Source organism: Maniola hyperantus, chromosome 15 (genome assembly GCF_902806685.2).
Source record: "Maniola hyperantus chromosome 15, iAphHyp1.2, whole genome shotgun sequence".
Classification (NCBI taxonomy): Eukaryota; Metazoa; Arthropoda; class Insecta; order Lepidoptera; family Nymphalidae; genus Maniola; species Maniola hyperantus.
Window position 1 is genome coordinate 223,394 of NC_048550.1, and position 538,034 is coordinate 761,427.

The 538,034-nt window shown below is 40.1% G+C and overlaps 20 protein-coding genes, 2 long non-coding RNA genes and 1 pseudogene across 29 annotated transcripts; 13 read left to right on the plus strand and 10 right to left on the minus strand.

Annotated features, from left to right (window-relative positions):
- Positions 1–6,692: 6,692 nt before the first annotated feature.
- Positions 6,693–15,988, minus strand: LOC117988698 (ras-related protein M-Ras-like). The gene is made up of 5 exons (XM_034975866.2): positions 15,875–15,988; positions 14,576–14,729; positions 14,006–14,159; positions 12,907–13,069; positions 6,693–12,355 (listed from the first exon to the last, which is right to left on the minus strand). Exons 1-5 carry the CDS (start codon positions 15,911–15,913, stop codon positions 12,269–12,271), a joined length of 597 nt encoding a protein of 198 aa, XP_034831757.1. The 5' UTR covers positions 15,914–15,988; the 3' UTR covers positions 6,693–12,268.
- Positions 15,989–16,050: 62 nt separating this feature from the next.
- On the plus strand, positions 16,051–51,975 carry LOC117988700 (uncharacterized). 2 transcript variants are annotated; one of them, XM_069503694.1, is made up of 7 exons: positions 16,051–16,187; positions 45,414–45,575; positions 46,789–46,943; positions 47,387–47,588; positions 48,226–48,372; positions 48,804–48,956; positions 49,182–51,975. In XM_069503694.1, the coding sequence occupies exons 1-7, from the start codon at positions 16,151–16,153 to the stop codon at positions 50,135–50,137; spliced, it is 1,812 nt and encodes a 603-aa protein (XP_069359795.1). In that variant the 5' UTR covers positions 16,051–16,150; the 3' UTR covers positions 50,138–51,975. The 2 variants fall into 2 exon arrangements, with proteins under 2 accessions (XP_069359795.1, XP_034831758.1); XM_034975867.2 differs by lacking the exon at positions 16,051–16,187 and adding an exon at positions 24,060–24,273.
- Positions 51,976–52,675: 700 nt separating this feature from the next.
- On the minus strand, positions 52,676–70,049 carry DIP1 (DISCO Interacting Protein 1). 3 transcript variants are annotated; one of them, XM_069503515.1, is made up of 12 exons: positions 69,897–70,049; positions 69,542–69,600; positions 65,164–65,232; positions 63,767–63,850; positions 62,693–62,780; positions 61,908–62,029; positions 60,947–61,061; positions 60,212–60,337; positions 59,785–59,921; positions 56,613–56,766; positions 56,124–56,201; positions 52,676–55,785 (listed from the first exon to the last, which is right to left on the minus strand). In XM_069503515.1, exons 1-12 carry the CDS (start codon positions 69,910–69,912, stop codon positions 55,700–55,702), a joined length of 1,134 nt encoding a protein of 377 aa, XP_069359616.1. In that variant the 5' UTR covers positions 69,913–70,049; the 3' UTR covers positions 52,676–55,699. The 3 variants fall into 3 exon arrangements, with proteins under 3 accessions (XP_069359616.1, XP_069359615.1, XP_069359617.1); XM_069503514.1 differs by having other exon boundaries at positions 60,947–61,076; XM_069503516.1 differs by lacking the exon at positions 65,164–65,232 and having other exon boundaries at positions 60,947–61,076.
- Positions 70,050–71,855: 1,806 nt separating this feature from the next.
- dx (deltex E3 ubiquitin ligase) lies at positions 71,856–83,292 on the plus strand. Its single transcript, XM_069503326.1, has 11 exons — positions 71,856–72,140; positions 73,004–73,217; positions 74,329–74,465; positions 75,192–75,396; positions 75,994–76,242; positions 76,762–76,922; positions 77,512–77,623; positions 78,348–78,649; positions 79,218–79,378; positions 79,790–79,898; positions 80,586–83,292. Exons 2-11 carry the CDS (start codon positions 73,019–73,021, stop codon positions 80,793–80,795), a joined length of 1,845 nt encoding a protein of 614 aa, XP_069359427.1. The 5' UTR covers positions 71,856–72,140; positions 73,004–73,018; the 3' UTR covers positions 80,796–83,292.
- A 1,031-nt stretch (positions 83,293–84,323) lies between these two features.
- On the plus strand, positions 84,324–86,420 carry LOC117988987 (uncharacterized). The gene is made up of 2 exons (XM_034976286.2): positions 84,324–84,871; positions 85,472–86,420. Exons 1-2 carry the CDS (start codon positions 84,553–84,555, stop codon positions 86,386–86,388), a joined length of 1,236 nt encoding a protein of 411 aa, XP_034832177.1. The 5' UTR covers positions 84,324–84,552; the 3' UTR covers positions 86,389–86,420.
- A 2,379-nt stretch (positions 86,421–88,799) lies between these two features.
- On the plus strand, positions 88,800–90,780 carry LOC117988863 (uncharacterized). Its single transcript, XM_034976132.2, has 2 exons — positions 88,800–89,206; positions 89,686–90,780. The coding sequence occupies exons 1-2, from the start codon at positions 88,864–88,866 to the stop codon at positions 90,615–90,617; spliced, it is 1,275 nt and encodes a 424-aa protein (XP_034832023.1). The 5' UTR covers positions 88,800–88,863; the 3' UTR covers positions 90,618–90,780.
- Positions 90,781–91,561: 781 nt separating this feature from the next.
- On the minus strand, positions 91,562–93,283 carry LOC117988988 (uncharacterized). The gene is made up of 2 exons (XM_034976287.1): positions 92,950–93,283; positions 91,562–92,475 (listed from the first exon to the last, which is right to left on the minus strand). Exons 1-2 carry the CDS (start codon positions 93,281–93,283, stop codon positions 91,562–91,564), a joined length of 1,248 nt encoding a protein of 415 aa, XP_034832178.1.
- A 17,754-nt stretch (positions 93,284–111,037) lies between these two features.
- Positions 111,038–199,827, plus strand: LOC117988761 (microtubule-associated protein futsch-like; annotated as a pseudogene).
- On the plus strand, positions 129,053–133,453 carry LOC117988989 (uncharacterized). Its single transcript, XM_034976288.2, has one exon. The coding sequence runs from the start codon at positions 129,053–129,055 to the stop codon at positions 133,451–133,453; it is 4,401 nt and encodes a 1,466-aa protein (XP_034832179.2).
- On the plus strand, positions 199,751–205,825 carry LOC117988763 (smoothelin-like protein 1). Its single transcript, XM_034975952.2, has 4 exons — positions 199,751–199,833; positions 202,004–202,142; positions 205,092–205,243; positions 205,702–205,825. Exons 1-4 carry the CDS (start codon positions 199,751–199,753, stop codon positions 205,823–205,825), a joined length of 498 nt encoding a protein of 165 aa, XP_034831843.2.
- A 2,139-nt stretch (positions 205,826–207,964) lies between these two features.
- On the minus strand, positions 207,965–219,369 carry LOC117988765 (uncharacterized). The gene is made up of 7 exons (XM_034975958.2): positions 219,092–219,369; positions 218,597–218,710; positions 217,276–217,381; positions 216,764–216,915; positions 216,003–216,229; positions 208,716–208,936; positions 207,965–208,213 (listed from the first exon to the last, which is right to left on the minus strand). The coding sequence occupies exons 1-7, from the start codon at positions 219,278–219,280 to the stop codon at positions 207,969–207,971; spliced, it is 1,254 nt and encodes a 417-aa protein (XP_034831849.1). The 5' UTR covers positions 219,281–219,369; the 3' UTR covers positions 207,965–207,968.
- A 210-nt stretch (positions 219,370–219,579) lies between these two features.
- eIF6 (eukaryotic translation initiation factor 6) lies at positions 219,580–221,276 on the plus strand. Its single transcript, XM_034975959.2, has 2 exons — positions 219,580–220,262; positions 220,955–221,276. Exons 1-2 carry the CDS (start codon positions 219,698–219,700, stop codon positions 221,125–221,127), a joined length of 738 nt encoding a protein of 245 aa, XP_034831850.1. The 5' UTR covers positions 219,580–219,697; the 3' UTR covers positions 221,128–221,276.
- Positions 221,277–222,256: 980 nt separating this feature from the next.
- On the minus strand, positions 222,257–235,866 carry Usp30 (ubiquitin specific protease 30). 2 transcript variants are annotated; one of them, XR_011237615.1, is made up of 10 exons: positions 235,465–235,866; positions 233,928–234,100; positions 233,609–233,780; positions 232,767–232,936; positions 232,139–232,226; positions 231,346–231,482; positions 230,793–230,924; positions 228,625–228,812; positions 226,043–228,208; positions 222,257–226,007 (listed from the first exon to the last, which is right to left on the minus strand). XR_011237615.1 is itself a non-coding variant. In XM_034975961.2 (9 exons), exons 1-9 carry the CDS (start codon positions 235,733–235,735, stop codon positions 228,082–228,084), a joined length of 1,458 nt encoding a protein of 485 aa, XP_034831852.1. In that variant the 5' UTR covers positions 235,736–235,866; the 3' UTR covers positions 222,257–228,081. The 2 variants fall into 2 exon arrangements, 1 of the variants encoding a protein (XP_034831852.1); XM_034975961.2 differs by having other exon boundaries at positions 222,257–228,208.
- A 368-nt stretch (positions 235,867–236,234) lies between these two features.
- Positions 236,235–255,368, plus strand: Wdr24 (WD repeat domain 24). Its single transcript, XM_034975957.2, has 17 exons — positions 236,235–236,591; positions 236,679–236,795; positions 238,209–238,324; positions 239,288–239,394; positions 240,222–240,435; positions 244,275–244,363; positions 245,562–245,721; positions 245,897–246,066; positions 246,619–246,838; positions 247,427–247,554; positions 248,303–248,433; positions 248,928–249,098; positions 249,977–250,119; positions 250,821–251,011; positions 252,063–252,165; positions 253,128–253,289; positions 254,516–255,368. The coding sequence occupies exons 1-17, from the start codon at positions 236,492–236,494 to the stop codon at positions 254,642–254,644; spliced, it is 2,451 nt and encodes an 816-aa protein (XP_034831848.2). The 5' UTR covers positions 236,235–236,491; the 3' UTR covers positions 254,645–255,368.
- Positions 255,369–259,974: 4,606 nt separating this feature from the next.
- Positions 259,975–280,835, minus strand: Rala (Ras-like protein A). Its single transcript, XM_034976539.2, has 5 exons — positions 280,419–280,835; positions 269,387–269,569; positions 266,779–266,939; positions 266,111–266,285; positions 259,975–264,500 (listed from the first exon to the last, which is right to left on the minus strand). The coding sequence occupies exons 1-5, from the start codon at positions 280,470–280,472 to the stop codon at positions 264,387–264,389; spliced, it is 687 nt and encodes a 228-aa protein (XP_034832430.1). The 5' UTR covers positions 280,473–280,835; the 3' UTR covers positions 259,975–264,386.
- Positions 280,836–281,443: 608 nt separating this feature from the next.
- Positions 281,444–305,391, plus strand: mio (GATOR complex protein mio). Its single transcript, XM_034976289.2, has 15 exons — positions 281,444–281,706; positions 282,612–282,806; positions 283,708–283,851; positions 283,978–284,130; positions 284,685–284,877; positions 286,205–286,307; positions 286,631–286,781; positions 287,556–287,731; positions 288,658–288,751; positions 299,833–299,965; positions 300,691–300,870; positions 300,941–301,112; positions 301,589–302,080; positions 303,231–303,448; positions 303,935–305,391. The coding sequence occupies exons 1-15, from the start codon at positions 281,574–281,576 to the stop codon at positions 304,029–304,031; spliced, it is 2,634 nt and encodes an 877-aa protein (XP_034832180.1). The 5' UTR covers positions 281,444–281,573; the 3' UTR covers positions 304,032–305,391.
- On the plus strand, positions 295,889–297,078 carry LOC138403354 (uncharacterized). Its single transcript, XR_011237620.1, has 2 exons — positions 295,889–296,717; positions 296,799–297,078. It is a non-coding gene; the product is annotated as an uncharacterized lncRNA (long non-coding RNA).
- A 1,064-nt stretch (positions 305,392–306,455) lies between the features above and the next one.
- Positions 306,456–423,020, minus strand: HDAC4 (histone deacetylase 4). Its single transcript, XM_069503524.1, has 21 exons — positions 422,813–423,020; positions 421,242–421,293; positions 368,600–368,650; positions 346,904–347,016; positions 328,589–328,660; positions 323,909–324,016; positions 318,994–319,167; positions 318,018–318,088; positions 317,205–317,356; positions 315,837–315,941; positions 315,123–315,295; positions 314,605–314,784; positions 313,933–314,177; positions 313,174–313,370; positions 312,791–312,971; positions 312,271–312,409; positions 311,489–311,725; positions 311,028–311,168; positions 310,566–310,754; positions 310,241–310,434; positions 306,456–309,768 (listed from the first exon to the last, which is right to left on the minus strand). Exons 2-21 carry the CDS (start codon positions 421,279–421,281, stop codon positions 309,705–309,707), a joined length of 2,826 nt encoding a protein of 941 aa, XP_069359625.1. The 5' UTR covers positions 421,282–421,293; positions 422,813–423,020; the 3' UTR covers positions 306,456–309,704.
- Positions 423,021–426,076: 3,056 nt separating this feature from the next.
- Positions 426,077–431,929, minus strand: LOC117988723 (transmembrane protein 222). The gene is made up of 4 exons (XM_034975897.2): positions 431,428–431,929; positions 430,797–431,007; positions 429,817–429,947; positions 426,077–428,419 (listed from the first exon to the last, which is right to left on the minus strand). Exons 1-4 carry the CDS (start codon positions 431,559–431,561, stop codon positions 428,341–428,343), a joined length of 555 nt encoding a protein of 184 aa, XP_034831788.1. The 5' UTR covers positions 431,562–431,929; the 3' UTR covers positions 426,077–428,340.
- A 1,628-nt stretch (positions 431,930–433,557) lies between these two features.
- SMC1 (structural maintenance of chromosomes 1) lies at positions 433,558–463,811 on the plus strand. Its single transcript, XM_034975898.2, has 27 exons — positions 433,558–433,793; positions 433,966–434,086; positions 434,673–434,772; positions 435,226–435,374; positions 436,290–436,458; positions 437,064–437,276; positions 437,879–438,018; positions 438,546–438,654; positions 439,135–439,293; positions 440,185–440,292; positions 441,231–441,392; positions 441,645–441,856; positions 442,384–442,558; positions 447,665–447,787; positions 448,329–448,460; positions 448,788–448,853; positions 449,448–449,581; positions 450,350–450,471; positions 452,320–452,501; positions 453,996–454,118; positions 455,060–455,166; positions 456,597–456,741; positions 457,658–457,762; positions 458,763–458,837; positions 459,442–459,620; positions 460,103–460,280; positions 460,961–463,811. The coding sequence occupies exons 1-27, from the start codon at positions 433,682–433,684 to the stop codon at positions 461,018–461,020; spliced, it is 3,660 nt and encodes a 1,219-aa protein (XP_034831789.1). The 5' UTR covers positions 433,558–433,681; the 3' UTR covers positions 461,021–463,811.
- A 3,198-nt stretch (positions 463,812–467,009) lies between these two features.
- LOC117988722 (rab GTPase-binding effector protein 1-like) lies at positions 467,010–482,979 on the minus strand. 4 transcript variants are annotated; one of them, XR_011237613.1, is made up of 16 exons: positions 482,825–482,979; positions 482,656–482,757; positions 481,128–481,265; positions 479,611–479,717; positions 477,508–477,594; positions 476,428–476,535; positions 475,716–475,773; positions 474,727–474,845; positions 474,094–474,326; positions 473,596–473,689; positions 472,737–472,912; positions 471,214–471,316; positions 470,539–470,655; positions 469,237–469,347; positions 468,213–468,439; positions 467,010–467,626 (listed from the first exon to the last, which is right to left on the minus strand). XR_011237613.1 is itself a non-coding variant. In XM_069503505.1 (15 exons), the coding sequence occupies exons 1-15, from the start codon at positions 482,868–482,870 to the stop codon at positions 468,272–468,274; spliced, it is 1,767 nt and encodes a 588-aa protein (XP_069359606.1). In that variant the 5' UTR covers positions 482,871–482,979; the 3' UTR covers positions 467,665–468,271. The 4 variants fall into 4 exon arrangements, 3 of the variants coding, with proteins under 3 accessions (XP_069359608.1, XP_069359606.1, XP_034831786.1); XM_069503505.1 differs by lacking the exon at positions 467,010–467,626 and having other exon boundaries at positions 467,665–468,439; XM_034975895.2 differs by lacking the exon at positions 467,010–467,626 and having other exon boundaries at positions 467,666–468,439; positions 474,727–474,842.
- Positions 477,588–481,136, plus strand: LOC138403352 (uncharacterized). Its single transcript, XR_011237618.1, has 3 exons — positions 477,588–478,027; positions 479,573–479,929; positions 480,105–481,136. It is a non-coding gene; the product is annotated as an uncharacterized lncRNA (long non-coding RNA).
- Positions 482,980–487,543: 4,564 nt separating the features above from the next.
- On the minus strand, positions 487,544–534,936 carry LOC117988871 (uncharacterized). Its single transcript, XM_034976138.2, has 4 exons — positions 534,432–534,936; positions 493,283–493,388; positions 489,254–489,407; positions 487,544–488,408 (listed from the first exon to the last, which is right to left on the minus strand). The coding sequence occupies exons 1-4, from the start codon at positions 534,809–534,811 to the stop codon at positions 488,086–488,088; spliced, it is 963 nt and encodes a 320-aa protein (XP_034832029.1). The 5' UTR covers positions 534,812–534,936; the 3' UTR covers positions 487,544–488,085.
- Positions 534,937–538,034: the final 3,098 nt, after the last annotated feature.

The following is a 538,034-nucleotide window of genomic DNA, read 5'->3' on the forward strand; positions in this document are numbered from 1 at the left end:
TTCGAACTGTTAAAAGTGCGTGACGTAGGTATTTTAAAACCCTAGTTTTCGCCCGCAGCTCCGCACGCTGGGAATTCGGCACTTAATTAGCAATTACAAATCCGTCCCAGTTTAGGTTTTTAAAAATATTCCTGGAATAAAAAGTAGTCTATGGCACTCTCCAGAGTCCAGCGCGAGCGCTGATTCGCTAACTCAGTGTGTAACACTGAACGATAGCCATCGACCTCATTTGACATTAGTTGGAAATATGAAATCATTTTTCGTAGAAAACCTGCAATGAATCAGTATAATAAAATAAATAAATAAATAAAATAAAATAAAAATAAAAATAAAATAAAATAAAAAAGCCTTTATTGTCTAATACGTTAATTCCAATTATATCCCCTATTACAATAATTTATTTATTTTTACATCATTTTTGATCATAAATTCATCGTATTCGAAACAATATCAATTCATAAAAATATATCAGTTCATTCATCGTCATAATAAAATTAGTTTCTAATGTCAAAATTTATGTTTATATGTTATATTTAAGTCCCTTATAGTAATATATAATGAATCAGTATAACCTACCCTTATTATAAATGCGAAAGTGTGTTTGTTTGTTGGTTTGGTGTCTTGTTGGTTTGTCCTGCAATCACGTCGCAACGGTGCAACGGATTGACGTGATTTTTTTGTATGGGTATAGATAAAGACCTGGAGAGTGACATAGGCTACTTTTTATCCTGGAAAATCAAAGAGTTCCCACGGGATTTTCAAAAACCTAATTCCACGCGGTTGAAGTCGCGGGCTCAAATGAACTCAGTGGCTATCATTCAATGTTAGACACTGAGTTAACGAATCGGTAGGCTGGTCTTTAATTATTATACCCATGTAAAAATCACATAGAGGAACTCCAAGCATAGCGACCACCATGCCTGGCTGAGGCCCATAGATAGTTAGCGACCATGTCATGTCTGGGATCCAGACACGCGTTGTTCGCGATCGAATCAGAAATGAGGAGATTCCTTGGAGAGCCAGAGTGACCGACATAGCTGTTCAGCGGGTTGCGAAGTGGCAATGGCCAGAAGGGCACAATATAGTTGGGGCCCAAGGTGCTAGAATGGCGACCTCGCACCGGGAAGTGCAGCGTTGGAAGAGAATCATCATCATCATGATCAACCCGTCTCCTCTCAAAGTGAGAAGGGTTTGGCCATAGTCTACCACGCTGGCCATAGACCTCAACACCTTTGAGAACATTATGGAGAACTCCCAGGCATGCAGGTTTCCTCACGATGTTTTCCTTCACAGTTATAGCAAGTGATATTTAATTACCTAAAACGCACATAACTCCGAATAGTTAGAGGTGCGTGCCCGGGATCGAACCCCCGACCTCCGATTAGAAGGCGGCCGTCCTAACCACTAGGCTATGACAGCACGGAAGAGAATATACCTACCTAATAGGTGCTAGGGGGCAGACGACATCAAACGAGTCGCAGGGAGCCGCTGGAGTCAGGAGTCAGGAGTCGCAAGACCGCGCCGTGGCGTGTAGAATTCCCCACAAGACGTGCTCATTGCAGTGGAGATCTATCGGTTTATAATAATGATGATGATGAAAAATCAATCACGACGTGATTACTGAACCATAGGGTTGTTCAAGGGGCGGACCAACAAATTCCTAAAAGGCCGGCAACGCATCGGCGGTTCCTCTGGTGCTGCAAATGTTCATGGGCGGCGGTAATCACTTAACATCAGGTGACCCGCCTGCTCGTTTGCTCGCTATCTCTATTTAAAAAATAATCTGAGTAGGTTCAGTTCGAAGGAACTTGGGGGTAATAATGTCTTAGTCTTGGGCGCGCCTTAACCCCGCGTTTCACTCAGGATTTTACATGCGCCACCCTCGCTACGCTCGGGGGTGACTCTGAAATCCCTCGTTACGCTTGGGATTTATCCCGGCGCGATGGTCGATGAACTTTGTCAGCCCTAGCACAGACTACGGTCTATTTGGGCTGCAAACTGCCAACACCAGTCTCGGCTTTTTGTCTAGTGCTTTGGTCTGGAAGTGTGGTGTGAATTATTCGCTTTTTTTTGTCTAAATAAAAAAAAAAATAAAAAAAAATTATTACATTACCCCCGTATTGAATACTATTAGATATTCTTGTAGGATTAGCGATACATAGGTATTTTTGCGGCTAATTCCGTTGTACACAATCACTAAACTTAAATGACACGTCTAAATCTATTGCTATCCCTTTCATAATATTGCTTGCGGAAAAGGATGGCACTAGATTAAGACCTGTTAATTTAGTTTATAGATTAGAGATTGCGTACAATAGAATCGGCCCCACTGTTTGATTTAGACAAAGAATGCACTAACTTCACACGTGTTATCTTTGTCCTACAGTTATTAATATCCAATTACCTCAATATTCAAATAAAAAACTTAGTGTTATTCAGACAATTTCGACACCCCGGCCCCGCCTGCACAGTACAATAGCTACCTGAATCGAGAATGTTCAGAGGAAAACTTGGGCGTCTTGTTGAACCTACTCACGAAGATTCAGCCTGATAGGTATTAATTACCAAAAAAAATAAAAAAAAACCGGCCAAGTGCGAGTCAGGCTTGCGCAATGAGGGTTCCGTACTGCAGTCTTATTTTTTCGACATTTTACACGATAATTCAAAAACTATGATGCATAAAAATAGATAAAAATCTGTTTTAGAATGTACAGGTGAAGACCTTTCATATGATACCCCACTTGATATAGTTATCTTACTGCGAAAATTTAAAATACCTACTAATTATTAGTTTATTACCACAATTTAATTTTTTTTGTGTGATATAACCACAAACTCATGGTTTCCAGATTTTTCCCCTAATACTAGTTATAAGACCCATCTACCTACCAAATTTCATGATTCTAGGTCAACGGGAAGTACCCTGTAGGTTTCTTGACAGACCGACAGACAGACAGACAGTTTTTCCTTTTGAGGTACGGAACCCTAAAAACCGATTTCAATAACCACAAACACTAAAAAGTAAAATATAATTTAATTTATTACCCAATATATTATGTATACAAGACTTATTGTAGTTCTATAGTAATATAATTTTTTTGAAGTCAGTTTTTATTTTTTTTGAAAAAAAATTATTTCATAGTTTTTAGTGGCGCCATTGTACTAAAATATGATATGCCTGGTTAAACACCTACTGTTTAGGTAGGCACTGATCGCGAGCAATTTACTCTTATCCACTGAGGAGTTCTGTTCTCCATCTCCGAAGATATTCCTCAGATCTTTACCAAATTAAAATGGGACCACCTCTGAACTGTGTCCTACAAAATAAAAAGAATCATCAAAATCAGTTCTTCAAAAATAAAATAAAAAAAACAGTTGAATTGAGAACCTCCTCCTTTTTTGAAGTCGGTTAAAAAAAACAGGTGATGACTGCTGGACTATTAATAAAGTTTTTTTGCCAAATAAAAGTTTATGACCTGTAGCTTCGCGGAATTACTAGAACGTATTGCTATAAATAACAGTCTGACGCAAATTACAAAACCTTTCCGAATTTATCTTCTAGAATAATTAAAAATACCTTGGTACTTGGTAGTTAGGTATTTTGTCTGGTGGGAGGCTTCGGCCGTGGCTACTTGCCACCCTACCGGCCAAGCCGTACCGCCAAGAACCAATGTAGAAACGTACTAGGGCTATGAGTTTATGAAACCTGCCATACCTACCCCTTCCCAATGAGCCCGTGTTCATCTTAGTCTGCATCATCACTGAACAAGATGAGATCGCAGTCAAGAGTGTAATCGATACAAAAATCGGTTTACTAGATACAGCTCGCTGACAGACGGACGGACGGACGGACGGAGGAGGCTTAGTAATATAGGGTCCCATTGGCACCGTACGGGTGGGAAGCCGTAATAACCCCACTCAAGTTTTGCGTAACATCTGAAGTTTCTGTCCTGCGGTGGAATATGATTTTCTGAGGTCCGAGGCACCCTGATCGAAACCGCCCCTTTTTAGGGTTCCGTAGCCAAATGGCAAAAAATGGAACCCTTATAGATTCGTCATGTCTGTCTGTGTGTCTGTCTGTCTGGCCGTCCGTATGTCCCAGCCACTTTTTTCCGAAACTATAAGTGCTATACTGTTGAAACTTGGTAAGTATATGATTGTATTCTGTGAACCGCATTAAGATTTTCATACAAAAATAGAAAAAAAAAACAATAAATTTTGGGGGTTCCCCATACTTAGAACTGAAACTCAAAAAAAAAAATTTTCATCAAACCCATACGTGTGGGGTATCTATATGGATAGGTCTTCAAAAATGAGATTGAGGTTTCTAATATCATTTTTTTCTAAACTGAATAGTTTGCGCGAAGTGACATACAAGAACATACATTTTACCACTTCCAAAGTGGTAAAATGTATGTCCTCCCCCCTGTAACTTCTAAAATAAGAGAGTGATAAAACTTAAAAATAATATATAATGTACATTACCATGCAAACTTCCACCGAAAATTGGTTTGAACGAGATCTAGTAAGTAGTTTTTGATTTATCGTGCAAAATGTCGATAAAATACGATTGTAGTACGGAACCCTCAGTGCGCAAGTCTGATTCGCACTTGGCCGGTTTTTTATACAAGGAACCAAAATCATGCAGCATGCGATATGCATTGCACCGCCCGCCCTCCCACTGCTAAACATTGCTAAACCGTAGTTCGCTACTGGCATGGCATGGCATAACAGCTCGAACCTCATCTCTCGCAGCACTGCAGTCCCGTCGTGACCACGACCCGTGCAATAGGGTTGAAATATCGACAAATAAAAACATCAAATTAATCGTGGTATGCACCCGTTATCTATTTTAGGTACTACAGAAAATATGGCGGGTAGCGTTTTCGCGGAAACGCAAAATTTAAATGCATTTTTATTGCACTTATCGATTGAATAAAATTTTTGTAAATTTTTGATTGTTTTAGAGTCTAGGATCAAATTAAGACACTTTTCGAAAAAGGCTAGAATACCCCATCGTCGTCGGTAAGAAAAATTTGTAAGGTAGATATTTTGTACGTAGGTAGGTATTTGTAGGTAGGTAGGCGTAGGCAAATAACTACTCTCTCAACAGTTTACGAGCTAACAGCAAAAAATACCTAAGTCACATTAACCGAATAATTAGTTATGTTAGTTTCGAAAATGTATAATTTAATCATTTTAAACCCGTGTTTAATAATTGTTATGGGCTGTCGTAAAATCATTATAGCATGTAATTTGTGCTATGACGCGCATATAGGTCTCAAGTCAAATCATAATGTACGGTACCTATTTGTACTGACTGACTACACCGACACAGGTTGGGTCAGTTACCGTCAGTCAGTACGCGGTCAAAAGTGATGAAGCAGATCTTTAGAGCACTGTCTCGGTCGTTGAGACCGACAAAACGTCATACGAACTCACAGAGACAACGCTCTATAAACCTGAAATTTCATTCTAAAGGCTGATCGATGTTCATCACTTTCGGCGGCGTACTGTACATGCTTCCGTACCTACAGCGAAAAACCGATCAGACTCGCGCACTGAGGGTTCCGTAGTACCACAGTTTAGCGAAATATTCAAGGCTGTGGTACTACAATCGTATTTTATCGACATTTTGCAACGATAAATCAAAAACTACTTACTAGATCTCGTTCAAACTAATTTTCGTTGGAAGTTTGCATGTAATGTACATCATATATTTTTTTTAGTTTTCTCTTATTTTAGAAGTTACAAGGGGGGGGGGGCGGGGGGGGAGACACATTTTACGACTTTGGAAGTGTCTCTCACGCAAACTACACAGACAGACAGAATGACGAATCTATAAGGGTTCCGTTTTTGCCATTCGGCTATCGCATTTATAAAATTAGTATGGATTTGGTACACGGGTAGCTTGCATCCTGGAAATTGACATAGGCAACTTTTTATCCCGGAAAATCAAAGAGTTCCCACGGGATTTATAAAAACGAAGTCACGGGCATCAACTAGCAACAATACACTTCGCTTGCGGTGACACTCGTAGGGACATCGTTTGGGTGTTTCTGTATCCTGATTCCTGGTGCCCTATTACTAATTACTAATTAGTTGAGTATTACGTATTAGTGTAATTTACGATTTTTTGCGACGCGACTTGTATTGTAAACAAGTGATAAATATTCCGACTTCCTTTTCCACGCAAAAAACCTTAATTTTTCCTTAATTAGGTAAATACCTACATTGACGTTCGTTAAACATTTTTTTTTATTTTTTTTGTTCAAACATATTAAAACTAGAAAACATACGTACCTAAACTACCTCACAAAGAAGGACTAGATTCATGTGTGCAAAAAATCAAGTTTTTTGGCTTACGAGGCCTGATGTCGCAGTGGTGAGTGTTGTGGTCATATGAATGGGAGGTCCCGGGTTTGATTTCCGGCAATTTTAAAATTTGTAATATCTAAATAGGTTCATCAATTATCTCTCATCGCCGGCTCACTATTAACACGTCATCCTCCAGACCTCAAAAAATGAGACGGGGTTGGTTGGCCATAGTCCACCACGCTGTTCAAGTACGGATTTCAGAGTGAAGGAAAACATTGTGAGGAAACCTACATGTCTGAGAGGACATGTAGGTTTACCGTTATTATTCATGAGTTTTCTTGTAACGTGGGAAAATGTAGTTTAAAACACTTGGGTATAAAGTTAACATTTAATTACATAGTTACACTTAGTTACATATAACATTTATATATCAACCTTATATGGCTACATGGGGTTTATGCGGTACTTGCATTAGTATGGCTCCCGTACACATTGGGCCACAAAAGCCGCCGCCAGGCAAGACGTGGCGAATGTACGCCGAAAGCTTTGGACCAAAGTGTAGGAGTCGCACTTTGGATGCGTTGTCGTACGATTTCGACTCGTGCGAACACGCACGATCAATTCCGACCTTCCGAGTACAGTAGCCGGCAATAAATATTGTACATCGACCTTTAAAATGAGATTTCGGCTTTGTAGAGCGTTGTCTCTATACCTATGTGACGTTTTCGACAGAGACAACGCTCTACGAAACCGCGATCTCTTTCTGAATGTTGATGTACCTACAGTATTTTCTGCCGGGTACTATACCTACAATGAGAGCGCGCAGACTTGGTGCGAATTAGTCGTATTTTTTTATTCCATGTCAAGTTGGCCCTTGACTGCGATCTCACCTGCTGGTAAGTGATGATGCAATCCAAGATGGAAGCGCGAACTGTACCTATAACCGAGCCCAGGACCTCCTGCATATATGACTGTCCGTCTGTGCTGTCCTCCCTACTGGGACGGTCGTGCGTGTTCGTACAAAACGCATCCAAAGTGCGAGTAGCCTTGATGTACAAACTATTCCTGTCACGTCGCGACATCGTACTGCTCGCATCAAGTCTGCCGCGAGGAGCACAGATTTAACAGAAAAACATCAACAATCATTATATTACTGTTTGAAATTTTAGACCAGCTAAAATTGTTGTATGAAACAGCTTATTATTTTAATCTAAACTAGCTTATGCTCGCGACTTCATCCGCATGGACTACACAAACTTCAAACTCCTGTTTTATCCCCGTAGGGGTTGAGTTTTCAAAAATCCTTTCGTAGCGGACGTCTACGTCATAATAGCTATCTGCATGCCAGCCCGATCCGTCCAGTAGTTTGAGCTGTGCCTTCATAGATAACAATGCTTATGGTAGGGAAAAAAAAGTAAAACAATCCTACGTGCTTGACGTCAAGCCGCTTGACCGTCTCGGAAGCTTTTTAGTTCTATTTTTTGAGGACTCCCCTGTACTTAGGTATGTGCGGTCAGGTCTAACTCTATAGGTTATTAGGGGAACGATTTCTAGGGAATACTTTAGGTCCCTCTTGTGCGTTATTCGATGCAGTTGTAAGCGATTTTGACGGACAAAAATACCGCGAGGACTGTCCCTCGTGTGTGCAGGCCTTTAGTCCGGTTTCGGCCGGTACACATTACCCCAACTCTACTCCAGTCCATTCAATAATCCAGCGCTGTATTGCTGCTGCAATTATGTTATTAACCACATAATAATCTAAAAAAAAGACTGACTGACTGATCTATCAACGCACAACTTAAATCGCAGGGGAAAGCAACCCTCAAGGGGTTCAAAAGCAGAAGAGAGGTTGTGGGTAAGTCCATATTATATTCATCAAAATTGGTATTTATGCTTTCGGTTCAAAATTTAAAAATACGTGTTTCAGGCTTTTTTGGAAATTTCACCCCTGACCGATTTTCAAAAACTCCACTCGAGCGAGGTCGGGGTGAGTCAGCTAGTATAATTTAAATAGATATAATGCGTGAGGACTCGACATAATATTTGCTCTGTATGGCAAAAGTATGATTTAATATGGTAAGTTCATTTCACATGACAGTTGACATAGGCTGAGATCTATACAGCGCACTTTGACTTTGCTTAGACTTAAGATTGAGTTAAAACGAGACAGATTCCTATGAGAGATATAGCTCTGTCTCGTTTTAACTCTGTCTTAAGTCTAAGCTAAGTCCGAGTGCGCTCTATAGATCTCACCCATAGAGCAAATACGCACCATAGTGACACATACCACGATAAATACTGGCAATATTACAAAAGCTCACTGGATCCAGCGACTGTTTCGTTACAATATGAAAACATACAGCGATATATTTATACACATTCTTATTGTGCTCTCTTAAACTTTAAATATAACTTATTAAAAAACTTAGTACATTCATAAATAAATAATACGAAAGCTCGATACAAACTTACAACATAATATTTATTTTTGTAGCGCCAGAAAAACATTTTTTTTACATTAATGTTATATTGTTATGTATACGTCCCGCAAATTGCTAATACGCGTGGCCGCCATTTTAGTGACGTCAGCACTAGACTTAAGTTTCGAGCTGATGGTATATTTTTTACTTAAATATAGTCAAATGACGTCATTTCGATGTTAATGAAACATGGTTCCAGCACAATATCAATTTGCGGGACTTATAACAAACAATGACACAACATTAAAGAAAATAAACAACAGTATATTGAACAAAAAATTGAAGTTTTTTTAATTTTTAGTTCCATTTCCGATCGATTTATTTTTGATGAATTTTACAATTTAATTATAAAATTCCAGCTGGATCCTCTGACACCGTGTCATGACATTAAAATATATATGTATAATTAAGCTGGCGAATAAAACGGTATAGTTACACTTCTGATCAACATAATTTTTTTCTTTAACCTAGACATTTTTGGCCCACTGAATAAAAACTTGATCTCGTTTCCAAACAAAACGATGCTAAAACGGAGTCCAAAGCTCGTGATTTCAATCAAAACGGTACAAAAAAATTAACAGTTTTAATTCAGTTTACTCTTACTTATAAAATTTGGTTTCGTGAAATTAGCCGTTTTGTTTGCCAGCTTCTCAAATGATAACCCCTGTCCATATTCGCCTTCGAGCGAGCATCTATATTTTTACACAAATCTCAAAACACTCACTAAAAAACTAGGTTTTGGAAAAATAATTAATGTAAACATTATAAAATCTTTTGGTATTTGTGCAACGTTTCAATAAGCATACTTATATCCCTAGTACAAGTTGGCACAACTCATAAACGTTGGTAGACTTCGAGTATCAAAAGCAAAACATTAAATGGACCTAAAGCTCAGAACTGATTTTCCTTTTGCGAAGTTTTGGATTGAGGCGCTCGCTGCAGTTGTTTACAAACTCAAGCCTTAAAATAAGTTGACTGTGGTTCGTTTTGCTTTGACATTGGAGCATATCCAAATCTATCGGAGTCGAGAATGAGATGTGCAAACTCGAAATAAACATCGTATTCTGTAGTTTGCCCAATGGAAAACCTAACCGTTTTACCATAAAAAATAAAACAATTGTTCAACTGATGATTAAATTCAAATCAACGTTTTGACAGTTTTCGTACGGAAAATCTATCAGATGTAAAGTAAACACGCGTTCAGTGACAACGCTAAAACGCTTGTTTATGGTTGTGGTAAGGCCAAAAGTTTTTAGTTGTTATCGAATTTGAACATCTTATTGTTGGTCTTAAATTAATACCTTATATTTACTTGGCTTAGACTTATTATCTTATTTGGTTATCTTTGTAAGGCTTGTTATGGTCGAATCAATATGTAATCAGTACCCTTAGTACAAGTTTGCATAACTCGCCAACGTTGATAGATTTCGAGTATCGAAAAACTATAACATTATAGTACTATTGTAAAAATACTTGTTTTAAAGTTGTACGTTCAATTCTACCCTATTTTCACTTCATCTTTTACATCGACGTTATAGTGTTTCAGTACTCGAGCTCTATCAACGTTGTCGAGATATGCAAACTCGTACTAAACCTACAGACTAGTCTACATCGTTAGTTTTATCTTTGGTTTACATTTGGCTTAGAGTCGAGGGCATTTTTAGTAATTTTAGTTATTTCTTCTAGTCCGCACAAAGTATAGTACGCGACAGGTGGAGATGACAGTCGAGACGCCCCGCACACCCGCACAGCCCCCTCGCCAACCCGGTGCGGGATAACGCGGGCTATGACAGTGAAAACCCTTAAATATACTCGCGTACTATATACTATAAGTTACTCATAGTCATATCTCACTATAAATATTTAGGGGTATTCAATTTTTTTTTTGAGATCAATTACATATTAGGTATATGTTTAAAATACTTCTTTGGTACTGGAAATGGTTATATCATTTTCAGAGTTCCATACCACAAAAAGCAAAAAGCATCCCTATCACTTCGTTGTCTGTCTGTCTGTCTGTAATCTAGATTCTAGAATCATAAAATTTAGAAGGTAGCAATGTCTTTAACATAATTATATATAGCTGGTAATTAGGGAAAAATCTGAAAACTGAATTTGTGATAGGTAAGTCAATTTTTAGGTTTATTGCGATTATAAAATTATTTGTAGGTAGTTGGTAAAAAAATACGTAGTTATATCTTGCACGATGGTAGGGAACCCTTCGTATGCGAATACAACCCGCACTTGACCGGGTTTTTTTGTAATTCATAATTTTGTGAAATGTTTTTTTTTTTGTGAAGTGTAAAAGAAGAAGCAAAAGTAGAGATAAATATAATTGATTCTTCATCAGAATAAGGGCGTTTGTGCGCTCATCCTGATTCGACAGATCCGTGAAAAAAATACGAATCGAATGTACGTATTTGTATAACGGCCGGTTTCGAAGAACCACGGATACGAACCGAATACGGATGAGTGCACAAACGTCCTATGTCATTTCCTGTGGTTTAAAGTACTCGTGCTGTTAGTGCTTCGGAAAGATAATTCATATTCCTATCATTTTACAGAACTACATACCACTCTTACAAGTCGCATCGGCAAAATTTGTTAGTAAACCGAAATGTACACCAATGAAATACAGACCTTATTGCTTGACGTTAAGATCTTAAACACAACAACAACAGAGCCCCGTGCCATCTCGCTCGTAATTAGCGCGTACAAAACACGGCGTAAAGGCAACAACGCGCCCTATGATTGGCTGAGATTTTTACGCGCCAATCAAGATTAAGATTTCTGCGCAGGTACATCGGCGTTACTTATAAAAGTGGTGGTACTTTACATACTTAACTGGAAACACCTGGTTTTATGTTTTTGTGCAGTGCATGTACAAGGCATACAGCATTATGCTGAACTGGAACCTTTTTTCGGGTCGTGCCACACATGACACTTCTTCTGCTTGAGGCATTCTGGCTTTATCGCTCAAGTGGACGAAGCGCCGGGACGACCAACCCTAAAGCAGGGTACGCACTAGCCGTGTAACATGTGACGTATCTGATACTGTATCAACTCCACGGACCACGGGCTCGTGCCTACCCACTCACTCAGATACGTTACACGCTACACGGCTGGCTGAGTATCCTGCTTCAGGTATAACGTGATGTGTAACACAACTTACAAAACCAACGTTTTTTCTTTCTTTCTTTCTATATTCCATTAATCAAACCGACCGAAAATATATGGTATAGAAGTTCTATCTCACGATGACCGCTCAGCCTTGTCTGTAGTAGTGAGTGTACCAACAAGCGTTAACGCATTTGTGTGCGTCTCAGTACACACTGCCACGCACACTGTACAATTACTGTACACTTTATAACAATATGTACGTGTGCGTGTACACTCACACAAACATAGCCGAACGGTGTTCGTGACACGTCGCGTCACGTGCGGAGTGCAGTGCTGCTGCGGGCCGAGACTCAGAGCAGGGTGCACTTGGAGAAGAACTTCCTGCGTCGCCGCTGCTTCTCCTCTTGCTGCGGGTGGTTGCGGATGATGCGGACCAGCTACAGAAAAGAAAATATATATTCTTTCAAGTGAAAACATCTTTAGAGATTCAGATCTTTAGGGAGACATCATTTTGGGACGGGTAGAAACTTCAAGGTCGCGTCAGGTTATACAAACAAAATTATACTTTAAAACAATCTCAATCAGAATTGAGGAGATCCGGAGGGCGAACCAGAGTAACCAACATAGCTCGACGGGTTGCCAAGCTGAAGTGGCAATGGGCAGGGCACATAGTTGAAAACCCCATAGATGTTGGGGTGCAGGAATGGCCACCTGTAATGTGTGACCCAAACCACTTGCACAATACAAGCACTTATAATGTAACGCACGGTAGAATTAAGGGATTATTATTAAAGCACGCACTGAAGCAACAGTCTTGTCTTATTTGGGCCTGCATTACCACACACCTTGCACCGTAATGCGCAGCGTTTGCAGACCTCACACAGACACGGCGGCGGCGCAAGAATGTGGCGTGTGGAAGTCCTTTCAATAGACCTATGTCCAGCGTTGGACGTCTTTCGATGACGATATTAAAAATGAAGGTGCATACCTCATGGAAGGCCGCGTCGATGTTGAGAGGCGGCTCCTTGGCGCTGGTCTCGATGTAGGGCGCGTTCAGCTGACGCGCCAGCTCGCGGCCCGCGTCCTCGCTCACCACGCGCAGGTGCACCAGGTCCACCTTGTTCGCCGCCACCAGCATGGGGTACGTCTCCCTGCAAACATTCAACTGACCCTCAACTCTGTGTTCATTCTTTCTTTCAGCATTCACACTTACTCTTTCTTTCAAAGGCAAATGAAGCTCATCGTCACAATTCTTAAGTTTGCCAGCAAATATTTAACAGTATAAGAGACTAGGCCCGCGACTTCGTACGCGTGGATTTATGTATTTAAAATCCCGTGTCCCGCCTGCGCCTCGTCGTGTCCAGCACTGGAGCCAATTAGCACTCACCGATCCTTGACGCGCAGGATCTGAGTGTGGAAGTGGCGAATGTTCTCGAAGCTCTGCTTGTCGGTCACGGAGTACACCAACAGGAACCCGTCCCCCTTGCGCATGTACTGCTCGCGCATCGCGCTGAACTCCTCCTGCCCCGTCGTGTCCAGCACTGGAGCCAATTAGCACTCACCGATCCTTGACGCGCAGGATCTGCGTGTGGAAGTGGCGAATGTTCTCGAAGCTCTGCTTGTCGGTCACGGAGTACACCAACAAGAACCCGTCGCCCTTGCGCATGTACTGCTCGCGCATCGCGCTGAACTCCTCCTGCCCCGTCGTGTCCAGCACTGGAGCCAATTAGCACTCACCGATCCTTGACGCGCAGGATCTGCGTGTGGAAGTGGCGAATGTTCTCGAAGCTCTGCTTGTCGGTCACGGAGTACACCAACAAGAACCCGTCGCCCTTGCGCATGTACTGCTCGCGCATCGCGCTGAACTCCTCCTGCCCCGTCGTGTCCAGCACTGGAGCCAATTAGCACTCACCGATCCTTGACGCGCAGGATCTGCGTGTGGAAGTGGCGAATGTTCTCGAAGCTCTGCTTGTCGGTCACGGAGTACACCAACAGGAACCCGTCCCCCTTGCGCATGTACTGCTCGCGCATCGCGCTGAACTCCTCCTGCCCCGCCGTGTCCAGCACTGGAGCCAATTAGCACTCACCGATCCTTGACGCGCAGGATCTGCGTGTGGAAGTGGCGAATGTTCTCGAAGCTCTGCTTGTCGGTCACGGAGTACACCAACAGGAACCCGTCCCCCTTGCGCATGTACTGCTCGCGCATCGCGCTGAACTCCTCCTGCCCCGCCGTGTCCAGCACTGGAACCAATAGTGCATCATCATGATCAACCCATCGCCGGCTCCCTACTGAACACGGATCTCATTTCAGACTGAGAAAGGTTTGGGAAGGGGTTTTATAGTCTTTCACACTGGCCAAGTGCAGACTTAAAACACCTTTGAAAACATGAAGAACTCTAAGGCATGCAGATTTCCTCAGTGTTCCAAACCCCTCCCCCCTCTCATCTTCTCTTCCAGCTCCCCCTTTCAATTAACTTCAGTTCAAATTTCAATAAAAACATTAATATCTTGAAAAACTATTAGGAATTGAGGAATTTGGCTTGAAGGGAGTACACTCCCTCCCTCAACTCCCCACCAGCTCCTCTCCCCTGCGGGCGCCATTAGCAGGTTGGCTGCATTGGCCCTTGCATAGATAACAAGCAAAGTGATATACTGACCATCCAGTATGCACCACTGTCCGTCCACCTCTGTGTGCTGTATGTAGGAGTCCTCAATGGTGGGGTCATAGTCCGTCACAAACAGCTTCTGGAAGAACTGTATGGTGATGGCACTCTTGCCCACACCACCGTCCCCCACCACTACCAGTTTCACCTGGAAGTTCCACATCACATCATTAAGACCTTCATTCTAGCATGTTTTAATTTCAGCTATTCACTAACTGCACTAACTATATGTTATGTATGGGGTGAAAACATGGACCATACAGTTGGCCAAGAACATATTAATGGGTACTACTTTCTGACCAAAGACAATCATACTACAATAAGAACAACCAAGCGGTTGTTCCAGAACCAACTTACTATGCAGATTTATTAACACACTAACAATACGGCAAACTAAGTGGCTAATGAGTAAGTAATACAACAACATCCATAATTACTAATATTGACAATGTGAAAGGCTGGTTTTTTTTTTATTCAGATACAAGTTAGCCCTTGACTGCAATCTCACCTGATGGTAAGTGACGATGCAGTCTAAGGTGGGAGCGGGCTAACCTAGAAGGAGTATGGCAGTTTTTACTAAACCCATACACCTTTGGTTTCTACACGGCATCGTACCGGAACGCTAAATCGCTTGGCAGCACAGCTTTGCCGGTAGGGTGGTAACTAGCCACGGCCGAGGCCTCCCACCAGACCAGACCAGAAATTTAGAAATTATAAAATTCCAAATCCCTGCCAGGAATCGTACCCGGGACCTCCCACTAATAAGACCACAGCGCTTACCACTGCGCCAGGGAGGTCGTCGAACGTCGTTTGTCTACCTTTTCACAAACCAATTTAACATTTAGCTAACAGAGAGCTTGCATTACATATCTTGTGAATTCAAAAAGTTCCCACAGGATATTGATACAACTAAATCCACAAACGAGTCTTGGGCATTAGTTTGTATCTCTAACATGCAAAATTATAATGTTTTTCTATACATAGACTACAAAGTAGGATAAATATAAGCAAAGCACATACAGCGTCACAGTCTCTGAATATAGACACCATGGCACAAAGCAAATCAATGCTGAAAAGTAACACAATTTATATTCACTTGCTTGCTATAACTAGGTACTTAAATAATTTATTTGTGCATACAATTAAATCAGAAGCGATAACATGGAAATGTTACACTTGTATGACTTATGCTAAAAATGTTTTCCTAATTTGAACTCAATAAAATAACAAAAGTGACTCGGTTATAGAACGTCTATTATTAATTTTGAATAACGATAAGATAAAGGAACTTACTGTGGGAAGATTTTCGCTCGGCGGTCCCGGGCGAGTCATATTTACAGTTATTTGATTTGGGTTCCTCTGCTATCGAAATCGAGTGAGCGGCGCTCATGAGCACTTATTATCTGCAACATTAGACAATATAGTTTTCCCCATCAGTTCAACTTCGGTACTCCTACGCCTTAGTCCATCCTTAGTCCTTCACAATTCGCGATTGTCGGAATACCTACGCAATTTTAGGCTCACCTCATCACTTTGTGTGTTTTGTGTGGAACTCGGACGGATTACGCTATGACACAATGGACGGATTGGTCGGAACTTTATGAAAGTAAGTAATTTTTGTGTATTTATCACTTTAAAAATATAGGAAGGCGGCCTATTTTTCTTATTTCGTTTTTCTATTTTAGAGAATTTACTTTAGGTTTTTTTGAAGTTGACTTTGACAGATAAATCACTGTCAATGTCAGCTGCGTCACACATGGATAAAGAATTCGTTCAAAAATTTAAAAAGTTTGAGAGAAGAAATCAAAAATTATTATGAGTGTAAAAATGCAAGTTATTTTATTATTTATACTAATAAAATCCTTATTTTGACCTGAGATATGGCCTGGAATGAACCTGAATCCTATTAGTTTTCTTTCTTTTTTATACCGCGGCCGCTCGTAGCCTGTATTGTATGTAACTACCGAGTAGTAAACACACTGCAATGTTCAATAGCAAACCTTTATTGAAACGTCTTATGTGTAAAATTACAGGCGTTTTGTTAAATATAATTAAGATTAACTAGTTACACAATTAACTTTTGTTTTTGTACTTACATAATAATTATTAACTAGTTAAGTAGTTCGGTATGCACCTACGCGACAGGTTAAAAATTGAAATAGCAATCGGGGGACGGGGAGGGAACGCCACCCGTACAGCCCCCGCGCTAACCCGGTGCGGGCGAGCGCAGGTGACGTGCGGCCTGCGGGGCGTCCCCCCGCCTCATACCTACCTCGAGCTATCGCGGACGCCGGACTATACCTACCTTTTCTACACAGTTTCATAATAAGTTTGCAAATAGACTAAGTAGGTATGAACTTTTTCACAAATTAAACACTTTCTGTCGTTCTGTGTTTAACCACCACTATATGCTTTTAAAATGATTGCTACAGAGTGCTAACCGAGCGACGGTCAATCCTAGCGATTGATGTGTTGCATTGCATTGGTAGTTGTAATATTCCTCATGCTCGATACGGTCGAGTGCACAACATCAAACAAACTTGTTGGTAGTTGATACAGGTAGATGCTTTTCGAATTATCAATTGATCAGATCACTGAATCTATGAGAAATCGGAATCACAGAGTTATAAATAGTACTTAGCTACATGTATACCTATAGGTCTGTGCTAGTTTCCGAACTTACTTCCTAAAAACCAAATTACAAACTACCTCTTTATAATATTAGTTTAGATAAATTCGGTTAAATTGAACTTACCGTAAGCAAGCACTTGATAGAACTGCGACTTTCATATTCCATACCCTCCATACCCTACCCATCCTGAAGTGTTACAAGTTTCAACATTATGTCCGACCCAGATTTATTAATATTGATAGCAACCGATAACATCTGATATCCGACTGAAATACCTAATATTATATCATTATTATTTATCTAATCTGTTGAAACATTTCCGCTCCCAAAATATCTATAATAAGATACAATAAATCATTGCAAATCCTGTCAGTATTTATTTTCATCCCCACAAACGGAAAACAGCAGATTAATGTTATTACATAAAATTGTCCAGTAGAAATGTTTCGCCTTAAATATTAGGCATGCAAAACAATTAGTAAACCTAGTAAAACAATAACTATAAGTAATTTGACACACGTTGTCTTTGTCTATGTTAAAATTCAAAATTTAAAAATGTCTAAGTTGAAAAAAATTCGTTAATGTTATATAATGTCTTGTCTATTAAAAAATCATGCAATTTATTCTTAAATTTATTTATATTATTACATTTCCTTATCCCTGGTATCTTATTATATATCTTTACCGCCATGACACAAACACTTTTGTTAAGGAATGAGGTTTTGTGAGTGGGAAACCGAAATCTGTCTTTACAGCGTTCTCGGTTAATTCGAACAAACAAATTTTCGTTATTTCTTAAAAATAGAGCTAGTTCGAATATATATAGCGATGATACAGTGAGAACATTGAGTTTTTTAAAGTAAGGCTTGCAACTATCCCTTTTTTTTATCTTACATATCGCTCTTATGCACCTTTTTTGGGCAATAAATACGTGATTGATCTCACTTGTGTTTCCCCAGAAGATTATGCCATAGCGAAGAATTGAAGCTACCTGTGCATGGTATGCCACCAATAATGTTTTTTCATCAGCTTTCTTCGACAACATGTACAATGCATAAGATAATTGATTTAATTTTGAGCAAACATGATCAGCGTGGTTTTTCCATGTAAAGTTTTCGTCAATAAACAAGCCTAAAAATTTTGTCTCATGTGTTTCGTCAATTCTTTTGCCTAAATAGTTAACGTTTATATCATAGCTGATTTTGCTTCGTATGTTCTGAAAATTCATAATCTTTGTTTTATTAAAGTTTAGCGTGAGAGTATTCTCAACTAACCATTTCACTATGTCTGTTAGACTATTATTTATTGCATTCTCTTGTTCTTTCATATCACTGCTTGTATAAATCACAGTACAATCATCTGCGAAAAGCACCATAGGATAGCTTGTTGCTTGTGGCAGATCATTTATATATATAAGAAAAAGAAGTGGCCCTAACACACTTCCTTGGGGCACTCCACAAGTAACCATTTGAGCTTTTGAGAAGTATTTTGTTTCTGTTTGTGTTTTTTCATCAATCTTATCTATTTGTGTTATTTGGGTCCGATTTTCTAGATAAGATTTTATTAGGTTTTATTTAAACTTTTACAAAATTATAAGATTTTTTAATTTATTTTTTCACGTTTTTTTGTGGTATCATATTAGGTAGTAATCATCGGTAATATCACAAGTTCAAGTTCATATGAACAAGTTCCTGATGATTCCTCTGGTGCTGCAAATGTTCATGGGCGACGGTAATCACTTAACATCAGGTGATACGCCTGCTCGTTTGCTTGCTATTTTTATTTAAAAAAAACATGAGTTAAAAGATTTGTATGTATTACTAGCTTATGCTCGCGACTTCGTCCGCGTGGACTATAAAAATTTCAAACCCCTATTTCACCCGCTTAGGGGTTGAATTTTCAAAAATCCTTTCTTAGCGGATGCCTACGTCATAATAGCTATCTGCGTGCCGTCCGTCCGTCCAGTAGTTTGACCTGTGCGTTGATAGATCAGTCAGTCAGTCAGTCAGTCAGTCACCTTTTCCTTTTATATATTTAGAGATATTGAATCTTTTCTTCTTCGCTACCTGAGATATTGCAATATCTAGCAATAGTTTACGTAGGTACTTATACTGTATCTACGAACTTTTGCGTATAAAAATGGTCAAATAAATTACTTTATATACATTCTATCATATAGAAGATATCCAAACTGTAATTATCGTGACCATAGAGTTACAAATAGGAGTTCTTGCGCGCTGCGATGCTCTAGGCGCGCTTTCATTGGGGGTTGGTTGGTTCGAGGATTGGTCGCCAGACTGCGTTGTGTTGTACAACACCACAACACAGCATGTTCTCACTTTGGGAGGCCATGGTTCACGAAACACATCAGCGTGTACCGGGACCCTCTTGGTTGTAATTACGCGACGACCGCTCTAAGTGCACCGTTACAATTGTACTGTCAAAATCGGAATCGGTTTGACTACGCAACCACCCTACTATAAGTCCCACAAATTGCTATTGCGCTGGAACCATGTTTCATTAACATCGAAATGACGTCATTTTGACGTCAGTCGAAATAAAAATATACCATCAGCTCGAAACTTCATTCTAGTCACGTCACTAAAATGGCGGGCACGCGCATTACCAATTTGCGGGACGTATACCTACGTAGTACCTACATTAAAAACCGGCCAAGTTCGAGTCAGGCTCACGCACCGAGGGTTCCGTACTTGGGTATTTTTTTCGACATTTTGCACGATAAATCAAAAACTATTACCTGTGCTATTACTTATCCATAAAAATAAACAAAAATTGGTTTTAAAATGTACAAGTAAAGCCCTTTCTTATGATACCCCACTTGGAACCTATAGTTATCTTACTTTAAAAGTTGAAAATACTAATATTTTTTTATGAACACATTTTAATTTTTTTTTTCTATCGCTATCTCTTTCCAAGGCCTTTACCCGAAACGGGGCTCATGTTCCATAAATTAATACAAAAATTAGCGTTCACTTACTAACCATACTAATCTAGGAAAATAAGTAAAATTGTACTTACTAACAAAACTAATCTACTATGTAACTAACTAAGGAACACGAGAATAAATGGCTTTTTTATTTATTTTATTATTTATTTTATTTATCTCTTTCCAAAGGTCGATGTACAATATTTTCTGCCGCGTCCTGTAATATTATGCACGTATTCGATGCCGAGTGGTAAACTACAATCGCTACTCTATGGCGTCTCCATGTCGCTAACGACTAACGAGGGAAGGCATAATGAGATCGTGTCGTGCATTAAATACAGGCTCCTAATATAACGAACCCCTATAAGTTACCCCCTTACCAGTTACACTATACTCTATCCATGGAGAGAAGTTAGTATAGTGGTCTCTCCGTTACGTATAATCCCAAACAAAGACAAAAAACTCGGTCTGCGTTAACCATTTTGAGTCGCCAAACCGAACTATGTTTTCCGTACTACTTATTAGAGAACTCTCTCTAAATAGTAAGTAAAAAATAATTTTCGAAAACTCGACTTCTTTTTTTTAGATTATTCTTTCTTCTATTACAATTAGGTACCTAATTACATATGTTCAAAAATAGAAGTGACATGGCCATAGAGATGGTAATCATTCATCTAAGGACATGGCAGCAGGTAGCCATGGCAACGTATATTCAAGATGGCGAGTGCACGGGTTTCCCGCGCTTTCCCCGCCGCGCTGGCCGCAAGCAGCAATATCGATCCGCATGCGTTGATAGTAGATAATCTATGCGTTGAGCGTTCAAAAACGGATAAGAAACATGCCGCTAGCTTGGAATAATTTTTATAAAATTAAATTCTTAATACAGCTAGCTACCTATTTCATAAAGAAACGAGAAAAGTAATGGAATTTATAATACCTATACTAACATATTTTATTTTCTGATTACAATTACGTTCAGTGAATTACACCAGAAAAATACTTAGTTTGTGTAATTAGTATTAAATTTGTCCTGCTAGTCATGACAAGTTTAAAAGTTTCGCTAACTCAGTGTCTAACACAGAATGATAGTCACCGAGGTTGGTTGGTTCTGTATTGCAGCTTCACTGTGTGGTAGTAAAATATTTTTTCGTAGAAAACCTTCAACGGATTAAAAAATGAGCTCGGTGGCTATCGTTCAGTGTTAGACACTGAGTTATAGAATCACCCCGCTGAACTGTGTCCTGATGCCACAGACCATTTCACCACAGACAATTCTCTGTGCCTGACGCACTCTGTGCGTCTCGTATCCGCAGCGTACGATCTCGTAAAGCTGTGCTCGTATGTTGTTTTATCCGAATGTGGTTTTACAGTGCGCGGCAGAAAATAATGTATATCGACCTTTAGAAGGAGATAGCGGATTTGTAGAGCATTGCCTCTGTCGTTGAGACCGACAAATCGTCATATAGGTATGTATGACACAGACAACAGACAACGCTCTACAAAGCCGAAATGTCATTCTAAAGGCCGATATTAATTTCAATTTCAATTTCAATTTTCATTTATTGCATTTCCATAAACTACATCATATTAAGTATGTACAAAGTATTATGGATACCCAGTTTGGGTCGCAATTTGGTCCTTAGACCTTAGTTAGGGAGACCGATATTATTATTTATTTTTATGTTCGTCGTTTAGGAAATCATTTACGGCATAGTAGCCCTTTTCTAATAAAAAGTTTTTTAATATTTTGTTGAATTTATTTTCATTGTTTATGTTACGAATTTTATCTGGTAAATTATTATATATCTTTATAGACATTACGTAGGGACTCGAGGTATGCAGTACTAATTTTGATTGCGGATTTAATTACCGAATCGAAGTTCTAAACTTTTTTAAGCGAATTTGGTTTTATTCTCTTTAGTCATTATTCAATTAAGTGATAAATGATTTTCTTGTTTGCTTCTGACTTACATTTTTATGGAAACATTGGTATGTTCGAGTCGGAATTTCACAGGTCATTGACCGCATTGACCTTAAAATATTATGTAAGGTTGTTTATTTATGTAGGGGCACTTATTTGTGTTGACCTCGTTGTGGGACGGTGCACGTAAGAAGCATGTTAGCTGAAAAATATGAGGTTTCTGCTTAGGTACTAGAGTTTTTACCAAGGTTTCTTTATAACGACGAATATTTAAAATAAACTAGGCTAGGCCACGGTTCAACAATACAATTATGTAAGTATATAAAATACAATAGGTACTATAAGGTTTTATTGACAATAAAGTTTATTTATTATTACTCCTATTAATCCTAGTATCTACCTACATACTCGCTCTGAGCCATGTCTATAAGTTGTTTTCGAGAGTCATTCTCATTACGAATCTTTTATCATACGAATCGTCTCGCTCGTAGGTTTGACGACTTCCAAGTTCCAGCCTCCCGAACAAGCCGGATTCCGAAAAGGCTTCAGTACCATAGACCACATCCACACGCTGCGGCAGGTTAAATACAGAACACTGAAGAGTATAATCGGCCACTTTGCTTGGCGTCTGTGGACTATGAGAAGGCCTTTGATTCGGTGGAAACTTGGGCTGTGTTGAGGTCTTTACAATACAGAGACCGGATCGACTACCTACCGATATGTCCAAGCGCTGAAGTGCTTGTATGAAATCGCCACCAGGCACCATGTCAGTCCGTATAAAGGACCAGACTACGAGACCAATCCAATTGCAGCGGGGAGTTCGACAGGGAGACGTAATCTCCCCGAAGCTCTTTACCGCTGCTTTGGAGGACATGTTTAAGCTTCTGGATTGGAACGGACTTGGCATTAACATCAAAGGCGAGTACATCACTCACCTTCGATTTGCCGATGACATAGTCGTTATTGCAGAGACTCTGGAAGACCTCAGTACAATGCTCAATGACCTTAGCAGAGCTTCTCAGCAGGTGGGCCTAAAATGAACATGAGTAAGACGAAAATCATGTCTAACGCTTATGTCCGGCCCCACCCGGTAATCGTTGAGAGCTCTGCACTCGAAATTGTAGACGAGTATATATAGGTACCTAGGACACACAATCCAGTTGGGTAGGTCCAATTTCGAGAAAGAGGTCAACCGCCGAATCCAACTCGGTTGGGCAGCGTTCAGGAAGCGTCGAGAGATGTCTTCTTGTCCAAAATTTCTCAGTGCTTGAAGACCAAAGTCTTCGAACAGTGCGTGTTGCCAGTGATGACATATGGATCCGAGACATTGGGCCTCATACGAAAGCTCAGAGTGACTCAGCGGACGATGGAGAGAGCTATGCTTGGAGTTTCTCTACGTGATCAAATCAGAAATGAGGAGATCCGTAGGAGAACCAGAGTAACCGACATAGCTCAACAGGTTGCGAAGCTGAAGTGGTAATGGGCAGGGCACATAGTTCGTACAACCGATAGACGTTGGGGTCCCAAGGTTCTGGAATCGCGACCTCGCACTGGAAGACGCAGCGTTGGAAAACCCCCCACTAGGTGGACGGACGACATCAGACAAGTTGCAGGGAGCCGCTGGATCCAGGCAGCGCCAGACCGTGGCGTGTGGAAGTCCCTAGAAGAGACCTATGTCCAGAAGTGGACGTCTATTGGTTGCTGATGATGATGATGATGATGGCCAACCTACTAACACATTCACAATGAAATCATTATCAAATAATTCGCGCTTTATTTACTGTTGGGTCAACTTCCGTTATAAAACCGGAAGTTCAATTTACAGTAGACACTTGCCGTTGCAAAACATTCCTCAACGAATTCAGAATTCATTATTCCGACTTCCGAGCTGGGTCGCAGCGCGGCGCCAGTGGCCAGGCCCCGCGGCCCGCCAACCGCCAACCGCCAAGGCGCCAAAACCAGTGCGCCGTAACCCATTGCGTCAGGCGCATGTCTTTCGCCGCGGTTAAACAAAATTCGGGAAACCAAACAATGTGAAAGAAATGATTTATAGAAATAAAATTGTGTGCTTTGTTTGAAGTAAATATTAGTATTAATTGGTTATTAGGCCCTCGGACTGCTTGAAAAACGCAAATAGGAAGTGATCGATTAGGATTGTAATCAGATGGAATAAGTAGGATGCTGTGGGACCGGTGAGTGGTTTTGGTTTGTTGATGTAGCGGCTCGTAATCGCGCCTCTTGTGCTGACTGCTGTCGATGGAGCACTGGAGAGACAAGTGCCGTAATTTCTGAGTTATTCATTATTGTTCCGTTGAATTATTTACACAATGTAAATAATATAAGTGTTGTTGCTTGTATAGAGTCAACAACTCTATGTATTGTTTATGTTAGAGATGATAAAGGCGAAAGTTTGTGTATGTGTGTATATTTGTTACTCTTTCACGAAAAAACTACTGAACAAATTCGACTGAAATTTGGAATGGAAATAGATTATGCCCTGGATTAACATAACTATTAGGCTATAGGTACTTTTTGTCCAAGAAAAACGCACGCAGAGTTCGCACGAAATTTTTATAAAACCTATCCACGCGAATGAAGACGCGGGCGTCAGCTAGTAATAAATAAATTATTGCATGCATAATACCTACTTAGTGATAATAAACGAAATGTTAATAATTTATAACAAGTTGAAATACCTATATAAATCGTGTGAGGTCGATAATCTCTGTCAACCCTAGCACAGACTACGGTCTATTTGGGCTGCAAACTGCAAACACCAGTGTCAGTTGTTATCTAGTGCTTTGGTCTAAAAGTGTGGTGTAAAATGTTCACTTTTCATTAAGTCTATAAAACAAAATTTAAAAAATAAAAAAAGCTAACCCTCACATTTTTGGGTGCCACATCCACCATTCCACACAAAAAAATCGTCACTATCGAGAGGCTCCTGTATGAAACTTTTTTCCCTTCACTATTTTTATGTGTAGGTCTTATGGGTCTTCCTTCAGGAAAATTATGAAACGTCAATGGGAAATTTACCCGAGTACACCAAGGGCTCTCAAAAACTAACAGTCATAGAGACATGGTCCTAGAACTAAAAATGTGCAACACCTTAGTAGGCACTTTGGTGAGCCACTAAAAAAAAGATGGCCGCCCAACAATTTTTTTCCCCATACAAAATTTATTTTTAATTTTCAAGTGGTTCCCCAGGCCACTTATATGGAACTTTCTAATCATTGATGTTGGAATCCTTTATTATTCTAGGTTTCTAATCATACCCTACACGTATATAGAACTCAAAAGGTTTCCTTTCAGAAAAATGATGAAACATCATGAATATAGAAAAATTACCAGAATACCCCAACGGTCCTTTGTTTTTGTATTTTTTTCAGAATATAGTATTAGAAATCACGTCATGCATTATGGCAACCCCCTGCCACCCTTAAAGTTTATATGTGTGTATGTCAAATTTAGCAATGGATACTAAAAAGTGTATAGTGGTCGTAGGCTTAGAATGTACGCGAAAAATTCTAAGCCTATGACTATATTTTGAATTTTGAATATGTTTTGAATAAAAGCAATAAAAGGCTTTGACTTTGACAATAGAGGTTATTGACGCGACGCGATAAATACTATGTCTCAGAAGTTTGGCGCCCAACGTGGGGCGTTACGTGATTATCACTCGCCAGTCGCCAACGCCGAAATGGACATGTTCAAGTACGCTGGAAAACCTCTTTCAAACACATCATAACCAATCCATCGGGTCTCCTCTGAGAGAGAAGAGTTTTGGCCAGAGTCTACCACGCTGGCCATGTGCGGATTGGTGAACTTCACACACCTTTTATAACATTACGGAGAACTCTTAGGCATGCAAGTTTCCTCACGATGTTTTCCTTCACCTTTAAAGCAAGTGATATTTAATTACTTAAAATGCACATAACTTCGAAAAGTTAGAGGTGCGTGCTCAGAATTAAATCCCCGACCTCCAATTAGAAGGCGGACGTCCTAACCACTAGGCTATCACAGCTTTTTTTACACTGTCAAACACAATTAAAGTTATGTTTTGTGCCGATTCGAACCGCCCGCCCCGCCGCGGCCGCATCTAGCGTACCGGGCAGAGGGATGATGACTACCAGTCAAATCAGCGACTTTTTATCAAACGTCATAAACATTTCACGTAATTTGACGTACCTACTTAGGTACTTTTTTGATTAAATCGATAATTTAAAATGGTAAGCAAACTTAAAACTAACAGCGTATGTGGATTTAACGAGTTTTGGAAGACTCTATTTAATAATTTATTTTTGACATTGGCATCATCCCAATTGTGGGGACTGGACACTGTGTTGATAGATGTCTCATCAAGTCATCACTAACATTTAGTTTCGAGTTTAGATACTCGCTGGTACCAGCTATCTGCAATCAGCGCCAAAATATCGAAAATCAGGGTGCTTCAAAAACAGGTCGGTAATCGCAGCTTCAGCGTACTTGTAGAGGTCAGTGGACATCAATATCATTGCCTCGTTACATCGTACATCGCTCGTAAAGTGCTAACGTCGTCACGCCGAAGGACATTATCTAGTCTTAGGGCCTTATAGCTACTATTTAACATATACGAAAGGTATAGTATAGGAAATAATTAGATTTAATATTCAGTAGTATATTTAGTTAGGGCGTTTGTGCACTCATCCGTGAAATCATGGATTCCGTAAAAATACGAGTTGAATGAGTACGTATTTGGGCGTTTGTGCACTCATCCGAATTCGGTTCGTATCCGTGATTCTTCGACTTGGGCCGTCATACATTCGGAATACGAATCGAATACGGATTAGTGCACAAACGCCTTTGAATTTCAGAAGATAAGATCTTGATTCATGATACAGAATTTTTGAAGTTCCCCTATTAGCTACATAATGCAGAACATTGTAGGTACATCGTTACTTAGTTTGTAACCATGGGGTTGGCATATAGATTATCTGTAAAAGCCCCTTCCCTACAAAATGTCAGATAAAAAAAAATCGCACTCACATTTACGTAGTCGCGGACGTAGTTGACAGAGTCATTAGGCAATCAATGTGAAATCAAGGTCCTTACCCTAGCTAGGTATTTTATGAGGACTAAGTTGTTTCCTATCGTAATTCCTATATTCCATTAATGGTAAAAAAAACAGTCAAGTGCGAGTCGGATTCGCACACGAAGGGTTCCAAACTGTCATCATCATCAGCCTGTGGAAGTCCACTGTTGGACATAGGCCTTCCCTAAAGAGCGCCACCACACCCGGTCCTCAGCCTTCCTCATCCAGCCACTTCCCGCCAGCCTCTTTATATCGTCGGTCCATCGTGCTGGAGGGCGTCCCACACTACGCTTGCTTAAACGCGGTCTCCACTCAAGGAGTTTCCGGCTCCAACGGCCATCGCCTCTACGACAGTACTACGCTTCCAAACTGTCATAATACAAGAAATCCCAAATCACTATAATGCAGCGCATCTCGATGTGATTTAGTAAACTATTTATTTCGGAAACAAACTTTTTTTGGGATGGAACCACAAATTCATGGTTTTCGGATTTTCCCTTTACGTGTGCTATGAGACCAGGCTACCTGCCTGGTTCTAGGTCAACGGAAAGTAGAAGAAGAAAGAAGAAGAAGAAAGACGTTTATTAATACAAATTATGCCACACATCACAACTTAAAGCTAAGAGCTGGTTGTTCCGGCGCTTCTTCCACCTGAGAACAAGCAAAAGAAGCGCCGGAACAAACTGTTATATTGTGTGGCACAACCCGAAAAAAGGGTCCCAGCTCAGCATTATGCTGTATGCCTTGTTGCACAAGGACATACAGCGCTGATTTTCAGCTGGTACCCTGAACCGGGTGACGCCACGGATTATAAACTAATGATAACTAAACTAATGATAACTAAACCACACGGAAACATAAAAAATTAATAAAATAAAAAATCACTAACTAACAACTATACTTATTAATGACTATACTAACACAGACTGTAACTATACTAGTTATTACTAAAACAAAGACTAAGCACACATACATAATTATATTATAGGTATATAAATATTATCTTAATATAAATGTTAACACCAGGTTAAGTTTGTGTATAATATATAAAACACAGCTATATATACATACATATACACATATATAAATATATACACATAATACTTGTATACATGAAACTACAGAAATGAGAACTCCGCCACATGATCCTGGAATTCCACTTGCTTATCTAAAAGGTATTTTTTTAGTTTTAATTTAAAAGTAGAAATAGTTTTTGAGTCTCTGATTGGTGGAGGAATATTATTCCAGCACTTAGTTGCGGAGTATGTAAAGGATCCTCTAAAAGCGGCAGTACGATGAATTGGAATCCGAAGCCGATTACGACAGCTTCTCAGACGATCCGATTCACCATCGGCGACCCAGACTAGCTTATTAGCAAGGTAAAACGGCTTACCCAGCCTAATTACTCCAAAAAGTAAGCCAGCGAGATGCAGTTTCCTATAACGTATCCTATTCCTATATCCAGAAAGTACTCTATAGGTTTCTTGACAGACACGACAGAAAGACATCGAAGTGATCCGAAGGGTCCTATTTCCTGTTAGGGTAAGGAACCCTAAAAAGAAGAAACAATCTACGTTAGTAGAACTAAATCTGAAGTAAAAGATTCTGTGCTTTGTAGAATATTAGTAATCAATGAAAAACAAAAGAAACCAAACATGTACGTAAATAATAAGTATTTCCTCAAGGAAATGACCTGTGGGCAAACATTTACGACTTATATATAACCAACAGATTAATTTAATTTACGGTAGTACCTTCTGTGTCTACGGCACATACCTACGGCCTTCGGACACAGAATACATAATAGTACATTGCGCGGTAGAAAGCAATGTACATCGACTTTTGAAGGAGATAGCAGATTGGTAGAGCATTGTCTCTGTCGTTAAGACCGACAAAACGTCATAATATATGTAGATATGAATGACAGAGAAAACGCTCTACAAAGCCGAAATGTCATTCTAATAGTCGATGTAGGTACATTACTTTCTGCCGCGTACTGTACTAATACTTCGGAGGACACTACGTGACCGCAACGGCTGTAATGAGGTTAACTAATGGATAGTACTTACTAACAACTTACCGAAATGAATAAGCTGTCTATCCACGATTTGCCCTACTAAGGAAAGAGATTTGTGGTAGCTTGTATGGAGTTTAAATGCCAAAGGAGATCGCCCGTGAACGGGCCCTCTTTTGTGGCCGCGTCGTGTCAAAACTTAAATAAATTTTTTTAGAAATGTGTTATTTTTTTACGATTATGTTTTATAACGACTTTTTTTCACTCTATTATTGAAAATATCCACAATTACAGTTCGAATCGTAAACATGCATTTATTTTGAAGAAGTATTACTTAAATATAACCTCAATATCAGCAATATAAAAAATAAGATTTCTTTATAACCAACCAGGGTGAATAAATAGAAATCGTTTGCAGAATATAAAGAGATAATTATTTGTCTACAAAATAAAATTAAAACCATGGTGACATAACAATTATATTAGGGGGGGCCCAAAGCTCCTAAGAAAATGGGCAATCTCTTTTGTATCTTTCAATTTCAATTTCAATTTTCATTTATTGCATTTCCATAAACTACATCATATTAAGTATGTACAAAGTATTATGGATACCCAGTTTGGGTGTCGCAATTTGGTCCTTAGACCTTAGTAGGGAGACCGATATTATTATTTATTTAGGTATATGTTCGTCGTTTAGGAAATCATTTACGGCATAGTAGCCCTTTTCTAATAAAAAGTTTTTTAATATTCTGTTGAATTTATTTTCATTGTTTATGTTACGAATTTTGTCTGGTAAATTATTATATATCTTTATAGACATTACGTAGGGACTCGAGATATGCAGTACTAATTTTGATTGCGGAAGGTTTAATTTATTTGCATGTCTTTCGGGAAATCGACGGGATTTGATTACTTTTTTTGTGTATAAGTGTATATTTCTTTTTACAAATTTGCATACCTATAGAGATCTTTGGTAGAGTACAGCAAATCGTGGATGGATAGTTTATTAATTTCGGCCGTTAATGAATCGATGTAGAGGTTTGGCCACAGATTAGAGACTAATCTGTGCGTTTTACCCTTTAGGTACGGAACCCTAAGAAGCTTAGAATATTTATGAAAGTCTTAGGAATATTTTCATATGAAAGTAAAAACAGGCTCGTTTGAATACTTGTAGACGTATAGTTCCGAGCTAGGGGACTGATATTTACCGCAAAAATTGAATGGGAGGGGGGACGGGGGACGGGGGTGGATAATATTTACCGTCAGTCACGCGTGGCTGCCCCTCAAAAACATCAAAAGGGAAAATATAAAGAACTATACCTATTACCTACATATTTTACTTTAATCACACGTATAACAATAGCATTGTGTGGGTGTAATATAACAATAGGTAGGTATAAGCTAAGTAATTATCTGATGCATGTTTTGTTCAACTACAAAAGGGGTAAGTTTGACATTTATATTGTGCTATTTCATTACTATTACGGTAAATGCTTATAAATTATAAACCAAAGCGGTAAAGATGGGCGTTATTGGCTATTTACGGCAACGGTTAATCAACAGTTACTTAGTTTCAATACCGATATTGTTAACCGTTGCCGAATATCGGTATCAGAGTTGTGTTTCAACTAATTTAATATGCGCAACGCGCAGCGGTTTCCGTAGTAGTAACTAAGCTAGCTGCCGTATCAATACCGTCTGTATAGCTAGCGCGCGCATATTCACTAAAATAAAACCAATTTTACTTTCATGAATATCGTGAAGTAATCACAACCTTAAGTTCATAGCAGTAAAGTTTAATTTGATCATTGACATAGGTCAAACTATAGTGGACGCCTGCACAAATAGTTTGCCACAGTCCAGTTAACCAAAAACATTTCATAAAGATTGATAAACCAAAGAGGACCTTATCTCTATTACTCTAAGGCTAACTGTATTTAGAATGATAGATCAAAGTGTAATGGACAAGTACTTGTACAGTTAAGCCTTAGCATAATAGAGATAAGGTCGGCTTTGGTTTACCAAGTTCTTAGTTACTAAGCCGGTAGCCAATAACCGCTCCTTCTCAGCTTTCAGTGAAAGAAAGAAAGAGAAGGCATAATTATTGCGTTTCTAGTTACCCAAAAACCAAACAATGCATTGTCGGTTGCCAGTTGGCAGTGTTGCGTTGTCAGGTGGTTCGTCATAGATGATAACTGAAAACCGTTGCTAGCTACGACAATAACGCTATGGTACGCTATAGGCACGGCAGCGGTTTTCAGTTAAGTTAAGCTATAGCGGACACATGTCTACAAAGCGGTGCCACTTCCGACTTGGTACGACCATGCCCATAGAGTTGAGCAATGAGATGGACAAATTAATTCAGAAATCTGTAGTAAAGCAATACCGCGATTTTTAGAGCTCCAAGAATGAATTCATTGCATGTGTTGATAAGTTACCTAATAAGTAGGTACCTATCTAGTTTAGCTACAAGAATTTACTCAAGGTACCTTCAAGTCAAGAGTGAAATAGGCATCCATCTTGGGCTGCAATCTCATCTTCCTCTAGGTCTGATTGCAGAAAAACGCTAGTCTATTATTAATTTAAAAAAAAAACTATAGACTGCTAAAATCATAATAACCCTTCGTTTTGGCTTCGAGTAAAAATTCACAGGATGTGGACAGAATCATAATCCACGCCCTATTGATGAGTCAATCAATCAATCAATCAGCCTGTTTGCGTCCACTGCTGGACATTGGCCTTCCCAAGAGCGCGCCACCACCTTGGACGATCTAAAGGCCACCACACACGGTCCACCCACGTCCCAGTTCCCGCCTATACGCGACTATTAATAGGTATAATCAAGTCAGGTATAGTTTCACCCATAGAGGTTTCACCGGACAATTTATGTCCGCCATGTTTCGTCTCCCATCGAAGGCAGGTGCGGATTTCAATTTTCATGTCATGTATCGCAAATGTCCTCGATTGTGTTGAGCTATGGTGCAAATATGTAACGTTTTTATGGGATCCCTTCAGTCTCGAGTCTCGACACAAAGTTGGATTTTTTCCTGTTGAATGTGGTACGTACGTGTCCATCGTTTATAGTTCCTTCCTACGCTGGTACGAGTAACTTCTTATTTAAAACTAACATTATCATTACCCTAACATTTTCTTTGTCCTAATTGATAAGAAATCTCGTGAGCTGAGAACGTACTTCGGTAGAATTATTTGTCAGGCGTTATGTTATGCTCTAAGTGGGTATGTAAGCTCTCATCTCAGCCTCAGATTTACTGAGCGGGCGATGGAAAGAGCCATTCTCGGAGTATCTAATCAAAGCCACAACACAACGTGTCGCAAATCTAACCCTCAGGATATACAATATATAATGTAGAAGGTCAGAACAGCTCATTAGGAATTAACATTAGGATTAGATCAGCGTTCACTATTCAGCCATCAAACATACAACTGTACAATAATAATAATATTTTAAACAGAAACTCTTCAAAAATAAATGTTTTTACGAAAAGAGTAAAGACAATCATATTTTCCAACTGTTTTAGCACTTTTAGCAACTGTTACAAATCAGCTCAGACGTCAGGTTGATCTTATGTAACATCTTCGTGAACTCTTTACGTAACATTTTTTGTTATTTTTATAAAGGGCGGTAAAAACTCTACTTGGCTTGGGAGGCAAGAAAGTACATCGTTATAAATGTTACGTAGTAAATGTGGCTACTTCCGTTGTACACAATCTCTAAACTAAACTAAAATGACACGTCTAGATCTATTGCTATATGTATATGGTTTAAGACATTTATTGTTCCATAAAGGAATTTCCACTTAGATGTAACTTACAGGCTATGTTATAAAAAATAATAAATAAATAATAAATAATAATAATAAAAAAGCCCCCTAGCTATCCCTTTTATAATGTTGCTTGTGGAAAAAGGATAGCACTAGATTTAGACCTGTTAATTTGTTTAGAGATTGTGTACAAGAGAATCGGCGCCAATGTAAGGTTTCGATCCTACTGCCAGAGGTCTAGAGATCAGAATCCAGCTAGGTAGTTACTGAACTCTACATATGGAAACCGAAGTCAGTTGTTTGCTGTGCAAAATCGTTAACCTGCCCAAAAACGCTTGCTAATATTGATAAGTACCTTCAAGATAAGAGAGAATAGGCATCTCTATTCTCTACGTAGGTGCTCAGGCAGGCGCGCTCCAGCATCACTATTTAATGTGATTGGCCTTTGCAGGAAAGCGCAAGCCTATATTATACTACTATACCCACTAGTACTAGCATCTACAAACAATTACAAGTTTAAACCAGCAGGCCGATTGCCGTAAACTGACATGTGACATCGCAATAGAAATATCCTTAAGAATCGTGATCGTTACAGTTGATAAATTTGCTATCGCGGACGACTAATGCACTATATCGCATTTGGTCATTATCGACATTTTGATGACGTATTGGTAGCACGGACCTATTTATAACCCGACTAAATCGAATATCTATGGTAATCACTTGGTAATCTAGTAATTTACATGGACATAACAGTCTCCTAAATTTGGCTACGTTACTTATTACAAATAAGTAGTTAGTCTGTGGTAACTATTTAGAACCCCAGACCACAAAGTACAATTTTTTGTTGTTTTTCCTTAGTTTGCGCGTTTGTTTTTTGTGATTAATTCTGCAACTTTGCTTGCTCCTCGGACTCCGGAGACTTAGTTTTTCTCACTGAACTTATACGCAAATGCCTGGGCACTGATTTGCCTAAGTATTGGGATCTTTATTGACGGACTGTGGCTGCTTGGAAGTTAGAACTCGTAAGTTAACAAACGTTATCATTCAATACAAGTAAAGGCTCTCATGCGGGTTTCCTCACGATCTTCCTTTTCCTTCACAGCTAAGCAAGTGATATTTAGTTGTTACAATGGTATTAAACTCCGAAAAGTTAGAGGAGTTTTAACAGCGTTTCATAAAGTACCTATTATACAAATTGAGTCCATTGCTACTGGTGGTTATGACTTCATAGTAAGTACCTCCACACTACAAGTGCTTTCTCGAGTATGTTTCCTTATGTATCTAGAGCTGCCTAAAACGTTGCTCTTCATATGAAAGTTTGGATGTTTCTTACTCCTTCGCACCACAAATATTTAAAGAAACAATTTGGATTAGCTAAATTAGTAACAAAGATACCATATACACTGATTCTAAAGTCTTCGCAGACAACGTCATACCTAAACAGAAGCTGGTAGTGCCTAGTGGTATAGATTAAGCAACACAGTCAGTGGTCACTTACTCAGTTATCATAATTTTTTTTCAGGCAAAGGTGATACAGTGCTACATTCATTTCTTCATCCTGACAAAGATATGGATTGGGATATGTTGTGAACTCGAGCTCTTGGACCCCGTGCAGAGACAAATAAAATAATGAACGGTGCCAGATTAGATTTATAAGAAGCAGATGGTGATATAATTAAAATGTCAGAATCTAATCTACTTTAATAAAAGAATACATAAAAAATCATCAAACTGTTGTTTTATTTGCCTAAATAATTTAAATTCCAAAGTAATTTCCAAAGCTAAATCAATTAAATCAGAAAATGATTTGACTTTTGGACATTACTTTGGGGAATAATTTTAGAAGTTCCCCGAAGAGCCTAGTGGTTAGGATGTCCACCTCTGAATAATTGAAGGTTGGGGGTTCAATTCTAGGTACGCATCTCTAAGAGTTATGTGCGTTTTAAACAATTAATTATACTTAACTTGATTTAGCGGTGAAGGAAACATCATGAGGAAATCTGCATGCCTGAGAGTTCTCCATATTGTTCTCAAAGGAGTCAAAGGTATACTATTATGTTCAGCTTGTCGCTGGCTCACTATAGAGTACGGTTCTCTTGAGTGTGAGAAGAGTTTTGGCCATAGTCTACCATGCTGGCCAAATGCGGATTGGTAGACTTCACTTCACACACCTTTGATAACACTTTGGAGAACTCTCAGGCATGCAGGTTTCCACACGATGTTTTCCATCACCGTTAAAGCAATGATATTTAATTATTTAGTTAAAATGCACATAACTGTTCTCCAAGAAGTTATAGGTGCGTGTAAAAAGTACTCTGTGATTCTCATTTCTCAGTGTTAGTATACCTCTATATTTAATGTACTCTGTGCATCAAACCTACTAATGAAAGAGTCATCACATATTCTTTTAAAAGTACTTATGAGACTTATATTAATCTAAAAATGCTTTTATACTATTATACTAGCTTCTAAAATTAATAATTGATTTCTTATCTAGCAGAAGAATTACTATAGCCTTTTTTAATCCCTTTCATAACTTTATTTTAATTAATATGAGTAGTAAAACGATTTGCGGATAGCTTATGTCACTGATAAAAACACCTCTCGAGTTGTTTCAATGAAAACCTCATTTGACGTAACATTTGTCTTGGTTCTTATATGACATCAAACTTCAAAACGCGTCCGCAATAGCATTTTTCATACAATAAATTTTATCGATAGTGTAAATGAACTGTCAAAACATTTTTTTGTCCACATCTATCCTTTGTGGACTGTCTCACCGAACCGTGATAGGAAAACCATATTTTGACATTGATGCTGTCATTAAATGATAGATGCAGTCGATTCGCAATCGGCCCGCGGGTTTAAACATTGTTCACCACTGAATTAGCTACGTCATCTCAGGTGTTTTTTTAAAGAATATAAGCCATGCTAGTCATGACTATTAGTCGCCTTTCCCCGCCAACTAAGCCTATAGCTTGTGCTAGGAGTAGGTACGACAACCTGATTAAAGGGCTCGTTAGGTCGTTAGTAGATACCTAGGTTGCCTAAGTACCTCCCCTAGACTAGACAATATCGTTAACGAGTTTATCGTGATAGATGGTTGGCGCACGGTCCACGGTCCATGGTCCAGTGCGACTGCGGCGATAGACGCGAATCGCGATAATTACATTTCCCCCACCACCCATGGGATGGGGGGTGCTCCACCGCCGCCCAGTCAGACAGTAATAACTTCTGTTTTAACTCGTTTTTCATTACTCTCATACAATAAGGCTTCAATTTCGAGTTGCAGCTTGGACGAATGGCGCCGATTCTGTTGTCTTTCTCTAAAATAAATTGTAGTGCATCTTTTTCTTTTTCATATTCGTCTGATGTCGTCCGTCCATCTTGAATCTAGATTCTAGTGGGGGTCTTCCAACGTTGCGTTTTCCGGTGCGACGCCGCCATTCGAGCACCTTGGGACCCCAACGTCTGTCGGGTTTACGAACTATGTGGCCCTGTCCAGTGCCCATTGCCACTTCAGCTTCGCAACCCGTTGTGCTATGTCGGTTACTCTAGTTCTCCTACGGATCTCCTCATTTCTGATTTGATCACGTAGAGAAACTCCGCACACAGCTTTCTCCATCACCCGCTGAGTGACTCTGAGCTTTCTTATGAGGCCTGTAGTTAGCGACCATGTCTCGGATCCATATGTCATCACTGGCAACACGCACTGTTCGATGGTCTTCAAGCACGGTGGAATTTTGGACAAGAAGACATCTCGAAGCTTCCTGAACTGTTGTTATGTTACACCTTAATTCAATCCAATTCCATGTGACTACTTGATTCTTTCGCTTCCAATCGGCAGGGGTGTGCGCCGATGAGTGCAAACAGAGTGAAAACCTCGGAGGTGCTAACTGACGCCAAGGGCCGACTTGTCGACTGACAGGCAGACATGTTGCGTAACACTAACACGGGAAAATAGAGGGTCGTTCACCCTCTCTAGCCGCTAACACCACTGCGACAAAAACCTGCCAAAATAATCCCAATCCTAACAATATAAAGTTCAATTTTCATTGAACGACAGATTGTTAACCCCAAAAGGGAATTTCGGCTTAGTTTATGTAAATATAATCTTTATAATTTAGCGTTTTTGGTTGATTTTTGATTACACACGTGTTTGTATATTTTCCGGTCGGGAAATTTTGAGCCACTGAGTGAAAGTTGGTTGAAATGGCTGGACGCTGTCTTTAATCAATACAAGCGAAGCGATGTGGTTCTCGTGAACAAAATGTGCTGCCTTATTCATGTTATTCCAAAGAGTACTTAGCCAACGATATTTAAATATTTTATCTAGGAACTATATGAAGTATTATAATATAGGATTGTACAGATGAAAGATTTGTTTGTTTGTTTGTTTTTTCTCAGGGCCGGCTTAGAACATTCGGCGCCGAGGCACGCCGAGGTGCGAAAGTTAGTCTGCACCCCGCTTCCCATTAAAAGTATCTACTATCTATATAATCACCAGTTTTCCGAAATCAAATCTATAGCACGCGACAGGTTGAAATGGCAATCGGGGAGGGGACGCCCCGCACAATCCGCATGCTAACCCGTTTGTGCGGGCGTCCCCCCGCCTCGAGTCCCGATTGCCATGTTACCTTGTCGCGTAGGTTCTATCTAGGTGGCTAGGCTAGGCTCTCGTGAAATATTCGTACTCTTACATCCGCTGACACAATTTTTCCAAGACGGAAATTCCGCGTTTTTCTTTGTTTCTCGCAACTTCTATACAACAGATATATATATTCCGCGTCGTTAACCTATATTTAACCAGCTCCTGAAAATTACAATTTCTGATATTTTCTTTACCTACGGATAAAATAATAATGTTCTTTGGATTTTTTTGAAGTTGTTTGGCCATAGTCCACCACGCTGAACAAGTGCGCATTGACAGACTTCACACACCTTTGAGAACATTGTGGAGAACTCTCAGGCATGCAGGTGTATTATGAAAATTCAATGTGTAATCACATCTTCTCCATGACGTAAAGTAATAGTACAACAAAGTGCGTAACAGACCCTCCGTGTTGTGATCTGGATCATCAGATGGGGTGATAAGTACGATCTACGGTTAAATCCAATTTGCCCCCGACGTGTCCCCGACCCCCGACATGTCCCCGACCCCCGACATGTCCCCGAGCGTCGCTGGCCGGGTTTAAACTTTCATCCGGACAAGTTGTAGACGAATGAAATGGAGAAATGCATTATTGATGGCACGACCTGCGCCTGTTCACAATCGAGACTACACTTCTCCAGTTTTTTGTGACAACTTTTAGGGTCCGTACTACAAGAGGTAAAAAGGAATCCTTATGGTACGACTCCACTATCAGGATTCGGCAAATCAACCAGCCAGACTATTGGATACGGCGTATGTTTTGTGTTTGGCGAATTTTTAAAGAGCAAATCAGCCGGGCTGGCACACGCGACATATTGTGACAGCGAACAGTCCTTCCGAGAAAACCATGAGTTCACGCCAACAGACGGAAGACTAAGGGGTCCTTGTTGACTGCGGAACCCTAAGAATAAAATGTAAAATGAGTACCTACAAATGTCAGCTGTTGTGTTCGACATGCAATGAGCTAGGGCGGGCGGGCGGGCGGGCGGGCGGCTGAATGGCGCTGCATGAATACAGCACAGAATACCTGCATCCACTCATGTACCATAGTATACCTATAGTCCGCGACAGGTCGAGATGACGATCGGGCAGGGGGCGCGCCGCACAGCCGCACAACCCGGTGCGGGCGAGCGCGGGTGACGTGCGGGTGTGCGGGGCCTCCCCCCGCCTCATATCCCGATTGCCATGTCGACCTATTATACGAACAAAGCCGTGCGAGGCTGCGAATGACGTCTTATTCATGCTCGTGATATGAATGCAACCAAGCATTGCACTCTGTTGCACTTTTTTTTTTTTTTTTTTTAAATATTTATCACCGACAACTTCCATACATAAAAGACCGCACATTTAAATACATACAATAAACAGTATGGTCGTCAATTACAGGTGAAACTTTGCTTATAAACTAACATGCACTAACTTACAGACTAACAGATTAAAGTATAGATTAACTTAAAAACAGACAGACTTAATAACGTACAGAGTAACTTGACAGATTAACAGTAGTTAAAAATAAAATATACATTATTTGACTTCAGCGAATTGTTTTAACCAAAAGTCTGTTTTTTCGCAATTAAATATAGGTACAGCTGGACTGAAATCTGAAATACCTACTTACCTACTTACTTATAAATGAACTAACTTATTCCCGCGACTTTGTCCGCGTGGACTACAAAAATTTCAAACCCCCGTTTTAGCTACTTAAGGGTTGAATTTTCAAAAATCCTTTCTTAGCGGATGCCTACGTCATAATAGCTATCTGCGTTCCAAAATTCAGCCCGATCCGTCCAGTAGTTTGAACTGTGCGTTGATAGATCAGTCAGTCAGTCACCTTTTCCTTTTACTAATAATTACTTACTACACATAAAATAAAAACGTGTTAAAAAATAAAAAAAGCCAATTGGAAATGTATGGAAATTTTTATAACAAGTTATGATTTTAAAAGCGAATAGAGGTCCTCAATTAAACTCTCAGCCGTGCAGCCAGGCTTCGAGGGGGAGAGTAGATAATCGCCTCCCCTCCGAGGGGGGCCGCTACCCCTCCCCGGCGAGGCTCTGCATCTGCGCGAGGGGGGTTTGAGCGCCCCCTGGTTGCATCCGGAATTAAATGGACACGGTTTCGGTCAAGAATACTAATAGTTGTGTAAAGAAATTGACCTGTGAAGCTGTGACAGCGTGGTTAGGACGTCCGCCTTCTAATCGGAGGTCGGGGTTCGATCCCGGGCACGCACCTCTCACTTTTCGGAGTTATGTGCGTTTTAATTAATTAAATATCACTTGCTTTAACGGCGAAGGAAAACATCGTGAGGAAACCTGCACGCCTGAGAGTTCTCCATAGTGTTTTCAAAGATGTGTGAAGTCTACCAATCCGCACATGGCCAGCGTGGTAGACTATGGCCAAAACCCCTTTCACTCCGAGAGGAGACCCGTTCTCTGTAGTGAGCCGGCGATGGGTTGATCATGATGAAGGAAATTGTCCAGTTAAGGTAGAGAACACTTACCTAATGGTAAGAATTTGATGATTTTCTCTTTCTGCTGTCCAAAATTCCTCAGTGCTTGAAGACCAAAGTCTTCGAACAGTGCGTGTTGCCAGTGATGACATATGGATCCGAGACATGGTCGCTGACTATGGACCTCATAAGAAAGCTCAGAGTCACTCAGCGGGCGATGGAGAGAGCTATGCTTGGAGTTTCTCTACGTGATCAAATCAGAAATGAGGAGATCCGTAGGAGAACTAGAGTAACCGACATAGCACAACGGGTTGCGAAGCTGAAGTGGCAATGGGCAGGGCACATAGTTCGTACAACCGATAGACGTTGGGGTCCCAAGGTGCTAGAATGGCGACCTCGCACCGGAAGACGCAGCGTTGGAAGACCCCCCACTAGGTGGACGGACGACATCATCGACTCGCAGGGAGCCGCTGGATCCAGGCGGCGCAAGACCGTGGCGTGTGGAAGTCCCTACAAGAGACCTATGACGTCTATTGGTTGATGATGATGATGATGATGATGACCTCTTTCTGCAAGCTCCTAAGGTTGTATAGTATATACTCTCAAACCGTGAGGATTCAGAAACTATTGCTAGTGAATTGATATTGTAAACTCTTCATGTGGGGAGTGTAGAACTGCATGATGGTGGCAACTGGAAGTCCACAATATACAATGAACCAAAAGCTTAATTTGCTGTAATCCGCTGAAACAGGTCGAATCTGTATGATGCGACATGCAGCATGCGAATTGCACCGCCCGCCCTCCCACTGCTAACCATGCAGGACAAAGCAGCCACTTGGCAAACAATAAAATGAAAAAATGAAAAATGAAAATCTTTTTTATCCGTATAAACTTTTACAAGTGCTTACGAATAGTCGGATGCATCTACCACTGGTTCGGAATGCCTTTCCTGCCGAGAAGAACCAGCAAGAAACTCGGCGGTTGCTCCTACGCAATAGAAGCAATACGCAAAGAAACTTTGCAATTGTGCATTGTAAGGTGTACATCTCCTGAGGATGCTCCGGCGTCGGGGCGAAACGTGCGTGTTTGTGTGTGTGTGTGAGTGTATTTTGGGATTTGTGTGGTGCTGCGTGGTGGCTGGCATTTCCTGCATGTTTAGCAGTGGGAGGGCGGGCGGTGCATTTCGCATGCTGCATGTTGCATCATACAGATTCGATCTGTTTCAGCGGATTATAGCAAATTAAGCTTTTGGTTCATTGTATGCATGATGGCGGTGAATTGACTTCGCCTGTGTCAAGCATGTAACTCCTGAGTCCTGACCTACTGAGGTAAAAATGCAAATTCAATGAGGCGCCGGGATAACATTACCAGTTCTAACTGGTAATGTGTGGTACAGCTTTAAAAAATAAACGTTTTTTCTTTCTTTCTTCTTTCAAATCTAACTCAACCTCATCACACGAATACGCAATCATGAGACCGACTCAGTATTTTACTCGCAAACTATTGATTTGCCCCAGTTTTTGTAACCCAGAGGAAATAATTCTCTGTCTACCTAGATGTTACAAACATCCTAGATAACTAGTCAGATTTGGCACCGACTCCCGACATCCGGCCGGGCAATGCTGTTCAGATAAAATATTATCCAGCATTGAGGAAATTCGAAAGTTGCTTTTACCTAAAAGTCATTTTAATTTGTATGATTGTGTAAAATCGCCACTGCCCGGTCCGAGCTCTATGCAAAGTTCTCAAAACATTGTCTAGCAAACAAAAACACAATTTGTTAAACCAAGAAAACCAACAAACTGAGTTTGTTGTGGGCTCTTCTCAGACCTGGGCGCGTTTGGAACCCTCGTAGATTTAGTTTTAAGTTTGCGTAGTAATTATCACCACTATATCTTACAAATCCAACAACTGACAATCGAAAAGAGTAATTTATTACCTAGGTATTTTGAATAAATCATTGGACTTTGACTTTGACTTTGACAATGGAATTCCAAATTATACCCATTCGAAGCAATGCACATTACTTTCTACCAAGAGAGTTGAAGAGGAAACTTCAAAACTTGAAGAGCCAGACTGCTTAAAGTACCTAGGTATTAAATTTTTTAAGTAGAAGGAATTTTTAAGAAACCTCTTTGATACCTTAAAACAGGAAAAATTGACTGAAATTCATAGAGAATCGTCTGGTCTTAACCTAACCAATACAATTAATATTCACTAGCTGATGCCCGCGACTTCGTCCGCGTGGAATAAGGTTTCTTAAAAATCCCGTTGAATGATTTTCCGGGATAAAAAGTAGCCTATGTAACTCTCCGGGTCATGCAAAAAATCACGTCAATCTGTTGCACCGTTGCGACGTGATTGAAGGACAAACCAACAAACAACACTTTCGCATTTATAATAAGGGTACTGATGTTACTTTAGTTCAAACATGTACCTAAATTATTGGGAAATGTATGGTTACGGATTTGAAGGCCCCTCCAAAACACGAAACGCATAACGGTATCTTCAATGAGCAGTAGTTACGGAAAGGGATAAAAGCCGAACCAACAAGCCCTGAGGGACGGAGACTTTCTTTTTAATCCACGGCAAACTCCCCATAAAACGTCACAAAGGGGACGCCGGAGGGCATAATGCATTTCTTTTATAGCATGCCCTTTGAATAGAAAGTGTGATTATTACAAAACGGAACCTGATGCACTTTGATAAAAGCGTACGGAAAAACTGAACGTACTTCCTATAAGACTCATGTGCTATAAGTCCCGCAAATTGCTATTACGCTGGAACCATGTCTCATTAACATCGAAATGCCGTCACGACGAAATAAAAACATACCATCAGCTCGAAACTTCAGTCTAGTGCTTACGTCACTAAAATGGCGGCCACGCGCATTAGAAATTTGCTGCTTATACAGGGTGTAACCTGAACGCTGACAAAAACGAAGATTTACTGATATGATACCACAAAAAAATATAAAAAATCCTATAATTTTGTAAAAGTTAACGCTATATTGCAACTAGTTATGCCCGCGACTTCGTCCGCGTGGACTACACAAATTTTAAACCCCTATTTTACACCCTTAGGTTTGATTTTTAACTATGACATTTTTAATTATGAGATATGACACAAGCTTAATAAAATATGTCATGTACCTACTGCTAATTGCAAAAATATTAACTACTAAACTTCTTTATCGACCCTTCAAAACTGACAGACTTTCATACAAACTTCATATTTTACCCCTTTAGGGGTTGAATTTTGAAAAGTTCTTTCTTAGCGGACGCCTACGTTATAAAATGTATTTATTTTAAATTTCAGGTCAGTCTTCAGGCTGTGGTAGTAATTAATAATAAGTATATAGGTATTTTTCAAAATGTTACATTAGATATAAATTTTTTTAAGAAGTGCATATTATGTTACACTAGCGTATTAGGAATAAGCCTGTAAAGCTAGATGTAAGTGTTGCAAATAAAAAAAAATAAAAAAAAAAATAAAAGCTATCTGCATGCCGAATTTCAGCGTGATCCGTCCAGTAGTTTGAGCTGTGATGTTTGATAGATCAGTTAGTCAGTCAGTCAGTCACCTTTTCCTTTTATATATATTGATAAAACATTTGACTGACGCTAGAGGTCAACGAACGTTCCGTAAGTAGGCCACTCGGAGTCAATGCCGCGTCGTAACTGTCAGTCTTCTAATTAAGGAACTAGGATTAATCAAAAAGAACGAATAGATATAACTCGTCCATACTTCACATTAGATCCCATTCCAAGAATATTATGATTCATGCAATTAAACTACTGGTGATTGACTCTAATTGTGCTCATTTGACCAACAACTCGATTTCGTAAGGAGTAAAGACAGTTTAAGCACCTACCTAGTACGAGTCTTAGTTATGAGCTTTCCATTGCAAGTCGAATTTTGTATTTTTCACTATTATTTGTCATGTCAAAATTACGGTTCACCCTACGAAGTAGTACTTAGAAATTACGGTTCACCCTACGAAGTAGTACTTAGAAATTACGGTTCACCCTACGAAGTAGTACTTAGAAATTACGGTTCACCCTACGAAGTAGTACTTAGAAATTACGGTTCACCCTACGAAGTAGTACGTAGAAATTACGGTTTACCCTACGAAGTAGTACGTAGAAATTACGGTTCACCCTACGAAGTAGTACTTAGAAATTCTTTGGGTTCACCTTTAAAATAAGGACTAAAATCGTACGATTGACATGACACGTAAAGTTAAAATCGTACGATTGACATGACACGTAAAGTTAAAATCGTACGATTGACATGACACGTAAAGTTAAAATGGCGCGTGAGGAGCTAAATTTTACGATACATTTTTTCATGGTAGGTGGCCCCCATTAGCACAGAATATATTATAATAGTACTAACGCCATTAGGCCCACTTCAATTTACTTTTATTTTTTCTTCATACCTACACGACATACGTGGTAGATGCATCCGACTATTCGTAAGCACTTGTAAAAGTTTATACGAATAAAAAAGATTTTCATTTTTTTTTTCATACCTAGGTAGGTACGTCTTTCGCACTTATTTTTTTATCATTTTGTAGTGCCTATCCTGCTAACGCCGTGTGCCGGATTTATTCAGGGTTACCTATTTATATTTTTTAATAAAAATTTAGGAATTTAAAAAAATGCCTATAATTCTAAAATCCCACGAAACCAGATATAATATATTTGCTTATTACCATTTAATTTAATCATTAATTAGAATGATTGGTGGCCAATTAGGTACACTAATTAATTAGGTATTTACATACAATGAGGTACACAGAAAAGACAAAAGTAAATACTTAGCATAATTCAGGTTACAGGTCACTGACCGACATGCTCTACTATTCAGATAAGTAACACTACTTAAGTACTACGTAACAGTTCCCGAGGCTGCGGGATTCGACCAAAATAAATTAATAATATGACAGTTTTATTCTAACAATTCTAAATTACGTTTTGGCTGCAATTGGGTATATTACCTTTCTTGAAAATTGTCTTACTTTGATCCTAAAGTGTTAATAAACTACCAAAAAATTTATCGATCGGTCAGTGCAATAATTGAAGTTAGTGCAGTCAAGTTAGTGCAATAATTGAAGTTAGTGCAGTCAAGTTAGTGCAATAATTTTAAATTTTGCATTTCAAATTTCGCCGCGAAAACGCTACCCGCGATCTGTTTAGCTTCATGAGCTGTGGTGACTGATGCCGTCACATAGATTGGTATGCAACGGTGTTTTCTTAGTGAATTTATGGCCTAAACCCGTCTCACTCTGAGAGGAGACGCGTGCTCAGTAGTGGGCCGGTAATGGGATGATCATGATGTAAGGAATGGTTGGTTGCAGATGACATGTGGTCGTCGGTGGAGAGCGGCGGCGGCGAGCGCGCGGCGCCGTGTGCGCGCGGCAAGCACTCCGCCACGCTGCTGGGCGGACACGTGTACGTGCTGGGCGGACGTGGCGCCGGCGGCGCGGTGCCGCTGCGCGACTTCTGGCGCTACTGTCTTGGTAACTTGTACAATTTCGAGCTTGCTGGTTTTAGGCACTATATTTGCTGCCAAAAACACCCTACACGACAATATTTGGCGAGGTCTACTTTAGATGAAAACAGTGTTACAGTGCGACAAGGCTCTCTTGGCACTTCAATGACATCGACAGGGGGGCGCTATTGGAGAACAAAGGCTTAGAATATTCAAACAAGAACAAAGGGGACACTTGACGGCAACGTTCGGCACGCGCCAAGATAGCCTTGTCGCACTGTACGTGCGATCGAAATAAAACTATAAAAATGTGTGCACAATGATTATTTTATCTTTGTAATAGGAAAAAAATAAACTTATCTATGGCTCTACTTATAACCTTATTTGAATAAAAATCTATTCTATTATGTATAGGGAAGATAGCAACCTCTGTTTCTAAGTGGTACTTAGTGAGCGCTAAACTGGTGTCGACCTAATTAGCGAGTGTCGTAGAGAAGCGCTGCCACTGCGAGGGCCCTCTTGACACCGCCGCAGCGCCGCCACTAGAGCGCGATCTGCGGGACTGATAAGCCAGACAGACCGTTCCTTCAAACTCTACAAATACAAACAAAATAACAAAAATATCATCTTCAATCATCGATGTATTCAATTTATTGGAGCGCTTGAAACAGTTCTGCAACAATTCAATTCTTACATTTTTAAGAAGAATACCTACCGCTTGCTATGATTGGTAACATCTTGTTTAAACAAGGAAATCTTTATTGTTGCCCAACATCATTTATGATTGCACCATTTGCTCCCGAAATCGATCACTGGTCCGACCGAAGGGGTCTTCTCCGGCTGGCCGAAAGCCAAGCGGGGCCCCGAGGCGTAGCCTCCTTACCTGGGCCCTGGGGTAATTTATTTGTCACAGAACCGCCCACAGAATTACACACCTCAAATTACAGAATATGTTTTTGAGTTCTATATAGGTCGTGTAACTCAATTTAAGGGGACTCACGTTGTTCTGCTAGCCAGGAATTCACCAGCTAGGGCTCACCATATTATGCTACCAGTATTATACCATTCCAGTTTGATAGCGCATACTAGAGGGAGCCGGGTATTGATTGCATCGGGCGCTACATGTGCTAGAGCTGACCCTGCCACGAATCGTAGATATATATACACCCTGTACACGTTAGGGTGCTTGTTCATGGGTGGATAAACAGAATGAGCCAACTTTTGTATTCTGTTTCTTCCAGCGACTCGTCGCTGGGAGCGCCTCGAGGCGCGAGGCGAGCCGCCGCCCTCGCTGCAGGAGCACAGCGCGACGGCGCACGGCGCGCGCCTCTACGTGTTCGGCGGAGAAGCTGGCGCGCTGTCCAACGAGACCCCGCTCTGGATATACGACACCGAGGTAACACTGTCACCAAGTGTCTGGGGGCGCGCCAGTGTCATTGAGTTGCTCTAACAACTGTTTTGGAGATCGACCTCAAGGTCTAATTTTCTTCTAATTTTCTAGTATCATATGTTTTTTATGCATTTGTTTCTACATCTTGCTAATTGTGATATGTCTAAAACATCTAAGGATACTTTAACAAGCCTAAGGATGGTCTAGCAAGCCTAAGGATGCGCTAGCAAACCTAAGGATGTGCTAGCAAGCCTAACAAATTTGCCACGTGGAGGTAGCGCTGCGGCAGCGCTGCTTTGTAAATCCATATAAAAAACGCGCGACTGCAGCACAACACCCGCGCTGCAGCTAATTTGAATGCGCCCTAAGAATGCCCAAGCCCATGAAGTCAGAAAGCCCAAGGATGCACTGGTAGGCTATAATTATAGGTATCGTAATTTGTTAATTAGAGCCAGATCTGGCGCAAGCTGCCGGGTCAGCCGGGCGGCGGGCCGGTGCGCAGCCGCGCGCGCAGCACCGCGGGCGGCGCGGGCTGCGGGCCGCGCGGGCGCCGCGGGCACTCGGCGCACGCGCTCAAGGACTGCCTGCTGGTGTACGGCGGCTACCGCGACCTGCGCGGCTCCACCAACGAGCTGTGGGCCTTCCACTACGGCAAGTAATCTCACCACACCTGTTCCGTACCAGCTGTTTCATAACTTCTGTCGGGCGTAACTTTTCTTATTCACACATGGCATTTAGATACATTCTTTTCTTTTAAACGAAGTAGGAAACTTTTTAAGATATTCGAGGTCGATCGGGTTAGATGTTTACCTACTATACCCCTCTCGGCAGCTACCCTAAGTTTGAACGCATCGGTGCTTTCCTTCCGCGACGCCCATTGGGGTTTTCCCGGAGGAAACAACCTCTGTCTGTATGCGCTTCACTATAAGGTATGGCCGCCGCCACAGCTTTCCAAGCTCCAAAGGCTGGAGCCCCTACTCCACCCGGCTTATTGGCTTGGATTTTCACGAAAACCGAGACGCTGAAGTGGCAATGGGCAGGGCACATAGTTCGAAAAACCTTGTGGTCCCAAGGTAGAATAGCGACCTCACACCAGAAATCGCAGCGTAGTATTAGGTGGACAGACGACATGAAGCGAATCTGCGGTACCCGCTGGATGGCGGTAGAGCAACACCGTGGCGTGTGGAAGTCCCTACAGGAACCTATGTCCAGCAGTGGACGTCTATCGGTGGATGATTGCTTGTACTGCTGAGTGGCCGGTATTCAACATCTGCATCTGTTGGTGCAGAGTCGGAGAGCTGGCAGCAAGTCCGCACGAGCGCGGCGGGCCCGGCGCGGCACCGCCACGCGGCCGCGCTGCACGACTGCCGCCTGTACGTGCACGGCGGACAGAGCGACCTGCGCGCCTGCGCCGACCTGTGGCACTACGACACACGTACGTACCTTTCACAATTCCCTGCTATCCACCCATCACCGACCAGGCGACCTCTTAACTTCACGAGCTCTTGAGACCAGCTCATCACCACCAGCGACCAGGTCATGACCAGCGTGAGTGGCGACCCTATCGCCCGCAACGCTGAGAAGAACGCAGACTCAGGCCCTGAATTAGGGAAATGGACCAACCATGAAATATCGGCTAAAAATACATATTACTGGGGGAAACATTCTTCCCCGTGCTATACCCAAGAGACCTCCCCTGAAATTGGTTGAAAATTAGTTCATCTATACTAATACTAATGTTATAAATGCGAAAGCGTGTGTGTCTATCTGTCTGCTAGCCTTTCACGGCCTATCCGTTCAACGTTCTCGGAAGCTCTTTACGCCATGTGTGCGCGGATTCCGCTCTGAAGCCATGTTTGTCGGCAGTGACGCGCGTGTGGACGCAGGTGCGCACGCCGCCCAAGCTATCGCCCAGCGCGCGCAGCGGGCACGCAGGGCTGCGCGCCGGCGCGCATCTCTACATCTTCGGCGGAGAGGCCAACGGGCACCCCACCAACGAGTTGTGGAGGTTTCACTTCGGTACGTACATTATCTATCAAACTCCCCAAATTGCAGCAGAATTCTGACAAGTGACAGATTTTCTTTATACCTATTTATCATACAATGTTACTGTGCTAAACCACTGCACCGTCCTGGCCTCAACCAATCCAATACACTTCCACTGCCTGCTGGAGATTAAAGGCTCCTGCAGGACAGACATAGAACATGATCTTCTGTTGCTTATTTGGTTTATTTTACCCACAGCCACGGAGACGTGGGAGCGTATAGTGCAAAGCATAAAGTGGCCATCGGCCCGCGTCGACAGCCGCGCTCTACTGATAGGGGGCTCGCACACGGGCCGCGTGCGGAGCGCCCCCATGGCCCCGCTGGTCAGGACGGAGAGCCGCGGCAGGGCCGAAGCACCCGCGGGCTTCCTGCGCGAGATCTCCAAGCTGTCGAGTTTCCACATCCGGCGCGCGGCGAGGTGCTCCTACACAGTGTTAGCGGGAGACCAAGATTCCACCGAGAGCCTGGTCCGAACTGACAGTTCTAACTTGTCCAAGTCGCGCTCGGCCTACATCATCGACGAGAGGCTGCCAGCAGACGGCGATGAAGGGCCCAAGCGAGACGACGACACCGACGGCCGACGATCGGACATGTCCCGAGAGCCCATCTCCGTGCCCGACTTCGCCGACATGGTGCTCCCCACGCCCGTGCTGACCCCCGCCGAGGTGACCAAACTAGTCTACCTCGATTCAGAGGAGGAGGAGGACGTGAAGCGGGAGATGGCGACGCTGAAGCGCAGCAAGAACGGAACCGTCACCAAAAACAAAATCGTCCCGATTTCCAAATCAGCGTCCGTCAAATTCACTAAAGAACCCTTCACAGAAACGATTATAACTACCGAGGACGAAGCAGAACTGTCGACATCGGACTACGCGAGCGCTGAGAGGGTTAACCGACTTTCCGGAGCGTCTTCAGGGTTCAGTAACCCTCATTACTTGGGTCCAGATATCAGGAATTTGGGTTCCGCGTTAACTCCGGATTCTGGGGTCGGTCCGGGGGATATAGAGCTGCAGGATTTGAGCGAGAGACGCGCCCGCAGCGTGTCCAGGAACGGGGAGAGGCAGTTGCATTTGTTGTTAGTGGGCGGGAAGGAGCCTCCGCACTTGGCGCTGCTGCAGAGTCCCTTGTCGATGTGGAGCTTCAAACTATTGTAGTTTGTTGCGTAGAAACGGGCGTTACTTTGCGGAAGTCCATGATATCTATACAAGAAACCAAAAGCTTAATTTGCTATAATCCGCTGAAACAGACTAATCTGAATGGTGCAAATGCATTATGCACCGCCGGCCCTCCCCCTGCTAAACATGCAGGACCAGCCACCAAGCAATCAATACGCACCACCACTACAACACACTCACATAGTGGAATGTGTGTGTGGCTTTTCCTGCTTGTTTAGCAGTGGGAGGGCGGGCGATGCTTATGCATGCTGCATGTTGCGCCAAACAAATTAGTCTGTTTCAGTGGATTATAGCAAATTAAACTTTTCCAATCCAATCCAATCCATCAGCCTGTTGGCGTCCACTGCTGGACATAGGCCTTTCCAAGAGCGCGCCAAATTGGCGCTGCTCATTAGAAGTAATGCCCATACTGACCACGCTGGGCAGGCGGGTTGGTCAGCGCAGGGTTGTATGCTACTTCGCACCAGTGACGCTGCTGCCCGTCTCTGGTCTGTGTTATTTAAAGCCAAGCCATATGGAATGGTTATCCCGCCATTCTTCGGTCGTCATATCCTCGTCCGCTGATTCGCAGGGGGCACCACGTGCAGGTGAGGTTGACATTTGGGGTGCTAAGATGTTAGCGCACCCCCTTACCCCCCCTAATTAAGCTTTTGGTTCCTTGTAATTAGTATTCATAGGGCGTTTATGCACTCATCCGTGAAATCACGGATTTCTTAAAAATATGAATCGAACGTATTTGAACGAAAAATCACGGATACGAACCGAATACGGATGAGTGTGCACAAACGCTTTCAGGGAGCCATAATTACGCGTGGATGCTCTACATCTCTGAGTCTAAATTCGCAGGTTCGAATCATATTTTAAGTCAAGATACCTCCGAGTCTTCAACAACATGTATGTGAGTGCGACACGATTTAGCGCGATTTTAGTCATGTAAGAAACCGTTTGAAAAACTAATGTAATTAGATTCTAAATCCTAAAACGCCCATTGAATTAGGAAACGTAAGTAGTAGTAAGTATTTATTGAAATATGCTTGGATTGTTATTTCTTAGGAAAGTATTACTTATTAATAGGTATTAAGAAGTGACTAAGTATTATAGGTATTAGGTACTTTTCCATCCAAAATATTAGTTAGTTGTGTAAAGTCATCAAAAGAAAATGTAGTTTTTTTTTGTTCTTGTTGGAAGACATTCTTGAACACTAGAGTAGACACCGCCCGTGGCCTGCTTTCATTTTTTTTATATTGCAGAATTATTAGTTTTGTCTGGTGGGAGGTTTCGGCCCTGGCTAGTTACCACCCTACCGGCAACGATGCAAATGTCGGTTGATCGCGTCCGTTCATTTTGAGGGTACAATGAAAAGTGCCAAGTTATTTAAATATTTTAGATAATTAAGGATTTTGTAATTTTTTCATGTTTTTTATTTTTGTTAATTTATTATGTTAATTATTATTATTGTTGTTTCCTGTACAATACTCGTTTATTGTTAATTCTTGTGTGTGATATTTTTTACATTATTAAAATTTAATTTTGAAACCAAAATATTCTAAACATAGATAGATAGGTAACCTAACAGTTTAACTTATGCAATTTACACAAGCATTTATTTAGGATATAAAATGTTTACTTATTTACTTAATTAAGTATCTGTCGATATATTTTTCAAGACATACCTACCTACATACAGTAAGTATATAGTAATAGCATTTTTGTACAATTTTGTTTGTTTGTTTACAACAAGTGTCTTGTCTTGACTCAAATTATAATTTATAATATTGTTTCTGATGTTAATAAAAATGTAGCTACATACCTACTCACTCGTATATCTATTATTTAAACCTTCCTTAAAATTAAGTAAGTCCACATAAACTTCTATTCTATTGATCATAATCATTTCAGATTTTTAGACTGGTAATTTCGGAGGAGAGGAACGCTATTCTTTTTGACATTACGTACGATAAATGAAAAACTATTATGCATAAAAATAAATAAAATATTGTTTCAGAAAGTAGATGTAAAGCTCTTTCATATCCAACTTGATATATAGTTATCAGCTTATTTAGAAAATACTAAACACATTTTAATTTTTGTGATGTAGCCACAATTTACGGTTTTCGGTTTTTTTCCAACTTACTAATAATACCTACTTACCTACCTTTCATGATTCTATGTGCATCATTTTCTGCCGCGTACTGTACCTACCTATATATGCTATTACTAACCACATAATTGCGACTTTTTGCTGTATAGTACATAGATAGCTTGCGTCACGGGGAAGGACACAGGAGGCTAGCTTTGCTACTAGAAAATCAGTTTTCATGGGATTTTTCAAAACCTAAATTCACGTGGATGAGTTGCGGGCATCAGCTACTCGATTCAGAGATAGCATTCTTGCATCTTGGAGACAAAATAGACTACTTTTTATCCGCAAAGTTCCCACGGAATTTTTACAAACCTAAATCTACGCGGACAAAGTCGCGGGCATCAATTACCAATGAAGATAAATAAAACACAAAATTTTAGCAAAAAGTAAAATTATTTAATTCTTTTCACAAGACGATTTCTTAAAAGAGCTATTCATTCATATTCGTTTTGTCCACAGAATAAAACAGTCAGTGTTTGGGCGCTCATTAATCTATTCAGTTCATAGATATTTTTAGGGCTCCGTAGTAAAACAAGAAATCCTTCGTTTCTAGGGTTCCGTACGCGAAGGGTGCCAACGGGACCCTAGAACGATGGAACCCATCGTGTGCGAGGCCGTATCGCCTTTGACCGATTTCTTAAAAGTTACATGCTCTACACAAAGCCAAGAAAATTCCTGCTTATTTCTACTTATAACTTATCCTACTTCTTATTCTATTATGGTACGGCTCCACTATCGGAATTCGGCAAATAAATCGTGATATCGCGAATAGTGACACAAATGCTTGGTGCGAATATAGGTATTTTAAAATCCCCGGGAATAAGGTCTTGGACTGTAGTAATAAAATGACGTGTTTTTTTTGTATAGCGGTACTTTATGGGGCTGGAATTCATTATTAAATAGAATTGAAGAGAATAATTTTGATCTCAATGATCATGATATTTATTTATTTTTACCATGAACGTCACGCTGCACGGAAGGTGAATAATGGCGTCACAATCCGTCAGAAATGAAGTTTCTAAATACACATGCACCTCGATTGCGGGAAACCGGCATCAATCATTATTACAATATCAATTGTTCTGATTGGCTGAATTTGTACAATTCGTTTGCGACAATGCATTGTAGCCAATAGTGAGCGAGCGTCAACCAGTCAGAGGTGATTGCGATCGTGACTTTGTAGCTGTCATTCTCCCGCATTCGCGCACCTGTAGGGCGATTGTCTAAAACCTGCATCAATCATTATTACAATCACAATTGTTCTGATTGGCTGAATTTGTCCGATTCTTGTTGCAACAGTGCATTGTGGCCAATAGTGAGCGAGCATTAACCAATAAGAGATGATTGCGATCGTGACATTGTAGCTGTCAAACAACCGCGGTAGGGCCACTGGTTTACGGATGCCGTCACTTGATGTGTTCAAACTTTCGGAGCTCTAGTTTTAAATGGTTTTCTAATAAGCAGACGTTTTCTTTCAAAGGCTTTTATAATACCATGTTTTTTTTAAAATCATGTTCTTTAACAATGAATTCTAACCCCATAAAGTACCGCTATACATAAAATCACGTCATTTTATTACTACAGTCCAAGACCCTTCGAAGAAGATTCGTCACAGAATATCGCGTCTGCCGGTCGCGGTCGGTCGGCTGATTTGCCAAACTTATTTTAAAATTCGTCATAAACACATTCGCCGTATCCCCAATAGTGTGGAGTGTGGACCAGACGACTTGCCGAATGCGAATGAATCATTTGCCGAATTCCGATAGTGGAGTCTTACTATGGGCTGATTTTCCAATCGCTTCATAATCTTAGGAATGAATTTGATGTTTTGATTGACAGTTCAATTATAAATATAAATCTGTTTCTAACCAAAATATTTTTACAATATTTTCGCGTACAAGTCCCGCAAATTGCTATTGCGCTGGAACCATGTCTCATTAACATTGAAATGACGTCATTTTGACGTCAGCCGTAGTAAAAATATACCATCAGCTCGAAAATTCAGTCTAGTGCTGACGTCACTAAAATGGCGGCCACGCGCAATAGCAATTTGCGGGATTTATACAACTATAAGTTATGGTACTCCAACATAATAAATGAGGCTGACGTCAAAATGACGTCATTTCGATGCTAATGAGACATGGTTCCAGAGCAATAGCAATTTGCGGTACTTATAGTGACGTAAAGTAAGTTAAATGGTAGTACTCCGAAAGCCTGTTTCTTTTTATGCAAGCATCCTATGACTTGAGTTCAGCCGTTAAGAGTTAAGACATTTGTAGTTGTAAATAATGGATATCACTTACAAACACTATGTCAGAGTACATAAAGTCGAGTTTAGTGCACCTATACTTGTTCCATGTCACGAAGACCGTTCAGCTGTTTGTGTGAATGTACACACTCACGTACACATCGTTATGGTGTGTGTGTGTCACAGTGTTACACACGGGGGTGTGACTCAACGGGAATAACCCTGTGTACCGTGACGCGGTTCACGTCACGCACACAAATGCGTTTACGCTTGTTGGTACACTCACTACTACAGACAAGGCTGAGCCGTCGTCGAGCAATAGAAAAACAGCTAGTTATCAACTAGAGAGAGGGAACTCTGTTTGATCCTGAATCGAGGATACACGTTGAAATTTTAGTGGTTGTCTTTCCGCGGCTGAACGATTTGCCCTCAGTAATACTATCGAAACATCGAGTTAAACTTAAAAAATAAAAATGTTTTTGTTTAGAAAATAATTGAAAAAATATAAATAAACTCGAAATTATGAGAAAAAATAGTAATTCACTAAACGTAACGTGTATAGTTATAGGTGACAATAAAGTGAAAAAGTTTAAAGCAAAATAAACTCTCGCGCGTAGTGATATGGCATAAACTATCCTGCACGCACGCGGTATAACTATTGGTTCGAGGTTTCATTCGAGTTTTGTTTTTCTCGATTGCTTTGCCATTTCTGACCCTAATAATTTTTTGATATATACAAATCGATTGTTATACCATGATAAATCATTTCGCTTCGGGAAAACAACCATTACGATTTCAGCGTGTATATTAATTAGGCTATGGGTGACGTGAAATCAAAGAAACCTAGTCGTTTCATAGCCTACCTAGCGTCAAATTTAAGTAACATTTGACGTCTGCCAGTGTAGGTGAAGCCTCGACGTTTAGTTACAAGTTCGCTAACTGTCATAAACTTTGACTCCACTCTGTCTGTATGCGCTGGCTCTAAGGCTGAGATGTATAGAGCGCACTTTAAATTTGCTCAGACTTAAGATTGAGTTAAAGCGAGACAGATTTATCTGAGAGATATACCTTTGTTTCGTTTTTACTCTGTCTTAAGTGTAAGTAAAGTGAGAGCGCGCTCTATAGATCTCACCCTAGGTGTTGTGCGTGTCTAGGCGGGCGCGTCGAACGTCACGCCGAAGACGGCGGTGCAGGCGGCGCGCGCGGCTTGCTTGCGAGCTTCCTTCTTGTTGGACGCTGGAAACAGAAAATATTTTCATATAAAAATGTAGCCTGTCACCCGGACTATAAAAACGTATCTATTGACACCTCATTCATCAAAATCAGACCAGTAGTTTAGGCGCTACGGTAGAACAAACAAAAGACAAACATACATACATGATACAACAATTTTTGGCTTTGCCGTAGTCGGGTATAAATAGCGAGCAAACGAGCAGGCGGGTATGTGTCACACGCATACAGTATTGTAGCTTACAAATGAAGAACGAAACTACGGCACTATTTAGTACTATATACCATGTTATGTTAACATGATAATATGATTTATCAAAGCTAACGTGTTGTCCGTGTCTCACCTTTGCCCATGTACGTGGTGCCGTCCACGTCCACGCCCATGGTGAACAGCATGTTCTGTGGGCGCTCGCCTTCCGCGCCTACAACACAGTGCAATACATCATTAACATTACAGTGACGGCGATTACGCACTGCATCCGATCCGAGTCTGTGAACATACGTTCCGAAGTAGTCATACAACTATTTGTATGGTAGCTTACGCTCTAGCTCCGACTTCCGTCGTCAGAGTTCTCTCCGTTTTCCGCGTGAATATCTCTGATGTGTTAAGGGAGTTGATGTTTCACCCCCGTGCCTCGGAGAACACGTAAAGCCGTCAGTCCTGCGCCTGATCTCTCTCCGGTCCTGTCAGATTCCCGTACCTCCGGTTATGAGAGTGAGGGAATAGAGTGCACCTGTGTCTGCGCACACACTTGTGCATTATAATATCTCCCGCGCAGTTGGCTAATCTATGGAGGTTGACCTGTCGCGTACTATAGACGGTGTGGCGTTACCTAGCTCGCGGTACTCGAGCTGCGGCCGCATGTAGGTGAGCAGCATGCACGGGTGCATGGAGGACGCGTTCTCAGGCAGGATCTTCTTCTTGACCGCGAACGGCCGCGGCAGGTTATTCGCCCCCTCCGACGTCACCGACCCTGACTCCGACACCTGTCGACACCACAAGGACAAATAGTAACGATACATTACATACATATTAAAAGTTGTGAGAGCCTAGTGGGGTACAGCATTAGTATATTCTCACAAAGAGAGGAAACATTATTAGTATCTTTTCACAAAGGGAGGACACTTTACTAGTAACTTTCCACAAAGGGAGGACACTTTACTAGTAACTTTCCACAAAGGGAGGACACTTTATTAGTATCTTTCCACAAAGGGAGGACACTTTATTAGCATCTTTCCACAAAGGGAGGACACTTTATTAGCATCTTTCCACAAAGGGAGGACACTTTATTAGTAACTTCCCACAAAGGGAGGACACTTTATTAGTATCTTTCCACAAAGGGAGGACACTTTATTAGTAACTTTCCACAAAGGGAGGACACTTTATTAGTATCTTTCCACAAAGGGAGGACACTTTATTAGTAACTTTCCACACATGGAGGACACTTTATTAGTATCTTTCCACAAAGGGAGGAAACTACCCAAGTAACACAAAAGTGCTGCATATCAACTGATTTACCATCCACATTGGAAACTTTAGCTGCATAAACGTTCTATATAATAGCTGAATAATAGCTGAATAATAGCATCCTCAGAAGATATAACTCTGATTTGGGCACAAATTATTCAGCAACTAGCTGATTAACTGCCCACAACTGCGTTATATCAGCATTATATAAGCATTATTAAAGGTAACAGCCGCCCCAAGAGCTGAACATTGGCTGATAAAGAGAGTGTATGTTACCCATTATGCAGCTAAAACTACAAACCAGCACCCTTTTTGCGCTTTTATGCAGCTAAAAGAGAAATTGTGAATAAATATTACTCCAATGCTATATTATTTCGATATTCTGCATGCAGTGTTTACTACACTAAGTGACATATCTATTTTTGAAGTGAAAAGTTAATTCATTTTCGGTAAGTGAAACTTGTATTTGTTTATTAGTGTCTGAAATTTGATAGGGAAAGCAAGTTTATCGTCAAATATCATATACTTTTAGACCAAAATTTTCACGCGCCCTCGAAATATAACTGTTTTCTTGGAAATTCTATTATAAAATGGATTGTAATATTATAAAAATGCCAGCAATTTCTTAGTTACGGAACATTGAATTTGACGATAAGCTTTTTACTTATAAATTATTAAAAATCTTTTCCAAAACCAGTAGATATTTTCGCAGACAAAATAAAAATAAATAGTAAATATCATAAAATATTATAGTTTAGAACATGGAAAATGGTGGACAAGCAATGTGAACCGTTATAATGCTTTAAGAGCTATATTAAGGTGCTAACGGCATATTAATCAGCAACAAGCTGATACAAGTAGCTCCTGTGTCTAACAAGTCAGCCCTAGATCGATGTAGAGCTTGATAGTCGGTAACATATACGACAAAGCCCTACCCAATGAACAGCTGAATAATCTGTCAAGGATTAACTTTTAGGGGTCCGTGGTGAACGCTTGGACATGAGATAATAAGTCGGTTACCTACTTTTTAGGTACTCATAGTCTATAAAAGTTATAATTTTATTGCACCTATTAAAAAATCGTGGATAAAATAGATACAACACGTCTGCCGTGCACACTATTTAAGATGCGGGGCCAATTCGTCATTAGTTTATAATACTTATTATAACTTTATTTCACAGGGTAATTCACAACTGGACGCAGCAGCTGGTACAAGTGATTAGCTCGGAGAACATGAACACTCTGATGATCAAGCTTTAATTTTGGATAAACTCAATACAGCCATAGAAAATCAAACAAAAATTGCCCTCCTTGTCGGTACAATTGGATGAAACAAATACCTCAATTACTCAGCACTATGAGCAGCCAGTAAATATTAATCTGCTGCAGCGGAAGAAAGAGAAAGCTCCAATAGAAAAATACCAATAACCAGTTTTTTTGAGTTTTCTATTTTTTTTAGGAGTTTTTAATTACTAATAATAATTAACTTTCAATATTATTGTAGATGAAACTTTTATGTTCTGTTCTATCTATTGTTTATGTAAAAATTAATGGAAATTAAAGCCTGAATATAACCACAAATGCAGTTTATATTTCTTAAATAGCACCTAAATATTACACATACTACGTAACAATGGAACGAAGTACTGATACAATGTAGCAAAGTATAGACCAAAACTCGTTTTTAGAACTCTCAAAGATTACCGTCAATGTTTATTTTTAAAGAAATTGTATCTGGAGCCTCTTTCCAACAAAGCAATATTTTTTCACAGGAATTAATATTACATGATTCCTTAAAAAAATCGATTTTTTTTAAGGAGATTTCTCTGGGTATTAAAAAAAAATATGGAACCCTCATCTTATAAAATTTGCACTCTTTCATGGCTCACTTAACTTGCGGTTATGGTTCATTGTTTCCCTTTCTCTGATTAAATGCCTACGGGAGTACAATTATTCAGCCCAATTAAGGACAAAGGGTAACAAGTGAATAGTTATATACCAGTTTGCTGTAATTTAGCACCATATAGTTTCACCAAAAGTGATCATGTGACTTAGATAAGTGCAGTTATAGGAGTGCGTATAACAGCTGATTAAAACTGTGAAAGTTCCACTATATGCAGCATAAAGCGTTAATTGAATTCACAGAAGAACTAATAGCATTATAATAACTCACATGTGCTCTGTTAAAATGCAAACATTTGAAAGATACACTTGTGACCTTTTATTCAGAAAATAGCTGAGTTAGAGTCCACAAATGTACTTTATTATAGCTGACAGTGTTAAAAATTGCTAATAGCTGAATAACATGACCTGTGCACCTGCTAGTAACGCTCGCAGCATTACAGCGGTGCCTTCGTGGTGCTTAATAAAGTCAATATACAGGCGAAAGCGTAATATTAGGCTTTTGCAGTGACGGTGGACTCTAATAACTCTTCATAAACGCTTAAAGTACCGATGTGGACCTCATGTGACATCTTATAATGCAGTTTTGTGTTACTTGGGTACCTAACTACATTAGTTATAATAAGTCCACTTACAGAGGCGTTGGAAGACTTGAGCTGCGGCACCCTGTGCCCTTCGTACTCCCACTCGGCGAACAGCTTGTGCAGCGCGAACGAGGCCAGCTGGATCATCGGCAGGGTCTCCTCCTCGCCCTCACCTTCCCCCTTCGGTTCTGAAGGATATCGACACAGTTACTTGAGACTTTTTAAATTTATAAACTAGCGCTTGGCTGCAATCAGAGTTCAGACCTGCTGGGCGCTGGCAAATGATGATGCAGCCTAAGATGGATCGCCTAGGAGATGCTTATTCGCTCTTGACTTGAAGGTACCCATATTAAAAGTGGAAGAAAAAATGATGCTAGAAGGGAGGTTCATATCCTAGTGGTCCGAATAAGAAACGAGAAAGCAAATCTTGACCATGCGTTGGGGTACGGTAATAGAAAGGTGAAGGAGGAACCTGTACCTGTTCCTTCACCCTCAGTGATGTTCTCGTTGGCTTCGGGCAGCAGCACCTTGGTCATCTTGCGCAGGATGAGGTCGCGCACCGCCTGCTCGGCCGCCGCGTTGCGCGCCGTCAACTTGTTCTCACCTGCAAACATAGCTTGTATGGCAGTTTCATGGCACTCGCGTCATCAAGACGACTAATGACGTATCATTCATCGAGATCGGTTAAGCCATTGAGTAATTACGAGCTGACATAGGAACGGAGATACAGCAGGGCGATTGTCTAAAACCTGCATCAATCATTATTACAATCTCAATTGTTCTGATTGGCTGAATTTGTGCGATTCTTGTTGCAACAATGCATTGTGGCCAATAGTGAGCGAGCATTAACCAATCAGAGATGATTGCGATCGTGACATTGTAGCTGTCAAACAACCGCGGTAGGGCCACAGGTCAAACACAACCCTCGTTTTGGGTTTCGCCGCAGGTACAGGCAGGTAATTATCGAAATTGTGCAAAAAATGGAAGTATTTTTAATGGATCAATAATGATCATGTAGACAACTCGTAACATATTTTGCATGTCAAATGACGAAACATATTGGATAATTATTAATTTATGTAAGCATCTGATGTACAATGTTTCTTGCAAATAAAAATTTCATTTTTTCATTTCATTTCGGGTAATCGGCTCGGTCGAGGCAGCGCTCGGGCGAGGCGCTTGTGGCATCAGCCTCGCGAGGCAGGTGACTCACCATAGCCCTTGTAGTTGTTCCCCTGCAGAGTGATCGCGGCACAGAAGCTCTGCGACGGGTTGGACCTGAAGTACTGGTTCCCGCTCGCGGCGCCCACCGCCTCCACAGTGAATTGCTGAGAAGAGAGGCTCTATTATAAAAATAAATACAGTTTTTAGTGTTCGGCCGAACAAACACCTTCAACCTCACCTTCAGCTTCGGCCAAAACGGGCTGAAGTATCGGCCAAAACCGAAGGTTTCTACTTTCTACAGTATGACAAGCTCATAATAAATACCTGTTGAAGTAGCCCTAATGTGACTTACTGTTAAAGCGAGATAGCTGAATGCATCTAAGCTCTTAATAGAATGCGACAAAATGATTATTTTCATTCCTTATCACCGTAGCCACTTTTTTTTGTTTGTCAAGATGTATTTATACGTGAGATCATGACAAACGTGTAGTGAGGTCTAAGTTCGATGTACCTCGAAAGTATCTCTTTCTAAAGTTCGATGTTTCCTGCCGGGTACTTTATGTGTTATGTGTAGCGTCATTTAGGGCTAGTTGTTTGGTAATTAATTGTTAACTGGTAACTCCAAACGTCAAACAGTGAGTTTTCGTTTATTTTCTGACAGTGACGTTGTCTCTGTCAAGGACATTCACGTTTTTTCGGTTGGATCGGCCGCTGCTCGCCGCCACATCTCGGTATAGTTTTAATTCTTTCGACTATATTTCGGCAATACCACATTACACGAACATTCCACCACTAAACAAAAGTGAAGTGCAAAGTGAACAAGCCAGAGTCGGGTCCGACGTTCATCGGCGAAGAACAGAACACCTTACAAGGTAATACTAGCAACTGATTTACACTATAATCGGGTTAATTGTGGATTTATCTGGCTCCGCGAACCGCGGACGAAACACTAGTATGTCGTGACCGTCAAATAACTCTCCTCCCCTACCGGCTCAATGGAGTGTACTCACGTTGGTGACCTGTTCGCCCGGCATGATCTCGTTGAGCACCATGAGCGCGCTCTTGGGCGACAGCAGACGCCGCAAGTTCTCGTTCTGCCGACGGCGACGCTCCTTGTTAGAGATCTTCTTCACTGTGGAACACGAGTTACGTAGTAGTCATGAGATACAGCCCGCTGACATACAGACAAACAGATAACTGAGGCAGAGTAATAGGGTCCCATTGGCACCCTTCAGGTAGGGACCGCTAAGAAAGAATCGGAGGTAAATTAATGTGCAACTAGCTTATGCTCGCGAATTCGTATGCGTGGACTACACAAGTTTCAAACCCGTATTTCACCACCTTAATAATAAATAAATAAACAAATAAAATAAAATAAAATAGCCTTTATTCACTGATACTCTAGTTATACATCTTATATTACTAACTAACCGTATTACTAATTTCTTATTTCCTATTATTTAATTATCCTATCCTACATAATTTATTCTAAAAAAAAAAAAAAAATTAGTAACACCAGCAATTTACAGTTCAGGTTGTCCTCTTTGGACATAGGCCTCCTCTAGACCTCTCCATTTTTTCCTATCTAACGCTAGTCCGCGCCAACCCTTTGGCAGGTCATCCTCCCTCCTCCTTTCACCACCTTAGGGGTTGAATTTTCAAAAATCCTTTCTTAGTTATATGCATGCCAAGTTTCAGCCCAATCCGTCCTTGTTCAAAGTTTGAGATGTGCGTTGATAGATCAGTCGGTCAGTCACCTTTTCCTTTATATATACATATTTAGAAGACAACGAACCTCCATGTAGCTTGGCCCTCATCCACGGCGGTCGGTTGTCCTCCACGGAGTCCATGTTGGGCTCCATCTTCATGTCCACGTCCACTGGCTGGCATCACAATAATTGGGTATTTAACTTCAATTTTTTTGTTACTTTATTATAAGCTAGGAAAAAAAAACTGAAAAAACTAAATCGATCAAATAACAAAAAAGTTATAAGCATTTAAAAATTTCTGATTAGACAGAGATAGCGATATAGCATTTTGCCTTCACACCTTACTAATGCCATAGTAGCTTCGTGCGGTTTCATACAAATTTTCGTTTTGCGAGAAAGGGGGATAGAATACCCTCCCACTCCAAAATTAAAATGCCTGTAACTTTGTAAATCTTTGTTGGATGTTAATATTTTTTTCAGCGTACGTCATTATTTTTATCCTAGTTCATAATAAAGTAATATTTATCAAATTCAAAAGTAGTAAAATACCCAATTACACATTATTGCATCAGTTCTGCTGTGATAGCCTAGTGGTTAAGACCTCCACCTCCTAATCAGAGGTTGGGGATTTGATTCTGGGTACACACCTCTATCTTTTCGGAGTGCATCTAAATATCAATACCTTTAACGGTGAAAGAAAACATCGTGAGGAAACCTACATGCCTGAGAGTTCTCTATAATATTCACAAAAAGTGTGTGAAGTCTGCCAATCCGCACTTGGCCAGGGTGGTAGACTATGGCCAAACCCTGTTCATACTGAGAGGAGACCCGTGCTCGTGTGTGTGTCTGTCTGTCTGTCTGCTAGCCTCACGGCCCATCCGAACAACAGATTTTGACGAAATTTGTTACACATATAGCTTGCATCCCGGGGGAAGGACATAGGTTACTTTCTATCCCGGAAAATCAAAGAGTTTCCACGGGATTTTAAAACCCTAAATCCATGCGGACGAAGCCGCGGGCATCATCTAGTTTACAATAAAGGCAAAAAGAGAGTAAAAGTGGAGAGGGAAGCACTTATCTCAGAGATCTCTACCAGTGACGCTTGGCAGTGCGAGAGGTGGTAGAGGTGGTAGAGGGAGGGAGAATGTAGAGAAACTCACGAGTGGTTTGGACGGCGCCGGCGGCGGCGGCGCTGGGCTTTGGAATGTAGAGAAATTGTTCTGGTTTTGGTTGCTGTTGGCCTGCTGTGTGAGAAAAAAACATATTTTAAAAATCCTAATTAATTAATAGGTATAGTACGATTCGAACGTAAATGCGCCCCTGAATTTGCGCGCGACGTTGCGCAGAACACACATTTTGGGTGTGGGAGGTCGGGGAGGTAGCGGGGAGGGTAACAGCGCGCGTCTCGCTCCTACATTCCCGCCAGTTCCTTGATGCGTCTCTCTCTCGCTATACGTGTCCTGTTTATGTGTACAGTCGAGTTGAGAAGTTACTTTGTTTAAGCTGAGGTGGAACCTACCGCCGCCCGTTAAGTGATTTAGTTCTCGAGTGTACCATGTGCAAGATCGCAAAGCTATGTATCGATGATATATTATTGATTGGGATCAATCACTAAAAGTGAAAGGGTTTTTCATTTCTACCTACCTAGTAGTTGGCCAATGGCCATTTTACTTTTTTTCCAAAATAGCGGCCACACATAAAGCCTATATTAATCAATAGCTGGCATCAATACAAATAAGTATTGCATGAGACAAATTTTCCAAAGCATCAAGTTACCGAACAGAGTTGAAAGTTACAGGGTGTAACCAGAACGCTAGCAAAAACTTAGCGTTACTGTTATACACTACCTAAACACAATCCAATACCAATAACCATTTGCCACATTTTGTAGTTTTAGTAAGTATTTTGCAAACCCGCGAAAAAATATAGGAAAAATCCTATAATTTTGTAAAACTTTACGATATATTGCAAAGAAAACATCTGACTAAAGCTAGAGGTCAACGAACGTTGCGCAAATAGGCCACTCGGAGTTAATGTCGCGTCGTAGGTGGGGCATTGACCCGAGTTTTGCACGCTATACATTGCGGGTTTGAAAAATATTTAATCACTAAAAAGAAAAAGGTGACTAATTGACTCACTGATCTACCAACCCACATCACAAATTGGACGGATTGGGCTGAAATTTGACATGCTCTTAGCTATTATGAGATATATATACGGGGAGGGGGCAATGCAAGCACGACAGACGGAAACGTTTGAGTGCGGAAACCAGCCCAGAGTGAAGAAGAAGAAGAAGCAATTATGACGCAGATATCCGCAAAAAAAAAGAATTATTGAAAATTCAACCCTTAAGATGGTAAAATAGGGGTTTGACATTTGTGTAGTCCACGCGGACGAAGTCGCGAGCATAAGCTACTACAAGTATAAGGCAAAACATTATTGGTATAGGATGGTGTTTAGGTAGTAGAATAATAGCGCTAAATTTTCGCTAGCGTTGTAATTACACCCTGTATATACCAGTGGCCCTGCCGGTGTCAGTTAGTAGTAGTTTACTTACAGTTGCTGGGTTGTTGTACTGCACGGCCTGCAGCGTGCGCCCTGGCGCCGGAGCGCCGCCGTAGCCGCCCTGTGGACCCGCCGACAGCTGGCTCAGTGCCGCGCTGCCAATGTGCGCTCACACCCCACACACGCACACTCACACCACTCTCATACGACAGGGGAAACATCAGAAGTGGGATCAGAAACACCAGAATTTTAGGGAGAATAAAATTAAATCTTTTTTTCAAAAAAACCTACCCCTGGTATGGAATGCCCTTCCTACCAAGAATAACCAGCAAGAAACAGCAGCGGTTCTTTCAAATCAGGTAAGAATTAACGTATTATATGACGGGAAGGATTAGAAGTAGGTCAGGTTACAATAGCTTGATATTTCAACGAGAAATGGCTTTGGCTAAAAATTCTACCATGTTCGGGTTACAAGTTCCACTATCTGCAACTGCTACAGTCGACTTGTTCTGGCTCACAACGGATTGTTGAGTATCATTATGTGCAAATACTTGAAAAATATGGATAGCATCATTTTTGATATAACACAAAATTATTATAAGAGAAAACCATACCCAGTGTAACCAGGAACATTATTTTAAAGGAGTAATTTAACATTTTCTGTGATCAATCCTAAACTTACAATCTTGAGCCTTGGATGGTTGGTTTGATCAACCTTCCGAAGTCATTTAAAGTGGAGAATGATGTATCATTGTTGTACAAGCCCAGGAAAGAGAGATAGGAAGTTCAGTCCACAGTCAACAAGCTCACCATTCAGATATGAGCACACATTAACCACGTCCCACCACATTCCTGTCATGACGCTGAGCCTCTACCATTACACCAATATCCTGCACCTATCCGCAACGAACCTGGCGTTTGCTGCGATACATTAGCTCTGTTGCAATGGCAAAGGGCAGTCTCATGCCAGGAGCGTGGGGCTGCTAAGTTAAGTCTAGAGAACCCGGTATGTGCACGAAACTGGCGCCTCGTGACCATAATGCATTCTCAGTCCTCAGCCACCCTCCTAGAGGCCTACGCTTCGCCCGCAAGCACGCACCATCGGCCCAACTTACTATACACACCAACGTTCAGAGCAGGTAAGAGGTAAAGTGAGACATGTTTATATTTACGAAAATCTGGATTTAACCAAGTGGTACGTTATTCCTATTCAAATGCTAACAGATTTTGCACTTTTGCTAACTTCACTTTGCTAATTTTGTTATTTCAAACATTTACATTGTGAGTGAAATTATCAAGTGTATTTTGTAATTTCTCTAGCTTATTTTTCTGGTAATACCTAATAGATAGTCCATTTACATAAAATTCTATGAGGCTATTCGCAATGGAAAGATCTGAATCCTTAAATGAGAGTGTGGCAAATACTTTAGTACACAATCTCTAAACTAAAACGACAGGTCTATATTGCTATCCCTTTCATAAGGCTCTAAATGCTTAACAGATTTGGATGTATGGAGTACTGTTATAATCCTTACATCATCCTGAGAGACACTGACTATAGCTCTTGACCTCTCAGCTACACTATATGCAATGCCTCTGTGGACACCATGTGTCGTAAGAGATCAAGTGGTACACTCATCTGGTACGACACAGGCGGTAGGCAGTCGCTTGGGCGCAGTTGGAGAGTGGCTGGCGACTCGGTGCGGCCAGCGCCAGGGGTCTGTGGGCTCTGCATTGTGCTGTTAACATACAGCTCGTTATTTATATGTTTTCATTGGATACTTAGGAATAGTTTTATTTATCTGGATATGTAATGAGGAAGTTTTGAAAAATACAAGAAATATTCTTGTCTTTATTAACTTTTGCTTTTTTAGGCAGAGATCTATAGAACATACTTTGCGCCTGAGCAGGTAACACAAGGTAGGTTTCTGACATAAATCTGTCTCATTTTAACTCAAAGTAAAGTCTGAGCAGAGACAAAATACACCCAACAGATCTCAGCCTTAGTATTCATCACTACAAAGTGAAAAAAGGAACACTTACCTTGATGTCAGTCTATTTAATAGAAAACTATGAGTGATAATGCTGAAATTTTAACACATAAAAAGTTGTTGCTTACTAATACAAAAGGTTGAACTAGATTACCATAGATTTTTTTTCTAGCAAAGAAATAAATGCAGCAATAGTCACCAAAGACAGTATTTCTGTATCTTTGGTTTAAGATTTCCCCATACTCTCCCTTATAAATAAAACACCTTGTATCCATCCATGATATGTGTCTACACTTCTTTCTCATTCTATTATTTAAATCCGAGATTGTTGGAGCAAATTTGTAAAATTGAAAGTGATTTCGTCCCATTCCCAGTCCCATTTGTTCCAAAGAATTGAGATTTTTCATTCTTTAATTGTTCTATAGAACAAGCTTTTCTTTTTTTCGTGGCAGAATGTCATCAGGATCATTTTTTAGGGTTCCATACCAGAAGGGTGCAACAGGACGGAAAATTAATCCTAATGACATTCTGCCCATGAAAACAGAAAAGTTTGTTATGATGTCAAAGAAAAGGAAGTTTGAGGTAAAATGCTAGTAGGTTAGGGCTGCCATACGTCCCGGTACACCGGGACATGTCCCGGTCTGAAGCGTTGTGTCCTGGTGTCCCGGTCAGTAAGTTATTTGTCCCGGTTTGGCAGTTAGGGCGTTAGTCCACTCGTGCCGCCGTCAATGCGCGGTCAACGAAAAACGAGATTATTTTGAACGGAGCTCGGAATGACGTGTGCCCACCGCAACCGAACTCAGCGGTTCAGTTTGATCTTTCTGTTGTTCGTGTTAGACAGTTTTTGTAGGGATCAAAAATTTCGCGTTCGCTTCGCTCGCGCTTTTATTTTCCGTTGGTTAATGTCTGCAACTTTGTCCACATGGATTTAGTTTTATAAAAATCACGTGGGAACTCTGTAATATTCCGGGATAACAAGCCGTTTTCAAATGCAGACAGAGAGACTGACAGTCAGTGTTGCCAACTCGGATTTTGAAAAAGGCGTAGACCACATTAGAAAAAGACGTAGATTTAGTAAAAATTTCGGATGAAAAGTTCGTAGATCTACGTACTTTTTTTCTGGGTAAAATGAAGAGAGTAAGGTAGTGTTTTGTCATACAATTTATTCATTTTCATCAATTTCACCCTCACGCAAATGAAACTCATACATATTTGTTAAAAAATTCTTGCAAAGGTCGATGTTTTTTATATTTAATTTTTGTAAAAAGTAGGCCAGTTAGTGTTTAATTGAAAAGTCTGTTTCTTAAGTTTGTTTTCATTAAGTTGTTAGTCCGTTTGAATTTGAACTTTGAATCGAAATGCATAGTATCTCTATGATAGTACGACATAGTGCATACAAGGCTCTTTTGGCACTTGAATGACATTGACAGGGGGGTGTAGTTGTAGAACAAAGGCTGCCAGCAAATAAAATCTCCTCAATTTTACGGAGTATATTGAAAATGTCAATGTCGAAAGTCGAGTAAGTTTTATTTAATTTTAACTGAATAAGAAATTGGGAAAGCCGTCCCTGTTTCCAAATAGAGAAAGAATAATAAAAACCATTTATAGGCCATGGACTAGCTATATTTAGTTACCTGGTGCTAAATATAGCTACAAGATGCAGACACATTTATGCTGTACAATATATTATTAGGATATATCATGATGTTATTTAAATGGAATGGCTCTAATATTTAACAAAAACAGTCAATTTAAGCTTTTTTTACTTAGCAACACTGCATTTAAGGTCACACCGTGATACTTCAAAAGATGGCGGCTTTATTTTCGCCACGCGCCAAAAGAGTCTTGTCCATAGGTCTTGTCGCGTATTTCTGACAGTGACACTAGTGACAATTTCTGCAAAGCGAACGTTCCATTTTACACAGTCACACGTATATTGTTGTAACTGTGTAAAAAGGTTATTAAAAACTTTTTTTAATAACCTTTTTCATGAATGAAAAAGAAATTCAAATTATGCCCATTCAGCCTCAAAAGGCTAAGTAGGTATTCGATTACTTTGTACAATTTGATAAAAAATACGTAGATTCTGGGACTGAAGTTCGTAGGTTTGCAGGAAAGGCCTAAAGTTAGTAGATCTACGTAAAAAGACGTAGATGTGGCAACGCTGCTGACAGTTTCGAATTTACAGTATCAGTATGCATATGGATTGATGTCCCAGTTATCCTTTCAGTTAATTATGGCAGCCCTATAGTAGGTATGTATGAAACAAATTAGGATGAAATGTCTCATTTTGCCCGATGACATCAACTTCTATGGAACAAATGGGACTTATCCCAGATTTTTTGAGCCATGTAGAGTAAGGTATCAAAATGCACAATACTGACTCTTAGTTACTAGAATTAATAGGTACAGCATAAAGCTCAGTGTTACTAAACTTACCTCTCCAGCAGGCACAAATTGACCCGGCGTATTGAAGCGGCCGGAGTTGCGGGTATTATCTGAATAAAAACGAAAAGAGGAAGTGTGAAGAGCTGCACATGCTCTGTTCAATAAATCAATACCGTGATGTAAGATTCTGGTTTGGATCGTAACCTTATCCTAATATGGAAAGCTAATAGTTTTAACGTTCTGAATTCGTTTTTATTGGCGGTATTTAAAACATATTTAAACCGCTTTATTAAGTGCAAACGAAACGAACTCGAAGAAATCTAAACCTTTTACACATGAACAATGGCGGATGAGCCGCCAACTATTTGTGTTAATAAATCATATGAAACATGGAATATAAACTTACACTTGTTGAAGGACATGTTGAGAATCACAAATTATCACCACTTGATTATTAGAAAATGTGCAATAAATTGATTTCTTTGGTTTAATTTCTCTAAAACCCGCGCTACTTTTATCGCTGCATTTGAAGCAAAAATCAAAATGGCAGACTCACAACAAAGCTCACAACTGTCACAAGTCAACTGTCAAGAAAGCGTCATGTCAAATCTTGTTTTTAACCGACTTCAAAAAAAGGAGGAGGTTCTCAATTCGTCGGAATCTTTTTTTTTTTTTTTTTTTTTTATTTTTTATGTATGTTCCCCGATTACTCAAAAACGCCTGGACCGATTTTGAAAATTCTTTTTTTGTTTAAAAGGGTATACTTCAAAGTTGGTCCCATTTCAATTTGGTGAAGATCTGATGAACATCTTCGAAGATAGATACTGGAACTCCTCAACGGATAAGAGTAAATTGTTCGCGATCAGTGTAATAGCTTAGTAAACAGTAGATTTTTAACCAGTCATAGCATAATTCCATGGGGCCACTAAAAATTGTGAAATAAAAATTTTTTACAAAAAAAATAAAAACCGACTTCGTTACATAAACACTAAAAATTGAAAAATAATTTAATTTATTACCGAATATATTATGTATACAGAGTTAATATAGTTCCATAATAATATTTTTTGGGGTCGGTGCCAATGAGGTGCCATTGTGGAGTCCCATAAAAATATGAAGTCCAGACGATTCGCGCAGGTAAAGCTAATTGGCACCGGCACCAAAAAGTATTATTATGGAACTATATTAACTCTTGTATACATAATATATTCGGTAATAAATTAAATTATTTTTCAATTTTTAGTGTTTATGTAACGAAGTCGGTTTTTATTTTTTTTGTAAAAAATTTTTATTTTATACTTTACTCTGTGGTTTTATACATAAGGCCTCAGCATAAGGCAGAAAACACAAATATTGTCAATTTGTCAAACGAGAGTGTACGAAAGCATAGAAAGAGCACGAAGCCACGAGGCACAACATGAGAGTTTTGAGTTTATATTCTAGATCCATGGTTTTGACACAGGACTGAGGAGGTGCTTAAAATACTAACGATCTCTTTTCAGTACGTCAGCGTCTAAATCATCTCTTTCGAGTTGCGGTGAGACTTGGGAGAGCAACACCGACGCAGCTAACGCTAAAGAGGTTCCGAGTCGGTCAAGTGGCTTGACGTCAAGCACATAGATATGGTTTACTTGATCAAGCGTCTTGATGCGCCCATCAAGCTGCTTGATGCACCCGTCAAGCAGCAAGAGGCATTTTTTATAGTTCACTACGTGATCGTTGTACGTATTAGTAAGTAGTTAGTCCAGAGGTCAAACTTTTCCTGAGTTCGGGGGCATCTCCCGTAATAATAAAATAATAAATCCCGGGCGCGGTTCGCTACTAACTATAATAATTTTTACTGTTGTCACATAACAAAGTGTTGACGACTGACGTCCACCATGTCTGACAGTTGACGTGCAAATGAGCTATGCTTGATCAAGCCGACGTGAACGACGAACGTCGCAGCAAAAAATATAAAGTTGCATCAATCACGCGTCAAACACGTAAACGCTTGACACAAGCATTAAGCAGACATTGTAAACGGTCTAAACGCTTGACTCAAGCAAAATCTACGTGCTTGACGTCAAGCCGCTTGACTGGCTTGGAAGTCTTGGAACCTCTTTACAGGCCCGCAATCGTCTTGTCTCGTTGAGAGTGTACGCCCGATATTCCTGTTTCAGTTGATCTGTGGATTCTAGGGATTCATGGATTGATTGGCCTTAAAGGACTGTTATCCAGGGCAGTAAAATAAATTAAAAAAAAAAAAACAAGGATTGATGCGTCAGATAAATGTCATGGTCAAACCAAAACCAATATGGTCAAACCAAAACCAATGTCAAGAATGTCAAGAATCGATGTCAAGCGACAAACGTCTAATTTTTAATTTATCTCATCTCGATTCTCGAATCTCGAGTTCTCATTTCTTGCCTTTCACAAATAAAAACTTGTGATTTACATAGGCAGTATAAGTAACGAGTCCATAACAAGTTTTAAATGTCTACCGGATCTAAGCATTTTGTTAGAAGTTGGAACTCAAAAGTAGTCATCACAAAGTTTTGTAACTGTTGTTTTTGGTGTGCACAGTGAATTGTTGGTGAATTATTGTTTTAACAAGACTTGATTGATTACTGAGCGTCGAGTTAAAGTTGATTGGAACTAATAAGATGTGGTATGTGCGTCGAATTTGTTTAATTTTATCTTTTCAATTTAGTGTATACTTAGCAAAACTACATGTAGAATATTTAAATGTCTTAAGTCCTTAGGGTCTAAGACTATAAGCACAAAATTAGGTACTTACTATTTTATGAAAAAAGTAGACTATTAAGTCTACTAAAGAGCAACAGACTTATCACATGTTTGCTTGCTATCAGCTTGCATAAACAATTTCATTAATGAATTTCCAAGTAACTATTAAACAAATATCCAAATTGTTGTGGGCTTCTCTGAGTAGGGTTCTTCCAGAATATAGATTTAGTTTTAAGATAACTGAAATAGTTATCACCATCTTTTTTTTTTAAATTCATAGACTAGCGCTTGGCTGCAATCAGACCTGGTGGCAAGTGATGATGCAACCTAAGATGGAGCGCGCTTGTCTAGAAGATGCCTATTCACTTCCAAAAGTGATTTTAATAATGATATATTTTGGGCAATCATTAAAACTATTTCAAATATTTTAATGTATATTCCAAACTTCAACTATTCCAAACTAATTTATGCTCGTAACTTTGTCGGAGTGGACTACACAAATTTCAAACCCCTATTTTACCCCTTAGGGGGGGAATTTTCAAAAATCCTTTCTTAGCAGATGCCTATGTCATATCTGCATCCCAAATTTCAGCCCAATCCGTCCAGTAGTTTGAGCTGTGCATTAATAGATCAGTCAGTCAGTCAGTCTGTCACCTTTTCCTTTTATATATTTAGATTTTAAGTCGATAGCATTACTGTGGCATTACTGTTAAGGTTGCTAAGGTTGTTTTTTTGGTATGTAACCTTATAAATGAAGACATTTTTAGATGTGAATTATTGTTTCAGGTAATGTTGTGAGGGATGTCGTCCGTGCACTGTGTGGTGGTGTGGGAGTGGCAGCACGAGGGCCAGTGGCTGCCACACTCGCCCGGCGTGGCGCGGACCCTGGAGCGGGCGCATGCCAAGAAGCTGACGCGAGTGGTGCTGTCGGACGCGGAGCCGGCACTCAAGGGGCACTATGTCAACTTGCGCACCCTCACACAAAGCTCGGACACGCCCGGTAAAACAACTTGACTCATTAACTGCTGATGCAAAGCCATTTCTGCGCCACATACTGTATACTATACTTGACTTTTTAATTTGAACATTTTATTTAAATACATGTTGTACACGGATTTTCACATCCGCATCCGCAAATGCGGAACATTCGCATTAATTCAGACATCTGCATCAATTAATGCAGAGCTTTTACGGATGCAGATTCATATTTGCAACAAGTCATCATCATCATCATGATTCACCCATCGCTGGCTCACTACTGAGCACAGGTCTCCTCTCAGAGTGGGAAGGATTTATGGAGAACTCAGGCATGCAGGTTTCCTCACGATTTTTTCCTTCACCGTTAAAGCAAGTGATATTTAATTAATTAAAACGCATATAACTTTGAAAAGTTAAAGGTGCGTGCCCGGGATCGAACCCCGGAACTCCGATTAGAAGGCGGACGTCCTAACCGCTAGCTCATACTAACAGTTGTTCGACGCCTTTGAAGTCGAGAGATGCCGCCGCTCGTAATACGTGTTCCTACGCATTTGCGTAGGAACACGTATGAAAGGGTTGTCACAAAATTGGGATTAAAATCGCGGGGAAATCGGTGACATTTTAGACCCTTGTTCTGTTTAGAATTCGTATAGCATCCGTAGACACAACAGTAATGCACCATTTTATGATAGAACTTACTAAACGACACTTAAAATATTTAAAACTACGCTCACGTAAACCCTCGTCCATCAATCACACAGACTACGCGAATCTGTGTGCAGCCGGCAGCGGGCCGCGCCGCCCGCGCTCCGCAACCCACCCCACCGTTGCTCTGTACAAGTACATTCGTAATTGGACTGTATATTTCAAGGCTGTGCCGCTAGGCTATCACAGCTTTTGATTGTAGCAGCTTATCACAGAGTGGCGCGTGCTTCGCGCTTGTTTCCTAGTTGATATCTTCATTCACTAACTGACCAATCAAAAAGTGTAAAATGGTACCTGACAAGGGTGTTACGGATAGTCGCATCCGCGTCCGCAAATGCCGAACATTCGCATTAATACAGACATCCGCGGATGTGAACTTGTAATAACATGGTATTAGCAACAACCCTGGTATATGGACCATGATACAGGAGTGGGCGAGTGCGCCGTGCGTCGCGCGTGCTACAGCGTGCAGTCGCCCGGGGGCCGCGGCGCGCGCTGGGAGTGGGCGCGCCTCGCCGACCCCCCGCGAGCCGCTGAGCTGCGATATGACCCCTTGCCCATGGAGGTGGGTATTGAACACACTTATACTTGGCTAGATATCACTACCCCTATTAAAAATGTGAAAGTGTGTTTGTTTGTTGGTTTATTGGTTTGTTCTTCAATCACGTTGCAACGGACCCACGGAACGACGTGATTTTTTGCATGGATATAGTCAAAAACATGGAAAGTGACACAGGCTACTTTTTTTACACTGGAAAATTAAAGAGTTCCCACTTGCCACAGGATTTTCAAAGACTTAATCCAAGCAGATGAATTTGCGGGCATCGACTAGTTTAAAATTATACATATATTTGTACCTTATCTGTAGAAACCTATTCTGCAGTAGCCTTCAGTTACCTAATTTTGAGACTATTTAGTTTTCCCAACAAAATATTTTATAATAAGTGTCAATTCATTTTTATTTTATGTTTTTATTGTATTGATGAAACCCCAATATAATATGTTTTGAAACTTATCCGACATGGCCTTACCTAGCCTAACATTATGTTCTACTACTACACAAGCATACACAGAATTTTAGATATTTGGAACACCCTTCCAGCATCAGTTTTCCCACCGAATTATAATATGGGTACCTTCAAGACAAGAGTAAATAGGCATCTTCTAGGCAAGCGCGCTCCATCTTAGGCTGCATCATCACTTGCTACCCAGGTCTGATTGCAGCCAAGCGCTAGTCTATAAAATAAAAATAAAAAAATTGTAAATCCAGTATCCTTACCTGCACATCCAGGTGCAATGTCGGCTGGAGGAGTCGTGGACGGTGGGCTCAGAGGCCGTGCAGTGGGAGGGCTGGCTGCTCTGCCTGTGCAGCATGACGGCGCGAGGGCCGCGGGGATGCGCCTTGCGGCTGTTGCGCAGGGCCGCGCACCCGCCCTACCCGCTGGCGCGCTCCGAGCCGCCGCCGCCCGCGCCGCCCGACCGACCGCATGTCGACGGTAAGACCACATTACACCCAGGCGCAACGTCTGGAGGAGTGGTTGGACCATAACAAACCACGCTGGTCAAGTGTGGATTCGCCGACTTCACACATCTCTGAACATTCTGGAGAACTCTCAGGCTTACAGGTTTCTTCATAATGTTTTTCTTCATGTTTTTACAGCAAGTGATACTTAAATGCTTAAAACGCACATAGCTCCGAAAAGTTAGCGGTGCGAACCCGGGATCCTCCTGATTAGGGGCCCACGTCTTAAACCACCTTTTGCTTTTTGATATTAGTTACAATGTTAGTAAAGATTTTTATTTTCATAATTTAATATGACAACTATAAAAATTTACAAAAAGCTAGCACAAACTTTTATTTATTTCTTTATTTATTTAAAATTTTGGGACTAATCTATACATAAGTATAGTACGCGACAGGTCGAGATGGCAATCGGGGAGGGAACGCCTCGTACACCCGCACAGCCCCTGTGCTAACGTGCGGGCGAGCGCGGGTGACGGGCGAGTGTGTGGGGCGTCCCCCCGCCTCATACTCCGATTGCCATCTTGACCTGTCGCGGACTATGTATATTATACAAGTTTCTTGTTGACAGGTCGAAGACCGCGAATACCTCAACAGCACACAGGCTCCAGCGTGCACTCGGTGCAATCCATCCAGTCCGTACAATCCATACAATCTGCCAAATCCGTACAGTCAGCCAAATCGATGCAGTCTTCCAAATCTATACAGTCATCTAAATCTGCACCACCCCGGGACAGGTGTGGGGCCAGGAGTGCCTCGCCCAAGGATAGGAAGCCAGGATTGGCTCGACAAATTCTGCACAACCTCAATATATTTAGTAGTAAGTTCTTGTATTAGTTTCAGACTAATCTTAGCTTAGAATAGAATAGAAATATTTCTTATTCAAATAAATTTTTACAACTATTTTTGACTCGTTAAATGCATCTACAATAGGTACAGAATGCCCTTCCTACCGAGAAAAACCAGCAAGAACCTCGTTTGTTGCTCTTTTCAAAGATTAGATTAATAATTATATTATGCCACGTACAAAAGTAATTGGAGTCCCGCGCATTGCTGCGCATTTATTTATTTCAACCCCTCTTTTTCTGAGAGGAGACCCGTGCTCAGTAGTAAATGACGTAGTATGTGAAGTAATTCTTAAACTGTAGCATTATAAGTATAGATAAGACAGTTTTCATAAATAGTTTTGTCATTCATTTACTAAAAATATCAAAAAATTTGTTTTGCCAAGATATTTGTGGTATAGTGGTCTAACATCAGAAGTGGGATGAAAAGCAGTTGGATTTAAATGTGCACCAAAAACTAGTAACAATGTCTTATAATGATTGACTTTCAATAGGTAACAACAACAAAACAGCAGCAGTAGTCGTGGAACAGCAGCAAAGCGCCGAAGAGCAGCGACACACTGACACTGAGTGTAGCAGCACAAGGTCTGGCCGGCGACACAGTGTGGACACGGTGTCCACCTACCTCAGCCACGAGAGCAAAGAGAGCTTGCAGGTAAATAGTGCATTGCTGATGAGAACATCCAAGGGTCGAAGTCGTCGTCATCATTATTATCAACCGATAGACGTGCACTGTTGGACTTAGGTCTCTTGTAGGGACTTCCACACGCCACAGTCTTGCGCCGCCGCCATGCAGTGGCTCCTCCCACTAACATTCCTTTGTCTATTTTTATGACTTCTAGAACACACTACGACACTAAGACTATAACGGTAGTAATTTTTTTTCGCAGCCTTTAAGCGTTTCGTGGCAAGACGCGGTCATTGCACAGGCTTATATAGCGATAATGGAACCAACTTCATAGGAGAATTGAAGACTTTAGAATGACGGCTTTGTAGAGCGATGTCTCTGTCACTCATATATATGACGTTTGTCGGTCTCAACGACAGAGACAATGCTCTACAAATCTGCTTCCCTTTCTAAAGGTCGATGTACATTACTTTCTGCCGCGTACTGTACTTGTTTTTTTTTAAATTAAAAATGGCGAGCAATCGAGCAGGCGGGTCACCTAATGTTAAGTGATTACCGCCGCCCATGAACATTTGCAGTACCAGAGGAACCACCAATGCGTATGTTTGTATTTCAGCAAGGGTCAGTGGGGGAGCTGCTCAACTGCAGTGCGGGAAGCGATGACGTGTTCGGGCCGACGCCCAATCACCACTCAGACCAGCTGGTTTCCACTCACGACAGGAACATGGGTGAGCTTGCATTTTTATTTCCATTTACCCGGTATGCTGGAACAGCCGATCAGCGAGATTTTGAGAATGTAGAATATAAAAGGAAAACCTGACTGACTGACTGACTGATCTGTCAACGCACAGCTCAAACTACTTGACGGATCGGGCTGTAATTTGGCATGCAGATAGCTATTATGATGTAGACATCCGCTAAGAAAGAATTTTTGAAAATTACCTATCCTAACGAGGACCTTATTTTGACATGTACGTTGTATGTTTGACGACCTCCCTGGCGCAGTGGTGAGCGCTGTGGTCTTAATATTGGGAGGTCCCGGGTTCGATTCCTGGCAGGGGTTTGGAATTTTATAATTTCTAAATTTCTGGTCTGATCTGGTGGGAGGCTTCGGCCGTGGCTAGTTACCACCCTACCGGCAAAGCCGTGCCGCCAAGCGATTTAGCGTTCCGGTACTATGCCGTGTAGAAGGGGTATGGGTTTAATAAAAACTGCCATACCCCTTCCAGGTTAGCCCGCTATCATCTTAGACTGCATCATCACTTACCACCAGGTGAGATTGCAGTCAAGGGCTAACTTGTATCTGAATAAAAAAAAAAATGTACTATGTATATGTATGTATGTGTTTGACATGATGACTTATCTGTACTGGAGAGAAATTTCTTCCAGTTGCTCTAAAATGTGAGAAGATTAACTTTTGATTTGGCTGAACACTATATCTCTTGTCAACAGAGTGCCAACTGAGTTCCGACTTACATGATCTAACCCTCGGGATATCGGGAACGTCGGAAAGCGAGGGGGACCCGACGGAGGGGGACGGGGAGACGTGGGAGGGGATGGAGGAGGCGGGGGAGGAGGAGGTGTGGCGCTGGGTGTCGGAGGTGTCCCCGCAGTGGGGCGCGCTGTGCTGGGTGTGCGCGCGCCCGCTGGCGGACTCGCGCGCGCATCACGTGCGCGTGGTGGCGCTCGCGTGCCACCACGTGCTGCATCTCAGGTGTCTGCGCGCGCACCTCGACCGACTGAGGGAGCGAGGGGTGAGTTGCAGGGCATTGTATGTTTTTCGATGTTTGTCTTGTGTGTGTGTGTGTGTGTGTGTGTGTGTGTGTGTGTGTGTGTGTGTGTGTGTGTGTGTGTGTGTGTGTGTGTGTGTGCGTGCAATAAAGTGATAATGAATTAAATAAATAAATGAACCATAGAGTAAAGACAGATTATTAAAAATCCCTCCGAAGCTTATCTGCGAAACGTTATATTGTGGTGTTATTGAAATTAATCATTTATTTAACTTGAAATTAAAATGTCAAGTTGTGTCAATGATGGCAGCCGTAAAGGTAGGTAAGCAAGCCGTAGGTAGCATACGAAGCTTTTGATTTTATTGTCTCGCAAGGTGTGAAAAGTAGAATATTGAACTTGGGGGTAATACTGTCTTAGTCTTCGGCGCCCCTAAACCCCGCACTTCACTCAGGATTCTAGATGCAACACCCTCGCCTCGCTCGGGAGTAACGCTTGGAATATCCTGGGGCCCGTGACGTGAGACTTATTGCGTTTGATTTCTCCAGCCAGAGAAACATGAGTATAATGTGATGTGAAATGTTCGGTGCGCAGGAGAGCCCGTACATCGAGTGCATAGTGTGCGGGCACGAGTTCGGGCGCCGCTCGCCGCGCGTGTTCGGCGAGCAGCCGCCCGGCTCCATGGCGTGGCGCCGCCAGCCCGCCTGCCTGCCCGGACACCCGCCCGACTCCGCCTCCATCCTCGTCACTTACAAGTGAGCCTCACTTCTATGTAGCACACAGCTCATCACCATCATCAGACTCCACTGCTGGACATAGGTCTTGCGTCGCCGCTAACCTGCGACTGATGTCTGTCCGACTAGTGGGGGGGTCTTCCAACGCTGCGCTTTCCGTGTGAGGTCGCCATTTTAGCACCTTAGGACTCTAACTTTTATCGGGTTTTCCGACTATATGGCCTGCCCATTGTCACTTCAGCTGCGCAATCCGATATGTCGGTAACTTTGGTTCTCTACACAGAGTTTGGTTGGGCTACATTTAGAAACACTGACTGTCCATTGGCTACTTATTCTAAACATGGTTTTGGTCCTTCGAGCCGGATATACAATTACATAGATTATAGATAATGGATATCGAGCGTCAGTTTTCAAACAGAGTGTCCATTCCAGTTTCCAGTCGGGCAGACAAGGGCCGCGTCACCCGTTGCCCGGCGCGCCCTACTACGCCGTGGGCTTCCCGCGACACTCGCTGTTGCCGGACACACCTTTAGGCAGAGAGGTAATATATTATTTTGGGTCGTATTTAATTAAACTGGCAGCAAATTAACTGTAATTTGGGAAAAAATAAAATGGGTTCCATATATTTAATAGGGTGGCGACTAAGGTTAAAGTAAAGTAAAGTAAAAGTAAAATATGCTTTATTGTACACCAAAACCAAAACAATAGACATATAACAAATATAGCATGTACAAGTAGGCGGCCTTATCGCTAAAATAGCGATCTCTTCCAGCCAACCTTAGAGTAGAGGATATAATAAAAATTAAAGAAAGCGGAAGGGGTGTACTAATTAAATAAAGTAAATACACATAATATACGTATGTATATATACACAGGGTGGCCGGGGATGTGACGTCCAAAAGAAAAATTGATAATGATGATTAAAGATCAAGTTTTTAAATGGCCTCTTCATTCAGCTCGCCTACTCAGATTTCGTTTCGCTACATAGGTCGAGGAAAATACTTAACACTGCCAATTTCTTTTATCAGGTACAACTATTAGTCGTCGGCAAAATAAGTTCCCATATTATATTTTGGGGATGGAGACTAAATGAAAAATGGCATGTCACGAACTAACGTTTCCATATCTAGCGTTTCGTTTATTATGAGCAACAACCCAGATCATTGAGCGAAACTAAGTATAGCGTTGATTCTGTATGTGGTCTCACCACTCCTGATGGCTTCTTTAGGTGTTGTCGGCACTGCGCGCGGCGTGGGAGCGGCACGTGCTGTTCACGGTGAGCGCGTCGCAGACCACGGGGCGCGAGCACGTGGTGGCGTGGCGCGTGCCGCCGCCGCCCGCCGCGCCGCAGCACTACCTGCCGCCGCACCCGCCGCGCCCGCTGCCCAGGCTGCTGGCCCACCTCTCGAGGTTGCTGCGGGAAACTGAGAACGAGTGATGTTTCTTTACACGTTCGGCACGACCATCACAACTTACATTCCATATCATAGTGACCTTTCCGACAACAACTATAACATAACTAAGGTTAGGGCATTTTAACATTCGGCGTCATTACCTGCCGCCGCGCCCGCTGCTCAGACTACTCGCCCACCTCTCGAGGTTCCTGCAATAAACTGACTACGAATAATGTTTGCCTCCACATGCTCAGTACTACTAACATTCCTTACCATAGTGACCTTTCCGACAGCAACTATAACAACTAAGGTTAGGGCGTTTCAATATTCGGCATCATTACCTGCCGCCGCGCCCATCGCGCCCGCTGCTCAGACTACTCGCCCACCTCTCGAGGTTGCTGCTCAAACCTCCACATGCTCAACACGACCGTTACATTCCCTGCCACAGTGACTTTAACGACAATACTTGAGGTATATCGACACTTTAGTACCGACAAAAGACAGTCAGTGCAATTTGCTGGTGCCACTATCCGCTCGCCTGACGTGCAACATTACTGCACAGTGAGTAACATGATTTTGAAAAGTTTTCATAACGTGTCATGAGCTGCCGTCATCTTTGTTGTAACTTTCATCTCGCTTCACAATACGAAGTTCCATTTCCAAACGTTATCAATACTTTGTCCTTTCAATATTTTAAACTAAACAAGTCTCGTTAAGTAAACTAGACTGGGAAAGATCTGCATTTATCAGCTATATATTTCCACTATTATTTTTACGTAAATCTCATATTTTTGTTCTATTTATGTGTAGTATTAGATTTATATATATTTAAAGACAGACGTAGTATACTAATAAATTAGTTAAATTATTTTATTGTTTAACTCATTTAAGTTTTGCAACAAATCCATTTTGATGTGTGACAGTATGTTTGTATGTTTTACAACAATCAATGTTGCATGATGTTATCTCTATATGTAATGTATGTGTAAATGACAAATATCTTGTAAATAATATTATGTAATACAAAACTACGTTATAACAAGATTGAAAATTACAATTTAGGTAATAAATCGATACAATTCGTTACGTCAGGATGTTTCTCGAGTCTTAAGTCTTATATGATATTTCGATCGATATTTTAAATCGATAGTCAGGCAGAAATTCAGTATTTAGAGAACCTGGCCATATGCTGGCCTAAATATAAGATTCAAGTCTTCCATGTTTTTCTAATATTATTCGTTTAGCATTTATGGTCTTCTAAGACTATGCCAGTAGTATTCATGGTCTTCTTAGACTATTCCATTACAATTTATGGTCTTCCAACACTATTCAACTACATATAATATGTATAATGGAAATCACTCACGATAATTTAAACGCTAAAATATTCCAGTAGAATTTATGGTCTTCCAACACTATTGCAGTAATATTCATGGTCTTCCAAGACTATTCCAGTAGAATTCAAGGTCTTTCAATATTATTCCAGTAGAATTCATAGTCTTCCAATATTATTCCATTAGAATTTATGGGCTTCCAACACTATGCCAAGAATACATAGTTATTAAATTAATTTTTAACTTTACATCTTGTTATATTTAAGACTGACTCAAATACGACTATTCTGAATATATTTACATTATTTAATCTATAATTTAGATTATATAGATCTTGCCAGTAAGTGCCTTAGTGTTAACTGTATTTCTGTAATGTATTACAGTACACGTCACGAAAGTTGATAAAGAAGGCAGCGTTATACGCGTTATGCATAGGGATGCAAGGTTTACAAAAAATATATTATCGATATTAATATATATTGAAATAGGTCGAGTTTGATATATCGGTAGGTATAGTACGCCGATATATCGATACTTATTGATATTTTTATTTTTATAGGTTCGTAGGTTTTGTAGGTTAATAATTATTAAAAAAATTACTGCTCCGGAACTCACACTGGATTGCGTTCGGTAGCTTCGCACGAGCCACTAGGCGCGTTCCATGGCTCAGTCACCACCGTCACCACAGATTAAGGACATTAAAGCAGAGACCAATCAATGGTTTTTTAAAGATCTGGCTGCCATCAATCTTTTTAGACCGACGTTGCATTTAATTCAATTTTATTAATTGTAATCTTGTGAATTTGGGTGGGTAATTTCGATATTTCGTTACGATATTATTGAGTTTATTCCATATCAATATATCGATATCAATGTTTAGTTGATATCGATATTTTAGGCTTCGATAGATAGATATTTATCGGTTCTCCGATATATCGTTGCATCCCTAGTTAGAGCTTATCGTGCATATGCACATATTCCGGAGATCGAATATCAACTTTCGTGACCTTTACAATTGTAACAAGCGAGGTATCCAGTCTTCCTTTAACATATCTTCCGAAGAAAAGCTTTACCATTTCAGATGAAATGTTTTTATTGTATAGGTAGAATTGATGCTAAAGCAGTTATATTATAAGCATATTACAAGATATAAATGAACCTTTTAAATATTATTGAGTAAATAAGTAAATAAATTTACATTATACAAGTGTTGGTTTTATTTACCTACTAATTTAATAGGTAACTCTCGACCTCTTTGTACCACGTACGTGTCTATCCACGGAAAGAAGTTAGTATAGCGCTCTCTCTGTTACGCAATCTCATACAAATGACAAAGACAAAAATCTGAGTGGTCGCTAACCATTTTGAGTCACTAACCACTAGATATCTATATAGGATAACTCTAGCAAAAACGAAGATAGGTTATAGTACCTACTAATGATTAATTAGGTACTGATAAGATACCACAAAAAAACCAGCCAAGTGCGAGACAGACTCGCGCACCGAGGGCACATAGTCGTATTTTTTGACATTTTTCACGATAAATCAAAAACTATAATGCATAAAAATAAAACAAAACTGTTTTAGAATGTACCTACAGGTAAAGCCCTTTCATATTATGATACTCTACAGTATGGTAAATAGTAAATAGTAGGTAATTATTTGTTCATTGAACACATTTAAATTTTTTTTGGTGATTTAACCACAAATCCATGGTTTTCAGATTTTCCCCTAAGGGGAAATTTGGAAGGTCTTATAGCACTCGCTTACGTGTGCTATAAGACCTACCTGCCTTCCAAATTTTGTGATTCTAGGACAGGAAGTACCCTATATGTTTCCTTGACACACTAGACGGACACATAGACAGACAACAAAGTGATCCTATAAGGGTCTCTTTTTTTCTTTCGAGGTACGGAACCCTGAAAAATATTAGAACTGTATAATAAGCAACGTTCGACACTACTGATTTCATCCATGCGTGTAAATTATGCTGTCGGGAAATCCACCTGCAGGCTACATCCGCCATATAAATACAATAAGCCAACGCATGCTACACCCAAATCACTAGGCTCCTGGGTAGCAGTACTAGCAGGCCTTCGCCAGACGTCCCAAGACTTTCAGATCAAATCAAACGGTTTATTCAAAATAGTTAATATATTACACTTTTTGACAGTCGGTTGTTGCATTTTGTAAGATGATATAGTGGTGATAACTTTACGCGAACTTAAAACGAAAGCTACGAGGGTTCCAAACGCGCCAGGTCTGAGAAGAGCCCACAACAAACTCAGCCGGGTATTCTTTTTACTATCACCACTTTACAAAATCACTTAAATTTATTAGAACTATCACAAAGCCGTTAAGCAACTCATTCCCAAGCTTCCTTATCATTTCAATAATCCTTTACATTGTAATAGGATTTTTCAATAAGTTTACTTAGATCGGGTCTGAAGTTACCAAAATATTCAAAATGGAGAAGAAAGGCGTATTTGACATCTTGACGGAGGAACAGCTTCATGACGTAGCAGCTCGAATGTCCGCACCTGGTTCCCAAATTGTCAGTTGCGATCTCAAACCAGCTTGCGAGGACGGCGTAGCTGGTTACCTCGGCGAACACTACAGGATGACGCTGTGCGTCAATGAGCACAATATTGTGCGAAAGATTTATTTGTTCGTCAAGACAGTGCCGACGGGGAATAAGCCGAAAGCCGACTTCATAGAGAAGAACCAGTTTTACAAGAAGGAAGCGTTGTTTTTTCAGTTGCTTCAAGATATTCAGGAGGTTGACTGTAAGTGTATACTTGCTTTAATATTTTAAAACAAACTCGATACGTCTGCTTTTTTCTGCAATTTTCCGTTTACCGTAAGCTTTCATCATCATCATCATCATGATCAACTCGTACCCTAAAAAATCGGTGATGGGATGGAATTTCAAAGATCCTGAAACACGTATTCTTCATTTTTGCCCGATAATTCAAATATGTAGGTAGGTACCACTTGAAAAGTGACGTACTTACAAACGTTCTTCTCTTATCTAACATCTGCTTAGGGGCATAATTTCCAAAAAATCCTTTATGATTGAGTGCTTAGGTACCTACGTCATAAAAGTAACATAATATTATTGTTAAAATTTCAAGTTTCTAACCCCAACGATTGTTCTGTCCAATGAAATCTGAGTTGAATTGACACACAGACGAAAATTAAAAAAAAATTGTTTTGGGGTTTATATCGATTAATGTTCCTTCCGATTAAATTTTTTTCTAAATATATTTTAATGTACAGAAATCGTCTAGATACACTGTTATTATAAGTAGGTTCCTAGTCAGGTAAGTAGATACCTACCTATAAATGATACAAATAATAAGTGTAGGTATTTTATTTTATTGCAGATGTAAATCCCTGGTGCACCAAAGCAGTAATTCATACGGAGAAGATTTTGGTAATGCCAGATCTGTCCATCCACGGTTACAAGACACGTTCATCTCAAACATGCTTTGATCGCAACCACATCCTCGTGGCGGTCGACTCGCTGGCCCGCTTCCACGCAGCCTTTGCCAACTACTTCACAAAACGAAACCAAAGAAAACCACACTTTCTCGACGAAAATGGCTTATTTAACGAGCCTTTTAGCAACTTTCCATGGCTAAAATCTGCAGCTAAAGTCACTCACAAGGTTCTTAAAGAATTTTCATCGAAAGCAAAACATTATCCTGCAGATTTGGAAGAAAAACTATCTCAACTCTACATTCAAGGTTATACCAGTCTTATAAATGATGAAGACACCCTCAGTGTAATTATTCACAAGGATTTATGGGCGAGCAATGTACTGTTTCAGTACCAAAATGATGTACCAATAAATGCTGTGCTGGTCGACTTCCAACTTTCCACTTATGCTCCACCTACGTTTGATCTGATGTCGTTTTTATACTTGAATACATCCAAAGAATTTCGGGATCGTTATGAAAGTGAGGTTCTTCAGAATTACTATGGAATATTCTCGGAGAATTTAGACGTTGCTACTAAAAGGAGACTGCAAAATTTGAACTATGGTTTTGAAGGATTCTTAACCTGGTGCGAGAAGGCCCGCATGTTTGGAATAGTCCAAGCGAATGTGAATATTCCCTGTGCCGGCATGGATGCTGAAGCGAGGAAGTCGATGTTCAATGACCCAGATACGTACCTGAAGCACCTGACGGAGGACAGATCTATGCTGGTGGTAGAGCATGCCAGAGAAAATGTTCAGTTCAGAGACAGGGTATTGGAAGTTAGCGAAGACTTCGTGGAAAAATACGTTTTGGAAAGGTAGCGAGAGAAAACTGACTCGATCAATCTAGCGATTTTTTTAACAAGATTCTTTCATAGTTGTACTAATTAATGAGCCATACCTACGTAGAACTGCTTCGGATGGCCGGTGAGCCGACTCTTTATTCGGAACTTTATTTAAAAGAACTAGATTTACTAAGTAACTAGGTACCTAACTTCATGTGACAAAATAAATAAAATAAAATAACAAATATTTAAATGTGTCGAGTTTGGTATCAAATTATTTGATACTAGATGATGCCCAAGATTACACTCGCGTGGATTTAGGGTTTTTTTAAAAATCCCATGGGTTTCTCTTTGATTGCCCGAAATAAAAAGTACCTAGTCTATATATCCGTCTTCAGGATGCAGCTATCATTGTACAGTATACGCGGCAGAAAATAATGTATACCTTTAGACCGAGACAGCGGATTTGTAGAGCATTGTTAGGAATTTGTTGATCCACCCCTTGAATACCCCCATGTTGTAATCTAATGGGAACATCGCCGAACACCCAGGTGGTAATTTAGGTAGTCAGCAGAGCCTTAATAGCTCAACCGGTAAAGGAGTGGATTGAAAACCGAAAGGTCGGCGGTCCAAACCCCGCCCGTTGCACTATTGTCGTACCCACTCCTAGCACAGGCCTGAAGCTTAGTTGGATAGGAAAGGGGAATCATGGCTAATATTCTTTAAAAAAAATGGTGAAATTGTTTGCGGTGGCGTGCAGTGCGGTTGGAGGGAGGCGATATTATCTTGGAGTGATTGCAGGACCTCTGTAGCCCAAGGTAAAACCGATTGCATACATGTACCTACATGTGGCAACAATTTTCCACTTGACGTCCTATCACTTATACATGATCCAGGAAGGGCGAGGTATATAACAGGTTTCCTTTATGCATGATTGCAGACAGAAGTTGCGCAGTAGATCGTACCTAAGTAGTTTACTGATTAGGTAGGTACCTAACCCAAATCAATCGACTACTTAGCTTACGCTCGCGACTTTGTCCGCGTGGACTACAAAAATTTCAAACCCCTATTTTACATCCTAGGGTTTGAATTTCGAAAAAAATTTCTTAGCGGATGCCTACGTCATAATAGCTATCTGCTCTGCATGCCAAAGGAGACCGACCGTCTCCCATATATCGTTGGGCCCAGAAATTGATGAACCGTTACAAGTTCGAAATTAGAGTCATCATTTGTTAGATAAAAATATCTCCTTTAGACTGCTTTAGTTTCAGTTGAGTGACAATTGCATAATCAAAATATATGGGCTCAAATTGGCAATTATATGTATATTATATATTACTTGCTTTAACGGCGAAGTAAAACACCGTGAAGAATCCAGCCTGAAAGCTCTCCATAATAATCTCAAAGGTGTTGAAGTCTGCCAATCAGCACTTAGCAAACGCGGTAGAATACCTACCTATTATGTTTTCATATATTTTTTTGTTACCTACATTAAAACGCGCTTTTACTTTTCTTTACTTTTAATTTATTTGAACTTTATCCTTTCAACTTTCAATTAACTTCAAGCATCAAAAACAAGACTGGTAAGAGTGAAGTATTTTATTGAACCATAAAAATATAGTTATCTAGTAAAGTGAGCAGCATTGACCTAATTCTGGTTCACACCACGGCGCTCATTCCACCCAGTGTCGCAACAAGCCTAATTAACATTCCCGCAGACGACAAAAATGGCGAAAATATCCACGCTCAATAAAAACACGTTTATTTTATCGATGGCAAAGATCATTTTGTTCATGTATTATTGTCCTTACGTAGATTTCTGATTTCTACGTAAGTAGATAAAGTTCAAATAAAAAAATCGCAAATTTCTAGACCCCGCGGAATGAGCTGATGATATGTCAGTCATCCAGTTTCTCCTAGATATGAAGATACCTTTAGGTCTGCTCTTGTGGGAGGCTTTAGCCGTGGCGGCATATCTTTGCCGGTAGGTTGGCGACCAAGTGGACAAAGAAACATCAAACGAGTTGCACCTAGTTGGGGGCGTTTGTTTTGGGACCTTAACGTTTATTTTTGAACTATGTGCCCTGCCCATTGGCACTTCAGCTTTCCCGTTTACCTACCGTCAGTTACCTACTCTGTTTCACGTACCATCCATATCCGGATCATCAGTGGCACACGTACCTACCTACTGTTTGAAGACTTTGGTCTTCAAGCACCGTGGAATTTAGGATGAGAAGACAACTTGAAGCTTCACGAACGCGGGCCAGCCGAATTGAATTCGGCGGCTGTACTAGCAATGTTCTAAAAAAAAACAAGTGAAAGCAACTTATTATTTTTAAAATCTTACTGCATAAGATATAAAGTTCTCTTTATGTGCAATATTACATGATTGTCGTCTATTATTGGATAATTCACCGACAAGGAAGCAATTCTGCAAGTGCACTGTGCATCCTAGTCGCCGAGCATTTGACATTATCCAGAAACACGATCAGATGTGCATCGGGAAGACAAAATGGATACTTGTGTTGAAAATGGGAAGCTACTGAAGAAAACAGAAGACATATTAACTGAAAAAGAACTTCATCATATAGTAAAACAGACGACGAATCAAATATATGAAATTATTGATTACCATATCAGACTAGCTTCCGAAGATGGCCTCAAAGGTTTCGTTGGAGACCACTTTAAGATGACAATTAATGTAAAAGAAAATGATTGTATGCGGAAGATACACTTGTTTATCAAAACTTTGCCGCTGGTGAACAGGCCAAAAGCAGATTTTATTGTTGAAAACCAGTTTTTTAATAGAGAGGCCTTGATGTTTAATTTGCTTGAAGAGATGCAGGAAATGGGGGGTAAGTTCTTGCATGAGTTGTAACTGCTAAGCCATAATATGTAAGCAATAAATTTTGTATGTTGTCAGTAGTAGTCAAAGCAGAAATGCTCCCCTACACCCCATATCCCTCCTAATTTTCTAGCTTTCATTCCGAAATTCGTACTATGGAATATTTCATTTTTTGTGTACCAATTGTCTCTCAAGATACGGGTCTCCTAGTGTGGGAGTCAGGACTATAACTTTAAATTATAGAATGTAACTGACTGTTTCATTATTTCATTCATAGAAATAAATTAAAATTAGGTACCTACAGTACGCGACAGTTCGAGATGGCAATGGATGTATGAGGCACTATCCTGCACTGGATTAGCGTAGGGGCTGTGTGGGTGTGCAGGGCGTCCCCCCGCCGATTGCTATCTCGACCTGTACACTTTTAAGAGTTGTTGTATTTTGTAAACTGTTGTTAGAGAACTAATTAGCAATTTGTATTTATTTCAGGTCAGAACTCCTGGTACACAAAAGCCTTTATTCATAACGATAACGTATTAGTGATGCCTGACCTCTGTGAACAGGGCTACAAGACATATCCGGTGCAGCGATATCTCGACAAAGATCACATTTTCGCCACTGTATCGGCGGTAGCGCTGTTCCACGCTGCATTTGCCAAATACGAGTCAAAAAAGAAATCTGAAGATCACGGGTATAATTTTATGGATAAATACGGCGATACAGTGTTAGAGCCACCGATGTCTTTTGGTGACACGCTATGGGTGAAAAGCGGTGCTAAGTTGACCAACAATTTTCTTAGAGAATTCTCCTCAAAACAGGATCAATACCCGGCAGATTTAGAAGCAAAGTTATGCGAACTTTATATTAAAGGCAGTAATACTCTTAAAGAATATAAAGATACCCTTAATGTAATCGTTCACAAAGATCTATGGGCAAACAATATACTGTTTAAGTACAATGGTGATGAAGTTACAAATGCTGTGCTATTAGATTTCCAATGTATTCGATACGGTCCTCCCGAATTCGACGTCATGTCCCTGCTATATTTGACCACTTCTAGAGATTTTCGTGATCGATATGAAAATGTACTCCTCAGACATTATTATTCAGAATTCACGGATAATGTAGATGAACTTACGAAACAGAGAATGCGAGATTTAAGCTATGATGAAGATGCTTTTTTAATTTGGTGCGAGAAGGCTCGCAAGTTTGGCATGGTGGTAGCGATAATGATTTTTCCGTATTGTTTAATGGATCCGGACGCTGCTCAGAAGGTATTTGACGATCCCGACACGTACATAGAATGTATGGCAGTTGACAGATCTGCGCCTGTGATATCCCACGCGTGGGAAAACTCCCAGTACAGAAACAGGCAGTTGGAAGTTTGTGAAGAATTCGTCGAGAGATTCGTAACAGCGTAAGTGTAAATGTGGAGTATAATTTATAGCAAATTGATATGTTACTGAAAGGTTAAGGTTATTTTACTGTAGGTAGGTACCTATAACAATATCGAATCATTAAATATAAATTAGTTTATTCCCGAAATATTTAAAAATATACTTATAATAATTTACTTTCATCCTATTCCCTGTTATAGTATCTAATCACAGTACCTATATAGTTCCCTAAGTAATATAAGCATTTTTGTTTTTAAGAGAATTTGCAAACAACCTTGCGGTGCGGCGGCGGCGGCGGCGGAAATCTCATTCACGAATAAAAAAATGAAAAGCTGGATATATCAGTACATAATAGTTCAATGGATATATCCTCACCTATAAACCGACAAACTTGCAGCGGTGATCTTGTTTACGAATATATTTTTTAAGTTGGATAGGTACAATATGGCTGCCCTGAGTGAGACCATCTGTTCGCGCCATCTTGGACGTGTCACGAGTCACGACTCGCGACTCGCACACAGCCTCCATATCGGGCTAGACGACTAGCAAGTATAACATTTAGGCTATCTCACGGTGACATTTAGGTATAGTCCGCGACAGATCGAGATGGCAATCAGGGTATGACGCGGGGAGACGCCCCGCACACCCGCACGTCACCCGCGCTCACCCGCACCGGGCTAGCGCGGGGGCTGTGCGGGTGTGTGGGTCATGCCCTCCCTGATTGCTACCATAACCTGTCGCGTAATATACTTATCGAGATTGACATCTTGTTTGAGGGCCTGAATGGCCTTTGATTAAAACATACTGCAGCTGGTTGATACTTTATTGATGGCCCTTGGCATAATTTCACCAAAATATAAAAACTATTTATTATTAATAGCCTTGCCGTGATAGACAACCTCCAGAAATCGGTTAAAAATATTTTAATTCATCTCATTACCTTACCTTAACAATATTCAATTTAAAAATTAAAGTAGATTTCTTTCAACGAATTCTTCAGAAATCTCCAGCACCTTAATCTTGTAATATTCATTTTTTCGAGCGTACTCCAACACTAAGTCGCATCTGTCTTCCGAAATATGCTTGTAAAAAGTATTCGGATCATTAAACGACTCTTGCGCTGCGGCCGTCGACATTAAATTGAACGGACAGAACGAAAGTGGGACCATAATCCCAGCTGGGCGAAGTTTTTCACACAATTTGAAGAACTCCTGGCGATTGTAATTCAATTCGACCATTCGTTGTCTTGTAAGCTCATCGATACTCGCCCAAAACACGGAATAATAGTGATCAAGTACGTCCCTTTCGTGCTTCTGTCTAAATTCCCGCGATGTAGTGAAATACAGGAACACCAACACATCAATAGCTGGAGGGGCGTATCTAGCACATTGGAAATCTATCAGAACCGCGTTGACTGGTTCAGTTTCAGAATAATTGAACATGACGTTGTTTTTCCACAAATCTTTATGAATAATCACGTTAAGAGTGTCTTCGTAGTTTCTTAAACTGTCACAAGCGTTTAAGAACCATTTCGTCATCGACTCTTCTAGATTTACAGGATATTTTTTGATATTTGTAGAGAACTCCTTTATGACGCATGTAGTCGTTCTAATAGCGGCCCGGAGAAAGCCGCAGTCGACGAATAGAGGATCTCTGAGAAAGCACGCATATTCCTCATGTAATTCAGGGTTAGCGTTGACTTTTGTTTGATGTTTAGCAAACGCGGCATGGAACCGAGCCATGGACTTCAGTGTGACCAGCACATGGTCCAGGTCGAGGTGTCGGGTGGGTGTCCTGTAACCTTCCACTGACAGATCGGGTAACACCAACGTGTTATGATTGTGTATCAGAGCCTTCACTCCCCAGGGACTTGAATTTGAAACTGAAAAAAGATTTTCTCAATTCACTCTTCTGTTTAGGAAATATTTAAGTAATAAAAATAAAAAACCGGCCAAGTGCGAGGCCAGACTCGCACTTGAAATATCTCATTTCCGAGCTAAACATCGCAAGTCGCAACATTCCGTGAAAGAAAATCCCAAAAAAAAAATCATTTTTTGCTCGCAGCCTACAAACTAACTAAGTACTTACTTATTTTATGAATTATTGTTTTCAGTATAACTTAGTTGTTCAAATAAGGATAATTTATAACGCAACATTTGGTTTTGGGTCAACGTTCTACCTACACCAATAGCAAATTTTCAGGTCTGTAACTAATTTCGTCTACGAGCTAGAGACCAGCGACACACGGACAGACAGATAGACAAACAGACAGCAGAGTGACATTAATAGGGCTCCGTTTTTACCCTTTGTAGTTTGGGTACGGTTCGGAAATCTAAAAATTGTAGTAAGTACTTACATTCTTCATCTGCAAAGTTTTCAAATATTTCGTAAGTCGAGCTTTCTATGCCAAAGAAGTTGTTATCCTTGATGAATCGAGCTTTAGCTGCATTCACGCTCGGCATGGCCTTGACAAATAAATGCATCTTCTTCTTCTTCACCGAATCCCCTTCCTTTATGTGAAGAGTTAGTTTGATGTGGTCTCCGACGAACCCCGACATGCCCTCAGTTGCCGACCTCAGCTCATGTTTAAGGAGTTTGAATTCAGTTTTTGAGTTTTGGCTTATAATGCAATTAATTTGCTCTTCTGTCAGAATATCTTGTAGAGTCTTCCTTTTTGTTCCACCATCCATGTTTATCTAGTAACAGTTTTCAACTGTAGTACAACAAGTGATAAGGAATGGAATAAGGATGTAGCAGTGGTGAGCATTGTGGTCTGATATGGGAGGCCGGAGGTCCCAGGTTCAATTCCCAGCAGGGGCAATTTGCGAATTTATAATTTTAAATTGACTCTAGTTTGGTCTGATGCAAATTAAAAAAAACCGGCCAAGTGCGAGTCAAGCTCGCACACTGAGGGTTCCGTACTACAGTCGTATTTTTTCAACATTTTGCACGATAATTCAAAATCTATGATGCATAAAAATAAATAAAATTCTGTTTTAGAATGCACAAGTAAAGCCCTTTCATATGATACCCCACTTGATATAGTTATCTTACTTCGAATATTGAAAATACTAATTATTAGTTCATGACTCGCTGTGACATATTTGCTGACAAATGGGCTGACCTCATGGGTCAGATCTTGCACTTTTGTGAAAGTTTATAATTTTGCTTTTTAAAATTTATAATTTTGACAATTTTTGTAAGTATGTTTATGTTAGTTTGTACTCGTAGTTTAATTAGTGTAATTGGCTTTATGGCCGTTCTAATTAAATAATAAATAATAATAATAATAATAATAATAATAATAATAATGACCACAATTTAATTTTTTTTGTGTGATCTAGCCCTAAATTCACGGTTTTCAGATTTTCCCCCTAAAGCCAGCTATAAGACCCACCTACCTGCCAAATTTCATGATTCTAGGTCAACGGGAAGTACCCTGTAGGTTTCTTGACAGACAGACAGATAGACAGACAAACAGACAGACAACAAAGTGATCCTATAAGGGTTCCGTTTTTCCTTTTGAGGTACGGAACCCTAAAAATAAAAGTAAGTATAATAAGTAAATAAAAAAATAAGTAGGTGTTCTAATAATAATGTTAAGTTTTTGCTACCGTTCTAATAAATAAATAAATAAAAATCTTTTTTATTCGAATACACTTTTACAAGTACTTACGAATAGTTGGACGCATCTACCACTGGTTCGGAATGCCTCTCATACCGAGAAGAACCAGCAAGAAACTCGGCGGTTGCTCTTTTCAAATATTTGATATAGGTACAAGATTCTTGGATTAGGTTCTGGTTACACCCTGTATAATATTGTATGATGGTATGGAAGTGTAATACAATCCTTTGCGAGTCTAACTCGCACTTGACCGGTTTTTACAATAAAATTTAATTAACTCACCAAATCACCATAGACAAAATAAACGTCGATTCTGAATTATTGTATTATTATGTACAAACTATGTAATTTAATTGTAGGTACATAACTAACTCGGTATAAAACATATAGGTATGACTTTTAAGATACATGTAGTTACATTTTAAGAAATATACAACCTTTGAAATTGTAATAGGACACGACTTGCCGCGAGTGCAAAGGTATCTTATGTATGAGGAAAGCAGCATTTGAATGGTGCGTCCCCAGATCTTGCTGGGTTTACATCATAGAGCTATAAACGACAACATTTGCAGATCCCGTATAACTACATTCCAATCCAAATATATAAAAATAAAAGGAAAAGCTGACTGACTGATCTATCAACGCAAAGTTCAAACTACTGGACGGATCTGGCTGAAATATGGCATGCAGTCCTGACTTCTGCTGCGCGATTGCGGGAGAATGAGAGCTACAATGTCACGATCGCAATCATCTCTGATTGGTTAACGCTCGCTCACTATTGGCTACAATGCATTGTTGCAACAAAATCGGACAAATTCAACCAATCAACAATTGAGATTGTAATAATGATTGATGCAGGTTTTAGACACTGATTAAATCAGTAGGTACCATGTAGGTACCTAATGTGTCATAATCTGACATCTAAGTAGGCAGGTAAGTATACCAAAATCGCGCTCCAAATTGCCCACTCGTATCCATTTATGATACAAGATATTTTTATGAATGATCCAAAATACCTCTGATTCCTACGTAAAATTTCCTCTTTCATTTTATCCATGCCTATTTAAATTTTAAGGTACCTATTTTTACTGTTTTACTAAAATGCCTTACAGTAATAAAATATCAGTAGGAACCTAGTTACCTACTATAGTTCTGAAAATTGAAATGAGTTAATTCCCGTTTAATTTAATTGAAGAGTCCCATTGACATTATATACTACTTCGTATGGACCAGGGCCATTGAACAAACAAAATGGCACCGACTCAGTGGTGCATTATGCAACCTCAGTGACGTCTAGATTTCAAACGGGTCATTCATTAGTATCTAAGAGGTGGCGCTGATTTATTTGCTTCCAAAACCGTGAAAAATTTCGTTTGCTTGGGCATATCTTGTTATTTATATCGATGGTTAATTCTCGTACCCATACCATACCATATCCAATTCCATACTAATATTATAAATACGAAAGTGTGTCTGTCTGTCTGCTAGCTTTTCACGGCCCAACAGTTTAACCGATTTTAATGAAATTTGGTACATAGTTAGCTTACATCCCGGGGAAGGACATATGCTTCTTTTTATCCCGGAAAATCAACGAGTTCCCACGGGATTTTTAAAAAACCTAAATCCACGCGGACGATAAGTCGCGGGCGTCGTCTGAACTGTGAATAGCAGAATAATTAGCAATGAGCACCATATCGGTGCCACCATGACGACCTCCCTGGCGCAGTGGTAAGCGCTGTGGTCTTATTAGTGGGAGGTCCCGGGTTCGATTCCTGGCAGGGATTTGCAAGTTTATAATTTCTAAATTTCTGGTCTGGTCTGGTGGGAGGCTTCGGCCGTGGCTAGTTACCACCCTCCGGCAAAGCCGTGCCGCCAAGCGATTTAGCGTTCCGGTACGATGCCGTGTAGAAACCAAAGGGGCATGGGTTTATTAAAAACTGCCATACCCTTCCAGGTTAGCCCGCTTCCATCTTAGACTACATCGTCACTTACCACGAGGTGAGATTGCAGTCAAGGGCTAACTTGTACCTATCTGAATTAAAAAAAAAAAACCAGCCATCACCATATCAGGACGAGCGCAGGCTTCGAGGAAAATCTTGTTTTCTACAAGCAATGGATGCGACGTCACCAACCATGACCTGTTTTTGATGATTTGCAATTAAAATTATTCCTTAGAATTCAAGTTTACCAACCTATTTATCTCTAAATAGTATAAAACAAAGTCGCTTCCCACCGTCCGTCTGTCCCTCTGTGCTGTGCGCTTTTAAATCTTATAAACTAGGCATTTTTTTGCGATTTTCATTAATAGATAGAGTGATTCAAGAAGTTTTACACGTGTAGTTTATTTAATACTAGCTGAAGCCCGCGACTTTATTCGCGTGGATTTAGGTTTCTAAAAATCCCGTGGGAACACTTTGATTTTCCTGGATAAAATTTTTGTCACTCTCAAAGTCTTTAAAGTGTGTTTGTTTGTTGGTTTATCCTTCAATCACGTCGCAACTGAACAACGGATCAACGTGATTTTTTTCATGGGTATAGTTTAAGACCTGGAGAGTGGCATAGGCTACTTTTTATCCCGGGAAGTCAAAAAGTTTGTACGGGGTTTTTAAAAACCTAAATCCACGCATACGAAGTCGCGGGTATCAGCTAGTTAATTATATTGCTGACACATTGCACTTTATAAATAGGTTTAACCTTCGGATACAGATTGTAGGTTAACACTAAGTATAATAATAATAAAATTCGACTTAATTTCATGACCAAACTGATCTGACCATATGGTTGGAATTCGGAACCATCTATCTAACTCTGAAACACCTAGGCTTGCTTAAAATTCCCATAGCTTCAAAATAGTGTTAGTTAAGTACTTTAACTTTACTTTTAAGTTGTTTTAACGGTGAAAGAAAACATCGTGAGGAAACCGGCATGCCTGTGAGTTCTCCACAGAGGCGTCTCTAGCCCTTGTGGCGCCCGTGTGCAACCAGTACCCTGGCGCCCTCTAGTCTAGTAGGAGCAGGATCAAAATGGACTACTAACAGTTATATTTTCAAACGGAAATTCGGATGCAAATGGTGCAATTTTAAATGATGACGGCGTTGGCCATAACACGAGCACAGGGTCTTTGAGAGCGCCGGCATCGACGCATCTTTGGAGGTGTCGCAATAGAGGGCGCCCGTGTGCGCCGCACACCCTGCACCATAGGTAAAGACGCCTCTGTTCTCCATAATGTTTTCAAAGGTGTGTGATGTCTGCCAATCCTCACTGGGCCAGGCGTGGCGGACTGTGGAATCCTGGCCCCTTAACTAGAAACGCCCGTATCTTAAAAGTAATATTGCCAGGTATATTCTGTCAGGCTGCCTATCTTTATTTTCATTACTAGCTTGTGTAAATAGCAGATCAGTCGGCACGTAGAGATGACCCATCATCGCGTCACACGGTCATTTGTCAGCCTGTCGTGATCCGTCATCTTGTAGAGTTGACTCTCGCTCTTTTGACACTTGAGACAAGTAGAAAGTGATTTATTGACCACTGAGGGATTTGAAAGATCAAACTCCCAATTGTATTGCAGGTATTATAATCGTAGGTTTGGCTAATAATATTTATAAAGACCAAATCAATCTATTTCTAGGTAAACGCGTCCCATGTTAGGTAGGTCACATTAATACTTACCATCAGGTGTGATCGTGGTCAAGCGTATGCCTATCACTACCCCTATAAATGCGAAAGTGTGTTTGGTTGTTGGTTTATTGGATTGTTGGTTTGTCCTTGAATCACGTCTCAACGGAGCAATGGGTCGGCGTGATTTTTTTGCATGGGTATAGTCAAAGACCTGGAGAGTGACATAGGCTACTTTTTATCCCGGAAAATTAAAGAGTTCCCACGGGATTTTCAAAAACCAAACCCACGCGAACGAAGTCGAGGGCATCAGCTACTAATGAATATAAAAACCTCATAGCATTCTTAAAAAAAGCGGTGATAGCCTAGTGGTTATAAGACACGGACTAGAGAGTGGGTTAAAACGTCGGAATGCCAGACTCCGGTCTAGGTTTTGAATCCCAGGCACGTACTTCTAATTTTTCTTGCACGTACATTTAACTTGCGGTGGTAATTTAGGTAGTCAGCAGAGCCTCAATAGCTCAACCGGTATAGGAGTGGACTGAAAACCGAAAGGTCGACGGTTCAAACCCCGCCCGTTGCACTATTGTCGTGCCTACTCCTAGCACAAGCCTGACGCTTAATTGGAGAGGAAAGGGGAATATTAGTCATTTAATATGGCTAATATTCTTTAAAAAAAAAAAAAAAAAAAAACTTGATTTGCGCAAGCGCCGGTGCGCGGTGCGCGGTGCAGTGTTGCAAGCTGCGTGTAAAGTTCTCGCTGCAATCTGTAACATAACACTGACCGCAACCAGAAATCGAACCCATTATAAGTACCTGTCAGTGGACACACTCACTTAAATCAAAGGAATAGGAGTTTAAATTCAAATATTTTGACGCCCTCCGTGGCGCAGTGGTTAGCGCTGTGGTCTTATAAGTGGGAGGTCCCGGATTCGATTCTTGGCACGGGAATTTATAATTAGAAGGCTATGGACTCAGATTAGTTAGCCACTGAAGGCAAAGCTGATTGCTTCCAATATGCAATCATTCGTACATTTTTAAGATTTATTTGCAGAAACAATCTATATATATAAAAGGAAAAGGTGACTGACTGACTGACTGACTGACTGATCTATCAACGCACAGCCCAAACTACTGGACAGATCAGGCTGAAATTTGGCATGCAGATAGCTATTATGACGTAGGCATCCGCTAAGAAAGGATTTTTGAAAATTCAATCCCTAAGGGGGTGAAATAGGGGTTTGAAATTTGTGTAGTCCACGCGGACGAAGTCGCGGGCATAAGCTAGTTTTTTATAAAATTTATGTAATTAAAAAAAAAGAATGAATAAATAAATGAATGAGTGAATGTAGGAATGAATTATTTATTTAACAGAATACATACAATAGGTTGAAATAATGTCTGATGAGCCTTATAGGTACATTGTACGATTGTAACTGGTGTTGGAATATTACCTTAAACTAAAAAAAAAAAAGTCAGAAAGGACAATGAAGTGTGTCCTCAGTCACAATTGTCGAACCGGCTACCCTTGATGCGCAGACGCATTACTCACCCAAAATGTAGGTCACTGAGGTTATAGGTACACTTATAAGTGAACTATCTCGTTTTACTTTGAAGGCAAAGGGCTTATTTATACTCGTACTTAAATCCATGTATTATTTAACTTGAAATAAGTGGTATGACGGTCCCCTCCTATTCGAGAGGTCGGGGGTTCGATCCTCGGCACACACTTCTAACTTTTCAGAGTTATACGAGTGTTTTATTAAATTAAATACCACTTGTTTTAGCGGTGATGGAAAACATCGTAAGGAAACCTGCATGCCTGAGAGTTTTTCATTATGATCTCAAGGTTGTGTGTCTGCCAATCCGCACTTGCCCAGCATGGTGGACTATGGTCAAACCCTTCTCATTAAGAGGAGACCCGCGCCCATTAGTGAGCCGGTGATGACATTGTGTTTTATGGTACCTAAGTACGTAACATTGAGAAACTCTTTTGAACCGGGCAGTGGTAAATTCTTTTGACGATTCAAAAGCACTTGCAAAAGTTCATTTGAATAAAAATCGATTCTATTCCATTCTATTCTAAAAGAAGCTGTCGAACAAAGTCACAAATTTTACAGGAGAAGCATCAAATGGTTTTCACGGTTTGGACACAATTTTTTGGTGTTTTTGGTGGTTTTGCTTGGAAATTAGTTCAAAGTGTTGAAAGTGTTTTGATCAGGACCGTTTTGTACTCCATTATCATCGATGATAAGTCATTTGAAAGTCAAGATTTGAGATAATATATTCAAGTCTAAGCTATGATAGCCTAGTGGTTAGGACGTCCGCCTTCTAATCGGAGGTCGGGGGTTCGATCCCGGGCACGCACCTCTAACTTTTCGGAGTTATGTGCGGTTTATGTAATTAAATGTCACTTGCTTTAACGGTGAAGGAAAACATCGTGAAGAAACCTGCATGCCTGAGAGTTCTCCATAAAGTTCTCAGAGGTGTGTTAAGTCTACCAATCCTCACATGGCCAGCGTGGTAGACTACGGCCAAAAACCCTTTTCACTCTAAGAGGAGACCCGTGTTCTGTAGTGAGCCGGCGATGGGTTTGTCGACATTCCATCTACACGCACGAAACGTTTTGCGTCATCATTCCTCATACGTATGGCTAAGGTTTGGAATACTCTTCGGCGATATGTGTTTCCTACCAATTACAACCCGGGTATCTTTAAAACAAGAGTGAATAGGCATCTTCTAGGTAAACGCGTCCCATGGTCAAGCGTACACCTATAGTGAATTTAAAAAAAAAAAATGGTTTGATCATGATGATGATGATGATTCCAGTCTAGTCCACGATTTTGAGTAACGTTCCTAAAATGTTTGCAATGATAAATGAATACCTAACCATTCGTTCGTTCGTGGCGTAGTACTTTCCATGAATACTTACATCTGCAATTTCTAGCAATTAACTCCGCCATTAGAGGATCAAATACAATGGGCTATTCTGCTGAGCATCCATCATCTGCCAAGATTACGCCCGCGTATATTGATTCATTCAGCTTTTTAAGCTTTTTTAGACACGACAAGTTTTATCAACGGGCTTTCGCGGGTCGCCTCGGCAATCGAAAGCTTAGGTTGAAAATTGAAATCTAGTCTATAAAAAACGTCTTGTAAAATGGCTGACTGATCTTACACAGTCAGCCGCTGGAGTTACAAACTTGAAAATTGGATAGTAAGTAAGTACTTAGGTTCTTTTTATGATGTGAGGTACTCACTTTAGAACGGATTTTTGGGATTCCACCCCTTGATAAGCAAATCGAAGGTACGTCATTTTTCAAGTTTAGTTTTATTATTAAAATTGGTAGGTTGGCTTTCGGTTTCGGTTAAAAATGAAAAAACACAATGTTTTAGAGAAGAGGTTAAAATATGGGTTGAAAGTTTGTATGAAAGTTCGTAATTTGACCATATAATTTTTGACTATTATACATCGTTTCTAAATAACCTACCGACGGATTACAGGATATAAGTAGGACTGATTAATTTCGGTTGTAAGGTTTTTGAAGATTACCTATTCATTACGATTTGATTTGCCACGCAATGTAAGCTCTACAAAACTCTTCACGCGTCAACTTTTGACGCGTATTGTACAGAAGGCTTTATTCGAGAGCTTTCGCAAAAAATATTGTTTAATTAATAATGCAACTTTGATGTTTTATTTTCATTTAACGACTTCGTAAAAAATATGTCGAAGATCTTTTTTGTTCCCACGTAAATTATTTTTATCGATTAACCAAGATTTAAATGATTTATTATGTAACTGAAGATTTGATCTGATTTATAGGGATTGACACCATCAATACTTAAATACCTTACTAGCTTATGCCTGCAACTTCATTCGCGTGGATTTAGGTTTATAAAAATCTCGTGGGAACTCTTTTTCCGGGGAAAAAATAGCCTATATCCTTCACCGGGATGTAAGCTAACTCTGTACCTACCAAGTTTCATCAAAATCGGTTAAATTTTTGGGCCGTGAAAAGCTTGCAGACAGACACACTTTCGTATTTATAATAATAGTGTAGATTGTTTCAATTTGAGTACATGCAAGTTTTATATGAGCATCACTTTCTAGGTTATAGGACCTACCTACTACCCTGCTAACGATCTGAGCTTTATCACTTTCTTTTAAAGCCTAAGTAGATATTAAAAATGTGTTAAGCACTTAGGTAAATAGAGTAGTGGTACCATTAATATGCACTTGCACAAGTGTCGTGCATATGCAACGTACATAATACTAAGTACCTACTTATAGCGATACTATTATTGTCTACTGGTACGACTTGTGTATCGTGCGCACGACGCGCGACGTTTCCCATTAAAGTGCACACGCGCCGACCCATTTTAATTTCAAGGAAGACTTAAATGAATTGAAAGCACATTTGTATGCTTATATTTCTATTCTCTACCTACTTAATTAATATAGCAAAAAGCCTCTTCATACCAAGCTTTACGCCTTCTCTCTATATAGCTGTAAGGTCGCTTTTTCACCAGAGATGTAGAGACGAATATGCGAAACGAGCCATGTGTCTGTACGGGAGCGGTGTGCAGGCTCGACCGTACCAAAGGGGAGATCTCCCACCGAACGGTTGGTTGTGCTCGGTAGCGCCAGCTGGGCCGACGGTTATGTCTTGAAACTTCTATATATAGTCCAATTGCAGAAAACTCCGTTAGTGCGATTACTATCGGCGGTACATTTGTTCGGGACTACGTCATCGATTGAACAGCGCCATCTAGTTTCTATTGTGGTAACCGCCACATGTCAAACCGGACAATTAGCCGATTATGTATTGTATCTTAGTTCAGAAAGAGAAGCACAGGGTGTGAAGCTATCCTGTTCTTCTCAGCCAAAATTTCTCGCGCTTTTATTTTATATTCGTTGGTGCCCGCAACTTGGTCCGCGTGGATTTTGTGGATGAGCTCGATGACTATCATTCAGTGTTGGACACTAACGAATCACTCTGCTCGTTAACTACACCCAGTGGCGTGCAGCTCATAGAGGCATACACGCACTGCTTACCCTCATTGTAATAAATAAATGCTTATTTTTCATTATAACCTGCCGTAAAATAAGTTCATACCTAAATGCATACCCTGGCTTGAACTCCTGTGCACGCCACTGACTACACCCATGCAAAATATCGTAATATTTGATCCGTTGCTTTGTTGACACGTGATTGAAGGACAAACTAACAAGCAAACACTCGAATTTTAGGTATAAATATAAATAAAATATAAAAATATAAATAACTAGAGGATGCCCGCGACTTCGTCCGCATGGATTTAGGTTTTTAAAAATCCCGTGGGAACTCGTTAATTTTCCAGGATAAACAGTAGCCTACGTCCTTCCCCGGGATGTAAGGTAACTCTGTACCAAATTTCATCAAAATCGGTGGAACGGTTGCGCCGTGAAAAGCAAGCAGACAGACAGACAGACAGACACACTTTCGCATTTATAATATTAGTATGGATGTGGGTAGTGAAAGCGATCTACGGTTGTGGAAAGCTTCGCCCAAAATTGCAGGTTGACGAAACCATAGCTTTTCTTCATGCTTTATTCTTTATTTTTGCAAAAATGCAAAGGTTACATCATTACCAATATACGTACTGTAGTGTACACAATATAATAGTATTGACACACGATAATTACTCGCGAAGGAGATTACCTTATATAGGGTGGTCGCGTGACGTCACTGCGCCCACGCACCCTGTATCACCTTGCGCACGCTCACGAGACTCATAAGATCATCGATATTTTCATTGTGATTTATTTAAAGGCCTTTCTTAATTTTAACAAGGTTTTACAAAAAACATAGGTCTGTCAGTTAGTTCAGACAATAGCGAATGCTGGTATTCCAAACCCATTCGAAGACATTGTATGATCGATTGTGATACAGATAATGACGTCATCACCACGTCATGCAGAGAGAAGGATATAGAGTTACCATTTTACTAGAGGGTGTGATGTCCCCAAAACACTCTCCAAAATAATCAATTTTATAATATGTTGGATAGAAACAGGCATTACTTTGCGGAATTTCATGATATACAAGAAAGCTAAAGCTTGATTGGCTATAATCCGTCAAAACATGGCGCGGTGCATATCGCATGCTGCATGTTGTATCATATACAGATTTGTCTGTTTTCACGTTAGTACATGTAAGGTGCATGAGGCCAGGGGAGTACATCTTCCAGGATGAGCCCAATGGGCGTCGTGCAAGAGAGACACCGGCGCGAGTTCCCAGATGGCTGAGGATGGCCACCGAGGGGGGTCATAATGGGCAGAAAACCCATATAACCCGATCTCTCTCTAAAGAGATCGGGACTCGATTACGGTAAAATGACATCTACAGTGTGATAATCGCAAACAGAGGTGCTTGGACTTTGCTGACAATCGCTCACTATGGGCTACAACCTACAATGCATTGTTGCAACAAGAATACCATACATTCAGTGAATCGCAACAACAATAATAGGCTACTTGACAATTTTTTTAAGTTGGTCTTAAATGGTTAATATTTGTCCTATTATATCAAAAAAATTAACACTATATTTTTTTGCGCCCTAAAAACCGTAAAACTTTAATTTAAAAAAATATTTTTCTTAGACAGGTGAAAACACTGTCGGCCATGTTTGGCCGATAGATTATCTGTGCTCTGACGTCATGCATTTGTAAACAACAGTATAACCACAGGGTTATACTGTTGTTTACAAATGCATGACGTCAGAGCACAGATATACTGTTGTTTACAAATGCATGACGTCAGAGCACAGATAATCTATCGGCCAAACATGGCCGACAGTGTTTTCACCTGTCTAAGAAAAATATTTTTTTAAATTAAAGTTTTACGGTTTTTAGGGCGCAAAAAAATATAATGTTAATTTTTTTGATATAATAGGACAAATATTAACCATTTAAGACCAACTTAAAAAAATTGTCAAGTAGCCTATTGCGATTGTAATAGTGATTTATGCAGGTTTCCCAGAATCAACCTACAGATATTTTAAGGCGCAATGCGTCTCAAAATATACATTTCGGATTTTCAAAGAATCAAGTTTTGGGCTCAAAAACTACAAAGTTTATTTATTTTTTTATTATAAAAATTAAAGATATTCTTTAGTGAATTACGAAAGCCAAAACACGATTGGCACAATTTGGCTCGATACATGAAAAACACGAAGTTTCCCCAAAATGCGCATTTTTTAAACGATTGATATACAACCAATTTCAATAAAATTTTGTATTTACGTTCAACGTTTACACTTAGGGACGGTATTATTTTATGGTAACAGAGTGTGCTCGAATTTTAAATGTAAATATTTATAAAAAGCGTGCAACAAATTTGCGCTCGGGCGGCCCAGGCTTTTCCATACATTTAGCCTTTGTGATCCCAGAAGATTTTCCTCCGTCAACAGAATACGGCGCTTTTTGACGCCTGATTGTTCTTCTATCACATTTAACTCAATGGAGACGGGTATGCATTTTGTTGGCCTTGTTCGGTCGCCCCCGGAGTCCGTAGCCGAGGTCTCGAGCTGTATGCAAAATGTATTGACACGTCAGCTGATTGAGGACGGATATGTTCAACATTAATTGGGTGTTCACAGTTAAGTCCTAAACGAGCAAACCAGATTACCGAAAATATATTTCATAATAATTGTATTAGTACCTATTTAAAACAACCGCCCAAGTGCGAGTCAAACTCGCGCACTGAGGATTCCGTACTACAATCTTATTTTATCGACTATTTGCACGATAAATCAAAAACTATGATGCATAAAAATAAATAAAAATCTGTTTTAAAATACACAGGTGAAGCCCTTTCATATGGTATCAAACTTGATATAGCAATCTTACTTTGAGAGTCGAAAATAGACAAATATTGATTTGTTCATGAACACATTTTAATTTTTCACGATGTTCAGATTTTTCTCCTAATGTCTGCTATAAGATCTACCTACCAAATTTCATGATTCTAGGTCAACGGGAAGTACCCTGTAGGTTTCTTACCATATAATTATACAGACGGACAGACAGACAGACAGACAACAAAGTGATCCTATAAGAGTTCCGTTTTTCCTTTTGAGGTACGGAACCCTAAAAACGGCAAATTTTTTATTGAATGAGGTTATTGTGTAAATACTATTTTTAGGGTTCCGTAGTCCGTAACTCAAAAGAAAAGAAGGAACCCTTATAGGATCACTTCGTACTCTGTCTGTCTGTCTGTCTGTACCAAGAGTAAATAGACAACTTACTTCTAAACAGACGCGTCTCATCTTAGGCCACGTCATCACTTCCCATCATGCGTGATCGTGGTCAAGCGTGCGCTTATACTTAGTGAACAAAAAAAGTTTGTAGTGACTACAGGAAAGCAGATTCTACTAAGAAAAATCCGGTAAAAAACTAATTAACTTTACCTGCCAGGTCGCAGAAAAACTTAGAAACGTATGTTAGTATGTTACCTAGAATGTTACTGAATGTAAAAAAAGAAATCACCACATTCAATGGCTGGCTTACCATGACCCCTCAAGATCAAGATAATTAAATCCTAACTTAACCGACTTTATTGACTAACTATTACTTAGTATTCAAATTCAAGTCAACATTTAATTTTATTATTATTCAACAAAGATGATCCTATACTATAGACCTGTACCTCGAGAGTCGAGACACAAGATTTGTGCTGCTTTAGGCACACACAATGAATTTTTGAAAAAATTGAAAACTAGCTGATGTCTGCGACTTCGTCCGCATGGATTTAGGTTTTTAAAAATCTCGTGGGAACTGTTTAATTTTCCGGGATAAAACGTAGCCTATGTCCTTCCCCGGAATGTAAGCCAACTCTATACCAAATTTCATCAAAATCGGTTAAACTGTTGGGCCGTGAAAAGCTAGAAGACAGACAGTCACACTTTCACATTTATAATATTAGTATGGAAGTATGTACTTAGATTAGTATGACTAAAAAAAATTGTATTTCTTGGGAGTCTCCCGACAGTGTGCGTTCTCCTTAATATTCATAAGGACCAACACAAGATAAACGGCGCAAGCGCAGCATGAATCATATAATCATCGACCTCGGACCAATGGCGGCGCCGCCGAGACGTTCGACACATTTATATTTTTAAATACAGTTTTCCTTACATCTACAAAGGTTGTCTTTTAATTAACATCCTCTGACACAGTGGTTGCTGCCTACTTACGCGAAAACGGAAGGTTTCATTTTCGATGGTTATCGCTAGGGTCAGGGAAAAGCATTTTCTAAAAATTGATCGTCGCGTCACCGATATTACAATTTGCCTACTTACTAAAGAATCTAAAGACTATAAAAGAAATTAAAAAGTCAAACTAAGGAGTAAGGACCTACTACGCGTAAGCTATATGATTGTTATAAATTACTAGCTAATGCCCGCGACTTCGTTCGCATGGGTTTAAAGGAGATCGCCCGTGAACGGGCCCTCTTTTGTGGCGTCGTCGTGTCAAAACTTAAAATATTTTTTTTTTAAATATGTTATTTTTTTACGATTATGTTTTATAACGACTTTTTTTCACTCTATTATTGAAAATATACACAATTACAGTTAGAATCGTAAGCATGCATTTATTTTGAAGAAGTATTAATTAAATATAACCTCAATATCACCAATATAAAAAATAAGATTTCTTTATAACCAGGGTGAATAAATAGAAATCGTTTGCAGAATATAAAGAGTTAATTATTTGTCTACAAAATAAAATTAAAACCATGGTGACATAACAATTATATTAGGGGGGGCCCAAAGCTCCTAAGAAAATGGGCAATCTCTTTTGACGAAATTTCTTTACAGAGATAGCTTCAACATCGGCACTTTTTACCCCTTTAAATTAAAAGAGTTCCCAGTGCATTTTTGAAAAAACATATTATAACCACGCGGACCTAGCTGCGGGCGCTGCTAGTTTATATTTCATCATCATCATGATCAACCCATCGCCGGCTCACTACAGAGCACGGGTCTCCTCTCAGAGTGAGAAGGGAGTGAGTTTTTATTTAATTTGAAATAAATAATCAGCGCTGTATGTTCTTGCGCAACAAGGCATACAGCATAATGCAAAGCTGGGACCCTTTTTCGGGTTGTGCCACACATGACAGTTTGTTCCGGCGCTTCTTTTGCTTGAAGCGCGGAATAACCAGCTCTTAGTTATAAGATGTGATGTGTTGCTCTTAGTTATAAGATGGGGCACAGTTTTCTAAATAAACGTCTTTTCTTTCTTTCTTTCTTTCCATTCTATCTGAAAGGACCTTTAGTAGGTACGTACCTACTAGGCCGCTTTCTGAATTTTACAGTAATAAAATTTCAATTTATGAAGGCTTATTACTAAAAGTAAATTAAGTTTTTTATCGAAATTAATATCGCCTCAATTTTTTAAATTAACATTTTTGTGACTTTTATCACTTTAATTACGTTATATTTTAGGCCGATGTAATTGGAGCGAATGTTGACATTCTGTAGATAACTGCACTCCTTACAGTTAGTCATGTTATTAAGTTAGTTAATTTGTTAACAACAGTTAACAAACTTCCAAACTGCAATTTCAAAAACATTAAAAAAGAAAGTAACATCGTAAAACTGTGGTGTAGTAATATGTACTAAATCCATATATCTCATCATCATCATGATCAACCCATCGCCGGCTCACTACAGAGCACGGGTCTCCTCTCAGAGTGAGAAGGGTTTGGCCATAGTCTACCACGCTGGCCATGTGCGGATTGGTAGACTTCACACACCTTTGAGAACATTATGGAGAACTCTCAGGTATGCAGGTTTCCTCACGATGTTTTCCTTCACCGTTCAAGCAAGTGACATTTAATTACTTAAAACGCACATAACTCCGAAAAGTTAAGAGGTGCGTGCCGGGGATCGAACCCCCGACCTCCGATTAGAAGGCGGACGTCCTAACCATTAGGCTATCACAGCTGTTATATATATGCTATATATCTATATATATAAAATTCAAAGTCCTGACTGACTGACTGATTGACTGACTGACTGACATATATATCAACGTACAGCCTAAACCGCTGGTCCTAATGACATGAAATTTGAAGAGTGTATTCTTGAAGCGTGTTGAGATTTTTGAAAATTCAACCCCTAAGGGGTAAAATAGGGGTTTGAAATTTGTGTAGTCCACGCGGACGAAGTCGCGAGCATAAGCTAAAGTACAATAAGCGGTGATAACCTACTGGTTAAGACATCGGCGTCCTAGTCGAAGGGTCCGAGGTTCGATCCCGGGCACGCGCAGCTCTAACTTTTCGGGCTATGTGCGTTTTAAACAATAGAGTATCACTTGCTTTAACGGTGAAGGAAAACATTGTGAGGAAACCTGCATGCCTGAGAGTTCTCCATAATGTTCTCAAAGATAAGAGCTATCTCGCACCACGGAAAATATCCGTTCCTTCTTTTTTTGTAAAACCTGTGAACCATAGAACTATTTAGGCAGCAAAGTTAAAGCTAAGTTTCCACCGGATATTGATAGATTAAAATTCAATTTTGCGGATTTTAAAACGCACCGCAACTCACCGCACTAGCTCGGCGAGCTAGCTCGGCTGAGATCTATAGAGCGCACTTTGACTTTGCTCAGACTTAAGATTGAGTTAAAACGAGACAGCTAAAATGTCTCTTTTAACTCTGTCTTAACTCTAAGTTAAGTCAGAGTGCGCTCTATAGATCTCACCCTAAGAAAGTCTGTGTGATGGTGAAGTTGGAAGTGATAGACTAAGCTAGCTTTCTAAGAGGAGAGCCGTCCTCAGTAGTGAGACGGCAACTGGTTGATGATGATGATGACTATGTGTAGAAGCAGATTGTAGAATCTTTAACTGACATCATAGATTAATTAAATTTACGTACAATGCGTCATGTAAATGTAAAAGAAAACCTTGGCAAGTATTCTCCTATAAGATAGTTAATGTATTCTGTTTCAACTACAAGATGTTATCTGGAAATAGTCTCATCACAGCATCCTTGACAACTCGCATGGACCATGGCCTAGTCGGGTTCTGTAGGTACACGGCTAGAACACTTGCTTATGCTCGCGACTTCGTCCGCGTGGACTATGCAAATTTCAACCCCCTATTTCATGCCCTTAGGGGTTGAATTTTTAAAAATCCTTTATTAGCGGATGCCTACGTGATAATAGCTATCTGCATGTCAAATTTCAGCCCGATACGTCCAGTAGTTTGAGCTGTGCATTGATAGATCAGTCAGTCAGTCAGTCAGTCACCTTGTCCACCACCACCACCTAGCCACGGGCGAACATCCCACCAGTTGAGCAGTTACTAACCTGTACATCCACGATTTTAACTAGGTACTTGAAATTTGAACGTACCATATACCTAGTTAAACAGCAATCGTCTGTCAAAGCATAACATATAGCACCCAGGGCTCTTAACGGTAACATTGTAAATAAAAAAACAATCGTCTCAAATAAATAACACACTTAGGCTAATTGGATATGTATGCGGTTCGAAGTAGGGTCGCCCCTTCACATACATCGATGTTCACATACGATTCTAAAGGATTGAACTTTCGACTACAAATTAATCGGTCTACGAATAATTAAGGGTGCTTGCTCCATGATCCATGATCGCTCCAGCCTCTAGCTCCAGGTCGAACATAATTTATGCTATTGCCTGTGCCATCATAAACATTAATACCATAAATCCGTCACACTAGCTTCTCATTCACCGCTTAGTTTATTTATACTCTCCTATACCTATGTAGCTCACGGAGGTACCTACATAGTGTCAGAAATCAAAATCAAATAGTTAGGAAGCTTACAGTATTATTTAATCATCCACGAAAGAAAAATATTGGGGGTAGTGTTAAAAAAGTTTGTTAACCCAAAATTCACAACACATACAAGAAAGACAAGAATCATAAAAAATAAAATGTTAAGTAATGAAGAACAGCAGTAATAAAATATTATAACCTTGACCTTAACTTTTGTTTTAAATGTCAACTGACATTTCGAACCCGACTTCGATTGGGTAGAGAGTATCATAACATCACTAGTGCATCGTGCGAGCGTAGCATCGAGTTGCTTTTCTCGGAACGTGATAAGTTTTATCTCGGGGCACGAAAGCCTGCGGGAAAGGGAGGTGGGTGCGCCGGCGCATCCCAGCGAAGCAGCCTGCCGCAGGCGCTAGTGATCGCTCGGACGCCATACGCGCCGCACGTACCGACTGCTCCAAAACAATACAAAACCCATCCGACCCGACCCCGAGTGACCCCAAAAAGTGCACGAGAGCGGCGGACACGAACGAAACGAATCCGCGAACATTCCGCGAATAACTTTACACTTAAATTATTATTTAATCTTAAACTAACCGCTTCGCAATAACACATGTGAGCTTAATTAACTGATTTAGCAAATTAACATAATAAGGTGAAAACTGATAAATAATCCACGGACAGTGCATTGGAAGAGTGAAGTCGCAAATGTTATCTTCGTGTTAGACCAGAGCTGGACCGGCGATCAGGTGAGTCACATTAATGTTATTTAAATAATTCGCCGGTCTCGTCCCGTGTTATGGAATTTGACTGGTGGTAGTCACCAAACACCTTACGACTTACCTATATTATACAGTATACAATATATTCATCACGTTTGATGTTATTTCGATTCCTTTGTAATTTTCTTCGCTTGGTACGACTATGAGCTTGGATTTGTTTGAAATAGTAGGCACTTACCTACTCTTTATTATTCTTGCTACCTACTTAAATATGCTTACTCGGTCTCGATCATAATGTTCTCATGTTACGGCTAGTCATTTCATTTTATAGATTACTTAATTGGATTTAATTCAACAGGAACTTCGGATCTAATTTCATTTAAAGTATTTATTTACATGAAAAAATAAATAACGGTTTCTCGGTTATAAGACTGTATCTGCCGTATCTACTACCTAGTTGTTATCTACCTTTCTTTTCTTGCAATTAAGTATATGGCATGGGGATCGAGTTTTTTGACACTTTTCTCCTTCCTGTTTCTTCTGAGCAACCCGCGCCTTTTTAGCTATAACAACTGTCATATCAAAAGTACGATCCACCTTTAAAATAAGGACTAACTAAAATCGTACTTTTGACTTAACAGTTGACACAAAAAGTTAAAATGACGCGTGAAAACTTAAATAAATTTTAAGTGATTAGATAAAATCAACCAAATTCTAGAATTTGGTTTATTTTATCCACAGGTTTTATCTAATCAAATATTTTTGATAGATCTCATCGTGCCTTTGCATATATTATAACCTGAGCTTATCATCTGGTCTTCAAATTACACGGGAACCGGAAATCTGATTGTTTCTTCGATAATATCTCATGGAGTTTATAACTCGAAGGAGCCGTTGAATGTTATGGGAACGATGTGAGCGTTATAAATAGGTACAACACCGGCTTTAGATTATACGTTGTCGGTACTTTTATTTTTGCGGGTAGTTATATTATATACCTGGCCTGCCTGACGTTTTTGTAATATGTATTATTATTTGTTAATGAAAAAAGTTTAATTGAATAAGGAATAATTACATGTGGAAAAAACTTATCAGTTATCACTAAAAAAAAATATTTACAAAAAATATACGCCGTCCAAATGGTCATTTATGGGCATTGTGCTCAATACACTGGCGCTATTATCTCGCTGAATGGCAAAGCCTATTCGTTGAGTGAAATAAGCACCAGCTCTTTGGTCAACAGACGCGTTGATGAGTTTTTGGGACACGACGTTTATAAAAGCTTTCGTGTCCGATGACCATGGGCCCAGAGTCTTAAACGTATTACTAATTGGATAACATCGGCCACTTCTAAAAACCATTAAAGGAAGAGTACCTAATTACCTAGTCGTATAGTTGATGATCAATTTTGTGAAGACAATGCAACCACTTTACAAACTATTGAAACACTGAATTCTAGCAAAGTTAATGAAAGTGAATTTGGTTGTGCTATTAAATTAACTATTGGTCCCAGTCTCCCACAGTAACAATAAATAAGACATAAACTGGCGTTGAGTTAAGATGGTAATATTGTGATCACTAATTCGTCATGATCACTAAACATTTTGTAAATAAACTATCTTATCTCATCTTATCGGACTTTAAAGTGTTTAACAAATTTTAAGTGTTCGATTTTATCTGAAACATAGGCTTCTGTCTCATAAGTTATAATTTTGTGGTAGGTCACATTGAGGTTGGGTTTTTATGAATAGTCAGAAAAGTCTTGGAGACTTCTAATATAGGTATGACATAGAAAATTTACTGGTGTTTTCACCATCATCCCCTTATGTCCACCTGCTGGATATAGGACTTTCCTACAGCGCACCATCACACATAGTTCTCCGTCTCCTTCTTCCTGAGAATTTCTTTACAAGACTTTTCTCTAAGAGTAAGAAGTTATCCTTCAAAAGGTTTTCCTTTCTATCAAGGAAAAAAGGAGGAACAACTAGCAGAGTGAGATAATTTCTTTCCAAAAGCTGTATTATTATATTGTGTTCTGACTTCCGACAACAGGCGGAACGCAGCCGAGCACGAACTGAATGCTCACAGCGCGCTCGTTCGAGGCTTGCAAGTTGGTCCACACTACACGAATTGTGTTCGGCTCGTGCTCGGTTCGCCTAGCGTAGACCCACCTTAAGCAATAAGGATGAAATGTAAGCATAAAGCAAGTTATGTAGCATGTCGTGATCGTGACAGGGCACTGGGCAGTGGTTGCAACTTGCAAAGAGTATTGTGTGCAGATTCGAAGCCCGTATAAGTTGCGACCGAAGCATTGTTTCGTCAACATTTACAATTCATTATCGACCCATTTTAAATATTTATTTTGGCAAAGTTTGCAACGAAATAAATGGGGTTAGTTCATGGAAAATAAAAATATATGCCCTGTCGTTCGATCTTATTGGAGGAACTATTTTGGAAAACGGGCAATTTATGGGTTTTATTACGTAGTGTTTTATATACCCTTTAAGAAAACTTCTAAATAATGTTTAAAATTTAAAAACATGGCAAAAATGTGAAACTAGCAGAATTTAAACTTTGCGTCTCCCGGGTATTGCGTCCAGAGTGCTTTGACCGCTAGGCCACGGTTCATACATCCTCGGTGCCGAAATTTCAAGTAACTATAACCATCTATTAGCCAGTCTATTAATACCATCTAGTAGTGACAAATTATGATTTCGAAATTACTTTGAAAGACCCGTTTAAAACTCTTTAAACGAAAAATCACATGGCGTTTTTTGACGATCGATGGTCTAACTATAATCCTTCTCAGACTTCTAAGATAGTAGACTAGTGATGGGTTTGAGATGTAGGCAATTTTTTGTTAGATTTCGTGTTTTATAACTAAACTAGGTAGCTCGCGACTTCGTCCGTGTGGACTACACAAATTTCAAACCCCTATTTCACCCCATTAGGGGTTGAATTTTTAACAATCCCTTCTTAGTGGATGTCTACGTCATAATAGATATCTGCATGCCAAATTTCAGCCCAATCTGTCCAGTGGTTTGAGCTGTGACTGTCAGTCAGTCATATTTAGATTATCCAATTAAATTGCCACTGAAATACTGAACAGGCATGCAGAATGAAGAAAAACAATCTTACAGGTACAATGATGAGACGTATTTAGCTATGTACCAAACCAAATGAGCTAACTGCGTACTTTGTGGTTACACGAAATGTAATTATAGCTTATCTTATACCTATTGTGAGAAATGTTTGAACCTATTATAATAATATTATGCAAAGCAAATGAATCTAACGGTGCTTATGAATTTTTGGACGGTTTTGTGCGATCTACGTGACGCATTTGTGGTAAAAATCCAGTGAAAGAACTTTTAACGACTGTTCTAACTATTACATCGTTTAGTGACTTTTGAAATAGCTACTGCAAGTTACTGGAGTTTCTGATGTACTTAAACTTACTAATTACTGTTAAGAGTTATTAGTACGTGTTTAACGCTTATTTTGGTTAAACAATTGGGGCCGATTCTCTTATACACAATCTCTAAACTAAACTAAATTAACAGGTCTAAATATAGTGCTATCCTTTTCCGCAAGCAACATTATGAAAGGGATAGCAATAGATTTAGACGTGCCATTTTAGTTTAGTTTAGAGATCGTGTACAACGGAATTAGCCACAATGCTTCGCCTTATTTCAAATGCCAAATTACTGTTAAAAGAAAGAGAGAAATCGGGGTGTAAGTATTCATTCGCTAAACAAATAGCTGTGATAGCCTAGTGGTTAGGACGACCACCTTCCGATCGGAGGTCGGGGGTTCGATCCCGGGCTCGCACCTCTAACTTTTCGGAGCTATGTGCGTTTTTAGTCATTAAATATCACTTGCTTTAACGGTGACGGTAAACATCGTGAGGAAACCTGCATACATGAGAGTTCTCCATAATGTTCTCAAAGGTGTGCGAAGTCTACCAATTCGCACAGGGCAAGCGTGGTAGACTATGGCCAAAACCCTTCTCACTCTGAAAGGAGACTCGTGCTCTGTAGTGACTAGTGAGGGCGATGGGTTGATCATGATGATTGATGAAACAAAGTTTATTAGTAAGGCCTTTAGTATTCATTTCATTTTCATTTTTACTTCTTTTGGATTCGACACTGGATCTTGATAATGTATTAGAAACACATTAGTATGTAATACATACCTTATGATATTGTGTTTACAGTACAACGATTTGATCCATTTGCATAAGCCCTTTTTAGAGTTTCGTAGCCGAATGGCAAAAAACGGAACCCTTATAGATTCGTCATGTCTGTCTGTCCGTCCGCATGTCACAGCCACTTTTTTCCGAAACTATAAGAGCTATACTGTTGAAACTTGGTAAGTAGATGTATTCTGTTACTTATTTGAAAATTGGAGCGATTTTTAGAAAATAAGTTTCTCTCAATCTATAATTTCACGTTCGTTAAAATCGTTAAAATATTGAACGGAACGCGTCGTTCGTCATGTCTTATCTTACTTCGAGATCGGTATTGATGTTCTTGTGGTGAACGCGATCGACCCCGTGAACCTTTTGTGCTCACGTCGGCCCGCCATCATCAACTCAATCCGCCAGCATCAGCAGATCATCTGCTGATAACGACCGACTTACGTTATCTATGTGCCTTATTTGTATCCTATACTAATTTAAGTATCTATCTATAGTTTTGGGCGTATATCCCTATGCGAATTTATTTGATTCTCGTGATAAGATTAACGGCCGAAAGCTCAGAGTCACTCAGTGGGCGATGGAGAGAGCTATGCTCGGAGTTTCTCTACGTGATCAAATCAGGAATGAAGAGATAGGAGATCCAGTTCCAGAGTACCTAACGGACATAGACAATGGGAAGGGCACATAGTTTGAAAACCAGATAGACGTCGGGCTCCCAAAGAGCTGGAATGCCGACTTCGCACTGGAATACGCAGCGTTGAAACTTGGAAGAACCCCCCGTCTCCTCCCCCTCCCCCCTTGATGGACAAACGGCATCAAACGAATCACAGGGGGCGCAGTTCGAGAAGTCCCTTACAAGAAACTTTGATATTAATCCGTGGTCCGACCGCCGACGATGAACGAGAAATGAGTAGAACTAGAAACTTAAACGAGTTGGCGATCAGCGGGAAGCGAGTGTGTAGTTTCGATAGTTTTGACGCTGGGCTATAAGCGAGTGTGCAAGAGCGATGAGCGATTACTCGCGCCATTCGCCCGCGGTCGCTCAGTCCTGTGTAAACCTGCGCGCACGTTTCACGTGTTCAAGCGAGCGAGCATCGCTGAACGAATATCGCTGAGTGAGTTTATTTTTGATAGCTCGTCGCTCAGCAACAAAACTAGTAAAGCGACACCGGCAGTGTGAACAGTCAGAGAGCAACTTTTGATATATGCATCTTTTTCGTTTACACGGAATGTACATTTATTGTGCGTTTCTTGAGAGAGAAAATCGCCGACAGTTAGTCGTTTTGTCGCCCGGCGCGGTTGATACCACTGCCTGTAGTAGCAAATACATAGCTCGGAAGTCGGTTAAATGTTTACAAAACATTGCGTCAGTAAGACAGGAACACTAGTGTCACTCGACGCCTCACGGCCGTTCGTACAAAGCCTCGCATTCCCTGGCCCTGTATATACTTCTACACTACAGTGTATAGTGGTGGCTCCTACTACCTCGCTACTACAATGGCGCCACGGACCGTGACAGGTGACTTGTCATATGCGTTACTAATTATACTGCTACCAGACTGAGAATCTAGGAAATTTCTATTCTAAATAGGTTAGTGAATCTTATCGAGCTCGACCGTGAAGCTCCGCCTGGGGATGAGCCCTAGGGCTCGAAGAAATAATTGAAAAGATCAGGGGGTAACGTCTTTCTAAGGGCATCTCCTGTGAGCACCACTCACCACTGTGTGTGATGTTGGGACGAATGGGTTGGTTGTACTCACAGATAATTCAACCTCCATAGCACGCATATACCTACAAGGGTTTGCATGAAAACAAAATCATAAAATGTTAGCGGGGTGACAGGCGAGAATGCTTTGTTGTGATTGGTGGACTCAAAAGTCACATAATTGATTGACATTGAATTGAGTGGGCTGACTTTTATGCTAAGCAACTTTTCGGAGCTCTGGTTTTAAGTAAAATAAATATCACTTGCTTTAACGGTGAAGGAAAACATCGCGAGGAAATCTGCATGCCTAAAAGTTTTCCATAATGTTCTTAATTCGCACTTTGTCAGCGTGGCGGGCTATGGCCAAATCCTTCTCATTCTGAGAGGAATAGAGGAGACCATTGCTCTAAGTAAAGAACTAGGTTTATATTCTTTAGTCTAATAGGTACTTGCAAATAATTACTGATTTTTAAAGCAATCTTAATATGCCATTAATTACATTTTAGAAACAAAAGACTCCATTACTTTGAATTACCAAAATAGGTATTTAATTAAAAGTGGAGTTAAAATTAAATATTGACACAATTTTTCACAAGGACTTTGTTCTAGGTCACCGATACTACTAATTAATCGAAAAAATACTCGTACAAACCTATCTTACTACAACTGTCGTGAAAATTATCGCAATAATTGTGCCGCGTGTATTTTAATTTGTTTTAAGTTTTTATCGAACGAATAACAGTATTTCGAAGGCTATTTTTACCATAAATTAAGGCTAAGTAATTTGTGACTGATATTGGTATTCTGCGACAGGTTGAGACGGCAATGGGGGTATGAGGCGGGGGGATGCCCCGCGCACCCGCACGTCACCCGCGCTGTACCGGGTCAGCGTGGGGACTGTGCGGGTGTGCGGGGCGTTCCCTCCCCGATTGCCATCTTGACCTGTCGCGTACTTTCTAAATGAATTTACATCTTACTAAGTATATTTTTATGAAGTTTGTACCTAGCGCTACTCTACTTACATTATTCTTTGAGTTCGGAGAATAAGAACCTATAAAATAGATAAAGCATGAACTAGTATACTTTTCATTTAGATTAGGCCTAAGGTATCTAACTGGTTTCCTAGGTTCTTAGAGTTTTAATGACAGTTAAAGTTAAATGTTTTTTTTTTTTTTTCCTCTCCAACTAAGCGTCAGGCTTGTGCTAGGAGTAGAATAGTGCAATGGGCGGGGTTTGAACCGTCGACCTTTCGGTTTTCAGTCCACTCCTTTACCGGTTGAGCTATTGAGGCTATAATTTATTGTTATATATAATAAATTATAGCCTCAATAGCTCAACCGGCTCAATTAATATAATATTATATTGTTTATCAGCATATAGTATGGAATATGATAAAGTTGCGCCATACGTATACATCTTGTGTGTTAGTAGGCACCTCTGTGTGATAAACACGTGCACGGTGTGTTATCAGTAATTAAACATTACTAAATGCATTAGGTATTTGTGCACTGAGTATATTGTTGCCCATCTCTAGTAAAGGCGCCCATTCTTCTTTTGTACGTAGGTATTAACTCAGTATCGATAATCAAAGTAAGCTAGCCTTATCTTATTGACTTCACAAATCATGCCCGCGTGGAATGGTGCCAAGAATACTGGCTGCATTTCCGCGCTGGACAACCAGGCTGATCCGTTGCGCAAAAAATGAGCCAGCCCTTCTGTCACCAGATGAGACTATTAATCGCGGTGAAATATCTCGTAAAAATTTTGGTACCTAGGTCTTATAGCACAAGTAAAGGAATAAATTCGAAAACCGTGAATTTGTGGTTACATCATAGAAAAAAATTAAAATGTGTTCATGAACAAATAATTAGTATTTTCAATTTTCAAATTACGATTACTTACTATATTATCAAGTGGGGGTAGGTACATTCGAAAATAGATTTTATTTATTTTTATGCATCATAGTTTTTGAATTATCGTGCAAAATGTCGAAAAAATACGACTGTAGTACGGAACCCTCATTGCGGGAGCCTGACTCGCACTTGGCCGGTTTTTTTCTAAACAGAATAGTTTGCGCGAGAGACACTTCCAAAGTGGTAAAATGTATCCCCCCCCCCTGTAACTTCTAAAATAAGAGAATGATAAAACTAAAAAAAATATATGATGTACATTACCATGCAAACTTCCAACGAAAATTGGTTTGAACGAGATCTAGTAAGTAGTTTTTGATTTATCGTGCAAAATGTCGATAAAATACGATTATTGTACTACGGAACCTTCAGTGCGCGAGTCTGATTCGCACTTGCCCGGTTTTTATTATTCAAATGAGTTTGCTCTTTGTAAGCATTTCTTTCCGCAAATCATATCTACAAATTATCACACAATGGACAATTCCCTCCAAGCGCGGCGTCACAAGAGAACTCGTCACCATTTACAAGCACTGGGCTCTGTCAAGCATGTCTCCCCAGTCCCCAGCAAACATACAACGGCGTCACAGGTCACCACGGAGGGGACTTGCAACAAAACGTCGCCGTCGAGCCTTCGACGTCACTGGCAGGCGTCAAATGTCAGTACCCGTGGTACAAGATTTTACGTCTCACCAAACCAAACCAAATTCGAGAGTCGAAATACTTCCGCGTTACAGTAAAATGGACCTAAACAGCCTTGAATTGAAGTCAAATATTCAATGCCACTGATTTTAATTTCGCAATGTTTCCGCTTGGAGCGCTGGCTGTAGAAGTGTAGACAAACTTGAGATTTAAAACAAGGCGTTTAAGATCCATTTTACTGTAACGCGGAAGTATTTCGACTCGAATTTGGTTTGGTTTGGTGAGACGTAAAATCTTGTACTACGGGTACAGTACAGTACGCGGCCGAAAGTAATGTCCATTCAGAATCAAACAGAGAGTTCCTTCACTCTAGTTCACTCTTACTGCGTAGGTACTTCCTTACGAAGCTTATCATGGCTCCGTATCAGTCAATATTATGAAGATTGTGTTTATTTCGAGATGATAACATGTATCTTTCTCTAAATATATAAAATGATAGGTGACTGGACTGACTGATCTATCAACGCACGCGGCTCAAACTACAGGACGAATCGGGCTGAAATTTGGCATGCAGATAGCTATTATGACGTAGGCATCCGCTAAGAAAGGATTTTTGAAAATTTAACACCTAAGGGTGTGAAATAGGGGTTTAAAATTTATGTAGTCCACGCGGACGAAGTCGCGAGCATAAGCTAGTTACTTTCTATGAGTTATATGCGTAAACAGAGTACCTAGGAAGTTTGAGAGATTATTTACTAAACAACTAATAATAACCACTTAAACTTTTCAAAGAAACTTTACTCTTAGTGAGGTCTGTCCGTCTGTCTGTGTATCGCAACTATTTTTAATATAAACGACTTATATTTTAACCCTCTAACAAATAAACCTGGAATAGCGGTGGAATAGTTATACTCTGTTTTGTCTTTCTCTGTCATCAGTAATTTGACATTTGAAGAAAAAAGACAAAACAGAGTATAACTATTCCACCGCTATTCCAGGTTTATTTGTTAGAGGGTTTGAGTTTTAAAGTAGCTTAGCACGTTTTTAAAAATCTGTAAACAGATACACAGCCCACAGAGGCATATTAAAATTTTGAAAAATATATTTAGGGTATGTACCGCCCGCCCACTGTTAAACATGCAGGAAAAACCAGCCACCAGTAAGTGTAAGCTAACTCATCAAAATTGGTTAAACTGTTGGGCCGAAAAGCTAACAGACAGATAGACAGACGGACAGACAGACACACTTTCGCATTTATAATATTAGTATGGATTAATTATGTAGGACATAAACTGAGGAATACTCAAATGTTATAGTTTTATTATTTTGAACTAGAAGAGCTCTAAGACGTCCATTGTTTAATTAATCTGTAATCAGCGACACGGACATACTGACAGTGCACATGGCATGCATAATGAACGATGGGGACGCCTTTTATGTGCTCTCTTGGGCAAAACTGTCACGGAAGGACGTAGTCGGTAACAACCACTCATCTACAATATCTTACAATAAATAAAAATTTATATTCATATTAATATTAATATCCTACAATAAATAAAATTCTTCTTTGGCTAGTAGTAAGTCCGGTCAATTTAGACATCCAAGGTTACAAAAATTCATACTTGGTTGAAAATTGATAGGATTGTTCAAAACAAAAATGAAATGTAAAAAGTCCTCATCGATCCGACACATGGAAAAAAATTTACTCGGGGTCAAGGTCACAAAAATGGGGTTTTCGCGATTTTCAGCAAAACGGTAACTTTATCATAAAATTAGTCCAGACAAAAATTCTAGATCAAATAATTGTTTATAAAAAATATCCTTAAAACTTTTTTCCCTGTGCCACCGATTTTGAAATATAACAATGCAAAAAGTTTTATCTGAATACAAAAAAAAGAGCAAGGAGCTAAGGAGATCCTCCATCTTTGAAGATCTTCATTGAAGAACCGTTAGCAAATTTCATTTATTTTATTTTGGCACGTAGGCAGTGAAACATAGTCTTTCAAATAAATAATTTATTGCGTATCATTATGATAATCTCGAATTAAGACAGACAGATAGACAAAGGATGAAATTTAGATAGATAGGCATTGACCTTGTCAGGATGTTGAATGAAATAATAGTTGTGCAGAGGCGTTGCTGTGGGTGTCAGTTTGTTTTTTTGTTCTCTGAGACTCCGATATCTCGCGGAACTATTCACATCATTGGAAAATTGACAATCTACATTTTTTTTAAATACACCTAATTCCACGCGGGTGAAGTCGCGGGCATCAGCTAGCAGTTTAATATCTTTGGTCAGTATTATGTAAACAGTCAATCCCAATTTCGGGCAAATAGTATTACTGTTCAGTTTTTTCATTGTCTAAATCTACTTAAGGGGACTCAGTTCAGTGCTTTCTTCATACAAACGTAGAAGGGAAATTACAACAATATTCGATATTGTACGCACAAAACTAATAATTATATCGATTAATCTCGTCATTATCTAGGTTTATTGATATATGAAACATTGAAAAAAATATTGATTTTAAAGTTATGAGCCTCAAAAGATTCATATTTTAACACTAAACTTTGGGCGTGAATAAATAAGATAAGGTATATGAAAATTCTAAAGAAATTTGACATTTGACATAGTTTGTTTATTCATTAGTTGAAATAACTATACTTTGCAAACATAAACTCAGTAGTTTTTTCTCATAAATACTTTTCCTCAACCCTTGATTTCGGTGAAAATTATCGTGCCTCTCACCTTTCTCATACAATGTCAAGTGGAAAGCAAATAGGTTTGGTTGAGCGGCCTGCGTCATCTTAAGTACTAATGTCTTAAAACTCTAGCGTAATCAATTTGTTAAAAAAAGATTCCGACGAATTGAGAACCTCCTCCTTTTTTTGAAGTCGGTTAAAAAGTCCAGCCTACTACAGTTGAGCACGGGTTTCCTCTCAGAATGTAAAGGGTTTGGCCCAAGTCTACCACGCTGGCCAAGAACGGATTACCAGACTTCACACACTTTGGTGAACATTATGTAAACTTTCAGCTTTCCTTCACCGTAAATAACTACGTCAAGCTAGTAAGTGTGTGCTTAGGATTGAATCCCAAACATGAGGCCGTCAGATCTTATATGCATTAATATAGTACACGACAAGTCAACCCGGTGCGGGTTATCGCAGGTGACATGCGGGTATGCGTGGCGTTCCCCCGCCTCATATGTACCTCGATTGCCAACCTGCCACGTACTATAAATAAACATCGTCCCGTTCGGTGATTCCCGGTGATATTCTAGTCAGCAGATTTCTGTGATCTATTGGTTGTTTTTAATTTTCTCAATCGTGTTTTAGTTACGTCTGATTTTATGATATCAATCAATCAATCAATCAGCCTATTTGCGTCCACTGCTGGACATAGGCCTTCCCAAGAGCACGCCACCACACACGATCCTCCGCCTTCCTCATCCATCCACTTCCCGCTATCTTCTTAAGGTCGTCAGTCCAGCGGGTTGGAGGTCGTCCCACACTGCGCTTGCCGATACGCGGTCTCCACTCCAGAACACGTCTGCCCCATCGGCCATCGGTTCTGCGGCAGACGTGGCCTGCCCACTGCCACTTCAGCTGGCTAATTCGTTGGGCTATGTCGGTCACTCTGGTTCTCCTACGGATTTCCTCGTTACGGATTTTGTCCCTCAGAGAGATACCCAACATAGCCCGCTCCATAGCACGCTGGACGCTGAGCGACTTTGAACTTGTGGACACGGCCAACTGTCAGTGTCCTCGTCTCAGCGCCATACGATTTTATGATATAACTACCTGATAAAAGTGACACTATGTTCAGTTACAAATTACAAAAGCGTGCGGTCAATTTCACACTGGCCTTGCGGTAAACTCGCCGCAATCGCAAACCTGCGGTGCGGCGAGTAGGTAGGTCCAGTAACATGACTCCATAGTCTACAGCAAGACAAGTTGTCACTTTCACAAGGCAGCAAGCCTTCTGATTCAATCCGATGAAAAATTTGGATAATAAGTATTACACAAAAAAAAACTCTAAAAATGTGGAAAGGTCGGATATCCAGACTCAGCGATGAGCGGGCCACAAACTATTCACAGGGATACTGGTGACGGAAGGTCACTTGAGTAGACAAGATTAGAGAGTTCACAGGGCAGGTGACGTGTGGTAACCCGTCTTAGAAAGAGACTGGCCTCGTATTTGAAGAGCGCAGGGTAGCTCGGCCGCAGGACGCTGGCGTGTAGGCAGACGCGGAAGTCTGGCCGACGTGAAGATGCAGGCCACGAAGGTAGGTTCGAAACCTGGAGTTGTAGGTCTCACACAGCAAGACAAATTTTCACTTTTACAAGCCAGCCTTCTGATTCTATTATTGGATCTGATGCAAGGATCCCTACATGGATTAGATCTAAATACTAACCGGCCACTGACAACTTACGAATAGCGAACTAAACATAGGTAACTAACCTATTAGGTAACTACTAAGTACCATAATAGTTAGTATAATTTACTTACGACTTGTTTTAAACATTAGTCACCTAGGTTGTAACTACATAAGGTATAGGCACCTATGTATTTTTTATTTTATTTTATTGCTTTGCCAACAGATAGAACACATATTATAAAATAACAATTACAATTCACAGAGAAAAAATTTAGAATGTACACCCAATTACTGGCAAACCGGCATGCATTTTAAAAGTTTGCAAGTTGTGCGGGATTACCAGTTAACTTAAAGCTAAAAATACAAATATGAAAAAATAAAAAATAAAAACACTGCAATTTACAATAGTACTAAATATTAAATACTAAATATTACATAAAACAAGAAAAATAAGAAAAATTACGAAGAAGCATACGAGTTTATAATGCTGCATCAATATACTGATGCAGCATTTTTTTGTACTGCTGCTGCTATGTATATAATATATCCTCTAAACTTCTACATAAAGTCAAGCAAATAAGGAAACGCATGAACTAATTGATCAATAATTAATTATTTAATTATTATTAATAATTAGTAATCAATGACAAAATATATTATTGGTAGGTAAGTATAGTACAGGTTGAGATGGCATTCGGGGAGGGAACGCCCCGCACAGCCTCCGCGCTAACCCGGTGCGGGCGAGCGCGGGTGACGTGCTGGTGTGCGGGGCGTCCACCCGCCTCGTACTCCGATTGCCATCTCGACCTGTCGCGGACTATAGGTACCTACAACCTACCTTATATTATTTTCCTGTGTGCTTCACATTGAGACAATGACCGCAACCTATTTTGGGTTTCAATTCGTTGAACTATGACAGACACACTATCGCATTTATAATATTACTAGTTGATGCTCGCGACTTCGTCCGCGTGGATTTCATCATCATCATCAACCAATAGACGTTCACAGCTGGACATAAGTCTCTTGTAGGGATCTTCCACACGCCACGGTCTTGCGTCGCCTGAATCCAGCGGCTCCCTGCGACTTGTCTGATGTCGTCCGTCCACCTAGTAGGGGGTCTTCGAACACTGCGTCTCCCGGTGCGAGGTCGCCATTCCAGCACCTTAGGACCCCAAGCAAATTGCGACTAGTGCGACCTAGTTGCGACTGATTTCGCGACAAAATGACAATTTTAATTATGAGCCATAATTGTTTAGATAATGTTAACTAGCTGATGTGCTAATTTAAATGAACTCTACACAGGTCATGCTGCTTTTACCAAAGACCTTTTAAGAATTAGTACTTCCTTATTTCATGGTTTTTCCATGGTTTTACGTTTTTCCATGGTTTTACGTTTTTCCATGGTTTTACGTTTTCGACCAGACTCTTGACATTGAAGTTTCACAAATTCCCTCATAAAAGGTTTTCTTAATCCATTCTAAATCACACTAATATCATAAATGCTAAAGGTTGTCTGTCTGCCTTACTGTTAGGTAGGTACCTTTTCGTAGCGCATTAAACAATTTTGACCAAAGGAGAATAGCTTGAAAGTGAAACTAGGTGACGGACTGGCTCTTTTTTTAGGGTTCCGTACCTCAAAAGGAAAAACGGAACCACTTTGTTGTCTGTCTGTCTGTCTGTCTGTCAAGAAACCTACAGGGTACTTCCCGTTGCCCTATAATCATGAGATTTGGCAGGTAGGTAGGTCTTATAGCAGACATTCGGGGAAACATCTGAAAACCGTGAATTTGTGGTTACGTCACACAAAAAAATTAAATTGTGGTTATGAACTAATATTAGTATTTTCAATTTTCGAAGTAAGATAACTATATCAAGTGGGGTATCATATGAAAGGGCTTTTCCTCTGCATTCTAAAACAGATTTTAATTTATTTTTATGCATAATAGTTTTTGAATATAGAGTTTCAATAGCTCAACCGGTATAGGAGTGGACTGAAAACCGAAAGTCGACGGTTCAAACCCCGCCTGTTGCACTATTGTCGTACCTACTCCTAGCACAAGCCTGCCGCTTAATTGGAGAGGAAAGGGGAATATTAGTCATTTAACATGGCTAATATTCTTTTTAAAAAAACTGTTTTTTATTTTTATTTAGTCCATTTATAGCTGAAACCTGTTTTGTGTGCCTTTATAATAAAATAAAAAAAAATTATCGAACAAAATGTTGAAAAAATACGACTGTAGTACGGACCCCTCGGTGCGCGAGCCTGACTCGCACTTGGCCGGTTTTTTGATTCTTCAACTACCTAATGTCTTATGTACTTCCACGAGTGCAGATTGCAGTAGGCAGTAGGTACCTACCTACACTATCTAGCCGATGGCCATCGTGACCAATTGTCCCAAAATTATTCTATTGAATTTATTCGTCAGGACTAAATATAGACCTGAGACGAGACAATGTCAATGTCTAGACCTAATTTACCAGTGATTTCTATTTACGGGATAACTTCCAATAAACCATCTACAACAACATTCAAGGCCTCTTTAAGCCTCTCAAACTCAAACTTAAATTAGGTAACATTTTACGCTTACTGATGGTCAAATTTTTTATTTGTAAAATGATATACGAGGGTTCCAAACGCGCCCAGGTCTGAGAAGAGCCCACAACAAACTTAGCCGGGTATTCTTTTTATTATCACCACTTTACAAGATCACTTAAACTTATTAGAACTATCACAAAGCCGTTAAGCAACTCATTCATAAGCTTTCTTATCGTTTAAATAACCCTTTACATTGTAATTGGATTTTTCAATAAGTTTTTGTTTTATGAAAACTTTGAACTTGTTGAGAGACATCTAAACCTTCTAAGTTGTTCTTGTTGCCATAGTTCATAATAACCCGTGATCAAGGTAAAGTTGGTAATGCTGCCATTTGAGTCGTTTGCAGTTAGGTCTGTATCACGACAGTTGAGATTGAAAGATTAATCGTTTCTAAACGAAGCGATAGCCATCTAACCTTTGCATTGAATGTGGCGTAGGAAATATTTCTAACTCTCCTAGGTAAAACATATTATGAGTGCCTGGTACATCTTGACATTTTAATATCATCATCAACCCATCTACGGCTCACTACCGAGCACGGGTATCCTTTTTTAAAAAGTAGTCAATACTCTATGCAGTCTATGCCACTCTCCTGGCCTTTAGCTTTACCCATTCAATAAATGAGGTCGTGATTGGAGGACAAAACAACAAACCAGCAAACAATAGCCGGAATAACCAGCTTAGTAAATAAACGTCTTTTCTTTCTTTCTTTCAAACACACTTTCGCATTTATAATATTATGGGTAGTGATGGTATGGAGGTGGATTAATAATTATCACATTTCTTCTCTAAGTCATTTAGTGGGTCTATATGCATAATGCATATTCAGTGGAAACCCTGAGGTCTGTAGGTGGGTACTGGGTAGGTGTATAATGTAGATGATAAATGGTTTGGTACTGAAGCTGGCGAGTGACGTCATTTGCAGCAACGCTGACATTGGGCGGTGGTCAGGTTTACGGCCGCAGTGAGTAGGTACATGCTGCTGACTATCAACTCAACAATTTTCCTTTATACCTGAAAAAATTTCGTTTCGGTCGTATCTTAAATATATAAAAGGAAAAGGTGACTGACTGACTCTGACTGACTGATATCTATTTACGCACAGCTCAAACTGCATAAGCTAGTTTTATATAAGACTAATTTATGCTCGCGACTACATCCGCGTGGACCACACAAACTTCAAACCCCTATTTTACCCCCTTAGGGGTTGTGTTCGCGCCATAGACTTTAAACGTTGACAATTAGTTTCGATCGACATTTGACATTGACAACCAACAAGTGACATTGAAGTTTGTGTGAATGAAAATTCGTTATTTCATGAGTCATTGTAAGACATTCGTATCAGTAAAATCATCGTGAAAAACAGACAAATTTCGTGCAAATTAAGTAGTGTGTGATTCAAACCAGTGTTTCAAAAAACGAACATTTAAACCTAAATTCAGCACGGGTAATTATAGTGTGAACACGGTCCTTCGATTCCCGATATTACAAAATTATGGATGACATCAACCAGTTGTTGGCGGTTCAAGAGGATAGGGCGTCAAAAATTAATAAAGCATGCTCGAATTTTAGGAAAACTCCGAAACAAAGATTGACTTTAGCATATTTAAACACTCGTTTAGAGTCGTTAGAAAAGACGTGGGAATTATTTACAGCCAATCACGATCGCATAGTTGCAATTGCGAGCAACGAGTTTAAGTCAGTTTCAAATTACTTTACAAAAGATATATATGAGGACATTGAAGAATCATATATAACCTATAAAAGTGAGCTACAAAGTAAGATCTCGGAGTCAACACCACAAGAGCAAGCCAACAACTCCTCGCACAACTCAGGTCAGACCAGCACAAACACAGGCAATGAGGTAAAGTTGCCCACTATTAATTTACCTACTTTTTCTGGGAAATACACAGAGTGGCCATCATTTCATGATTTGTTTACATCCTTGGTAGATAACAATAAAAATTTAGATAATGTAAAGAAACTTCACTATTTGAAATCTAGTTTATCAGGAGAGGCGGAACAACTTCTGCGCTCAGTTACTATAACTAGTGATAATTATAGTCAGGCATGGTCAACGCTTAAGAAAAGGTACAGCAACAAAAGATACATCTCTAATTCTGTATTTAAGCGACTTTTTTCTTTGAAACCCTTGACGTCAGAGTCGGCTCAGAATATTAAGTTACTTTTAGATACAACTGTTGAATGCTTGAATCTGCTTAATAACATAGGTATTCGTACAGACCACTGGGATCCTATCATGGTTTACCTCACAGTTTCAAAGTTAGACATAGAGAGTCACAAGTTGTGGGAGCTAAACAGTTCTTCGGAAAGCGAAGCCCTACCTACTTTTGACACATTAAAGCAGTTTATGGAAAGTAGATTCAGATCCTTAGAGATGATAGAGCCATCTAAGCCATCACGGCCAGAGCCTCTGAGAGTAACCAAACCTAAGAGTTTTCATACAACAGCCTCAGCTGATTCTCCCAAGTGCGCACTCTGCAATCAATCTCATCATTTATACAACTGCAAAGAGTTCTCAAAGAAGAGCATTAAGGATAGATATGAATTTGTTCGTAATGCGAATCTTTGTTTCAATTGTTTCATTCCAAACCACATGGTGGCTCGGTGCGGGAAACCAACTTCCTGCAGGATATGCTTTAAGAAGCATCATTCACTTTTACATCCAGAAAAAGAAGATTCTAGCACTCAAGAAGCTGATACAGAAGAACACACTACGCAATCAACCAGTATTTCAACAATTTCAACTCACTTTATCAATCAACCTGGTCAAGTTTTATTGGCAACAGCTTTGGTGGACATTATAGGAAGGAACAAACACACAAATGTCTACCGTGCTCTCATTGACCAAGGCTCACAGGCGTCATTTGTGACAGAGAGTCTCGTACAAGCATGCGGCTTGAAACGAGAAAGAATCAGTGGCGTCGTTTCAGGATTAAGTGAGGGCAAGCAACTCAGAACAAAATACATGGTTCAACTAGAAATACAATCAAGATACAAACCACATTTAGTTTTCCCTATCAATGCATACGTTCTCAAGACACTCACAAGCTATTTACCTTCGCAAGAAACCACAGTCTGTGACTGGCCAGACTTGGAAAATATTACACTAGCAGACCCAGGTTACAACACCCCGAACAGAATCGACCTCCTGCTAGGCGCTGAAGTTTATAGCAAGATCATAGACAACGGCTTGAAGAAGAGTCCCAATGGAGTAATTGCTCAATACACTCATCTTGGCTGGATATTGTCTGGAGACACCCATAGTGAACAACCTACAAAGAACAAACATGTGATCAGTATGCATATATGTACATGTGAGAATGACCTCTTAAGGAAATTTTGGGAAATAGAAAATGAAACACTCACCTCTAAGAGAAAACTTAGTGTTGAGGAACAAAGGTGTGAAGATATTTACCAACAAACAGTAACAAGAACTAATGATGGTAGATACAAGGTTAACCTACCTTTTAAAGAAGATATTCAGGATCCTGTTGCTGCCTGTGGAGAAACTAAACAAATGGCGATAAATAGATTCATGTCTTTGGAAAGAAAGTTATGCAAGGATTCTATTCTTAAAGAAGAATATACAAAAGTCATAAACGAATATTTGGAGCTTGGACATATGACCCTAGCCGATGGAAACAAAGAAAGGGCTATTTACTTACCTCATCGTGCAGTAGTCAGACAAGACAAGGAGACCTCTAAGGTCCGGGTCGTATTTGATGCTTCGGCTAAGGGGTCAAAGGGTTGTGCCCTTAACGATACCTTGTTGATCGGACCTACTATACAAAAAGATCTGCTGACTTTGCTTATGAAGTGGAGAAAATACAAGATTGCAATTGTTAGTGACATTGTTAAGATGTATAGACAAGTCCTGGTATCTGATGAAGATTCTGACCTACAATGTATCATATGGAGAAACCACCCCGATGAATCACTTCAGTTTTACAAATTATTAACAGTCACATTTGGTACAGCCTCGGCTCCATATTTAGCAATCCGCACATTGTTCCAAGTCGCAGAAGATGAAGGTAAAAAATACCCCCTTGCAGCTGAAATTGTTAAGAATTCATTCTACGTTGATGATCTCACAACTGGGTGTTATACTATTGAAGAAGGAAGAGAAATTTATGAACAAACAACTCAGTTGCTACGTTGCGGTGGATTCGAATTACAAAAGTGGTCTAGCAATTCAGCAGAATTTTTAGAAGCCATTAGTCAGAGCTCATACAACAATCAACAGCCATTGGCAATAAAACTAGATGACAACATGAAGATATTGGGTCTGAAATGGGACAAACAAAATGATGATTTTAAGTTTACTGTGAACCTAGGAGAACCCACAACGCCAGTGACAAAGCGTAATATTCTATCAGATGTTGCAAAGCTCTTCGATCCGTTTGGATGGCTGTCACCAACAATTGTAATTGCAAAGATGCTTATGCAAAAATTATGGTTATGTAGCTCTGACTGGGATGAAGAGGTTCCAGCACAGATTCTTCAAGAATGGATTAATTTCAGACAACAATTAAATCATTTACGAGATGTAAAAATAAACAGATGGATTCATATTCAACGGGAAAACACACACATTGAACTCCATGGCTTCGCAGACGCTTCAATTTCAGCATATGCTGCTGTGATATATGTCAAAGTAATACACAATGGACAAGTTCGAATCTCCATGCTTGAGAGTAAGACAAAGGTTGCTCCACTCAAACAAATCTCAATTGCCAGACTGGAACTTTGTGCAGCGGTGTTACTGGCTAGACTTCTATCACGAGCAACTGAAGTTTTAGATGTGCCAAAGGAACAAGTATATGCTTATACAGATTCAATGATAGTCTTGGCCTGGATTCAATCGTTACCTATGAGATGGCAAACCTTCGTAGGTAACAGAGTTGCAGAAATTCAGACCCTTTTAGCAAATGACAGATGGAGCCATGTTACATCAGAACACAATCCAGCTGATTTGGCTTCTAGAGGAGTGTATCCAGCTGAATTGGTGGATAAAGAAATGTGGTGGAACGGACCCTCATGGTTGGCCACAGAGAAATCATCAGCCCAAAAGGTTCAAGTACCTGAAACAAAGGAAGAAGAACGGAAACAAAAGATGAAAACCTTTAATATCAGTATTGAGGAAGATCCAATTTACACAAGATTCTCTTCGCTTACCAAGATGGTTCGGGTACTTAGCTATTGCCGAAGAATGCTCCAACTGAAAGACAAAAAGGAAGTTAGAAACCAGAATACAAAATATTTGAATAATAAAGAATTACAAGCTACACTGAATAGTTTAATAAAAATAGATCAAGAGATAGATTTTGAAGAAGAAATTAAAGATTTAAAAGAAAAGCATAAAATCAAATTGCGAAGTAAATTAATAACATTATCTCCTTACCTGGATGATACTGGATTGCTACGGGTTGGAGGTCGATTGCAAGGTGCTAAAGTAGCTACAGAATTTAAGCATCCAATCATCTTATCTCAAACATCTCACATCAGTTGGTTATTAGTGATTGATACACATGCCAAGTTATTACATGGAGGATATGCGATGCTGATGAACTACTTGAGATCTCGTTATTGGATTATTGGTTTGAAACAATTGGTGAAAAAATGCGCTCGCCAATGTGTAACTTGCATTCGACACAAAGCACTAACACCACAACCCCCTATGGGAAACTTACCTGAAGTACGAGTCAACCCTGGACGACCCTTTAAATATGCTGGAGTTGATTATGCGGGTCCAATCCAGATCCGAGCAACAAAGGGTAGAGGACATAGATCATACAAAGGCTATATCTGTCTCTTCATTTGCATGAAAACAAGAGCAGTTCACCTGGAAGCAGTAACTGACCTCACCACTGCAGGGTTCCTCGCTGCTTATAGAAGATTTACATCCAGGCGAGGAAATTGCGCAGAAATCTGGAGTGACAACGGATTAAACTTTGTGGGAACGTCTAGAGAGCTCACTCTTATGTTGAATCAAGCCAAAAGTAGTTTCAGTCAGGAAGTTGCAGAGTTGTTAGCCAATGGAGGCACCACGTGGCACTTTATTCCCCCTAGGGCACCTAATTTTGGGGCAATTTGGGAGGCTGGGGTTAAATCAGTTAAAACACATTTGGCCAGAGTAGTAGGAAACTCAACTCTAACATTTGAGGAAATCACGACGTTGCTGTACCAAATAGAAGCCTGCCTGAATTCTCGCCCTCTGTGTCAAATGAGCGATCATCCCGAAGATTTGACGCCTCTTACGCCTGCTCATTTCCTGGTAGGAGAGCCGTTGTTGTTAGTACCAGAACAAAACCACAAAGAGACACACCTATCTATTCTCGATAGATGGCGCTTAGTTCAAAGAATGACTCAGCACTTCTGGAAACGCTGGTCTGCAGAGTTTTTACACACCCTTCAGCAGCGTTATAAGTGGCGTACAAAAATCGAGCCGCCGCAAATAGGAGACCTGGTGATTATAAAAGATGAGGACACACCACCAGCTACATGGCTGATGGCAAAGATTACCAAACTCAACCCTGGTCCTGACAATGTTGTGCGAGTTGCCACTGTGAAGACCAAGTCATCGACACTAACGAGGCCGCTGTCCAAGCTGGTCTTGTTACCCACGGAGAAGAATTAATAAAGAACGGAGTTCTTGGGGGCCGGCATGTTCGCGCCATAGACTTTAAACGTTGACAATTAGTTTCGATCGACATTTGACATTGACAACCAACAAGTGACATTGAAGTTTGTGTGAATGAAAATTCGTTATTTCATGAGTCATTGTAAGACATTCGTATCAGTAAAATCATCGTGAAAAACAGACAAATTTCGTGCAAATTAAGTAGTGTGTGATTCAAACCAGTGTTTCAAAAAACGAACATTTAAACCTAAATTCAGCACGGGTAATTATAGTGTGAACAGGTTGAATTTTTAAAAATCCTTTCTAAGCGAATGTCTACGTCATAATAGCTATCTGCATTAAGCTCGATCCGTCCAGTAGTTTGAGCAGCGCATTGCTAGATCAGTCAGTCAGCTTTTCGTTTTATATAGAATACTAGCTGACCCGCCCCGGCTTCGCTCGGGTGACATTTAGAAAATCGAGGTGGGGGTTGAATTTCCAATAATTCTGAAACGCGTATTACCATACAAGTAGATATTATACCAGAGGGGAAGCTTCACACTAGCTCACGCACATCACGACGTGCCACGGACGCTCCGTGCGCCCAGTTTGGCGGCAAACGGAGCGTCCGTGACACGTCGTGGTGTGCGTGAGCTGCGCTAGAGTGAGTGAACCTACAACCACCCCTTAGTATGAAGCTTCCCCTCTGGTCTATATATCTACTCGTGTGCGTATTACTTCATTTGTGACCGAAAACCCAAATACCGATTTTATGCGAATAACTTCAAAAATGAACGGACTTTCATATAAACTTCCATCCCCCCATATAGTAGTAGTTTGAGCTGTGCGTTGATAGATCAGTCACAGTCAGTCAGTCAGTCACCTTTCCTTTTATATATTTAGAAGATAGATTTTAATCTCATATAGCTTTATCCGTTATTTAAACAATGAATAAAATGTTCATTCATTATTTACCTGCGTCCTTAATCTTCTCGAAAGCTTATACGTGAAGCTCATTTCAACGGATAACCGGTCCGAGGTAAGGTAGCCATTATATACACATGCAAATAAGTTATTCCTTTTACGTTGACACGAATGGCGTCATATTAGTTCATCAGAATATATTTTTAGCTACAATTTTCTGCTGCTGTTTTTCTTCTACGTCCTGGCATATTTCCCTTTTTCTCGGAAATGGTTTGAGATACAGTTATCTCAAGTGAGAGAGCCATACTCATAAGTACCTATATATCTCACTGTAACAAACTGGTTTAACAGTCTAGGTTTCAACCCTTCAAAACTACCCTTCAACCCTTCAACTAATTTTCAAAACCTAGAAGGGTGTAATTATTTCCGGTAACTTTCTTCATTTATAATCTCAAAATTTCGAAGTTAGGTACAGTACGCGGCAGAAAATAATGAAGAATCGACCTTTAGAAGGAGATAGCGTCTGTCCTATAGACCGACAAAACGTCATATAGGTATGAGTGACAGAGATAACGCTCTACGAAACCGAAGAAAGTGATCCTTCTTTCCACGCACATGCGAACTATGGAATCAACTCCCATGGGCGGTGTTCCCACTGGATCATGGGGTTAATCAAAGAATTCCTGAAAGGCCGGCAACGCATTGACGGTTCCTCTGGTACTGTAAACATTTAACATCATCTTGCTCGTTATTAGGGTCCTCAAAAGGAAAAACGGAACCCTTATAGGATCACTTTGTTGTCTGTCTGTCTGTCGGCCTGTCAAGAAACCTACAGGGTAATTACCGTTGACCTAGAATCATTAAATTTGGCAGGTAGGTGGGTCTTATAGCTGGCTTTAGGGGAAAAATCTGAAAACCGTGAATTTAGGGTTAGATCACACAAAAAAAAAATTGTGGTCACGAACTAATAATTAGTATTTTCAATATTCAAAGTATAATAACTATATTAAGTGGAGTATCATATGAAAGGGCTTTACTTGTACATTCTAAAACAGATTTTTATTTATTTTTATGCATCATAGTTTTTGAATTATCGTGCTAAATGTCACACAATACACATTCACCTGCTTGAGGGATTTAATCACAAATTAGATGCATCTTTACACTGACGTCAGATGAACACAGGCATAGAACCCGCTAACCGCCAAGCTATCATGTTTGTTTAGGCTCACACTACCTGTTACCAACACTGAGATGCGCATACAAACATAAATTACCATTTCATTTGAACTCATTTAAAATTAAAACATAAAGCCTAAGCTTACGCGATCTATTTGATAAACAGACTACCAGTGGCGTGCAGCTCATAGAAGCATAAACGCACAGCTTACCCTCATTGTAATAAATCAATGCTTATTTTTTATTATAACCTGCCGTACAATAAGTTCATACCTAAATGCATACCCTGACTTGAACTCCTGTGCACGCCACTGCAGACTACCATAATATGAAAAATACGATAGTTATTTTTAAAATTTCTTTTTTATTCATTAGAATTTTAAGTAACTTGTCAAGTTGTTAGTTGTTTTTTTTTATGTTATATTAACACGCTTTTACATGTCAGCCTTGTTAGTTGTTATCACAAGTTATATCTGTGCTAGACAGAATGATGCCTGCGATTTCTTCATCTTCTTCGATCAAATCGGAAAATCAAAGAGTTCCCACGGGATTTTTAAAAACCTAAATCCACGCGTACCTACCAAGTCGCAGACATTAGCTACTAGCTAGTGCTGGAATAAAGAAACTCACATACATACACCCAGTGGCGTGCACAGGGTTTGAAGCCAGGGTATGCATTAGTTAAGTAGGAACCTGTTTACTGGCAGGTCATAATGAAAAATATGCATTGAGCTAAACAACTGGGGTAAGCAGTGCATTTATGCCTCTATGACCTGCACGCCACTGCATACACCTTGAAAACATTACACTCTTTTTTACGGCCAAGTGAGGGTCAGGCTCGCGCACTGAGGGTTCCATACTACAGTCGTATTTTTTTCGTAATTTTGTACGATAAATCAAAAACTATTATGCATAAAAATACATAAAAATCTGTTTTAGAATGTACAAGTAAAGCCCTTTCATATGATACCCCACTTGGTATAGTAATCTTACTTTAAAAGTTGAAAATACTAATTATTTGTTTAAAACACGTTTTAATTTTTTTTTTTGTGATGTGACCACAAATTCACGGTTTCTCAGATTTTTCCCTTAATGTCTGCTATAAGGCCTACCTACCTGCCAAATTTCATGATTCTAGGTCAACGGGAAGTATCCTGTAGGTTTCTTGACAGACAGACAGACAACAAAGTGATCCTGTGGCCCTACCGCGGTTGTTTGACAGCTACAATGTCACGATCGCAATCATCTCTGATTGGTTAATGCTCGCTCACTATTGGCTACAATGCATTGTTGCAACAAGAATGGCACAAATTCAGTCAATCAGAACAATTGAGATTGTAATAATGATTGATGCAGGTTTTAGACAATCGCCCTGCTGTTTAAGGGTTCCGTTTTTCCATTTGAGGTACGGAACCCTAAAAATCACTTGAGTTCGCAAATGAGTGATCCCAGCATCATGTGAGCGCGAGCGGGTCCGCGTGGGTGCCGCGGGCGCGCTGCTGCAGTGCCGACTGCCGCCGCGCGCCGCATCCACTCGTGCGCGCGGACTGAGGACTTAGCCTTGTCGCCTGCGCCCGCGCATCGCTCGCTATCCTTTACTTCAGCTATCCTTGTGTGAAACTGAGTGCTCCTTTCACAGACAGTGGTGAGTGCTGAAAGCATTTTTTTTTTTTTTTTGTTTATTTGAAAGTAATCAACAGCGTAAATACATAATTATTATTTAAATTTAAATCTAGGTATAACAGAAGGCCAAAAGAGATTACTTAAAATTATAATTAAACTATTTTAACAGAATAGAGTTAGAATAAATGTAGGTATATACAATAATAAAATAAAATTACAACAGTGTGTGTATGATTGTATGTGTGTGTGTATGCGTGTGAGTTATTTCAAACTCAAACTCAAACTCAAATTGTTTATTCAGAATAGGTAAAATTTTACGCTTCCTGATTGTCAAAATTTTAGTGATGATAATTAATACGTACTAAAAACTAAAACTACGAGGGTTCCAAACGCGCCCAGGTCTGTAAGAGCCTTAATAAACTTAGCCGGGTATTCTTTTTATTATCACCATTTTACAAAATCAACTAACTAACACAAAGCTGTTAAGCAACTCATTCCCAAGCTTTCTTATCATTCAAATAATCCTTTACATTGTAATAGGATTTTTCAGTAAGTTTAGGTTTTATGAAAACTTTGAACTTTTTGAGAGACATCTCAATATGCCTTTAGTTCGAAATCAATTAATGCGCGCCCTGGTTTTTTAGGGTTCCGTACCTCAAAAGGAAAACAGAACCCTTATAGGATCACTTTGTTGTCTGTCTGTCGCCTGTCGGTCTGTCAAGAAACCTACAGGGTAGGTACTTCTCGTAGATTTAGAATCATGGAATTTGGCAGGTAGGTATGTAGGTTTTATAGCGGACATTAGGGGAAAAATCTGAAAACCGTGAATTTAGAGTTACATCACACAAAAAAAAATTAAATTGTGGTTATGAACTAATAATTAGTATTTTCAATTTTCGAAGTAAGATAACTATATCAAAGGTCCTCACTTGTGCATTCTAAAACATATTTTTTATTTATTTTTATGCATCATAGTGTTTGAATAATCGTGGAAAATGTCGAAAAAATACGACTGTAGTAAGTGTAGTACGGAATCCTCGCTGCACGTGCCTGACTCGCACTTGGCCGGTTTTTTTATAGAGTTATTGTTTATTAATGAAGATTTGTATTTACACATAAGAAAAGATGATTATTGTTTACCACACTTATATTAAAGCCTGACGCAACAAGCCTCAATGTTTATGTACCTACCTACTAAGTACTAAATGACACCCACAGTTGCTATTAATTTTATTACTCTCGATGATTGCTGCTCAGTCGTACCTTTCCGTAGTAAGTGGCTATCAGGACATGATGTCATTTGCGAAAATAAATAAAGTTGACTCGCAAATCGACGCCTTGACACGAATTATACTTATATTGTTTACACGGCTGTCTATATATTATGTATGTAGGTATTGAGTGTATGTAACTCATTATCATTTCATTATTTACATACTAGCTGATGCCCGCGACTTCGTATGCGTGGATTTAGGTTTTAAAAATCCCGTGAGAACTCTTTGTATAATTTGACTGAGTAATTTGAAATTGTACTGTTTGACATTATATACGAGTATAATTAAGTGACTAAAGTTTTCGATTTCTATTATAAATGTATAATTATGTTAATATTAAATTCAAGCTAAATATTTGCACACTGTCGGTGACAGTCGATTGTGTAAGGGACTATTGTGTTATTGTTAACTTGTTATGCCCACAATTTTGCAAATAAAACATTTATTTATTTATTTATTTGATTTTCCGGGATAAAAAGTAGCCGATGTCCTAAGCCGATGTCACTCTCCAGGTCTTAAACTATACCCATGTAAAAAATACGTCGCTCCGTTGCTCGGTTGCGACGTGATTGAAGGACAAACCAACAAACAAACACATTTTCGCATTTATAAAATTATGATCTTTGAAGACCAAAGTTTTCGAACAGTGCGTGTTGCCAGTGATGACATATGGATCCGAGACATAGTCGCTAACTATGGGCCTCATAAGAAAGCTCAGAGTCACTCAGCGGGCGATGGAGAGAGCTATGTGCGGAGTTTCTCTACGTGATCAAATCAGAAATGAGAAGATCCGTAGGAGAACTAGAGTAACTGACATAGTTCAACGGGTTGCGAAGCTGAAGTGGCAATGGGCAGGGCACATAGTTCATGAAACCGACAGACGTTGGTCGTTGGGGTCCCAAGACGCTGGATTGGCGACACTCGCACTGGAAGGCACAGTGTTGGAAGAGCCCCCACTATAGGTGGACGGACGACATCAGACGAGTCGCAGGGAGCCGCTGGATTCAGGCGGCGCAAGACCGTGACGTGTGGCACCCTACAAGAGACCTATGTCCAGCTGTGGACGTTTTTGTATGAACAAATTACTATAACTTTCATGTCCATCTTTACAGTTAGCTATACGAAGCGATTGACGAGTATTTCTCGGAGTTTCTGTATCAATTAGCACCTACTTGTGGCCGATGACAATAGCGCTTCGTCACCAGTACCGATGGACGGACGGACAGATATAATATTGTAAACAATAAGACAAGTATGCATTGTAACTTATTACTCATTATAGCGAACCGCCCCGGCTTCGCACGGGTAGCTTTTCACAATTTTCGTAGGGATCTCTAACCAAAACGAATCCGTAAGGAATTTCACCCTCACCACCTGGGTGTCTGGTGCACTTCGACCGTCCGTTGTGCCAGATCCTTCTTTCCACGCACGTGCAAACTGTGGAACCAACTCCCATCGGCGGTGTTCCAACTAGATTATAACATGGGGTTATTCAAGGGGCGGACCAACAAATTCCTAAAAGGCCGGCAACGCATCGGCGGTTCCTCTGGTGCTGCAAATGTTCATGGGCGGCGGTAATCACTTAACATCAGGTGACCCGCCTGCTCGTTTGCTCGCTATATCTATTTAAAAAAAAAGTGTAGCATGCTTCTGGTGAAAGACTTTTCAAAATCGGTTTAGATTTCCACTTTGGAGAGCATAGTCTCTGTCACTGATGCCTATGTGACGTTTTGTCACTCATACTTATGACGTTGGGTCTCAAGGACAGAGACAACACTCTACAAAACCGCTATCTCTATCTAAAGGTCGATGTATGGTTCTCCATAATGTTCTCAAACCTGTGTGAAGTCTGCTAACTGGGCCAGCGTGGTGTACACCCAGCTCATTCTGAGAAGAGACTCGTGCCCAGTATAGTATGAGCTCTCGATGATGAGTATGAAGCGATTTAGCGTTTCCGGTTCCGTTTTCAGTAGTGAGCCGGCGATGGTTTGATCATGATGATGATTACTCCTATGATACAGTGGTCATCCTACAACATAAACACTACACATATACAGGGTGTAACCAGAACGCTAGCAAAATCTTAGCATTATTGTTATACTACATAAACACAATCCAATACCAATAACCATTTGCCTAATTTTGTAGTTTTAGTTTTAGTATTTTTCAAACCCGCAATATAAAGCGTGCAAAACTCAGGTCAATGCCCCGCCTATGACGCGGAATTGACTCCGAGTGGCCTACTTATGGAACGTTCGTTGACCTCTAGCGTCAGTCAGATGTTTTATCCTTTTAATATATTATAAATGTGAAAGTGTGGATGTTTGGATGTTTGTTACTCAACCACGCAAAAATAGCTGAACGGATTTGGATGAAATTTGGAATAGAGATAGATTATATCCTGGATTAACACATAGGCTACTTTTTATCCCGGAAAATCAAAGATTTCCCGCGGGATTCTGAAAAACGTAAATCGACGCGGACGTAGTCGCGGGCATCAGTCTGTTTGCAATATATCGTGAAATTTTACAAAATTTAGTTTTTTGGCGTTTTTTTTTGTGGTATCATAATGACTGATCATCAGTACTGTCTTCGTTTTTGCCAGCGTTATGGTTACACCCTGTATACCTCCTACATACATAATTCCAAAACACACACATAAATCCTACAACATGAACAATACACAGATACATCACCTTAGCAGTTAGTACAAAACAAGATAAGTCAACCGGCCACCTTCCCTTCTCGCGAAGGAGTCGCACACCGTGAAGGCTAGTCCCATTCTGAATAGCTAACTAACCTACTTGTACCTACATAAAACATACGTGTTTTGATCTTTAAGTCTATTATAGGTTTCTCGGTATTTTGAGTCTACCTTATTTTACTTTACCTGGACTTTAGCGCTCTACATTTTCACATATCTGTTATTATCTATAAATTTTGTTCATTATTTTTACTAGATGATGCCCGCGACCTCGTCCTCGTGGATTTAGGTTTGTAAAAATCCCGTGGAAACTCTTTGATTTTCCGGGATAAAAAGTGGCCTATGTCTTAAACTATACCCATGCAAAAAATCTCATCGATCCTTTGTTCCGTTGCGACGTGATTGAATGACCCACCAACAAACCAACAAACCAACAAATCAACAAACCAACAAACAGACACACTTTCGCATTTATGATATTATGGGTATGTATTTTGTTTTATACAAGTCGATAATTTTAAAAATGAACTAAAAAGTTACAATGTTCACATTTGAACATGGCTCCATCAGCCACCATATTATTGATTTTTTTTTCCAAAAAAATGTAGCAAATCTCCCTCTGGAATCGGAATGATGGAAGGATTCCAACGATACACCATAGATCCAAATCTGTTCAAATAAAGAAACTCACATACAAACATATAGTTACACAGTCTACATAAGACCTGAAAAAATTACATTTCTTTTTTGGGCAGTCTTTCCTATTTACTATCTAATGAAGTAAATTTCTATGTTAAATCTATGCACAAAACCTTGGCACACGCAAAGTCACGGGCAATAGCTAGTATTGCATAATTTGCATATTCTAGCAACAACATAGCTTATCGACGCCCGATTTAGGTGAAGTGCCGCCGTTATAGGCTGAATTACAACTATTACAAGACAATAACAACGCCTAGAAATGGACAATTTGTACCGAACTAATGATAACATTTAGATATCTATTCTGAATTGCACAGAAGGGAATAGCTCTCAATGTCTTATTTATTGAAAACTAGTACACGATTTAGGAGTTAGAGATAAACTTGTAAATAAATACGTATCATCATCATCATTATCAACCCATCGCCGCTCACTACAGAACACGGGTCTCCTTTTAGAGTGAGAAGGGTTTTGGCTCCTACCACACGGCCATGTGCGGATTGGTAGACTTCACACATATTTGAGAACATTATGGAGAACTCTCAGGCATGCAGGTTTCCTCACGATGTTTTCCTTCGCCGTTAAAGCAAGTGATATTTAATTACTACTTAAAACGCACATAGCTCCGAAAAGTTAGAGGTGCGTGCCCGGGATCGAACCCCCGACCTTCGAATAGAAGGCGGACATCCTAACCACTATAGGCTATCACAGCTTAAATAAATACGTATAACTAGTGACAAAAATACGTTAGGTTATTTGCGCAGTATAAAAGACTTCAACGCATTCGGTTTTTCTCCAAGGGGTGTTCTTTAACCGACTTCCAAAAAGGAGGTGGTTCTCAACGCAGCCCGTTTTTTAGTTCAATTTTTAAAAAGATCTAATTATATTTATTATTGACGATGACATCCGAATTCGGGGAAAAAATAGAATAGAATAGATTTTTATTCAAATAAATTTCAAATTAAGGATTCAATAAATAATAAATTGTACGATATTTAGTTTACCTAAATAGGGAATTAATAATCATAGGAATGTTACTCGCCAAACTTAACAGCTGTTAGCTGTACCACATTTGAGTCTGTGACTCTAAATAAATGAGGAAAGAAAATCGTCAAGTTTCTTACATTATCATACAAAATCTCAAGTTTCTGGAGTTGAACTGTAAGTTTATACGCCAGTCAGTCAGTTTCTCTTGTAACTTACTGTTTACTTTAGTAAAATACAGGTATTATTCGGTGAGGCATCTTACTAATTTTTCTTACTTTACTTAAAAATATTTTTATAGTGTTGACGAATATCTAAGATGACATTTTTTCCTTTAGTGTGTATTGATGGTTACCTTTTGACATATTTTGTATTAAGTACTATCTTGTTTTTTTATTATTTTGTGACTAAGTATTAAATTTGGCAAATTTTATCAAAACTATGTACACGTTGTTAGGAATATCATAACATATTGCATGCTAATAGGCAGAATTTGGCTGTACCTTTTTGTTTTTGTAACATCTCCACTGTTTACCCAGATTCGCAATAAAGAAATTTGTATTTGTATTTGTATTTGTATTTGTACTTTATTGGTATTACGTATGGTATGGTTCTGGTGTAAGCGAGGCGGTTAGGCATTACGCACGAACCCGCCTGACCGGTCTAGGGCTGAATCATTCATAAAAATATACCTTAGTGCTCATGTAGAACCTACCTTTATACAATGTATGATCACTAATACACCTATACACTTCATCGTATGGATATCACAACTTAAATACAAAAGAAAACTATATATACATGGAGAAAAAAAAATTATCACTAAAAAAAAAATATTTACAAAAATATACGCCGTCCAAATGGTCATTTAAATATATAAACATATACATTTATTATAAAGTCATTTAAATATAAACACTTCATCTAAATATATAAAACGAAAAGGTGACTGACTGACTGACTAACTGATCTATCAACGAACAGCTTAAACTACTGGACGGATCGGGCTGAAATTTGGCATGCAGATAGCTATTATGACGTAGGCATTTGCTAATAAAGCCTCAATAGCTCAACCGGTAAAGGAGTGAACTGAAAACCAAAAGGTCGACGGTTCAAACCCCGCCCGTTGCACTATTGTCGTACCTACTCCTAGCACAAGCCTGACGCTTAGTCGGAGAGGAAAGGGGAATATTAGTCATTTAACATGGCTAATATTCTTTAAAAAAAATGTAGGTAATTGCTATAAAAATGAATGGATGGAAATGGCTGGATTTTTGAAAATTACGGGACGCCGCCTAACCACTAGGCTATCACAGCTTCTTTATTATCCCAAGATAACTCCTGCCATTATGCGATTTATGAAAAGGAGTCACGGCCCTCAGAAATGAGGAATACGACTTTTAAAAAAAAAGGTAGATCTCAAAAACTAAAGTCAAAGTAGGGTATGCAACCCTAACCAGCATCTCCTCGCAAAGGAAACCAGTTTCCATTTTACACTGAGAGGATATATAATATATTATATAAATTGCAATGTTGGTACTTATGGACTGCGGGAGCCAGCGGGTGCCAGACATTCGTCTAAAGGAAAACTGACTGATCTGTCAACGCACAGCTTAAACTACTGGACGGTTCGGGCTGGCATGCAGATAGCTATTATGACGTAGGCATCTGCTAAGAAAGGATTTTTGAAAATTCTACCCCTAAAGGGGTGAAATAGGGGTTTGATATTCGTGTAGTTTACGCGGACGAAGTCGCGAGCATAAGCTAGTCATTTTATAAAAGCTGAAAGTTTATCTCCGTATTGTCCCAAACACAGGGAGGAACGATCAGCGACTATGAAGTTACGTCAATGTGTAAAGTATTGTGTGTGTTTAATATTTTCTTCGGAATAGTATTATAAATCACGTCACGCGTTGCCAGAGTCTTTAGTGTCGTACCAACCTCCTGCCAGACACCCTTAAAGAAAGTTTAAGGGTGCCAAATTTCATAGTCGCGAATTGCACACTTTCAGCTTTTAAAATATAACTAGCGTATGCTCGCGACTTCGTCCGCGTGTACTATATAAATTTAAAACCCCTATTTCACCCCTTTAGGGGTTGAATTTTCAAAAATCCTTTCTTAGCGGATGCCTACGTCATAATAGCTATGCTGAATTTCAGACCAATCCGTGTAGTAGTTTTAGCTGTGCGTTGATAGATCAGTCAGTCACCTTTTCCTTTTATATACTTTTTATATATTTAAGAAGACGAAGGTCTGGCACGCGCTGGCTCTCTGTCTATTAGGTGCTTACAGGCCGGCGCGCCGCGGGGTTGCATTTATGGCGTGTGGCGTACAGGATACAAGCCATAAATAACTGGGATGCGTCATAAATCTCTTGGTGAAATATACTTTTCCATATTTGAGACAGGTTGAAGTGATTAGCGAAACTTATTGCTGGGACAAACGACCTCTCTGGTGTAATGATGTGATGCTTTTTACACGACTGTCCGAAACGACGTTTGTAAAAGCTTTAAGTTACTGAACCAATCATACTAATTTACCACCTTCGGCAGTGTTCCCTCTTGATTTAGATATGGTGTTATTGTTTAGATATGTTATTCATAGATGGCGCTGTCCATGAAATCTATGATATTAACTCGCAGCGATTGACATTAGTCTATGTGACACTGTCAGTGACTTGTACAACGTGATTTTCAGAAAATATAACACACTGTTTTTAAAGGTTATCGTAGTTTTATTGGTTTAACGGTAATAAGTGTGAATCTTAAAGTTAAAACGCAAATACAGAACCGTGAGCTAACAGTTATCAAAAAATTCCTGAAAAGCCGTGGGCAGTTCCTCTGATACTGCAAATGTTCTTCACTTTACTTCACGCGACGGCCTACTCGTTAGCTCGCGATTTGTACAAAAAACGGTCAAGTGCTAGTCAGGCTCGCGCACCCAGGGTTCCGTACTATTTCGACACGTATTTTTTCGACATTTTGCACGATAAACAATAAACTTTTAGGCATAAAAATAAATAAAAATAATTTAACTTTAAAAATAAATAAATGAAATCTGTTTTAGAATGTACAGGTGAAGCCCTTCAATATGATACCCCACTTGGTATAGTTATCTTACTCTGAGAATTTAATAAACTAATTATGTATTTGTTCATGAGCACCTTCCAAATTTCATGATTCTAGGTGAACGGGTTATGAGTTTTCTTGACAGACACGGCGGACAGACGGACAGACAAACAGACATACAGACAACAAAGTGATCCTATAAGGGTTCCTTGTTTTCTTTTAAGGTATGGAAGCCTAAAAAGTCTAGTATCCAAATAGGTAATACAGAACCAGTTTTTATCGATTGATCGTTGATAAATTATAATCGGATTATTTTGTGGTGGGATTAATTAATTAATTACAGTGATTGACCTTTCATTGTTGTGGGATTTGGTTGTAGGAAAAAAATATTAAAAAAAAAATACTTTAGGGTTTAAACTATCGTGAGTCCAGTATACATACTTATGTGACAAACCGGCTTTACTCGCGTGTTTAGTCGACGTTAGGCCGACTAGTTTCGAACCCATCCGGGGTCCTTTTTCACAGGGACTCAGTTTGAGCACGCGATGGGTTCGTAACTATAAAATATTACTACATAATATATTATAGAACCCTTACTTATAAGATAACTTCATTGTCTGTCTGTCTGTCAAGACTCGTCAAGGGAATAAAAACCTATAGGGTCTTTACCTTTACTCCGTGGTACTTCCCCTCAACCAAGAATCATGAGAGGCATGTAGGCACAGGTACAGGTAGATCTTATAGCACAGGTAAAGGGAAAAATCCGAAACCGTGAAATTGTGGGTACATCACAAAAAAAATTAAAAGTTTTATTTCTTGTACGATGGTACGGAAACGGAATGCGTCGTATGTGACTTGCACTTGGCCGTTTTTATAACACTTGGAGCTAGCAACCCTGACATAATGTGTCAGGAAACCAGTAGGGCGATTGTCTAAAACCTGCATCAATCATTATTACAATCTCAATTGTTCTGATTGGCTAAATTTGTGCGATTCTTGTTGCAACAATGCACTGTGGCCAATAGTGAGCGAGCATTAACCAATCAGAGATGATTGCGATCATGACATTGTAGCTGTCAAACAACCGCGGTAGGGCCACAGTCTCAATTTAACAACAACAACATTAAGTAATATAATATTGTTAAGTCTTTGTTCTCTCGGACAAGGTGGTCCCGTAAGCCTGAGGTGAACTTGTGTGATAAGCAAAATATCCGCAATTTTGCTTATCACACAAGTTCATTGTGTTATTTTGCTATAAAAGACGCGAAACTGACGTCAGGCTGACGCCGTAAATGGATAGAAACTATATCATACAGCTTTTTTGGACTAACTATAAAAAAACACTAGTTTTTGTGCATGAAGTCATTGTTTGTATTGGATTTTATCTTAAATGTAGCTCTTTGTTTTTGTACAAATGTTGCCACACTACACACACAGTTTTAGTTTTTAGGGTTCCGTAATTCGTGCCCGAAGGATGCTAACAGGACCCTATTACTAAGCCTCCGCTGTCCGTCCGTCTGTCTGGCTAATAATAGTTAGAGAGTTGAAATTTTGACAGTTTGGTTTAAAGAGTTGAAATTTTTACAGAGTTTGCATTTCTTTTGCCGTTATAACAGCAAACAATAAAAATTACAAAATGGCCGCCATGAAAAAAATATCAAAAAAATGTTATTTCTTGTTCGAAAATACGGAACACTTCTTAAGCAAGTCCGACTTGCACTTGATCGGTTTTATTACATGGATAAAGTCAAAGACCTGGAGAGTGACATACGCTAATTTTTATTACTGAAAATCAAAGAGTTCCCAAGGAATTTTCAAAATTAAACCTAGGCGGACCAAGTCGGAGGCATCACTTAAGTAGTTCTTTGTAATTTTCTTATCATAATATTGTGTAGGTATAATCTCTTTAAATAAACTCGTAATAACCTAGGTACATAGTACATACCTATTATGATTGCGCTAGGATCCATGATCTAGGTAAATCAGTGATATCATTCACTATACTTATTTAATATCATAATCTGTTTGTCTGTCAGAGCTGACGTAACTCTGCAAAGATTTACAGATCCATGTAATAGAATAATATGCTATAGTTGCGCCGTAGGTGTGCACGAGCCATTTTTGTTCCATCCTCAACTCCTGCGCAGAGTCGTAAACTTTAAGTATGATTTATGGGTGATCTTAGATTTTTTCTTGTAAGTTTTGAAGTGGGATGAGACCTAAAAGGACTCAAGGAATTGTTTATAGCATTTCATTCATTTCCTGCTTCCTTACAATATATATTTGTAGAAGTCCCACAAATTGCTATTGCGCTGGAACCATGTCTCATTAACAATCAACATTTTGACGTCAGCCGAAATAAAAATATACCATCAGCTCGAAACTTCAGTTTAGTGCTGACGTCACTAAAATGGCGGCCACACGCATTAGCAATTTGCGGGACGTATACCTAATTTTTAAGATTTTTTTGTAACATGTCATTTGTGTTTTGTGGTGCAATAAAGAATATACATACATACATACATACAAAGTTATGGCGGTGATTGCCTAGTGGTCAAGAGGTTGCGTCGCGTCAGTTTCCTATTCGGGAGATCGTGGGTTCAATCCCGGGCACGTACCTCTTACTTTACGGAGTTATGTGTGTTGACATTGACATTGACAAACAAGACTTGCTCTAATGGCGCGACGATGAAAAACATCGTGAGGAACCTGCATACCTGAGATTTCTCCATAATGTCAGTCAAAACCGCGGCGCGGGCGCGGACGGACTCCCTTGAAAAAGGACCCCGTATGGGTTCGAAACTAGTCGGGCTAACGTCGACTACACACGTGGGTAAGCCGGGACAGATAGTATTTATAATGTTCTCAAAGGTGTGTGAAATACGCACTTGGTCAGCGTGGTAGACTAAAGCCAAACCTTTCTTATTCTGAGAGGCAACACGTGCTCAGTAGTGTGTCGGCGATGGTTTGATCATGATGATGAACATCAAAGTTTTTAGGGTTCTGTTTCTCAAAAGGAAAAAGGAACCCTTATAGGATCACTTTGTTGTCTGTCGTGTCTGTCAAGAAAACCTATAGGGTACTTCCCGTTGACCAAGAATCATGAAATTTGGCAGGTAGTCTTATAGCACAAGTAAAGGAAAAAATCCGAAAACCGTGAATTTGGTCGTTGTTGTATTAAAGCCCCTTAAAAAATCTGATTTAAAAAACAAAAAAAAAGTTAGACTTCGTAGAAAGCGAAAGACAAGATATGGGTAATCATTAGGTTTCTACACGTTTATATGTTTTCCATGGCTGTTCCAAATTCCCATATCCGGAGACCATTCCGCCATCGTGTAAGTACGATCGTGCCTCGAATTGAAGCTTACAGTACGTGCCGGTACGTGTGTTCGGAATGTCAACATTTCATGGTAATAAGTGAGTCTAGAGAAGGGCTTTTTCACAAGTAGCATATGAAAAATCATGTGAAAATCTTTTTCATATGTGACTCTTGCTAACTGAACTTACTTTAAAGTAGCCTGTGAAAATTCACGAAGCGAAATATCTTTATGTTTATAGTAAAATCTCACCAAGTATGATTATTTTATTGTTTAAACTAGCTTATGTTTGCGACTTCGTCTACGTGGACTACACAAATTTCAAACCCCTATTTCAGCCCTTTAGGGGTTGAATTATCAAAAATCCTTTCTAAGCGGATGCCTACGTCATAATAGCTAAATTGCAGCCCGATCCGTCCAGCAGTTTGAGCTGTGCGTTGATAGATCAGTCAGTCAGTCACTTTTTCCTTTTATATATTTAGATTTTGCCGATTAGATAAAATGTTAATATCCCAAATGAAAATCATTTCAAAGTAGTAACCCTAATAAGTATAATGATACCCTCTCTGGTAACCTTGTGCGGAGGATAGTGTAGTGAAAGTGGTCGTGTTTATCATTGATTGGTCATTCACCATAAACTACCATTAGCTTGCTGGAATACAAATTGATTTGAACAGTTTTCTAGTTATCTTTAGGTTTTCAAAATCCCGGGGGAACTGTGTGAAATTCCGGGATAAAAAGTAGCCTATGTCACTCTCCAGGTTAATAACTATACCCTTGCAAAAAACCGGCCAAGTGCAAGTCAGGCTCGCGCAATGAGGGTTACGTACTACAGTCGTATTTTTTCGACATTTTGCAGGATAATTCAAAAACTATGATACATAAAAATTAATAAAAATCTGTTTTAGAATGCACAGATGAAGACCTTTCATATGATACCCCACTTGATATAGTTATCTTATTTATAAAATTAAAAATACTAATTATTAATTTTCATGACCACAATTTAATTTTTTTTGTGTGATGTAACCACAAATTCACAGTTTTCAGATTTTTCCCCATATGTCAGCTATAAGAGCTACCTACCTGCCAAATTTCATGATTCTAGGTCAACGGGAAGTACCCTGTAGGTTTCTTGACGGACAGACAGACAGACAGACAGACAACAGTGTGGTGCCCGGGATCGAACCCCCGACCTCTGATTGGAAGGCGGATGTCCTAACCACTAGGCTACCACACCTTCGGTTACAGCTTATTCGGTTAAAATTAGATAAAACCTACTCAATTTTCGACAGTAACATTTTCAATATATTCCGTAAAATTGAGATTTTAATTGCTGGCAGTTTTACTTAGCAACACTTCATATAAGGGGACAGCGCGCCATTTCACAAGATGGCGGCGTTAGTTCCGATTTCCGTCACGCGCTAAAAGAGCATTGTCGCACTATAGGTAAAATCCAGGACTGGTCTGACCAAACTTGACCACTTGGTCACCCTACACACCTCAGCACTTCTCTGTGACTTGAGTAGGTACACATTACTCGTCGATATATTTATCACGATCCGACCGTGATTTATGGTATTAATGATAAGGTTATTTTTAACCGACATCTGACAACAAGTTAAATACGACGTAATATTTTATTTATCGTCTTTATCAACTCTGTTTATTTATCTTGTCGCATCGCAAAGCAAGTTACAGTGTGACAAGGCTCTCTTAGCACTTGAATGACATTGACAGGGGGGCGCTGTTGGACAACAAAAGCTTAGAATATCCAAACAAGAACAAAGGGAACACTTGACGGCAACGTTAGTTCCGATTTTCGCCACGCGCCAAGATAGCCTTGTCGCACTGTACAACTGCATAATCGGTTTGTCTGATTTTCATTTCATAGGAAGGAAAAAAGTTGTTTGAAGAGTTCCATTCTGATATCAGAATCGAACTCTTCCTTCAAACTACTTTATTCATTTCTCGTTTATTAATTAATACGGTAGGTAAGTAAAAACGAAAATATGCTTTCTAATTAAATGTCGAATGTCTTTTGAAAAAAAATCGAATTATTTAGAGCCTCAATAGCTCAATGGTTACAGGAGCGGAATGGTTGACACTCACTGAGATTTTTGCCTCTATATTTTGTATGGGACTAGCTCATGCCCGCGACTTCGTCCGCGTGGACAACACAAATTTTAAACCCCTATTTACCATTAGGGTTACCATTAGGGTTACCCACCACCAGTCCAGTAGTTTGAGCTGTGCGTTGATAGATCAGTCAGTCAGTCAGTCAGTCAGTCAGTCAGTCAGTCAGTCAGTCAGTCAGTCAGTCAGTCACCTTTTCCTTTTATATAAAAAGATTAGTGTAAATTGCAAAATTTCGCAATTCTAACTTCAAAACTGACAGACTTTCATACAAACTTCAAACCCCTATTTTAACCCTTTAGGGGTTGAATTGAGATAAATCCTTTCTTAGCGGATGCCTACAGCATATTAGCTATCTGCATGCCGAATTTCAGCGCGATCCGTTCAGTAGTTTGAGCTGTGCGTTGATAGATCAGTCAGTCAGTCAGTCAGTCAGTCACCTTTTCCTTTTATATATATAGATTACGTAACAGAGAGAGCGCTATACTTAGTTTTTTCCGCGGATAGGGTATAGGTACAGTCAGCAACAAAGCTAGGTATGCACCTGCCCATAGTCGCTTGTACTGACGTACTTAATACTATTAGTAAAGTAAAAATATTTAAAAGTTAGCACATACCTAATAAGTTGGTCGCTTATTTGGTAGTTAAAAGAATTTTCTTATCAGGTTTCATGCCGGGAGCTATAGGTACCTAGTAAATACTTCCTATGACGCATGCTCCAACATTTATCTTACGACATCCTAATCTCTCCGACATACCCGAGATGTTGATTACTCACACCAAAATCACCCTTATTTGTTATACATTTAAGATTTAAAACTCGATGATAAGTACTGGTTGAAAAGTAGTGACAAAATCTATTCTCGCCATATGTGTGGTCAACCAACTAAGTACTTAAGTAGGTAGGTATGTATAACAGTAGGGCGATTGTCTAAAACCTGCATCAATCATTATTACAATCTCAATTGTTCTGATTGGCTGAATTTGTGCGATCCTTGTTGCAACAATGCATTGTGGCCAATAGTGAGCGAGTATTAACCAATCAGAGATGATTGCGATCGTGACATTGTAGCTGTCAAACAACCGCGGTAGGGCTGCAGTTGGTAATGTATCCTTCATCTTACGTAACGTACCTAACTACTGGGTCATCATAATCAATCTATTACTGGCTCACTTCTGAGCACGGGTCTACTCTCAGAATTCGATGGGTATGGCCATAGTCTACCATGCTGGCTAAGTGCGGATTGGCAGACTTCACACACCTTTGAGAAAGCATTATACTCTCAGGCATGCAGATTTCCTAACTATTTTTTTTTGACATAACTCCGAAAATAAAAGATGCGTGCTCGGGATGCACACAACGGACAAGGTTATCTTTAAAATATTATAACAAGCAACTAGGTCTTAACCAGAAGGCTAATCATCGCTTTAAATAATTACCTCGACAATTAAATATATAATTACCACCAAGAGACTTACGAAATTAAAAGACAGCTGTTCAAAATCCTTGTCTTGGCTCGCACGTCCATACACAAAGATTTGCAAGAACATTGCCATTTAAGGCTCTGTTTACAGGACAAGGGCGGCGGGGTAGCGCCGCCGCTATGGCACGGCCGCCATATGGTCGCCCAATCAACCTAGAAAGGCATAGAATGCGACCTATCAATAAAAGTTTATGGACGCCCTCTTATGGACTGAAAGCGCAAAAAGCGTTCGTAATTTGTGTGTCAAATCATTGCCGTAAGATGTCAAGCTATAAACGTAGTCAACGTGACATCGGAGTTACCCTAGAATAAGATTCCAACATCAATGGGAGTTACCCTAGAATAAGATTCCTACATCAATGGGAGTTACGCTCGAATGTGGAGTTACGTTAATATTGGCGAGTATGGAGTTGACAGATCCACGGCATACAGCAATTTACATGTTGACTTCAAGTTTTTCATAAATTGAAGACTAACGGCCGTACTCAGACTCGCTAATCGTTACTGAAGATTGAGTTAAAACGAGACAGATTTATGTGAGAGATATAGCTCTGTTTCGTTTTAACTAAACTTAAGTAACGATTAAGCGACTCTGAGTGCGGCCCTGATTCTCATACAATAAATAACCGGCCAAGTGCATCGATATAAATGACAAGATATGGTCAAGCGAACAAAATTTTTCACGGGTTAGGAACCAAATAAATCAGCGCCACCTCTTAAATACTAATGAACGACCCGTTTGAAATCCAGACGTCACTGAGGTTGCATTGGTGCTAAAGCACCAATAAGTCGGTGCCATTTTGTTTGTTCACTTACCCTGTCCATACGAAGTAATATAATATATAAGACAATGGCCAAGTGCGAGTCAGACTCGCGCACCGAGGGTTCCGTACTCGGGTATTTTTTTCGTCATTTTGTACGATAAATCAAAAACTATGATGCATAAAAATCTGATTTAGAATGTACAGGTAAAGCTCTTTCATATGATACCCCACTTGGTATAGTTAACTTTCTTTGAAAATTGAAAATACTATTTTATTTAATATTTTTTTTATTCAGATACAAGTTAGCCCTAGACTGCAATCTCACCTGATGGTTAGTGACGATGCAGTCTAAGGTGGGAGCGGGCTAACCTGGAAGGAGTATGGCAGTTTTTATTAAACTCATACACCTTTGGTTTCTACATGGTACTGGAACGCTAAATCGCTTGGCGGCACGGCTTTGCCTGTAAGGTGGTAACTAGCCACGGCCGAGGCCTCCCACCAGACCAGACCAGAAATTTAGAAATTATAAAATTCCAAATCCCTGCCAGGAATCGAACCCGGGACCTCCCACTAATAAGACCACAGCGCTTACCACTGCGCCAGGGAGGTCAACTATTTGTTCATGAATAGGTACATTTTAATTTTTTTTGTGATGTAACCACAAATTCAAGGATTTCTGATTTCTTCCTTCACTTGTGCTATAAGACCTAACTACCTGCCAAATTACCCTATAGGTTTTTTGACAAATTGACAGACAGACAGACAGACAACAAAGTGATCCTATAAGGGTTCCGTTTTTCCTTTTGAGGTACAGTCCTAAAAATGATAAAACAATGCTTTTACTGAGGGTGGCTGCATCGTGCGCAATATTAATTGAGTCTTTATTAACTTCATTGAGAGTAAATCAGTGGCATCTGAGATGACATCGTTTCAATTAAGACATTAACCAGCCGGCGCCACTTGTCACCACGCCTCTCACTCTGTTCTCTCTTCAAGTTACTTAACCAAAATTTACTTTGTAGGGTGCCAATGGGACCATATTATTACTAACTTCCGTTGTCCGTCCGTCCGTCTGTCAGCGGACTGTATCTCGTGAACTGTAATAGGTAGAGAGTTGAAATTTTCATAGAATGTGCATTGTGCATATAGGCGCACAATGCACATTCCCATTGCTATATTCATAATGCTCCCACGAGCATTATGAATATTTAATATTTAGGATTAGTTTTTAATTTAGTAGGATAAGTTGTTAAGTTAAGCCAGTATTGTAGTATAAAATGATGACTTATTCAATAGATTTAGAAGAAATTTAATATTTTTTCTTTCTTTTTCAGTATGTCTGAGGCAGACGTATCACTGATCCGTGACGAGGACGTCCTGCGGCGGATGGTAAGTAATGATGAGCGAAGAATAGATTGAATGATGCATCAGAGGTGCCATGAGAGTTTCAATGTCTACAGACTACATCCCACCTTCATAATCAGAAACTATTTTCATCTAAATCATATTAATATCATCTGCAAAATTTAAAATCACCCTAAAAATCAGTTACCAATTTCAACGGTACGACACTTTACGAATATTAAAAAAGAAGGTGGCGCAAGACCGTGGCGTGTTGAAGTCCCTAAAAGAGACCTATGTGTCTATTAGTTGACTAGTTTATGCTCGCGACTTCGTCCGCCTGGACCACATAATTTTCAAACCCCTATTTCAGCCCCTTAGTGGTTGACTTTTCAAAAATCCTTTCTTAACGGATGCCTACGTCATAATAGCTACTGCATGCCAAATTTCAGCCCGATCCGTCCTGTAGTTTGAGCCGTGCGTTGATAGATCAGTCAGTCAGTCAGTCTCCTTTTCCTTTTATGTATTTAGATAATGATGAAAAAGGAGAAAATGTCAAATATGTAGAGATGGTAAAATCATGTTATTGCTTGGGATTCGAACCCATGAGCTCTACGGCATCTAGTCTTAAATGCCTTACTTATATTCTCATTGTATATTTGTTTGTGCAGTGGCAGCAAACAGAGGACTTCTCGCGAAAGAAAGAGATCCGCACGCACATGTACCGACTGCGCGAGGAGCGCCTGCGCAGCCTCTACTCGCCCGAGCCCGGCGCCGACGCTAAAGGTACTGCTCTACTTTCCTTCCTTATCCTTCGTCCTTACGATTTATGAGCTAGCTGTTTTTCCTGTGAAATATTTCCTGTAAAACTATGTGACCTAGTTTTACTCGAAGATTAGGAGATGCAACAATCTCACAGCTGCATTTTGTGTTCATCTTTTCTTTAAAATCGGTTTAGTGGTGTACCAGATAGATACTTTCACGTGTAATATACATATATAAATGCTGTGAATTTACAAACGAAGAACCTATTTTAATTACATAATAAAAATTATAATATTCCCCAGTAATTTTCTGTAATCTGACGCGACGTAATTATTATGAAATCACGTTAATATAAATTATTTATAGTCATTCCTCTGATATTATATTATGCGGAAACTACACACACGGCACACGATCATAAATTAGGTTCATTATTATCTCCTATTTAGCATAATATTTTATTACCACGTTATGATGTAAACAAGTTTTATGTATTAAAATAGTTAGTTCTATTGACCCCTTTCGACAGGTTGTGAGTTTACTACGCAAGGCCACGTGAAGTCGTTCGCCGACCAGAACTTCCAATCGATGAAAAGCAAGGAGGTTCGGGATGCGAGCTCCCCGACCAAGGAGTTCACGTACCGCGGCCAAGGTGCCTACCGCCACCACGACACTAGTCTAACAACACTAACGCATTAACCAGTAACCTGAAACACTTAATGAAGCTCGCCAGTACATAACTTAAATTATTTTCCAGATCTCAAGGACCTTTCCAACGCTGGATGGAATGTAGAATCAGAGAACAGAACGACAGATGACGGCCGCACGCACGTGAAGGCAGTACATGCTAATATAGAAGGAAAATACGACGTTGATGGTGGCCAAGGTCAATTCGCAGCGGTAGACTACAACAAAAAAGCCACCACCGAATACGACGATGGAAAAACTAGTCTCAAACGGAACGAAAACGTTTCTAACACCGCAGCCCATGAGCAAGTCGTGCGCAAAACTAAAGATGGATTACATTCCTCATCAACAACGAGTTCGTCGACTGCCACGTCCAAATTCGAAAAAGTTTCCACCCGCGAAGCAGTGCCATATCCATCTAACGATGACTACGACCTATCTTCACAAAAGTCCTACAACACTAATCGCAACGATAAATTCAATGAAATCACTTCTCAGAAATTCACAAAACAACAAAATACTAGTGAATATGACCAGAATTTAAGGAATGATTTTAATCAAGGAGAACTAGTGTCGAGGAAAGTTGACTATCCGGATGAGAATACGAAAGTTATAGTGGAAACTAGGTGTTTGCCAGACGGCACTAGAGTGACAAGCACTCGCCGGGAGTTCCGTGCCCCTTCAGTTCAGACTAGTCATTCAGAGCAACACTCTCATCAAACTAGGACTGAGAATAAATCTTATGAAACGTCGCAGAAACGAATTAATGAAACCTCCTCAAAAATTATTCGCGAATCTACTGATGATAGAAATATTGTAGACTCTCAAAAAACTAATGATGGTTACGATTTTAAACGCAATCAAACCTATTCTGAGAACAAAGTCGATGATTACAATCAAAGTACCGACAAATATAAAAACCACCGCAGGGTGGACTCTCATACAACTGTTGATGACTATGATTACAGGAAAAACGAGGATAATCTGGTAAATAAAACTAATAACTTTGAAAAAACGACTGACCAATACATAAAACAACGTAAGCATGAAACCGATGTAGATGATATCACTCGGCGAGATGATATCAATCGTCGTGAGATTATTACTTCAAAAGATGACACAGATGTGAGACACCATGATATCAGTGAGATTTATTTGCAAAAAAATATTGACGAACGTGTACATAATATCACCCGTGAAAATAAAACTGATGACTTTGAAAGAACAACTGACCAATACAGAAAACAACGTAAGCATGAAACCGATGTAGATGATATCACTCGGCGTGATCATGTCACTCGTCGAGATATTATTACTTCAAAAGATGATACGGACGTGCGACACCGTGATACCAGTGAGATTCATTCGCAAAAAAACATTGACGAACGTGTACACAATATCACCCATGAAAATAAAGTCGTAGAGAAGATAACGAGTACTGATCAATATCAGTCAACATATCAGACAGATTATACTCAAAGGAAGATAAGCAATGATTTGAGCCCTGCGCACCAAGCATGGGCGAGTACTCTTCGTTCCGACACTCCAACTAGACCATCGACAAGGGCTTCCTCTCCTGGAAGCAAGACTTTTAAGTCGAGCACATCTTCTTTAAGAAGTAGCATAAGCCCTGACAAGACTTACAGAAAACCACCTAGTCGAGGGGAAAGCCCTGAAAAGACATACAGAAAACCAGCTAGTCGAGGTGAAAGTCCTGAAAAGACTTACAGAACACCGGTGGGTCGAGGTGATAGCCCCGATAAAACTTACAGGAAACCAGCTAGTCGAGGTGAAAGCCCTGAAAAGACTTACAGAACACCGGTGGGTCAAGGTGAAAGTCGCGATAAGACTTACAGGAAACCAGCTAGTCGAGGTGAAAGCCCTGAAAAGACTTATAGAACACCGGGGGGTCGAGGTGAAAGCCTCGACAAGACTTACAGGAAACCAGCTAGTCGAGGTGAAAGCCCTGAAAAGACTTACAGAACACCGGTGAGTCAAGGTGAAACCCCCGATAAGACTTACAGGAAACCAGCTAATCGAGGTGAGAGCCCTGAAAAGACTTACAGAACACCGATGGGCCGAGGTGAAAGTCCTGAAAAGACTTACAGATCACCGGTGGGTCGAGGTGAAAGTCCAGATAAGACTTGCAGGAAACCATCGAGTCGAGGTGAAAGCCCTGAAAATAGCTACAGAACACCTACGGGTCGAGATGACAGCCCTGATAAGACTTACAAAAAACCCTTGAGTCGAGTTGAAAGTGCGAGTGCAACTGATAGACACTCTCCTTCAAGAACTGTATCTTCTGATAAATATTCTACTACTGAATCGACTACCACAGTTCAAGAGACTAAGTTAAACAAATACAGTAGTGCGGAAGAGCGTCTACAAGACAATCACCGGCCAAGATTGAGTACGAGCCCAGAGAAACCATTGCACCTGTCCAGACCCAGCCCTAGTCCAGAAAGAAAACCGGAAAATAAAAATAACGTCTACGAAAGACCAAAGTCTCCCACCAAACACGTTGAAAAAATCACTACTCCTCAGAGATGGAACTCTAGTCCAGTGGACGGAAGACCAACTGATTTTAACTCTACATTACCTAAAAACCACAGTCCCGATCGAGTTAAATCAGATGTACAGCGAGAATTGTTTAGAAAAGACAATGATGTCATTGATAAATTTCCAGAAAATTCAAAGACGAAGCCAACTGATGAACCGCAAAGAATCTCAAGTCATGAAGACAAATATCCTAAATCTTTATCACCAACAAGAAGTTCAACTGAGCCTTTGCAAAGGTATCCTAAGAACCCTACTAGAAATGCAAGCCAAGAACCGGAGGAAATATCTCATAATGAACCAGGTTATATGAGACCAACAGCTACTAGCAAACCGAAACTGAGCGATGATTCTAAATTACCTAGTGCAACATCACCTACAAAAAATGTACCTTCTAAAAGCCCTGAGCGTAAATCTTCTAAACCTTCGATAAATAAAATCTCAGATCAACATTATAAATTTATTGACGAAGAAACGAAAATGTATACTCGCGATAACAATGAAGAACTAGTTCACATGATTCAAAAGCAGACTAAAAACGAGGTTTCTACCGATTATTCTGAAAATGTTAATGATACAACTAAATCACGTCGTTCACCTAGTCCTGATACCTACCCAAAGAAAAGACCATCTTCTCCTTCAAAGCCAAGCCCAGCAAGTCCAGTAAGACAAGCAAATTTAAATGATGACTCACTTACTTCTAAAAAATCACCAACAAGAAACATTTTAACGGATGTTAAAAGTCCTGATATAGTTGATTCTTCACCCAAATCTTATCCACAAAAAAGTCCATCTCCGTCGAGAAATAAATCACCCAATTCAATATACACTAACAGATTCAGCCCAGTCAAAGATAATCACACTATTATAACAGACAATAAAGACAAGCAATTTACAGATTCTTATGACCGCAAAAGGTCCCCAACAAAAGACGCTCCTGAAACATATGAACCTAAGTATTCTTCTGAAAAAGTTGACTCACAACGCAAAAAGGCACCGTCGCCATCTAAGTTTGAGACTTATGATCTAAAGCGTAATACTTATGGAGAAGAAAAAAGACACAGTGTAAAAACCACAGATGAGACTATAGAAAGGTCAAAGCCTGAAGTGCGTCCTGATTCTCCTAAAATAGGGCGTACCCCATCTCGGACACCAACTACTAAATCTCCAAGAAACAGTACTTCACCAGACAAATCTTTGATGAAAGATAGTAAATACAAGCATACGTCTGACTTCATTGGCACAGAGAGAACTACGGAAGAAATTAATAAAACCAAACTAAAAGAACGACCAAGACAACTCATTACCCCGTCTACCAGTCCAACGAGAAAGCCTAAAGATCTTGAGCAGGCTCCTTCATCTGGACAAAGTTCACCAACTACATGCGTGAGTGGTTTTGTCTATTATAAATCACCTAAAGCCGATAAAACAATTGTAACAGACTTAGATGAACAAGATTTTAATACTGAACCAAGGAAGGTAGTGACTCACGCTCCAAAAGATGACAGTACTAAAGATTCACCGTCATCAAAACTTCCATGCAGATCTCCATCTCCAGAAAAACGTCCAACAAAAGAGAGCCTTCCTAGAAAAAGTTCTTTGAAAAAATCTTCAATTACTCAAATATCGCCTACAGAAAAACCTCCAACAAGTTTTGTAATTTCACCGAATGTCGAGATAAAGGAATTTACGGAGCATAAAGTTAAAATTAATGAACATCCTGATAAAGAAAAAGATAAACCAATAAAAACGAAACCGCCATTTGAACGACGTGAAACATACGAAGAAAGATGTCGAAAAATACTAGGCATGATTGATACAGACTCAACTGAAACCGAATCTGTTACAAAGAAAAATATTACTAGTTCAAAAAATTTGGAAGCTAATGTTAGTTCTCCGAGTGTTTCACCTTGTAGAAGTCCTTCACCAAGAGAAGGAGAAAACTTGTTATTCAAAGAAAATGTAAAGAAAACGGAAATAGCAAACACTGAAGAATCTATTATTCAAGAAAGTGAAAATAAAAATAAAACGACAGTTAGTCTGAGTAACATCACCGATACTTCTAAGAAGGCCAAAACTCCATCTAGAGATACGTCGCCTACCAAGCTACAGGACATTATGTCAAATTATGAGCACGAACATACTACCGAAAGCCCGTTAAATAAAACGAAAACTGAAGACTATAAAAAGTCCTCGCCTACGCGTGAAATTAAAAACAAACCTTCTCATGAACCTCATGAGCTTAAGTCACATTTACCTAAAACAAATATTAGTCCTGAAAAAAATAATGTTAAAAATAATTTGACAGAAGGTGAGGTCACAGATCAAACTCCTAAGCAGAAAGAAGAAGATGCTATGACACCCGAATATCCACAAAAAATAGGTCCACATAGACGCCATGATAGTCCAGTAAGACAAACACACGATACTATTGATAAGCCAACTATTGCTTCTCCCAAATCAAATAGGTCCCCTAGTCCCCCTAAAAAGCAAATAAAACCCGAGCTATCTATTACCAAATCTGAAATGCAATATGCCACTGAAACTATAAATGAAGCCTTTGTGAAAAATGTTACAGAAGTTATTGTAGACGAAACCGATTACTTATCGACTGGACCAATTGCAGCAAAACCAACACGCAAAATTCCTGTAGGAAAAACTGCTCCTACAAAAAATATTGATGTAAAAGTTGGTAACAAAACAGTGTCAACTACAAAATCCGCATATAACTCTGAGTTTATTGTTTCTGAAAAGGAGAGAGAAGAATTAGACAGAATACAAAAATTGCCTAAACAACATTCTCCAGACCGCTTTGGAAAATCTCCAACTGATAAAAAGACTCCATTTAAATCAGTGACTTTGACGGATGAAGAAGTAGGGTCAGATAATAATATAGAAAATCAAATGACAATAACAAAAGAAACTACAATTGAGAATGATGATACAACTCATATTGAAAAACAAAAACGTGACAAAGTGAAAGATCAAAAAATTGCAAATAAACCACTATCACGAAACGTGTCGCCAACAAAAAAGATATCCAATGTATCCCCTGCATCAACAAGAAGCATATCTCCCAAAAAGACACAATCACCAGTTGAGAGGCCGCAATCTCCTCAGGTAACCAAAATAAGTGGTATCAAACCGAGAGATCAAGTTCCTTCTCATATACGTAAACCATCACCTAGCGGACCATCACCGACAAAAACAGATAAAACAATTACAACTGATATTAAAAAACTCAACACTACTAAATCATCAACAACTAAAGTTTCAACAAATAAAACTACCCAAAGTACTGTCAATAGGGTTTTGGAACAGGAGCCTAAAAAATCATTTGCACCAAAAGGCACTAAAGATGTTGAAATAAAAGTGACGCGAACGGCTAGTGATACTACATTAAAAACTAAGAAGACTTTGCCTCAAAGAATGAGGTCTAAACCTGAAATTCAAGTTAATGATAAAGTTACCAAACAAACAACTACCACAAACAAATATCAAAAATATTCACCTAAGGACTCGCAGACAAAATTACCAACAAACAAACCTAAATCAGCAACAGCTTTGAATACATCAACAGATGAAGACGATGTAATCATCGATGTTCAACAAGCAAAGTCATCGCGTGAAAACTCCCCAGATCGTATATGTCCAACACCAGTTGGATTTTTAGACGACGTTGGTACACCCAGATTTCCTGATGAAGTGAATGAACCTGATGATGAATACCACAGCAGAACTCATCGTACAATTCATGAAACAGAATCTATAGTAGATGATATTGTCGAAATATGTGAGGATGACGAACTGTTTGTAAAAAAAAACGGACGATCTCAAGAAGAGAGGTGACAGCCTACTTAGCGTGAATGATAAAGTATCGAAGTTTAATACTAAAATGGACAACGTTAATAAAACAAAAGATACTACAACTCGATTTAAAGAAACAGAAAAGAAAGTTCATTCAGATTATGATAAAGAAAATTTAAAATCAGATCAGTGCTTACTGTCAGTTTCTGAAAAAGTTAATAAGTTTGCTAAAGGACCGATTGATTCTAAGGATAGGAGTCCTTCTCGCAATATTATAGAAGAATATGATAACAACACTACTTACCAAGATGACTACACAAAATTAAGCGTAAATGACAAAGCTCATTTGTTTATTGAAACAGCTGAAAATGTTAAAACAACTAAAACAAAACCTGCTCAGAAAATCGAGCGTCCTGATTTAAGTAGTGTAGATGACTCTTTGAAAAGTGATGATTGTTTACTGAGTGTTTCAGATAAAGTAAACAAATTCGTGAAAACTGCAGAACAGTTTTTAAACGAAACGCTTGAAAGTGAAGAGAAAGAACGAAAAATTAGAGAACAACATGAAAAGATAATGAGAAAAATTGTCGAAAATCAAGATGATAGTACAAGAAATGAAAGCCTAAATGAAGATATCAAAGATATATCTGAATCGGAACAAAATAACAACTTAAGACAACCCTCATTTGCAAAAGAGACTGCATCATCCAATGCTAAAGTCAGGGATGTGACCGCCCCTAATGCTAATACATCTGATAAAACTTCTACAGTTAAAATAACTACATTACGTAGTAGTGAAGCAGTTAAGAAGGCCAAAGCATTGTTTGAAAATATAGCTTCTACTACGTCTCCTAAAACAAAGGAAGTACCTCATGCTAAAACTTCGAAAGTACCTGATATCAACTTAACGAAGAAGACTGCACTAACATCTTCAGTAAATGCTCGGCAACCCTCTTTCGATAATGATGTCCCGAAATCGGAAGTTATAAAACACACTACATCGATTTCTGAAAAGGCTCTTTTAAAAGAAACTACTTCGGAGATTCGAGAACCACATGTTACTCACAACGAGAAACCTCGTAGCAGTCCTGCTCGTTTAAGAACACAGTCGCCTGACAGTAATAGACCAAGATCTCCTTCACATAAAATTAAAGAAATCAGTTCAACTACGGTAACTACTACTACTTCTGCAGTTGATCTGCCAGTTCAAAGGCGACCGAGTCATGAAAAATCTGATAAACCTCAAGAAAAGGTTCCAGGTTATCAAAGACCAACCAAAACTAGTCAATTGAAGGAAGAAACAAAAGTTTCAGAGGAAACTGATGTTAGCAGCAGACGTGGTAGCGGAAAGTTTGGAGTTGAACTTCGCAGAACAAGTATTGAGAGAGCAACAGCCAGCACTGAGCGCCGACGCAGTAGTGTCGAGCACCATCAACCCTGCATAGAGGATATCTTTGACCTAGATCTCCTGGAACAAATGGTCAGTACTTGAAAATCTTAATTCAAACGTAGGAGTTTCTTTAAAACATTAAACTTAAAAACTTAACTAACATTGTTTAATTTTTATATTTCAGTTGGAAAAGGTCGTGGGCTACGAGCAGAGGAGACGCATAAGAGCGCAAATGCGTGTGGCAAAGAAGATGGAGAGTGAACAAATAAACACAAACACTGTTACAAGAAATAAACAAACTATAACTAAAGTTACTAAAACTAGGTCACCTGAACGTCAAAGTCAAAACAGATCACCTGAACGCCACGTAAAGCCTGCAATTCAAAAACCACACTCACCTGAAAGACAACCTAAGCATACCCCACTAAGGTCTGCAACTCCTGATCATAGCGGAAAACAATCTCCACAAATGCCTTTGACATCCGAAATTAGTCATCCGAAGGAAAATGACAAGCCAATGTTGAATGGGCATGCTAAAGAACCTACAGAAACATTACCACATAAAGATACCAGATCACGTAGCCCTAACAAGCTAGCTCCAAAAGTCCCCACTAAATCCAAAAGTCCCCTTCGGCAATCTAGTCCTGATAAAAAACTAAGACCAGTTTCACCTACGAAGACTGCTACACCAAAACCTAAATCGACTCGTATTAGCGAATATGCTACTGCTTACATGAAAAAAGTTGGACTTGACGAATCCGAAAAAAACATCACTTCAGATGTAAAAGTAAAGAAAACACCAGTTGTAGAGCAGCAGAAATCTAAAAAGACTGAAATTCATCATGCTGTTGAAACGAAATTTTCGAAAACTACATCTAAAAATATCACCGAACGCACTTCTTCAAAAGATACCATTGAAACAGTTCATACAAACGGTAAGAGGTCACCATCACCACACAAGGGTATGCCTGAAACTCAAAGTCCAACTCCACAAAGAAAGGTTAACTTAGACAACAGGAAAACCAGCCCTGAAAGGAAAATGCACAGTCCTGATAGAAAACCATATATTCCCGATAGTAACACGCACAGGCCAGATCATAAAGCTCATAGTCCTGAGCGAAAACCTCACAGTCCAGATCGTAAAGCTCATATTCCGGATCGCAAAGCTCTAAGTCCAGAACGTAACGTTCAAAGCCCTGCTGGGCCAAGTCACACTGATTGCAGCCCCGATCGACTGACGAACCTTGAACTTAACCGTCAGAAGTCAGACACAACAAAAAGTAAAAAGGAAACCATTATAAAAACAGTGTACGAAATCGAGAAAAAGATACCTCCAAAACAGAAGCAAGAAGAGAAACCCTCTTGGGTTACGAACAGGAACTTAAAGAAGATAACATCAGAAACTCGCACTTTTAGCACTAAGAAAGTGGAATCTGAGAAACCTAAGTATCGCTCGACAAGTCCGTCGAAAGTTATCTCGAAACCTCTTGATGTGATAACATCGAGTTACGGTCCAGGACCTTTGGACGCAGATGGCAGACCTTTGTTCGGTATCAAGGCATTAAGAAATGGGGCTTCAAATTATCAAGGTTTGTACCATCACTAGTTCAAGGTAACGTTTGCCCGCCTGTGCCACTGTCTTGTTTGAATAATCGGTGCTTATCAGATTAAGTTGTATTATCAATGGTTAATTCTTTCAACATAATCTCTAAACTAAAATAAGTAATAACATATGGTAAGTTAAACTAATTCCTAGCTCTTTGGTTCAAAATGTAGGTAAGTTGATATCCATTTTATAATGCTCTCTGTGGAATCGGAGATTTAGATCTGTCAATTTGCTGTAGTTTAGAGATTATGACGTGTATAGCAGAATAAGCCACATTGTTTCTCGGAGAAAGTTCCTCATTTCCAAAGAAGATTTATCCTAATTCCTAATATTGACAATGCAAGCAAAGCCGTGGCGAGACAGCTAAACATTTATATTATGCTATCTTTATAGAGAGAGAGCCAGCGCGTGCCAGACCTTCCTTATTTTATAAAAGCTGAAAGTTTCTCTGCGTATTGTCTGAAACACTGGGAGGAACGTTTGTTTGGATGTTGGGTCATGGTGGCATACGAGTAGATATCCGTAATCTACTCGTGTGATGGTGGCTTTGGAAGATAACAGGTAATAAAGGTGTAAAAAAATCTTACATCAAAGTATAAAGTCTAATTTTTTTTTTCTTCGGAATAATATTAGAAATCACGCCATGCATTGCCAGACAGACACTAAGTGTCGTGGGAACCCCCGCCAGACAACCTTAAACGTGAATAATTTATTAAACTTAGATGTCTGGCAGGGGGTTGCCAGCTGGCAATGCATGACGTGATTTCTTATAGGTACTATTCTGAAGAAAATATAAAAAAATAGACTTTATACTTTGACGTAAGATTTTTTACACCTTTATTACCTGCAGGTATCTCCCAAAACACCATGATTCAAACAAAAATCCGAACAAACGTTCCTCCCAGTATTGGAGACAATACGTAGAGACACTTTCAGCTTTTATAATATAAGGAAGGTCTGGCACGCGCTGGCTGCTAAGCCATTATTATTAAATTCCGTTCTGAATCACACCACATCACTCTTTAAATATTTGTGCAGCAGCTGAACTACAGTTGAGTCATTACTCATTATAAAGCGTTACAACTTACAATTGTCAACTTGTTGGTATACTTACTAATTATTTCTCTATAATTTTTAATTCAGTAAAATCAAAATAGTATATGTTACATCATTAATTTCGTAAGTACGTAAATAAATGTAACCTTTCATAATAAACATTGGAAAAAAACTGTAGTTTGAAGACCGTCACTTGCAGAAGCAATTATTGTTGTTCTGTGAGTATTTAGATAACAATACGTTTTTATACAAACGGTTGGCTAACATTTCGTTACTAATCCGCCAGTGAAAGGTACCGTGGTCCGTCAAGAGTTCCACTCGCGGAACGGAGGCGAGCCAGAAGGCACCGTGTCCGTGACCGCCTACTCCACGGAGCCCCAGGACTTGGAGAACCTCCTCCAGTCCCAGGAACAGAAGCCGTCGAGGTTCCTCCATGGTCTGGCGGCTATAACCACGACGAAGAAGTTCGGCGGCGACACTGGTACCACTTTAAGCGCAGTTAATAACGTAAGTCCCTGTTGTTATTTTCTTAGCAATTAATTGTAAAGTGCATCTTGCCTTATATCTGAACAAAATAAGGAAAGGGGTGTTTTCCCAGGAATGTGCCAAAATGTGTAGCTGCTAGGGGATGGGTGTGAAACCAGCTTCGTTATTATAGCTTAGCTTTTAGTAAAGCTACACATTTAGTACATCTCTGATAGAAAAGTAATCTTGGTCCGATAGGTATACTTGTTTAGGCAGATATGTTAGTACGCGACAGGTCGTGATGGCAATCGGGACATGAGGGGTGGGCTGCCCCGCACACCCGCATGTTACTCGCGCTCGCCCGCACCGGGTTAGCGTGGGGGCTGTGGGGGGTGTGGGCACCCCGATTGCGATCTCGACCTGTCGTGTACTATATGTATGGGAAAAGTAAATGATAAATAATAAGTAGACGCTTTGTCATTACTCTGCATAGGTATCATTTTATTTTTTCTAAAACAAAAATATTTATCAAGAGATGAGATGCACAATAATAGTACTTAATTTTCACTTTTAAAAATGCTAATGGGAAATTGTGACATTTTAAAACTAAACAAACTTAAGAAAAACTTTAGGATTTACGTAAGTGTTTAATTAACGTTGAAACCGCGTCTAGAGTTTTTGAACTTACTCGATGATTCACACTTCACAGTAGGTAAATAATAAGTGTTACAGTAAAACCTCAGAACTCATTGCAATGAGAAGTTAAACTAATTAATATTCTAATGGTGGTCACATGGAATGGTACCAAGTGAACAAGAATGCTATTTAGGTGCATTTCCACGCTCAACCATATAAGTTTCGCTGGACATTTTCCTTAATAAAAATATAAGGATTCTTAAAGGTAAAGATTCATTAAAACAAAAGCCATACTATTAACACCGACCTGAAGGCTAAAACAACATGGCGTCGATTATATATTGTAGTCTGAGTAGTTTTATTTGACTTTCGCGTCGCGTTTTAAAAGTATGTGCTCACCTTTATAATTTGGTATTGTTTTGAACAGAAAGAAGAACGCGCTGCAATAGATCAGTTTACACACAGCGACCGCCGGATAACTGAGAGCAGAATCACTAGCGGAACCAACAGTATAGATAGACGAGAACAGAAGTACACACAGAAGGAAAAAAAAGAAAACATAGACGCTTTTGTCGAAGATAGAAACGTTCAGAATAGAAGGGTACGTGAAGAAGATAGACAAGCCCAAAATATAACCGAACTTATAGAGGATAGACAAGTGCAGAACAGAACAGAGCGTGTAGAAGATAGACAAGTGCAGAACAGAACGGAACGCGTAGAAAACAGATACGTTCAGAACCGAACAGAAAGAATCACGGGTTTAAATGATAAAATAAATGATCGTTTGGACACAGATGGTTACGAGAGACGTGTCGTAAAGGATAGGAAAACTGATACTAAAGATAAAGGAAGAAGAGTGCAGGAGAAAACAGAAAAGAGAGTGGAGATGGAGACTGTAGGGAAGAAAGGGAATGAGAAATCTGAGAAGATGGCGAAAAGAGTGGATGAAAGAAAAACAGTGAGGCAGAGTTCCGTGAAATCACTAACTGAGAAATACATTAAGAGTGCCAGTGAGTATTGAAATTATTTTATTTAATACGTCAATCGATAATTCGCGCCAGATCCTTCCGTTATGGTATATTTAGATGTATAAAAAGAAAAGGTGACTGACTGACTGAGTGACTGAAAATCAAAGAGTTCCCACGGGAACTAAAAAAACCTAAATTCACGCGGACGAAGTCACGGGTATCTTCTAGTCATTTATTATAATCTATCAAAGATTGGCGCAAAATAATTTATTTCATACCTTGTGCTCGGTCTAATTCCCGTAACTGCTATTTTTTGCGTGGTTACCTATTTCGCACTATCGGTTATTCAACACCTTTCATACCGGCAATAGACTTAAAGGTGTAATTGAATTCATAACTCGTAGATCGATGATGCATTACGATTTATTATTGATAAAAGAGATGCTCGAAAATACGACGAAACGCTTCGAGAAAAGGTACGTAGTGCCCCGTCCTTTAGTTTGGCTCGTCTTGGCGAGGGCACTACCGTGCCCCTGCTTTAGTCAATTTATGGCAATTGTGACAACTAATCATGAAATATGTCTATAAATCTTGAAGGTGAAACGTCGAAGTCCGAGCGCACCACATACCCTAAAGCCGGGCTGATTCTGCGCACATCCACCATGAAGGACAGCATCTCCAGCGACTCTTCTACTCATGCTGGTTAGTATTGAAAAGTTATACTATTTTGTTTGTACTGTGGAGTACAAACTCTACCTCCAGTTCGGAATGAAGATTCTACTGAGAAGAGCCAGCAGGAAACTCAGTGCTATGAAGCTATATTTGTTTGTTTACAGGTCTGACCCGCACAGACAGCGAGCACAGCCTCGCGTCAGAAGACGAGGTGGTGACCACCACCACCACGGAGCAGGATGGCGACGGAGTGAGGACTACCACGACCACCACCACCCGGTCGGGGCACGGCCGCATGCAGGAGCGCTCCTTCCTCGACAGCTCCACCAAGGTCACCGGCGTGCAAGACATCCTGACAAGGATGAAGAACGCTGATATAGGTGAGAAACCGATTCTTTACGTTGACATACAAGACTTTCTAGAATTTGTATCTGAATTTACACCGCACACTAAGGTACTGGAATTGGTCCATAAAGAGAAAGAACTCATGTTCACGACCAAGCGAGAAAAGCTCGCTTTCTTTGGGTATCTACAGAGAGGACCTCAATGCTCATTCCCAAGAAGAAGAAAGTTGGAAGGAAGAATTGAAGGCAAAAGGGCTCCAGGTCGCCAAAGATGCAAATGGTTGGACAATATAGGGGGGTGGATAGGGCTTAGTTACTCGAAGTTAAAAGAGGCAACTTTAGATAGAAAAACTTTTCGTATGATGACCGCTAAACTTCACTTCGAAGAAGGCACGCGATGATGATGATGGTGAATTTATGTAACATCTGGTTGTTGTTGTCGTAGTGATCGAGGAGGGGGACAGCAGCGCGGACACGGAGGCGCGTGCTCTGCTGAACAAGTTCCTGGGCGCTACCGTGCTCATGGCCGGCATGCAGAACTACGTCACCGAGAAGCCCACCGGCAAGCTGCTCATCAAACAGGTCAGTGACTAAGTATTTGCTTTTATAATGAGGCGGTTGCCACAATTGCAACTAGATGGCGCTATTCAATCGATAACATTTTATGACGTAGTCCTGAACAAATGTACCGCCGACACTACTCGCACTAACGGAGTTTTCTGCAATCTGGACTATATACTTAAAGAAGTTTCAAGACCCAACCGTCGGCCCAGCTGGCGCTACCGAGCAAACTAACCGCTCGGTGGGAAATTTCCCTTTGGTACGGTCAAGCCTGCACACCGCTCCCATACATTAAATAATATACCTACAAAAGAATTTTAAGGTTTCTGTACTTACCTCAAAAGGGAGTGCTTTGTAGAGTTGTTTGACCACATTCCACCCTCCTTTTTCTACAACCGCACCGCACGCCACCGCAAGCAATGTCACCCTCTCCACCTGTGCCTGGTGCACATCGACCATCCAATGTGCCAGATCCTATTTTCCACGCACATGCAAACTGTGGAATCAACTCCCTTCGGCAGTGTTCCCATTAGATTACAACATGGAATTATTCAAGGGGCGGACCAACAAATTCCTGAAAGGCCAGCAACACATTGGCGGTTCCTCTGGTACTGCAAATGTTCAGGGGCGGCGGTAATCATTTAACATCAGGTGACCCGCCTGCTTGCTTGCTTGCTACTCTTATTTTAAAAAAACATTGTCTCGGATTACCTAACTCATGATTAACAGCTGATGTAGAACCTTGTAGAACCTATCGCCTGAAGGACACAATCGTAGCGGGGAGAACACTCGTTCGCAGAGTCCTAACGTCTTGATCTGTAACGCAAAACTAAAGTCAATGTCCAGACTGAAGTTACCGCTGCAACCGCTATATAAAACTCATTCCGCAAAAACGTTTACATAAATTTTGGCTTTGTGACGACGCAATTAAGTGCAATCTCTTCTCTTTCTATCGCGTAAACTCTTACCTAACTCTCGCTTAGAGATGAGTGCCATCAAGGCGCGTGCCTTCGTAGGTATTCTTGGGTCAAGTGACCAAGTGAAGTGAGCCCATTTGGTACAAAATGAGAACTCACGCGCCATTTTAATATGTCAAAAGTACGGACTACGGTTCACCTTTAAAATATGGACGGAAATCGTAATTTGACATGACAGTTTGGCGAGTGAAATCTCGTTTTCTACGCATTATATTTTTTACTCATGATTGACTGATGTATAATCTGTCGCCTGAAGGACGCACTCGTATCCGGAAGAGCACTCGTTCGTAGAATCTCGTCTCGATCTGCAACGCAATACTAAAGTCAATGTCCAGACTAAAATTACCCGCTGCGCTGCAATGCAACCCACCACCGCCACTTGGCCGCTTTCCCATTCCGCAATCAATCTGTAAAATAAACTAACGCGACCTTTCCAGTCTTCCGCTAAATTTTACTTCGCAGATATCTGTTTAGATTGCTACAATATTAGCATCGTCTTTTCAAAATTAAAAACCGGCCAAGTACCTACGAGTCAGACTCGCGCACCGAATTTTGACGAGTCTCATAGTCATGTGCACTTATAGTTGGCTCGCGTCCAGTGGCGATGTTTCCGACATTTTCAAACAATCCTCTTGTAGCCGACATTACAAACATTAGCTCTGCGCAGTGCATCGAGTCATTATCTTAAAACACAGAGAATTCAACCTCAAGAGTACGCATATACAAGGATTTGCATGAAAACAAAATCGTAAAATGTTGGCGGGGTTAGGGGAGAATGCTTATATTATTATATACGCCATATTATTATTTTGCAAAAAAATTATAGCCAGTGTCTCTCGATATGGTGTAAGAATTCGAACATCCAAATCTGTGCAGGCATTTAGAAGTTATGGTGGGATAAAAAAACTCATACTTATACCCCTGAAAACAATACACTCCATTTTTGGGCAGTCGTGCAAAAATGGACTCCAAATCGGTATATTTTACAAGTTATTGAGGTAGGATATTATTCAGTTTCATTATTTCTTATGAGAGGGCTTCACTTGTGCATTCTAAAACAGATTTTTATTTATTTTTATGCATCATAGTTTTTGAATTATCGTGCAAAATGTTGATAAATTACGACTGTAGTACGGAACCCTCGTTGCGTGACCCTGACTCGCACTTGGCCGGTTTTTTTAGCGTAGTAGCACACATAAAATGCGAAAGAGTGTTTGTTTGTTGGGTGTCCTTTGTTTGTTTGTTGGATCAACGTAATTTTTGGCATGCACATAGTGACCTGAAGAGCGACAAAGACCTGAAGACTAGAATCCCGGAAAATCATATGGTTCCCACGAGATTTTAAACACCTAAATCCACGCGGACGAAGTCATAGGAATCAGCTAGTTAGCTTTTTGTAGCGTATGAACATTTTAATTCAAATAATATGAACTTATTAATTCTTGTTCAATTATCATCATCATCATGATCAACCCTTCACCGGCTCACTACAGAGCGCGGGTCTCCTCTCATAGTGAGAAGGGTTTTTGGCCATAGTCTACCACGCTGGCCATGTGCGGATTGGTAGACTTCACACACCTTTGAGAACATTATGGAGAACTCTCAGGTATGCAGGTTTCCTTACGATGTTTTCCTTCACCGTTAAAGCAAATGAAATTAATTAAAACGCACATAGCTCCGAAAAGTTAGAGGTAGAGTTGCGTGTCCGGGATCGAACTCCCGACCTCCGATTAGAAGGCGGACGTCCTAACCTATCACAGCTTCAATTATACTACAAGATAACTTAATCAAACATTTCACTCGTAATTCACTGTAGTATGTATCTAAGCGATTCGCGCTCTGTAAGGTATGTAGGTTGTATCACTCCCCCGCTAGTGTGCCCGCTGATCAATTGAAGCGTGCCACTACTATGCACAGTATCGCACAACTCATTATTGACCACTCACAATCACTATCGACTCGCGCGCAGCTACAAACAAAAGCTTCCGATCTGCCTTTAGTACGAGTATACTCACATTTCGATAACGTTGATAGATTTTGAATATCGAAATGCTATAATGTCAAATTGCAATGCATTTTAAGCCTCCTTCTTTTGAGGTTTTCATGTACTTTAGGGACCTAAATGTTTCCTTCAATAGAAAGAGTATTTATTCAAATAAAGTTTTATAAGTATTGATTTTGAATTATTTTTAAACTTGTGTAAATGCAAATCTAAGATTAATTTCCGAATTTGTTATAAAAGTGTTTCGAATAATTCGATATTCCGTTGTCAAAGTTGACTTACCTACATGAAATAACCATTTTTTTATTTACAACTTTAAAACTACATTATGAAAAACTAGGTAACAACAGCTAGGCCATTGCGGTGAAATGATAATGTAATGTGACATTATAAAAAAAATATGAGATATTTCTTTAATTTTGACTTAATCGTAGGTTGGAATGTTTTTCAGAAAATACTTACGTTCAATAAACTTTCACTCGAAATCTATCTACGTTGTCGAAACTCGAAATGTGCAAAGTCGTGCTAAGGGCACTGCGCCCGCGCAGCCGCCTTGCCGTTTTAAGACACGCGCGAGAAACGAAGAAAATCGCCGGCAAAAATAACACCGCAACTACTTTTCACAGACCGACACGCTATAAAACGTAAAATAACGTGTGAAACTACACGCGAAATTAAACCTTGTATATCCAAAAAGACGTATAAGGCGAGAGGAAAGTCGCTTGGAAAGCTGCGGAATCTATATTTGGTTCGGTGACGTATAGGAACTGCCCACGCGTAGTCCGTCTTCAGACCCCGTTCACGACGGTTGCTTGTTCGAATGTTAACTAAATTTAAACGCATATAACCATTTTATGGGATGTTAAATTAATTGTTAATAATTAAACAGTGTCGCGACCGTTAATTTAAAAAAAAACTGCCAAAAACTTGTATTTTTTGAAATAACCGCGAAAATAGTGAAGCTTATTTCAGGATTTGAGCTTTTCGTCGGATGCGCTTAGGTAAGCTTGCTTTGATAAAGTAGTTTATAATTAATTATTCTATTATTGTAAATGAGTTGATCTCTACTATATCTTAGCGTAAAGGCACTGCACATTCAAACTACACTATCAGTTTTTAATTTTATAAACATTAAATAAAAATAAGTAGATATGCATTGTAGTTGCTTTTACGTTTTTTTTACATTTAAGTGATGAAAATCGATTGAACGCTTGGGCCGTGAAAAGCTTGCAGACAGACAGACACTCTTCCGCATTTATAATATTAAAAGTATGGATTTTTGCGAATTTAACCTTTTGGCTTTTGTTTTTTTTCGTACACGCAATATACCTAAGTTAATTTCTATCGATTTTTAATTTATGAATTTCAACTATTACAGAGAAAATCTCTGTAAATAAGGAAATGAATGTTATTTATTTTGATTTATGAGCGGTTTCGTACATATGACGTTATTGTATGTAAATAAATAATAAATCATCACCACGTGTGGACAGCGTGGGCGGCAGATAGTTGCGAGTTCAAATGATTTATAGATATTGAGACAGGATTGCCAGATCGTTTGCGTAGAGAGCTCTACGAAAACACATGGTTTTCTATATAAATAAATAAATATTTTTCTTGGAGTACACGAAAGTAGAAAAATCGGTTAAGTACGAGCCGGACTCGCACACGAAGGATTCCGTACCTCCGTACTTCCGTACAAGAAATAACACTTTTTTTTTAAATTACGATTCTTTTTTACGGTTTACGAGACACTTACTATAGCCTACTGACACACAGATGGACTGACGGACGGATGAACGGACAGACGGACGAACGGACGGTAATAGGGTCCCGTTGGCACCCTTGTGAAATATTATTTAAAAACCCGTTTATTATTAAACTTTATTAGCAATTTTATGAAACCCATTCTTGCCCCTAATCGGTTTCTATAATCCCAGAAGATAAAGAATAATCTCAGAAATTAAAAATTCTCAAATTGCCCCTGGGGCGAATCGAACCGCGATACCTCCTACTTATGAGACGCACAGCGCTCGCCACTGCACTAGGGGGGGCCGGCGGTTGAGATCACAGTTTACCTAGTTAACGAGATTAATTGCGAAATACCAGAAACTTTTAGAGCGGAAACTTTTTTCACATTCATTTCTTCAGTTCACATTCTTTATATCTATAGACTCGACTATAGATGTCGACTATTTTTCACTGTTTAGTTTCGTTAGTTTAGTTTCACGGTTTAGTTTTTACTCTTTATCGTAAAAACTAGGGCTCCGTACTACAGTCGTATTTTTTCGACATTATGCAAGATAAATCAAAAATTATTATGCATAAAAATAAATAAAAATCTGCATTATACTGTACAGGTAAAGCCCTTTCATAATATGATACCCCAATTGGTGTAGTTATCTTACTTTGAAAATTGAAAATACTAATAATTTGTTCATAAACTTGTGCTATCAGATCTACTAGAATTTATTATTGTTTCATTAAATTTTTTAACAAAATAATATATATTATGCTAATATACCTACTCAGAGTAATTTCTGTGGAAAAAATATTTTTTATGTTGAAAAATTGAAAAAATATTTATCGTTTACGCCATGCGACGTCATTAATCGCTTTCCGTACAGCGTGACGTTAAAAAAATATTTGTCGTTTACGCCATGCGACGTCATTAATCGCTTTCCGTACAGCGTGACGTTAAAAAAATATTTGTCGTTTACGCCATGCGACGTCATTAATCGCTTTCCGTACAGCGTGACGTTAAAAAAATATTTGTCGTTTACGCCATGCGACGTCATTAATCGCTTTCCGTACAGCGTGACGTTAAAAAATATTTGTCGTTTACGCCATGCGACGTCATTAATCGCTTTCCGTACAGCGTGACGTTAAAAAAATATTTGTCGTTCACGCCATGCGATGTCCGTACAGCGTGACGTTAAAAATTAATTATTTAAAAATGAATAAAAATCATGATTTTTTAAATTAATGGATTCTAGCCACTTAAACTACCGCTATACAAAAATCACGTCATTACTACAGTCCAAGACCCAATTCTCAGTGATTTATTGTGAGTTTTGTCTATACACTTTCGCATTTGAAATTTTCATCATCATCATGATCAACCCATTTCTGCCGCTGGCGGGCATTCTTTAAAATAAAAAAATTTGCAATCGATAACTTACAACCCGGTAAATAAACAGCAGAAAGATTAAGTATATTTTTGTGCAAGAAAACCTGAAGTTTGCCTGTTGTACTGCGTGACAACAATCTCTCTTTTTTCAATAAAATTTATTGCAGTAAGTAGTTCGATACCGGAAAAGCTGCATCAATCATTAATACAATCGCAATGGTTGTGATTGGCTGAATTTATGGTATTATTGTCGCAACAGTGCATTGTAGCCAATAGTGAGCTTTACCTTTTACCCCAGCCCAGTTTCGATTCGTCATCAATAATTTGATGGGTATGTAAGTATTATTTGGAAGTATTTAAAAGGTTGAAGAGAAAGTGTTCATTAAAAAGTTATTGTGGAGTTTTTTTTTTTTTTTTATGGTCTTTTTTTATTATTACAATAAAACTTAAAGCTAGCCTTATCTAATTACTATATAAATCATGACCGCGTGGAATGGTGCCAAGAATACTGGCTGCATTTCCGCGCTGGACAGCCAGGCTGATCCGTTGCGCAAAAAATGAGCCAGCCCTTCTGTCACCAGATGAGGCTATTAATCGCGGTGAAATGTCTCGTAAAATTTTTTTAGCACTTGTGGAGTTATGTAACATGCTCTTACATCGAAAGCACCTACCTATGTGCGCTATGGAATTGATAGGTATCCGTATGCGAGTACCTAGTACCTACCTGGGTAAGTACAAAATATTATGTGGTTGTAGTTTAGAGTTACAAACCACTGGGAACTTGAGATTTTTGCATGTTATAGGTTGCCTTTATAATATAAACCCCATCATGTCGGAGGAAAAGTACAGGACACACGTCATCAAACAAAAACACAAGCCCCCACAAACCTCATATAAGCCTCAATAGCTCAACGAGTAAAGGAGTGGACTCAAAACCGAAAGGTCGACGGTTCAAACCCCGCCCGTTGCACTATTGTCGTACCTACTCCTAGCACAAGCCTGACGCTTAGTTGGAGAGGAAAGGGGAATATTAGTCATTTAACATGACTAATATTTAAAAAAAAAAAAAAAAAAAAACTTGTGGGGGGCCCACAGACGTGTGGGGCGTCCCCCCGCCTCATACCTATACATAGTCAGTCATGAGTAGAGAACGCGAAATGCAGAATATTATATCTACTCGTGTGATATTGGGCCGCTGGCTGATTATGGGATCGACTCAGATGTGCCAAATTGGAGACAAATGTTATGATTAGGTAATTGTGATGATGCCAAATCACTGCAAAATCATATGACTGACAACACGAGGCGAATGTTTATTTTCTCCATGACTTGCTAGTTTATTTTGTGTCTCTCCGCATTGCAAAAGGAGTCTGCGTATTTACCATTAAATGTCATCAATTTCTATAACCTCACCTAGATTCCCCCAGTTCCCACTAGATTTCGGCGATGTTCATACGCATTTTAGCGAAAAGCAAGGTACCTTTTAGAACAATTTTTCAATCGTCAAATAACTTTTATCCGAGGTATAATTTAACTTTTTGACAGATTTCCTGTACAATACCTGCCAAATTTCATGGTTTTAGGTCAACGGGAAGTACCCTGTAGGTTTACGTGACAGACACGGCAGACAGACAGACAACGAAGTGATCCTATAAGGGTTCCTTTTTTCCTTTTGAGGTACGGGACCCTAAAAACTGTTAAACCCTCAAAATTATTCCTCAGATAGTATTAGACGATTGAAAAATCGGCCCTTACCGCCGTACTCACAGTCGCTAATCGTTACTTAAGATTGAGTTAAAACGAGACAGATTTATGTGAGAGATATAGCTCTGTCTCGTTTTAACTAAACTTAAGTAACGATTAAGCGACTCTGCGTACGGCAGTAAGTCAACTAAGGAAAACTACTTAACCAAAACTTTGACCACCCGTGATAAATTGGGTCAAGCAGAAATTCGTAAAATATTCTTTGCATGGAAATCCAGTGTAGGGCGTTCACTTCCGTCTAATTATAGTCCGATAGTGCTAAATATATCATCTGGCAACTAGGTCAATTGTTGTACCTGCGGGAATCTGTCGAACGCTGAATTACCAGAGTCCAGAGTTCATCATCCGCAGCACTCGAGAGGGGAGGAAATAGAAAACGTATTCAGATCGGCCTCCAAATTTTGTTAAACTTATTTAACAAAATTTTAAGATTAAAGTTAATTGTATGTGGCGGGGGGTTGCCACGTTACTATTAAGTGTCTGGCAATGCATGACGGGATTTCTAATACTATTCCGAAGAATAAAAAAATTAGCACACTATAAGCAGGTACTATATGATGTAAGGTTTTACACCTTTGTTACCTGTTATCTCCCAAAGCCACCATGTGGATCATAGTGACAGTGTATTGAAACTTTCAGCTTTTATAAAATAACGAAGGTCTGGCCCTCGCGAGCTCTTCTAAAAATAAGTACATACTTTCATTATCAAAAGACGATCGATAGTAAAAGAATACTTAAAAAAAGCTACGTACCTACCTAATTTTGAACAAATCTTAGCTGAAACAGAACAAATGAATCTAAATATATTAAAGGAAAAGGTGACTGACTGACTGATCTATTAACGCACAGCTCAAACTACTGGACGGATCGGGATTTGTGCAGTTCACGCTGACGAAGTCGCGGGGATAAGCTAGTGAAATATAAACTCTTCTCATCCTGAAATTGTACGGAAAATAGAAATAAGTAGTGCTTTCTTTTTTTACGTTGTTTTTAAAGAAAAGATATTTTCTAAACTGTGCCACAAATCACATCTTATAACTAAGAGCTGGTTATTCTGGCGCTTCTTCCACCTGAGCATTAAGCCCAACGTGCTTCAAGCAAAAGAAGCCGGAACAAACTGTCATGTGTGGCACAACCCGAAAAAGGGTCCCAGCTCAGCATTATGCTGTATGCCTTGTTGTACAAGAACATGCATTGTTTCAAATGACTTTGTTGTGTGTGGCCAACTTTTGTTCGTTATTGTACAAATTCCTGAAAGCGATGACACAATCCGGAATAACAGCAAATCATCGCCGGCTTTTGTCTCGTCAAATGCGGACACAAATACGCACGTGACGTCGAGCGGGAGATTCTTGGCTTGTTGGCTTGGAACTGTAGGAACATACAAGAATTTCTTTTATCTAGGTCCTAGAAACTTTTCCTCAGTAGGTCTAAGACAAAATTTCTAGGACCTAGTATATCATGAAGACATATGGATGCTTGTTGCAAGCTTTTTGGAAAAAATAATAAGCTCTAAAGAGCGAAGAGTGAGTGAAGAAAGACGAAGACAAAAACTAGATAAATAGAAATAATATAGACGACAATTGGGGCCGATTCTCTTGTACACAATCTCTAAACTAAACTAAATTAACAGGTCTAAATCTAGTGCTATCCTTTTCCGCAAGCAACATTGTGAAAGGGATAGCAATAGATTTAGACGTGTCGTTTTAGTTTAGTTTAGAGATTGTGTACCAGAGAATTGGCCCCATTGTTGCCGTGTTTAGGCTGCAAGGCGGGCACCCGGCACACGGCACACGGCCAACAGGGAGACAGAAGGGGTTTTTAGCCGGTAAGAGTCCGGCACTACCCTATTGGGTGGCCATAAGGATTTCCCCTTTCTGTATATTAAATAAATAAATAAAAAGCTGAGCTATGATTTTGATCACGCGATCTTATTACCTATCATCTATTTGTAAACAAATAGGTACTCGTAAATTGGCGTCCAAATGTCTAACACCGACGACGTGATATCATGAGGTGTTCAGATAGTAGGTACCTATTAATATACCTACAGATAACTATTTTTAGGATAATCTACTCGTGGCTTAAGATACTAATAATATTATTAATGTTGGACCTTGGACGATAGGTATCGTCCAAGTGTTGGACATACTAGGTCTCTTGTACGTTGTACCTAGTCTTATAGGTCTTGTGGACTTCATACAGCTCGGTCTTTTGCTGCTTTTAGCAGTTCCCTATATAGCTATATCAAGAAGATACTTTTTCTTCCTAATTGTGTATTTTTGGAATCGATATTAAAACTTTTCTATACACACTACACTGTAGAGTTCTTGCAATTCACGAAGGCTAGTGAACTTTACTTGTGGTAACGTCGTTTACATGATCATTGCGTAAGCGTGCGTGCATGTCGGACCAATCGGTCGCGAGCAAGCGCTGTCAAACGCACACATTTAGTGTACCTTACTATACCGATACGACTTAAACACAAGCATGAGTCAGTGGCCTTCGTGAAATGCAAGAACTATACTACCACAGTATATAAGGAGAGTAAGGGCTAAGGCTGGAATGTAGGTAATAACATTCCATCCTTACTCTGTGGTACTACCGAGATATTTTACAGAGAAAATTTGTCCCAAAATGTATAACCAAAACGATATTGAATGTACTTGTACTGGCGAGCACGAGTTTTGGTGCGATGCCAAGCGACGCGTGCGCCGACTAACGACCCCAGCTTCCCTTCCTCAACTCATCTCTGCACATCTCCCGATTTGGACATGCGCACTTTTACACCAAAAAGGCCAAGGTTGGTCTTCCCGCAAGCTTTCTTGGGCGTTGTAAAGTAAACAAAGACTACGGGAATAGAACTATATGTATGTATAGTCGACGCATTTTAAACTGAGTCGTCGAGTTATCTGTCTGTTTCGCTCGCACTTACAGCTAGTCGACGCATTTTAAACTGAGTCGTCGAGTTATCTGTCTGTTTCGCTCGCACTTACAGCTGTAAGTGCGAGCGAAACAGACAGATAACTCGACGACTCAGTTTAAAATGCGTCGACTATAGTAGCTTGTAAAATGTTGATAGATTAGTGTTGTAACTCGTGGTTTGTCGTTATTTATAGATTGCACTGTAATTAGTGTTGATAGATTTGCGATTAATTGTTATTTGTTGAAATGAATTTGCGCAGAAGTTGTTCTGCGTTGTCTTGAATTGGATACGTTCGATAAGTGAAAAACAATAGGCTACTTGACTCATATCTAATTTCGTCCAATAAATGATTATTTATTATAGTATTTTGCTTAAGACAACGAAATATATCAATAACAATTATTAAAAACGCAGGATGGATATATAAATCCAATTTAAAAAAATACAGTTTTTATTTTTATTTGAAACGCAGAAAACGCTGTCAGCCATGATGTGACGTCATTAAATATGTAAACAAAGAAATGTCATCCCGATGTGACGCGGGGACTAACGTAGTATCCATATATATAAAATTTAGAGTCGTGACTAACTTATATATCAACGCACAGCCTAAACATCTAAACAGCTGATCCTAGATACATGAAATTTGGTGGGTGTGTTCTTTGAAGGTAAAGAGAAGGTATCCACTAGGAAAGGATTTTTTGAAATTCCACCTCTGAGTGGGTTAAATGGAGGTTTGAAATTTATGAAGTCCACGCGGGCGAAGTCACGAGCATAAGCTAGTTTTTATATATTTCTAAAAACTCATAGTAAACGTAAAAAATTATCGTTTTCTCTTTATAAATTGAATAAGTTATTAAGTAAGACTTACAACAAAGTGATCTTTGCAAAAATAAATTTGGGTTGAAGTCATTAGTCATATAGGATCCCTTTAAGCAAGTCTTCGCGTGTTACGTATATTTATTTCACTGGGCACTCTAATCCACAACTTTCCTGTGGTCTTTATCGATGCGTTTTTTACATTCTCGGATGATACAATAACGATAATTACTATATTTTTCATGTAAACTAGTATAATAGAAGTCATGTTTATTAACTTTGGGAGGTTATGCTGTTGTTTACAAATGCATGACGTCAGAGCACAGATAATCTATCGGCCAAACATGGCCGACAGTGTTTTCACCTGTCTAAGAAAAATATATTTTTAAATTAAAGTTTTATGGTTTTTAGGGCGCAAAAAAATATAGTGTTAATTTTTTTGATATAATAGGACAATTAATATTAACCATTTAAGACCAACTTTAAAAAAGTGTCAAGTAGCCTATTATATTGGTTGCGTAGAAGAGACTAAATAATATACGAGTAGTACTTAACTTCGTTGCGACTTGCGTAGAAGAGTAGTTCTACGAATTTCCCCTTTTCAATAATTTGCGTATTTCATAATGGAAAAGTTTGTTCGAATCTAGTTTCCCTATTTTATGCTCTCAGGGTCCTATATCGTCTAAAATCGCTTTATTTGAGTTAGTCTATCTCTAACTCTAACTACGTTAGTACTATATATTCTGTGCTCTAACGCACAAAAAAAATTACGAGACATTTCACCGAGATTTATAGCCTCATCTGTTGTCAGAAGGGTTGGCTCATTTTTTGCGCAAGCGCTGATCCGTGCTGTCCAGCGCGGAAATGCAGCCAGTATTCTTGGCACTACTCCACGAAGGGCATGATTTGAGATAAGGCTACCCTAAGCTAAGTTGTATTGTAATATTTTCATCTACATATTTAAAAACCGGCCAAGTGCGAGTCAGGCTCGCGCAATGAGGGTTCCGTACTACAGTCGTATTTTTTCGACATTTTGCACGATAATTCAAAAACTATGATGCATAAAAATAAATAAAAATCTGTTTTAGAATGTAAAGATGAAGACCTTTCATATGATACCCCACTTAATATAGTCACTCACTTCGAAAGTTGAAAATACTAATTATTAGTTCATGACCACAATTTAATTTTTTTTGTGTGATCTAACCCTAAATTCACGGTTTTCAGATTTTTCCCCAAACGTCAGCTATAAGATCTACCTACCTGCCAAATTTCATGATTCTAGGTCAACGGGAAGTACCCTGTAGGTTTCTTGACAGACAGACGGACAGACAGACAGACAGACAGACAGACAGACAGACAGACAGACAGACAGACAACAAAGTGATCCTATAAGGGTTACATTTTTCCTTTTGAGGTACGGAACCCTAAAAAAAGTAAAAAAAACATATTACTTAATACATAGATACGTAAATCAATAATACAATATAAATAACGTATATCAACGTATAGGTCTGTATATCAGTTTCTAAAATGCTAAAATTCTTCATTTGGGCAAAGTGCTTGCTTAGACCTCAAGTGAAAATGTAAATGTTGTCTTAATAATTAGGCAAGAGGTCTCACGCACAAAGGGTCTGTGTTTATGTAGAAATCGACTTAACAATGCCAGCTTTGAGACATACATGTTTGCACATACTATGAACACGAACGTATGAATGACTGAAGTGAAATACCATGCACATAGGCGTTTCGCGACTTTAACAAAATGACTTCAATAATCTGGCGTACCGAGGGTTCCGTACTACAGTAGGTATAGTACTTTTTCTACATTTTGTACGATAAATCCAAAACTATTATGCGTAAAAATAAATAAAAATCTGTATTAGAATCAGGTTTACAGGCCCTTTCATATGAAACCCCACTTGGTATTGTAATCTTACTTAGAAATAATGATTTAAAAAAAAAATTGAAATTACTTATTATTTGTTCATGAACACATTTTAATTTTTTTATTAATGTAACCACAAATTCACGGTTTTCGGATTTATTCCTTTACTTGTGCTTTAAGACTTGTGATTCTAGGTCAATGGGAAAGTACCCTATAGGTTTTCTTGACAGACAACAGACAGACATACAGACAACAAAGTGATGCTATAAGGGTTCCTTTTTCCTTTAGGGTTACCTAAATGCGTATTTCTCATCATCATAATCAACCCATCGCGGACTCACTACAGAGCACGGGTCTTCTCTCAGACTGAGAAGGGTTTGGCCATAGTCTACCACGCTGGCCATGTGCGGATTGGTAGACGACTTCACAGTTCACACATCTTTGAGAGCATTAACTCCGAAAAGTTAGAGGTGCGTGCCCAGGATCGAACCCCCGACCTCCAATTAGAAGGCGGACGTACTAACTACTAGGCCATCACAGCTTGTGGTATTTCTCTTGTGTTAAAATTAAAATATTTAATGGCTAGTAAGAATGCTACTACGGCTTATACTAATGAGCCTATTCTGCAATGATCGCGCGTGCCATATATACCTACGATACCGTCGCGTGCGCGTGCGCAGCGTTACCGTTATCGTTTCCTTCGTTGTGATTGTTCGGGAAATGTAAGAAAAACTACTTACATTATACACACCATTGTCCATTAAGATTTTCTCTCGGATCACGACATCTATCTTTTTTTAGGATTCCGTACCTCAAAAGGAAAAAGGAACCCTTATAGGGTTCCTTTAGTTAGGGTTAGGGTTGTTGTCTATCTGTCTGTCCGTCTGTCCGTCGTGTCTGTCAAAAAAACCTACAGGGTACTTCCCGTTGAGTGTTGACCTAGAATCATGAAATTTGGCAGGTACGTAGGTCTTATAACAGACATTTGGGGGAAAATCTGAAAACCGTGAATTTGTGGTTACATCACACGAAAAAAATTAACTTGTAGTCATGAACAAATATTGCTATTTTCAACTTTCAAAGTAAGATTACTATACCAAGTGGGGTATCGTATTATGATAAAGCTTTACTTGAACATTCTAAAACAGGTTTTTATTTATTTTTAGGCATAGTTAATAGTTTTTGATTTATCGTGCAAAATGTCGATAAAATACGATTGTAGTACGGAACCCTCAGTGCGCGAGTCTGACTCGCATTTGGCCGGTTTTTTTATTCTGAAAAGAGACCCGTACCCGTACCCCGGTATGAATGATTTATTTTCATAGTTTCCATGAACTTATCATATAACATTAGTCATTTTTGACGTTCGACCTGCTTTACATAAAAAAGCAGTTTACTCTATTGTCTCTGAAATACGTAGTATAGGTCCCAATTCCCAACGACACAGCTGGCCCCGCGCCAGCGTCGTCGTACCCTTTGTTACATCCACCTGCCCAATCCACTTGTCACCTAAATCCCATCGCTTCCTACTCCTAAATGTATATCGAATATTGCTGAAAATGCAATCCGCACTTAAGCTTTTATCAAATATGATATCATCATTGTCAACCGATAGACGTCCACTGCTGGACATAGGTCTTTTGTAGGGACTTCCACACGCCACGGTCTTCGCCGCCGACATTCAGCGGCTCCCTGCGACTCGTGATGTCGTCTGTCCACCTAGTGGGGGTCTTCAACGCTACCCTTACCGGAGATATCCTCATTTCTGATTTGATCTTGTAGAAACCCCCAAGCATAGCTCTCTCCGAGTGACTCTGAGTTTTCTTGAGTTATAATTATAACATTAATTAATTAACATAATATAGAAAATCTTTGTTTTAGAAATAGAATACCTACAACTTAGTAGAAGTTCCAAAACGGTGGTAGAAGTAAAACAAAAATATTGTACAAAGACTGCTAAAAATAGTCTTGCTTAGGCTAGGGACAAATGAAGCGGAAAATGACGCGCGGAAATAATATTTCAATGTGTTGCAGCGGAATTCCGCTAGATTTGTTTTGTCCTTGGCCTTAGTGTATAAAGCCAGCGATGAATTCATTGATAAAGAATTTATGCGATGTTCAAGAGTCAAAGTTTTTATTTTTAACTAGCTTATGCTCGCGACTTCGTCCGCGTGGACTACACAAATTACGAACCCCCATTTCAGCCCTTTTGGGGCTGAATTTTCAAAAATCCTTTCTTAGCGGATGTTTACATCATAATAGCTATCTGCATGCCAAATTTCAGCCCGATCCGTCCAGTAGTTTGAGCTGTGCGTTGATAGATCAGTCAGTCACCTTTTCCTTTTATATATTTAAAGATTGATAAACTCGTGTTTGTTTGATCTCGCGCGTTTGTATCGGCCGATGATCTAAGCTCTTCCTAGTGAGTAGTGAGCGCATTGAACGCCGCTATTTCGAGGCGTCTCGCGTCGTCGTCGATAGCGCAGGTGACCTGCCAACAATGTGCCCCACTGATCTTCTGCGGGAACCGACACCACGCACTCATTCGCTCAGTACTTCCGCCTCTTATCTGATACTTAAAATTTATCATCACACGTTTAACAAAAGCATTTCTTAACTACCCATCGCCGGCTCACTACAGAGAACGGGTCTCCTCTCAGAGTGAGGAGGGTTTTGGCCATAGTCTACCACGCTGGCCATGTGCGGATTAATAGACTTCACACACCTTTGAGAACATTATGGAGAACTCTCAGGCATGCAGGTTTCCTTCACGATGTTTTCCTTCACGGTGAAGGGACGTAAACATACTTTTTCGGAAACAATATTTTCTCTATTTATATAAGTACTTAAACATAGTTTTTAGAGTTTGGTCACGGCAAGTAAACATCAGTTTTTGTCATCTTCCGCAAGACATTATCACAGAAAAAACTGATAAAAACTACGACCGACCGACTGGAATCAACGTTACGACTCGTATTAGCCCGCTAAGTAGGTCACCGAAATTAAGTAATAACATCTACTTTTTACCATTCTCATGTCGTTTTGTTTATTTGTCTGTTCATTTTCTAAACGATTGTTATACATGGGTAACTTACAAGCACAAGTGAAATGTTTTTGTATGTTACTTCTATTCTACCGCAGGTTCATAATTCATAATTCATAATTCATAATTCATAATTTTTTATTGCAAAAAATACACGTGTAGTGGTGTTACAATATTTTTTTGGAAACAGTGTATTACCAAGTATGGCATGCAATGTTATTAAGTAGGTACAATAAATGTCAATAATATATACCTAATTTAAATAAGTCATCAATAATTAGTATTTTAAAAGTTCGGAAAGTAAGTAGATACGAAACGTAGCAGTTACTGTTTTCATAAAGAAACGTGCGAGGTCACCATATTTCAGCACCTTGGGACCCCAACGTCTATCGACTTTTCGACCTACGAGTATGTCCTACCCGTCTTCAGCTTCGCAACCCGTTGTACTGTGTCGGTTACTCTGGTTCTACAGATCTCCTCATTTCTGACTTGGTTACATAAACATGTTACAACTTACAATACTAACTACTTACTCGTGGGTAGTCTTACTTACTTTTAACCGACTTCCAAAAAGGAGGTGGTTCTCAATTCGGCCCGTTTTTTTTCGACTTTTTTTATGTAGGTATGTACATCGATTTTTTATTCTAATAATTTCTAGGTTTAGGAAGGAATTGTTTCGTAATTAATCTAAACGATTGATAATGTCACTAATCACTGTTGCAATTAAAAGACTTAATAAGACTTAACAGTCTGACGACGTTCTAAATTAATATTAATTTAACCCGAAGAATAGTGTATTGACCTAATGTAGCCATTATATTATTACACTAGCGACCGCAGCGGCAGCTTCACTTCCGTGAGAATTTCGAAATATTCAGCCTTATTCCTTGTCAATAATATAAAGGGAACCTCTGTGCAAAATTAAAGCTTTATAGGTCCAAGGGCTTAATAAAAAAAAACTGCCATACCCCTCCCTTTCAGATTAGCCCGCTTCCATCTTAGAATTCATCAGCAATTACCAATAGGTGAGATTGCAGTCAAGAGCTCACTTGTATCGGAATAAAAAAAGATCATTTTCGTATGATGACCGCCACTTCGTTTGGGGCATGATTATGATGATTCATTACCTAAGTGCATTTAAAATTTTATTATTAACTAGCTTATGCCCGCGACTTCGTCCGCGTGGACTACAGAAATTTCAAACCCCTATTTTACCCCTTTAGGGGTTGAATTTTGAAAAATCTTTTCTTAGCGGATGCCTACGTTATAATAGCTATGCCAAATTTCAGCTCGATCCGTCCAGTAGTTTGAGCTGTGCGTTGATAGATCAGTCAGTCAGTCAGTCACCTTTTCCTTTTATGTATTTTGATTCTCATTTTAAATGCAAAAATAAAGAAACGAGTGCATCTTTAAATAGTTTGAGCGAAGGGAGGTCGTGCAATAACGCACCAACTGCGTTGCAATGTTTTTGTGTGAAGACCAACCAAGATGCGTTTCTCCGGAACAACCAACAAAAACAAAACGAGCACGATAACATCCCGTGTCGCGGCGCACGCGCAGACTTATGGGCATGCGGCGAATGCCGACACGGAGGTTTTTTTATCAATGAATTTAAAGAAACAGTTTCTATTATAAGAAATTGGAGAAATGAAGACAAGCGTGACACCTGGTGAGGGAATTCGACTTTTGAAAATGTCTGTGCAGATATTGAAGATAGTCAATGAAATCATTTGCTGCGAAAATATCGTGACAATATTTGCGTCTTTGGCGACCTAAAGCCGTCAATTCTTCTTTCAACACTAATCTTTAAAATACAAATTCTGAAATGAACTCCTCTCTGTGAAAGCGAGCTTCCTCCACATGATGGTGGACATAAAGTTCCCTCTCTTTGTGGAATAATTTACCTTATTGTTTGGTGTATTTAAGCTATTTCAGAACGTCCACGTAATCTTGAGCGTTTTTGTCTGGATTCACAATTCGAAAGCTTGCTTCGAAGACAAAATATTTATAGCACAAAACGCTAAAATGTTATGTTATTACTACCTAAGTCAAATTCTTATGTTATGACTAGCTAAGTCAAATTCATAGCCAAAATACACAGTTTAAAATAATTTAAATAAGTAGTATAAGTCCCGCAAATTGCTAATTCGCGTGGCCGCCACTTTAGTGACGTTAGCACTAGACTGAAGTTTCGAGCTGATTGATAGTATATTTTTGCTTAAAAATATATCAAATGTGACGTCATTTCGATGTTAATGAGACATGGTTCCAGCTCAATAGCAATTTACTAAGATAGAACCATAAATTCAGCCAAAAACACCAAAACTGTTGTGATCGCAACGAAATAATCAAAAGATTTGCTATTTCAGCTGCTGAAATATCTGCCCGGAAGTTAATACACATTTATTTCGATGACTTAGTCCGGAGCTCATAAAAGTTTACAACTAGATACAGCAATAACAATATTGTAGTGCGTATTTCACGCCAAGGCCGGGCGTGAGGCGTGAGGGAACGTCTTAACGGCTTGTTATGACGATACTACAACCCACACAGGCGTTTAAAAGAATGTAGTAAAGTGCTGTAATTCGTGAAACACAATTTTCCTATTAATCTTGGCCTAAATTCTGCGATTTTCCCCATTATATCACTGCTTTGATGACTTTCTTACGTAAGAAAGTTTCCAAATACAAATACAAACTTTGTAATTTGTATTTGTATTTGTATTTGAAAGTTTCCGATTCATTATTGACTAGCTTGGATAATCCACGCGGACGAACTCGTGTTCGTCCGCGTGGATTATACTCAAAACTCAAACTCAAACTCAAATATTATTTATTCAGAATAGGTATAATTTTACGCTTACTGATGGTCAAAATTTTTATTTGTAAGATAATATATGATGATATATATACAAATTTCAAACCCCTATTTTACCCCTTAGGGGTTGAATTTTCAAAAATCCTTTCTTAGCGGATGCCTACGTCATACTAGCTATCTGCATGCCTTTCAGTCCGGTCCGTCCAATAGGCTGTGCGTTGATAGATCTGTCAGTCAGTCGCCGTTTCCTTTTTGTATATTTAGGTGACGTCGCACCGCACACCGTGCAATCTACTAGCAAAAACCCGGCCAAGTGCGAGTCAGGCTCGCGCAACGAGGGTTCCGTATTCCAGTCGTATTTCGTATTTCGTAATTGTCGTAACATTTTGCAGTATAACTCAAAAATTATGATGCATAAAAATAAATAAAAATCAGTTTTAGACTGCACAGGTGGAGCCCTTTCATAATAACTCCACTTGATATAGTTATCTTACTTCGAAAATTGAAAATAGTAATTATTAGTTTATGACCACAATTTAATTCTTTTTGTGTGATGTAACCACAAATTCACGGTTTTCAGATTTTTCCCCTAATACCAGCTATAAGACCCACCTACCTGCCAAATTTCTTGATTTAGGTCAACGGGAAGTACCCTCTAGGTTTCTTGACAACCGACGGACAGACAGACAGACAACAAAGTGATCCTATAAGGGTTCCGTTTTTCCTTTTGAGGTACGGAACCCTAAAAATTCGAGCATTTAATTAATATTTATGCGTGCTAATTACGGCATTCACAGACAGAAATGAACGATTGTTGTCTCTGACAAGTGTTCGAAAGGGGAAGGTTACCAGTAGTTCCCAGCGGTCCAGTTTATTGTACAGTCGACAAAAACTAGCACTGGAAGTGGCCATCGCCTTAAATATATGTCGCTACGTTGCTTTTCAAGGCTTCAGCGAGTTGGACGATCTGGCTGGTTGGTAGCTTTCATAAAATACTCGTACATGTTTCAAAAAAAAAATCAGAACCAAACTACTAGGTACCATTGACAAAGTTCAAGTAAAGCTTTCAAATTCGGTGGGTTTTTGTACTAAGATGTTGACTGAAATTGTATTTTTTTTATTTGTACCAATAACATTCATACTAATATTATAAATGCGAAAGTGTGTCTGTCTGTCTGTCTGCTAGCTTTCTACGGCCCAACAGTTCAACCAATTTGGATGAAATTTGGTACAGAGTTAGCTTACATCCCGGGGAAGGACATAGGCTACTTTTTATCCCGGAAAATTAAAGAGTTCCCACGCACGGGATTTTTAAACACCTAAATCCACGCGGATGAAGTCGCGATTCTAGGTCAACGGGAAGTATCCTCTAGGTTTCTTGACAGACAGACAGACAACAAAGTGACCCTATAAAGGTTCTTTAGAGGTACGGAATCCTAAAAACTAACTAACTAAAAGGTGATGTCAGATTGTACCGTTTTTAAGAGATTTTCATTCATTTTCACCACTGTTAAGTTTTTCACGAAGAGTTAGTTGTGGTTAGAGTTAGTTGTGTTTGTCAATGAGTCATCAAAGAGAAATGGCGGGTTAGAAATAGAGCTGTCAGTCCGAAGGGCAACCTCGTTCACAACACACAAGGTCCCTGCCTCGGAGCATAGGGTTTTTTTTTTCATAAACGCGCTAATATTAACCACTAACACTAGAGTTTACTAGATGATGCCCGCGACTTCGCCCGCGTGGATTTAGCTTGTTAAATCCCGTGGGAACACTTTGATTTTCCGGGATCAAAAGTAGCCTATGTCCTTCCCCGGTATGTAAGCTATCTCTGTACCATTTTCCATTGAAATCGGATAAACGGATGAGTGAAAAGCTAGCAGACAGACAGACACACTTTCGCATTTATAATATTAGTATGGATAGCTTACGGCTTCTTTAGGGGACCATTCAAATGACATCTGTCATATTCAACCTCTAAAATATAATGCGTACAAAATGAGTTCTCACGCGCCATTAAGTCAACTCTAATCTTAATTTTAGAGTCTAGCAACTCTAAACTGAAGCTAAGTTTTATTTTTTGAGGGAATTTAGGAGGAGGAGGGAGGCAAAGCTAGAGCTTGGTTTCATCAGAAGCGGTAAAAACTACTGCTTGTGAGGTTTCAAAGTCTTTGTGTTTTGTTCCAGGAAACTGTCCAGAGCAGCGGCGGCAAGGTGACCAGCAGTCGCCACAGCGAGCAGATCGACATCGAGCAGTGCTGGGACGAGCGCGTCTTGAGGAAATTAGTAAGTTTCCCACTTAGATACCCCCTCCCCCCTCACTTTCCCCCTTTTATTACCTACTTTATTTTATTTTCTTTGGATTCCAGGATTTCTAGGTCAACGCGAGGGATTCTATAGGTTTTGATTCCCTTTTCTTGACAGACACGATGGACAGACAGACAACGAAGTAAGCAGGGTTCCTTTTTCCCTTTTTAAGTACGGAATCCTAGAAACGAGACTTTTGCAAACATAAGACCGTTAGCCCTGTTAAGTCAGACTCACTTTCATGTGGCGTGTCGACTGTCGAGTCACTCAGTGAAAACGAGCGTCCACTCATGATGACTGTCGCGATCTTGGTCGCGATATCGACGATGACTTATTACTTTGTGACTCAAGCAGCTTGGAGACAACTTAATTCATTCTTACCACTGACCTCTACTTATACAAGTACGCTGGAACTGCTCAAACTCAAACCATTTATTCAAATTGTGTACCATTGTACACAATTTGAATAAATGGTTTGAGTCAATCAATCGTGGAATTAGTAAGATGTTTTTGTTTAGTGGTGGCAATTAATTACGTAAACCATAAACTAAAGCTGTTAGGGTTCTAAAGGCATCATTGCCAACCTGTTTTTGAAGCAACTTGATTCTCGTCATTTTTGCGCTGAAAGTAGCATTGAGCGTCATGTGAGTGTACTCGGAACTAAAAGTTAGTGATGAGAAATCTGTCAACACAGTGTCAAGACGAAGTCCATTTGACACAAAATGACATTTTTCATTCCCGATACGCTTGGTGGGGCGCAATTGGCACAAAAAATTACTGTCATTTTGTATGGCACACCTGTTCCAGCGTACCTACTTGTATGAGTCCATTTCAGTTATAGTAACTAACATGAACAACTTTCTGCCCGGGGGCAATTTTGATAAACAATCGTCATTATTGACGTATCGACTTCAATAAGTATTGTAATGAAGGCACTAATGTTATTCTCTCTACTACTTTTAGGTTAGGCACCTGGCGGCCTTTAACTTTTTTTAATTGTTAAAAAGTACCGTAAAACAAAATATAGGTAGGTACCTACTTAGGTACTGAATTATAAAATTTAACAAGTACGGAAATCAACCGCAGATCATATTGACTGATTGACCACTGCGTCAGACTTTGCGTTTTGGTTTTTATTTTACAAAATATATAAAGTTATTACTATAGAGTTTTTCGTCTATTCATCTCACCCAACTAAGAAGACGCTTCCGAAGGTCATTTTATGTTACCTACATAAATCTAATATCACATACTTTGACGAAGAAAGAAACATCGTGAAGAAACTTTCATGCCCTAAGAGGTCTCCATAATGTTCTCGTGATATCTGGTCACTGGTGGACTGCGGTAGCTATGGCTAAACTCTTCTCATTCTGAGAGAGCGGAGGGCTGGTGATGACTTGATGATGCTGATGATGACAGATAAGAAAAATTATACCTACCTATGCATATTTCACAAATTAAAGAAAGCGTTTTTGCACAAGCAGAAGTTATTTTTTCGTTTATATTCAAAAAATAGCTTAAAAAGTTTTAATGACTCGTAACTAGAAAGTTTAAACATCCAAAATTATGGTACCGTGACCATAACCACTAGTAGTAAAGTACAGTAAACATTTGAGTGCATTCCGTGACGCAGGCACACCTGTATAACATATGTACATACATACGAGATGTACCTATCTAGTATCTACACAAAGCAAATCGATCACTTCAGTTCCGGTTTCCGGTAACCGAGCAATTCCTCCTGCACGCGCCTTTGTGTTGACTAGTATAGTACGGAACAGGTCGAAATGGCAATTGTACAGTGACGTGCGGGTGTGCGGGGCGTGCCCCCGCCTCATACCCCGATTGCCATGTCCACCTGTCGCGCATTGGGACACCATACTTTTACGAGATTATTATATTTATTTATTTTATTTAAAGACTAAATGTTAAAATAAAATAAAAATGTATAGGTTTGTGTGAATGTTAGTGTGAATGTTTTGTATAAATGTTTTGTATGAAAGGCTAACTAACACCTAATAAGTAGGTAAGTACCTACAAAAAAATCTATAAATCGTGTGAGGTCGATGACCTTTGTCAGCCCTAGCACAGACTACGGTCTATTTGGGCTGCAAACTGCAAACACGCCAGTCTCAGTTTTCATCTAGTGCTTTGGTCTAAAAGTGTGGTGTAAAATGTTCACTTTTCATTTTGTCGAAATAAATAAATTAAATTAAATTAAATTATACCTAAGTGAAGTAAGAACAGTTCTCACTTCTCAGAGCTGGGCGCGTTTGGAACCCTCATAGCTTTAGTTTAAGACTAAATAATGAAGTAAAAGTTAATATAATAATATAAATAACACAACAAAATAAAATATGATTTCACCGCCAATGTAGAAAGAACTCTCATTTCCTTAAACGGATAAAAGTGTATAACTATGCAATCTGTACAGGCGTTTATAAGCTATAATATTTACTAAACATTACGCATTCACTACTTCTGCCGATAGAACGATTAACTAATATTTATTTTAGTTTAAAAATCCATTTAAAATAATAAAGTAAATAGGTAGAGTCATGCTAAGATTAAGTCAAGTGTTTTATTAGTACGTAGTATACTAGTGTTTGTAGTGGATTTGTACATAATATACCAATTTATTCCTAGTGATTTTTAGGGTTCCGTACCTCAAAAGTAAAAAGAAACTCTTATAGGATCACTTCGTGTCGTGAAGGAAAACATCGCGAGGAATCCTGCATGCCTGAGAGTTCTCCATAATGTTCTCAAAGGTGTGTGAAGTCTACCAATCCGCACATGGCAAGCGTGGTAGGCGTGGTAAGCCAAAACCCTTCTCATTCCGAGAGGAGACCCGTTCTCTGTAGTGAGCCGGTGATGGGTTGATCATGATGATGATGATACATGACGACAATCCACCACCACCTATGGCCCCACCAACCTCGCGGTTATATGGGCCGAAACGCGGGAGGGCGCCCGTTCGGTACTTGCTCGGTGGCTCTTTACCGGGGCGCCTTCTTGACTACCTACAAGTTCTTTCCTTTCTGCTTCCTTGTCCCCATTATGTCACTCTCCCCATTCTGGGGCAGACGTCACAGATACGGGAGATTCCCATCGCCGTTTGTGGTGTCTCCTGTTTCCCACATGCTCTCCTGTCATTGCGTATCTGGATACCTAACTCTCGCTTCCCTCCTCTGAGCTCGTCGCGTCGTCGTCATCCTCCTCGCTTCCTTCCTCTTCGTCTTCCTGCTCTCCGCGTCCTCTTCTCTGTCGTCGCTGCTGATGATACATGACGAGAGTAAATTAATGAATGTTATTATTTGAATGAATTCTAGTTGGACGAGTGCACGGACTACGAGCAGCGGCGTCGCCTGCGCGCGCGCCTCCGCACTCTCATGGCTGAACAAGAAGGTACACAGACACACTACACCCCAAACATTGACAGTTCGATATTACACCTCAATACACTCAATAGCTACTATGTTGATACCTTGATGTGTTTCATCTGCATATTTTATACACACATAAACACACACTCTTCAGGGTTCCTGACACAAATTATTATGAAATTACCTATTTTTAACAACAATAAAATTGTCTATAGGTAAATATAGATAGTAGGCGGTTATTGCAGGAAGTTATTGAAGGAAGGTTATTGAAGAATACCCAGGCACCGTACTCTTGAAAGAATCTCTTGAATAAAAGTAGTATACCTACTTACCGACCGGTATTTCTTTGAGTCCGGTAAAAAATTAAATAATTACACGTTGCCGTATTTATTTGGTTGAAGCGTGTAGATTGTAGGCATTGACTCGTATCAATGGAATTAAAATCACACAGCATAGGGGATCTTCGTTTGAGGGCCAAGAATATCTATACTCTATTTTGTACCATTTTTGATACCTACCTCCCTTTATTTGTTTATTTATAAAATACAACTACCTACTGTTATTTTTATTCTTCATATTTTTTATGGTTTTTGTGCTGCATGATTAAACAACCCGATGTATTTTTATGAAATAAAGTTGCAGAGTTTAAATGTATGCGTGCACTGTCCTCAGCATGCGCGAGCGCAGTGACTGCGGCGCTGGCGGCGGCCGGCGAGCCCGTCGAGACGGAAGACCAGACGGCCGAACGCGGTGAGTCCCTCCTCCTCCCGCTGCTGCAGGGCCTGCTGCAGGGCGGCGGGCAGCGCCTGCTGGCCGGCCTCGGAGCCGCCTCGCACGACGTCGTCGCTGACGTGCGGCGATCGCTACAACGGCTGCGACTCGCTCTCGCGCCCCCCAACGACCACCCCCAAGCGCGCGCGCTTCTAGCCCTCGCCGACAGGCTAGAAGACGCCCTCGACGCCGCTGACAGACTAGACGGCTGCAAGCGCAAGCCGAAACGACGCAGCCGCACCTCCCGCCACACCGTCGGCGTCACCCGCGAGGAACTAGAGGAAGCGCGACGCATGGTAGACCGCGGCCAGCTGCTCCCGGAGTCCACTAAACCCATAACCCCGTGCACCTCCTCGACAGAATCCAATCGGAGCACCGAGGAACCATCCACTCCGGAACGAAAGCAAAGTATCGACGATCAGGTCAGTTACCACACGCCTGTCGAGGCGCGTCACAAATCTGCCCCCATGCCGCATAACGTCACTTACGACGCTCCGAAAATTCATAGAGACGCTTGCGTCGTAGAGAGGCGAGCGCCTGCAACTCGCAAACCTGAGTTTTTCAGGCATTCGATAGCGGACGCAGCGCTCGACCACACTAAAAGTGCAGCCGAACGCTGGCACTCGGACACAAAAAACAGCATCGCAGCTATCGCTAATAAGTTTGATTCTAAAGTACAGAATGAACCTCCTCCCCCGATCAGACGAGCCCCAGTCAACAGACCGGCGCTCGTGCAACAGAAACCCGAAGAGGAACCGAAGCGCACCTCGTATTACAGACCCCCACCACCGGGGTACAACTTCGCAGCCCCACAAGCCGCAGCCGATGATCTATCGAAGCCTTTAAGTCGATTCAACAACAACAAACGCAGTCGCATGAAACGTGCGAACACCATAGACATCGGCCGACCGCTCGGCGGGTACAGGATCGACGACGACACGGACGAGGAGAACGACGTGCAGCGCGCTCCGCAGGTGCCCCCGTTTCAGCCTCAAACTGACAACGACAGGAAATTTTTAGCGTTCATGCAAAAAAATGAGGATAACATAGCACGAAATACCGCCGTCAAGCAAGCCAATTGGAGTAGTAGGTTCGGTAATATTAAAAATAACTTTGAAAATCGCGATCGACAGGAAAACGGAAGATCTTTAAGCGCTTCATCGGCCAAACGCTTTTGGAAAAACGCTAACGACACTTCACAGACAATGGCACCGCGTCCACGGAAATTTTTAGCCGACATCACTCCCGAAATCGTGAAACCTCCGTGGGTGTCGCAACGCAGGGACTCCCTGCGCAGCTACGCGGCGGCGCCGGCGCACCCGCCACCTTCGTCCATCCATCCGCCTATCCTGCAGATGCAGACACCGATTTCACCGGTCAAACAAATAGTTAAACCGTTTATCGCGAAGCCTATACCGGTAAATCAATTTTCTCATGCACCTATGTCCGCATTTAAGCCACTCAAGAAGATCACGTCCCCCACGACGGCACCCCCGAACATTTGGAGTCCGCCTTCTTCCAGCATTCCAGCGTCTCCATCGACCGACTACCCGCTCGTTATAAACGCACTCAGCCCCACTTCGCACGTGCCCCCCTCGCACTCGACGCCCGAGGGCGATAGGACTGTCGGGTTCACTAAATACGATTACAATAAGGTAGAATCGCAAACGGCTCCGCCGCCTAAAGCGTACGGGTACAACCAGCCCACGCCCCCGACTCACGTACGTCCGCAGATGAATTATCCAATCAAACCGATCCCGAGCCAGAACAGCCTGGCAGCGCCGGAGCTTGTTAAAAAACTCGGTGAAACAAAGGTTCTCCCCAGCCCGGAACGATTCCCCCCCAAAGTGGACGCTCAGCAGCTCCAGATAGAATTCTACGAGAGACAAATCAGGGAAAAGTCCCGCAGCAATTCCGCGAACGACGGCCGAGAAGTTCCCGTCCACAAGCCGCCCCCTCCTCCCAACTACACCATAGTGGACTACACGCCGCAGAACGTCACCTCCACCTTCGTACCCCTCCAACAGACACCCGACATAGAGAAGGCGAAGGCGCACAAAGTCGACTACTTGCCGGACGTCGTGATGAACGAGAATAATAACTACGAGTACATCCCCTCGCTGACGAAGCGCGTCGCGCCCGCGAGCCCCTCGAAGCCGAGGGTCCCTCCCGAGCTGCAGAACGGCGCGCACGAGGCGGGTGCGACGACGGAGCACGGGCGCGTGGTGACGCGCGTGATGCGCGGGCCGGTGCGCGGCGCTGCCACCATCACGGCGGGCGTGCGCACGCGCGGCGCCGCCGATGGGCTGCGTGGCGCGCTCGACAAGGTGGCCCCCAGGCGCAACCAGGTACGGCCGGCCCCGCCCCCCGCCCGCCCCGGCCCGTCTCCCCCGCACGCTGCCTCGCCGCCCCGCTCCCCGGCCGCGCTGCGCAGCCCCGCGCTCGCCGCGTCCCGCGAGTCTGTGTTCTCCGGCGACTCGCTCGGCAGCCGCGGGTCCAGCCCCGGCGCGGCGCTCGCCCGCTCCCCCTCGTGGCACAGGATGGCCGACTTCAGCCCGACGTGCTCGCCGCGCAGGGTGGTGGCGCGCACCAGGTCGATGCACCTGCTGGCCGTGCCCAAGCTGTTCGAGGGCGGCATCGCGCGCGAGGAGTTGCCGGAGAAGAAGCGGACGGTGGAGGCGTACTTCGCCGGGCAGCCGGCGGCGAGAACGGCGGTAGCGCTGCGGCGGCCGATGCGCGCGCAGACGCAGTTCGCGCTGGGCCGCAGCCGCACCATGCCGTCGGTGACAGAGCTGCAGTTCCTGGACGAGAGCAACGCCGACGACGCGTTCGAGGACCTGGTGTCGGCGCTCGCGTAGCGAACATTCCATAGTTAGAGGCGGACGAGCGAGACGCGCGTGAGTCGTGTGTGTGTGGGCTGCCTGCTTGTGTCGCGTCGCATGTCCCCCGCCCCCGCCCCGCACCTCCGCGGACCCCCTCACGTCGATGTACATACATATCTGTAACATACGTTTCATTTCACCGAGTCCCGTAACCGTGTTATTTTGACTAATAGCTTTTAAGTATCCTCTGTATTGTCTTGCTGTTGTTTTACAAGTGTGTCCGGTGAGCCATGCGCGCCATCGCCACTGGACTGGCTCGTTATAGCGTGTTGTCTCGTTTGCAGAGGAAGAGGAAGTGACGACTGTAACATCGAGCGTGAGGAGGAACTCCACCGAGAAAACCGTTAGCAGTAGCACCACCATCAAAAATTCTAAAGGTGATATTCGAATAAATTCTCTATCATTCAAATCATTCATAAACTTAAAACTTAGAATAGTTCTAACACACTGGATTACAGAACTTATAGATATAGAGATAGATATTCTCGGCCTAACCTTTGCAATAGCCGCCTACTTTTTCAACTATCGTAACTCGTAATACAGCCATTAAGTTATTTAACATTAATCATTGGTTTGCTTGCCCCACAGTGATTGAGAGCATGACCCGGCCGGCGCCGAAACAAGTGTCGCCGTTCGCCAAATTCCGTCAGCTCGAAAAACAAAATTCTACTAACTCTCCCAAGTAAGTGAACTGTCACAAATCTCCGCCACATCTTACTCAAACATGATATCTGAAACACAGTAGTACAAACTTCAAATACTACTCCAGAAGCCTTAGTGTATCTTTTCAAGTTAGCTGCTTACGGCCAAAACTCTTCAACGTTGTTACAGTATCCGGCAGGAAATATGGCACATCGAACTTTAGAAAGAGATAACGGTTTCGTAGAGCGTTGTCTCTGTCGTTGAGACCGACGAATGACAGGGACGACGCTCTACGAAGCAGAAATCTCTTTCTAAAATTCAATATGCAATATTTACTGCCGGTACCTGTACGTGTCAAACATTATATTATGTCTGTTTAGACAGTTACGTCTGCAAACGTCGCTAGGTAACTTATCCACAGATTAGGGATAGATTGATTTTATTAATTTTGACCGTTAGAGTTAGTCTGTCATTCAGTTTACTATGGAGAGGCAAATGTCGCGAGAAGATAATATCTCACACAAATTTTGCGACAACACTTTCTTGAGGTTTCTGCATCGAACCAGGGCTGCAGATTGCCACGACATTTAGCTTGAAAACTTACAATACGGTTTCTGATTCCAAAACTACCGATATAATAATTACATAGATACATTATAATAATTAGGTAGTCTTCAATAACATCGACGACGCACTACAGTTTGCCGCGCGTATTGCGTATTTTTTTTAATTATAATTAAAAAAAAACGAATGCACTGGCACTTTTTGTCACTATTTAAGTACCTATTTTAAAGACTTGCGGTAACCCGTAGTGCGTGGTAACACAAGATCATAATAATATTAGGTATCTGGTTATTTACTTTCCGTATACTTATTTCTTGCAAACTTTGTAGTTATATAATATACCCAATATTTGCTTGATAGTATATTATATTTAATGCAGCGTATTTATTTTGACAGCCATAACTGGATACGATAAGTATTACGTAAAAATAAATTTTATAAGTTCACAGTAAATTGTATTCATACGTAACATGTATATTTTACATTCATAGCTGCTACTTTTAAATAAATCCTAGAAGTATCATAGCATCGCTTTCCTAAGCACTTACGGAGCGAAGTATTTACTGAAGATTTTTTTTTAATTTGCATTTTGAAATTAAACTCGAGAAAAATATAAGTTTCATAATCCAGTAAACAGTAAACGATTTGCAAGAAAAAAAATTAAAATCCATATTTTTATATTAAAACAACGATCCAAGAACTTATTCAAGGGGCGGATCAACAACAAATCCTTGAAAAGCCGGCAACGCATTGGCGATTCTTCTGGTGCCGCAAATGTTCATGGGCGGCGGTAATCACTCAACACCTGGTGACCCGCCTGCTCGTTTGCTCTCTATTTCTGTTTAAAATAGCCTAGAACCTAATAAGCAAATTTAGACTCAGTAGGATTTAATTCCTGGAAAAAGGCTCCGTGCGTTCTTAGCGATCATACCAAAGGCATTTTAGAATACTTTACATCCACACAAAGTTTAGCCAGATAAACAGTCGCTTACAGACAAACAATCAAGGCACGCGTCATTATTCAAATGTACATAACATGCCTTACCATAAGCCATAACTTGCACTACGAGTGAAGGCACACCATTGCGAGTGGCTGAGTGCGCACCAAACCTCCTTACGCGTAGAAAAGTAAAAAAACCAGTAGTTGTCGTCTCGTCCGCGGGTGTTTTGTGAGTGGCAACGTCTTCGATGCCTTTACCAATGCGTGTTTTATAAAAACTTTTCATATGACAGCTGCAAACTATCAATACTGGATAATTGAATAAACCATTCTACTTAAAATGGTTAGTCTATTTTATTAAATTATAAATAATACATGGCGCGCATCCGGTAGGATATTTTATCGCCGTAAAAGTGTTTCTAGTCTATGTCAGTTTCCGGATTTCAAGCTATCTATTTCTGGTTCATTATTACGATCAGCTCAGGGGTTTAGGTATGAAACGGTCAAATACAATTTCACATATAACTATAACATTAGTGCAAAATTCCATAATACTCATTTGCTAAATATGTAGAGTGAAAGGGCATATAACAAGACGTTGTCACAACAAAAATAATGTTCACGGAGATTAACGAAGCGGTATTTGCGCGAATCCGCGACGTCGGCGCAGTGAAGTGGAAAGGATTAACCTGAGACCCGGTTGTAGCTCGCCCAAGACCCCGAAGAGCCCGGGCTCTCCATCGCAGCCTTACTTCAAGTTCACGGACCCCGCGCTGCAAGCCAGCGCAGTCACTATTAAAGAGCGCTTGCTGCAGTGGTGTCGCGACAAGACCCGGGATTACGAGGTACTCACAATCCGCCCCCCAACCCTTGACACCCCACTGCGAATATCACAACACACCTTTTATTTAAAAAGCAAACCCTTGAACAAATTCCTTTGTGATACGCTCTAAAAGCCTGGGTATTAATATTATGGTGGCAAGTAATGTTAGATATTGGGTAAAATTAGGACTGTAAGTAACGGTTCGCACTAAACACAGGGTAAATGTGGAAGAACTGACATTGAGTAAAATCAACTGTAACCATGAATAACTTGGGGTACTTTTTTGGATTTGTATACCTAATCCTAGCCTGGGCGCTTATGACGGCTTTCAGGTTACGGTTTTGGGATAAATCAAAGCGTATCACCAAAGAAAGATTTATGGATGGTAAAAATAATATACGCATTGGGGATGTTTTGTTGCGGATTGGATAAGCAGATGCACAAATCTTTCTAGAAAAAACCAAATTAATTAGCAGAGACGTTTCACAAATCCAGATCATCGATTTTGCTGTATTATAAAATTAATGATCTTGAACAACAATTTATGTGGAACACAGCGAGATAACAGGAGTTTCATTACTTCAACACACTAATAGATAATAATAATCACATCTATCCTCAAAATTATTAAAAATCTATAAGCATCTTTTTCCATCGTAGTAAAAGGTGTGCCAATTGCCGGTGTGCTCAGTCTGAGATTTTACATCTACCCAACGTTGATAGAATTATAATTCTATCAACAAATTACATTAATGTTAGAGTAAAATGGACCTGAAGTTCCTTGAATTCAACGTACAAGGCTTTAAAACAAGGGAGTTAAGGTTCATTTCACTTTAACACTGAAATGTTTCGACGTTCGAATTCCATCTACATTGGTGTGATATCATACTAAGTACACTGGTATAAATTACTAAATTGCTCTGGTTCCTATAACTTGTTATTCTTACAATAACTTTACGGGTCTCTCTTAGATTCCTCTAAAATAAGTAAAGGTGAAAAGAAATGTGCACCTGCCGCCAGGGGGTCAGCGGATGTACCAGACTGACGCGTTGACGTTGTCGACACTGTAGCATGCGGACCGCGCACGATAACTGCGTACACACAGCGCCAACGGGGGCCAACGAAAACCTACGTTGGTCCATCACCAAACATTGGATGCCCAACGCTATGCCCCGTCGTTGGCGTTTGTTGTGTACGCATCGTAACACGACGCCACGTCACCTTGCACTTATACACTTCACGCTTATTTGACGCTTTATTACCCCGCTACACCCTGTATATATGCTCAACGGTATACCACATACACTCTAAGTATATATTATTTTACTTTGTCATAGGACCAAATTGTATTACTTTGGTTTATTAGCCTTTATGCTCGAGTGTAAATTATTGAGGTAAATTGAGGAATTTTGAGGTGAAACTGGTCAGGTGCTAACTTATCAGTGTGTATTGACCAAAGTTTTAGAGCCCTTGTTCCTTTTTTCCATTTTTTTCCATTTGTCCAAATTCAGTGACGAGTTATCTCAATAAAATTTTACACACGATGCTCTGTTACCAAACTTTAATGAAATCATTACAATGACTTCAATTGGTTGACAATCTTTTACTCTAGACTAAATCACAATTTTTAGCCAAGAGTAGAAAAACGTCATCCAGAAGACTACGTTTGTTGAATTAGCGTTTGGCAACAAAAGGTCTGATGTGTTTTCTAACTGAACTAAAATGTATATTCAATTATTATCATTCTCAAATATAAGCTCACTAAAATCAGTGATGATTGAATATCCTCCATCAAAGTGAAGTGATTTAAAAAAAAATAACGATTTGACGTGCTTAAATGCTTTAAGGATTATTGTATAATTTTGGAGTCTTATGGATGGTAACAAAAAAGCAAAATTACCATTATTAACATTTTGTTTTATGGGTTTATTATGTTTTGTGTACAGTGCATGATTTGTGTGTTTTCATGTTTCCATTTCAAAGGCAACATAAGCCAAGAATTTTCAGGGATATATTTGTTGAAATGTGGTTTGTAAATAATTGCTATATTAGTTTGGATTTATGAGGTAGACTTATGAGATCCTTAGGTTTAGCATAAAATCACTCAGATAAGAAAAAGCTTACCTACTCTTTGTAAATTTATATTCAATACTTAGATTAGAGTTTAGACCATGTGTTTCCAACTCTTTCAATCTTTAACTAAAAGTGGTCACTAAAAATCAGATCTAACAGAACCACAGAATACTGACAGACCAAAATCTATTCAATTCTATACACGACAGTCAATCTCAAAAATCTCTTCTACAATAAAATTTAGCCCAAAATAAAGAATACTAAATTTACCAAAGCTCATGGCTTTGTATGGCAAAGTGATCGTCCAAATAAGCCTTGATATTAATCATTTAACCTCATATTGTGCCATCCTAATGAGGTTGAATGATCGGAATAGAGATCGAAAACAACACAATCAATTTGTGTGATCGTTCTTGTAACCATTTTGATGACATATGGAATCAAGCAGAGGTCAAGGGTCTACTTGGAATACTTCGCCTATCAAGTTGTTGGAGCACCGTGCCAAAATACATAGCACCACCCAAGAATACAGTAATTTATCTGCATCTTTATACGCCCAGTCTCTATCTATAGGCTGTTAGGAGGCTGTTGCGTTTCCTATCACTTTGGGAGGACGTATGACGAGGTGTCGACCTTTTGGCATATTCATGGAGGACCGATGATTTCCGGGAATGTTTAGGTTTCAGCCGTTTCTGGACCGGAATGGACTTTGTCGTTTCTGGAGCAATATGTCTAGAGTTAGCTAAGTGGGTACGCCACATCTGTAAAAGGAAATGTTGGAGTGTCATCGTTTCTGGAGCATGCATTTTGAGATAGGTGTTTATGGCAAATCGGTACGGGGATTTCGGGGTTGTCGTTTTTAGAGCGTATATTTTGAGCTGCGCTGTTGTGTCGGCAGAATGTGAAGCTGGAGAACTTCTCGACGAGCTGGGCGGACGGGATGGCGTTCTGCGCGTTGCTGCACCACTTCCTGCCGGACGCGTTCGACTACGCGGCGCTCTCGCCGGACAAGCGCCGACACAATTTTACGCTCGCCTTCAAAATTGCCGAGTAAGTTCACCGTTATGTAACAACGTAATGCTACATCGACAATGCTGATAAAGGCTTTGGGGAACCGAATTTATTAAATTAGGCATGAGTTTCAGAGGTCAAGAACCGCTTTGCGTCACTGAGCCTGTCATGTGTCAGTATCCATATTCATCAAAAAGTCCATCTTATTTTCCAATTAAAGTCTCAATAACTTAACGGTTAATGAACGGACTGAGATCCGAAAGGTCGGCGGGTCAACCCTCACCCGTTGTACTATGTCGTAAACTCCTAGCAAAAGCTTTACGTTTAGTTGGAGGGGAAAGGGGATTATTAGTAGCTAATATAATTTTAAAAAAATGTTGGAAATTAAGTTGGTCTGCTGGGAGCCACTGCATCACACACGGTCCTCTATCTCCAGTATACAAGATACCAACTGATTTTTTGATTTAGAATCTGACCAGCTTTATTGTACTTTCCAGTGAGAAGGCGGGCATCTACCCACTGCTGGACGTGGACGACATGGTGGCGATGCGCAAGCCGGACTGGAAGTGCGTATTCACGTACGTGCAGTCCATCTACCGCCGCTTCAAAGACGAGCGCTGAATGTCGCTCTGTTGCCCCGCAGTGGAACGGGAACATGCTACTTTTTACCCCTTTATTACCAAACTTTGGTTCAATCACACCTTTAGACCTTGGTGAAGACAATAGCCCGCTTCTACCTTAGACTGTATCAGCACTTTCTACCAGATTGAGTTCTTCAGGCCTCAGATCGGGCCCACATAAGATGGCTATGTGTTTGTAAAAAAGTTTTCTACCGACACATCTCGATCAAGTGGGATATGTTTCCTTAATCATTCCTTATCAAGTTATGGTTACTTAATTAATTGTTGTCTGGCTCATTACTCGTTTATTGCATTAACAGTTCTTGCAATGATAGCAGTACAACAACAGTCAACAAGTTTGGTAATACAGAGGCAATTTATGCAAACATTAGAATTTTGTTATATTGAGATTTTGCTTGAATCTTGTCGTCTTGAAAAAACTTGCCAAAAATTATTTGTTTTTTAAAGAAAATACTTAATATAACACAGTTCGAAAGTTATCCTTTGTAAAGTTATTGTTAGTTTAGTATCCCGTGTCTCGATACTATTATCTACTTAGTAGAATTTAGAGTAGCAAAGTAGCATTTTCCCGTTTAGTAATGTTTAGTAGCTAGAGCGTTAAGAAGTCGAACGTTTAGGTCACAAATATGTATCGTGGAAGATTAGCGAGTCCAAAGAGTGTCTGTGACACAGACTAAGCGAAAAATAGACGGACCTCTCGCAAACGATTTCATAAAAATGTCCCTGATTCTCTATGACATAAGCATCGTAGTCATATTGTAACAATATGCGGAAATGAACGAAATGTAAAAGAGTGTGTTACAAAATAAAATATGTTTACGAAATTCTAATTTAGTTTTTTACACATATACACATAGTGTCCATTTGTGCCACACGCTTTGCATCGTACAAGCTACGCGTTATGGGCTTCTACAGAAGCGTTTTTACGTTTCCGTTGCTTGGTTTCCCGTCTATTTGTCGTTCGGTGTGTGTGTTGTTATTGTTTGTGTTATGTTGTCAGATGTTTATCAAGTTCGCCCAACTCGCCGTTTCTCCAAGCGCAGTCTCGTATACACTCCTATTTATTTTTAATCTCAAGATGTATGTGATTTTTTATATTTAGCCCGTAAGTTTCACTAACAATTTTCACCGTAAACTAAGAAATCTATAGGCGAATTGCCGTGCCTTTATGATAAAAATGATGATGGACAGGATAAACTTCAGGAATTTGTGTTCTTTTCTTATTCAAACATTTCTATAAATACTTCTTTCTCATGGAAGTTAAGTTTATAGTTTTCTCTGTCTACGGTTTATATTTCGAGCGATGTATTTAGTATTTGTAGGTCATAGCCGTTAATTTGGTATTGTATTCGCTATAAATACTTATGTCTTAACACGACGCACTGTAGGCTTCGAAGCGAGAATCTTCTTCACTTATTTATCTACATAAGCAAGATGCATCCTCAAATCACTCTGTGCAGATCCCTAGTCTATGACATTAAATTCGTAAGTACCCACAAAAAGATTTTGTAAGGTCAAATTTGACACTTCTTCGTACAATAACTGTCAAGTTTGAATTTAAAAAGTGCATTATGATTTGAATGTCATAGCGATTCAATTACGAATTACTAATCTAACAAATATTCTATTACAATGTTGACGTACTAGTTTTATTTAATTGCTTGAAATAATAATTGTCTCTATTACTGAAATAATTTTATATAATTGACTATAATAATTTAAAAGCCTAATTTATACCGATAATAATATTATTATAATGAAATAAAATATTATGATTAACAATTTTTAATCGGTGTTTCATTTCCAGTTTTAAGAAACATTTGTAATAGTTAACAGAATGATGGAACAGTAATGTGTTGCATAAATACAAGTGCAAAAAGTAATATTATGAAGGCACATGTGGATATGACCAGATATGCAAACATTTGCGACATTTTTGAATCTTACCTACTTGTTGCTACTCGTAAAACCACTGTCAAAGGCCAAATTGTCTCATCTATGGTTCTTCTATCTTGGTTAAAACTGAATACTCAGAATATAGAACCTAAACAATCTGGCAACCAAATTCTAGGAGAGTATAAAACTTTAGAAAAATTCTATAATTAGGTGGTTTTGATTGTTTGTCAAGGTTCCGGTAAGGTATAAGGTAGTGCAACCATAAAAGGATCGGCAATGTTAGTCGCCCGGTCCACCGTGGCGTCAGGGGAGTCCCCGACCACGGTGGCCATGGACGCCGTGCTTTGCGTGGGCGTCGTATCCCCGAGGGCCACGTGCACGTGCAGCGTGCTGTCGCGCCACGCACGCCACGACAGCTGGTGCTCTTGGATCTTGAGGAGCATCCAGGTGGTGAGCAAGCCGTTGAGAGCGCCTGGAAAATGTTTAGGTACAAGAAGCTTGCTGCGACATTTGTTTTTTATAAGTTGGTATAGTCTGAACAGAAATATAAAAATCTTGCTCTGGGGGCGCCACTGTGGTCTTCAGTGGTCTTGTATTTAAATTAGTTCCACGGGTTTTCCGCAACATGGCGAGGTATTTTATTTTTCTGGTCAGGCACAGCGAGAACTCTTCGTCAAGTCTTCGTCATTTAGGAACTACAGCCACTAAAACTTAAAGTTCTTTAAAACATGATGATTATAAAGAAACACAAGTATTATAAGTAGTCGCATAACTTGCCAGGAACATCCATAACAATAATATTATCTCATGATGACTTTTCTGAAATCTACTTAATGAGATAAAAATTCTTCAAATAGGTCTTAGCAGACTTTTACCTAACAGATTTTGTTGCTATCAGTGCCACTGAAATCATACGATATCGTGTACTTACTCAGAAAATGGCTAGAAACTGCTAGAACTTATGTGATACTCACCAATAATACCAATGAGCAGCGATGAGAAGAGGTTAGCAGCCAGCGCGACGCCTCCTCCCCGCCTGGCTCCCGCCTGCAAGGCCGCGTCACACGCGTGCAGCGCGCGCGCCGTGCCCAGCACTGACGCGGCTCCCAGCGCCGCGCCCCGCCACGCGTCGGCAGCCAGCGCGCGCCCCCTGCCCGAGCGCGCCCACTCTAGCAGCGACCGCGCCCACGACCACCTGAGTGAATGAGAGTGAGTGAGCGCTGCATTATTCGTCTGAGCTCTCAGCTAAATGTGGCTTGTTTGTGCGTGGCGTGGCGTGCAACTAATTATTTTGGACCCGGATACAGTTTTCCAAAAGTGGCTGGGATTCCATCGAACTATTAATTTCTGATATATTTTTACCGCAGAAACACATAGATAAGTAGGTACATATCTGCCGATGTTATTGGGGCTTAGCTAGGACCTATCAACTGTCAAGATTTCTCCAAACACAAAAGAACATCCTTTCCCAAATTTTCTATCAAGAAAGTTAGATCCCTTGAGAAACCGATTTGGCCTGAGGCAAATCTCCAGTTAAGTAAATATATATATATATATCTCGACTCTAGTATCATAAGGTCGGATGTGGATTTTTGCTACTTTTCAGGAGAGCCAAAACAAAAATGCTAGGGAAATCGGGTCATAATTTCTTAACTACTAGAGATACAATTTCAGTTGTTTTTGTAATATTTAACACTTAACTGTACCTATCATTAACCATTACTAGAAATACTTTATCATTAATAAATAAAATATAAACTCACAATTTCTTCAAAATGGACGATATGCGACTTTATGCTGGTAATATTCGTAACTGTGCTAAAAAATTGTGTGCACAAGTTGTAAACCGACTTTATGGCTGCAATTTTTACTATTACAAATTTGAAATAAAAGTCGGATCTATTACTTAATATTTCATAATACGTCTTAACTGATTATACATAAGTAATATTCGGACAAAAGATCACAGTAGTTATCTCACAAAAATCATTTAGGAGTTTTTTGAGATAGCAACAATTTACCTATCTGATTTTTCTGAAACTAATTAGTTAGATCTGAAACATAGTAATTGCATTCGCCCGATAGTCTGACCATTGCATCCGTGTAAACCTTGTGACTTCTGAATGAATGAAAATAACATTTACAAATTCACAAATAAAGCCCATTAATTAAAAACAACGGCCAAAAATTGGAAAAAAAAAATTACAAAGTAATTAGAAACCTACAGTGGGCCAAACATTTTTTGTGTAATTGCATACATGACGGTTACATCAATATAGAAATCTAAAACATGCCAACATAGCCTGATTTTCCTTATAATGATTAGGTACGAAAAGTAAGAATGGAGGTCAGCAGGTGCCTACTGCAAAAGTTGGTTATATTTTACAGTGGATAATGGTTTCTCATTATGTCGTATATTGGGCGAAAGCTGGGAAGAATTTTAAGTTTATATGTACCTATAACATACTAATGAAATACAAAAAAGTCTTCTTTAAAGTAGTTTTTATAAAATAATAACACCCAGCATTATTGCGTTAGTTGTAGCCAGGTAATATATTCCGAAATCTGAAAATCCCCGCCGTTCTTATTTTTTTTTTGATATAACAAACGGTCCTGATATATCACCTTTGTAAAGGGATGTGTCTTTAAAAATATGTTGTAGTGCCAAATCAAACTTATCAAAAAGTTTTGTTTCCTTCGCATGTTCTTGTAAACTGTGACCAATCTCTTAGTTTAGTAATCTGCATTGTTTTTAGCTGTTCCCTTTTTTTCTATTTGTGCATGGATTACATCTTACTCCACGTAGGTACATGTTGCATTTTAGCATAAAGCTTGTGATTTATCACCTTTTAGTGTGGTAATCCTTATAATAATCATAAGTAAGCCATAACGATTATCATGCTCCGATTATGACCGACACAATTATCAAACCACAAAGTCAATTCTTCAACAATTTCGAGAATACTTTGTTTCTTCTCTAGTAGATTAATGAAATAAGACAAGATACTGTTTTATTCTTTCCGCTGCAGCTGATGTTTTCAGACCACATTAAAGTAGCAACACTGCTGGTAGCATCATGAATCGTTTTTGAGGTGCAGAAACTACGCAGGTATAAGGATTTACTGTTGGTCAAATCCGGCATTGCCACTTTTGTAATAAAAAAATACTTTCTGCTTTCTTGAAACTTCCATTGCTTCTGTTTCGACTGTTCTTTTTAACAGATACTTATTTAAACTGTTTCTTTCGTGTTTTAGTTAAGTTTTTTTATTTTTTTACTTTCACTTTTATTAGTTGTTTAATTAATAAATTAATTTATACTACATTTATATTTAAATTAACATAATCTAAAGCTTCCTATAATTAGGTATGTTTTGTTAGAATCACTATCATCACATATTGTAGGTGCCTTATAATTTCTGCTCTCGATTAATATCAAATTCGGTCGATTATAAGACGGGTAAAGAAGAAAAAAATTGATTAGGAACTCTAATTTTTTAAGGCTACCTTAAAAACTAGGGCAATAAATTTTTGAACTGATGATTTGAACTGTGATTCATAAAAAACACCATAAATGCACGGTTTTTTGCTTAGTGGGGTTTTATTATACTATATATAGCTCAATTACCACTCACTCACTCACTCACTGACTGACTCATTGACATAATTGTTCTCCTAGAAAGAGACAGAAAATGATATAATAATGTATGGGAGATATGTTCAGAAGTGGGATTCGACTAGGGAAAAATTATGACATTTCAGAAAAACAAGATGGCGGCCGACCTGACTTTTGTAACTTTTTTGTTTTCCAACCGATTTTGTTTAAACTTGCAGTAATTTTAGATGTTATCAAACGATTTTTAGAAAAAGTGAAAAAAATACGAAAAACAAGATGGCGGCCGAGATATTAAAAAAATTTGCTCCTGTAAAATTTTGTATGAAACTTTTTTTTTTCACTAATACTTTCGTATAGAAGGCAAAGATTCCTTTAGGGCAACATATGGAGGGAGCTGATGATTGAGGATTTTGGAGACGGGTGAAGGGCACGCTTAAGGTATCGAAGATAGGTGGGAGGTGCTCGAGCAAATGTCATTCGAAACCTCATCCAATTGCCAAAAATTTAAAAAAAAATTCAAAATTCCGAAAAAAAGATGGCCGCCATACAAATTTCATCCGAGTCCATCTCGGAGGGTATGAAAGATGGAAGAGTGGTTTCTTGGCAAAAGATGATCAAGATCTAAAGGTCTATTTGATGACTTGAAAAAAAATTCAAAATGGCGGAATTTATTTTTTCCGCCGACTCACTCATTGACATAATTGTTCTCCTAGAAAGAGACAGAAAATGATATAATAATGTATGGGTGATATGTTCAGAAGTGGGATTCGAGTAGGGAAAAATTATGACATTTCAGAAAAACAAGATGGCGGCCGACGTGACTTTTGTAACTTTTTTGTTTTTCAACCGACTTTGTTACAACTTGCAGTTATTTTAGACATTAGCAAACGATGTTTAGAAAAAGTGAAAAAAATTGGAAAAACAAGATGGCGGCCGAGATTTTCAAAAAATTTCCTCCTGTAAAATTTTGTATGAAACTTTTTTTTTTCACCAATACTTTCGTACAGAAGACAAAGATTCCTTTAGGGCAACATATGGAGGGAGCTGATGATTGAGGATTTCGGAGACGGGTGAAGGGCACGCTCGAGGTATTGAAGATAGGTGGGAGGTGCTCGACCAAATGTCATTCGAAACCTCATCCAATTGCCAAAAATTTGAAAAAAAATTCAAAATTGTGAAAAAAAGATGGCCGCCATACAAATTTCATCGGCGTCCATCTCGGAGGGTATGACAGATGGAAGAGTGGTTTCTTGGCAAGAGATGATCAGGATCCGAAGGTCTACTCGATGACTTGAAAAAAAATTCAAAATGGCGGAATTTATTTTTTCATACAAAATTTAAAACTTTTTTTATTTATTCAAAATGGCGATTATAGACCTCGAGAGCTGCTTTAGCAGCTCGAGCAGCGAGCAAAATACTAGTTATACTATATATAGCTCAATTACCACTGACTGACTCATTGACATAATTGTTCTCCTAGAAAGAGATAGAAAATGATATAATAATGTATGGGAGATATGTTCAGAAGTGGGATTTGAGTAGGGAAAAATTATGACATTTCAGAAAAACAAGATGGCGGCCGACCTGACTTTTGTAACTTTTTTGTTTTCCAACCGATTTTGTTTAAACTTGCAGTTGTTTTAGATATTAGCAAACGATTTTTAGAAAAAGTGAAAAATATTGAAAAAACAAGATGGCGGCCGAGATTTTCAAAAAATTTCCTCCTGTAAAATTTTGTATGAAACTTTTTTTTTTCACTTATAGTTTCATATAGAAGACAAAGATTCCTTTAGGGCAACATATGGAGGGAGCTGATGATTGAGGATTTCGGAGACGGGTGAAGGGCACGCTTAGGGTATTGAAGATAGGTGGGAGGTGCTCGACCAAATGTCATTCGAAACCTCATCCAATTGCCAAAAATTTGGAAAAAAATTCAAAATTCCGAAAAAAAGATGGCCGCCATACAAATTTCATCGGCGTCCATCTCGGAGGGTATGAAAGATGGAAGAGTGGTTTCTTGGCAAAAGATGATCAGGATCTAAAGGTCTATTTGATGACTTGAAAAAAAAATCAAAATGGCGGAATTTTTTTTTTTCATACAAAATTAAAAACTTTTTTTATTTATTCTAAATGGCGATTATAGACCTCGAGAGCTGCTTTAGCAGCTCGAGCAGCGAGCAAAATACTAGTTATACTATATATAGCTCAATTACCACTCACTCACTGATTGACATAATTGTTCTCCTAGAAAGAGATAGAAAATGATATAATAATGTATGGGAGATATGTTCAGAAGTGGGATTCGACTAGGGAAAAATTATGACATTTCAGAAAAACAAGATGGCGGCCGACCTGACTTTTGTAACTTTTTTGTTTTCCAACCGATTTTGTTACAACTTGCAGTTATTTTAAATATTAACAAACGATTTTTAGAAAATGTGAAAAAAATTGGAAAAACAAGATGGCGGCCGAGATTTTCAAAAAATTTCCTCCTGTAAAATTTTGTATGAAACTTTTTTTTTTCACTTGTGGTTTCATATAGAAGACAATGATTCCTTAAGGGCAACATATGGAGGGAGCTGATGATTGAGGATTTCGGAGGCGGGTGAAGGGCACGCTCAAGGTATTGAAGATAGATGGGAGGTGCTCGACCAAATGTCATTCGAAACCTCATCCAATTGCCAAAAATTTGGAAAAAAATTTAAAATTCCGAAAAAAAGATGGCCGCCATACAAATTTCATCGGCGTCCATCTCGGAGGGTATCAAAGATGGAAGAGTGGTTTCTTGGCAAGAGATGATCAGGATCCGAAGGTCTACTCGATGGATGGAAAAAAAATTCAAAATGGCGGAATTTTTTTTTTCATACAAAAAATTTTATTATTCAAAATGGCCATTATAGACCTCGAGAGCTGCTTTAGCAGCTCGAGCAGCGAGCAAAATACTAGTTATACTATATATAGCTCAATTACCACTCACTCACTGATTGACATAATTGTTCTCCTAGAAAGAGATAGAAAATGATATAATAATGTATGGGAGATATGTTCAGAAGTGGGATTCGACTAGGGAAAAATTATGACATTTCAGAAAAACAAGATGGCGGCCGACCTGACTTTTGTAACTTTTTTGTTTTCCAACCGATTTTGTTACAACTTGCAACAATTGAAGATATTAGTAAACGATTTTTAGAAAAAGTGTAAAAAATTGGAAAAACAAGATGGCGGCCGAGATATTCCCAAAATTTTCTCCTGTAAAATTTTGTATGAAACTTTTTTTTTTTCACTTACGGTTTCATATAGAAGACAAAGATTCCTTTTGGGCAACATATGGAGAGAGCTGATGATTGAGGGTTTCGGAGACGGGTGAAGGGCACGCTCAAGGTATTGAAGATAGGTGGGAGGTGCTCGACCAAATGTCATTCGAAACCTCATCCAATTGCCAAAAATTTGAAAAAAAATTTAAAATTGGGAAAAAAAGATGGCCGCCATACAAATTTCATCGGCGTCCATCTCGAAGGGTATGAAAGATGGAAGAGTAGTTTCTTGGCAAGAGATGATCAGGATCCGAAGGTCTACTCGATGACTTGAAAAAAAATTCAAAATGGCGGAATTTATTTTTTCATACAAAATTTAAAACTTTTTTTATTTATTCAAAATGGCGATTATAGACCTCGAGAGCTGCTTTAGCAGCTCGAGCCGCGAGCAAAATACTAGTTATAATATATGTTTAGATTTCCATGGTGTGATTTTCGTGGTCCTAAAAGAATTTCTAGTCTACATTTTCAAAATGTCTTCAGCTTTATTCTGGCTCTTTACTTTTTTCCCGCAGTTTAGTCCAAAATTTTGGTGAAATAGGATGGATCTCTCACCTATTAATCACACCAACTTTAATGTAGTCACAAACAAAAAGCTTTATTTCAACTTACTTCCATGAATTTTATTGCAAAATTATTTATATTACAAGGCAAAAAGTCTTAAATGATTCACAGTCCAAATATTAATACAAAAAATTCGAAGCATAACATCTGTTGTGATTTTACCTAACAAAATTATTACATATTTTAGAAGCAGAAGTGCGTAACTGCAGTACCAGCTAGTATTACAAATAAACTTATTTCGTAGCATAATGGTCGAACTCAAAATACATCAATCATTTTTCTATATTGCTTTGGTGCATACATACGCAAGTCAAAAAATATAATTATGGTTCTCCAAATTTTTAGAATGTGTTCAGATACGACATTATGCATGTATTTATCTTTGCAACGAAAAGAGATAGAAATACTGGTGTCAGCTTGGCAGAAAGAGCCCGAAATGCTCATTACCTTTATGTAAAAAAGTGAGTTTGGTCGGAAGTACACATCCGACCTTATGATACTAGAGTCGAGATATATTTATTTATTTTTAAAGAATATTAGCCATATTAAATGACTAATATTCCCCTTTCCTCTCCAATTAAGCGTCAGGCTTGTGCTAGGAGTAGGTACGACAATAGTGCAACGGGCGGGATTTGAACCGTCGACCTTTCGGTTTTCAGTCCACTCCTATACCGGTTGAGCTATTGAGGCTCTGTATAACTTTATTAATATAACTTTATTCTAAAGATGTAATGAAAGTGTCTAGATAGTCCATACTGTTCTTCACATACTTGTGACTGCGGGTGACGACGTAGTGATGGCGACAGAGCTCGCAGTAGGAAGTGGCAGCCTGCAGCAGCCAGCGCTCCAAGCACGAGCGATGCACCGCCGCAATAGTGCCGCGGCAGGAGCACGGTCGCACCAGCCGCTCCGCAGACTCGCCGCCGAAGCAGATGCGGCAGATGTTGTCCAAGCGCTGGCTGCCGGTCACGCTGGGCGCATCTTTGGCGACTGAAGCCTGAGCGTTCGTGTCGTTAGAGCAGCCCGCAGCAGTCAGCGCTCAGGCACGAGCGATGCACCATAGCGTTGCAGATAATTGGAAATTAAATTGTGATTGAATTAGCAATGGCTAACATGACATATGGATCCGAGACATGGTTGCTAACTATGAGCCTCATAAGAAAGCTCAGAGTCACTCAGTGGGCGATGGAGGGAGCTATGCTTGGAATCGCTCTACGTGATCAAATCTGAAATGAGGAGATCCGTAGGAGAGACAACCAGAGTAAGCGACATAGCTCAGTGGGTTGCGAAGCTGAAGTGGCAATGGGCAGCTAGAGGTTGGAGTCCCAAGGTGCTAGAATGGCGACCTTACCCCGAAAAGCGTCATCAAAAGAGTTGCAAAGAACCAGAAAGATGAAAATCTAGATACCTAATTTAAATTTTCACCTCTTTGGTCCCCTGCGACTCTTGTCTTGAATAGTGTATTGTTTCTTTCTAATTTCTAACATCAGAAGTGGGATTTTACTAGGGTATTAATTTAGTAAGGGCAAACCTGCTTCTTAAGCAGCAGAGCACAAACAGATCCAAGTATGGACACGGAGCGGCGGGTCGGCGGCAGCAGAGAAGAGGCAGGCGAGGAGAACGTCAGGGAATCTGCCACGCGCTCGCGGATCAAACGCTGCTCCTCGCTTTCTGTCAGGTTTACTGCAACAGACATCTTTATCTGCCTTAAACAAAAACACTATCTCTGTCAATCTCGAGAGACAATAAAAAAAAATTGTGAACTACAATTTTTTTTTGATTGTCTCTCGAGATTGACAGAGATAGTGTTTTTGTGAATTAAGAAATTCCTCCTCTTTGTAATTTGGTAAAAAAAATTTGAACTACAATTTTTTTTACCAAATTACAAAGAGGGGGAATTTCTCAATTCGACGTGTATTTTCTTAACTAAGAGTAAATGTTGGTTTCACTTAAAGATCAAATATTTCAAGGTATCTCACTAAACTATTTAAGTCATAAAAATATACTTACTTACTTAGAGGAATTAAAATATAATAAATAAACCTGGTGGTCCTATTTCCGGAGAGCGACAGCTGATTTCGGTCTGTTGGGCGGTAGAGCGCAAATCCTTGTCGCCATGAATAGCGGAATTTGGAACATGCGCGCTAGGCTGGAAAATAAAGCGATAGTGGAACACGCAAAGAGAGCTAGTACGTCTGCGGTGCTCGAGGTGATAAGTAGCCAGTAGGTAGGTACCTACTTTGGAAGTAAATAGCAAAGTACCAATTCTAGCCGTTGCCTGTCCTGTGATAAGCCAAAGGTTGTCATTTTGCTTATCATAGTTATGTGTTTGCCTGTTGGTAATTAAGTAAGTGACTAGGTAGGTACTTTCATAGCGATACAGATATAAAGCACACATTTTGAGAACTCGTCATATTTCCGCCGTATGTGTCAACTGACATATAAAAAGTGCGGTTCACCCATCATCCTTACAGTACAAGGCTATCTCGGCACTTCAATGACATTGCCAGGGGGCGCTGTTGGAGAACAAGGCTTAGAAATCCTTAGAATATTCAAACAAGAACAAAGGGAATTCATCGCGACCTCAAGACGCCCACCGTGGAGGAGTACGTCCGTACACTTGCGCGGCGCATGTTTGCGCGCGCGGACTACGGACCTTACACACACCTTCACGGCATCGCTCCGCTGACCATTCGACCACCGACCGGGCGTCCTCTGCCTCGGGAACTCCTACGATCGCCACCACTAGCGTGGCACGCAGGCAATCCTAGCGATGATGATGACGACGCGAGACCCACCGGATTTGACACTATCTCCGCGCGCGATGGCCAGCCTATCGTCCGCAACGCGGAGATCACGACCAGACCAGACACCACCCCCGCGCGCGACGGCGACTCTATCGCCCGCAGCGCGGGGAACACAACCAGCCACGAGGCCCCAAGCCAAGATGGCGGGCCCTAGCCGGTGAAATTCCGGCTAGAAGACCAACACCGGGGTAATTGAATACCCCGCGCCTTGCCCGGGTAAGGAGGCTACGCCTCGAGGCCCGTACCCCCGCTTGGCCTTCGGCCAACCGGAGAAGACCCTGTCGTCGTCGAAGAACAAAGGGGACACTTGACGGCAACGTTAATTCTGATTTTCGCCACGCGCCAAGATAGCCTTGTCGTACTGTAAATTAAGGACTAAAATCACACTAAAATCGTACTTTTGGCATGAAAGTTGACACATAAAGCAAATAATGGCAAGGAGATTGCAGAATGTATTCACTATAACTAATCAAGAACTAATCGCCAACACACAGTAGGTACCTGTACTTCTCTACATAAAACTAATGAAGCAATGTAAGACGAGCAAGTAAGCTTACGGGCATGTGAAGTGACGAGCAGCTAGACGCAGACATGCTTACAGTGAGCCTGCTGTCCGAACTCCTCGAGCCCCAGAATATGAGCAGCGTCTGACCTTCCGCTACATTACATTCCTGGCCAAGTCAATAAATTATATTAATGCCTAATTCCATCTACCCGTACCAATATTATATTAATGCGAAAGTTGTTGACTGTTACAATTCTGCTGCAGCTTGAACACACGCCTGCTGTAGAGGGAATTTAGGGATTTTACCCTAAATTGTCTCCTCCATATGTTATTACGGACAACCATTATTGTCAGTTATAACATATGGATTATGGATCCGCGACATGGTTGCTAATACTATGGGCCTCATACGAAAACTCAGAGTCACTCAGCCGGCGTGGAGAGAGCAATGCTTGGAGTTCCTCTACGTGATCAAATCAGCCACCACCGACGTCTGAAATAACGTTTTGTTTAAGTCATCGAATTTATGAAGCTCTTGATAAATTACCCGTATTAAATTATAAAAGCTGCAAGTTCTGTGGAATCTAAAGTTTATTCTTTGCAAGGTTTGTGGGATATTTGGCCTATAAAAAACCGGCGCAAGAATTGCTCGTCTCAAGTTTTGAACTCTATCGCTTGGAAATGTTGGTATCTCATTAGCTTTTACTAGATAATTCAGGTTTGCCAGGCTATGCATTGCACCACCTACACCGATCCGGAAACATTTTAATTATTTATTGAAACTAGAAAATTTACCCAATTATTTCACACATATTTTTAAAAATGATTGAAATATGACAACCGTCAATAACGAAAATTCATTTAAAATTGTTTTAGTATAGATTCGTGTGTCTTACACATGCAATTATACACGGATTATACCTGCTGTGTAATTTTGTTTCATCACTAACTTGAACGCTTACGATTGCGCAACATAGTGAAATAAGAGTTGACAGATTGACAGCTCACAATTTTAAGTTCAAACTTCAAAGTGACATTGACAAGTTACAAGCATTGATCGAGTTCCCTTCTGTTTTTTCTCTCCACGTGAAATCCAAAATAACTTGTGAAATATCTTGAAATTGCACATTACTTGTGAAGAAATTTAATAATCATGGCGGTCCGTGTACAATTCGAGAATAATAACGAAGTGGGAGTGTTTAGTAAACTGACAAACTCGTACTGCCTCGTCGCTATCGGCGGCTCGGAGAACTTCTACAGCGTGTTCGAAGCGGAACTCGCGGATACGATTCCAGTGGTGCATATTAGTATAGCTGGGTGCAGGATCATCGGGAGGATGACCGTGGCGAACAAGAACGGGCTGCTCGTTCCCTCGTCGACCACAGACACAGAGCTGCAGCATATACGGAATAGCTTGCCGGATTCAGTCAAAGTACAAAGAGTTGAGGAGCGCTTAAGTGCGCTCGGTAATGTTATCGCTTGCAACGACTACGTAGCCCTCGTACACCCTGACTTAGACAAGGACACAGAAGAAATCCTCGCAGACACATTAAACGTCGAGGTCTTCAGACAGACGGTGGCGGGAAATGTGTTGGTAGGCTCATACACAGCGCTAACTAACAGAGGGGGCTTGGTGCACCCTAAAACGACTATTCAGGACCAGGACGAGCTATCGTCTTTACTACAAGTACCATTAGTAGCTGGGACAGTCAATAGAGGTATTATTTCAAATCAAGTACATAATTTTTTTATTAAGTTCTATCAGTCTTTTACAACTGTTGTGTGTATACATCACACATAAATTACTGGATTAATCTAAATGGGACTTTGTCAGATCAAAAGCATAATATGCTGTAACTTTGAGCTTAAAATATTTTGTTTTATATAACCTGAAACTCCTAAACATAATATAATATTTTATAACAAGGTCAGCTACTCAATATAATGTTTTCTAAACTGATTACCATCAGTCCCAAAGTAAGAGTCCCAAATGTAACTAAAGACGCACTTGAAATAATCTACATGAAATAAATTTTGTTTTTTATCAAATATTTTGTAGCACTTCACTGCAAACTCACCTAATGGTAACTGAGAATGCTGTCAAAGATAAAAAACAGGCTAATTTGGAACGAGTATAACTGTTTAAAAAGGCCATACTCTTAATTATTTTTTTACTAGCTGAAACCCACAATTTCGTCCATGTGGAATTAGGTTTTTTAAAAATCCCGTGGTAACTCTTTGATTTTCCGGGATAAAAAGCCTATGTCACTCTCTAGGTCTTTATCTATATGCATGCAAAATATCACGTCAATCCGATGCACCATTGGGATGTGATTGAAGGACACAACCACCACTTTCGCATTTATAATAAGGGTAGGTACTGATTCTTAATACATTTCTTCTTTTTTAGGTAGCGAAGTTGTTGCCGCTGGATTGGTTGTCAATGATTGGTGCGCATTCTGTGGTATGGACACTACGTCAACTGAAATCTCTGTGATAGAGAGTGTGTTCAAACTCAACGATGCTAAGCCGACTGCCATAACTTCCACGATGCGCGCCTCCCTCATCGACAGCATGTCATAACACCAGTGTAGTCCGGACGGGCTGTATCTACCTGCAATTTTTATTATAATATTGTTTTATATGTAAAATTTCTGTTGTTCAGATTACCAAACTGTCTGTGACCTGTATTTTACACTAATTAAGTACGTAATAAAAAATAAAAAATGTTATAGCTTTTTTTAATCTAATGATATTTTGGTTGGTCAACATGGTACATTTTTTTTATCAGATACCCTTGACTGCAATGTCACCTGATGATAAGTGATATTATGCAGTCTAAGACGGAAGGGGGCTTACCTGGTAGTGATATTCAGTGGTACACTAAACTTATAATACATTATAAATTTACTGCCTTTTTCTATAGAAACTCTTAATTAGTTTAATTGAAGATTTTCTGTAACACTGTATTTTTCGTCAAATATTGAAAAATCAATGTTGTCATATTATGAAATCTAATTTCAGACCTACAAGTACCATTGTGTAATCATTGTGTTATCTGAATTCTGATAGTGATCATTATTTTAGTGAATAGTGTTTATAGTTACCACTTTAACTGAACTGGCATATTAAGTTTAATAGCTGTACAATTTTGGTTACTGACTGAAATCCATGAGATTGTAGGTTCTAATCTCATGGCTATAGGCATTTTCTTATTAATAATAATATACAGAGTGCTTATTCTAACAAAAGCCACATTATGCTTTGTATATTGGCGTCTCCAAAGAATCTGGATTCTATACAGATGCTATGAAATGATTATTAGAACGCTCAAGTGCAAGGCATTCTGCTTGTGAATGTATCACTCGGCCTTTAACATCCTTTGGGTACTAAAGGCGTGATGGTTAAAATAACTGCGATCTCACGTCATGATTGTAAGTGGTGACGTGTAATGTTCGCAGTCAGGAGAGGCTTTGCAGTACGCGGCAGAAAGTAATGTACAATCTTTAGAAGGAGATAGCAGATTTGTAGAGCATTGTCTCGTCGTTGAGACCGACAAAACGTCATATAATATGAGTGACAGAGACTAACACTACAAAGCTGAAACGTCATTCTTAAGGCCGATGCTTACTTTCTGCCGCGTATAGGTTACCCATTTTCGGATAGGGCACAACGAAAACTTTCTCTAGGGGTAACAATAAAACCAGGCCTATAATTTAATAATACATTTTATTTATTATCAATAGTAAAATTATTAGATCAAACAGGACATCCTATCTACATTGACACAACAGTTCCATCGGAAGCCTACATCAACTCTCAACCACACACTAGGAACAAAAGTAAACTATAGGTATTATGCCACTTTATGATATGATATTCCATTCTTATGATGTTTCAGTGTCATCATGATCAAACCATCGCCGGCTCATTACAGAGCACGGGTCTCCTCTCAGAGAAAGAAGGGTTTTAGCCATAGTCTACCATGCTGGCCATGTGCACATTGGTAGACTTCACACACCTTTGAGAACGTTATGGAAAACTCTCAGGTATGCAGGTTTCCTCACGATGTTTCCTTCACCGTTAAAGCAAGTGATATTTAATTACTTAAAACGCACATAACTCCGAAAAGTTGTGCGTGCCCGGGATCGAACACCCGACCTCCGCCGATTAGAAGGCGGACGTCCTAACCACTAGGCTATCACAGCTTCAGCTTCACTGTTTCAGTGTAGGATTGGCTTATTGACGACGCTACGACGTTTTTATTTGTGACGAGAACGAAATTTCGAATAAAAGAATCGGTCAAGTGTCAGTCGGACTCGCACACGAAGGGTTCCGTACCTACAAGAACTTTCATGGCGGATATTAAAATTTTTATTATTTGTTACAGCGGCAATAGAAATACACGTTCTGTGTAAATTTCAACCCTCTACTTGTAATAGACCCGTTGGCATCCTTCAGGTACGGAATCCTAAAAATCGTCGCGCCGAGAATGTAAACCAACCTTAAATGGAATCGGTATCTAAAAAATAACAAAGCTGCCTATAAATAATTTAATTAAAGTAACTTACCAAATAAAACAATATTACATTAGAAAAAATAAACAAGAAAATATTATTATTTACAACAAAATCCTACAAAACATAAAAAAATTGGACGAAACATGATAGTGAATATTGGACGAAACATAAAAATTGTAGGTAGAAAAATCCAGTGCATGCAATTTTTATAACAATAATATATTATGTTATTCGTCCTAAAAATTATTAATGTTATGTTAATGTAAAAACTGTTAATGTTTAATAAGTAACTACATATACCTAACACAAACTGTATTATAATGCAAATGCAGCAGAAATTAAATATACAGAATTCATTATAAAAACCTATGTAGTTAGGCCTACCAAATTTCTTTTTACAAAGGATCATATTATTTTAAAGTTCAAGTCTAAATGAGTGCTCTTAAGGGCCAAAAGTGAGCATAGTTTAGAATTTTAGAAATACTTAATTCAACGATTGATAAAATTCAATATCAGACTCCCTATCTATAATAAGCAGACATAATCTTAATCACAATAATTATCATTTGTTACAAAACAGCCTCTTTTATGGCCACTTACAGATAGCAATTTTTATGTTATGTTTTCAGTGATTTTACACAACATGCGGTTTACCAAAAGAAATATGTTCAGATAATGGTACGACTTTTAGACGTACGAAGAATCATGCCATTCTTCTCTAAAGAAAATATTATGTAAAGAATTGCACTACTTTTAGTCCTGCCAGTTTAAAAATAAGAGTTAACTAGTCACCCACACTAAGCACAATTCTTTTTCCTTCCACAGTAGGTAGTGGATTTTAAGGTATCAATAATATTTTAAGGTAATAGATTTAAGGAGGCACTTAAAGCGATTATTCCTTAGGATTATACCTACCTCTAACTTATATATTAACAGCCAATTTTTTCAACATTCATGACATTATACCAGAGTAATGTTTGACGTGCCTAAAGTCCTAAACACAACAATAATAATGTATTATATATAAAAACTATATAAGCATTAAAAAGTTAGTAAAAGCAAAGTTAGCTATATACTAACCTAACATCTTAGTATTATTAAGGAGAATCAAGGACGCCAAAGTTTTTAGACATTAAACGTAGAAAAATGTATAAATCGGTATATCGACAGATTCATTTTAAAATGCAATAGATATAACAATTAAAATATAATAATTAATAAATAGTTTAAGTAAGTACACATAGTTTATATGATAACTCTAATATTCACACCAAAAATACAAAATTATTAGAGTGTGTTAAGATAGTGATAATTAGGCTTGTTGGTTTACAAATTTATTTATTTTTGAACTATACTTGACTAAATTATCAGTTCTTAAAGTTTAATATCATGCCATCCTTTTCTAAAGAGTTTAGATCTGCCGATACAAGTATAGGTACTTTTATTTTTACAAAATGGCTTCCCAAAGTTTTAGAATAATAATTAAGCAGGATTAGCTCATTATAGATTGAAAAACGTTTCATAAAAAATTCACGAGAGATATATTTCTAGCGACTCCTAAAATGCAATAGGAAAATATAAGTCGATTCAAATGCTAGTGGAGGTATCCATGTTAAGTTAAAAGTCCATAAAATGTAAAACCTCTTCAGTTCGTAAGATAAGTTGAGCATATAACCCTTTTTTTAAATTTGCGACTCAATACGTCTAGGATAAAAGGACGCTCTTTGACTTATCTTCGTTTTTTATTTGGTTTGGTATTTAAGGTGAAATAATATTGTGGCGTCGATTTAAACTATTCCTTTTTAATATTGCTAAGAAAAAAGGACGGAAAAGTACTGGCACCTAAAGTAACGATATTTGTCAGTTTTAAATTTAAAAAAAAATTGTCTGTCGTTTTCTTATTACATTAGTAATACTCTTGAATTCAGTTGCCCTTTGATACCATACCAATACCAAAATAAGTGATAAAAGTTTATTCAAAGCAATATGTACAAATATGGCTATTCTAAGGGTTATATGCTCGATGGTAAACTATCACTACCCATATTGTAATGCGAAATTGTGTTTGTTTGTTGGTTTATTGGTTTGTCCTTCAATTACGTCGCAACAAATTGACGTGATTTTTTGCACGAGTATAGTTGAAGACCTGGAGAGTGACATAGGCTACTTTTTATCCCGGAGATTTCTAAAAACTAATCGAAGTTCCGGGCATCAGCTAGTAAGGTCTATACAGAAGTGACTAGTTTTAGTCAAAGTAAAGTAGATCTTAACAGTGTGACCGCAGCCTAATCTACAAGTATGGCTTGCAGTTTGCTATTTACAGAAAAAATGCTTCAGTCAATATTAAAACTAATAATATTATCTAGAATGTAAACAATAATAGAATTACAAATTTCCATTTTAACAAATTCTTCGCTACTATAGTTACCATAATTGTAAAATATACAAATATCTAATGATCCAAGATCCCACTGACTTCCTTATTTTCTGAGAAATTTTCTAACAAACTTTACTCACTTTTCTTAATGTCTGAGAGCTGATTTTTATGTATATTTTCCGAGTATCACTACCCATATTATAATGCGAAAGTGTGTTTGTTTGTTGGTTTGTACTTTAATCACGTCGCAACGGAGCAACGGATCGACCTGATTTTTTGCATGGATATAGTTAAAGACCTGGACAGTGACATAGGCTACTTTTTATCCCGGAAAATTAAAGGGTTCCCACGGAATTTTCAAAAACCTAAATCTACGCGGACGAAATCGCGGGCATCAGCTAGTCATAATATAAAATTACAACTCAGACTACAAGTAAGATAAACTGTGTTATTTTTTGCGAGCTTTAAAGCGTCTGTGGAAATTACCGCCGACAGGAAGTGTCTAGCAGTATTGAATATTAATTTTGAACAATATTCTGTAAAACATATTATGTCGGTCGCGCTGTCTTTAGTTGTAAACCAAAGAGTATATAATCACTACGTGTTGTAAACAGATTGCTTATTGAACATCACGTCATCGTCCCCACCGTCGTTGTGAGACTATAAAACCGGACACGCAGTGCGTCACAGGGGATTATTCATGTGGCTCTTGCCAAGGGCACTTCTCATTAGACACTGTGTGTCGTACTGTGGGTTTTATTATTATTTGTTACCTGTGTGGTGCCTGTTGTTTGAGGTTATAGTACTAGGTGAGGTGTGCTAGGTTAGATGGTTGGTCTGGGACCGGTATGGGGATGGAGGAGCCGGTGTAGGTAGGGACCTATGTAGGGTTAGTTACAGTTGTCTAGTCATAGGAGACGTTGTTGTCATGACTCAAATGAGGGTTGCTATAGTTATTGTTGAGGTTAGTTTGTGTTGTCTCTCGTAGTGCGAGAATATTGTTAGTACGCCCACGAAGGCTCGGTTAATCTAATATGTTGTAATCCTGACTTATACGGTTAATCATCAATCGTCATCATCTTCATGAAGGCAGGCCTATCCCGACACATACATGAAAATCAGCAGTCAGACTAAGAAAAGTAAGTAAATTGGTACTTTCAGTAGCTGATACCCAAATTGGCCCACGGCGCAAGCCAGCAGATATGCGTAATATGTTAACAGTACACACTAACAGTAGTCTATCCCTCACATTTTGTTTCTCAGAAGATAAGGAAGTCTGACGGCAATGGGATCTTGCTCTATAATAGGTACATATTCCATGGTCAAACTATAAGTTCATTTTAGAATAACCATATTCAGTCGTGTTTATTCCATACATACAACTCATATAACATCATGTATATCAAAGCTACTAAATGATATTAATTTCATAAGTAACAAATATTTAAAATCAGTCGAGTAAGGAGACTCGATATATACAAATGTAATTATTTTTAAGATTCAGACTGTCAATAAATATCGCGAAACTTGTTTCAATGTCTATGCAAAAAGAAAATTGAAGTTTCTGTCTATGATTTCAATATTCTCTTTGTAAAGATCATATTACAATTTTCGGGTAGTTAAACACACCCGTTGATAAAGTCTGTCGGTTTATCCGAACCACTCTTTAGAACGTGGGAGGAACTAGAGTAACCAACATAGCTCAACGGGTTGCGAAGCTGAAGTGGCAATGGACAGAGCACATAGTTCGTAAAACCGATAGACGTCGGGGTCTTGAGGTACTGGAATGGCGACCTCGCACCGGAAGATGCGGTGTTGGAAGAGCCCCCACTAGGTGGACGACGACATCAGACGAGGCGCAGGGAGCCGCTGGATTCAGGCGGCGCAAGACCGTGGCGTGTGGAAATCCCTACAAGAGACCTATGTCCAGCTGTGGACGTCTAACGGTTGATGATGATGATGATGATGATTTTTATTCCGAAATTTCTAGATGAAATGTTTTGTATGGACTTAAGTTTATCAAAATAACGCTGTTACCATATACACATTCAATAAAATTATTGAAACGAATAATGTTACTGAATATTTATTGACGGTCTGAAGCCTGTCCTAGGGTAGTGCACCATTAAGGAAAGTCGTGACGCTATTAGGAATACTTTCAATTTTGAAGGGATTAGGATCATAAAGATCAAAACCGGCCATGTGCGAGTCAGGCTCGCGCACCGAGGGTTCCGTACTACAGTCGTATTTTTTACACATTTTGCACGATAATTCAAAACTACTAATTATTAGTTCATGACCACACTTAAATTTTTTTTGTGTGATGTAACCACAAATTCGCGGTTTTTAGATTTTTTCCCCCCTGACAGTCAGACAACAAAGTGGTCCGTTTAATATGGGTTCCGATTTTCCTTTTGAGGTACGGAACCCTAAAAACGTTAAGAAGTGCGAGACACTTGCGTTTTAAGACATTATTCGAAAAACGCAAGTTTTTTCTTTTGAGGTACGGGACCCTAAAAATGGAAACTTCTCCATTGCAATTGTAAAGTGATAAACACAATTTTCGTGATAAGGGGTTCAACCCACATACTGCCCATTAACTGGCAACTCTTTCAACATTGGTCGCTCTAGCTCCGTAGCTTAGAAGTGCGTAGTGATGGGCGGCGGGGGGTCGATCAGCCTCTCATAGAACAGCATGTACGCGGCGCAGCGCAGGACCTCGTGCAGCGACACCTCGTGTACCAGCGTGTCCGACGTGTACCACCATCTATAGGGGGTTCGGGAGGTTATGAAATAGGTACTCTTCGACACTATTTGTTTTTACTAGATGTAATGTGGCAACACATGTTGCCAGTGACATATGGATCCGAGATATGGTCGCTAACTATGGGTCTGATAACAAAGCTCGGAGTCACTCAACGGGCGATAGAGAGAGCTATGTGCGGAGTTTCTCTACGTGATCGAATCAGAAATGAGGAGAACCGTACGAGAACCAGAGTAACCGACATAGCTCAACGGGTTGCACAGCTGAAGTGGCAATGGGCAGGGTACATGTTGGACTAGGTGGACGGAGGACATCAGACGAGTCACAGGGAGCCGCTGCATTCAGGCGTGGCGTGTGGAAGCCAATCTTCTGAAGAGATATTATGCCAGTAAAGATAGGTGGGAAAGAGATACACATACCGTTTGCTCTCAAACCCGTTCCCGCGTCGGTAGGTAGCGAAGTGGCCGGACTTGGGTCCGCCCACGTGCACCACCACGGCCGTGAGGCGGTACAGCGCACGGTCGTCCGCTGCGCTGGTCGCTGAGGCGTTGAGGACTGAGAGACTACTTCGCAGGCGACCTTCGCCCATGAGGGATACCAGGTCTGGCTGTAATCATTTCAATTTGCAGTGGTATGTGGTGAACGTTCAGAACCAAAATTCGCCGACTTTTGCGTCGGTGTCATGAAGGCAGTGGCAAAAACCAATAAAATAATAATTTAAAGTGGATAGGTACCCTCTTAATCTCTCTTTTTAAATCTGGTTGCAGAAGTGATCCAAATAATTACAGGCCAATTTCAATTCTGCCAACACTGAGCAAGATATTTGAGAAAATCATGCTCAACCAACTGCTTCGGCATTTTAATCTAAATAAGCTACTCCATTCTGAGCAGTATGGTTTCACTAAAGGTCGATCAACAACCGACGCGGCCGCAATGCTGTTAAAGCATATATTCAGTGCATGGGAAGGCTCACAGAATGCCATTGGTATTTTTTGTGACTTATCCAAGGCATTTGATTGCGTTGAGCACGAGACTCTCCTGGTTAAATTGAGCCACTACGGAATCAAAGACACTGCGCTTGGTCTCATTGCGTCTTATCTTGGTAATCGTATTCAAACAGTGTGTGTTAACGATGTAAAGTCATCCGGATCAGCCTCACTAATGGGTGTTCCTCAAGGCTCTATTCTAGGTCCTTTCATGTTCTTGGTATACATAAACGATTTACCATATTTTGTCCAAAATACTTGCGATATTGTACTATTTGCTGATGATACGTCTTTGATTTTTAAAGTTGATAGAAATAAAGACAATTTTGACGATGTGAGTAGTGCCATATCTCAGGTAACTCACTGGTTTACCGTAAATAATTTACTTTTAAATTCAAAAAAAACTAAGTGTGTTGAATTCGCACTGCACAATACCAAGAACACAAGTAACATTAATTTAATGATAAATAACGATACATTACAAATAGAAGAGACTACAACATTTTTGGGGATAACCTTAGATGCGAAGCTTCAATGGGGCACCCATATATCAACTCTTGCTAGCAAATTAAGCTCTGCCGCTTACGCTGTTAGAAAGATTCGGCAGTTAACTGACGTGGAAACCGCAAAGATAGTATATTTTGCTTACTTCCATAGTATTATGTCTTATGGAATCTTAATATGGGGTAAAGCGGCAGATATTGGGAGAATTTTGTATTACAAAAAGGGCAATACGCGCAATTTATAACTTAAGACCACGCGATTCCCTTCGAGAGAAATTTAAGGAAATAGATATCCTTACTGTAGCCTCTCAATATATTTATAATAACATAATTTTTGTAAGACAAAATATTCTTAGTTACAAGAAAATTGGTGATCTACACAATAGGCTAACTAGAAACAGAGACAAACTTGCAGCTCCTGCCTTCCGCCTCAGGAAAGTCCAAAAGTCATTTGTGGGTATTGGTATTACCTTTTATAATAAAATCCCGCAAACTATTTTGGACTTACCTTTGCACAAGTTTAAAAAATCTATTAAAACTATGCTCCTGAAAAAAGCATATTACACAATTGAAGATTATCTAAATGATAAAAGAGCGTGGATTTGACCTGCAGCTCGTTCCAGCAACGCACAAGACTGCAAATACTATTTTATATATGGCATAATTTTGTACCTATATCAAATATTTGAAAAGAGCAACCGCCGAGTTTCTTGCTGGTTCTTCTCGGCAGGAAAGGCATTCCGAACCAGTGGTAGATGCATCCGACTATTCGTAAGCACTTGTAAAAGTTTATACGAATAAAAAAGATTTTCATTTCATTTCAATCATCAATTTTCAAAATTCATACTCCACACTCATATTATAGATGCGAAAGTGTGTTTGTCTGTCTGTCCATCCATCTGTCTGTCTGCTAGCTTTTCACGGCCCATCCGTTTAACTGATTTGGATGAAATTCGGTACACAGATAGCTTGCATCCCGGGGAAAGACCTAAATCGACGCTAACAAAGTCGCGGGTATCATCTAGTAAAAAATAAAACAAGGATATTCGAGGATCCTGAATAATAAACATCAGAGGGTTTCCAGAGAAAAACGAGTACCTGTGGGCGTTGCTGCGCGGCGTAGGGCGCCATGCACAAGGTTTCCGGGAAGGCGACATGCTCGCCGCGCTTGCTCGGCCCCCCGCCGCGCCACTCCACGCGCGCTATCTGCAGCACCAGGCAGCGCGGCAACTGACCGACCAAACACTTATACAATATTCTATCTAATTTTAAAGGTCGATATTTTGTGCCGCATACTATAAATCAGTTGGAGTTCATCTTGGAGTTTCTCTACGTGAACAAATCAGAAATGAGAAGATCCGTCGGAGAACTAGAGTAACCGACATAGCTCAACGGGCTGCGAAGCTGGTGGCAATGGGCAGGGTGCATAGTTCGTACAACCGATAGACGTTGGGGTCCCAAGGTGCTGGAATGGCGACCTCGCACCTGAAGACCCCCACTCGGTGGACGGACGACATCAGACGTGTCGCAGGGAACCGCTGGATTCAGGCGGCGCAAATGACCTATGTCCAGCAGTGGACGTGTATCGGTTGCAGATGATGAGTGTAAATGAGATGGGTAAAGGTGCTTGTATTGGAGGATAGCTGCTGACCTTGCCGAAGTTGACGGTGCGTATGTGCTTGGTGTAGGCGTGCTCGCTGCTGGAGGGCGCGGCGGCGTCCTCGGGACAGCACTTGGTGCAGCGCACGCCTTTCACCATCTCCGGCGCGGTAAACGCGCGCAGCAAAGCTAAAACACACATTATGTTAAAGGCCTTGTTCGCTGCCAAGTCACATGAGGCTCCGTTTGCAGGTTGCGCCATGTTTCCTATATAGGTACGCCACGCGTTTATCTTAGGTCGTCTTTACCTTAATATAATTAATTATTAGTAAAGAGTAGGTATCTACTAAGGATTTTTCGAAATTTCACCCCTAAGTGGGTTAAATGGGGGTTTGAAATTTATGTAGTCCACGCGGACGAAGTCGCGAGCATAAGTTAGTCTGTATTTATAAAGAAAATCACTCACTGTCAAGCACGGGCGCATCAAGCTCCCATCAAGCAAAACAAATCTACGTGCCCGTGTGTGAACTCGACCGTACCAAAGGGAGATCTCCCACTGAGCGGTTGTCATTGGGTAGCGCCAGCTGGGCCGACGGTGATATCTTCTATATATAGTGCAGATTGCAGAAAACTCCGTTAGTGCGATTTGCGTGTTCTCCTTTCACTTTCGAGGATGGTACCCGTGCCATCTAGTGAGAGCGATATAAGTAAGGCTTGGGTTCATATCCAACGGCTGCTGATAGATTTCTTTGTATGAGTGAGAAGCGCCATCAGTGAGTGAGAACTATGGTGACTGCCACGTCAAGCCAAGTGACCGTCTTTGAAGCTTGTTAACGGATACTTACCGGATAAACTGAAGGTGCCCGAGAGTCCCGTGCTAGCGTTCGCCATCGACAGCGTGATGCTGTCGAACTTGTCGTAGCGGACAGGACTCTGGAACAAATATTTAAACTTCCTAGAGTACTGGTAGTAAGTTTTAAGGAACTATTATAAGTTACGTCCATGTACCTGCGCAGAAATCTTATTTTTAAGGCACCATCCTCCACGAACGAGAGAATCGCGGCGATAGTCTCGCCAAAGTGACAAAATTCGATACAACCTCTTTGGGCCAATCTCCGCATGGCGATACTATCGCGGCGATACGACGAGTGACTCTGGACGAGTATAACGTGACGGACTCTACCATTACTATACCACCGGCGTTACCATTGAGTCTCGCGACGATACAGTCGAGTCTCGCGCCACAGTTGAGAGGCGCACTGAGGCGTTGCGGTCACAGCTTTACTCTTTACTCACGTCACTTGCTTTAACGGTGAAGGAAACCTATGAAGCATACCTAAGAGAGTTCTCCGGAAAGTTCTCAAAGGTGTGTGAAGTCTACCAATCTGCACTTGGCCATGGTACACTTCTCCATTCTGAGAGGAGACCTGTACCGTGCGATGGTTGGAAAGTTGATGAAAAACTCAGGTGTACCTTGGTGGAGCATACAGTGCAATGCGTCCGCGACGCCAAGGTGCCGCGGGTGGGCGGCTGCGCGGGCGGACGCGCGGGGGCGGCGGCCCAGCGTCTGCCGACGGAGCTGAGGTGGCAGAACGAGCGCGACACGCCCTTCTTCAGCTGCATCGGCTCCGGGGCCGGCTCGTCTGACAAACAACAGCTCCTCAGACTAGAGTTTGTAAGTTATAGACTAGGATTTGCCAAGTTATTGATCCACCATGCAGCTAAGTTAATTTTATATTTCACACTAAACTACTGGACTGATTTGGCTAAAATTTGGAATGGAGATAACTTACACCCTTAACACAGGTTACTCTTTATCCCGGAAAATTAGACAGTTCTCCGGGATTAAAAAACTATAGCGGCCGAAGTCGCGGGTTTTATCTAGTCAGGAATAATAAAATAAATGTCTGTCAGAAAAATTTGACGCCAGAAGGTAAAGATAAAAAAGTGAAAAAAATATGTGTGTTTTAAGCATTAGTCATTCGCAATTAATTTTATTACTAACAAAATGGATGTAATATCTGAAATAAAGATGATTATTATTATTATTATAAGCAATTTAATATCACTTGCTTTAAACAGTAAAGTAAAGGAAAACATTGTGAGGAAATCTGCATGCTTGAGAGTTCTCCATAATGTTCTCAAAGGTGTTTGAAGACTGCAGCCACATGTCCACATTGCCATGGACTAGTATGGTGGGCTATGGCATTAAACTCTTCTTATACCGAGGGGCTCAGTAGCAAGTAGGGCGGTGATAGGTTACTGATGAAGATGATGATGAGCATGTACAGCCTTAATCGGAAACTTGGATTTACCAGGATCAGCCGAGTCTGGTTCGCCCGGCGGCGCGGCGGACGCGGGACGGGCGGGGCGCGCCGGACCCTCGCCCCGCAGCGACAGCGGCGCGGCGGGCGGCGACGCGGGCGATGCCAGTGCCGACCATGCGCGCGCGCCGCCCAGCCCCAGCGCGTCCGACAGGCAGCCCGGCTGCAGGCATATCATTACTCCATGCAAATATGCTATACTATGTGAATTACTAAGTGCTTGGTCGAATAATATATTCCCTCCAAAAAAACAACAAGTCGCTGAAGCAATGACGCTGTGACCACAAAACCCGATAGTGTAGCAACAAACCTTCTTAGCCATAGCAGCAGTCTCCTCCTCAATGCAGGACAGCAGCACATGCAGCAGCTCGTGAGCGTCCTGCTGGTCCGCGGGCACTACCCACCCCGCAGCTCGGAGGGACTGCAGCACTCCTAGGGGACACACTGGCGTGCCGCGTGCTGACTCGTGTGTGCCATTTACCACTGCAAATAAACATAAAAGCATGTTTGAATGTAATTTTAAAGGCAAGATAGAAGAAAGGCATGGAAAACGAATTTAGGGAAGATTTATACAGGGAGGTGAAAACAAGTGTTGTATCAGAATATGCATCAGGATTGTTGCGGATGCCAATATCTTGACATCCGCGGATGTGAATGTGGATTATTAGAAGTTCGCAACCGCGGCCGCGGATGCGGATTCGAATATCCGTAACAGCCTGTTGAGTACCATGGTATACATTTTGATTGGTCAGTTTACGAAGATATCAACGAGCAAACACGCACGAAGCACGCGCCACTCTGACCCCGTGCAATTTCACGCGCTTGTGTACTGTGTACGGATGTAGCACTCACACTAATGCAGATGGCAACCGTGGGGTGCTCAGCTCTCCCGCGTCGCGCGCTTCACTGACGCCTAATAAATGCAATTGCGACGCGTCTTGCGGTTAAGTTCAAGAACGACAATTTAACTGTCGCGGACAATACATATAGAGTTGATAGAAACTATTACAGATTTCCTTTTTCAAAATTTAAAATTGCCACTATGTGGAATAGGTTTCTATAACTGCTAAATTTCAACTTTACAACTCTTATAGTTTATTTTTAAAATGGATGTGACACAAGATGGACCGAGAGATTGGATGAAATTATAAGGATTCCTTGTTTTACTTGTCAACTCTTATTTATAAAAGGTCTACTTTATATTTAAGACAGAATATTGGAAGAAAATAGTATAGTTTAGTAATGATAAGTTATTTAAATAATATCCTTTTAGAATGCGCTTTAGAAAAGTGACTCTACCCTGTACTACCTCTACCCTAATATTGATTTTAGACTGATTTTTATTTTTTTGTGATTCATTATACAACATACCTACCTACAGAATATTAATTATCATTAATTAGCACATTGTGAACGTGCTGTTGGTGTATCGAAATATAATAAACTACTAGCGACTTTGTCCATGGTTAGGTTTTTTAAAAATCCAGTGAGGACTCTTTGATTTTCCGGGATAAAATGTAGCCTATGTCACTCTCCAGGTCTTTATCTATACCCATGCAAAAATCACGTCAATCCATTGCACGGTTGCTACATGATTGAAGGACAAACCAACAAACAAACACACTTTCGCATTTATAAGAAGGGTAGTGATTAAAATTAAAATCAATTAAAATTGTACACTCTGGTACATTAAGCACATCATATTCATGTTATTATAATAATTCCATTATATAATATGCCATAAATTAATATTTATAAGTAGGTATTTAATATGCAATAAGGGTGATGAGTGATGACTACACCTAACCCGCAATAAGTAATTCCATAATGTTCCATTGTTTACAAACCTTCAATAACAGTATACAGTGTTGTAATCATACTATTATGGGCATTAGCTTTAGCGTACTTCTTCAGCCACTCTATAAATGTAGGGCACGCTGCGAGCGCCTGTAGTAAGGTGTTCAAGAAGCAGGTCCTGCCCAAGTTCTGGAGCCCTGCTATCTGCCCTCGACGCTTGCGAACTCTAGGAGCTCCTCCGGGCCCCCAAAGCACAAAGGCCCCTACGACCACCGCCGCGGTGAGCCCTGCGGCCACTAAAATCCTGTCACCACCATCCATACTAACACTTTAGTCAATCAGTATTTCTCACACATTTTTTTTAGATATACAATTCAATTATTTTACAAGGATAATAGGTATTATGAGAATAATCCATAATTATTGCGATTTCTCTGCAGAAAAATAATAATTATAGTAAAGTGACAATGACAACTGACAATTGTGATTGTGAGTTGTGACATAAGTCTGTGGTTGTGACTGACAGTCGTTTGACGTTTTAATTGAAACTTTCATTACACGCGAAAATTACTATAAGTTAACGTTTTTTTTCTGTCTTTAATTATTTAATTTTATCAATTACGTATCCGTCAATATGGTACTTCTTATACCTTGAAAGTTCACATTTGCAAAAAAATTATCTGCAAAGACTTTCAGTAGTTAGAAATGTAGGAAAAGCGTATTCAAATCCTTGGAGCAGCGTAAAATGTAACGTGTCCATATTTTGACAATGACATTTAACAGCTGACATAAAGTTGAAACCAAACCACCAAACAAAACGTGCTTTGCTTAGTTTGTGCCGCAAGATTTAATGTAAATAGTAAATACATACTATTCATCCAAGCATACTATAATAAATCTACTAGTAAAGTGATAATACTATTATTAATTGAAGCTCTATTCTGTTACTTCCTACTAGTGTTACCGCTTTGCGGTCGTGCGGGAGGTATTCTAATCAGAAACGATGCAATGCAAGTCGAACTCTACAAAATCTTATTATTTACGAATAATAATAATTAATCGCCTATAAAATTAACAATGATACCCTCAAACACTATCTGCGTGTCCCAGGAAGGTCCTGCGAATGCATTGGCTTTGAATAAGGACTGTACACAAGTAGTAATCGCCGGGAGAAATGGTAATAAACAAAATAATTATTACAAATTAAATACCTTTTTCTCTACTATTAATTTTGGTAAAATGTATAATATTAATTTTTTCGCAGTGTTCAAGGTGTTCTCGATCGGTGAAAATGATTTTTCGGAAGTGTGCAATTTGCGTGTGGGGAAAAATTTAAATTTAAATTTCTCATCTATTGATGTTGCTTGGAGTACTATTGAAGGTGAGTTTTCTACTTTATATCAGTTGCTATCACAACTTCGTCCGCGTTCATTTAGATTTTCAAAAAATCATGTGGGAAGTCTTTCAATTTCTGGGATAAAAAGTGTCGTATCTCCAGGATCTCTTTCAAGATCAGTTCAGCAGGTAAAGCTAACAGACAGACAGACACACTATTTATATTTATAATATTAGTATGGACAAGGATGGATAAATATCTATATTTTTTTTATGCAGATACACTTGTGTATTCTATTCTATTCTGGAGACATTAGCCTGCTGTCCTAAACTTCTATGTACAGTACGTGGCAGAAAGTAACATACATTTGCCTTTAGAATGACATTCCCGCTTTGTAGAGCGTTGTCTCTGTCACTCATACTTACATATATGACACTAGCTGATACCCGTGACTTTGTCCACGTGGAATTAGGTTTTTAAAAAATCCTGTGGGAACTCTTTGATTTTCCGGAATAAAAAGTAGCCTATGTCATTTTCCAGGTCTTTACCTATGCCCATGCGAAAAATCACGTCAATCCATTGCACCGTTGCGCCGTGATTGAAGGACAAACCAATAAACCAACAAACAAACACACTTTCGCATTTATAATAAGGTTACTGATTTTGTCGGTCCCAACACAGGGACAACACTACGCTATCTCCTTCTAAAGATCGATGTACATTACTTTCGGCCGCGTACTGCATGTAATAGTGATACAAATTTTTACACAAATCTTTCTCTATCTTTCAACTTGCTGATGCTGATGTTGCTTAAATTGGAGTTACATTCTGCTTCCTGCTATGTTAGCAAATATCAAGTACAGGTAGTACAACCTTTTCTTTCTTTCTTCTTTCTTCGCTCTGGGCTGGTTTCCGCACTTAAACGTTTCCGTCTGTTGTGCGTGCATCGCCCCTCCCCGCCGAAGTCTTCACTCCAGCCATCCAAGCTCGCTCCAGAAGCCAAACAGACCGCCCAGGTTGCCGAGGGCTTCATGGAGTGAGGTCGGGGAACCTAAATGGCGCTCGCGTTGATCTGCTACGCCCGTACACTCTAGGAGTACGTGCGTCGGTGTTTCATCAACCTCCATGCAGGCCCTGCACAGAGGACTGTCGGTGACACCTATAACGAAAAGGTGTTTGTTTAGTGGGCTGTGCCCTGTTATGAGTCCCACCACCTTCCTAAGTTTACCTCTGTCCAGGCGGAGTAGTATGTTAGTTTGTCGTTTGTCTATGTTGGGGAAAGCCTCTTTGGCTTGCCTGCAGTCTGTTGTGTTAGCCCATAGTTTAGAATGTTCTTTTAGTGTTAGTTCATGCAACCAGGTTTTATACTCACTGAAGGGTATGGGTACGATAGGTTCTGGCCCTGTCACCTTCAGTGAAGCCTTTGAAAACTGTGTAAGTATTTTTTTGTTGTTGTAGAGAACACTCTAGCCACTGCAGCTACCAATGGGGCAGTGGTCGTGTGGAACCTCGGCCGCTCGGGGCGCTCCAAGCAGGAGCATGTGTTCTCTGACCATAAGAGAACTGTTAACAAGGTAAACCCAAACCAACCTTTACCCTTTACCTAAATAAATCTGGTCTTCTACACGGACCTCGTCTCATCGGCGGGGAACTACAACCGGCTACGGGAATTCGCGCACCATTGGCATAAGAGGCGAAGCAGCTCGGAGCGTACAGGTGCCAGGTCGGCACCACGGAGGAACAGCAGCGGAGATCACAGCTGTATTAGTGACGTCTAGCCCCCAAGGGGGGAGAGTGAGCATAAGGGACAAGGAAGAGACAAAATAATTTGTAGGGAGTCAAGAAGGCGCCCCGGGAAAATGCCAAGAGCAAGTACCGAACGGGTGCCCTCCCGCGATTCGGCCCATATAACCGAGAGGTTGGTGGGGCCATGGGAGGTGGAGGGTTGTTACCTAAATAAATGACTGGATAAGTGATCTATTTTAGAATTTTAAGTTTGGCAGTTTCATTTCTCATAAATTTCAAGACCTTTTGTTTAGCTACAGTGGTAACTCGATTAACCAGATTAGTTGTGAGGGATTCGGATAATCGAAAATCCGGATAATCGAATGTATGAAGAAAAGCGGGTTTTGTGCATATGTAGTTGACTATCTTATTCTACCTCAAATGGAAAAAGGAACCCTAGATAGGTAGGTCTTATAGTACAAGTAAAGAAAAAAATCCGAAAACTGTGAATTTGTGGTTACATCATGTTAAAAAAAATGTGTTTATGAACAAATAATTAGCATTTTCAATTTTTAAACTAAGATAGTTATACCAAGTGGGATATCATATGAAAGGGCTTTCCCTATACATTCTAAAACAGATTTTTATTTATTTTTACACACAATAGTTTTTGATTTATCATGCAAAATGGCGAAAAAATACTACTGTACGGAACCCTCGGTGCGCGAGTCTGATTCGCACTCGGTTTTTTAAGCTCTTGTGGCTGTTGTTTATATTATCAAATTAAAAAGGAAGAAATTTCTTGTAACCAGGTCAGTTTCCACCTGACAGAGCCAGCACTGCTCATCTCAGGATCTCAGGATGGGATGATGAAATGCTTCGATCTTCGCATGAAGGAAGTTGCAAGAACCTTTATCAGGCAAGTACCTACTTCATTTTGCATCTTAATTGTTTAGTGGATATTTTCACTGATATTCCCGCGATTTCATCCGGGTGGACTACACAAATTTTGACCCCCTATGTTACCCCCTCAAGGGTTGAATTTTTTAAAATCCTTTCTTTTCGGATGCCTGCATTATAGTAGCTAACTGTATGCAAAATTTCCGCCCGATCCATCCAGTGCCAGTGGTTTGAACTGTGTGTTGATAGATCAGTCATTAAGTCACCTTGTCCTTTTATATACGAGTATATAGATTAAAACATACAAGTCAGGAAACATTTTAGTTTACAAAACAATTTGAGCTTGTTCTAGATATTGTTATTCATAGGCTTGATTCTAATTCCTCATTTCTGAAAAATTAGGAACACCCCAAATCCTGCAGCACCATAATGTTGGTCACTTGTATTGTAATTGCAAACCTTTACAGGTTTACAATTATACTGAATTTCTTGGTTGTACGACATTTTACAGAATGTATTTTTCACTTTGGTCAGACTTTATTAAGAGTTAACTGTGTTTTAAGTCTGAGCTAAGTCAAAATCCATACTAATATTATCAATGTGAAAGTGTGTCTGTCTGTCTGTCTGCTAGCTTTTCACGGCCCAACAGTTTAACCGATTTCGATGAAATTTGGTACAGAGTTAGCTTACATCCCGGGAAAGGACATACGCTACTTTTTGTCCCGGAAAATTAAAGAGTTCCCACGGGATTTTTAAAAAACCTAAGTCCACGCGGACGAAGCCGCGGGCATCAGCTAGTATACTATAAATCTCAGCCTTACACCAAGCTATATTATGTCCATCCAGCAACACGGAATCAATCCGCGACGTCCAATTCAGTCCGCACCAAGCGCATGTTTTCGCGGCCGTGTCAGAAAACGGCACTGTCCAGCTGTGGGACGCGAGACGTCACGAAAGAGCCCTACATCAGTTCACCGCACACTCCGGCCCTGTGTTCGCTTGTGACTGGCATCCTGACGTGCCATGGCTGGCCACAGCGTCGCGGGACAAGACTATAAAGGTATTACAGCCACAGCAAGCGGCACCGTCCACTGTGGATTTGAGTATTGGGTGGTTGCTGCTCCGGCAAAAAGTTTTACTATTATTTTACTCAAGCTTTACTCAAGTCAAAGTCAAATAAAACAGATTTTCAATCTGTTTTATTTGACTTTGACTTGTTTTATTTACTGATTTCCGATACCATTAGCCTTGCACTTATAAAAACTCTGCAAGTAACTAAAATGTTCTCTGATCATTATTTTACGGGTAACATTTTCTAATCAATATTAATTTAATGACTTGTTTTGTACAAATGCATAAATTAAGACTGATCAAATATAATTGTGCCTAATGCCTCTTTTTTGTTAATGTTATCTCTAATATAAACAGATTAGCATACTGACTGAGTCTGTGGGTTTGTTAGTTTGTCCTTCAATCATGCCGCAGCGGAGCAACGAATCGACGTGATTTTTTGTATGGACATAGTTAAAACCTAGAGAGTGAAATAGGCTATCTATGTGATTTATTTATTTATTTTATATCTTATTAGAACGGCAGTGCCACTTACACTAACTAGATGATTAATAATAAATTTAAATACAAATAAAGGTACAAGAAAAAAGACATAAAATACAAAACGATAAAAGATCAAAGAATTTTGAATATGTACGCTGAGAACATTGAATAATCAAAGAGTTCTCAAGGGATTCGTAAAAATCGGTCAAGTGCGAGTCGGACTCGCTCACGAAGGGTTCCGTACCATCGTACAAGAAATAACACTTTAATTTTAATGGTAGCCATTTTGAATTTTTCATTATTTGTTGTTATAGCGACATAGACTTTACACATTCTATGAAAATGTCAACTCTACCTACGCGAGATATACAGCCCACTGACAGACAGACGGACGGACGGACAGCGGAGGCTTAGTAATAGGGCTCCGTTGGCACCGTTCGGGTACGGAACGCTACAAATCTAAATCCACGCAGACAAAGTCGCGGGCAACATCTAGTAATCAATGTTAACCATCAATAGAACATCACTTAAACACACACCATTATGGCAGCAATGGGCAGGGCACATAGTTCGAAAAACCGATAAACGTTAGGTTCCCAGGGTGCTGGAATGGCGACCTTGCATCGGAAAGCGCATCATTGGAAGACCCTCGCTAGGTGGACGGACGACATCAGGCAAGTCGCAGGGAACCACTGCAGCACGAGAGACCGGAGGAACAGGAGACCTATGTCCACCAGTGGACGTGAATCGGTTGATGATGATGATGATGACGTGCCATACTGATAGAGAGTAGAGACCCCGTGTGGAGCATACAAAGTAGCCAAGTTGTATAGCCTTAGGGGTGTGATCGACTGCTCTGAACTACACAACAAGCTCTGCTGCGTTTATGCACCCTCTAATTACAGCTATCTCCGCCACCGCTCCAAATTTTTCGTAAGTCCGTTTAGTCGCACGGTAGCGCGCTCCGGTCAGTGGTCACCCATACCGCGCACTTTGGCTGCGCTCAACGCACTGCTGAAGGAGTCCCCTCGCTGTGACATATTTGCTGACAAATGGGCTGACCTCATGGGTCAGATCTTGCACTTTTGTAAAAATTTATAATTTTGCTTTTTAAAATTTATAATTTTAACAATTTTTGTAAGTATGTTTATGTTAGTTTGTACTCGTAGTTTAATTAGTGTAATTGGCTTTATGGCCGTTCTAATTAAATAATAAATAATAATAATAATAATAATAATAATAGCCACACGTGTCGGTCGTACTCGTAACGTAACTCGTATCTATTGTGCTATTGTAGCGAAGTAGGTCGACAGATAACGTCGTCTGCGGCACGGCGCGGCGATGCACGAGCCGTAGGCATGCTAGTGTAGGCCCGGAGGTGGCCGGGAGATCTATGCATCTTATTGGATATTTCACTACATCAAAAATAAATTATTTCTCAGTGATCCATACTAATATTATAAATCTGAATTCTTTAAATTTAGTTTAGAGAAAGACAACGGAATCGGTGCCACTGCTTACAATTACAGTAATGATATTTTAGGGTTCCATACCTCAAAAGGAAAAAGGAACCCTTATAGGATCACTTCGTTGTCTATCTGTCTGCCACGAAACCTATAGGGTACTTCCCGTTGACCTAGAGTCATGAAAATTGGCAGGTAGGTAGGTCTTATAGCACACGTAAAGGGAAGAATCCAAAAACCGTGATTTTATGGTTACATCACAAAAAAAATTAAAATGTGTTCATGAACAACTAATTAGTATTTTAAACTTTCAAAGTAATTACTATACCAAGTGGGGTATCATATGAAAGAGCTTAACCTGTACATTCTAGAACGGATTTATTTTTATGCATAATAATTTTTGAATTATCGTGCAAAATGTCGAAAAAATAGGACTGTAGTAGGGAAACCTCGGTGCGCGAGCCTGACTCGCGCTTGGCCGGTTTTTTGGTTCACGGGGATCGTGCATCTATCTCTTAGTGTGTAATGACGCAATGTGTTTATCTTCCCAGGTTCAATGATGCTATTAGTGCCAAAAATATACTGCTGTTTATTCTAATATCTATCGAAAATAGCTATGCTATAGTATGACTTTAGATACTTGAAATTTTATATGTTAGGGTTTAATTTAATTTAATTTTATTTTATTTATTATAGGAAAATCAACAGCGAAATCCATACTAATATTATAAATGCGAAAGTGTGTCTGTCTGTCTGTCTGCTAGCACAGCCCATCCGTTCAACCGATTTTGACGAAATTTGGTATAGAGATAGCTTGGATCCCGGGGCCTTAAGGACATAGGCACTTTTTATCCCGGAAAATCAAAGAGTTCCCATAGGGTTTTTAAAAGCCTAAATCCACACGGACGAAGTCGCGGGCATCATCTAGTATAACAATAAGTTTCTTAGATGCTAATTACAGAAATATGGCCAATTACAGATTTTCTCGAAAAAATTAACAAGATTGTGAGTGTGAGTTAAAATTATTTCATAGTTAGGATACAGAGGAAAAAAACAAGTATTGATTAAGTACCTGACATATCAAAACTAGATGAAGAAAATAAAAACATAGTATCCTTGGAAGCTTAGAATAAAAATAAATAGGGTTTTTCTTAAGAAGAATGTTCAGAAATTCCATTCGGCGAAACCGGAGCATGTTAGCGAGTTCCGCATCAGTTTTCACTAATGATTAACCAAAAACCGGGCAAGTGCGAATCAGACTCGCGCACTGAGGGTTCCGTAGTACAATCGTATTTTATCGACATTTTGCAACGATAAATCAAAAACTACTTACTAGATCTCGTTCAAACCAACTTTCGGTGGAAGTTTGCATGGTAATGTACCTACATCATATATTTTTTTTAGTTTTATCACTCTCTTATTTTAGAAGTTACAGGGGGGAGGACACACATTTTACCACTTTGGAAGTGTCTCTCGCGCAAACTATTTAGTTTAGAAAAAAAATGATATTAGAAACCTCAATATTATTTTTGAAGACCTATCCATAGATATGGGTTTGGTAAAAAAAAATTTGAGTTTCAGTTCTAAGTATGGGGAACCCCAAAATTTATTGTTTCTTTTCTATTTTTGTGTAAAAATCTTAATGCGGTTCACAGAATACATCTACTTACCAAGTTTCAACAGTATAGCTCTTATAGTTTCGGAAAAAAGTGACTGTGACATACACACAGACAGACAGACAGACATGACGAATCTATAAGGGTTCCGTTTTTTGACATTCGGCTACGGAACCCTAAAAACGTATAACAAATGACCATTGCACCAAAATTTATATTTTATATTATTACAGAATGTAAGATGTGAAGATCATAATTTGTTGCAGGTGTGGGACATCCACGCGAGGCCTAATTTAGAGCACACCATTTATACGATAGCATCCGTTGGACATGTAAAATGGCGACCTCACAAGAAGTAAGGATAATATTTACAAATTAAATAATATTTACAAAGTTGATGTGACCTATAACGCGTAAATTTTACTCCTCACGCGCCATTATAACTTTTTGTGTCAAATTTCATGTCAAAAGTACGATTTTAGTCCTTATTTTAAAAGTGAACCGTACTTTTGAAATGACAGTAGACCCATAGAGATAAAATGGCGCGTGAGGGAGTACGGTCTATACATTTCTTAGCTACAGTGCGATTCAAACTTAAATGCGCCCCTGAAGTTTGCGCATTACACACATTTTGAATCGTACTGTAGATAAGTTTAAAACAGCTATTCAAGATGGTGGATATAACATCAGTTCAACCTGCGACGTAAGACTGAAGAGATCGACGCCGAAAATCTGGATATTTTTTATATTTTCTTCAGCTGCATTCGATTTCAATAGACATCATTTCCGTAACGGAAGGGCCCCACTGCGCGAATGTTTTGAGTTTAGGAGAGTTTGGCGAAAGATCGCCAATCGGCAAGTATTCTAGACAGTTGCTAGTGGAGCCACCACATTCGGGATTCGGCGAATGTTTGGCGAATTTACCTACAACGAATTTCCTTTATGCGAGCAAAACTGCCGCCTATTTCCTTTGATGCGGGTTAAATTAATGCCTCAACACGAAAGTTTGGCGAATGTCAAATTTGACTATTGACGCCGCGGCCCCACCAACAAATGTTTGTCGAAGCTTTGCTGAATGTTCGCCAATGGAGCCACTCCATAATTAGCGACCCAGTGAACCACGAAAACGTCCTACATTTTAAAGAATATGTCAACCATCTCTGATTTGAAAATGAACGTTAATTTCGTAGACATATTATGGACGTAGATAATGAAATAGCGACCCGTACCGAACGCCTTATGTTCAATGATCGTCGTGATCGTCATTTAACACAACATCAAAGGCGTCTGGCTACCGTATCTCTATTTAGACTGTGCTCAACTGAGCGCAGATGGAGCGGTTTTGTTGGGGATCTTGGATGTGTGGTGATGGGATGTTTAAATACAACACTTGGAACTTTTCATAATTTTTGCGGTCGGACTGTTACATAATGAAAACGTGTTCTCCACACGGCCGCTTGGTAGAGACTGACTACGCATCCGAGCTCACGAGTTACACGTCGATGCTTAGGCAGCCCCTACAGTTTTAAGCAAGTTCGCTCTGTTTGTCCAAGGTTCCAAGTGGCGTCGTGCGCGCTCGTGCTGGACTGCGCGGTGCACGTGTGGGACGTGCGGCGGCCGCACGTGCCGCTCGCCACGTTCGCGGAGCACCGTGACGTCACCACCGCCATCGCGTGGCAGGCCTCGCCGCACGCCTTCCTCTCCACCAGCCGGGTAAGCCATCACTAAATTATTCCGAATACATATTTCCTAGAAAATATTTATTTCCCAGTCCAGAGCGCATTTGAAACCTTCGTATCTTTACTTTAAAGTTGACATAGAAAATAGAAATCCGTGCATTTGACTTCAAAAAGGTTCAAAAAGGCACACACAATTTTTTCAACGACAGGATTGCAGTTTATACCGGCACAAGTTCAACGAGGCAGCGCACCCAGTGTTGTGGGCCAACCCGCAGAGCGTGTGCGTGTCGGCCCGCGGGGAGTTGGCTCATGCGGTGCCCGAGTGTCCTCTGCCCGCCCACACTCCTCAACCTGCTGAGCGACATGTTCCTGGCTTGGGGTAAGTGAGGTCATGTCAGCTCTGGGATAATTTAACTCGTCAATCATCATCTACCATATCTGTTCAATAGTTGCCAAGTCTAGTAAAGAATTTCCCTTTCATTTGAAAGTTGACACCTGCCCATGTTAAGCGAGGAAAGATTTTGCAAAGCTTTCATTGGTTGTTAGGGAATTTCAAATTCTGGCACACATAATTAATTGCCACTAAAAGTTGTCAAGAGGCAGTTATTGAACATAATGTATTAAAAATATGTCGCATTCCTTCACGATTATTTGCTCTTACTTCACGAGTAATGATTGAGACTTTAATAACTTAAATAACATACTTCTTCGTAGGTATCATCTTAACTGATAAACGTTCGTACTCGCTGAAGGGACCTACACTTACAAGAATTTCCACAGAAAAACTCTTGCGCCGTTGTCTCTAGCGACTTTCAACGATTCGCTCAAGATCATCCGTACTCCAAATTTAGGATCTCCCAACGCTAACTTTTCCGTGCTAGATCGCCATTCGAGGTTGGGACCCCAATTCGTTATTTTGCCCTTTTTTCAGTCGGAAACAACCCACAGCAGGTTCCCTAAGTGCAGCAGCGCAAGCAGCTCTAGAAAGGGCCTTCCCCGGCGGAGCATCCTCTTCACTTGCAAGGCACACCCCGGTCTCCCTCGACAGTGCAGTGCTGGCCTGCGCCAAGGAGTACCGCATCAGGGGACATCCCCCTCATGTGCTGGCGGAACACAACGCGAAAGTGGCGAGGGAACATCAGCGGTATATGGTGAGTTGTATATTGGGAAGATGCGAGACTCTTGGACTCCCCAGACAGTGTAGTGCGTCAAAAAATACTGCATCAGGGCACATCTCTTACACGTTGTGGTGAAATATAACGCAAGAATGGTGAGGAAATATTAACGATGGCGAGGGGGAAACTATGTCGAATAGTTTCTTTGCACACCTATCGTAATATATCCTGTATAATACCGACAGACAGGCAAGCCTGCGCCGATGCTCTAAAGTTTGAAGTTTACAATTTGTTACATTGCTGCGGAGTGAGGAATTTTCGCTACAAGTGGAAATTAAATTTTTGACAACCCACCACCTCCCATGGCCTCGCCGACCGGTTATATGGGCTGAAACACGGGAGGGCTCCTTGGCGTCTTTCCCGCGGCGCCTTCTTGACCCCCTACAAGTTCTTTTCTTTCTGCTTCCTTGTCCCTATGTGTCATTTCCCTTTCTGGGGCAGACGTAACAGTTACAGGAGATTCCCATCGCCGTGTGTCTCCTATTATCTACTTTCTGTTCTGCTTACTCCAAACTGTTTTTGCTCCCGCTCTCGCTTTTTTTGATAAATGCCATTAACTCATAGGTGAGTCACGTGTGGGAGGTGGTCCGCAGCGTGTACAGCGCGCGTGCCGTGCGCAACGCGCCCGCACCGCCGCCGCCGCGCGCGCCGCCGCCCCGCGCCGACCCCGCACCACCCCTACCGCCGTACAGGTACGTTACATGAATCTATGTGCCTGGATTGGGGCTCTCGTAATGTAGTACGTACATTTTGAGAACTGTTATGTTAAAAGTACGATTTTAGTCCTTAAACTGGGTGAATCGTACTTTTGAGATGATAGTTGAGTAGCCAAAGAAGAGCGAGAGGTCGAACACCACTAGGGTCGGATTTCTCGCTCTAATGTGTTCGTCGAAGTAGGATAGCGATAAGTAAGTATTTGCTTCAAGCAGATATTGGAAGTTTTTTTTTAAATTCATTATAGGTATAGGTACGCTTGACCACAATCACACCTGATGGGAAGTGATGATGTGGCCTAAGATGGGACGCGTTTACCTAGAAGATGCCTATTCACTCTTGTTTTAAAGATACCCGGGTTGTAATTGGTAGTAAAACCTCCACTTACTTCGTGGTATTCAATAACGTTCACGCAAAACTCCATTCGGTTTTAAGACTTGATTCTTGATTATTACCAACTTCAGATACTTTCAAAAATATTTCTAAAGCAAGCTTTTTTACTATTAACTATCGATATTACAAAAGACAAGAGCCTCAATAGCTCAACTGGTAAAGGAGTGGACTCAAAACCGAAAGGTCGACGGTTCAATCAAACGGCACTATTGTCATACCTACTCCTAGCACAAGCCTGACGCTTAGTTGGAGAGGAAAGGGGCATATTAGTCATTTTACATGACTGATATTCTTTAAAAAAAACAACACCAAACCTCCTTATCTTACCTTCAGTGCGGTGGAAGAAGAGCCAATGGAGGAAGTAGAGGAGTGGGAGAACCGCTCGCACAAGAACAGCGGGGTACTGGGGCTGCCCACGCACAGCATCTACATCCCGCCCGCCAAGTTCGCCAAACGGGACGATGGTGAGCATTATAGCATCGCCCACGAATTCATATTGGTTCTTAGTTAGTCTAATTTAATTTTATTTTATTGGTTTGTCAAAAATACACATATGAATGGAATACCGATTGGTATGATTAGTAAATCATTTTTATTCGGTCAAAATGATTTAATTTGTATTCACATTAATTTCACAAGCGATTTTTACGGAATGTCATTTATCAATTTTCGCACTCACAATCGTTTGTGACGTACAATTGAACTAGAGATCAATTCGATAGCGCTGATATTTCGTGAGCAAACGATTGTTTGATTCACTAATTGAACTCGATGTTTTCCTCTTTCTAAAACGCAGGGATGCGGTGTTCTCGCTCGCGCGCTCTTTAACTCGGGTCGATGATCTTGCGCGCGTGAATTTCAAACTGAGATATATTCGTGAATATTCACAGGCTACTTTAAGTAGAGTATAGCAAATGTTGTATATTAAAAGGCTTTTCATGTAACTTTGATCCGCCAGAGTGCGGCGGCTGGGTGTCGGCCGCATCGGCGCACTACGTGGACGTGGACGCGGCCGACTGGACGCTGCCCGACGAGGCCTTCCCGCTGCGCGCGCCGCCCGCGCCCCTCGCGCCGCTCGCTGCGCACGCGCCACATCCGCACACCCACGATCAGGACATAGAGGGGAATGGTACGTCCACTGCTGAACATCGATCTCTTATACAGATTTCCATACGCTACGGTCTTGCCCCGCCTGAATCCTACGACTACTTAGTTTGACGTCGTTTGTTTGAAAAAACATTTACTTAAATTTGACCGATCTCTGCTGTCATACATTTGCATACAATGAAATGATCTTTACACAAAACTGAGTCGATCCGCATTAAAAAAAATTAGTCAATTTCATTTGTTTTTATGGATAGGCAACTCACGCTTGACCAAAAAATTGACTGTAACAAATTCACAAAAGAAGACCTAAAGGTTCCTAAGAATGTTTCCCTATATTGCCTATAGTTTTGGATGGACCGATATCCCAGTTAAACAAGATACAGTACCCGTAGTACAAGATTTTACGTCTCACCAAACGAAACCAAATTCGAGAGTCGAAATACTTCCGCGTTACAGTAAAATGGACCTAAACAGCCTTGAATTGAAGTCAAATATTCAATGCCACTGATTTTAATTTCGCAATGTTTCCGCTTGGAGCGCTGGCTGTAGAAGTGTAGACAAACTTGAGCTTTAAAACAAGGCATGTAAGATCCAGTTTACTGTAACGCGGAAGTATTTCGACTCTCGAATTTGGTTTGGTTTGGTGAGACGTAAAATCTTGTACTACGGGTACTGTACGCGGCCGATAGTGATGAACATCGGCCTTTACAATGACATTTCATTTTTGTACAGCGTTGTCTCTGTCACTCATACCCATATGACGCTTTGTCGGTCTCAACGACGGAGACAGAGCTTTACAAATCTGAGCTGTCTCCTTCTAAAGATCGATGTTCATCACTTTTGGCCGCGTACTGTACAATTGTATAGTTAAAAAAATGGACAAATTCTTTCATCTTTCAGATGCATCCACGGCGCGTAATTCGACGACGCAAGCAGGCGCGTCGTCGCCCGACGGCTCGTCGGGCTCCGGCTCGGGCTCGGGCTACGCCCCGCCGCCCATCTCGCCCACTCTGAGGAGGTCCAGCAGCCAGAATTGTAGTTCGGTAAGTCATTCTGTTCGAAGACTTTTCAGGCAGTTTAGAACATCGGCGCTGTCTATCGGTATTCTACAGAATATATTTCGAAGAGTGTGCTAAGGAACTATTTGATCTAATCCCCCGTCGCTATTTTACTATCGGCCAGCGAGGCATCGCAAAGATCTGCCACCCCTAGAGTACGCGACAGGTCGAGATGGCAATCGAGGTATGAGACGCCTCATATCCAGATGCCAACTCACCCTGTCACTATAGATAGCTATTAGCTATTATCATGAAGACGTCCGCTACGAACGGATTTTTGAAAATTCAACCCCTTTTGTGTAGTCCACGCGCAGAGATATGGTTATGGTTTAATTTAATTTGATTAATGATTCAAAGAGTTCAGAGTAACCCCTGGCGTTTTAACCAGTTTGCTTTAACAGCAGTTTTAACCAGTTTGCTGTTAAAGCAAACTGAAACATTGTGAGGAAACCAGCATACCTGAGAGTTCTCCATAATGTTTTCAAAAGTGTGATGGCTTCGTAGCCTCAATAGCTCAACGGTGAGAGGAGCGGACTATAATCCGAATGGTCGCCGGTTCAAACCCCACCCGTTGCACTATTGTCGTACCTACTCCTAGCACAAGCTTTGCGCTTAGTTGGAGAGGAAAGGGGAATATTAGTCATCTTTGGATAATGTTCTTTAAAAAAACACGTTTTCATACGCAGGCAGATGGAGAAGGCGTGGAATCAGCGGAGGTGGGCGAGGGGGGTTCGCTGTGCGTGCGAGAGGGCGCAACGAAGGGGTCGCGAAATGCTCTGGACGCGGCGCCGCTGCTGGCCGCGGCGTTAAAGAGCCACGCGGATCTGGGAGACGTGCAGACCGCGGCTGTTGTGTGTCTGGCATTACAGGACCATAGGTAAGCTAAGGTAGAACTGAAGTTTTTTTACTATAGTTGAGCCATTACGAACGTGCGAAATATGTCTAAATCATTACAATCACGGCTATGAGAATGCAGCAGAAGTCTTTATCGATAAAGGGATGCAGGACGCAGGTAGCTAACCTCTCCCTCGCTCTTTATACCCTGTTATCGACTATCGACAAATACTTTTTTACTGTTACACACAACATCAGAGTATCAGAGGTTCCAGTTCCACAAAGCCTGTAAGTGTGAGCGAGAGGTCTGATAAAAATGATAAATGACCCAGTTCGCACGTTCGTAATGGCTCAACTATAGAATGATACTGGAAAGAATTGAAGTCGTGAAGCTCCTCATCGGAAAATAGTTGTCTGGACGGAAATCCCTTAAGATTAAATTTATTTATTTATTTATTTATTGACACTTTATTGCACACAACACAAAGTAAACATTGAAAAAACACAATACAGGATCTTATTCTAATAGATGTAGCATGCAAAGGCGGCCTTATCGCTAAAGCGATCTCTTCCAGGCAACCTTTGACGAAAGGAATCACGAAAGCACGGGTTGGTGCGGCAGCCGAAAATGGCCCTAGGTATTATTATAAATTAGACTACATACACAGTACATTCTAATAATACACAAATATATATAATTATATATACCCATATACATATATCTATAATATACTACATAATTCTGTTTACATAGATAAATAATAGTTCTTCAAACGATTTTTGAAGGTGTTTAAGGATTTCGCCTGACGTATTCCAGCTGGGAGTGAATTCCAGAGTTTGACACTGTTACTGGTGAAAGAGTTACCATAGTATACCGTGCAGCTGTGTGGAGTCATAAGCTTATTGTCGGTGCTGGAGCGGAGGGAGAACTGATGGTTCTCACCAAGATAGGAAAACCGTTCTTTTAAGTATGATGGTGTTTGAGGGTAGTACAGAATACGATATAGCTTAGTTGAAGGAGTTTTCAATGCGCGTCATGTTTCTTGCTTCTCTCTCCTTTTGCTAAGATGTTTTGGCGTTTGTTTGTTTCCCAGGAACGATCTGTTCCCGTACATCGACGAGAGCCTGCAAGAGCAGTGGCTGCTGGGGTACATCGAGCTGCTGCAGCGACACAAACTGTGGAACGTTGCTACTGAAGTCAGTCCCGAAATACATCACTTTTCATCTAAATAGTAGCAAAACACTGAAATTCATTAAGTACATCATAAACGCTGCACGAGCAGTACAGCTATTGAACGCAGATAGACAGTCACACAATTATTAGGTTTTATATAGCTAGACGTCGCGGGTCGAACAATGTAAACGTTGAAAGCTGAAAGAATTTTTCAAATAGACAGTTGTTCCAGAGATCTCGAGACATACAAAGTTCGCACTTTTTCTTTATATAACATTAGTAGAGTCCCATGTTGACTTTTCAGTCGGAAAAGTTTCGCCTCATTTTTAATTTGAACCGCTAACTGCTAGGTAAAGTACGCCCTTTCAGCATCAGTTATCCCCTCCAATTTTAATATGAAAACCTTCAAGTCAAGAGTGAATAGGCATCTTGTAGGCAAGCGCGCTCCATCTTAGGAGCATCCATCTGCCAGCAGGTCTAATTGCAGCCAAGTGCAAAAAAAACCGGCCAAATGCGAGTTAGGCTCGCGCAATGAGGGTTCCGTACTACAGTCGTATTTTTTCGACATTTTGCACGATAATTCAAAAACTATGATGCATAAAAATAAATAAAAATCTGTTTTAGAATGTACAGGTGAAGACCTTTCATATGATACCCCACTTGATATAGTCACTCACTTCGAAAGTTAAAAATACTAATTATTAGTTCATGACCACAATTTAATTTGTTTTTGTGTGATCTAACCCTAAATTCACGGTTTTCTGATTTTTCCCCAAATGTCAGCTAGAAGACCCACCTTCCTGCCAAATTTCATGATTCTAGGTCAACGGGAAGTAACCTGTAGGTTTCTTGACAGACAGACGGACAGACAGGCAGACAGACAGACAACAAAGTGATCCTTAATTAAATAAGGGTTCCGTTTTTCCTTTTGAAGTACGGAACCCTAAAAAACAACAACATGTTAGTGGATTTTTTTGACATTCAGGTGATCCGCTGCGCGTGGCTGAACAGCGTGTGGAGTTTGTCCCAGCAGTCCACCACAGTGACCGCGTGCTGCGGACGCTGCGGGCGTCGCACGCGCCCGCGCGCCGCGTGCGACGCGTGCAGCCCGCGCGCTCCCCCCGACCTCTGTGCCGTGTGCCATCAGGTAAGCTGGAGTTTCAACGAGCTGATTCGCTAACATAGCCATCAAACTCATTTGACATTAGTTTGTTATACATTGGTGCTTCACTGAGTGATAATAAAATAATTTTTCGAAGAAAACCAAACCTTCATGGATTTAAAATGAATGTCAAATTTTTTTTTTTTTTTTTTTTTTTATTTTTTTTTTATTTGACTAACCAACAACATTTACACATACACAAGTATTTACATACAAAAGGATTTATAACTAAAGGACACATAGCATAAACGTTAACAACTGGCTAGTACAAAAGATTTAGGTACAATGATGTTATGACTTTAAAAGGCAGTAAAGTAAAGCAAAATGTAATAAGGAATTAGCAAATGAGCTTGGTAGCTGTCATTCAGTGATGCACCACTGCACTGGAGCCCTTTTGCCTTCGATTCTTTCTTCCAACACTAATCTTGGGAATGAGAGTTAGGCTCCTCTCTGTAAATGTCCCAAGAAAGTCAGCTTCCTCTACATGAGAGAAAGAGAGAACTCATGTCCACCATACATGAGTTCTCTCTTTGTGAACCAATCCCAATAGGTACCTAAGTATTCGATGTAAAATCGTTCCAAATGATTTTGAACATGTTCCTGTAGAGAAGCTATTCGTATGATAACTCCAAACTTCGTTTCGAAAAGGACATGCTATGATAACGATGTATATGACCATATCATATCTATATATATATATATAAAAGGAAAAGGTGACTGACTGACTGACTGACTGACTGACTGATCTATCAACGCACAGCTCAAACTACTGGACGGATCGGGCTGAAATTTGGCATACAGATAGCTATTATGACGTAGGCATCCGCTAAGAAAGGATTTTTGAAAATTCACCTCCTAAGGGGGTGAAATAGGGTTTTGAAATTTTGTAGTCCACGCGAACGAAGTCGCGAGCATAAGCTAGTGATTTATATATTTAGTAATTTTTTTAAATTACACAGTGATTTTTCATATTTGTATTTTTAGCTTTAAGTTAACTGGTAATTCCGCACTTGCGCCCTTTTAAAAATGCATGCCGGTTTGCCAGTAATTGGTTGTACACTCTAATTTTTTCTCTGTGCATTGTAATTTTTATTTTATATGTGTGTTATCTGTTGGCAAACCAATAAAAATAAATATCTGTGTACAAGTGAATTAGGTCAAAGAGCCTCTTGGTTCGGGTCCCTGAGCACGTAATGTTTTGTCGTCCGCAGGCGGTGCGCGGCCTGTACGCGTGGTGCCAGGGCTGCGCGCACGGCGGACACTTGCAGCACATGCGCGCGTGGGCGGACAAGCACCACCTCTGCCCCGCGGGCTGCGGACACGCCTGCCAGCTCGGCTGAGACCTCCCGTCCGTTCTCACTGACCCCGCCACATAACAGGCAGGACTTTACTCCACAAACAATCACAAACCAAATGTTACAATGATGACTTCCAACGTTACAAAGATGACTTCAAACACTATCTGTCCCGGCTTACTTACGTGTGTAGTCGACGTTAGCCCGACTAGTTTCGAACCCATCCGGGGTCCTTTTTCAAGGGAGTCCGTCCGCGCACGCGGGTTCGAAACTAGTCGGGCTAACGTCGACTACACACGTGAGTAAGCCGGGACAGATAGTATTTATAATGGAAATCACTCACGGTAGTTTAAACGCTAAAATGACTTCAAACGTTACAACTTACAAAGATTACTTCAAACGTTACAAAGATTACTTCAAACTTTACAAAGATGACTTCGAACGTTACAACGACGAATTTAAACGATTCAAAGATGACTTCGAACGTTACAAAGATGACTTGCATTGCTCCTCGTGACAAACCTGGGATAAGTACTTTACATCCCGGTGCAACGAAGGGTTCCTTGGGATTCAAAAACCTAAATCCACGCAGGCGACGACGGCGCGGATGAAAGGTCGTTTAATATGACTTGAGATACCGTGATATTATTTTAAGAATCTTATTACTATAAATGTAAGGAAAAATTGTATATTTTACTAATTTATGACTGAATAATAATTTAATAATTTGTTGCATACCTTTATTGAATTTTTATAAATAAAAACAAAATACTATAATTTTCAGGCGTTTTTATTAACTCTTAAATTAAGCATTAAATTATTAAAACGGTCAATAGCTATCATTATAATACTGATACAATTTTAATAGCTAGTTTTATAAATAAGTTACCTATAAAGGTGCAAAAACTAAGGATATGTAGATACATAATAATATACATTTTACATACTATTTGCAGCTTATATTTAGCACCCTCAGTCAGTTATATAAAAATAAAATAGTAGTAAATTTTGTACATTTGACGCAGGTAGTCCTATTTTTCTATGATTTCACGTCACCATAGCCAAATATTTGACATATAACCGACAGTTCCCACACTCTAGTTCACTCTGACGATACTCTATCATGAATGTCCTTTTGAGATATACAATTGTATATGAAGGTAGAAAATGGCAGTGAATTTCTGTGCAGTGAATATAGTCTGTCAAACAACCAATGCAGAGCAAAATTTAATAGTACCACCTAAGTATTTAAAATTGAGTTTTAGGACATTGGAATGGTTTATTCCGGCTGTTTGCATGATCTTTCGAGCTACGGCTGTCGACCGACTCTGGTCTACTCGTACGTGAAAAAAATTCTCCGATTCTGTCCAGGCCCGTCTGTCTGAACGAGCCTTTAGGCTGAGATCTATTTTGATTTTGCTCAGACCACAGAGACTTTGTTGTGATTGGAAGACTCCAGTCACGTAATGAAGACAATGTGCGGAATGAGGGTACCGAACGGGCGTGGGCCGACTGTTATGCTAAGCAACTGCCTAAGCTTGGCGATCGGGGGTGTCCGGCTATTAGGCGTCTATAAGTGGTGGTTCTGTGGCTCAGACTTAAGACATAGTTAACAAAACGAGACAGCGTTATATCACTGACATAAATCTGTCTCGTTTTAACTAAAACTTCAGTCTGAGCAAAATCAAAGTGCGCTCTATAGATCTCATCCTTAGAGCAGAGTTTTGTTAAGGTAACTAGTTGGAGTAGACTATTGTAATTGGAATAAAAGAGATAAAATGAAGTCGTTTTATCTCTTTTATTCCAACTGAAAGGAAAAACACAGTAGGTGCACGTATAGCAGTAAATACTTGCTATGAGAGGTAAGTACCTATAAAAATAAAATTAGTAATATCAATAGTACCTATTTAACTTTTATACATAACTAATCGACCTAAAAAATAATTGCCATTTTGGAATCATAGCCCTGCTGAAGAATTCAGATTAACAAACTTGGAAATAGGTACCCTTTCAAAGTTTCATTCACGCCAGAACAAGATGGAGCGATATTGCGGCATCATACCACAGGGCCGCATGGTATGCCTAGTACGCTTAAATATAAATGTAGCAGGGATCGTCAGTATAGTTAAATATTCCTCCAAAATGCGAGGCATAAGGAGGATTAAAATACCAAATTATAGTCGAATATTCCTCCAAAATGCGAGGCGTAAGGAGTATTAAAATACCAAATTATAGTCGAATATTCCTCCAAAATTCGAGGCGTAAGGAGACTTTAAATCTTTTTCTTTAAAGTTTACTTAGATATTTATTTAAAAGGGATTGATTGGGTTTGCAGAAACGTATAAAGCACAGCGTGTGTCAGTGGTCAGAGTCTGAGTAGATATTCGTATGTATAAAACTTATACCGTATTGTTCCAATGTTGTCTCACATAAAAATAGACTGACGCATGCTGCAAAATTAATGTTTCCATTTGTAGCATGACGCATGTTGTGCTCCAGCGTAAAACAACCGTTAAACTTAAAAATATCTCTACATAGGTATATTCGTCTAAAGTTGTAATCATATGGGACTAGTAACAACCAGTCCCATTGGCCATTGCTGTAGCAATTTCAACTCTAGGCCGTTAAGCACAAGTTACGCAATCGCACAGCAGGGGATCTTGCATTTGTTGGCGTCGTCTGCTGCATCGTCAGGAGCCGGCTGGCCGCGCTTCTGCGCCGACATCGCGCGGATCAGCGTCAAGAACGCCTGTCAACCCACACCATCAACAAAAGTCAATTAATTATAGTCCGTACAATATGACTTTTCACGCGCCATTTTAACTCTATGGGTCAGTACTACTACACCTACATTCATCTATAACGCGTAAAATTTAACTCCTCACGCGCCAAATCAACTTTTTGTGTCAAATTTCATGTCAAAAGTACGATTTTTGCCCTTATTTTAAAGGTGAACCGTACTTTTGACATGACAGTTGACCCATAGAGTTAAAATGGCGCGTGAGGAGTCATCTTTTATGGACTATATGTCCAGTTATAATTTGATTGAGAACCTACACAGAGTTCATGCGCAGGTTGCGGGAGAGTGACTATTGGGATGATGTATATGTCAAAAATAAATTATTTCTTAGGGATTATCAGTCTTTCAAAATTCTTACATCCGGGTCCGCTGTTAAAGTTTGCTAGCCATTTTAAATTCTCGATTTAACTTAAAAAGTACATCAAATGTTTAAATGACGTCACATATTTCATACAAAGCTCCCATACTAAGCAAGCGTTTTGATGTTTGTTTTTAAAAGTCGCAGATTTGGCTACCTATTCACGTAAAAATCAAGGCTCTAAGGGTGAGATCTATAGAGCGCACTCTGACTTTGCTTAGACTTAAGACAGTTAAAACGAGACAAAGCTATATCTCTCACATAAATCTGTCTCATTAAGTCTGAGCAAAGTCAGAGTGCGCTCTATAGATCTCACCCTGAATCTCCTCTTCATGTCGCTGTCTCTCTCCCAAAACCCGCACCCCACAAGCCATCTCAGTCAAGCGATACACCTATACCTAGTTTGAAGTGGTAGTAAATAAGACACGATCATTTTGCAAATCAGTATAATTTTTGCTTGTCTTTTCATTTCATTATTAACTTTTATCCGTGGGAGCTGATATACATTGCGTACATACATACAGACACTTAGACGATATATCTAATTACATTATTATATGTGTATAGGATATCTAGCGATGCGATCGTAATGCTGCATCTAGATTGACCTCCGACCGATTTCGCATTAGTGTCCATTCAATCGGACCACAACACCTTTATATTATGTATAGGCCCTTACTACAAGCACATTACAATTTACAGCGGCAAAAATGTCATTAGGTCTACAAGACATTAATTAAACACGTAGTTCTATTCACACCTAACACAATTTTGCAGTTGAAAACACGTCGAGACCATTCACACACAATCACTGCCCGGCGACACTTTTACACGACTGCCCAAAAAAATTGAGTGTACATTAATGCTTTCAGGGTTCATGTATGTGAGTTTCTTTATTCCACCATTACTTCTAAATGCTAGGACAAATTTGGATGTTTGGAGTATCGTTAGAATCCTTACATCATCTCGAGTAACACTGGTTATAAGTTTTTTGAAAAAAAAAATGGCGGCTGTATGGCATCATTATTCAAATGTTGAATTTTTAACTTTTTGGTTAGTTTATTGGCAGGGCAGTCGTATATTTTTTCTAATACGACTCGTTGTCGCGGTGGTACGGTGTGGTCCGCCTGAATAGAAACTTAAGCGTTTTTAATATTGGATACCAGGCTTTATAACGCTTAAAATTAAACTCCTAACGCCCATTTTAACTTTGTGTCAAATTTCATGTCAAAAGTACAATTTTAGTCCTTATTTTAAAGGTAAACCGTACTTTTGACATGAGTTGACCCATAGAGTTAAAATGGCGCGTGAGGAGTCATTTTGTATGGACTATACACAATTTGTAATTATTATTTATAGCTGGATTACAGAAGGCTACTATTATGAAATGTGAAGAGACATTGAGCAACATTAATTTAATAGTTATGGACAAAAGCACAGCACGTTTAAGGTGGGAACATACTTATAACAAGCGATTTTGATTCTCGACTCGATGAGACATGATGTCGCGGTGTACATTTGTAGAGTGATTCTGGAATCTGGTTACAGAAAATACTAATAAAATGATTTCGCTTGGCATAGAACTGCGTGTTTTAAGTATGTTTCTGCCTCGTAAAGGTGCATACACACTATTGTGTTGTGGAGTGTTGTGTTGTAAAGCGACAGAAGGCGATATGGGTCGTAGAATTTATAAGAAGAGGTGCACAGTCTGTTATGGCGAGTTTTGGTCGCACTAGTTTGCGTTGTAACCATGGAACTCTAAATAATTAACAGAAATGGTGTTCTTAATACGGGAACCGCAAAGGTCTGCGTTTATGTGCTTACATTAACAACACTACAGTGTGTCTGCAGCCTTAGACTGGCCAGTATAATAATATGTAGTTATCTATATACGACGCACCACCATATTACAACTATTTCATAAATTATGTCATATGTTTTGAGATATACTTATATATTATACATACTTAGTTCTGTAACTTTCTATACAAGTTTTTTCTATATTACGATTTAACGAAATCTTTTGCATTATTTTAGTACTTTTGGCAGTTTTATGAGTTACCCCCTTCGGAGTTTTTATTTCATTGGTTATAAACACTGTATCACTACTAATATTACAAATGCGAGAGTGTGCTTATTTGTTGATTGGTCTTTCAATCACGTCGCAACGGAACAACGGATTGACATGATTTTTTTGCATGGATATAGTTAGGGATCTGTAGAGTGTTTGATTTCCCGGGATAATTTTTTTGCATGGATATAGTTAGGGATCTGTAGAGTGTTTGATTTCCCGGGATAATTTTTTTGCATGGATATAGTTAGGGATCTGTAGAGTGTTTGATTTCCCGGGATAATTTTTTTGCATGGGTATATTTAGACTTGCAGAGTGACATAGGCTAGATTTATTATCCCGGAAAACCAAAGAGTCCCCACGTGATTTTTAAAAACCTAAATCCATGCAGACGAAGTCGCGGGCATCAGCTAGTTGAGAATAAATAAAAGCCGGAAAATAGACAAAAAAGCGTACAATTCGCGTACATTGCAGCAATATTTATATCACTTATAAAGAAAATAGAAAATATTGCATTTTGTGATTATAGTATATAGATATAGCGCATATCTGAGGAGGCTCCTGCGGTAGGGGAGCGGTGCGGGAGGGTGACAGCTGTCACAAGTTGACGAATCACTGAGCTCTCGCGTCACGTCATCAAGCCCTCCCGCACCGCTTCACTACCGCGGGAACCTACCCAGTTAAACGTTACTCCTGTAGTAAAATAGCTACAGTAAGCGGCCGAAAGTAATGAACATCGGCCTTTTTTTTTTAAGAATATTAGCCATGTTAAATGTCTAATATTCCCCTTTCCCCCCCAACTAAGCGTAAAGCTTGTGCTAGGAGTAGGTACGACAATAGTGGAACGGGCGGGGTTTGAACCGTCGACCTTTCGGTTTTCAGCCCACTCCTTTACCTGTTGAGCTGTTGAGGCTCATTAGAATGACATTTCAGCTTTGTAAAGCGTTGTCTCTGTCACTCATACCCATATGACGTTTTGTCGAACTAAACGACCGAGACAGTGCTCTACAAATCTGCTATCTCCTTCTAAAGATCGATGTTCATCATTTTTGGCCGCGTCCTGTAAAATTTTATTATGTCGTACAAAAATTTATCAACTAGCTTTGATGCATGATTCGAATACAGTCTTCCACACAACCGCGTACTATAACTCCGATGTCAATTTTTAGGGTTCCGTAATAATATACAATAAATAATAAGGAACCTTTTTTAGTTTCATTCAGTTTATCTATATGTTTGTATCACAGCCATTTTCAAAATAAACTATAAAAGCTGTCAGGTTGAAATTCATCACAGGTACATAATTCTGTAAGTGAAAGAATTTAAATTTTGATAAAAAAATCAGCGTAAAACCTATGAGTAAAACATGAAAGCGAGAGCTAAAAATAATTTTTGGGTTACGCCCTCGAGTAAAACGTGAGTAGGTAGTTTAAAATCATTTTGAGGTTTCTTTTTTTGGGGGGAAAACTAACTTTTACTAAATAATGACTGGTCAAAGTTTCTAGCGACTATACGGAACCCTGACTTATGCATGTGCTGATCACTTGACCAGTTTTTTAATCTGAAATTTACAGTTATGCCAGAATAAGGGCCAGCTAGCTATTGCACGGTTGTGTGTAAAGAGCTTCAGAAATCGTGGAATGAAATCGATATTCTGATCATTTACGTATGCCAAACTGTACATAGAATCGGCGCAACAGCTTATTATTAATTTGTTAAAGCATATACAGACAATCCAACTTAGGTCGGCTGCCGTCTTATTCACACGTATGCATGGCCTTTTATGGTTTGTCTTGTTAACTCGACTGGAGGCAAAAACTTACTGCAAACGACAGACTGAAATATGGTCGACTAACATTTTCTCTCACCACAAAAACTTCTTTTTTTCAATAGACCTTAAATATTTTTTTATTATTGAAACCTGTCGGCACGTCTGTATATGCTTTATAGAAAAGTCGCACTCGATTTATTACTCTAGCTACTACGCAATAGGTTTCAAAATCACTTAACATACAAATTGTACATTTACAACATTCATTAGAATCTATACTATAGTCGTAAGCGATGTTACGTGTTATGCTTGAAACTAAATAAAATTAGAGATACTTTTGGAGACTAAATTCGAAAAATAAAGCGAAAAAATTTAAAATAATTAATTTATAATCATTCCGTGAGCAGTTCTTTCACTTACACAGCAGTTAGTATTTATAAAAACCGGAATAAACCAGGATAAACTTTTTTGATTCAATGTGGCTAGTCTAAAATGACAGGTCTAAATCAAGTGCCATCCTTTTCTGCAGGGAGTATTATGAAAGGTATAGCAATATATCCGGGCAAATCGTTCGGCGCCAGATAAGAAAATATCTCTAAAGCTGGCTCTACCGGGATTCGAGCCCGGAACTTCCTATTGCGAAAACGCTGCACGAGAGGTCGTATTTTAGCTTAAACAATTTGAAAATCCAATTTACGAAAGTTTATCCGGTTCGAAGGACCATTTCTATGAACACTAAAATCCATACATTTCCGCACAACACATTTATTTAGCACTTAAATTCTAAAATAAATATAGAAAACTATCTTAAAATGTTTGTTTGCGACTTAAACACGTAATTTGCTTGGCATTTCGATATCGTATTCGAGGAATAAAGCTGAATGCAGATATTTTATTTTATAGCACGCGCCTTACGTCGCGCAAACTTATTCAGTATTTATGTAACTAGATATGCAATCAGCTTAGAATAATGTGTGATTCTTAATTCAAACTTTACATATAGTAGAAATCGCTACTAATAGAAAATCACGTTAAAACTTCATTATATCACCGCAGACTAATAGGAAAAAGATAGACAAAACGCCAGTCTTTAACTGCCAAAAGCCAGTGACGGCTTCTAATAAAATTTATACCACCGATGTCAGAACATTATACATACGTCAAACGGTTTTAGCGCCTGGACCTGACGTCTCAGTGATGCCACCTCGTATCCGACATTTCTGAAAACCCTCATTGAAAACAGGCCATGTTGAAATTACGTACAACTGGCTTGGTCTTAATAAATTTGTTCAAACTCAAAATTAACTTCAGTTCAGAATTATTTTCCTAAAGAGAGTTTGCCAGAGCTCTGTCGTTCTTTTTCCTTAAATCTATTAAATATACAAGTTTCAGCAATATCATGCAATATTGAGCTCCTTTACAAAATTTTATTTATAAGTAGATTTTATTAAAAGGAGATCATTTTCTATTAGCCGTGTATTACTCTAAAACTTATCTTGCGACATGAACACTGCGAATCCGAAATATAAAAATAACATGCAAGCGCGATGCTTTATTAATAACAAAATAATTTATTGATAGAATTCTGTTCATGATATACCCTTATATCGCGTTTTCGTACGAATTTGACTCGTGCGAACACGTACGAAAAATCTCGATCTTCCGAACACTACGGGAGCACGTAGACTGGGTGCACGTAAATCGTATTTACACCCAGTCAGCGCTCTCTCATAGTACTTGGAAGTTCGCGTTTGTTCGTACGTGTTCGCACGAATCAATTCGTACGAAAACGCATCCAAAGTGCTGCTAGTCTTAAGCTAAGGGTTCCTGACATTATAAGCACTTCTTATAAAAATGCAATGCAGTAATCACATTACTGAAATGATGCTTTCTATTTTAAACGAGTCTCAAATATAAAAACGGTTTTTGTAATTTTGACAAAATCGTAAAGATTGTCATCATGAACAGTATTCCAGCGTAACACCAGCACCATACAGGGCGAATAGTGACACATTACATAGCCTTACTGCTCCACAGTTAATACTAGACAATATCAGTGCCAGCCACACACTGTGACAAACTCCACGCAACGTTGAATCAGAAATCGAGATTATCAGTCTACTTTCATTGGCCACGACGTATAATGTAAATGACTTAAAGAAAAACAAACAAGCAGACAAGAATTAAAATCTACAGAAAACGATTTAAAAAATAAGTTGATGTTTGCAATTAAGACACATTTATTCGCGAGTGATCCATCTATCTTTTTTCTTAAGTTTGTAGTCAGGTTTTATTTTGTAAAAAATAAAATTCATGCTACACAAGTTAATTTTATTTGTGTAGAATTTATTTACTTTACTTATTTTGCCCCACGCAGAGTTCCCGAAATATTATCTATTATGCAAAATGTCAAAGTACCCGACTTTTATATATAGGTAATATCGACTATCTTTTATATGTATTCAATTTCATGATACTCCAAAGTCACTGGTACATTGAAAGATAACATCTCATATTATGTTACCGAATAGCGCATACAATAAAAACTACTATTGAAATATGCATCTTATTTTTTACAAAATAAAGTTCATATTAGACCGTTCAACACATAACTCCTCGCACAGTTGCGTCGCCAATGAAAATAGACTCGTAATCGCACAGACACAACACGACACGGCGTCCGCACTAGCCGCACTAACCGCACTAAGCACTAGCGGAGTCCTTTAGACCGTAACACTGCCGAGGTCCCGTCAGAGCGCGCACACTCCGCGACAGTCGCGTCGGGACCTACAAAATGGCGCATTTGATTTTCCTGCGCGGCTTCCTCTTCACGTCGCCGTTAGTCGCGCGACTGTCGTCCGACTTGCGCGAGCGGATCTCGCGCATCAGGTCAAAGAACACCTTGACAAACAAAAGTAGCATCAGCGCCCGACAACACAGGAAACACACCGGCGACCCGACAAGCTAACATATAAACAAATCTCGCAAGGAACCATCACCTTAATTTGTGGGCAAAGTCAACGAATTACCTACATAGTGTAAATTTGAACACATTATTTTGTAAGTTTAATAATTTCAATTTGGATTTTGGTTACAAAAAAATACTCCCCAGCACCATAATATCGCGATAATCATAAATTATTACCAAACAATTATCACATTAATTGCCGTCAGAGCAAACTCTGTGATAGTTGCCAAATTGCACCGAAGTAATGATTTTATTGCACCCAAGTGCTAGGGAGCAGGGCTTTTAATTTTTTTCAGTATTCAAATGTTGCGTGACTTTTGTCAATCTTAAGGGTCAACGCAAACAGACGGAGTGAAGCAAAACCGAGCCATTTTGATTACAACAAACTCAGTTTTATACACTTTGACATACCGTTGAAATTCGTACACTGAAAACGAAATACGGTGGCTTGCCACAAACCACTTTTATGTCAAAGTAAATATTATGCGTACAAAGTGACTTTCACGCGCCATATTAATTTTATGTATCAATTGTCATGTCATAAGTACGATTTTAGTCCTTATTTTAAAAGTGAACCGTAGGTCGATTTCGTAAAACCTGCATCAATCATTATTACAATCTCAATTGTTCTGATTGGCTTTTGTGCGGTTCTTGTTGCAACAATGCATTGTATTGTAACCAATAGCGAACGAGCGTCAACCAATTAGGTGATTGCATAGTGACATTGTAGCTGTCATTCTACCGCAATCGCGCAGAACCCATAGAGTTAAAATGGCGCGTGAAACGTCATTTTGTACAGACTATAAAGCTTTAAAAAGTTGTTATCAAGACGCCGCCTCAGCTCGGTCAGTGTGCGCTGCGCCTAACGCTACAAGAAAAGAATGTGAAGCATAGCGCTGCCTGGCTGGAAGTGAGCAGACAGGTTTTAAGCCAAGACAGCCAAGCAGAGCTGTGCAAAAGCCCGTGAAACTACGTGAAATAGGTTAAGTTAATTTTGTGTGTGAGATATTATTTTTGTTTAGATTTTAATCTTATTTTTTTAGTTGATTGGTTCAACTGTCCTATTCGTAATAAAACAATATCGTGTCTGGCGTCTGGATGCAATCGAGAATTCTTAATATTTTCCCACATTTTTGACAGCAAAAGTTCAGTTCCAAGTGTCAGGAAGTGGCTAGAGTGCTAGACTCCAGACGATCACAACTCACAAGCGGTCATTCGAAAAAATATTCAGCCATTTTTATTCATTCGGTGCCAAAACGCAAACTATTAAGGTTAAATTTTTAATGGAATAACTTCAGTTGTGGCCGTATAGGTTTTGAAATCAAACGACCGTTTGGTGGCTTTCTAGACCTTCCATTTTTTTTTGGGGTTGGGGTATGAGGCGAGGGGATGCCCCGCACACGACACCCGCGCTATCACCCGCCTGGTTAGCCTGGGGGCTGTGCGAGTGGGCGAGGCGTTCTCACCCCGCTTGCCAGCTCTACCTTTCGCGTACTATAGGTGTATGCTGTAAATGTTATAATGGATATAGGTATGAGGTTACCTTGTCGACGTTGTCCCTCGTCTTGGCGGAGGTCTCCACGTAGGGCACCTGCCAGTGCGCGGCACGCTCGCGGCACGCGTCGAGCGGCACGCGCCGCTTGTCCCCCAAATCCGACTTGTTCCCCACCAGGAGGAATGGAATGTTCTCGTCGTTCTTCACGCGTAGGATCTGTTCTCTGGAAGAGGGAACGAAGAGTAAAAAACCCGCCAAGTACGAATCGGGGCTGAGTCTAGAAGCAATCTGCTTTAACACTGAATTTACTGGGTAAAGTGTAGATATCAAACAAGAGCCAGATCGAGTCAGCTCATTAATAAAATATTCAAACGACGCTGACATATAGGTACCAGAATATAAAAAAGTCGTGATAGTCTGGTGAATACAACGCGCGACGTCCGCCTCCCATTCGAGATATCGGGGGTTCGATTCCGTGCACGCACCTCTAACTTTTCGGAGTAATGTGCGTTTTGAAAAATATCACTTTCTTTAACGGTGAAGGAAAACATCGTGAGGAAACCTGCATGCCTAAGAGTTCTCCATAATGTTCTCGCGAGAAGTGAGAACATTAACGTTGTGTGAAGTCTAACAATCTGCACATGGCCAAGCCCTTCCCACTATGAGAGGAGACCCGTGTCTGCAGGGAGCCAGCTATGGGTTGATCATGATGATACCTGAATTCTTGCGTGGCATCGAAGCTCTCGGGCTCCGTGATAGAGAACACACAGAGGAAGCCCTCCCCGGAGCGGAAGTAGTTGTCCCGGATGGCCGCGTAGTCCTCTTGACCCGCCGTATCCAGGATATCTATTTGAACTTCCTCGCCATCTAACACCACCTGAAATCAGCACCCTTATTATAAATGCGAAAGTGTGTTTGTTTGTTGGTTTGTCCTTCAATCATGTCGCAACGGTGCAACGGATTGACGTGTTTTTTTGCATGAGTATAGATAAAGACCTGGAGAGTGACATAGGCTACTTTTTATCCCGGAAAATCAAAGAGTTCCCACGGGATTTTTACACGCATGCCTATTCACTCTTCGTTTTAGATTATAATTGGTAAGAAATCACGAATGTGTTTCTGCCGTTCACGAAAATGTTTTGCAGATATGATGACACGAATCCGTCAGCTATTGCGCATCAAAAACCTTTATCTATAGTCCGCGACAGCTGGAGATGACCATCGGGGTATGAGGCGGGGGGTACGTCCCGCAGTACCACAATTTCCCTCCCTGATTACCATTTCGACCTGTCGCGTACTATACATTTCAATGGGTAATTCTAATCGTATGGCTTACAAGTTGACAGTAGCTCTTACAGGCGTCCACAATACTGTCAGTATCAGATGACAGATAACGGAGACGCTCGAGGCCGCATTGCGCGTATCACTTACTGATTGCAACTGTTTACACTTATCGATTTACCACTTGTATTGTACGTTGCGAAACAACACATGAGATGATTTTATGTTAGAATGTGTTAAGAAGGCGGCCATAATGGAAGGTAGGGTCAGCACAGACTTGCCGACGCCGCCCGACCCCACCATGATCACTTTGTGCAGCGTGGGCTGCGCCGCCGGCTTCTTGCACACAGCAATGAAACATACCTTCTTCCTGTAGCTGTCCGCCTTCGTGGGCTCGTAGTCTTCCACGAACTCGTCGTACATGAACTGCAGGGTCAGCGCAGACTTGCCGACGCCGCCCGACCCCACCATGATCACTTTGTGCAGCGTGGGCTGCGCCGCCGGCTTCTTGCACACAGCAATGAAACATACCTTCTTCCTGTAGCTGTCCGCCTTCGTGGGCTCGTAGTCTTCCACGAACTCGTCGTACATGAACTGCAGGGTCAGCGCAGACTTGCCGACGCCGCCCGACCCCACCATGATCACTTTGTGCAGCGTGGGCTGCGCCGCCGGCTTCTTGCACACAGCAATGAAACATACCTTCTTCCTGTAGCTGTCCGCCTTCGTGGGCTCGTAGTCTTCCACGAACTCGTCGTACATGAACTGCAGGGTCAGCGCAGACTTGCCGACGCCGCCCGACCCCACCATGATCACTTTGTGCAGCGTGGGCTGCGCCGCCGGCTTCTTGCACACAGCAATGAAACATACCTTCTTCCTGTAGCTGTCCGCCTTCGTGGGCTCGTAGTCTTCCACGAACTCGTCGTACATGAACTGCAGGGTCAGCGCAGACTTGCCGACGCCGCCCGACCCCACCATGATCACTTTGTGCAGCGTGGGCTGCGCCGCCGGCTTCTTGCACACAGCAATGAAACATACCTTCTTCCTGTAGCTGTCCGCCTTCGTGGGCTCGTAGTCTTCCACGAACTCGTCGTACATGAACTGCAGGGTCAGCGCAGACTTGCCGACGCCGCCCGACCCCACCATGATCACTTTGTGCAGCGTGGGCTGCGCCGCCGGCTTCTTGCACACAGCAATGAAACATACCTTCTTCCTGTAGCTGTCCGCCTTCGTGGGCTCGTAGTCTTCCACGAACTCGTCGTACATGAACTGCAGGGTCAGCGCAGACTTGCCGACGCCGCCCGACCCCACCATGATCACTTTGTGCAGCGTGGGCTGCGCCGCCGGCTTCTTGCACACAGCAATGAAACATACCTTCTTCCTGTAGCTGTCCGCCTTCGTGGGCTCGTAGTCTTCCACGAACTCGTCGTACATGAACTGCAGGGTCAGCGCAGACTTGCCGACGCCGCCCGACCCCACCATGATCACTTTGTGCAGCGTGGGCTGCGCCGCCGGCTTCTTGCACACAGCAATGAAACATACCTTCTTCCTGTAGCTGTCCGCCTTCGTGGGCTCGTAGTCTTCCACGAACTCGTCGTACATGAACTGCAGGGTCAGCGCAGACTTGCCGACGCCGCCCGACCCCACCATGATCACTTTGTGCAGCGTGGGCTGCGCCGCCGGCTTCTTGCACACAGCAATGAAACATACCTTCTTCCTGTAGCTGTCCGCCTTCGTGGGCTCGTAGTCTTCCACGAACTCGTCGTACATGAACTGCAGGGTCAGCGCAGACTTGCCGACGCCGCCCGACCCCACCATGATCACTTTGTGCAGCGTGGGCTGCGCCGCCGGCTTCTTGCACACAGCAATGAAACATACCTTCTTCCTGTAGCTGTCCGCCTTCGTGGGCTCGTAGTCTTCCACGAACTCGTCGTACATGAACTGCAGGGTCAGCGCAGACTTGCCGACGCCGCCCGACCCCACCATGATCACTTTGTGCAGCGTGGGCTGCGCCGCCGGCTTCTTGCACACAGCAATGAAACATACCTTCTTCCTGTAGCTGTCCGCCTTCGTGGGCTCGTAGTCTTCCACGAACTCGTCGTACATGAACTGCAGGGTCAGCGCAGACTTGCCGACGCCGCCCGACCCCACCATGATCACTTTGTGCAGCGTGGGCTGCGCCGCCGGCTTCTTCGACATAGTTATGGTGGCGGGGCACCGCGAATACAACTGGAAGAATCACAAAAAATACGATTGTACTACGGAACCCTCAGTGCGCGAGTCTGATTCGCACTTGGCCGGTTTTTTTAGTCTCTCTCACCCTGAATCAATCACAATATTTTTTTATTCATTACTGCGTTTCATCTATGAATAATATTAGAAAAAAAATATTAGCTAAATAATATGTTGGCATTATCAATCAACGAATTGATAAAATAGCTATAAAACTTTGAAGTGTTAAGAGATTTAAAGCATTAGTTAGATAAACACTCGTTTTACATAAAAAGCCACAATAAAGATAAATAGTAATCGAAGGCAACATAACTAACTTTATATTTATTACAGTCTATCCAACGATCTCTATGTATACTACGCACTGGACTGGGCGTTCCAAACAAAAGTTTTGTTTTTAGAGTATCTACATGTATTTCTTTTTAATATTGCTAAAATACCTACATACTACATCAGTACCCTTATTGTAAATGCGAAAGTGTGTTTGTTTGCTGGTTTGTTGGTTTATTGATTTGTTGGTTTGTCCTTCAATCACGTCGCAACGGTGCAACGGATTGACGTGATTTTTTGCATGGGTATAGATAAAGACCTGGAGAGTGACATAGGCTACTTTTTATCCCGGAAAATCAAAGACTTCCCACGGGATTTTTAAAAACCTAATTCCACGCAGACGAAGTCGCGGGCATCAGCTAGTACCACAATATTTGAACGCCGCTACGGCTAATGTGTTGAACTTTTGTAATAATTATCACCTTTTTTCTATTTCTATTTCAAAAAGGTCGGGAAATGAATTTTAAATTAAAAGAATTAAGACACGAGGTTTACATGTTTTAAATTATGTACATATGACTTAAATTAAGTTTATCTGTTCTTTTCTTATTAAGTGTAATAAGAAAAACTCACTGTGGCACCAAATAAACACTTTTTCTTTCTTTCTTTCAAAAAGATGCGAATGCTCTAAAATTGAGTTGCCATCAGAATCAGTACCAGTGTCGTGATTGATTTAACAGCTTTGTGGACCACAATTTTTGGTCGGAACAACCATTCTATACATTTGATTCAATGGTTCTATCCGTCTATTCCACTTCTGATGTCTGAGACTTGGAGACAACTAAAAAGGGAACATTTGTTGTTCGGAACAACTATTCTAATCTAAATATATAAAAGGAAAAAGTGACTGACTGATCTATCAACGCACTGCTCAAACTACTGGACAGATCGGGCTGAAATTTGGCATGCAGATAGCTATTGTAAGATTTTTGAAAATTCATCCCCTAAGGGAGTGAAATAGGGGTTTGAAATTTGTGTAGTCCACGCGGACGAAGTCGCGAGCATAAGCTAGTAATTCTATACATTTGATTCAATGGTTCTATCCATCTATTCCACTTCTGATGTCTGAGACTAGAGACAACTCAAAAGGAAACATGTGGATCTAATACAATGAGCATGTTGATGGCTTGTTGCTAAGGCAACCATTATGACTTTATAATGAGGTCAGTGAACATCTGTCACAGTCTACCAAACTACCTGACAGATGCAGACAGATCCGGACCTTTTTTAGGGTTCCGTACCTCAAAAGGAAAAACGGAACCCTAATAGGATCACTTTGTTGTCTGTCTGTCAAGAAACCTACAAGGTACTTCCCGTTGACCTAGAACTATGAAATTTGGCAGGTAGGTAGGTCTTATAGCAGACATTAGGGGAAAAATCTGAAAACCGTGAATTTGTGGTCACATTACAAAAAAAATGTGTTTTGAACAAATAATTAGTATTTTCAACTTTTAAAGTACGATTACTATATCAAGTGGGGTATCATATGAAATGGCTTTACCTGTACATTCTAAAACAGATTTTTATTTAGTTTTATGCATAATAGTTTTTGAATTATGACTGAATTTGATGAATTTTGATGAATGACGAAAAAATGTAGTACGGAACCCACGGTGCGCGAGACTGTCTCGCACTTGACCGGGTTTTTGTCACCCATACCAATTGCCATAAAATAACAATGGGAAAGTATGGATCACCTTGGAATTATATCGATTTTCAAGGCCTAACCCTGGACCTAGGTAGTGCGTGTTTAATATCATAGATACCTTGGATAGATACCATAAATAGACGACATTGAGGATGACATCATTTGACTTTCACTTCGACTACAAACTATCTATTCAGGCGAGTCAAGACTGTAGACAGAGTGAACTAGAGTGAGGGAACTCAGTTTGACCCTGAATCGACGATATGTACAATATTACGCTATGGGGACGTAAAATCAAAGAAAAATAGGACTAAGTACTTTAGAACTACTTGCGTCAAATGTTGACATTTGACGCCTGCCAGTGACGTCGAAGCCTCGACATTTTGTTAGAAGTTCCCTAACTATCGTGAACTTTTTTTCGGATACAAAGTTAGCCCTTGACTGCAATCTGACCTGGTGGTAAGTGACGACGCAATCTAAGATGGATGCGGGCTAACCTTCTTCCAGTTTAGCTATGGCAGTTTTTATTAAACCCATATCAATTTGTTTTCTACGCGGCATCGTACCGGAACGCTAAATCACTTGGCAGCACGGCTTTGCCGGTAGGGTGGTACCTAGCCACTGCCCAAGCCACCCACCAGAAAACTGTCGTGAACTGTGCTGCAGATCCACGATCTATTCAGACCGAAAACAACTTAAGGGTTAACTTAACTTGATTCGCTATCGTTGGCTATTATATGCCGGGAATCGAATCCGGATCCATTTATAATACAACAGCACTCACCAGTTACCACTGCGCCGCGGAGGTCATTAAAACAATACAATAAAGCAGAGAAAGTCAAAATTTGAGATTCCGTTTTGTCTAGGTATCAAATAATCTAGATATTTAAACACAGGCACATATTCGCACGATCCAGCCGCGATTGTTATGCCGCGAGCAGCTGATAAGCGCTGTTCAAACCAATTTCACTTTTTTATACGCGTTAACTGGTTTCTATAGAGAGCGCGACACTGGGAATCTCCGAAATGATAATAATGATAATGTATAAGGGTAGCGACACACCTGCTGAACGTACGGCGCCGATACTTCAGCGACTCAACTATCGGTCAAAGTATTCGGTTGGCGTGACACACCAAACGCGCCGAACAGCCGGACGGGGCCGGGCGGCGGCGCCGGGCGTTTAGTTCAGCGCTTTACGCGATGAAAAATTACGTACGGCGGCACGTGGCATCGTCGTCAGCCCAAGGGCGGATCCAGCTTTGGTGCCAGGGGGGGGTCACATAGTCGTGGTCAAGTCACAACATCTCGACCTCTTGCGACAGGTCGAGTTGGTAATCGGGGTATGACGAGCGGGGGTTGGGGGGGGGACGCCCCGCACACCCGCACGCAGGGCCGTCTTTAACCTATTGGAGGCCCTGGGCACATTAGAATAACGGGGCCCCTATGATCTTAACAGAGTAGGTACTATTTTCTTGGAATAGGCAAAGAAAGCAGATAAGTCACGTTCAAGACGTATTATAAATGCGAATGTTTCTATCTATCTGTTACCTTTTCAAAGTCCATATTCTAAATCAAAATTTGGTACTATTCAGAGATAGTTTACACTCGGAAACGGCTTTTTATCCTGGAAAATTAAAGGGTTCTCACGGAAATTTTAAAAAACTAAATCTATGTGGACGAAGTTGCGGGCATTAACCAATATAAAGTAAAAGCGCGAAATTTTTCATATATTTACGAATAAAATCATAAGGTAGCTACTAATATTATAAATGAGAAAGCGTGTCTATCTACTTATCTGTTACCATTTGACGGTCTATCTTTTTGACCAGGTACTACACAGAGAAAGCTTTCGTCCCGGAAACCTGCATACACTTTTTATGCGGAAAATCAAAGAGTTCCTACGGTTTTTTGAAAACCTAAATCAATGCGGACAAGGTTGCGGGCGGGCAACAACTAATACAGAGCAAAAGCGCGAGCGAAGCGAGCGCGAAATTTTCTGTCTGTCTATCATCTTGTTAGGTACTTTTTCACGGCCAAATGTAGGTAGGTAGGTACTACTCAGTGATAGCTTGCATCTCGGAAGGGATTTTTAATCGTAGTGAACCATACGTGCGAGCGAAGCGAGCGCAAAATTTATGACATTATTTACAAAAAAGAAAAGATAAATGTCAGAAATATTGTATTACGATATAGATAAATGCCAAAAATTTTGTACTAAAAACTATAAAGTCATCTGTTGTATAAAGAATAGTTCTATTATCTTTAGGGGTCCCCAGATGCAACGAGCGCTTGGATAATAAAAACTTTACTATAAATAATAAACGTAAAGGACCAATCCGACCAATACATTATAGGTATATAATACATATTATTTTTTACTTTTAGAGGTTTTTACTGTCGGGAATTTTTTAAAAAGTGTGAAAAAGAATGAAATATTCTATCATTTGCGTAAAGGCAATAAAGATCGGATATAAGACTATTTAACAATCTCTACGGTCCTTTGTTTGAGATGGCTTTTTTGACCGTTGATTTTATCGAAATAAATATGTTTTTGGGTATTAAAATATCGGTTGGTCTGTTATAGTTTGGTGATCTGGCAGGGACTACTGGGCCCCAATCGATCGTGGGCCCTGGGCAAGTGCCGTGTGATGTTCTTCAATAATTGAAGAACGACACACGAAATGTGACATCTCGATGAAAGGTAGCGGTGGCGCGGTAAAATTCAAATTTTGGATGCGTTTGTTCGCAAGAACATAATGTTTTTGCCATCATACAAAATATTATATTAAATTGATTAAGTATTGAAGGAACTTACATAAAATCTAGGTATATAAAAATATAAAAAACATTATGTTTAACAATTTTAATTAGTGGTCCACCTAGGTCCTGGACGCAGCCCAGGGGGGGGTCATGACCCCCGTGACCCCCCCCTTGGATCCGCCCTTGCGTCAGCCGGTGTCTTAGTGATGTGCAGTTGGGACGTGTTGAATTGCCCAGAAAGATGGATTTTTGGATGGAAGAAAATCTGCGTGCCCGAGAATTCTCGATAATGTTCTCAAAGGTGTGTGACGTCTGCCAATCCGCACTTGGCCGGCGTGGTAGATTATGAAACATTGATCGGACAAAAATTCTAAATGGAAAATTCCTTCCTTCTTTCAATCGCATTGATTTGCTGGGCAAATCGAATGCACATCAGCTGTTTAATGGCTGAGTTATAACAGTTTTAAGTTCGCACGTCTATTGAAGCTTAATGAATATTAGTCACACCATAGTCATCCGCATCAGGCATCAGACATGCCCAATTCCCATGCTAATTACTAACAACAAAGAACTGGCATATACTACCAACACGAGATAAAATTATTTTAAATTCTACTACCATTGCGATAAAGTTCGAAATTCCTTGTACAAAAGTTAATAGTTCCAACAGTTAACGCATTTGTCATTCTGCACATTATCTCAATGGGTAGTTGTCGGTGAAACTGTGCCAGCAATACTGAAGTGATGAGTACAAAGGATTATGTTGATACCGGTAGGTAGCATTGTTTCCAAAGGTCGTTCCGGATAGGGAAACAGCAGCAAAGGTTTTGATCGCGATAAAAATGCTAAAATAGCGATCATAGGCTGTTGTTTTTTTTTTAAATAGAGATAGCGAGTAAACGAGCAGGCGGGTCACCTGATGTTAAGTGATTACCGCCGCCCATGAACATTTGCAGCACTAGAGGAACCGCCGATGCGTTGCCGCCTTTTTAGGAATTTGTTACCGGTATGTCCATCAATCCAAAATCGTTGCAATGTGCCATCACATTATGCCTTCACTATGGCTCAAACTGAATATAATTAACTAGCTTATGTTCGCGACTTCGTCCGCGTGGATTTCATTAATCTTCAACCCCCAATTTTACTCCCTTAAGGATTGAAGTTTAAAAAATCCCTTCTTAGCGGATGCCTACGTCATAATAGCTATCTGCATGTCTTCAGCCCAATCCGCCGTCCAGTAGTTTCAGTTGTGCGTTGATAGATTGGACAGTCAGTCAGTCACCTTTTCCTTTTATATATTTAGATAAACACAGGAAGTCATTAGGAAGTAGAAAGTTATAAGGAAAAATAATTACTTATCTAATTTATCTGAAAAAAATTAATAGGATTTAATAACGATGAAGTAGATTATTTTTTTCAAAATTAGCCTTTTCAAATTTTCCTTATTTACTAGTTTAGAAAAAACGTGATATCCTTTAATGGAGTTTCTGTGCGTTTCCATCATACTATTAATGTGTGGAAACATTTTTTTATAGAGTTAGCGAGCAAACAAGCAGGCGGGTCACCTGATGTTAAGTGATTACCGCCGCCCATGAACATTTGCAGCACCAGAGGAACCGCCGATGCGTTGCCGGCCTTTCAGGAATTTGTTGGTCCGCCCCTTGAACAACCCCATGTTGTAATCTAAAGGGAACACCGCGTATGGGAGTAGATTCCACAGTTTGCATGTGTGTGGAAAATAGGATCTGGCACAACGGGCGGTCGAAGTGCTCCAGATACCCATGTGGTGGAGGTTGGAATTTTTGCGGTGGCGTGCGGTGCGGTTGTAGTAAAGGGGAGGGTGGAAGAGATCAAGCAACTCTACAGAGCATTACTTTTGACGAATGGTACATAGGCCCATCCAGGGAGGAAGAAGGGAGAGAGGGAGGGTTCCGTTTGCACCTTTCGGGTACGGAACCCTAAAGGTAGGTAACAGATAACAGCGATTGATAACGGCCTGCATTCCTCACTAGTCATTACTTCTCTCTGTCTAATGCATTTGTATGGTTTAAACCTATTTAGCGTGTGACGTTCATCAATACCCATTACTGTTATCTAGGATTCATTTAAACTCCACCATGATAGTGTAGCACCTAATATAAACCTATGCATTTGAGGAGTGCTGTAAAAACCCTTATTAGGGTTCCGTATCCGTATAGGGTGCCTACGAGAATTACTTTTGCCTCCGTCCGTCCGACTTTCACCGAATTCTCAGATCTTAATTTAATATATTAAATAGTCTACTACTACCTAACTGGTAAGTCTAGTATAAGTCCTGCAAATTGCTAATGCGCGTGGCCGCCATTATAGTGACCTCAGCACTAGACTGAAGTGTCGATCAACCAGTACCGTTGACAAAACTGTTGGTAGAGTACGCGTATTGTGTATTGAATAATTGCAAATTCACACATTTTGTTTGTTATTGTTGTTAAGTTTTTTGTTAATTTTTTTTAGTTGTTGTTTCCTTTTTGGGTTAAATATGAGTAGGAAAATAATTTATAGTCGTGCCCGTGAGATTATTATTAAAGTAGATAATTATTTTACAAAAGAGAAGGAGAATTCAAAAATATTACTTCAGAATATCACTCAATCGCTTAAAAATGCCTCTGACACCCAAGACGTGGTTATTTCGAAGCAAATTTGAATTGAAATGTTACAACTACTTCAAAATTAAACCAAGGTCACAGAGAGTGTACTCATTAAATACAAAGGTACACAAATATTTACTACTTAATATAAAGTATTTTAAAAGGAAATTATGATAAAACTAATATATACATATCAAAAATAAGTAATAACTGATAGGTTTATAAATTATTATAATATATAATTATTCTAAAAAAAAATTTTTTTGCCGACGGTATATTTTTCCAACGCAATAGCAATTTGCGTGACTTATTCTTCAATTCTGTGATTCAGTCACAGTTCAAAGTTATTCTTATCACTGACCTTGCGTAGATTTGACTCACTGTAGTGAATCATTCGCGAGACAAATTACAGCACTATTAAAACAATCGTCTATTGCAATAATCGGGGGATTTGTATGATAATGAGATAATTAATTATAATAACCGGAAACACGGCACTGCCGTGTACCTTTGTGACAAATGTGTAATGATTTGTATAGATTTTGTCATAGTTAAAACGATTCAAGTTGCCTAAGTAACTAATTATTAAGCTAAGCTGTTTCAGAGCTCCCTGGTAACCAATCTAATCTAATTTATGACCTTACTATATGACGTACAGAGTTAGCTTAAATCCCGTGGGCGGTGCATAGGATATTTTTTACTCCGGAAAATCAATTAAAGGTATTAAAGGCCCATCGGTTTAACTGATTTATATGAAGTTTTGTACAAAGGTAGCTTACGTCCCAGAAATTGAAATAGACAAATTTTTATCCCGGAAAATCAAAGGCTGACGAACTCGCAGGCATCATCTAGTATATTACACTAGCTTATGCTCGCGACTTCGTCCGCGTGGACTACACAAATTTCAAACCTTTATTTCACCCTGTTAGGGTTTGAATTTTCAAAAATCCTTTCTTAGCGGATGCCTACGTCATAATAGCTATCTGTATGCCAAATTTCAGCTAGATCCGTCCAGTAGTTTGAGCCGTGCGTTAGTAGATCGATCAGTCAGTCACCTTTTCCTTTTATATATTTGTAGATTAAAGTAGTCAGGTTTTTGAACTTTATCTTAAGTTTTAAGAAGATACTTATATAAGGACATTAAACTGTTAGGCTATGTACATTTGGATTTCTAATTAATCATATAGCATGACAGTTAATGCCTGGCAGACATGTAACAATGAGAATTACAAGCAAAAACAGCTGCATATTTCATTGGAACAACAAATACATTCTAGTTACACTGGCGCAAAAGTGAAACTGGAGGCAATGCACTTTTGGACTGTACTAAATAAGTATATAGACTGTACAAAATAACTTCTCAATCGCCATTTTAACTCTATGGGTCTACTGTCATGCCAAAAGTACGGTTTACCTTTAAAATAAGGACTAAAATCGTACTTTTGACATGACAATTGACACATAAAGTTAAAATGGCGCGTGAAAAGTCATTTTGTACACTAAATCTAAATACATAAAAGGAAAAGGTGACTGACGATCTATCAACGCACAGCTCAAACTACTGGAGGAATTGGATTGAAATTTGGCATGCAGAGCTATTTTATGACGTAGACATTCGCTAAGAAAGGATTTTTGAAAATTCAACACCTAAAGGGGTGAAATGGGGGTTTGAAATTTGTGTAGTCCACGCGGACGAAGTCGCGAGCATAAGCTAGTTGACACAAAGTTAAAATAGCGCGCGAGAAGTCATTTTGTACGCATAATATACATAATGATTGGTGCTTGCTGAAATCACAACATTTCATTTAAAAATGTAAACTAAAGCCAGACTATTCTTATCATAAAAAAATAATACATTTATGCTGGTAACTATAAAATTTAGTGATTCAATTGAATAATTTAACTATTCAGCGTGGCAATGCTGCTAGTTTGATGGGCACCTTTGGCCCAGCCACCACTTTGGCCCAGCCACCACTTTGGCCCAGCCACCACTTTGGCCCAGCCACCACTTTGGGGCAACCACGGACTTTTTGACGACGATTGTCACCAAATCATAATTTATATTAAGAATTTTTGACATCGTTTATTGTAATTTAAAAAAAAACAGCCAAGTACGAGTCAGGCTTGCGCAATGAGGGTTCCCTACTACAGTCGTATTTTTTGACATTTTACATGATAATTCAAAAACAATGATGCATAAAAATAAATAAAAATCTGTTTCAGAATGCACAGGTGATGATGCCCTTTCATGAGGTACCCCACTTGATATAGCTATCTTACTTCGGAACTGCCAAATTTCATGATTCTAGGTCAACGGGAAGTACCCTGTAGGTTTTTTGACAGACAGACAGAGAACCAAGTTATCCTATAAGGGTTTCGTTTTTCCTTTTGAGGTACGGAACCCTAAAAATAACTATTTATTAATATTAACTATATTAACCATACTAATAATGTCCTTCCAACTGAGTTTCAGCTGCCTTCTCCATAAACATGACACTGGCGATATGTGACACCTAAAAGCCAATAATTGAGAATTGAATTGAATTTCAGACACAGTTGTCAATCTCCATAGATATTAGGTAAATACTGCATGGGAGATAATATTATAGTGTACAAGTGTGTGGGCCAACACAGCTGCACTCTCTACTATTCCGTCTCATAGCCCGTTGGGACCACCATGAAAAAACTACTACACTTGGGACTCGAAAAAATTAAGAATACTTTATTTCATATTGACCAACTTATTTTTGTTTTTTTTTTATAAAGAATATTAGCCATGTTAAATTATTGATGGCCAATATTTTGTAAATTTACAGCAGGTAAGTGAATTTAAAAGGTTAGTCGACCTCACAGGAGACCGAAGAGCTGGCAGCTACCTCGGAAAAAGAATTAGCCTAGCAATTCAAAGGGGGAACGCTGCCAGTATCTTCGGAACCTTGCCTAAAGGGACTCCTTTTAATAATATCTATATTTTAATTATAATATCATATTTTTTTAAGGTTTTAGATTTAGTTTTAGTTTTATTGTTTAAGTAAATTTTTAAGATGTTCAATTAAAAATGTATTAAGTACATGATCTGTTTAAAATTTTGTTTAGCTACTTAAATGCAAATAAATATTATTGAAAAAATAACAATCAACTTTTATTTTTCATTTCTGAAATATTTGCTTAATAAATTAATCAAACTAATAAAAATGAATATTATTCAGTCAATTGTTACTTAGCAATGGTATCACTGTTACTACATAATTATTGCTAGTAAAACAATTTCAAATTGAGTACCTATTGGAAACCCCATTACATTAGATGTGTTACTCTTGTAACACTTGCTATTTTCAGGGGTTTGGATTATTTGATGCTGTCACTTTTTATTCCTTGAACATAAATTACTAAACCATCAAAAAATTACTAATGTGGTGTTGGAACTTAAGCTACAAAATATTGGCATATATTGTACAGTAAAAAAACTGTATTCCTTACCTTCTGTTCCTTCAAAAAAGTTGTTGACAGTTGATATGCGATCGCTGAGAACATTACTGAAGTGTTGGCACTGACTTCTGAGCGCTGGAGGCGATCAAATATCCTACTAATCCCATTTTATGCTAGCACTTTACAAAATGAGCACCACCTTAAGTTACTTTAATCAATACAACTGGTTTATAATTATTCAGGAAATATTTTACGGTAAAAGGAATCGCTGTAAACGAACATTCACCGAAAATCTACCAAGTGCAAGTCACAGGCTGTTGTGCTGTTGGAACTGTACAACCATCGATCTAACAGTAACTATAGTGGTTAGTGGCTCAAACGGGTCGAGGAGAGCGTTTACGCGTGAGAACTGCGAGACAATGCGCGAGAAATTGTGGGAAAACGAGAGGCGTTGCCTCTGTAGTTTGTAGTAAACAATCATCGAATCACGTCACTCGCCAACTAAATATGGTATGCCGCTAGTAACTAGATAATTTTTTTCTCACTCACCGATTATGCTGGAAGGCTTCAGGGGTGTTTTTACTGTCTTAAAAGCTTTTTAAATCATTCGATTACACACAAATTGCCACAAATTCGTAAAAGTCCAAAAAGTACAATAGGCTCATAAATGAATCTGTCAATTGACGTCACAGCATGGTCTGTGCGCCACAGAGTCGTTCCGAGTCAGAGTCAGCGAATAGCCAAAGAGAATATAATCACTACGTTTTACGAATAGCACGTAGGTAGTGATTAGGTACATCCATGGTACATCCATAGATTATCTACTGTACATCTTAGAGATATTTTATTCATCGAAGGATTACAATCGTGATTACAATATACTCTTTGGTGAATAGTCTTTCATAGTGATTATTGGCCATTGGCGTGCCATTGGCACGGCCATTGGCCAAAAGAGAGCCCTCTCGTTCTTCAAACTAAATATATTCGTCTGTGATTGTCAAAAAAGTCAAAAGGGCAAGAACCCAGAGCCGTAAAACCAGTTAAGAAAGTCATCATGAATATGTCAAAACAACGCAAAATCAAAATATTTTTGTACACAGACCAATAACATATTGTTTTTGTAAATTTGCCGTAAATAAAAACCATGTTTTCGAAAAGTAAATAAGTTCTGAAATCTGTTGTTTTCACACCCAAGTATTTCATTGAATGGAAATAATGTCGGGCGGCAAACTAGATGTGATTTGGTCACCTGTGCATCAAGATAAGTTCATTGTATGGGGTCAGGACATAACCCTATACGAGGTCTCTCGGCTTCAAGATATCGAAAAGAAGACTACATGTATGAGTCTAAGTTTTATTATTCACTTACTTCGTTTTAGTTATAACGACGAGAATGATGACCTCCCTGAAGCATTGGTAAGCACTGTGGTCTTATTAGTGGGAGGTCCCGGGTTCGTTTCCTGGCAGGGGTCTGGAATTTTATAATTTCTAAATTTCTGGTCTGGTCTGGTAGGAGGCTTCGGCCATGGCTAGTTACTACCTTATCGGCGAAGCCGTGCTGCCATGTAGAGACCAAAGGGCTGGCTTAGTAAAAATTGGCATACCCCTTCCAGGTTAGCCTGCTTCCATCTTAGACTGCATCATTACGTATCAGCAGGTGAGATTGCAGTCAAGGGCTAGCTTGTATCTGATACTGTATCTTCACTCACTTGTACTTCTGACACTTGTATCTGAACTTGTATTGATAAACAAGCTGATGCCTGCGACTTCGTCCACGTGGATTTAGGTTTTTTAAATCCAGTGGGAGGAACTCTTTGATTTTCCGAGATAAAAAGAAGTTATGTCATTCTCCAGGTATTTGATTATACCCATGCAAAAATCACATCAATCTGCTGTGCTGCTGATTGAAGGACAAACAAACATACTTTAGCATTTATAATATGGGTATTGATATCTTAAAGTACTTACCTACTACATTTAAAGTTATAAATGTCTATGGACAATGGACTTTTGGAAGAGTTAAGTTAGGCTCACTACTTGTGGTGACTTGTGGAATATACCTATGCATAATGTTATGCTGAGTATGCACATCTTAGGCTTTAGATCAACCCTTAGATTTCCTGTATGCATGATAGATGAGTGCCTAGACTAGAAGACATCAATCTTCGTAATTAGGCTGCCTTTACACTTTTTGTATTGTAATGATTGTTATTTCTGTGTAATTAAGGGTTCTTTTCTCTCTAGTTACTCAATTATCTTCAACCCGAGGTGCAGTAGTGGTGGCGTCACAGAGTGGGAGTGGGGTGCGCTGTGTGGACGTCAGTGCGATAGCGGACCACCCTGACCCTCTGCTAGCACTGGGCCATGCCAGCGGCAGAGTCACACTGACTAGCCTTAAACAGACCTATGACCCCCTTGGACTAGTTGGAAGGGAATTTGGTAATCAAAATATTTAAAAAAAAATATATTTTACACAATATTGTGTGTTGTTGTTGGTTGTTTGGTGTCGAGCCACACAACACAATTTACTCCGCAATGACACATTGCTTAGAGAAAACAAAGGAGGTTAGGTTGTCTTTGTGTTTAAATCAAAAACTTAGTGTTGTAGATTTAACTTTAAAGAAAAGTAAAATTGGATTTCATATTCATAAAATCACTTAAAGGTGAAAGTCTTTGTAAAATCTATATATATATAAAAAAGGAAAAGGTGACGGACTGACTGACTGATCTATCAACGCACAGCTCAAACTACTGGATGGATCAGGCTGAAATTTGGCATGCAGATAGCTATTGTGACATAAGCATCTGCTAAGAAAGGATTTTCGAAAATTCAACCCTTGAGGGGATAATATAGGGGTTTGAAATTTATGTAGTCCAAGCGCACGAAGTCGCGAGCATAAGCTAGTACCACAGTTTAACGAAATACTACCAGTTGTTCGACGCCTTTGAAGTCGAGCGATGCCGCCGCTCGTGTAGGTATATACGTGTTCCTACGCAAATATGCAAGGGTTGTCACAAAATTGGGATTAAAATCGCGGGGAAATCGGTGAAATTTTAGACCCTTGTTCTGTTTAGAATTCGCATAGACACAACAGTAATGCACCATTTTATGATAGAACTTACTAAACGACACTTAAAATATTTAAAACCACGCTCACAAAAACCCTCGTCCATCAAACGCGCAGACTACGCGAATACTCCCCAACCCACCCCACCGTTGCTCTGTACAAGTACATTCGTAATTGGACTGTATATTTCAAGGCTATGCTAGTACTTTATAAAAATACTAACCCTAATATAATGTTAGATTTGTTATTTAATGTTTTTTTACATGTGCTAGTGGCGCGGTACCCTCGTCCTTGCAACTCGGTTTCGTGGAACCGCAGGGAACACAACCTGCTGGCCGTGGGGCTGGAGAAGCACCGCAGCGACAACTGCATACTGCTGTGGGACGTGCACACTTGCAGTACAGATGACTTTATAGGTAACTGTACGATGCTCAACGCTTCCCTGTGTAGATTTAGGTTTTTCACTAACCACCACTATCTATCTATCAATATCTCATCGAAGAGATCTCTTTGGCACTAAAAAGGTTCTAAAATCCCCGTAGAGAGCTCGTCCCCCACTGCGCCGGAGCCGCCGCGGCCCGTGGCGGAGGTGGCGACGGGGGAGACTGCTCACACCGTGTCGTGGTGCGCCTTCGCGCCGCGCACGCTCGTCGCCTCCATGAACCTGAAGCATCTCAAGATTTACGATCTACGTGGTGAGTTGGGATTTTTCGTTTTAATATTCTCCAGAAGACATCTTGGAGATGTCTCTCAACAAGTTCACAGTTTTTATAAAACGTGAACTTATTGAAAAATCATCAGGGCCCTCTTTCCCACTGGGCACTCTGGGCACGTGCCCAGGGCCCACGATCGATAGGGACCTACTAGTCTCTGCCAGATTACCGGATCGACCGACCGATATTTTATTACCGAAAAACATTTATTTCGATAAAATCAATGGTCAAAACGGCTCAAAGCTCAAACAAAGGACCATATAAATTGTTAACTATACTCGAATTTTTAATTAAACACCAGTTTTTCACGTTTCCAGACAATCCTATTACAAAGTTAAGGATTTAGGCTGAGATCTATACAGGGTACTTTGACTTTGCTCAGACTTAAGTTTCAGTTAAAATGAGACGGATTTATGTCAGCGATATAACACTGTCACGTTTTAACGTCTTACGTCTAAGCAAAGTCAAAGTTCGCTTTATAGATCTCACAATTAGTACTGCTGATGATGGTGATGATATTGATCCATTACGAGCAGAAAGCGGCGGCAAAGCGTGCGGGGTGGCCAACACGCGGCAGTGCTTCGGCGCGAGCGCGGCGCCGCAGGGCTGGCACGTGGCGTCGCGCGGCGAGGGCGGCGTGGCGGTGTGGGACGCGCGCTCGTTGGCGCAGCCCTTGCTCTCTCTACAGCTGCCCAAGCCACCGCGCAAGATTCAGTGGAGCCCTACCAGGTAAGCGTAACAGATCTCGCAATCTGGTGCTGAATTCCGCTAAGCAATCCTCCACAAAATTTGTCTTAACTCTAGAGCCACGAAATTTGCGTCTTAACACTTTTCCCTATACCTTGTTCATTGAATTGAGCTAGCATATTGCGCTCTCTTCTGCACAATTGTACAAAAGTGAACAGGACGCACTATGATTGTGATTGGTCAGGTGTGACCATTCTGCAAAAATGTAAGGGTGCTTTTCTATTGCTCATTACAAAACACCTTGAAGATTAATAGCTTTTTTAATACAGTTGCTCAAAAAGTGGCGTATTGCAGGGACGTATAGCGTGCGGGATGTGGGCTATTACATACTCGTGGTTTTTTTTTTACCTTTCCCGAACTCGTGCGTTCTCTTTCCCAACTGTCAAAATAATTTCTATTAAAAAGAAAAACCAACCATGAAGTTTTTACTAAAAAAAATCATAGAAGTTTTTATGATTCATGCAAATACGTATATTTCTAAAAAGAAGCTACTAATTTGTTTCAATATCAGATTTAATGATTTGATTGAATGAGTTTGGTTAGGTTTCATTTCATTTCATCTCATTAAATTTCATTTTCATTTCATATCAATAAAAAACTTCTACTGAAGACTTGGCTGTATGGGCATAGTTCCCTTTGCGTACCAGAATGGGTGAAGAAAAAAAAACTGCTTATATTCTACGGTTGGCGCCATGTTTCAGGAATTTTCTTTGCGAGTTTAGTTGTTTAAAAACTGTACCAATTTCAATGTATATGTGGATTATAACTTTTATAAGAAATAAATGTTAAGTTAGTTGAGTTTATTGTGTTTTTATTATTTTATTAAATTGCCTCATTTTTTCGCAACTGTATTAAAAATAGTCGTTCAGTACACGTGCGGAACCGTCATTGCAACTTGTTCCGGCTGTCAACTTTGTCGGAACTCTTTGCAATGACAGCCTTTCCACACTTGTAATGAAATATACTATTGCCCGTCAAGCCAAAGTAAAATCCAAAACTGAGAACCAAAAGCACCAAATGACACGACGCGACGGTAGCACCGCACGAGAGACAGTTAAGACCATTGATAAAAAGACTTGCAACGTGAACATGCCTTATATCCATTATCTGCGACCAATGACGTGCAGTTTCTCACTTCTCTATTAGCTCGTTTTCCTGAGCAGGGGAATGTGCCTGGTGTAGTTTATGGGAAATCTTGGTAAGATTTCCCATAAACAGCAATAACACTAGCTAATTGGCTAATGCCTATTATGGTCCCAACACCGCGATGCAAATGCATTTGGACCTTAAAGCGGATTGCTCTTTGCAGACGAAACCTGCTCATCTCGCTGCAGCGCGACTCCAACTCGCTGCGCCTGCACGACATCCAGCAGGCGCACGAGTATAAAGCTCAGAACTCATTCGACAGTGTGGTGAGATATATCTTATTCTGAATTCATTTCTTTTTAAAGTTTTGTTTTTTCTTTTGTTTAAATTGAGAGTTGTAAGGTTCTTTAAGTTTGTGTTTTAAATAGTTTGAGGTTATAAAAAGTTATTAATAATTATTTAAATTAAAATGTACAATTGGAGGTTCTCGTTCCAAACAAATTTGTGTACAATTGGGAGTTCTTGTTCCAAACAAAGTTTACAATTGGGGGTTCCCGTTCCGAACGAATTTATGGGAACTCGGCGCATTGCTTGGAGGGACGGGGGAAACCACTGAGCGCAAACCAATATCGTGCATCATTGGAAGCAGGTGTCAGCTGCGGCGGCGTTGGAAGAGTCCGAAGCCGAGGCCGAAGAGGGATCCGCAGTGGAGCGGGACATAACCATCTGCGGGGCTCCGCTGGCGGCTTTCGCCTGCCACCCCACGCAGTGCGCGCGACTATTGGCTCTCTCACTATCTGGTAATATTGTAGTCTTTGAGTTTTTTAACCCTTTATTCATACTGATTCTGAACACAACCTAATTTTAGAGTACTCGCATACTCTTCTTACTGATGTAATATGAAAAGGACAGACACAGTTTGACTGTATTAAATTTAATTTTTTGATGGTAAAACCCGTGATTTTAGCGCACAGTCGCGAGCCTACTGTTTAAATTTGTAGCGTGCACTAAAATTTAGAGTCTTTAAATGTAAAGTTCATGTTCTGTCCTTTTTTAGCATTGTTAAAAAAAAAAGGAAGCAGATACTTTAAATTTAGTTTAGAGAAAGACAACGGAATTGTGCCATTGTTTCTGAGATAAAACTTATACAAAGGCAAGTTTAAAATTGACTGCGTAATTTTGTTATACTTACTAAGAGATCACACTTCTTCCCATTCCCACAAACGACTTTCGTAGTTTCTTGAGGCGGAGCGCAGGGGTCGCAAGCCTATTTACGGTTTCTAGTTCATCAGAGATCATCAATTTCTTGCCCTTTTTGTAATACAAAAATTCTCGCAATACCTACCCAATATCGAGATACCATAAGACATAATAATACTGTGAAAATAAGCAAAATATTATACTATCTTTGCAGTTTCCACGTCAGTTAACAAATAGTTAGTTAGGCGAATCTTTGTAACAGCGTAAGCAAGAGAGCTCAGTTTCCTAGCAAGAGTTGATATTGCAGTAATGAACGATGGTGAGTACGGAACGAACCACTAGGACTCTACCAGTTCCTTATGTTTTGTGTGTAGGGTCCCTGAGTGAGTACACGGTGTGCGAGCGCGTGACGCTGTCGTGGGGGGCCACGGGCACGCTGGCGTGGGCGGGCGCGGGCGCGCTGCGCCGCATGCACGCGGCGTTCTACACGCACGTGCCGGACATCTCGCACGTGGCGCGCACGCGGGCCTCTACCGACTACGGGCTCAAGGTGAGCTCTCGCGCTATTCCTAGTTATTCTATCCGCGTTTTTGTGCATTTTATGTACAACTGCTAGTAATATAAAAAACCGCCCAACTCGCACACGAAGGGTTCCGTACAATGAACAAGAAATCTCAAACCAGTATAGTAAAAGCTAGCTTATGCTGGCGACTTCGTCCGCATGGACTACACTAATTTTAAACCCCTATTTCACCACTTAGGGGTTGAATTTTCAAAAATCCTTTATTAGCGGATGTCTACGTCATAATAGCTATATGCAATCTGAATGTCAAATTTCAGCTCGATCCTTCCAGTAGTTTGAGCTGTGCGTTGATAGATCAGGCAGTCAGTCAGTCAGTCAGTCGCATTTTCCCTTTATATATTTAGACTAGCTAATGCTCGCGACTTCGTCCGCGTGGACTACACACATTTCAAACCCCTGTTTCACCCGTTTAGGGGTTGAATTTTCAAAAATCCTTTCTTAGCGGATGCCTCCGTCATAATAGCTATCTGCATGCCAAATTTGAGCCCGATCTGTCCAGTAGTTTGAGCTGTGCGTTGATAGATCAGTCAGTCAGTCAGTCAGTCATTCAGTCAGTCAGTCAGTCAGTCACCTTTTTCTTTTATATTATATTTAGATTTATTGCTCCAACACCGTACAACGTTGCTCCAATAAAACTGGAAACTTCTCTATTATTAAATTGACAGTGGGGCCGATTCTCTTGTACACAATCTCTAAACTAAACTAAATTAACAGGTCTAAATCTAGTGCTCTCCTTTTCCGCAAGCAACATTATGAAAGGGATAGTAATAGATTTAGATGTACCATTTTAGTTTAGTTTAGAGATTGTGTACAACGGAATTAGCCACACTATTGTAAAAGACATCTTTTATGACTTTCAAAATAAAATGATATGTAAAAGTGTATATTTTCAGCCGGACCTCTGGCAGAACGCAGACCTCGCTGATGACGAGGCACTGAGTGGACTGTGGCATTTTTTGGCCCTCAGCAAGTCGCTCGTCGAAGATGGTAATCGTCCGTTACTAGCTGACCTTTTTTTTTTATCGCTGAGAAATGCGTTTACGCATCCCCCCCGGAAACCAGCCAGACAGCCAATCAGCCAGGGAAGGTATTTGGGACTCGCCGGCTGACAGACGGCCGGAATACCTGGGTTGTACCCAGCGGGGCTCCTGTGTGGGTCACGGGAACACCGAACAGCAGCGAATCAGCGACGTGCGCCGATGTGGACCCTCCACCAGGGACACACTCACGAGGTCCCCCACCGTTTAATTAATTAAAGTTGTACTTCTTAAGCGCATCTCCATACACACGTATTACACCTGTCATGAAATTTATATTTATATTTATATTTATTTATTCAAAAATGTTATACACGACAAAGACTCCTTAAAACAAGTACACATAAAAAAGGTAGAAACAATAAAAATATAAGAACCTGAAGGAGTGCTTTGGCGTCCGTGCTAGGTAAACCTGTGTTACGGGCGCCGCAGCCATCCCTTTGTGACGTTGTAAATTTTGAACTACTAATTAGCGTTTCGCTTTTAATTAAAATCTATTTTGTTCAAAGTATGTTGGTGCCACCTAGCATCAAGGTGCAGAACTACGCGTGGGTCGATGTTCAGAGTTCATTCGAGCCACAATAGATGGCGTTTGCTTCGTTGTCAATTGTCGTAAAAATAAAACAAAATAATTAAATAAAACCATAATATCATTTGTTTATTGTTAAGTCATTAACAAAACGGTTCTTATAATATATCCTTAGGTTCCGCAAATATTCAAAAATGAATTGGCTTTATGATCAAACTAACTGAGAGCGGCCACACTCGGGTTGCGTCTGGCAACACCGATTGCTGAGATTTAGAATTTTCCTGGAGTCAACATGTGAAGACGAATTTTTTTCGTTCCAGGAAAATCTCACTTCTTTTCGCCCATGGCTTCGCCTGGAAAAATACAATAGTCATAAATTTTAGTCATCCTAACGTATTTTCAATGTTTCATCAATTATGTTCCAGTTATTTTATCTTCCCAAATGGCGCCCGAACGTTTTTTTATATAGTTATTTCAGTATATTTTGAGAAATTTTGTGAATTTTATGAAATGTACTCCGCTGATTGTACAATTTTCTAAGTAGTGACACATTGCAAAGAGCACTAAGCTGTTTTTTATGGTTAACTAACTAAATAATAACTAATAGTTAGAAATTTTGTTTGATAGTTTAAGTAATTTTCTGAGTATAGTCCAACATTGGTTTTTTTTCTTATTTAATTAACACATTATAAATGGTGTTTATGCCGTTCAATTATGTTATTTGACTTACCTTGGAGGTGTATAAGTGAATGTTTGCCTTCAGTTTAGTAATAAACATTGCTTAACTGAGTTGTTGTTGGGTATTGCTTTCAATAGTAAGTACATCTTATGTTTGAAAATTCCGGTAACTTAGTATAATTAAAGTTTTGAAACGCTATGTGCTGTTAACTAGTTACACACATACATTTATAAATACTAAGAGTTACAACTTGTGAAACTAAATATATAAACTATATTCAGAGATTACATTAAGTTCAAGTATGAAGTTATGAACAATTTTTTTTTTCAGTGACTTGATACTTCATTATTTTGTTGAAATTTTGTTTAGAGCTGTGTTAAGGTTATGATAAAAGCTACTTCACACACAAAACATGTTAAGTTTAAGTGAATGCTGGTAGTTTAAAGTGACATTTAGAAACAGATTTTGTTGTATTTTAGGTTATGTGTTAAAAGTGTAAAGTAACAGTCATCAAACCATTGCACAATCTCTTTGTTTTTTTTTTTGAAAGATAATATGCTAGTCAGAGTTCATTGCAACTTTGTTGCCTGTTTACTTTTGTAATTGTAAAGGTTGTAACACACTGTGTACTCATAAAGGTGATACTGCACCTTACAATCATTTATTCAATTTTGGGAAGTTTTATTTTGTTATATTTTGTTTACTATAGTAATAATATGTGCTTGTATTATTAACAATATTTTGGAATAGGAACATAATTGATAAAATAGTTAGGATAGACTTAAGAATATTGTTTTTGTTGTGTATTTTGCTTGTGTATATTTAATAGTTTAAATAACTTCTTTTGTGTTTGTGTTTAACCAATTTGTATAAGGCTAAACATAGACAGTTACACAAGCTCGATATTTTGTTAAATGTGTTTTGACTTAACACAATGGAACAGACTTTTGCCCAGTTTCATTCACTTTTGAAGGACGAATTGTGTTATGAGGTATCCATTCGTTCCGAAACTCCAGCACCTACAGTGCTAGGTTTAAAGAAACAGTTAAAACAATTAATTCAGGAAATTCCTTCTGAATCAATTTTAGAGACGGATTTCACTTCTGAAAGTGAGTTAGGGGTTATTACTAAAAAACTTCAAGACTTAGAAGATTTATTAAAAAAGTGTTCTGACACTAAAGATAGACATGCCCTCTGTAGGTCTAAAGCTTTAGCTTCACATTTGTACTTTAGAATTTTGAGAATACAGTGTTCCGAACTCAGCTTAATAAGTAGGAAGAGTGAATTACATACAAAGTTGCAGAGTTTGATTTCCAGATTAGATGCTGACAATGAGTCGTCTCACGACGAATCACTGGATTCCGAGAGTACCGCCGTTGACTGCACTGGTGATAAAAATGTTGCCAAGTGGAAGTTAAATTTCAACGGACAGGGTGATCCCCGCAGTTTCATCGAACGCGTTGAGGAATATAAAAGATCTTATGGCGTTTCAGATGGAAAATTATTTGTTTCTGCATTTCATCTTTTTACAGGCCGAGCATTGTTATGGTACAGAGGCAACAAATGTCAAGTTTCGTCTTGGTCAGAATTGAAAACTTTATTTTTAGAGGAATTTGATGCAGTAGATTATGACTACAGGTTGCTAGGTGAAATTCGAGCAAGAACACAAGGCTCTGAAGAACCTGTGTCTATCTATTTCGCTATAATGTTTTGCATGTTTTCAAGGTTGTCAACACCACTTTCCGAAGAACAAAAGTTACAAATTTTATTACATAATATTCGCCCTTTTTACTCAGAACAATTAGCTCTTGTTGACATTAAGTCTGTCGCAATGTTGAAGGAAAAGTGTCGCAAACTAGAGGCTGCGAGGCAGCGTTCCGCCTTATTTTCTGAGCCTACTAACAGTAAGGCAACTTTAAGTTCAGAGTTTGCTTACAAACAAGTGACAAAACAGATAAACACACTTTCAGTCACACCTGCACCTAAGGTTGATACAAGTAAAGGCACTGATTTTACGAAAACAAATAAACAACTATGTTACAAGTGCGGCAAGGGTAACCATTCCTTTAAATTTTGCAGGACAGTTCCGAAATTTATTAGATGTTTTTCGTGTGGACGTCAGAACTTTACAGTAAAGACATGTCCAAGTTGTAGTAAAAGGCGATTAGTAAACCCGCTCCGGACAAAAATTCAAAAAACTAATTAGTAAGAACTGTGCAGAGACACAAGTAAAGAACTTGGTCATTAACAACAAAACATCCCTTTTACCTGACACAGTTCTGTATTCAGTGGATAAACGAGACTTTAGGCCACATTTAAAGGTTTTTGTTGACGGTTTTGAGATTACAGGTTTACTAGATTCCGGTGCTTGCGCGTCAATTTTGGGTAACCAGGCGCACAAGGTTTTTTTGAAATTCGGTTATAAATTGCATAGCAGTATTGATACCACATTTTCAGTGGCAAATGGAGACAAACTTGATTGCATGGGTTATATGTTTATTCCGATTACTTATAATTCCGTAACTCACATAATAAAATTTTTTGTAGTACCCTCTATAATAGCGGATGTTATTTTTGGCTGTGACTTTGGAAAACATTTCAGTTAGCCCCTGGCATTTTGATAATTTAGAATTAATTAAGGCACCTTCTCAATTTTACAATATTTGTGCGATTGATAATAAACAAATTCATACCATCACTTCTTTTGAAAACTTATCATCTCAACAGAAAGAATTAGCCCAGTCTGTAGTAAATAAATTTTTAGATATTTCTTCAGAGAAAATTGGATTGGGTAGAACAAAATTAATTGAACATGTTATTGACACCGGTGATGCCTTGCCAATAAAAATAAAACAATATCCACTTTCTCCCGAAAAGAAGGAAGCTTTAAGTAAAGAGTTAGATAGGATGCTGGAAATGGACGTAGTTACTCCGAGTGAAAGCCCTTGGAATAATCCAGCAATTTTAGTGAAAAAGGCAAATGGAGACTGGAGATTTTGCCTAGATTGCAGGAAATTAAATTCAGTGACAAAGGGGGATTCATACTCAATACCGTACATTCCACAAATTCTAGATAGCTTGAAAGAGGCAAGGTTTTTATCATCGATTGATTTAAGTTCAAGTTTCTGGCAAATTCCGTTAGCTAACGACTCTCAGGAAAAAACCAGTTTTACAGTTCCTGGTAGAGGGTTATTCAAATTTAAAGTCATGCCGTTTGGCCTATGCGGTGCACCAGCACGACAGCAGAGGTTAATGGACCAGTTATTTAATCAAAATTTTTGTAGTGATATTGAAAATGGAATAGTATTTTGTTATATAGATGATATTGTTATTTGTTCTGCTGATTTTGAAACCCATTTAATTTTATTAAACAGAGTTCTGGATAAACTAAAAATGGCTCAACTATCCATAAATTTTGATAAATGTAATTTTTTTCGAAACTCTTTGAAATATTTAGGGTATATAGTGGATGAATTTGGTTTACGCACAGATCCTGGAAAAGTTGCCGCAGTTTTGAACTTTCCGACCCCAAAAACTGCACAGGAGGTAAAGATTTTCCTAGGCACTTGTTCTTGGTACAGGCGCTTATTAGGAATTTTTCAACCATCGCTGCACCACTCAATAGACTAACGAGTAAAGGAAAGAACGCACCTAAATTTGAGTGGAGCGAACAGGCAGAGGTAGCATTTAATACATTGAAGAATGCGTTGGTAACCGCACCTGTTCTTGCGGTACCGAATTTTGAAAAACCATTCAAAATACATTGTGATGCTTCTGCATATGGTGTTGGCGGTATGCTAACGCAAGAAACCGATGGTTGCGATCATCCCATTGCGTATGTCAGTAGGAGCCTAAATAAAAACGAAAGGAATTACAGCGCGACGGAACGCGAGGCTCTAGCTGTGATTTTTGCAGTGGAGAAATTTCAGGCTTATTTTGGTTCCAAGCCAGTCACAATTATCACAGACCATGCATCCCTAAAGTGGTTCTTAAATTTAGAAAATCCCTCAGGACGACTCGCCAGATGGGGTTGTAGATTATCACAGTATAATTTTGTTATCGAACATAGGAAGGGTTGTGATAATGTAGTTCCGGATACCTTGTCGAGACTCATACACGTAGATGTAGTTGGTGATCGTAATGATAACTCTAGTCAACAAGTTTTGGTAGATGACTGGTATGACAAAACATTTAATGGCTGTAAAATCAATCCAGCAAATTTTCCGAATTTTAGTATTTTGAACGATAAACTATATCGTTACAGTAAATGTAAATACCAGCTTCTCAGTGAGTTCGACTGGAAAGAGGTAGTCCACAAGAACGACATCCTTAGAATTATGCAACAAAACCATGCAGACGCAACTGCAGGTCATTTTGGTGTGTTCAAAACTCATCGCAGATTATCCCTCAGATATTTTTGGCGTGGTATGTATAAGGACGTGGTTGAGTACGTTAAGAATTGTGATACTTGCTCTGCGTATAAACACACGACATCAGCCACTCCAGGTCTGCTAGGGAAGCCTAAAGTCTGCGAGAGACCTTTTCAGGTCATTTCGGCTGATTTAGTCGGACCTTTGCCTAGGTCTAAATCAGGATTTACATTTCTTTTTGTGGTGACGTGTTGTTTTTCGAAATATACAATGTTGTTTCCGTTACGGCGTGCCACAGGTGCCGCTGTTGTTAAAGCGCTAGAGAATTTTGTATTTTTGAACCATAGTGTTCCAGAGACTGTGATTGTGGACAATGGGTCCCAATTTACAGGATCTGAATTCCGTAATCTCATTAAGCGTTATAATATTCCGAAATTACACTACACACCACTGTACACTCCGCAAGTTAACCTTGTTGAGAGGTACAATAAGGTTGTTATGACTGCTGTAGCCGCTTTTGTGAAAGATAACCACAGGTCCTGGGACGAAAACCTGTACAAGGTCCAGTTCGCCATAAACAGTGCGGTTAATGAATCCACTGGATTCTCCCCGTTCTTCCTTGTCCACGCTAGAGAACCGGTTTTAAATGGTTCCTTCTATAAGGACACGGATAAGGAGTACGAGGCCGGAATTCCAAGGGAGGAATACGCAGGAAAGTTTGGAACTTTGGAGGACATATTTGGTCAGGTTAGGAGAAATTTGTTTCAGGCTCATGCAGAGTATGCAACGCATTACAACTTAAGGCGTAGGTCTGCAAGCTATTCTGTTGGGGATATAGTGTGGAAAAAGACCTATCCACAAAGCGACGCTACAAATTTTTCGCAGCTAAGCTGGCACCTAAGTATGAAAAGTGCAGGGTTGTCAAGGTTTTGTCACCTTTGGTTTACGAACTAGTTAGAGTAGCTGACAACCACCCAATAGGCACTTGGCATATTAAGGATATTAAGAAGTAGATATTTGCCATTACTTAGTTTGGTCTAAACTGTTTGAATATTTAAGTTATCAATATTCAATTAGGAATTTGAATGAGTGTAGTGATGTTCTGAGTTAACAGTTACATTACCATGGTTCAGTTGAGGAGGAATGTAGTGGATGTATGTAGGGATGAATATGTGATGATTGGAATGCTTGTGGTAGACCAACCGGTTGAGAAAGTAAAAATGCAAATATCGTACTTTGGGGATAACGAAAAGGGGGGGGTTTTGTGTTTTGTTTTCGTTTTCCTTCTAGATAATGGATCATTTCTGTTATTTTTCCGATTCTGTTCCGAGATCTATTTTCTAGGAGAGTTATTTTTTTTTTCTCATATTCCGATTTTGATTCGGTTTTATTTTTCCGAATGGGATAGAGAACGGTTACCATATCAGATGGACCCGTTCACAACCAGATTTTCCGTATTTGTTGAGTAACAAATATTACGATGGTAGTTTAAAAGAGTGAACCACCGTAGGCCTAGACGCATTCTATCAGTCAGCTGAAGAATGATGCCAAGATGTTTCCACTCAAGTGTCTTAGACACCATGAAGTTTTTTTGTATATATTCTTTTTAGAAGTTAGGGTTGTGTAGTTAAGTATAATGTATAAAACCTTACACTGTTTTCAGTATATTTATTTTGTTAGACAATTTTCCTTGTTAGTAGTAGATGTGCGTTCACGCGTAACTTCTGTGTTTTTTTGTTTGTTTGTTTCAGGCAAATTGTTAGTAGTTGTTGGATGACGCTGAGGGCAGCGTGGTTCAACCTGTTGAACCTTTTCGTAGGAGGGGAAGTATTGTGACGTTGTAAATTTTGAACTACTAATTAGCGTTTCGCTTTTAATTAAAATCTATTTTGTTCAAAGTATGTTGGTGCCACCTAGCATCAAGGTGCAGAACTACGCGTGGGTCGATGTTCAGAGTTCATTCGAGCCACAATAGATGGCGTTTGCTTCGTTGTCAATTGTCGTAAAAATAAAACAAAATAATTAAATAAAACCATAATATCATTTGTTTATTGTTAAGTCATTAACAAAACGGTTCTTATAATATATCCTTAGGTTCCGCAAATATTCAAAAATGAATTGGCTTTATGATCAAACTAACTGAGAGCGGCCACACTCGGGTTGCGTCTGGCAACACCGATTGCTGAGATTTAGAATTTTCCTGGAGTCAACATGTGAAGACGAATTTTTTTCGTTCCAGGAAAATCTCACTTCTTTTCGCCCATGGCTTCGCCTGGAAAAATACAATAGTCATAAATTTTAGTCATCCTAACGTATTTTCAATGTTTCATCAGTTATGGTGAGTGAAAAATCAAGTAATGTGGATTCGACAAAATGGCGGTTTGGTTAGAGAAAATCCTAATCTCATGATTTCTTTCAGTTCCAGTTATTTTAACTTCCCAAATAAATGAGGATAATGGGTTGTGGGTGGACTTCTGAAAACCATTGGTGGCCAGGAGTTCAATAGGTGAGTTGTGTTTGATCGGGAAAATTCCACGTGTCGAAATTTTCACACAGCACAAATTATAATCTTGTTTTTCTTTGTTACAGGGTTTACGTTTACGTTTTACGTTTAGCTTCAGTTTTCCGTTTTAGTTTTCCGTTTGCGTTTTCGGTTTTCGTATTTATTTCTTTTGCACATTCACGTTGACAACTTAATTGCTATGGATAAGACTTGGTGAAAATCTTTGTAATGAAACATTTCGGTTGTGAAGAATCAAATAAATTGAGTTTTGGATCTTGGCCGATGCCGTCCAGCTACCTTGCAGTCTTCGCACCTACAAGTAAGCAAATGTTTGTATCCTGCAACAGTTTAGTGAACCTTCTTAGTGTATGTGTACAGTAAGAACCCTGTCTTTACTACTGAGCTTTTATTTTGAAACAATTTTATGAATTTTACTGTGTCATTGTCTATTCCATGCCAATGGCATCTTAAATTTAAAACATAGATCTTATGTACTATCTACCTAAGTCATTCTAATGTATCTAAATTAAGTCTTGGCATTAAGCTAGAATAACTAAGCATTATTAGCCATCATTCTGTATTAAGCGACCCCGGTAAAAGTTACATTAAAAACAATTTTGCCTAACATCTAGCAAATTTCATTTATAACACCTCATATGCATTACAAGGGAGTCGACGGCTAGCTTCTATTCTTTACTAGGTAGATAGATCAAGTAAAGTAAATTAAAATTATTTTTTTTTTTCCTCTAATCTTTGTAAGGTGGTAGATTATTCCGTATCCGGGTATATTTCTATTCCGCCCAATTTACCACCCTTACACCTTGGATCCATCGATTAATATGGAGTACAAATTTAAATTTAAATTAGGCTATTTTAGTAACAATATTGTGTGTGTGTGTGTGCGCGTGTGTGTGTGTGTGTGTGTGTGTGTGCGTGTGTGTGTGTGGGTGTGTGTGTGTGTGTGTGTGTGTGTGTGTGTGACTGAGGTCAATCATAGCTAGCTGTTATTTAACTTAGTCTTAACTAAGTCTTAACCACTATGAAGTTGAGAAATTGTTCGCTTCAGCGAACAATTTCTCAACCCCACAGTAGTCAAGACTCCTTAGCCAAGCGTATATTGTTTTTTTTAAATTTAGTTTGTTGAGCTTAGATATATTTAGCGTGTCATTTATTTTATTATAAAGTTTAGAACTAAGGAAGAAGTATTGTCGACCGGCAAGTGCGGTTCTACGGCAAAATTTTGAATATTTTTTGTTTGCAACTTTGTAGGATATTAGCATTTACTTCAGATTGAGCATTTGTGTCTGAGTGTTTGCGTAAAATTACCTGGGAGATAAAGAGCTGCCGAACAGTCAGCACGTCCCACTCTTGGTAGAGTGCCAACGTAGGATACCTGCGAGGTCTGCTTCCCAGGACCTTAAGAATACCTCTTTGGGCGCGCTCTAATCGTAACATATCTTTTTTACTGGATCCACCCCAAACCGTGATACAGTACGAAAGTATGGACTGCACTAGTGCAAAGTACACAGTTTTTAATAATTTTTGGTCGCAGACCGTTCTCAGTTTTCTCAAGATAAACATAAGCTTTCGAGTACGATTAACCAAAACGTTTATATATTTATTGTGAAATAAAATAGTTTACTTGTATGAATATGGGATAATAAGGTGCTTACAATAGTGTTGCCAACATTTCCAGTCAGGAAACCCTGACATACAAACTTTTTGACAAAGTAGGTACCTAGTACATTTTTCATAAAGCTGATAGATTAGATAGTTCATTCTATTATTTGTTGTTCTAGATCTAAAACTAGCCAGATATCAATTTATCTCACGATTATCTATGCCCTAAAACAATAAATTTACTAATATTAATTTTGAAACTTATGACTTTCTATGAAACTTTCAACCATCTCATTTTTATTCGTGCATAAATAAACCATGTAAGAAACTGCATTTTTGTCTACATTATGTACTATACAGATTCGTCTATTTGGGCGGATTATAGCGAACTAGCTTATGCTCGCGACTTCGTTCGCGTGGACGACACAACTTTCAAACCCCTATTTCATCCCTTTAGTGCTTGAATTTTCAAAAATCCTTTCTTAGTGAATGCCCACGTCATAATAGCTATCTGCATGCGCAATTTCAGCCCGATCCGTCCAGTAGTTTGAGCCGTGCGTTGATAGATCAGTCAGTCAGTCACCTTTTCCTTTTATAGGTATACTAGCTTATGCCCGCGACTTCGTCCGCGTGGACTACACAAATTTTAAACCCCTATTTTACACCCTTATGTTTGATCTTTAACTATGAGATTTTAACATACTGCTAATTGTAAAAATATTAACTATAAAACTTCTTTATAGACACTTCAAAACTGTCAAACTTCAAACCCCTATTATACCTAGCTATCTGCATGCCGAATTTCAGCGTGATCCATCCAGTAGTTTGAGCTGTGCGTTGATAGATCAGTCAGTCAGTCACCTTTTCCTTTTTAACCGACTTCAAAAAAAGGAGGAGGTTCTCAATTCGTCGCAATCTTTTTTTTTTTTTTTTATGTATGTTCCCCGATTACTCGAAGACGCCTGGACCGATTTTGAAAATTCTTTTTTTGTTTGAAAGGGTATACTTCAAAGTTTTGGGGTCGGTGCCAATGAGGTGCCATTGTGGAGTCTCATAAAAATATGAAGTCTAGACGATTCGCGCAGCTAAAGCTAATTGGCACCGGCACCAAAAAGTATTATTATGGAACTATATTAACTCTTGTATACATAATATATTCAGTAATAAATTAAATTATTTTTCAATTTTTAGTGTTTGTGTATCGAAGTCGGTTTTTATTTTTTTTGTAATATATATATAGATTTAGATGAAGGTTTTAGGTTTTTTGTATTTCTGTAACTGTAATGAAATGATCTAACAATCCAAAGTGTAAGCAAAGCTCTGATTACAGGATGTATTCGCAACAGCCCGTGGAAGCACCCCGGAGTGCGGAGCGTGCTGCGCTCGCCCGGGGAGGGGTACCGGTCCGAGGTAGTGGCCGCCTTGCTGCCCGATCTGCCCAACCGGAAAGTTACTATTTACAGGTCAGTAAAGTTTTCAGTTGGCGATCAGCGGTCAAATCCGAAAGTCGCAGAAGAACAAAAGCGACCGACATAGCTCAAAGAAACAGTAAAGAATATTGAAAATTCCCTCAAGAACTTCTTTCCGAAATGTTGTAAATAAATTATTTTATTGAATACTGTTTTTATTATTATTAGCCTTGATTTTATTGACTCGTGAGGTGTGAAAAGTAGAGTATTCAACGCAGGAGTAAAACGTTTTGGGCGCCCCTAAACCCCGTGCTTCATTCAGGATTCTATCGAGGGTTTTACTCTGGTATACTTGGGATTTGTCCCGGCGCGGCGCCCGGAACATGCGTGAAACATTGCATTATCCTCATGTTGAATAGTCTAATATAATTGTAATAAATAAAATAATCTACCTACTGTATAGTAAGAAATGTATAGGTTTGCTAGGTTTGTTAGGTGGTAGGTGAATGTTAGTATGAATGTTTTGTATATAAATGTTTTGTATGAAAGGTTAACTAACATCTAATAAGTTATTACCTATTTGATTAAGAAGTCCAAAATCTATAAGTTGTGTGAGGTCGATGATCTTTGTCAGCCCTAGCACAGACTACGGTCTATTTGGGCTGCAAACTGCAATCACCAGTCTCAGTTTTTATCTAGTGGTTTGGTCTAAAAGTGTGGTGTAAAATGTTCACTTTTCATTTTGTCGAAATAAAATAAAAATAAAATAAAATTGTCAGGAGTGCGGAGCGAACGCGCGCGCTGCAGCTGTGCGGCTGGGGCTGGGGCTGGGAGAACGCGGGCGCGGGCGTGGAGCGCGCCGAGGCCGCCGGCACGCCGTGCCGCGCCGCCGCGCTCGCAGCCTTCCATCTGCGCCTGAGGACCGCGCTAGACGTGCTCGCGCGCGCGCAGGAGCCGCGGTAAGGGACGAGGGCGCTGCCGGCTGGCCGACTGGCTTGTACTAGGGAACTAAAGCTGAGCATGTCACAGGTTGCGTGTCGCCGCGCTCGCGCTGGCCCCGGGCGACGACCGCTTGTGGCGCGAGGCGCTGGCCGCCGCCGCGCCCGCGCTGCCCGACCCCTACCTGCGCGCGCTGCTGCACTTTCTCGCCGCCGCCAACGCGCCCGCGCCCGACCCGCTGCCCGACTACACTGCCGTGCTCGTGAGTATACCACACTGAGCCCACACACACACAAGTCGACACAAAAGATACGTTTTCAACGCTGACACAACCGATCGCATTGACACATACAAATGATTTTTTTATTTTTATTTGGGACCATAGCGCTGACACAGTATACAGTACAAAACATAAAACCATACTAAAAAGATCACAAATACTTGTCCTAAAAGTACGGCTTTCCATGCATACATTGTTTTTTATTGTACAGAATATTGCTTTCTTCTTAGTTGCTAGTACAAAAGTAGTATCTTTAATTTCATTCTTTGTAATCTCTACATACACCACTAGAGTCGACGCATTTTAAACTGAGTCGTCGAGTTATCAGTCTGTTTCGTTCGCACTTACAGGTCGTAGGTAAGTGCGAGCGAAACAGACAGATAACTCGACGACTCAGTTTAAAATGCGTCGATTATAGTTCAAGCAATTTCGATTTTTTAAAAATCACTATTTCACAGAACGAAACAGAAATGCGCCTGGAAGACCGGGTGGCGTTCGCGTGCATATTCCTCTCCGACACCAAACTGCACGACTACGTGACGCGGATCTGCGACGAGCTGCGCGCGCGCGGCGACCTGGCCGCCTTGCTGCTCACCGGCATCAGCAACGACGGCATCGCTGTGCTGCAGACCTGGCTGGAGAACACCGGGGACGTGCAGTCTGCCGCGTTGGTTGCTGCGCGATGTTGCCCGCCGGAGCTGCTGCGAGACGCGCGAGTGCGGGCGTGGTTGGCGGAGTACAGGCAGCTGCTGGACGCGTGGAGGCTGTGGTGGCCGCGCTGCTTGCTGGACACGTGGGTGGCGGCGGCGGGCGCGGGCGAGCTGAGCGGCGCGGGGAGTGCGAGCGCGGGCGTCGCGTGCACCTACTGCGGCAAGCCGGTGGCGGCGGCCGCGCACGCGCGCCCCCGCCCGGCCTTCGCGAGGCTGCCCCCGCCTGCCGCTAAGATGAAGGTCAGTTTGTACCATTTTATCGTCGTGTAAATAAGTTTCCAGGATCGCGTAACGTTTGAGAGCAAACTCATCATCGACGCATGCGATTGTTTTATTGCAAAGATAGTGATTGATCTATCCATGAAAGACGGTATAAAACCATGTAACGTGCAGGATTAGTTCAGGTTTGAGTTAAAATTTTAACTTTTAGACATATAAATTTAGTTTGATAACCTTTGACATTGATCTTGACGAATTTAGGCCATAGAGGTCAATCTCTACAATACTTGCCAACACGGGAGATATTATAGTGCGCAAACACAGCAGAGCCTCAATAGCTCAACGGTTGAGGAGCGGACTGAGTTCAAACTCCTACAAACTTCACGCTTAGTTGGAGGGGAAAGGGGAATATTAAAAAAAACTACTTCCTTTCATAATCTGCAGAGCTGGCAATCCAATGTGTTTGGTCAGGGTTCAGGCGCAGGACCAACGGCTTGTGGTGTTCTTCGAGATAGGAGGTTATGTTACTGCAAACTGCCCAACTGCTAAGAGTTTCTTGACTGGAAACCCTACTGACTTTATTAACCAGAACCGTCATGTCACTTAAACCCAAGACCACAAAATCGGCAGTCGGACAAGCCACTGTATGGCAGCCCAGCTAGTCAAGCGTCGTACCTTCTTCCTGCGTCTCTCCCTCAGCTTTGAGAATCGTGGCTCCCCTTTGGTGCGATCTTTGCTCCGATGCTTTTCCATTTCCTGCCGCGTGGATTGCATCGCAGATAGATGTGTCAACCGTTTAGGGTTTGGTGTTTGGGGTTTATTAGTGTTACCAGTTTACCTGTTATGTGGCTTCACCTTACCACTAGATAGCGCCGTGTTCTTGCTCAGTCTATCAGGTTCAAATAACACCAAGTTCACCAATTCATTAGGGATTTATTGCAGTTACATAAAATAGATTAAATACTGTGACAACTGATAAGGAAGGACTTAACACTACGGCGGGCCGGGAGCAACTGAACTATTGACGCTATTTCTTACAATATATGCCCGAGTGGCTAGATGCTAGCGTAAGCAGTTCCCCTACAGCGGCATCCTTTATTTGGTCTGACCGACGTCTCAGGCTACGTACGTATCTCGCCAGTGACCATGAGTCGGTCGTATGTGGTTGCAGCAAATCTCGTCGTGTCCGAACTGCCGCAAGCCGCTGCCGCGCTGCGGCGTGTGCTCGCTGCACCTGGGCACGGGCGCGGGCGGCGTGGCCGCGCTGCCCGCCGCGCCGCCCGCGCCGCCCGCCGCGCCCGCGCCCGCCGCCACCTTCGGCGGCTGGTTCAGCTGGTGCGTGGCGTGCCGGCACGGCGGCCACGCCGCGCATCTGCTGCAGTGGTTTAGGTGACGTGTACATCATCTTGCATTTTTGTTGAAGCAGGTTAGAAATAATGCGTAATGGTATGCTAACACTTAGGAAGACAAATAGCTCCTATTGAGTAATTTTTTTTGATAACATCGCTAAAATATTTTTGATTTTTGAAGTATACTAGCTTATGCTCGCGACTTCGTCCGCGTGAACTACACAAATTTCAAACCTCTATTTCACTCCCTTAGGGGTTGAATTTTCAAAAATCCTTTCTTAGCGGATGCCTACGTCATAAATCATAATAGCTATCTGCATGCCAAATTTCAGCCCGATCCGTCCAGTAGTTTGAGCTGTGCGTTGATAGATCAGTCAGTCAGTCAGTCAGTCACCTTTTCCTTTTATATATTTAGATTAGTAACTATATTTTTAAAATTAACCTTAGATGATGTTGATCATACATAATCAATAGATGAATACGTATTCTTCAGTTTTATAAAATGTAAATGTCGTTTGTATTGCAGTGAACATTCGGAGTGCCCGGTCAGCTCGTGCAGCTGTCGCTGCTCCGCGCTCGACCCCCCGGACCCCGCGCCGCGACCCCCGCACACGCCCTCCTAGCGACACCGACCCCCCACATGCCATTTTATTCTCCAAGGGTCAAACTGCCACACTTCCTCAAAAACATAATCAATACGTATTACATAGTGAAATACTCACGGCTCGACACTTGCCACTAACTTCACTCACAAATGTAACAAACTCGATAACATTACGAAGTTAGCAGAAAGTGCACGTCCGAGCTTGTAAGTTGTAAACAGATATTCAAAAAGTAATACAAATAATTTACTTTCAATACCTACTAGCCACTCTATCCGCGGATAGGCTAGTGATTATCTCTGGTTACCTCGATTGCGTTCCTAATAAGTGCTATATTTTAAAGTTTAAATTATCGTGAGTGATTTCCATTATATGGCTATACTCACGTGTTTAGTCGACGTTAGCCCGATTAGTTTCGAACCCATCCGGGGTCCTTTTTCAAGGGAGTCAGTTCGCGCACGCGTCGCGGTTAAGACTGCGCGCCGCTGCCCGCACAGCCCGTTGCGAGGGTGGCTGAGGTGGAGGGGGAGACAGCTGCAGATCGTCTCCTGACAGTTTTTGCTGATCTTCATCGCTGGAGCTGTCACCGCAATTAAGGCAAGCGGAGCTAACAGTGTCCTGTCCCACGACTGATGCCCTTGTCTTAGCGTCAGACAGCGGTTTCCACGCTGAGGGTAGCATCCATCCATTGTCACGAACCCCGACACACACATTGGACCCCGGATGGGCTCGCAACTAGTCGGGCGAACGTCGACTAAACACGTGAGTATAGCCGAGTGAGAGATATTATATATAAGTGCATTATTCATTAAGGAAATGGTGCTGTGGGTTGTAATAATTGGAATATCTTCATGTACATTATGTATGTATTTGTGTATAGACTAATTAATATGGGTTAATTAAAAAACTACAGTACGTGGTAAAAAGTAATGTACATCGGCCTTTAGAATGACATTACGAATTTGTAGAGCGTTGTCTCTGTCACTCATACCTATATGACGTTATGTCGGTCTACGACAGAAACTGCGCTCTACAAATCTGCTATCTCATTCTAAAGGTACATCACTTTCTTTTGCGTACTGGAATGACCTCTTAAGGGTCACTTCTTTACATAACAACTCATACTAATGTTACGATAGACGCGTTGTATATTTTGTACGCATTTTACATACTTATTTATAGGTACTATAGAACTTTTGTGAGTTCTATACTACAGTAGCCGGCAGGAAATACTGTACATCGGCCTTTAGAAAGAGATAGCGGTTTCGTAGAGCGTTGGCTCTGTCGTTGAGACCGACAAAACGTCACATAGGTATGAGTGACAGAGACGACGGTCTTCGAAGCCGAAGTCTCGTTCTCGGTCGATGTACAATATTTCAACGTCAAAGCCGAATGATTTATTCAACATAGGTACCTAATAAATTACACTTTTTGATGGTCGGATGTTGCATTTGTAAGATGATGACATTATAGTGGTGACAATTTTTACGCCAACTTAAAACTATAGCTACGAGGGTACCAAACGCGCCCACGTCTGAGAAGAGCCCATTACAAACTCAGTTTTCTTACTGGCTACTGTAATTATTTTGTTTGATATGTATTATGTAGTAGGTTTACGTATTGACTTCTCATTTACTAGTCTTGTTGTTATATTCGTGTTTAAATTATTATAAATAAAACTATTATGTACATAAAATAAATGTAGCCTTTATGTTTGAATAAGTTACTCGTGTTCAATATTAGTCAATATATTTAATATTTTATTTTGAAGACTAGTTTTGGATGTTCAATTACTCATACGATATCATGTAATATACAAATATTTTATTGGAAGTTTAGCATGACTTTGGCACCGATTCTGTTGTCTTTCTCTAAACCAAATTTAGAGTATCTGCATCCTTTTTTTTAACGATGCTAAAAAGGGACAGAACATGAACTTTACATTTAAAGACTATTAATTTTAGTGCACGCTACTTAAACAGTAGGCTCGCGACTGTGCGCTAAAATCACGGGTTTACCATCAAAAATTAAATTTAAAACTGTCAAACTGTGTGTCCTTTTCATATTACATTAGTAAGAAGAGGATGCGAATACTCTAAAATAAGGTTGTGCTCAGAATCAGTACCATTGTATACCTATCTGAACTTTTATCGGTTGAATGTTGAAACACTAGAATATTGGTGAAAAATATCTAGTTGTACATTCAGTATGGTTCACTCACCAAGGCAGTTAAGTTAATCATCAGGTTGATATATGTGTTTTAAATTAAAATACTCCAAATCTATCATCGCTATCGAGATGTGCAAACTCGTGCTAAGCCTACAAATAAAATTGCATTGTGCATCTTCCCACAATGTAAGTATAAGTATTTTGTTTTATATTTAAAGCGCTCTATTTTTGTACTTAGTGCATAAGGGTTAAAATGGCGAGAATCAAAAGGCAATAAAAATGAAATGCTGGTATATTTCCAAATATATATAATATATACATTTATTAAATAATTATTTCATCTGTATTCCAATTTAACAATAAAACTCTCAAAGATACAACATTGTTTAAATCTGTTTATCGTACAAAGATCGCATCCCCCGGCGTACGAGCGCGGCGCCTCGACTCGGTCGATGACGTCACAACACAGGCCGGCGCCCGCGGCTTCCACTACAGACACCCATCGTACAAAAATATATCTCACGCGCCGCCCGTGAAACGCTATTGTGGAGAAACTATTGCACGCGACCCGAGCCAATACATCCCTATACAGTACTACCACTTATATATTACGCCGATGTACCTGCGCAGAAATCTTATTTTCAATGGCGCCAAAATATATCGGCCAATCATAGCGCGCGTCTGTTCGTCTTGTATCTAAAATCTTTAAGGTGGTTTGATACTTCAAACCACCTTAATGTCAAGCAATAAGGTCTGTACAGTGCGACAAGGCTATCTCGGCGCGTGGCGACAATTGGAACTAACGTTGCTGTCAAGTGTCCCCTTTGTCCTTGTTTGAATAGTCTAAGCCTTTGTTCTCCAGCAGCGCCCCCCTGTCAATGTCATTCAAGGGCCAAGAGAGCCTTGTCGCACTGTATTTTATTACGTATGTAGGTTACACATTTCTGCGCAAACGCATTCAGCCGATGTGACTTAAAACTGGTAGTACTGTAGCTGCCTCAATAAATTAAACAAAAACACTACAGAGTACATTTCGCCGCAATTGCGTTTCACATGACCGTGCAAGCTTCGGGCGGACGACTCTGCCGCAACACCGTTAAAATATAATCTACATTTCCCAACGAACATTTATTATCCGTGACGTTAAACATTAAATCGTAGGTTATAAAATACACTATCTGGAAAACGGTCATTAGTTTATATATTATTCGTAATTAGAATAGGAAATATCCATTTATTGAAATCTACTAAAATCGTTCCGTTGAACACCTCGTCGACTCTACGGACCGGACAGGCCATAACAAATTAACTAGATACGTCCAGAGCTATCGAGGAACGAACATGCGACACGACACCCATAGTTATTTTATTCATCGAATTAAAATCGATCAAAGATAATATCGTAGTATAATTTATCTGTTTCTCAAAAAAGACTATCAACACCGATTCAATAAGTTAAAACGAAACGACTACTCCTTGTAAACTCTTCCTTATACAAAAATAACAATATTTAGTGGGCTACTAGGTTCGCTCTATCTAGACTTTGCTATAAAATCGCAACAATACAACACAACGCATTATTCAATAGTATTACACTTTGCGAGTTTCTACAAGGACGTCCATTTAACGAATACAATATACAAATTGCGATAAACATATTTTTCAAATCTGAAGTCTTTGGTATAGACAAAGATAATATACAACGCCTTCGTGGCGGAATGTTGAAACACTTTTTCCGACAAAATTTAAATAGAAATCTGCGTCGAGCGATAACATCCAGTAAAAATATTTTAGCGTTTAAACTATCGTGAGTGATTTCCATTATATACGGTATATTTTTACGACTATACTCACGTATCCAGTCGACGTTAGCCCGACTAGTTTCGACCCCATCCGGGGTCCTTTATCCGAACTAATCCCCCTTGATAAAGGACCCCAGATGGGTTCGAAAATAGTCGGGTTAATGTCGACTGGATATATGAGTATAGTCGTAGAAATATACTATATACAATAAATCATTTCGTTGAAACGAGCGACGGCGTGAAAGGTAGCCGTCCCGGAGCCCTGCGACGCTCCACATGACACGGGCTGCGGCGTCGGCCGCGGAGGTACCACAGTAAGCTCCACATGACACGGGCTGCGGCGTCGGCCGCGGAGGTACCACAGTAAGCTCCACATGACACGGGCTGCGGCGTCGGCCGCGGAGGTACCACAGTAAGCTCCACATGACACGGGCTGCGGCGTCGGCCGCGGAGGTACCACAGTAAGCTCCACATGACACGGGCTGCGGCGTCGGCCGCGGAGGTACCACAGTAAGCTCCACATGACACGGGCTGCGGCGTCGGCCGCGGAGGTACCACAGTAAGCTCCACATGACACGGGCTGCGGCGTCGGCCGCGGAGGTACCACAGTAAGCTCCACATGACACGGGCTGCGGCGTCGGCCGCGGAGGTACCACAGTAAGCTCCACATGACACGGGCTGCGGCGTCGGCCGCGGAGGTACCACAGTAAGCTCCACATGACACGGGCTGCGGCGTCGGCCGCGGAGGTACCACAGTAAGCTCCACATGACACGGGCTGCGGCGTCGGCCGCGGAGGTACCACAGTAAGCTCCACATGACACGGGCTGCGGCGTCGGCCGCGGAGGTACCACAGTAAGCTCCACATGACACGGGCTGCGGCGTCGGCCGCGGAGGTACCACAGTAAGCTCCACATGACACGGGCTGCGGCGTCGGCCGCGGAGGTACCACAGTAAGCTCCACATGACACGGGCTGCGGCGTCGGCCGCGGAGGTACCACAGTAAGCTCCACATGACACGGGCTGCGGCGTCGGCCGCGGAGGTACCACAGTAAGCTCCACATGACACGGGCTGCGGCGTCGGCCGCGGAGGTACCACAGTAAGCTCCACATGACACGGGCTGCGGCGTCGGCCGCGGAGGTACCACAGTAAGCTCCACATGACACGGGCTGCGGCGTCGGCCGCGGAGGTACCACAGTAATCTACTTCTACACGATAATACACTTCTTAGTCATACTTAAAAGCATATCCAAATATATAATTATAACATCATTTTGTACACTTACAATTTTACTACGTTAAAGCTTTCAAATTAAGATTTGTCTTAATTTTACCATCTACACACACGATCGCCTCACCGAGACTAATTCATTATGAATCACATCGAATACACATTTTTATGTAATATACATATAACACATCTCGCTTCGCGGAAACAGGCGCCCTAGCACTGAACGTTGATAGCGACGATTTGAAAATCACAATCCTTTACTCGTGACAAAGTACAACACGGTTGTAGCGAGTGTCCTTAACTCTGGCAACTATAACATTTGTGATGATCACGAGTTCGACGCTAGGGTTTGTCGGGCGAGGGGCGAGGGGCGAGGGGCGAGCGGCCCTGCGCGCGGCTCACAATATACAGCTTTAGTTCGCTCGGCAATGCTCGCCGGCGGCTGTCGGCTCGCGGGGAGCGCGGAATGTGTCACAGCGGGGAGAGTGAGGCTTCACTTGCCCTCGTCCTGCTCCATGGGCTCCTCCGATACCGAGCGAGAACTCTCCGCCGACCTGCTGTGAATAACAAATAAAAATAAATCATAAAACTTTCGAGTTATCTAAAGGATTCAGTGAAAAAGTTGAGGAAACAATTAAAACAACTGAAATAAAAGGTGATTTGTCAAAATTTCTAATTTCTAAGTCCGGCGTTATAGGCTGTGCGTTGATAGTTGATAGTCGATCAGAATAAGTATTTTCATGTATAGATTATCTAAATATATAAAAGGAAAGGGTGACTGACTGACTGACTGACTGACTGACTGACTGACTGACTGACTGATCTATCAACGCACAGCTCAAACTACTGGACGGATCGGGCTGAAATTTGGCATGTAGATAGCTATTATGACGTAGCCATCCGCTAAGAAAGGATTTTTGAAAATTCAACCCCTAAGGGGGTGAAATAGGGGTTTGAAATTTGTGAAGTCCACGCGGACGAAGTCGCGAGCATAAGCTAGTACAATATAGTATTGCAGTGGTGACGTACCTGAGCGCAAGCGGTTGCGTCTGCGGCGGGAGCAGCGGCTGAGCGGGCGGCAGCTGGTGCACGGACAGCGTGGCCATGGCCGCGGCGGTGTCGGCCGCGTCGCGCTCGCTCTGCAGGCGCCCCAGCCGCGCCGCCGCCGCCGCGCCGCCCGCCTCTAGTGCGGACAGGCCCACCAGCGAGCTGTAGCGTTTCATCTGCGGACGAACAATTGCGCGGTCAAAGCAAAATGATCAAATTCTTGCTGATTAGCTATCGAAAGGAATCATTTTAAAAGTTTCCTGTTATAAGAAAAACAATAGAAAGAGCAAAAGATATTTGGTGTTACCTGCGGCCAGTGCGGCGCCTGCGCGGCGATGGCGACTCGCAGCGCGGCCTGCGCGTGCGGCGCGGGTGAGCGAGCCAGCTCAGCGAGCGCGGGAGCGGCGGCGCGCTCGCCGAGCAGCGCGCGCACGCACTCCTGCGCGCAGTCGCACATGGCCGCCAAATCGTAGCCGCCCTCCAGCGACAGCACCACCTACCCACACACACACACACAATCGTGAGTTACTATTCCCCACTACAAAATGATCCAACACAAGATTGTTAAGTTTAGAAAGATTATTTTTCATTTATAAAAAACATGTTTCATAAAAAAAAATCAGAAGATAACAACACAACAAATAACAAAAGATACAAGTGTAAAAGTCTTGGTCGACACTTAGCGCTGCTGATTACCAACTACCACCCAATAACAAATACACGGCCGACGATGATAGTTCTGAATGTAATATATGAAAACATGTGTTACTTTTCCATTGGCGAGCTGCATGAGGTCGCGCGTCATCTGCGCGAAGCACGCGGCGGACACGTGGTAGCCGCCGAGCGGCGCGGGGTGGCCGCCCGCCGCGTCGAACCCGCACGATACTAAAACTATTTCAGGGTCGTATTCCTGTTGATACAAAATAATAAAATGGTAGTTCAATTGACATTTTTTTAGGTACTACGAACCGGACTGAACAGTCGGAATACTTTGGTAATTTAACTCGTAAATTTTTTTGGTCTTAGGAGCCGGAATGGCATATTTTAGTAATATTTACTAGTCATTTTTTTGGTCCTTCGAGCCGGACTTGCATACCGTGGCAGTATAACTGGTAAATTTTTTGGTCCTGCGAAATGGACTTGCATACATACTATGGGAATTTTACTCATCATTTTAGTATCAGAATTGTACTCATCATTTTATTGGTCCTTCGAACAGGAGGCACTAACCTTGGCAATAGGCATGATGATGGACCGGAAGGCGGCAAGGTACTCCGCATCGCCGAGGGGCGGCGCGCCGGGCCACGCGATGTTGACGGTGTACCCTAAGCCGGGCCCGGCTCCGCATTCCGAGGCGGCGCCGGTGCCCGGGAAGAAATTGCCGTCGTCGTGTCGATGTAAACTCATGTACAGCACGTGAGGGTCCTCGTAGAAGATCTGTTGCGTGCCGTTGCCGTGGTGCACGTCCTGACAGACAAAATATGGACACGTAAACACGTTGTCGGTAACAATAAAATTAACAGTATTTTTTTTTATTTTTTTATTTCACATTACTGCCACTACCAATATATAAAAGGTAGAAAGTGTAATTCAAAATATAAATTAGACAACTATTATCTAAAGTATGATTCGAAGGAACGATATTCGTTGTTTTTTAGAAATGGTGTTCTGATGTGAACCGTTAATTAAACTCATAAACCTTTTGTGCAGCTGTACAAATTGAGATATTTCTACGAGTGTAAGATTTCAAGTCAAGTGTGCAAAAATGTGTATTATTGTATTCAGTTTGGACAGAAAAGGGATTAAAAAAATTATGTCCCTTACTTACACTTGTGGCAAATACGAATCTAAGACGGAAAGCAACTCACAACGATCTCACTAGATGGCACCACAAGTATCTTCAAACACTCACTATGAAGCCTGAATCGCGCTAACGAAGTTTTAATCCCAGAAGACTATCTTACAATTAATTTCCAAGATACAGCGGTCGTCACAGCTGGGCCCCGACTTACCCAATCGACGATAAGTATCCTCTGCAAGCCGAGGCGCGTGTTGAGGATGCGCGCGGCGATGGCCACGTTGTTGAAGAAGCAGAAGCCCATGGCCTGGTTGGGCTCGGCGTGGTGGCCCGGCGGCCGGACTATCGCGAAACTGCACACAACACCAAAACTTATACAACCTGCTGGAGTAACAACCAGGATAATGAGACCCAGCTGACGGGGACTTTAATTTCTTATTTCAGATCTGGCAAAACGATTAAAAGATTATAATCTCATACACCATATTTTTGCTATTTCATGCATACCAATAACTATGAAATAAAATTTTTATGATTTAAAATTACCTACATTTACAGAGATACATTATTTAAAATACTATAGATAGGTTTTTTTAGAACATGTCGTATAATAAAATTGCGTTTGTTACATGCTTTCCAGCTCTTTTTAACCGACTTCATTTACCGACTTGTAACATTTTTAAAGCATATTTTATAACAAAATTTTGCTTTTATCTGTCTGACTTTACACTCACCCATTCCTCAGTTCGTTCCTGGCGGTCCTGGTGGCGAGATCCAACAAGGCGCCCGCGGCGAGGCGCGCGGCGGCCGGCGTGTGCGCGTCGCTGAACGCCGTGTCCGCGTCCACGCCGAGCCCGCCGCACGCCAGCCGCACCAGCCGCACCGACCGGCTCTCACCCTTGCCGCCCGTCACACCTGACGGGAATATTTTTTTAGTCCTTCGAGCCGGATTAAACGAAAATGGACACTAGTGTGTTAAAAAATGTTAACGGCACATGGCAATTACTGATTTTTCCATGATGTGTGTGTACCCATGTTGCGATTTTTAGTGCAAGGATAATACAACTCTCTTTTCTACGTACCTACTCTTAATATGGAGAGTATTTGTGTTTGTTACCTGCCGGGGTCGCGCGGCCCGCCCACGCGGCAACGTGCGCTTCCGTGTGCACGCTCTGCAACTCCTCCAGCGTGGCCTTGCGCGCGCGCGTGCGCTCCGTGCGCGCGGCCAGGCCGGTCTCGCACAGGCGCGCCCATACCGACTGCAGCCGCCCGCCGTGCTCCGGGTGCGTGGGGGCGTGCGCGCCGCATGCGCAACTGCATAACAAAAACTACAAGATTAATTTGATATATTGATGATTGGTATATCAATATTCTTGTGCGTTATAATTTAGGACTAACTTTTCAATCGTTACATAACCTGAGGAATAATTTTTTAAATCTTCAGTTGTAGATTTATTTGACTATAGAAAAATCGGCCCTTAAAGAAAATAAAATACTGAATTTGTGGGAAAATGTAATGTGGCTATGTTTGTCTAGTGTGCAACTAATGTGGCCATCTCCTGTTGCCATGTTCGGCGATACAAAAATTGGAACTGAGTAGTAATCATTGCAAAGTATCAGAGTTTTTAGCTCGTTATCTTTCCACCTATCTTAGTATCGTTACCCACGATAAGTTTTGTAGCGCGTCGAATACTGTGCCAAAAATTATAAAAAAAATATGTTATATGTGTTGTAATCGTTCTTGTAAAACTGTATACATGATCTGATCATGTACTGTATTGATGATGATGACAGTGTCAGGATTCATGATTTAAAATTAAAACAAAAGTGGATAAAATAAATAATATAAAAGTGTAAATATACATGGAAGGTTTACCCATGTTTGAGCATGAGCGCGTCGTACGCGAGCCCCGTGGCGGGCGCGCGCGCGCCCACCAGCGGCGACGACAGCGCGCGCGCGAGCGGCGCCGCGCCCACCGCCGGGCACGCGCCCGCCAGCACCGGCGCGCCCGCAGGCACGGGGGGCCCCTCGGTGGCCGGTCGTCGCGACGTCAGGTCTATGACTTCGCCTTCTTCCTCGCGCAGCTGCGCGGCGGCGGCGTCGTGCGCGCGGGTTAGTACCTGTGGATTGACAAACGAATGTGCTAAACGATTTGTTTTCCTTTTTGTGACGTGAGACCTCGCTTCTTGCCATATATTAAGACTTATGATTTAAGTCAACGGGAAGTATTCTATAGGTTTTGATTTATTTGCAAGTGTCAAAATATGCATGCCACTCCAGAACACGTCTCCCATCAATCATCGGTTTTGCGATAGATATGGTCTCAGGTCTGCCCCCTGCACTTAAGCTTGCTAATCCTCTGAAAAAGGAGTGTTAATGTGGGATAGTGTAAGGCGTCAACTCACAGTCTTGCGTATCTGGTCGCGCAGGTAGTGGTGCGCGGAGGGCGGCTGCAGCGCGGGGTCGCCCAGCGGGAGCGGCGCGGAGTGCGTGCGCCCCAGCGGCCGCTTGCTGAGCAATGTGGGATAGTGTAAGGCGTCAACTCACAGTCTTGCGTATCTGGTCGCGCAGGTAGTGGTGCGCGGAGGGCGGCTGCAGCGCGGGGTCGCCCAGCGGGAGCGGCGCGGAGTGCGTGCGCCCCAGCGGCCGCTTGCTGAGCCGCGCGCCCAGCGCTGCGGCGCCCATGTACGCCTCCGCTTCTGATACGGGAGGTAACGCCACCGTCACCTGCACACAACAACTATTTATTGCAGTGAAAACTATACGCGCGTTGGGCGAGTTTAGTAAAAAGAACGGTGATAGCCTAGTGGTTAAAACGTAAGACTTCTATTCGGGAGGTCAGGAATTCGAGCCGGACCTCTAACCTGATACGGTCATGATGATAGTAAATATCTCCAAAGTCGCGTCAACAACATGCAAGTTTCTACAACCAAAATTATACTCTAAAACAAACGTTATAACCGCTAAGCAAGTGTTACATTTTTTTGTGGGAAATGTTTTATTTCTGGCAACACCAATGAAAGGGCAGAATTGTACGGAATTAAAAGAGCAATGAAATGACTTACGGGCGGCGCGGGCGGCACATGCCTGGGCGGCGCGTGCGGCCGGCCCAGCGAGATGTTGGGCAGCGACGGCGAAGAGAACAGCAGCTCGGGCGCGCGGCCGCCCTCCTCCTCCTCGCGGATGGGCGCCGCCACCGCGCCCGGCGGCGAGCCGCGCGGCGACGACCCGTCGCAATCTATGAACCACACGATATGCCTTTTCACACGCGCTTCTCCATACAAACGGTATTAAATAAATAAACAAACGCCTATTCAACTACAACACAACGAGGAAAAACAAATACAAAAAATGTTAGAGACTATAAAATTAAAACTAAACTTAAAACTAAAAGTTTGACTACACAAAGAAAACAAAGAGGATTTCGTTAATCAGCAAAGGGGGCGTATTACGCCGACTATTCTATGTTGTTGTTCTACATCTAAAACTGCTAACTATCGATTTTTGTCTTCATTGTTTATGTCCCACAACAATAATTATAATAAAATATTGAAAATTTTGAAAGTTATGCCCCATGAAATTTTATTTCTTTTTTATCTCTTTATTTTAGGCCAAGTGATTTCTCGAACTATGTGGGTTACTTTAGAAAATGAATATTGAGGTCCCCAAGGTGCTAGAATGACAACCGCGCGCGGGAAAGCGCTGCATTGGAAGACTATCCACTAGGTGGACAGACGACATCATGAATGGTGGTCGATGATGATGATGTGTATACTCACTGCGATGCTTGATCCTGGTCTTGAGCGGGCGGCGCGCGAGCGGCGACGCGCGGCGCTCGATGACGCGCGCCTTGAGCCGCACCTTCAGCATGTTGGGCTCCGACGCTGGCACACACATGCGGTTACACTAGCTACCACACACACACACACTCGCGCCGAGTCAAAGGGATCAACCACTCTTTATGGATGAAAATAGTTCAATTTCAATTTCAATTTTTATTTATTGCATTTCCATAACTCATTACATCATATTAAGCATGTACAAAGTATTATGGATACCCAGTTTGGGTGTCGCAATTTGGTCCTTAGACCTTGGTAGGGAGACCGATATTATTATTTATTTTTATGTTCGTCGTTTAGGAAATCATTTACGGCATAGTAGCCCTTTTCTAATAAAAAGTTTTTTAATATTTTGTTGAATTTATTTTCATTGTTTATGTTACGAATTTTGTCTGGTAAATTATTATATAAGTAGTATTATATAATAGTTCAAGCCAGACTCCCCACCAAAATACACGCTCGACGAGCTAACTTCATATTATATAGACTATACATTAGAATTTGTTTGAATGAACTTAAAAACGTCGAGCTAGAGATCTGGCATAAATTATTCAATGTTGCCCCACGTTGGGCGCCAAGCTATGAGTATATCAATATACGGTTAACTTCCCGTTAATCATCAATTTAATATGTATAATAGCTTTCCAATGAAAATTTTTGGATTAAAAATTGTCCATAAGACATTGGCAACTTCACGGATGCTCCAGATTTTTGTTGATATTTCTTTAAAATTGGTTGGTCCCTTTATCTTAAGCTGTTCGTTAAATTCGGCGCACATTGTTAATTCAACTAGGTATATTACATATTATGACGTCAGACACTCTTACATTCATCATGCTTCGCTCTCATAATACTAATTCCGAGCGCTTAAAAATATTAATTAAAAAAAAATCTAGTTAGTAATCTGCTGCACCAGCAGCAAAAGTTAATATGAAATATCGGACGAACATTTCACTCAATTCACTAATTTTATTATTGCCGAGTATAAAAACGAACGTACGCACTTAGTTAGTCCTAGTTTAAGGGGCTATTACACCTTCCTAAATTTAGACGACTAAATGATTTTGTTACTAACATCAGAGCAGTGTAACACACACATAACACTGCTCTGAAGTTAGTAACTAAATCATTTAGTCGTTTAATTTAGGAACGTGTAATAACCCCTCTAGTCGCTAATACCGAGCGATTCCGATAAATGACAGCTCCTAAAACGATATCTCACAAAGTTCATATTAAGGAGTTAGTCCACTCAAAGACAACAACAGTATCACAATTGAGTTAGGAGTTATTTCACTGTATGGTACATACCAGTTTTCCTGAGCGGGAAGTCGGCGGGCGAGGGCTGCGGGGGCGCGGCGTTGAGCGTGAGCGGGAGCGGCGCGGTGAGGCGGTAGGGGTGCGCCGTGGCCGTCGCGCCCGTCGACGTTATCGACTCCCCGGATGACGACTTCACTATACCCCTTTGACAGAGAAGACAGCACTCATGACAATAGGAACACCATAAACTGTATTCACAATAGCCACCTTCTAGTCAGGAGTCCGGGGTTCGATCCCGGGCAAGAACCTCTAACTTTTTGGAGTTGTGTGCTTTTAAGCAAATTAATATCACTTGCTTTAACGGTGAAAAAAACATCGTGCGCAAACCTGCGTGCTTGGGACGTCTTCATAATGTTTTCAAAGACGTTTAAATAAATAGTGAATCTTGTAACTACGTAATAAGGTTCAATTTACATCGCATAGCGCTACGGCCGAAAAATAACAAACGCCTCTATAGCGTTGGCTTGACTCTCTCTCTTATGAGATAAGGCTTACGCGGGAGCCGTTGAAGGGACTTGTCTTGTATATGTCTCACATGGCCATGATCCCACTGGGCAAGCGCACTCCTCCCTAGATCATTGCTTTTTAGTAGACATGTTCGTCTTATTATCTTATTTCTTATTTATCTTGATTTCTTAAAATAGATTTTTATTCAAACAAACTTTTACCAAGTGTTATTGGACCGTCAAAATTTACACCTGATTCGGAATGCTATATTAATGCGTATAATATAATATTACTAATAATAATAGATAAATTAATATTATTTCTTAAATATATATTGGCAATATGAAGTGAACATACCAATTTCTGTAGGGTGAATTGTTTACTGTTCCGTTTGCATTTGCTGCCGCTTGTTTCTTCTTTAGGAACTCCTGAAATTCAATTGGAATTTTTGAGAAAAAAATTTTTTTTCATAAAGATTTTTCTCTAAATTCTTTTCTACTAATTGCTGAGGGTCTATTTTATAGTCATAAATAAATCTGCGAGAATTTAGATTTTTTAAATACTCTGTACAAAATAGATGATGCCCACGATTTCAGACACATAAAGTTTTTGAAAATCCCGTGGCAACTCTTTGATTTTTGGGCCAAAAAGTAGCTTATATCCTTCACCGAGATGCAACTATATGCCTACCAAAATTCGTCAAAATTGGATTAACGGATAGGCTGTGAAACTCTATCAGACAGACATACAGACAGACACACTTTCGCATAAATAATAATATTAGTATCACAGTAGTATGGATATGGATGAGATGAGGTAGACTTTTGAGTGAAGTATCTTTAAAAGTCCAGCTTAAAACGTAGTCCCAAATTAATTTTCTGGACATAGGAATCTGATGAACCTCGGTTGTACTTGGGGTTGTGCAGGTCCTTGAGATCTATGCCGTATCACTTCGTCCGTCTTCAATCCGTTGTGATTGCCAGATACAGCAACACTTTCCTGAATGGAAATTACAGTAACTTCCTCTCGGTGTACGGCAGTGGCGTGCAACTCATAGAGGCATAAAAGCGCTGCTTACCCAAGAAATAGTTAACTCGGTTGAAATTGCTCAATGCTCATTATTCTTTGACTTGCTTACCTAACTACTGCTTACCCTGGCTTTAAACCCTATGCACGCCACTGGTGTACGGTGTGTTTGCCTTGGTGGATTTTACGTTGCATTAGCGCGGCAGTAGCAGATTATATGCATCGAAGTCTCGTAATACCTCCTCATAATCATACACCTGCCAAACACCGAACCCTTGTAAAAACTGTAATGGCAGCACTTTCTCACCTGTAGTTTCTGTTTGACCTGCGTGGACGCGTTCGCACTGGGCTCGTGCTTGTCCTTCTTCCGCAGCAGCTCCACGCGGTCCCTCTCGTGCCTCTCGCGCGCCTCCCTCGCCTCCCGCGCCTCCTTCGCCTCCCGCAGCGCCGCCTCTTCCATCGCTTTCTGTTGCTCCCATAGCTAAAATAATATAAGTACACCAATACATTACGAAAATGAAGCAGCCATTGATTGTTTGTGAAAAGGGACCGAATTACTGCAATATTTTTGTAATATTACCGAACTATGGTGGTGAACTAACGTGGAAAATACCATGACAGTAAATTGTTTTTTTTTTTTAAAGAATATTAGCCATGGTAAATGTTTAATATTCCCCTTTCCTCTCCAACTAAGCGTCAAGCTTGTGCTAGGAGTAGGTACGACAATAGTGCAACGGGCGGGGTTTGAACCGTCGACCTTTCGGTTTTCAGTCCACTCCTTTACCGGTTGAGCTATTGAGGCTTTTAAGGCTATCTTGGCCTAGGTTTCAAAGTTTTGCGAATTTGCTTACTGGGCAAAGTATCGTTGAGTGGCAAAGTTGGCTAGTTAACGGTAACTATACCATTTAGGACGTCTTATTTAGGAAGGTGGAATGGGCCCTTAATTCTCATTCTCATATTTAGGTCACAGCAGCTGCCATAACTGTGTCAACATGGATATACTAATGCAAAGTACAGCCAATGTTCATTAAGACAAAATTACACCAATGGCAATTTACTATGGTAAATGAAACGTTACAATCACTTGCACAACATTTATTGTATCAAGACTGATTCAAAATAAAGTGAAAACTCCGTGGTAGGTACTTTATTTAGTCAATAGATTATAAGTCCCGCAAATTGCTATTGCGCTGGAACCATGTCTCATTAACATCGAAATGACGTCATTTTGACGTCAGCTGAAATAAAAATATACCATCAGCTCGAAACTTCAGTCTAGTGCTGACGTCACTAAAATGGCGGCCACGCGCATTAGCAATTTGCGGTACTAATACCTACATGATTATGATCGATATCATTTGTACAACTTTCGTATCTTTTAATCGATACTGTAATGATGATGTCAGTGATCATTATCAATTGAGATATTAATGTCATATGATTAATTATAAAGTGCTGAATACAATGGTAATTGGTAGCACACACATTACACAGATTTCTAGCATAAAGTCAAACTATATTAGTACAGGAGTTGTAGCCAAATCTAAATCCCGAAAAATAACAATATGTTTAAAATTTAAATAAGACTAGCTGACCCGCCCCGGCTTCGCCCGGGTGAAATTTGAAGAATCGAGGTGGGGGTTAAATTTTAAAAAATCCTGGAATACGTATTTCTTAATTTGTGACCCAAACCCAATTTTCATGCAAACTTAAAAAAATGACAGACTTTCATACAAACTTTCATCCCCTTTATAACCCACTTAGGTGTGGAATCTCGTAAAATCCTTTATTAGTGGTTACTAACACGCCCTCAAAATTTCATGTCTCTCTCTAGGGCCAGTGGTTTATGCTATGCGTTGATATAAGAGTGATGATAAGTCAGTCAGTCAGTCAGTCAGTCAGTCAGTCATAGCTTTGAATTTTATATATAAAGAAGATTAGTTGGTATTTCTGATATTAAAAACAGTTCTATACGATGCGTTAGTAAGTACTTGTAGCCAAATCTGAATTTCAAAAAATCGCAACATGATTGAATATTTTTTTTGGTATTTGTGATAATATTAATAAAAACAGTTTCATGCGATGCGTCACACACAACTCACAGATTAAACACTAGTATATAAATGATACAAAAATTTGGATACTGTCCACATACCACGCATAAATTCCTATGTTTAAACGGATATTTCCTTGAAAAACGTGAATCATTGGGTGATAAATGATAACAATAATAAAATGGTTTTGGAAAGTGATTTAACACAAAATATTAGCATATTTTTGTGGATTAAATTCTACTCTTTTCAATAGATAACAACGTTATCAATTCTACAGCATTCCAATTTATTCATGAAAACCACTTTATTTGTACACGACAGCCTAAAAAGAACGCATTTAATGTTTCCAGGGTTCATGTATGTATGTGAGTTTCTTTATTCCACCGAACTTTTAATTGCGTGAACAGATTTGGATGTACTCGTAGGCAAAGGTATAGGGTATTAGAATCCTTACATCATCCCATGTGATACTGCCTATATTATTTTTTGTAAAAAAAAATTCAATAAGTAATTAGTTTAGTACTTCTAGCGCCATTTCTGTGTTTTTTTTTGCTTTTTAGTTATATAGTTGTTTTTTTTTAATTTGTTTAGTTGCAATTTCTATAACGTATGATTCATAGTACTATAAGTGAACATTATACAAGCTAGAGATTTCCCAGATGAAGAGTAAAACCAGAGTAAACTAGAGTGAGGGAACTCGCGGTTTGATCCAATCGACGATATGTCAAATATTAGGCTACGGTGACGTGAAATAAAAGCAAAATAGGGCTACTTTAGGGCTAACTGCGTCAAATGCACTAACTTGACGCCTGCCAGTGATATCCAAGTGATGACATGTGGATCCGAGACATGGTCGTTAAATATTGGGCCTCATAAGAAAGCTCAGAGTCACTCAGCGGGCGATGGAGAGAGCTATGCTTGGAGTTTCACTACGTGATCAATTTAGAAATGAGGAGATCCGTAGGAGAACTAGAGTAACCGACATAGCTCAACGGGTTGCGAAGCTGAGGTGGCAATGGGCAGGGCACATAGTTCGTACAACCGATAGACGTTGGGGTCTCAAGGTGCTGGAATGGCGCTCACACCGGAAGACGCAGCGTTGGAAAACGCCCCACTAAGTGAGCGGACGACATCAGACGAGTCGCAGGGAGTAGCTGGATTCAGGTGGCGCAAGACCGTGGCGTGTGGAAGTCCCTACAAGAGACCTATGTCCAGCAGTGGACGTCTATCGGATGATGATGAGTGACGTCAAAGCGTCGACGTTTTCTTAGAAGTTCCCTAACTTTCGTGAAGTATCGTAAAACTCTGTAGCAAAAGTTTGTAGTTAAGAAAGAAAGAAAGAAAAAACGTTTATTTTTTAAAGCTGTGCCACACATTACCAGTTAGACCTGCCCCCCAATTGTGTAAGAATAACCATTTCATGGCTATCGCAATCGTCAAGAAATTGGCTGCTTAGGCTGCTAAGCTGGTTAGGTCATCCCGGCGCCTCTAATACTTGAGCAGTAAAGTCAAAGACCTCAAGCACAAGAAGCGCCGGAATAGACTATGTCATGTGTGGCACAATCCGAAAAAAAAGGTCCCGACTCAGCATAAATGCTATATGTCTATAAGACACCCTTTACCTTACGTCTTACTATATCTCAAACCGTGTCATCGCGCTTAGCATTTTCCCAATTCCCACCCGCTAATTGGGGTCACGCTAGGTTAACACGGTCGGCAGAGCGCATTATGAGTGATGTAATACAGAATACGGGCTAGGCCATTCACGTCTATTTATACCCGGCGTGACATCCGCGGCGACGTGCTGCGACCCGCGACTCGCGCCAACCACGAAACGTATGGAATGTTATTGTGCTATTTTTATAATTTGCCGTTGAAATATTAGATTATTTAAAGCTTATTTAAAGTTCATCTTTTTTAAACTGGTTTTACGTCTCTGGAGTCTAGCCCTTTTTAGGGTTCCGTACCTCAAAAGGAAAAACGGAACCCTTATAGGATCACTTTGCTGTCGGTCTGTCAAGAAACCTACAGGGTTACCTACATTTCCCGTTGACCTAGAAACATGAAATTTGGCAGATAGGTAGATCTTATAGCAGACATTCGGGAACAAATCTGAAAACCGTTTTGTGGTTACATCACAAAAAAAATTAAATTGTGGTCATGAACTAATAATTAGCATTTTCAATTTTCGAAGTAACATAACTATATCAAGTGGGTACCTATCATATGAAAGGTCTTCACCTGTGCGTTCTAAAGCAAATTTTTATTTATTTTTATGCAACATAGTTTTTGAATTATCGTGCGAAATGTTGAAAAAATACGACTATAGTATGGAACCCTCATTGCGCGAGCCTGACTCGCACTTGGCCGTTTTTTTCTTCTAATAATAAATTATATATTCTCTCTTCCATATCTCATCATCATCACTATGGTCAAATGACACAGAGTCTATGTAATTTTTTTAATTTTTGGGAATTCTACCGGGATCTTTAAGAAACTTTAATCGACGCGGACGACGCAAAAATCTATTAAAGTATAGAAGTAGTGTATGACGTTAGTAGATTAAACACAGGAAGTATGATAACCCAATTAATATAAGTATGTATTTTATCACGTCTAATTTATATTGAGTCATAATTTTGTTGATACAGCTTAATAATATCGAGGGTGATGCACTGATTGACATCGTTGGCATTTTCCGTTGACGTATGCACTTAGCTGTGATAGCCTAATCAGGAGGTCGGGAGTTCGATCCCTGGCACGCACTTCTAACTTTTTGGAGTACATAACTCCGAAGTTCGACTCGCGTTTTAAGTGTAAGTCCGGCAAATTGCTAATGCGCGTGGCCGCCATTTTAGTGTCGTCAGCACTAGACCGAAGTTTCGAGCTGATGGTATATTTTTATTTCGGCTGACGTCAAAATGACGTCATTTCGATGTTAATGAGACATGGTTCCAACCCAATAGCAATTTGCGGGACTTTTGTTAAATATCAATTGCTTTAACGGTGAAGGAAAACATCGTGAGGAAAAATCCGCATGCCTGAGAGTTCTCCATAATGTTCTCCAAAACCCTTCTCACTCTGAGAAGAGACCCGTGTTCTGTAGTGAGCCTTCGATAGGTTGATCATGATGGCTCTTACAAAGAAGATTGATTTCATCCAAATTACCTTTAAATGCTGTCGGATTTGCTGCTGGTGCTGCTCAGCCAGCTGCTGCCGCTGCTGCTGGAAGTGCTGCAACAAGATCTCCTGTTGCAACTGTTGCTGCTTCTTCAGCTGTAACGTAAACCGTCACGTCAAACATCCTAGTAGCGCTTTACTAAGTGTCTACTCAAACAAAACTGGGTCGATTTTTCAATCGCCATATATAGGTAATCCTAATAATAATCGCTAAAGGAATAAAAACGTTTTGACACTATAGATAAGAAATCTGCGGTCTGCCAAAATTCTTGGGTTAGGTTATCAGACGATTGAATAATCAGCCCATTAAATACTGGTGATCTATCGGCTGTCTACAAAAAAACTAAATTGAGTCGACTTGGCCCTTTTCCCAAAGGTGAAAGGTTCTGTGCACATAATTGTGCACCGCGCACGACGGTGCGGTGAGTAGCGGTGCATTTTAAAATTCACTAAATTTTAATCTATCAAAATCCGGTACAGAAATTTTCCGTGGTGCGCGCTAGCTCTAATGGTAATATCACAAAAAAAACGGACCGAATTGAGAACCACCTCCTTTTTGGAAGTCGGTTAAAAAACGAAAGAAACAAATGCGTCACTAAGTTCAAGTTTTATATACAGCCGATAAGTCTCACTTATATTCGTTTCGTATGGACATAGATCATAGTTCGTACAGCTTTAACGTGTTGCCACATCCATCTGGCGATTATCTACGCCGCTCGATCGGTTAACAGTTGATCCATTATCAATCAATAAAAAATCTACGATCGATCCACCACTGATCTAAGATCAGTCAATTATTTTATCGACGTCGGTCGAATAGATGTGGCAACACCCTAACACTTGTATTTATATGTGGTGTGTAATCTACGATACGATTCTATATTCTGTTAGTCTCTACATTTCGTTGGTCAAAGACAATAGGCAGCTCTATAGGCTATCTATTATCTATCGTAGATTTGACGAACGACAATTGCCATGCGATGTTATCAAACAATAGCAGCTTCTCTACAGGAGTCTCCGATTCCTATCTTATCCATAAAATTATAGTGATACTGGCAATACCCGTAAAGATCAAGCTGTGTTTGGTTTATCAGCACAGCATATTCTCTACATGTTAAAGTAGTTTTTTTTAATTACAGAAAGAAAACATACAGCATAAACATAAAACTAAAGTTAATGCATGAGATTATTACATGGGCCAGTAAAGTTTTCACCGTTAAGTTAGTTGCTGCGATCAGCCCCCCAATTGTGGAAGAAATCCGTATTCATCGTTATCGTAATCGTCAACAAATTCTGCCCTTTGATTGGTTAGTTCGCTGTTTACATTTTTCCACAGCCAATCAAAGGGCAGAATTTGTTGACGATTACGATAACGAAGAATACGTTTTTCTTACACAATTGAGGGTCAGGTATGCCTCCTTTTCTTGCCATGTAGCGGAAATATAGTTTAATTGTGTACAGTCCACTTCCGGTGTGAGCACTAAACACTAAACAGTAGATGATCGATGGGTACATGAATGAAATGTTGTTGGAAGGGCAGCCGCCAAGTGGAGCGCAGCCAAATCTCTACCTACGGCTTTTATATGCCAGAAATTAATAATATAACACATTCCAACTATTTATTTTCTCTCAATTTTATTTAATACTAACTTTTTCGCGACTTCATCCACGTAATATAATTTATAGCCTAAAGGCTACAGGTTTATAGGCTACAAATTATTATAATACTAGCTGACGCTCGTGCGACTGCGATTTAGTTTTTTAAAAATCCTGTGGGAACTCTTTGATTTTTCAGGATAAAAGTAGCTATGTCACTCTCCAGGTCTTTAAAAACAACCATGCAAAAAATCACGCTGCCCCGTTGCTCCGTTGCGGCGTGATTGAAGGACAAACAACAAATAAACACTCTCATTTATATGGGTAGTGATAGACCTATAATTTCATAGCCTGTAGTCTATAATAATGTATCTACTATCAGTGAAAGAATTTTCAGAATCAGATCCGGAGATTACCCTCTACATTGTAAACTGACTAGCTCTATAATATTACTGCAAACCATTTTGTACCTATCAGATGTAAGTGTACATATATTATGTATTTTAAACATAAAATATGCATTGTCCGTTTATAATTATTAATTGTTTTTAATGGAATAAAACATGAAAAAGCAATATAAGTGCAAAACAATAGGGTTTTGGACTGTTGTGATAAAATGAAGTGATTTTTTGTATAGCGATAGTTTAAGAGAATAATTTTAAAAAATCCTATTTTTTTTAACATGAACGTCATGCTGTAGGGAAAGTGCATGGTGCATTATTTCAATTTTTTAACATAAAAATTTCTGCGGGAATATATTTTTACGTTAAAAAAATTAAAAATATTTGTCTTTTACGCCATGTGATGTCGTTTGTCGCTTTCCGCAGCGTGACGTTAATAATTAATTATATTAAAAATCATGTTTTTTAATTCTAGCCCCATAAACTACCGCGATACAAAAAGTCGCGTCATTTTATTTCTACAGTCCAAGACCCTATTAGTACATAAATACTGAATATGATTAAAATAAAGCACAAATTGTAAAAGTCACATCACACAGTTATGTCACACACAGATTCAGTACAAAAATAACATATAAACGAGTGTCATATTCAAACAAAGACAAAGTGTTATGTAAAAACAAGAAAATAATCAGAATAGGAAATAAAATGCCTTATCAGAGAGATAGGACGAATGTTTAGATGTTGCCGTAACTATACTGATAATAGAACATTACGAAAATCATCTGAAACTATTAAAAGATTAAGATAAAAATAAGATACTCGCGATTCAAAACAAAATAGAAAGGTAAAGAAGTGTAGTAAAGTTTGTAGTGAATACCTACTGGCGTCGATGCTAATGGGGCCGATTCTCTGGTACACAATTTCTAAACTAAACTTAATTAACAGGTCTAAATCTAGTGCTATCCTTTTCCGCAAGCAACATTATGAAAGGAATAGCAATAGATTTAGACGTGTCATTTTAGTTTAGAGTTTGTGAACAACGGAATTATTTAAATTTAGAGTAAGAGCGATCACGCACTCATCTGATCCGAATCCGTGACAATGTAAATTATATAAAAGGAAAAGGTGACTGACTGACTGGTCTATCAACGCACATCTCAAACTACTGGACAGATCGGGCTGAAAATTGGCCTGCAGATAGCTATAATATTATGACGAAGACATCCGCTAAGAAAGGATCTTTGAAAATTCAACCCCTAAGGAGGTAAAATAGGGATTTGTCTAGTCTTTTGAATAGTCGCGAGCATAATCTAGTAGGCTAGTACGGATATAAAACATCTACGTCATATGTCGCAAGCTCCCATACGAATAGTTCTATGACAACTTCGGAACGTATTTTCACGGGCTCGGATCGGATGAGTGCGTAAATACCGTATCTGCAACTTTTTCTTTTTAATACTGCTAAAAACAATTTAAAATTTTAATGCCTCTCAACTATGCCAGAGACAGGCACCACAAGTCTCGAGTTTTTATAGTTTTAATTAAATTAAGTTTGTCTGTGCTTTTCTTATTACATTGGTAAGAAAAAGATGCGAATACTCTTAAATCTAGTTGCCATCTGAATCAGTACCACTGAAAACTGACCTAAGACAGAACTGATCTGACCTGATGTACTGACACGGAGCAAGAAAGTAACTTTGTAACGAGTAGGTACACAACTGTTACGAGAAGCAAAAATAAAACTTTCAGTGATAAATCAATTACCATTTCTATTAGCAGTGTTTGCCACATGGCACATGGCACATGGTACATACCTACTACATTTATTGTCAAACCAGTTAATTTAGAAAACGACGTAGAGCTCGCGAGTCTATCATTAAAACTCGCTTTATATAGCTCATGGGATGTTGCCAAGACTTGAAATTACTCTCATTGTATTAAAGTTACGAGATGAATATTATTGGATCCCTGCGCGGGAACTTAGCAAGTTGAAACAAATGAATGAAGTTAATTTCATGAATTAAATTTGCGCATTTTGCTGCAATTGCTCTTTTCGAACATAGCTACAGTAGCCGGCAAGAAATAGTGGTACTGATTCTGAATACAACTAAATTTTAGAGTATTCGCATCCTATTCTTACTAATGTAATATGAAAAGGACAGATACAGTTTGATAGTTTTAAACTTAATTGTCATCTCGACCTATCGAGTATTATCTATACGTTTGGAGCGCACTACCTACGAACACCTACATTTATGACATTTTATAAATTCTTGTAATGGTTCCAGAATAACAATGATCAATTAGTGAATTCGTTGAATTTGACACGGTCTTTTATACATATGTACCTATAATTCGTAATTTTTGAGAAAGGGCACACCATATTTGCTGTGTAAAAATGACTCCTCACGTGCCATTTTAACTCTATGTCAACTGTCATGTCAAAAGTACGGTTCACCTTTAAATTAAGGACTAAAATCGTACTTTAGACATGAAATTTGACACCAAAAGTTAAAATGGTGTGAGGAGTTAAATTTTAAGCGTCATACCTACTAAACCGTAGTTTTGAGATGACAGTTGGCGCACAGAACAAACGTGGCGAGTCCTTTTTCAATATGTAGGCACTGTACGCGGCTTGGCGCGTATGTATAGTAAAGGACTGACTCACTTGCATCAGGAAATTATTGTCTAAAGACTGTTTGGCCCTCTCCGCGATATGGTTCTGTCTCGGGCTCTGACTCTGACAAGGAGAGGAAACACGTCAACATATACCACTAACCGACTTACCACATGAGTAGCCATTGGAGTCGCCATATTATATAACAAACATTTCAAAAATATTAAACAAGAATATAACAAAATTCATTTTTAATAAAAGAGCGTAGGAAATTACTAATTGCTATGCTTATTTTTTTAGTAGAACTAGCTGCCCTGGCAAACTTCGTTCCGCCTAATAGTCGATTCAAATTTTTCTCTCCGTAAGAACCATCCCCGCACTTCAAGGAATATTATAAAAAAAGAATTAGTGACACGGAACAGAAAAAACAGTCTGTTCCGTGATTAGCGAAATCGGTTCAGCTGTTCTCGAGATTTGCGATGAGCAACACATTGAGCGATTCATTTTATAAAATAGACTAGCTGATGCCCGCGACTTCGTTCGCGTGGATTTAGGTTTTTAAGCCTCTTTGATATTATTTTTAAATAAAAATGGCGTGCAAACGAGCAGGCGGGTCATTTGATGTTAAGTGATTACCGCCACCCATGAACATTTGCAGTACCACAGGAACCATCAATGCGTTGCCGGCCTTACAGGAATTTGTTGGTCCGCCCCTTGAATAACCTCATGTTGTAATTTCCGAGATAATAAGCCTATCGTCATCATCATCAACCGATAGACGGCCACAGCTGGACATAGGTCTCTTATAGGGACTTCCACGCGCCACATTCTAGCGCCACCTGCAGTCTTAAAAGCTATATGCATGCAAAAAATCACGCCAATCCATTACTCCGTTGTGGCGTGATTGAAGGACGAACCAACAAACAAGCACACTTTCGCATTTATAATATGGATATAGTGATTTAAACTAATTCACAATGAAGGTAGACGTAGATACTTTTTGACGCACGAATATTTTTTTTTTGCAAACTATACAAACGTTGAAATCTTTTGTACTGCACAAAAACCGTGACAAAAGATTTCAACGATTCCGTAGTTTTTACCCGACTAAAGCGAAACTCAAAAAGAGGGTTATGTTTTTGACCTGTATGTATGTATGTATGTCCGTTCCTATGTCCGCTAACCGATTTTGATAAATGATACGTCATTAGATACGTCGTGATGGCAATGGCGCCATTGTGGCCAATTCCGTTTTACACAATCTCTAAACTAAACTAAAATGGCACGTCTAAATCTATTGCTATCCCTTTCATAATGTTGCTTGCGGAAAAGGATAGCACTAGATTTAGACCTGTTAATTTAGTTTAGTTTAGAGATTGTGTACAAGAGAATCGGTTACATTGTGTGGGCAACACAGAAAACCTGGCATCTGTCACCCGTCAGTGGAGGTGTGACAGCGCGCGGGAGTAAAAAGAGGGACGATATAAAAGTAATTAAGGGAGATATAAGTACTAGGTGATTAATTAAGCTAGATATAAACTAAGTGGATGTGACAAGTGTACCTGAATATAAGACTGTGGACATTGGAACTGCGTTTGATTCATATTAGGGTCATCCCAAGACTAATAAACCCGGATTGGAGGTTAAGTTGTTTATATCAGAAGATTGGATGTGATTCATGCCCAAAAATGCGGGTCTATCCTGGAAGATGTTAAAAGTGCCTGTACAAGACGCATAGCAACATATTTATTAGGTACTTATATCGGAAATTATATGAAGAAACCTACCTGAACGAATAACAAAGTGAATATGAAAAACATACAAACTGCAATGGTGCTACACTATTACTTTGGGAGTACTTGAGTAGACCTGTGTCGAGTTGGAGGACTTGTCTCCAACGCAACTACTCAAGAGATTGGTTTGAGGAAAGCACCTTATACTGTCTGGAACAAGCAGAAGTACGTAGGTCGATGGGTCCAATGCATCCATAGGTTGTATTGAAAGCGGTGAATCTGTGTACTTACCTTCTTACAGTGGATGTTCATTAAAGCATGGGTGAATATTAAGAGTGCCTAATGTAAGATTACTGCATCAAAATACCTAAGTAGGTATTGATAAGTCACAATATTACCAATTGATACTTTTAGAACAGAGTAAGTGAAGGCTATAATTATTAATAGTAAGTAGATATCAGCATTATGACTTATTTGAAAGTTCAAAGTAAGGGATTATAGTTTTATTCTGACCGCTTTAATGGATTATTATGTAGGAACATACCTAGCCCAAGATTTGATCTATGAAGTTATAAGTAGTATTAGTATTAATTTCAAGACTGGATGCAACGCACCGTAGTACTAACACCTTGTATTTTAAAATCGAAATAAGGTAATAAGTGATATCAAATACTTTAAACCAAATAGGCACCTACCTATATTAAAGTAGAATCAAGAAAACAATTAGATTATTATGTAGGTAAGTACTTGATACATGAGCTAATGTAGAAATAAAAAAGTAGAGTTTATTTGCTAGAATCTGGTACAATTTGGTCGTAAATCTGTTTTGATCTAACACATTCAACCAATAACTGAGTGTGCAAATTATTACCTATAGTACATTATCATAGCATAATAAAATGTGAAAATTTAGAATGAATAATATCTACTTAACTCATTTATATATAACTTTATCTATCTAGGAAGTAATGTTGACAATATAATTTTATTCAAGTCTTAATTTAAATCATTCAACAATCATTTTAAAAAAGAAATATGTACATGTGCTTTAGTTAAAAATAGAAATAATAATCTTACAATAACAACGGTCATATCTACATCAATGGGTCAATCAATGGTTTTAGTGCAAAATTTGGGTTATATACAGGGGTCTGATATAATCAAGTAGGTATGTACTTGATACTGGTGTCACTTAAATGCAATATTTTCGAGATTATTCAACTGTTACCATTTTTTTCATGTTCGACAACTTTTCTGATGATGTCCACGACCATGTGACCCCGACTTGACGATGAGGTCGACGAATGTGAGATGAACAAGTGGTTTTGGCCGGCATCTGTGGTGGAGAAGTGCACATAACCTTCAAGTTGTGATTAGAAGCAGTCATGTACCTGCATGGATCGGATAAGAACACAGTAACTCTTGGTGTGAGGCCTGTTATAATGATACAAAAGAAAAAAAAAGCCATCCCTGCCTGCCTCATTATGATGGAGGGTGTAACCTCAAGGTATTGTTATGTAATACAGTAATAAGAAGGTAAGAAACATCTGAATACTACTATGGTTAATTGAAGCAAATCTAGTTTACCTAGTAACTAAAATAAAGTCTTAAAACTTTGAATTGAATAGTCTCAATATGAGTAGTTACTCTTGTTTAATTAAATAATTACATACTTAACTATACACATAGTAATATTTTAGTACAATTTAAGGATAGAATGCCTGAAATATGTGTCAGGTGCATGTGTTTTCATAACCTACCATTTAATGTAAGATTTTTGGATTTGGGTCTATGGTAGGCATGGTATGGTTGTGAGAATGATAGACAGTGATAGGGAGACTAATAGAGTCGATTGCTAGATGCACCCATTTAATACCTATCTACCGACTGAATAGTCTGTATTATGTACTGACAGACATAGATCAACCCGCAGGCCCTGCATAATCAAATATGATTTGAGTTCTCTACTAAGCTACTACTGGACACAAAGAAAAGATTTTGGAAAATTCTACCTGGGGTGGATCAGCTAATAAATAATTAATTGGTCCACTAGATAAAGTAGGTAACATTGAACCTATTTTGAATCTGTAGGTTTACTTATTCGACCAAATTAGAGTTATTAGATTACTTTGAATACCTAGTAGGTATAGGGTATGAAATATCAGGTTTGAATTAATCTAACTATGTACATACCAGAAACAGAAAGACATACAACACTCATGCTCACGAAAGTAGCCATGTGGATGTTGGAATTTTATTTGATTCTTATACCAATAAAATTTATATTAAGTGCTAGTATGTACTTTTGTTCCGCTTGCTCACCCTTGTGAAAATTATAAATTACATTGGCTGCAACTACCATTTAAGGAGAGGTGAGGTTATGAAAGGAAAATGAATTGAATCATTATTATATTAACCTAAAGTGAATTTAACTGATCAGATCAGATGAAAATAAATAAATGGAATTGAATTAAAATATTTATTTATCAGCATAACAGTGGTTCTTTCAAATGTTCTTAGAGTTTTATAATTAAAAAGGTAAAATTATATGGGCTATCACATTCATATAAAGTCACTAGTGGCTGGCATCCTCTTATACTAATAGATGACATGCATTCGTGATTTTTAGAATTCGGAAAATAACAATAATAATAAAATAAAAATACGTTTCCACTTCTCATGCTCGTAAGGTTCTATTTTACGCTGGCTATAAGAGGACTAAAGTGCGTTTCATGCTGTTATGCACAAGGTATTTATAGGTAAACAACAGTCTCTCTGAATGACATATGGATGAGAAAGAATGTATGTAATTTCTATGGTGCCAGTGAACTTTTGCACTTGTATTGAGGTTGCGACCTATACCTACAAACTCATTACAGCACCCTCATTTAATCCCTACTCTTTTCGATCAATCTATAGATATGCACTTATAGTAATATTATTGTTACATTTCCTCGCAATCGAAGTGAAAAGCAGTGTTTATAACTCTGCTCAAGTGGCTTGTTTGGTGCCCTTGTTGTACAATCTGCTATCATAAATCAAAGCCTTTAGGTACTTACTACCTCGGAAAAACACGCACTGAACAACAGGTTAACTACCAAGTACATCATATTTACTGTTGTTATTATTGGATTGGCTTACCAACTTAATAGATGATACTATCTGCTGTAATAATAGAAATTCGAAAGAAATACTAAGTTACGAAGTTCAATTTTTATGTACGAGTAAAGGAAACTTTGAAACATGTGTCTCTAATAACAAAAGAGAGTTACGAAGGTGTTATTAAATGAAGTGGCAATGACTGTGGCAATCAGTGGCGTGCAATTCATAGAGGCATAAAAGTACTGCTTACCCTAGTTGAAATGACCAGTGCCCATTTTTCTTTATGACCTGCCATTCAGTAGGTCTATATAAGGTGTATCTAAGGCCTATCTTACTAATGCTTACCCTGGCTTCGAACTCTGTGCACGCCACTGGTGGCAATGTTATGTATTACAGGGTCTGGACTGTTGTATTTCTTTATATAGCCTACTAACACATAATTTTATCATATCGTTGTTTATCGGGTATAAATAATACACGAATAATTCGATCTCTGACTTAGGTTTAGATCTGAAATAAGAAATGAAATTGTCAGTATACAGAGAAGTGTAAATCTTAACCTTGCAAGCCCCATCGGATAAATAGTGGAGAAACGGATTCCCTACTTTTACTGCCCAAATTTTGACTAGCTATTTGACTTTGGAAAAAGGAGCTTATGAGATGCATATTTTTACTAAATAAATAAATTATTAATAATTATTATAAACAAAAGACGGATTGCTCTCTTGTGTGTGTGCCCTTAAATTATATTAAAATTTCAAACGAGTTGCACAATTATTATCACTTGCAGACATTACACGTAGGGCGATTGTCTAAAACCTGCATCAATCATTATTGTTCTGATTGGCTGAATTTGTGCGATTCTTGTTGCAACAATGCATTGTGGCCAATAGTGAGCGAGCATTAACCAATCAGAGATGATTGCGATCGTGACATTGTAGCTGTCAAACAACCGCGGTAGAGCCCACGGTGAACTAAAGGTGTTTACTACTGTAGATACTCCACAAATCGTTGAGAATATCGATTTGAGTATTGAGTTCAGTAGTCTCGATAACTAGTCTTTCAAATCATTAATCAAATTACTAAAAGCCATAAAGCAAATTAAGAAGAAGATTAATCAAATGAGGTATTAAGGGAACAAACACTTAGCGGGTTTGCCATAACCGTTGACACTATAATATTCATTCTATTGACTGTACACAAATAATCGCTTCTGGTGGCTGAAAAAAAATGGTGTTTAATATTGTTATGATATAACGTGTCATTGTTATAAATGTGATTATTATTTTTAGACTCTAAACAAACTAACAACCAGTGAATGAGAGAAAAGGATACCGACTTATGTATGGACTGAGTCCTGGTGTGATAAGCGGTGATCTCTGAGTATATTAGAAACGAATACCGACTTATGTATGGACTTACTCCTGGTGCGATAAGCGGTGATTCCTGAGAATATCTGAAAAGAATACCGACTTATGTATGGACTTATTCCTAGTGTGATAAGCGGTGATTCTTGAGAGTATTTTATGATAACCTAAGGAGCAAATAAGAGAGAAGAATACCGACTTATGTATGGACTTATTCCTGGTGCGATAAGCGGTGATTCCTGAGAATATCTGAAAAGAATACCGACTTATGTATGAACTTATTCCTAGTGTGATAAGCGGTGATTCTTGAGAGTATTTTATGATAACCTAAGGAGCAAATAAGAGAGAAGAATACCGACTTATGTATGGACTTATTCCTGGTGTGATAAGCGGTGATTCTTGAGAGTATTTAATGATAACCTAACAAGCAAATAAGGGAAACGAATACCGACTTATGTATGGACTTATTCCTGGTGCGATAAGCGGTGATTCCTGAGAATAGTTGAAAAGAATACCGACTTATGTATGGATTTATTCCTGGTGTGATAAGCGGTGATTCTTGAGAGTATTTTATGATAACCTAACGAGCAAATAAGAGAGAAGAATACCGACTTATGTATGGATTTATTCCTGGTGTGATAAGCGGTGATTCTTGAGAGTATTTTATAATAACCTAACAAGCAAATCAGGGAAACGAATACCGACTTATGTATGGACTTATTCCTGGTGCGATAAGCGGTGATTCCTGAGAATAGTTGAAAAGAATACCGACTTATGTATGGATTTATTCCTGGTGTGATAAGCGGTTATTCCTGAGAATATTTTATGATGAACCAACCGGCAAATGAGAGAAAAGAATACCGACTTATGTATGGACTTATTCCTGGTGTGATAAGCGGTAATTGCTGAGAATAGTTTATGTAATATACCTTGTCCCAATTGTGTCAAAGGTTGTCTATTTTATATGTTCCAAATGAGACATATTGTTATTGGAAAATTTAATTCATGTCCCAATTGTGACATACAGCAAGTGGAAATTTTTGATTTTGTAGCAATCGTGCCAAAGGAGGGCAGCATTGACTATAATATAAACCTAAGAATAAGGAATCAAGAATGACAAATGGAAGGTGGCAATACTAACGTAAACAATGGATCGTATTCCGGTGACAAAAGCTGGTCCTAGTAAGAACCAACAAACGAATTGGAAAACGGCTGACGAAGCGTCTGAAAAATGACGAACAATAATAGTCTGGTAAAACCTGATTCGATAATCCCGATGCGAGTGGACGGTGATCTTCAGTATGAACTTCAGCAACTGATCGGGTCGCGATGGTGACAAGAGGGAGTCCAGTTAAGTTGATGGAAAACAAGCAGACTAACTCGGTCGGCAAGTGGAAAGGGTGTATCCTTTTTATTAATAATAATAGATTTATCTACAGAATAGGGGTACAGAAGTAGATATCATGGTTGGAAATCACTTTACCTGTTCTAGCAGATACTAATGTTCAAGGGTTACTTAAATTCAAATTAAAGTTCTTATAATGGACGTATTCAGTAATAATATATTAATTATGTCTTGCTGAATTCGGTACGTAGTAGAAGTTGTATAGACCCTTTAAAGTAGATCTAAAATGACATGCTGATTGTAAATGCTAAATATCGGTTCATGTTAATGTACATCTTCGCAGTCACTCATTGTATTACGTTGATGTTTGGTGGAAACAGCACAGTACAGAGCAAATTCTTAAATACTATTTCAAGTAACATATATTCCAATAGACTATATAAGCAGTTCGCGCACGAAGGCTTGCTTACTTCACTCGCTAGGTATTAATGTATGGATCGTTGATATGTTACCAAAGCGTATAAGTACACCAATGTATCACGAAATAATTTCCTACATCTTTGTCATTCATTTGTCACACACTGACACGAGACAAGCAACGGTGACCGATGCAGCAATTCACGGCTCAGCATGACGCTGGGTTGGTGCAGCGTTGGGTGCTGTCTGTCCTCAATCACCGTGTTCAAGTTAACCATATTATCATAAGAGGACGAGGGTCTCTGGCATCGTTCGTCCTTACGCGCTCAAGAATGTACAAGAATGGAAGTTTCCAGAAATCAGATTTTATTGTATGTTACATCAATTAAGTCTATAGTGCCATCAAGGACTCGTTGCTTGCGAGACAATAAAATGGGGCAACAAAACGCCGTCTGTTGCGCTCTCTATCGCACTTACGGGGCTTATGGTAGACACAGTTATGCATGCATCTACCCCTAGTGCAAGGATGATATGGGGCATCACGGGTAACGAGTTTATAATAATACAATAATACCTTGGCTAACATAATTGTGACTTATTTTGTTATATTAATAATAGTATTTGTTGTACTACAATCGAGATAGAGTCAGAGGCAGTCGTCTCAGTTATTTGAAAATATAGGATTACATTGTGCACATTGTAGATCTCATAGTGATCTGTACTGTGTATCATTATCAATTAGTGGATTCATGTTTCTTTAAATTTCTGAAATAATATTACAATCGCGGTTCTTAGCCATAGCTTACGGACGCGTCCCATGGTTTGTTTCACGCTTTAACCTTGTGTTTTGTTGATTTATTTATTTTATATAGTTGTAATACCTAGCTGTAAATTATTAACTATTCAAATTATGTTTGGGAAGGCACTGGCCCCTAAGACACGGGATTTCCTAGTTTAGGGGTCAGGATTCCAGAGAGTTGATTACTGTACTGAGTTGTTTAAATAAATAAATATATTATATTATTATTAAATAAATAAATATATTATATTATATTATTATAATATGATTATTGGGGGTCTCCTTAGAATACATTGTGGTTTGTTTCGATCTTAGTACTTATTAATAATAACAACTACATTTAACCATATTATTTATCTTGATTTCGTAGACATAGGTTCAATATTCAATAATTCAATTTGATAGGTAATTATCTTTTATTGTTATTCAAGTAGAGTACAAAATATGGTCACATAATATCTGTGCCGACATCTCTGCCTTTCTGGTCTGCAAAATTATTTTACAATCATTATTCATATACTTACCGATATTGCTTAGTATAATACTACATATATGCAATTAAAGATTGGCATATGGTTTTCTTATTATTTGTTTTACGTTACATACTTATATTGTAATATTATTATTTTTTTTCAACGGTGTCAATCAGTAGGTACCACTTGAGAATAATTAAATGTCAATTCACGATAGTCAAATTGGTAATTCATGAAACACTACAAAGACATTATAATCAAGGTCAACTCATATCAAATATTTATCAATTGTATGAGAACATTGGATTATAAGATATTCTTTTAATTTATTTTTAAGTTTAAAGAAATTATGAAGTCTACAGAAGTAGTTAGGTTCATTGGTATATTGTAGAACTTTGTGATTAATTTTGTATAAAGTGTTAGTAATGGTCAATGGGATCCAACAACTCTTACCATATCTCTTAAAATGTTTATACTAATGAAAATATTGTATTTGTGTTGCATTAGAGCATTATGTAGGATTAGAATTCATGTCATTACAGTGGTAAGAAGGAAAGGGCAAACAAACTTACTTTAATTGAAAACTGATAGTGACATGGTTTAAAATCATAGAGTACTTAGCACTCAGAATTCAAGTTGGTGATAATTCACCATCCTTCTTTTCTTTCCTCGTTGTTGTTTTGTTTAAGTTTGATTATATTTTATTCGCTTTAAATGCAATTTACCAAAGATGTTTTATAATTCTCATAATTAGTATTGCCACATTTGCCATGCAAATATTTATTCACGTATTACTAAATACAAATACAAACTTGAAGAATATGTAGTTCATAATAATATTTAAAAATTAAATTATTGATTTCACTATAATTTCCTTGTATTAAGTATTAACATGAATTGTGTTGATTTCAATATTTGATTATACTATTGTGAATTGGTTGTATACGTATATCACTAACAATAACTAGATTATAGAATTTTCTTAATATCAAGCTTAAATCAGAATGACTTATAGTATTTACTATTTACCTATCTCAGTGTGATTTGTTGTGTATTTATAAGAATTAGACTTACAGATGTTGATTGCAATGTACATAATGATTATTGATACCAGTATTTTGTAGGTCTCATTGGCACTTGTTTTGTGCACTTGTTAAATCTAACAATGTTAGCTTTGATCTGTTAGAGGAATTATTATACTAATCATATTAATTATAATATTAAGGTATTCTATGTTGCTCCTATTGAGTTATGGGTATGAGGGCATTACCCTCGGTTGGAAGGCCGAGTGGTCAGATATGGGGACATATCTGGAGCAGGATGGACGACTGTGGGCAACACAGAAAACCTGGCATCTGTCACCCGTCAGTGGAGGTGTGACAGCGCGCGGGAGTAAAAAGAGGGACGATATAAAAGTAATTAAGGGAGATATAAGTACTAGGTGATTAATTAAGCTAGATATAAACTAAGTGGATGTGACAAGTGTACCTGAATATAAGACTGTGGACATTGGAACTGCGTTTGATTCATATTAGGGTCATCCCAAGACTAATAAACCCGGATTGGAGGTTAAGTTGTTTATAATTGTCATTGTCAAAGTAAAATTCTAAAAAAAAAAAAATGGCGGATATTATGCATTTCAATGTGCGTACAGAAAGAGATGCAGTGCAAACCGCAGTCGGAGGTCTTTAAAAACTTTTTACATTACGCGTGTAACGAGGAGATGATTGATTGAAACCGTTTGTTGTTTCAGATCTGTGGATGATGCCCGTCTACCGTAGCCTTGATATCGGCACACAACGGCGTACACAAAGCGGTGCCGGGTCGGCGTCTGCGCATAATATTTCTGGCGTCGCGAACATTATTTCGGTACGATGGAAAAAAGAAATGGCGGGCGTAGGAATGCGTGCGCGCCGGGAATAGCCGTGCGGACGGATGTTTAGCGTGCGACGCGCTGGGCGGTGGGCGGGCGGACGACGACGCCTAAATATATCATTTTCTTTTTTAACCAACTACGGCGATACAAAACGCTCATTTGGTTATACATTTCATAACTATATGACACTATTAATTTGGCGTTTTTATTTGTCGGTATTGCAACCCAATTGCACGGGTCGTGGTCACGACGGGACGACGGACGTGGTAATCGTGTATGTACCCGTTGTTGAAAGAGCTGCATTGTAATATGGGCCGTTGAAAGTAGTTTCGATAACTGCAAAGTGTCGCTACTAGATGGCATTGACAGTCGGTTCAGTACTGAGTGAACATGCATATCACAAATTTCGTCACTGGCAGTAAGCGAAACCGTGGCCTAGCGGTCAAGGCGTCGGGCGCGAACCCAGAAGACGCAGGTTCGAATCCTGCCGGTTACGCAGTTTTTGATATAAATATAAATAAATGTTAATTTGTGTTTGTTTATATTTTAGTAAAGTAGGTAGGTTTAAATAAGTATGTAGTACAGTTTTATTATAAGTATAGATAAAGGTGTATGAATAGCGTTAAGGAAAATATAGCAGTAAGTTATCTACATAATACTAAGAGCGCCACCTCGCCAACAAACTGGCCTACCAGTTTGGCGAGATAGAAATGAAATTTAAGACCCCTGTACAATTAGTAAGAATAAATAAATTAAAATAAATAAATATTGTCTAAATCTAAATCTAAATCTAAATCAGCCTGTGCTGTCCCACGTCTGGGCAAAGGCCTCCCTCCGATCCTTCCATAATTTTCTATTTCGTGCCTCTTCAGGCCACGTAACTGTAAATTTATCTAATTCATCACGCCAACGTCGTCTCGGCCGACCACGCTGGCGTTGATGATTCTGGGGCGTCCAAAAAGAAGCAGATTAAATATTATAATAAGAGAAATATTGTATTTAAAATTATTTGAAAACTTAAAATGTATGGAGCATCCCGATGTTCCGTTCATTTCCAGGGATATCCCGTTATATCAAGGAAATAAAATAGATGTGGGCATTCCATCTGACGTGTGGAACGGCTTGGATCCATTCCAGGGATAAATGCACTCCACAAGTGTTGTGAACTGAATATTGTGAACGCAATTTTTTGTTGCAACGTAGTATCCTGTTCTGGTGACTCCGTTCATACAATAACTTTTATTTCGCAGACAGGGAGGCGACGCAGCATTAAGTACCTTTGTAATTTGTATGATTCATCATTATATTTTAAACTATCTGACCCGACCCCGGCTTCGCTCGAGTGGAATTTTTGAAAACGGTTAAAGGGTGCAGTTTCGGAAAATCCTGAAACACGAACTTCTTCACTTTTGTCCGTAAGCCCGAATTCCAATTTTCGCAGATGAATTGAAGAAATATAAAGGACTTTCATACTAATTTCCATCCCTTATTTAACCCCCGTAGGGATTGAGTTTGCAAAAATCCGTTCTTAGTGGGTCAAACAAACCATGTTTCTTAACACCAGCGGTTTAAGCTGTGCGTGGATAGGTCACGCCTGTCAGTCTTTTTACATTTTAGATTGCATCTGAAACAATGGTGGTGAAGGCATCTGGTCAACATCTTTCGTCTTCATTGAGCAGAACATATTGTAAGGTACAACTCCACTATCCTCATCATCATCAACCGACAGACGTCATCATCGACCGATGGACATAGGTCTCTTGTAGGGACTTCCACACGCCACGGTCTTGCGCCGCCTCCATCCAGCGGCTCCCTGCGACTCGACTGATGTCGTCTGTCCACCTAGTGGGGGGTCTTCCGGTGCGAGGTCGCCATTCCAGCAAGGTGCTGGAACTCCACTATCGGGATTCGGCAAATGATGCGTGATATCGCGAATTGTGTAGCCGGCGGCAATCGTATCGTTGCGCACCTTCGCGCTAACCCGAATGGTTGGCGCACTTGGCACTGATATAGGTATTTTTTTAATCCAATTGCCAAACTTAGGTATTTAAAAAGTTTGTATAGAAGCGCTTCATTTGAAAACACGCTGTTTCAGCGGAATATAGCAAATTAACCTTTTGGTTCCTTGTGTATTTAAAAGCCTCACCAAACACAAAACATTCACCCATATAGTGTGGCCAGTTATTTTGCCGAACGCTGAGCTTTCGGCTCGAACTCGAATCATATTTTGCCGACCCCCGGTAGTGGAGTGGTACCACAGTCCACAACAGAGCTCTCCAAACAGCTGCATCGTCGATATTTTTACACATCCAACCGGATATTTGATCCTATCAGCGGCGAGCGATAATGGCCGAATGTTTTCCAATTTGCAATACCGTGGCGTGTTATATTTACGGCGGCCGGATCAACATGCCTTCTAAAATTATCCCCCGGATTATACACGGACGCTGTAAATATACAGTGTGTATATGTGTGCGGACGGACGGACCACGTTCCGTGTTTGTGTACATGTGTTGTATATATGTCTTTATTTATATCTCGCGCTCGGTCATTTTAAAAATATACCGTTCGTTTTTAAAATCGAGAGTCGAGACTGTGCATTGTGCATGTGCATGCTGCACGAGAAAAGGTCAGGGGTTTACGATGACACCATATTGAGACGAGTATAGCTGCATCATTGGTAGATGAATAGAATAGAATAGAATAGAATGTTTTTTTATTCATGTAAACTTTTTACAAGTGCTTATGAATAGTCAGGTAGTTTTAATTTACCACTTGACGATTCAAAAGTACGTCTAAAATTTAATTGAATAAAAAATACTTCTGTTCCATTCTATTGATGTTTACGAGAGTTTGCTTACAAATTGCTACTGGTAAAATTATGCATCATGTTTTACCAAATGTAAGATTTTGAATTATATTACCAGAACCAAACTAAAAATGTGAGAATTTTGTAGTTTTCAAATAAAAAGCTTCCAAAGCAAGGGTCGTTAAATAAAGTGGTACCAGCTATTTTCCAATTATTATGAAAAAAAATGCGCTTATTTGAATGCTAAACGGTGCCAATATACATCAGGATCTATTAAAGCTAATTTGAGTCGTAAAACTGCGTACTATGAATAGTAATTAATCACCGAATCCTTTTAAGAGCATCATAGTTATTATGCAGAACGACACTTTTATTGTGTTAATAAATTACGTTTACTATCAAATAATTATATTTTTAACTCCAATAAACTCATAAACGTGTTCGTGTTTTCAGAAGCAACCGGTTTCTGAGAAGTTGAGTCTTCTTTGCCGAAGCAGACGCCAGCCGGACGTAAGTTTATTTTCATCATCCATACTAATATTATAAATGCGAAAGTGTGTCTGTCTGTCTGTCTGTCTACTAGCTTTTCACGGCCCATCTGTTTAACCGATTTTGACGAAATTTGGTACAGAGATAGCTCGCATCCCGGGGAAGGACATACCTAGGCTACTTTTATCCCGGAAAATCGCATAGTTCCCACGGGATTTTCAAAAACCGAATCTTACGCGGACGAAGTCGCGGGCATCAATTCAAGTAGTAAATGTTTCGCGATAAAAGTTTCAATTCTCACAATCGATTGGTGATACGTGAGCAAATCAGAAACGACGAGATCCGTAGGAGAACCAGAGTAACTGAGATAACTCAATAGGTTACAAAGCTGAAGTGACAATGGGCAGGGCACATAGTTCGAAAAACCGATAGACGTTGGGGTCCCAAGGTGCTAGAATGGCGACCTCGCACCAGAAAGCACTGCGCTGGAAGATCCCACACTAGGTAGACAAACGACATCAAACGATACGCAGGGAGCCGCTGGATGACTCTATACCACAGAGGATCCTCTATGGCATAGAGACATAATTACTTTATACATGTCTCACACCCGGCTTTACTCACGTGTTTAATCGACGACTTTAGCCCGACTAGTTTCGAACCCTTCCGGTGTTCTTTTCACATGGACGCATCTCGCGCATGTGTAGAAGCTTTTATTATAACAATTCAACATTTTGGGCTGAAGGCTAAGTAGGTATAGTAAGTACTTAAATCAGGAAAGTACATGAAGCGATAAATTCTTAGGTTGATAGACAAGATTGTTTTACCTTGAAGGTGCTTGAAGTATCTAAATTCTAAATAGAGAACTTGAGAAAAATATGACCGGTTTTGGACCTCGTTTTAAAATCGTTTTGAATCGACGAATGCGAACGGGCAAATATCAAAAATAATCATAAAAAAATAATTAATCTAAATATAGAAAAGGAAAAGGACTGACTGACTGACTGATCTATCAACGCACAGCTCAAACTACTGGACGGATTGGGCTGAAATTTGGCATGCAGATAGCTATTATGACGTAGGCACCCGCTAAGAAAGGATTTTTGAAAATTCAACCCCTAAGGGGGTGAAATAGGGGTTTGAAATTTCTGTAGTCCACGCGGACGAAGTCGCGAGCATAAGCTAGTGACTCTATAACTCTTCGGCATTTTCTATTATCGGCTAATTGGGCCTACGGAACGAGTTACGTATTTTAATTATCATAACTAAAGTATCTATAATCTATACTCTATATTCCATATGCTCTAATGTGTATTAAGTTTGCCAAGCCAAGCCGCACTTAACCAGCGTGGTAGATTATGGTCCAACCCTGGTCACTCTTAAGAGGAAAGACAAGAGCAAGGGCTCAGTAGTGAGCCGGTGGATTGATGAGGATGATGATGAGTCATCATTGATGACTGATGAGCGAATATTTGCAATGAAAAGTAGAAATTCCTTGTAGCTGGTAAAATTGAATTGATTATAATAAAAAATATTATTAAGTATCTTATATCTTAAACAATAAAATATTCAATGGCTCAGACTCCAAGGCGTACTCAAGAATGTGGTAAGTACCTAGAAAGAAAGAGACACTATGCTTTTCAAATAAGTATACGATGGACATAACAAAAATCCACCAGATACCAAAAGACCATATTTCACTGCTTGTGGCCATTATTCAAATATGATAATTTTAAGTTTTCGCATGCGGGGGAAAACCAAAGCGTTTGTATTAAATTTGCATTATTTAAGTAGTTGGTCATAAAAAATCTATAATTTGTATATTCTTGATAGATTTTGGCACATTTGAACACATAAAATTATGTATACGAGCCCGTCGCACGTGCCAACTGCCAGATACACTGCTAGTGTAGGTATATTCCGGCAAAAAATATCAAAATAAAAAATGCGCGGTCGAATTGGCGGAAATCTTCAATATGTATTTAAAAAAAATACAAAAAAATAAAAACCGACTTCGATACACAAACACTAAAAATTGAAAAATAATTTAATTTATTACCGAATATATTATGTATACAAGAGTTAATATAGTTCCATAATAATACTTTTTGGTGCCGGTGCCAATGAGGTGCCATTGTGGAGTCTCATAAAAATATGAAGTCTAGACGATTCGCGCAGCTAAAGCTAAATGGCACCGGCACCAATTTTTAAAGTTTGTGTATCGAAGTCGGTTTTTATTTTTTTTGTCTAAAAAAATAATTTCACAATTTTTAGTGGCCCCATGGTATTAAAATATGCTATGCCTGGTTAAAAATCTACTGTTTACTAAGCTATTACACTGATCGCAAGCAATTTACTCTTATCCGTTGAGGAGTTCCAGTATCTATCTTCGAAGATGTTCCTCAGATCTTCACCAAACCAACTTTGAAGTATACCCTTTCAAACAAAAAAAGAATTTTCAAAATCGGTCCAGGCGTCTTCGAGTAATCCGGTAACATACATTAAAAAAAAACCGACGAATTGAGAACCTCCTCCTTTTTTTGAAGTCGGTTAAAAAGGAAAAGTGACAGTGACAGACTGACTGACTGACTGATTTATCAACGCACAGCTCAAACTACTGGATCTACTGTCTACCTCAAACTACTGGACTACCGGATCGGTCTGAAATTTGGCATGCAGACAGCTATTATGACGTAGGTATCCGCTAAGAAAGGATTTTTGAAAATACAACCCCTAACGGGGTGAAATAGGGGTTTGAAGTTTGTGTAGTCCACGCGGACGAAGCGTCCATCGCGAGTAGGGTTCATTCCCGGGAATTCTCGAGCCGAGAATTCCCGGGAAATCGTTGGGCTTTGTTCCCGGGAAATCAAGCTCGAGAAAACTCGAGAACTCAAGAAATCATATTTGAGTCTATGAAATTATAAAATAAAACGATTTGCGTTTGCCGTTTGTTTTAAATGCAAAAATTTCATTTGATTTTTTTTTCTAATTAACATGCCAAAAATGGTGCTGTGATTGTAATTTAATTATAAGTTAGGATAAGGTTAACGTTTTCATGTTGAAATTTTTGTTTATTGTTTGTTTTGTTTAAAAGAAAGAAGCTAGAAGTTTTAAGTTGATTTTTTTTCTTTTTAATGCTGTGCTTGTGCTGTATTTGTATATATGTATAAGTCACAAATGTCAGAATAGCTTATTTTTTTAGTTTTCTTTAAGAAAAAGAAGCTAATTATGTTGAAGACTGTCAATAAAAGTCTTATAATTATTTTGGTACTTTTATTTGAGAGGAAACCACTGAATTTGTTGATTAATCGCATTATTAGAACCGAAGAATATGCAAATCCGTACGTAAATGTAAATTTCTCGACAACCCGAGAAGACCCGAGAAATTAGCCTCGAGAATTCTCGAGACCCGAGAAATTGATAAGCTCGAGAAATCATGAACCCTAATCGCGAGCATAAGCTAGTAGCAAATAGCGTCGTCGTTTCGTTTAAAAGAACTCGGCACGTCCTTTTAAAATCACTTAGGAAGTAGGTACTCGGCTTCGCCTCGCCCTTCCAATGTTGCACGGCGTTAATTGCTTTATCTCCAGCCTAGATAGCAATTTAATATTTTTCTTTTAGCATTTTCAACTGGCTATGAAATTGAACAATTTGTAGGTAGTCAATTTGAAATTGTCATTTTGTAATTCGTCAAGTGTATAATAACCTCAACTTAGCAAATGTTGTTTAACACAATGTTTAAATCTTTGCAATGGCAAATTTAAGAACTCTTTCGGAATGGTGTTATAAAAGCGTATATACTCGACCCTACAAAGGATTTCTGTACTTTGTGTAGACGGTACGACGCGACGCTGCAACCTAACCTAACGTTCAACGTCTCGTGGCACATCATCAGTCGTATACAAGATTTGAACAGCATAGTGCGTGTGGAAGTGAGGGTGGGTGGCGCTGCTCACCTGCATGATCTGGTGGTGGAAGCTGGAGTCGGCGGGCAGGTGCGACGCGTGCGGCGGCGACGGCGTGTGCTGCGGCGACCCCTCCGCGCCGCTGGCGCTCTCGTGCGCCATCTCTGTAACAACGAGCAATATAACATCAGTTTATTTGTCACAGCTGTGGCAATATTAAAAGAGGTTTTACTGTCATGGACTCCGTGAAAAGAAACGTTGCATGAAAGAACTCAGGCAACTTTAAATCATTTTAAATACATATCAAAAATTGCGGAGCCGGCAGGATTCGAACCTGCGTCTTCTGGGTTTCACACCCGACGCCTTGACCGCTAGGCCACGGTTTCGCTTACTGCCAGTGACGAAATTTGTAATATGCATGTTCACTCAGTACTGAAGCGACTGTCATCGCATCTAGTAGCGACACTTTGCAGTTATCGAACTGTAGGTAAAAACACTATCATAAAAATTATAAAAATATCAGCCATCTTTCCTAGTACGGCTGCCAAAGCACTCCGTTCAGGTTTCAACAATTATTGTGTCTACCTTTTCTGTGCACTAGATTTAAGGAGTTTTTAAGGAGGAAACTAATTTTGACACACACGCGTTCTTTGTTTTTCAGAATTCACTCTCGCATTTAAATTATCAGATTAACTTAGCTACGCTAAGATAAGTAGGTAGTTTCACATAATCGTGATATTGAATTCTCTGATTGTGATATACTTAGAACAGTAATTGTGTAATTATGAAGCCGTTGCTTGATACCTAAAATCAGCATCACCATCAGAAATTCCCGAATTCCCACGACTTAAGAGTTCAGTACCTTGCAGCATCAGGATTGAGGAGTTGGGATCCGAAGTTCAATCATGTAGTCTATGCTTGGTACCTCAAACAATAATAACCCTGAAGTCTGAAGTCATTGCTTGGTGCCTACAATATTAATTCACTATGAACACTTTCTGAATCTTGCTAACTTAGTAACCCTGCAGCATCAGGATTAAGGAAATTCAGATTGATGGATCCAGAAATTTTTATGGGACCACCAAGGAATCTTCTCTGTTGATTAAAAAAAATAGAGAACCACCTCCTTTTTGGAAGTCAGGTAAAAAGAGACATAACACAGGACTCTAGTCTCTACAAATTACATTGTACCTAGTAGGTACCTACCTTTCTAATGAGTTCTACAAGAAAATATCGTGATAGCAAAAATGATCTAAAACGAGACATTTAATAGAAAGGCAAGCGAGCCGAGCTTCTGAGCTCGCTGCTCGTCTCTTGGAGGGTGACAAACAAATAAATGTGACCTACATCGCCGGGGCGGACGGCGGGGGAAGGGGGAAAGTGGTGGAGGGGGGGATGGGCCTATTTATAGAACTCTAAATATAGAAGGGGCCTGGATCGTGCCCTTCGCGAATTGTTTTGTCTTATAAGTAAATTATATTTTATTATAGCAAAGGACAAAGCCTTATTCCTATCAAATATAAAAATAAAAAATTATAAAGGACAACTAGTGTCTCTTATTACGTCTGTGACTTTACCACCGGCTCGGAAAGTAGAGTCTACTCATACTGAGAAGAGCCGGTAAGAAACTCAGCAATTGCTCTTTACAGATCGTAAAAAGTTTTTAAAACACCACGTTTTAAAACAGATTTCAAATTATAAAATAATTAAGTATTTCGGCAAACTGACTGACACGAAAAACTGACAAACAGACAGACATGAAAGCAAGTTAGTGTTGCATTGTACCTAATCCAGTTTCAACCTATGTTTATAAATTTCAAGCCTCTAGCTCATCGGGAAGTTAGTTTAAAATCGATTGCAATATTTGTGCCGAACAGACAAACAATCAAACACACCGACACAAAGCGAGTTAGTAAAAACGTGTTAAAAACAATTTTAGCTTATAACATGATTAAACTGTTTAATTTAAAAAAATGTTTAGTAAAAAACATGTTGAAGACACATTCGTATTTGTTTAAAACACTAGTTTTAAACATTTATTTGTCTAAAACCACTAACAATGCCAACTGATTCTCGGTACACAAGATGGTCTACGCCAGCCGCCGTCTACGAACCCGGAACGTTCTGTTATTACGTAGCTCTTCTACGAAACTCTCTACGAGAGCCTACGGACACAATACTTTTTTTACGATTGATTGGAAAAAGAAAACTAGTTTTACATAATTGTTTACCTACTTAATTTCGAATATATTTGGTTTGATAACTATAAAAATGTTAATTATTTTATACAAATGTAGATATTACGAACCAGTTTCGTTTATATTTAATCAATTTTGCACGTGCCCGACGTCTGTCCGTCGTATAAGTAATCGTAAAACATGCAAATGTATGCAGAATCGATACGACGACATCGGTAATAGTGTAAGTAGATATCAAATCAAGATAATGAGATTTATAAATAGATTATATTATAATGTACACATACAAGACCGTATCTACACTGCTAGGTAGGTAGGTAGGTATGTTGTCTCGTAATTATCGGCGGATGTCTAAATTAAGCCGAGATAAAATCGATGTAAGAATCTGTGATCAAGCTGATTGACTCATATTTAAATGTAAATAAAAAACCGGCTATAATCTCTATTAAGTATATTTAATTAATACCAGCTTATGCTCGCGACTTCGTCCGCGTGGACTACATAAATTTCAACCCCTTATTTTACCCCCTTAGGGGTTGAATTTTCAAAAATCCCTTCTTAGTCTTCTGTGCGGGTGTGCGGGACGTTCCCACCCCGATTGCCATCTCGACCTGTCGCGTACTATAGTTGACAATTCCATCTAGGTTTCGCATAAGTTATCTGACCATCAGTGGATAATTATTAGGTAAGTAGGTACCTATAGTGTAAGTTTTTAATCGCCGAAAATTAATTTCGATTAATTAAAAGACACGGTAAATACTTAGTACCTATTCGAAGTTAGGCGATTTAAAACACATGGGATTAAGATCTGAAAACAGAGCTATTTCACAATATTATAATAGATAGTAGAGCAAAACACAAAGAGCCCTCCCACCCCCCGCGCCCTGCACCCCGCCCGCCTGTTATAAAAATAGCGAACTCGACAAGTGAAGGACGCGCCCCGCCCGCTAACATGTACCCGTCTCCTTCACACCTACCGATTCATCCAATGCAAGAGCGAAACGGAAAACAATACACGATTAATATTTATGAAAAGCTATTTTTAGAGAACGCACGCGAGCGACTAAACGAGCCTTCCATAGTTCGCGGTATTTTTTTAAAAGGTTTTCCTAATTTGCTATAATTCGTATTTAGACGAAAAAAATAATCGGTGTGGCGCCTGGCGGGCCCACAAGACTGAGGTTTTACTGCATTTACTTATTTGATAAAATAATTACATAATGCAATAATTGTGAAAGACGAAACAAATCTTATAAATAATTGGACTGCGTTATGGAATATCGAATTAAGCGACAAAATCGAAAAAAAATAGTTATGAATGCAAATTGATTCTAGGCATGATAAACTATGTTTTTAGCCAGTTTTCTGTTCAAAAATCACTCCTAGTAGGTACCTACTACCTACCTACCTTATAATAAGGGCGTGAATCAAGCGTTCTTTTCTTAACTAACCTATATGCTACATCGATGATTTATGCTATCTCTATAAGTAATAAGTAGGTATATAATAAGTTAAAAGTTAAATAGGTAGGTAGGTACGTAGGTTAGGTAGGTATATCTGAAGATAAAAATGTGTGAGGAAAAATATAACATATCTACCTGATTAAAATAATTTTGATTCATAACATTTGCTGTTTTCGTATAGTAGGTACCTAATCACATTTTATCATATTAACTTGTAACATATTATATTTTGTTTTGAAGCATGAGCTTTTATTCAGCTCATAATATAAATGGTAGGTATGTTTAAAAACGAGATTTTCCAAATTTTTGCTTGCCATACCTAGATAAACTTGCCTAATTTTTTAATAGGCAAAGGTATTAAGATAAAGTATCGGAAAAAAGAGTGGGGGAAGATACAATTTAACTAATAAAATATTATCTAAGTATTTATAATTTAAAAACATATTTCCTTCATCGATAATTTATATATTTACATGATAAAACAAATTACTTCCATGGCTAACACACAAAAATAGAACTCACCTATTGCTGTTTACTTTATATTTAAAAGTCGACGTGGAATGGAAGATACATACATTATCTTCCATATTAGTTGTTAAACACGTGATCGGTTGAAGGTCGAGTTTTTTTTGAGTTCTAGTGTAGGTACTTATAAATAATAAATATGATGCTTGCGACTTCATCCGCACGAATCTAGGATTTTAAAAATCATGTGGGAACTCTTCGATTTTCTGAAATAATTTTCCGAGACCAAAAATATCTTATGTCCTTCACAGGATTGCAAGCTATCTTTATACCAAATTTTATGAATATCGTACAACGGATGGACCGTGAAAAGCTAGCAGACACACGGACAGACTAGACGGATAGACTAACACACTCTATTAAGTAGGATGAAAGTATGGATATTGTGTAGATATACAGTAACTAACGGCTGAACGACCTCGAAACGCCTTTGGAGTTTAGTTTGCCTTACCTTGCTTTCAATTTACATATTAAATAGGCAACTAAAGCTGTGTCAATATGAAAATATATAACTACTTTTGATATTGATCATTTTTAAAGGTGAATTTTTAAAAATCGTCGGCGTGGAATGTTTTTGAAAATCCCGTGGGAACTCTTTGATTTTCCAGGATAAAAAGTAGCCTATGTCACTCTCCAGGTCTTTATCTATACGCTTGCAAAAAATCACGTCAATCCGTTGCACCGTTGCGACGTGATTTAAGGACAAACCAACAAACCAACAAACCAATAAACAAACAGACTTTCGCATTTATAATAAGGGTACTGATTGCACACAACAACAACACAAATAAACACAGTAAAAATATACAAGGATCTTAATCTAATAGCCGTAGCTTGCAAAGACGGCCTTATCGCTAAAGCGATCTCTTCCAGGCAACCTTTGACGAAAGGAATCACGAAAGCACGAAATCTATCTAGGTATAAGATACTTCAAACAACTTGTACAGTACGCGGCAGAAAGTAATGTACATCGGGCCTTTAGAATGACATTACGACTTTGTAGATCGTTGTCTCTGTCACTCATACCTATATATGATGTTTTGTCGGTCTCAACGACAGAGACAATGCTGTACAAATCCGCTATCTCCTTCTAAAGGTCGATGTACTAGTGATTATACAAAAATACTAAAAAATAAATCATATTTATTCATATATGTCACTGAAAACATACCTTTCCAGAATATTTTCGAGGGAAAGAGTCATATTATTATTATAATACGTGCAGTATACTCAACTGAACAATTGCAAATAAATAAATAAATCATTAATAGTTTTCCGTACTGTAGGTACCTATTTACATTTCCATATTGTGTATCTCCCGCCAAATGCGTTAACCGTGAGACGTCGCTCGTGTGACACACATTTACATAATTCATTAACTTCCAAACGAATATTTGTCATTTGACTTTCACTTTTGACTGCAAATATTTTAATCATGTATTATATTTTAGTAACGCTAGTTAGGTAAGTACGTTCTACATTAAAGAATTAATCATTAACTCATTACTCATGTTTATTAACGATATTTAACTATTTAGATTGGCAGTTATTATTTGATGTAAAAAGTCATTCCAAAATCTCTTAAGTTAAAAATGTTGCTTGCTTGATGGTCGCGACGTCATCCAAAGATATACCTAGGTTTAGAAATCCCGTGGGAAATTTCTGATGGCCTAAATGACTTTTGCTCCCAGCCACGCGGGCATGACTTTACATATTGTGCCATGATAGCCTAGTGGTTAGGACGTCCGTCTCCTATTCAGGTCAGGGGTTCAATCCTGGTCCCCGGACACGCACCTCTAACTTTTCGGAGTTATGTGCGTTTCAAGAAATTAAATATCACTCGCTTTAACGGTGAAGAAAAACACCGTGAGGAAATCTGCATACCTGAGAGTTCTCCATAATGATCTCAAAGGTGTGACAATTATGGCCAAACCCTTCTCATACAGAGAGGTGATCCGTGTAGTGAGCCGGCGATGGGTTGATCATGATGATGATGACAGTAAAGTAGAAATATTGAATAAATAAAACCGTTTGCCATATCCATATTTCCCATAGCAGGCGCCGCGCCGCGACGCGACGGCCTAAAAACAGATCCCGTAAAAACCAACTGGCCGCTCCACATCCCAAAACGTTCCACTATTTTCACTGCTGAAAATAGGATTGCCATGATTTTACGCAGAGAGTATAATTTGTATGCTAACCTAGTTATAACTACATTTCCCTTCCGCTTTCATTATATCCTCTACCCTAAGGTTGCCTGGAAGAGGTCGCTATTTTAGCGATAAGGCCGCCTTTTGTACTCGCAAACGTCTTTGTTATATTAATTCTATTGGTTTTTTTTTGGTGTACAATAAAGAATATTTGACTTAACTTTACTTTTCATTCTGCACGCCATCGTTTGGCAATTTGTAACACCTGCTATTCTAATTTCTAAACCAGATTTGAAAAATGAATATTTCAATTCAATTGAACGGTAGATTGGAAACGGTAAGACTGGAAGTCGCATATAAAACTGCTTTAAACATTTTTATAAAAAATAAAAAATTAGACTATAATTTTATTAGACTACCTACTAGTAGTTATCGAAATCTGTTTTTGGTGTTCAGATTGGACTACTTATTTTGCTCGCTCTATACAACTAAATTATCATATTTTCAGAGTCAGTCATAGATATCTATAAATATATAAAAGGAAAAGGTGACTAACTGACTGACTGATCTATCAACGCACAGTTCAAACTACTGGACGGACGGGCTATTTAGCATGCAGATAGCTATTATGACGTAGGCATCCGTTTTTCTGATAAAAACACAAAAAACGCGTTTTTAATAGTTACCAACGTTTGCTCGTTTGTATGTAGTAAATCAATGGTAGGTATTGTTACGTTTTTCGGTCACCACGGCAGAGACGACGCTCTACGAAGCCAAACCTGCCGAGATGTCTCTTTCTATAGCTCGATGTATAGTATTTACTACGGGGATGTGTATTGCTTTTCTAAAATCCTGGCCACCCGCAGCAAATATATTTATTCCTCGATGGCTTCTATTTCCATTCGGCTAAATGCAGCCGCCACCGGAAACATTCAGCTTTATTTGTACGCTGAACTTTAAACCAATTTTACTACTTCTCTGAAACGTACAGACAGATACCTACATAGATATGTAAAACACTGCTAAGTAATTGATGTAGTAAAACATGGGACCTATGCTTTTAACCAAACTTTCAGGCATTATTAATAACTAGCTGATGCCCGAAATCCCGTGAGAACTTGGCAATTTTTTTAATTTTTCTCGCCGTAAGAACCATCCTCGTGTTTCAAGGAATATTAAAAAAAGAATTAGCGAAATCGGTTCAGCTGTTCTCGAGATTTGCGATCAGCAACACATTTAGCGATTCATTTTAATAATAGAGATAGATAATAATAATAATATTAGTTACTATAAGTACCTATTTATGTTGCGGAACATAAAAAAACTTTCTACATCACCAGCCCCCTCAATGTCATTGCACCATATTTGCATACAATTTATTATGCACATAAAAACTGTCACATAATAAAAAAAAATTACAAAAAAAATAAAAACCGACTTCGTTACACAAACACTAAAAATTGTAAAATAATTTAATTTATTACCGAATATATTATGTATACAAGAGTTAATATAGTTCCATAATAATACTTTTTGGTGCCGGTGCCAATTAGCTTTAGCTGCGCGAATCGTCTAGACTTCATATTTTTATGGGACTCCACAATGGCACCTCATTGGCACCGACCCCAAAAAATATTATTATGGAACTATATTAACTCTTGTATACATAATATATTCGGTAATAAATTAAATTATTTTACAATTTTTAGTGTTTGTGTAACGAAGTCTGTTTTTATTTTTTTTGTAAAAAAAAATTATTTCACAATTTTTAGTGGCCCCATGGAATTATGCTATGACTGGTTAAAAATCTACTGTTTACTAAGCTATTACACTGATCGCGAGCAATTTACTCTTATCCGTTGAGGAGTTCCAGTATCTATCTTCGAAGATGTTCATCAGATCTTCACCAAATTGAAATGGGACCAACTTTGAAGTATACCCTTTCAAACAAAAAAAGAATTTTCAAAATCGGTCCAGGCGTTTTCGAGTAATCGGGGAACATACATAAAAAAAAAAAAAAAAAGATTCCGACGAATTGAGAACCTCCTCCTTTTTTTGAAGTCGGTTAAAAATATATTCCTAGCGTCTAGACCTAGACCAACTTATATAAAGTCAGATTTCAGATATGATTGATCGATTTTATTAATTTCGGCCGTACATGACAGCGTTAAATTGACATGATATACTTAAGTAGACAACTTTTATGCCAATTTAACACTTTAAATATCAATCATCGATATCAATAAATAATCATTTATGGTAAACTAGTTGATGCCCGCGACTTCGTCCGCGTGGATTTAGGTTTTTAAAAATCCCGTGGGAGCTTTGATTTTCCGAGTAGCCGATGTCATTCCCCGGGATGTAAGCTAACTCTGTACCAAATTTCATCAAAATCGGTTAAACTGTTGGGCCGTGAAAACCTAGCCGACAGACAGACAGACGACACACTTTCGCATTTATAACATTAATATGGAGTATGGATGGATATGGATATGGATAGTATGGATAGGTATCGGTTACGGCCTTCAGAAGTATTAAACACAAGTTACTTTGTTCTTGTCGCTCCAGAATTTAGTTTACTTCATACGCGTTTCTCCATACCAAGTACCTGATACGCCGATCATTTCTTGTTCTAGATCTAAAAGTAAGCTAATTATCTATTTGTCTCTTTATTGTTTATGCCCGCAACAATAAATAAGTAAAAAAAATTTTTGATAATAATTTCGGACGTGATAAAAGTTTATTTAAAAATATTGATTAGTTTTAAAAATAATAACGCAACAAAAAACGTTGAGTTGCTTTTTTTAAAACATCGTCGAGTCGTCGTAGGTCTTCTGATTTCTTTTCTTTAAAAAATCCCTCACGAAAAATCAAATCATCAGGTCTTGTTTTTCGCAGAGAAAATTCTAAATAGTAACCCAATGGGCTCCGGTATTGTCAAGCGATTCCACGCAAATTTGTCGAGTCAAATCAGATGGTTTCTCGTTGAGAAAACCTAAAGATTAAATTTGACTCAATTTTAGTGTGTGTTATAAAGTACGGTTTCGCCCTTACACTAAGTACTTCATGTTACTAAATAGGCATGTGAAAACAAACATAATAAACTTGACCCCAATATATAAAAACAGAGAGAACTTTAAATAATATAATTAAGTTTATTTATGTTTTGCACTCGCTCAGAACTTGTTTGCCGAGGAGTTTGTACGACTTTCTTCTGCCAATTATTATAAGTACGTTAAAACCCGAGTGAGCCACACGAGCCGGTTCGATAGCCATGAGAAAGCGTGTTAACGCGATACTCTTATATAACTTACTAGCTGATGCCCGCGACTTCGTATAGTTCGTCCGCGTGGATTTAAGTTTATAAAAATCCCGTGGGAACTCTTTGATTTTCCGGGATAAAAAGTAGCCTATGTCACTTTCCAGGCATGCACATGCAAAATCACGTAGATCCGTTACTCCGTTAGGACGTGTTTGAAGGACAAACCAACAAACAAACACGCTTTCGCATTTATAATATGGATAGTGATATTATGTTTGTTAACAATATTTCATTGCCACAATACAAGTATAATTGTTTAATTAGAAGTAAACACGTATACTCGGAAAGCTCAGGATGAGATCTATAGAGCGAACTCTGACTTTGCTTAGACTTAAGACAGAGTTCAAACGAGACAGATTGTATATGTCTCATATAAATCTGTCTAGTATTGACTCAATCTTAAGTCTAAGCAAACTCAAAGTGCGCTCTATAGATCTCAGCGTCAGAATCACTCAGCTGGCGATGGAAAGAACTAAGCTTGGAGTGTCTCTACGTGATCAAATCAGAAATGAGGAGATCCGTAGGAGAATCAGAGTATCCGATATAGTTTAACGGGTTGCGAAATGCGAAGCCAAAGTGGCAAGTACTAAGTAGAAACCGTACTAAAATAAATAAATTTTGTAGATTGTAGGTACTCGTATGTAACACTTATCATAATAAATTCAAAGAGCGTATTTTTCGGGAGATAATCACCGAACACGATCACGAAAGAGCCGAGCGGTCGGTCAGATTCGCCAAACTATGTGAGGCATGTCCGGTCTCACTACACAACAGGTGATGATATATTATGATAACATATACCACATATACCTACTCGACGAGTGTTTTGAAGCCGAAGTGAATGGACAGTTTTACGTGATTATTGTGCGAATATATGCTATTTAAATGACGCAAGTTGGCTTTTGTCTTTTGATTTGTGTTCTTCTGAAGCGTTTTTACAGATTTTTTTTACAAATACAAAAAAATTACAAGTTAGCCCTTGACTGCAATCTCACCTGGTGGTCTCTACGATTTTATTTCAAAAATAGATGATGCCCGCGACTTCGCGTGGATTTGGGTATTTGAAAATCCCATGGGAACTCTTTGATATAGAGAGTAAATTAAAGCAAAGAGTTCCCACGGGATGTTAAGAACCTTTTTTTTTTATACAGAAGGGGAAAATCCTCATGGACACCCGAAGGTAGAGCCGAACTCTTACCGGCTAAAAACCCCTTCTGTCGCCCTGTTTGCCGTGTGCCCGCCTTTCAGCCTAACACAGTACCATTATTGTCTATAATATAATTCCTATTTAACTTGTTTTTCTCTTCGCCTTTCTTCTTCCTCTTTAGAGCTTATTATTTTTTCCATAAAGCTTGCAGCAAGCATCCATGTGTCTTCATGTTGTAACATTTTGTTCACTAAATTATATACACATATATCACCTATTTTCGAGATAAGTTCCTTCCTCTCTTTGACCCACTTTACGCAGTAAAATACTGTGTGTTCTGCATTGTCCATTTCGTCGCAGTACATGCACGTGGCAACCTGTCGCTTTCCGATGCCTGCAAGAAAATCCATAAATACTCCGTCTCCTGAAAAGCATTGCGTCAGACGGTAGGTCATGCGGCCATGCTTTCTTCTGGTCCACTTTTCCAGGTTGGGAATGAGCTGGTATGTCCATCGGCCTTTGGACATACCAGCTCAACATGGAGAAGTGACGGGATGTTAAGAACCTAAATCTACACGTAGGTACGAAGTCGCGGGCATCAGCTAGTCATTAATAGTTAATACTACACTTGTGAACATGATACAACACGAAACGGTTATCCATTCGCCAGAACTCAGATGGTATGGCAGTACATATATAATAACTCACGATTATCTAGTTTGGAGTGAACTGCGCAGGAGTGAATCACGCCTATAATTATCCGGCTAAAATTAGCCCAAACAAACTGTACAGCAAAGGATTCCGGTATGTTTGAGTCACCGCATGTGACCACTCTTTGTCTCTTACGACGATATTTTTATTTGTTAACCTCGATTCGGTACTGTCCTGGTTTTAATGAGGCAGTAACCAGTGGCGTGCACAGGATTTCAAGCCAGGGTATGCATTTAGGTATGAACTTGTTTTACGACAGGTTATAATGAAAAAGTAAGCATTGATTTCTTACAATGAGGGTAAGCACTAAGCAGTGCGTTTATGCTTCTATGAGCTGCACGCCACTGGCAGTAACTTATCAGTATAACTTTATCTGTATGCCGGAGATGTTCGGTAGTAATCCAAACGCAAACGTTGTCTAGCGACGTTGATGGAGTCTGCGGGTCATGATATGGTCGGGGTTACCAAGGAGACGTAAGAAAAACAACATGGCTTGAATATGGTAAGAGAAAAGATAAGCGTAGAATTTTATCCCGCGTTCCTATTTAGCCAACATAATAACCCTGTAGATAAATGCCCAATAGAAGAAAACAAGATGATCCTAGAGCTTGTAAGGGTGATAAATTGGGCGGAATAGAAATATACCCGGATACGGAATAATCTACCACCTTACAAAGATTAGAGGAAAAAAAAATAATTTTAATTTACTTTACTTGATCTATCTACCTAGTAAAGAATAGAAGCTAGCCGTCGACTCCCTTGTAATGCATATGAGGTGTTATAAATGAAATTTGCTAGATGTTAGGCAAAATTGTTTTTAATGTAACTTTTACCGGGGTCGCTTAATACAGAATGATGGCTAATAATGCTTAGTTATTCTAGCTTAATGCCAAGACTTAATTTAGATACATTAGAATGACTTAGGTAGATAGTACATAAGATCTATGTTTTAAATTTAAGATGCCATTGGCATGGAATAGACAATGACACAGTAAAATTCATAAAATTGTTTCAAAATAAAAGCTCAGTAGTAAAGACAGGGTTCTTACTGTACACATACACTAAGAAGGTTCACTAAGCTGTTGCAGGATACAAACATTTGCTTACTTGTAGGTGCGAAGACTGCAAGGTAGCTGGACGGCATCGGCCAAGATCCAAAACTCAATTTATTTGATTCTTCACAACCGAAATGTTTCATTACAAAGATTTTCACCAAGTCTTATCCATAGCAATTAAGTTGTCAACGTGAATGTGCAAAAGAAATAAATACGAAAACCGAAAACGCAAACGGAAAACTAAAACGTAAAACTGAAGCTAAACGTAAAACGTAAACGTAAAAACGTAATCCCTGTAACAAAGAAAAACAAGATTATAATTTGTGCTGTGTGAAAATTTCGACACGTGGAATTTTCCCGATCAAACACAACTCACCTATTGAACTCCTAGCCACCAATGGTTTTCAGAAGTCCACCCACAACCCATTATCCTCATTTATTTGGGAAGTTAAAATAACTGGAACTGAAAGAAATCATGAGATTAGGATTTTCTCTAACCAAACCGCCATTTTGTCGAATCCACATTACTTGATTTTTCACTCACCATAACTGATGAAACATTGAAAATACGTTAGGATGACTAAAATTTATGACTATTGTATTTTCCCAGGCGAAGCCATGGGCGAAAAAGAATGAGATTTTCCTGGAACGAAAAAAAATTCGTCTTCACATGTTGACTCCAGGAAAATTCTAAATCTCACCTATCGGTGTTGCCAGACGCAACCCGAGTGTGGTCGCTCTCATTTAGTTTGATCATGAAGCCAATTCATTTTTGAATATTTGCGGAACCTAAGGATATATTATAAGAACCGTTTTGTTAATGACTTAACAATAAACAAATGATATTATGGTTTTATTTAATTATTTTGTTTTATTTTTACGACCATTGACAACGAAGCAAACGCCATCTATTGTGGCTCGAATGAACTCTGAACATCGACCCACGCGTAGTTCTGCACCTTGATGCTAGGTGGCACCAACATACTTTGAACAAAATAGATTTTTTTATTAAAAGCGAAACCTAATTAGTAGTTCAAAATTTACAACGTCACAATACTTCCCCTCCTACGAAAAGGTTCAACAGGTTGAACCACGCTGCCCTCAGCGTCATCCAACAACTACTAACAATTTGCCTGAAACAAACAAACAAAAAAAAACACAGAAGTTACGCGTGAACGCACATCTACTACTAACAAGGAAAATTGTCTAACAAAGTAAATATACTGAAAACAGTGTAAGGTTTTATACATTATACTTAACTACACAACCCTAACTTCTAAAAAGAATATATACAAAAAAACTTCATGGTGTCTAAGACACTTGAGTGGAAACATCTTGGCATCATTCTTCAGCTGACTGATAGAATGCGTCTAGGCCTACGGTGGTTCACTCTTTTAAACTACCATCGTAATATTTGTTACTCAACAAATACGGAAAATCTGGTTGTGAACGGGTCCATCTGATATGGCAACCGTTCTCTATCCCATTCGGAAAAATAAAACCGAATCAAAATCGGAATATGAGAAAAAAAACGAAATAACTCTCCTAGAAAATAGATCTCGGAACAGAATCGGAAAAATAACAGAAATGATCCATTATCTAGAAGGAAAACGAAAACAAAACACAAAACCCCCCCTTTTCGTTATCCCCAAAGTACGATATTTGCATTTTTACTTTCTCTACCGGTTGGTCTACCACAAGCATTCCAATCATCACATATTCATCCCTACATACATCCACTACATTCATCCTCAACTGAACCATGGTAATGTAACTGTTAATTCAGAACATCACTACACTCATACAAATTCCTAATTGAATATTGATAACTTAAATATTCAAACAGTTTAGACCAAACTAAGTAATGGCAAATATCTACTTCTTAATATCCTTAATATGCCAAGTGCCTATTGGGTGGTTGTCAGCTACTCTAACTAGTTCGTAAACCAAAGGTGACAAAACCTTGACAACCCTGCACTTTTCATACTTAGGTGCCAGCTTAGCTGCGAAAAAATTTGTAGCGTCGCTTTGTGGATAGGTCTTTTTCCACACTATGTCCCCAACAGAATAGCTTGCAGACCTACGCCTTAAGTTGTAATGCGTTGCATACTCTGCATGAGCCTGAAACAAATTTCTCCTAACCTGACCAAATATGTCCTCCAAAGTTCCAAACTTTCCTGCGTATTCCTCCCTTGGAATTCCGGCCTCGTACTCCTTATCCGTGTCCTTATAGAAGGAACCATTTAAGACCGGTTCTCTAGCGTGGACAAGGAAGAACGGGGAAAATCCAGTGGATTCATTAACCGCACTGTTTATGGCGAACTGGACCTTGTACAGGTTTTCGTCCCAGGACCTGTGGTTATCTTTCACAAAAGCGGCTACAGCAGTCATAACAACCTTATTGTACCTCTCAACAAGGTTAACTTGCGGAGTGTACAGTGGTGTGTAGTGTAATTTCGGAATATTATAACGCTTAATGAGATTACGGAATTCAGATCCTGTAAATTGGGACCCATTGTCCACAATCACAGTCTCTGGAACACTATGGTTCAAAAATACAAAATTCTCTAGCGCTTTAACAACAGCGGCACCTGTGGCACGCCGTAACGGAAACAACATTGTATATTTCGAAAACAACACGTCACCACAAAAAGAAATGTAAATCCTGATTTAGACCTAGGCAAAGGTCCGACTAAATCAGCCGAAATGACCTGAAAAGGTCTCTCGCAGACTTTAGGCTTCCCAAGCAGACCTGGAGTGGCTGATGTCGTGTGTTTATACGCAGAGCAAGTATCACAATTCTTAACGTACTCAACCACGTCCTTATACATACCACGCCAAAAATATCTGAGGGATAATCTGCGATGAGTTTTGAACACACCAAAATGACCTGCAGTTGCATCTGCATGGTTTTGTTGCATAATTCTAAGGATGTCGTTCTTGTGGACTACCTCTTTCCAGTCGAACTCACTGAGAAGCTGGTATTTACATTTACTGTAACGATATAGTTTATCGTTCAAAATACAAAAATTCGGAAAATTTGCTGGATTGATTTTACAGCCATTAAATGTTTTGTCATACCAGTCATCTACCAAAACTTGTTGACTAGAGTTATCATTACGATCCCCAACTACATCTACGTGTATGAGTCTCGACAAGGTATCCGGAACTACATTATCACAACCCTTCCTATGTTCGATAACAAAATTATACTGTGATAATCTACAACCCCATCTGGCGAGTCGTCCTGAGGGATTTTCTAAATTTAAGAACCACTTTAGGGATGCATGGTCTGTGATAATTGTGACTGGCTTGGAACCAAAATAAGCCTGAAATTTCTCCACTGCAAAAATCACAGCTAGAGCCCCACGTTGGGCGCCATTTGTAAGGGTGATAAATTGGGCGGAATAGAAATATACCCGGATACGGAATAATCTACCACCTTACAAAGATTAGAGGAAAAAAAAATAATTTTAATTTACTTTACTTGATCTATCTACCTAGTAAAGAATAGAAGCTAGCCGTCGACTCCCTTGTAATGCATATGAGGTGTTATAAATGAAATTTGCTAGATGTTAGGCAAAATTGTTTTTAATGTAACTTTTACCGGGGTCGCTTAATACAGAATGATGGCTAATAATGCTTAGTTATTCTAGCTTAATGCCAAGACTTAATTTAGATACATTAGAATGACTTAGGTAGATAGTACATAAGATCTATGTTTTAAATTTAAGATGCCATTGGCATGGAATAGACAATGACACAGTAAAATTCATAAAATTGTTTCAAAATAAAAGCTCAGTAGTAAAGACAGGGTTCTTACTGTACACATACACTAAGAAGGTTCACTAAGCTGTTGCAGGATACAAACATTTGCTTACTTGTAGGTGCGAAGACTGCAAGGTAGCTGGACGGCATCGGCCAAGATCCAAAACTCAATTTATTTGATTCTTCACAACCGAAATGTTTCATTACAAAGATTTTCACCAAGTCTTATCCATAGCAATTAAGTTGTCAACGTGAATGTGCAAAAGAAATAAATACGAAAACCGAAAACGCAAACGGAAAACTAAAACGTAAAACTGAAGCTAAACGTAAAACGTAAACGTAAAAACGTAATCCCTGTAACAAAGAAAAACAAGATTATAATTTGTGCTGTGTGAAAATTTCGACACGTGGAATTTTCCCGATCAAACACAACTCACCTATTGAACTCCTAGCCACCAATGGTTTTCAGAAGTCCACCCACAACCCATTATCCTCATTTATTTGGGAAGTTAAAATAACTGGAACTGAAAGAAATCATGAGATTAGGATTTTCTCTAACCAAACCGCCATTTTGTCGAATCCACATTACTTGATTTTTCACTCACCATAACTGATGAAACATTGAAAATACGTTAGGATGACTAAAATTTATGACTATTGTATTTTCCCAGGCGAAGCCATGGGCGAAAAAGAATGAGATTTTCCTGGAACGAAAAAAAATTCGTCTTCACATGTTGACTCCAGGAAAATTCTAAATCTCACCTATCGGTGTTGCCAGACGCAACCCGAGTGTGGTCGCTCTCATTTAGTTTGATCATGAAGCCAATTCATTTTTGAATATTTGCGGAACCTAAGGATATATTATAAGAACCGTTTTGTTAATGACTTAACAATAAACAAATGATATTATGGTTTTATTTAATTATTTTGTTTTATTTTTACGACCATTGACAACGAAGCAAACGCCATCTATTGTGGCTCGAATGAACTCTGAACATCGACCCACGCGTAGTTCTGCACCTTGATGCTAGGTGGCACCAACATACTTTGAACAAAATAGATTTTTTTATTAAAAGCGAAACCTAATTAGTAGTTCAAAATTTACAACGTCACAAGCTCTGCCGTCATCTATATATATAAAAGGAAAAAAATGATCGAGTCGGCAGCGATTACCGTAGAATAACAGCTACAATGTCACGATCACCTCTGATTGGTTGACGCTCGCTCACTATTGGCTACAATGCATTGTTGCAACAAGAATAGCACAAATTCAGCCAATCAGAACAATTGAGATTGTAATAATGATTGATGCAGGGTTTAGACAATCGCCCTACTGTTTCACAGTTCTGTCACATGAGTAGGTATCCTTCTGTTTATAACTGTAAAGGCGGTCCAGGATGATGAAGAATATTTTATTTAGCCAAAAAAGCTTGACATGTTTAGACAAAAAATCACTGATCACAAGAAACCTATTAGCAGCTTAGTCAATGATGTTGGTTTCACAAAAAGTGCAATGTTTACGAGTGTCAAGTGCAACCCTCAAGACAGTTTTTGTGAACCTGTGCGCACAGGGACAGGTTCGGTACCAGAGGGGCAGGCGAACATCTCCCCCGCTTCGACTGCGGCGTTATAAACAGATGCACGCATTCCCGCGGCGTATTTATAGCTGGAACTAATTCTGGATACAAGTTACAACTAATAAACTGTCAACAGTCGACACGTTTTTTGCCCTCTTCAAATTATCTTTCAGTTGCCAATAAAATAAATTGTGGATACTTATTTGCTTCTTTAAGATATTTTTATAGCGTTAAAAGATCAATTTTACACCTTTCCCGTTGTACTAAGCGTGTTAGGAGTTGGTAGTTAGGTCGACTGCGACAATAGTTCATTAGGTTAGTCTGAGCCTACGTTTCCAAACCGTCCTTTGTAGAATTTTATTTAAAAAAATAGTTTTGGTTTAAACATACATAATATTATTATGTATATTTTGTTTTTCATAAAGAACATATTATTTGTTTTGATACAATATTAATTATAATTTTGTATACAATCTTTTGTATTTTCACAAAAGCATGCGTTAGATAGGTATATAATTATAATTTGTTATTTTATTTTAAACTAAGTAAGTATCTAATTATTATCTATAGTTATATCTAAGTTTAGAGCTATATTTAGTACATTAAAATAATTGTATAGATTGTACATAAATATAAGATTTAAAAATTATTATTACTCATCACACGAAATTACTAATTATGTTAAGCAGTTGGGAAAACCCAACGTAAGCTTTAGATAAGGCGATCGATTGTTATCGTGCAAAATAAAAATAGCAACGTATGAACATTTCCATTCATAATTAACAAACCAAGATAAGCATCCGTGTCCAAGTAATGATATATTGGCACAGGGCATCGCGGGAACATATAAATATTCATGTCATTACAAATAGGTATTAAATTAACATTTTGCCATCGTAGACCTCATACTTTTGAAACATTTTCAATATTTATTCGCAAAAATCAAAGAAATGATTTAAATAAACCTAAGATGACCTAACCTGTAGACGTCCATACAAACTTCAATAGAGCATTGCAAGGTCTCACGATAAAACTTTTCGTGGAATCAAGCTTTCAAACAAAAGAAATCACACTGAACCACCAACGGTCCGTCCATTCGGCAACTACTATGTCACAGTGAGATTGCAGATATATATATAAAAAACACCGTGTTTTGCGTTGTGCTTTAAATAAAAATTCAGCTTAATTTCGTATTCAATCAGAATCTAAAGTCAGACAACGCAGAGAGTCAAACAAAACAAATGCATCCAGCATCCAGCTTGGAAATAGAAAAGGCAACTAAAAACAGATCGCGACAACCTGTTCGCCTCCCTCGCTCCACGGAGCCCGTCCATCTGCGGGGAGGTTGATGGGTTATTTCTGCCCAACAAAGGCTCAAACAAGTGCTGCGCCGGCAAACTCTAAAAATAACATGTTCGATACTTTCCCACTCGTGGGTTATTCTCGGCGGTGGTTATACAAGGGGGCTATTTCGGGCCCTTTTTGTTTATGTGTTGCACGATTTAATCATGTATGGTTTGGTTCGAATCCAGACCAGAATAATGTTTTGGAAACTTTTACTGAGTTATGTTTTTGAAGTTTGAAACAGCATGAATGTGTTAAATGAAAAGTTTCTCGTCATTTTTTGATTGATTTTAATTCAAGAATATACTCATTTTTGAAATATTAGGTACGAAATCCTAATAATATTATAAATGTGAAAGTGTGGATGTTTGGATGTTTGTTACTCAATCACGCAAAAACGGCTGAACGGATTTAGATGTGAATTTGGAATGGAGATAGATTATACCCTGGATTAACACATAGACTACTTTTTATCCCGGAAAAACAAAGAGTTCCCGCGGGATTTTGAAAAATGTAAATCCACGCGGACGAAGTCGCGGGCAATACTAGACCACAAAATGCAACTAGACTAGACTCTAGAGTGTCATATTACAAAAATATAGCAGAACTAGCTTATGCCTGCGACTTTGTCCGCGTGGACTAGACAAATTTCAAACCCCTATTTTACCGCCTTAGGGGTTGTATTTTCAAAAATCCTTTCTTAGTGGATGTTTATGTCATAATAGCTATCTGCATGCCAAATTTCAGCCCGATCAATCCAGTAGTTTGAGCTGTGCGTTGACAGATCAGTCAGTCAGTCAGTCACCTTTTCCTTTTATATATTTAGATATAGATAAGTAAGTAATTAAAATAAAACTATTAATAAACTCACAAATGAATCCAAGGCAAAAGGAAAAGGACTACTTTCGACGTCGACTCAACTTGAACTAAAAACAGAACAGAGTAGTAGAAACAAGCACTTATCTCCAAGTACTGGACTATTTATAACCCATTATCGCAATAAACAGTGTATTAGTTAAAACTGTAATCTGGTCAAGTGCGAGTCGGGGCTTGCGGCTTATCGTTTGAGGAAGTACTCGTTCCTGAAATAGAATCCGCTATCACAGTTTATTACGTCAAATGGGGATAATCATGTTGTTTAAACCGCAAATAACTTTATATTAGGCTAGCTTATGCTCGCGACTTCGTCCGCGTGGACTGCACAATCAAATCCCTATTTTACCCCCTTAGGGGCTGAATTTTCAAAAATCCTTTCGTAGCGGATGCCTACGTCATAATAGCTATCTGCATGCCAAATTTCAGCCCGATCCGTCGAGTAGTTCGAGCTGTGCGTTGATAGATCAGTCAGTCAGTCAGTTACCTTTTCCTTTTATAGGTATATTTAGGTGATTCGACCCATACAACTATCAGAATTAACAAAACTTTGTACAAATAGTTATACCATAAATTAATATTGCCTGCTAGGCAGATATAGACAGAATTTGGCTGAACGATTTTTGTTTTTGTAACATCTGCATTTACATGAACATGAAGTTTACATGAAATTTTTTTCGCTCGTCTATCATTTTTCGATTTCTAGATCCGTTTGTAAAATAAGATGTTTTAAAGTGCTAATTTTTATTATAGTCAAGCCCCCCCCCCCGCCCCCCCCCCCCCCCCCCCCTCCCCCTTCAGCCAAATGGTAGTATATAGGAACGTGAAAAAATTCACAGCAGTAGTATATATTATAATCAATTTTAAAGGAAAACTATCATGGCTAAGTAGGGTTCCTGTTTTTCGAGGTTAATTATTGTACGTAGATATTATGAGATTTATAGTTTTATTGTATCTTTTGTATTTGTGATTGAATTGTGACTACGGAACCCTACACTGCGCGTGGCCCGCCACGCTTTGGCCGGTTTTTTAATTACGATATAATTTAGCGATCACTTACCATAATATTGTCATTGATATATATCACGCGTGTTCATCGTTATAATAAATATTGGGATGATAACGTTTTTTGTAAGTTTTGAACAGTTATCGATGAAATATGGAAACAAAATATTTTAGGTACTCAATTTAAATATGTATAGATATGTATGATTTTTACGGTAACAGGTTTGTATGTTAAATATATTATGTAAATTGTCAATAAATCATATGTTTTTATGATAGTCCTATCAGGCGAAAATCTCTACCAATATTATAAAGGCGAAAGTGTGTTAGTTTGTTGGGTTGTTGGTTCATTGGATTGTCTTTCAATCAAGCAACGGATTGGCGTGATTTTGTGCATGGATTTACTTAGTTAAAGACCTGGAGAACTACGACAGAGATAGAGCTGGGGAGATAACCTGCTTTATATCCCAAAAAAAAGTTCCTACGGGATTGATAAGAACCTCAATGAATCCAATATATAAACTTTAAAAAAAAACTAAACATTACAGTTAGTTATTATAATATTATTACTATAAATTGGTACTTAAGTATCATTAAGATGGTAGTTACCTTCATCAGAAGTATATTGCTGTTGTCTATACGTTGTTCCATTTGAATTACCTGGAAAAAAAAATATTTTTAGTAAATCGAAATACAGAATCAATAAATTTCCCCATTCTACATCCCTATACATATAGACAGAACTAAAACGTTAAAATCCCTGTTCTTGGATATGTCTGCTGCTACCTCGCCGCGTAAAATGATTGTCAAATCCCACTTAGGTACACACACGCCACACGCACACCACGAACACACACACAAACACACACGCACCGTTGTAATTATTGTATATTTTACATTTATTCTAAGTCTATTCTGTTAAAATAGTTTTCATTATAATTTTAAGTAATCTCTTGTGGCCTTCTGTAAAAACAATCTTAAGATTTAAATAATAATTATGTAAGTTCGCTGTGCTAGCCTAGTGGTTAGGACGTCCGCCTTCTAATCGGAGGTCGGGGGTTCGATCCCGGGCACGAACCTTTAACTTTTCGGAGTTATGTGCGTTTTAATTAATTAAATATCACTTGCTTTAACGGTGAAGGAAAACATCGTGAGGAAACCTGCATGCCTGAGAGTTCTCCATAATGTTCTCAAAGGTGTGTGAAGTCTACCAATCCGCACATAGCCAGCGTGGTAGACTATGGCCAAAACCCTTCTCACTCTGAGAGGAGACCCGTGCTCTGTAGTGAGCCGGTGATGGGTTGATCATGATGATGATGATGATGAAGTACGCTGTTGATTACTTTCAAATAAACAAAAAAAAAATGCACTATTCTAAAATCTAAAGTCAATTAAAACTATAAAACTCGAATAAAAACTAATAAATAGTTTGAACGGGTGAAAATAGTCCGCTCCGCATGTCGGCCTGTCAGTGCAGGGCTATTTCTGCAATACACTGAAATACACCAAACCAATGGCACCCCCATTCTACGTCCCTATATAGACAGTTAAAACGTTAAAATCCCTGTTCTAGGCCATGTCTGCTACATCACTGCGTAAAATGATTGTCAAATGCACTATTCTAAAATCTAAAGTCAATCAGTACCCATATTATAAATGTGAAAGTGTGTTGGTAGTTGGTTTGTTGGTTTATTGATTTGTTGGTTTGTCTTTAATCACGTCGCAACGTGATTTTTTGCATGGGTATTCCGGGAAATCAAAGAGTTCCCACGGGATTTGTAAACATCTAAATCCACACGTACGAAGTCGTGGGTATTAGCTAGTTAAAACTATAAAACTCGAATTAAAAAGTAATAAATAGTTTTGGCGCGGGTGAAAATAGCCCGGCCCGCGTCTCTGCCTGTCACGGCGAGGCTATTTGTACGATACACTGAAATACACCAAACCAATAGATTTCCGCGTGCGACTCCGCGCGCTATTTCTGGTTGCGACAAGCACTACGAAAATAATCCGCCAGCCATCCACCATGTGGATATCTTATTTATATTTTTATCGCATTGACAGAGGAAGTTACATCTAATTACAGGGTGTAACCTGTAGGGCGATTGCCTAAAACCTGCATCAATCATTATTACAATCTCAATTGTTCTGATTGGCTGAATTTGCGCGATTCTCGTTGCAACAATGCATTGTAGCCAATAGTGAGCGAGCAACAAGCAATCAGAGGTGATTGCGATCGTGACCTTGTAGCTGTCAATCTCCCGCAATCGCGCAGCTGAACGCTAGCGACAATTGGGTATTTGAGTCCAATTTTTTTATTACTTTATTATTAACTAGGATAAAAATAATGACGTAAACTGAAAAATTAATTAAATCGATCAAATAACAAAAGTTATTAGCATTTAAATATTTCTGATTAGACAGAGATAGCGATATAGCATTTTGACGTCACACCTTACTAATGCCATAGTAGCTTCGTGTGGTTTCATACAAATTTTCGTTTTGCGAGTAAGGTATGGAAGACCCTCCCACTCCAAAATTAAAATGACTGTAACTTGGTAAAACTTTGTTGGATTTTAATATTTTTTTAGCGTACGTCATTATTTTTATCCTAGTTTATAATAAAGTAAAAAAAATTATCAAATTCAAAAGTAGGAAAATACCCAATATAGCGCTATTATTGTACTACCTAAACACAATCCAATACCAATAACCATTTGCCTCATTTTGTAGTTTTAGTATTTTTCAAACCCGCAATGTATAGCGTGCAAAACTCGGGTCAATGGCCCATCTACGAGGCAGCATTGACTCCGAGTGGCCTACTTACGCAACGTTCGTTGACTTCTAGCGTCAGATGTTTTATTTGCATTATATAGTAAACTTTTACAAAATGATAGGATTTTTCTGTTTTTTTTTCGCGTTTTTCTTTGTAGTATCATATAAGTAATCATCAGTAGGTACTGTCACCTGTCTTCGTTTTCGCCAGCGTTCTTGTTACACCCTGTATTATGATAAGTTAAAAGTGGCGAGGCATCGCTGAGAGTTGAATTTTAAAAAAAACGATTATAAGTGTGAGTAGGACTCACACACGAAGGGTTCCCTACCAACACGAAGGGTTCCCTACCATCGCGTCGTACAAGAAATAACACTTTGTTTTTTCATGGCAGACATTTAAAAAAATTTATTATTTGATGTTTGATTTTACAGCGACAATAGAAATACAAATTCTGTGAAAATATTAGCTTTCTACCTATTACACGCTTCACGAGATAGGTACAGCTCGCTAACAGACCGACGGACGGACAGTGAAGGTTTAGTAATAGGGTTGGCACTCTTCAGGTACGGAACCCTACAAATACAGATATAGTATAGCATGTCCTCGTATCTGATGTTTACGCGTGTGGGTTAGGTCGCGCGGTACAACTGAAAGCTCCCATTCATGAAGCGGCCACTACGAGCGAGTAGCAACACAGGCGCGCCGAAACGCAGCTGTCATGTCAGTCTGATAACGCTTCCGGCGAGGTTGTCGCCCTTCCGCCCGCTTATCAACCACCGCCACTCAGCTGGGTGACTTTGCCTTATCTCCGCCGATGTACACTCCTGTGGGAACCCTTGCAATGCCTCCTTCGATAAACAGATACATAAATGGAAATCTAGAAATGATATGTTTTTTTAAATTCAGATACAAGTTAGCCCTTGACTGCAATTTCACCTGGTGGTAAGTGATGTTGCAGTCTAAGATGGAAGCGGGCTAACTTGGAAGGGGTATGACAGTTTTTATTAAACCCATGCCCTTTTGGTTTCTACACGTTTCTAGACGGATCGGGCTGAAATTTGGCATGCAGATAGCTATTGTGACGTAGGCATCCGCTAAAAAAGGATTTTGGAAAACTCAACCCCTAAGGGGGTGAAATAGGGGTTTGTTTGTGTAGTCCACGCGGATGAAGTCTCGAGCATAAGCTAGTTGCGTTATAAAAGGTAAAATGCGCGCGCGCCGATAACTCCGACAAATGCAAATCTTCCATTACCACCATTGACTTATATATTACTTCGTATGGACAGGGTTATTGAACAAACAAAATGGCACCGACTCATTGGTGCTATAGCACCAATGCAACCTCAGTGACGTCTGGATTACAAACGGGTCGTTCATTAGTATCTAAGAGGTGGCGCTGATTTATTTGGTTTCTAAACCGTGAAAAATTTTGTTCGCTTGACCATATCTTGTCATTTATATCGATGATTACCACGAAGTCTGAGTGTACGCAGCGGAATATTTCACTAGATATATCGAAACATGTATTTGTGGGATTTTTCCTAACATCATAGGCAGTTTTTTAAAACATTTGCATGCGTTTTTGCGAACGCGGTCATCGTTGGCTCACATTGTGTTCACATCACGAGAAAGAACAAGTATCGATTAGTGGGGAAGATAATTAATTATAACACGGCTGACTTTTTTTGTTGACGGGTACCTAAACATCCCAAAGATCATCATCATGGGGTCTGCTTTACAATTTGTAAACTAATGCGACAAAGTAGACTTATGACATTCAAACGCCCCTAGCAATATCATCTTCACAGGTTTATATAAAAATCATTACTTGAAAGTGTCCAGTTTAAGAAATTAGTCAAAATAATGACTAATTTGTGAGTAGCTCACGTCAAGCTCATTATTTTGACTAATTTCTTAAACTGAACACTTTCAAGTAAAGATTTTTTAAATAAGCCTGTGAAGATTAGATTTAGATAGGGGCTCAATTTGAATGTTATAAGCCTACTTTGTCGTATTAGTTACAAATGACCGTATCTTTCACCTTAAGATACTCGACGTCCTGGGAAAGACATCGGAAATGGAAAAGACCTACGAAAACCCCCTCGGTGCCCGGTGCCCACCCTCAGCGCATATTGGAAGGCTTCGAGATCTCTTACGAACACAGCGCTACGACCAGAGATAATAACCCCTTGTCTCGCACTCCGCTATGAGGTATTGTATGAGGTATGGCAGATTGTGCCACAGCAAGCTGTCACCTTTCCAACTTTCCAATGTCGCATAGAGCGTCACTATTGGACATCACAATCGCTGGGATCATGACGTAACAAAGCAGAAGCTAGAGGCATTCCAAGCAATTAAAGGATAGAATATACAGCGTTAGTTTTAGTATATGCAAAACCTGAAAGTAGTTTGTTCAGAATCAGTAACAGAGTCTATTGCAATCATTTTTAAAACGGGTTATATTTTGACCAAAAATTTAAAATCCTGCAATTTTGATCACCCAGTTGAATGACCGCATGCACCAGCTGATTCGACTCGCGCGAGCGGGAGGGCGCACGATCGACGCAAAGCTGTCCCGTTCGCTCATAGTCGCTCGCTTGGGGTGACCATGTTTTTGCGGGACAACTATGTATTTTTACTAGTTAATTGACTTTTATATTTTCATATTATTATATTATTGTAAAGCTTGTTTAAATTATCAAACGTACTGTTATATATTTATAATTAATATCTATTTAAGTAATCTGTAAAAAATTGTAATCCTATTTGGCCTTATTTTCAGTCTGTTATTATGTAAAATTATATTGTATATATCGTTGTTGATTGCAAAAAACGAATAAAATAAAATAAAATAAAACAACGACTCAACACAACAAGCTTATAGCTTCGTAAGTTTTCATTAAGTATTTTTGAAATTTTGTATAATATGTATTCCTTATGTAAAAATATTCGACACGTATTTCGGTTTTTGCGTATATTAAAACTAACGTAGTATAGGTAGATCATAATTATAGAACGGTGTCTCTTGGTTGCGGAAGCTAAGATCTGCATAAGGTAGCTAAATGTTGAAAGTGTCTAAGAAGGAAACTAGCGAAATTGACATCTGTTGCCATACTCGTAGATAGAGACAGTCCTCGAGATACCGGCCGGAATTCACTCCATCATTCCTCGCTTACAAAAGAACATGATTATGCAGAGTACTAGTTATTTTAGTACAGGAAGGAAAATCAATAGCTTTACATTTAAACGCAATGAGCACCAAAATAAACATGTACCAATCAAGGCTAAAGTTTATTTTGAGCTCATGGTATCTTTATTTATTTACCAATAGGTATATACCTAGTCCGCGACAGGTTGAGATGGCAATCGGGGTATGAGGCGGGGGGATGCTCCGCATAGCCGCACGTCGCTCGCATCGGATAAGGGCGGGGGTAGTGCGGGTGTGCGGCCTTAGTCGTACCAACATCTAAATGTTTTTGTGTAAATTGTACACAACTCGAAACTGGCTGGTCACGATAGGCTGCTGTGTACTTGACTTAAATCATTTCGAGCCCGAAATCTCACCAGGACTACGACCTTCAACAAGAAATAAAAACCGGTCAAGTGCGAGTCAGGCTCGCGCAAAGAGAGTTCCGTACTACAGTCGTATTTTTTCGACTTTTTGCACGATAAATCAAAAACTATTATGCATAAAAATAAATAAAAATCTGTTTTAGAATGCACAAGTGAAGCCCTTTCATATGATACCCCACTTGATATAGTTATCTTACTTCGAAAGTTGAAAATAGCAATATTTGTTCATGACCACAATTTTTTTTGTGACAATTTTATTTGTGTGATGTAACCACAAATTCACGGTTTTCAGATTTTTCCCCGAATGTCTGCTATGAGATCTACCTACCTACCAAATTTCATGATTCTAGGTCAACGGGAAGTACCCTGTAGGTTTCTTGACAGACCGACAGACAACAAAGTGATCCTATAAGGGTTTCGTTTTTCCTTTTGAGGGACGGAAGCCTAAAAACGACCAACGAAAATCTTACGGAATATTTTGCCAGAATCAGCTTTCCGAACCGCTACAAATAGACAACCTTGACATTTCAAAGTAGGTTGGAAAATAGGCCTACAACAAATAAACGTTATTTTTATTCGTTCATAATAGTTTCTTTCTCTTCAGAGAAAGGCAGTAAATTGTGTAATTAACGACAAATGTTAATTTCGTTGTAGTTAATTGTAGTCGAGTTATTTGGCAGTTTGTAGCGCCAAAGTACATTGTAGGTACGTATAGGTACAATAAATGAAACAATTAAAGTGTATAGGAATTCCCCTATTGCTATTATAATATTCCATTTATTTCCATGTATCGGATCCATATGTCATCACTGGTAACACGCAATGTTCGAAGACTTTGGTCTTCAAGCACTGACGAAGAATTTTCGACGAGAAGTAATCAAGCATTAAAAAACCGTCAACTTTTAAAAAGTTGGGTTAGGTTCTGAATAGAGTTATTTTGTCGGTGGATTAGGGGTAAAAACATTACGAACAAAAATTCATATAAACGTGACGAAGCATTTTCAGTTTATAATACCTACCAGTTCAATAATGTTATTCATCAAGTCATTGTCCGCGTCAATACAAATAACAAAGGACAAAAACTTATTTTTTAAAGAGGCGGAAGGAAATTCTCGATCACGTAATAATGAATAATATTACGTCGTACCTACAATTTATTCGGTGGAAATCATTGACTTATTTGAACAAACAAAATGACGCCGACTCTGTGGTGCTTTAGCACCAATGCAACCTCAGTGACACCTGGATTTCAAACGGGTCGTTCATTAGTATCTAAGAGGTGGCCCTGATTTATTTGGTTCCAAAACCGTGAATAATTTTGTTCGGTTGACCATATCTTGTTATTTATACCGATGGTGGGAATAAGTGTCATTTTCATGTTTACGTTTACGTGTTTTGCATGGGTATAATCAAAGAACTGGAGAGTGACATAGGCCACTTTTTATCCCGGAAAATCAAAGAGTTCCCACGGGATTTTTAGAAACCTAACTCCACGCGGACGAAGTCGCGGGCATCAATCGAGGAATAAATTGGGCGTAATGACAGTTTTTGTACTGAGAACCTGCCAAAATATGAAATTTATTCGCGGATAAGACTTATTTTATGTTGGTGAAATCGGCCGGAACTATATTCCAGGATTAAAAATTCTAGTGGAGCCAAGTGCCCGGCACGTATTGTTGAGGGATTTCTCGGCGTCCAATAAAATAGTGAACTGTATTACACGTTATAACTTTATAAGTAATTTATTAGTAAAGAGAACAATTATTAATTTAACTAAGACACAGAATCGTCTGACGTGGTCACTTTGTAGTCGTGTATATGTAAAGTAAATGTGTGGTCCGCTAGTCGTACGCGGTCGCGTAACACGCGAGCCGTTGCCGACGCGCGACCTTCTCATCGCGGCCGGATAACCGCGGCTATCCTGAACAAATTCACCACATATAAAACACCACTCGAATAGTATTGAAGTCGTGGAAGAAAGCCCGAAGATAATAAGTGACGTGTGACACAGATATGTGGTCGTAGGTAAGATGAGATGCACCGCTGCGTGGCGGTGTCGCCTTGGCCGCGATGCGCCGTGGCGCGACGCCGGCGCGACGCGCTTGCGGCAGACGGTGGGTCGCCTCGGCCCCACGCACTGTGCAAGTAGCATATGAAATGAAATTAAATAATTTATTTGCATGAACACGGGAAGACAAGGTATTTACAATAGAGAGCTAAGCTAACATATCCAGTCAGGAAACCCTGACGTACAAATGTTTTGACAAAGTAGGTACTTACATACTTGGAAAACGGCTGCATTGCCTCGTGCACACCGACACCATGTGTTGTTCGCATTGTTACAGATGTAAAAGTACTTTTCCAGAAGGTTTCCTCTAGTTAGAGGTATGACTGTGACCGTTTTACGGTCGCGTAGTCCCCTCGGAAGCCGTAAAGCTTGTGCTAGGAGTAGGTACGACAAGGGTGCAACGGATGGAGTTTGAACCGCCGACCTTTCGGATTTCACTCCGCTCCTTTGACCGTTGCGCTATTGAGGCGTTATTTGAATCTCAGCCATCAACTTGAAAGCTTCCACGTGGGTGATTAACAACGCTAGACGGCGAATAAAAAGGCCATCTATCTCAGGCCTGGATCTACTTGTGCCGTTGTGCCGATCAAATGAAAGAGATGTTAATCATTAGCGATGAGTCAGCGGCGCGGAGGTCAATCGCAGAGATGTCCCGAGGGCCGGCGCCGCAGCCGCCCGCCACCTAATTGGCACGCTGCCACCTCGCCGACCGCCGACCGCCGACCGCCGACCGACAACCCGACACACTTGCAGAATGCATACTTGCATTTATTTGTGGTTCAGTTTAACTAACTGCATCACTTTCGGATTCGCAAACTAAAGTCCTTCGGACCCGTCTCCCGACGTGAGAGTGACTCTATTGAGCGTCTAGTAGCGCAGGGCAAGAGGGGTACCAGAGGGCGAGGAAGGGCGAGTTGCCGCAGCAGGCAAACATCTGCTGGCGGAGGTAACGAGGTGTTGTTGGTCCCTTGTGCTCCGTCGTTAGCGGTGGGCTGGAACTTCGTGAGGTGTTTAGTCGGTAGGAGTCCGACATAACCACTGTGCTCCCCCGTGGCCGGTGGTATCCATGATGGATTTTCCTCACGAGAAAAAAAAAGGTTCCAGATACCAGGCGATGCACCTACCTCTTCGCAATAGGGAAAGCGCCTACTGAAAATTGCTACTTTTGCGGAGAGGAAGACACCCCGAGACACGCGATTTTTGAGTGTCCCGCGTGCGCGGATCTTAGAGAAGCAGCACAGGGAGCAAGCGACAGTGTCAACGCCCAAAATCTGGTAGCCCGTATGGTGTCAAGCGAAAATGAGTGGCACAGATACGGTCAGATGCTGAGAGCCATAATGTTGAGAAGGGAGGATAGAGAAAAACAAGAAAAAAAGGAGAGAGAGCAACCAGAGGGTCAGCACGAAGTAATGTTACACGGTTCCGTGCTGATCTCGCAGAGGGGGAGGTCTTTTTAGTCCGTGCGAGTCGGACACACCCTGTCGATAGACAGAAGTCCATTAGGGATTTTTCCTCCTCCTAAAAAAAAAAAAAAAAAAAAAAAAAAAAGATACCAGGCGATGCGTGGTCCACCGTGTAGGCCAGTCATTAAAGCCAAAACCCGAAAGTAATTAGTAACTTGATGAAATTGTAGGGGGTTTTTAAAGAAGGTGAAATAACTTACCGTGTGATTTTGCAGCGTTCTGGGGTGTACGGAGAGGGTTGAAGGGCAATGTTATTGACAAAAAACCCGTTTCACCCCTTTTCAACCCTTTCCGTACACCCCAGAACGCTGCAAAATCACACGGTAAGTTATTTCACCTTCTTTAAAAACCCCCTACAATTTCATCAAGTTACTAATTACTTTCGGGTTTTGGCTTTAATACTGGCCTAGTGGGGTTTCGGTAAGAGTATATAACATAACCCCGTATCAAAAAAAAAAAAAAAGTCAGTCAAACATTTTAGCTGTGGAATGTGGATGCATGTTATGATATATCTCAACATATAGCCGGCGTGATTGCAATATGGAGTCAAGAGCAAATCTATTACACAACGAGTATGCAGCGGGATAGAATCGCGCATGTTTTACGTCCGTGCCCGTGCCAAGCACGCCGCCTGCGAGTGGATTGATGGCTCTTCGTGTTAACGCGGTGTACCACACGCATCCCTGTTCACTGTTCACTGTTCACTGTTCACTGTTCACTGGACACTCGTGTGATTCGAAGGTATGCGGTGTTCAGCTGCGCGATTGCGGGAGAATGACAGCTACAATATCACGATCGCAATCATCTCTGATTGGTTAACGCTCGCTCACTATTGGCTACAATGCAACAATGCAACAAGAGTCGCACAAATTCAGCCAAACAGAACAATTGAGATTGTAATAATGATTGATGCAGGTTTTAGACAATCGCCCTACTGGCAGATGCGAGTCGCTACTCGCTATTACTACCCATATTTCACTACCCATATTATAAATTTGAAAGTGTGTTTGTTTGGTGGTTTATTGGTTTGTTGGTTTGTCCTTCAATCCCGTCGCAACAGAGCAACGGATCGACGTGATTTTGCATGGGTATAGTAAAAGACCTGGAGATTGACATAGGCTTCATTTTATCCCGGAAAAATAAAGAGTTCCCATGGGATTATTAAAAACCTAAATCCACGCGTAGAAAGTCATAAGCTAGTGTCATGATTTTCAAATAATAATTTATCGTTCGAGTCAAATCACATACTTTTTACAACTCCATTAAGATTTAGGAATAATCTCATTGGATGAAATTTCAAAGAGGCTGTTATGGGTGGGTTGTTTTCGATTCAGACCAATGGCCATACACTTTGCATTTTTCTGTGGAATGAATGAAAAAAAGAAACGTGACATTTGGTCGGCATAAATGGCGTTTTATAAAATTAATTCGTTTGGAGCTTTAGAGCTGGGAGGTAATCTCAAAAAGTGTGAAGTATTGTTGTAAGTGGTGATAAAGATGTAAAAGAAGTGTTTCATGTGTTTCAATGAGCATAAATGTGTTAAAGAAGTATTACATGGTGTTTCAATGAGTTACCTCATAAGTATTTACGAGTGTATTGAATTAAACATCTGATATCGACGTTGAAGAAGGCATATTCATTATACTAGTAAATATGATAAAAAGTAGTTTGTCCACCATCTCCTCAATATTATTCTCGTCCGCATCCATGGCAGACATGCCCATAGCTAGGCCCGCATGGCGCATGGCTACACGGGCTGACAGATTGAGCCGCGGACACTTTTAGCTCGTCTACACTTCGCCCCATACAGCAATAGCTACACAACCCGTCGGCTATTTCGGTTAGTCTATAAACGGAAAGCCCGGCCGCGTATATATAGAAATGGCCAAACGCACCGATGCTCTTCGCACCTGATTGGACGCGGGCGGCGCGCGGCGGGCCAGGGGCTCCGTTAAGGATTTTTGCGCCTCTAATAAACTTGATAACTCTTATGTGCCTTGTGTACCTACCCGATATCCACATACGGCCAGAATTAATAGCCAGTTAATCTCTATCAGTATCCATATCAATACTTATAATAATTATAAATATAAATGCGAAAGTGTGTTTGTTTGCTGGTTTGTCCTTTAATCACGTCGCAACGGTGCAACGGATTGACGGGATTTTTTTCATGGGTATAGTTAAAGACCTGGAGAGAGACATAGGCTACTTTTTATCCCGCGTATTAAAATCAAAGCGTTCCTACGGGATTTTTAAAAACCTAAATCCACGAGGACGAAGTCGCGGGCATCAGTTAGTTTGAATATTAAAAAAGTCGTGGTAGCCTAGTGGTTAAGACATCCGCCTCCTATTCGGGAGGTCGGGGGATCAATCCCGGGAACGCAATTCTAACTTTTCGGAGTTATGTGCGTTTTAAGAAATTAAATATCACTTGCTTTAACGATGAAGGAAGACATCGTGAGAAAACCTGCATGCCTGATAGTTCTTCCACCAATCCGCACTTGGCCAGCGTGGTGGACTATGGCCAACTCCTTCTCATACTGAGAGGAGACCCTGCTCTGTAGTGAGGTTTCCTCGCGATGTTTTTCTTCACCATTAAAGCAAGTAATATTTAATTACAGTAGGCACGCCGCAGTAAATAATGTACATCGACCTTTAGAATGAGATTTCAGCTTTGTAGAGCGTTGTCTCTGTCACTCATACCTATGTGACGTTTTGTCGGTCTCAACGACATACAGACACAATGCTCTAGAAAACCGCTATCTTTTTCTAAAAGTCGATAGTACGCTATATTAACTCCGAAAAATTGAGGTACATGCCCGGGATGGAACCCCCGACCTCCGATTAAGAGGCGGACGTCCTAACTTCTCCTTACCACTAGGCTATCAGTTATCACATTTCTTCGCTTAGCAAAGTACAAACAATAAAACGAAACAATCTAAAAGCAGAAGTGCAACGTGTCAGCTAGTTCCGCTCGGCGCGGTGCGTCACTTCCTGTGCCGCCCGCCCTGCGCCTGCGCACACTCCCGCCCGCCCACATCATCACAACGTAAGTAGTACGTACGAGTAGTGTAAAATGGGATCACTCATCTAACATCTTGTAGAGTACTAAATTGATTTTATTAAGTTTCACACCAACAATGGTTTTGTTCCAGAGAATTCTTATCTAAATATATAAAAGGGAAAGGCGAATGACTGACTGATCAACGCACTGCTCAAACTTTTGAACAGCTCGGGCTGTTTGATATGCAGACAGTTTTATTATGACGTATATATATTTCCAAAAATACTTTTTGAGTGCCTATAAAAGGAACCTACCTTGAGAGATTGTGAAATGAATGAATACATCATGGATTTTGAGAAAACGAAAGCGCTACCAAAATTGAAAGTAGGGGTTATTAAGAAGTTATGCAATAAAAAAACAAGGTGAACTTTAATATCTTTTTTCGATTTCTTTTTTAATTAATTAAAGTTCTCGATTTATTTCGAAAACTTGCTGTGTACCTATAAATAGTCATGGACATTATGAATTCACTCTTAATTAGTAGATAGATATAATGCACAAGTTTTTAAAAATTTAGGGTGAATTTTTTATTTAAGTACCTACTCGCATAAGACTTAACTACCCGTCGCAATCGTAATTAAGAATCAGTACCTTATTATAAATGCGAAAGTATGTTTGTTTGATGGTTTGTCCTTTAATCACGTCGCAACGGATTGCGGTGATTTTTTGCATGGGCTTAGATAAATACCTGGAAAGTGACATAGGTTACTTTTTATCCCAGAAAATCAAAGAATTCCCACGGGTTTTTTTAAAAACCTAAATCCACGCGGACGAAGTCGCGGGCTCAGCTAGTCTAACATAAAATTTCAGTCGAAATAAGTTACAAGTAGGTAGAAGTTTTTATTTTTTTTATTTTTTTATTCAGATACAAGTTAGCCCTTGACTGCAATCTCACCTGGTGGTAAGTGATGATTCAGTCTAAGATGATAGCGGGCTAACCTGGAAGGGGTATGGCAGTTTTTATTAAACCCATACCCCTTTGGTTTCTACACGGCATCGTACCGGAACGCTAAATCGCTTGGCGGCACGGCTTTACCGGTAGGGTGGTAACTAGCCACGGCCGAAGCCTCCCACCAGACCAAACCAGAAATTTAGAAATTATAAAATTCCAAACCCCTGCCAGGAATCGAACCCGGGACCTCCCACTATTAAGACCACAGCGCTCACCACTGCGCCAGGGAGTTCGTCAAGTAAGGTAATCTTGTATTAATGTAAGAGAAACTCGTATCACATCTGCATTACATTTATTTCCCAAAATAATCAAACTACTGTTACAACATTTTATTAAGGTTTTTGACAAGAGTATATTATAATAACTACGTTTTTGGTATCTTCTATTAATCTATGGTCAGGTTTGTTGAAAAGGGACATAGACTATAAAGTATGCATTGCTACCTATATTTTAACATCTTGCCATTAGGGAGTTCCAGTATCCACCTTCTATCTCCATCATCAGGCCCGCGACTTTGTCCGCATGGACTACACAAATTTCGAGCTCCTATTTCACCCCCTTAGGGGTTGAATTTTAAAAAATCCTTTCTTAGCGGATGTTTACGTCATAATAGCTATCTGCATGCCAAATTTCAGCTTGGATCCGTCCTGTCGTTTGAACTGTATGTTATGTAAAAGGCGACTGACTGACTGACTGATCTATCAATCAGTCAGTCAGTCAGTCACCTTTTCGTGTGCCCCCGCTCTCATGCTTATTTCTAAAAGTACATTTGTACATAGAGACGTCATAAAAACTATTCCAAGAATATCATCAGTCTCTTTATTTCGAGGAAAACCGTCGAATCAATCTAAATGTACTACAAAAAGTAATATTTGTGGTTAACAGCGGAAACTGTACTTTTTACACCGAACTTAGGTTTAATATTCACGCTACAAGGTTAGTTTTTTAAGCAATACTAAAAATAGCACTTTAATGATCAACCCATCGCCGGCTCACTACAGAGCACGGGTCTCCTCTCAAGAGTGAGAAGTGTTTTGGCCATAGTCTACCACGCTGGCCAAGTGCGGATTGGCAGACTTCACACACCTTTGAGAACATTATGGAGAACTCTCAGGCATGCAGGTTTCCTCACGATGTTTTCCTTCACCGATAAAGCAAGTTTTAATTACTTAAAAACGCACATAACTCCGAAAAGTTAGAGGTGCGTGCCCGAGATCGAACCCCCGACCTCCGATTGGAAGGCGGACGTCCTAACCACTAGGCTACCACAGCTATGTTTAAAGCGTCCAGTAGTTAGTAATATATCTTCATCCATTCAGACTTGACCAAAAGATAGATAATATGTTACGCTAAAAGACCGGAAACGCTCATTGAGTGAAAAATTAAACGGGCAAGTGCGAGTCAGACTCGCGCACCGATCGTTCCGTACATACAGTCTATATTTTTTCGAAATTTGGCACGATAAATCAAGAAGTATTATGCATAAAAATAAATAAAAATCTGTTTTAGAATGTAAAGCCCTTTCATATGATACCCCACTTGGTATAGTAATCTTACTTTATAAGTTGAAAATACTAATTAGGTATTTGTTCCAAACACTCTTTTTTGTGATGTAACCACAAATTCACGGTTTTCAGATTTTTCCTCTAATATCTGCTATAAGACCTACCTACCTACCTGCCAAATTTCATGATTCTAGGTCAACGGGAAGTACCCTGTAGGTTTCTTGACAGACCGACAACAAAGTGATCCTATAAGGGTTCCGTTTTTCATTTTGAGGTACGGAACCCTAAAATCATACAATCAGTACCTACCCTTAGTATAAATGCGAAAGTGTGTTTGTTTGTTGGTTTGTCCTTCAATCACGTCGCAACGGTGCAACGGATTAACGTGATTTTTTGCTTGCATGGGTATAGATAAAGACCTGGAGGGTGGCATAAGCTAAATTTCATCCCGGGAAATCAAAGAGTTCCCAAGGGATCTTAAAAAAAATCTAATTCCACTAGACACTCCCGCAGTTTTATATCCCCAAAAATCTTCCATATACCTTTCACCAAATCTCATCTAGGAAATCAAGCCCCAATTATGCGTATATGTGCAAAATTTAACGAAATATCAAAAAAGATACGGCATCGACATATTTCATGACTCAGCTACTGCATTCAAAAAAAAGCTCTTATCATTTTAGGGTGGGTTCATCTCCTGAGTAACTTAATTATTAATTGTTAAGTTAAGTAGTTAGTTAAGTTCTTTTTATTTGTCTAGATATTTTGCAAATGCTGTGTACACATTTTATAGATACATTTGTCAGCCTGTGTTTGTCTATAAGTGTCGTAGTTTGTGTTAAATTAATGTATTGTGTGTGTTCCTAATAAATAAAATAAAAAATAAAAATAAAATAAATTCCACGCGCACGAAGTCGCGGGAGAAAATATAATAATCGAGATAAACTGCCGCCAGCCGGTCCGCTTTGGTACGCAGCGAATCGTTCCTGAGCACTTCCTCCCACGTCAATCCGCCAACCTTTGCTCTATAAATGCCTTTATGAGCTGATCTCTGACCCCGGCTATTGAGTCAGGTGTTACGACTCACGAATGGCATGAGAAAGGTCACCACTCAGACTATCAAAAAGCTAAAGTTAGAAGTTATTTAAAATTTTTGTAAAAATAAAATATTTTTATAAGAAAATTAGCGATAAAGCGATAAAGAGGTAAAGTTTTTAAGTTTGTTTATAGGTTGTAATCTCTGGTGCTAATGAATCGATTTTGAAAATTCTTTCACCAGTTATAGAAAGCTAAATTAGCTATTCCTGAATAATAGGCTATTTTTTAAAAATTGGAGATATGTAAATTGCAATAAGCTGCCCGTGCGAAGACGGGGCGGGTCGCTAGTTTATAATAAATTGTGTAGAAAGAATAATAAAATATTGATAGTCTACAAAATTTGAAACTTTTAGTTCATATTCAGTTTAATCAGTGCATAGCTCCTTTCTTTCTCTTTTCTCTCGGAGTAAATTACTTTACGAGTAATTTACTCCGAGAGAAAAGAGTGATCATCTTCCAAACCAAAATCAACCATCAGCCATCTTGACCTATTTCTGATAACGCTTAACGCTTCAGGTGACACAGTACGCTCGACCGAAATTGACGGCGCACGTGGGTAACTTGTTTGCTTTTCACCTGACATTGTATGAGAAAAGTGAGAGGTACGATGATTTTCACCAAAATCAAGCGCGCGAAAAGGGTTTAGGAAAAGTATTTTTGAGAAAAAGATACTAAATGTATGTTTGCAAAGTAAAGATATTTCAACTAATAAATATATAAACTATGCCTAATGTTAAATTATTTTAGAATTTTCATACTCCTAATCTTATTTATTTACGCCCAAAGTTGTCATAAATTTAGTGTTAAAATAGGAATATTTCGAGGCTCGTAACTTTAAAATCAATATTTTTTTTCAATGTTTTATATATCAATAAACTTAGATAATGGTTTGACAAACCGATATAATACTTAGTTTTGAGCATACAATATCAAATAATGTAGTAATTACCCTCCTACGTTTGTATGAAGAAAGCACCGAATTGCGCCCTCTTAAATGACAAAATTAAACATATTGTTTCAACTTTCAACCCAGGATATGGCGTTGCGTAAACTTGGCTATAATACGGTACGACTCCATAAACTTTACGATGCCATCGGTCCATCGTTAACGTCTCCCATCCGTCCGTCCGTCCGTCGATGCGTCCATGCGGAGTATATTGAGCGACTAGACGTCGTGAATTATATCATAACGGTTCCGCAGCGGCCCGCTTGCCCCGATTCGACAAAATTAACTGCTAATGATAAATTATTGTCAATCCCTACTTTATATATATAGGTATTTTTTTAAATGCGACAGTGCTTGTTTGATGGTTTGTCCTTCAATCATTTAACACACGATTATGGCTAGAAAGCCGATGACAATAATGACATCAGTACCCTTATTATAAATGCGAAAGTGTGTTTGTTTGTTGGTTTATTGGTTTGTTGGTTTTTTCCTTCAATCACGTCGCAACAGAGCAACGGATTGACCTGATTTTTTGCATGGGTATAGTCAAAGACCTGGAGAGTGACATAGGCTTCTTCTTCTTCTTTCTTCTTTGGGGCTATACAGGTCCTTACTATCCCTGAATCACTGCGACCGTCTCCGTTCTATTGTGTTTGCCTCCACTTCACACTTCCTTATCAAATCCTGTGGCCGCCAGATACAGCAGCACCTTCTTGACTGGAATTGAAGTAACATCCTCCGGATAAATGATGTGTCTCCCTAGGTGGACGCTACGTTTGTGCATCAGAGCAGGGCAGAAGCAGATAATGTGCATCGGAGTCTCGGGAGACTCGTGGCACAGCCTGCAGATGTCCGAGCCCTGGAGCTTAAGGTTATACATGTGCCTTTTCAGGCCACAGTGGCCCGTTAAAGCTCGCACCAGGATGCACATGTTACTTCTGTTAAGCGACAGCACCTCAGATGCTACCTGTGACATAGGCTACTTTTTTATCCCGGAAAATCAAAGAGTTTCCACGGGATTTTTTAAAACGTATTTCCACGCGAACGAAGTCGCAGGCATCAGCTAGTATACTATAAGGAAAAAAAAAACTCTGGATGAAGCTGGGGCACAGCAGCGCCCGCGCTCGCCCGCACCGGGTTAGGGCGGGGACTGTGCGGCTGTGCGGGGCACCCCCACCCCGATTGCCATCACGACCTGCCGCGTACTGTACGCAGAAGGAGCAAGTACAATCGCCACACGTATGCAAATTGCACGCTATTAATACCCAGATGGACAGCCCGTAGTACATTAGCGCGGCCATACTGTTTATTTATATTCGTGAGGTAATTCTGTACTCGTGATGCAATTCCGCACATTCTATGTTTAACTTCACATACTTACCTACCATCTATTAGGGTTCCGTACCTCAAAAGGAAAAACGGAACCCTTATAGGATCACTTTGTTGTCTGTCTGTCTGTCTGTCTGCCGGTCTGTCAAGAAACCTACGGGGTACTTCCCGTTGACCTGGAATCATGAAAATTGGCAGGTAGGTAGGTCTTATAGCAGACATTCGGGGGAAAATCTGAAACCCGTGAATTTGGGGTCAGATCACACAAAAACAAATTAAATTGAGGTCATGAACTAATAACTAGTATTTTCAATTTTCGAAGTAAGATAACTATATCAAGTGGGGTATCATATGAAAGGGCTTTACCTGTGCATTCTTAAACAGATTTTTATTTATTTTTATGCATCATAGTTTTTGAATTATCGGACAAAATGTCAAAAAAATACGACTCTAGTATGGAACCCTCGTTGCGCGAGCCTGACTCGCACTTGGCCGGTTTTTTTTTATTACCCGACTACGGCAAAGCCAAAAGGAAGAGTTATGATTTTAGCAGTCTATGTACAGTACGCGGCCTAAAGTATTATGTACAGCAGCCTTTAGAATGACATTTCGGCTTTGTAGAGCGTTGTCTCTGTCACTCATACCTACATGACGTTTTGTCGGTCTCAACGACAAGAACAGCGCTCTACAAATGTGCAAGCAATCTCCTTCTAAAGATCGATGTACATTACTTTCGGCCGCGTACTGTATGTATGTATGTTTGTTTGTTTGTAACTATTTTGTGTGTTCCACTGTAGCGGCTAAACTACTGAACCAATTTTCGACTTCATCGGCGTGGTCTACACAAATTTCAATCCCTTAGGGGTTGAATTTTCATAAATCCTTTCCTAGCGGATGTCTATGCAATAATAGCTATATGCATGCCCAGCCTGATCCGTCCAGTACTTTGAGCTGTGCGTTGATAGATCAGTCAGTCAGTCAATCACCTTTTCCTTTTAAATATTTAGATAAGATCCGGAAAGAAACCTGTAATATGAAAACGTCTTTAAATTTCAAATTCAATCGTATGGTTTATTTTAATATCCGTGTTTTTTTGGATTTTAAATTTTACATCATGAATTTATCAATGGCGATCAAAAACCGCCTACTTTGAATTTAAATTGATATTAAGAATTTTGAATTTAAATTTACATTTTTTGTTTTAATTTTAAAAATAGCGTCACGAGATAACGTCAAATTAACATGGAATAATAATTGTGCTGTGATAGCCTAGCGGTTAGGGCGCCCGCCTTCTAATCGGAGGTCGGGGGTTCGATCCCGGGCACGCACCTCTAACTTTTTGGAGTTATGTGCGTTCTAAATAATTAAATATCACTTGCTTTAACGGTGAAGGAAACCATCGTGAGGAAACCTGCATGCCGGAGAGTTCTCCATAATGTTCTCAAAGGTGTGTGAAGTCTACCAATACGCACATGGCCAGCGTGGTAGACTATGGCCAAAACCTTTCTCTCTCTGAGAGGAGACCCGTGCTCTGTAGTGAGCCGGCGATGGGTTGATCATGATGATGATGATGATGATATAATAATTTAACAACTCCACGCTAGGAACTCACGGAGCGGGTTTTGTCCGCGCCGGCCGCGGTTGCGGGACCGCAACGCAACACGAACACAAAATATATATTTTTTTAGATTATGGTATTTTTCTGTATGTCACTGTTTTTGATTTAGTTTGTAATAAATTTTTATTGATCAATAAACAGATAACGCAACGGGTGCGGTGCGTTTTTGTTAATCAATATAAACGATATGGCGCAAACTGAAAACCAGCGCTGAGCATTGTGAGCAGTGCTATGCTATGCTGAGTTTGAGACCTATTGTTTATTGATAGTTTTTAGTTTAGATATAGTAGATAAAACATTGTACATACCTAGCAATAATGAAAACAGCTCTCCCGCAACCGCGGCGGGCAAAAGTGAAAACCGCTCCGTGAGTTTACACTCTAAATCCTTCAGTTTCCATACTAAATATTTTCGTTAGACTTTTATGTAATAATTATTTCGAAAAAACTCAGATACCTACTCAGTTTTCATTCGTTCGATATAGGTAGGTAGGTACTTAAGTAAACTATTTTCAAAAATAAAATTTAATTACTATCAAAATGACTTTCAAAAACTGGCACCATGTCGACAACCGATACATACCTACCGTGTTTCTTCCTGACCGAGTTTATTTTGGCATTAAAGGTTTTTCCAAAAATAAAATTGAATAACCTTCAAAAATGGCTTTCAAAAACTGCAACCATATCGACAAAATACACCGCGTTTCGCATAATTAATTTAGTCTTGGTGATCAAATTTATTTTTGCGTAATTACCTACTAGTGGTGGCTAGAGTCTAGACAGTTGTATTGATGATTTGATGATGCTACCAGTACGACACTTCGGAAGATTTTATCTCGTACAATACTTGTTTGTATTGATGCCAGCTATCTAAATATATAAAAGCGAAATACCACTCACTCACTGACTGACTGACTAATCACGAAATCTCAGAAACTATAAAGCTACAAACTTGAAATTTTAGGTTCTTTCTAGGATATAGGTGTCAGCTAAGAAACGGTCTTGAAAAATTCCTCCCCTAAGGGTGTGAAGGGGGGGGGGGGGGGGGGGGGTTCTAAGGTTGAAAATGTTGTTCATGAAAATCGACATTTAAGAAAAAATAAAATGGCGGTCTACTAGGCCAAAATCTTCGAAGCCCTTTCAGTAGGAATTTTTCCGCGGCATGTGTCGGCGTAGATGACCTTTAACTCTCTTATGGCAACAACGCTCCAACGCATTTTTCCTATAATAATAGCACGGTTAAAAGATTTTACGATATTGACGTCATGAGAGGGAAAATATTATATTGTCCCTCGTTTAGTTACGCCGCCATTAGAACACTTTTAGTAGCATAATGTGTAAACACTTAATATAATATTTATTTATGATTATACTTATATAATACTTATTTATGATGTCATCGCATTTACTGTGCCTTTACCATCTACCAACAATTTTCTTAAAAAGAAGAAAAAGATCACATTGAAAAAAAAACCAACGAACGAAGTGATATTTAATTACTTAAAAACGCACATAACTCTGAAAAGTTAGAGGTGCGTGCCCGGGAGCTCCCGACCTCCTATTAGGAGGCGGACGTCCTAACCACTAGGCTTATTAAGTAGGTACCTACGTTATAATAATTATTCTCATTAGATGATTGAGGGTGACTGAAAGCAGTACAGTACGCGGCAGAAAATATAAATGGACCTTTAGAAGGAGATAGCAGATTTGTAAAGCGCTGTCTCTGTCGTTGAGACCAACAAAACGTCATGGAGGTATAGTGACACTGTCACTATATCTCTATGACGCTGTGGCAGAGACAACGCTCTACAATAGTCTACATACTCTACAAAGCTGAAATGTCATTCAAAAGGGCGATGTACATTACTTTCCGCTACGTACCTACTGTAAGTACTAGTCTCACTCTCTTAAACCATTTTATAGTAATCTGGAAATCACTTCTTATGATAAAGAATTAGTTAATTTAATTTTACAACATAAACATTATTTACGTTTGGTTTCAATGTGATCTTGTACAAAAGGTTTTTTTAAGTACCTAATCGAAGATGTTGCATCGGAACAAAAAATTCAATCACAACAAAATAATGATAGCATTCAAAGAAGTTAGACTTCCGAGTGCGAGAATACGGAAGCAATTTGACACTCCACTGGTTCGTCCACAGGTAGGGTTGCCATCTCTAAAATTTGACAACCAGGACATGACGCTTTACAACCCCGGATTTTAGAGCCCAGAACCCGGACTTGTCAACAGTTTTTTTTAACATAGACACTGTAATAAAAAATAGTAGATTGTGTCACAAGGGACCAAAACTAACGGGCGGGCGGCCCAAGACTTTTTTAAAACCCGGACTACATATGAAGCCGTGCCCGGACGCCCTCTAAACGAGGACAAATCCGGGGAAACCCGGACGGATGGCAACCCTATCCACAGGCAACATACAGTACGCGGCCGCAAGTGATGTACACCGGCCTTTACAATGACATTTCGGCTTTGTAGCGTGTTGTTCTGTCATACATACCGTCATACCCATATCACACGAGTAGATATATAGACCAGAGGGGAAGCTTCATACTAGCGGCTGGATGTAGGTTCACTCACTCTAGCGCAGCTCACGCACACCACGACGTGTCACGGACGCTCCGTTTGCCGCCAAACTGGGCGCACGGAGCGTCCGTGGCACGTCGTGGTGTGCGTGAGCTAGTGTGAAGCTTCCCCTCTGGTCTATAATATCTACTCGTGTGCCCATATTATGATGTTGTGTCGGTCTCACGGACAGAGAGTGCTCTACAAATTTGCTATCTCCTTCTAAAGGTCGATGTACGCGTACTGTACATTACTTTCGGCCACGTACTGTACCTACTATAGCGTTAGTGCTATTATATTTTCTGTGTACTATAGGTAGACCAAAATCTCATGAAATAAAATTCCAAAGTTACCAACACTGTATTCTGTGAATATTCCAAGTATACATAGCTTACTCTGTGGTGAGTATTAAAATATTTCACCGAAGAGTATGTACTATTTGCATAGGATATTCACAGAGGTACTGTTGATAACATTTAAAATCCGCTAATTTGACTTTTTAAAGAATTTTAGCTTCGTAGTAACACTCGCGTCATCAAGACGTATCTAATCACGTAGGTATCATTTATCAAAATCGATTGAGCCGTTCAGTAGTTACAAGCTGAGATAGGAACGAACATACATACAGGTTAAACATGTAGGCTCGCCGCCATTTAATTGTAAACACTTTGCTCATTGAACATCACGTCATCGCCCCACCGTCATTGTGAGATTATAAAAGCGGGTGCGCAGTGTGTCACAAGACATTATTCGTTTGGCTTCGGCCAGAGGCGCTTCTCAGTGGATACTAGGTGTGTCGTACTGTAGGTTTTATTATTATCATTGTCGTTGTGACCTAATGTGGTTTCAGTTGTTTGAGGTTATACTACTAGGTTGTGAAAGGTCGCTGTGAGTGTGTTTTGGCGATCTAGACAGGTTGTTTATCGGGTGAGTCCTTTTGTATCGTTCCAATTTGTATTAGACAAGCGTGATCGTTGTAGTTGATGTTAGTTGAACTAATTGTGGTATGCTAGGTTAGCTGGTTGGTCTGGGGCCGGTATGGGGACATGGTGGAGCCGGTCGCTAGGTAGGGTTAGGTTTACCTACGTTACGTTACGCTAGTGGTTTTCACGTGTGATAAGTGAGTATTACAATGATTGTAATTGAAATTACTACCTTCTGATGTCGGCCATCCCCTTTGTTCTCCGACAAACATATAACCCTCCTTCGGGCTTCGCCGCTGTCGGGTAAAAATAAAGTTAACAATAGTAAATCGAGTTGTAAGTTACAACTACAAACACCCACAGCCTTGACTTGTGTACAAGGTCTAGTCAGCTTCCCGGTGTTTTTCACCAGGCCACGCTCGGAAGTGGAAACGACATAAATAGATAAATTAGCGGCGCCATTGCGTTCAATCGTTCTATCACAATAACTTTTTTCGCCTCTTTTATCTGATTTATTAGGCTAATAACTTTCATTGCCAGATTTTAGAAATAATATTTCTAAATAATACATTTAAACAGGAACAGCTGACTGACTGACTGACTGAACGATCTATCAACGCACAGCTTAAACTACTGGGCGGATCGGGCGAAAATTTGGCATGCAGATAGCGATTATGACTTAGACATCCGTTTAGAAAGGATGTTTGAAAATTCAACCCCTAAGGACGTAAAATAGGGGTTTGAAATTTGTTTAGTCCACGCGGACGAAGTCGCGGAGATTAAGCTAGTCTAGGTATATTTATTTAAATGAGAACCAAAGTAACCAACATACCTAGCTCAAAGGGTCCGAAGCTGAAATGGCAATGGGCAGGGCACATCGTTCAAAAACCATAGACGTGGGGGTCCCAAGGTGCAAAAATGGCGACCTCGCATCGAATTCCCCCCCACTAGGTAGACAGACATCATGAGCCGCTGAATTCAGGCAGCCAAGACCGTGTCGTGTGGAAGTACCTACAAGAGATCTATGTCCAGCAGTGGACGTCTTTCGGTTGACAATGATGAAGATATTTTGATACTTTACTGAGAACCTTTATAAGGACGGTAGGTCTTCTTCTCTCTGGGCTAGTTTCCGCACTTAAACGTTTCCGTCTGTTGTGCGTGCATTGCCCCTTCCCGCTGAAGTGTACACTCCAGCCATCCAAGCTCGTTCCAGAAGCCAAGTAGGCCGCCCAGGTTGCCGAGGGCTTCATGGAGTGATTTAGGGGAACCCAAATGGCGCTCGCGTTGCTCTGCCACGCCCGCGCGTGCACTCTAGGAGCACGTGCGTCTGTGTTTCATTTCTAGGATGGTAGGTATGTAAAATGTAAATAGATAAATTACCGGTCTTTCCGTTCAACACAATAAATTCTTTCGCACTCTCTATCTGATATCTTTATGACGTAACGACTTTCTTCGGCAGAAACAATGTTGCAACATTTTGTTAAGTCACAATCCCCACCTCAATGCTTATAAAAACAAAATTTATCTGTTTGTTTACTTATAAATTGAGTTCTACTTGCCTACTGGAGCTACAATAATAAGTTGTTTACAACATCGTGTAGGAAAACTTCGTCAAATTAATTGTATCCTCGAACAATTAAGACCAGATTTCCATCTAATTTAATATATGGAAACGAACATGAAATTCTCCGTTCGGTTATCTAACTGAATGATAATGAGAATGACATAGTACGGGTTACGGGCTACCGGCTATCCGACTGCGGCGAAGCCCAAAAGGAGGGTTATGTTTTTTGACCTGTACGTATGTGATATGTATGTATGTCCGTTCCTATGTGCGCTCGTAACTACTCAACGGGTCAATATATTTTGATAAATGATACGTCATTAGATAGCGCGAGGATCGCTGGGTACATAAAATTCTTAAAAATCAAAATGGAGGATTTTCTGCACTCTAATTTGCGAACTGAAAAAGATGCCGTGCAAAGTGCCAGGATTTTTGCAAACATTTAAATTACTTGTTTTAGCTTTCGACGTCGAAGCCTCGACGTTTTGTTAGAAGTTCCCTTGACTGTCTGTTTGTTGTGGGTTCTTCTCAGACCTGGGCGTGTTTGGAACCCTCGTAGCTTTAGTTGTTAATTTTGCGTAATAATTATCACCACTATAATATCTTACAAATCCAACATCTGACTATCAAAAAGAGTACCTAGTTTATTACCTATTTTGAATAAATCATTTTTTTTTTTAAAGAATATTAGCAAAGTTTTACATGCTGACTAATATTCCCCTTTCCCCTCCAATTAAGCGTCAAGCTTGTGCTAGGAGTAGGTACGACAATAGTGTAACGGGTGGGGTTTGAACCGGCGACCTTTCGGTTTTCAGTCCGCTCCTTTAACCGCTGAGCTATCGAGGCTCAAATCTCAATTTGACTTTGACTTTGACTTTGTCGTGAACTGTGACAAGGCATAGTCGGGCAAACTCAGTCAGAAATCGTGATTTAAGCTGTTGAATAAGTAAATATATATTCATAACACAGGTTTAGTGTATTTAACGGCGAGTGACGCCAATGCGGTTACTGAGGCATATACAGGATAATAAACTCGAACCATTACGAGGCATTTCCACCGTGTTGTGAATGAGTATAGTAATGGAAAACATGACTAACTGTAACGCCAACTATGCATATATACACACTAATGAGGGTCGGACGGTGTAAACAACATACAACAATAACAGATAATAGATTAAACCTAGCTATTATAAAGAGAGGTATAATTGATATTGCAAAACATAGATGTGTATTACGGAAAACTTCGGTGCAGAAATCGCTCTGATAGCGCTAAGGCATGGAAGGTCTTCATCATCCTCACGATTTTCTTAAAAGACATACGGTCGTCTTCTAAGAAATAATTTTGATAAGATTTTCTTCTTCATCCTCACGATTTTCTTAAAAGACATACGGTCGTCTTCTAAGAAATAATTTTGATAAGATTTTCTTCATCATCCTCACGATTTTCTTAAAGACATACGGTCGTCTTCTAAGAAATAATTTTGATAAGATTTTCTTCATCATCCTCACGATTTTCTTAAAAGACATACGGTCGTCTTCTAAGAAATAATTTTGATAAGATTTTCTTCATCATCCTCACGATTTTCTTAAAAGACATACGGTCGTCTTCTAAGAAATAATTTTGATAAGATTTTCTTCATCATCCTCACGATTTTCTTAAAAGACATACGGTCGTCTTCTAAGAAATAATTTTGATAAGATTTTCTTCATCATCCTCACGATTTTCTTAAAAGACATACGGTCGTCTTCTAAGAAATAATTTTGATAAGATTTTCTTCATCATCCTCACGATTTTCTTAAAAGACATACGGTCGTCTTCTAAGAAATAATTTTGATAAGATTTTCTTCATCATCCTCACGATTTTCTTAAAAGACATACGGTCGTCTTCTAAGAAATAATTTTGATAAGATTTTCTTCATCATCCTCACGATTTTCTAAAAGACATACGGTCGTCTTCTAAAAAATAATTTTGATAAGATTTTCTTCATCATCCTCACGATTTTCTTAAAAGACATACGGTTGTCTTCTAAGAAATAATTTTGATAAGATTTTCTTCATCATCCTCACGATTTTCTTAAAAGACATACGGTCGTGTTCTAAAAATAATTTTGATAAGATTTTATGAAAAGTAACTAGCTTAGCGTTTAAACTACCGTGAGTGATTTCCATTATAAATAATACCTGTCCCGGCTCTACCCGAGTAGAGCCGGGACAGATATTATAGATATTATTTATAAAAGTAACTAGCTTATGCTCGAGACTTCTTCCGCGTGGACTACACAAATTTCCAACCCCTATTTCATCCCCTTAGGGGTTAAATTTTTAAAAATCCTTTCTTAGCTGATGCTTACATCATAATAGCTATCTGCATGCCAAATTTCAGCCAGATCCGTCCAGTAGTTTGAGCTGTGCGTTGATAGATCAGTCAGTCAGTCACCTTTTCCTTTTATATATTTAAGATAGATAATTATTTTATAGGTCATCGATTTTTATGTAAGCAGTTTGTTATTTAATCTTTGTTGAACATTCAAAGCAATAATAATGATAAGCGGCATTAAATTTAGAACTTATTCAATATCCCAGCAGAATATTGTAACAAACACCACATAAGTGCTGCGTAATTGATAAGTGTTTACGAAATCATTAAAATATATACCTAATATAAATCATAGTTTATTTCTGTCAACTCTCAGAACTATCGGCACGATAATATAAATGCAAGTTGAAGCGGATAGGGCGCTCCATTTTATCATAATATAGTGGTTAAACATGTAAAAGTCATGAAATATTTATTAGATCTTATAAAATATTAATTATAATGTTACAACTGATGTTATTAATAAAACCTGTATTTGTAAGAAAAAAAATATACGTGTGTGTATATTGTAAATTAATTCAAATACATTCAATTATTTATAGAGGACACGAGAACTGCAAAAAAAGACGAAGGCACGATAAGCTTTTTTTAATTACCAATATAAATATCATCATCATCATGATCAACCCATTACCGGCTCACTACAGAGCACTGGTCTCCTCTCAGAATGAGAAGGGTTTTGGCCATAGTCTACCACGCTGGCCATGTGCGGATTGGTAGACTTCACACACCTTTAGAGAACGTTATGGAGAACTCTCAGGCATGCCGGTTTCCTCACAATGTTTTCCTTCGACCTTCACCGTTAAAGCAAGTGATATTTTAATTACTTAAAAACGCACATAACTCCGAAAAGTTAGAGGTACCTGTCCGGGATCGGACCCCCGACCTCCGATTAGGCGGACGTCCTAACCACTAGGCTATCACAGTATAATATAACTATAGTATTACAGATTACAACATCAAAAATAATAATGTACCAGTATAAAACTACTGAATGAGAATTTTAACCGTTTACCTTTAGTGATATTTTGCTTCACACGAATGTGGCACGTGGACAATACGTGTAACTAAACAGTAATCAACTAAGTATGACAAACAAATCATAATCGTAAGGCGTTATAACAATGGTACATTCTTTACTAGAACGACTAGAATCAGACTATAAGATCGTGTTGGAATCTCCCAAAATCCTTTCCTACGGCGGTATAAGTTAAAGGAAGAACCTATGCACGCAAAATCCCAAGTTCCTCGCAATTTGAGTAGTATATTGATATGTCAGTCAGTTTGTCCTTTTATTCATACAGAAGACAGAATTACCGTTCACGATACAAAAGAACTTGTCATTTTAAATCCATCAATGAATAGAGCAATCTTTGGGAGTTTTGTTTTGTAGCATTAACCAGCTAAAATCCGATGTTTGAGGCAATTTTTGTAACCTTCGCGAGATTTGATGCTTAGTCAATTTGTTATGTGTTAATATAAAGTCTAATTACAGTAACAAACATTTAACAAACGTGAAAGTGTAAATTCGAATCTACTATCGAGTCAGATTCAAAAAACTTTTCCAAAATCTTGTGACGTTGTGTAACGAATTAACGATACGGTTGCGCAACAGATTATGCAATATTCAAAATTTTAATGCTGACTTTTTAAAAATAACTAGTGCTAAAATATCACACCTAATTTGTATATCAATGTAGTGAATGGTAATTTTCTTCATATGTGTAAAATTTTAACGAGGAAAATATGCATAAATGAGATAAGAATTTAAATTTAGAATCGCTTCGTACCTACCTATCAAGGCAGTAATAAAGTAGCATACTTATGGTGGTCGATAATGTGTGCTTATCGTCCTTGATTCTGCTTGGAAACCCGGTTTTGTCTATAAAAAGCTTTTATTTTATCCTCTTATGCATTTAATTTTACATATTGAGATGTTTAGTAACATCTCTGTGATAAATCTGTAATAATCAAAGTTCACATCATTATAAGTGCATATAGATATGAACTTTTCTGATAGAATAATCAAATGCCAATTCAGAACAGAACAGACCTTATTGAAAAATCAATTGAATTTTTAGATGTAGAAGATAAAATTGATGTTTAAAATAATGTAGGCGAGAAAAATAAGAGTGTTTGTAATATTCCCAATGTAAATGATGACAACACACATGAAGTAATTCGTAACGATATCAAGTAAAGAAAATGATAACAAGACGAACGCGGATACGACTCGCACACATTCAAAAACACTCATACGGACAGGCCAACACACACACTTGCATGATAAAAATAGCAACTGCGATAGCGCAAACACACCAACACACGCCCACACTTTGTATACGTGAACTGTTAAAAACATACATAGATACTTGGAGTGCGCTATGAATAAAACACAAATTGAAATGGAACCATACGAGTTGTTTATATAAACGCCGGGCCACTGAGCCAATTCCTGGGCGTCGTGGAGAGACTGCGCCGCGATCCTGACACGTTCAATAGAAAGGTCTTTGCGAAAAAACTAGGTCTAGCTCTAAACCTTAGTGTCGACCCGTGATCCGTCCGCAACTAGAGCCACACTCGCTCGATCGGACGAGTACCGGTTCCGTCTAGTTCCAATAATAGGTTGGTGAAGAACGAGGAATGTATAAAGGATTGCGGACTCACCTAAATTTATGACATACATGGCCCGGGAGCGCTCGAGCCGCTGCGCGTGCTCCACGGCCTGGTATAGTCCGGAATCCACTTTTAAACACTGTGCAAAACTGTAACACAAACGGTATCCACTGCGATGAACGCAAGCATCTTATGTTGGAACTGACACTGCCGCTAGCGACGAGCGGCGAAGGGCGAACTGGTGTGACACTGAACGCGACAGGCGAGCTCGGATCGCAGACGGACACTGAACGATGTAGATCGTAGAGCGCGGGCCGGCCGGCTGCGCGAGCGCACTGCGCGCCTCATTCATTCGGAACAGCCACTGCGAACCGCTGTCTGCAGCACCGCACCGCACCCTGCCGCTGACGCACTCGTTTTTGTTAAAACGACCGAAATCTTGGCAGTAAACACAAGACAACGCGTGCCAGAGCCCAGAAGCGAAATGCAGCTTTCCGAGAATTTGATCTTACGCGAGAGTGACACGAAACTAGCGATGACAACATTAGCAGTGACCTGGAGGCTCATGTCACACCAAGGCGCGGAGAGTTCACAGCCTGATAATTATTTAGCGACATACACACCTAATACAAATCATAGTACACATCATCATCATCGTAATCAACCCATCGGCGGAATACTACTGAGTACAGGTCTTCTCTCAGAATGAGAAGGGTCATTGTAAAACATAGTTTTAAAAAGAAGTCGGCCAAGTTTAAAATAATATAATAAGCTGCTGCAAAAGGTTAAATTACCCAAACCGTGTTGAATTTGTTAACTCTTGCTTAAATAATTTTCATAATTTAATGTATTGAAATGTTGAAATTTAAAAGGTGTTCAATTCCTACATAAACGAAGATAAATTTGTATGGTCACTGTCAAATGCCTTTTGAAATCAATTAACGCGCACAGAAACTCAACAAAGGCATTCAATAACATGAAGACATCAAAACGATTGACGCAAAGAGAATTTGCACCTATTTATTACGTGACAACAATCACGTTGGTTGTTAATTATTCATTGAAAAAAACTTGCGCGTCATCACTAACTTGCCGACAGGATACAATTACATGTAGGTAGCTTCTTGCTTCGAAGCTTAGCAAATCTTCCATACACAACGCCGCCTAAATATATGACGTCTAGTTACAAAAATGGAATTAACTATTTACCAAAGCTCTACTTCATTTATATAATTGAGTAACTCCATGCGAAATTACTATTGATGCATTTAGTTTTCACCCGAATATTATAACTCAAAAGCACATTCGCCTCTGAATTAGCTATTTAAAAAGTAGTTTTTGTTGTACTCATGGCGCTTTTGTTTTCTCTAGTCTATCTGCTGGAGCCGGACGGATTGTTGACACATAAACAAGAACACTCTGTAAATGGTATCTATGAACCAAATCATGTTTCAGTAAAAACAAAAGGTTAACTGTGGTGTCTCGTGTCACTTGGTTGTCGGATGAATTAATGAAATGAAATTAAGAATTGGGTGAGACATGAGATTTAGGGCCGGTTGTTTCAACAAACTTTGACGGACACGTAATCTTTAAATATGGCGCTAACGAACGTAAGTAAAGAAAAAGCGTTGATTCAGCATCTATTAGCGCTAACGTTCGTTAAAAAGTTACGTTTACGTTAACCAGTGCTGGCGCCATTGGTGATCGTCAAATCAGTTCGTAACTTCATACTTCTTACAAACGGAATATTTTATTTACAAATTATAATGGAATCAATTTAATTCAAAGCTTTTAATGATAGTTTTTTTGAAGATTTTGTAAGAAAGAAAAAGTGTTTAAAATGCGAAGTAGCAATATTAATAACTATGTATATAATTTAATATACTTAAAATGAAATAAGAAAAGGATACGGAGAAGTAAGTTAATTTTTAGGGTTAGTTTCGCAACCAAAATAACAATGACGAACAGTTTTTTGTACAATGAAGCAACGCACTTAAATTAACAGATGTTAAAGTTCGTCTACGTCCGTTAAATTTTAACGAACGGATCTTACGAAGACCAATGGTTTGAAACAACCGGCCCTTAGACTTGAGAGTGTAGAAGGGATCGTAAAAATTAATATTTCTAATGAATCCCTGTGAACATCAATCTACTTATACGAAGCATTTCTGCTCACCGTTTCTGATACGAACCGCTAAGGTGTGAAAAGCCCATAGAGCAGAAACAAAGAGGAGATGTTGTATTAAGATTTCCCTATGAAATATCGAGTGACATTTTGCGGGGTGAGGGGTTGTGGAACGCCGCCCACTTCTCAATTTTCCATCTGCGGGTTAGTAGCAAAACTACTCGCTTAGCGACCTAACATCGATATATTGATGTCACTACATAGTTCAGCTATCTCACACTAGATGTCAATAATCTAGAACTATTTTAATAATTACGTATAAAATTACTTACAAATGAAATGTGATACCATTCATAGCATTAGAACGTCTGTCTGAATAACTTTGACACGATAAAACACAACACTTCATCCTTTTGTTCTTAAAAACGCGAAAACACACCGATAATACGAGTCTCAATATATGTGAACCTGACGAACGCAGACAGCATACTAACTAAGGCCCCGCCCACAGTGATGACGTCAGGACCTAGTTGAAAATCACAGTGCACAGTTGCTTAGGCCAACTCCTTTTTGTTTCTGCTCTATGGAAAAGCCCTTCCGGCGTTCGTATTTTCTGCCAAGTATAACTTGAATACCTCCAAGGCAAGAGTGAATAGGCATCTTCTAGGCAAGCGCGCTACAACCTAGACCTCATCATTGCTGTTTCTCAAGCATGATTGTTGTCAAGCGCAAGCCTATCTGACAATTTAAAAAAAACAGGAAGTCTTCAGAACAAAAAAATTACATAATAGATAAAGCAAATAAAGAAAAAGTTTGAAGAAGATCGCTCGATCGAAATAAAATGTAAAGAGATGTTATGTCAACTCGCACGGAGTTGGAAGTTGGCGGCCACTAAATTATCTCCTCCGCGTCAAAGTCGAGGCCACGCCGAGTGGACGTGACACAACTGTGTGCTTAGTACGAGATTCTACATCTCACCAACGTTGATACACTTCGTGAGGCGAAACGCAATAACGTAAATTCGCTCGATCGAAATAAAATGTAAAGTGGAGATATCTTTGAAAAGAAATTGAAAATTTCTTAAGGTAATGGGCAGGTCACATAGTTCGTAAAACAAAAAATAAACGTTTACGTAACTTAAAAAATAAACGTTTTTCTTTCTTTTCTTTCTTTCTTTCTAAAACCGATAGACGTTGGCGTCCCAAGGTGCTGGAATGGCGACCTCGCACCGGAAGACGCTGCGTTGGAACTTGGAAGACTTCCACTAGGTGGACGGACGACATCAGACGAGTCGCAGGGAGCCGCTGGATTCAGGCGGCGCAAGACCGTGGCGTATGAAAGTCCCTACAAGAGACATATGTCCAGCAGCAGACGTCTATCGGTTGATGATGATGATACCGTATTGACAGTCCAAATCTATCAACGTAAGTGAGATGCAAAATCTCGTACTAAGCCTACTGTCGAAATCACGCAAAAACTTCACCACTAGGAAGATGTTATTTAATTTTAGTGTATGACGCGAACGAATGCTAACGTTTTGTATTAGTTCATTCGAGATAACATCGCGGTTGAGTGGCAGCCGAAAAGTGTGACTAGAAATTATTCTGAAACCGAAAATCTTTATTTTATTTTATTAAGATCCAAGTTAGCGATTGACTGCAATGTTACATGGTGGTAAGCGATGATGCAGTCTAAGATGGACGTGGGCTAACGCCTAACAGTTTTTATTAAACCCACCTTGGTTTCTGGTTTTTATTAAACCCGCCACTTTGGTTTGTACACGGCACCACATTGGAACGCTAAATCGCTTGGCGGCCAGGTTTTGGCGGTAGGGTGGTGGTAACTACTAACTAGCCACGATCAAAGCATCCCACCAGACCAGACCAGAGGAATTATAGAAATTACTAGCTATTTTACTCTCTTAGGGCCGGTTGTTTCAACAAACTTTGACGGACACGTAACCTTTAAATATGGCGCTAACGAACGTAAGTAAAGAAAAAGCGTTGATTCAGCATCTATTAGCGCTCACGTTCGTTAAAAAGTTACGTTTACGTTAACCAGTGCTGGTGCCATTGGTGATCGTCAAATCAGTTCGTAACTTCATACTTCTTACAAACGGAATATTTTATTTACAAATTATACTGGAATCAATTTAATTCAAAGCTTTTAATGGTAGTTTTTTTGAAGATGAAAGAGAGTTTGTAAGAAAGAAAAAGTGTTTAAAATGCGAAGTAGCAATATTAATAACTATGTATATAATTTAATATACTTAAAATGAAATAAAAAAAAGGATACGGAGAAGTAAGTTAATTTTTAGGGTTAGTTACGCAACCAAAATAACAATGACGAACAGTTTTTTGTACAATGAAGCAACGCACTTAAATTAACAGATGTTAAAGTTCGTCTACGTCTGTTAAATTTTAACGAACGAATCTTACGAAGACCAATGGTTTGAAACAACCGGCCCTTAGGGGTTGAATTTTCAAAAATCCCTTCTTAGCGGATGCCTACGTCGTAATAGCTATCTGCATGCCAAATTTTAGCCCGATCCGTCCAGTAGTTTCAGCTGTGCGTTGATAGATCAGTCATTCAGTCACCTTTTCCTTTTATATATTTAGATTATAAGTATAGATGAGAGCTAGGTAGGGAGGAGTTTCAACATAACCCTTAGTGGTTTGTGATATACCTAACCATAACTTTTCCAGCTTAACACTTTCTACTACCGAGTTACCGACTGCATGATGCAGTATCACGTGGGCAGAAAGTGGTTGTCCTTTACGATATAATGTGTTGAAAATAGCACAGACAAGTATTGAAAAAAATTGATAGTCCCTAATCGTGAAGCTTTCTAAATAATGGTTATAGGTCGGCCCACGCGGGGTTGTATTATGGAGCCGCAACTGTTCCTACCTACGCTTGATCTTTATCAAATACCTACCCTACCCTCTGGACTCACGTTCCACTTTTCACATTCGGAGCACGTGGGCGTGCCGCATGCTAAACAACACGGTGCCGTTGGCATTTAAATTTCATATCGAGTAAGAAGAGGAAGAATAAATTTATTTATGCCAATACGATATTTTACACCAAGCGAAAAAAAATCTAAAATTGTATAAACAAAATATTTTCCAGTAGAAATTATTCTATTTTTATATTTATTTGTCGTTTACGCATTGTGATTTGTGACGTCATTATTCGCTTTTCGTACAGCGTGACGTTGGCAATTAATTATGTTATTTTTAACAAATAAAAATCATGATTTTTAAAATTAATTCTAGCTCCATAAACTACCACTAATACAAAAAATCACATCATTTTATTACTACAGTGCAAGACCCAATTATGAATTCCCAAATTTCCTCTGCCGATAAAATGATTCAACTATCGGGATGGTGGAATGGTTGAGGATCTATATAAAACCGTGATGAGGTAAATACGGTAGGTAACCGGCAAGTGAGAAGTGAGAAGTGAATAGTGATAGTGACGGAGCGGCGCCGACGCGCGATTTCATGGCGCCTGCGATCACAAAATAAACACACGGCTCATCACACTCACTCGTTGTCACAGTGGCGGATTTGCAGTCTTGGCCGCCCTAGGCCCCAGGATTTCGTAAGTACCAGCCGCCCCTTTCTCAACACCCATTAATCATGGTCGTAGCCATGAGTTGATGTGGGGGGGGGGGGGGGGGGGGGCAGTTAAAAATTTACCTTTTGATTTGTCAGTAAAATACAATCCAATGTCAAATAGGAGCGCGAGCGCAGCAGGCGCAATTTTTTTTTTGTTATTAAAAAAAGTGATTTTTGTATATGATTGGCCTCCTCTAATATCTAGCCGCCCTAGGCCTGGGCCTACTGGGCCTTAGGGCAAATCCGCCACTGCGTTGTCACATAATATTACATGTGCTATTTTCTAATGGTGATAAATTAATAGTTGAGTACCTATTTCAGATCGGTTTGACGACCTCGCCAGAGTTAACTAGAGTGAGGGAACTCTCGGATTGATCCTGAATCAACGATATGTCAAATATTGCGGACGTGTGAAAACGTGAAAACCATTTTTCGATTCAGGGAGTAGATTGCAAAATATTAATTAATTTTGTCAAAAAAAATTCACAAATACTTTTGTATTGTCGACTACATCTACCACTAACTTGAATTTATTGAGTGCTGATAGGTCCCAAACTACTCTACATTTCGTTAGTAAGTATTTTATACAATGAACCAAAAGCTTAATTTATCTATATATAATTTAAAAGCTTAATCGATTCGACCTGTTTCAGCGGATTATAGCAAATTAAGCTTTTGGTTCATTGTATATCATGGACTTCCGCAAAGTAACGCCTTCTTCTATACAACATTTAAAAGTATTTTATGTTTGATACCGAATGGTGGCTTATAAGTTATATACGAAGTTTCTAAGAAACACCATAACTTCGACAAGGCTTAACCTTCGCCATTACGTCTTTGAATGTCACGAGGCCAGGTAGGTACAAAACTTTGAGAAACTGTTAAGTCGTCCAAAACTGCGTCATCTGTATTTAAAAGTTTGACGCACTTGAAACATGATGTAAGATCAAAGGTGAACTCAAACGTTTAGTATTAGCACAGTTAAATGTACGTAATTTATTTTGCCCTCGGGGCCTTTGTGAACTCATCCGTATTCGGTTCGTATCCATGATTCTTCAAAATGGCCGTCATACAAATATGTAGGTACTTACTAGCTGATTCAGGTTTTAAAAATCCCGTGGGAACTGGAGACTGGAAGACCTGGAGTCTTCAACCATGCGAAAAATCACGTCGATGCGTTGCACCGTTGCGACGCGAATGAAGGACAAACCAACAAACCCTAAAAAGTAGCATTGACATGAGATCTATCGGCTAAATAAGCTAGGCATGGAGCCAAGCAGCTGAGTCAGCTGATGGCGAAGGAAACATATCGCAGTTATTACCGGCCGTCGCCGTGAGTGAGTAACTAGAGTCGAGGCGCCACCACGCTCGCTTCACGCTCCACTCGAAATATCTGATGACCGGCATCTATATCATCAAGTTAAAAACATAACTTGGTTCATTGACCCCAGATACTAGTCATGTAAAAAAACCCTGGGAACGGGGACGGGCGCTAATGTGGGACGCAACTTGCGTTGACACATTGGCCCCGTGTCATATCAGGAAGACAGCATCAAGACCGGGAGCCGCAGCAGAAACAGCTGAAAACGGCAAGCGGCGCAAGTATGCCTCTCTTATAGAGAGTTAAATTTTTGTGCCGTTTGCCGTGGAGACCCTGGGGCCATGGAGTCTTAGTGCTAAAAAATTTTTACGAGACATTTCACCGCGATTAATAGCCTCATCTGGTGACAGAAAGGCTGGCTCCGTTTTTTGCGCAACGGATCAGCCTGGCTGTCCAGCGCTAAAATGCAGCCAGTATTCTTGGCACCATTCCACGCGGTCATGATTTATATAGTAATTAGATAAGGCTAGCTTTAAGTTTTAATATAATGAGAAAAAAAAAAATATATATATATATAATCACTACCCATATTATAAATGCGAAAGTGTGTTTGTTTGTTCCTTTATTGGTTTGTTCTTCAATCACGTCGCAACAGAACAAAACGGATCAACATGATTTTTGCATGAGTATTATTAAGTCTTGGAGAGTGACATAGGCTACTTTTCATCCCGGAAAATCACCTTACTCCGCGCGGACGAAGTCGCGGGCATAAGCTAGTTTGTAATATATATTTTTTGGAAAATTTTGTGAACTGCTATGAAAATGTTGAAGGTCGTGTATCATTGATCGCGAGTTAAATGATTGAATGGGCGTTTGATTGGTGGCTGGGCTATTTCGGTCGGGCGACGTGTCAGCATCACATGGCGCCGTGATGCGTATATACCTACCGCCAGCCCGACGCGGACGGTGGCTGCTTGGATTGGTTTCGACGCGGCATCGTACCGGAACGCTAAATCGCTTGGCGGCACGGCTTTGGCGGTAGGGTGGTAACTAGCCAAGGCTAAAGCCTTCCACCTTCCCAAATTGTATCTGCCGGGAATCGAACCAGAGACCGCTACCACTGCGCCAGGGAGGTTTCAAAAACTTTAGAACTGCTATAAAAAAGTTGAAGGTCTTGTATCATGGATCGAGAGTTATCGTTTGATTGGTGGCCGGGCGATATCGGTCGCGCGCTGGGCGGCGGCGCGGCGCCGAGTCAGCATCAACCACCGACAGCCCGACGTTGGTCGTTACTCGTTAGTACCGTGGCGCCTATGATACAGCGCTTGATTGGATGCAGGAAGCATGGGCTGAAGGTCATTAGAAGCGAGCAAAATACTATAGTTCCAAAAGCTTTGACTGGCTGGTTGGCTAGATGCCAAGGGTTGAGCGAAATGGAGAGGAAAATTTAGGAAAGCGGATCCTGGGACTAGGACCGGGGGAACGAGGCAACAACATACGCAAATAGTTTTGTATAGGTTGACGACCTCTCTGGCGCAGTGGTAAGCGCTGTGGTCTTATTAGTGGGAGGTCCTATGAGTATTTTTGTCCAAAGGTTTTATGGAAAAACATTTAGATGCATAAATGTTATGCCCGCAAAACTCATTACCATATAAGCCTTCGATGTATGATCAGTCTACTATTTTCGAAAAACGTAACTTAAATTTGAATTTTTGCGGCTGGATGTATCAAACTTGAGAGCCTCAATAGCTCAACGGGTAAAGGAGTGGACTGAAAACCGAAAGGTCGTCGGTTCAAACCCCGCCCGTTGCACTATTGTCGTACCTACTCCTAGCACAAGCCTGACGCTTAGTTGGAGAGGAAAGGGGAATATTAGTCATTTAAAATGGTTATTCTTTTTTTTTAAAAAAAAAAAAACACCTTAAGGGCAAACTTCCAATCGAATATTTTTTTTTAGATCATCTTGATTGTGCAATAATATAATCAAAACACACTGACTCAAAAACAGCGTCAATGCCGCAAATAACACAAGTGAATCCAATATCGTAGACAAAACAAAAATCTTGGATCCGCACAGTTTCGCAGGTGACTGACTGACGCGTCGCGTCGCCGGTCGACATCTATTTCCAAAGACACTGACGCGCCCGTGACTCACGGTGGGAAATCCAACTTCCGAGGTACATACAAACTGTCGCCTGAACCACTAAACACAGTTAGCTAGTGCGTCAATCGTGACCCGAATGTCCGATTGCGGTTTGACAGCGACCATTTTTCTTACAATTCATTGTCATCATCCTAAAACCTATCGCCGCGCCGGCCTGAGCACAAGTCTCCTCTCATAGTAAAAAGGGTCTCAGAATGTCAAGCCAAGTGCGGATTGACAGATTTCACACACTTTTGAGAACATTATCACAGTTCACGAGTCACGACAGTCGACAGTTAGCGAACTCGTAACAAAACGTCGAGGCTTCACCTACACTAGCAGGCGTCAAATGTTTCTTACATTTGACGCCAGTCGGCCAAGCGACACCGAGGCGTCAAGTAGGCCAGTCGAGTAGGTAACTTTGATTTCACGTCACATTAATATTTAACAGATGTCGATTCAAGATCAAAACTGTGTTACCTAACACTAGTTCACTCTACTAAAGTACTTTATTGTCTTTGACACTAAAATTATAGAGAACTTTCAGGCATGCAGATTTCCTCACTATGTTTTTCTTCAGCGAAAAAGTATTTAATTGCTCAAAATGCACATCATCAGCATCATCATCAGACCATCGCCGGCTCACTACTAAGAACACGCAGGGTGACTAAAGAAACTCATTCTACCTACACATCTTTTTTGGGCAATAGTATAAAAATAGGTAGCACACAATAAAAACGCCTTAGAAAATTGCATGAAGCTGTTTTAAACAAACTGGGCGCGATTTGTAACACCACGTGACGTGGCTGCTCGTAAGTTGTACAACGGCGTGAGCTCACGTTTTCCGTGTAACCCCAACTTCAGCGCGCAACATACACGCCACCGAATTCCGGCTAATCGGGTCAACATTGACACGTCATCGTGACATTAGCAGGGTTAATCAGTACCCATATTATAAATGCGAAAGTGCGAGTTTGTTTGTTGGTTTGTTCTTCAATCACGTCGCGACGGAGCAACGGATTGACGTGATTTTTTGCATGGGTATAGTTAAACACCTGGAGAGTGACATAGCATAGGCTACTTTTTATCCCGGAAAATCAAAAGTTTTTTTTTTAAGAATATTAGGCCCCGATTCTCTAGTCTCTCTCTAAACTAAATTTAGAGTATCTGCATCCTTTTCTTTTTACTAATGCTAAAAAAGGAACGGAACATGACTTTCACATTTAAAGACTCTAAATTTAAGTGCACAATCAAATTTAAACAGTAGGTTCGCGAGTGCGTGCTAAAATCACGGGTTTTACCATCTAAAAATTAAATTTAGAAATATCAAACTGCTTCTGTCCTTTTCATATTACAATAGTAAGAAGAGGGCGCGAATACTCTAAAATTAGGTTGTGCTTAGAATCGGTGCCTTAGTCATGTTAAATGACTAATATTCCCCTTTCCTCTCCAATTAAGCGTCAGGCTTGTGCTAGGAGTAGGTACGACAATAGTGCAACGGGCGGGGTTTGAACCGTCGACCTTTCGGTTTTCAGTCCACTCCTATACCGGTTGAGCTATTGACAGTGACATAGCATAGGCTACTTTTTATCCCGGAAAATCAAGATTCCCCAAGGGATTTTTAAAAACCTCAATGCACGCGGACGAAGTCGGGGGCATCAGCTAGTTACATTATAACTGAGAAAATTTGCTGCAGGCTTTATTTTTAAACTATATAAGTACCTACAATCTACATGCATGCGCGTAAGTGATGAGTTGATGATGCAGCCTCAGCCTCATCGCGCCTGTCTAAAAGGTACCTACTCATTCTTCTTCTGAAAGTCCCAATATTATATGGGCAGGGAAAACGGCAACCAGGGCATTCAATATAGGAAATACTAGAATACTGGAACAATCTAATACTCTAGCAGTATTCTACTAGTAGTAGTAATTTCTAGTAGTAGTATTTGCTTATCTCAGAGAATCCATAGTCAATTCGAAAGTGTCTTTATCTGTTTGCGAGCTTTTCACAGTTCATCTGTTTAAACTTTAAATTGGCAGAAAGTTAGCTTGCATTCCAGATGGCCTGTCATGCCGTCTTCTTATCGATACGGTAAGTATTGACTTTTGCATTAATTAATCAAGAACTCTATCTATTTAAATGATCAAGAATTCAGCGAAAAACAGGGAAACCAAGTTACCAAGCACTTCCTTATTGTATTGACATAAGTAAATGTAACGACATAAAACCCGTAAAATGGTGTGCCATTGTCGTTATTGTTCGCAACGCAAGCGGTCGTTAAAACAATATTAAACAGTTAATTGATACGAAACCTAATTTCCTACGTACACACAAAGAGATGTCCTTAAGTGCTGATTGATTTCTAACAAAAGCACAAAAAAAGGAAACAAAAACCACTCAAATCAAACAAGAAACCTGGAGAATACAGTTCGTACTTTGTTTATCATACGGTAGAGATTCACAAAGAATTGATTTGCTTGAGAGCTTTTAAGACATAATACGGAGAAGAAAAAGGTTATTTAAAACAAAGTTTAAATAAGTAATGGTAATAAGAGTCACACAAATACAGACCAGGCCGACAGGGTCAGAGAGAGGAGAGTTCAGTACTGAGTTAACATACATATCACCAATTTCGTCACTAGCAGTAAGCGAGACCGTGGCCGAATGGTCAAGGCATCGGGCGCGAACCCAGAAGATGCAGGTTCGGGTACAGAATAGCTCTGGTTCTCCTTAGCTGCAAAGTTTCTAACCACGGTTTCTAACCCTAACCATACCCGATACAAATAAGGACAGATACAGGTACGGATAATATCCGTACATTGATGATGATGATGACATTATTATACCTAATATTACCCATATTTATAAGTTCCTCTGGTACAAATGCTCTGGTTTGCAAGTGATCACTTAACATCGGGTGACCCACCTGCTCGCTATTTTTATTTAAACAAATAAAATTACAATTCTAAAGTTCCATTAGTTTTATCAGCAAACGTTAATTTTTGAGGAGCATAAAATATAATCTGGCCAACAATTTCTGAATTAAAAGAGACAATTTGATCTCTCCCTTTACATAAGTGAAATTTCGATGAAAAATGCTGTAGAAAAGTGGTCCCTGAATATCTAGGTAACTAGTGTTCTGTGTTTGTAGAACAAGAATCCTGAAATGTGTCACAATGTTGTTGATGCAGTTTGCCAAGTAGTACAATGACATTTTGACAAACGATATCTCTCATCTTTCCAATATACTATATTCACAATTACAAAGAAGCAATATTTCTCTAGCCTAATATATTTACCTGTGGCAGTAACCGCCGCCGGATTGGCTGACATTGTAGTTAATGAGTTTAGCAAACAAACACACTTAATTAATAGCACTATCACACTAATTTCACTTAGCTAACTTTTAAGTTAATGTGTTCATTCTATGCGATTAATGTCTAAGCAGTTTCGTATACTGTTTATTTGATAAACAAATTATAGTTATAGCTATAAATAAATGGAATTAAAAGCAGGTGGTGATTAACATTACGTGTAAATTACATATCTTCAATATGCGCAGAACATAACATACGTTTGGAATGCGAAAAGCGTGTTCCGCTCTGCTCGGCGGTCGGACACCGACTGTCGTGTCGGCCGGGCCGGCGCGCAGTGGGGTGGTGGTGGGGGAAGGAAACACAGCCTCCAACCGACAATAATTATGTAAGTACTAGGGTGGATGCTATTTTTGGAATTAAGGCGTGTACGTAACCAGTTGAAAATGTTACAAGCTTACAACGTGCAATGTTGTGCGATCGGGCTTATAATAGTTAACTTTGAGTGCATGTATTGGCGGTGTCTATTTGCGGAGCTCTCGCTGCTGTTTCGGTAGTTTCGCAACGAGGCCCCGAGTGCGCTGTGGAGGCTGAACTACATACAGCTAGATCGCATCTTACGCAGACAATTTGCGGTCTCGGCACGACTCATTAACATTTACATAGCTTGTGTTGGGAAAGAAGTTAGTGCTAAGACGAATACATTTCCTAATAATATGTTTTTAAGGTCATGGTTAAACGAATTAGATACTGTTATTTCCTACCATTATAATCGAATCCTAACTTGGTTTATGCTTTTTGACTCATATCAAGGACTAGCTTATGCCCGCGACTTCGTCTGCGTGGACTACATTGTAAACACCTTGTCTTCCCATATTCACACAAATAAATTATTTCATTTCATTTCACTTTACCCTTTTAGGGGTTGAATTTTCAAAAATCTTTTCTTAGCGAATGTCTACGTCATAATAGCTATCTACACGCCAAATTTCAGCACGAGTCATGCATTAGTTTGAGCTGTGCGTTGATAGATCAGTCAGTCAGTTGTTGTTGTTGGTTTTCCTTTTATACTATAGGTACCTACTTATATATTTAAGATTAAAAATAGGTTATGTACCTATTAACTTTATTTTTATTTTTATTTAAACAGCATAGGAGACATAAGACATAAGACATAAGATCCAGCGCGCACCTCTGTGCGGTGAGTTGCGGTGCGTTTTAAAATCCGTAGCTCTAAAGCTCGACGATACAGGTCATCTAGGTCCACGCGTAGCTGTGGCAGCACTATAGGTACTAGGTAGCTATAAGCTAGGCATGCAGCCTCCCCCCCACGTGCAAGCCACCCACCAGGGCGCGATTAATTGCGCTTCGAGTAGGTAACGCTGCTCCTATCGATTTTTTTTTTTTAAAGGATATTAGCCATGTTAAATGACTAATATTCCCCTTTCCTCTCCAACTAAGCGTCAGGCTTGTGCTAGGAGTAGGTACGACAATAGTGCAACGGGAGGGGTTTGAACCGTCGACCTTTCGGTTTTCAGTCCACTCCTTTACCGGTTGAGCTATTGAGACTTTTTTTACTGTTTTATATTCACAGCACATTAATTGACTGCGGCGGGCTTATACTTGATGTTGGAAAACTAGACTTGTAAAGTGGTGATAGTAAAAAGAATACCCGGCTGAGTTTGTTGTGGGCTCTTCTCAGACCTGGGCGCGTTTGGAACCCTCGTAGCTTTAGTTTTAAGTCGGCGTAAAAATTATCACCACTATATCATCATCTTACAAATGCAAACAGAGACTATTAAAAACCGGCCAAGTGCGAGTCAGGCTCGCGCAACGAGGGTTCCGTAATTCAGTCGTATTTTTTCGACATTTTGCACGATAATTAAAAAACTATGATGCGTAAAATAAATAAACATCAGTTTTAGAATGCACAGGTGAAGCCCTTTCATATGATACCCCACTTGATATAGTTATCTTACTTAGAAAATACTAATTATTAGTTTATAGCCATTTTTTTTTTGTGTGATCTAACCCTCAACTAATTCACTATAAGATCTACCTACCTGCCAAATTTTATGATTCTAGGTCAACGGGAAGTACCCTGTAGGTTTCTTGACAGAGAGACAGACAGACAGACGGACAGACAGACAGACAGACGGACAGACAGATAGACAACAAAAGTGATCCTATAAGGGTTCCGTTTGTCCTTTTGGAGTACGGAACCCTAAAAAGCGTAATTTTTTACCTACTATGAATATAAACGTTTTGACTTTGACTTAGAATACTCTAAAGTCCGATTTGGCCAACGTAAAATAAGTCGAAAACTACTGGACAGATTGTGCTGAAATTTGTTGTAAACAGCCAATTGTATTTCTCTACTTGATCAAATCAGAAATGAGATCCCTAGACCCCGAGTAACCGATCTAGCTAAACGGGTTGCGAAGCGAATGGGCAGAGCACATAGGTACCGACCTAGTTCGAAAAGCGATAGACATTGGGGTCCCAAAGTGCTAAAATGGTGATCTTGCACCGGAAAGCATAGCGTTGGAAGACCTCCCACTAGGTGAACTGAGTCACAAGGAGCCACTGGATTCATGCAGCGCAAGACCGTGGCGTGTGGAAGTCCCTACAAGAGACCTACCTATGTCCAGCAGTGGACGTCTATCAGTTGATACTTCATAATTATAAAGATGATCACAATATGTTGTGTCTTAGCTAGACATATCTACTAACCATAATAAAACTCCAGTAAAACCAATCTCTTGCTTTAACGGTGAAGGAAAACATCTACTACTAGTGACTATTGACTAGACTAGTGACTATTCATAAGCACTTTTAAAAAGTTTACATGAATAAAAAAACATTCTATTCTATTCTATTCTATTCATCGTAAGGAAACCTGCATGCCTGAGAGTTCTTTATAATGTTCTCAAAGGCGTGTGAAGTCTACCAATCCGCACATGGGCAGCAGACTATGGCCAAAACTCTTCTCTCTGAGAGGAGACCCGTGCTCTGTAGTGAGCCGGCGATGGGTTGATCATGATGATGATGAAAACCAATCAGTTCTGCAACGGCTGCAATGGCGAAAACAATTGGGTGAAGCAGGTGGGAACGCAGCACGACTTCTTAGAATCCTCGCGGGGTTGTCCTCCACCCCCGGCGCACCCCCGCCCCCACAGGCTCGTCCGCGTGGGCGTGTGTTGACAAACCGTGTTGCTGAGGCTATTTCCAGACACAGCCACGCCCATGTTCTTGGATGTGGAGCCACTAGGGTTGACTCCTTTATCCGACCGAAAAGAAACAAAGGGGTTCGTGTTCGCTCGTCTGTCTTGGTTTCAAAATTCAAATGTTTTATTCAAAATCTAAATCTAAATATATATAAAAGAAAAAGGTGACTGACTGACTGAGTGACAGATCTATCAACGCACAGCTCAAATTTTAAACTACTGGACGGATCGGGCTGAAATTCGGTATGCAGATAGCTATTATGACGTAGGCATCCGCTAAGAAAGGATTTTTGAAAATTCAACCCCTAAGGGGTGAAATAGGGGTTTGAAATTTGTATAGTCCACGCGGACGAAGACGATGGTCGGTTGTTGCATTTGTAAGATATTTATGTAGTTTATTAGATTCTAGTACCGTAGACCTATTTCACTTCTTGATACGTCTTACTCACAACCTTGAATGGGAAGCTGGAAGAAATCTCTGTTTAGAGATAAGCATTTCCAATGTAACTTAATTTATTATTACTTTGTAACTACAATTTTGGTACATGAAAAATAAAAATAAAATAAAATAAAATAAAATATAGTGGTGATAATTTTTACGAAAACTTAAAACTAAAGCTACGAGGGTTCCAATCCAAACGCAAAGTTAAAAAAAGGGGTTTAAATTCATAGCCAATTTCTTGTCACTTCTATTGCGACTTCCATTACAGAAAAACCCCGGTCAAGTGGGAGTTGGACTCGCATATAAAGAGTTCCGATGAACCATCGTACAAAATTAGAAAAGGTTACCTACATTTTTTTAAATTTACACAGCGGCCATTATGAATTTTTAATTTTTTGTTGTTATAGCGGCAATAGAAATACACACTGTGTAAAAATTTTATCGCTCTACCTATTAAGTACGTAATACTTATTGGATACGCCCTGCTGACAGACAGACAGACGAACAACCCTCCACCCCACCAACCTCTCGGTTATATTGCCGTGTTCCCAGGGGCGCCTTTTTGCCTCCCTAGAACGCTACAAACTGTTTATCTCTGTCTTTGTTCCTCGGGATCGACAGTGGAGGCTTATTAATAAGATCCCATTGGTGCTACAGTACGCGGCCGAAAGTAATGTACATCGACCTTTAGAAGGAGATAGCAGATTTGTAGAGCACTGTCCCTGTCGTTGAGACCGACAAAACGTCATATATGTAGGTATGAGTGACAGAGACAACGCTCTACAAAGGCGAAATGTCATTTCTAAAGGCCGATGTACATTACTTTCGGCCGCGTAACCTGTACCTACTAACCCTACAAATATGTATAGCTAAGCTAGCTACCTATTTAAGATTGAAGGAAACTGATGGCGAATTTATCAATTGTTCACGGACAGATAGAGCGGTTTAACGTAAACAAAATCGCACGTTTGAGGAAACTCCGACGTAAACAAATAAAACCTGTCCGTAAATAATAAATGCGATAATATCGTAGCGTAAACACAATGCTCGATACTTGGTACGTTTAGCAGCCCTGGCAGAGGGGGAGGGGGAGGTGGAGCGCGCACCGCCACCCGGGGCCCGGGCCTCTCCCGGCTTCCTTCCTATATGCGCCCTTGACCTTCCGTATCCAAACAACCGTAGTCACAACACAAGGAGACAGCTAGGCAATTTGTTCTTTTACGGTCTTTTTGATTTATCGTAACGCTCGAGGCGGAAACAAATTATTGTGGGACCCGGCCGACTGCCACGACTTAGGCGCCATCTCCACAGGCGAGGGAACCGCGCCGAGTCCGACATTCACATATCTGTGAGTCCGACCTACTATCTAGCATCGATTTACATGGGCGCAGAGGTAGCTTGCGTCCCGGAAATTGACACAAGTATCTTTTCATCCCGAAATCATCAAAGAGTTCCCAAGGGATTTTTAAAAACCTAAATCCACGCGTACGAAATCGCGGGCATCAGCATAAAAGAAGACTCGGGAGACCTCTCTTCGGTCTTTCAAAAATAAACGAAGATAAAGTTCTACATCTGATCAACGCCAGTCATCACCATTACAACAATGACTATTGTCTTATTTTAATCGTATGTTGGTACATAATAATTAATTATAGATTTAAGGTCTGTACGCACCTGAGCTGCGCTTCGCGTCACTGCAGGGCGCGTCACTTCGTACCTACCTATCGCACTACAACCGCAGCAAGCGGCAGCTCGCGTCACTTCTATAGTTATACCCGTTCGCTTACGAGCAACAACGTCGCAAGATGAGCGTCAGTGAAGAGGGGAAGAGGAGAAGGGAGGAAGCCGACATTTTAGGGGTTGGGACTTTTGAGGATATACATACTTCTAAGAGCATAAGGAACACGTCATGTGCCAAAAATTAAAACTTATTTTGAGGTGTATCATGCATGTACATTAAATACTTAACACGATGCGCGTGTATCATATCCGAGCGATGCGACGTACGAGTACTGAAGCGACGCGACGCGCCGCTGGGTATGTCGCACTAGCCGCTAGCGTCGCTGCACCACGCGTCGTCGTCGCTTCGCTGCGCTTCAAAATATTCTCTCCAGCCACAACGCGCGGCGAAGCGCAGTGCAGCGCCGCTGTAGTGCGATATGCGCCATACAAAATTATAGAAATAATATTTTGATGCTCTGTGCCGCGACGTGCAGTGACGCGCAGCTCAGGTGCGTACAGACCTTTATGAAGTAATTCCTATGAATGCGGATGAGATGTAAACATGGGAACGGACAGACACAATGTGCAATCAAGCGAGCCACGCGGCAGTGTTTATAAATCTGTGCTGTTATTTACTTATCAAGAGTGTAATTAATAATGACAGCTTCTCTATTAATAGGTTTAATGTCAGCAGGGTGTCTGGTGTAATCGTGTTCGCTTTGTTTTTAGGGTTCCGTAGTGAATAAGGAACACCTATAGTTTCGCCATGTCCGTCTGTCCGTCCAAATGTAGCTTAGCCTAGAGACTCTATAGTAGGTAAAATGGTTTTGGTTTTGTAAAATGTCGAATAAATTTCATGAAAAACTGTGATTGAAAATTACTTAGTTTCATATTATTTTAATTTTGTGATATCTCCTAAGATATTGTTGTAAATTAAATGATGTAAAGGGCAATTTTGGTCTAAATTGAATATTACAAATGATTAATTATTTTATTTTGATAAGAATCAACAGCATGTCGGTAAAAACACCCTCGAAAGTAAGGCTTTGTTTCAGATCACATTTGAAAAGCATTAAATCGATTATTGTGAGCCAACCTTAAAAGATACATGTATGCTATCGTGGACTTTTTTGTAGAACTTTTTAAGAGAAACAATTTGATCATACATGGTTTTCGTGTAACTTTGACCATTTATGCAGCGCACGCCTCGGAAACTCTCAAATGAGAGGATTTTTTCCGACCTAATTCACATCTCTCATTTTTGAGAATTAAACTAAACCTTCCTCTTGAATCACTATCTATTAGTGAGAACCGCATTAAAATCCGTTGCGTAGTTTAAAAGATCTACGCGTTCATACATACATACATACAGACACTTTATTTTATATCTACCTACTATTTTTTTTATTTTTATCAAAGAATACTTATTAGCCATAATAAATGACTAATATTCCCCTTTCCTCTCCAATTAAGCGTCAGGCTTGTGCTAGGAGTATGTACGACAATAGTGCAACGGGCGGGATTTGAACCGTCGACCTTTCGGTTTTCAGTCCACTCCTATACCGGTTGAGCTATTGAGGCTCTAAAGATACTATGTAGAGAAGTTGTTAGTTGTGGTTCCGCATATTGTGAATGGCAACTACGGAACCTACACTTTAGGTGGCCCTACACACACTTGACCGGTTTTTAGCAAATCATTAATTTATCATTGTGTTGTGCGAGCAGATTATTTTTATCGATGACAGGTTAACTACAATCAATTTATTTATAACTAAATGATGATGTCTTTATTTCTATTAAGCTTCCTTTAGGCCTCTGGAAACTTCAAGTTCTGGATTAATCAACAAAACCTACGGCAGTCAACAAAAAGCCACATTTCACAACTTTAACTATAATATACCTACATACATATAGTCATATAGTTACAATATACCTTGTGAGCAAACGAATGGTGATTCAATTGCATATATTGCAATATTTTAGTCAATTTTAGTTACTTTCATAGCATTATATTGTCATATGGTAGATATATTATTGTGGGGTAATGCTGCTGATATTAATTCTATTTTTGTGCTTCAGAAAAGGGCTGTTCGAGCCATATATAGTATGGGACCACAAGAGTCGCTGAGAACAATAGAGAAGTTAAAATTTATTGTACGTACATAAAAACTAAATTAATTCGAAAAAAAAGTGACTGTCATAATGTAAATACTAAAAATAAAATCGGTAAAAATATTGGGCCGTGAAAAGCTAGCAGACAGACAAACACACTTTCGCATTTATAATATTAGTATGGATTTTTAACAATAACTGATAAAACAATAATAATCATATAGAATTTCAAAATAACACCGAAAATCTCATTCGTAGAAATGATTTTAGGTAGTCAGTCCCTCCTTCCATAAAACACCCACTCAATATGATATACGAGTGTTATCATTAGCGTTGCAGTAGCTACTCCCGACAATACCAAGAATTGGATTTTTATTCCGAGTAGCCGAATTAACCTTTTTAAAGGTTGTTACAAACTAACCGGCTCGTTGGAAAGCTTGGAACACCGCAGAGACGTAAGCTCTCTTTGCGTGTTCTATCGCCTCTATAATGGAGAGTGTTCCGAAGAGTTGTTTGATCTCATTCCACCCTCCTTTTTCTACAACCGCACCGCACGCCACCGCAAACAATTCCACCCTCACCACCTGGGTTTCTGGAGCACTTCGACCACCCGTTGTGCCAGATCCTTTTTTCCACGCACATGCAAACTGTGGAATCAACTGCCCTCGGCGGTGTTCCCTTTAGATTACAACATGGGGTTATTCAAGGGGCGGACCAACGAATTCCTGAAAGGCCGGCAACGCACAGGTCGTTTGCTCGCTATTTTTATTTTAAAAAAAACTTTTTCCGTCTTACCTTTATAGCCTCACTAGCTCAACGTTTAAAGGAGCGGACTGAAAATTTTAAAGGTTGCCGGTTCAAACCCCACACGTTGCACTATTGTCGTATACCTCTCCTAGCACAAGCTTTCCCCTCCAACTAAGCGATTTTAAAAACTGACGAAGGCGCGTTCATTGGCTAGTTTTTATGGGTATAGTGACCAGTGATGCAAGTAAGGAGATGCCTCTTTGTACAGGAAGATAGGCACAAGGTAAACGCGAGGTTCAGGCACGTGGAAGAGGCAAGGTCAAGGGGGCGTCGAACTGGGCGGGGGTGGTGCGAGGGCGCGGGCGCAGTAGGGCTGCGCTATTTATACGTAATCGATAGCCGCGCGGCCGTGGCCTTGCCGCCATCGATCGCCGCCTCGGGGACGAGCCCCCGCGACCATCCCTACATCTCAGGATACAGGTACAGTACGCGCCCAAAAGTGATGAACATCGAACTTTAGGAGATAGCAGATTTGTAGAGCACTGTCTCGGTCGTTGAGCCCGACAAAACGTCATATGGGTATGAGTGACAGAGACAAAGCTCTACAAACCTTACACGGTGCACACGGTTGGAGACATCCACACATCCTCTAAAACCTAACAGGGAACTCTATCTCGTCAACATTTCTTCTACGCGTACGAAACGCTTCACGTCATCATTTTTAGGGTTTCCGTACCTCAAAGGGAAAAAAGGATCTATAAGGGTATAGGATCACAAAGTGATCCTATAAGGGTATAGGATCACTTTGTCGTCTGTCTGTCAAGGAACCTATAGAGTACTTCTCGTAGACCTAGAATCATAAAATTTGGCATGTAGGTAGGTCTTATAGCACAAGTAAAGGAATAAATCCGAAATCAGTGAATTTGTGGTTACATCACAAAACAAAATTAAAATGGGTTCATGAACAAATAATTAGTTTTTTCAATTTTCAAAGTAGGGTATCATATGAAAGGGCTTTACTTGTAGTATAATAGTTTTCGACTTATCGTGCAAAATGTCGAAAAAACACGACTCGCACTTGGCTGGTTTTATCTGTATTGCAAATCGTATTCAGGCTGAGATTTATAGAGCGAACTTTGACTTAGCTCAGATTTACAGTGGGGCCGATTCTCTTGTACACAACCTCTAAACTAAACTAAATTAACAGGTCTAAATCTAGTGCCATCCTTTTCTGAAAGCAACAGTATGAAAGGGACAGCAATAGATTTAGACGTGACATTTTAGTTTAGTTTAGAGATTGTGTACAACGGAATTAGCCACACTGTTAAAACGAGATAGAGATACCGTTATATCGGCCGCGTGCTGTACAAGGTTATGCATGAAAACAAAATCGTAAAATATTGGCGGGGGACAGGGGAGAATGCTTTGTTGTGATTGGTGGACTCAAAAGTCACATAATCAAGACAATGTGCGGAATGAGGGTACCGAACGGGCGTGGGCCGACTTTTATGCTGAGCAACTGCCTAAGCTTGGCGATCGCGAGTGTCCGGTTAGAAGTCTATTGGTGGTGGTCTGTGTGTGCCATTGACTGATACATTACTTCGTGGTGGTGACTCGTACCGACTCAGTGGTGCTTTAGCACCAATGCAACCTCAGTGACGTCTGGATTTCAAACGGGTCGTTCATTAGTATCTAAGAGGTGGCGCTGATTTATTTGGTTCCAAAACCGTGAAAAATTTTATTCGGTTGACCATATCTTGTCATTTATATCGATGGTGTGTGCACTATAATATATCCCGCGCAGTTGGCTAATCTCAACTGAGATTGAGCGCCGTCGCCGTAATTGGGTCGGGGACTTTATTATTATAAACTTAAGGTCTAGTCTAGCTCAGAAACACGGAAACAAAACACATGAAGCATATTTTATATTAAATACTTGCTATATAAAGAAAATTAATAAAAAAATCCTTTGCAGCACATCATAATAATGAATAAAAAACTAAAAACATACCTGAGTTAGATGAGGAAGGCCCAGGGTCATCATCAGCCATGGTGGAAATGCTCTGAAAGGAAAATGAGACCGAAATGATAAAAAAATGTCCTTGTAACTTAAGTAGGTAAGTATATTAAGGGTCTATTTTACAACTTTATATAAAGCAAGCACTTTATTTATTGGTATAGAAGTATAGATTTTAGTACTGTTATTTTAGTTTACTTATTCATAAATTGAGGAGAGGCCTAGTTGTAGCAACTCATATAAAGTGATCACACTGATTAAGCAATGTTTACCCCAATTGGTAACTATATGGATGACTGACTTTGGGTGTCCGAATTTGGCCTTTTCATTTTGTTTAGCCATCTTCCCCAGTTATTTTCACTAACATCTGATAATAACCATTTAAATATGGAGTGAAGAATATGTGAACAAAGTGTATGTATTTCAAATCAAGAAAGACATATATTATATAAATTACAGACCTAATATAAGTACCCATCTATGATAATAATCTATGATAAATGAAAGAAAAAAAATTCAGGCATATTCACACAAAACTTATATTTCCAAAATATACAACATAATTCCTCAAAGGCCACTCACTCTGCTTATGTTGGGACTCAGGATTTGTCGCAAATATTTTATAACTAGCTGCCCCAGCAAACTTCGTACCACCTAACAGAAGATTATTTTTCAGGAAATTTTTAAATTTTTCTCCCCGTACTTCAATGAATATTATGAAAAAAGAATTAGCGAAATTGGTTCAGCTGTTCTCGAGATTTGTGATCAGCAACACTTTGTTGTCTGTCTGTCTGTCCGTCTGTCTGTCAAGAAACCTACAGAGTACTTCCCGTTGACCTAGAATCATGAAATTTGGTAGGTAAGTGGGTCTTATAGCTGGTATTAAGGAAAAAATCTAAAAACCGTGAATTTGTGGTCATGAACTAATAATTAGTATTTTCATATTTCGAAGTAAGATAACTATATCAAGTGGAGTATCATATGAAAGTTCTTCAAAACAGATTTTTATTTATTTTTATGTATCATAGTTTTTGAATTATCGTGGAAAATGTCGAAAAAATACGACTGTATTACGGAACCCTCGTTGAGCAAGCCTGACTTGCACTTGGCCGGTTTTATATATAGGGATTAGCCTTTTTGTATTGGTTTTTATCATCATTGTATCATGAACACTAACCAGAAGCATGACTTGTATCTATCACAAACTAATAGTTCTTCTTCTTCTTATTTTGCTTTGTGGCTTTCAGTTGTGCCATAATAGATAATATCCTGGCTGTTTATTTATAGTCACGAAAATAGTTCCCATTAATATTCACATAAAATCGACAAACGAAAGAATATATACGCTATCCTTCTGATATTTAAATCATTGTGAAAGACTAAATGCGAAGTTAAACGGAATGTTTTGGTACAGCAAATGATATAAAAGCGGGAAATTCTCATGATAATTGAAGCGGCAATACTTCTTCTAGGAAGTAAAGGTCAAGATACGTTTGAAATGTGCATCTATACCAAGAATATCTTACGCTACTATGTAATTACTTATTACTAAAATGAATAATAACCCGTTTCCAACCAGCTGGACTTCTGAGAACTTGGAGTATTGACCATAAACAGCACTTAACTAAAGTATTTCACACACAAACAACATTATAAAACTTCGTGCAGCACATTAAAACACAAAACGAAAAGAATTGAAAACAAATTTCTTTCAAAACAACTCGATGAGAAATTATAAATGTTTTGACCAAGTTTTGACTTTTGACGTCTCACGTCACGACTATTCATCATTCATCCAAGACTTCACATTTCACTTCTTCAGTTACGTTTTGGTTTTGTGAGTTTTTCACCATAGGAAGTAAAATTCTTCCTAATCCCTTGGGTATACAGAAATATTAAAAATTCCAACTAGAATCTTGTTGTTTTAATTAATGGAAATATTATAATAAATGGAGACAAGTGAACGTAGGTGATAGACACATAATTTATCAGCCTCAAAAAGCTAGGATCCAGAGCTGAAAGCCAGTTAAAAATGCATTAATGTCATGTCAAAAAGTCAAAGTTAAAAGTCAAATAGTCTTGCCACTTCAGCGATTTTCCCATAAATTTAGGGCAAACTAAACTAGCGGGGTAGTTTTTAAAGTAGGTCTGAATTTAACTTAAATTTAAGTAAGATGTATTCTACTGCCTATTAGAGAGAGAGCAGCAAGGCCCACCTTATAACCTTCGTTATTTTATAAATGCTGAAAGTTTCACTGCGTATTGTCTCCAACATAGGGAGGAATGATCAACGGCTATGAAGTTTGGATCATGGTGGCTTCGACAAATAACAGGTAATAAAGATTTATCTAGTTTATCTCTAAAAACTAAATAATGGGGATGATGTCTACGTCAACAGTCAAAAATATTTTTTTTTTCTTAGTAATCCTAATTCCTAATCCTAATAATATTATAAATGTCAAAGTGTGGATGTTTGGATGTTTGTTACTCAATCACCCCAAAAAGGCTGAACGGATTTGGATGAAATTTGGAATGGAGATAGATTATGCCCTGGATTAACACATACACATATAGGCTACTTTTTATCCCGAAAAATCAAAGCGTTCCCGTGGGATTTTGAAAAATGTAAATCCACGCGGACGAAGTCACGGGCATCAGCTAGTATATAATATTTTCCAAGTAATGCAAAACTAAGGCAAATTAATACAGAGTACGGGGAAAGTGAAATTAAGACCTGGCAGCACTGGTACTGTCAAAGCTTGTTTATGTTGCGCCGTGGTTGCGCCTGTCAGCCTGTGAGTCATTCATTAAAATCATAATTTAATTTTTTTATTTCGATTTGTAATCGTTTTGCTGTGAAGAATTGTAATAAGTCATATCTAATATCTATAATCACAAAATTATGTTCTCGTCATTCTTTGGTAAACGTAGATCATCACCAGTGGAAGACGATACGCCACCTATTCCTGGACCGAAACCGGACGATGGATTTGTTATTGTGGACCCAAATTCCCCCAGAACGGGGTTGTATCCTACTGTGAGTGGGAACCAGTACCCTCCTCGGCCGGCCCCGGTGCCTCCAATTCCTAGAAGGATAAATTCAGAGCCAACATTCCATTATTTGCAAGGTGTACCCTTTTCATTGTCGAAAGAATTACAAATGTCTACGAACAAAGACGCGTTCGCAGCTGAGATCGGTGATCTTCTGGCCTTCCTCACCGGTAAAGTTAACTTGAGCGGCTACAATTATGACTTCTCATTGGAAAATAGTGTTCTTCAAGAATTTAGATAAGAAGCTGTTTTAATGTAAGTGGTTCTGTTGTGTCACAATCTCTAAACTAGAATAACAGGTTTAAATATTATGTTGCTATCCTTTTCTTAATGCTGCATGCCAAAAATGATAGCTATAGATTTAAGCCTGTCAATTTAGTTTAGGGATTGTGTTCAATAGAATCGGTCACAAATATCTGGATAATTTGATGTGTTTTCCACATTTTTGCTAGATATCAACTCAATTGAGTATCCTCAGTTCCTCATCAAACTAAAATCAGAATTATTTTGTTTTTTCATTAGCAATAATACAACATAGCATAGCAAATAATTTCTATGCACTAGAGTAGCCATTCCTAATAAGGATTTTTTAATGAGTTTGTTGCCTTTGCTTAATAGTTGACGGCCAATCTCATGTTTAGTTTGACCAGTTTTGGGATCAAGAATTTTAGTTTAAAGCTACTTTATACAGGGTAACTATCACAAACACTCTGATTATTATCCGATACTTTCATTATTGGCAATAATTTATAATGTAGATGTTATCATAAAGATTATAAAACAACAAAAAGTGTAACTTGCTTTAACTCTTCTCATTCTGAGAAGAACCTGTGTTTAAAGGTGGGCTGACACAAGTTGATAATAATGATAAAAAAATAAAAAGCCTTATTTTTCTTTTGCATGTATTAAATTAAGTAGTGTAGTTAAAATAGCTGTTGTAATTTAAACAAAGTTATTATGTACAATTAATCGCACACAATTTTTGTTACATTGTACAATGTATATGTTTTAACTTTGTATGAAAAAAAATAGTCATTTTAATAGTGGCCATTATTATCATTTTGGTTTAAAATGTGATAAAATAAAAATATGTTTCAATTTATTAAAAATAGGTAATAAATTTTTTTTTTAATACAATAAAACTTAAGGCTAGCCTTATCTAATTACTATATAAATCATGACCGCGTGGAATGGTGCCAAGAATACTGGCTGCATTTCCGCGCTGGACAGCCAGGCTGATCCGCTGCGCAAAAAATGAGCCAGCCCTTCTGTCACCAGTTGAGGCTATTAATCGCGGTGAAATGTCTCGTAAAAAATTTTTAGCACTAAGACTCCATGGCCCCAGGGTCTCCACGGCAAACGGCACAAAAATGTAACTCTCTATAAGAGAGGCATACTTGCGCCGCTTGCCGTTTTCAGCTGTTTCTGCTGCGGCTCCCGGTCTTGATGCTGTCTTCCTGATATGACACGGGGCCAATGTGTCAACGCAAGTTGCGTCCCACATTAGCGCCCGTCCCCGTTCCCAGGGAACCAGCGTCAATCCATCAGGTCTCTTGCCATCATCCCGACTAATCCCTGCCGGCTCAATGAGCGCAGGAATATTTATGGTGGCAAGAGCTCTTTTAATTGTATCGTTAAGAGAGCCATGCCTAAACAGCCTACCGGAGCTCCTTTGGCAAGAGAGTCCGTGGATTCCAAATTTATCAACCTCTTTTCCACACGGACATCTGTGCTGATGGCACAGTGGTGTTCCCAATCTGAGACCTAGAGCCTGTTTCAATTTGATAATGTGCCATTTATGCAATAACTAATATTTTATGTAATTTGATTGTACATTAATAAAAGTTACAAAATAAAACGCATGTTTTTAATAAGAAAATACACAATCAAAAACTGTAAAGTTATTTGTAAAATTAAACTCTTTGAAAATTTTAGTTTTCATCTTCAAAGTTGTGCCTACAATAATTTTTGTCCTTTTAAATGTTGCTTGCGACTTTGCATTTGTTGCATATATTGTGAAAAATAACATGCAACCTCCATGTCACCTCCCTAGGGGTAAAAGTTTATTTTCTGAATATAATTTCTGAGTGGAGGCCTATTAATGTTACAGAGAAAAGAAATCTATACTAGATATAATATAAAGTCTCGAAGTTTTTAGACCCAGTAGTTTGAGCTGATTTTACTCCTTACACTATTATATTTAAGAATTCCATTTAAACTTTTACTATTCAAGACATTATTTTAATAACATAAGGAATGTTGAAGATGTTATAAGATAAATATGTGGAAGTGTTTTATAATATAATATTATTACAGTTTGAACATAAAATCAAAAACAAAGTAAGAAGAAGAAAGTCATCCTTTGCAAATGTCACTTGAAAATTACATTTTGCGAGGAAAATACCACTTTCACATTATTTTCTACATTAAGTCTTAGCACTACAAAGTTTATTAAAATATTGAATATTATATTCTATTGAGTTTCCAACTAAGACATCAATATGGTGGAAAGTCATTCCTATTTTTATTTATATATTTGAAAGTATTATTTACAAATAAAATGTTATACTAAAGATAGTTGGGCGGCGATAAACACTTAATCAAGTGACCTGCTTTCTCATTATATATGCTCATTTTTATCAATTTAAATCAATATTATAATTATTTATAAGTCCATGTGTTAAAAATTAAAATAACATTAAAAATAAAATTATATTCTATTCTTACAACTGGGACATTTTATTTTAAATTCCAATAATAGACATACAATTAGTTTTTAACATTTATGAATTTTTATACTAGTATTTTTAAGGAAATAATCTATCGAAATATCAAGTCTATCACAATAAAAAGATTATACATCATAGTTGCAAATACTCTATCTACAATCCTTGAGTACTTTAAATTTCAAATCAGTTCTGACTCAAGGTGAATATTTTTAGTTCAAAATCGTAATGGAAAATACATAGTTACAATCACTATAAAATTTTAAATTCCTTTCCGTCTGATCAGTCAGTTTTAAGTCTCAGATTTTTTTCGTTTACCAAAACACAGCACTAATAAAAACATTCTCTATATTAGGTGATTCTCTAATTATTATACTCGTAAAACTTTTTATATGAAGTACTATGTCATGTTATATTACTTCACAGAGTTGACACTGACTTAAGCGAAGAAAGCAGTAGCGGCGGTTACGCACTCATCCGATCTGAGTCCGTGAAAATATGTTCCTTTTTATTGAATATAGGATAGAACTCTGATGACGGAAGAGCAGTGCGTAATCGCCGTAAGAGATTAATAAATTATTATTACATAATATTGATATATTAATCACTTCAGTGAAGTAAACATTGAGTTCCAACTAGCATTTTACTCTATTACATAATGTAAAAATGGCAAGAGTACAAAAATAATATTTTCTTCGATTAACTTATGCAAAAAAACATTGTATGTTTGTAAATTTATTTCTTTTAACACTGTATAAAATTATAAAGCATTTTAATAAATTGTATCAGTTAAGTAACATATACATAACAATGTCATATTATTTAAATATAAGCAATATATTCTTTTTTAAATAAGTTCCGAATCAATGATCAATAAATAATTCTACTTATATACTTTTATCTCAGTATTTAGTAGTAATCCATACTAATAATATAAATGCGAAACGTACCGCACTTTCGGTCTTCTAAGCTGTGATAGCCTAGTGGTTATTCGATTGCAGGTACGCACCTCTCTTTTCGGAGCTATGTACGTTATACGTGCTCTAACGGTGAAGGAAATCGTGATTCGTGAGGAAACCTGCATGTCTGAAAGTTCTCCATTGTGTACTCAAAGGTGTATGAAGTGTCAGTGCCAATCTGCACTTAGCCTGTGTGATGGACTATGTCCTAAATCCTTCTCATTCTGAGACGAAACCTGTAGTCAGCAGTGGGCCAGATGATAAAGTATTCTGTGGTATTACAGTTCGTACACGTGTACACGCGCTTTCCTTGTGACGTCCTGCTGTGCACAAGTAGCGCCGCTCTGCAATGACGCCTTATATAACTGCCGCCAGCCCGCAAATGAACGCAACGATGATCAAAAACGGTAACCACGTCTTCAGGAATGCCCCAAAACTGAAACAGCAACAAATCCATACTATCAATACTTATAATAAAACTGTAACAGGTCAAATTCTGTACATTGAAGATATTTTGAAAATTTTTTTTCGAGGGCACTCTATAATCGATACTGAACCCAAAACTGTAATTTTTTTCATTTTTGTCTGTCTGTCTGTCTATCTGTCTGTCTGTCTGTCTGTATCACGGCCGCGCCATCACGCTGAAACTACTGAATGGATTCCAATGAAACTTGGTACGATTTGAGGTCATACTATGAGGAAGAATATAGGATACTTTTTATCCCGAAATTCAGCATGGTTCCCGTAGGAGAGGTGACGAAAGTTAAAATGTATACTGCGTTGTAATTCATTAACGCGTAGTCCGATTTCATTCATTCTTTTTTTGTTAGAAAGGGGATATTTTAAAGATTGTAGGTACCAAGCAACGACAACAATCCCGAAAAATCAAAGAGTTCCCACGGGATTTTAAAAAACGTAAATCCACGCGGACGAAGTCGCAGGAATCAGCTAGTAATATTATAAATGCGAAAGTGTGTCTGTCTATCTGTCTGCTAGCTTTTCAGGGCCCAACCGTTCAACCGATTTTGATGAAATTTGGTACAGAGTTAGCTTATATCGCAGGGAAGGACATAGGCCCGGAAAATAAAAGAGTTCCTACGGGATTTCAAAAAACCTAGTCGTCGCCAGTGCCGTGCACAGGGTTTGAAGCTAGGGTAGGCATTAGTTATTAACCTGTTTACTGGCAGGTCATAATGAAAAATATGCATTGAGCCATTAAAACTGGGGTAAGCACTGCATTTATGCCTTTATGACCTGCACGCCACTGGTCGTCGCGGGCATCAGCTAGTTAATTATATAGTGAAACAAGCTTATTCCCGCGCCTTAGTCCATGTGGACTACACAAATTTCAAATCCCTATTTTACCCCCTTAGGGGTTGAATTTTTAAACTATCCTTTAGTGGATGTTTATGTCATAATAGCTATCTGCATGCCAAATTTCAGCCTGATACATCCAGCAGTTTGAGCTGAGCTGTTTGAGATCAGTCAGCTTTTCCTGGTGTTAGATTAGATGTTACTATGGTTTTCGGATTTTTCCCTTTACTTGTGCTATAAGATATTGCTATCTGCCAAATTTATTTATGTTTATATTTTATTTTCATAACATAATTTCATGATGCTAAGTCAACGGGAAGTATCCTACAGGTTTGTGTCCCTTGATGGGTCTTGACAAACAGACAGACTGACAGACAAGAAACTGCGCACAACAGACGGAAACGTTTAAGTGCGGAAACCAGGCCAGAGCAAAGAAGAAGAAGAAGAAGAAGAACTGTGTTCCGGTATTCCCCGGGAGATACGGAACTCCAAAAATAAAGAAAAATGTAATAGTCTCACCTGACATATCGTGAGTATGGTATCATGTAGAGAGCCAGTTTGACCATATTCCAGTTCTTGCAGCCGCCATAGCTCATGATGTTGAGGGCCGTTGCTACGTGCGAGTGGCAGTTGTCATAGAATATTATGTGCTGGAAAACAAAACGACATCACATTTTCATATCATCTAAATATATAAAACAAAGAGGTGACTGACTGACTGACTGATCTATCAACGCACAGCTCAAACTCCTGGACGGATCGGGCTGAAATTTGGGATGCAGATAGCTATTATGATGTAGGCATCAGCTAAGAAAGGATATTTGGAAATTCTACCCCTAAAGGTGGTGAAATAGGGGTTTGGATATGTGTAGTCCACGCGGACGAAGTCACGAGCATAAGCTAGTTAAGGTATAAATTTTATTTAAATATACTGAGACTTCGTCCGGATTTAGGTTTCAAAGAATCCTGTCCAAATTTCATCAAAATCGGTTAAACTATTGGGCCATGAAAGCTAGCAGACAGACAGACAGACACACTTTCGTATTATAATATTGTAGTATGGAAGTATGGATTTTGTTTTCAATATTTTCAGTGGACAAACTAAAAATGTCTTTCTTGTACTAATTAATAGCCTCATCTGGTGACAGAAGGGATGGCTCAGTTTTTGCACAAAGAATCAGCCTGGCTGTCCAGCATGGAAATGCAGCCAGTATTCTTGACACTATTCCTCTGTACAGTAATTGGATAAGGCTAGCTGTCAGTACCCTTATAATAAATACGATAGTGTTTGTTTGTTAGTTAGTTTGTCCTTCAATCACGGCACAACGGTGCAACGGATTGATGTGATTTTTTGCATGGGTATAGATAAAGACCTGGAGAGTGACATAGGCTAATTTTAATGAAAATCAAAGAGTTTCCACAGGATTTTTAAAAACCTAATTCCACACATTCCACTGTTGCGGGCATCAGCTAGTAAATAAAAAAAATTGATAGTTTACCATTCTTTTCTTGTATATCTCTGATGCCTCCGCAACAGCAGCATCCCAGCCCGCCTGCCCATTTATAGCTCTATGGGGAGACAGCTGCCAGTACTTGGTGGGGTTTCCAAACGCCATGAGGTCTTCCGACACAAAGTATGGGCCAGCAAAGTCTCTTATCACCCCATTTGACATGCATATTCCCATGTGGCCCAGGAATGGGAAAATCCACCTGCATAAATACAAATAATAAATAAAATTATTATTATTAAGTATACCTAATTAATACAATTTTTTTTATGAACTTATAAAGTTACTTAATAAATGAATTGAAAGAATAGCAAATAAGCAGAGGTACATTTCGATAAAATTGTTGGTTTTCATACATAATATGCTATTGTGTTTATTATTGTATTATTAATTACTTACAAGCTCGAATTACTGCTAACTAAATACATATAGGTACCATCAATAAAAATTGTTTATGTACGTGCAAGGACTGTACTGTGACATAGATAATAGTTATTTATAGAATAAATCACTACATAATAAATAAAAAACTAGAGAAAACTATTATTTTGTTGTTATTATAGACTGAACTACCCTAACAGAAAATCAACTTGCTAATTTTATAAAGTGGTAAAAAACTTGCGTTAGAACTGGTATAGGTGTCCACACTATGCAGTACGGATACCGGGATCGAGCATGGTCTATAGGATCCATCAGGACTGCCTGTTCGCGGTCACTTAAGTCTATAGGGCTTCCAGGACTTTGGTCACTGTTCATTGTACCAATTTACCGTCGCCCGCGATATGCATCCATTCTCCGAACAATTAATTAACGTACAAATACAATTGTGGTTTGTAGTAATTAATTATTTGTTAAAAAGCTTCACACAATTTCATTAATTAAAATGTAAATTTTTATTTTTATTGGAAAATGACAGGAAAACATATTTTACGTGTTTGTTCTTTGACAAAATATTAGGCTAGTTGACACTTTTTTTAAGTAGGTCTTAAATGGTTTATATTTATCCTATTAGATCAAAAAAATTAACACTATATTTTTTTGCGCCCTAAAAACCGTAAAACTTTAATTCAAAAATATATTTTTCTTAGACAGGTGAAAACACTGTTGGCCATGTTTGGCCGATAGATTATCTGTGCTCTGACGTCATGCATTTGTAAACACCAGCATAACCTCCCAATGTTTAATAACCATGACTTCTATACTAGTTTACATGAAAAATATAGTAATTATCGTTATTGTATCATCCGAGAATGTAAAAACGCATCGATAAAGACCACAGGAAAGTTGTGGATTAGAGTGCCCAGTGAAATAAATATACGTAACACGCGAAGACTTGCTTAAAGGGATCCTATATGACTAACGACTGCAACCCAAATTTATTTTTGTTGTAAGTCTTACTTAATAACTTATTCAATTTATAAAGAGAAAACGATAATTTTTTACGTTTACTATGAGTTTTTAGAAAAACATAAAAACTAGCTTATGCTCGTGACTTCGCCCGCGTGGACTTCATAAATTTCAAACCCCCATTTAACCCACTCAGGGGTGGAATTTCAAAAAATCCTTTCCTAGTGGATACCTTCTCTTTACCTACAAAGAACACACCCACCAAATTTCATGTATCTAGGACCAGCTGTTTAGATGTTTAGGCTGTGCGTTGATATATAAGTTAGTCAGGACTTTAAATTTTATATATATGGATACTACGTTAGTCCTCGCGTGACATAGGGATGACATTTCTTTGTTTACATATTTAATGACGTCACATCATGGCTGACAGCGTTTTCTGCGTTTCAAATAAAAATAAAAACTGTATTTTTTAAAATTGGATTTATATACCCATCCTGCGTTTTTAATAATTGTTATTGATATATTTCGTTGTCTTAAGCAAAATACTATAATAAATAATCATTTATTGGACGAAATTAGATATGAGTCAAGTAGCCTAATGCAGTGTTTCCACTTAAGATTGCTTTTACCCTAATTTCCATGGACGTACCAACCCAAGTAATAATTTTTAAGGAATTCGTCTTAAATTGCCCTAAAAATTGTTTTAAAAATCTTATTTAGTGCACATAACAATATTATTTCATGTTGATAATTAGCTAGGTATTATTTAAAAGTTTTCTCATATATCTTAAATCTTCTAAAGTGTGTGTGTTTCTCATGTGAAATGAAAGAAAACAATAATGTTTTCTTTTATTTCATTTTTTTTGAATATCTCTAAATCTGATATTAATAACTAGTTAGATGGTGCCCGCGACTAAACCAGGTGGATTTAGGTTTTCAAAAATCCTATTAGAACTCTTAGATTTTCCGAGATAAAAAGCAGCCTATGTCCTTTCCCGGGATGAAAGCTATCTTTGTACCAAATTTAGTCAAAAGTAGTTAAATGGATGGGCCGTGAAAAGCAGCAGATAGACAGATATTAATGATTTTAAACAGATTTTTTGATTTTAGACAGATATTACCCATAATATCCCTTTCAACCATGATCTGTAAACATAAAAATGCCCTAAGTCGTTTCAAATAATAGTCGTTTCGCCCTACAATAGGGCGAATCGACTAAAAGTGAAAACACCTAATCGATGTCAAACCCAAAACTAGTACCTACCTAATATAGTAGATAATCTATGCCCAAAACTATCAATAAATGACAGATAAATATGAGGACAAAATAATACGGCCAACTTGTCCATAGAGCATCCAGTGTATTACTTTACTCTATGCCATAGAGTAGGATTATGTTTTGTCTATGGATGGTGCTAAAGTAAATTATTGTTGACGAAATATATTTGGCGCGAAGATTTCCTAATGTTTTTGTGAATTATAGCGATTTATAAAGTGTTTGCTAGTGTTTTTCACAAACTTTCACAATGCCTGCTTTCTTAAGATATATAGACATGGAAAACTTCAAGTCCTACAGCGGGCGTCACCGCATAGGACCTCTGAAGTCTTTCACCGCCGTCGTGGGTCCCAATGGTTCAGGTACCTAATTCATTACTAAACACAAACAAGAAATCCAGGTTTCTTTTTACTCTAAGCATTATAGTTTCCTCAGGTACCGAGAGACACATTTTCTTAAAATCAAAAGTTTCTATTTGTATTGTTTTTGGACTAAAAAGCAGCTGAACTTTTTTAACTGTTTATACTGCAACAGGTAAATCCAACTTCATGGACGCAGTGAGTTTTGTGATGGGTGAGAAGACATCTTTGCTGCGAGTGAAACGTCTCAGCGACCTTATTCATGGAGCCTCTATCAACAAACCTGCTTCAAGAAGGTACTTATTCTATTATCTGTTTGATTTCTGGACTGGTGTGCAATTTTTTTATCAACAAAAGTTCCCATAAATATTATATTAATAAATAAATTTAAAAGAACAAAAAGATTTCTCAGTGCTTATTTCCCACTTGATGACATCCCTAAAATCTTAATCATCATGAAGAAGGGAGTAAGTAACCTTAGGGTCATGTCATATAGAGACCCAGGGAGAACTAGAGATGGAGAGTTCTAACAGACAGAAGCACTAGTACAATAGCTGGCGAGAAGTATTGTACATCAACCTTAGAATGAGGTTTCGGCTTTGTAGAGTGTTGTCTTTATCACTCATACCTATGTAATGTTTTGTCCGTCTCAATGACAGAGGCAACGCTCTACAAAACCACTATCTCTTCTAAAGGTTGATGTACAATTTTTTCTGCTGCATACTGCATTTAATTGTTTGCCCTTAAATAAACCTGTTATAGAAATATACATAAAATGGATAAAATATTTCCTTAAATGAAAAAACTTCTTGACTTCTCGTTGAAAAAAATCTTTTATCAGTACATAGAAGGCCTGTATTAAAGGATGAAATGTTGTTGCAGTGCTTCGGTGACAGCGACCTTTATCTTAGAAGACTTGTCGGAGAAGCAGTTCCAGAGGTCTGTCATTGGGCAGTCCTCGGATCACAAAATTGATGGACAGGTATGGGTTTATACATGTAGGCGAAACTGACTTTACTCACGAAAGTTTAAACGCTAAAACTAGTATGGGTTTCCTTATGTAAGACCTCTTCTCCTTTTATCGAGTTGGTACTACAGAATGCTTAATTCATCACGGTTTGATAAAAAGTAGCCTATGTTACTCTCCAGGTCTTTAACTATACCCATGCAAAAAATCACGTTGATCTGTTGTTCTGTTGCGACGTGATTGAAGGACAAACCAACAAACCAATAAACCAACAAACAAATACACTTACACATTTATAATATAATATGGGTACTAATGTTCTTCATGAACAATACTCCCCTTTCCCCTCCAACTTAAAGCTTGTAGTATGAGTAGGTATGATAGTATTGCAATGGGTTGGGGTTAAGCTATCATTGCTCTATTGTTGAGGGTGTTAGGGTTCTGCAATTGTAGAGGTGATTGTTGCAGTCGGTATCAGTGAGCCAGTACCTGGCCGAGCTGGAGAAGATGGGCATCAACGTGAAAGCCAAGAACTTCCTCGTGTTCCAAGGAGCAGTGGAGAGCATCGCCATGAAGAACCCCAAGGAGAGAACTGCTCTGTTTGAGGAGATCAGTGGGTAAGTAGCACTATCCACTGACATCTTTGTTCACTCTGGGCAGGTTTTCACACTTAAACATTTCCATCTATGGGGATCCACACTGCCAATTTATCCCAACAGGTGGCGCATAAGCTAACTTTTTTTTTTTTATTCGTTATAGGCGCACGCTATACCACGATCACAGCTACTGGCCATAGAGGTAGTATCAATATGTAGAACCGGCTATACTTAGCTGTCAAACACTGTAGTTAAAAAATTGACATGTAAATCTCCTTAATCAAAGTAAGAAACTATGAAGATGACAGTTTGCATTGGCTGGACCTCTTCTGGCGCCCTCTGAGATCAGTTTTGTACGCGCATTGCCCCTCCAGACTCTCACTCCTGCCATCCAAGCTCACTCCAGAAGCCGAGTAGACAGCCCAGATTGCCGAGGCTTCCTGGAGTGAGGCTTGAGATCGCTGGCGTTGTCCTGCCACGCCTGTGCACATCCACTGACGTTTAGCACGCCAGTCTATACTTGCTCGCGACATATACACCAGTGGCGTAACTATACCGTTAGAGTGTACCCAAGAACTTTTTGACCGAGTTCCTCTTTCACCTTTCTACTATCGCAGCGCAACTAGCAAGGCATCGTCAATGTCTGCACCCGTTCGTAATCGAAATTCCCCGGACACATACGAAGCGATTTGCCTCCTCGCCCTATTGCCCTTTCGGCATCAGTTTCCCCTTCAATTTTAATATGGGTACCTTCAAGTCAAGAATAAAAAAGCATTTTCTAGGCAAGCACGCTCCTTAAGCCGCATCATCATTTGCCAGCAAGTCTGATCGTAGTCAAGCGCTATAAATTAGACATAAAAATTAAAAAAAAACAAAGAGTTCGACGTTTTAAAGGGTTTTTTGGGAAGTCATGTAAACATTCTGTACTGGTCTCAGTTCGGGAGTCCTGAAGGAGCAGTACGAGGCGTGCCGCGCGGAAGTCAACCGCGCCGACGAGGAGGCGCAGTACTCCTACCAGAAGAAGAAGGGGGTGGCCGCCGAGCGGAAGGAGGCCAAGTACGAGAAGGACGAGGCCGAGAAGTATACCCGCCTTAAAGAAGAACTGGTAACTTGAAAATCTGATATAACTTCCTTTTATAACTAATTTTTTTTTCAAAAATTTTTTTGTTGAACAGAAAACAAGTTATAGGTGTACCACTTGACTGGAATGGGTCAACGTTATACTTATCTGTCTGCTAGCTTTTCACGGCTTATCTGTTTAACTGTTTGTGACGGGTAGGTACAGCTTGCATCCCTGGGAAGGACATACCTTGGCTACTTTTTGTAAAATCAAAGAGTTCCCATAGGATTTGAAAAAAAACAAAATCTGCGCATATCCGTATTAAACCAAACTGTGAATCTCTTTCGATTACGATTTCGTGTCCCAGACACTTTTCAATCAGTTTAAACTTACTTAAAATCACCTAACAACTAGTTATTTTAGACAGATGATGCCCGTGACTACGTTCGCGTGGATTTAGGTTTTTGGAAATCCCGTGGGAACTCTTTAATTTACCGGGATAAAAAGTAGCCTATGTCCTTCCCCGGGATGTAAGCTAACTCTGTTCAAAATCGGTAGAACTGTTGGGCCGTGAAAAGCTAGCTGACAGACAGACACACTTTCGAATTTATAATATTAGTATGGATTTGAACAGTTTAGGTGTATTTCAGCAACAACAAAGAGTGGAACTGCAATTATTCCACCTGTACCACAACGAGAAAGACATTCAGAACGCGGAAGAGGAGCTCCAGCACAAGCAGACGGAGCTGACCAAAGTGGAGAAGAAGAGGCAGAAAGCAGAAGACGCTCTAAAGGAGAAGAAGAAGGAGGCGGGCACGGCGCAGCGGGAGCTCGCCAGGATAGAGCAGGAGATCAGAGAAGTGGTGAGTGTTTCTAGTTGCTCTAAGAATTCTAGAAGAACCCAGCGTGAACAATCGGAACTTACTGAAGCGACGAAATAAAAACGCGATAATAATAATTAAACTCGCTGAAGTTTAATTTAACTAGAAATTAGTTTGCGCGGGCAGTAATCAGGTAAAGGTTTTTTAATTGACTGTTCTGTACTTTTCCCCCTTTCCCTTTTCTTTAAGATTAAAGAAAAGTTTAGTGAACTAACCATTTCTTTAATCTTCTATTTGCAACCTTTCACTACCCATACTATATGTAAATGCGAAAGTGTGTTTGTTTGTTGGTTTGTCCTTCAGTCACGTCGCAACGGAACAACGAATCGACGTGATTTTTTGCATAGGTATGGTGAAAAACCTGGAGAGTGACATAGGGTCGAAAATCAAAGAGTTCCCACTGGATTAAAAATAAAATAAAAAACCCGTCAAAAAGTGATCCTATAAGGGTTCCGATTTCCTTTTGAGGTACGGAACCCTAAAATAGGCGAAAGATTTATGCGTTTTGAAAGGAAACCAGGGAATCCACGCGGACGAAATCGCGGGTGATGTCCGCGGATAATAATGTTAATTTCTATTTGCAGGAAGCTGAGATATCCAAGAAGCGGCCGACGTTCATCAAGGCGAAGGAGCGCGTGACGCACACGCAGAAGAAACTAGAAGGCTCCATCAAGACGCTGGAGCAGGCGCGCAAGGCGCACGAGGCTCACCAGGCTGACATCAGGTTAAAACAGGCTCCAAACCTGGATATTGCCAATGCGATCCTATTACTAAGCCTTCGCTGTCTGTAAGATTCGGCAAGCTACAGGAGTTGGCAAAAATCAATGGCACAAGAAGCACACAGACCAGTGGGTCTGTGGGAGAGGATCTGAACCACTGGGGATCTGTTTTTGTGCACGTCTGCTCTAGATAGGGGAGAAAGACTCAACGAAACTCTTTAAGAAGAAATCACACCAAATGCAAGTAATGGGGGGGGGGGGGGGGGGGGGGGGGGGGGCTTTTCCCGCGATTCGGATTAGATCACGTCGACCGTCTTCGATTCGTTATGATTGCCAACAATGTTTAAATCTCATCACCAAACACCAAAGACCGTCAGATACAAGTTCTATCTGACGGTCTTTGGTGTAAAGTATTCGTTTTATGATACAACAGAACTTTTCTGACTGAAATTGTTAGAGTAACTCCCTCAGGGTATATGTTGTGTTTCCCTTGTAAGCTACTTGGATTAGACTATTTTGTTTATAATGACAGGAAACTGGAGGAAGAGCTGCGTCAGATCGAGGAGCAGAAGGCGCAGTGGGAGGCCACCATCACCGGCTCCAGTCAGACGCGAGCTGATGTGCATTTAGAGGAGGCTCAGGTAAACAGCTCTGATGCTTTGATAATTGTCAAGGTCTGCACCCGTACTTAGTCCAAATTCGAAGCTAGATGCTTCCTCGTTTCTTATTCGAATCGCAAGGTATCTTCCGGCATCAGTTTTCCACAGCACTTTTAATATAGGTACTTTCTTGTCAAGAGTGTATTCATAGATATCTTTTAGACAAGCACGCTCCATCTTAGACTAAATTATCACTTGCCAGCAGATCTGATTGCAGCCAAATGCCAATCTATAAATTAATAAGAACAAAGGGGGGGGGGGGGGTAAAATCTTGCTCATCATCATCATCGCGTGCCTTCAAAACGAAGTTTGGAGGTCATCATGCGAAAAGCTTCTCTATTTAAAGCCGCCTCTTTCAACTTTGGGTAACTAAGCCCTGTCCACCCCCTTATATCTAAATATCTATCTATATCTATATAAAATCTTGCTGAAAAAGTATTAATATCGTTCTTTTTCTTTCAGATAAGAGAATACGAGGAGCTGAAGATGGAAGCGTCTCGCCAAGCGGCCCGTTACCTGCAGGAGTTGGACTCGGTCAACCGCGAGCAGAAGGCCGACCAAGACCGGCTCGACAACGAGATGCGGCGCAAGGGCGAGCTCGAGAACAAGCATCGACAGAAGGTGAGACAGATTCGATGCTGGAAAGCTGGAGATGGAAGCCGTACCGGGTTTTGCTAGTATATTCAAGCCTGCGCGACGACCGCGACGCGTGCGCGAACTGACGCCCTTGAAAAAGGAGGTTCGAAACTAGTCGGGCTAACGTCGACTAAACACGTGAGTATAGCCGGGTGAGAGAGATTACATACTCAAGCCTCCTAAGTTCCACCTGATCACACCTGCATCAATTATGAAATTATCAATTCCCTAAATTGTCCATACTGGGACAAATTCTACAGAAGATATTTCGGAGAGTGTGCCCAAGAATTTTTCGACCTGGGTTCCTCTTTCTACTATCGTATCGCAAGGCATTGTCAAGCTACGATACTGCACCCGTGCGTGGTCGGAATTCCACGGACACGAACGAAGCCTTTTTAAAGCAACCTCGTTTATAGTCCGAACCGCCAAAATATGGAATGCCTTTGGGGCTTCAGTTCTTCTCTCCACTTTTAATACCGATACCTTCAAGTCAAGATAGAATACACATCTTCTAGGCAAGCGTGCTCCAATAGAATGCATCATCACTTGCCAATAGGTTTGATTGCGGCCAAGCGCTTGTCTATAAATTAAAAAAAGTGAAGTTCCCCATTACATCTGAACGCTGTCAGAGAAAACTAGAGTGAGAAAACTCTTGGTTTGGCTACTGCGACGTGAAATCATAAAAAAATAGGGCTAACTGACGTTCGACGTCACTGGCAGGTGTCAAATGTTAGTACATTTGACGCCTGCCAGTGACGTCGAAGCCCCGACGTTTTGTTAGAAGTTCCCTAACTGTGGTGAACTGTGACGCCGTCTACAGAAATGTAATAAAACCCCAACCACTGTCACAGTCTGCACCTCATTGGTTGTTGTCAGGGCCACGAAAGGAACGAGGCGATGAAGCGCGTGGAGAAGCTCAACGAGCACATCAAGAGCTCGGAGCAGGCGTTAGAGGAGCAGAAGAGACTGCGAGCTGAGCTACAGGTATCATTTTTATTAAAAAGAATATTAGCCAAGTTTATTAAGCTGACTAACATTCCCCTTTCCACTTGAACTAAGCGTAAAGCTTGTACTAGGAGTAGGTACGATGATTGTGCAACGGGTGGGGTTTGAACCGGGGACCTTTCAGATATCCGTCCGGTCCTTTAACCGTTGAACTATCGAGGCTCTTTATTTATTTACTTTACTAGCCGACGTCCGCGACTTCGTCCATGGAATTTATACCCTCACTAGCTTATGCTCGCGACTTCGTCCGCGTGGACTACAAAATTTCAAAACCCTATTTCACCCCCTTAGGAGTTGAATTTTCAAAAATCCTTTCTTAGCGGATGCCTGCGTCATAATAGCTATCTGCATGCCAAATTTCAGCCCGATCCGTCCAGTAGTTTGAGCTGTGCGTTGATAGATCAGTCAGTCAGTCAGTCAGTCATTCAAGTCATTCAGTCAGTCAGTCAGTCAGTCACCTTTTCCTTTTATATATATAGATTATAAATGCGAAAGTGTGTTTGTTTGTTTGTCCTTCAATCACGTCGCAACGCTGCAACGGATTGACGTGATTTTTTGCATGGGTATAGATAAAGACCTACTGACATAGGCTACTTTTCATCCCGGAACATCAAAGAGTTCCCACGGGATTTTTAAAAAAAAACATAGTTACGGGCGTACGAAGTTTCGGGCATCAGCTAGTTTTTGATAATTCTTAATCTCTACTTTTTTAAGGGGTTTTACTCGAAATTTCATGACCTTATGAACTGTGAACCTAAAAGACAGTTAATTTAAGAAAAGTAACTGTGTTTTAGTTTCACTTGGTATGAGGCATGGCATCAGAGGGAGATATTGAATTTAAATTGTTTCTAAGAAAACAAGTCCAAATGAAGAATTACAGTTGTGCATCATGTCCTGAGTTACATATAATTTTCTAGGCAGATGTGGGCTCGTGCCGCGGCCGCGCCGCAGCGCTGCAGGAAGCTCTAGAAGACGTAGCCTCTCAGCTCGGCGACGCCAGGGTGGACAAACACGAAGAAGCTCGCAGGAAGAAGAAACAGGAAATTGTAGAGAACTTCAAACGTGAGATACCGGGTGTGGTAAGTTGTACATGCCTCGTGTTCTATCATGGGAATGGGCTGTAATCCGCAAACACACGAATCTATAGTACGCGACAGGTCGAGACAGCAATAGGGGCGGGAACGTCCCGCACACCCGCACAGTCCCCCCGCTAACCCGCTTTATACCCCGATTACCATCTCAACCTGACGAGGACTATATATGGTACAATATGAAATATTAGACACCTAGCACAAGCTTCACGCTTAACGAAAAAAAATGTAATGTTCCAGTATGACCGCATGATCAACATGTGTCAGCCGACTCACAAGCGCTACAACGTCGCCATCACCAAAGTGCTGGGCAAATACATGGAAGCCATCGTCGTGGACACGGAGAAGACCGCGCGTCGCTGCATCCAGGTCCTCAAGGAGCGCATGCTGGAGCCCGAGACCTTCCTGCCGCTGGACTACATCCAGGCCAAACCTCTGAGGGAGAGGCTCAGGTGAGGGGCTTGACATTGTAGTGGACACGGAGAAGACCGCGCGTTGCTGCATCCAGGTCCTCAAGGAGCGCATGCTGGAGCCCGAGACCTTCCTGCCGCTGGACTACATCCAGGCCAAACCTCTGAGGGAGAGGCTCAGGTGAGGGGCTTGACATTGTAGTGGACACGGAGAAGACCGCGCGTCGCTGCATCCTCGAATTGCCACTTCAGCTTCGCAACTCGTTAAGCTATGTTGGTTACTCTGGTTCTCCTACGAATCTCCTCATATCTGATTTGATCACGTAGGGAAACTCCTAGCGTAGCTCTCTCCATCGCTCGCTGAGTGTCTCTCAGCTTTTTTATGAGGCCTATAGTTATGTCTCGGATCCATATGTCATCACTGGCAACGCTCACTGAAGAACTTGGTCTTCAAGCACTGAGGAATTTTGGACGAGAAGACATTTCGTAGCTTCCCAAACGCAGCCGAAGTGAGTGATGTACTCGCCGTCCAATTATTCTACCAGTATTAAAAACATTCTTCCTTTCAGGGACATAAAGGAGCCGAAAAACGTGAAGCTACTGTTCGACGTGCTGCGCTACGAGCCGCCCGCCATACACCGCGCAGTGTTGTTCGTGACCAACAACGCGCTGGTGTGCGAAACGCCCGAGGACGCCTCGCGCGTGGCCTACGACCTCGACCGCACCAAGAACAGCCGATACGACGTGAGTGATGCTTTCTATATAACGTGAAGCTACTGTTCGACGTGCTGCGCTACGAGCCGCCCGCCATACACCGCGCAGTGTTGTTCGTGACCAACAACGCGCTGGTGTGCGAAACGCCCGAGGACGCCTCGCGCGTGGCCTACGACCTCGACCGCACCAAGAACAGCCGATACGACGTGAGTGATGCTTTCTATATAACGTGAAGCTACTGTTCGACGTGCTGCGCTACGAGCCGCCCGCCATACACCGCGCAGTGTTGTTCGTGACCAACAACGCGCTGGTGTGCGAAACGCCCGAGGACGCCTCGCGCGTGGCCTACGACCTCGACCGCACCAAGAACAGCCGATACGACGTGAGTGATGCTTTCTATATAACGTGAAGCTACTGTTCGACGTGCTGCGCTACGAGCCGCCCGCCATACACCGCGCAGTGTTGTTCGTGACCAACAACGCGCTGGTGTGCGAAACGCCCGAGGACGCCTCGCGCGTGGCCTACGACCTCGACCGCACCAAGAACAGCCGATACGACGTGAGTGATGCTTTCTATATAACGTGAAGCTACTGTTCGACGTGCTGCGCTACGAGCCGCCCGCCATACACCGCGCAGTGTTGTTCGTGACCAACAACGCGCTGGTGTGCGAAACGCCCGAGGACGCCTCGCGCGTGGCCTACGACCTCGACCGCACCAAGAACAGCCGATACGACGTGAGTGATGCTTTCTATATAACGTGAAGCTACTGTTCGACGTGCTGCGCTACGAGCCGCCCGCCATACACCGCGCAGTGTTGTTCGTGACCAACAACGCGCTGGTGTGCGAAACGCCCGAGGACGCCTCGCGCGTGGCCTACGACCTCGACCGCACCAAGAACAGCCGATACGACGTGAGTGATGCTTTCTATATAACGTGAAGCTACTGTTCGACGTGCTGCGCTACGAGCCGCCCGCCATACACCGCGCAGTGTTGTTCGTGACCAACAACGCGCTGGTGTGCGAAACGCCCGAGGACGCCTCGCGCGTGGCCTACGACCTCGACCGCACCAAGAACAGCCGATACGACGTGAGTGATGCTTTCTATATAACGTGAAGCTACTGTTCGACGTGCTGCGCTACGAGCCGCCCGCCATACACCGCGCAGTGTTGTTCGTGACCAACAACGCGCTGGTGTGCGAAACGCCCGAGGACGCCTCGCGCGTGGCCTACGACCTCGACCGCACCAAGAACAGCCGATACGACGTGAGTGATGCTTTCTATATAACGTGAAGCTACTGTTCGACGTGCTGCGCTACGAGCCGCCCGCCATACACCGCGCAGTGTTGTTCGTGACCAACAACGCGCTGGTGTGCGAAACGCCCGAGGACGCCTCGCGCGTGGCCTACGACCTCGACCGCACCAAGAACAGCCGATACGACGTGAGTGATGCTTTCTATATAACGTGAAGCTACTGTTCGACGTGCTGCGCTACGAGCCGCCAGCCATACACCGCGCAGTGTTGTTCGTGACCAACAACGCGCTGGTGTGCGAAACGCCCGAGGACGCCTCGCGCGTGGCCTACGACCTCGACCGCACCAAGAACAGCCGATACGACGTGAGTGATGCTTTCTATATAACGTGAAGCTACTGTTCGACGTGCTGCGCTACGAGCCGCCCGCCATACACCGCGCAGTGTTGTTCGTGACCAACAACGCGCTGGTGTGCGAAACGCCCGAGGACGCCTCGCGCGTGGCCTACGACCTCGACCGCACCAAGAACAGCCGATACGACGTGAGTGATGCTTTCTATATAACGTGAAGCTACTGTTCGACGTGCTGCGCTACGAGCCGCCCGCCATACACCGCGCAGTGTTGTTCGTGACCAACAACGCGCTGGTGTGCGAAACGCCCGAGGACGCCTCGCGCGTGGCCTACGACCTCGACCGCACCAAGAACAGCCGATACGACGTGAGTGATGCTTTCTATATAACGTGAAGCTACTGTTCGACGTGCTGCGCTACGAGCCGCCCGCCATACACCGCGCAGTGTTGTTCGTGACCAACAACGCGCTGGTGTGCGAAACGCCCGAGGACGCCTCGCGCGTGGCCTACGACCTCGACCGCACCAAGAACAGCCGATACGACGTGAGTGATGCTTTCTATATAACGTGAAGCTACTGTTCGACGTGCTGCGCTACGAGCCGCCCGCCATACACCGCGCAGTGTTGTTCGTGACCAACAACGCGCTGGTGTGCGAAACGCCCGAGGACGCCTCGCGCGTGGCCTACGACCTCGACCGCACCAAGAACAGCCGATACGACGTGAGTGATGCTTTCTATATAACGTGAAGCTACTGTTCGACGTGCTGCGCTACGAGCCGCCCGCCATACACCGCGCAGTGTTGTTCGTGACCAACAACGCGCTGGTGTGCGAAACGCCCGAGGACGCCTCGCGCGTGGCCTACGACCTCGACCGCACCAAGAACAGCCGATACGACGTGAGTGATGCTTTCTATATAACGTGAAGCTACTGTTCGACGTGCTGCGCTACGAGCCGCCCGCCATACACCGCGCAGTGTTGTTCGTGACCAACAACGCGCTGGTGTGCGAAACGCCCGAGGACGCCTCGCGCGTGGCCTACGACCTCGACCGCACCAAGAACAGCCGATACGACGTGAGTGATGCTTTCTATATAACGTGAAGCTACTGTTCGACGTGCTGCGCTACGAGCCGCCCGCCATACACCGCGCAGTGTTGTTCGTGACCAACAACGCGCTGGTGTGCGAAACGCCCGAGGACGCCTCGCGCGTGGCCTACGACCTCGACCGCACCAAGAACAGCCGATACGACGTGAGTGATGCTTTCTATATAACGTGAAGCTACTGTTCGACGTGCTGCGCTACGAGCCGCCAGCCATACACCGCGCAGTGTTGTTCGTGACCAACAACGCGCTGGTGTGCGAAACGCCCGAGGACGCCTCGCGCGTGGCCTACGACCTCGACCGCACCAAGAACAGCCGATACGACGTGAGTGATGCTTTCTATATAACGTGAAGCTACTGTTCGACGTGCTGCGCTACGAGCCGCCCGCCATACACCGCGCAGTGTTGTTCGTGACCAACAACGCGCTGGTGTGCGAAACGCCCGAGGACGCCTCGCGCGTGGCCTACGACCTCGACCGCACCAAGAACAGCCGATACGACGTGAGTGATGCTTTCTATATAACGTGAAGCTACTGTTCGACGTGCTGCGCTACGAGCCGCCCGCCATACACCGCGCAGTGTTGTTCGTGACCAACAACGCGCTGGTGTGCGAAACGCCCGAGGACGCCTCGCGCGTGGCCTACGACCTCGACCGCACCAAGAACAGCCGATACGACGTGAGTGATGCTTTCTATATAACGTGAAGCTACTGTTCGACGTGCTGCGCTACGAGCCGCCCGCCATACACCGCGCAGTGTTGTTCGTGACCAACAACGCGCTGGTGTGCGAAACGCCCGAGGACGCCTCGCGCGTGGCCTACGACCTCGACCGCACCAAGAACAGCCGATACGACGTGAGTGATGCTTTCTATATAACGTGAAGCTACTGTTCGACGTGCTGCGCTACGAGCCGCCCGCCATACACCGCGCAGTGTTGTTCGTGACCAACAACGCGCTGGTGTGCGAAACGCCCGAGGACGCCTCGCGCGTGGCCTACGACCTCGACCGCACCAAGAACAGCCGATACGACGTGAGTGATGCTTTCTATATAACGTGAAGCTACTGTTCGACGTGCTGCGCTACGAGCCGCCCGCCATACACCGCGCAGTGTTGTTCGTGACCAACAACGCGCTGGTGTGCGAAACGCCCGAGGACGCCTCGCGCGTGGCCTACGACCTCGACCGCACCAAGAACAGCCGATACGACGTGAGTGATGCTTTCTATATAACGTGAAGCTACTGTTCGACGTGCTGCGCTACGAGCCGCCCGCCATACACCGCGCAGTGTTGTTCGTGACCAACAACGCGCTGGTGTGCGAAACGCCCGAGGACGCCTCGCGCGTGGCCTACGACCTCGACCGCACCAAGAACAGCCGATACGACGTGAGTGATGCTTTCTATATAACGTGAAGCTACTGTTCGACGTGCTGCGCTACGAGCCGCCCGCCATACACCGCGCAGTGTTGTTCGTGACCAACAACGCGCTGGTGTGCGAAACGCCCGAGGACGCCTCGCGCGTGGCCTACGACCTCGACCGCACCAAGAACAGCCGATACGACGTGAGTGATGCTTTCTATATAACGTGAAGCTACTGTTCGACGTGCTGCGCTACGAGCCGCCCGCCATACACCGCGCAGTGTTGTTCGTGACCAACAACGCGCTGGTGTGCGAAACGCCCGAGGACGCCTCGCGCGTGGCCTACGACCTCGACCGCACCAAGAACAGCCGATACGACGTGAGTGATGCTTTCTATATAACGTGAAGCTACTGTTCGACGTGCTGCGCTACGAGCCGCCCGCCATACACCGCGCAGTGTTGTTCGTGACCAACAACGCGCTGGTGTGCGAAACGCCCGAGGACGCCTCGCGCGTGGCCTACGACCTCGACCGCACCAAGAACAGCCGATACGACGTGAGTGATGCTTTCTATATAACGTGAAGCTACTGTTCGACGTGCTGCGCTACGAGCCGCCAGCCATACCAATAACGCGCTATTGTCGTCAAGCGCAAGCCTAAAAAATAGTTGACTTCGCATGATTGTCGTGAAGCGCAAGCTTTTAAAAAAAAACTTTACTGCACATGATTCTCAAGCGCAAGCCTAAAAAAGTTGACTGTCCATGATTGTCGCCAAGCGCAAGCCTAAAAAAAAAGTTTATTGCCCACGATTTTCGTCAAGCGCAAGCCTAAAAAAATTTACTGCGCATGATTGTCAAACGCAAGCCTTTTTTTTATTTTATTCAGATACAAGTTAGCCTTTGACTGCAATCTTACCTGATGGTAAAAAAAGATTGACGTCAAGGTCATCTGGGCAGGTATTTAATTCGGGAAATCAGCTGATCCAATGTTGATCACTTATTCATCCTGTATTTCATCACTAGTAATTTTCTAACAGTCGCAGTGGGTGTCATTGTTATTTGATAAAAATATAGTGTTTCCCCACAGGCACTGGCTCTGGACGGTACGTTCTACCAGAAGTCGGGCATCATCTCCGGCGGCTCCCTGGACTTGGCGCGCAAGGCCAAGCGTTGGGACGAGAAGCACCTCTCCCAGCTCAAAGCCAAAAAGGTAACGGTTATTTTTCGATATATTATGCTGAAACTACAAGGAAACTACCAAAAACCCTTCAATAGATACCTGTAAGAATAAATAAAGCGACACATTACGCGACGCGTTACGCGACCGAAAGTTCGGCGGGTGTACTTCTTCTATGCCCTCTATAATAGCCAATATTGTAATAAAATCCATCTTTCTGGGCAATACGTCGCAACCGCACACTACAAAGTGACGACCCCGGCTGACGACGACGCCACGTGCCCCCGTACGTAATTTTTCGTCGCGTAAAGCGCTGAACTAAACGCCCGGCGCCGCCAGTCGGACTGTTCGGCGCGTTTGGTGTGTCACGCCAACTGAATACTACAACCGATATTTCAGTCGCTGAATTATCGGCGCCGTACGTTCAGCACGTGTGTCGCTACCCTAAAACGCCTTACACAAAATCGCATCGTATCGCAATTATTTGCGTTGCGAATTTTCTGACCTTAAATAATGATGAAATGACTTAAATATAACATTATTAGTTTTGAATTAAAATAAAGTTGATTTTCAGGAAAAACTGACAGAGGAACTGCGTGAATCGATGAAGAAGTCGCGCAAGGAGTCGGAACTGACGACCGTCGACTCGCAGATACGCGGCCTGGAGTCGCGGCTCAAGTACGCGCTCACGGATCGGGACACTACGGTAATAAACTGTTACATATTTCCATTGGCAATTTTTGTTTTCCTTCAAAGTCTCCTGAACCCCTTTTTTTTATTAAACCAACTAAACAACTTTTAGAAAAACTTTACTGGTTCGGAAGTCTTTCCTACCGAGAATGTACTGTAGACTAGTTGGTCGCCAGATTGTATTGCGAATTTGCGACGCACTACAACAGCATGCAGTTTCAAAAAGATTCATCATCAAGACTAACAAAACTATAGAAAGTTTTACTAGAGCCCAAAACTATCAGTAAAATTGTTTATAGGTATATAGATAATATTTTAATTCATTTTGAACATTGGTTTTCAGCTCAAACAAATCAAAACACTGGACGCCGAGCTCGCCGAGTTGGAGCGTAGAATGGACATGTTTGGGGTGAGTCTTTTGTAAATCCTAGTTTCAATGTTTTTTGATGTGTTATTTTGCAAATTGTTCACTCGAAATTACTGATAGCTCAAACTATACAAAATGGACGCCGTTTTTTTTGCTTGCGAATAACCATATTATTTTGTTGAAATATCTTCGTAATAATGAATGTACGGTGCGTTCATACGTTAATTTTTGTTTTCACATACTAGGGCTTCTGCAGGAAATCTTTCAAACCGATAAGTTGTCCTTTTGCATGCCCGTTTGATGTTTATGTTTAAGCTTTGGTACAGTCTTCCTAAGCTTTGGTAAGTCTTCCTTATCCCACGCTAAGTGGGGTCGGCACGACATGTCTTCTTCTTCCTCTTCTTCATCCGTCAAAGTATTGTCCACTCCTTTTATACGCATATCCTCTGTCACGCAATCCATCCAGCTATTCTCCTCTTTTTTCCCTTCCACATGCATATTTTGCGTACTATAGTTTTGGTACAAAATAAATTAAAATAAAAACTTTTTTTGCCGACTTTTGACTATTTTTGGGCTTGTAAGCAATATTTTCCCGTTACAATTCTGCGTCTGCAACGAGACTTTTGTGGTTTTTAGCCTCAAATCGAGGAGATCGAGCGCACCATCCGCTCGCGTGACGCGAAGATCCAGGAGATCAAGGAGAACATGAACAACGTGGAAGACGTGGTCTTCCGCGGCTTCTGCAGGGACATCGGCGTCGCCAACATACGGTTCGCATAGTTTTTGTTTTCTTTGAGAGCTTAGGATATATTGTGTCTTAGATAATCGCTGGTATTCTCACGGATGACGGATAGAACTCGGATGACAGAAGTGCAGTGCGTAATCGCCGTTAATGTATGTTGTATGTACAAGTTACTATTGACAAGCAATTATTAAAAAAAAAAAAGACACCTGCCCCATACTTGACTCCTGAAAACATTACACTCCTTTTATGGGCAGTAAGTGTGCTCCTCAACAAATATTTTTCGTCTTATTCAAATAAAAATTGCCTTATCGAAAAATAAACCGTTCGAGCTTAGTTTATGACGTTGCAACTAGCCTATTTTTTAGGGTGAGATCTATAGAGCGCACTCTGACTTTGCTAAGACTTAAGACAGAGTTAAAAGAAGACAGATGTATATCTCTCACATAAATTTGTCTCGTTTTAATGCAATCTTATGTCTGAGCAAAGTCAAAGTGCGCTCTACAGATCTCAGCCTTAATGTATCCGTACATGTCAATGGACACCAGCAGGGCGATTGTCTAAAACCTGCATCAATCATTATTACAATCTCAATTGTTCTGAATGGCTGAATTTGTGCGATTCTTGTTGCAACAATGCATTGTAGCCAATAGTGAGCGAGCGTTAACCAATCAGAGATGATTGCGATCGTGACATTGTAGCTGTCATTCTACCGCAATCGCGCAGTATGGGTATGTTTACATCGATACTTGAAGTGGACATTATGTATGGCACGGTGTGATTGTGTTGGCCGCAGTCAGTACGAGGAGAGGGAGCTGCGCGCGCAGCAGGAGCGCGCCAAGAAGCGGATGGAGTTCGAGGCGCAGATCGACCGAATCGCTTCCAACCTGGAGTTTGAGCGGTCGCGCGACACGCAGAGTGAGTACACACTACTCTCTTGTAGTTCGCGACAGGGTATGAGGCGGGGGGACGCGCCGCACACCCGCGCCGGGTTAACCGGGGGATGTGTGGGTGTGCGGAGCGTCCTCACCCCAATTGCTATCTCAACCTGTCGCGTAAAAAAAATTAAGCCCACACAAAACCAAATCTATATATATAAAAGGAGAAGGTGACTGACTGACTGACTGACTGACTGACTGACTGATCTATCAACGCACAGCTCAAACTACTGGACGGATCGGGCTGAAATTTGGCATGCAGATAGCTATTATGACGTAGGCATCCGCTAAGAAAGGATTTTTGAAAATTCAACTCCTAAGGGGGTGAAATAGGGTTTTGAAATTTTGTAGTCCACGCGGACGAAGTCGCGAGCATAAGCTAGTGATACACTAATTTTGTGGAAGGTTTGCGACTTGATAGTAATTCAGGCCCTTTTCGCTGGGAATGGCCGCCAAACCGAACAACTGCTTGAAGGTCGCCATCTTTTATCGAAGTGGCACCGAGTTATCATCCTTACTCTGTGACGGACTAGTGAGTGCCCATAGAAATAGAAACTGTTGTAGGAATATCACAATACTGTTTTGATAGTTACGCTCTCGTAACTCAGTCTTACGAATAAGAAAAAATACAGATGGTGCTTACTTTTCAATTTAGCAACTTTTGCGTACTTTTTTATTGAATGGATAATTTAAAATGGTTAGCCATTTAATTTTTTTGCAATATATTTTTTATCCTATTTTTCATTAATCTTGTTTTACAAATATGTTCCCACCACTTTAGTGAGGCAGCAATGGGAACTTATGTGGTTTATTCCTGGTAATTTTATTTGTGTTTTATTTAGTTGGATTATCATGATTTAGATTGTGAGTAAAATCAGGCGAAGACATTTATTCAGTAATATTCATGTTTTGATTTGTACGTTTAAAGAAACTTAGTTGATAACACGATACAGAATACAACAACGCCATCTAGTTCCGTATATAATTTTATGTATTTTGTTTTGTTACAATAATCTTATACTTCACAATTGAACAAACTGCTTAGTCTATTGCAGTAATTAATGTAGTTTATTTTCCTTAGTATTTAATGGCATAACTTGTTGTACAAGTAAACCTGTATGTGAGCACTACGATTCACCCTCAGAGTACTGCTGCAGCTTCGTGATGAGGGGAACCTTATTTGTTCCACGATTTATATTTGAGTAGGTAATAGATTTCCTTACATATTTGTTAGCAGTGTATTATTGTATTTTTTTCCTAACATCCGTACCCTAACCTTATATAAATGCGAAAGTGTATTTGTTTGTTGGTTTGTCCTTCAATCACGTCGCAACGGAGCAACGGATCGACGTGATTATTTGCGTGGGTAGATATAGTTAAAGACCTGGAGAGTGGCATATACTACTTTTTATCCTGAAAAATCAAAGAGTTCCCACGGGATTTTTAAAAAACCTAATTCCACGCGGACGAAGTCGCAGACATCAGCTAGTACTTAAACAAACAACTTTTGATGGAAGTAACACAGGCACAAAAAAAACGGCCAAGTGAGAGTCAGACTCGCGCACTGAGGGTTCCGCAGTAGGTAGTGTCGTATTTTTTTTGTCATTTTTCACCATGAACACAGATGAAGTTTTTAAATTTTATTTCTCAACGCAAACTGATAAGATAAAGCTTTGCCGCCAAGCGATTTAGCGTTCCGGTACGATGCCGTGTAGAAACCAAAGGTGTATGGATTTAGTAAAAAACTGCCATACTCCTCCAGGTTAGCCCGCGTCCGTCTCAGCCTGCATCATCACTTACCCATTGTTGATTGTTGCGTTGTGATCAGAGAACGTGACTCGTTGGGAGCGCACTGTGCAAGACGGAGAGGACGAGCTGGAGGCCAGTCGGCAAGCGGAGGCCAAGCAGCGGCAGGACATCGACCGCGAGCTGCGGCGCGCGGACGCGCTCAAGGCGGACCGCACCGCCGCGCGCGCCGCGCAGGACAAAGTGGACGACGCCGTCTCGCAGGTCACTGTGTTATATGTGTTTGTTTGTTGATTTGTCCTTCAACCACGTCGCAACGGACCAACAGATCTACGTGATTTTTTCATGGGTATAGTTAAAGAACTGGAGAGTGACATAGGCTACTTTTTATCCCGGGAAAACAAAGAGTTCCCACGGGATTTTCAAATACCTAAATCCACGCGTACGACGTCGCGGGCAGCAGCTTGTCTAAATATATAAAAAGAAAAGGTGACTGACTGACTGACTGATCTATCAACGCACAGCTCAATTTACTGAACGGATCGGGCTGAAATTTGGCATGCAGATAGCTATTATGACCCCTATTTAACCCCTTATTAAATTTAACCCCTAAGAGGTGAAATATGGGTTTTAAGTTTGTGTAGTCTACGCGGACGAAGTCGCGAGCATAAGCTAGTATAGTACATCGGTACTCTACAGAATATATTTCGGAGAGTATGCCCAAGGATTTTTGGTCTTGGTTCCTGCTTCACCTTTCTACTATCGTACTGCGAGGCATCGCCAAGCTCTGCACCCGTAGTCGGGTTTTAATTCCACGAACTCGTACGGAACGATTTGACTCCTCGTTTCTAATTCGAACTTCTAATTTAGACATGTGTCCGCTATAGCTTAACTTAACTGAAAACCGCTGCCGTGCCTATAGCGTACCATAGCGTTATTGTCGTAGCTAACAACGGTTATCAGCTAACATCTATGACGAACCACCTGACAACGCAACGCTGCCAACTGGCAACTGACAATGCATTGTTTGGTTTTTTGGTAACTAGAAACGCAATAATTATGCCTTCTCTTTCTTTTTTTTCACTGAAAGCTGAGAAGGAGCGGTTATTGGCTACCGGCTTAGTAACTAAGAACTTGATAAACCAAAGCCGACCTTATCTCTATTAAGCTAAGGCTTAACTGTATACAAGTACTTGTCCATTACACTTTGATCTATCAATTTTAATACAGTTAGCCTTAGAATAATAGAGATAAGGTCTTCTTTGGTTTATCAATCTTCGTGAAATGTTTTTGGTTAACTGGATTGTGTCAAACTATTCGTGCAGGCGTCCACTATAGTTTGACCTATGTCAATGATCATTATAATTAAACTTTGCTGCTATGAACTTAAGGTTGTGATTACTTCACAATATTCATGAAAGTAAAATTGGTTTTATTTTAGTGAATATGCGCGCGCTAGCTATACAGACGGTATTGATACGGCAGCTAGCTTAGTTACTACTACGGAAACCGCTGCGCGTTGCGCATATTAAATTAGTTGAAACACAACTCTGATACCGATATTCGGCAACGGTTATCAATATTGGTATTGAAACTAAATAACTGTTGATTAACCGTTGCCAGAAATAGCCAATAACGCCCATCTTTAGTCTATATACTGTTCCGGTGTCGGTCTTTCGCTCCAAGTTTAATATAGGTAGCTTCAAGTCAAGAGACTAAACATAAATAATAATATGTATATTGTATGGTGTATGGCAGGCTCGCAAGGATGTGGCCAGCGTACAGAAGGAGATCCAGACGATCCAGAAGCAGATCGCGAGCATCGAGGCGCGCATCGAGAGCCGCCGCAGCGAGCGACACAACATCTTACGACAGTGCAAGGTCATTGCTGTGCAAGCTTCTTCTCTGTCGCTAAGCTCCGTCAACAGCTTAACGACAGAGAAAGAATGCTGAATCAAAACTGTATTCTTTTTGGTTATCACTATTTTCACAATATCACTTAAACTTGTTAGAATTATCAAAGCTGTAAAGTAACTCATTCCCAAGCTTTCTTATCATTTAGAATATAATCCCTTACATTGTAATACTAGAATTTACAATAAGTTTACGTTTTGCGAAAACTTTGAACTTATTGAGAGACATCACCAATATATGTCTTCTGAGAGCTTTTAATGAAAACTTACACAATAGGTACGATATTTTACACCAAGCAAGAAAAAACCTAAAAATGTATTAACAAGATAGTTTTAGCAATAAGCAATCAAAAAATGTTAATTTCAGTTCATAAAATTATATAATGAATTTTATAACTCATTTCATTTTTTTATCTGTTCTACAAAATATTCTAAACACACGAAGCTGATGACGCCATGATGAATTCCGACTTTGACGTCACATGGATTGAAGTTGTTATGTATTTCACTAAGAAATGTCGTTGTTTATCAACCCGTGTGACGTCATTACAACTCATAAATCTAAAAAGATGGCGGGTGGCTTTTTTGTGGCGAAATTTGAAATGCAAAATTTAAACGCATTTTATTGCACTTATTGATCGAATAAACTTTTTGTAAATTTTTTGGTAGGTTATTATCATTTTACGGCGATTACGCACTGCGCTCCCGTTATCCGAGTTCTATCCGTCATCCGTGAGAATACCAGCGATTATCTACGACATAAATGTCATAATTTTCACGAACTCGGATCGGATGCAGTGCATCTCCGCTCCTATCATCCGTTCTTAGGATTAAATTAGGACACTTTCAAACAAGGGCAAAATACCCTACTGTGAATTTTTTTTGATGATAATTTGGTACGTTGTTCAGATCGACGACATAGCGATCCCACTGCTGGAGGGCACCCTGGCGGACACGACGGACGAGTCGGAGCTGTCCTCCTACTCCAGCGGCGCGCAGTACCAGCGGGACTCCCGGTAACACTTGAACTTTCATATACTTCATCATGATCAACCCATCTCCGGCTTAGAATAGAATAGAATATATTTTTATTCAAGTAAACTTTTACAAGTGCTTTTAATTCGTCGACTAGTTTAATTTACCACTGGTTCGGAGTGCCGTTCCTACCGAGAAGAAGAAGAACCAGCAAGAAACTCTACGGTTGCTTTGCTCTTTTCAAGTGATCAATTTACAATATTATTATACCATACTGTACAAGGAATTGCAAGAAAACTTGGATTTGACTCTCTCCAGCAATGTACGGGCATTGCTGGAGAGAGTCAAATCCAAGTTTTCTTATCATTTACATAGTCTTCCACTGTATAATATGCTATGCTTACTACAGAACACGGGTCTCCTCTCAGAGTGAGAAGGGTTTTGGCCATTGCGGATTGGTAGACTCCACACACCTTTGAGAACATTATGGAGAACTCTCAGGTATGTAGATTTCCCCACGATGTTTTCCTTCACCGTTAAAGCAAGTGATATTTAATTACTTAAATTAAAACGCACATAACTTCGAACGATCGAACCCCCGACCTCCAATCAGAAGGCGGACGTCCTTTTTAACCGACTTCAAAAAAAGGAGGAGGTTCTCAATTCGTCGAAATCTTTTTTTTTTTTTTTTTATGTATGTTCCCCGATTACTCGAAAACGCCTGGACCGATTTTGAAAATTCTTTTTTTGTTTGAAAGGGTATACTTCAAAGTTGGTCCCATTTCAATTTGGTGAAGATCTGATGAACATCTTCGAAGATAGATAATGGAACTCCTCAACGGATAAGAGTAAATTGCTCGCGATCAGTGTAATAGCTTAGTAAACAGTAGATTTTTAACCAGTCATAGCATAATTCCATGGGGCCACTAAAAATTGTGAAATAAAAATTTTTTACAAAAAAAAAAACCGACTTCGTTACACAAACACTAAAAATTGAAAAATAATTTAATTTATTACCGAATATATTATGTATACAAGAGTTAATATAGTTCCATAATAATATTTTTTGGGGTCGGTGCCAATGAGGTGCCATTGTGGAGTCCCATAAAAATATGAAGTCTAGACGATTCGCGCAGCTAAAGCTAATTGGCACCGACCCCAAAAAATATTATTATGGAACTATATTAACTCTTGTATACATAATATATTCGGTAATAAATTAAATTATTTTTCAATTTTTAGTGTTTGTGTAACGAAGTCGGGTTTTTTTTTTTGGAATTTTTTTTTATACATCTTTATTACCTATTATCCAAACGAAGATCCAACCAAATGTTCCTCCCAGTGTTGGGGATAATACGCAGAGAAACTTTCAGCTTTTATAAAATGACGAAGGTCTGGCACGCGCTGGCTCAATTAGTTAGGACGATGTTGAGGTGTCCTTCGGTGAGCTGGATGTGGTGTTTGCCTGCAGGGTGCGCGTCGACTACCGCTCGCTCGGCGAGGCGCTCAAGGAGCTGGACGAGGCGGACGAGATCAAGCGCAAGGCCGACAAGCTGCAGAAGGCGATCAACTCGCTGCAGAACACGGTCGACAAGATACAGGCGCCGAACATGCGGGTCTGCATCTAATTTAGAGCCTCGATAGCTCAACAGTTAAAGGAGTGGACTGAAAACCGAAAGTTCGCCAGTTCAATTCCCACCCGTTGCACTTTTGTCGTACCCACTCCTAGCACAAGCTGGAGGGAAAGGGGAATATTAGTCGGCAATTAACTTGGCTGATATTCTTTTTTTAAAAAAAATCTAAATATATAAACGGAAAAGCTGACTGACTTACTGATCTATCAACGCACAGCTCAAGCTACTGGACGGATCGGGCTGAACTTTGGCATGCAAATAGCTATTAAGATGTAGACATCCGTTAAGAAAGGATTTTTGAAAATTTAACCCCTAAAGGGGTGAAATAGGGGGTTGAAATGTAAGTAGTCCACAGGGATTTATATTTGCACTAGCTGATGCCTGCGACTTCGTCCGCGTGGAATTAGGTTTTTCAAAAATCCCGTGGGAACTCTTTGATTTTTCGGGATGAAAAGTAGTAGTAGCCTATGTCACTCTCCAGGTCTTTATCTATACCCATGCATGTCAATCCGTTGCAGCGTTGCGACGTGATTGAAGGACAAACCAACAAACAAACACACTTTCGCATTTACAATAAGGGTACTGATAAGCTTTTTACAATAAATACCCTTTATTCGGCCAAAAAAAAATACAAACAGATAGAGCACCATTGTCTCAAAGAGCTTTAGAGGTCTCAAATATAAATATTTTGCAATCGTTATTAAACTTTATGTTCAAGTGTTAAGGTTTATAATAAACTGAAGTTTAAACTGAAAACTTTTTTCTACGTTTCGTAATAATAAACATAGATGTGTATATGTGTGCAAACCGGCCCACTTGAACGATTTGAATTCGTTTGTGAGCCCTCGTCTATACCTACTAAGTCAATGGTCAGGTTAATAAAGTCCTATATTTTCAGGCAATGCAAAAGTTGAACGAAGTTCGTGAGAAAGTGAACGCCACAAACGAGGCGTTCGTGGCGGCGCGGAAACGTGCGCACAAAGCCAGGCTGGCCTTCGAGAAGGTACCTGCTGATTACTGATAGCACGCCGCTTGGTAGTGTGACCCGCAGTCCCGTACCTCAAAAGTCTGTCTGTCAACAAACCTATACGGTACTTCCCGTTAACCTAGAATTATGAAATTTGGCAGGTAGGTAGGTATTATAGCAGACATTAGGGGAAAATCTGAAAACCGTGAATTTGTGGTTACATCACAAAAAAAAAATGTTAATGAACAAAATAGTTAGTTTTTTCAACTTTCAAAGTAAGATTGCTTTACCAAGTGGAGTATCATATGAAAGTAAGATTGCTTTACAAAGTGGAGTCTTTACCAAGTGGAGTATCATATGAAAGTAAGATTGCTTTACCAAGTGGAGTGTCATATGAAAGTAAGATTGCTTTACCAAGTGGAGTATCATATGAAAGTAAGATTGCTTTACCAAGTGGAGTATCATATGAAAGTAAGATTGCTTTACCAAGTGGAGTATCATATGAAAGTAAGATTGCTTTACCAAGTGGAGTATCATATGAAAGTAAGATTGCTTTACCAAGTGGAGTATCATATCATATCCGAACCAGTGGTAAATTAAAACTACCTGACTATTCATAAGCACTTTTAAAAAGTTTACATGAATAAAAAAACATTCTACTCTATTCTATTCTATTCTATTCTATTCTAAAGAGCTTAACCTGTACATTCTAAAACAGATTTTACTTATTTTTATGCATAATAGTTTTTGATTTATCATGCGAAATGTCGAAAAAATACGACTGTAGTAACCCTCGGTGTGCGAGCCTGACTCACACTTGGCCGGTTTAGTACTAATAATGTTGAGAACTATAGAGCGTACTTTAACTTTGCTCAAACTTAAGGTTTAGTTAAAATGAGACCGATTTGTGTCAGCACTATAACGCTCGTTTTAACAGTGTCTTAAATCTGAGCAAAGTCCAAGTTCGCTCTATAGATCTCAGCCTGAGAGTGTTCGGGACTACCAGTACGTCATAAAGCAGTTGTTCATTTGGCAGGTGAAGAAAGAACGGCACGACAAATTCGTGGACTGCTTTGAGCACGTTTCGAATGAGATCGACGCTATCTATAAGGTATGTACTTCACATTTTTGTATTTTCTAAACTTTTCTTTTGTGTACTAAAAAGATTTTTTGATACTTTGGATACTCCCAAGAAATGATAATCGTTGTCTTTAAGTATTGTTTACCGGTTATGTACCTTATGCCGCGTGGGGCGCTTAAGCCGTGTACAACGCGTAAAATTTACTTCCTCACGCGCCATTTTAACTTTATATCTCAAATTTCACGTTAAAAGTACGATTTTAGTCCTTATAAGGTGAACCGTACTTTTGACGTAACAATTGAGCCATAGATTTAAAATGGCGCGTGAGGAGTCATTTTATACGGACTATACCCTAGTTTACACCAACCTTACAATAACAAGCAAGTTGTTGTCGACAACATTTATCAAATACATTGGTATTTACATATATTGGTATAACATTGGAACCCTCGTAGCTTCAGTTTTAAGTTTGCGTTATAATTATCACCACTATATCTTACAAATCTAACGCCATACCAGACCATCAATAAGAGTAATTTATTACCTATTTTGAATAAATCATTTGACTTTGACTTTGACATTTATTTTTTGGTCCTTCGACCCGGATTATACGCTGACATGATGCTCGATCCAGGCTCTAGCGATGAACCAGTCAGCCCAAGCATTCCTCGGTCCAGAGAACCCTGAAGAGCCCTACTTGGACGGGATCAACTACAACTGCGTGGCGCCCGGCAAGAGGTTCCAGCCGATGTCCAACCTGTCCGGAGGGGAGAAGACCGTAGCTGCGCTTGCGCTGCTCTTTGCGATACACAGGTTAATTGAGGGTTAGATAAGGGGGTAGCGTTTCGATTCATGGGATGTAAGGGTAGATAAAGGGGGTTTCGATTCTTGGAGAGTATGGGTTGGCAAGGGGGTGGCGTTCCAATTCGTGGGGAGGTAAGGGTAGGTAAGAAAGGAAATATGTATTGTTTTTGAAACAAAGCCTCTTAACGGATATTTGAGACTAGATAAACGCGACTTCGTCCGCGTGGATTTAGTTCCCGTGGGAACTCTTTAATTTTCCGGGATGAAAAGTAGCCTATGTCCTTCCCCGGGATGCAAGTTATTGCTGTACCAAATTTCGTCAAAATCGGTTTAACGGCTGGGCCGTGAAGTACTCAATTGAAATTTCCGTGATCGATAAATTAAAAAAAAGAGAAAAAAAAGAATTGCTTCGCTTCTGTCCGGTGCGCGGTGCCCCGCAACACCTCAATCTTTTTTTTTTTTATGAATTAAGATGTTAAATGTTTGTACAGCTACCAGCCAGCGCCGTTCTTCCTGCTGGACGAGATCGACGCGGCGCTGGACAACACCAACATCGGCAAGGTGGCCTCCTTCATCCGCTCCAAGAAGGGCTCGCTGCAGACCATCGTCATCTCGCTCAAGGAGGAGTTCTACGGCTGCGCGGACGCGCTCGTCGGCATCTGTTCCGCGGTAACCACACATTTATCATAGTAGGTAGATGACAGGTCACGAACAAAATGATATCGCTTAAGTGACCACATTTGCACACATACAAGGTGTTACCAGAAAGCTCGCAAAAACGAAGACAGGTGTAGTATTGATGATTACTGATTAGGTTCTACAAAAAGAAAACGCGAAAAAAAAAATAAAAAAAACATATTTTTTAATAATTCACAATATATTGGAAATAAAAATCTGACTGACGCTAGAGTTACGTAAATAAGCCACTCGGAGTCCATGCCGCGTCAGAGGTGGAGCATTGACCCGAGTTTAGCATGCTAACATTGCAGATTTTAAAAATACCAAATCACTATAACTACAATATAAGGCATTGGCATTGGATTGTATTTAGGTAGTATAATAATAACCCTAAGTTTTCGCTAGCGTTCTAGTTACACATTGTATATATACACATCTTACATAGACATAAACTTACAAAAAAAGATAATCCCTCTGAAATCTTGTTTCACGGGGAATTTTTAAAGGCACGTTTTGGCTCTATTATTTAGTGACCTTATTTTCGGGCCGTTTTTGTAGCACTTAGTGTTGCAAATGTAAGCTATTCTCCTTCCTTCTGAGAGACAAACCAACACCGGCCAGTGCTGGGTCGTTGATGATGACGATGATGATATTGATTTGTTTTGTTCCAGCCGGCAGACTGCCTCGTCAGTGACGTCATGACGCTCAGCCTCGAGACGTATCTCGATTAGAATATACGTTCATTTATTTTTATTGTTTATGACATTGTTTTTTAATTACTTTTTGAGGTTGACATTGTGGCTAATTCTGTTGTACACAATCTCTAAACTAAACTAAAATGATGCGTCTAAATCTATTGCTATCCCTTTCATAAATTTGCCTGCAGAAAAGGATAGCACTAAATTTAGACCTGTTAAATTAGTTTAGTTTAGAGATTGTGTACAAGAGAATAGGCCCCAGTGTTTTTTTAATTACTTTTTGAGGTTATGACATTGTTTTTTTTGTCAAAATATCTGTCATAACGTCAAAAAAGCTATTGGAAAATTGACTCTTAGGACCACTTGCACCAAACTGCTTTAGTTAAGTGTTGTTATGATGTCACCTATTGACAAGTTTATTCTGTAGTTAACAAGAAAAGGACACTGACTTCTGGTGGGAGGCTTCGGCCGTGTCTAGTTATCAACCTACCGGAAAAAACAGTGCCGCCAAGCGATTTAGCGGTACGATGCCGCGTAGAAACCGATAAGGGGTATAGGTTTAATGAAACTCCTATACCCCTTTCAAGTAAGCCTGCTTTATCACTTACCACCAGGTGAGATCGCAGTCAAGGGCTAACTTGTATCGGAATTCAATAAACTTGAAGACATTGATGGGTTGGTGCAAGTGCGCCTTATCTTAGTTGTTAGCACGCGGCAGAAAATAATGTACATCGACCTTTAGAAGGAGATAGCGGATTTGTAGAGCATTGTCTCTGTCGTTGAGATCGACAAAACGTCATACAGATATGAGTGACAGGGACAACGCTCTACAAAGCCGAAATGTCATTCTAAAAGCCGATGTACATTATTTTCTGCCGCGTACTCATAAGTTATAGTCCGTGACAGGTCGAGATGGCAATTGGGGTACGCCTCGTTTCCCGATTACCATCTCGCCACGCCCGCGCTCGCCTGTACTGGGTTAGCGTGGGGGGTGTGCGGGTGTGAGGGGCGTTTCCTCCCCGATTGCCATTTGGACCTGTCGCGGACTATACATAAGTTTGTCTTTAATTCTCTATGGATTGCCCGGTGTGACTGTAGGGTTGACAGACTTTAGATATAATATATATTATGACAGTATAATATAGTATGACATACAAAAACTTTCAACTGTACAAACTTCCAGCTGGGCTGGGAGAGTACTTTTGTATGGATCTTTATTTATACCTGACCGCACTAGCGGGAACGTGTTTTTATATTATATTACATTATGTTTTATTCGAGTTAGGGCGCAAACACACTGGGTTGACGCTTTGATGTTCAATGCTACTCCAGAATGCGTTAGTGCGTTGCGTCACGCCACGGCACTAGTTTGTTTGAACCCTTATAAAACAAGTAGCTTATTTTAAAATGTATGTATTTCATAATAAACTATTTGCCTTATAAGTAAAACAAGTAAACTATTTAAAAATAAGTAATGAACTCCCTCTCCCTTGCACAGCGACGTTTGCGAATTGTGCGAGCGAGAGCTACTATTCTATTCCGAGAAAGAATAACAAAAACAATTAATAGGCCATGGACTTGCAACTTGTCATGTTTATCTGCTCAAATACTATATTTAACGAGTGCTAAATATAGCTCTAAGATGCACACACATTAATATCAGGATACATTGTGATGTTATGTAAATGGAATGGCTCGAATGATAAAAAAAAGTGAATTTCAGATTTTTTTACTTAGCAACACCGCATATAAGGGGACAGCGTGACACTTCACAAGATGGCGGCGTTAGTTCCGATTTTGGCCACGCGCCAAAAGATTCTTGTCGCACTTTAGAGTAATATTATGCAGTGACATTTCAATGAAAATGACATTGAAGTTTAATTACGTTTCTTTGGATGCTAGATTATGTATGTATGTATGTATGTATGTATATACTTTATTGCACCACAGAAACACAAATGACAGGTTACAAAAAGAAATCTTAATAAGTAGGTACAAAAAGGCGGTCTTATCGCTAAATAGCGATCTCTTCCAGACAACCTTAACGCTAGGGAAAAAACGAACAAATGGACAATGGGAGGTGGTGTAAAATAAACCTAAATACCAATAGGTAAATAAACTAAACCATATACTAAGAATATAAAATACATATTGTTGATACACTAATACATACAAATAAAATATAATAGACATACATAAGACTACATAGATATATATACACATATAGATTTAAATAATAAACTATGCTGTTACTGATGATAGCAAAGAGATAGGTAATGATCTTTGACGTCAATTTTAAATTTGTTAAGGGATTCAGCACGATGGGTTTGCGAGGGAAGCTCGTTCCATAAACAGATAGCAGTGACCGTGAAGGAATTCCTAAAGTATTTTGTCCGATGTGTAGGTGGCGCTAGAATAAGTTTTCCCGCTGATTATTTTTGTTGTATAGACAATGGACATCGCAAACAAAGGCGCACGCCTCCCAAAGTATATTGTATAAAATAGGATAGATTATATTTTTATTAAAGTAAACTTTTAGTTGAATCGTCACTAGTTTAATTTACCACTGGTTCGGAATGCCGTAAATTAAACTAGTTGACGATTCAAAAGCACTAGTTTACTTGAATAAAAATATTATATTCTATAAAATCGCTCCATGAAAGTTGAAAAGTTGTCCTAAGGAGCGGCGCACATCGCTGCATTTTTCAACATTCATGGTGCGTAATTAACTTTTTGTTCTTTGGATTAGTGGTAAATAACTACAACAGTTAGGTTCGATATGGAGCTCTTTATTTACAATAAAATATCTATCTTACAATTCATATCAACTAGTGTTATTTAACACCACCCTCGGACCGTCCACACTTCAAGGCGAACTTAATTTAATTTTCCTGTAGCGTCAAATGAATAGTTAAAACAAAAAATAAGTAAAGAACAAGAAAAAATTCACATGAAGTGATCCTCACGCAGACGATAGCGAGAATGAAACCGATTTTTGTACCACTACCGAAAGATGAGACCGGAAAAGCACGGCAAATTTAAAAATCAATATGACAGCTCTGAAATTAGTATGACAGACCAGTGGCCCTACCGCGGTTGTTTGACAGCTACAATGTCACGATCGCATTCATCTCTGATTGGTTAATGCTCGCTCACTATTGGCTACAATGCATTGTTGCAACAAGAATGGGACAAATTCAGCCAATCAGAACAATTGAGATTGTTATAATGATTGATGCAGGTTTTAGACAATCGCCCTACTGGAATAACCTAATTTGATACTTTACTTATTTTTATTTCTGTTCTATCAAATTAGGTTATTGGTAAAACTAGAAGTAAAGTGTACCCGTTAAATGTGGATCGTTCCGAGTAAATTCCCGTAACGTAACGTACAGTAAATGTTAGTTAGCACTTTTTGTTTATCACTTGACCGACCGGTCTATTGCGCCGATTCCTTAACGTACAATTAACAACATAAGAGCGATCACGCACTCATCCGATCCGAATCCGTGAAAATACGGATATAAAAAATATCTATGTCATATGTCACAAGCTACCATACAATTAGTTCTTTGACAACTTCTGAACGTATTTTCACGGACTCGGATCGGATGAGTGCGTAACCGCCGTAAGAATAAGACAATTGGTGTGAAATGCAACTGTACATATTTGCCGAATGGACCCTTATTCGCTGGGGAAGAATACACGTCAAAACGACCTTCAAATTGCCACCATAAGGTAAAATATCCTTTGCACATCGTAAAACTGTAAGGTCTATTTTCGCTTAGACGGTAAATAGATTTTGGAGATAGTTATAAAAGTCTGAGCCTTAGATAAATTTTAATGTACCTAGGTACTGAAAGTTATTGTAAAAAATAGTAAAGCAATTGAGTTTTCGACTCTATCTCACTCAAGAGAGTCGAAAACCGATTTTTATTCTGCAAGGGTATGTCTAACATAGGTTCACAGGTAACTTTGTTAGTTTCTTTATTCCTAGCTTTGTTAGATTCTTTACCCAATTTAGCTCAAAACAACAAACATAAAATATCGCAATTAGCTCTATTATAAGGTCATTTTTGTAAAACAAACAAGGGTCCCTCGTTCTTATGGTTTTAAACCTTTCCAAATTCATACTATCTACAGGGTACTAAACAATCTATACGTTATAACTATTTACAGTCTCCGACGAGACAACGGTAATGTGAAGCATCGACAATACGGTACTTTACACCAGGCGAGAAAAAATCTAAAATGTATAAACAAGACAATTAGAAATAGGCAATCGAAAAATGTTAATTTCAGTTTATGAAATTATGTCATGAATTTAAAAATTTATTTTAAAGATTTCACTTTTTTATCTGTTCTACAAATATCCAAAACGCATGATACCGTAGCCGCCATGTTGATTCCGACTGTGACGTCATATGGATTGAAATTGTAATGTATTTCACTAAGAAAACACCGTTTGCTCGCCAGTCAGAGTGACGTCATCACAGCTCATGAACCTAAAAAGATGGTAGGCGTTTTCTCGGCGAAATTTAAAATGCAAAATTTAAATGCATTTTTATTGCACTTATCGATCGAATAATTTGTTTGTAAATTTTTTTGGTAGTTTGTTATCACTTTAGGATCCAATGACACTTTTCAAAAAAGGGTAAAATACCCTATCACCGATCACGTACATCACCTCAAGGAGCCATTCAACCTTTATTGTAAACGAGCTGATGCCCGCGACTTCGTACGCGTGGATTTAGGTTTTTAATCCCGTGGGAGCTCTTTAATTTTCCGGGATAAAAAGTACCTTGCCCGGGATGCAAACTACCGCTGCCTGTACCAAATTTCGTAAAAATCGGTTGAACGGCTGTGCCGTGAAAGTCTAGCAGACAGACAGTCAGATAGATTATACCCTGGATTAACACATAGGCTATTTTATCCCGAAAAATCAAAAGTTCACGCGGGATTTTGAAAAATGAAAATCCACGCGGACGAAGTCGCGGACATCAGCTAGTTTATAATATAAGTAGGGATGGATTTAGGTGCTAGAATCGTGCGCTCCACCTGTATTATACATTCATGGTCGAGACGCAAAAAATCTCATATAATAAACTTCGTTCACGAAAAAAAAAGTGAAATCGCTTTTTTTTTTATCAATAAGGTAATTGTTATGTGAAAATTGTTAACTTTACTATAATCAGTAGGTATTGTTAGATGCTTTACATTCGAACAACAAATTCATTAGCTAGAAAATTAAATAACTTCCTATAATGTAAATACACAAATTCAAACGTTTGCAATGAGCAGCTATACAGGTTAGACGATGTAAAACGGAATTTATACAAAGTGAGGTTTTCATAAAATACTTAATTCCATAAAATTAAAATCAGAGAAAAGCTTGGTTTAGCTATAAGTTTTTCTATGATATAGTGCACGCAAATCAAGTAGTCTATCTGAACACAAGGTTTGTTATCCTTAGTCTCTGACCTGCGTAAACGGCGGTTTCGTAACTTCAGAGTGGACTACCTACTTGTTTTGCAAAAAAAAAATAGGGTCTTTGAATGTAGACATAAAATGATGAGATGATTTGTATAGCGGATATATAATGAATTCTAACCCATAAACAATATTGGGCTAGAATTCATTATTAGAGAGAATAATTAAAAAAAATAGATTTTTCGTTATTTTTAACATAATTATTAACGTCACGCTGTATGGAAGGCGATTAATAACGTCATAGTGCGTAAACGACAAATGTTTTTCAATTTTTTAATATAAAAATATTTTCCCAAAGAAATTACTCTATTATGTAAAAAAATTGAAAAATATTTGTCGTTTACTCCTTGTGACGTCATTAAACACCTTTCGTACAGCGTGACGTTCATGTTAAAAATCAATAATAATTTTTTTTTTTAAATTATTCTCTTCAATAATGAATTCCCATAAACATCACATAATTTTATTAGTACAGTCCAAGACTCTATTGCGACAGCCAAGCGGACGGTTGCGAAGCGTCAAGTACGTATGCACACCAAACTTTGATTCTATGACAGATTTGAGTCGACTTATAGCATTTCAGTTTAGGCCGTAAACTCTACACTCCGAGTTGGAGGACCGCGTGCTGAAGTACGGCATTACTAATACCTACTTGAAGCCGATATCGACTTATCAGAGCGAGAGATCGAACACCAGTGGTGCCCGACCTCTCGCTCTCGCTCGGCTGTCGTAATGCGATAGCGATAGTAAGTATTTGCTTCAAGTAGGTGCTATAAGTATTGGTCAAGACGCATGGTGCTACGTGCCTGCAGCAGAGTGAGGAAGTCGGACTCGATGACCAGATGTTACTTAGATGCTCCTAGTTAGGAAATCTTTCTTTACAACCTCTCCCACTGCCATGGATCAATGAGAGATATCTATTTTTAGGTATGTAGTGCTGTTACAGCAATGCGACCAACCGGACGGCTACCCAGTATTTAGTATAGTACACGACAGGCCAAGATGGCAATCAGGGTATGAGGCGGGGGGACACCGCGCACGTTACCCGCGCCATCCCGCACCGGGTTAGCGTGGGGGCTGTGCGGGTCCCGATTGCCACCTCGACCTGTCGCGTATCATACGTATGCACACGAAACTATGCTATGACAGGTTTGGGTCGACGTATAGCATTTCAGTTTAGGCCGTAATCTCTCTACACTCCGAGTTGGAGGACCGCGTGCTGAAGTACGGCATTACTAATACCTACTTGAAGCCGATATCGACTTATCAGAGCGAGAGATCGGACACCAGTGGTGCCCGACCTCTCGCTCTCGCTCGGCTGTCGTAATGGGATAGCGATAGTAAGTATTTGCTTCAAGTAGGTGCTAGAAGTATTGGTCAAGACGCATGGTGCTACGTGCCTGCAGCAGAGTGAGGAAGTCGGACTCGACCAGATGCTCCTAGATACGAAATCTTTCTTTACAACCTCTCCCACTGCCATGGATCAATGATAGAGATCTCTATTTTTAGTTATGTAGTGCTGTTACAGCAATGCGACCAATCGGACGGCTACCCAGTATTTAGTATAGTACACGACAGGCCAAGATGGCAATCAGGGTATGAGGCGGGGGGGACACTGCGCACGTTACCCGCGCCATCCCGCACCGAGTTAGCGTGGGGGCTGTGCGGGTCCCGATTGCCACCTCGACCTGTCGCGTATCATACGTATGCACACGAAACTATGATGCTATGACAGGTTTGGGTCGACGTATAGCATCTGGGTTTAGGCCCTAATCAGGTGGTAGAGATGGGGCCCTAGTCGGGCGAGTTGGGGGGCCTGGTGCTGAAGTAGGGCGCGGCGTGCGGCTGCAGCAGCGTGAGGCACACGTTGCACACGCGCGCCGGCAGCCCGCGCGGCCCGCTCGGCACCGTGTGCGCCACGCACGCGCCGCAGAAGATGCGCCCGCAGTGCCGGCAGTGGAACTAGAATAGCAAGGAACAAATTAACTAAAACTAAGGAAAGGCTTTGAAGATTTTACACACCTAGTAGTTGGTCATTTTCATTTTTTTCTAAAACAGCTACCACGTATAAAACCTGCATTAATCAACAACTGATTTCTTGAGCTCCTATGCTCTCCTGGTACTTTATTCTTGTAAGCGACAGTTTGTTTCAAACCTTGAACTTGTGCAGTGGATGATGATATATCGATCTACATATTTGACACCGACTTTGTATATTACGCGACAGGTCGAGATAGCAATCAGGGTATGAAGCGTCACCCGCACCGGATGCGGGGACTGTGCGGGTGTGCGGGGCGTTCCCTCCCCGATTGCCATTTTTTGACATAAGCTATTAAAATTAAAAATTATAAAAATATTAAAAATTATAGTATATACTGAGTGGAGTCATACGAAAGGGCATTTACCTGTAAAATATGACTGTAGTACGGAAGTCGGTGCGCAAGTCTGACTCGCACTTGGCTGGTTTTTAAAAAAAAATATGAAGTAACTAGCTTATGCTCGCGACTTCGTCCGCGTGGACTACAAAATTTCAAAACCCTATTTCACCCCATTAGGAGTTGTATTTTCAAAAATCCTTTCTTAGCGGATGCCTACGTCATAATAGCTATCTGCATGCCAAATTTCAGCCCGATCCGTCCAGTAGTTTGAGCTGTGCGTTGATAGATCAGTCAGTCAGTCATTCAGTCAGTCAGTCAGTCAGTCAGTCACCTTTTCCTTTTATATATATAAGATTTCCGAGCAAGTGAAAGTAAAGATACCTTCTTCTTGTTGTTGGGCAGCGGCGTGCGGCACGCGTTGCACTCGTTCACGTCGTCGTCGTGCTGCCACCGCACCGCCGTGTCCGCCTCGCGGATGCGCTGCAGCTGCACCTGCCCACACAAACACATGGATTACTCAAAGTTTAATCATTTATGAAAATGAAAAAATGAAAATGAAAATCTTTTTTATTCGTATAAACTTTTACAAGTGCTTACGAATAGTCGGATGCATCTACCACTGGTTCGGAATGCCTTTCCTGCCGAGAAGAACCAGCAAGAAACTCGGCGGTTGCTCTTTTCAAATATTTGATATAGGTACAAAATTATGCCATGTATAAAATAGTATTTGCAGTCTTGTGCGTTGCTGGAACGAGCTGCAGGTCAAATCCACGCTCTTTTATCATTTAGATAATCTTCAATTGTGTAATATGCTTTTTTCAGGAGCATATTTTTAATAGATTTATTATTCAGTTTGTATAGGCCGCGCAAATTAAATAGTCGTTCTTGAAGATGCAAGACGCGTCGCAATAGCATTTTTAGGCGTCAGTGGGAGCGAAACGCACCAGCCCGCGCATCGCACCCCACCCCGCGTTTGTCATCTGCAGTGTGAGTGCTACATCCGTACACAATACACCAGCGCGTGGAACAATACCTGCGCGAGCTCGCGCATCGTATGTCAGACGCGACTATTTTACTGCCGAGAACTATACCATTGTATACTTTTTGATTATCGATTCTTGAATTTGTAAGATAATGAAGGAATGGTAAAGCTCAAATGGGCAAGAACCCAGAGCCATAAAGCGAGTTAAAAAATATGATAGAATGGTGTTAATTATAAAATAAAAATAAAAAAGCCTTTTATTCATTACATTTTACAATAGTGTAAATTATCTATGTTTTGTTAGTTGGTTAGTTGAACTTATAATTTAGTTGTTAGTATTGTTAGGATTATTATTATTATTCATGTAAGGACCCCAGGTTGGGCAAAGGCCTCCTCCAAAGATGTCCATTTATCTCGGTCCTGCGCTATACCAAAGATAATATATTAAATGAATGTATGACGTTAGCGATCTTACTTGTATATATTATCTTTGGCTATACGATCCCATTTCGGGCCCGAAATGGTGTTAATTATGTAAACTTAAAACTAAAGCTACGAGGGTCCCAGGAGGACTGAGAAGAGTTCACAACAAACTTAGGTTTTTTTTATTATCATTAATTCACAAAATCTCTTCTGTCACGGCTCTGGGTTCTAGGTATTTGGAGCCATGACGAATTCGCGCGTCGCCATTGGCCGCTCACCTGCAGCGACTGCGAGAGCCGCACGAAGTCCTGCTGCACCTTCTCGCTGTTGTCTAACTCCTGCTGCAGCACGGTGACGCGCGACCGCGTCTCCAGAGCCTCGTTTTGAAGACGTTTCTGTAAAACACCCATACCTAATATTATAAATGTGAAAGTGTGTTTGTCTGTCTGTCTGCTAGCTTTTGACGGTCCAACAGTTTAACCGATTTTTATGAAAGGTACAAAGTTATCTTTCATCCAGGGGACGGACATAAGCAACTTTTTATCAAAGAGTTCCCACTGTTTTCTTAAAGGCCGAACTATTTAACCAATTTATATGAAATTTGAAAGGTATAGAGGAAACTTTTTATCCCAGCAAATCAATCTGTGGCCCTACCGCGGATGTTTGACAGCTACAATGTCACGATCGCAATCATCTCTGATTGGTTAATGCTCGCTCACTATTGGCCACAATGCATTGTTGCAACAAGAATCGCACAAATTCAGCCAATCAGAACAATTGAGATTGTAATAATGTGTTTTTAAAATCTTAAATCTACGCGAACGAAGTCAACTCAATTCATTACCGGTTCACTACTGAGCCGGGTCTCCTCTCAGAGTGAGAAGGGTGTAGGCCATAGTCTGCCACGCTGGCCCAATGCGGATTCTCGTTATAATTAATCGACTTGTGCTCACTTTATCCTCGAGTAGTTGTTCGATCATGTCGTTGGAGTGCCGCAGCTTGTCCGCCAGCTCCGTCATCTGCTCGTGCTCTGTCTGCAGTCGGTCCAACTCCTCCCTGCAACGTAACGGTTTGTTACATATTCCAACGACGACATAGTAAAATCTCTTACACAGCAAATCAGCCTCCAAGATATCACCTCGTCGTCACACGTGACTCCAAGTGATTTGGACTGAACTACGTTTTAATATTAGATGTTAGTTTAAACATATAAAAGGAAAAGGTGGCTGAAATTTGGCATGCAGATAGCTATTATGATCCGCTAAGAAAGGGTTTTTGAAAATTCAACCCCTCTAGACATCTTTGTTGTACCTTTTTTTTGTTTTTTTATTCTTCTTCTGGCTTTACACAGATTAGCCAATGTCAGGTTTGTTATTTATTAAAGTTTAAAGTTAGGGAAACTGTGGATAAAATTGAAAATTCGGGATTTGGAATTTGAAAGGAAAAGGATAAGGTTTTCACTAATAATAATATACCCACATATACTATAACTTGATATCATTTTTTTCTATGGACAAAGCTAGAACTTTATTAATATTTGAAGAATTAGTATATAATAAACAAAGTATAGATGTAGGAAATGGTACATGCAATGATACGAGATGAGCAAGAAAGGCAGACCGATCATACAAAGTGCATGCAATGAAAACATGGTTCAAGTCCCCATACTCCCCACAGGAACAGTAAGGATCGGGAATAATTTTCATCTTGTGTAAATGGGCTCGCGTACAAACATGACCTAAGCGCATTCTACACAGAACAGAGGTGTTGTTGTACCTGTGTAGGTAATATAACTCATAACATACTATCCTTACTCTGTGGCTGTACTAAGAGCATATTTTAAACGCGCAATTTATAACTTAAGACCACGCGATTCCCTTCGAGAGAAATTTAAGGAAATAGATATCCTTACTGTAGCCTCTCAATATATTTATAATAACATAATTTTTGTAAGACAAAATATTCTTAGTTACAAGAAAATTGGTGATCTACACAATAGGCTAACTAGAAACAGAAACAAACTTGCAGCTCCTGCCTTCCGCCTCAGGAAAGTCCAAAAGTCATTTGTGGGTATTGGTATTACCTTTTATAATAAAATCCCGCAAACTATTTTGGACTTACCTTTGCACAAGTTTAAAAAATCTATTAAAAATATGCTCCTGAAAAAAGCATATTACACAATTGAAGATTATCTAAATGATAAAAGAGCGTGGATTTGACCTGCAGCTCGTTCCAGCAACGCACAAGACTGCAAATACTATTTTATACATGGCATAATTTTGTACCTTTATCAAATATTTGAAAAGAGCAACCGCCGAGTTTCTTGCTGGTTCTTCTCGGCAGGAAAGGCATTCCGAACCAGTGGTAGCTGCATCCGACTATTCGTAAGCACTTGTAAAAGTTTATACGAATAAAAAAGATTTTCATTTCATTTCATTTTCATTTCATTTCATTTCAGTGTAAGTAGTTTACTCACTGCGCCTCCTTCAGCTGCTGCAGCGCTTGCGACAGCTCCGTGTCGCGGCGGTGCAGCAACGCAGCGTGCTGCAGCAGCTGCGCGCGCAGCTCGGTCTCCCCGGCCAGCGCGGTCTGCCTGCCCGTCTCGCACACGATTAGCTGCTCGCGCAGTTGTAGGGACAACTCTTGTAACTCCTGGAACAAAACGGCGCTGTGAGAAACAGTTAATTAAAAAAATAGCTGTTTTGTTTGGCGCCCATTTTTAGCATAAATACGTTTGAATGTTACTTTCGCAGAAACAAGTATTTAAAAAACCACAAACTCTGCCATATTGAATTTTAAAAAAAAATTATAGCCCGTGTTACTCGGGATGATGTAAGGATATATTCAACCATACTCCATACTAATAGAGATAAAACCACTGAGTTACTTTAGCAAACTGTTTATTTACTTAAAGTAAACACATCGTTTTACCATCAACCACGCATATTACGCCGCCTTAATTATTTTTAAAAATTCAACCCCTAAGGGGGTAAAATAGGGTTTGAAGTTTGTATATTCCACGCGGACGAAATCGCGGGCATCATCTAGTCTAAATATATATAAGATTATATTATGATGAAATGTCATTTCATTATATATGTAAAAGGAAAAGGTGACTGACTGAATGATGACGTTGATAACGTACAGCTCAAACTGCTGGACGGATCGGGCTGACATTTGGCATGCAGATAGCTATTATGACGTAGGCATCCGCTAAGAAAGGGTTTTTGAAAATTCAACTCCTAAGGGGGTGAAATAGGGGTTTGAAAGTTTTGTAGTCCACGCGAACGAAGTCGCGAGCATAAGCTAGTTGTAAATAAACAGAGTAGCATTACCGTAACGTTATCAGGTAAGTTGATAATCTCGTTCTGCATCTCAGCTGCCTGCTTGGTGTACTGCCCCACCAGCATCGCGTTGTCTCGCTCCAACCTGCAACCACACATCGGAATATATAGAAGGAAAAGGTGCCTGACTGACTGACTGACCATCACGCACAGCTCACACTACTGGATGGATCGGGCTGAAAGGCATGCAGATATAGTACGTGACAGGTCGAGATAGCAATGGGGGTATGAGGCGGGCGGACGCCTTACACACCCGCACGTCACCCGCGTTGGATAAGCGCGGGGGCAGTGCGGGTGAGCGGGGCGTACACCAACCTTTAGAATAAGAGTTTGGCTTTGCCGAGCATTGTCTCTGTTACTCATACCTATGTGACGTTTTGTCGGTCTCAACGACAGAGACAACGCTCTACGAAACCGCTATCTCTTTCTAAAGGTCTATGTACAATATTTTCTGCCACGTACTGTATTTGTGTGACCGTAAATACGTACGTGTCGAGTTTCTTCTGCAGCGTCTCCCTGTCCACCGTGAGGGTGGTGACCTGCTCGAGCGCGCGCTGCGACGCCAGGTCCGCCGCCTCGGCCTTGCAGGCCAGGTCGCTCTTGGCAGTGTTGAGGGCCTCCACCAGCTCCGTCAGTCTGGTGGCGCTGTCAGCTCGCTCCGCTTGCCAGCTGCGGATGGTCTCGTCGTGGACGGATCGCACGCCTTCTAGTTCTTCGGTTGCCTGGTTCAAGGGAATTATTTTCAAACTTATAAACAAACACAACCGCGAGTTATTTATCGACAGCGCCATCTAGTTTAAAGCTAAACAACTTTTCAAATTGCCTTAAAGCCGTTAGTTTTGCATATTTGTAGTTTTTTACATTTTGTCTAAAGTAAAGATATTTCAAAGATACTTATTGTTTTCGGGCATAAATAATGTAGAGGTGAATCAATATCTGGGTTAGTTTTAGACCTAGAAGCACACGTATTAGAATATTCGACGTAATACGTTTATATGGAGAAGTGAATGAAATGTTATTGTTCAAAATTATCCTCGTATTACTTGAAATAATGTTGAGAGCTGTGTGGTTCCGTCTTCGTGAATGAGAAATAACTGTAGAGTATAGAATGCGATCACTCACCAGTTTGAGTGCCTGCTCGAGCTGGCCGGCACGGTCGCGGGCCGCGTCCGCGCGCGTCTGTTCCGCGACTAACTGTCGCTCGTAGTTCGCGCACATGTCGCACGCCTGCCGCCCCTCTGCTGACAGCAATAACAACTGCGTGTCAAATCAAATCAAATCCATACTAATATTATAAATGCGAAAGTGTGACTGTCTGTCTGCTAGCTTTTCATGGCTCAACCGTTCGATCGATTTCGACGAAATTTGGTACAGAGATAGCTTGCATTGTAGACATAGGCTACTTTTTATCCCGGAAACTTGAAGAGTTCCCACAGGATTTTTAAAAACCTAAATCCACGCGGACGAAGTCGCGGATATCATCTAGTCAAATCATAAACTTTATTGCCTTTAAGTCGCTGAGTGCTGACATAAATTATATAAGGAACACAGAAAAATATTAATAACACAGATAAAGAACAATTAATAACAATTAAGTAGACCTAGGTCTAGGTCTAGGACCACACGAGTAGATATATAGCAGAGGGGAAGCTTCATACTAGCGGCTGGCTGTAGGTTCACTCACTCAAGCGCAGCTCACGCACACCACGACGTGTCCGTGGCACGTCGTGGTGTGCGTGAGCTAGAGTGAAGCTTCCCCTCTGGTCTATAATATCTACTCGTGTGCTAGGACTAGGCTATGTATACAACTACAGTGCATACATTGTGTAAACTGGCATATCAAAAGTGCGATTTCAGTCTAAGGGTAAACCGTACTTTTAACATGACAGTTGACACATAGAGCAAATATGGCGTGGGCGAGTAGTAAGTTCAAAAACCGGCCAAGTGCGAGTCAGACTCGCGCATCGAGGGTTCCGTACTACAATCGTGCAATTGGGTTGAAATATCGACAAATAAAAACTTCAAATTATTCGTGGTATGTACCCGTTATCTACATTAAAGCTAGCTATTCTATACGCGCAAAAAGATAGATTTGAGATGCTAGTTTTTACCAGTTTCAGGTTTGGTGTCGCCACTGCTGCTGGTCGCGCCAGTTGTCGCTTTGGCTTTCTGAAAAATTAATATTAAAAGATTTAAAAAATTTACAATAATATAAAATAGATCTTATTTTAAGAGAGAGAAAAGTGTATGTATGAGGGTATTCAATACATTAGTCGGTCTTACACAACAACGAAAATATATCTTGTTTCTTAGATATATTTTTTCACTTTATTATTTACTAGCTTATGCTCGCGACTTCGTCCGCGTGGACTATACCAATTTCAAACCCTTATTTCACCCTCTTAGGGCTCAAATTTTCAAAAACCCTTTCTTATCGGATCGGATGCCTACGTCATAATGGCTATCTGCATACCAAATTTCGGCCAGATCCGTCCAGTAGTTTACGCTGTGCGTTGATAGGTCAGTCAGTTAGTCACCATTTCGTTTTATATATTTAGACTAGATGATGCCCGCGACTTCGTCCGCGTGGATTTATGTTTTTAAAAATCCCATGGAATCTTTAATTTTCCGGGATCAAAGTAGCCTATGTCCTCCCCCGGGATACAAGCTATCTCTATACCAAATTACATCAAAATCGGTTGAACGGATGGGCCGTGAAAGGCTAGCAGACAGACAGACAGACAGACACACTTTCACATTTATAATATTAGTATGGATTATAAGGTCTATATTGCTGTGCGTCACGCCAGCAAGGACCCTTACCAACGTTTCCTGCAGCTGCGCGTCGGTTTGGCGCAGCTTGCTCTTGAGCGCCGTGATCTCCATCTCCAACGGCTGGATGATCGAGTTGGCCAGCTCGTTCTCCTCATTCTACAGAACACCAACATTATTAACAGAACATTTAGAACGCTAGCAAAAACAAAGACAGGTGATAGTATTGATGATTACTGATAAGATACCACAAAAAACGCATCTTTTTATTTCAAAAACCTGTTTTTAGGGTTTGTCTTTTCCTTTGTTTTCCTTTGTGGTCTGTCTGTCTGACTGCTTGTCTGTCAAGAAACCTACAGTGTCACTCTCCAGGTCTTTATCTATACCCATGCAAAAAAATCACGTCAATCCGTTGCAACGTGATTGAAGGACAAACCAACAAACAAACACACTTTCGCATTTATAATATTATTTATTTAGTATTCTTACTGTTAATAATAAGTATTAACAGTAAGAATACTTATTATTAAGTACCTTTAGCAGCTGATATCTTTTAATTATCCCTGGCTCAAGCTAGCAAATATGCGAGCGTTCAAGGTACGCTACTCTATCGCACAAATTTTGTTACTCTGTAAATAAGGCAGGTCGGGCTCTATCGGGATCTTGCTCTATAAAAGTTCGCAATGTATTGCAAACAAAACGTGACTGACGCTAAATGTCAACGAACGTTGCGTAGATAGATGCCGCGTCGTAGACGGGACCATTGACTCCGAGTTTTGCACGCTATGTATTGCATCTATATTGACTGCAAGTCATATCAGTCTCATTTTATCCCAACGTTATAATTTTTTTCTAAAAACTGGCATCCCAGGAAACGTCAATTTATTTTGTTTAAATAAAAATCCGACTTCTCAAAATCTTTAGATTTATATTACTAAACAGGCACCACTTAGGCGTCATCTCCACGGACGAGAGAAACGCGGCGATAGTCTCGCCGTGTGACAAAATTTGATACAAACGCCGAGATAGTATTGCCCTATGGAGATTGGCCCATAGAGTTAGTATCGAATTTTTTCACAGCGAGACTATCGCCGCGACTTTGTCCGTGGAGATGGCGCCTTATGCACGTACCTTCCTGCCGGGCTGCTGGTCGTCTGGGTCGGGCACGAGCTTGCGCGCCAGCGAGCGCACCAGCATGCCCGGCGCCATCATGGAGTCCTGCCAACGCCATTTGTTCGCGTCATTCATTGCGTTTCTCCTCATTGCCGATAGTAATGTGAAGGAACGACCAGAGAGAGAAACAACTTACTTTACGCGATAGAAAGGGACGTTTATTAAAAAGGTTTGAACATATTTGTATGGACTCTGGCATAAACCTACAAGTCCGCCATTTTGAAAAAACTCGTTTCGGCTTAGTGATAAAACATGCGTCAATCGATAGAATAAGTGCTTACAAAAAGCATTCAGTGATAAAATGTCGTAAGTGATACACTTTCAGAGATATTTGTGTTCAAAATCGTAGAAAAATAAAGCATATCACGCACTCATCCGACCCGAATCCGTGAAAATACGGATATACAAAATATCTACGACATATGTCGTATGTATTTTCACGGACTCGGATCAGATGAGTGCGTAACCGCCGTTATTCGTAAGTTAAGTAATATTATTTTTCATCACTTAACACTTTTTGATTGCAATCACTTAGTCTATCGATTGACAAATATTTTATCATTGGCCGCCGAAACTATTTGTTTTTCAAAATGGAGGACTTGTAAATATACCAATTAGATTCAATGCCCTTTTAGGCCACAGCGTTGTTCAAGCTGAGTTGTACTCTGTTGCATTGTAACAAGAGTCTCTATTTATTGAAATGTTTGCGGAATGAGCCTTCGGTCCTGTAAAGTTCTATTAGGTACTCTGTGATACTAAATAATATGTTATAGTATATTTACTATGGCAGTGTTTTGACATGTACTTTACATTTGAATATTGGCACTTAAAAGACAAGTACTTCCGATAAGGGACACTCGAACTATGTCGACTTTCCCCGAACCATCGAGCACATAACCCGTAGAGTAGCCATCATCATTAAATTCTCCTCTTCGAGGCAGAGGGTGGACACCATTGAATTAAATAAGTATCTATAAAAGAGCTATTTAAAAAAAAAATGTTTTATGAAGCTGTCAAAATTAGCATCATCACCATAAATCGATAAGACGCCCACAGCTGGACATAGGTCTCTTGTAGGGACTTCCACACGCCACGGTTCCGCCTGAATCCAGCGGCTCCCTGCGCCTCATTTGATGTCGTCTGTCCATCTAGTGGGCCCCCACTGAGAGAAAGAAGGCTCGGAGTCACTCAGTGGGCGACGGAGAGAGCTATGCTTGGAGTTTCTCTACATGATCAAATCAGAAATGAAGAGATTGTGTGGAAGTACAAGAGGCCCATGTTCATCAGTGGACATCAGTTGAGACGACAACAGCTGCTCTAAGGGTTTAGTGCTCAACACTCCGAACGCATCGAATACTCGAAACACGTAAACGCGGCAAGTAGGTAGAAATAAAACGCCTAATTTGAATGTCACATGCAAATGCGCGAGCGGAGTAACGAGGCGATATGCTAATGAGCTAAATATCGATAATGTAAGGCTCGATACATGCGATACACTCGATGCATTACTTTTTATACAAAAATACAATATAATTCGTACTAAATGATTTGCAATGCGCCGCTTAACTTTATGTAAATCAATCAATCAATGTCGGCTGTCATATCAAAAGTACGATTGTAGACCTTATTTTAAGGTGACGCAGTACGCTCGGCCGAAATTGCCGGCGGTAAGCTGTTTGCCTTTCACCTAACATTGTAGGAGAAAGGTGAGCACCAAAATCAAAAGCGCGAAAAGGGTTTAGAAACTGGCGGGGTGATTACATAAAACTTTGCAGTAGCGACAGCAGTACAGACAGCAGACACTGCGATAGTTCATTTGCTGTCTCTCTTCTTCTTCTTATTTTGCTTTGTGGCAATTGCTGTCTCTCTCTAGCCGGACGTTTGACAGCAATGATCGCTAGATTTACGCCTGTCGCGGGATACGTAATCACCCCGATGTACTTTTGACAAGACAGTTGACACATAAAGTTAAATAGGCGCGTGATAACTCTTTTTGTATGGATTATACTAAAATTTTTATTAGTGAAGAGTGGTTAGGTAGTTATGGCAAATGTTACACACATATTGCTGGTGCTGTTTGAGCTGCGCGAGCTGCTTCTCCAGCTCGTGGTTGCGCGCCGTGAGCCGCCGCAGCTCCTCCGTGCCCGAAGATGATACCTCCACTGTTTCTGCGGACCAATACACACTCGTTATCTGTACGTACTACTTGTGATTATTTTGTTTTTTAATTTATTTATTTCCATATAAACGTGCCTACCTAGAAGTGTGAGTCAGACTCGCGCACCGAGGGTTCCATAATACAGTCGTATTTTTTCGACATTATGCACGATAAATCAAAAATTATCATGTTAAAAAATAAATTAAAATCTGTACTGTACAGGTAAAGCCCTTTCATATGATACCCCACTTGGCACAGTTATCATACTTCGAAAATTGAAAAAACTAATTATTTGTACATGAACACATTTTAATTGTTTTTTGTGATGTAACCACAAATTCACGGTTTTCAGATATTTCTTTCACTTGTACTCTAAGATAAAATTTCATGATTCCAGGGGCAGTTCGGGATAATTTCTAAATAGTACTTGCTCTGGTCTCGTGAGAGACTTCAGCCGTGGCTAGTTACCACACCATGCCACCAAGCAATTTAGCATTCCAGTATGATGCCGTATACAAACCGACCAGGAGGCCCACTTCCAGCTTAGAAGGCATCATCACTTACCATCAGGTGAGATCGCAGACAAGGGCTAACTTGTATAGGAATAAAAAAAAGTATTTTTGTTTTTAAATATATAAAAGGTGCCCTAAAAATACCTTGAGGGCCCCAGAAGCAGAACGTGGCGCGGGTAAATGGAAACATGATGTTTATACAACACAACTTACACTAATACTAACTGATCAAATGACATGATGTCGATAAAAAGAGTTTGAGGAAAATATGAACAGTAATCTATTTAAAACTAATTAATACTTTTATGATAAGCTCATTATGGTATACAGTTATGATTATAATTAATACAAAATTCTGAATAATCATCCTACTTTGATTTTGGCTCTGGAAGTTAACATTCAAAAATTTACTAGAGTTTGATGTGACCTCTTCTCAAACCGTGGCGCATTTGGAACCCTCATAGCTTTTGTTTTTAGTTTTAATAACAATAAACTCAACTTAAAAGAATTGACTTTTTCCATCTAAAACTAACAGCGGATGTGGATTTTAAGAATTTTAGAATACCCTGCTTTTAATAATTCCTAAGAAATAATTTATTTTTGACATAGTCATCATCCCAATTCAAAATCATCATATTAATCATGGTATGTAACCTGTATTTACATTATACTAGGTGACGCCCACAACTTCGTCCATGTGGAATTAGGTTTTTAAAAATCCCCTAGGAACTCTTTGATTTTCCAGAATAAAAAGTAGCCTATGTCACTCTCCAGGTCTTCATCTATACCCATGCAAAAATTCACGTCAATCCGTTGCACCCTTGCGACGTGATTGAAGGACAACCCAACAAACAAACACACTTTTGCGTTTATAATAAGGGTACTGATTTCACAAAACAGTTGTTTACCATTAACAAGTAGTTGTAGGCTCTGTATCTCAGACTTCTGGTTCTCGCTCAGAGTCTGAAGCTGCTGTAGCTCAGCGCGGAGCCCCAGCACCTCCGAATCCAGCTGCTGCTTCTCTAGCATCAGACTGTGCAGGTCCTCTGCAAAACAATAGTGGATAAATTCTCCTCAAAAGATGAATAGTTTTAAATTGTTGAATAAGTAGTCATAATCTATAGGTAAAGACATCATCTGCCTCTTATTCTCTTATATTTTGGGAGTCATGTGTGTTTTATTTTAATTATTTTGTACTTATTACTAATTATTATTATGTTTAAGATATTTGCATGGAAGTTTGGAGTGGTACAGCTAGACCAATGTATTGTTACATGTTTGACACCTGTTTGAAAACCTGTATCAGCAAATAAATAAAATTGAATTGAATAAATATGGCTTGATTTATTGGTGACCAAAAACATCGTGAAAAAACTGCATGCCTGACGGTTCTTGATGATTCTCAAAGCTGAGTGAAGTTTGCTAATCTTCGCGTGGTGGACTAAACCTTGCTCACCCATAGAACCCATGTTCTGTAGTGGTTTTAATGATGGTTCATGGTGACCCATCAAAAAATCAATGGTTTGCAAACTGGTTAACTAAACAAACGTATAGAAATAATACTAGTCACTGTACCCTGCAGAAATGAATAAGTATTCTTTTGTTAGAATATTTATATAAGAGCAATACATAAAAAGCAAAATAAAGACATAGACAATAGCTTACACTACCTAGCTTTTTACTTTAAAGATATTACTTTTAGACATATTTTATTTTAGTTTAGAGATTTGTGAACTTAACTGTTTGGTTGGAAATTAGCACTTGAAACATATTATTACATTGTTGTTAGTAAATTTATTGTATTAGAGGCCTATTTAAGTATGGATATGATATGATATGTATGGATGATGTACTTAATATATCATTAAAAAAAGAAATGTTGTTTCCAATTTAATCATAGTGGTTCTGTAGGAAGTTTTAGTTACCTAAAGCCACAAAGAGAGAGCCTTTTAATGAGTTAAATTGGAAATTGCATAAACTTCCCACAATTTGCCTGTATTTGGTCCAGCACTATGAACAGTTATTGTATTAGACAGGTTTAATTCAATATTGGGGCCAATTCTCTTGTACACAATCTCTAAACTAAACTAAATTAACAGGTCTAAATCTAGTGCTATCCTTTTCCGCAAGCAACGTTATGAAAGGGATAGCAATAGATTTAGACGTGCCATTTTAGTTTAGTTCAGAGATTGTGTACAACGGAATCAGCCACATTATCGGTATAAATATCACTAATACATTATAGTGTTTCTACAGCTGTAAATATAGTTAACTTAACTAGTTTTTATCATTTTTAGTAAACAGCATATCAATTTATGTAATTTTATGACAGCACAACCAGGTGAGTAAACACATGATTCCACTATCAATGAGGTTGAGGTCACAACCCAAAACTGAATTCGAGAATCTTGGTCAGTCCATCAGCTCGATACACACCTTCTTTCTGCAGGAAGAGCTCCTTCATCCGGGCTCTTTGCATGTTAAACTCTTCCTCCAGGTCCCTTCGTGCTGGCCCGGCCACCGCGTCAGCCCCCACAACTTGAAACAGAAACACTTCTCAACTTCCTGCAGACATTAGCACAAATCAAGCAGCATCGCAACACACCTTTAGTTCCAGCAGGCTCACTGGACGTCATCATTTGTTCGTCCATCGCGGCCCAGGTTATTTGTTCAGCTAGTTTTATATTCTAAGCATATTTTTATGATTATTAGCACTTTCTTTAAAAAACAAGTCATTAAAATATTACGACAGTGATCAAGAAAAATGGAAAAGTCATTTTTGACATTACTTTGACGTTTTGTGTCATCACGTTTTGATAACTATAGACAACATAGAAGTCAAGAATTATCTGTACTCTATGCAGAAGCAGCGAATGTCGGTTATCGGATCCAGATCGAATATAGTGCACAAACGCCCAGGCCATACGACTGCCATGCGATAATTTGCATACCTATCATAAAATTACAACTTTTATCTCTTTAATTAGTATAGTTACATTATTTATTAGCTATGAAGCCAGGTCTCCTGCGCCATGTTATGAACAAAATATGAGTTTCGACGAGGAAGACGTGTCCACAGTCAGCCGTGTACAGTAGACGTGTTTTGGGTGTCTTGCCGTGAATTTTAGAGAGGTATTGATATACGTCCCGCAAATTGCTATTGCGCTGGAACCATGTCTCATTAACATCGAAATGATGTTATTTCTAGTACTGACGTCCACGCGCGTTAGCAATTCGCGGGATTTATACCTAATGTGGTTCCTATTGGTTGGACTTTTGAGGTAGTGATTGTTAGACATTGGTTGGCCTGGGACCGGTGTAGGGGATGGTGGAGCCGGTCTAGGTAGGGATTGGGTTAGGTTAGCCTTGCTGTAATAGTTTTTGAGGGTAGTCCAGGTTATCTCTTAGTGCGAGAGTATCGTTAGTGCAACTTTTTCATATTCTTAGTTCAGAATGGTAGGTAGAATTTTATTAAAGATCGAATAAAACAGACTAAACGTATGTATCTTCTTATATTAATATATTATATTAATCTTGTTATAGCATATTTATTATTTACACAGTTATGTACTAAAACAAGGCTGCGTAAAATCTATACTAATATTATAAATGCGAAAGTGTGTCTGTCTGCTAGCTTTTCACGGCAGTTTAACCGATTTTGATGGGTACAGAGTTAGCTTACATCCCGGGGAAGGACATAGGCTACTTTTTATCCCAGAGAATCAAAGAGTTTCCATGGGATTTTTAAAAACCTAAATCCATGTGGACGAAGTATCGGGCATCATCTAGTAGGTAATAATAATTTATGGATAAGTAAAATGGTTTTTCACCAGTGTGAGTTCGCATGTGCACCACTAAATTACATTTATATTTAGTTCTGTACTGACAAATGTAAGTAAAAAGTAAATCTATTTAGTAACACGTGACTATCTTCCTCTTCATTGGTGACCGGTTCAATGTATTCTGTTGTGAGGCCTCCGCTCTGACTTGTCGCCTGATATCTTGAAAGGCGATGTTCTGTTTCACACGAAATCTAACAGCTTTTTGTGTTTTCGTGCGTGATCTGTCTCGTCTTGCCGCTGCTGAAATAAAACATTGTTACTATTTCTTTATACTTCTGTGAAATCATACAAATATGATCTGGGTGTCTGGTGCACTTCGACCGTCCGCTGCGCCAGATCCTTCTTTCCACGCACGTGCAAACTGTGGAACCAACTCCCATCGGCGGTGTTCCCTCTAGATTATAACATGGGGTTATTCAAGGGGCGGACCAACAAATTCCTAAAAGGCCGGCAATGCATCGGCGGCTCCTCTGGTGCTGCAAATGTTCATGGGCGGCGGTAATCACTTAACATCAGGTGACCCGCCTGCTCGCTTGCTCGCTATATCTATTAAAAAAAAAAAAAAAAAAAAAAAAAAAATAACGCAGTATCTTACCTAAGGTCATCGTGGCGTGTGCGGAAGGGCTGGGGTCTGACTGCCTGTGAAATATATCAGATGTATCTATAGTTCGGGTTCAACGGGTTGCGAAGCTGAAGTGGCAATGGGCAGGGTATATAGTTCGTAAAGCCTGGTATCCCTCTAAGCGGAGAAGAAAGGAGATGCGTTCAATCTAATAAAAAGTAATCAAATAAAAAGTCCTCCAAGTACAAGGCGGACTCGCACACGAAGGGTTCCGTACCATAGTACAAGAAATATCACTTTTTTTTTAAATTTTAATCGGGGTCCTTTTGATATTTATAGCGGCAATAGAAATACACATTCTGTGAAAATTTCAACACTGCCTTTTACGGTTTACGAGATACAGCCCACTGATAGAAAAACGGATCGACAGCGGAGGCTTAGTAATATGGTCCCGTTGGCATCATTCTGCTACGGAACCCTAAAATAATTTCTTAAATTTTTCAACCCCTACTTCCCGCTTTCCCCACGAATTAAAATAAAGCAACGCATGCACACATGCACACGCAGTCGCAGACGCGCGGTGACTGAACCATAGATAATGGGCATTTTTCAAAAAAGTTGTCGGTAGCGTAATAGGAATTCCACATAAATAAAAATTTAGTTTTGCCTTAAAATGTAATTATATTGTAAATATATAGTATAAACTATATAAAAATAGTAAATTTTATTAAAAATAAATGTAATAATTGGAAATATTTTCATTTTTAACTTGATACCACCCAATTGAAGTTCCATTACGTCACTGACTTTTTATTGGATTTCCAGGGAAATAAAACAAGTTATACATTAATTATCTTTAATGTCGAAAAATTAACCAAATCAGCCTTCTAAAAATAATTAAAACTAAACATATAACATCAAATTGAACTGAAGTTTTTAACAAAAATGTTCTTTAACGCTGCTTTTGGATGTTTTGTACTAAAGAATTTTGATAAAAAACTGACTATTTTCTTATAAATCTTCTAATATTAAATTGTGACAAATAACTAATTATTTAATAACATTTCTAAACATTAAAATATTTATATATCTCTGACTTTATAGCCATTTCTCTAAAAATAAACCTTTATCAAAAATGGGACAGTGACGTATAGTGGAATACAAAATCGCGTTTAGGAAACATAAGGCATCGTGCATAATTGGTCAAAAAAGACAAAAAAATAGCATTACAAAAGAAATATTATTATGTAGCTAATCATCACAGTAATATTATAAAACGAGAAGTTTCGTTTGTTACAACCTGCAGCAAAAACTGCTGAACCGATTGACATCTCTTGATCCCGAATATCCCGCAGGAAAGAAATCTTTGCAAGTGAAATAGTGTAGGCTGGCTATCTAAGACGTAAATTAAATAATTATTATAACATATATTTTATAAAGTTTTTAAATTATAAAATTTAAAGAATATAATATACTGGCTGGTTCATTTGAGTGGGTCAGTAAGGAGAGGTCCTGGAACGGCTGTAGCTATGAGGAAACGTTTTTAGGAGACCATCCGTTATTTTTGAAATAATTAACATCCGCAATATTTTTACAGCGGTTTATATAGCCTAACACACCAGAATACATCATAGGTTAAAAACTTACCTCTATCTTTTTTATGTTGGTTTAAATGATGATGATGATGACAATCCAACTTCCTATGAAAACACCTTTATTGTTCCATTACGTTACTTTTCAATTCCATTCACGCGACTGTGGTTTTTTTTTTTTTTTTTTTTGAAAGAATATTAGCCATGTTAAATGACTAATATTCCCCTTTTTCCTCTCCAACTAAGCGTCAGGCTTGTGCTAGGAGTAGGTACGACAATAGTGCAACGGGCGGGATTTGAACCGTCGACGACCTTTCGGTTTTCAGTCCACTCCTTTACCAGTTGAGCTATTGAGGTTCACGGTAGCGTAATGGCGGTGACGTATACAACCCCTTAAAAATTCAAAATCAATATTACATATTAATAATCAAAGGTTAGACTGATTTAATTTTACTTTCCAAATAAAGAATAACAAATCTCTTTAATAACATACAAACACAAATGCGCAATCAAACCTTACCTATTAAAATCAGTATCGTTGGTGGAACAAATTTTTTGAACCAAGTCGAGGCAACCACTTCTGTTGCGTTTTTCTGGCGACTGCTTTTGTAAAATACAACATGGCAATTACCATAGACTAATAATGTTGCCAGTATTCCGAAAATATTTTGCAAATGGTGCAATTTTCATTCGAAGACCTCGAAAGGCCGGTAGCGTAAGCGGAAATTCCACTAACACCAATTTCACGGGACAGCAAATAAATTGTATTTTTTAAATAAAATTCTATCGTAATGTCTTTGTTTTAGGGCTTTAATTTGAAATTAGTATCATACTTAACTACCTCAGTGTTCAAATATTCATGAAATATTTTTGGACGGTATAATTTTTGACTCTAAACTTGACAAGGTGTTAGTGGGACATATGTCAGAAGGTACTTCCTCTCTTTTATTTTTTGGTATTTTATGTTTTTAAAACTCTTAAAAATGAATTAACATGTTAAATTATAAAAGATTAAATACTAAACAATATTGGTAAGCATAGACAATAGCTTGTTTTTTTCATAAAGTTTGATCAAATTACCATCAAAGTGGCCGGACAACGACTTTTATAATGGGACAACTTTTTTGAAAAACGCCCTAATACATAATATAATAGGACTGAACCAATCAGGCGACTAAGTAGGTGTCAGCAACTTTACTTTCTTCCTAGCTAACATACTTTCTAGGATCTTAACTTGCTAAATGCGGTTACATTTTCCTATATCCTACCTAGGACGTCCTAGCCCATTACGGAATGTAAAAAAAGGATAATAAATAAAACAGTCGAGATTAATAAAATAAACAGTTGTATTTGGTAAACCTTAGATTTGAAATTATAGCGATTTATTAATAATAATTATAATTATTAACACTAATATTCGTAGTCGTGCTATAATATTGTTATTCATTTACGAAACAATCAATTTTCTATTAATAATAAAACGTTTTAGTATTAATCATTAATTTCATAGTTGATTTCTTAATTAGGACAAATAAATAATTACTTCACTATTTTAAAACAAATTGACTAATAAAAATTTAATTAGGTAGTACCTAATGGAATGCTATAGCGCCATCTTTATAATCAATATACAATAGAGAACAATTCAAGGCACAGACATATCACAGGTTTAACGTGTATTTAATCATTAATTACGTTAATTATTCTTTACAATTATTTACACATAAACACGCCAACACAGTTTTATATTTTATTTATAAATGCAAAATATACAGCGTTTATTTAAATCCGTGCAAACAATCAACGTAACTACTAGATGGCGCTTTTTCACACACCACTTTTTAGTTTGGCTACTCTACGCTAGATGGCGTTAGAAGCCTTGTTTAGCTTCTCTGAACCGTCTACCTGTAGTGTAGTCTTCTAAGCATGGAACTTGAACTATATTGAAATAGATGTGGCCCATGAGGTGCGCGGCGGATGTGTTGGTGGTTTTGAGGCAGTCGAAGAGCATGTCGTCGCAAGTACAGTGGGACTTGCTGTAGAGCGAGTTGTTGGTGAGGTTGTAGCGGCGCGAGAAGGCGCGCACTTTGCTGGGGCAGAGGTCGTGCGTGCGGCAGCAGCGGTCGAGGGGCCGGTCCGCGCCCAGGTCGTGGTAGTCGGCCGCTATGTCGCCGGTGCCGCACCATTTTGTACCTGCAAGCATCAGATAAACGATCAAATCAGGGTTGTAGAACTTTTTAGAGTCTAGAAGAAAATAAAGAATCAGAAGTTTGCTAATTCACACTTGGTCAGCGTGTCAGACTATGGCCTGAACCTTCTCATTCTGAGAAGAGACCCGTGCTCAGTAGTGAGCTGGCGATGGGTGATCATGATGAAGGGATATTGTTATTATGTATAATACCGTCACTAGTTATCAAGCGGTGATTATACAATACACGCTCGAACTCATCAAACCTCTACTTTATGTTTTTGCAATCGCTACCGAGTACCGACCGACATAGTAATTAGGTAACTTTCATCACAACAAAACGTAACGGAATAATAATATTGTGATCGATTGAATAGTTTACGCAAAGTAGGAACCTAGCATCTAAAAAATAATTACAGTCCTACGGTAGACGGTATGAAATGTATGAATGTAATAAATAAAATAATGTATGAAATGAGGATAACCGACATCTAGCTCAACGGGTTGCGAAGTAGGTAGGAAAGGCATTCTGAACCAGTCGTAGATGCTGGATGCATCTGACGATTCAAAAATATTTGTAAAAGTTAAATTGAATATTTTTTTTCAATAAACAGGACAACGCTCTACATATATCTGCTATCTCCTTCTAAATGTCGATGTACATTTCTTTCAGCCGCGCACTGTACTGCAGTGATAGCGGTTGATAATGAGGAGCATGAGTAGGACAACAAACTGGAAGGGGTAGGTAGGTCGAATAGTTTGATGATCGTGATTCGTGGGTGTCGCCCGCTTGCAGTCGCCACCCCTCACGCTTGCACCCTGCCGTAGACAAGGTTAATGATCGTCTTACCCGGTATGATGCCCTGTAGCAGAGAGAGCGGACTGCCGCCCAACAGGCCTGCGTGGGCGCCGCCCGCCTGCAGTCGCGCGTGCGCCGCGCCGCGCTCCCGCCACCCCTCGCGCTTGCTGCTTTCACCCTCGTCGCCCGCTTCCACTCCCTCCACCTGCAAAAGCAAACTATTGTCACATTGTCTTCAAGTTAGGAAAGTTGAGAAATAAGGCAGCTGCCTGGATTTATACAAATTATATTTATAAAAATATTTCCCTTTACTACCCGACTAGTTAGATTTTGTGACGGAAAATGTTATAAGCTAGGTACCTACTTAATAACTTAAAAGAAAAATACTTATTATGGCTCTGAAAACTCCTCTGAAAATGTTAATCAAGCGAAAAGTTCGTTTTATGAAACATGGGTAAAGGATACGAGTATAGGGACCGACCAACACTTAAAAAATACCTAAGTACTTATTAATTATAATCGCTATAGTAAATAATTTCATTAGTCAAGAACAAGAAAAATGGTTCAAGGAAAAGCACGATTTCCAACTCTCCACGGTCTTTGATGTCGGAAGTTAGGTACGTGCTTAATTAACACCTAGTGGCAAGCTCTTGGCAAGCATCCATCGCGGACCTTTTATCTCAACAACTTATTTTCATTATAAAGTTGACAACTTGAGACCTATTGAAATTCTCTAACTCGCTTTGTAACTCAAATAAGCTTTAGAATTTCTTATACATCTTTAGAATGGAGATTGTAGTAATTTAAGCGTAACCTAAATAACTATACTGAAAGTGGAGCACCCTAGCGACACAGTGGTACCCACGAGACGGGAAAAGAAACAAAACTAACAGCTGGTCCATTATGGAGAAGAGTGGCACAAAGCACTGGCGAGAGTTGCAGGAGGCCTGGGCCGCGAGGCACTCAGAGTTGAGAGATTTTTTGTGATGCAAATAACTTAAATATTAAAATACTAGCTGATGCCTGCGACTTCGTTCGCGTGGAATTGGGTTTTTTAAAAATCCCGTGGGAACTCTTTAATTTTGCGGGATGAAAAGTAGCCTAATGTCACTCTCCAGGTCTTTATATGTATACACATGCAAAAAATCACGTCAATCCGTTGCACCGTTGTGACGTTATTGAAGGACAAACCAACAAACAAACACACTTTCGCATTTATAATAAGGGTACTGATTGTGGACTCTGAAATAGAGGCTATTTTAATTTAATAACCAGCCCTACGAGCCGTAATAGCCCAGTGGTTAAAACGTCCGCCTCCTATTCAGAGGTCGGGGTCGGGGGTAGGTACGGGACCCTTAATTTCATTACTAAGATGTTGCGGGCATTACCTAGTTAAATATACCAGTAGGTATAGATAAATATTTTTAAGCTTGGAAAAGCTTGACATTTAAAAATAAATGGTACCTACCGGAAATTATAAATTCGAATAGTCGGATCATGGTGCCAGTTCAGCCAATTCGCCGATGACAGCTTATCGCGTTTCCCGATCTAACATTATCTACGACGGAGATCCGACAACTTGATGATGCTATCGGAAATCGGAATACTTAGGCTAGCAGACTAAAATAAATATTCTTCACTAGCTGATGCCGCTGACTCGCGTGATTGACCGCTTTGATTTTCCGGGATAAAAGTAGCCCATGTCACTCTCCAGGTCTTTAACTATACCCTATAAACACACTTTATAATATGGGTAGTGATTAATATGGGTATTGACAATAATATGATTGAAAATAAATAATACTCAATCTGTTTTAGAAAAGCCCCTTATATAATACAAATTAATTCATGAACACATTTTTTTTTTGTGATGTAACCACATCAATTTTCGGATTTATTCCTTTACTTGTGCTATAAGACCTACCTACCTACCTACCAAATTTCATGTTTTTAGGTCAACGGGAAGTACTATTTATATAGGTTTTCCTGAGAGACACGACGGACAGACAGACAGTGTGATTCAACAAGGTTTCCTTTTTTCCTTTTGAGGTACGGAACCCTCAAAACTAAATCCACGCGGACGAATTCGCGGGCATCTTGGTTTATATATAATATCTGTTCTCTCAAAATGTGCAGTCGCCGAAGTCCGACAGCGCGAGGCGCGCTCTTGACCCGATTTTTTTCTTTAAAGTGAAGTAAGCCGTCCTAAGCGGCGTTCTATGGGAATTTGCGACTAGCGCGACCCAAATATTATGTTGCCGAATAATGTAAGTACTAAGAAGACCCGTGACAGGTATATGCCCAGGTGCCTCCGCCAGGGGTTCGATCCCGGGCACGTACGGACCTCTAACTCTTAGAAGTTATAAGTGCGTTTTAAGAAATTAAATATCACTTGGTTTAATTGTGAAGGAAAACATCGTGAGGAACCCTGCATACCTGAGAGTTCTCTATAATCTTCTCAAAGATGTGTGAAGTCTGCCAATCCACACATGGCCAGCGTGGTGGACTATGGCCAAACCCTTCTCATTCTGAGAGGAGACCCGTGCTCTGTAGTGAGTCGGCGATGGGTTGATTATGATGCAAATATTTGATTTTTCAAAATTCAACCCCTAAAGGGGTTAAATAGGGGTTTGAAATTTTTGTAGTCCAGGCGGACGAAGTCGCGAGCATAAGCTAGTTAATGAATATAATACCTATGTTACTAGGTCTGCATAATATTATTCTATGTGTGTTAATTGTTACTGCAATTTACCTAATCAATTAAAATCTAAATAAACAAAGAACGCCAATTAAACGAGGCCACTTCAAAATAAATTCAAAGTTTTAGCAAATATTAACCAACAACATAACATTATTATTATTTGAATTGCTAATTGGATTCAAAGAATTATTACATCGAAATAAATAATTATATGAATCTATATTTTGCCTATAGGTCGTTATATTGATGCTGTGATAGCCTACAGTGGTTAGGACGTCCGCCTGCTGATCAGAAGTTAGGGGTTATACTCGCTTTAATGGTGAAGGAAAACATCTTGAGGAAACCTGCATGCCTGAGAGAGTGGCGGACTTATGGCCTAAACGCACAAACCCCTCTCATTCTGAGAGGAGATCCGTGCTCAGTAGTAAGCCGGCGATGGGTTGTTCATGATGATGAAGATGATGATGAGAAATCCATTACTAAATAAAAAAAATCGGGTTGAGTATGCTGTGTGGGCTCTACTAGTCGCGAGCGTCACCCGGTGGGGTGGCGAGTGCTAGGCGAAGGCTTGCTTCGCCTGGGGGTGAGCCCTAGGGTACTTCCTGTGAGGTTCGGACCACGGCTTGGGATGACGTTGGGATGGATGGGTTGGTTGAACTGGTAAGTCCGTACGCCCCCGAGGCCGTGGCGTGAGTCCATCCGGGTGACGTTAGAAATCGGGGAACTAAATCATCGACGTGATAAATAATGAGTATATATATAAATAGTGAGGGACATACCAGCTGACAAGTAATAAAATACATAAATATTAAATATTTAGCTAGCTCATTACCAGCTCTAAACGTCTAAGAGTTACCGAAGATTCATTGCTTTGAACTTAAGGTTAAGTTAACATTTAAATTGTTTACATCATTACATAATAAGTTTTTTACATAAACACATAGCAAGTAGCATGTTTTGTTATGCAAAATTGATAAAATGTTTTCTTACATGAGCACAACAGGTATAATTATAGTACCTATTTACTGAAATAGAAATTAGATGTTTTAGTATTAACGAAAATAATTACTTAGCTAATGCCTGGTGAGGTAAGGGATATTATCTGTTGACATATCCCTATGAGCCTCATCTTCTACGTGAAGCTGATGCCCAGCGGTTTGTTGATTCTGCTCAACCGGCCGGCTGTGTTTCCCCCACCTCATTAGAGATTCCTGGTGAGGTTTCAGGTTAGGGATATTACTTGTTGATATTGCCCCATGAGCCTAATCATCTATAGAAAACTGACACCCAGCGGCAGCGATCTCATGATCAACTGCCGGACGAGATTAGCTGTGTTTCCTCACCGCATTAGAGATGCCTGGTGAGGTTAGGGATATTACCTGTTGACATTGCCCCATGAGCCTGACCATCTGCGGGAAGCTGACGCCCAGCGGCCTGTTGATGCGGCTCAACTGCCGGAGGAGACGGCCCGTGTCTTCCTCATCACTGTAAAAAAGGTAAACAATTTTTTAAAACTATTGTGGTATCTTGTTGTTAATTTTAAGCATCATCCAATACGCTCCCGCATCGCGTCCCCCGACACCATTAATATTATTATTTTATTTCTCAACTGGACGGATAGGTGTTTATCCTAATCCTAATCCTAATAATATTATAAATGTAAAAGTGTGGATGTTTGGATGTTTGTTACTCAATCACGCAAAAACAGCTGAACTGATTTGGATGAAATTTGGAATGGAGATAGATTATACCCTGGATTAAGACATAGGCTACTTTTCATCCCGAAAAATCAAAGAGTTCCCGCGGGATTTTGACAAATGTAAATCCACGCGGACGAAGTCGCGGGCATCTACACTAATATTATAAAGAGGAAAACTTTGTTTGTTTGTTTGTTTGTTTGTTTGTTTGTACTGAATAGGCTCAAAAACTACTGGACCGATTTTAAAAATTCTTTCACCATTCGAAAGCTACATTATCCACGAGTAACATAGGCTATATTTTATTTTGGAAAAAAATAGGGTTCCGTAAGATATTTGGGTTTTTCGGACACAAGGTGTAAAAAATCAACCAGAAAAGTTACTTATTTTGCGTACGCTGCCTAAACTATAAAAGATAGAACCATAAAATGTTCTAATTAATTGTAGATCTTATAAATATCTACAAAAAAAGTCCGCGACACACTATACCCATCTATGTCGAGTGAGGCACAGCAACCATTTTTTTATTTAAAAATCTTGAATTTTTTTTGGACTACATTTAAACGCGTTTATTTTACTCATGCTATTAATCCTTATCAAAATAAATGATTTCATCACTAAGAACAGTTTATGGAGATAATATTTGGTCTTTGAATGATTAAAATTGGACGTTTGGTTTTGAAGTTATGGCGAAATTAAAATATTACGATTTCTGCTGCACGGCCCGTTGTATTATATAAAGAGGTAATGTCGTTAAGTTTGTTTGTAGGGGGTAATCTTTAGAACTACTGAACCGATTTTAAAAATTCTTTCACCAGTAGAAAGCTACATTATTCCTGAGTGACATAGGCTATACGGGATCTTTAAAAACCTAAATCTACGCGGGCGAAGCCGCGGGGATCAGCTAGTCAGCTATAAAATAATAATAAATAAATAAAAAAGCTTTTATTATTCCTTACATGCGCATACTTAATTTTACTTAGTTTTTAATTTTATCTTATTTATAACATTATATTGTATATACAATTACTTTTAATTTTTTCTTATTATTATAAATTATTTATTTATTTAAGTATGTAGTTATTTACAATTGCAGGTGCTACCTGGCTTGGACCCACTCACGAAATCTCTTAAAAGGAAACGAGGCAGACCATTTACTAGATGGGACGATGCCATTGTAAAAGTAGCAGGGAGAGTCTGGACAAGGCTGGCTCGAGATCGGGTCAGATGGAAAGTCTTGGAGGAGGCTTTTACCGCATAAGGCGGTCCTTACAAGAAAGTCAGAATATAATCACCTACTAATTACCTACTAAAAACATAACTATATGCAAACTATTAAATGTATATATATATGTAAAATATTTAAGGGCATCAGCTAGTGTTTCATAAATACATCGAAACTTCTATTTCCCGTAAGTTGAAATTAAGTAACAGGTTGTGCCGTTGGCTGGTAGGTACCTAATTATTTTTGAGGGATATCCTTTTCTTAATTATTTCACACTACGGGATATAAATTATGTTATAGTCCGGTCAATATTGGTGTTCCCAACATTCGCACAGTACGCGGCCGAAAGTAATGTACATCGGCCTTTAGAATGACATTTCGGCTTTGTAGAGCGTTGTCTCTGTCACTTATACCTACATGACGTTTTGTCGATCTCAACGACAGGGACAACACTCTACATATCTGCTATCTCCTTCGAAGGGTCGATGTTCATTACTTTCGGTAGCGCACTGTTCCAATTTTTAAAGTTTTTTTAGAGTACCTAAAAAAAAGAAGTTACATATTATTATATAACATATATTATGTTTTAAAATAAAATTTATTAAAATTTCCAGTGTAGCTCTTCCGGCTTTTCTGTCCTCTGTGCATAGTATAAAAGAGCTTAGCTCTCAAATTCTCAAATCCAATTCATCATTGACCTATGCCACAGAGGCCATAGAGAGTTGGAAGGTCAGATGTCCCAATGTCGACATCCCGAAGGAACGTACTACACAAAAACTTTGGGATTTGCCATTGGTTCAACTGACACATACGAATTTGGTTCAAAATCTTACAAGTGACAGAGATCGTGCCAGGCTTCTAGCATTATCCGAAAAGGAATCTGGGTATTGGCTGCATGCCTTGCCATCAAAAAATCTCGGCACACTTTTAGATAACGAAAGTTTTCGTGTGGCTCTAGGTCTCAGATTGGGAACACCACTGTGCCATCAGCACAGATGTCCGTGTGGAAAAGAGGTTGATAAATTTGGAATCCACGGACTCTCTTGCCAAAGGAGCTCCGGTAGGCTGTTTAGGCATGGCTCTCTTAACGATACAATTAAAAGAGCTCTTGCCACCATAAATATTCCTGCGCTCATTGAGCCGGCAGGGATTAGTCGGGATGATGGCAAGAGACCTGATGGATTGACGCTGGTTCCCTGGGAACGGGGACGGGCGCTAATGTGGGACGCAACTTGCGTTGACACATTGGCCCCGTGTCATATCAGGAAGACAGCATCAAGACCGGGAGCCGCAGCAGAAACAGCTGAAAACGGCAAGCGGCGCAAGTATGCCTCTCTTATAGAGAGTTACATTTTTGTGCCGTTTGCCGTGGAGACCCTGGGGCCATGGAGTCTTAGTGCTAAAAATTTTTTACGAGACATTTCACCGCGATTAATAGCCTCAACTGGTGACAGAAGGGCTGGCTCATTTTTTGCGCAGCGGATCAGCCTGGCTGTCCAGCGCGGAAATGCAGTCAGTATTCTTGGCACCATTCCACGCGGTCATGATTTATATAGTAATTAAATAAGGCTAGCTTTAAGTTTTATTAAATAATAGTACAAATGCCGCATATTCTGCCAGCATCTTAGGTAAACCTTACAAACTACAATGCCTCGTTGCGGTGGCCTCGATGAAGTTTTAGATTTAATTACATTTAATTCAGTTTTTACTTAATATATGTATATTCTTTTTTAGTTTTAATTTAAAGTAAAGTTTATTTTACAAAATTCATTGTTATTATTATTATACCTAATACGAATTACCAGAGTAAAAAAAAGTTTAATGAATTAAGTACTATATGAAATATCTAAATTTTTAAAATAATAGTGTAGGAATCCACTAGGGAAAAGCCTTCGCAAGTAACTAATGAGAGTATATTTTTAGCTTCCGCATAAAATGCTAGGCAGAGACCTCAGCGACATGCGGACAAAAGTATAAAATAGGTCAAAAGTTAGCTAAAACTAGATGTCGCGTATATGGTCTTCAACTGTTTCGTACTTAGAACACATAAGTTTTTTAATCCATCATCTCACTAGCATTTCTAGCTTATAAACTTGGAAAATAAATGGTGGTCGTTATTTCATCATTATAGACGTCCACAGCTGGACATAGGTCTCTTGTAGGAATTGCCACACACGGTCTTGCCCCCCCCAGCATAATAAAAAAAATCCTTCCTAACAAAAAGGCTTACAAGAATAAACGATCTATAAGAGACCTATGACTAATATCAATCTGAATAAATGATTTTGAGTTCTGATTGATTTTGGAAACCTTTGTTCATCATTGGTCCACCAGTTGATAATGTTTCTGTTGATAATGATGATGAATCAAAAATTCAACCGACCACATTTTCAATTTTCATGATATGACCTAGCGTATACATAGTACCTCGCATTAGTTAGGTAGGGCTTCTGTATTCTATCAAGTCGTGAAGTTCAACAAAGAATACAAATTGCTGATTAATATTGCAACTAGATAGGCAGGTAAGTGTGGTATGGCTTACTGTCATTAAACTTAGCCATGACCTGAGATAATCACCGGAGCTCACTATTAAAATCAATATCGATATCACTACCCATATAAATTATAAATGCGAAAGTGTGTTTGTCAATCGGTACGCAGTACTAATGAATCGATGTGATTTTTTGAAAGATTGACGTAGACTTCCTTTTTATCCCGGAAAAATGAAAGAGTTCCCACAGGATTTTTGAAAACCTATGCAGTAACGCTCAAAGTTTATCTTCATAGAATTTATATGAAGAAAATCTATAATAATCCGAAATCAAAGAGTTCCTCTTTGATTTTCCGGGACAAAAATAGCTTGTCCTTCTCCGGGACGCACGCTATCTCCGCACCTTTAGTCAAAATCGGTTAAACGGATGGACCGTGAAAAGTTACCTGATAGACAGACAGACACACTTTCGCGTTTATAATATTAGTATGGATATGGACGTCGCGAAGTCGCGGGCATCAGCTAGTCTTCGAAATATATAAAAGGAAAAGTTGACTGACTGACTGATCTATCAACGCACAGCTTAAACTACTGGACGAATCGGACTGAAATTTGGCATGCAGATAGCTATTATGACGTAGGCATCCGCTAAGAAAGGATTTTTTTTTCTAAGGGGGTGAAATAGGGGTTTGAAATTTGTGTAGTCCACGCGGACGAAGTCGCGAGCATAAGCTAGTAATATAATAAATAATTAATTTAACCTTTGACTATTGTCAATAGTTACTGGGAACGGGGACGGGCGCTAATGTGGGACGCAACTTGCGTTGACACATTGGCCCCGTGTCATATCAGGAAGACAGCATCAAGACCGGGAGCCGCAGCAGAAACAGCTGAAAACGGCAAGCGGCGCAAGTATGCCTCTCTTATAGAGAGTTACATTTTTGTGCCGTTTGCCGTGGAGACCCTGGGGCCATGGAGTCTTAGTGCTAAAAATTTTTTACGAGACATTTCACCGCGATTAATAGCCTCAACTGGTGACAGAAGGGCTGGCTCATTTCTTGCGCAGCGGATCAGCCTGGCTGTCCAGCGCGGAAATGCAGCCAGTATTCTTGGCACCATTCCACGCGGTCATGATTTATATAGTAATTAGATAAGGCTAGCTTTAAGTTTTATTGTATTAAAAAAAAAAAAAAAAAAAAAAAAAAAAAATAGTTACTCGTATTTAATAAAACATTTGTCCAGTTTGGCCTAGCGCCGGAGCGTTGGCCCCAAGGTTGGCCCAAATAGAGATATGTGACATAACTCAGCGACCTCGATCGACTCTTCGCTTCACTTTCGCAGCATCCTGATCTCCAAACTGGTTCCTATCTCGCGTTTCCCGTAATACCGGATCTACTTACATCAATCGTTACTTTCCCATCGAAATCTTCACACGAATTTAATGATTTGTTTCCTTTTTAGAATATGACTGCCTAAACAAGAGAAGTGTAAAGGTTTCATTATTATAAGCGAGTTTCTTTATTGCACCATAATTGATAAAGAGGGACTGATTCGAAGAAAGTGGTTATGTGATAACGAATAAGTAGTTCTAATGATTAATTTATGTTTCTGGAATAATCCTTAAAGAAAGAGTTCAACGGGATCGTAGTGGCATTAGGATTAATAATCATTGTAAGGAGATTTTTTTAAAATCGGCATTATCTTTTTATTGCATATATTTACATTATATAAAAAGCTGTGATAGCCTAGTGGTTTGGACGTCCGCCTTCTAATCGGAGGTCGGGGTTCGATCCCGGGTACGCACCTCTAACTATTCGGAGTTATGTGCGTTTTATGTAAATAAATATCACTTGCTTTAACGGTGAAGGAAAACATCGTGAGGAAACCTGCATGCCTGAGAGTTCTCCATAATGTTCTAAAAGGTGTGTGAAGTCTAACAATCCGCACATGGCCAGCGTGGTAGACTATGGCCAAAACCCTCCTGTCTGAGAGGAGACCCGTGCTCTGTAGTGAGCCGGCGATGGGTTGATCATGATGATGATGATGATGATTTACATCCATACTAATATTATAAATGCGAAAGTGTATCTGTCTGTTTGTCTGCTAGCTTTTCACGGCTCAACCGTTCAACCTATTTTGACGAAATTTGGTACAGAGATTACTATCCCGGGGAAGGACATATTATAGGCTACTTTTTATCCCGGAAAATTGAAGATTTCCAACAGGATTTTTAAAAAGCTAAATCCACGCGGACGAAGTCGCGGGCATCATCTAGTATATTATAAATTCGAAAATGCTTGTTTGTGTATTACTTCTTTACGCCTCAATTGCTCAATCAATTTCATTTTATATGTAGTTATCATACATACCTACCCTTCCCAAAAAATCCCTTTCTCCGAACAGAAACCCCGAATCAAAAAATGGTTTTTTTTAAATTTTAAATAAAAATAAAAATACCTGATTTTAAAATCATTACGAGATTTTTGCAAAAAGCTATATTATGTAGTTTAAGGAGTAATCACTAAATTTTTTAACAAATAACGGGGCAACAGAACCCTGATACGTGTGCTCATAGACATGCACTTGACCAGATGTTAGGGTTCCGTACCCAAAAAGTACGCATCCAGCGGGCTGTAATTCGTGAACCGTAATAGGTAGAGTTGAAATTTTCACAGAATATGTATTTCTATTGCCGCTATAATAAAAACATCAAAATGGCTCCATGAAAATTAAAAAAATATTTAAAGTGATATTTATTGTACGATGGTACGGAACCCTTCGTCTGCGAGTCCGACTCGCACTTGGCCGATTTTTCAACGTTGATTTGTTGAGTCGGATAGTTAGTCTATCGGAAGCGGCATATCTAGTCACGCGATATGGCCCACTCTGCCGTCCAGCGCGAACGCCTCGAGGTCTAGTCAACTATGACAAACTTCCGACTAGTACTACATACCGAGATTCCTTCAATTCCTCCTAGTTTTTCCTGGTCAGAATGCCAGACAAATTCAAATTTTATTTGTTTCATGTAGGTCAATTACTAGAGTCTCGTATACTACGTCTGGAACTCAGCTACATAATTCTCTATCATCATTTTTGTTTCTAAGTAGTACTTTCTAGCTTGTAATTTTAAGTTTACCTACTTTTAATTTTGTAATTTTTAACATTTGGTTCTATGTTTTTCTTGTATTGTTTTGTGAGCTGAATATTTTCAATATTTTATTTATTTATTTTCCTATTGATAAAAAATAGCCTATTATCACGCTCCGTGGTCCTCAACAATTGTCTATTTATGCGAAAAACGAGGGCGATTCTTTGCCCCGTTGTTGCGATGTGACTGAAGGACAAACAGGTTGGTTTGTTCTCGTTCCGGAAAATCAAAGAGTTCTCATGAGTTTTGTATAATTTTTATAGTGTTCCTACACTTCAAGGAATTTTTTAAATAATTTTAAATACATATCAAAAATTGCGGACCGGCGGGACTCGAACCCGCGTCTCCTGGGATCGCACCCGACGCGCGACGCTCTGACCACTAAGCTACGGCACGCTTGCTTACGGCGCGCAATTTTTGATATGTGTTTAAAATTATTTATTTAGTCCTCATGAAATTTTTAAAAAACCTGAATCCACAAGTACCTACCTACTAAGTCACGGGCATCAATTAATTAGTACTGCTACTTTTACATAAGTACTCTTTTACAACTGCGTTTTCCTGTCACCATTATCCACACAAATTATATGGAAAATTATAAATTTTCCGACCTTGGTTTGATAATATGTGTAAGCTATTGTAAAGGGGTTGTTTGAACTTGGAAGTTTCAGGCTGTCAGCCTCGTCAGCTCCTTAACGAGGATCGAGGCACGCAGTGGCATGACTGAAACTTTGTGGTGTAATTAGTTACCGCGAATTGATGCCGTGACGTTGGTAGATAGCAACTAAGAACGACGAGTTGGTTGGTAGATTACGACGATATTAGATTGTCATTTAGATTCTGCCGTATACTGGGTGAGATAGCAATCAGGACTAAGTAGTTTGTCATCGAATAAAGAAATTACCATTAAATGATTAATGATAGAAAAATTAAGAGATTACGAGACATAAAATCCGGCCAAGTGCGAGTCAGCTCGCGCAACATGGGTACTACAGTCGTGTTTTTTCGACATTTTGCACGATAATTCAAAAAACTATGATACCTGCATAAAAATAAATAAAAATCTGTTTTAGAATGCACAATTGAAGCCTTTTCATGTGGTACCCCACTTGATATAGCTATCTTACTTCGAAAATTGAAACACATTTTTTTAAAAGATGTAACCACCAATTCACGGTTTCGGATTTTTCCCTCCTACTTGTGCTATAAGACCTACCTATCTGACAAATTTCATGACGGGAATTGTCCTATTGGTTTTCTTGACAGACACGACAGACGGATGGACAGACGGACGGACAGACAGACAGGCTACTAGACGACAGCTGTAACTAGTATATCGACAAATGAATGCGAAAGAAAGTCGGAACTCTATCAAGATCTTTCAAAATAAAGTGAAATTGTATTGACAACGATTGGAGACATGTGAAACCCTTGGCAGCCGGGTGTGAATTACTATAATTCCATAGGGACTAAGAGCCAGCGCGTGTCATACCTTCGTTATTTTACAAAACTGAAAGTTTCTCTGCGTATTGTCCCTAACACAGGGAGGAACAATCAGCGACTATGAAGTTTGGATCATGGTGGCTTTTGGAGATAACAGGTACTAAAGGTGGCAATGCATTACGTGATCAGTTTATAAATATTATAAATGTGAAAGTGTGTTTGTTTGTTGGTTTATTGGTTTGTTGGTTTTTGGTTTGTTGGTTTGTCCTTCAATCACGTCGCAATAGAACAACGGATCGACGTGATTTTTGCATGGGTATATTTAAAGAGCTGGAGAGTGACATGGCTACTTTTCATCCCGGGCAGTCAAAGAGTTCCTACGGGATTTTTAAAAATCTAAATCCACGCGTATGAAGTCGCGGGCATCAGCTAGTAACTAATACTATTCCCAAGAAAATATAAAAATTAAACTTTATACTTTGACGTAAGATTTTTTCCGCCTTTATTGCCTGTTATCTCCCAAAGTCACCATGAACCTAACATCATAGTGGCTGATTGTTCCTCCCTGTGTTGGGGACAATACGCAGAGAAACTTTCAGGTTTTATAAAATAACGAAGGTGTGACACGCGCTGGCTCTCTCTCTATCACCGGCGGGAAAATGTGGTTCAGTAGGTTAGTGACAATGCTAACAAACGTGTTGTTATGGTACGGCTCCACTGTCGGGATTCGGCAAATGATTCGAGTTTGAGCTACGATACGATTCGACAAATCAACTGGCCACACTATTCGCAATACGGCGAATTCTTTTCAAATGCAAAATTTAAATGTATTTTTATTGCACTTATCGATTTAAGAAAATTTTGGTAAATTTTTGGTAGTTTATAATCACTTTAGGGTCAAATTTTAAAGACACAAAGACACATTAAAAAAACTTCCGTACTACGGTCGTATTTTTTCGATATTTTGCACGATAATTTAAAAACTATGATGTATAAAAATAAATAAAAATCTGTTTGGTAATGCACAGGTGAAGCCCTTTTATATAATACCCCACTTGATATAGTTATATTACTTCGAAAATTGAAAATACTAAATTATTAGTTCATGACCACAATTTAATTTTTTTTGTGCGATGTAACCACAAATTCATGGTTTTCAGATTTTTCCTCTTATGTCTGCTATAAGACCTACCTATCAGTCAAATTTCATGATTGTAGGTCAACGGGAAGTAGGTACCCTGTAGGTTTCTTGACAGACAGACAACAAAGTGATCCTGTAAGGGTTCCGTTTTTCCTTTTGAGTTACGGAACCCTAAAAAAGGGTAAAATACCCTATTAGCGATATCACGATTCATTTGCCGAATTCTGGCAGTGGAGCTGGACCGAGTAGTAATATACTACTGTCGTAGTGTCTAGCTAGTTGTGTGGCGTTCCTTTACTTGGTCTTAGGACTCTTAGGTCTTAGCTTAGACTTCTACAACATAGATCGCTATTCACTAGAAACAAGTTAGTGAGTAACTTTATGCTAATTGGGGAATTATACGACATACCTGCATAAATATGTTGAATAGTTATTTTACTAGGTAGGTACGTACTACAAGTAGCTAAATATTTCATGTTTGTAAAATTTCATTATTTTTTACACGTAAGACGTACATAATAATAGCTATCTGCATGCCGAATTTCAACCCGATCCGTCCTGTAGTTTGAGCTATGCGTTGACAATAGATCAGTCAGTCAGTCAGTCCAGTCAGTCACTATATTTATAAGTAGATAATTATTAGGTATAATCTTATGAATTTGTTCATTAAACTTAGCACCTACAAAGGTATTACTTTTAAGTTTTAATACTATAGACTCCTTTTCATACTCACATTAAGTAGTCTGAGACTACATAATATGAAAGTTTTGGCGATATGTGTTAAATACATTGGGTTACATACTAATGTTATGTAACCCACGATGCGTCGTGAGTAAAAGCGCCCGTGAAGGTGGCTTGAATGAAACTTGAATGAAATGCCGGTTTACATCCTGTTTACATCAACTGTTTCCAAATTGAAGCTCTCCAATGGTATCGCTGTAGATATAGGTAGCGGTCCTACGAAATGATGAAATTAGTAATTCCTGTTTTTAACATTTAAAATGTTACGAAATAACAAGACCGCCGGATAATTAGAAACTGACCGAAATTAAAGTACTTAGTTGTTTTGTTTATTTTCCTGACATTAGCAAAACATGTAGTGATGTGAATCAAGGAATCGATAAGCTTAGGTCGATTATGATGACGTCTTGGTTATATGTGTACTGACTAAATACATTGGGTTACATACTAATGTTATGTAACCCACGATGCGTCGTGAGTAAAAGCGCCCGTGAAGGAGGCTTGAATGAAACTTGAATGAAATGCCGGTTTACATCCTGTTTACATCAACTGTTTCCAAATTGAAGCTCTCGGTGCTCTCGATTCCAATTTAAAATCTCTACTATTCTAATTTCTTTCTGGAAGCTTCGAGATGTTTTCTTGTCCAAAATTCCTCAGTGCTTGAAGACCAAAGTACTTCGAACAGTGCGTGTTGCCAGTGATGACATATGGATCCGAGACATGGTCGCTAACTATGGGTCTCATAAGAAAGCTCAGAGTCACTCAGCGGGCGATGGAGAATTGCTTGAAGTTTCTCTACGTGATCAAATCAGAAATGAGGAGATCCGTAGGAGAACTAGAGTAACCGATATAGCTCAACGGGTTGCGAAGCTGAAGTGGCAATGGGCAGGGCACATAGTTCGTACAACTGATAGACGACGAGAAGACATCTCGAAGGTTTCTGAACGCTGCCCAACCGAGTTGGATTCGGCGTTCTTGATTTGTTTGGTCAACCTTTTTTGTGATGACATTTTTATGCACAGGCGCACATCACGGCACAACACTGTTAGAAAGTCGTAGTATACCTATTGTTGAAGATTGCAACAGCCATTGGCTCGAGACATCGAAACAGCTCGCTAGGAACATTACTTTTGCCAGACTAGCGCTCACGCCGGGCAACTTTTATCTATTTTTTACATTTACGAGATTAAAAGCTAATAGCTCGATACAATCGCTACTATTGCGAGACCTACGCTCGCGGTGGTCATTTTTTTTTGCCATTTTTTATGTACCTACAATGTTTAAAATCTACTTTGCGGGACCTCTTCCCAGACTATGCTGTGTAATGTAATATTATTTTGTTACCATAGTAGAAATCTATTTAAATTATATATCGAATCAAAGATAAGAGAAAAACCTGTATGAACACTCGTTTTCGATACTTACTTATTAGATGCATGCTTAGATACTAAATAGAACTTATTGTACATACCTACTTGTAAGATGCTAGATAGGACATAAGAAATAATGTAAATTCTTTCATTTTAAGACTAATTTTATATACTTACTCATTGGGCAAACAGCCACCCCCTTTTAAAAATGTATAGAGGCATCGCCATCTCCTTTCATAATTAACATAAGCATTTTTATTAAAATACTACCAAAACTGTGTAACACTTACTCTCCCATAGCTGTAAGTTACCGCTTCAATTGTTAAGATTAGACTGGGAGCCATATTTACCCCCACCACACAAATTTGCTTTGTATGATTTTTTCAATAAAGAGTTTCGGAATTTCGAACGCCTCCGACCGAATAAAAGCGGGCACTTTCAGTGCTCGACACGCATTTCCGTGTTCGGCATCCGCCCCGTGCGGACGTCTGTACATGCGCTCTCCGACTCGAGCCCCCCCGCGCGTGTTCGCCCCTGTGTTTCAAGTGCAAGTGCCCTTGGATCATCAGTGCCATCGGATTGTTCCTGCGTTGTGTGTAGTATTAGTGTAGTTCTAGGATCCAGGTTCCGTGAGTACACTAGTCTAAGCGCAGCATAGGTCCACACCCCCGTCACCAAAGGGCGGGGACTCACATTAGGGTCACACCTTAGGTACTCACCTCCCTGCCTAGGCAGGGGGGACCTTTGAGCCACCGGGTCCACTATGGGCCCCAACCAACCCGACCACCCCGCTCCCGGGCCCCATCAGGGCACTTTTTTTCCCCAGACATTCTACAATGACGTAGACTTGAGTGCCCTTTTGGCCGATCTCACGACTCGAAACCCAAGCTACCTCAATAAATTTAAGGTCGACCCGTCCCGGAAGCCTACGCGCTTCGACATACCACCGGAATCTCCTCTCTCGGCTATGACCATGGAGGACGACTCGGACTCGACATTGATTGATAAGGAGCCTCACTCCAAGACCCAACCTGGGCCTTCAGCCCCAAAACCTATACCGACCGACGTTAAGGAGCCTCACTCCGAAACGTCCCCAGCCTCCTCTGAAACAGAGGAATTCACGACGGTGCAGACGAAGGCCCAGAAGCGAAAGCTGAAGGCCTCCAAGTCCCACGCAAACCCACCTAAAAAGGTGGGCGTTGCAGCCCCTTCAGGGCCCGGTACTCAACCCACAACCTCCCAGGCAACCCCCGAGGAGGAGTCGGAAGACTCCCCCATGGAGGATTCGCCAAGGGAAAAGGTCCCTCCCCTTTTTATTAGGGAAAAACTCAGCTGGCAGCGCATCTTGCCACTGTTAGACCAGCGGGGCATCTCGTTCACGAGTGCCCGCTCGACCGCCATTGGAATCAAAGTCCAATGTCCGACTTCAGGCGACCATCGCCTTCTCACCAAGACTCTCCGTCAAGAGAATGTAGGGTTCCACACCTACGCTCTCCCCGACGAACGCGTTCTACGCGTAGTCATTCGCGGCCTTCCGAAGGAGCTGAACACCGACCACATAAAGACAGACCTCCTTTCCCAGGAGCTGCCAGTACTAGAGGTTCACAGGATGTACCATCCTAGAACCAAAGCCCCCTACGAGATGGTGCTCGTAACCCTCGAACTTACCCCCGCGGGTAAGAAAATCAACAACATCACATCGGTGTGTCGTCTCACGGGTCTTAAAATAGAGCCCCCCCGTAACCGTGGCAGGATGGGCCAGTGCCATCGCTGCCAGATGTACGGCCATTCCGCAAGGAATTGTTTCGCCCACCCCAGGTGCGTAAAGTGCCTAGGGGACCACGGCACCTCCGACTGCCCCAGGAAGCAACCTACCGAGGAACCCCCGAGCTGTGTTCTTTGCAGGTCTCAAGGGCACACCGCGAATTATCGCGGATGCCCTAAAGCCCCCAAGGAGCAAAAGCGAAGGGTCAAACCGGCCGGCCGCAAACCTGCTGCAGCTCCCCAACCCGCCCAGAAATTCGTCCCTGCGCCGGCTCCGGCCACCAACGCATGGGAAAAACCCCTTCCCAGGGCTAACCCCCCTGCGCCAAAGCCCGCCCAACCAGCCCCGGCCAAGCCCGCCCAATCAGCCCCGGTAAAGGCTTCCGCGCCTACGCCCCAGCCCCAAGCAGAGCCTTCTCTCCATTCATCCGCGGCGACTAACGCTGCGGATAATCTCCACTTAATCGAAACTGTCCTCGCCTCTATTGATATAGTGGAGATGGAAGTTTTCGCCCGGACCTTCAGGAAGGATCCCAAATTAGCTATTACCCAACACTTGGGTCTGCTCATCTCCATTAATAACCTTAAAGCAACCCATAATGGATAGTACGACCAAAGGTAGATTAAAACCCCACTCCTTAGTAGTCGCGTTCTACAACGCGAACGGCCTTATCGACCAAATGGACGAAGTCCGCGAATTTGTATGTGCACATCAAACCGACATTCTTCTAGTGCAAGAGACCTTCTTGAAACCTAGTAGAAGTAATCCCAGAATTGCTAATTTTAATATAGTCAGAAACGACAGGGCCACTGCTAAGGGTGGCACTGCCATATACTACAGAAGGGCTCTTCACTGCACTCCTCTCGATCCTCCACAACTAACCAACATGGAAGCTTCCATATGTCAGGTGAGTATGACTGGCCATCCGTCGGTCATACTAGCATCCGTTTATCTCTCTCCCTCGAAAGATCTGTTAGAAAGTGACATCCGCGCACTTCTCTCACTAGGAGACTCCGTTATCGTGGCCGGAGACCTTAACGCCAAACATCAAAGTTGGAATTGCCGCTCCCCGAACTCACGAGGACGCCAACTCGAAAGACTGACGCACCGCCCCGATCTTAACTTCATAGTTATAGCCCCTGACACACCGACTCGTTATCCAATGACCGACAATTCAACAGACAGACCGGACATACTCGATATAGCTCTTCTAAAGAACATCGCCCTTCAGGTGAGTCCTTTGGAGGTGCTGTCCGAGCTAGGTTCAGATCACCGTCCCGTCCTAATGCGGCTAGGACCCCCGCCCACCGCGGCCCCCCCGACCAAAACAGTCATTGATTTCAAGAAGCTCTCAGAGCATCTTAAGTCTATAGACTCAGTGCACATCTCTCAAATTCCTGACATTATAGGTAGTCTAGATGAAGCGCGTGCAGCCTCACTGCACCTTACTAATCATATCCGCGATGCTCTAAGCGCCTGCTCCCGACAGATGCCGAACGGTTTCACCCGTCGACAGTTGCCGGACGACGCCAGAGAGCTCATCACCATCAAAAACGCTAAACGTAGAGCCCATGACGCATGTCCTAACGCCGACAACCGGAGAGAACTCTGGAGAGCCCAGAGGGAGGTAAAGGCTCGCCTTGCCGAACTCCGCGACGAACAATGGGACAGGAAGCTGAGTGAGCTCAAGCCATCGCATGTAGCCTACTACAGCCTGGCGAGAGCTCTCAAAGCCGACCCTGTCTCGGCCACTCCTCCGCTTTTACGTCCCAATCAACCGCCCGCCTTTGAAGATGTCGATAAGGCCGAATGCTTGGCCGATAGCTTAGAAGCCCAATGCTCCCCGAGCACCATCTCTGTAGACAAGTCCCATATAGAACTAGTCGAAAACAAACTAGCATCTATCTTCTCTTCCGCCCCAGGTGGCGATCCAATCCTCCCGACGAATAGCGGCGAAGTTCGTCAAATTATCAAAGAATTTCACGCCAAAAAAGCCCCAGGCCCCGACTCTATTAATAACAAAACTCTAAAGTTACTCCCCGACGTATTAATCAACCTCCTGGTTGTCATTTTCAACACCCTCATGGCGGGATGCTCCTTCCCCGACAGGTGGAAAGAAGCTACCGTTATAGGCATCCCCAAGCCAGGGAAACCTAGGAACCTCCCTACTAGCTACCGCCCCATTAGTTTGCTCAACACCCTTGGCAAGGTGTATGAGAAAGTCATCCTTAACCGACTTAGGTCCGTCGTAGAGGAGAAAAACCTCCTCAACGACGAGCAATTTGGCTTTCGAACCAGACACTCATGTGTTCATCAAGTGCACCGCCTCACGGAGCACATCCTTCTCGGTTTCAACCGATTCAAAACGAGAGGTATCCCAACGGGAGCCCTCTTCTTCGATGTAGCCAAAGCCTTCGACAAGGTGTGGCACGCCGGCTTGATCTACAAGCTTTACCATCTAGGCGTGCCCGAAAGACTCGTACGTTTACTACGAGAATTTCTCACCAATCGAACTTTCCGCTACCGTCTGGATGGAACCCTATCCTCCCCAAGACCTCTTCGAGCAGGAGTCCCTCAGGGCTCCCTGCTCTCGCCACTTTTGTACGCGCTGTACACCAGCGACATTCCCAGATCCCCTCATGTTCATATAGCCCAGTTCGCGGATGACACCGCTCTATACAGCTCCGACTTAAACTACCGGAACGTTAAAGCTCGACTCCAAAAGGCAGTCAGTAGCCTAGGCCACTGGTTCCGCCTTTGGAGGATAGAGGTTAACCCGGAGAAAAGCGCAGCAGTGCTCTTTCAAAAGTCCAAAAGGAAATCACAATACAAACTTCGACAGACTGAAATAACTCTTTACGACCGCCCCATTCCCTGGCAAACTAATACCAAGTACTTGGGTGTAACCTTTGATGACAAGATGAGCTTCGCCGCGCACATTCGTAGAGTCCGCAAGAACGCAGCGTATGTGCTCTCCCGTCTTTACCCCATGATTTGCGCAAAGAGCAAAATGTCACTTCGACATAAAGTCACGCTATACAAAACGTGCATCCGCCCAATAATGTCTTATGCCTGTGTTGCATTTGCACACCTGCCGCCCTCCTCTCTCAAACCTCTCCAAGTCCTACAGAATAAGTTTATGCGTACGGCCACTGGCTCCCCGTGGTACATGCGCAACGTGGACCTCCACAGAGACCTCCAACTCCCGACAATAGCTCATTACTTTAAACAGCTTTCCAAAAATTATTTTGAGAAAGCCATTAGACACCCCAACCCCCTAATAGTTGAGGCAGCGACTTACACCCCTGACCGAAACGACCCCCCAGATAAAAGACGCCCTAAGCACGTCCTTAACGACCCCGACGATCAAATCATGACCGACAATGCACCCTATCTCGTAGGGCTACACAATTCAACCTCATCACAGCGTCTTCGCCGGCGAAGACGAGGTCCCCGATTTCTAACGTCACCCGGACGTGGGCTCACGCCACGGCCTCGGGGGCGTACGGACTAACCAACAAAACCGACAACTCCACCCATCCCAACGTCATCCTAAGCCGTGGTCCGAGCCTCACAGGAGGCGCCCTTAGGAGGACGTTGCCCCCCGACCTCTCGAATTAGTTCTTCGAGCCCTAGGGCTCACCCCCAGGCGGAGCTTCGCGCTCGCCAACCCCCCCGGTGACGCTGTAGCGGCCAATAGGGCCTACGCAGCATAGTCAATCCGAAACAACACACAAAAATGCTCGACACGCACTTCCACTCTACGGCTCGAGGCGAGCGGACTTCCGTCCGCCTAACAAGAAAAAGGTGTTTTACTTCACCCCTCCCCGCTGTGGTCTCTGATCAACCGATCCACCACAGTGCATGGTCCTTCGAGCCGGATAATAAGAAGCTGGCAACAACAATCAACATCGAGCCGTCAAGAAGTCAACGTCACCAGAAGTCTGCCTAGCTGAGAAAAGGAATCCATCACGAGCTGCGGTGCATTGAAGTGGACTCCGAAGAGTGCCGCCGAAGACGCAACAAGTGAGAAGATCGTTTCGTCGACTACAGACTCGAAGGCCGACAAGCAGAGGAAGAGGAATCCAACACGCTGCGGGTGCATTGAAGTGGGCTCCGAAGAGCACCGCCGAAGACCGCAACCGTGGGAAGATCGCTTCGCTCCGCAAGACCTTCACAGTTCGAAGTACAAGAAAAGGTATCGACCCATCGCTGCGGGCGCATTGACGTGGGGCTCCGACGAGTTCCGCTGAAGACCGCGAAGCCTGTTGGGGAGGTCGTTTCTTTACAGCGAACACCCTAAGCGGTTTTACCGCGCTTTTCTGTCTGCCACCTAACGGTGCCAAACGGCAGACAGTTAAGTCAACGCCTCACGGCGGGAGCAGTATACCGGACGATACTGCCAGCTTGCCTTCATTGGCTGTTAGTCTGGAACAGTCCGACCGCGCCAGTACGGTGCACGTGAGTTGGTGGCCTCCTGGAGGGCCCGCACTAGGGTAGTCGAGCGTTCCTCTCGCTACCTGCGCACACCAACCGCGTGTTACTCTCTGCTGGGCGGTTCCTACCCCTACCCACTCCTCACTTTCCATCCCTGGGAGAGCGTGTTCCTCGGGACCACTCGAACAGGTCTGATAGGGCCGATAGGGAGGTAGGGAACGTAGGGACGTAGGGAACGTAGGGAAAAGAAGACCAAAGATGAGCCACGTCGAAACAAGGAGCAAGAAGGCCAAGAAGGACTCATCCGAGGAAGAATCAACAAAAACCCAACGACCCCTCGCGAGAACGATGCTGGAATAGAAAACCTAATGAAAGCCTTCCAACAACACAAAATAGAAGTCGCACCTAGAAAACCACCAACCTACATGAGCGACCTTCCATACTTCGACGGGGATCCCATCAACTGGATCCCATTTAGCAAACATTTCACCAGCACAGCATCACACTTCATGGACATAGAGAATATAGCTAGAATAAGAAGAGCCCTCAAAGGACAAGCCAAAGAAGCAGTGAAGTCACTCTTATATACGAGTTCAACACCAGACAACATTCTGAAGGAACTGGAAAGACGATTCGGACAACCAACATACATCATAAAGGGACTACTAGCTGAACTACACAAGCTACCTAAAATGACGGAAGACCTGAGAGGTATAGGAGCCTTCGCCAGCGCAGTATTTAATGCAGTGGACACCATCAAACAACTAGACCGAACAGAATATCTATATGCCACCGAAATAGCCGACAAAATCATCGACAAGATGAATACGCTAGTCAGATTCAGATGGCAGGAGTTTAGAGCAGACAGAAAGAGAGAGCCTACCCTCAGCCTGCTCTCCGAATTCTTAACCAAAATGTCGAACGACTTCGACGAACCTGGCCCAAGCTATTCAAGATCAAAACCAGAAAACAACAAACGCCCATTCCGAAAGGCGAAAGTCAACGTCGTCCAAATAGAAAGTGAGTCAGAGCAGTCGGACGACGATTACGACAGCGAATTCGAAGAAGAAATGAAGATAGTGCTAGCCGCCTGCGCAATCGACGAAGAAAAGTGCCTCTTGTGCGAACAGGCACACGACATAACAAAATGTAACTCCTTTCTGAGAGAACCCGTGAAAGATAGATGGGAGACGGTGAAACGATTAAAAATGTGTTTTAGATGCTTAAAAACAAACCACAGGCATCTATCATGCAAAGTGAAACAATGCGCAAAAGAAGGTTGCAGCCGGAAACACCACGAGCTTCTTCACCAGGAAAGAAAACTGGAAACAAATAAAATTGTATCAGTGAACCACATAGGCACATCACGAGCCTTTCTCAAAATCGTACCAGTAGAACTGCACGGACCTAAAGGGTCGACGCGAGTGACAGCCCTACTCGACGAAGGGTCCACAGTCACCCTACTATTAGAAGAAGTCGCCTCACAAATAGGAGCCACAGGCCCCAAAGGAAGCCTACAAATCGAAGGCATCAGTGGCCACCAGATAAGGACCGAACAATCTTCACAATGTAAATTAAGAATAAGAGGCTTGTGCTCAAGGAATTACGAAAACCTGCAAGCCCACACCATTAACCAGCTGAATCTGAGACCTCAATCTGTAACGAAAAAAGACATCGAAGACTGCCCTCACCTCAGAGATATAGAAGACCAACTCATATACGACGGCTCGCCACCCACGCTACTAATCGGCCAAGACAACTGGCACCTAATAGTAACACGGGACCTCAAGGCAGGCGATCCAACGAAACCAGTGGCGTCGCTAACCAGCCTGGGTTGGATCCTACACGGGCTCAAGACGGAAACGCCCAAACCAGTGCTTTTCACAAATCACACCTTTGAAAAAAAAACTGAGGATATAGACGAACTAATCAAATCTCACTTCAGTCTGGACTCGTTGGGAATAACACCCAAAAAACCAACAAACGATCCCGAAGAACGAGCACTAGCAATACTTGAAAAAACAACTCGAAGATTGCCCGAAGGCAGATTTGAATGTGGACTGTTGTGGAAAACAGACAACGAATCCATGCCATTGAACCGCCGAAGCGCACTGCGCCGACTAAACGGCATAGAAAACAAGTTTAAAAAGAACCCAGAATTCAAAATAGACTACAGCAAACAGATTACAAACCTTTTGGCAAACGGATACGCAGAACCAGCTGCCACAACACCAACATCACCGCGAACCTGGTACCTACCCCATTTCGCTGTAATACACCCGCAAAAGGGAAAATTAAGGGTTGTATTTGATGCCGCCGAAAAGACAAACGGAAAGAGCCTGAACGACGCCCTACTGGCCGGACCCGACCTACTTCAATCCCTGTTCGGAGTCTTATTAAGGTTCAGGCAAGGACCCACGGCTGTAGCAGCCGATATAAAGGAAATGTTCCTGCGAATAATAATTCGCGAAGAAGACAGAGACAGCCTACGCTTTCTTTGGCGAGAGACCGAAAGCGAGGAACCAAAAGAGTACCGAATGAAATCCCTGATATTCGGAGCAACATCGTCGCCTTGCTCAGCGATCTACGTAAAAAACCGGAACGCAGAAGACTTTAAATCAAAACATCCAAAAGCAGTGAACGCAATACAAAGGTGTCATTACATGGATGACTATCTACAAAGCTTCGCAACCCCCGAAGAAGCTTTGGAAACGAGCCGCGAAGTGGACAAAATTCACAAAAGCGGTGGATTTGAGCTGAGAGGTTGGACATCGAACCACCCAGACGCAATCAAAGACCTAGAGACTGACCAACCAGAGCACAAACATATTGGCGATCATGACAAATACGGAAAAACTCTAGGAATGATATGGCAAATAAACAACGACGCCTTGAAATTCACCCTAAATCTCCGCAACACGCCGGAAGATGTGATACACGGTTTACGGCCGCCTACGAAGCGAGAAGTAGCAAGCGCCGTCATGTCGGTATTCGATCCTTTGGGCCTAGCCACTCCGGTCCTCATCCAAGGAAAAACGCTTATACAACACCTATGGCGCACGGGTATAAGCTGGGACGACCCCATACCCGAAGACATGATAAAACCGTGGACAAAATGGGTAAACACCCTAGAATGCTTAGAAGACCTGAACATACCACGATGCACACATTCCCAAGACGAGGGGGAGCTACACACTTTCGTAGACGCCAGCGAAAATGTTTACGCAGCTGCAACATACTGGAGAACGATCGAACAAGGCAAAGTCGTCGTCAAACTCATAGCGGCGAAAGCAAAAGTCGCCCCGCTCAAGCCAACTTCGATACCGCGACTAGAACTCCAAGCCGCACTGCTGGGCTGCCGCCTAGCCTCGAGCATTCAAAACGAAATGGATAACTCCGTCAAAAGGAGATATTTCTGGTCAGACTCACGTACGGTGCTAGCATGGATCAAATCTGACCCACGCACTTTCAAAACGTTCGTCGCGCACCGACTAGCCGAAATAGAAGATCTCACTAAAACCAACGAATGGAGATATGTACCTACGAAACATAACGTAGCCGACGATGCCACCAGAAACCCACCTAAAGACTTCAATGTCGATCACAGATGGTTCAACGGACCCGAATTCCTGAAATACGATTCCGAAGAATGGCCACAAGATAAAAGCGACCGTTCCTTATTACCTACGGGCGAAGAAAAAGTACAAACAGTCGCAACAATACATCACAACGAAATGCCGATACTTGATGTAAAAAGGTTTTCATCATGGACACGATACCTACGAGCCACAGCCCGCTTCTTGCAAAGCGTCGACCGCTTTAAAGCACTTACCAAGAAAACCGAGAGCACCGCCGCTACGAAGCGCATCACGAAAGACAAAAGCTGGAAACCTCATAAAGATAAGACGAAGCGACAAAATCCACCGACCAATCAAACTCAAAACAAACCGGCAACCCCGCATAGAATAAAGCTAACACACGATTACATCGAAAAGGCCGAGAACCTGATAATCCGAGCCATCCAAAACGAAAGTTTCAAGACTGAACTCAAAACTCTGCAAGAAAATAAACGCCTCAATAAAACATCACGCCTTGGAAGACTCACCACCGTCATAGAAAATGACATACTGCATCTGCAAACTCGTCTTTCTGCTGCTAAAGACATAGCGATCTCCTACAAAAAACCTATTATACTCGACGGGAAACACCCAATCGCTCGACTAATAGTGAAACACTACCACCAGCAGTACAACCATGGCAACCACTACACCGTGATGAACGAGATACGCCAAAAATTCTACGTGACATCTTTGCGAAACACTGTGAAATTAATAGCAAGAGAATGCCAATGGTGTAAAACTCACAAAGCTATCCCTGCTGCAGCACCAGTTGGAGACTTACCAATAGAACGACTGAAACAGAAACAGCATCCGTTCACGTGTACAGCTGTAGACTATTTCGGTCCGATAACCATTACTATCGGAAGAAAGACCGATAAACGATGGGTGGCACTATATACATGCCTAACGACGCGCGCCGTGCACCTGGAAATCGCAACATCATTGTCAACCGACAACATGATACTCACCCTGAGACGCATGATAGCACGCCGAGGGACGCCAAGAGTCATATACAGTGATAACGGAACCAACTTCATTGGAGCCGATAAAGAACTTAGATACGAATTCAACAAAATGATAGAAAAAACAGAAGAAAAAGGAATTCAATGGAAATTCATACCTCCTGGAGCCCCCCACATGGGCGGAGCATGGGAAAGACTAGTGCGATCAGTAAAGACTGCATTAACTGCAACTCTGAATACTCGACACCCAAAAGAAGAAATACTGCATACGCTGTTGTTGGAAGCAGAACATCTCATAAACTCGAGACCAATAACAGACCTCTCGCTAGATCCAGATGAGCAAGAAAGCTTGACCCCCAACCACTTCCTTATCGGGCGATCAAGCGGCTCTCATCGCATGGGCGATTTTACCGACAGCGAACTTGTTGGGCTGACTACCTGGAAGACAGTACAAAGGCTTACCGACCACTTTTGGAAACGCTGGCTTCTAGAATATCTACCTACCATAACTCCAAAATATAACAATGGCAAAGGTGGATTCATCAACCCATCCATTGGAGACATTGTCATCATCATAGACAATTCTCTTCCCCGTGGTACTTGGCCAAAAGGCGAGATCGTGAAGACTTATCCCGGTCCAGACGGAGTAATCCGAATAGTAGACGTCCGTACTGTTGCCGGAATACTGAAGAGATCAACTTCCCGCCTGGTGAAAATCACACAATCTTCTTCCGCAAATAATGGTGCTCCAGATTCCATCTTCGCACGAGGGGGAGACTGTTGAAGATTGCAACAGCCATTGGCTCGAGACATCGAAACAGCTCGCTAGGAACATTACTTTTGCCAGACTAGCGCTCACGCCGGGCAACTTTTATCTATTTTTTACATTTACGAGATTAAAAGCTAATAGCTCGATACAATCGCTACTATTGCGAGACCTACGCTCGCGGTGGTCATTTTTTTTGCCATTTTTTATGTACCTACAATGTTTAAAATCTACTTTGCGGGACCTCTTCCCAGACTATGCTGTGTAATGTAATATTATTTTGTTACCATAGTAGAAATCTATTTAAATTATATATCGAATCAAAGATAAGAGAAAAACCTGTATGAACACTCGTTTTCGATACTTACTTATTAGATGCATGCTTAGATACTAAATAGAACTTATTGTACATACCTACTTGTAAGATGCTAGATAGGACATAAGAAATAATGTAAATTCTTTCATTTTAAGACTAATTTTATATACTTACTCATTGGGCAAACAGCCACCCCCTTTTAAAAATGTATAGAGGCATCGCCATCTCCTTTCATAATTAACATAAGCATTTTTATTAAAATACTACCAAAACTGTGTAACACTTACTCTCCCATAGCTGTAAGTTACCGCTTCAATTGTTAAGATTAGACTGGGAGCCATATTTACCCCCACCACACAAATTTGCTTTGTATGATTTTTTCAATAAAGAGTTTCGGAATTTCGAACGCCTCCGACCGAATAAAAGCGGGCACTTTCAGTGCTCGACACGCACTTCCACTCTACGGCTCGAGGCGAGCGGACTTCCGTCCGCCTAACAAGAAAAAGGTGTTTTACTTCACCCCTCCCCGCTGTGGTCTCTGATCAACCGATCCACCACACCTATAGTATGTAGTTTGTTTGTCCCTTCTATTCAGCTAGTAAGTAGGAAAGTAGCTGGGAAATGTCACTCGTTTTGTCATGCCTAATCACAGAAATACTTGTGCTACTTTTACTGTGAAGCTGAATCCACACCTGCGCACGCGCATCAAACACCTATGGACGCGAAATCTGTACCCTTATTATAAATGCAAAAGTGTGTTGGTTTGTCCTTCAATCACGTCACAACGGTGCAACGGATTGACGTGATTTTTTTTGCATTACCGCTCTGGACAGCCAGGCTGATCCTTCGCAAAGAATGAGCCAGCCCTTCTATCACCAGAGATGTTTTTAGTAGGTACTAAAACTTATTTGTAACTAGATGATGCCCGCGATTTCGTCCGCGTGGATATAGGTTATTAAAAATCCCGTGGGAACTCTTTGATTTTCCGGGATAAAAAGCAGCCTATGTCCTTCCTCGGGATTTAAGCTAACTCGATACCAAATTTCATCAAAATCGATTAAACTGTTGGGCCGTGAAAAGATAGCAGACAGACAGACAAACACACTTTCACATTTATAATATTAGTATGGATGAGTTCACTCCGAAAAACTCACGAACAATATATTGTGCATTGTGCACGCCGTGATTTTAAAACATGCACGCGTGATGCACGCGAACCGCTCGCAAAGTGTAATTCCGAACCCGAAGGAAACCACTTCGGGTACGGAACTCGAGTAGCATTATTAACATTATGGTCCAGCGCGTTGGGCCACCATCCTTGAGCTAGATCCGTTGTGATGCAACTTGCAACTAACTGGCCGCTTGACTCCGGCCATCAGACGACCGCCCCGCAGATTTGTTTTGCAACTCACGTCTATGAAATCCATGTTACATCAGATAACATGATCATTTTAACGACAAATTTACATAAAACTGCAATTTATATGTTTGAACGTCAATTACTGCGATTATAATCGCTCAAGATTTCAGAGTAAAGACACAGGTACAAAGGCACAAAAACCTTTCAATTAATCTAGGTAAGTATACTTCATATAACAAATTGAATAGAATCTTAAACATACATAATTATTATGTACGACATGCAAGTCTTTAGATACAAGCAAAGAGTAGGTACAACTATTTTTTCAAATCAATTTAAACTAGGTATGAACCACGTGAACTATACCTATTCAATATCGATTAAAATTACAAATTTTCATAGCAGCTTCACAAATTACAGAATTACAGATCAGAAAAAGATTGTGTTGTGCAAATAAATGGATAAAAGTATTGTTTCCTACAGTAAATAAAATAAATAAAAATAAAATAAAAAACCTTTTCCACACACTTGTTCATAAAGTGGCTCTAATTTCACCACAATTAGGCACATAATGACACCTATAATCAAACTGGGACTTTTTCATTCCTATTATTCACAAGTGAGTTATAGAGTTTTTGATTTTATTTTATTGGTTGAGTTGCTTTGTTCTTAAAAAGTTTCGATACAAAAAAGATCATGTTCAATAGTAAAAATAAATTTTTAGTATTATTCTCTTCACAAGTGTGTTGAATAACGTCGCATGATACACGTGTGTATTGATGATTACCGTCCACGGCTATCTTAAGACCCTCACCTAACGGCTCTGGTCCCAATGGCGCCTCAGCGGTAATCACCAACATTACACACTTGTACCATAATGTACTATTATAGCCGTAACCGGAACTAATGGACAGATAGCAATACGTGCTCTTAGAGAAACGAAGAGAAAGAAAAAATACTAATCTTACTTACAATGCACGAATTAATTAAGCTAAGTACTTGGTACGTAAGTAAAAACGTGCCTATATTAGAAAACTAAACTGAGCAGAGTGGGCTCTAATAGATCTCCTGTCTCTGAGCTACCTGTCAAGTCGCGGATGGACAGACATAGCGAAACTTGGGTTCCTTGTTTACAACGGAACCATAAAATGGTGTAACAAGCGTGTAACGTCTAATCATTTTAAACGCAATAAAGTGATTGCCTGACCTCCGCACAAAACTCCAGCATTGTGATTTGTGCCTGACTCAGAGCTACTCAGAAGTAAGAATAGTCTCTTCCGGCTACTAAGTTCCTAGATATATTATGTTTATGCCTACTGTTATACTAGGTAGGTATATTATCTTGGAACTACCCAGTAATTAAATTGTTAAATTATTTAAAATCGCAGAAATGAGTCCTACTTCCTTTATTTGTGGTTATATCTAAGTAACTAGGTAGGTAATGCAAAAATATGTCGTAGGCAGTGGCGGATTTGCCCCAAGGCCCAGTAGGCCCGGGCCTAAGGCGGCCAGATATTAGGGGCGGCCAATAGTGATAAAAAATTCACTGATGTTATGATAAAAGTTGGCAATAAAGTAAATTCACTAAATTTACTATGTAGTCTATAATTATGATGAGTGCTGAGAAAGGGGCGACTTGAATCTAGGTACTACATGACCTAGGGCCTAAGGCGGCCAAGACTGCAAATCCGCCACTGGTCGGTAAAAAACCCATGTTGTAGGCTCTTTACTAATTCTTACGGAATATTTAATTCTTATGGAAGTAAGTAGTCGACTGTACTTGACCATCAGTTCTGTGTTGGCCGGTGAGTAGGTACTTACATCAATTATTCACTTCGGTTCAATCGAATCACGTAATATGTCCGTATAAAAGTGGAGGTTATAACTATAACCTTCTTAAATATTAATTTTTATGACAAGTTTCGTTTCAATTATAGGTCAGGATAATCGATATGATGGGAGCTTTCGAATATGTAAGAACTAAGAGGCTCAATAGCTCAACCAGTAAAGGAGTGGACTGAAAACCGAAAGGTCGACGGTTCAAACCCCGCCCGTTGCACTATTGTCGTACCTACTCCTAGCACAAGCTTGACGCTTAGTTGGAGAGGAAATGGGAATATTAGTCATTTAACATTCCTAATATTTTTTTTAAAATATAAAATAAACCAATGGATCTGACTTGGACTTGACAGCAATGCGCAGGGCCGCAATTGCTTCTACAGTATGACATAAGTAACATTATTGTAACTTGAACATTTGAAAAGAGCAACCGCCGCGTTTCTTGCTGGTTCTTCTCGGTAAGAACGGCATCCCGATTCAGTGGTAAATTAAATTATTTGACGATTCAAAAGTACTTGTAAAAGTTTACTTGAATATAAATAATATATTCTATTCTATTCTAATTCTAATTATCTACACTAATATAATATTATAAAGAGGAAAACTTTGTTTGTTTGTTTGTTTGTACTGAATAGGCTCAAAAACTACTGGACCGATTTTAAAAATTCTTTCACCATTCGAAAGCTACATTATCCACGAGTAACATAGGCTATATTTTATTTTGGAAAAAAATAGGGTTCCGTAAGATATTTGGGTTTTTCGGACACAAGGTGTAAAAAATCAACCAGAAAAGTTACTTATTTTGCGTATGCTGCCTAAACTATAAAAGATAGAACCATAAAATGTTCTAATTAATTGTAGATCTTATAAATATCTACAAAAAAAGTCCGCGACACACTATACCCATCTATGTCGAGTGAGGCACAGCAACCATTTTTTTATTTAAAAATCTTGAATTTTTTTTGGACTACATTTAAACGCGTTTATTTTACTCATGCTATTAATCCTTATCAAAATAAATGATTTCATCACTAAGAACAGTTTATGGAGATAATATTTGGTCTTTGAATGATTAAAATTGGACGTTTGGTTTTGAAGTTATGGCGAAATTAAAATATTACGATTTCTGCTGCACGGCCCGTTGTATTATATAAAGAGGTAATGTCGTTAAGTTTGTTTGTAGGGGGTAATCTTTAGAACTACTGAACCGATTTTAAAAATTCTTTCACCAGTAGAAAGCTAAATTATTCCTGAGTGACATAGGCTATACGGGATCTTTAAAAACCTAAATCTACGCGGGCGAAGCCGCGGGGATCAGCTAGTAATACATAAATTAACCTAACCATATTATAAATGCGACAGTTTGTTTGTTGGTTTATTCTTATTGGTTTGTTGGTTTGTCCTTCAATCACGTCGCAACGGTGCAACGGATCGACGTGTTTTTTTGCATGGGTATACTCGTAGATAAAGACCTAGAGAGTGACATTATAGGCTACTTTTATCCCGGAAAATCAAGGAGTTCCCACGAGATTTTTAAAAAACCTAATTACCCACGACTTTCTAACCCTTTCAGTGTTCAGTCTGTCTCGATCTCACGTGTCTGATTCTAAACGGGCAGATAATAGCAATTTGCGAACGGTGTTATGCAACAGAGAGGCATGCAGCATGTTGCGAATACAATTGGGTATTTGACTACATCAAAAATAAAGTATTTCTCAGTGATTATTAAATAAAGAGTCTTCCAAAATTACGTAGAATCCACGTTCTTTTGTTAGTTGTAACAGTAATTAGGTACCATTTTAAATTATCGATTAAACTAAAAAATACGTCATTATGATGTGACGTCACAGTCCAGTATTTCATAGAATATCGCAAACCAAGTGCGCGTTCTGACGTTTGTTAAAAAGTTACTGATTTGACTAGTTGTCAAATACCGTATTTAGGTAATATCTCAGTTGATCGATAAATTCACACACTTTTTACTTCGTTTTCCATGTCATGCTTTGTTTTATAAAGTAACTAAATGATGCCCACGCCTTCGTCCGCGTGGATTTAGGTTTTTAAAAATCCTGTAGGAACTCTTTAATTTTCCGAAATAAAAAATAGCCCCGGGATGCAAGCTATCTCAGCTGTACCAAATTGCGTCAAAATCGGTTGAACGGATGGGCCGTGAAAGGCTAGCAGACAGACAGACTAGGATCTAACATATTAGTAGGAACGTGATGACTGATAATACAGTCTTAGATATATACAAAATATTTGCTAATTTAGAACGTATAATATGGTAGTTCTTATTCACACATAAGTAGAGATCCACCAATAAATGATTCCCTGTCTACCTTTTCTTCTGATTGTTACAATTTTTTGGTACGAATAGTAATAAGGGGAAAAAGTAGGTACGTAATTGTAAGCGATTTCCACATAAGTTATGTCCAAGTTTAAGTAATAAACGTCTAAACTTATGGATATTATAAATTAAACACGTCTAAGCGAGGTTCTCGGGGACCTTGGCGTTTTGCCAGGCGTCTCAACTCTCAGCGTTATGTTACGCCACTGGTTTCTATCTTAGCTTAAAACTGTATCAATAAATATAGATTTAACGGCTTAAGTACAATATATCTACTAAGTTTTCTTAGATAGTATAATGTTAATGTACCTATTCTACCTCAGTCTCTACTATATTTGTACGCCGACATGGCTAATGTGCTGGACTATGTTTATTAGATTTAACACCTTACCTACCTACACACATTATGCAAATAAAGAATTGTATTGTATTGTATTCTCTCGCAAGCTAGATCCGATAGATGTATGTGATTGTCTCGGTTTTTCGTCTCATCGAGTTCCAAACAAAAATAAAGCTTCCGTTTCTTTGTGTCCGCTAAACTCCAAAAGTAGTCGATGGATTGACTTGACATACATTTTTACACAACTCTATAATGTTCTCAAAGGTGTCGTAAAGTCTACCAACCCGCACATGGCCAACGAAGCGTGGTAGACTAACCCGAGAAAACACTTCTCACTCTGAGAGGCGAGCCGTGCTCTGTAGTGAGCGATGGGTTGATCATGATGAATATGTAATTAATATTAGACTGAGCCACAGCAAAGCTTGGTCGGATTAAAGAAAGGTTTGCTTTCGAATCTACGCTAGTAATGCTCTTACTAGCGGAAAGAATCGGACAGAAAAAACTCTAGATGAGATTATATTATTTCTCAACATGTATGTATAAACAATATTTATGCTGCTCATCGAATCGTCCTCATGACATTATTATGCTAGTAGAATCATTTTAAAACATAATAAGTATAATATGTGAATATTCATGAATTCTGTCTCTTTTCGTAACTACGAAGCTAAACTCCTATAATATTTTATTGGAAGACTAGTTGACTCGCCCAAGCTTCACTCAGGTGGAATTTAGAAAAACAACGTGGGAGTTGAATTTTCAAAAATCCTGAAACACGTAGGTATTTCTTCATGTGTGACGGTAAACCCAAATACCAATTTTCATGGAAATAACTTGAAAAACGACGGACTTTCATAAAAACTTTCAATCCCCTATTTAACCCCCTTGGTAGAAGAATTTTCAAAAATCTGCCTTACAATTTCTTGAAAATATTTAGAGTTTGTTCTACACGCTGGTCGCCCCGCAGGACGCACCCGCTCCCACGTGGGCCGTAGGCTTATCGTACAAAAATTGCCAATTTTATTACAATAATCACTACAACTTCTGACCGATTTTTTTCTTTTTTTTTTCTTTGCAATTACGTCCGTATTGCATAACGCGTATCGGTTCGGATTCCGAAGCAGCAATTGTTCAATGATTGAATCATGACGCGCGCCTCCCCCCTGCCCCCCTCCACCTCCGGCCCTGATGGATCCTTCTAGAAACTTGTCTAGGAAACGAAGACGCGCAAGTTTTCAGGGTTCCGTAGTTTACAGCCATGCAGGGTTATTCGAAAATGGCAAACCCCGTCAATTGTGAATGGTGTTTTAAAAGAATTTTGAGGATCTCATTCATTTTTGAGGCAATTTGGGAATTTATCAGTACCCTTGACCCCAATGAGCAAAAAGATTGCGATTCACGAAGAGTAAAGACGCAACAAAGTAATGTTGTATGACTTGTATGTTGTATGTTGTGTCACGTGCAGAGGGAAGCTACTCAAGCTAGTAGCGGCCTAGCGAAGCATGTCAAGTGCAAAGGTATTAGTGCGCCAGACTACAGCCCAGTTGCTAGTTATACACTCCGATAGGTTATCAGTACCCTTATTATAAATGCGAAAGTGTGTTTGTTGTTTTTGTGGTTGTTGCAAACCAGCAAACAAACACACTTTCGCATTTATAATAAAGACTTATGGCTGATAGTATAGATAGTTACCTAATAATTACCTACTTACGGATTGACGTGATTTTTTGATATATTATATAATATGTTTATAAACACACTTGTGAAATAAAAGATCTTGCGTTGCTCTGTAAAGAGTATTATGTTTTATTAACGACCTGACATTTTACAAGAACCAAACGGTCTAAGGTGTTAAAGATTATCTTACCTGTAAAGAGAAACTTAATAAATATCTATTACAGATCTGGAGAGTGACATATGCTACTTTTTATCCCGGAAAATCAAAGAGTTCCCACGGGATTTTTAAAAAACCTAATTCCACGTGGACGAAGTCGCGGGCATCAGCTAGTATTTTAATAATAATAATTGAACCAACAAACTGTAAAAAAAAATTAGCGAACCCGTTTATTTGTCAGAGATTATCTTCTTGCACTTGCAAGAGAAACTTGCAAGTGGCCTGGGGGAACTAACTTCAATGAAGGAAAACATCGCGCGGAAATGTGTATGTCTTATAGTTCTCCATATAATGTTCTCAGAGATAATATTATGTTAATCTGCTAATATGCACTTGGCCAGAATGGTGCATTATGGCAAAGTCAAAGTCAAAGTCAAATGATTTATTCAAAACTAGATGATGCCCGCGACTTCGTCCACGTGGATTCAGGTTTTTGAAAATCCCATGGGAACTGTTTGATTTATCCTGGGATAAAAAGTAGCCTATGTCCTTCCCCGGGATGCAAGCTATCGCTGCACCAATTTTCGTCAAAATCGGTTGAACGGATGGGCCGTGAAAGGCTAGCAGACAGACAGACAGACACACTTTCGCATTTGTAATATTAAGTATGGATAGGTAATAAATTACCTACTCTTTTCGATTGTCAGTTGTTGGATTTGTAAGATATAGTGGTGATAATTATTACGCAAACTTAAAACTAAAGCTACGAGGGTTCCAAACGCGCCCAGGTCTGAGAAGAGCCCACAACAAACAGCCGGGTATTCTTTTTACTAAAGGTCTAAGGCCCTTTTTCTGACAGAATGACAGACAGTGGCGATGTTGGATGAAGATGATGATATCAAAAGGTGAAAATGCTCTGTAGGTATTATACTTCAGTAAACTAGCTACTTTCTAGCATGTCATGATATAAGTAATTTATGCATTTTTTGCTGTCATTGCTCAGAACTTGCCTTCTCATACATTCAGATTTAAACTGTGACTTGAATTTCCCTTTACAATTTAACTTTTGGTAAGTAACTATGAACATTACTGTCGACTCCGTGATACGTTATGCTTGTGGACACGAAACCTGACGGCAATCATCATCATCATCATCATCCAATAGACGTCCACTGTTGGACATAGGTCTCTTGTAGGGACTTCCACACGCCACGGTCTTGCACCGCCTAAATTCCAGCGGCTCCCTGCGACTGATGTTGTCCGTCCACCTAGTGGGGGGGGTCTTCCAACGCTGCGTCTTCTGGTGCGAGGTCGCCATTCCAGCACCTTGGAACCCCAACGTCTATCGGTTGTACGAACTATGTGCCCTGCCATTGCCACTTCAGCTTCACAACCCGTTGAGCTATGTCGGCAATGCTATTTGACAACCCACGGAAATACCCAATACGCTCGAACCAATAAAAATAATACTTAATTTAGATATTATCATGGACTATCAAAGCAAGAGAAAGGCAAAGAATAGATGCGTTCGAAATGTGGTGCTGGAGGCCGATGCTACGGATTCCGTGGACTGCCAAGCACACAAACGTGTCTATCCTTTCGCAACTCGGAATCACTGCTCGACTATCCTCCATATGTTACCAACGATTACTCTCATATTTCGGCCACATCATACGGCGGGGGGATGACAGCTTAGAAAAGCTCATAGTGACGGACAACACTGAGGGCAAAAGACCGAGAGGCCGCTCACAGACCGAGTCCAGCAGGTGTGGATTTTATCACATTGTAAAAATGGCCACCGACAGAAGCCGATGGAAACAGATAAGCCATTCGAGGGCAGTTTGCCAGGACCACGACCTTCAGCAATGAAGGAACGACCGGAGAGACAGAGATATTATTAATTTGATTTCTCAAGGCAATTTTATCGACCACGAATTGTGAGAACCTGAATAATTTACAAGCAATTCGGAAATGAGACGGTTGCGCTGGCAAGATCTAGGGCGATTGTCTAAAACCTACATCAATCATTATTACAATCTCAATTGTTCTGATTGGCTGAATTTGTGCGATTCTTTTTGCAACAATGCATTGTAGCCAATAGTGAGCGAGCGTTAACCAATCAGAGATGATTGCGATCATGGCATTGTGCATTGTAACTGTCATCCTCCCGCAATAGCGCAGCTGTTTCAATTAATTGCTTCCACGTTAGACATTTTTCAGTTACGAGCATCGAGTTGAGCATGCAACTTGAGTCTAATATTCTTGAGCCGAGCGGCGGGGAAGCGATGGGCGAACAATTGGGCTGGACGGTCATCCGACCCGCCATTGTGATTGTGCGTATTGTGAGCGGATGACATACCTACTGTCTACTGTACATGACATACCTACAACTACAGTCCGCATGATCGCGAGCTCTGGACGCTTCAACGAACTGGGGTTTACTAAGAAAAACCGGCCAAGTGCGAGTCAGGCTCGCACCGTCCGTCTGTCTGTCTGTCAAGAAACCTACAGGGTATTTCCCGTTGACCTAGAATCATGAAATCAGGTATACATACAGACATACCTTATAGTAGACATTAGGGGAAAAATCTAAAAACCGTGAATTTGTGGTTACATCACACAAAAAAAAATTGTGGTCATGAATTAATAATTAGTATTTTATTTTATTAGTATAGTGGGTTATCATATGAAAGGGCACCACCTGTGGATTCTAAAACCGATTTTTTATTTATTTTTATGAATCATAGTTTTTGATTTATCGTCTAAGAGCCCTCGCCCACGGCGACTTTTTGTAGCGATGCTGTCGCGCGTTTACTAAACGCACGTCAGCATCACTACTAACGCGTGTTAGTCGCATTTGCAACGTGCTACTGCATCGTGACTGTATCGATGCAAACGCGCGACTTTGTCGGATGACATCGGGGGAAGAACGGAGGGAGGGTGGCTCGTGAATAAAGAACCGAGCATCAGTGCAACATTTTTGTGACACAGAAGCGCGACAATATCGCGTTTGCATCGCGACTGAATCTGAGACCGTGGGCGAGGGCACACAGCTAGCGACCGCTTCGCGACTGTATCGATGCGGACGCGCGACAGCATCGCTACTGTATCGCTACAAAAAGTCGCCGTGGGCGAGGGCTCTAAAGTGTCGAAAAAATACGACTGTACTACGGAACCCTCGGTGCGCGAGCCTGACTCGCACTTGGCCGGTTTATTTATTATGATAGCATGAAGATACAATTCATAAAACTATGAAAACAATAGGCAACCAGGGCAACCATTACGCAATGTCAAGATCATTGTTAGAATACGCGATGCTCAGTTCATAATAAATAGATGAAACAAAAGTGAACGTTTCGCGGACAATAGCCTCGCGTGCGCAAAAGTGTACACATTACCAACATTACACATTAGATCACGGAGATTAGCGTGACTACAACAGATTACTATCTTTAGACAATCTAATAACCTCAATGCGCTTTTTACTTACCTCACTTTATTCTAGTTGACCTGCCACAGCCTTGGTTCCTGCAGTTCACAGAGAATTCAACCTCAAGAGTGCGCATTTACATTACACATTAGATCACGGAGATTAGCGTGACTACTACAGATTACTATCTTTAGACAATCTAATAACCTCAATGCGCTTTTTCCTTACCTCACTTTATTCTAGTTGACCTGCCACAGCCTTGGTTCCTGCAGTTCACAGAGAATTCAACCTCAAGAGTGCGCCATATACATTACACATTAGATCACGGAGATTAGCGTGACTACTACAGATTACTATCTTTAGACAATCTAATAACCTCAATGCGCTTTTTACTTACCTCACTTTATTCTAGTTGACCTGCCACAGCCTTGGTTCCTGCAGTTCACAGAGAATTCAACCTCAAGAGTGCGCATATACATTACACATTAGATCACGGAGATTAGCGTGACTACTACAGATTCTCTTAAAATCGAAATCTTAAAATGTTGGCGCGGGACAGGGGAGAATGCTTTGTTGTGACTGATGGACTCAAAAGTCACGTAATCAAGACAATGTGCGGAATGAGCGTACCGAACGGGCGTGGGCCAACTTTGCTAAGCAACTGCCTAAGCTTGGCGATTGGGCGTCTATATAAGTGGTGGTCTGTGGTACTATTATAGCTGTGATCATGTGAAATTTAATGGAAATCCTTGTTAGGGTTCCGTAAGACTAAGTACTATAAGTATCCGCTGTCCGTCCATCCGTATCTGTCTGTAAGCGGGCTGTATCTCGTGAACCGTAATAGATAGAAAGTTGAAATTTCTATTTCCGAATCCTTCGGTGGTATCGGTGAAGTCTGCGATCTCACCTGGTGGTAAGTGATGATGCAGTCTAAGATGGAAGTGGGCTAACTTGAAAGGAGTATGACAGTTTTATTAAACCCATACTTCTTATCGGTTTCTATACGACTACGTACCGAAACGCTAAATCGCTTGGCGGCATGCCTTTGCCCGTAGGGTGGTAACTATAGGCAAGGCAGAAGCCTCTCACCGGGCTAGACCAGAAACAATTTAGAAATTATAAATTCCCAAATTGTCCCTGCCAGGAATCAAACCCGGGACCGGGCTAACTTGTATAGAGGTGCGTGCCCAGGATCGAAGCCCGAATAGGAGGCGGATATTTTAACCACTAGACTGTTACGGCATAAACCTAAATTTTACTATGTAGGTTGCAAACGCATCAAATTAGAAGAAAGGTGATGTGCTATTTTTGATTGAAATGAAAACTGCAGTGTCAGTATAAATATAAAAAGATCGATAGTGAGTAATTATAGGTAGGTAGGTACGCTACCGCACATATAATCAATTCGTCCTTGTGCCCCAATAGAAGTTGGTATGGATTGGAGACCGGTCTAACTTCTAACGGGACTAATTACTACATAATTACTTGGAATATTTAATTAATCAATGGATTTTAATTTCTTTAATTTCTGTTCATCTGTCTAACTGATGTCCGCGACTTGATCCGCGTGGATTTAGGTTTTACAAAATCCCGTGGGAATACTCACACAAACACAAACATGCAAACATCTTTCACCTATTAATAGTGTGATAGATTATGTATTTCATTCAATATTCTATATAGTTTGAAAGGTATAATAATAACAGACAATTATCTAAATTAAAAGTTAAAAAAAAACATTAAATTAAAACTAAAATAAATTAAATTAAATCTAAAACCTCATCGAGACCACCGCAGCAAGGCATTGTACCCAAGATGCTGGGAGCATTACCCCTTTGGATGACCAAACTAATTCTTTGACCAAGGTACTCGATAACCATTAAGAGAAGAGATAAGCTCGAGTTAAACAAATAAATTAGTATTTTCAATTTTCATAGTAAGATAACTATATCAAGTGGGGTATCACATGAAAGGTCTTCACCTGAACATTCTTAAACAGATTTTAATTTATTTTTATGCATAATAGTTTTTATCTATAGTGCAAAATGTCGAAAAAAATACCCGAGTACGGGACCCTCGGTGAGCGAGTCTGACTCGCATTTGGCGGGTTTTTTATGCATGTAAACCACTGAGTATTCTGTTATCCGTGATGTAAACTAAATAGGTAGGTATAGGTATGCCAGTTAGCGCAGTCAATTTGCATTTTAATATTTTTTAATCAAAAAGAATCCACCTGTGTTGAATCTGCCCCGTTGTTTACGAAAATTGCTGTAAGTTTTATGGAATCAACCTGGTAGGCTAATTCCCACGGGATTTTTAAATAACCTTATTCTATGTGGAAGAAGTCGCGGGCAAAATCAGTTATAGTGCATCCTGGAGGAGTAAGTACATACCTATTTCGCGTTCCGTATTCCATACTAATATTATAAAATAATGCGAAAGTGTGTCTGTCTGTGACAGCTAGCTTTTCACAACACAACAGTTTAAACAGGTTCTGATGAAATTTTGTACAAAGTTAGCTTACATCCCGGGGAAGGACATAGGCTACTTTTATCCCGGCAAATCAATGTGTTCCCACGTTTATAAAAAACCTAGATTCACGCGGACGAAGTCGCGGGCATCAGCTAGTAGCGATATAAATGTAGATGTCTTTGCATATAATAGAGAAAATAGAATCGCAGTCAGCTGTATGCAGCACAGCGGACTCACTGTGGCGTGATCTTGGGCAAGAACGATACAGATTTCAAATGCTGCACTGCACCGGGAAAGAGGTCAACCGCCGAATCCTATTAGGTTGGGCAGCGTTCAGGAAGCTTCGAGATGTCTTCTTGTCCAAAATTCCTCAGTGCTTGAAGACCAAAGTCTTCGAACAGTGCGTGTTGCCAGTGATGACATATGGATCCGAGACATGGTCGCTAACTATGGGCCTCATAAGAAAGCTCAGAGTCACTCAGCGGGCGATGGAGAGAGCTATGTGCGGAGTTTCTCTACGTGATCGAATCAGAAATGAGGAGATCCGTAGGAGAACTAGAGTAACCGATATAGCTCAACGGGTTGCGAAGCTGAAGTGGCAATGGGCAGGGCACATAGTTTGTACAACCGATAGACGTTGGGGTCCCAAGGTGTTGGAATGCCGACCTCGCATCTTACGCATCGAAACTCATGCGGACGAAGTCGCGGGCATCACCAAGTATATACTATATTATGGCGAAGTATCGACAGTATCGGCCGTTGCCTGCGTCGTCGGAGAAGTCAATACGTGATACTGACAGTCCAATGAATAATTTAGCGGACGTTGCGGTGACCGGCCACGTGGCTTCACTATAGTTGTATTCTAGAGTCGTTTCTCATTTTGACTACGCTCTATTGAAGTCTACATTGCGACAAGGCTGTCTTGGCGCGTGGCGAAAATCGGAACTAACGTTGCCGTCAAGTGTCCCCTTTGTTCTTGTTTGAACAAGCCTTTGTTTTCCAACAGCGCCCCCCTGTCAATGTCATTCAAGTGCAAAGAGAGCCTTGTCGCACTGTACAACGAATGTGACCATAGATTATATACTAGTGTCGCCCCCAAAGCAAGTTTTTTTAGGGTTCCGTACTAAACAAGGAACCCTTATATGTGTCCCCCCCCTCTTTCAGTCAAATGGTAGTATATAGGAACGTGACAAAATTCACAGCAGTAGTAGGTATATATTATAATTTAAAGGATGGCTAAGTAGGGTTCACAGGTTAAGGAGTTATATCTGTTTTTCGAGGTTTATTGTGACTTCGGAACCCTACACTGCGCGTGGCCCGCCACGCACTTGGCCGGTTTTTTTTTATATTTCAGGTCAGGCTATAGTTCTAGTTAATTACGAATAAGATACGACTCGATCTCTAGGGCTAATTTTACAATCGTCTAATCGAAAAACAAAAAGAACAAAATAGTTATCTAATGAATTCTAAGCACTAATTGACTTGACTTTTCGGTATTTGCTATGATTGCTATGAATATTACAACTCATAGTATTTTTTAATGGTTTCGTATTAAAAAGAATTTAAGAACTGTCACTAATAAATCTGAATACTTCGATAAGGTTCCTAGTTCGATATGGTTCGGAGAGTGTGTTCAGGAACTTTTCGATCTTGTCCCCCCTTCACCATTTTACCACCGAACCGCAAGACGTCGGGCGAGTTTCCATCCTTATGTCGTCGACATCGCATCTACACGCACGAAACGTTTTGCGTCATCATTCCTCATACGCATGGCATGGCATACAACCCGGGTATCTTTAAAACAAGAGTGAATAGGCATCTTCTAGGTAAACGCATCCCATCTTGGGCCACATCATCAGTCATCACTTTGCATCAGGTGTGATTGTGGTCAAGCTATAGAATGTTTACCTATAATGAATAAAAAAAGCAATTACTATAAAGAGAAAAGTTAATTATAATAGTACTAACGGATCTACCACCGTAAATGATATGTAATTATGTAAGACGGACAAGCAGTTCCGTTGAATAACTGAAACATCGTTTAACTATTAAAAATCGGTCAAGTGCGAGTTGGGGTCGGGCAGGAAGGGTTCCGTAGCGTCGTACAAGAAATAACACTTTTATATTTTATGATTTTTTTTATAGCGGCCACATAGATTAATTATCGGTCTCGCTACGCTCATCGGTCATTTTGAAAATTTTCTTATTTAGTGTTATAGTGGCAATAGAAACACACATTCTGTGAAAACTTCAACTTTCCACCTCAACATTACGGTTCACGAGATACAGCCCGCTGTCAGACAGACAGACGGACGGACGGACGGACGCACAGCTGAGTTTATTTGGGTGGCACCCTTCGGTTATGAAACACTGAAAACATTGACTTATTATATGTAGTAGTATATCATATCACTGACTGAACAGTAACTTGCCTCGGCTTCGCAATAGTTAAGTAACCTATGTATTTTATCAAATGTTAGGTAGTAATGGTAATAGTACCTACTTCATCATGATCAACCCATCGCCGGCTCACTACAGAGTACGGGTCTCCTCTCAGAGTGAGAAGGGTTTTGGCCATAGTCTAACACGCTGGCCATGTGCGAATTGGTAGACTTCACACACCTTTGAGAATATTATGAAAAACTCTCAGGCATGCAGGTTTCCTCACGATGTTTTCCTTCACCGTTAAAGCAAGTGATATTTAATTACCTACTTAAAACGCACATAGCTCCGAAAAGTTAGAGGTGCGTGCCCGGGATCGAACCCCGACCTCTGATTAAAAGGCGGACGTACTTACTAAGTGGAAAATTTTGAATTAGAAAATCAGTACCATGAGTGACTTCCTAAACATTAGTAACCACCTAGTCGTTTCCAGTCAATCTTAATCCGAACATCCGCAATAAATTTGCGAACTGACAAATGTGCAAAGTTTAACCATATTTCCTCCTCGTGCACTCAATTACAACTCTTGAAACTTCAGTGACAAGGTTCAAAATGATAAAACAATGCTGAAATTTCATCAATTGGCACAGGATAAATTTTCGGCGGGTCCCCGTGGGGCATGGACCTTTTAAGGTGTTTACTGCATAGATAACTTAAAGCATTGACAAAAGGTCAAAATAGAGGTCCAATAGCTCTACCTACTACGTACAAAAAAACCAGCTAAGAGCGAGTCAGACTCGTGGATCGAGGGTTCCGTATCTTGGAATATATTATAAGAAAGATCCAATACATGTGATGTTTTTTTTTTTTAATTTTAGAGGGATTAATTTTTCAATTTTTTTATTTAATTTTGCTTAAATTATCTCCAACTGCAGATGTAAGTTTTTAATTGGAAAATATTTAATTAAGTACTTAATTGGTTTTCATTAATTAAAAATTACAAATTAATTGACTAAACGATTACAAATTAAATGATTTTCTGACTTTAGATTTCCGTAGAAACACATTTTGTGTTTTATATAATAATCCATAGGTACTAATATTATAAATGCGAAAGTGACACACTTCACTTTTCAGTCTGTCTGTCTGTTACCTTTTGCACGGCCCATCCGTTTAACCGATTTCGATGGAATTTGGTACAGAGGTAGCTTGCATCCCGGGGCAGGACAAGGCTACTTTTTATCTCGGAAAATCAAAGAGAATAATAAGGGTACTGATGTGAAAGTGTGTTTGTGTGTTGGTTTATTGGTTTGTTGGTTTGTCCTTCAATCACGTTGCAACGGTGCAACGGATCGACTTGATTTTTGTATGGGTACAAGTTATATGGATAACAAGCACTCACTAAGTCTCGATGAGCTCGCAGTTGAGGAGCAGCTTGTCTTCCCCAAGTTCCACTACAGCAACTGTCTGATCATGGAAGTAGATCATACGGAGAGTCTCGTTGCTGACTCTCCGCCCCGTGTACGGCTTCACTCCCGGCTCTCTTCTCTCCGCGTCCTCCGATCGCGCGCCCACCGTCCCGACCAACCCAGCGAGAGACCAGCTCGCAGGGAAGGTGAACGCAAAGGGCTTAGCAGATGCACTTTGGGGGGAAGAAACCGCGATGCAACATATAACTACAACTGATATTAGGGATTTCAGGATCCCGTCGGCCATAGGGGCGCCTCTGTTCAAAGCTTCCCGCGCGTATCGAACGGCGCTGATCAGCCTACGGAACGACATTGTTTACACCACACGACATATAGTCACACGCTAGAGATACAGTTGGGTCCGTTGTCCATGACTCTAGTACCCGTGCGCCCGCTACGCCGGTGTATCGCGGACTGCCGCTGCCACCTAAAGTTGTCTAGTCTTCGCTTGGCTGTGGCGCTCCACCTGCATCGGGCACTTTCTTCAGTGACGTCATGTAATTTCACTTCTTTCTGACTCGTAGTATTATGTGGATGCTTTGTTTAATGTCGCGAGGGGATTAAACAATTATCGCCTATGTTATGTAACTTGTCCCATTTGATATTATTTCTGCTTGCATAGAAATAATCATAGAAAGATTTTTTATTCGAAAGCGCTTGTATTAGTTTATTTGAATAAAACATCTTTCTATTTTTATTCAAGTAAAGTTTTGTAAGTGCTTTTGAATCGTTAAACAAGTGGATTTATCAATTAGTAGATTAATGTCCTTCCTACCGAGAAGAGCCAGTAAGAAACTCGACGATTGCTCTTTTCATATATCCAATTGGCATGATTACAGTCCAACTGTGCAACAACAACTGCCATAATTTCAAATAAATCTGCCACCGGACTCTACCACAAGTTCGGAACTCCGGAAATCTGTAGGGCGATGTCGTAAAACCTGCATCAATCATCTCAATTATTATGATTGGCTGAATTTGTGCTATTCTTGCTGAAACAATGTAGCCAATAGTGAGCGAGTGTCAACCAATCAGAGGTGATTGAGATCGTGACATTATAGCTGTCATCTACCGCAATCGAGGAGCCCGCAAGAAACTCATTATTTCATCATGATCAACCCATCGCCGGCTGACTAAAGAGCACAGGTCTCCTCTCAGAGTGAGAAGGGGTTTTGGCCATAGTCTTCCACGCTGGCCATGTGCGGATTGGTAGACTTCACACACCTTTGATAACATTATGGAGAACTGATGATGATGTATATTGAAGTTATTATAGTCATACTATACCTATATTACCTTTTGCAAAAAAATACTACTGGATTCCGTACAATCTGCATTCCGACCCGCTGCGCGATTGCGGGGCGAATGACAGCTACAATGTCACGATCGCAATCACCTCTGATTGGTTGACGCTCGCTCACTATTGGCTACAATGCATTGTTGCAATAAGAATCGCACAAATTCAGCAGAACAGTTGAGATTGTAATAACGATTGATGCAGGTTTCGCGCAATCGAGGTGCAGATGATATTAAGTTAAGATAAAAAAAAAAATGCTGGTAGGTACATGATTGTATTGTTACTGACTTTTCTGCCGTTGCAGGACAGTTACTCACCTTGGAGACCCCAGGTTCGATTTCCGGTTCAATCAGTTTAACACTTTACAATTTTTAGGGTTCCGTACCTCAAAAGGAAAAACGGAACCCTTATAGGATCACTTTGTTGTCTGTCTGTTTGTCTGTCAAGAAACCTACAGGGTACTTCCCGTTGACTTAGAATCATGAAATTTGGCAGGTAGGTAGATCCTATAGCTGACATTTGGGGAAAAATCTGAAAACCTTGAATTTAGGGTTAGATCACACAAAAAAAATTAAATTGTGGTCATGAACTAATAATTAGTATTTTCAACTTTCGAAGTGAGTGACTATATCAAGTGGGGTATCATATGAAAGGTCTTCACCTGTACATTCTAAAATAGATTTTATTTTATTTTTATACATCATAGTTTTGAATTATCGTGCAAAATATCGAAAAAATACGACTGTAGTACGGAACCCTCATTGCGCGAGCCTGACTCGCACTTGGCCGGGTTTTTTTAATATTGCAATATTAAGAAGGTACGTAGTTACGTACACTAAGGAAAATTTCTTACAACTCCATTTTAATCATCACTATCAACATCCTCCCTAGCGCAGTGGTAAGCACTGTGGTCTTATTAGTGGGAGGTCCCAGGTTCGATTCCTGGCAGGGGTATGACATTTTATAATTTCTAAATTTCTGGTCTGGTCTGGGAGGCTTCGGTCGTGGCTAGTCATCACCCTACCGGCAAAGCCGTGCCGCCAAGCGATGCAATTTAGCGTTCCGGCACGATGCCGTGTAGAATACAAAGGGTTTAGGTTTAATAAAAACTGCCATACCCCTTACAGGTTAGCCCGCTTCCATCTTAGACTGCATCATCACTCACCACCAGGTGAGATTGCAGTCAAAGGGCTAACTTGTATCTGAATTTAAAAAAATTAAACCTCTCGCCGGCCCACTACTGAACACAGATTTCCTCTCAGAATGAGAAGGGTTAGATCATACTACGTTGGGTGGATTGGTAGACTTCACTTACCTTCGAGAAAATTATGGTGAAACTAACTTATGCCCGCGACTTCAATTCAAACGACTTCAAATTTCAAACCCCTGTTTTACCACTTTAGGGATTGAATTTTCAAAAATCCTTTCTTAGTGGATGTCTACGTCATAATAGCTATCTGTACGCCAAATTTCAGCCCGATCTGTCCAATAGTTTGAGCTATGCGTTGATAGATCAGTCAGTCAGTCAGCTTTTCCTTTTATCTCAGGCATGCGATAAAGCAAGTGATATTTAGTTGAGTTTTAGGTTTTAGGTTAATGACTGTTGTATAGTACGCGACGGGTTGAGATGGCAAGAAGGATATGAGGCGGGGGACGCCCCGCACAGCCTCACGTCACCCGCGCTATCCCGCACCGGATTAACGCAGGGGCTGTGCGGGTGTGCGGGGCGTCCCCACCCCGATTGCCATCTCGACCTGTCGCATACTATACTTTATCTATACAGCCGAGCTAATGATTTTGCCAATGACTTCTGACTGATAGTAGATATCTACCTAATAATTACCTATTACTTAATGACTTTCACGCCAGTTTCGAAGCATCACAAACGATCTACATATTCACATAATTGTCGATTACGATATAGGTAGGTACCTAAATACATAGGTACAATAGGGGTTAGGTATGCAGCCTAATAATATTACTAATCTCGTAGGTATGTACCCGAAAACCTATTACAAGTACCTAATTAGATACCTAGCACCATCAACATTAGACTTCAATCAATTAAATAAATCAATCACTGCGTCCTCTGCTGGAAATAGGCCTTCCCAAGAGCGCGTCACCACAACGACGGTCTGGTCACTGGTGGCCGGTGGGAGGCTACGACCGTGGCTAGTTAGCTCAGTGCAAGTATTACTCCTAATTTTAGCTTACCATCTTACCTGCAAAGCCGTGTCGC

Excerpts from the sequence above, each read along its gene's own strand:
- LOC117988698 (XM_034975866.2), bottom strand. The coding sequence starts at position 15,913 with ATGACTCGCCCGGGACCGCCGAGCGAAAATCTTCCCACA. Across the intron at positions 14,730-15,874 it reads CGAGCGAAAATCTTCCCACA|GTGAAACTGGTAGTGGTGGG; the intron begins GTAAGTTCCTTT and ends TGGAACTTCCAG. Across the intron at positions 12,356-12,906 it reads TCGACGCGGCCTTCCATGAG|CTGGTCCGCATCATCCGCAA; the intron begins GTATGCACCTTC and ends TCTTTTCTGTAG.
- LOC117988700 (XM_069503694.1), top strand. The coding sequence starts at position 16,151 with ATGACACAATGGACGGATTGGTCGGAACTTTATGAAA. Across the intron at positions 45,576-46,788 it reads CTTCTGGCGCTACTGTCTTG|CGACTCGTCGCTGGGAGCGC; the intron begins GTAACTTGTACA and ends TGTTTCTTCCAG. Across the intron at positions 47,589-48,225 it reads GCTGTGGGCCTTCCACTACG|AGTCGGAGAGCTGGCAGCAA; the intron begins GCAAGTAATCTC and ends CTGTTGGTGCAG.
- DIP1 (XM_069503514.1), bottom strand. Across the intron at positions 63,851-65,163 it reads AGTACAACAACCCAGCAACT|CAGGCCAACAGCAACCAAAA; the intron begins GTAAGTAAACTA and ends TTTCTCACACAG. Across the intron at positions 60,338-60,946 it reads GAACAACTACAAGGGCTATG|GTGAGAACAAGTTGACGGCG; the intron begins GTGAGTCACCTG and ends CTATGTTTGCAG.
- dx (XM_069503326.1), top strand. The coding sequence starts at position 73,019 with ATGTCGTCCGTGCACTGTGTGGTGGTGTGGGAGTGGCAGCACGAGGGC. Across the intron at positions 74,466-75,191 it reads ATGACCCCTTGCCCATGGAG|GTGCAATGTCGGCTGGAGGA; the intron begins GTGGGTATTGAA and ends CTGCACATCCAG. Across the intron at positions 79,899-80,585 it reads ACACACCTTTAGGCAGAGAG|GTGTTGTCGGCACTGCGCGC; the intron begins GTAATATATTAT and ends TGGCTTCTTTAG.
- LOC117988987 (XM_034976286.2), top strand. The coding sequence starts at position 84,553 with ATGGAGAAGAAAGGCGTATTTGACATCTTGACGGAGGAACAGCTTCAT. Across the intron at positions 84,872-85,471 it reads AGATATTCAGGAGGTTGACT|ATGTAAATCCCTGGTGCACC; the intron begins GTAAGTGTATAC and ends ATTTTATTGCAG.
- LOC117988863 (XM_034976132.2), top strand. The coding sequence starts at position 88,864 with ATGGATACTTGTGTTGAAAATGGGAAGCTACTGAAGAAAACAGAAGAC. Across the intron at positions 89,207-89,685 it reads AGAGATGCAGGAAATGGGGG|GTCAGAACTCCTGGTACACA; the intron begins GTAAGTTCTTGC and ends TATTTATTTCAG.
- LOC117988988 (XM_034976287.1), bottom strand. The coding sequence starts at position 93,283 with ATGGATGGTGGAACAAAAAGGAAGACTCTACAAGATATTCTGACAGAA. Across the intron at positions 92,476-92,949 it reads AAACTTTGCAGATGAAGAAT|TTTCAAATTCAAGTCCCTGG; the intron begins GTAAGTACTTAC and ends ATCTTTTTTCAG.
- LOC117988989 (XM_034976288.2), top strand. The coding sequence starts at position 129,053 with ATGGTTTACCTCACAGTTTCAAAGTTAGACATAGAGAGTCACAAGTTG.
- LOC117988763 (XM_034975952.2), top strand. The coding sequence starts at position 199,751 with ATGACCCGGCCGGCGCCGAAACAAGTGTCGCCGTTCGCCAAATTCCGT. Across the intron at positions 199,834-202,003 it reads AATTCTACTAACTCTCCCAA|CTCGCCCAAGACCCCGAAGA; the intron begins GTAAGTGAACTG and ends ACCCGGTTGTAG. Across the intron at positions 202,143-205,091 it reads ACAAGACCCGGGATTACGAG|AATGTGAAGCTGGAGAACTT; the intron begins GTACTCACAATC and ends TTGTGTCGGCAG.
- LOC117988765 (XM_034975958.2), bottom strand. The coding sequence starts at position 219,280 with ATGCATAGCCTGGCAAACCTGAATTATCTAGTAAAAGCTAATGAGATA. Across the intron at positions 218,711-219,091 it reads GCTTTTATAATTTAATACGG|GAATGTAATGTAGCGGAAGG; the intron begins GTAATTTATCAA and ends TGACTTGGCCAG. Across the intron at positions 217,382-218,596 it reads GCTCGTCACTTCACATGCCC|CCTAGCGCGCATGTTCCAAA; the intron begins GTAAGCTTACTT and ends TTTATTTTCCAG.
- eIF6 (XM_034975959.2), top strand. The coding sequence starts at position 219,698 with ATGGCGGTCCGTGTACAATTCGAGAATAATAACGAAGTGGGAGTGTTT. Across the intron at positions 220,263-220,954 it reads AGCTGGGACAGTCAATAGAG|GTAGCGAAGTTGTTGCCGCT; the intron begins GTATTATTTCAA and ends CTTCTTTTTTAG.
- Usp30 (XM_034975961.2), bottom strand. The coding sequence starts at position 235,735 with ATGGATGGTGGTGACAGGATTTTAGTGGCCGCAGGGCTCACCGCGGCG. Across the intron at positions 231,483-232,138 it reads GGGCACCTTCAGTTTATCCG|CTTTGCTGCGCGCGTTTACC; the intron begins GTAAGTATCCGT and ends TGTGTGTTTTAG. Across the intron at positions 230,925-231,345 it reads GCACCGTCAACTTCGGCAAG|TTGCCGCGCTGCCTGGTGCT; the intron begins GTCAGCAGCTAT and ends TTGGTCGGTCAG.
- Wdr24 (XM_034975957.2), top strand. The coding sequence starts at position 236,492 with ATGATACCCTCAAACACTATCTGCGTGTCCCAGGAAGGTCCTGCGAAT. Across the intron at positions 236,796-238,208 it reads TGCTTGGAGTACTATTGAAG|AGAACACTCTAGCCACTGCA; the intron begins GTGAGTTTTCTA and ends TTGTTGTTGTAG. Across the intron at positions 238,325-239,287 it reads ATAAGAGAACTGTTAACAAG|GTCAGTTTCCACCTGACAGA; the intron begins GTAAACCCAAAC and ends TCTTGTAACCAG.
- Rala (XM_034976539.2), bottom strand. The coding sequence starts at position 280,472 with ATGTTCTCAGCGATCGCATATCAACTGTCAACAACTTTTTTGAAGGAA. Across the intron at positions 266,940-269,386 it reads CGGACAGCTACAGGAAGAAG|GTGGTGTTAGATGGCGAGGA; the intron begins GTATGTTTCATT and ends TGCTGATTTCAG. Across the intron at positions 264,501-266,110 it reads CGAGGGACAACGTCGACAAG|GTGTTCTTTGACCTGATGCG; the intron begins GTAACCTCATAC and ends TTGTTTGTCAAG.
- mio (XM_034976289.2), top strand. The coding sequence starts at position 281,574 with ATGGAAATAATGTCGGGCGGCAAACTAGATGTGATTTGGTCACCTGTG. Across the intron at positions 282,807-283,707 it reads ACTAGTTGGAAGGGAATTTG|TGGCGCGGTACCCTCGTCCT; the intron begins GTAATCAAAATA and ends TACATGTGCTAG. Across the intron at positions 283,852-283,977 it reads CAGTACAGATGACTTTATAG|AGAGCTCGTCCCCCACTGCG; the intron begins GTAACTGTACGA and ends AAATCCCCGTAG.
- HDAC4 (XM_069503524.1), bottom strand. The coding sequence starts at position 421,281 with ATGGCTGATGATGACCCTGGGCCTTCCTCATCTAACTCAG. Across the intron at positions 368,651-421,241 it reads GCCTTCCTCATCTAACTCAG|GTAATTCAAATGGAACAACG; the intron begins GTATGTTTTTAG and ends TTTTTTTTCCAG. Across the intron at positions 314,178-314,604 it reads GCGACCAGATACGCAAGACT|GTACTAACCCGCGCGCACGA; the intron begins GTGAGTTGACGC and ends GTCAATCCACAG.
- LOC117988723 (XM_034975897.2), bottom strand. The coding sequence starts at position 431,561 with ATGAACAGTGACCAAAGTCCTGGAAGCCCTATAGACTTAAGTGACCGC. Across the intron at positions 429,948-430,796 it reads AGATATACAAGAAAAGAATG|CACATAATATTCTATGACAA; the intron begins GTAAACTATCAA and ends TTTGTTTTCCAG. Across the intron at positions 428,420-429,816 it reads CCATACTCACGATATGTCAG|TTTTGGGGCATTCCTGAAGA; the intron begins GTGAGACTATTA and ends TTGCTGTTTCAG.
- SMC1 (XM_034975898.2), top strand. The coding sequence starts at position 433,682 with ATGCCTGCTTTCTTAAGATATATAGACATGGAAAACTTCAAGTCCTAC. Across the intron at positions 434,773-435,225 it reads ATCACAAAATTGATGGACAG|TCGGTATCAGTGAGCCAGTA; the intron begins GTATGGGTTTAT and ends TGATTGTTGCAG. Across the intron at positions 458,838-459,441 it reads AGATCGACGCTATCTATAAG|GCTCTAGCGATGAACCAGTC; the intron begins GTATGTACTTCA and ends TGCTCGATCCAG.
- LOC117988722 (XM_069503505.1), bottom strand. The coding sequence starts at position 482,870 with ATGGACGAACAAATGATGACGTCCAGTGAGCCTGCTGGAACTAAAG. Across the intron at positions 479,718-481,127 it reads CCTACAACTACTTGTTAATG|AAACAGTGGAGGTATCATCT; the intron begins GTAAACAACTGT and ends ATTGGTCCGCAG. Across the intron at positions 476,536-477,507 it reads ACCAGCAGCCCGGCAGGAAG|AATGAGGAGAACGAGCTGGC; the intron begins GTACGTGCATAA and ends GGTGTTCTGTAG.
- LOC117988871 (XM_034976138.2), bottom strand. The coding sequence starts at position 534,811 with ATGTCGTTCCGTAGGCTGATCAGCGCCGTTCGATACGCGCGGGAAGCT. Across the intron at positions 489,408-493,282 it reads TCATGGGGCAATGTCAACAG|GTGGAGGGAGTGGAAGCGGG; the intron begins GTAATATCCCTA and ends TTGCTTTTGCAG. Across the intron at positions 488,409-489,253 it reads GCTACAGGGCATCATACCGG|GTACAAAATGGTGCGGCACC; the intron begins GTAAGACGATCA and ends TGATGCTTGCAG.